Here is a 576,716-nt window from a genome sequence, read left to right on the forward strand (position 1 = left end):
TACAGTTTCACTGCAGGAAATCTATTCCAATGCTTCATTCCATTTCCATCAGAAAGTGTTTCTTAATGTCTGACTTGGTTATTTTGTGCTGCTACCCACGCCTGTTACTGCTCATCCTGTCTGTAGGGGATAAAAATAAGAGCCTAATCCCTTTCTCTTTGCCAATCTTTTATGTATTTGAAGATCCTTTGGTCTCTGAACTATGTCAGTCTCATCATACTGCGCTACTCATACACCCCTCTGATTACTTGAGCAAAACTGCATCAGTTCTCTAATCAAAGAATCTTGCCATCATTTGCACTTTAGAAGTGAGGTGCACTATTTTCTCTTACCTCAAGATAATTATACCTTGTTTCCTCAACCACTCTTATGTAACAGAACTTTCCTTTCACACCAAAAACTCCTCCAAGAGAAACCACACTGAGCATAGCATGTTGCACCAAAATTTGCAAAACTCACACTTCTCCACAATTTTCTTCATACTGGATTTGAGCACTGTAAGTTTTGGGGTTTTTTCAGTGTGTTTAATGGCAGATTACTCTTTTGGTGCTCTAAAATGGCTACAACTGCCAAACCTGTGGGCTGCACTTATAGTCTGCTAGATACTGGCCAGATTAATGGTGGTGCAGTATCAAAAGCTTATGCTGGATAGCATACGCAATATATGGGTTTGTTTCAACTTGAAAACTCTGAAGAACTATGGGTACATGAACCAAAACTAGGTGATGAAAAAATGACAGTCCCTGTTAAGTATCACATAAATTTGCCCTAATCTGGACAAAGCAATGCAGTTCTAGAAAAGAACTCTTGTTAACGGTCAGTCCTCTACTAAAATAATAACAAATAACAAGTAACTGAAGCACTACAACATCTGAACTATTCAGGTCATTCAGTCACGTATTAGTTGTCAGTATTGAAGACATCATTTTCAGAGTAACAACGGATTCTCAGTTATCATGACTATAAACTCCTTAGCATCAAAACTATGCTCATCACATTGCGGGTGCAACCACAAATAAATTACAGGTGCATGGCTTCTGTGAAAAATCAGGCTATCTACCTTCAGCATAAGAATGTTCTCAGGGGCACTACTTCATCGTAAGAGGCTGTCAAAATATATAGATATCTTGCTCTGGAATGCCACATATGCATTAAGCTCACTGAAGGGAAAAGAACATTATGTTTATACGATATTTCACATTCTGTAGCAACAAACTCATAGCTGCCTTGCCAAATAAACACTGCACACACAGATACATGCTGCACAGCATTCGAGATCAAACTCAGAGTATACGCTATATAGCATCTAGGTATGAAGGTATAAGGAAAATCAAATTCATTCTTTCTGACAGGCAGTTGCATTCTGGGAGAGAAGAGACATATATACTGACTTTTTAGATGAAGATTGCATGAGACAGAGGAGAAGACAAATATAAAAGAAAGCCAAACTGCAAGAGGGGGCTTAATGTTAATCGTATTAGACTTCATAAATTTTGGTGAAATGTTTAATGCAAAAGCAACAAAACTATTCCAAAATATGTACTAATTAAGAAATAGTTATAATATGTCATACCTGTGACAGCCCTAATGACACAAGCACACTGAGGAATATGCATGCTAGCTTTCTGGCCAACAAGTCCACATCTGTGAAATAGCTCTGAAGAAACTCTTTCATTCCTGAAAGGGCAACTTGTTTTCTTGGCATACCTTGTCATTAGAAATATTGTATCTAATAAAAATATTACCTCAAGCACCAAGACATTCTTTTGTTTGATGCAAAAATATTTCAGGAAATTTTCTGAAGTCAGAATCAAGCAATGACCTACCCTCTAACAGCTTAGTTATTAGGAGAAAAATCTGTCTTAAATGTAAAATACTCCATCTTAGGGCAGGCACTGGAACCTGAATCTTTCACATAATATCTTAAATCCTACGCTAATGAAAGTCTCTGAATGGTCACAAGTATTTCTCTCATGGTAGCAAAAAAACCTCCTGGAATTATTTTTTGAAACTGCTGTCTCTTTCGGTTTTGGTGACCAAATGGTATTTATCCATGTCTTTTTTCACCTTTTCAACTACAAAGGAAAAGGAAAATTTTTCCACTGACAAATATACAGCCATTATGTCACATTACTTCAGACAGTGAAAAGCTATTCTTAAATATACTTGCCACAACAGTGACTAAAGCCCTTGAAAGTTTACATAGCACAAAACCTTATTTTAATCGTTGTATGTAGCTCTACCTCGTGGCCTGATGCATGTACTGCAACAGCATTAGCCGAAAGGGACCTGCTTGCAACAAAAAAGAATTAATTTAGTTGGCAATTGCTTTGATCATTGATGTTATAGAGTTGTCTTTCGTTATCATTTACTCTAAAAATATGATCTGGCTCTTTAACCTAGAAGTGCCTACACTCTATATACTTATCTTAGTGCACAGTTAATCAGAAGATTCAGTCCTTTCTACCTACACGTTTTTTACCACTACTTTTGACCAGAGAGGAATGAAATTAATCATGGTCTGACATCTAATTGTAATTGTGTAATGAAACTGCATATCTTACTTGGAAGATAATTTAGATTCAATATTAGAGGAAAACTGAAATAGTATTAAGCAGAGAAGTAAAGATAGAGCCCATTTAAAATCAAGATTTTATATGTACACTAAAAATCTGTAACCACGAATTTTTAAGACCATCTTCTTCCAACAATACAACTTCACAGAGTGTTCTGGTATTTCCAGATCTGGATTATTCAGTAAAAACAGTTTCAAATAAAAATGCAGTTTAGTTGCAGCTGAGATCCAAGTTGGAAAAAATAATGTAATATATGTAATCATACCATCAGAAATCATGACTCATTTTGCTTTAAGATTACACAGAAAATAATTCCAAAAGCTGGCAAACACAGGACTGCTGTAGGATTGTGTGTCACTGCTCTGGAACAGTGCATAACAGAGTGGATTAAAGCCTTTAAACATCAAGGAATAATGTACTGACACCTATTCTGATAATGCAGCAACAGATGTAAAAATATCAGCAAAATTATATGATGAAAACAGAGGTAGAGGCTGAGGTGTCTGATTTTGGCACCATTCAGGCCTAAAATGTTGTAGTTTTTAATATTGAAAAATAGAAAATGTTCTTTTTCCCAATTTCAGCTAGCTGAGATTCTGTATACAACAGCATTAAATGCTAAAGGGGGCATCTTGACATCCTCTGTATTTCCTTTTTCCATTGATCTCTTTCCAAAGAAGGAAATTAAACTGACATAACACAAGTGATAGAATACAGATGAAGAAAATGGTAAATCACATCAGACAGAATTGTGAAATCAGCAGCCCACGTATGCCAGGAAACATGGATTTACGTGGCATTTAGAATGTAACACAATCTTTTTCATTTCTCTATATTGGGGTGTTCTCTAGGTTTTTATTCATTAGATAGAACTGCAAAGTACATCTCTAAAATGTGACACACAAATCAAATTAGGTCACTAAAAGCAACAAAATGGGAAAAGATAGTTTCGATACTTAGTTAAGGATGTTACAACACACAAAATGAAAATATTATTCCCTTACCCATAAAGACTGATTTATTGGGTCATATCAAAGGTACAGTAGCCCAGCTACACTGTCCCTGGTCATGGCCCCAGCAAAGGGGCCAAGAACAAAGCAAAGAGATAGTGACACTTGTCACAATACTTCACCAGCTTCCAAAAATTTGTGACTCCAGGAGTTTCCAAACCAGTAAATGTGCTTGAATTTAACAGTTCATGGTAATTGTTTCCTGCATGAATTTGTCCAGTATTAGCACTAGTGGTTGACAAAATACCAAATTCATATATTGTCAGTATTGCTTTTGGAAAGCCAATGGAAATTCTTAATGTACTCCTCTGAACTGAATTTCAAGATATTGTCTCGGTATCTTGGAACACAACAATTCAACAACTGGTCAGGGCTGAAAGCTTTTAATGCCTTCTATATAAAACCACTCTATTTCTGCATAAAACAATTCAATAACCATTTAAAGGCTTTTCTACTGCATTCAAGTTAGATAGCCATGTATATCCATGTCAAACTCACATGAAGAAAGTATTTTCTTCTGCAGACTATTTAGCCTACATGGTGTTGAGATAAGTTACAAAGACAAACATGCAATTGAGAATTATTTTAAAACCAGGCACTACAAAGCCTCTACAAGTAAAGAATAAAGACTGAAAGAAAGTACAGTTTTAAAAACGAAGCTTATTATCTAGCTGCAGTGCTGAAAATGATGGTTCACTCCTTTAGAAAATACAGGTGACCGAGTTGAATTATCCCCTGTGCTGTAGAGCCGCTAGATGTCAGCAGCTGCTACTGTCATCACTGACACACGTCTTTTCCCCAGGAAACGGAGTATGAGGATGGCAAGCACAAAGAATTTGGCTCTGCACCGAATCCTAGTTATCTCCACATTACTGCTCATCCTGATCTTCTGAAGATATTTCAGAGTTTCAGATTTGGAGTTTATATCTTCGTATAGGCAAAACTGTTACCCAGCACTGACCTCAGTGAGATTTTGGCTAGATATGATCCTTCAGAAGCAGCCACATGCATGTACCAAAAAATTTTATATATATATAAGTATATATCCTTCACCTTTCAAGCACGTTTAGAGAAGGAAAAAAGCAACTGTATTTCAAATTCTACATTGAACACATGCATACTCTCCTGTGCAAGACTTGTGCATTTTTTTCAGTATTTGTTAAAAGTATGACTATTTGGATACATTAAAGAGGTGTATCTTCAATCAATAATAAAGGACAGAGAACAACAGACTACTGTAGCAATTCGCAGGACTGTGACATATCACTAGCTAAACAGTAGTCAACTATTTTTGCTTCAGAGATACTCAAGTAAACATTTACTGGAATTACACCACATAACTGAACTTGCCTTGATTAATCTTAAAATTGTTCCCAGTCTTATTTTTCCATGAATCTGACTCATGTGAAATTATGTCCATAACATTGCAGAAGTGAAGCTTTTGTTACTTCTGTAACATGAACACTCTTCCTAGCCAGTATGAGTGACTAGTGAAGTCCTCCATTTAAAAGACTTTCAAAAAGTTCTTGAAGTTATGAAGCAACACCTGCACCTGCCTCATGGCAAGCTGGCCTGCACAAGCCTGTTAGTCCCCCGTGCTTTAGCACGTTCTGAAGAACACTATGCAGCAAAGAGATAGCTTTATAAAGACACTTGCTTTTTTGCTTTCCAGCAGCGTTACTCCACGCAATGGTTCGTTCAGAATCTAACTTCACATAAACAGATCTTTAAACAGTCTTCACTGTTTGTGTGGGTTTTTTTTTTACTAGTCTCTTCAAATCTTCTGTGTCAAAAATTCACCAAATATTGCCCAGAGAACCAAGGAAGTCATTGAAAGAGGACCACTGTTAAAAACAGTGAGAATTCTGGGTGAGTTTAATGTGGGCTCTGGACATGCACTTGTCCTTGCACCATGTGCACTGATGAAAGGGGAAGCATATTAAAGATTGCCTGCTTTCTTAAAATGTGTTAAAGACAGGCGAACTAAGACTCTCCTCCAATTTCTGGACATCCCTGAGGACCTGGGCAACCTGATGCTGAAATTCTGCAAACTGACATCTTCTGAATAAAAATACTTCAGAAAGCTATTGCAATTATAGACCAGGTTTGTTTAAAACTATTACATTTTAAAACTTACATTACGGAAATTGAAGAACTGCAGTGGGCAAAAATGGTATTGCATACTGATTTCGCAAAGCACTGCCTACTTGACACTGATCACCCTTGGCTATTTCTAGTTATTTATCAATCTTACACGTATGTAGTGTGACCAATTCTGCTTAGCTAAAACATTTAGGACAGAGGAAGGTTAAACACAGCTGCATTCTCATGCAGACAATAGGTCTAAATTTAACCAATGCTTTCTCCTAGTGCTAGTGTCCTATCACAGTATCACTTTCATGTGAATGCCTTAGTGAGAATCTCGTTTTGTATCTTGACTCATAACTGCATTTCAGTTTTATGAGAAAAATTCTGCAAAATTCAAGTCCTCCGGCTTCATCAGCGAAGAGGAAAAAAATTTGACAAAGCAAATTAGATGTGTGGTTTACATATTGTCACTACTCAGTTATACCCAACAGTGGTCTGTGTTTCAAATGTCAGAGGCAATATAAGCAATAGGCACCTTTGTGGTGCCACTCCTTTGTCCTTCAAATTAATCTTCATGCTTGTTTAAAGGAGGAAGGTTGGCTTAAACATGACATCTCTGGATATTCTTGTTGCCCACAGAAATATGTAACTCCTCTAGATCTTTCTCTACTACATTTCTTAAAAACAAGCCAGGACCCCTCTCCTAATTTTACCTCATTAGTGGACATCTGTCATTATGTGCAACACAGGATTGGTCTCAATTTAATTCAACAATCTTTAATGTGACCCAACACAAACAAAGCTACGGGAGCTTTTGCCATTTTGATAGAAGCAAAAAACTATCCTTCCACAAAGTCAATTGGGAGTCCTCTATCTATAATTGCTTTCAATAGGCAGTAGGTTAGGCCCCATGACTTATGGCAGCTTCAGACTTCCATGGCAGAGATACATACTCAGCTCAGCTAATCCCAAAGGATAAATTATCTATGTAGTTTGCATAAAAAGTACTCCAATCAGATATACCCTTTCCTGTTATGTTGTTTTATGTGGTATTTGAGAAATCATATTCATAGATCAATGAATTCAGTTACTTTAATTCCCTGAATTTTACAACGAGGCTGAACCAAACATAAAAATAGACTGGCAGATCCGGGCAAAACAAAATTCTGTATTCTACAAGCTATGAACATTATATCACATCACTTCAACATCAAAGGGCTGATTAATGATCCTGGCATTTCTGAACTTAGCAATTCTTCCTTGCTCAGATATGAGGCATTGCAGAAGCTAAAGTAAGTGTCCAAAGTCCTGTCCGTTTAATCTCACTAAATTATTCCCGATTCATTTATCTTTCAGATGTGTTATTTAAGAATGGCTGCAATTTCAGGCGGAAATCTGAGCAATGACATCTTGGTAGGCTGGTGGTATGCCTAAGTTGGAGCACTTCTTCCCAAACTGAATCCAATATAATCTTTTTGCTGAGGAAGGACACGGGAATTTGTGTACTGATTGTAGGAACAAGCAAGGTGCCAATCTCAGCTCCAACCCTAGGTAACAAACTTGGGTCATAATTCAATCTGTGCCTAGTGAACAGCCAAATCATTCAGCCTTTGTATTTTAAAAATACAAAGGGTTGATTCTAGAAAGAAATGAGTGAAAATATTTTCTCTCCTTAAACGTGAGGTGTACGTTTTACTAAAACCAATGACAGTACTAAAACTATGTTCTACAGTCAAAGGAAGGTAACACAAAAAGCTTAAGTTTAACTGACCAAAGTACACAAGATGAAACAATAAAAGCAACAAGATCTATCCTAAGATGAAGTCCTGACTCAATTTAGGTCTGTTAAAACTTACTATTCTCTTCAAAATGCCAGGAAGTTAATTTGTATTATTTTTATTGAATATTAATAGAACAGGTCCCAAATTAAGGGCTTTGATTCAGTCTGAAGTACATTTCTACCTACTAGTGGTATACTAGCAGATGAAAAGAAAATGCATAATGTAATCCATAATGGAAACATTCACACAGATTTAGCCTGATATTCACTGCAGCCCATTTCAATTTCAGTTTTTCTACACAAAATATATTTTCAACCTATTAGCTCATAACTATTAGTGAGCTAGGAAAAAAGTAAATAAAAACTAAGTCACACATCAAATATTTTGCAAAAGATGCTGTGATTGGAAAAAAAAACAAACCACTGACTGTTTTATGTTACCTGGACTATGTTTTGAAGTTACTTTCATTGGTGAAGACAAATTGGCCATTAAACACACTCTTGCCAATTCCGTTCATTTCAGTCAACAATGTCTGCGTCTCATCTCCTTTCCTTAATCAACTAAGTATGAGAACTTGTCTATCACTTAATCTTTACTGAAGAAATTCATAAATAGCGTCAGTTCAAGCCCTGCTGTGAGTTAACACTGTGCCTGTTCAAAGCACCCACCCATTGTCCCCAAGGTCACAAAAGGGGCCTGGGAGGAGTTGCAGATCTTGCTCCCAAAGGCCTTGTTTACACTAGGTTCTTTTTTTTTTTATATTGTTCTCCACGACTATAACATAGCTGCAGCGCAACCAGTGGCACTCTTGGATTACACAGGCCACTGGCACTTTAGACAAACTTTTTGAATTTGAGCCATCTGCCAAGTCCCATTAACTTCCAGGAAGCCTCTCTCTGCTACGTGGCTTTGAAAACCCAAATCCTAACACTTGTTTCTTCTTGACCTCTTCTGATCTTTTTTCTTCTGCCATTAGTTGTGAGTTCAGAACCGCATCCAGAAGAATCATGGTTAAAATCCCTGCATCCATAGTACTTCCATCAGGACCCTCTTTACAGAAAATATAACAAAGCCAGAAGTAAACTTGGAAATTTAACGTAGAATTTGGCTTGAGTAGAGTAAGACTGTTCTGATGTCTGGACATTTGAGTATTAGGAGCCATACCTATATCCAGAACAAACAGTTTTCAACAGAAATCCTGGCAAAAATTAAAGTGGAAATTAAACAACCTTGCAGCTGAGCAACAAGCATCATTTACTCAAACAGAAAAAGAAAGCAGAATATAAAAATCAATTTCTGCCTGGTCTTTTCCACTCTAGAAAAGTAATTTTGTGCATATTACTTTACAGGCAGATCTTTTGAAAACGTTTATTCTACTGTGATATATTTACACACTCAGAAGTGTCATGTTCAAAAATGCAGAGCATAGATACTTCTTTGAGATACATTACCATAAAGTGATAGTCTCATTTTTTATTAAGACCCAGTAATTTGATATGATTTTACAGCATGTATGCCTAAAATTGGAATTGTTGTTACTCATGTTGATTTTCAGACATGAAGGTCTGAGTAAAGTTGTGCATTTACATTTGCTTATTTGATAGAATATTTTCTATTGAAGGTAGTAAAATAAGATACACAAGTTATGTAGCCTAAACAGTCACAGAAGGTTCTGTTTGGTGAATTAAACTCTTCCAAACCTAGGTGTAATAACACACAGTATTTACCTGAAAAAAAAACCTTTGTGCAAGTAGCGCCATGAAGGAGAGTGTATGAGCACGGAAAACACTCTGCTTGTTATTGTGAAAGTCCTTCATATTCTTTAGATGTATTTCCCCACCCTAGCTGTTTGTCTTCAATTTGCCCGTCATTATAATATTTTGTTTCACAGGAAAATTCTTTCCAATTTTTATTAGTGCAATAAAGGTTTCTTCACGACCAAGACTACAATCATTCAAAAGAATTTACTCAGACACAAGAATAACACGGTCTCTAACATTGCTCCAAACACCAGCCTGTATCATTTGAATATATTCTGGCCAGATTAAGAGTCAACAGCAGCTGTAGCCTGGAAGAGTTTTGTCTCAGGCAGATTTGCACAAAGTTCTCAGAAAAAAGTGGCTGTGGAAAGATACTGAGAGGGAATTTATCCCTTTGAGCAAGCTAGCTGGTTATAGTCTAAAAAGCACATACACATTCAATACTTATGGGAAAAATTGTGCAAAGCTTTGTGTATATTATCATAGAAATATATTAAAATAGAGCACTAAACAGAAAATGGTGATCTGCACAGAGATTATTTTAAGCAAATTCAGTGCCAGATCCATCTTTTGAAGATTTTTTAGAGGGCTTTTACACATACAGGCTGCCTGCAAGATTCTTCAAATTCCGTTTACAAGTAAGCATAGAATTGTATTTATTGGTGTGAAGATTATGAGCTAAAAACCTAAATATTTGTCTATTCCTCATCCTTTATTGTCTTAATGATACAGCACCAAGAACTGCACTTAGAATTTCTCACAGAGTAAGAGCATTCTTTTTATTTGTAGCTGGTTTCTAGCTGCTGTTGAAGAAACTGTGTTGTAAATAAGTATGATACATACCGATAGAAAATATACAGAGGTCAGATTGTCATTAACAGTGCCCGATTCCAGTGTTCTGCTAGTAACAAACTATGACATGTACCATAAGAAAATGCAAATCTACAGGAGCATATCTTGACATCATCAAGAACCACAACTCTACATGTCGCACGTTCCTTCCCCATTCTTCTCATCTGTAATTACCATTTGATTCCTCACACACTTGCTTTTGTTTCTGCTTTTATGGCTGGAATGGATCTCTGTTTACATTGATAAGGAACAAAGAGAAGCAAGCAGCTTTTCAAACAATTAATTCTGCATAAGGTTAACTGTAAGAGAAAGTCTCAAAAATTTTAGTAGTAGTTTTTATTGCTCAAAGAATGGAGATACAGATAAAAGTCTGCATGTGCATGAAAAAAAAAAAAAAAACAGTGAGAAAAAATATAGAAATAATCTCCTGGCCCCCAAAAATCCTGCTTTGTCCAAGCTGCCTTTCCAACTGCTGTTATAGAATTAGAGCATTGGAGAAACTGTATCTCTAAAATCTTCATACAACCCATGTTCATAAAGCAAGCCTAGCAATTTATGATGATCTTGTTGAGCAGAACTCCATTTTGGAAATCCTCATTTGTCAGGGTTTGACTTCCTCCAGTTGATGAGATTGAGCCGTACATTTTAATTAAGAGTTGATTAACATTTCTTTTTCCCTCTTCCGATAAAGGCTCAGTAATAGGTTCTGCCCAATGACTCCATGCTCTATTGATTCCAATGGAGACAGATGAAGTTATATTCTCTGCGGACAGCCTCATTTCCCAACAAAACTTCAGCTGATCACCTGCTACATTGTCCTGTAGCAGAGGTACTTCTTTTTTTACTACTTCTAAGTTTCTATTTATGTTATGATGAATAACTGATGTAAAATCACATTGCTTAATACACCAAAGGAGTGTGAGCACTTGCAGGCATGACTTTGGGCATTGAGGTTCATGACCAAACAAGAAATGCAAGCAAAGAAAACTTGAACAGGGGTAGAAAACGATTAATTTTACTGGAAAGTGGTTCTCATTGTGGGCGAGATCAAATCACCTCTGTATACAGAGAATACGTAATATCTGAAGTTACCATTTCCCTGTACCTGCAGATTAATGTAAAAAACACATAAGATGGGACTAAACATTATTTATCAAGATACACTCTTACCACAGTGGCCCTTCAATTCCCTCCAACTCAGTGCTTGTTTAAAGACTGAAAAAAATCTGTTCAGTCTTACATATATATTATTATTAGCCAGTTATTTTTTCACCTCTCATCACCTAGAAGAGATACAGCAATCACGACATTCGCAAAGAAGCTATCTTCCAGCTGAACCCCTATTCCTCCAGTAAGAGTGACATAAAAGCTGTATGTAGGAAACAAGATTGCATTTGACGACCAGTAGATGACAGCATATACTTGACACTAAACTCTTTCCAGTCAAATCTATCACTTAGTTTTTCCATTTATTAAACTGAATGAATACACTTTGCAACTCATTAGATACATCTGATAACAAACCAAAAACCTGATTATAAATAAAGCCAGTATGCTAATGCCGTTAAAAAGAAATATTCTAACTTACCAAATGATTTTAGACTGAAGAAAATGAGACTGGCCTATGTGAAGTACCATGCTTAGATTAGCTGAGTTCTAGCCAAGTACGCCAAATAGATACATGTGTTTTCTGGTCATGATTCTACAAAATAGTTTCATTCCCTTGTTTTTGTTTTGGGTGGTCTGCTAATCTCTGTGAAAAAGGTTTAAAGTCAAATCATTCCCACATGGTTTGAACAAAAGTGATTTTGATTTTCAAATCTCTCATTACATTTAGCCCAACCTGACTGGTTGCTGCCACTGAAGCACTAGCCTTACTTGCTTCTAGTGAGAAGATCCTACTTTTTTTTTTTTTTTTTCCCCCAAGTGACTGGTTTATGTGCTTCTGCATCCCATAATCTCTTTACTCTTCTTTGGTGTGTCCAATTTACAGAAATCATCACTCTTCCTCTTTTCATTAAATGTGCTCAGAACACTTTGTATAAAATAAATAAAAATACTGACTAGTTCAAAAAATGTGTATTTTTGATAGGAGGAGGTTTAAAGCCAAGGCACTAATTAGCCAACACAGATGCAGGAAGTTAGATTTTGATGATGTGATCAGATGTAAAAGAAGATAATAGACAGTCAAAGAGGGGAAAATGATGCATTATACCCTCAAGAAAGGGATTTGATTTGTTTGCCTTTTAAAGTCAAGTGCTGAAGCCGAATGAGCTGAAACCCATGCATGGAGAAGAACATCTGTGATGGGGATGGGCCAGAATACGCAACATATGGAACGATCAGACAAAAGCCCATTTCAACTTTGGTGGATAAAATGCAACCTTCCCCTCCAACTACAGATCCTGGAGAAAGTTCCACAGAAAGGGAGGGTCAGTGGTAACCAGCAAACATCGGTGTTTCAGATGTAGCTGTAAGGAATACACCTGTGTAACAGCTGGCATCTTGGCCTGTCCCTGTGCCGAAACAGCTATTTTTCCTAACAACAGCAAACCCAGACTCATTTCCTCTGCAGAGCAGGGAAGGAGAAAGACATAACTCATACAGAGCAGAATTGTGAAGTCACTCTTAACATGTGCGACTTAGTCATTTGGTCTTTTTGCTGATAGTGCTTTGCCTACCTATCTAGAAAGCTTTTAAGATTATATAATGACATGAACATCAACAACAGGAGCAGATTAAGACAGTATGCTGTTATCAGTCTGAAGATTCATCAGACAACAGTGCTCTCAATCTTCTCACCTGCCCTTTTTACCTTCATTCCAGGGATTCATGTACTAAACAGTGATGTGATACTCCAAGCCCTTCTGTAATAACTACCTTTAGCAAATATTGAACAAAATCATTCTGTTCTTCTATATTCTTTTGTGACTGAGCTGCAGAGACAGGCAAAAGCAGATACTTACTTCAGAGTCTCCCTCAGTGGGACAAACTAAAATAACACATCCAGGGCCAAGGGCTTTGTCTCCTGTCCTGATGGACTTTAGCACTGCAAATTTCAGTGACAGCAGGCATTTGTTAGCATCCATTACTGTATAAACTCATAAAATGCAAATCAGCCCCATTTTTAACAATCATTTAGGGTGCGGCTAAAGCTTTGTACTTTCCAACGCGGAGTGACAAATTTTGCATGCACAGTTCTTTCCTAATAAGACAAGTGTTCAAGCTTTTATCATTAATAGAAAAGAAATCACATATTTATTAGAAAACTAGAACCCTTTAAAGAGAATTAAATTTGTTTACTGAACCATCCAGCTGGTTTGGTAGAAAAAACAAGTATTTCTTTGAAATTCCAACATACTGTTCACTACCAGAAAGCTATTCTGAAAACAAGCTTAAAAGTATTTTTACAAGCACAAAAAATGATAGGCAACTTGATAGAAGCCAGATTTTTTTTCTTCTCTCCCCCAAAAGCCTTTCTTAGGCTGAAGGTCAGAAATGTCAGATGTTCTACATTGTTTTTAGGCAGAGAGTTGGCACAGGTGTTGATGGCTAATCCAAATTCTGGCTTCTTGCATGTGGTATTTAAGCAGGTGAAAGAGACAGGATCACCTCCAAAAGCTTTTGGTAAGCTCTACTCATGCCTTTCTACAGAAGTCTAAAAACTTTTTTACTTCACTTCTCTTGTACTTCTAGAAGTGCTTCTATGAGAGAAAAAAAAATGGAAAGTTTATATCCTTTACATTTCTAAAGTGATAAATGAGCAAATGTAATATTCAGATGAGAGAAAGTAAATCTCCTATAGTTCCTTTTTTTTCCTTTGGGGGGGGGGGGGTGTGTGGTTCACTGGCTTCAGAAGAAAAGCCAGGGAGTTATCCCAACTGCATATCTAGTTGATATAAAAGAACATTTCACAGCCTTGAAAAAACTCTTCTAAGGCATGCCAGTATCATTGCACCTATTTTCTAGATGGGGAACAAACAAACTCAAACTCCTGCTATTTTTAAAAAGTGACAGGCACTCGTGATTGTAACAATTGGTGTAAATTCAGAATTTCTAAACATTGTCCCTTATGTGTCCTGTTCAAGGCTGCACAGCAGACCAATATCAGCCACAACCAGGAATCTGGATATTCTGATTTTCAGATTTGTGATCCCTTCACTGGATTATGATTTTTCCCTTGGAAATGACACACAAGTATTGCCATTTATTCAGTTATGCTTTTTGGATACCAAGCGGACAAACATCTTATTTAGTGAACACCTACCACTTGTAGAACAGTACAAAACACTTGGGATTAGATGTTGGAGGCATCTTAAACCAGAGCTAAAGGACTGCCATGAGCATTAAGGAAGCCCCACTGTCAGCGATATTTACAGTTGCCAATTCCCACCAATAAGCACGGCAATGAGCTTGTGGAGGTATCCTGCATTCCAACTTCTTCGCAGCCTCATTTTAATGCCATTCCGATTCATGAATATACAACGGTAGACAGCAAAATAAATCTGTGCAAGTCACATGAGACTTTTTTGAGGTTTAAGTAATAATGCATGCAGGTCTTTTCCTGTTCAAATGACAAAGCAGTACTTAAGGCAGTTCTCACATGAAATATCTTTTTTTTTTTTTAAGCTCTGAATATAGAATCAGGTTTTAAATTCACATAGGCAATGCTGTATTGGCTAGAACGGAAAAGATTTGTGCATGTCAAAAACCAGAATAATTGCATCAGAAATAAAGGCAGACTCAGAAGGACTATTAAGGAGAAGAGAAAGCAGATTTCTTTTAATTGCTGAAGTGAGATATCCAAATTAATAAAAGACCATATTGTATAATTAAAAACACTACCAGATAAAAATAATGTGTGCTCAAATAAAAGGCAATAAAGCATTAAAGTTCTTGTGACATTTTAATCAGAAAACCAAATACAGGCATTAATAAACAGAAGTGACTTAGGGAATTATTTTAAATTTTTAAAATGAATTTGTTCTGCATTATTTCATACTTGAACTTGTACATTAATCACAGAACGTTAGGGGTTGGAAGGGACCTCGAAAGATCATCTAGTCCAACCCCCTAATACCAAATACAGTTTTCCAGTAAGGCCATGAGAACGTACTCTGTGTATTTAAGAGCAGCTAAGAGTTAACTACTTAAGAAGATATAAACAGCAATAAACTGCAACATTACAATTTAAATTTTTATCTTCAGCCAGGACCAGCCCAGTAAACTGGAGGACAGTATAAAAGCAGTTTCTATAGACTATCTGTGGCACACCAAGGTCTATACCAACCCCCAGTTACTTTACATTACACCTGTTAGCAAGGGCCCACACAGAGCCGTTACAGCTCATAGGACTGACTGTGGGGAGCTTCAGCTACTACTCTTTGTACTTCTGACGTTCGTGCATTAGAAGCAGGAAGCGCAGAGAAGAGCAAGGTTACAACTGATCACCTCTGCTAAGCTGTCTTGCCCGATCACAGGCATGTTACCCCCACAGACCCTCATTTTTGGATGACCCTCAGACATCACCTTTAAAACTGAGGTGATATTTGGCTCTGACACCTCAAATATTGGATTTTTGTAGAAGGAGCCTGCAAGCAGAAATTTGACAGAAGTTCTTCAAAGGGAAAATCCAGCAAATGACTTTAAGTCCACTAAACCCTCAGCATTAAATCCTAAGGAAATAAACTTAAGCTTTTGGTTCACCGGTGTTTTGCACTTTGGCATAACCACTTATATCCACGTAAATCCGATATAATGGTAGCATTTGCCTCCAAATTGTACAGGACAGATTTCTACAAAGCCTTTTGTATTACTGTGAGAAGACTTAAGTTTTTACTCAAAAGCACTTTATTATAAATTAAAAAGTACTTGTACACACAAAGCAGAATGATGGATCAAAAGTTTTATAGATCCTGCTCTGCAGGAAACTGTCAATAATGAAAATTTCATATTTACTGGTAATGGAAAGTTGCATGTAGATATTTATCGTTAATATGCCAATTATTTGTTTTCATCTGGAACTGCCTATTTGCAAACTGGGACATAACAAAAACATGTTTCTCGTCAACTGAGACTTAAATTTCTTAAAAAAAAGTTGCTTAAGTGATACTAAATAAAAAAAAAAAATCATAATTCATCTTTTGGGTGCTTTATGCAGAGAGGTATCACTGTTCATGTTTTATAGCTCAAATGATAAGCCTTATATCTCAATTCCAACTCAAGCAGGAAGCCTTCTCTGCCTTGCGCAGGTCTACCAGAGAGCAGCTTCAGCACTGTTTCCGTTTATGCACGTTAGATTCATTACGCACATAAATATTCTAGTTATTACTTTCAGTGTTTTCTTCTACCACTGACAGTACTACTAGTTATTCAAGTCAGTGTGTAGCAACTTGTTTACTGTATAGCACAGGGCAAGCCATTTCACTTCTGAGTGCCCTTCCTGCAACCCCACAGTGAGGATTAACTGATATTTCTAAAATGCTCCTGGAAAGTCAGTAAGTTAATTTCTAATTAATTAAGATCTGCATCTACAAAAGCAGGAAGCATGGATGACAAAAGTATTCTGAGGAGTTTTCTGAAAAAGCTCTGAAAAAAACTGCTGGAAATTAAACATCCCATTCCCACACCAAATCCATGCATTGCTCATGTCCTGATTACTGTAATTATTTATTCATTTTGAAACACATTGTTATGATAGTTGAGACTTACTAATCTGCGGCAAGCATCTGAAAGAAGGTGCAAAGCTATTTTAGGTCATGAAGCACAAAACATTTACTGTTCATGTATTTTTTTTTCCCCAGAGTCCTTTCTACATCAAAAAATATTTCCTCAAACAAAGGAAACTATTATTCTTAGAAGACATCCTAAGGAAAAGAAAAACTCATGTTCTTAGACTTAGAGCTAAACCCCAAATTGCAAGAGTAAATTTCAAATGTCTGGTTTCATTATTTATTTGGGGGAAATTAGAACACTAACCTCACCTATAGCCTCTTACCACTGTCTTGTAGGTGCAGAGGAGACGGCATAAGAACAGTTGATTTTCCTTTTCAAAATAATATTAATCCTATTCTATGCACATCTTACAGTACTAAGTGCAGGGGAAGAACAAGCAGAGATACCTGCTTCATTTGTCCTACACTAAAACAGCAAAAGACTCCCCAAAAAAGAGGTCAGTTAAACACAGGTTCTCTGTTGGTTTGGATCAGATCTATTCTTTTTCTAAGCAAGCTTTGAAACTAAGATTCACTATGATAATCAGTTTTAAAAACTTCATTGACAAAAACTGAAGTCTAAGAAGCTACGCCTATTTCTTAAAACCTTTAAGTCAATAAGAAAATCACCTTTTGTTTCGATTCAACACAACCTGTTTTACAGCTGTTGTTTATGAGCTCAAGCATGCTTTTATGAACCCAAATGCAGTATGAAAGTACTTGATGTGTTTTAGAGAACAAGGCATTATTGACATTTCCACATATTGGAGGCTGAGGGAGAAATGCATATTGATGATAGAAGAGTTGTTCCAAAAAGGAACAAATAAGAAACCATTTAAGATTTTATTAGAGATTTTCTGGATGTTGGATTACCCAACTTTAACAGCAACATAAGGAGAGATTTCCTAGCTTCAGCATTTTCTGCATTCCATTTATCACAAATACACATTTTACCAGACAAGACAAGACAGCTTGGCTGTTTTTACCCGTGGTCAACCACTTCCAAAAACTCTCCTGGTGAAATCTAGAGCCCAAAGAGGTCAACAGCAAGTTTTATCTCAATTTCAACATAGACAGACTTAATTTTTGTTAATATACTAGCCCTACCTAGTCCTACTTAACTACTACCAGAGATATAAAACTTCACATAAAGTACGCAAACGTACCATATGATTTATTTCCCAAAAAATATAACTTGCTATTAACAAAATTAAAACTTCCTTCCATTCTCCATTGCTACAGATTTTTTAAAAAACAGGATTAAATGGCAATTACTTAGAAAGAAGCATTATGCTTAATTTGCTCATTTGCAGTACTGGCAAGCATCACTAACTAGATACAGTTATCAGCTGTAAAAACCTTATTAAGCAAAAATAGGAATTAATTAGCCTTGCAACTCTAGAATCAAAGAGGGTCAACATCCTAAGGTTGCTCGAGGACTTGTGTTTGACCTACAGATGATTATGGTAATAAAACGCCCTCAAGAAGTTAACTCAGTGGGGAACGTTTTATTTATCACTTACATATACTATATGACTAAACAGCATGACTGCAAGTCAGGTTAAAATCATTTATTTGTTAGAAGGCCTTAAGTTTTGAGTCTAGACCTTACTGTTGCGTAATACATAGCAACTGTCTGCTATGCCAGCAGTCCAAAAACACACAGGATTGCCAGAGCTTTTTATTTCTGTTGTACTTGCATGTATAGTAGCAAGCCGTATCTTTAAAAGTTGTGTTTTCTCGAAGTAGTAGTTCCACAAGTTTGAAGAAAAAGAAACAACTTTAAAGTTTAGTGCTATTTTGACATCATCCACTCTAGTACAGCCTTTTCTGAGATGCTTACATCACATGTCATTAAAAATATATCTGAAAAGTTACAAATTACCTAGCTAGACTCAGGGAAAAAGCCTTAGCATATCAATAAAAAACATTTAAAAAAACCTGTTGCAATGTCAAAGTAGAAGCAAACCCACAAAAACTATAATTTCCTTCCCCTTTTACTTGAGAACCGTTTCAGCAAAGAAGAAATTGAACCAGTACCATAAGCTGTGACTCTACCAACAGGCCAGAATACTGTTTTAGAGACAAATGGAGCGTATACGTGAACGGACCACAACGTAATTGCGATTTTCCCTGTTGCAAGGATAGGCACCACGTTGACTCTGCTGGACTAGCTTCGCCACACATGGCGAGGGAGGCTACTGGCCCCATCTCCTTCCTCCCGCCTGCTCGGCACAGGTAGGGACGGCCGTTTCCTCGCACAGGCGAACCAGGCTGGAAAGCCTGCTGTCCTGGGTCACCTCCAGCGCTACACCCTCCCTTTCCACAAAGGGATGCTCATTTACCGGCGCAGGGAAGACACAGCCGCTGAAGCCACAACCCCGCGGAACACCGCAGGGTGCCTGCAGCCACCCCCCAGCACCCAGCCAGCTCGGGAGATCTCCCTCCCGGCTACACCAGGGAGGAGCACGCCACTGGGCTACAGCAAGCTGCTCACGACGGACAGCGGAGCTAAGGAACGCAGCCCCAGGCTCTTGTCTCTCACGAGCTTCTGTTATTACCGGGGTGGCAGGACACCCACAGCCCGGGCAGCGCGGGCGCCGCAGCGGGGCCTTCCCGCTTCTTCCCGCCCAGCGCCCAGCCCGGCTCTCGCCCGCCCAGCCCTTCTGCCTACTCTCGCCCCCCGCCGGCTTTTTAGGCGGTGGAGGAGGCGCCGGTGCTTTCTGAGGCGGCGGCGGCTCTCGGCGGTTTTCGCGCCTCGTCCCCTCAGGGCAGCGCCGCGGCGGAACGGGTGGGCGATGGCAGCGGTGCGGGGCTGCTGCTGGGGCGGGCGGTGCTGGGGAGCTCCGGGCAGGGCTGGGGGCGGGGGGAAGTCAGGCGCGTTCCCCCAGTGCAGTGCCCGGGCCGCCTGGGGAGAGCCGCGCTTCGCCCCAGGGGAGGGAGGGAAGTGGGGGGCCGTGCGGTGCTGTGGCAGCGGTGGAAGCAGTGGTGTGAGGTAAAGCTGGGGCCTAGAGGGGGGTGCTCGGCTGAAGGCATGCCGTTCTCTTCGGCCGTGTCGGTAGTGCAGGTGGGTGTTGCTCCGTCCCTCTTCCCTTGCAGGTGGTACGAGAAGGGAGGGGGTCCTGGCAGCGGTGCTGGGGGTCCCGCTTGGGCTGTCTCCTGGGCTGTGAGTATCTGGCTTGGCTGATGCTTGAAGGAGGCTGGCAAGGTGCAGGGGCCCTGTGGGGCTGTAGTGAGGAGAACAGAGATTAAAACAACGAGCGGGCCTTGTGGAGAAGGAAAAACTAGACTGGTCTGCCAGAAGCAAGGCATCTGTTCTTAATGATGCTGAGAAAATGACTGTTGGACACTTTCTGCCTGGGTTACGGTGTGCATGTCTTGGGGTTTGAACTAACAATGGGTTTTGTTTGAGGCATATCCCTCGAAGCTGGAACCCAGCATCACACTGAACAGCACAATTATCCCAGTTCTGGTTTTGGTAAAGTTATTTGGAATTGCTGTTGGACTTGTATGCTAAACATTATTCATACCACAAGCTAGATATATATTTCACTTAAACTGTCAACAAACCAAAAAATAATACAGGCCACACACCACATAAGAATTTTGCTTATATTGGGATAGACCTTTTCTTGTTTCATCATTATAAAAAGCCATAGACAGTGGCTGGCTTATCTGCGATGTAATGCACACTTACTATTTGTTGTAAAATTGTGAGAAAGTCTATAAAGAGGATCCAAGTTTATCAGAACAAAACCAGTGAAACAAACTGCTGATGCATTGTATGGATGTGACAAGCAGCTGAAAGATAGGAGTGCATGCAGAGCATTGTGCTTTCCACCCACTGGTCAGGCCTGGGACAGAGATGTGTCACACAGAATCACTCAGAATCACAGAATGTCAGGGGTTGGAAGGGACCTCAAAAGATCATCTAGTCCAACCCCCCTGCCAGAGCAGGACCACCTAGAGTAGGTCACACAGGAACACGTCCAGGCGGGTTTTGAATGTCTTCAGAGAAGGAGACTCCACAACCTCTCTGGGCAGCCTGTTCCAGTGCTCTGTCACTCTCACAGTGAAAAAGTTTTTCCTTACGTTAATGTCGAACCTCCTATGCTCCAGCTTGCACCCGTTGCCCCTTGTCTTATCATTGGCTGTCATCGAGAAAAGCCCAGCTCCATCCTCCTGACACTCACCTTTTATGTATTTATAAGTGTTAATGAGGTCACCCCTCAGTCTCCTCCAAGCTCAAGAGACCCAGCTCTCTCACCCTTTGATCATAAGGGAGATGTTCCACCCCCTTCATCTTTGTGGCTCTGCACTGGACTCTTTCAAGCAGTTCTGGAACTGAGGGGCCCAGAACTGGACACACTGTTCCAGATGGGGTCTCACCAGGGCAGAGCAGAGGGGGAGGAGAACCTCTCTCCACCTACTGACCACAGCCCTTCTAATCCACCCCAGGATGCCATTGGCCTTCTTGGCCATGAGCGCACATTGCTGGCTCACGGTCATCCTGCTGCCCACCAGGACCCCCAGGTCCCTTTCTCCTGTGCTGCTCTCCAACAGCTCAGTCCCCAGCCCATACTGGTCCATGGGGTTGTTCTTTCCCAGATGAAAGGCTCTACACGTGCCCTTGTTGTATTTCATTACATTTCTCCCCGCCCAGCTCTCCAGCCTGTCCAGGTCTTTCTGAACGGCAGCACAGCCTGCTGGGGTGTCAGCCGCTCCTCCCAGTTTGGTGTCATCAGCAAACTTGCTGACAGTGCTGAAGTGTCGTCGCATGGGCTGCGTTCAGCCTGTGGGCCAATGGCTGACTGCTAACTGAATTCAAGATTCATGGCTTTGTTAATGGCACCAAAGTTTTAAATAGTCTTTTTAATAACAAGCAAAATGCTTAAGGCCCTGCATTATCTGGGTGCTATGCCGTTTAAAGACCACAGATGACAAATAGTGCTATAACTGTATGGTCTAGGACAGCTGTCAAGATGCTATTAAATTTAGTTGGTAACAGGGAGTATAAATCTCATGCACAGTGCAGTAATTCAGGATTCTGTATTAAAGGGACAGTGTCTTTTTTGTGAGTTGTCTTTTTGCAATACGAGACAAACTCATGATAACTGGTTCACAACAGAAGCTGTAAAACATGCAAATACGTGTTCTCTCTTCCACTGTATAAACTGAAGAGATCAAATTTAATGAATGCTCAACTGCATTTATTCAACCTACAACTTAACAAAGAAAAATGAAATTAACTGTGTTTAACTGTCTGGGTTTGGATATCAGTAGACTTCATGACCATACAACTGAATAGGGTGCATAACTGGCAGGGCTTTGTACCTTTCTAGTTCATAAAATAGCTCTTGGGGACCTGTGATTTAAACAGAAAAGTTTTGGCTATCCCCAAGGGGAATGAAATCAACAACAGTCTTGACTGTTTATAGTTTCAGTTCTCCTTGCTGACATGATATTCTTGTTGTGATTTCCAAAATACTGAACAGTCTTTGCTGAAAGCTAGATAGTGTGTCATGCAAACACGTTGTCATTGTGTAGCTGAAGTTCTCATCCCTAAATGGAGAATGGGAGCTTGAAGCAACTTGGTAGCATGTACAAATTTACAGTTTTTAATGTATCCTTATATTTTCAGAACTTGGATAGTCAGGATTTAAAATAAAGCTTGACAAATTAAAAAACATTTATTCTTTAGAAAATTCGTATTGTACAGAGTAAAATTCATATTGTACAGAGTAAAACATTGGCATACAAACTCTCCAGGATACAGAAACATAATAGGGCAGGAAGGAAAAAAAAAGAGAATCATCTGATGCAGCTTAGGTTAAACAATAAGCAAAGAGGACAGCTGGATGACCTGACAAGGAATCCAATAGTAGTAATCAGGTAGTTTCTGACAAGGAATAAGGAGGAGAATTCATTGCACCTTTGGTTTTTCTGCGCACCCATTAATACACAGTGTAAAAACATGAAAAATGCTTTATGCCATCAGTGCTTCCTTCTTTCTATAGGAGAGAACAAAACAGAAGATAAAATATGCAGCAGCGTGAAAACATTCTAGTATGGCGGAAGCCTTGCGTATTTGACAATAATACAGTCAAAAGACCCTGCAGCTTCTCATTAGCTTGGCTCCTCTTGAAAGCTGACACTGACAGTGTGGTTTTGCCATATTTGTTGTGACAGCATAGGTGTCTTGCCCAGTATATGCTAAAAGCCTTTCTAGCGTGACAGTGGTTCAAACAACACAACCATTTAATTAGGCGAAGTGACTTTTCTTCCTTTTTCCTTTCCCATCTCCTACAGCAAATGCTGTAAAATTACTACGTTGTACATAGAGATAAAGGATGTCACTACATCTGTGTTATTGTTGGTCTGTCAATGAAACACTGCGAAGACAGTTTCAGTCCACCAATATTACAGGAAGGAGAGAGCTGGCTGTAAGCACTTGTTTCTTCTTGGCCTGTTCTTTTCTTAGTTCCGTTATTAATAAAATATTCTGTACTGTCCCTGTATTTTTGTCTGCTTTCCACCTTCCTAATTTGGTGGGTTTGGTAAAGTTACTATTGACCTCAAGTATCAAACAGGTAGCTGACATTGATGTCTACCCAAAAGTGCACTAAAATTTAAATGAAGGTGAAAGAGCCTTGACTGGGAAAAGAACTCATGACACTTGTCATAGAACCATAGAATGGTTTGGGTTGGAAGGGACCTTCAAGATCATCCAGTTCCAACCCCCTGCCATGGGCAGGGACACCTTCCACTACACCAGGTTGCTCCCAGCCCCATCCAACCTGTCCTTGAACACTGCCAGGGAGGGGGCAGCCACAGCTTCTTTGGGCAGCCTGTACCAGTGCCTCACCGCCCTCACAGGGAAGAATTTCTTCCTTGTATCCAATCTGAATCTACCCTCATTCAGTTTGAAACAGTTAACTCTTGTCTTATCACTACCCTCGTTTTCTAAAAGACTGATTACCTTCTCTGATTAGCGACAGTTATGCTGATCCCTAGAAATCCATGATGTATTCTTCTGACAGAAGGAATCATTTACAAAAACTTACGGAAAACTTATTTTCTCTCAGCGTGGTATTTTTCAGCAGTGTAATGGCTGACTGAGGTAGACCTCACATCATAGAGAAAAAGATTAGAATTTAACTTCTCAAAGAGTAGCAGACTTTGTTCACATCCTTAAACCACTAAAATGAACTATTTTGCCCATAATTTTTCTTGGAAAAAATCCAAGTGCACGCATTTGAAAAGGAACAAATCCTCTACAGTATCTGTGACCCTGCTTTTGATTTGGGGGATAGGTTTGAAATATTTTTTTTCTCTAGAAAGTCACTGCACTGGAATAGACTTCTGAGATATAATTAAAGGTAATAGCTTCAAATCCACTGAAACTCCTAAGTGTTTGTTACACACTCTTCGTTAGCCATAATTGAATATGCAGTTAAGATTTTAGTTAATTTGTCTGAAAGTATTTCAGTTCATTGGCTTTATAAAATCTCCTGGGTTCATCATTACATTACGCTTGCTGCATACCTTCCCTCATCCCTTTAATTTTCCAGTTAAGGCTCAAGCTTATTTTCATGCAAAGGGCTACTGCTTGAGACAAGAACAAACTGCATCTTAGTTTTCCTTGCATACATTTCGGTCTCAATCAAAACCCTCGTGTTGAAAACATTTGGGTTAATTTTAGGCATTAAATTTAGCAGGAATATTCATATGAGTAAATATTTTCACAATTGCTTTTGTCCCAGAGGAGGGAGATGAAATGAAATTTGAAGCCTAATATATTACTTTTTCCTGTGAATATAAATTTCATAGCAGAACACTGTTTTTTCATTCTTTTATTTTAAAAGGATAGTTAAAATGATGAGATTTAATAAAGGGAATCTGTCAAGACATAATTTATGACTTGATAATGTGTCAATATAAAAAAAAATCAACCCATACTGCCTGTGTGTTGGTAATACTTGGTTTTCTGTAAGACCGAAGTTCAGCCACTGTAAATCTCACTACAGTTTTGCATTTGGATTGGGCAAAGAAACAGCATAATTTTCTGACAAGTTTCTTTTTTTTTTTTGCTTTTAACAAGCTAGCAAATGTAGTAATGTGGCTTTTATTACTATTCTTGCTTACATGCCTGTGTTTTTTTCCTTCTGAACAACAAGAATTGTTTGGCATGTCTTAGGCTTAATAAACCGTGTAGGTTCTTCAGGTGAAAAAATATTACATATGGGACCTAAGCAATGAAGGTATTTGTGATGATGGCCATTATCTGTATTTTAAAGAAGTGAAAATAGGATTGAAAGAGGGAAGGACTAATTGTTCATATACTGCTTACATAAAACTACTCCTTCAGCCTGATTCACTTCTATATCCGCATGGAATTGAACTGAGATTGTTATTCTCGGCATTCCTGCAGGGATATATATTTGAAAGCACTGGAGTTAAAGGCTGTGGGATTCAAGCTTAATTTTTTTTTAAGTTCATATTGTTGATATAGATTATGCTGTAATTTATCCAAGAGATGCAGATGCAAAATTACATGGAATTTATTCTGATTACAGTTATACTAGCATCAGTGTGCTCTTTCACCATGCACTAAAGGGTCCTTCCCAGGTTTTTGTTACTTTGCCATCATGAAGGGGCGTCATCTATTTTCTACAGCTTTTTAGCTGAAATGCCTTTTTCATGTTAAACCAAATGAAAAATATTCAGTACTTAACTGTTGCTGCTTGTTTGTTACCTGAAGCATTCGCTTGAAAAACAACCAAATCACTGAAATATCCCATAAGGCTTCCTACCATTATTACCTTGACAGCAGCATAGTGTTTTGATTTAGATTAGCGGCTCGTGATGGCTGCTATTAAAACTTGTGCTTTCCCTGAAAACTGTTGGATTACTTCTTGTGGTTAGGATTCGAGTTCTTTCTATTTTGTCATTTTCATTCTTTAAACCATGGCTTTATTGAGTTTTTTTGTCATTTAATATACTCAGCTGAAGTTGAGAGAAGTTACCTAACAATTTTGCAGCTAAGAACTCTTTTAGGTTTCAAAAGCAAAATAATTCAACTTGTATCAGTAACAACAATAATAAACTTTGCAAAACCAGACTGTATTTATTCCTCACCAAGCTCATTCCTTGAAATGTTCATTTGGCATGAAGCAACAGCAAGCGAACAAGTGGTTGTGACACCCCTTTCTCATTCTCATTGCTGCTAGGGAACTGCCCCAAGGCCTGCAGCAGTGATTTTCTCCAGCATTCAGGACTACTTCTTAATTAACTGTGCTCTGCTTCTATTTGACCTCACTTCAGACTTCCCTAAATAGATTCCATCAGGTGCCTTCTCTTTCTGGCAAACTTCCATCATACTTTATTTGGGTTTGATTGAGACGAGAAGCAACAGCAGGCCAAGCAACTGGAGAGAACAGACCTAATCAGAAATGTGAATTATGATTCACTTTTATAGTTGAATGGAACAGAAATGCTCCCAGTTGTCATGGTGTATTCTCATTTAAAATAATACAAGTGAAACAAATGTATAGTATAGATGAAGTTAACTAGGAAGATGATTATGGAAAAATAGTTATATCACAAAAACTTGATTGATGCAGTAGTCTAAACAGCACTTTCTTCCTCACTGATTCTGGCCTGAGTTGACTTGTAGGATTCAGTGAAGAACATACTCAAGTCTAGTCAGAATGAACTGCATCGAAAGTGTTTGAGCTGTAGTTTCACTGTTACACAGTCCTTTATGCAAAAACTAGAGCTTTCTGCATTATTTCCTCAATAGCTAGCTCTGTGCAGCCAGTGCTGTGCTAACATGTCTGTGTTGTTTCCAGAGCTGAGCTAATCTTGGAAACTCCATAGCTGTGCTTACTCGGTATTCAGGTCTGAGCTAGCCCACTCCTTGTGCAGGCAAGCTGAAGAATCTTCATACCTAGTGCTAATAATCTGTGATCTGAATAAATTGCCTGCGGACGTTGCTTGTGAAAGGTGATAGCTCTATGGCTGATGCTTCTCATTTAACAAAACCTCGCAGCCTTGAGCCTTCCATGAAACTAATGACAATCTCATCTGAAGAAACTTGGGTGAGCCCTTGTCAGCAAAGACAATGAATTACTAAAAACCGGGTAAGTTTAGAGAGACAAATCAGCAGCTACGTTGAAAATGTCACCCCTGGCTTCTGTTTCGTTGAATCAGACCACAGAGCACAGAGTCAAAAGACTAACCTGTTGTTCCCCTTCGCCCCACATCCCAAGCCTACCAGTCCTCAAGTGCTCAGCATCAAACACCGTATGCCGTTCAAGGCATTCGCATACTTGCAGTCCTGTACAGTACCCAGTAATTTCATGGCTAACACAAGATTTGCTATGAAATTGTGCTCCACTTGTAAATGTTCTCCACACCCCACACCAGCCCCCCCAATTTAAGGCAGAGAAATAACGTTCTCTCCCTAAGTATGTTTTCTGGGACGCTGCATTATAAGTCCTACTTTTGGTCACAAAAATAAGTAAGCTTTTTAGCTGTACCTACCAAAATTAGCAGTCACTCCAGGAGAACCAAAGGAGTTTTGTTAGAATGAAATTGACTGTGTGTCCTCTACAGTGTAATTATAGCACCTGCTCTGTAACGCTGAGGCAAAGAAGAATACCTGTTGCCCTTTCTTTGTGTAACAGTCAGGACAGAATAACAGCACCAATGTTGTGTACTTGTTCTGCTTAATATTATAGGTTAGGTACTATTTCTCCCCAATGGAGTCTGAAACAGAACAATTGACACCCAATTCTTCCACTGAGAAAATAACTTAATATTTTCTTTTAGCTTTCTAGCCCAATTAATGATTATTTAAATTGTACTTGTGTTACGTCTTACACCAAAGAACATAAATTTTCTGAAGTTCAGTGGTCTGTCTTCCTACTGGTGAAATAAAAAGAACAACAACCAACGACCAAAAAGCTCACAACAGCTTATATGTTAATAAGTAGGGAATGGTATCCCAAGCCCACATGTGTTAGACTCACCCATATCACTAACAAATTATTGGTTTTTCTGCTTTCAAAAGATGATTTAGAAAGCTCAGTTCAAGTGGTAAAGTTATCCTCAAATCATCTCCCCTTTCTTCTTTAGGAAGACCAACAGGGAAATAATGTTGTGGTGTATTTACAAAATTTTGGTTCCAGTAGCAGATGGCTTCACTAACTCTTTAATCCAAATCTACTAGTCCTTATTGACCTGCCAGTGCCTTTAATTTTAGTGAATATGTTAAGCATGTGAAGCTGGTGGAAGATGATACAGAAAGATAGCAAGAAAAATTGAGTTGGAAAAGGCCTTTCTCTGGTGAAAGTTTTTTCAGATACTCATTCTAACTAAGCTTGCACAAGCTTTTCTGCTGTACTAGTTTGAATTATGTCATACAATTAATGAAGCTCTGTTGATTTACAAACGTGATAGCCCAACTTATAATGCAGCTATAAACTCCTTAGAGCTTGATTGATTTCTCCAAACATTAAAAAAAAAACAAAACAAGAGGTGAAAACATCACTTCATTTCTTACCTAAATTTTGAGTACTTTCAGCAAACATCAATTAGAAAAAAATAAAATTAAATAGCACTTACTGAAACGATTGGCACAGTGTGTTAAGCTTTTCTTTTGTGAGCTACCCTACAGATAGTCTCTGGCCTGTCACCTGGAGAGAGAGACATATTGCTCACTTGTTAAGGAAAAAGCCTTCATCACCAGGGCCATAATTTTTACCTTTCAGTTCTTCAGACTGAACTTATTTCATGGATATGATGTACCACACAGTCTGGCACCTTGCTCATTATTTTCTGATTCTCCGCATCCTACACAGGTCTATTACCTAGATGCAATGCTGGCACTTGGATTTTAGGAGCAGACCTTTCCATTTCCAGTTGAAGTGTACTGATTTTTGCATGTAATTCTCTCTTAGCTTACTCCATATTTCCAGAGATGCCTGTCACCTGCCATAATAGAGAAATCAGAATAGCAGAAGGTTGGAAAGAAATGTGAATCTTCTTGTAAACTATGAGTTACAAATAATACATGCACAAGCAGCTAGAATTTAGTATAGATAAAACATGATATTTGAATTATGGTATTAAATCTGCACTGAGAAGGGGGAATAATTACAGTATCTGACATTTTGGCATGTTACGTATTAGAGAATACTATTTTTAACAATATCAGCTGCAGATAAAATTCTTACTATATATCTTTCTCCAAAGAATATATACAGGTGACAAACGACTTGCTAGAGTTGCCATCAGTTATCCAGACTTTTAAAAATATTCTTATATTATGAAAAACTGAAATGAACTGGGACCCGAGTTGTAAAAAGATATTAATAATTAGCCAACAAATTTCCAGTGGTGTTTCACAATATATTCTCCTTTGAAATGGTTGGTAGCAAGTGTTCAGTGAGAAAACAGGTACGAACTGAAGCAAAGAAAATGTCAGGTCATCTAATGAAACTGATGTCAGAGTGAACCAGCACAATAAGGGATTATATTTAAAGGCAGTGGAAAGCATTTGAATCTGTATTTGGGTAAAATTGTTTCTTTTCTGATTTGATTTAGCAGTGACTGGGAAACCTTTATGCACCATTTCTTGAGCAAAGACGCAGATTCAAAACTGAGTGCAAGGAAGATTTTCAATCCAGATATACTGGCAAAAGGCAGAAAAGGTACTTTGGATATCCAAATCCTGTTTTATAAAAATCTGACTTCACAACAGAAGACACTAGTGCTCCCAAGCTACCCACTCATTTCTTCAGTCCTCAGAAATACTGCTTTTCAGAGAATTCAAAAGCCAGAACAAGTTGAAAGGCCATATAGGATGTATTTCATCAACTGTGAAGTTATGCAAAGCTGCTAAGAATGTGCTTAGGTTGAAGTAAGGGGTGATCCTGTCCTATGGGATTATTCATTCTTTTAATCTAAACACACTTAATACTTCCCTGCATTGGTTCTCTTACTGGCAGGTATTTAATACATTTGTGTAAGCCAGATTGCACATGAAAGGATGAAGTCATTCTTCTTACTAAACTTTATGCAGTCTTGTAGGACACATAGGGTTTCCTAATTTTCATTTGAAGCCTGGGGCAAAACTTTGGTTCTAACTCCCCATTAAATCCACAAAGTCATTTTTCCCCTTTAAGCAAGGGAAAAATAAAAATAAACAAATAGAAGAACTGTAAAGAGGAAGAAATAAGAAAGAGTTTGATATGTTATTTTGATAACATTTTCTTTATTTTATACATCATATACAGATCTTATAGCTTCAGTTACATGTTCACTGCTTTTTCCTGTTGATGTTTCTCTGGAAAATATGCAGTCACGTCGTTACAAAATGGCAAATAACCGTTAGCAACAATACAATTGACATTGTATCTCACAGATGACATGTAAGTATTTTCTAGCATATTTGCATTTTCTCATGACATGTAGCATAAAAGAAACAATTTCCAGCTGTCTCAGTCTTGAGAGAGAATAATAATTATATTTAACAGATGCATTTCATGATTGCAACTGTATTAACAGAAACCAGGTTGCAAAAGCACTGCAAAAAAATCCCACAAACTCCTCTCCTTATTACTTCACTCCGTTGTCTTTCACATCAGGATATGAAATACATACCTAGGATTCTAGAATACAATATATTTCCAGCTAACTTGATATTAATTTTATCTTATTTTTTAAAAAGTGATTTATTATTAGTGTGAAAGAAGTCCAATACTTGGACTTCAGTCTGTTGTTTTGCCACAAATAAAAGCATGCTTTGGAAGATCATTTAACCTTTCTGTTACCTGTGATCTAACCAAGGCAGTTAATATGCAGCCCTCAGATTTCTGGCAGCTGAACTTTTAGTAAAGAAGTGTATCTTTTTCAACCTATCTTAGTCATCCCATTCTTCTTTCCTTATATTTTTTCCCTGTAAAGATTTAGTTTCAGTTAACAGTTCACTAAACTTGTCATTGCCTTTTTGAAGGACACATTCAATTCAAATTAGGTTTCCATTTTTTTAGGTTGTTGCCTAATGAGCAGACGGTGACAGAGGATTCTAATACTATAATCTTTAATTAGGAAAACTCACATTTTCTGTGTATCTTAGGGTTTAATGTTGCCATTTGTTAATATAACATTTTGAGTACCTGTAATTGCAATAGGAATCGTATCAAAATTAGAACTACAGAGTTCTCTGGAGCTGATGTTGTAAAGGAGAAGTAAATTCTTGCAGTGCATAAACTGTGCAGTGTAGGGAACAGTGAGACTTAGTTGTGAAGCAGTATGAGCCACGAACTAAGTGTGTGAGTGTCATGCTCAAAAGATTAGTCAAGTCTTGGGGAAGACAGTAGTTAAGAGAGAAAACAGATGTATATTGAGAAGTGACTTATAGCGATGGAAAATAAGGTAAAAATATTCAGTAACGGAGTCTGGAATCAAGACCAGTCCTTACAAACAAGTGACCACACTAGGTCACACTTTTTTGTTGCTGCAGAAACAAAGAAGATAATCTCTTCATGCCTAGGGTGAAGAGAAAAAGATAAAATGGAAGCAGATTGCATCAAAGAGACTTAAATGTCTTTTTCTGGTGACTAACATGGTAGTAGAGATAATGCCCTGGAATTAATTGTCCTGGGAGGCCATATGACACTATACATAGTGTCCATCACTAAGAAGACCACAAGAAGAGGCTGGACAAACATCTGTTACGAATGACCCATATGTCTTACCTTGGAGAAAGTAGTTGTATTAACCAACTTTTTATCTTTATAAATTTAATATCCAGAAAAATCCTTGAAATTAAGTGTTAAAGGTTGTCAAGAAAGTGTTTATCCAATACATGTGTTGAATTAATTGGGAAAATGACAGGAGGAAAAATTTGTTTTATTTTTTATTTTCTAACCAGCTACCATCTCTCCAGATTACTCTAGAACTCTTTAAAGCAAAGGATTAGCATATTTCTTTTCCAAATAAAATAGTTTTCCTATAGGCTTCCTTAAAAATTCAGCACATTCAAACTGCTAAGGCCTTCCCTTTTAGTTTGTACAGTAAGTGTCTAAGGCCATGTACTCACAGAATCCCCAAGGCAAATAATCTGAAGCCGTATGTTTACTGTAGTGTAGGTTTCCATATTAGGAGAGAAAAGCAGGGTTAGCTGGTAGAGTTTAGAGACATTCTCTGTGTGTACTAGCATCTGTGTTGTTGGATCTTTGTGGTAAATGAGTGTAAGTAGAGCAATTGACAAGAAAGGCACCAGTTCTCTGAATTAAGAGAGTTTGGGAAAAGATGCTCAGATTCTATCTGGCAGTAGGAGCACAAGTAATGCCATCATTACCTTAACAGATCCTGTGATACTAGAATCTCAACCAGGCTCTAAAAATTACTTAATATGAATAAAATATTTTCTTCTTGTATAATGGATGAGCTATCTTAAAATAGTGCCATGTGAATAAACCCCTCTAGCTCAACAGCAAAATGCTCAAGTTGTCATCATGTCTCTGTGTATGAGACATGACTGAATCAGTTCTGCTGAATTCAACCGTAATAATACAATCATAAGACTTGGAGATTTCAGTTGCACCCAAGAAAGGCACCCCAGCACATGCAGAAGTATTCACTGTGGTAGTACACTCCAGGCTTATGCCTATACAAAGGTGTAATTTTGGCCGTTGTCCTCAAATACAGTCCTAAAATCGTTTTCTGCAGAATGTGTGAAATCCTGGTTGAAGTACCTAGTGTGTTGTGTAAAGTAAAAGAAAGGGACATTAAGCTACATAGTAGTAGTATCTGGCAGTGGAATTAATTAGCACCAGTGGAGAGACTGGACCATGCACAGAGAAAACAGATGAGAAAATAGTAAGGTTTCATCATTCCTGCAAGAAAGGTGTCACTGAGCATGACCTAGTATGGATCATGACTACATGATTCTTTCGTGAAAAATTATATATGGGTATTAACTCTTTATTGTTGCTTATTAAAACATCTACATTTGCAAAAGGAACTGGCTTTGACTCTTGATGAAAGAATTGTTTTGTAAGAGTGAGGGTAAATTAATTAATTATTAATAGAAATATAATCACAATATTAATAGTTAAATAGTAAATACAAGTTCAAATGCATGTTTTCCTAAGCTGAGTGAAAAATTATTACTAGACGTGCACCAAATTAACGCACTGCAGAGGACTGCCATGTCAGGCATTCCCCCTGTATATTCAGTGGAGATGGTCCCATCAAAACCTTGAGTTTCTTCAACCCCTAAAACGCTACACGTGCCAGCCCCATGCAACTGTTTTGCAGCACAAAATGCTTTTATTTGGGGAATGCTGCACTGTGGGACATAACCTTGATATTCTTCTGGAGGGAAAGAGAGGAAATTTTTTTTTTTTTCCAAGGGATGGCAGAAAGTGCACCATTTTCCCTCAAGTAATTTGAAGCATAGGAGACACAAGATGAATTTGCGTTATGGGACAGAAGATTCTGTGTAATCTCTTTCGGTAGTGCCAACCTATGCAGGCTCAAGCTCTTCTACTCACGTTATCTAGTGCCTGGAAGGGATATAAGCTTGGGTCTGAAGGCAGTGTAGTGATCTCAGCACAGGGCTGTGACTGAACTGCTGCAACTCTTACTGTTCCCTGTCCTGGTGCTGTGTTTGGATGCTGCTTGTTCAGTTGTCCATGGACCATGCTTTGTGTGACAAAGACCTGCTCACGGAGATTCAATTTTTAAATGCAGATTCAAGAGTAGACGGTAGCTGTGGTTCCAGTGCTGTAGGGAACAAGAACCCAAAACACACTGCTTCACAAAAGGGTCATGATCATTCGTAAGCTGTTCTCTCAGGCATAACCATTTCTTTTTCTTCTGTGTATAACACTCAATACAACGGGCTCTTGATGCATTAACTCCAGATGCTACATTAATGCAAATACTAATTGAAGACATTGCCTGAGCAATATTCCTAATTAGTCTCTTAGTGAATATTTTGAGACCAAGATTAGAGCAAATTTTTTCCTTTGTAACTGTCCAGGAAGCACAGATAGAACAGTTGAACAAAGACGCAACATATTGTTGTCAGCAACTGCAGCTTAAAAGATTTAAGGCCCAAGATCTGATTTGTGAATAGTGAAGCCAGGGCCAGCTAATCTTATTTTTTTTAGAAAGCATTTCTGGTTGGATCTTGGCCAACAAGAAGTCAGTTCAGTTTAAGTTTAGACCTGTCTTGCTTCCATAGTTTCCCTGACTTCTACTCAACTTGTGGAAATTTTTATTTAGAGAACAGTCCAAGAACTAGGTCTTGTTGATGAGAAACTGCTTCTCTCTCCATACCATAAAGGCATCATAACTTACACCCCCTTATTCTTCATTAATATGCAGTTAGACAATTTATATACCACTTTATTCATTAGCATATAAATTGCCACCAATATACTACATTCCCAGAGCAAAAATAAACCAGTGTGAGGAAAGGGAAAGCTACCACAAAATGCCTAGTACTTTTATACATATAGCTGCTTCAGTGAATTATAACCCAATGGAGTCAAACTGGTACACTTTGCTTCATTATGCAGAAATGCTGCCGTGATCATTTCCTGTCAATGTCTTACATTTTGAAATATCAAAATATTTTTGGAAATGGAACCGTTATTTCCTGTTTGGAAAGCAAGCAAATTTTTTTTTTTTTGTAAAATTTTCTAAATAAAAATTTAAAACCAGGTTGTTTTTATTTCTTTTACCATGTCACTCAAGCTCCAGACTATGGCAGTAAAGCTAACCCTACAGCAAAGTGATTCTGCTCTGACCATGATTATGAATGCAGAGCTGCTCTTTCAATGGGAATCTGCAGTCTTTGCCTGCATGTGACACATGACAGTATGTCTGTATCCTATTGTTAGAAGGAACACCAATATTCCTGATGAAATTAGAGTTTGGACACCTTTACTTTGTGCTAGTTTGGTCAGCAAAATAAACAAGTTTTCTAGTAGCAGAAGACTAGCTTTGCTAGTACCTCTGTGCTTAGAAAAAGAGTTTTGGTGTTCTGGTTTGAGACATCAGCAGATAACTTGTTTGAGTCTTCCTGCAGTGGTTTAAGAGGATATTGTCTCATCTGATCATCCTCCAGAAGAGAAAGTGACCCCCAGTTTCAACCATTCCAATGCAAGGTCGATATTCTTAGCCTAAACCACTTCAAAAGACACATTAGAAATGAGGTGCAAAACAATGTTCGTTGTTTGCTAGTAGTCATGTCCTGTGTATGAAGTGAGGTGTACAGGAAGGGAGAGTAACCTCTGAAGGCACTGCAGGCAAGTTTGATAGGCCTTTTAGTGAGGATGTCCAATGTCACACAACCTGTCCTCCATTTGGAGCATAAATTCTAAGTTCAGATCAGAATCAGGAACATCAGAACTTCCAGCTGGCAACTCCTGTGACCCGTTCCAGCTTTTGTGACATTCCAGTGAAGCCAGAATCACAGTGGAATTTCTCTAGGGGTAATGAAAGGAACTTACTGATTTTGGACCTTCAGAAATAAGAGATATGAACAGAAAGAGCACACCTATCAGAATTATAGTATTCACCTGCAAAGAAAATGTACCTTTTTTTTTTTTTTTTCCACTCAGGAAAAGAATTGTAAATTGCATAGCATGTAGGAAAAAATTGCTTGTTTTGAAGTTGTAAGATGCAGTCAACAGCAGCAAATTTTAGTATGGAAGAGAGATTTATTTTAGCAATTGCTTTTCAAATCCTTGTTTTGTTTCAAATTGTATTCCTGCTATGTGTCTATGAACACAGTTAAGCCCACTTGCCTTTCTGATGGAGGGCCTGATCGATTTAATGCCTTCAGGCAACATTATCAGCCAGCTGCTTTTTCTATCATATGGTGAGCAGTACGATGTATTTTTTTAAAAATCTGAGGATGAACTCTGAATTTCCAGTTCAATGGCAGGATATAATTTGGCCACAGTGAAAATCCACATATGCTACAACAAATTTTTCATTGATGTGGTGCTGTCATAAATTAGAGAACACATTTCAGGATCACACACATCTATTAAATTTCTTGATCCTCAAAATAATTGGTACTTGGTTTTCTAAAGCTGTGCACTGAAGGAAAGTACCCCATCAATAAATTTAACCCAAGGTGAGTCAGTAGAAATATATTCAGTTCCTATTATTCTTTTGCCTAAGTATTCAGCATCGTGCAGAATCTTTCTTTTATTAGACACACAAGAGTCTGATACTGTCTTTTAGTACCTAGATTCTTTGAAATTTCAGGATATTCATTCTTTAAATTCTCAAGGGAGTATATGTATTAAAATCTGTCAATGTCCATTCTATGGAATTAATTTTGTATATTTATGACTATATTTGTTAATGTTCTCAGAGTTTGATTACTTTTGGAATTTCCCAGTTTTTTGCCGTGTGGTACCAGATACAAACGAATGCTAGGTCTCAGTCACTCGGAGCTGGTATGAAGCGCTGAGGCATTGGCAGAGTCTTGCAGTTAAAATAATACTCACCAATTCCTAGTTTCCTTAGGAGCTGAAAGCGCTGTATTCTATAAACACTGATGTATGAGATCTCCTGCTAAATTATTAAATGTTCATGAAAAACACAGTGAAACTGTTCTTAATATAAATGCTATTGAATTTAGGCAAATAAAATTCAAATTGACAATGCTTCAAATTGAAAGTCTTTAATTTTGGTATATCGAAGAAGTCTGATGATCTTAGGCATTACACTGAGGGAAGACCTGTAAAGGTTTTTTTCTAGCTCTAAAAGTTTCCTAAGCTTGTGGAGAGCATTTCAGATTCCAATTTGGATCTTTATGTAAATTGATGTTATCTATCCTCCAGGGATACCTTTTTGAACTAGGAGTAAATACTTGAGTAAAGTGTGTGGACATGGTAAATAGATGGAAGCTTATACACAGCTGTATTATCATGTTCTTGCATCAAATAAATTTTTTTAATTATGCAGAAGATTGTTTCCCTGTTGCATCCTAATGATTTACCTCCTGACTCTACTAGGGTGTATGATCTTTATGTATAATTATACTGCTGACATCCTGGAAGATTTGTTGATAGGGTTACTTTATGGAAGATAACACGACCTTCTATTTAAGACAGTCGGTTTAAAGTAATTAGGACCTTCATCTCCATGCAGCTTTGATTCATCTGGACTGTGCTTTCAGTTGTAGTTACCACTAACACACAAATAATAATCTACTACTTGTTTTTGAATGGCAACAAAATTTCTGTCAGGATCAGAAATGTAATAAACATGCCATAAGTATATCTGTATCGCCGACCTGAATGAACAGAGCAGTCCAAACTGTAATAGCCCTTTTAAAGGTAGGTATGTAAGTGTTATCATTGCTTTTTATAAAGCAGGTAAAAGCTTTCCTCTTTGCCTTCCTGCATTACACCTGCTCTTTGGCTGCACAAACTTCTTCTGACCCTGAATGGTGCTATGGAATTTGTATCAGTCTCAGAGAAGGCTCATTTATATCTTCGGTTTCTATTAAGTAAAACTTATCCACTCTGTTGCTTTAAGCAAGACCAGTAATAAATATTTAGGAATCTCCCACGAAGATATCAGCTTATCAGAAAAGAAGATTATATCCCTTTGCAGCAGTATTAAATCCTTGTTTGTTCAGCCTACAAATCATCTCTGAGACTATCACTAATTGGCAGCGAAAAAAATCCAAACCACCACCCCATTAAACTTGGAAAGCACCATGTTAAATGTTATTTCTCCAAAAAGCAGTGCTAAATTTTTCTGCCACGGAAAGGAAGAAGTTAGTGATCATATCCTACTCAAATATAGCAGCTACAATGTTTAATCGTAAGCCTTCTTAAACGCAGACCAAATCATTTTAGATGATTCATAGATATTTTGATACAGCCACATATACAGAAATCGGAAAACACAGAGAAGTCATCCCTTCTTTGAATGCAGAGTGTCCTTGGTTTGATTCAGAATTTTAATTTGCTAGAGAAGTAGGAAATTGTTGTTTGATTAAAACTTAAAAATATGATCTGGGAAAACTGGAATAGCTCTGTATTTGATTACTGCTGTAGTTCTGTTAGAGTGGACATGTTGGGTTTTTTTTCTAGATAGATATATTGCATCTAAATGAAGAACACTAACCCCTTGTAGAAAAAAAGTTTCAAATAATCAAAAAGATCCAAAATACAATGTTCTTTGAGCAGTACCAGCTTCTGCAAACTCAGATCTGTTTGGTCTAAACTGTTCCCATCTGGCTTAGGAGAGAGACATCAGCTCCTCTCCAGATTGTGCTGAGGGTTTCAGCTGATTGCTGTCTTTTGTGCTAATAAGCAGAGAACTCATTCTGTGTAATGGTGGAAATCTGTAGCGTGAACATCTGGGGAAGCGCAAGGTGTCTTGTTAACAGTCTTGCTATCTCCACATGTAGAAGTTCAATGAATCCTTGATGGTGTGACAGTTTCTCTGATAACAGAATTAATTAGCAGGCTTGATCTAAAGCAGCATTGCTCTGATGTGGTGTGTTCCTACAAAGGTCTCTTGACCTATCATAACTCTTGCTCTCAGTGAAAAGAGACACTTCTTAAAAAATATGAGACAAAAGACACGATCAGCCATTCTTTGCTCTTTCACCGTAGCTGTGAAATATAAAAAAAAAAGTTGGGCAAACATTGACTGTTATTGAAGATAATGACCTGAAGCATTTGATTTCATTCTCTGAAAGCTTCTGGCAATCATTACTCTCTTCCTTCTGTGTTAAGCAGTATTATGTTTAGGGAAATACAAAAAGCCTTCCTTGGCTTATCTTTTCTTCTATTGTAAAGACTCATACAAAATCAGCATGATCCATCACAGTCACTCTGTTATAAGTCTACGAGGAAAATAGAAGTGAATTACAACTGAAAATTTGAGAGGCATGCTAAATTAAATGAAAAATTTGCTCTTTAAAAAATCTCATGGGAATATAGTCTGTTGAAACACTCTTTAATGTTTGATTCAGATGTCAGGGGAGTAGGTTCCTTAGAAGGCTAGAGAGACCTGATTGTAAAAGACAGATGAGAAACGGTAGAGGGTAAATTGCTGGGATGCCAGAGGTATTTATGTCACTAAAATTGACCTTTAGCGTAATTTTAAATGTTGTAACTTGCATGTCAGATGAAAAATATGCTAGTATATGTAAGGTAGTTTTGATGCATGTATTAAAGCATAGGCAAATGCTAGATATTAACACAAAAGTGACTGCTAAGTTTGTAAAAAAGCATGTATACAAACAATACAGAAAAATATTTCTAAATTGGATGCGTGATAGCTTCAACAGGTACGAGATTCATTGGGACTATTGCACTTGTGCAAATGACCTCGGACACATACAATTCTGCATTCATGAGTCAATTGCACATGAGCTATGGGTACAGTAGAAGGCTTACCAGACCCAACACTCCGTATTTTTTTTGTCTTGCACCCAAGAAATCCATAGAAAAACACAGCCAAGCCGAGTCAGCCAGCTACCTGTATACACTACTGCTTATTAATTTTATCATCATAATGTGATTATGAGATATGGATGCACTGTCCCCCACTTCACTGATGGGAAAGCTAAAGATGAGATAGTTTAAATGCCTTGTGGAAAATTGGGAATTAGATCTTTACCTTCTAAGTCTTCATCAGGAGCTTTATCTTCTTTCCCGTTTCTGTGCGACTACCATATACTGAACAATGGCTATGGAGGAAGGAAGAATGCAGATTAACTTCTTCCTACACAGCATGAACATATCCTTGTTTTGTTTGTCTGTGAACCTCTGCGAGGACATAAATGCCATTTAGATTAATTTCTTATCTACCCCTATTTCATCTGTTTTCTGGTGGAAAAGTAAATCTGGATGGTTCAATGATTGCATTGCTATGCAAAGTTAAAAATCATGATGCTGTGATACTGGCAGATAACATTGCCAGATATTTGAATTCTTTGTTTTATTACATTATCTATGCATGCTAGGCACAGAGCATGATTTCTGTTAACTATATACTCTTAAATATATAAGACAAATATGATGTGTATTGCCCCTTTACCCTCTAGTAAGTGTAAGGTAGTTTATCCCTTTATTCCCCCTAATTGTTCCTGAGATAATTTGTTTATACCCTGAGAAAACATAGCAGGAAGCCTGGGCTGGAAGACTTGAACTCAAACTTAAAGACAGTATCTAGGTTATGGGCCTAATTACCAAATGGGATATAAATCCATTGCACAGATATTAGAGTCCTAAATACAAAAAATGAAGACACAGAAGAGGCAAAACTAGAGTTCAGTTGGAAGGCATATTTAAGTATATATGAACATAAAAATGCTGAGTGGGCAGAAGAAATGCTTATTCAAGTCAGCATGTGGCTGGCTACCTGTGCAGTTGAGAATTGCATCCTTAATGAGACACACGGCCATATGCTTAGTCAGTGTAAACCAGTATAGCTCCACTGAGGTCTATGTAGCTGGACTGATTTAAATCAGTTAGGGACCAGGCCTGCTGCTATTGAAGACAAAGACAAGCTACTTTCAAATTCAGCGCTGGAAGCCTCTAAAATCCAGCAAACTCCTGCATACACAAATAGCTGAAGCTCCAAGTAGCGCACTGCTCAGATTTTGGCCATTTAGTAACAATGGAATAAGTGCTTCATTTAACAATGACTGCCTGCTTCCTTCAAAGTTCTCTGTACCCCTTACTGTTCCCAAGGCAGCTCTCTAGTATTCAGGTACTTGTAATGCTCTCTGAAATTTATTTTGGACTTGGTATTTTCAAAGTGAAGGGCAGTAAAACTGACTTATTTCTTCTGTCTTACATGAGCATGTAAGACAATTGTTTAGGAGCTGATGAAGTATACTTGAGGTGCTGAGATAAACTTAGCAATTTGAGTACTTTTTACAGGTAGATTTCAGTAGATTCCATGTAGTTTGGACGTTTATATTAAATACAGTTTTCTAGATTTTTTTTCATAGTAAGGCTACGGTATGCTGGCAGAGTTGTAATGCGGGCTGTCAGGAGCTGGCAAGAGATGGGCAACACACACGCTGTCCACCAAAAATGTTGTGGGAAACATTAACATTCCAGCTTTAAAATGGGTCACAGTGCGAACGGGAACTGATGCTCCTGTAAGTGTAGACTGGTCATTCATGTGTGACTAAATAAATAAATAAACAGATGAACTCACCAGCTACTTTCCAGACAGGTAAGGCTGTCCTATTAAATTATTATTTGAACTGTGCTAACCCACTTTACGGTTACAGTCACTTCTATTTCATCACGTTAACTAAAACTACAGTTTCAAATGTTCCCAACACTCTTGTTCAGATTTCTCTTTTGAGCAAGGCATTCTGTTTGGTGCACCACTGTGAGAGGAAGAATTCTTCATTTCTCCTCTTCTTTTTAGTGAAGTGATTTATCAAGTTGTGTGAGTAAAATTCCATTTCCTTCAACTCTTCTAGAGGTAATGGCAAGGATAATCACCCTAACAACAGCAGTACTGAACTGCAAAAGCTGATCAAAATGTCATCTTGAATTCTAATTGTCAAGAAAGCCATGAACTCTGCACATCATGGTGGAGAAAGCCAGTGGGCTCACCTTAGGCAAAAAGATTGGTGTATTGAGGCACTAGATGTTAAGAAATTTGTCTTAATTTTTTAAATGTGCTTGAGTTGACTAAGTGGATTTATATAATGCCAAATTATTCTGTACATTAGATGATAATTCTACATTTTGCAAATTAATTCTCTGAAATGTGAACTGGGATTGTGATTGTAACTGTCTTTACCAATGACCTGCTTGCTGATCTTGATGAACTAGGTTAACATAACAGTAACAGAGAATCTTAGCTTTAGGGGAAGGAGACAGAACTTCTGGCAACAGGTCTGAAGTGATAACCCCTTTTGAGATGGTATGCTGTAGAGACATTTACATGTGGCAGGATGGCAGCCTTAGTCAATGCATGTTGAAATGGGTGGCAACTTCCCACTAAAGTTTTGTGGGTTTTAATCAGAGCTATAGATGCTTGCATTATGTGGTGCATTCACAGTGGAAGATTATAGTGGAAGTTCATGAAGTTCAAGAGCAAGCCATCATAATTTTTTTTTTTTTAAATATTCATTTAATGAATTTGTCCAACTTTACAAATCACTACTAGATTTGCAATAAAAATAGCAGTTTGCATCCTTTTCTGTTTTAGAGATGCATTACTAGCTTCTGAAGATTATAATTTCAGGTAGTTCAGTTGTTTCTCAAGAACACTTTTTGTTTTACAAGAACAAAGTTTTCTTGACAGTCTTGTTCAAGACATAATTAGAGCAATTAAGTCAATTTAGGTTAACTTCAGCAGCAAAGAAATCCATAGACTTTAACAGGAGCAGGATCAGCTTTGAACTAAGCTTAGGCATAATTTTTTCTTATTCCTTTGAAGACACAAATAAAATAATCTCTCTCACATGGATGGATTTGCTAGTTAATTGTCCACAGCATCTGCAGCACAGAATTCAGTCTTATGCCGTTTAAGGTTTGGCAAGACAGATATATGACTCTGCAACTGGAAAACTGCATCCTTGCTGAAAACACTCTGACACTTGAAATTACCAAGAGCCAGATTCTACTTGATTGAGTGGACTTACACGTAGGTATGTCTATTGCAAAGTGACTACACATTCAACATCCGTTTATCCGTGTCTGTGCTTCCCATTGTGGTATGTTTTTGTAAATCTTGAAATTATTTTAATTCTCGCTAGAGGTGATATCCAACATCCTGAAAAAATGTAGAGGTTTCCCTACAATAAAATAGCAAAAATTCTTGTACTTCATATAGAGGTTGAATGGCAAACTTCTGATTAGGAACTGTACCTCACCAAGATTTTAGGAGTGTGCAGGAATAGAATTGGAGTTTGGCCTGTGTAATAGAGGCTGTCACAATGTCTGGATAAGATGAAAGTACAAAATTTAAAGATATTTGTAGCTGTGGTATTATTTCCCTCTATATGGGCAGATCTTTTGTCACAATTACATATGAATATACATAAACCTAACAGGAACTTCTCTCTTCTGGTCATCTGTGTAACAGCTGGTTCCAACCCAGAAATGCCTGTACCAGAGCTAATAGGAACACTATGAACATACTGAATAACGGGCCATCCACAGCTTTCCTTACTACATAGTTCCAATGACCAATGCTCCTCTTTGTTAAAATTTGTGCATCATTTCTAGTATAAACATTGTCAGTGATTATTTACCAGTCTCTAAGTACTCCTAAGTATTTTTTTTTTTTTTTTTTTTTTTTTTTTGAAACTTGGCTTTAGGACGCCTGGATATTGTTTTATATTGGTGAAACGGTGTTTGGTTCATTGCTGCTATGGCTGATACTCAACGTTGAAAGTACAATAGGCCCCACTTTGTTAGTATTATCTCTGCAGTCCTATTACTGAGATAGAGGCTACTTGGAAAAGGACGATATTTTTCACCATTTTGGGAAGTGTTACCGTTCCCTGAGGAAATGCAAACATCCCACACTCAGTTACTTTATTCAAGTGTAATTTAAAACCGGCTCTCAAGCATAATGGGATGTTACAGCCAATATTTATTTTTCTTTCATTAGATAAATAGTATTAAATTGCAATCCTTGAGAAAATTGTACAGAGTGTATCACATCTGAATGTGTTTGAGCTTGAGTCTCGCTCAGGCAAATTCAAATAACCATCATTATGCAAATAAGAACATCCTCATTGCCAAGCAAGTTTAAAATGGATGTTTGTTTTTATCATGACAAATTATCTTCCTCCTGGTAGCAGACAGCTACGTGCAGCTCAGAAGAGCTGTACAGGTCCTGTTTATTCTTCAGACTTCTTCTTCCAGTTGCAAGCTGATTTTTTTGCTGGGTAGGAAAGTCTCTGATTGTTCTTCTTCCCATGTATCTTGCTTGAAAAACAGCATGGACAAGCTTTTCTTATCACCATTTTTTGGCTTGTTGGTGTTACAAAATTCATAAGAAATCTTTTTTTTTTGTGAATCAGGCAATAGCAACCCAAGGTCATCATCTTCCAGAGGCAGGCCTGCATTTCATACCAGCATATGCATACCCTGTCACTGAAGATTAAATCCTGGATTTAGTGGTCAGCTTCGGCACTTATCCCAGACACTAGAGCAAAGAAAGGAATGTTTCTTCTATCCACCTTTGGCCTGCAAATCAGCTGTAGTCTGTGTTGCAGCTGTAACAGGTTCAAGACTGAAACAACCTCTGCAACCTCAATAGATACCCCTCCTTTTTTTCCTCCGGTCAAGGGATTACTGCCCCAGCAATTGTAAAACATGTAGACTTTGGTACCCAAATGCCAGTGGATACCTCCTTTCACTGATTTAATGCAGGTTCTACAAAGACAGTTGTGTAAGGTCCTCATGCAGTTAGACACTCTTATTTGCTGAAGATTCTGTATCTGTAGTAGTTTCAGGACTCTTATCTCCTTAGTTTAACAAAGGACATGATTTGACATCCATGGGAATTGGCAGTACTCCCAGCCCACAAGCATTCACACACTGATCTCTTATCTCTGGTTACTTCAAAGGTTCTGCTGGTTTGTAAAAACCCTCACCAAATGCATCAGGCAATATGTTTATGACTTCATCCTGAAGCAACTTATTGCAAGTTTTTGATATTTAAAATACGATTTACTTGTTTTGCACTTATGCCACAATCTGTACAATGGAGTCCTAGTTATGGCTAAGGCTCTGCACACTGCTACAATTAAAATGATGTATAAACCAATAATATATGGGTCACAAAGACAAAGGAAAGGACTGTAGTAACAGTCAATTTTTTTGTTTGACTCTTTTCTGCGTTATCTGCCTGGATCTCATAAAAAAACTTTAGTGATGGCCAGTCTACATGGTATAAATACACATTAGATCCTCAGTTTGGAGTATGTCCACTTGCAATGGGCTTTTTAGACTTTATTTTGATGTTTCTTCTACTTATTTTCCATAGTACATGAAAACTGATTAAATAGGATTACTGCGACTATCACTATGTCAGAGGTACTGTACAAAGTTTGCAAATTGCAGTTTCCTTATATAAAAGAAGGTTCTTCCATGAGAGGCATTTTGTTCTATTGGTGAGTGCCTCAAGGTAGAAATCAGTTATAATTCAGAAAAATGTAAATAAAAGGCTGTAAAAGTCATCTTCATTTTTTCTTTGATGTGTGTGTTGTGCCAAAGGAATGGTAGTTGTAATAAGAGGTAGAGTACTTAGCCAAAACTTAGGACCTCTATTATCACACTAATTCTTAATACTTAAAAATAAATGAATCGTCATGGAGATGACAGTCTCACAAAGATTTCTTACTGTCTTTGTTAGCTTGTTACAAGATTCCCTTCTAAACCGTGCAGAAAATGGCTACTTTTTAGTCCAGTTACAGGTATTGTAAATGAAATGTACTGCCTCATTTATTTATGAGAGGTGCAAAGTGACACACAACACTAGAACCAATATCTGTTGTAGGACATATTTTATTATGCAGATGGTGGTCCATTTAACTTAAAAAATACTAGTTCTATGAAACTGGAAGAAATAAATCTCAGCAGAACCCAAACTTTTTACAGGATACAGGGTTCAATATAAATTCACCAGTGCCATCTATATATATATATATAAATCCACAGGTTCATCACTCAAAGAAAATGCCTACAATCTATCTCATATTAAATTATTTTTCATTTTTGCTTCTATAATGCTTAGAACACAAAAGGTACGCAGCAGGAATAATTCCTTTTATCGGAGCTTTACAAAGTTTTGTTAATGCAATGAACAAAAACAATCCCCCTCATATTTGGATTTACTGCAACCTTCCATGCCCTTTTTGTTCTTTTCTCTCAGCTTTTCCACCAAGCATACTGAGGATTAAGAAATCAAAACAAATAGCTGAAAAAGAAGTGCCTAATTCTCTGCAGAGGCATAAGAGAATGAATAAGTGAGCTATAGGCCAAGAGTTCTTGTTATGATAGCAACATTGCTCTTGCTTGTATTTACAGTTAATGTTGCAGCTTCTATAAATTAAAAATGCCACCAAACTACTTGCAAAGGAAATAAAATCTATGAATAGCTCCTTTATGCACACTGTATCGTTTCCAGTTCAGTTAAGCAAAAAGATTTTTCATCCTCTAGTCTAACAGCTTATCCTATGAAGTTATGCCTGCATGTAACTATGTGCTACAGGCCAAAATCTGCTTTCATTTCTATCTTTGTAAGATCGCTATCTTAAAAGATGTTGAACAGGGTATTTTCTATGACCAGATTCTGTCCTTAGCCATTTTTGTGTGTGATCCTGAAATAACCACAGTTCCTATGCAAGGCTGATTATAAGCAGTTGCTAGTGTGTTTTATTTATTAAAAGATTGATTTTTGTGTATTCTCTTATGTATGTTTCAATTTCTTTGAAACTGGTTCTTTCAGCAGAGTAGTTAGATGTCCCTGAGATCACAAAATGAATAGAAGATTTGTTTTAGAGTAGATCTTCACAGAGATATCAAATCATGAGATTTAAACTACTTTTCTGATTCAGGGGGTTTGACATTTTAGGCTTTTTCTCTTTACAACAATACTCTAGAAGAAAACATATGAGGATTGTTGTAGATATTGAATACAAGAGGGGAAAATCTTGGGAAGGAATATTTAATTTTGTTGTAGCCTTTTCCAATAGCATTGATTTGGAACTGCTTGCTCCTATCAACCATGGAGTGGATAATCAAATTTGTACTTGTAGTCTTAACACACAGCTAAATGCTGGAGTGCTCAAATTTGCTTTGTTTTGGAAGGATCAAAGATCTGACTGAGTTTTTGTATGCAGTATGCTGTCTGGTTTCACTTTGATTCAATTAGGAAATAAATGATAAGCTTTTACAACACTCAAGGGGTCACTTGGATGGACCTAATGAAGAAACAAAAGGTGTAACAAGGCAATGCTCTTTTCTGAGTGACTAAAGTTTAAGGGGGGGCAGCTCTATTAGGAGCAGATGAAGGGAAAGAAAAACATACGTCAAGTCTACCCCAACCATTTATTGACATGCAGTCTTAGTTTACATGAAAAAGCAGCCACAAATGCTGACTGGAATGAAAAGACACAGATTTTAAATTTGAAATTCTTTATTCTGAGCTTGAAAAAGTAACTTAATGACAATAAACTGTTTCAGTCTCTACAGTATTTTAAAAATCACACTTGCATCTCAAAAGCGTAGGCAAACCGTAGGGTCCAGAGCAGTCATGCTGAGAAGTTGTATTGTAACTCCTGTTTATATCCAATGAAACTTTCTATAAAGAAAGATATGTAGAATAGCCCATCTTGCAGGAGAAGGGAAGTGTATACATGCACCATGATATTTTGTGTCAGACAAGAATCTATAGTTACATTTTAAAAGGGAAAAAAGAACATACTGGAAAAATTAAAATTTTTGTTCTGCTTTATTTTTAATGAAGGCACTTAATATTCCATTGCAAGAATCCTCTAACTGTTCGGGTTTTTGTATTTGAGTTTGTTTTTTTTTTTTCCATCTACTGGCAATTACAGAAGCTTGGGGTATTTTCTAAACACAAAAGAGAAACTACATTGAAAAACAGTCCAGTTTTGCTTCCACAACTGCTTTTACAGGCCTATTGACAGTGTTAAGGGAAAGAAACAACAATTTTGGAAAAGCTGGCTGCACCACTAAATGAAATAAATGAGCTATACCCTCGTTTTCACCATAGAATTTAACTCAGCTTTGAAAATTCTGTAAATTTTTGCCCAGCTTCAACAGTCTCTATGTATTTCCCTATACAGATCTTTACACAGACAAAACTGAGTTCTAAGACAGGGCTTTAGAAAAATCATTATAAATAGAAACTGTGGAACTATTAGAGTTGTTAGACCTGATTAAGCTTAATTAGTTTATTAACATATTACATCTTTGCCCAGACATGAAGTTATGCTAAGTGTGACCCAAGTAAGAAAGTGCTAGGGCTGACGAACATCACAAAATCAGCTGTACTCTGCGTTCTGGAGCACAGCGGGCAGATCCCTGCAACAGTGCCAAGGTGAGCTGGTGTGCCTGCACCGGGCTGTGCTGCACCACGCGGTGAGGCCGGCTTGGTCCAGAAGTATTACCATAGCAGTGCAGACCTGTGGCTGGCAAAGCCTGCTCCCGAGCACTGCCACGAAGGACAGTGTAGTGTCTTGTCCCACCACACTCAGTTCGGCAGATGGCAGACTGGCATGCCATCGGATCTGCATTTGATCTTGTTTGGACATGGCCTCTGGCAAGTCCCATGCTAAATATCATATGGGCAGAGGCATGTCTCATAGCATTGCCTTTGCCACTGAAACACATTATTTTCTTGTATAGTCTGGGGTTAAAATTATTTTTTCTTTTGCTAATACGAAAGTTCTTAATTCCTATACCACAAGTGTTTTTCATCTAACATAGGCAAAATAATTTAAATTATTTATTAATGGCACATTTGACTGAATAGCTGAGCTGCTTAATGTGCATAAAATACATAATTTGTGTCCTTCTTAAATGACATATTTATTTTCATGTTTTTAACTAGATGCGATGGATGTCTATGGTAACTGTTTATGCTGTTTGGTTTACTTCATTCTTTGGATACGCCAATAACCCGCTTTGCTGAGGAGTGCACAGCTTTAATTTCCGTCATTAACCACAATGACTTTAGAAAGAAAACAAATTGTGACGCTGTTTGGGTGGCATAAATAGTTCATTTTCCTGATCAGACCATTTACAAAGTTTAGCATAATCTAAACTACTAGGTTGTGGTTTAATATTTAATCCGGTGGTGTTTATAACAGACTTCATGAACAGGATCAATACTTGCTTCAAATGTTTTCATTTTTGCTAAGCACAATGCTTCTTAGTGTCCTGCGGCATAAGAGTTGTTATAACACTATGCCATGTTCTTAAGCTAAAATGTTGTACTAAGCTCACACAGAGCGAGCAGAACAAATAAATGAAAGTGAAATCAGCTGCTCTTAAATAAGAAGTGCAAAAGGATGTAGCTTACCTTGTGAGTTCCATTTTATAATGACAGCTGTTTTATTACACCTTTTACTGACCATGTATTTAATCAATATAAAACTCTAATAATGTAACAAGATCCCACAATGTTTTCTGACAAGTACTTGTAAATTTTCTGGAATACTACTTGTTAAACAAAGATTAAATGTGGCTATTAGAAGCTGGCAATAATGTTCCAGGAAGACAGCTTTATTTCTGCACATGAACTGAGTACTGGGAAAGGATTGTTAAACTCTGGAAACTTAAAAAAAAATGAGGTAATGACAGAATAGCTATTACTTTATATAAATAGTCCAATAAGCAAAATTGCACTTGCCTTGGTCTACAAGACTATGAGATTCTCAGCAGCACAGAAAGCAAAGAAAAATTTTGTTCATTCCTATATAGCATCACTTCAGATAAAATAATTAATTGCATGAATTACATGTCCTAATTGATACTGTCTGATTAAACCACCTAGACATGCATTGCTGAGATTGTTACTGTGTAATGGTGGCAGTAGCCTGACTATTCTCAGTTTAAGCTTCTGAGTATAAAATAACTTGAAATGATGCTGGACATAATTTAAGATTTGCTTTCTAAATCACAGATTAGATAATCAATGAGCGCCAGATTACAAATCTTCTCACTCAGAGTGATGATCAGCTATGCACATAAAAAGTCTTTCTGACTGGCATGTAACCACCTGTATGAGCTGATGTTCATTACAGAAGTAGTGAGTTCGAGTTCTTGACCGTAGAACAAGAGCTGGAATGTTGCAATGCTGCAGAATAACTGCTTAAGGATTGAACAAATGCACGTCCAAAGCTTATACCTCTCTCAAGAAGGAACGTTAAGTTGACATCAATAAGAAATTTGAAGTCAGCAGTTAATCTTGTGGCTGAAACATAAGTCTATGCGATAGGAAAAACACTTTCTGGGTTTTCCCAGACAGCTTTGGTGGATCAGACCCCATAAAGAGCCTAATTTTGCCTATGTTTGAGGTGACTGACACCCCCATCTCCAGCCATAGGCTGTCCTTCCTTTTGAAGCTAAGTCATAGCACAGCAAAGAATGAAAACCACGTGAGTCTGGAAGGAGGGAAAACAACCAAGAGCTTAACTGTCCTGTAGTGGTTGGGGCATCTAACTGAGAATGAAGAGTCCAGGTACTGCTTTTCTAATTACTATTGAGCACTGAATATAAAATTAACCTGAGAAAAACACTCCTTATTCCCTCCCTGCTGAGTGCCTTAACCACTATTTAGGAGTCACTACAGTGTCTACTCCTGATAGAAAAATCTAATATTTAATTGTCATTGAAAATTATTCCAGACTTGTTCAGGCTAGATCTAGGTGTTTGCTGCATGTTGCCAGTTATGTAATTCAGTGCTAAATCTAAATTTTTGTGATTTTGTGACAAAAATTACATTTGATCTAGTCTTGGGGTACACCTTGCTTATTTTTGGAGATCCGTGAAAACAAACTCTGTAACAAGATGTATAAATAACTATTCTTATGACTTTAAGATGATCAGTTAACAGCAAACTTTTTTTTTTTTGGTCAGTTCTCCTGACCAAATAAAGCCTTTTGATGCTCATCCAAAGATGTAAGAGATTACACTTTTCTCCTTGTGCAAATCACAAGCCAGACTTTTGAAGTTAATCATGCTGTAATGATATGAACTGATATGAGTTAGATGAGAATCAGGTGAAGTGCTTGAACCCAAGTAACAGAAGAATTATCTTTTAAAAAACAAGGCCAACTAATTTCTTTGTAAAACTAATGAAGTAGTGATTTTGGAAGATAAAACACTTCAGAAGAACAAAATTTTATTCATATTCCTTAAGCTTTTTATATAGTCTGCTTAGTAGCTATAAAATAGTGTTAGAAACAATATCAATTCTGCAGAATATAAAAGGAGGGTTTTCTCTCCCACCCCCTGCCTTTTTTATATTTAACACCAGTAGAGACCCCAGCTCCAGAACAGGAAGGATCACTTTATGGCCCTCTAAACTTTATCCACATCGGGACAATTAGGATAGAGGTGATGTAAGAGGGGGAGACACTTTAATCAGAACACTAGCCATGACTCTAATTGCTAGTCCTTCCAGCCCCAAGCGACCATGCTGTGCCTACTTGGCAAAGTCCTGTTCCCTGTCTAGCTCAGCTGTACTTCTTTACGCCACAGACTGACCAGGTTCTGCTGCTCCTGATAACCTACAGCTGAGGAACTATGAGCAGCTGTAACTAATCTGGGCATTGGCTGGCTCAGCCCTCACTGACCAGGACTTTGGGAAGGTTAGGGGTTCAGAGCTGTTGCTAGGAGAGGGGTGGCAGCCTTGAAAGCGTCAGGGAGAGGAGGCAGTTGGAAATGATTCCTCGCTGATGGCAGGATTTCTCGCAGGCTGTCAGGTATCCTACTAAATGTTTAATTACTTATAAGAAGGATAATTGACTTCTTCCTGTAAAGATTGTACTAGAGAAGACTTATGTCTCCCTGTCTAAGAAAGCTCTTGGTCTTTTCTTTTCACTAGAAAACAAGCTTCAGACAGGTGAGAAAGTAAAAATGGCTATATACAGGTGAGACTTTGGCAGATATGCAGTAGGCTGTTGTGCTTGTGCTATGTTTATGGCAAAATCAGTGACGGTATGGCAATTCATGTGGTATATCAGCTCCTCTACTGGCTTATTAAAAAAACCAGACACAGGACCTTCAAAGGTATCACACAATTAGAACTACAGAGGACTAATTGAATCCTGGTACTTCTGGCAGTCATGTTTCTCAGTTGCCCTACTGTTTTTAATGTGCCTGAGTGATCAAAGTGAGACAATATTGAGTATACTTACTGATGCTCAAAGACTGCATCCCCCAAAAAATTATGAATGTGCTGTAGACTTAATAATGCTGTTTCTCCTGTGACTGGAAGGAGTTGAGTGCTCTTGTTGATTTTCCTAACAAAGAAAAATATCTTTCTGTACTTTACTTGTTATGGAGATTTTACAAGAGTTATCAGATTATTGCCTACATCATTTCAGTCTTTTTGGCAAGTTTCTGAAAATGTTAGAAAGTAAATTATAACTTGTCCTAATCTCTCTTAAATGGCTGAAGGCTTTAGATAAATTGAGTCATGCCAACATGACAAGTACAGTCACTGTCTGTCCTATTCCTTATGGTCAGTGCAACAATATGTACTTTCAGTTTGTTTGTCATAAAGACTATTCTTTGTCTAAAATATCTGTAATAATAAGTCCAATTATGAGATTTTTGTAGGAATTCTACATTCAGAAAATGGAGCTAATAACAAAAATACAGTCTTTGTCCCTTTGAAAACATGTATTCAATTTGGAAGTCAGTAGAAGTCCTCAAAGAAAGCAGGAGCTTCTATCATGATCAGCTCCTATATGTCTGCAAAGTAAAATGTGTGGGTTTCGTCCTGTACTATTTGCATGCTGTAACTCCTTGTCCTAACTGCAGTGAAGAAATTCTACCCTGTTGAGCAGAAATAGGTTGTAAATCGGAAGATTTTATTGAGAAGGTAACGTTAACTTTTGAAGATTTAGTTGAAGAAGAGAGAGGCAAAGATACTAGTGACATCTTGTCTATGGCAAGAAAGATTGAATAAGCAAAATTTACAATCAGAGCAACTGTACAGGTGTTAGATTTACCCCAAGAAATACTTTAGTCTGTGAAACAGGGACTTTAAGTGCTTATATTCCCTGATAACATTCACATAATTATGTATGAGATTATGACAGTGAAATAACCAGATTAGTGAGACACTGATAGCACTATATTAATCACAGAAGCATGGAATAGTTTGGGCTGGAAGGGACCATTAAAGACCATCTAGTCCAACCCCCCTGCAATGAGCAGAAACATCTTTAACCAGAACAGGTTGCTCAGAGCCCCGACCAACCTGACCTTGAATGTTTCCAGGGATGGGACTTCTACCACCTCTCTGGGCTGCCTGTTCCAGTGGCTCACCACAGAATCACAGAATGGTTGGGGTTGCAAGGGACCTCTGGAGATCATGTAGTCTGACCCCCCTGCTAAAGCAGGATCACCTACAGCAGGTTGCACAGGACTGTGTCCAGGAGGATTTTGAATATATCTAGGGAAGGAGACTCCACAGCCTCTCTGGGCAGCCTGTGCCAGTGCTCTGTCACCCTTAATGTAAAGAAGTTTCCCTTCATGTTGAAACAGAACTTCCTGTGCTCCAGTTTGTGCCCATTGCCCCCTGTCCTGTCACTGGGCACCACTGAAAAGAGTCTGGCCCCATCCTCTTGACACCCACCCTTTAGATATTTATAAGCATTGATAAGATCCACTCTCAGTCTTCTCTTCTCCAGGCCAAAGAGCTCCAGGTCTCTAAATTCCTACTTTTGGACTTACATTTCTAGGCTTTTGGACTACTGGTGAGCACTGAGCTGATGGCTTTTTTTTTTTTTTTTTTTTTTTGAAAAAAAAAAAAAAAGGCACAAAAACCTGTAATGACTCTAATATCTGACTTTCAAGTGTTAAGAGCTGGTGTCTGTCAGGGTATATTTACTCTTAAAGTGTCTTTTTCCCCATATTCATCCCTTTGTGCTTTATCTGCTTACAGGCATCATACTGCCATTCACACTGATCAGGGAAACATAGATGGAACCATATTTAGTTATGCTGATATAAAAAATTTCATGAGAGTTGGTCAATTTAGCTGGAATCTTGTTTTAGAAAAATACCAGTGAACCTACAGTGATGAAATGTTTTTGTCTTTCAGTTTGGAATGGCTTTATTTTTATCTTTCATTTTTATATTTGTTATAGAAGTTAATACAGAAAGAAAAGATTTTTATAGAGTGAATCAAATGTAAAATTCTTTGCAAAATCTAACTAGTCTTCTGCATAGTATTAGTACACATATAAAGCTAATTGGAGAAACAAGAACATGGCACAATAGACTTTCTAAAAATCCTCTCAAGATTAGATATAATGAAGAAAATCCAGGTTTTACTCCTAACTGTAATAACAGTACTTTGTGATCTAGCTGTGTTACTTCATATACCATTCTGTTTAAAATTTCTGTTTCTTAGGATGTAGAAATAAGAATGCTGTTCTATTTGTAAGCCATTCTGAGATGCTGAGGTAGAAAATGCTATAAATTGAATGCAAAGCATTTATACTGAATGTAAATCATAGTAATGATCATGACTCAGGGCATTTCCTGGGAGCATTAACTCCACAGAAGATGTTTGCTTCTGTTCATTAACCTCAGGAAAAACTAGCTGTTAATGACCTTAGGCACGAAGGTGCTCTCTGAGCTGTCTGTTTGCCCTCAGTAGACTCTGAGCTGGTAGCTGAGAATTCAATCCTTTTCAGAGGATTTTATTTTTGTGCTCATATTACAGTATTGTTGGGCATTTGCATGGAGTTTATATCCCCACATGTTAGATTGAATCAAGGTTTCAGAGAAAGTAACCTAGATTCTATTAAAATTAGATGCTTTTGAGCCTAAGGGACCGTAGGCTACAGGTGAGGCCCTAGGAACCTTTGCAATGGATGGCTGTCTGGAGAACAGCTGTTTCACAGCAACAGCAAAGGCGAGGCTGTGATGTCCAGGACCAGTCCTTGTGCAGATCAGAAACCAGAAATCAATTAAACGTCAAGCAACTTCTATCAGTAATGGCTGACCTAGCTGGAACAAAAGTGACCTGAAAGGTGACAGCATTCAGTTTAGTACTCTCCCAAAATACAGTGAACTTAAAACAGTATTCAGAATGATGGTGAACATCAGAGTTCGAAGACAGTGAACAGGAAGTTTTAATCTGCACTTAGTCACTGTGTTGATCTTGAGCCTAGGCATCCCTTACTGGCCTTGTACAGGCTGAAACAGGGTAGGTAATGGATAGACTAGCATTCTGGATAGCTGCAGCTTTGTATTCCAAAATAAAAAGTTACTCGAGGTTTGGTAGCTAAAGCAGTCCTAGGTATCTTTCAGTGTTATGAGAATATAAGCAAAATCTTTTTTTTTTTTTTTTTGTAGTTAACACTACAGAAAGTGCTATAGTTTTCAAGCCCCTGTGTGTGTAAGTATATGAATAACACCCTGGCTGACAGCCCAAATCATGAAAACACAAGCTATGTGGAGGAAGGTAATTGCAGATGGAAGTATATGGTAGAATCAATGTTGTTCAGCCCAACAAAAGAACAGTCAGTGTTCTTCCTATGCTTTCTTTCTAATGCATTTTAGCTGCATGGCAGCTGTGGGAAGGCTTCTAATTACAGAACAACAAGCTGTTTCCAACAAGATAACTGTTGGCTGATGTTTAATTGATTATTTGGGAACTTTTTGTTTAAATATGAAAGATTTTCTTTAGGAAAGGTTTTTGTCCTGTGTGATTTTTGTCCTGGGGAAATCTAAAACCAAACTATTTTGGAGGATAGAGTGTCAAGCTAACTCATTGATGTTCTGGTTTGTGCTTCTTTAAGTTGGCTTGACATTAATCTCTGTTGTCTGGTGACTGAAGAAAATGACAGTTTGCCTACTTCCTTCGCCTGTCCTCTATCAGCCAGCCTCTGTGGTAGGACTGTTTCTGCTATAATACACTAGAGTGCAGTATCAACTCAGTTCAATGTATTTAAAACTTTACATTCCATTTTCCCAATAGAAACTGAAAGAGAAAACCAAACTTTAATTTCCCCCATATGGGTTTTAGTAGGCTCTTGGAGCTGCTACGCAGCTTTTATTCACAAAACAAACATAATAGCTAACAAACTTGTACCACTTCTGTGGGCTGGGGACTGCTAATTAGAACAGCAGTGTTGTCAGCCTGAATGCCAGCAACTCCCTTCAGGTGGAATTTAAAGCATCATAAGGTAGTTCCTGATAAACCTGGTTTAGTATCAAGCTATAAAAAAAAAAAAATCAAGCTTCTTGTTAATCTCCTAAACCATCTTATTCTCTCCCTTTTCTTTTTCTTTCACTTTTCCTACTGGAAATTCATTGCAGGTTCTAATTCCTCAGCTTCCCAATTTGGCATGTAATTTTGTATCTTTTTAACAGAATCTTGTTTTCAGAGTTGTTTTTTTTGCCACACATTCATGGAGCTAGTGTAATTTTCCCCTCCCCAATTTCCTTCTCCGGCAGCTCCAACTGCAAGGACAGCCAATGTTTACAGTGAGAAGATTAAAATATTCTAGATATCTTCAGTTGCTTCCTCCTATTTACTGACTCTGCAGTTTCAATATGAAATCTACTATAATGTGGAAGCTGTTTCCAATATACTATAAGGGCTTCCTACCATATGCTCTCCCATCTGTGATAAGAATGAGGGTTTTGGAAAAAAAAAGGCAGAAATTTCAGTGTGTGACTGGAGTTGAACTGTGTGCAATATCTGCCTGATTTAAGGAAGTCTTGAAAAGTAAATATGTGTATTATACATCATGAATTCTTCTACCTCCTGTTTATTCCACATTGCTGATCAAGCATTTTCTGTGGAAAAAAAAAAAACAACACATGGTTATGAGGCCTGGAGAATTAGTGGAACTGAGTACATCTTAAGAACTGTAGTTCAGTAGAGTCTGCAGTCACTTTGGTTGGTGGAAGTGGCTTTTCAGCTTTCAGTGATGACTGACACTTTGGAGAGGGCATACCTTTGCTAAAGATTAACCACAACAATACATTAAACCTTAATGCAAGTGTCACAACTTCTTGAAGACTTTCTGCAAAACTCGCCCACCCTGGTTAGATCTGGTATTTCTAATCTAAGTGAGGGTAGAGCAGGAAGAGGTATGTAGGTCTGTACTAGGTACCTTAAACACCACCCCGCCCCCTCAACAAACATACACAAAAAAAACATGGAAGGGGAAAAGAGGAACTGTTTAATTTTAAATGTCTTCATGGAAGTTACCTTTAAATCTTACAAGTTTCTGTATTACAAAGATTTTTTTTTTCCTCTTGATGTGTTTATGTTATTCCTATCTCTTACAATACTGAAGGAATAAAATTATCAAAATTGGATATGGTGTTAAAAGGTATACTTTTCTATACAGTAGGTTTGAATTTGGCTCCACATAACTATTCATTTTGCTACACTTAATCTTCAAGTCATAAATAATGTATAAAAAGCCAATAAATTATTAAAGTCTAATAGCATTACCGTACAGATATAATACTAAAAATTGTAATAAGCACTTTAAGTACTTCAGTGTTGGGTATTACCTATAAGCAGATAACAGAACCCATCATACATAACAATTGTTTGTCCTTCATCAAAAATCTATTAGATTTACACTTTATAGATCAACGATACACAGCACGATCTAAAATACATAAAATTCAGTATGCAGACAAAAATATTTCAGAAAAAAACTTTGCCAATATTTTAGGGAGCAACAATTTTTCAATAGCCAATAGAGTTGCAGGAAAAGAAACAGAAAAATATTTCTGTGACCTCCATTAAAGCATTTAATCACCTGATTTAAGTAATTCCATTCTTTTTGAAACCATATTAAGCAATATAGTCAGTCAGCATGCTTTAAGGGACTATATTGACTCTATTCTTTGAGATGTATATATAAATAGAAAACTTTGCAAACTGGAAGTTCTGCTTTTTATTCTAATGCCTTTGTTCTACTGTTTCCTCATCTTCATGCTTCTATCTGTCATTTATTTCAGTAGATGCCAATTCTTGTTTCATTTTAGAGGAGAAAATATGTTGTGCCTCCTATAAAGAGTCTTAGATGTTGTATGAAGCCTCCCAGAATAAATATAGCACTAGGGGTCACTAGCACTCCGTTGTTAACAAGCATCTGGTGAAAAACATGGTTGATTGCTGTTGTTGCAACAAGGCTATTTTGCTATGAAGTTTAGTAATATTTGTACTGCCAAACAGGCAACTGTTTTAAGGTCTAATGTATACACACAAGTAGACACCATATGTGTTTACAAAGAAATGTTCATGAAAGATTACAAACCACCCAGAACTACTATTCTTTGTGTATTTAGGTTTCTCATTCTTTCCAAATTCTTGGGCTGTATTGTGTTTCTTTGTGCATTTCATACTAACCTACAGTCAGCCTATAAACTACTACACCCACATTTCAGAGTCTTGGGAAACTACCTGCCTTTGAAATCTAACTCACAGTAATCAGCATGTGACCCTAATAAATGCTGTACCTGAGAGACTGGACTCTATGATTGTAAGAGATGTCAGTTACAGAACATGAACTGGTTCTCAGAAAAAATTTCTAATCACTGAAGATCTGGCTCGTGCTCACAGTGTTGTGTTACAAAATATAATTAGGGTATTTAATGACCCTTATACTAAAAATGCTGGTTGATTAAGCATAAAAGTTGCATTTTTTAATCCTCTTTAATAAAATTATTGTATTTTCTGTATTTTTTTAATTAAAATTGAATGTCTAAATGGTGAATTAGAAAACCACTACAGATAATAAATCACTATCTGTAGTAGCTTATTAAACAAATATGGAAAAAGTCTTGGGATGGAATTTAGCAGGGAAGATGGAAAATAATTTTTTTTGTATCCACCACATGCCAGGGCTGTTCTGATTAGAAGTTTTTTCTTCAGTCTATATGAAGATAAGTATATCTCGTTCATATTGAAAACACCGTGGGTTTTTCAGGGTTGATAGAGGAGTCCTACTCCTTCTCGAAACAAACCAACACTAGCATACAGTAAAGGCCAGAAGTTCTTGGGTGCAGAGTGGGTAGTGAGGGTTGTGGGTAGTGGCTCTGCATGGGAGGTGTAGTCGGACTGTGGAGATCCTTTTCTTGTGAACCAAGATGTTGATGTCCAAAGTGAACATGGGTTCAAGAGGAGATCTATAAAAGGAAAAGTTGTTGAGGGTTTCTAAATACGTAGACACCACTTCTGGCTTAGGTATTGAAGGCTGAAGAGCATTCAAGGGAATTATTATGTGTTCTGGCCTTATTCCTACATTCTTCCCGATGCATCTGCTTTTGTCCCTTATGGGAGACAGCATAGCATGCTACACAGACCTTTGATCTCTCCTCTTCCTCTGTTCATTTTCATTTGATGTAAACAAAGATATTACAAAGATATTAAAAGAAAGGAGCTGGCAGTGCATGCAGGCAAATATTTTCATCATCTCCAATGCAATTTTAAATGGGCTTTGCCCTCTTTGCTTGTAAGGGTCATGTCAACTTGTCTTTAGTTACATCTCGGAGCAGTCATGGTAACATCCTCTGTTCTGTTATTTCATGTTATCTGCTTCTACAAGCCACTGTCCGTTTCCAGTTACACCACTGAGAATGTTGTCAGATTTCAGATTGGACACTGTCAACCCTTACACACATTCCAGCCATTTAGATCACTTTGCCTGTTGCAACTTGTCAAGTTCTGGTACTAACACATAGTATTTCTCTGCTATGAAGGCTTGAGTTGAACCCAACCAGGAAGAAGGAATTCTGTTTGTACCCATTAATTTTCTGGGTTTTTTTTTTTTTATATATATATATATATTTCTTCCTATAGTGATTTTTTTCCTAATGTGCACACACTGGTTAGTTCATTTATTGAGCTTTTTATTCAAGCTGGCCTCTGCATCTTACAAGATTTGGTCTTTATAAATCACTGCGCTTTATTGTACTGTGAGTACAGTAACTTGCAGCTAAAGCAATTCTACCATCAGATGAAGGAAGTTAATATATTAGTTCACTAATTCAAATAGAAAAGCCCTCTTAGATACACTTTTTGTCTATTAGAGTGCTGCTGATTTCGCTGATAACAGCCTAGCTATGTTGCGATAAGGTTCTTTGTCATTTTTAGAACTCATCTAGAACTAAGCTATTTCTGAGTTTTCATTGGAAAGAAGTAAAGGAGAGTGAAAACTCTGACTGACATCATCTACTTTTTCAGCTATTGTGAACTGACAGCAAGCCCAGCAACCTAAAGTAGCCTGATAGGAATACTATTCACCACTAAGGTTAGTGTTTGATCATTAAAGAGATAGGCACTCCAAGGGGTATTACCATTGGCAGTAGAACTACAAGCTGTCACTTAGATTTTTATTTCAGCTGGTGAATATTTTGAACTGAATCTGCTTTTCCCATACAACAGCAGCATTATGAGCAAACCAAGTGATTTTATTTTTTATTTTCCTATGTGGTATGAGTGAACAGATGAGAATTAGTTTAAAACAAATTAACAAAGACTTAATGCTTCATCCTGCTGTCACTGAAACAAAAATCTAAGTGGTGGTTAATGTCAAAAGAGAGTAAGACCAATAAATTAAAATGAAATTGAAGATTGTGACTCAGTTTGGTCTTTGCGGCATCTCCCATTATTTTGTCCTGATTTTCATATTATTTACGTGGGAGCATCACAAAAAGACTTCAGCTGCTGATGGTGACTCAGCTGCCCAGGGTACAGTGTACACATGTAACAGAAAGAAGTCCCTTCCCCAAAGACTGCACTACCCAGAGAGAAAAGACCACAGATAGAGATGATGAAGAAATGAGTGACAGAAACGTAAAATAACAGTGGAAAAGCTTATGTTTTGCCTTATGAATGGCAGTCATAGTACACCTGCTGCTTCATGACTACTAATTGTTTTGAAGACAACACATTAAATTGTATAAAATTGCTGGGAGGTCAAACTGATCACGCTGATTCCTTTTCATCTTCTGAATCTACGATTCTAATTGCTCCTTATTTTGGATGTTGTGCAGTAACAAACCCAGACAATCCATTTCAATGCTCTCTCTGCAATCTTCAAGCAATGTAGGTGAAAAAAATAGGAGTAAAAATCTGTCTCTCTAAAAATCAATGGTAAAGTATGCACTGACTTCAGCAGAGCCAGGATTTTTCTCTCAGAGTTTAATGGAAAGTAAAAAATGGTTTTGGAGAAAAATGTGTAACGGCTCAGTTTAAAAGACTCAATAATATGCCCTGCTATTCCAGGTCTGTGGGCACCGAGAGAGAATTGTTAGAATGCAATTGGCTTTTAAAATTAATTGTTTACTTTCAGATCACCAGACACATTCTGTGTTTCCATGTCTTTTAAAATATATATATATATACACACAGAGAGATACAGATATAGATATAGATATAGGAGTGCAGAATATTGGGCAGAGGAACATTTTTGCTAGTCCACCCGGCTACAATCTTTTCTCTAGTCTGCTGTTGCTTGCAGTGTCAATAGGGCTTCTTCCAGACTTGCACTTCTAGCCTGTCAATGAGGGAACATTACTGTCTCAAAAAAAAAAAAAATCTTGAACAAAAATGCGAATTGATGAACTGATTAGAACAATTAGCAATTTTAATTACATAAAGCAGATTATATATGTCAGTTGATATATCAATTGAAGATGAAACAAGAAGTCTCAGGGTAATGATGGATTTTCTCATTAAGTTGTTGGATGCAGATTAATCAGTTTTCTGCTTTCACAGTTAGCCATAGGTTGTGGGGATGCAGGTCTCTTCATTCTCCCTTATGTTTTCCCAAAGCCAGTCTCTCCTTCACAATTAGTTGTGCTAATTGCCCAGAAGAGATTAGGCATACTTGCCAAAATAACATATTGCTAATAAAACAGGAAGATGGTTTCTCGTTACTGAGTAGTATGAATTGATGTGATTTTCCATGAGCGGTGCCTAGGAAAGGTTTTCATCACAAAAGCATTAGATAGCCGGGCTAGAGTTTGTACATTTGAAGTGTTGTCACCTGCTTCCTTAGGAAGGAACTAGAATTGGGACACCCACTCTGCAAGTGAAATCTGGCACGTGGCCTAACCTTCACCTGTCACTTCAGTAAAATGCCAACTGCATGCAAAGAGAAGATCACTTCTGTGCAGGGCATGCACAAGAAATGGGTACACTTACTCATTTCTGAAGGGACTAGAGGCTTTGAGGTGCTTGAGACCTAAAGCTGGTTCATGGGGATAACAAGATAGTGGAAGAGGAGGATGTTGACAAAATATATATCCATTACTACCTACTAAACGTAAAAAGTCTGCAGAGTGCTTTGGAGCAAGAAGGGTATCGATGCATAAAATTTAATAATTAGTTAGTGACCTTTCAGACTGACTTTTAAAAACATCAAGGAAAAAATGATAGCCTAGATTAATTTTTTTTTTCCTTTCACAAGACCAAATTTGGAAATTGATCTGCTCAGTGAGTAGCATCGTTTTGGACCTGGATAAAGGATCCTAGGTTCCCTAGTTTCCATACTTTTGCTGGAAAATTAAATAAATGCTTCCAAGTCTGTTGTTTCAACAATGATGTCGCAAAATATGAAAAGAAGAAGGGAAAGAACCTAATCTTGCCAACATAGTATGACTGGCTTCAAAACTCCCTCTCACACTGCAATTCTGTAACTGTTTCTGCCATTCTTTCAGTCTGGTTACTCCTGAATGAGTGGAAGGCAGTAAAATTGTGTGTTCAAAACATCTCCCAGTGTTGCACAAAACAGCAAAAAGTAGAAGCCAGGTACTGGCCTTAGAATCAGAAACTGTGAAAGTAAAGAGGAGAGAATCTTGGGTTGTGGTTTTTTTATTCCAATATTTTTTTTTTCTTAAAGAACAGTTGGTAATAACACCTCTCACACCTGTATCTGGAGAGAAAGCGCTTGCTTCTTTGCACTTTTCATACTTTCTGTAGACTACACGAAGCTTCTGCTTATCCATCAGAGTACAGATTAACTGGGATATTATGCTGGCATATTTCACCCTGCTACTGAATGAAGCTGAGCATTGACTTCCTCCTCCAGATGACTATTGTTGTATCTTGGATAGAAAGTTTTATTTTATAATAATTCTCCTATGTTGGACAACTCTGTAAGGTTTTGGCCACAACGTCCTATATATCATGTCAATAACAATTTTTTAATCTTCTTTCAGATTGTGGATATTCTGAACTGGTACATTTAGGTTTCAGATATAATGCCAGTTCTAGAGGTATGCTTCATTTCAGGTCTGAGAAATCTCTCTGGGATTGGTAATACTCCTAACACCGACGTGAACTTCTAAAATGAATTCACATCACACAAAATACAGCCTTTTCTCATTGCATGGTTGATCATGTATTTCTCAGTGTTGGCAAACAAGAAGGGTACAGTTTCAAAGTTTATTTTGATAGACCTTTTTTAAAGCTTCAGCATTGTGGATGTTAATATAAAAGGAATGTTTTTACTGCTCCCCAACGTGTACCTCATGTAGGATGAAGGAACAAAGTGACTATAAGTTCTTCCAGCTACCTTTTTTTTTTTTTTTTTTTTTTTTTTGGTTTAGGCTGGGGTAAATTGCCTTTTGCTGCCATTCTACCCGCCAAGGGTAACATAAATCTCATTATGAAGCTTGACCAAAGGGCTGGCTTAGCAGGATGATTCTGGCATTGACACCTCCTGCAATGGAAACCCTGAGGTCGGTTATTTCCCCCAGCACTTTGGAACGCTGTGTAGACCACACGTGGGTATTTCTCCTGCTGTTCTCACCGCACGTATGAAGCGTTTTACCACACAGCCTTGACGTGATTTCCCTGTTCCGGCGGCACCGCGCTCGGTTTCGGCGGCTGAGGGGCAGCTGAACGCAGGATAGATTGGGAAGAGGGACGGAGCCGGCAGCTCCCCGCGCGCGGCAGCGCGCACCTGCCAAGGCCACCGTGTCGCGGCCGGAGGGACGCGCCTGTTCGGGTGCCGGGGGGAGCGGCGCTTGTGCCCGCCCCGGGGCCGCCGCTCTCCCCTCGGCGCCGCGGCCTTTCTCGCCCCTCCGGGTGGCCCGTGGCGGCAGGGCCGGGGGGTGCTGGCTGTGACACCCCGGCACGGAGCCCCCGTGGCAGCGGGGCCGGGGGGGGGGGGGGGGGGCTGGCTATGACACCCCGGCACGGAGCCGCCGCGGCCCCCGACCCCCCCCGCCCTGGACCGGCGCCGCCGGAGCTGCCCCTCTCTGCCCGCCCCCACGGAGCCACCTCTCCGCTGCCCTGGCGAGGGTGACCCACCGCCGGGCAGCAGCCCCCGGGAGCGGCGGGGCCCGCCTCCCCCCCGCGGCCGGGCCAGGCAGCCCCGCCCCGGCCCGCCCCGCTCCGCGCCCCGCTGCCCGGGGATTGGGGCTGCCGGGCTGCCGGGTGCGAGGCGGGGCTTGGGCCGGGTGCTTATTTATTTATTTGTTTCCCTCCTCTTTTCGTTATCTTTCGCGACACCTCCCGGCCTCGGTCCCTGCCTCTCTGTAACGAGCAGCCGCGGCTACGCGTAGGATGGGCCGGGGCCGGCGGAGGCGGGCGGGCGGGCGGCCCGGGGCCGGAGCCCCGGTGCGGTCTCAGGCCGAGCAGCATCCGCGGGGGCGGCAGGGCCGCGGTGCCCGCCGGCCCCGGGGGCAGTGAGCGCGTCCGTGGCGATGACCTGCTGGGGGGAGCCGCGCTGGGCCCCTCCCGCTCCTGCGGAAAGTCAAACAAGTCAATGAGGAAATCGAGAACTTAAAAAAAGAAAAAAAAAAAAAAAAAAAAAAAAAGAGAGGGCGCGCAACAGCAACCCACTGCCTCCCTGCCTGGATGATTTCAGGGCTGAGCAGCATCACCTAAAGGAAAACTTTAGTGGCGCCCGGGGAGCCGCCGCGCTTTTCCAGCGGGATGCGCACACCGGCGCTGTGAAGCGCAGCGCGGCCGCGGGCGGGAGCGTGCAGGCGGGTCTCCGCCCGAGGAGCCCGGGGTGTCCGGGGGTAGGGGGCTGCTTGCCTGCCTCGGGCAACTGGGGCTCGGGACTGAGGTTTTATCCAGAACTGGTTCCTATTTATTTGTTGAGGGGAGAGGTGTTTTCTTTCACAGCATCATCTGTTTTGAAGAAAGGAGGGAGGAAAGGGGAGGGTTAAAGCTAAAGTAAGGCCCCTCTCCGAAGGAAATGCCTTTTGCGCTCTCCAGATGACCTTTTCTGAAAATGCAGCCTCTCCAGCTGGTCGATTTTTATTTTGATTACAAAGTGTGTGAAACTGAGCCCTAACTTCTCCACAAACCCTAGGATGTGCGCTTCTGGGATTAGCAATATGGGGCATCTGTTGTCACCTCTCCTCTTGAGCCTGGCAGCAGTTTTTTCCAAAGGTAAGGCTCAATCTCTTCTGTCTGTCTCACTGCGTCTTGTTTATTTTGCATGCACAGCTTCTGTCCCCTCTCTCTGTAATGCCTTCAATGTTGATACCCACAATTCATGACTGAAAGTCTTGGAGGGAGTCATGTGCTAGTTGAAAACAAAGATATCGTGATGGGAAGTCCTGAGTGGCAGGATTTTTTCTCAATTGACTATGGTAAACAGTCCACCCATTTATTGAGGCATTTGTTATCTGCCTGTTGTACTTTTGATCAGGTAGTAGATGCTGGTGATGAGTTTAGCTGGTAACTCAGCTTCGGATTGCAAAGGGTTTGTTATCTGGAAATTTTAAATCTTCGGAGGTACAGCTGTTGGAGTTAGCTGCCCCACTGTTATATGCAATTTTTCAAATTAAAAATCCCGTGTCTCAGGCTGGCTGGAAATGTTTTACTGGACCAGAGAAATATGTGCTTGCTGGAATGTTTAAAAGCTCTGATGGGAGCCTGAACCAGGTGTCTGATACTCTGCATGCTGAGTAGAGTTTGAATGTCCTGACAGCATGACTTCAGACAACTCAGTGTTATCTTCTTGTTGCCTCTGAGTGTGTTTACAGTAAGAATTGTAAAACCAGCACATAGACAATGCACATGTTTTTGTGTGCATTTAAATCTTCCTTTGAACTTAAAGTTTTCATCAATGGTCTCAGCCAAAAGGTGAATGCATTCTTGTAAGACTTACCTTAGATGATTCCGAGCATTCCTATGGAATGTAAATTAGGAGAAATACACGTTTCTACTGGGAAGATATTGTGCATCAACAGCTATGTTTTGGCAGGAAAACAAAATTAAAGTTCACACATGGTTAGTTTTCAGAGAGGAGTAATAGCATATGCATTTAATCTATGATTTTGCAAATCTATTGATAAAGGGTTCTGCTTATAAGCATCACTGTTTTATAAATGTATGAGATATTCTTAACACTCTTTACGCTTCCAGATATCAGCACTTTTCATTTTTATTAAGTGAGTTATTTTTACTAATTACTTTGTACCCAGAACTGAATTTACTGACAGAAGGCAAAATACACAGCTATGTATTTCTGTGGTGGTTCCCTGTATCAAATTCACTTCTCCTTTTTTCCTTAGAACAGGTTAAGAAAGAAGGGAACAAAATTATAAGTCTCCTCAAATGTTACCTAAGTGCAGTGCCTACATAAGTACAGTTTTAAAGTTACAATTGGAAATGCATTAGCAGCAGAGAGTAGAAGTCTGAGTCTTTTGAAAAGGTTGCTTCATTCACATTGCACACCAGTAGCTTTTGATTTCCCAGCTAGGTTGTGAATTATGTATTTTATTATAAGTACTTTGGATGTATTTTATAGCCATACTTTGGATAGGCTAGCAACGCAGTAAGAATATTAACTTTTTAATCTCCTGGTTTTTGCATTAACACAGTGTTTGACTGAGATTGCAGCTTATTCCAAGACTGGAGTATAAGTGGCATTTCAGTCCTACAGAGCACAGGGTTCTTTTTATTGCCAGATCAGCAATTATAACATTCATATATATGATTTTATTCTTAAATGTTACTTACATCTCCTTTGAAAGATAAACACAGGCAGCAAAATTAGACTTGGAAAGGAGGTCTTTTAGGCGGAAAAAGAATGCAATAAAAAATGACAAGTGAGATTTTTCTTTGTATTGTGATTGTGAAGTCTCATTACATCTGCTATGTCTTGAAACTAGACACTCAAGATCCCATTAGAATTACCGGTATTTTCTGTGCTATTTATTTTGCACTTCAGATATCCAGTATACTGCTGCATGATTGCTGGGACTGTGCTGTTTAGTAATACAGATATCTATCTCTAGTGTAATTGTCTAGTTCCATACTTGATTACAGACTCTATCTGTACACCTGTGCCTTGGTACACTCTGAAAAGACCAGAGTATTCCAGAGATTTGCAGTATAAACTTGACAATATAAAAGGTTGATTCCCTCCCCACCCCTTAAGAAGATGAAAACCAAAAAAAAAAAAAAAAAGAAAATCAGACCTGATTACTACTACAAGGCATGTTTCTTTGATGTCTCTGTTGCTAATAGAAAAACTCTCTCATTTATGACAGGATGACAAACTTTTCCTAAAGAGAGAGAAAAAAAATCTTTTAACATGCAATAGCAATCAGCTGTCTATTGTGTATAGGTCTGTTGCTGATTACTCAGAACCATGGCAACCCACCTTTTTGCTGCAGTTTCCAAATCTTTCAGGTAATAATGCTGAAGACTTGACAATACTGTTGCAGTTTTGCTTTACTTTTATCTTGTAAATGCAGAATATAGCTCCAGCCTGAGAGACTAAATGTTGTTTTCAATAATGAACTTCATGTTCTTATCAGAACAAGTCACTGGTGATATAATCCATATATTTTAATATATTGTCAGTCTAATTATACATATGTGTGTGTACATATATATAGAGAGAGCTAAGACAGAGATTATAAGGCTATGTAACTGTAATTATGGGGGTAATTGCATTTCACAGCATTGTCTTCAATTAGGAGTTTTTTTGAGTCAGTCCTAGGGAGCCAATGCTTACTCTCAGTCAGCTGGGCGTTTTGCTATTTGGTATCAATTATGAAAAACAATTCTTCATAAGTCTTCAATTAAAAAATAACCAGGTTCCGATGATGATAATGAAAACCTCGACTAATACAACAGGCACAATAATGTGGATATTTTGTTCCCTTGTTTAAGGGGAAGGTCTCTCATTAACTTCACTGGAGTAGAACAAAATCTTTAGTACTTTCCTTGAACACCAGGCTCCATGCTTGGCTTGAGTCTATAATGAACCGAGCATCTCCTGTAAGATGCTAAACAATTTCAGGATGTATATTATGAGACTTAAGGTTGAGGAGTCTTTTATATTATGAATGTTTGTTGTCAGACAAAAAACCTGGTTTCGTTAATTTCAAATTTCAGGTCTAATTTGACAGTAACAAAACAAGTGAATATTTTAGTTACTTTTCCTGCCTGTGTTCTGCTGAGCATTCTGCTGTGTTCTCTGTCATCCTGTGCTGAAATCTTCCTGCAAGTCGCTTGCTAATGAGATCTCAGGCCACATAGCTGCTGTTTTGATTTTCTTTTTTCTCACAGTTTTTATAAATGTGGAGGCTTGGCAACTGTATTAGGCAGGATTACCCTGTATACCCCTAGGAGTGCTCCCCATCAGCTGGAGATGTGGATAGTATGTTTGCAGTGATGCCAATCTTCTATTATAGGAAAGTATCTGTAGGGAAATCTCTCAGAAACCAAACTGCCAAGTATTTACTTTTGGTTATGTTATAGGAGAGAAGTACCTGGATATTTGGATTTAAATTGGCTCTGTTTCCTTTGGAATCACACATGTTATAGCACTCTTTTAACCCTCCTGATTTCCATCGTATCTTATACTGTAGATTTTTTTATCTCATTATGGACAAACTCTTATCTTTGGCTTTGTCTATGCAATTTTACTGATCCTGTGATGATACTTGGTATCAGAATATGTAATTCTGTCCACAGCGCTGAAATACATCACTGGTGATTTCAGTGGATTGTGTCTTTGTGACTTATAGTTTTATAGGAAGCCACTTTCTTTCACTTTAACCTCACCGGTGCATCCCCTGGCTTCAGTCGGGGTAGTGGTGTACAAAGACCTACACAGCTGAGCTTGTTAGTTACGTTCCATCTTCCAGAAGGCTACGGGCCATTTCTGAAGATCTTTGTGTGCAGACCTTCCACTGATGCTGACGGACTTAAGTAGAAACAAGGACAATGAAAAGCTGAGGAGTGCAACCACCTGTGTTTCAGCACCTCCTACTTTGGAGCTCATTACTCTGGAACACTGGTAGTATATTAGTAATGGAAAATAGTGCTGCAGATGGGATTAAAATTGAAGATTATTTTATTTGCTTTAAGATATATATTCTTTTGTTCCCCTCCTTGGTGGTGACTAGACAGGGGTTCAGGGTTGAATTTCAGCTCACATTGATAGATTTTGATTGTGATGATGAGGGACACATTCTTTTTCTTAAAGTAGCAGTGCTGACACTGCTTGTGGACAGACTCGTCATAGGCGCCTGTTGCTCTAGCTGTGCAATTCGTACGTATAGGAAATTTACTGCATGCTGATTTCGGATGACCACTGCTTAGATGAGCATAAATTACAGGTGTATTCAGTAGGGGTTTTCCTTGTAAGCTTTGCCTACGTGCAGAGACTCAAAAAGTTTTCTTAAAAACCCAAATGGTAAAGGAAATCTTTCTATATTAAGGTTCAAGCTGTTCCCAGTTTTTGTGCTTTATCCCAGCTGCATTGAACTTACAGTCATTTGAGACATTATACGAAGGAAAGGCAAACCAAGTTGCACTTTTTTGCTCTTACTGTGTTTCTCGCCACCGTGTACTTCTGGGAGAAGCCCCATTCTGATTGCTTTTCTTTCAGTGAAAAATAATAAATTCGGACTAAACTAAAAAATTCTATACCTAGACCCGTTTTTTATTTGTCAGCTGCAATACTGGCTTAATGTGATTTGTTTTCTAATATTTCCCTGTAATATTCTTATTTTTTATTTCTGTCTTTTCTTTTATTAGTTCCATAGGACTGCCGGGCTCTGTGACACCAACCAGTGTTTTAGATATTAATAAAAGCAGCTTTATTCAATAAAGATCAGTTTTATTTAATAAAGAGAGAATCAAAAGATAATCTGATTTTTCATGCTGCATTCACATTAAATCAACCTGCTGAGGTTGTTGTGGATGCCAAGTGTAGTGGCAGTCTATCACAGGTCCTGGGATACATAAACATGACTCCAGACAGATTGATTGCAGAGAAGCTGAAGAGGCAGCTGAGATTCATCGCAGGTTTGGTTTATAAAATGTTACATTAAATTACTTGATTTTCACCAGTCTTTGTAATATTGTCTGTTGCATTATTAATGGCAGTTCAAAATGAAGTGGATTTTAAATAGTTCAGAGACATTTAGATAACACTAATTATTATGAGGAGATTTAAAGTACATATTTGAGGATGTTAGGTTACTTCACCCTCCTCCATGGGGGGAAAATTAACTGTAGAATGAGAATTGGCTTCTTCATGTCCTTGATTTCTTCTTTTATTGAATAGACTTAATTCCAGTGTAAGACATTAGTCTTGTGGCCCCACAGAGCTGACGGATTGAAAGTCTTTATCCTCCAAAGAGGTACAGCGTATGTAATGTCTATGCAAGCTTCCACTTTCTGCTTTGGTAGCGTGACTTAAATTTGACCTAGAAGATGAAATAACTTCCAGCTCTGCAGTGTGTAAGATGCTACATCCATCTGTTGATCCACAGTGGGTGTGATCCAGGCCCATTACAGTCGGTATATGGGGTTTCATTGACTTCAGTAGGCTTTAATTCAGAGTGTAGACAGAGTTTTCCAGAGTGGTATTTTTCAGCCTGTGGCCCACACACCAGTGGTGATTCATAGAACATCTGAGCAGTGTTGTGAAACCAGTGCCAGAAACCTTATGCATGCAAGCTAGAAAAAAACAAAGGGAGGAAACAGAAGTAACAAGGACGCTTTCAGAGTGCATCCCAGTTTGTGTTTGGTTGTAAACAAAGACCTTTGTGACAATACTGTGCAAGATGGTCTGGATTTCTTTCAAAAAGTTAGATGGCCCTTGTCCTAAAAGGGTTGAGAAAAACCACTGTAGTGAGACTAACTGTAGTAATTTAAAGTATTTCTCTGAACTGTTTGGTATTGCCTCAGTACTTCAGATGCGATCACTGATGGTCTGAGTGTTTCTAATACACTACAGCATAGGTTCTCTTAAATCAACATTGAGTAGTGGTTCAGCGAAGCAACGTAGGAGTATTCTGCCAGTCGCTGAACGGCATCTGCACTGTAGAGTCATTTAGCTTCCTAAAAGGCTTCCGCTGTACTCACAGAGGATGTTTGTTTGTTCTTACACACTTAGTCTTGTTTTTTTAAATTAAGGTTTCCAGAAAGATTTCTGGAGGGAGTTTTCTGTGTTGCAGATAATTGTCTCCCTGAAAGTTTCTCAGCAAAATGCACATGTTTTTGTTTCTTGTACGGACGATGTAGAAATGGTTGGTAGTGGATACATCTACGCTGATGCCGCATTTCCCCAGATGTACAAAATAGAAGGCCTCTTCCCTCCTATAGTCACTTCACCTTCTCATAGGCCCATATAGCTCTGTTGTTGAAGTTACTTTGAACTGATTTGGTTTGTTTAGTTATTTGGGTTTTTATTTGTAAATAAAGACTTTTGTCGCAGTGCTGCGTAAGATGGTTTGGATAAGAAGGTGTTCCGGAAATTTGCTATGTAATGTTCAGTAACCCTTTTCCAGCCTTAATTTATTCAATACCACTTTATACTCATTTGCTTTTCTGCTAATGGTGTCTTTTAATCTTAATAGCTCTTCTTTTCCTTGGTGGAACACATTGGGCCTCATTAGTTTGCAATTTTGCAGCTAGAGCAAGCAAAATAATACCCCATGTAAAAATGACCACGTAGACTGTTAAAACATGAGAAGGGGGAAGGATATTGAATAACATAGGTCCTATAAAAAGAGCAAAATATGTGGGTTACGTAGTTATGTAGAAAAAAGTAGCAGGGGTAATATGAATGAGCATGCCAAGCAGAAATGTGGAAAGACGTCAACACGCTCTTTATTCTTGATGTATACAACTTTGCAAGACAGACTAAGAAGCAACAGAAGAAGCAGAAGGATTTTCCTCTCTAGCTGAACCAGGGTGCTCTACAGCATCATGCCTTTTGATCTATTTGCTCTCAAGGTAGGCAGACTGTTGAGCAGGCAGTCTGCAGACCTCTTGCCGAGGAATGAGGTGGATGTCCAGATATTCACACAGATGAGGCTGCATGTCTTGCATGCTTAAAAAAAAATCCTCCGAGTCACAGAGTTTAGTCTCATTTAATGCTAAATGATCTGAGAACCTTGGATTTTGTTGGCCCTCAACATCAATTATTGCTTTTTATTTATATTTTTAAAAGTGCACTTTTTATGTGTTCAGTATACGTTGTGTAAATTCATTGTGCAAGAGGAGGAATCCAAAGTTTTCAGAGGTAACTAGCCAATAGTGTCTCTGAATATTAGTCCAATCTATAATATAAGAAAGAAAATAATACCACTTAGCCTTCAATCCACTCATTTATCAGAGATCCTGGATTAGCACATAATCATATCCTCCATTTTCTACTGAGCCCTGGTGACTCATTCCATTTGTCTTCAAGAAAAGAAAACAGTGGTGACTTGCACATGCCTACAGTTGAGATACCTGTATTTATCCTTCAGAGTTTTGCACCTCTGTCTTAATGTAATTGGTCTTGCTTTGTTATTTTTCATTTGGTTGTGCACATTGGGTAGTTAGTTTTCTTGTCTGTGCATGGCCAATTCCCACATTTAACTTCCTGCATTGCTTTTAGCAATATGGGGTGTATTGTCAGATTTTCCCCACGTGAAGAACGTCTTGATGTTTCAGCGGATTGTGTTTTGGGCTACTACTGAAGGAACTACTCAGCTCTGAAAAAACTTCCCAGTGTAATAAATGTGTAAAAACACCATGTACCAGCAGTTACCCTCCTGTCATCCGTAGCACATTTTCAGGAATAAAAATAGGATCTAGTTTGCTCAGGTTCACGAGCCTGTAGTTCTTGAACTGAAGAAGGATATCTTGATGTGGTCAACAATATGGGACTTGGGGCAGAATTGAGCAATCCTAATTCTGCCCAGTGGAGGAAAGAGGTGCATATACACTGTGTAAGTTTATTACTGCACTTTGTTACCCTGTAAGCAGCATATGATGAATACTTCTGGAGTTTTCACTAGTCTGTCCCGTTTACACTAATTTTCACTGTGTCTGTTCTGTTTAGGATCTATTTAACTCAGAGTTAGGTGTTTTGTTAGGTGTTAAGCTTGCCTACACAATTAGGCTCATATGAAAACGAGAAAAACTTGGCTTACCTTCTGTGGAAGAGAATGGAAAAGGAACATATGCAAAAGGAGTATCATAACCTACTAGTGTGATAGTGCACGTCTGATATGTGACTAATTGAAATTTGTCATCTTCCAGACTGTAGTGGCAAGGCTGATATTTCCAGATGTCTCTAATGAGTTTCTTTGTACCCATTCTTAGAAATCCTGCTGAAATATCAACTGCTTAGCAATCCTGTAAATCGGGGTGTGGAAAGATGGTGATCCAAAATTTAGTGGACACTTTTCAAATCTTATTTTAGTCTAAGTTGTGATATCCCTCTTAGCTATACTTTCAGTGAATAACAATAAAAGTGATGTATTGCTTTTTAAAGCTTGACATGATGCTCTCTGTAGATCTTCCCTTGTTTACTCAGGGTTTATCAGTTAAGGTTCTCTTATTCCATATCCTTTTCCATATTATTGGGCAAACAGTTGTATGGCTATCATGACTTAAGCTATGCTCTGCTCTTTCCTTTGTGGTTGCCTATGCCCCCTGCAGCAGTTGTCTGATAAGAGATGATTTCTTGCATACTGAACACTTGTGCACAGTAGGATTCTGTTATATACTTCTGACTCTTTGACACCATCTGCCCAGTAAAGTGGTTTTAATGGGTTTCCACTGAGCCAGCCTGTACTACAGCCCTGACAGCATGCTCTGTATTTTTAAAAAATAAACAAAGTCTCTTCAGAAAAGCTATCCATAAACATTGGCTTCTCCAATTGAGGATTTTGAGGCTTCTCCAATTGAGGATTACATACCGTTTGATATTTTGCGGAGGCAGAAATATCTCTATTTGATAGACTTTAAAATAGGAAAATGACTGACGGCTTGGAATGTCTTCTAATAGTACTGGTTTATTTTTTTAAATGACCTTATAAAGCATTATTTCCTGTCCCATTTTTTAGTCAGGTATTATTATCCTTTTACAGAAATCCAATCATTTTACCTTGTTGGAGTTCTCTTCTTTATGAAAGCTGCAGAATGTAGTGGTTCATGATGGTGATTTAGGAGTCAGGGTACCCATTGGCTTTCTGTAACCTTTGGAAAATCACTTCAGTTCTCTGGTTTCCCTTGCCCTTTTAAACTGTCCTGTCTACAGAATACAAGGTGTTTGGCGCAGGACCTATTTTACTTGCTGTTTCTATATTATCTGCACCTCTTCTCAGATGAGACTGTACATTTTACTGCATTAAAATAATTAATTACTAGTGGCTGGGTTAGAAATTGGAATGTGGCATTCTGATTGTCCTGATTGCTGGACAACTTGACCAGCTCAGAGGCCTGTAAGAATAGAAGAGTAGGGTAAGGGGAAAGAAAGAAAAAAAAAAATATAATGAAAGCAGCTGTGTGATTAAAAAGTTCTAAGAGCTTAAGCAGATCCCATCCCATTACGTTACAATTAATAAGCTAAACCTTTTCAAACAGCAACATGATAAAGGGAACATAAAAAGCTTCTTATAAAAAGATGTCATAAAGATGTTTTTATATCTCTCTCTGTTATAAATCCTGTTAATAAACTATTGAAGAAACCCACCAAAATTCGAATTATCTGTATTAATAGTGAAACAAACCACTTACAATGAAAAAAATATGGGTTTTTTTTTCAGATATTACAGATCTTTGAAATATTTCATTTCTTCTCTGCCCCTTCAAGTCCTTGGGGCTTATTTTAAGCTCCCTCACGTTAGTAAGCTGCAAACACAGTGGGCAGCACTGGAGATGAGATGGACTGTTGGAAAAAACGGTTGGCTAGTCTAATCTGTTATGGTGGGACATGGAAATAGGAACAGTCAAAATAAATGAATTCTTCTGAACCTCTGAGCTGACTTCATAAGAACACACAGAGAATCAGACACAATCCTATTCTTTAGCCTTTAAGTTCTTTTTCTAAATTACATGGAGTTTGACCTCCAGCTGGGATGAAGATTTCCATCTGAAGCATGGGTTTCTTTTGTGTTCTCTGTGCCCTATACAATACTAGTCCTGATTTGTAGGTCTGTGTAGGGAGCCAGTACAAGGTATTTGAACCTCTACTTCTGGCTGCGCGTTTACTTAAGAATAACTGTTGCTGAGGTCCCCAAGAAAAAACATCTTCTATGCTATTGTGGCATTTTGAGTGAGTAGGCCATGAGGCTAAGGCAGCTTTTCGGCATATTCCGAGATGTGCAACGCCTTCGTATAAAAGCACCATCACAACAGTCATTAGCTTTGGAACCTTTTGTGCAATAAAGATCTTTAGCATTTTTAGCCTGTGGAATATGCACATGGTGGTACCATTTGTAAGAAAATTGGCAAGATCCCTTCTTTGCAGCTGAAGAAACAGACGGTTCCATCATCATTTAATAAATGGTCAACAGCAGAGCTGTGCATATGAAGTTTTCAAATTATTTGAATCTTTGCTCTTTGCAGGTTTTCATACATTTTCTGTCTAGTTTGGTTGAAAGCTTGTGGACCATGTTAGCAATACTGCATCCAATACAGGTTCCCTTTATGTTCTCATGTCTGCATCCTTGTAGATTTCTTTGGAATTGCTGTCTTTTGAAATCACCCAGCTTCTCAAGGTCCAGAATTCAGACTGAATTTAATGGATCCAGTTTCAAGATAGAAAAAATATGAAGCAAATATCACTACGAATTCCCTTGAGAATTAAAATGCTATTTCCCAAATGCTATCCGGCAGGTTGGTATTTTGAGTGGTATCTCAGTGCTTCTTTCTCTTTGCTTTTGTTAATGCTTCATTTGTGTAATGGATGAAATGCTAACCAAGGTAAATACCTGAGATCTGTGATCCTTACACAGTTGTTTGCTGCTTGCCTTTTTTCCCCGCTTTGTCCTATCAGAACTTTGGATATTGCTGTAAATGTTCCCTGCTGTTTCTGCTGCGGTAGTTTAAAATACATATATCAGCATCAGCTGTGTCTTTTCATGCCTTTTTATTTAGACTCTTTATCTGAGTAGAAATAGATCAGAGTAATGGTACAATAATCACTGTTGAAGCATTTATTTGTTTGTTTTCTTTCTATTTCTATGCAGTCATATGCTCCTTTCATCCTTTCGTCTATTCCTATCAGAATTATGCATGCGGTTTGGATCAGACCCTGAAAAAAGAGAAATGCTTGTAAGTGGAGAATACTATATATAGCAGACCTTTGTTATGGTATTTATAGTCTTATGTTTAGAATGTCTTCGTATGCATCATAGGTTCTCATCCAATAATCAAGTTGCATTAATAATAATAATAATAATAATAATAATAAAAAGGATGGTTCATGAAGAATCCTTTTCAACTGTTCTCTTTTCAGCAGCTTCAGAAGAGAATGATGAATTTAGCAGCATATTTGCAGCGCTAACAAATCTGAGCTTTGGCAGTCTAAATCAGGAACAGTGAATTCAAAACTGAAGATCCCTCACGGAGATGTCCTGATAATAACTGCCTTTAGGTGAAGGGGGAGCAGTCATAGACCTTGGATGATTTTAGCTGGTGCAGTAGGTCATAGGAGAATCTCTCAGGTAATTAACTCTGTCAAACCTTAAGTCTTAATGGCTTACAACTTCTGCCTGGAAGGTTGTTGGGAGACAGTGAAGATCAAGACATGATGAAAAATTCCCACCAAAATGCAGAAAGCGTTGTAGGATGTTGTTTGGTGTAACAGGACTTTTCTAGTGTTTCCGTTCCTACTGCGGACTGCTAATGCCCATCATTTTTTTCCTAGTAAGTACATTTTCATTTCTGTTTTCAGCCTAAGAATAGCAGCCATCCTAGTCTTTGTATCTGTGGTGACACTGCACCATTCCCTCAGCTTTGACTTGTTGCAGATGTTTGCTGCCAGTTTGGTCAATTTGTCAGAGAAACTACACATTCTTACACTTGTTTTATCTTCTTTGGACAGACAGGTGCTATCAAAATCTTATCTGGAGCTTATGGAATTATTGTAGCAGTTTCAGTTATGTTTTATGCTTCTTTGACATCTGTCTTAGTAATAGCTGATCTATTGTATTTGTCCTGGTCTAAATCTGACTGGCCCTTTGCAAAGGCTGATTTCTGGTACCTCTTAATTTTCTTCTCCAATGATTGAATAGATGTTTCTCTCAGACACTCAGCAGGTGAATTCCTCCATAGTTCTTGCATTTTCTCTTGCCTCCTTAATTATATAGGTCAATGCCATTTCTGTTTTCCTTCTGATTGCAAGTCCAAGTCTTGGTTTTAGCACTGAGATGAACAGGAGGAATCATGGGGGAAAACAGACCATATAATCTTAGATGTTGAGATGACATTGAACTTGTAGTACTGACCTGTAGGAGTTAGAAAATAATTGGAAACCTAGACTGGGAGCCCAGAAAATTAAGATTGAGGGCAAGCAAGAAGAATTTTGTGAAAGTTGGAAGACAAGAAGAAGAAATAAAGCTCAAATTCTGTATTCTGTCTGTGCTGCTACTCTGCAGAGTAAGAACTGATAGTGAAGAATGGGATCGTGAAGACCGCATAATAAAGACAATCAGAATATCTGCTTCCTGTGCTCTGTGGTCTGCTTCAGGCAGATAGTATGTGCACAGACAATGCCCAGGGATCAGAGCTGTTTTTCTGAGGTGGTTCCCAAAATCGCTATAACTGCTTCTTGCAGATATATTCTAGCTAAAAACGTAGCTGATACAGGGGAATGGGGAAGCTGGCATCTAATGCAGTCTAATACTGAAAAACTAGAGAAGAAGCTTTGCTCTGTTCAGCAAAACTGATGAAATGCTCTGGAATTTTTAAATCAGTGGAACATCCTTGGTGGGGGACTACTGAAATTTTAACTTTCATTTCAGACTAAAACAAATATTGAACTACCATCATTTTTAATGGAATAAGTAGATCTTAATTTTACCTATGATAAATTCAAGTCACAAACAGCCAAGATAGATTTTTTTTTTTTGCTTGCTTTCATAATAATCTCATGTGAAATGGTTTGTCCTTTATTTCACCCACCTGAAAGGAAAACTATAAAGAAGTAACTGAGCATCCGTTATTTTATTCAGTGGTTGAAAATAACTCCTTTTGTTTTTGTGGTAAAATATTTCCTCATTTATGTGAGCTTAATTCTCACCTCTTTTTCCAGTAGTAAAGGGTTTTTCTCAGCATTCTTTCCTTTGCATAATGGAAGCACTCTCACTTTGCAAATGTCCTCGGTGTCCTTCCTTGGCCTACTGGCAAAAAGTGATATTAAAATGTTTTTTGTTTCCTTCTCAATTGAAGTAGATTGCACAGCTCTCGCAATAGAACCTGCCTTCTGCCCTGGACGAGTAGTCATCAAATGTGCTGGTAACAGAAGTGATACATTATGTGGTACTATAGATACCATGCAACTCAAGAGAAAGAAATAATGAAATGACATAGTATTTTATATCGCAATGAAAACTGTGCTAAGTGCTGTGAAAACACAGCAAGGAACAGTAAATCTTTTGGAGTCAAGGTCTAGCTTTACAGGAGAAATGTGCAGAATTTTTATAATTTGGCTATAGAAAACAGTTATGACAGACTTTTCCTGGAAATTAAAAAAATGTGTTTTACAGGTATAGTGCTAGCACAGTAGTTGAACGGTGGTGCTTTACTGTATGTTGGGTGTTGAATTTTGTTCTCTTAAATCTTGACTGTAAGCAATCATAAGAAAATTTGTAATCATTCTTTACTAGTGTGAATCATCTGGTCTGAAAAAGAGCATGGGTGGTATGGCTCCTCAGTAGGCTAAGTCAGCCTCAGTTGGGGCTGCTGCAGTCTCTCTTTCTTGTGTGGCATTGGCATTTATGCAGGTGAGTAATGAACCATGCAGAGAGTTGGCGGATCCAGCTGAAAACTAATTTTTTTTTCTCATTTATATAGGTTAGGGTTTTTTTTGCAGATACCAGCTCCAACAATACTACTGTTGCGTATTGAGGTGGTTCATCTCCCTGACCTGATGGAAAACTAACCCACCAAAAAGAAAAGCGTTCCAACAGATACTGACTGTGAATAATCTCACCCTGAGGCCACATGCTCACCAGATCTGAGATGAAAAAGGGCTGAGCGTGTGCCTCGGTAGCCTGCAATTACGCTTTCTTTTTGTAATAGCAAACTGTACCTCCAGTAATCTGTTCCCAGGCCTTTTCATTCTCGTTCTCTTGTAGAAAAAAATCATGATTATGGAAATCCAATGTTTTTCAAGCTTCTGGAGTGGCATGGAAACCAGTCAAAATGAAAAAACATTGGACAGTGATCACTTGATATATTTATAATTGCCATTTCAGCTGATAAGCCTTACCAAAGTAACATCCCATTCCATCTACAAAACAGCAACACTTTTAAAATGATAATAGTAATATTTTATGATGTCCAGAGCAAAGCCATGCAAGTTAGACAAAGATATGATAATTTTATGTAACAAATACTATCAGTCTCAGTTCTCCCTCAGTAAATTTCTTTTCATGCTTGGTTGAAATTTTTGAAGGGGAGGCAAAGCCTCCCACTGTTGTTGATAATGTGGTGATCACTACGCTTTATACTTTTGGGTTCAGCTATAATACTCCAACCTGAAGTGAACAGTACTCACCTGTATGCTGAGTATTTTGATGAGTGAGTTGAAAGATTTTGGAAACTTCTTTATATTCTTTATCCAGCCAAATTAATGCTGAGTGGCTGAATTCTGTAGCAGTGATGATGGAGGCTGCAGTATGCTAATGAAGGTGTAAGATACAGGAGTTTCCAGGAAGAAATTTGGATTTTATTTCCTTGCCCCAGTCGCAAAGCTGTGGTCATTTTCAGCCATCACCAATGGCTGCTGTTGCAACCGTTTCCAAAAAGCTGAGCATCCCCCTTTCATAATCATGGATCTGGGCCAGCCCAGCATTTTCTCTTTTAGTAGCATTACAGACTACTATTGTATGAGATCTCTCACATCTGCCTATCACCCAGGCAGTTCCCAGTTCTTAGTCACTTGTTTTTTTTCTTATGAACTAGTGCTGTGACTAAATTGGTAAGTCTTAATGGCTCATCGTATCTTGCGTAGGCTTCCTGTTTCCGACCCCGGTTTTCTCTTCCACCGCCAGAATGTACGTACTAGTAGATAAATGCCATCTGGGAATTGTAAATCTGTCACAAGTACCACTGCTATTAGTTTGTGTGTATCAAGATGCAAGGACTCTTACAAATGCTTGCTAATCTGCATCGGAGTTATGTTTGGGTTTTTTTTTTTAAATTATGTCCGTCTTGATTCTTAAGGCATCCAGCTTTTAGGTCAAAGTCTATAAGCTCAGAGGAGTGTTTTATTTTCTTACAGCGGAATGGTTAGACCAGCATGGGGGCAAATGACTGTTTGAGTCATGGACCAATTCCTAATTATACCTGTGTGTTTCCTTAATGGAATTCAAATAAATGACTTTGTTGTGTGAAAGAAGTGGTACTATATTTATTTCTAAATTCTTTTTAAGATGTCAGCATGTAGCCCTGAGGATGTGAAAGAAAGGTAGAGCTTGTCAGCCTCCCTGGCTGCTCTGAATTAGCCTGAACCTATTGGAAATGAAGGGTTCAGAGAGCACAGATGGAATAGATTGAAGCTTTGAGTGAATTGAAAGGGCAAGTTTACTGGCTAATCGTGATCTCTATGGGCAGAAAGATAGCTAATAGATTGAAATTGTCAGACGTTGTGGAGTCCTTGAAAGAACTGCTTAAGGCCATTTGCTTTCCAATTCTGGCTTATGGTAGTCGCCTTCTTTTTAATTAAAATCTCTTTTGTTTCCATGTAATTAAAACAAAACATGGAAGCATATAATATTTAGTGAATATGTGAGGCATGAACTATTCTTATCTTGGTTCATTTTTTTCTGTCTTTTAAGATAACAAAAATGCATGAATACATCTGTTTACAGATTATATTTCTTCACTTTGTAGATGAAGGCTACATTTCTAGAAGCATTTGGCTTTGAAATTTAAGCACCAAAATGAGCGGAGAGATTTTTAGTCAGTCTTGACATTGACGTGTGCTTTCTTGAAAGTCCATCCAGAAATGTCATAGAGGGAAGTGGTGAATGCTGAATGCTTGTGAACCCTCCCACATTAATTGAGGGAGCAGAGCACTAGAAAATCTAGGTCTTGACTCTTTTGAAAACTTTAGTACAGCTCCCATCAGTTAGGGATACTGATGTGGTATTAAGAACTATTAATATTACAACAGAAGTTGATGAAGAGGTCTTTTAAATTTTGGCTTTAGTTTACTTCATTTAGAGAAGGGATTGATCTCAACAGACAATTTTGTTTAAGCAGTTCTTTGAATTAAAGCTATGAAAGAAGTGCAGCCGCTGTTTTGCGGGTTTATTCCATGTTTTTTTCTTCAAGCTGATCTTTAATAAATGCAGTGAGCTGTTAAGATATATAAGCCACCTTCTGATACAAATTTTAAATGCCTGAAAATAGGAGACAAAATCAGGCATTAGTAGGCAGTAGGATGCCAGTATGTGAAAACCCCAGAACAATTCAAAATTATGCTACTGTTTTCATTGTAAATAGTGGCATACTTTTGTTTTTAATTCCAAATTTCTGTTCCATTGTATATATTCAATTTCACTGTGTTATCTTCTGCTGGCAGAATTTCTTTGTCTTGAAATTCAAAGTCACTGTCAGATCAGTCACTAATACCTTAAAGTCCACAATTCACTCCAAACTCCTAATGTCCAAAATACAGAGCTTAAGATTGCTTTAGAACTATCTTGAACTAGTTTTAGAGGTATTGTATTTTTTTCACTTTTTTAGATGTGGGAACCAAGTCTGAGTTTTGCTGAAAGACTTGAATTGACAACAGAACATTTCTACAACAGTCAGTGTTTTTACTACAAAGCCCTTTCACTTCTCAAGTCCCTCACCCAAGCATTCCTCTAAACATAACAGCCTCATGTGATCTTAAAATGTATGATGACACTCTGAAGGTTTGGGGGGCTTTCCTGGTGTCTTCTGGTGACTTTCTGAAGACAGGTGCTATTTTCATGTTTTCTTATACAGGGTGTAATATGTGAGGTAAAATTCTAGCTCTACAAACTCAGTCATTGACTTCAGTATGACCAAGACTGCTTCCTCCCATTATTCTTGAAAAATGAGTTGGAGCGGGTAGAAATAAAGCCATATCTGTGCATTGTCCATGGTATGATTTTGAAATGTCATATGAATGAAGTTACACACTCAGCCTCTGCTTTGGGTAAGTGACAAGTCCAGTTCTTCTGCTAGAATTCACCAAGAAGAAAAATCCCATTAAAATAAAATGTTTTGCTCCTTAAGGACAGATTCAGTCACCCTTAGTCATACTTTGTAGTCTTACCTAACAGGAACCCCCACAAAATGCACAGGGATGGCAGAAGCTGACTTTTCATAATTGAAAGAGAATTTATAGTAGGATAATGGCTAACATGGGGTGGTAAGTCTTGTATTATTTATCTACAAAAAGTACCAGAATTTTAAGTAAGTGCTTGGAATAGATACAATACCTGAAGACTTGTTAAGTTTTTCCACAGCAGCTGATTGTCTCCAGCATCTGAACCTTCTTAATTTGTTAGCTCAGTCCTGTCATAAGCCACAAGACTTTGCATTGTTGATGCTGCAAGCTCTTTCTTGTTTTGGAAAAGGTGAAGCCATGCGCTAACAGCATGAATTCAATAAAGAATGTATGGGCCAGTGCATTAGCCATTAGTCTGTCAACTTTATGAAGTGCAGTGTTTTCTCAAGTCTATGAGGAACCTAATGAGCTATGATCAGGGACTGTGAGCCAGCCTCCCTAGCTCCATCTACAAAACTGCACTTAGCAACAGGATGCAGGCAACCAAAGTGAGATGTCTAGAGGTTTGACCATCAGACTGGATATTTTTCAAGCTCTCCATGCTGTCTCTCTGAAGGAAAGGCTCTATAGCTCCAACAGCTAGGGCCACTATTACAATGCTCAGATTTTTCTGTGAACACTAATCAAAATCTCTCTACTCACAGCAGTGAATTGTTAGTCTGAAAGGTATTAATGTCCATGAACAGTTAAATTTTGAGGCCTCAGCTTATATCTCTTGTTATCTCCTATATTACATGTCCATGTTACCCCTGCTATCTTTAAGAAGTTGCTTCCAGTAATATACCTTTTGCCTGCATTTGCTGACTCTTGTGGAGAGCTACGGGTTCCTTGATATCCTGTACCCCTTAGCTTGGCACCACACTTGAGGTTTCAAAGATGTTGAGGAAAAAAAAGTTAAAATGAAACACTGGAATAAATTTATATCCCTTTAAATTTTTTAAAACAAGAGAAATAGCAGTTATTGTATTGAATGTCTTAACCGGAAATGGAAGAAAATACCTCCTAATAGTGATATTGATGAGATTATGAAAAAAATCCTAGGAAGTGTGGTGGGAGCCCTGTCTGCAGTGAGAGTTCAGTATTAGAAGGATAAGATTGGATTCGAGGATTAGAAATTTCAAGGGGGTGGGGAGGGGTGGGGGGGAAGCTTCATCTGTACCAAATCAGTCCTCCCTTTTCCTGGTTTCTGTGAGGCAACATCAGCAAGTCCTGATGTCCTTTCCAGGCAGAATTACATTGATTGGATTGTTCTTAAGACTTTCATTGATCATAGAATTGAACTGCATTCTCCTTTGCCCAGCATTACATAAGTGACTGCTGTCTTGCAAGGTAGTTTTTTGTCATTCCCAAATAAAGCTTTCATGCTGCTTTTATGCACAGTGCCGTCCATATCTGCTTCCTAAAATTAAGTTCTTGTTTAATTGTTTCAGAGCTGGTTAATATCACAATATCCCATTTCTTATTAGGATATCTACTTTCCGCATGTTGATGCTCCCAGAAGTAGGGATGTGCATAGTTTTATTAATTTTGCTTTCTGATAATGATACTCAGAGCATTCTATTAAACCAGATGTTTCTGAGCTGAGAAAACTTCCAGGTTTTAGAAAAATCTTTTTTCTATTTCTAAGAAATTTACAGGCTGCTATTTCATTATATGTTCTTACAAGCTGCAGGCAGGTGAGCTGATTATATAACGTCAGACATGTTGGCTATTGAGACATGATTAAAACACCAGGATAATTCAGTGTTTATTTCCCTCGTGACTTTCCTTGTAATATCTAGTGGGCATCTTGTTCAGAGGCAATTCTCCTTGGGGGCTGCTCGTCTAAGTAACTCCATAGTTACCAGTACAAGGACCATCAATTTGTTTATTTGTTGGGGGAGGGAAAAAAGTGAGAGAAGACAATAATGCTGAGAGAGTTTACTTTAGCTACTGTTTTTGGAATATAACATAGCACCTTCATAGCCCCCTCACAGTATGTTAATGTAGCTGGGTGTGGTTTTGTTAGGTTTCTGATTTTGTTTTCTGTCCTGGATACATACAGGTATGTGACATTGTTGTCTGGAGTTAAGGGCTTAAAGCAAGTCAGCAAGTTTAAAACTTTACTGATTTTTATGGACAGAGTGGCCTATAAGGCCATCTAGTCTCTCCATTTATAATGTCAAGCATATAATTAGACTTTTATTCATTGTTTTACCTTTGTACTGAATCTAGTATTGTGCACTTAAAAAGTAGCATACAAAATCACACCTACTCTTTAAAGAGGCAGAGCTCGTTCCTGTTGATTATCACCTTGGTAATTAAAAAGCCCATGCTTTCCAGTTTGAATTTTTCTGGTTTCCAGTTATACAGGTCCTGTTTTGCCTTGATAAGGGTCCTTCTCAGCTACATTAAGGACACCTTTAGTGCCCAGTATTGATTCCCTGTTAATGCACCAAAATCAGCTCATATCCAAGCCTTTCTGTGATGCTGACAAATAGGACTTTATACAGACCAGATGCAGCTATCGTGTAAATAGCTGTAACATTACTGGGATTGCAATTAATTATATTAGGTTTGGTTTCAACTTACTAACATCTTTGGGGTTATACAGCCACCGTTACAATCATAACTTGGCCCTCAGTTTTATTCTAAGGAGCACATCATGGTTCCTGGGCTTCTTTGGAATGGTGTCACTGGAGCATCTGCTGGACTATGTCTGTCAGAGCAGCCCTTGAGTGAGAAAGCAGACTGTGAGATGTACAGATCCTCAGAGTGGTTTCTCCAGCTGCATCAGGGATCTTGTTGCTATAGCATCGGCAGGAGTAATCTAAACTAAACAGCTTTGTAATCACTCTTGTTTTTACCCTCAACAAAGCAGCATGCCGAAGGCTTAAGGCTTTTAAGCAAGGCAAAACACTGATTGCATTGTACATTAGAACCAAAGGATCTCCTTGTCTGGCCACCTTCTCTGGTATGGTGGAAAAAAGTGCCATGGTGGTTCTTTCTGGATAGTTATTTCCCATGAAAACCCTTACTAAGAAACAAGTTTATCCTTCCTCTGGACTTGGGTACAGTCCCTGGCTAAAATGACATCTGAAACTCTTTCTCCTCCTCTGAATCCATATCAGCATGGACTGGCCCTAAAAAAACACATTTGGGTTTATTTGATACCACGATGATTATGGTTGATTATAGAGAGGGACTGTGCCTGTGGACAGCCGTCTGCATCCATAACCCCAACTTCTTTGGGGTTTCATATATCAAAGTTCCTTCTGGATGCCTCACCTGTGCTATTTATACTGTGATCAGTACTGGGAGGTAGGACTCAGCTGGCTTCAGAGTTGTGCAGACCTAAAAGCTTACAGTGGATCCATAAAATGAGATTAGATAGGTGGATGAAAAATCAACAACGAATTCATTCCACATTTGCAGCTACTCTGCACAATATCCAGTATTCTGTTCTGACAAAAAAGAAACCCAGCCTTATTAAAGTACTTATATGAACACCTGCTTGTGGTTGGATACAATCGATTACAGCCTGGAGCTACATTCCTAGCATCTGGAACTGTCTTCAACATCCTCGTAGTGCTCATCTATTCTAAATGTCTTCTTTTTATCAGTAACATGAGAGATAAATCTTGGCATAAAGGAGAATATGTAAAGAAATCAGAAATTAAGTGTTTTATTAGAAAGCAATTGAGACACTGGCATACTATTAGATTTTGGTTATTATTAATTCAAGGGGGGGGGGAAATGTAAAATTAACACAACCTCGGCTGAAAGTTTATGGCTTTGAAGAAAATGGTGCCTCAGAGGAGCAGTAGGACTCAGGCTTGATTAAACTGGGATTTAAGAAATGCTCTGCACTGAATGAAATAAAAAGGCATTCAATCTAATTAGATAGTATTGTGGAGATGTAGGAGGAAGAGAGGTATTTTATATAACCTATATTTTTTTATATAACCCTTAATCCATGGGATGTGTTTGTAACTATTTTGGTAGACTTATTTTTCTTCTCAAGGGAATTTGCCCCCTGATTCTAACCTTTTGATAACTTTGCTTAGGAAAATGTGAGGAGAAAGCCATCTAATGCATTGAAATGCACAGGCTTTCTGAAGTCCTGTTCTGTAATTTTCACTGAAAAAAGTTCATATTTTAGTCAAACACCTTGCTTCTATTTTGATGAGAAAAAGATATTCAGGAGGAAATGCAGCTGTTGATTTTTCTCAAGAGATTTCCTTTGTGCTATGTACTCTATTTTATGTTAGAAGATGCTCTCAAAGAGTCTAGAACAGTGGCCAGCTGAAGCCAGTAGGAGTCATCCCTTTTATATATGAAGGCCATGTGTTTTTTATTACTGTGATGCAAAAAAGGAAACACACCTTTACTGAAATTACTTTTGGATTACACCAATGTAAAAGAGAGGAGATTTAATTCCAAAAATTTATAATTCAGTGGAATAGTGCATTATGCTTGATCAGGTGATTACTAACCACTTTACAAAGGAATTTTGCAGCTTGTTTTGTCAAGGAAGGGAGAGATCTGGGACTACAGTATGGATTTTCTGGAATCCTTCTCCCTTTTGTCTCTGTTGGGTTGAACTGCTTTCCTGCAGTTTTGATTTCTGGAATATGGGTCTAGTTTAAGGGCTATTAATTCTTATATACTTCTGAGGAGCCAATTGATACTTGTTCTGCAGTTGTCTGTTATGGCGTGAGTATAAGAAGATGTAGAGATATGTTTAGCGTCAAATTTATTTTTCATTTTGTGTCTACATCACCTTAATTTAAGAGTTAATAGGAAAATTTGAGATAGATAACATAATTTCTGTTTAAATATCTTACAGGCACAAATTTAGAAATGCCAGCTATATTTTTGGAAAATCTCTAAAAAATCGTGGCATTTCTTTGAGGAAAAAAAACACAGAAAAGCATTGTAATTATGTGGGGTTTTTTAAAAATAATGGAATTAATCCTTGACTCCTTGGAGAAGAAAAGATACTGTTTCTGCTTAGAGAGCGGTGTAGACTAATTTTGATGGTTTAATAGAGTAATTCTAGAGTTGTCATTTACAGTAACTTACCAGGCTTCAAAATTCACACTGAACTCCATGATAAACAGGCTTAGACCAGAGAAATATTGTTCCCAGGTGTACGGTCTAGGAGCTGACCCACTCACATAGCAGAACAATTTCCAGTGCTGGTGTCCTTTGGCATTTAGAGGCAAATCTCTATTCATGTAATTCCTGAAAGGCTGAGAAGCAAAATATGTGTTTTTACTGTCAAATCTCTATTTGTTTGGACAGCTTGGCAATCAGTGGAAATATCAACTAAGGTGCTGTGCACATTTTAGTTAAAGCCTCCAGGGAAAGCTTTCTTTATTTGAACATTGCTTGTGCAAGCAAACTCCTTGTGACATAATATGTCACAAGATTAAACAAGTGTGAGTTATGTGTTTCCTTTTTCGCGGTCTTTTATTTCTAATATTGTTAAGTTAGGAGAATTTCAGATCTACTACAGAGATAAAGTTCAAAATAGAGTTTGATTTATGAGGGTTGCAGCTTGTGTCAAAGCTTATTTGCTAGTCTCGTGTTTGCCATTGTTACGTTAACTACTACTATTGGTTGCTGAGCTGAGTGAAAAACACGTTACAACTGCTTGTACTTCATTAGTTTGGTGTCTAGGAAAGTTTTTGAAGGAAGAGAACCTCATTGTTCCCATGTCTCCAGACTAAAATATTTAATGTGTTTTGCAACAAAACAGCATCAGGAAGAGGAAGACCAGATTTTGAAGCACGAGCTCCACACTTAGGGAACTGCTAGAATGGAGAATGCACTAGGCTGTCTTCAGCACCCCAGACAAGAAAAAAGCCACAGGTCTGAGAAGAAGACTGGCAGAGCATAGGTAGACTGATTCCTGCTCCAGATGCCATTCAATCACTTTGGCTTTATATTGCAGCACTTGGGTCAGAATTTGGCCAACTCTTAGGAAACTTACCGTTCTTCTTGCTGCTGAAGAGCCTGGCTAAAATCTGCTAATTATGGATTGTAGGTTTTATTTTCAAAATTGTGATGGGTTACTTGAAAAAAAAGAAGACATGGTTTGGACTGTTTCCTGATTTGTATGTACCAAGGGTGAGTAAGAATTAAAACAATGAAATTATTGTGATACCATTTAAAGCCTAGTGATTAATATGGAAACACGATTTGCATGTTTTCCTAAATGTAGAACTACCAGTTGTGTTTGTTTCTTTTACTATACTTGATTCTGTCATGTCTAAATACTTAGTTTCATCTATGTATCCAATAACAGGCACAGAAGCAAAACCTTTTTAAATAAATATATTGTATTAGTAAAAGAAGCATCTGCATCCCTGTATTAATAACAGCCCACCCACTACCTTTAAAATTCAATCACTGTAGTGGTTTATGCTGAGAAACTGGCTGTAGCAATTTGTGTAATGGAGAAAAAAAAACTGTTACTGAGTAGTACTGAATGATTGAATTTTATTGGTTCATAAAAAAACTTGGAGGTTAATATCTTTGTTTCGTGAAACATGTTTAATTCTGAGCCTGGGCAATTGGCTCTTTTATGTCTGAAGAGGAAAAAAAAAAAAAAAGATGTTTTGGATTACAGTTGACTGTGTAATTGTATATGACAGATGTATTAAATTAGCCTTTCCCAAAGCTTTTGGTGTTTTGCCTCTCTGAACTGTAAATTTTACTTGACTTTCTCATTTGCAGGTGGCATGAAACCATTCTGTGCATGGTTTATGTTTCGCAGATAGTACAAAATATTCCAAGTTTGCTGTGAAGTTATAGACTTGCATATGGATAAAAGATATTCTCTAGCATTTATGCTTTAGACTATAATGTAAATGAGGGGATGAAAGGAAAGAACCCTTAAAAAAATAAATTCTGCATATGCTTTTGATTTGCTTAAATCAAAAAACTGAATGCAGTCCAGGTTTAATGTTCCAATCTGTGTCACAGTCTGCTTTCACCCCTTGAGTGCACCAGGGCTTCTGTGAGCATTTAATGAACAAGACGCTTCTGAAGTTTTATTAACAATATACAAATTGTATTTTAGCCCGTGTCATCGTCCTCTACAGGTTAAAACATGACAAACCTTTTATAAAATGGGATGTTCTGCGTGTGTGGGTAGCACTTGTGGAGTTTAATTTTCATCTGATTTTCAAGAAACTTGACTAAGTTCAGCTACTTATTACCTTGATGTAAAGGTGGAACAGTTTCTGGGGAATTACTATGGATTTACTTTGGTTTAACAGGAAACAGAGTTTATCCCCTTTGATTTTAACAGGAGGATAAACTTTCTAATTAGAGTCACTTCTGCTTTCACAGCACGTATATTTGATACATGTGCTTTTCCTGATTTTGTCTCCTAATATGGTAAGCCTTTCCAGGGTCTTTTCTTTAAAAGCTGGCATGTGTTTTGTTTCCAGCTTTAAAAATTACCTTAAGAAGACTTTGTATTTGAATTCCTTGGTTTATGTTTTCACCATTTTGATGAATTAAAAAAATTAATTTGAAATTCCTATTTGGGGGAACATTTGTTAAGGTCATATTATTTATCACTCATGGAAAAAAGCAGATATTTTAAAAATTATTTTTCAGGAATGTGCCAATATATGAAATAACTTCCAGAAAAAAAAGAAAATTAATTTTCTCCAATTATGGTGAGAGCTACTTATTGTTTATCTACAAAAAGTTAAGTTCTGTTACTCACAGAAAATTGAAGAATTACTGAGACAATAACACATCCTAAGAATGAAAAATTTACAAAATCTTCTGTAACTAAGCACATTCTTATATAAAGGATTCTTGAGATGTCTTCAAAAGATCCTTCAGAAAAATTTCATCCAATGATACTCAACCACTGACTTCAGTAAATTCTGGATTGAGTCCAAGGAGATTCTTCTTTTTCAAAGAAGAATTGAAAAATTTCTTGGAGGGGTTTTTGGAACAAAGAAGCAATATAAAACTGAGTCCCGAAAAATCTGTTGTGATCAATTCTCACAATTAGAGTGAACTGATGAAATAAATGCATCACTCTGTGTCAGTTTATACTAGTTCAGGATCTGACTTTTCATGCTGGAAAGCCTATTCATACTTGTCATTCAGAGTTCTGAAAAAATCCAGTCAATTTCAGTGTTTCTGCTCAAGTGTGGTGGCTTACCCTGGCTGGATGCCAGGTACCCACCAAAGCCGCTCTGTCACTCCCTCCTCAGCTGGACAGAGGAGAGAAAATATAAAGAAAAGCTCGTGGGTCAAGATAAGGACAGGGACATCACTCGCTAATTATCATCCTGGGCAAAACAGACTCAACTTGGGGAAATTAGTTTAATCTATTACCAACCAAAATCAGAGTGGGATAATGAGGAAATAAAAACTAAATCTTAAAAATACCTTCCCCCCAGTCCTTCGTCCCAGGCTTAACTTTACCTCTGAGTTCTCTACCTCCTCGTCCCCTAGTGGTACAGGAGAGTGGAGAATGAAGGTTGCAGTCAGTTCATCACACATTCTCTGCCGCTCCTTCCTCCTCAGGCAGAGGACTCCTTGCATGCTTTCCCTGCTCTGGTGTGGGGTCTGTCCCACAGGAGACAGTCCTCCTTGAACTTCTCCAACGTGAGTCCTTCCCACGGGCTGCGGGCCATTTCTATGAGGTGGAACAGACTGCTGCAGCGTGGGTACCCCGCGGGGTCACAGGTCCTGCCAGCAAACCTGCTGCAGCGTGGGCTCCTCTCTGTCCACAGGTCCTGTGAGGTCCAGCTCCAGCATGGGCTTCCCATGGGGTCACAGCCTCCTTTGGGCATCCCCCTGCTCCACTGTGGGGTCCTCCACGAGCTGCAGGTGAATATCTGCTCCACCGTGGACCTCCATGGGCTGCAGGGGGACAGAGAGCCTGCCTTACTGTGGTCTTCACCACAGGCTGCATGGAAATCTCTGCTCTGGCTGAAGTTGCCCTTGTGCAGTTTTTTCCCCCCTTCTTCAATATGTTATCACAGAGGCGCTGCCACCATCGCTGATGGGCTCGGCCTTGGCCGGGGCTGTGTCTGTCTTGGAGCTGGCTGGCACTGGCTCTGTCAGATATAGGGGAAACTTCTAGCAGCTCCTCACAGAAGCCAGCCCTGTAGCCCCCCGCTACCAAAACCTTGTCACACAAACCCAATATATCAGGTGAGTAGAAGGGAAAACCAGCCTGACTTTAGCATTTGTTTATTCATTCTGTTCAGCCAATGTAGTGGTTAAAGCATATTTTGTGTGCATAAATGGGAAAGAAAGAAAATATATTGGACACAATTGTAAAGGTAGTTTTTCTACTGTTTACTTACCTGCCCTGCAAGCTGACACAATGTTCAAAGCAGATTTTTCTTTTGTGTGATTTCTTTATTCTTTATAAAAGTTGGAATCAATCCTTATGAATTTATTACTGGTTCCTTTAATTAGTTTGTTAATGACTATATTTACAGGGCTGGCTGCGTAAGTCTTACCGTATTAGGAAAAGATACATAGAGATTTACTGCTAACAATGGAAGCTTTTAAAGATGGTAACTCATTCAGATTTTTGGAAGGCGTTTGTCTATTTCTTATGAGTTATTAGTACTAACGGGAGTCATATGTACAGTGGGAGGCAAAATGAGCTATTAACCTACATAGCAAGTTGTAGAGTATTGTAAATCCTTCCTGTCTATGTTATGATGGGATCCATTTGTGTGACAAGCAGGATGAAGATAAAGTAGTCGTGTATCTTTCAGAGACTGAAAGATGGCTGAGAGAGAGAACAGACACAGCAGGGCCTTTGTGGTGATGAAAATTCTGCCCTTTGCCTTCCCTGTGGGCTCGAGGGTGCTGGGTAAGGGTTCACTGAGAGACACTGTTGGTCTGAACCTGACAGCAAGGACCTGTTGTGCAAGGGCACATAGGCAGGGGGCTGTAAATCCCCACTTAAATGTGTTTTACTTAGTCACATTGAATTTTCTCTGGTTTATGTGGTTAAATGGTCTAATATAGCTTCCTGTGAACTAGGGCTAATTTCTCTAGGAATATGAGACTTTCAATATTGATATAAGCTACTTTTATGATGTTGTTTGTGTTCTAAAGACAGTCTCAAATAGGGAAAGAGTGAATTCCACAATACTTTTCATTGGCCTTTTATGTTTTGAAATACCTAGCGAGTGATTTCAGAATAAAGTCCCTTTTTCATATAGACTGGAACTGAAAATTTACTCTTGGTGCAACTATTTTGAAATCAGTTTCAGCAGAAGGAAGCTTCAGTGTACTTTTTTTTTTTTTCATGGAGTAAAACTAGCTTTACAGGTAGCTGGGATTTTTCCCTGACTTCTATGGATTCTATCTGTTACAGCACACATACACAGCCTTGAGACCATTACTAAGTCCCACTTGTCTGTGGCTGCCTAGCTGTCCTTTTGACAACATGCTTCAAATTAATATGTTACTGGGTTTTCTGGCAACAGCCTGTTGGAAGCTGAGTCCTGGGTAAAGTCTTCTGTAGCAAAAATCTGTGGGGTAACTTAAATAATATAAGAAATGGTATTCAAAAGCTGTGTTGGGATTCTGGAGTTTGAAATTAACTTTACAAAGAGAAAAATACTCCATGCCGAAGCAGACATCATGCTTTAGAATTAGTACTCTCTTTGCCTGTTAGCCCTTTTTGTTTTGGTTTGTATTCACTTTTCTATGTTATGTTTATGTATAATGAGTCACGAGGGTTTGTTAACATAATGTTCTTAATAATTTGAGGTTTGAACTGCTTAGTGCAGTCAGCTGTCTGCATGAGGCTAGCCAGAGAGAGGATGGCATACAGCGCTAATTACTATCCCAGAATGACAACACAGGAGGTCATCGCAGGCACACACACTACCTATATGCTTAGTACTGCATTTAGTGCCTGGTGGGTACATCATACTTTGTGCTGTGTGTTCCTATTGGGTGGTACAGTAATAACTCTGGAATTCTAAGAATACAAGGTATGGTAGACAGGAGAAAGGGAATATATATCTTTATTTATAGAAATGGTGTCTAAATGCCCTTTAGGACATGAAGAAAGAACCTTCACCAAAGACGTTTGATTGGTACGTAATTATAGAGAGTGGAGGTGAAAGACCAGTTTGACTGTCAACTTTGTACCTTCTGACAATGCAATTTTTCCCTTAAAAGCTTGTTTTAACTTCCTTATGTGATGAACCTTCATTAGTTGCATTTCATTCACAAGGAGAAGATAAATGTAAAATCCTAGTAGAATCCTTCTGTACTTGTGACAAGTGAGTGTCGCTATATTGATCATTTAGTCCAAGAACAATGAGAAATTGAGCTCAGGACTTTGATTAATACGCAACACATCTTTTCTCTTCACTAGATTAGCATAATCATTATAGTCTGGGAGTGTGTTTTCACTCAGAGTACCCTTCTGTAGCGGTCAAAGAATTAATTATACAAAGTAAAGACACAATTCTTTGCTAAGAATTTGGTAAGTTTGATTGTTAAAGGAGCTCTCCTGCTGAGTCTTCACCAAAGCTTGGCCAATTGGCATGAGTAAATATATAGTTCAGTGATCTAATCTCTAAAGAATGGCAGATTATGATCTTTCTCATTCAGATATGGATTTCACCTGTTTGATGATGTGGAGGGGATGTGAGCAGGGCAGAAGAAAACAATCAGACTCTGTCCTGGGTTTTGAAAAACTGTGGCTTTGCAGGTCTGCTTCTGTTTCTATTGAATATTTGCCATGGCCTTCAGCGGGAGCAGGACTGTGGTTTGCCAAAACAAGACCTTGATCCAAGCAAGTAGTAAACGGCAAATGTAACATGATAGGACAAAGGACATTACAGGAACATCAGAATGCGAGGAAATGGCCTCAAGCTGTGCCAGGGGAGGTTTTGATTGGATATTATGAAAAATTCCTTCGTCAAAAAGGTTGACAAGCACTGGCGCAAGCTGTCCAGGGAAGCAGTTGAGTCACCACCCCTGGAGGCATTTAAAAGGCCTGTAGACGTGGCGCTTAGGGATGTGGTTTATTTGTGGACTTGTTAAGTAGTTGTTAGGTTTATGGTTGGACTTGATGATCTTAAGGGTCTTTTCCTGCCTGGATGATTCTATGGTCAGAAGACCAAGGATGACCATCAGAGATAGTCCATGACAAGAATGGAGACCTAACTGTTACTGATGGCTTTTGACCTTCTTCAGAACTTAGTCTTCACTTTGTATAGGCCAGAGCATTATAGAATTCATGCAGATTTTAATGTTACCCAATGTCTCCAAAAGAAATGCATAATTAATGGCAAGGTCTGTCTCTGGGAAGAAAGTTGTGCTTACAATGCTCAAGAGACAATGGATTCTCACTATACACTGAAAGGAGTGTACAAGAGGGAAAAGAGCCATATAAAATCTATACATTTTGTTTAATGAAATTCTGCATTTGAATTTTCCCTTTGTATTTCGTGCTGTTTCATTCCTAGTCATTTTGCTCTGTGCAAGCTTGTCTGGGTGAAGGTACACAGAAGGAAAAGGGAAGGAGGGAGAGGATAAGTGTGGCTGGGGTGCGAAGGTTATTTTTGATTTTGAAAATAACTTCAGTAGATACAGCTTGCTTCATGACAGCTGTGCTATCATCACTTCATTCCAAATTTAAACTTTTATTTCCCTGACATAGCCTTGCCCATTTATATCTTTTTAAGGAAAGGAAATAACTTCAGTCTTGTGTTTGCTTTCCAGTGTTTCACAAATCTTTATTGTAGGAAGAAAAATTGCACAGACAAGACGTATTCTGACATCCTTCTGTTGAACAATGCCAGAGGCAATCGGGGGCTACTCAGCATAAGGAGAGATGGCATCGTCTCTCCATGTATGATTATCTGTGGAAAGAAATGTTGTGGAGTTTATTGGATGGTAGTTATGGGTTCAGTTTCCCATATCAGCTAAGTCTGCTGCACTGCAAGGATTCTGATGGGTGAGTGAAGATGTCCTGGAATTTTACTGAGAATGAAGGAAATTTTCTAGTTACCTTTTGCTCACTTGTGCAATCATTATCACTGCAGTCAAGATACGTGGTTATTAATGTACATGCTCTAAACCTGTGCGATCAGAAGCTTTCATTTGCATAGTCTGTCTTTAGGACACACTTCATTTCACTTAGAATAAATTTCCACACATTTATCATTAGTTATTAAGTTATTAACGTTAATATAAACAAATATGTGGCACATTTCTTCATGATGTGGCGAGCACTTTTACATATGTTCTTAATAGATTTGTTCTCTGTTTACACATAGGTGTGTTTGCATGTGGAGAAACTTGCCAGTGATTATTTTCTGGTAGCTCGAGATCTATTAGGAAGAGGATTGTGAGGCAAAAAAACCCAATCCAAAACTAATAAGAAAAAGTATTCAGAATATATTAGAAGATGATACTCCTTTCACTGATCTATGTGGAATACTTCAGTCTTCACTGTTATTGCTAGGTGCATGAGGGTTTGTTGGATTTGTGTTACACTGAAGCTACAGAGAGAGGCGTGCTTGCAGCATGTGGATAAACCTGAATTTGCTTTCATCTAGCTGATGTAGGTACCCATATCTATGAAACTTCAGCCTTTGGAAAGCTGCCTCAAAATGTGCTGAAGCCATTAGTTCATGAGCTTACTGCTTCTAGCAGAGTGGGGTATGAGTGAGACCGAGACAGCCCAGCTCCAGATCACATCTCTCTCCCACATTTGGCTTCATTTCCCTGTGAAACTGTGGAGAATGTCTCCCTCCTGCCATTCATTGTACTTCCACTTTGAGAATATTTTTCTTCAGATTTTTCTTCCTTAAAGGCCCTCTGAAGAAGGGTGGTTGATCTGAATGTTTCCTCTTCTGTGCAATATTATTTGGGTCGTGGAATCTCTGCAGAGCAGATTCAGGTCTTCTCTCTCTACAGTCTGTCCATCTGCGTATCATGCATATTTCTTGCTTAAACAGAAAATCCCTTCTAACAGCTGTGCTCATTCATGCATGAACACAGCATTTCTTTCCGTTTTACCAAAGGCTATCATGAATACCCTGCTCTTAAAGCCTGGAAAATTTTGTGCAGTAATACTGATAGGTAAGATTAAAAGCATGGTAATATTCTGCATTTGAAGGATTGCTGTGGTAGAATAATCAGTCTCACGGCATTTGATGCTTTTGAGAAGTTACAGATTTAGCTATGAGTCCCACTTTCATTTATTAAAAAAAAATTCACATTTCTGTGATTGTGGAGGAAACCCTGAACATATTTGAGTCTTGAAGGTTTATATCTAAAGACAAATAAAAAGGAATTCTTAATATTTCTGTGCAAGTTATTGCAATTCCTTCTAAGACAGGAGAAGAACACACTGAGACTACGGTTAAGAGGTATATTAACTCTTAAGCCTGAAATGCAGATTGAAACATTACAGCTGCAATTGCTTTGTGGTTTTTTTACTTTGATGTTTTGAGTTGAAGGAGAAATTCAAGAAGGGCAATGAAAATCTATGTTGTCAGTTTGACTCCTTGTTATTTATTTTGCTGCAAAGTTTGTTGGAACATTTGTTTTAATGTCTTCAGCATCCTCAAATAAGAGCTGTTATAAGAACACTGAGTCAGATTGTACTGTTTAGTTATTGACTTTGTTTCTGGTCTGTGTAGACAAGAAAAAATGTGAAAGATATCTGCAAACTTGAAATTACAGACAGTACAGGTATTTACTCCAAGTATGCATTTCCTTCTCAGGCTTAACTAATAGAGTTCCCCAGTTTCTGTAGAATGCTCTACTGCTGGTAAAGTCAACAAAATCTCTGGAGCTATGCTGGGGACTTGACCTTAATATCTTACCTTCTGCTGCTTCCCTGGATTGGATCTTTATCTGCATTTAGATCATTCTTATGTTTCTGATACAGATAAGCATAATAGCTGCACAACACCCAAGTAAGCTACGAGAGAATCAAGAAGACCTAAATATCACATCTTTCATAGGTCTTGCATAAATATGGATATCTCCTCCTCTCCCTCCACAAATTCTTAATGAAATACCAATCTGTCTTTAAAAAGAAAGGCAATGTAATGCCAAAATACCATCGTAGTGATGCATTTTACGTGCTGCCTGCAAGTGTAGTGTGCTTCAGTTCCTCAGTTTCACTCACTGAAGCTTTCGCTTCACGCTCATTTCTTAATTCCGGTGGTATTTTTGAGCCATTCTAACAATGTAAAAACATACTATGACAAAATGGGGAAAAACCTTGTTCTCTTGGTGTGTATTTCTTCCAAGGTTATGAAAGAATGATAAAACTGGAGTTTTCTTCTAACTCCAGCTCAAATTTTTCCCTCCTGAGAAAAGAATTGCTGAGCCAGAGCTAATGGATGACTGATTAGAGAAGAGCTGTACAACATTTTTGCAATGAACATATTTTGCTTTGAGTGCCTTTGTCTGAAAGGATATCTTTCTCCATAGTGAGGCATAGCTGAAGAAGTGATCTCTAAGATGGAAAAGCTATTCCAGTGCCTGCTATGTTTTTCTTATTTAATATAAAGCACTGAGGCAGTTTACCTTGTCTCCTTCAATGCATGTTATTATAATACAAAGTTACTATGGAGTAAATCTCACCACAAATCTGTATTCTCCTGTGCAAGATTATAAGGCTGAGTCAAAAAATGCAGTATTGAAGAAGTGTATAGAAGCCCAACACAAATCGTAATTGTGCCATTTGTTTACTTTGGTATATACCCCTGAATACTGCAAAACTGCCTTTTTTTTTTTCCCCTTTTTTTCTTTTTTTTTATATGCTTGAACAGTTAGAAATTATCCTACACTTAACAGCAGTATGATTAGCTTTTTGGAAGAAAATACGGGAGACATAACTTCATTATATTAACTTAGTTTTAAACTGTTTCCCTTAGTCATCAAGACTGTGTGCTTGAATATCCACCTGTTAGAGGTTGTGAAGGGGAAATGTAGAAACACAGACGTTTGCTTGTATGAATGAAGGTGCTATCTTGTGCCTGGAAAAAGGGTGGGGGTGGGCAAGGTGTTGTTTTAATTTGTCTCTGTTTCTCATTATCTGAATCTATTTTAATTGCCAATAAATTAAATTGTTTTTCCCCAAGTCAAGTCTGTTTTGCCAGTGGCAGTAACCAGTAAGTGACCTCCCTGTCTTTATCTCAATCCACGAGATTTTCATCATCTTTTCTCCCCCACCCTGTTGACGAGGGGAAGTGAGAGGGTGGCTGGGTGGCAGTCGGGCAGCTGGCCACAGTCCTGCATACGTATTTTTGTATCTTGTGGGGGATAACCATTACCCTCAACGTTGTGAGTATGGGATTTCATCTTGACCAGAGCATTTGCTTATGTTGAGATCTTGAACTAGTTTTCTAGCATATTTGCACTTCAGTCAACCCGCTGGGATTCTGGTAGAATAGCGGGAACTTTCTGAAATTGAGTGTTGTATCTGAGTTTCTGCTCTGCCAGGTAAATATTAATTATTGTTGTTAGCAATATGTATATAATACTGTTTATTTATGCTGTGCTTTGTAGACATGGATAAGGCATGTTTCCTAACATTAGGAAGTTGCAGTTGAAATGAAACATGCACAATTACAAGTGGCTGCGGAAGGGTACAGGAGTATTAACAAAAAGAAAAGGGAGATTTTGAGGAGGACTCGAAAGAAGAGTAGGAGTTCTGGCTAACAGTCTGTCATCCCAGATTTATGTGTGAGTGCTGTGAACAGCAGAATTTGCCTTCTGCATTCTCAGCATGTCTGGAAAGTTAAGAAAGAATTTTTTGGAGAAAAATTATGAAGAAATTATGGGAGTGCAAAAGGGCTATGCATCTGAGTCTTAAAGACACACAGGGTAATTTGTTCTCCTTTAGCTGATCACCTAATGTTTGATTGCAGCCTGTGCAAATAATTGGCTGGGGGTTAGGGAAGAGCACTTGAGGTATTTACTTCGGTGTTGCTACCTGTGTGAATACATACGCAACTTGAGAGTCATTTTGCAGCATGTTTTTGCTCATACTTTTCCCCTTGGGTTTCCAGAATTTTTCCATTTAATTTATTACTAAGCCTGTTGCGACTTTAGCTCTTTAAGTGCTATAAATAACTGCAAAAATATCTTCCCTTATTGAGGGGAAGAAGAAAAAGTTCATTTACATATTTGCGCTTTTTTTCTTTAATTTTTTAATATGTCTTTCTACTCTGGATTTCTGGAGGACACCCTCTATGCATAGTGTTTACTGTCATGTCTGTACTGAGGTTGAAATTACTGATTTTTTTACAGCTTTGTCTAACAATAGGTCCTGCAGACAGCTGAAGCTAATTTGATTGTGTCTTGCTGTGGACTATCTCAAATAGTATACTGAAATTTAAAGACATGAATGAGGTACATATTACAGGTGTCAAATATCCAGCTACAAATGGGAAATAGGAAATCTGTTATGAAACAGAGCTACTAAAGATTTAAAAAATGTAATCTATGGCTAGGAAGTGAAAGCTAATATAGAATCACTTTTCCAGACACGTCTGTGGAAAACCTTTCCATCATCTAGGCTTACCTCCAGGGCAAATGGATTAATGGTCACAGAAGACTCTCTTTGGAAAGAGTCTCAGTGTCATAAAAGTCAAGTAAGGTTTGACCCTTATACTAGATGGAGATCTGGGATAAGCCCCAGGAATTGCTGCACTGTATACCTGATTTATAAGGCAGTTGCCTGTTTTCCCTCCTTTTAAAACTGGATCTAATACTTCATCGTTTCAAAGAGCTAATTGGCACTGCAAAATTCTTTGAAATGCTTAATGTTAAGCATTGTAATTGTGCAAAGTAACACTGTTGTACCGAATCGTTTTTATATTCTTTACTCAATCTGCTTGCTGAAGGCATTGAGTTCTCTTGTTAATAATCCTGGGTCAGATGAAGTATGGAAGAAATGCTGGATGTGATCCTTAATAGCCAGTTTTCCAACAGTTTTATTGGCAAACTGACTTTCCAACGGCTTGGAACGACTTTCCAAAGGCTTGGAACTACGGCATTTTCCATAGCTGAAGCAGTAATTTTCCTTCTACTGTGTATTAACATCCACATAGTAGCTTCTTTATTCTTTGCTAGGTGATAAAATGACTTGGACATTTTAATAACATCTGGCAAATTATTTTCATTTCCCCTTTTATATGATTAATAATAGTCTAGATAGACATGTAGACATAGTATTTCTCTACTTACTATGTGGGTTCATGCATATATAATGTAATATGGAGATAGGATGGATAAAGAAAATAATAAGCAATCAGTATAATGGGTTATAGTCAAAAACTCTGATCTGAGCACTTAAAAAACTTTAAATGAAAGATTCTGGGTTTGGAATATGAAATCAGTTTTGAATTTTACAGCTTCAATTAATCCCTGTTTAAAATTGATGCACAAGCCAAAACAGCGAAAGTCTTTGGAGTGAAATCCTTTGCTGACTTTTTCTAAAGCATTTTGCCTTGTCCAGCCAGTGAATTGTCTGTATGCACTTTGGTCACAGTAATGATGCTTCTCACCTGGGGGAGGGTGCATTACAAATCAACAAACTGTTGTTGTCGTTATTTGGCTTTAGGTTTCAAATAGATTTGGCTGGAGACACCATGTTATAGGAGTTTAAGAATCACTCAGGATCATTCCAAAGATGCAGTCAGCAAATTGCAGTGCTAATAAATAGGGCACTTGCATATTACACTAAATAGGGAATTTATTAAATTAATTACTTAAAACTCTAAGAAGTATATTGAAAAGAACTGGTAGAGAGTCATTCAGAAGGAGCAGGAGTAGCTAAAAAGTAGGTTGCTTTTAAAGGCTCATAAAAGATATCTTTAGTTGTCTTTTTCTTGAGCTGGAACAGATGAGACTTAGACAATTCTGAGATGAAGTAAGATATTTTGCATTGTGGACTGTAGCTGACAATACAAAACTCTAATGTTACTGCCAACTGCATGGGCTTCCTGGCTTTTGACAATCATAATATATAGACTGCAGTTGTATGGTTTGCATAGTGTGTTATACAATTGTATCACAGATTATGTGGTACTAGCTAGAACTGGTAATAAAGAAGTTCAATTTCAGATATTATATAGCTGTTAGTTTCAGTTCTGTATTGTTTTTGTTCCAAATATAGGAGGCATTTGATGTGTTCCCAACTGCACATAGTTCTAAAAATATTATCATCAATAACAATAATGATATTTGCTTTTGCAGATCACAGTGAATCAGTATGTGTTAGACCATATTGGGTTTTTTTTTTTACTCTTTTAAACTTCATTTGGATGAAGTTTAATATTTTTAAGGAAAAAAAGCTTAACATTCCTGAGAAAAAAACCTATGAAAAGCTATTTTAGCCTCATCCTCTAGGTTTAGGAATTTTTTGCAGGTAGGTTCCTTTAGGAGTCTTGCAATTGATTCAGTATTTTTTAACTGTTTGGACTCAGGAATGACATTTAAGTCTCAGAGACTTGTTGTCATAGGAGCTTGTCTCCATCTGGACCACAGAAAGTGTCTTTGTGGTTTTCAGAAGTAAGCAGGTTCAGAAGGTGAATGTTGGGGTATCTCCCCTGTATCTTGTGGTTGTGGTACAGAACATACAAGTGGTTGATTAGAAAATGATGAGATAAAAAGATCTCTTATAGTTAGAGTCTAATGAAAGCCTAAATTTGCAACTTCAGTTCTCTTTCTGCTTCAGTTGAATTAGAACTTTGTTCTAAGATACCTGGACATGCTGGCTTGAATGAGCAACAAATTCTGGAAGCACTGCTGAAATCACGTACTTAAAACAGAGCAATGTCTTAAGTAAACTGTATTTTAGCAGTTCTGCAGTACCCAAGAAAATTGCCTGCTTTAAAGTTGATGTGGTTACTTCTACTGGGATGTGTCTAAACTTTACTAAGATTTTTAATGACTTTATTGGTTTTTAAAGGGTCTTCATTAGAAGCACAAAGCCTTTGTCCAGTTGATGTTTTCACAGGTGTAGCTTGAAGGAAACCTGGTGTAGGAGAATGAGTGGAAGTCTTTTGAGACAAGAGGCTTGCGCTTACAATGTGTCGTTGATTGCTTGCTTGAACAAGGGGAACTGAGTTTCTTGCTCAGTCAGTCAGATCACTAGTGGAAATTTTATTTGCTTAAATATCCATCAGCAGAGATGTAAAGTTGTAGTTATTCAAGTTTGTATAGTACTCAATACTTCTATACAAGATGTAGATTGCTTTATGACTATTCTGATTTGTCTTGAGATTTGTCTTGAAAAATTAGTACAGTAGATTTTCCTTATAGCCCCATTTCAGCATGAAATTATTTTCAGTGGCGGTAATGGAATTAGAACTGATTTGGACCTCTGGATTTGGATGTTTTGATTCATTCTTGTTCCCACCCTTGCTCCTGTTTTTCCTAATAGCAACAGAACCTGTTCCACTTAATAGGATTTTTCTTATTGCATGATTGCAAGACTTAAACTTATTTGTCTAATAGTGGCTGTTGGTCTCCCACTAGATTGGAGGTAGTCCAGCAAGGAGTTTTCAGATGCTCTCTCTCCCACTTTTTCCCTGATGCTTGCATCTCATTTTGCTCCTTTTTTTTTGTGGTAGGTTTTTTCACAAATCTTTGTCATAAGGCAACATAGTGATAAAAAGGGGATCTCTGCCTCCATATGTGCAACAAGAACAGGTCACAAAATGCTCCTTCACTAGCCTGTGAATGATGGTTTTCCAGTGCTAGTCTGTAAGCACAGCATTAGTAATGCTCCTTGTGTCTTTATTAGTCACAGGTCTGCCAAATCCAAGATTTCAAATATAACTTGGTAAATATCAATGCTGTATTTTTATTCTTAACTGTGTTACAAAGGCCAGACTGAGGAGTTCAAACTGCCTACTTCACAGCATGCAGTTTTCTAGTATTTATTCAGTGCAAAGATGCAGACTGTACAAAGTAATCCCAGTGCAATATCAACTCGCAAACAATTTTCTAAAGCATCTTTAATGTACAGTGTTACTGTACCCAGAGGTGTAGGAGAGCACTATTAATGCAGGCATGATAGTTCTGAGTGTTCATATGAGTCCTCAAGGAATAATAAACAGCTTGAAATAACAACCAACGAATTCTCCTGATGCTTTTTATCCATGTGTCGGCAACTGTGTTGATTCCAGATCAATGCAGGGTATTAAGACATTTATATGATTGAGCTAAAAAGCTGCCAGGTTGTACAAGCATCAGGCTTGTAAAAATAGGAAAGCTGAGTAAAGCCAACCGTATTCTATTAATAAACTACAGGAATGGAACTTCTTGATAACATAGCAGATAGCATGAGTGGGACGATTTTGGTTTTAATTTAGTATGCATACTGGGAAAGCTGTGGTATATGTAAGTCACTTGATTACCTGATCCCAATGTTTGAGTATTTTGCTGGTATAAAATGAGGCCCCTGGCAGTAAGGCACAGTCCATTCCTTAGACAACAGGAACACAAAGCCTTTATTTCAAATGCAATCCCAACAGAGCTCAGAGTATGCCTGTCATAACAATTACTGGTTTTGCCCCTCTTATTGCTGGATCAGCATATCTATGTGATTCTTATTGATGCCACGGATTGGCACCGTGGAACTTCTCTGTAAAGTAGTGAATATATAGAGTACTTCTGTGACAATCAGTTGTTGTCTTGGCTTGTATCATGGCACAAAATCTAGACAAAGAAGCTGATCTGAAGATGATGAAGTCCTTTGGAGTCCTTTCTAATTGGCTGCGTGGAGATTTGGATCAGACTGTATTGTTTTGATTGCATATATCAAAACCACACGTGGTTGCATAAAATTGAGTTTCATACAGCTTTTCTTTGAAATCCTTTGATAATATGAAATTCCCATGACATAGTAGACCCAGATAAGATATTGACACAAACTCCTATGAAGTGAAATTGCTGGTTTCTGTTCAGCAGTTGTAGCCACACACTTTTAATACAAGAAATATTATACAGAAAGCTTGAAGCAACAAAATTTTTCAGAATCCTCCAATGCCGACTTGTGTCAAAAAGAAAACCATGATGTTAATCATCTTCCTTAGAGGCATGTTTTTTGCATCCCCCTGCATTGGGGTTTTATGTGGCAATCCAGCAGTATGCAGCCTCAATTGAAAAAATGAATTTAATAAAAATCTGCTGCAGAACAGTATCCATATAGGAATATGGTCTAAAATCTAAGCAAATATCTACCAGGCTAAAGTTTTAGTATTTAGTAGTATTTTTTAAAATACAAAATATTTTCAAAACTCTATTGCTTAACGTGGGTTAATCCCACGTAGCGATGTACCATGGCAGGGGCTTGGAGAAATAAGTAAGAACTAGAGCTGCCCGTTAGCACCAGTCAGTGCAGAGCCTGCTCCCATTTGTGTAGTTGCACAGAATCCCTTATCCTCTTGTGTTAACCTCTCCTGAAAAACCACCCAGAAGTGCTGCAGACCTTCTGCGTGTCAAGCATTTTCATGAAGTTTTGAAATGTTTTCAGATAGAAACTGCGTTTTCCTGAAAATGTGTCCATAGATAGGGGTGATTAGAGTCTGGAAATCTTGTCTTGATACCTTTTTTGGAAAATGGCTATAGGTACTTCTTGGGCAAAACATCATGAAAAGTGGGTTTTGTTTTAAAATTTTATTTTTATTTACTCTTGCATGAGTAAATACAGAACCTTCTACTGTTTATTCATAAGTCATTAAATGTATTTCAGAATGTTCTGAGTACTCACACAAGTGCTCTCACGTGTTTGAATTTCATGCATTTTACTTCAAGTAATATTTTGTCTGAAAGTGTATTATTTATTAGTTGTCATCTGCTGTTCTTTTTAAAAAGCTTGTCATAAAGTTAGGAGATCTAAAAGTATTTCTTTGATTTTGTTGAACTAGTTTAATTTTTAATTGCTTGTCCTGGGTTACAGTGTAAAATGTGCCAAAAGAAAAAAATATATTCTATTACCATCTTCAGGAGCTGTTGAGACCAGGTGGGGCGGTGCTCCCTGCCTCCCCCCCTCTGGACTATCTCCTGTCAATGGGCACAACAATGCCTTATCGCCTGACCCATCGGTAACTCGCTCCTGGGCTATCTCCTGTTAATGGCCCATCAAGGAACTGCCTCACGACTCCCCATCCCATTGTGAGATACTCCGCCCGGGGAGGGGGGGGGAAGGAGCCAAGCAGTCCATGCCAAATAAAAACGGAGATTTTGAACACGCTAGCCGCCTTTCTTCCACTGGATTCCCAGAGGAGCTTTTCCCCCCACCTGAGTTCCAGAGGACGAGAGCTACCTGCCGACCACTGGACCTTCGGAGGAAGACCAGACTCTTTTACCTGATTGCTGCTTCCACAGAACTACACCCATCACTTCAGGAGGACTGCAGCCAGCATCTTATCGGACTGCTACTGCCACCCTAACAGGGTGTCAGGTTGTATTCCTGACTCTGTCAGTGTAAACCAGTGGGTTGTTTGTTTTTTCCCTGCCTTGTGTTATATATATATATATATTAGTAAAGAACTGTTATTCCTATTCCCCATATCTTTGCCTGAAGGCCCGTTAATTTCAAAATTATAATAGTTTGGAGGGAAGGGGGTTGCACTCTCCATTTCAAGGGAGGCTCCTGCCTTCCTCCACAGACACCTGTCTTTTTCAAACCAAGACAGATTTTGGCGCCCAACGTGGGGCTCGAGGGCATCGAGAGATAAAAGGAATAACGGTTCTTGTGCGTTGGATATAGATTCCTTGTTAAGTGGCATCATGTGGGCTAGCTTATCCCGATTCGTGTGGCATGTGGTGGTGGCTGTATTTCTCCCATTTGCAGGCCCTTATCTAAACATGGGTCCTATAACTAAGGCTACCGTGACTGTTATCCAGTTTGTTTTATGGATTAATAAGGTGAGGAATTCATGGCTTATTAACTTCCTCTGGAAGGCGGGCACATGGATTCGGAGCTATCAAACACTAAATGTATGCTTTTGGGGTTACTTTAATAATGGTACCTACTGTGAGGAAATGACACCGGGAGAAACTTTCTCCCAACCCCTAACCCAGCTCTTTGGGTCTACTCCACCAGTTTTCGAAGGATTCAGAGCTTTCCTAAGTGCTAATGATATCATACAGTGGCTGGTGTTGCTGATAATCCTGTTTTATTCAGTATTCAGAGATCAGGGGAGATTGGCTTGGATAACTACCCTGACTAGGAATGCTGCTCCAGAATCTGACCCTGCCTCACAGCTCACATCAGAAATGAACCACTCGGATTGGGTGAAGGAGATACGTGAGATGGGCCAGATGCTGAAGGAGTGCATTCTCTCAGCTGCTGGGAATCCCTCCTCCTGCCTTGAAGAGGGAGAGTCTAATGGTGCAGCAGTAGAACCCACAGACGTTACAACCGTCCAGGTTCCAGCTGAAACGCAAGGGCAGTCAGAGCCAGCAGCAGTCGCCCCTGTGGAAACGAGGAAATCTAAGATGAAATCAGACCACTCAGTTAAGAAAGGAGGGCCCTCAGAACCTGCAGGCGAGCCAGTGGTTGAGATAATCACAGAGTCCCTGACGTACGACAGTCTCCGTAATCTGCACAAAGACATCGTACGGCGGGGGCGTGAGGCTTTTACAACCTGGTTACTTCGGGTTTGGGATCTTATGGGTACGGGTGTGCAACTGGATGGCAGTGAGGCAAGGAATTTGGGACCCTTGACTCAGGACTCAGGTGTCAATCTGGTATTTGTAAGGGAGCCAGGGACCCTTTCCCTCTGGGAGCGGCTTTTAATGAGTGTGAGAGAGAGGTTTGTCCACAGAGAGAGAATGCAGGAGCACCATCATAGAATGCGCTGGAAGACCCTTGAGGAAGGGATCCAGCAGCTGAGAGAAGTGGCAGTATTGGAGGTACTCTTTGGGAGGGATGGACAGCATGGTAATGACCCTGACAAAGTCAGGTGCACAGGGCAAATGTTGTGGAATCTGGCAACTCTAGGGCCATCCGAATACTCCACCTTCATTGCAATGATTAATGCAGATAACGACCGAGAGACAGTGGGTTCTGTCACGAGCAAGCTTAGAAATTTTGAAAGCATGATCAATGGCCCAATGCAGGCTAACGTTTCTGCTGTGATTAAGAGCCTACAAGAGGAGATGAGGGAAATAAAGCAGGAGGTGAGGAGGAGCAGTTCCCATTTGGCACCGGTACAAGTCACAGGCCCCAAAGTCGGAGCCCAACGTCCCCCAGCTAGAGGGAGAGGGTACACCCCACGAGCTGAGCTATGGTACTTCCTGCGCGACCATGGGGAAGACATGGGAAGGTGGGATGGGAAACCCACTTCTGTCCTGGCAGCACGGGTGCGTCAACTCAAGGAGGGAAACACTAACCGGGGGAGTAACACTAAAGTGAAGGTAGCCTCAACCTCCCAGGACCGAGCTGCCAGATATTACAGAAGGGAGGATGATCTGACAGATCCCCTTGAAGGAACCTCTAGTATGTATGTCCAGGAAGGGAATGGTAACCAGTGCTAGAGGGGCCCTGCCTCTAGCCAGGGAGAGGCACGGGAAAACCGGATATTTTGGACGGTGTGGATCCGATGGCCTGGCACGTCAGAGCCACAAAAATACAAAGCGTTAGTTGATACTGGTGCGCAGTGTACCCTAATGCCATCGGGACATGTGGGGGCAGAACCTGTTTCCATTGCCGGGGTAACGGGGGGATTGCAGCAATTGACTCTGTTGGAAGCCGAGGTGAGCCTTACTGGGAAGGAGTGGCAGAAACATCCGATTGTGACTGGCCCAGAGGCCCCGTGTATTCTGGGCATAGACTTCCTCCGGAATGGCTATTACAAGGACCCAAAAGGTCTCAGGTGGGCATTTGGGATAGCTGCTGTGGAGGCAGAGAGCATTAGGCAATTGAACACCTTGCCCGGACTATCAGAAAACCCATCTGCAGTAGGACTCTTGAAGGTGGAAGAGCAACAAGTGCCAATTGCCACCTCGACAGTGCACCGCCGGCAGTATCGGACGAATCGAGATGCCGTGATCCCCATCCACAAAATGATCCGCGAGCTGGAGAGTCAAGGGGTGGTCAGCAAGACCCACTCACCCTTCAACAGCCCCATTTGGCCTGTGCGCAAGTCTGACGGAGAATGGAGATTGACTGTGGACTATCGTGGCTTGAATGAAGTGACTCCACCGTTGAGCGCTGCCGTGCCGGACATGCTGGAACTCCAGTACGAGCTGGAGTCCAAGGCAGCAAAGTGGTATGCCACTATTGACATTGCCAATGCTTTTTTCTCCATTCCTCTGGCAGCAGAATGTAGGCCTCAGTTTGCCTTCACCTGGAGGGGCGTACAGTACACCTGGAACCGACTGCCCCAGGGGTGGAAGCACAGTCCCACCATCTGCCATGGACTGATCCAGGCTGCACTGGAAAAGGGTGAAGCTCCGGAACATCTGCAGTACATCGATGACATCATTGTGTGGGGGAACACAGCAAAGGAAGTATTTGGGAAAGGAGAGAAGATCATCCAGATTCTCCTGGAAGCTGGTTTTGCCATCAAGAAGAGCAAAGTCAAGGGACCTGCCCGAGAGATCCAGTTCCTGGGGGTAAAGTGGCAAGACGGACGGCGTCAGATCCCCACCGAGGTCATCAATAAGATCACTGCGATGTCTCCACCAACCAGCAAGAAGGAAACACAGGCTTTCCTAGGCGCCATAGGTTTTTGGAGAATGCACATTCCTGAGTACAGCCAGATCGTGAGCCCTCTGTACCTGGTTACCCGCAAGAAGAACAATTTCCACTGGGGCCCTGAACAGCAACAAGCTTTTGCCCAAATCAAGCGGGAGATCGCTCATGCGCTAGCCCTTGGCCCAGTCAGGACGGGACCAGAGGTGAGGAACGTGCTCTACTCTGCGGCCGGGAACAATGGTTTGTCCTGGAGCCTTTGGCAGAAGGTGCCTGGAGAGACTCGTGGCCGACCACTGGGATTCTGGAGTCGAAGTTATAGAGGGTCTGAGGCCAACTACACTCCCACAGAGAAGGAAATCCTAGCAGCCTATGAAGGAGTCCAAGCTGCCTCGGAAGTGATTGGCACCGAAGCACAACTCCTCCTGGCACCCCGACTACCGGTGCTGGGGTGGATGTTTAAAGGAAAGGTTCCCTCCACCCACCACGCCACTGACGCCACATGGAGCAAATGGATTGCCCTCATCACACAGCGCGCCCGTATTGGAAACCCAAATCGCCCTGGGATTTTGGAGATAATTACGAACTGGCCGGAAGGTGAAGACTTTGGCCTCACTGACGAAGAGGAGCAGGAACAAGTGATGCGGGCTGAAGAAGCTCCACCGTACAACCAACTACCAGCAGAGGAAACACGATATGCTCTTTTCACTGACGGTTCCTGTCGCATCGTAGGGATGAACCGGAAGTGGAAAGCAGCCGTATGGAGCCCCACACGACAGGTCGCACAAGCTACTGAAGGAGAAGGTGGATCAAGTCAACTTGCTGAACTCAAAGCCGTTCAACTGGCCCTGGACATTGCTGAAAGAGAGAAGTGGCCAAAGCTCTACCTTTATACTGATTCATGGATGGTAGCCAATGCTCTGTGGGGCTGGCTGGAAAGGTGGAAAAAGGCCAACTGGCAGCGTAGGGGAAAACCAATTTGGGCTGCTGATGAGTGGAAAGATATTGCCACTCGGGTAAAGAAGCTACCTGTGAGGGTCCGTCATGTAGATGCTCATGTCCCCAGGAGTCGGGCTAACGAAGAACATCGTAACAATGAACAGGTAGATCAGGCTGCAAAAATAGAGGTGTCCCAGATAGACTTAGATTGGCAACATAAAGGAGAGTTGTTCTTAGCTCGATGGGCCCATGATGCCTCAGGCCATCAAGGCAGAGAGGCCACTTATAAATGGGCACGGGACCGAGGGGTGGATCTAACCATGAACAGTATATCCCAGGTTATCCAAGACTGTGAGACCTGCGCTGCAATCAAGCAGGCCAAGCGGGTGAAGCCTCTGTGGTACGGTGGACGATGGTCGAAGTACAGGTATGGGGAAGCCTGGCAAATTGACTACATCACTCTTCCCCAAACCCGTCAAGGCAAGCGCTACGTGCTGACCATGGTGGAAGCAACCACTGGGTGGCTGGAGACCTACCCTGTGCCTCATGCTACTGCCCGGAACACCATCTTGGGCCTGGAAAAGCAAGTTCTTTGGAGACATGGCACCCCTGAGAGAATCGAGTCAGACAACGGGACACATTTCAAGAACAGCCTCATAAGCACTTGGGCCAGAGAACATGGAATCGAATGGATATATCATATCCCTTATCATGCACCAGCTGCCGGGAAAGTTGAACGGTGCAACGGGCTACTTAAGACTACCCTAAAAGCACTTGGAGGGGGGACTTTCAAAAATTGGGAACTGAACTTAGCAAAGGCCACCTGGATGGTCAATACCCGAGGGTCCATCAATCGAGCTGGTCCCGCCCAGTCTGGACCCTTGCACACAGTGGACGGAGATAAAGTCCCTGTGGTACACACGAGAGGTATGTTAGGAAAGACTGTTTGGATTAATCCCACATCAGGCAAAGGCACACCCCTCCGTGGGGTTGTTTTTGCTCAAGGACCTGGTTACACTTGGTGGGTAATGCAGAAAAATGGGGAAACCCGTTGTGTACCACAAGGAGACCTAATTTTAAGTGAGAACTCTGTGTAAGGTTTCATTGTGTATATATGTATATATGTATCTGTAAGGGGGCATTGGGTTGGGTATGGTGTAGATGGTAATAGAATAAGGGGTGGATTATGTCCTGGGTTACAGTGTAAAATGTGCCAAAAGAAAAAAATATATTCTATTACCATCTTCAGGAGCTGTTGAGACCAGGTGGGGCGGTGCTCCCTGCCTCCCCCCCTCTGGACTATCTCCTGTCAATGGGCACAACAATGCCTTATCGCCTGACCCATCGGTAACTCGCTCCTGGGCTATCTCCTGTTAATGGCCCATCAAGGAACTGCCTCACGACTCCCCATCCCATTGTGAGATACTCCGCCCGGGGAGGGGGGGGGAAGGAGCCAAGCAGTCCATGCCAAATAAAAACGGAGATTTTGAACACGCTAGCCGCCTTTCTTCCACTGGATTCCCAGAGGAGCTTTTCCCCCCACCTGAGTTCCAGAGGACGAGAGCTACCTGCCGACCACTGGACCTTCGGAGGAAGACCAGACTCTTTTACCTGATTGCTGCTTCCACAGAACTACACCCATCACTTCAGGAGGACTGCAGCCAGCATCTTATCGGACTGCTACTGCCACCCTAACAGGGTGTCAGGTTGTATTCCTGACTCTGTCAGTGTAAACCAGTGGGTTGTTTGTTTTTTCCCTGCCTTGTGTTATATATATATATATATTAGTAAAGAACTGTTATTCCTATTCCCCATATCTTTGCCTGAAGGCCCGTTAATTTCAAAATTATAATAGTTTGGAGGGAAGGGGGTTGCACTCTCCATTTCAAGGGAGGCTCCTGCCTTCCTCCACAGACACCTGTCTTTTTCAAACCAAGACATTGCTTTACCAGTTGAAATCCAAATGAGGTAATATTCATCGAATAGAGAGAGAAAACAAGCGAAAGAATAGAGATTTTACTTTTCTTGCTTTTAAGCCTGATCTGTAGAAAATACTATTAAAAGTGAATATCAGCTTTTTCAGAACTCTCAGGCTTTCATGTCATGCTAGAGTAGGAATGCATTACACAGTTTTAGCTAGATACTGCACAAAGAAAAGCTTTCTAAATATCATCACCTTTACCTCTTGGGGCTTATTTCTGCAGCCTTGTTTCTGGTGACAAATTTACTCACATGAGTAATCTTATTGGCTTAAATTGAATGTTGGCAGGAATAACAACTGTGTGAGTAAACTAGTGATTATTTTTATCCCTTCTTTTGAAAACAGAACTGATTCCTCTTAAATATCTTTCCATTGCCCCTTGCACCATTCAAGTTACACAGCACTATGTAAAATTCATTACAACTCAGTTAAAAGGCTCATTAGATAGATGGTGGTATTTTGGTTATCTTACCAATTTTTGAAACTTATCCATTTATTATCCTTGATATTAAAATCAGAATAGTACAGTGGAACCGAACATAACACAAAAGACAGTTCAGAGCATAAAACTGTGGATCTTTGCCAAGAAAATGTTTTATGTAACCTGCTTTGAAATCTCTCTGTGCTATGTTCATGGCTGAAACACAAAGGGAGAACTGTACGTTGGAGGTGATAATGAAGTCAAAGCACCTTTGACAGATTGCCACTGCATGCTGGCTTATGGTGGGTTTTATCCTTTTCATCTCTTGAGTTTTTCCAGCATGTAGAAAGTGTATTTGTCTACCTGTACACCTTTAAATATGATCCAGTTCTTGCTTTCTTTGTTAATTAGCTTTGCTTTCCACCGTAGAGTGCTAGCAACAGCAGAATCTGTGACAGGGACTCAAACTTCCTAAGCACTTTACACAGCTAACAGTAATTTGTCCTGTTTCAAGCAGTCAGAGTGAGTATCCCCACCCAGGATGGCATTTACCAGCATTCAAGAGCTTCTTTTCTTAGTGGGTCGTTAAAGCAAGCTGCAGCTGATCATTTTCAACACTGAATCTACTGCTGTAGGGTGCTTCCATGCATGAGGTTTGGAAACTAGGTTAGCTTTTGGGTTTAATTACTCCTTTCTAAAACTGGAGGTTTCTCTTGGTTCAGAGAGTGTATGTGCTTGTAAATGTTTTGTATACTACCATTATGTGCAAGTTAGCAGAGTTTACATACACCATGTCTTATCCCAAGGTGCCTATTCCATTGTGGTGTCCCTTTACAATGAACTTAAACAGGGAGAGAAGAAACCTCAGTTAAAGCTTTTTCCTCATACTGTTGTTTCTTGGGACACTTCTGTTAAGCCCTCCAAGTGCTGCCTTTAATTCTCCTTCGCAGGTATCCTTAAATTACCGACTCCTTTATACACCTGAAGAGGAGCTCCCAATATCTAGTTATATCAGCCAGTTCAGGCTGAGCTGCTATGAACCTGCCCAGGTTTCAGTAGTAGTAGTTGTACACCTGTGCAGTTACAGACATCTGCATGGACCAGGAAAGGGAGTCAAGCATGCAAATAACAGGACACCAACTTCAACAGAAATAACCTTGCAGCTCTGTACAGTGATTCCTGCTATAAAGACATGTTTCTGCTGTGTTTGTGGGCTATGTGGTGTCAATGCTTTGTAGTGCACTGTGCATTTAATTTTAAATACTATAGCTGTTGTTTAGCTCTTTCCTGGTGAACTCTTCTATCTGAGTAAGGACCACAAATCTGCACAATCCCATTGCTCACACTGTTTCCATCATGTTCCATGTTTCACTCCCTGGTGACACAAATAGAGCTAACATTTCAGTTTTGGCCTGAATTCTACCATGTCCCTTTAATCCAATGAAATTCAGCCATCTTGTATCTTGGTACTATTCATTAACTTTGGTCTCAACATTATGAAGTCAGAACTCATTTAGGTTGTATACTTCCTTTGTACAGAAATTGTGTCTTGATTTGCTGTACTGTTTGCATCTTTATGGGTCTTCCTATCATAAAATAACAGATTGAAAGCAACAGCTTTGAACTGCTTGGAAACAGTTTGATGAGCGATGAACGAAGGCCTCCTGAGAAATGTACCAGAGAGCTCTGACTCATGCTCCTATTCCACAGGTGAAACCGAGCTTAGTGTGGGGAATTTTATGTTGATTGCCCATGATGTGTAGGCTCATGGGGTAAAGAGAGGACTTGTGTCAGTCTAGCACAATTCATCCCCATGTGCAAAGTTGAAAGGTTCTTAGTGCCTGAAAGAGAGGAAAATACCACTGAACTGTGAAGAAATCAGAATAGGCTGGTACCACACTTCTCAAGTGGCCAGGCTGACATCCGTTGAACTACATCCCTACTTTGTGAGTTCCCTACTTTGTGAGTGTGGTGGTTGCAATCTGATTCCAACTAAGAGCTGCTTTTCCAGCCTAAGGCAAAAAGTGTGCTTACTTCTTAGCAAACTGACAGTCAGGTATTCCCAGGAGTGTATTGACCATGTTTTACGTATTCCCCTGCCATTCTGTCAAAGCGAGATGAAAAGCAATGTGTTTCTTCTTTACTCCCCTCCTCAGTGGCCAAGGGAATGAATCTTCCATAGTCTGTCAATGTCCGTGTCCTCTCATTACTCAGAGACATTAAGCAAGATAAATGGTGCTGTGTAATGACTGTGTAAGAATTCCATCCATGATTTGTCTAAATGGGCAGGGCAGCTCTTGGAGTTACACACCATCATCTGCAGATCCTATTTCAGTAGGACTTTGAACTTAGCTTTTGATGTTTAAACTGGAGCCCTACTCCCACAAATCTCAGATTAAGTGAAGTCTTTTATAACGTCTTTTCTTGCATGGCCATTTCTTGTGCTTCCTATTTGAGAAGATAATGGACACTTTAAATTCCTCCTATAAGAGCACATGTGTCAGTGAGAAACTGTGCCCCAGAAAATTAAATTCTTCTGCTGTATTAAGAGCTTAGATTTCAAGCTAAGGAAACCTTCTGAGTAAAAGCTACTAAGTGCGTAGTTTCTCTATTACCAAACTGCTGTATACACTAAATTATATTTTGTGGCTGCCTCCTGTTTAGATAAGCACATAAATGTGATGTGCTGAATCTACTCTTTTCACAGAGAGTAATTCAAATTAGGTGTTACACTGCAGCCGAAACTTTAAAATGGACATTACTCACATGAATGGGAGTAGTTACCAGTTAATGCTCACACCTTGATCAGGAAAGTAACACTGTCATGAAGGTCAAAATTCCAACAGCCCCTCTGAAATTTCTTGGAAGAATTGAGCTATATAAAATTTTCAGAGTAATATTAAAATAATATAAGCGGGACATTGATTATTCTTTCACCTAATTGTGATACATTTACCTTCTTTAGTTCTTTACATTCAGTGTAACTTACAGACAGAAATGTGTGCTATGCCTCTTCTCATCTTGACAGGATCATTTCCATGCCTGTACTTGGTATGCACTCTGGTATATTATTGAGTAGGATATATGCAACCTTTATGTACAAGGGCTGTCAATAGACATTTACTATGCATTTATTTTTTCCATTAGTATAAAGTTTTCATTGGGGTATAGGAATACGTAGCTTGATTTTTATTCTATTTTCCTTTAACTTTATAGAAATATTGTTGGCACGAAAACATGCTACTTCAACAGATTACTGGAAAATTGTCATGAAGGAAACATTTTTTTAAAGGTTACCCTCTGTCTGTGATCAGTAATGAAAGCTACTAATACCTGCAGAGTGGAAATCGGTCAGAGACTAATCCTTTGCATAGAGTAACGAATATAGGATAACAACTTTACTTAAACTTAATCTCAGCGTAGTACAATGATGAGCTAATTGATCTGCACTATAAGAGACTGAAAATCATTAAGTACTTGAAGCGATGATGTGAATTGAGCTGTATTTTGGTCAAGAGAAACTATCCATGAGACAAAGCCCCTATGGTTTGTAGCTTTGATTAGATTCTTTGTCTTCAGATATTGTTTTCTTTTAGTTCACTGACTTCTTATGAATGCAGAATACTAGTGCTAAGAGGCCATCCTAGTTAAGGTTGAAGCAAAGGGGTTTTGTTTGTTTCTGGATCTTGACTGTGTTTGGCCAGACTTTTAGGTTTGATATTTTAAAAAATGTAGATTTGGTTTGAGATGAAATTTCTTATATTGTCTTGAGATACAAAGATCAAATATGTGGACAATTCTAGAAAAATTCCATTAGAATCATGGAGTCGTAGAATGGTTTGGGTTGGAAGGGATCTTAAAGATCATCCAGTTCCACCCCCCCTGCCATGGGCAGGGACACCTCCCACTACACCAGGTTGCTCCAAGCCCCATCCAACCTGGCCTTGAACACTGCCAGGGAGGGGGCAGCCACAGCTTCTCTGGGCAGCCTGTGCCAGTGCCTCACCACCCTCCACCATTTGGAGCTGCACTTAAATCGGAACATAAATTAAAACATAGTTTAGGATGTGGAGAAATAGACTTTGAGTATGACCATGGAGCACTATCAGCTCTAACGTTCTGCTTGTCCGATTTTGATCTTACCTTATGCCAACTAAGCTTTACTGAGTTAGTGAATTCTCACTTGGCTTCCCTGGAACAAATTTAACCACAGCCAAGCTGCGTGGCACTGAATGGCACTGAAATCTCTTGTCACTAAAGTCAGAGGCAGGACGTGTGGCTTCAAAAGCTATATAATTAAAGGAGTTGCACTTTGCTTTACTTTTAACACTCTATACTAACAAAAAGCAGACTGCTGTTCATGTAGGTAAGGCAATAGCAACAGGTTTGGATTTCTTCTCCTGTGCAAAATTATAGTTTTGGTAGTGATTTAATTCTGTGTATTAGTTAGCACATTTATGATGGGAGTGTTTGTGTGTATATATGTACATGCATACCCCAGGAGTTGATGCTCAGCACATCTACAGTGCTCACTAAAGAGAAGAACGTTACAAACTGACATTTGCCTTAATGGTGAACCTTATGAAATTAATTTTGAAGGCAACATAAATACTTCTCCACTACTTTACTGAAGCCTTTTAATTGTCTGTCACTCCAGAATTAATAGGCATTGGGCCTTATTAGAACTCCTGTGGTCGAGTATCCGAGCCATCTACTGCTGGCACTGGAAGGTACACAGTGCCTAAGATCACAGCTCTTATATCTGTCCTGGTGAAGCTGAATACCTTTACAGTTCATCTCAGAGCTTTAGCTAATACCAAATGCACCAGAATTTTTTTTCTTTTCTGACTGGTGTTCTGATGAAATCATAGCAGAGCCAGCTGAAAATCACCATTATTCTAGCACTTAGTGTGGCATTTAGTGAGGTACAGCTGAAACCATTCTTCAAAGAGCTTATTCTCTTTAAATACTTGGAGAACTGTTAGTTCAACATGAGCAGTAATCAAATACTTCCTCTGGTCCTCTTCCTCTTAGCAAGCTTAGGAGAATTTTTGATCTTTACTTATTTCTTCCACCGCCTCAAGCAATGAAGTTCTTCCCCCTTTCCTGCTCAGGTCTCAATCAGCCTGCATGCCAGTTAGGCTAATTGGCAACATATTTGATTCACTCCCTAATTACAGCTGCAGAAATTTTCAGAGAACAACCTTTCTGCAATTTTTCCTTCAATCAAAAATTAAAAAGCAGTAAACCCCCCCACAACTCTAACAATTCCCTGGTAGGACTGTTAAAATGCTTTTGGAAGAGTTTGGTAAGGTGGCTTCCTGACTTTCTGGTTGCTGTGGCTGCTTAGTACCATTTGAGTGTTTCAGTGAGGAGCTAGACACTTCCAAAGAATTTTCTCATATGAGATTTTCTGATGAATAGCTCTGGGCAGGCGGTGATGTCAAGAAAGGCATCACTGGAGTGTGTGGTACTCTGAGCACTGTAAGAGCGTAAAGGCTTAAAGAAAGCTCTCGCAAACTAATTTAACCTAGAACAGCCTTGAGGTTTTCCTAAGTCATGCAATTAACCAAACCATCCGCTGGTGTGGGTTCTGGTTAAATACAGAGTTCCACCACTTAGTTCCTCTCTTCATTTAAAGAGCAGCTCATGCTCTCTGGTGACGTCACTTACCATTTACAATAGCTTTAAAAGGACAATATGGTACATTAACTGCAAATTCTGTTTATAAAGAAAGTTGGGGCTTTGGGTTATTCTTTGGTCATGGTTTGGTGGAGGAAGGAGAATTCGAACTATTTAAATTGAAGTATTAGTAATAACTGGTAACCTACCATTTGCCATTATAGAAAAGAGCTGAGCTGCTCTGCTCTATGAATGAGACTGGCTTCATCTTTTGTTTTGTTTTGTTTTTCAGCCTAAGTGGGGGAAAAAAAAGGTGCATCTTCTATTTTAATTTCATGTTTCCTGTGGATTGTTGGTTTTATGCATAACCCCTTTCCATTTAGCATTATTCTGGCTAAGCTGCCTTGACTTATTTTTAATCAGTCTCCAAGCGCGGTTTCCAGATCTAGTCTTCTTAAAAAGAAGTAATTTGTTGCCTTGGGCCTTGTGACTAGAGGGGAGTAACGCTTAAGCAGGGACACACATACAGAAAGGAAGACAATGATTTCTAACGCTGTTGAAATGTCAGACCATGACCTTTTAGAAAGACAGAAAGAAACCAGAGGGCATAAGCCCTAAGGGATGTTTCTACACGAACAAGGGTGGGAGGTAACTATTTTTGTATCTATGAAAAAAGGTGATATATTGCTGCCTTCAGTTATTCAGCCTATGGAACTAGGCATGTTCCTAACTAGAGGTTACGTTGTGCTCTGTTGAGGAAACAGGAAGAGTACTTTTTTCAGCAAGTAGAGCTGAAATTAAGTGCATGTTATGGTTGTGCATCCTCTTAAATGTAAATGATTTGAAACATCCTGGAAGGACCAGTACTTCAGAAAACTAACCAAAAAAGGCAAAAACAACAACAAAAAAAACAGCAATCCCCTTCCAAAACAAGAACACGGGCACTGTGCAGATAAAGCAATCTAACATGAGGGAGGAGGGTTTTGTTTCACACCATGTTTGAAATATCTACACAGAGCAGAAAGGTCTTCTCAGGAAGTTACCTGTTCCATGCTTAGAGGAGAGTGCTCGTGATGGTAATTAGGATGTTTCCTTGCAGGGTGTCCAGCTGTTCCTCAGAATTGGCCTGTAGGTCCTGATACGGTCACGATACAAGGTAATGACGGATTTTAGGTGATTTAGGGAAGCAACAGGCAGAAAAATGCCAATAAAACCGTTGAGATGCTCCAGGTATGAAGTATTAACTTTTTAGCCTGTATTGCAGTAACAACTAGACAGAATTTAGTTGTTCTGTGCTGAGGAAGGAACTGCACACACATGCAGCAGAGACGTATCAACCTGAAAGGACCAACTATGTAACTCTTTTAGCACACAAACTGCCTGCACTGCTGGTTCTCACGGGGTGCTATGTGCACTTTATATGACGAACTTTTTATTGGGAACATTTCTGTACAGTATATGAGATTCCTCACCTATTAGAACAATCCCCTCCCAAGATATCACCGATGAATCTGATCTTCTTCAGGTGGAATAGTAATGTATCAAAATTTAAGGTACACAAAGTTCTTCACTCTCCATGAATATGGTATCAGTAATGCTGCTTGCTATTTATACAATTTAAAGCCCTTAAGTCTTACATTTTATGTGTGCCGCCTCTGTGAACCACATGTAATTTGGGAGAACACTTTTAATATGTCATTTTAATGCTTTTGCTTTCCTTCATTTTCAGTGGTTTGTCTTGGTTGATTTATTCCTGGATATTTCCTAAAGAGGCAGGCAGTAAATGTCTGTACATTTTGTGACTTGTTTGAGCAACTCAAACCATTTTTCTGCAGCCAGGAAAGGGGTCTTAACTATTTCTAGGCTGCATGCATAGATATGTAAAGAAGCTTAGCTTAATTTGTAAAACAAGAAATAGTAACGTAAATTAGATTAAGTAATCAGTACTTTTCTGTCTGGACTTAATTATATGTTTGTTGTCTTCCAAATACAGGTTTAATCCTTATCTTTCTTATGTAATAACACAACAGTTGGTAGTGATTTGTGGATCATGGTAACTACACGTAGAAATATTTGCTCAATTCCTCAACTAATTTTTCCATTTATCCAGTGATTTGATTATTATCCAAAGAGGACGATGAGAGGTAGCTAGCATGTTCAAAAATGCTTCCTTATGAATGGCTAATGTCAAGCTTTAAACGACCTGCCTTTATTATGAATGTACTAGATTAAAAAAAAAAAATCCACTACCTCTTTTACATGCCATTAAAATCGAGACACAGTAGCTTTCCTGTGAAAGTAATATTCAAAAAGTAAGATGGAGTTTGAGAAGAAAGGGTGGAGGCTTTAAATTTTTTACTGTTTAAATTTTGAAGGATAACATAATCCTTTCTTATGATTTTATTAGATTTTTTTCTTTTTACTTCCCTGTTGTAGTGATGGGTTGAAAAAAAGGAATTTCACTTTGGAGAATTGGTTTTGGGTTTTGGACAGCTGAAAAATCAGTTATTCGCACAGATTTAGTGTAGAATATACTGAACTGTGGCATCAGTTCTATTAATTTGTTGCCCATGGCAGAGAGGTTGGAACTGGATGATCGTAAAGGTCCCTTCCAAACCAAACTGTTCTGTGATTCTATGCAGTTAGCCCTGATGAATAAAATACAGTGGCCAGTACATGTTCCAAATGCAATTTAAATTGGGTAATGCCTTTCTACTGGTTTTCTGCTTGCAGACAAATCCTACCATCTGTCTTGCTCTACCTAGTAGATACTGCTCTTTATTCTGTAGGCATTCAATTAGAGAACTTCATCTTTTAATGTGTTATTTACAAGCAGCAGTGTGAAGGGTCAGTCAGTTGTACAACTGAAGCATCTATTTAGTACAGACTTTATATATACAACTTGATATGTTTGCTTGCAGTATGATTTGCTCTTAACTACACACAAATTTAGACACTAAAAATTAGTTAAACTATTTCAAATGTGCATATGGATTCATGTGTGCAAACATGCATTGAGACACTCATGAGGAGAATTGTTTTGAATGTTCAGAGAACCTGCCCATAAGAGCTCGCTATGACAGGAACTTCAATTTGTGCTCTTTATAAGTGTGAAGACCTTTTTGGCAAAAGATGTATCTGTAATTTGTTTTAAATGTAGGATTATTGTTTCTGAGCTTTCTATTGTATGACTTTAACCAGTGCTTCTGAAATCTTTTGTTCAAAGCTTCTCAGTGGGACTAGAATGCAAAACTATTCATGTCCAAGTAGCAGGGATTTTTAAGTATCCAAGATAATTGCAGGGTAGGGGAAAATAATCTTGAGCATTTTGTGCTTCTTGGGCAGCTCCCCTGCAGTCTTTATTGTTGCTGAATTTCAAACACCCTCCACATTCTCCAGGAGGAACTTTCCTGCAATTAAATAGCCAGAGTTTTTGGCTCCATATATCATGGCATCCTCCTCAGAGGATTCTGACTGTCACATGCAGGTATAACATTACAATTTCTAGTCAGGCTTCAAGAAAACAAGGTATGTAGCTGAGGCAGATTTTAATATGACCTTTAGAATCTGTGAGGAGATATGAAACTGGCTCAACATTGACAGAACAAACTCCTGAAGTGCCAATGAAAACATTGGAGACTTTGTCAGGCAGACAAAAATAAAAAAAGAGTTCTAGCTTATCTTTTTATTTAATGTGTTCACAGAGTGTCAAACACTGTGGCATCTCTATTAGTATCAGCTTATCTAGAAAGCACTTTTAAATAGGTATGAGAAAGACAATGATTTGAAAAGGTGGAATCAGTTTCTGAGTAAGACTTTGGAGATTTGCATGAGCAAAGAACTTTCCCTAAGTTTAGTTAAATGAATACTGGGTAAATTCAGGAGTTCATGCCCTTTGGAGTTTTCCTGGATAGCAGAAAAAAATATTATGGGGCTATAAAATTATAATTTCAAACCTCTTAATTCTTCTATTATACTTTGGCAAAAGCTAAGAGAATAGCACGCTGCGGTTTATTTCCAGAACAAGAACAGGAAGAATTTTAAACGTACAGTAATATGCCATGTATCTGTAAAATGTGTTTCGAAAGAGGCAAAATATTTCATTACAAAATAAGCTGTCAATTTGCAAACTGACTGTTTTTAAAAAATAATAATAATAGTTCACATCCCTGTAGAACAGTAAGTCAGACTTGCAAAGATATTTTAAGTCTGAAAAGATGCATATGATGCATTATTGAATATTTATAAGTACTTGACCTGGTTAGTGACTTGCAGTGAAATTCTACTGGTATCTTTAAGGTCTAAATATATTCGAAAAATTAACTCCTAAGCAAATAAATCTGCAATCTCCAAAGAGTCATAATCCGTTGTGTCTCTCTCTTGCACTGGAAAATCAGAGGAGTAGCTTCTCTCAAAAAGGTTCGGGAGTTTGCCATGCTAACCTGTTATTGCAACAGTGTGGTTGACTTAGTTGTGCCTGGATTAATGCAAGGGCAGGCAACGAGCTTCATATTTGTGATCGACCAAGGGCTTGAAACTAATGCAGGTCTCTGCATGGCGATGACTCCAGGAGCTGCTAGGCAATCTGGAATAACCCAGCAGCCCCCTGCCACCAGAAGGAATTGATCCCACTCCTCAACAGTGGGGCTCTGGTGTGTAAGTCTGCCCGCCTGTGCACACTCTTGGTGCCTCAGCCAGCCGCTTACTGAGCCAATACAATGTGCTAATTCACCAGGAAAAAAAGGAGATTATTTCTGCCAATCTAGATGAGCTAAGTCATCTCACCTGAAAGAAGGGATGACCACCCAATTTGTTTAGTGGGGAGAGCACAATTTTGCAACTGGGAGGATGCAAGAGAGGAATGAGAAGAGAGGAGCTGCTTAGCAGCAAGTTTCAGACTGGACCATCTCTTCTACTCAGTTATGATCTGGGAGTGGATTATCATGGATACTACTGGGGATGATAAAGCAGTTGAGGTATGGCTAGCTGCACACACAGCTGTTTTCATTACCTCTGCAAAAAAAGTGCATATTAATTTTCCCTCTCTGGTGTATATAGAGACAACATACCATGACTGATGCTATTGGAGATAGCTGAGCATCTGTAAGCATGCTACCAGCCTGCTAGGTGTTTGTCATTCAGTGGTCAAAGTTAGACTCCTAAAAAGCTGCCTGGTTAGTTATTTTGATGTTTGTGTGCCTTTTTTTCAGGCAAATTCTTTTTCTGAGACACCTTAGCTTCCTACTTAGTTGACAAGGAGATGAAAAGGATTTGGAACGTGTCAGGGTTACAGATGTACCTTGTAGCAAAGAGAGAAAACTTCATGCAAAGGCTGAAGACCTCGTGATTCAGAAGCTAATAAGAACATGTCAAGAATGTTCTTGCTCATCTCCATTAATGAGTATAGCCTTTGTATTTGAGGAAAGTTGGTGAGATATCTTAGTGGTTGCTGACAGATTTGGACTGTATGTGTTATTTTAGGACAGCTTTTCCAGACAGGAGTTAAACCTTTGTTTACTGAATCTTCTAAGCAGGAGGACCCTGTGGATTCAGGACACTATGCATTCCCATGTTCATAGTGTGCCTGTACCAGAGACCGTGGTGATGAATAGAAATACCAAAGAAGCAGTGTTAATTAGCTCTGGCTATGTTCCATGCTACCAAACTCAGATTCTTTCTGGTATCTCTGCTTGTGTGTGTATATATGTGTGTGTACATATACATATTCTATGGTGCGCTCCCATTTCTAGACTTTTCAGGTACAAATATCCATTAATATCTTCACTTCCTTCTGAGAACACACTCAATTTTTTTTTAAGTTGCACTTTCTTTAATGAATGTAAAATGGGTATGTATTTAGTGAAATATTGCTGATTTTATTGACATTCCCGGAAACTTACTGCATGTACCAGCTTTATGGTTTTATTTAAATAAGACTTAAAAAAAAATAAAAGGAAAATCTTTTTATCTTGTTAGTGTATGTGGCAATAGAAGATCGATATTGTAACTGTAGGTTGTACAAATTCAGTGTTAGGCACAGAGCCTTCATCAAGATGTAGCAGCATGATACGGATTAACAAATTTTAAATGAATTTAAAAAAAAAAAAGTACTCTGGAGGGAAAGCATGATCAGCCAGCAGCCAGAAGCACTTTTGTGCTGCAGTTCACATGCCATTGGAATTGGATTAAAGTATATAGACGTGGCTTGTCTCATAAAAGCCCATCAGCAGAAACTGGCCTATTACTTTTGCTGAGTCAGGTGTTAATTTAATGCTTAGAGGTTTTTTCCCTCCCATCAATACTGGCCTGGTAGCAGTCCCCAGTATCCTTGCAGGAAATGAAGGGGGAATTTTGCAGACATTTGAGGCAGAATCTGATCGGCTTCTGATTGTCTGAACAGGGTCTGTTTAAGCGATATGAGGCTTTTCCATGTGCAGTCCTGTATTTCTGTCTCTGTCATGAGGAATTTGACAATTCATGTTGGACTCTGGGCACTCTGCACTCCTCCACTACCCAGCCTTACTTTCCTTTCATTGGTTCCTAAACATAATTGTACTAGAAATAGTATTTAAGTCAAGATATTCCTGGCAAGAATTTCAGCTTTCTAAGTTTGTGGCATTTTTTGGGTTTGGGGTGTATGTGCTTGTTTCGTTTTTCAAAACTTTGAAATCTTTACAATTTGTTTCTTCCTATGCAAGTAGAGGCATTAAGAGGGAAGGGGGGACAGAGAGGCGGACTATTGCCATTGAAAGCCTGAGAATCTTTCAGTATGTTAGACACTGAAGCCCTGGTCTCTTAGTTCTTTCTCCATAAGGATGCCTTGAACCTTAAGTGGGTAGCACCTAGCCTAGTACTATTTTCATTAAAGAGAGATTCTATCCTTTTATGGTTCATTAAAAAAATGCATCAAAACTGCAAAAAAGGCCAAGAATGGTGCGTGTCAAGATGGCGCAGTGAGTTAGTGGTGAAAGCTCACTGTTTGCTGTAAGCAATGACACACTCAAGAGACTGATGCATTGTCGTGTCTAGTACGTTTTACTTCTTGCATCACATGCAGTCGATGGATTGGGGACAGCCCTCTGTGATTGTTGATGTTTTGCATCTGCAGTGTCAGAAAAAATTTCTTACCCACTCTTTCCCTATCCGCCAGTAGCTATCATGAATGCCACCTTGGCTTTTTTTTCTCCCTCTGCTGTGTTTTTCTTACTGTAAACTTTGTGGTGCCCATCACCACTTTGCCCTTTCCTGTTCAGGCTGACACCAGATCTTGTGTGAAACAGTGCCATATCCTTTTATCTTAATACTTTCCTCTGTAATTTTTACTGTGCTGCCTTTTCAGGTGGGAACTTGCCTTTGTTATTTGAGCTTTCTCTGATCATTTTTGTATCACTTGGTGATATAAAGGTGTCTGCGGCCCTTTTATTTAAATGATTTCTTTATCTGTCTGTCAACGTGAATAATAAAATAACTTCCGGATTGTTCATCTCTCTCCTAATGAACGATGAGACGTAGTCTGTCCTGACATCAATGATTAATTTACAAAAGTTTCTTCAAACTTCAGTAAAATGGGATATTCAAAGAAAATACTGTGTCATCAGACTATAGCGCTGTTGTCAAAAAGACCTTATCTGACTGATAATCAGGCCCATTAAGGCAACTGGAGTTCCTGGGTTGATACAGCAACTGGGAGTACAGTCTGCATCCATGAGTGCGTATCAAGGATGAGCACTTACAAACCCATCAAGTCAAATAGCAGAGTTAAAGTATGAAAAGTGCTGGATGAGTATATGACCTTTAATGATCCTTGGAGTTCTGTGTAAGGTTATGCATACCGGTTATGCATGCCAAGATCAGATGCCTGCTCTCACTGTAGACACAGAGGCATGGAAATCCTTTGATGTCATGATTCAACTTTCAGACTTATCATTTATGGCAGTCCACAAGGAGTTCCTGACAGGCAGGCTTGTGAAATTGATAGATTCATTTTGGTTTTGGTTTGTTGCCCTGCTTTTGAAGCATCAGATAGTGGCTCATGTTAAGACTGAAGATTGTTTCTGTGGTGCCAGTTGCTTTGTCTGATGGAAGCTTCCTTTCTAGAAGACCATTTTCTGAATGTTTTTCTAAAATTCTAAATTTTTCTGTAAAATCAAACTTTTGTTTGAGTTCCTGTGTGGAAGAGGTAGTGTGGAGACACCATATAATATAAGACATTGGATAAGTCATAGTAACATCCTACTGACAACATAAATAACCACTGTCATGGTCACAGCAGTTGAATGTTCCAGTCACACACTTGACGGTGTGTACTTGCTCTGGGATACAGTGACAGTAGGTACGACGTCTGTCATCCAGATTTACTGTCCCCCTTTAGGTAAAATCAGAAGCTTGAGCCGAAGGCCTTGAAATGCTTCAGTGACAGTACTTTGAGATGGGCCAAAGGATACACCTCTGAAGATGGAGTATATTTCTTAATTGAGCATCACTGCAGATGTATTTCCTGTTTTCTGATTCACCATTGTGTTCAGAGACCCTTCTGGGGTGGATTTCATACTGTATTTTATTAGGAGATTTTCTTCCTTTCCCACTGAGGTAGTGGAAAATTCTTTGTGGAGTTAATAGAGAAACTGCAAGATGGACTACAAGATTTCTCAAGAGGAGCAATCTAGCAGGATTGATAACGCAGAAGCAAAAGTGATTAGGATGTACTTTGATGGGCAGGCTGTAACATTGCATCTTGCAAAGGGGTCCAGCCTCTGTTTCAGCAAAATATTAACTGACTTGTCTTTCTGTACAGGAATATTTGCATGAAATTTAAGCACATTGTGGCAGGGTACTTCCTTCTTTGCAGGGCTCAGCAATTAAAAATTCTTTCTGTTTCTGACTGCAGTAGCAATGCTTAATAGCTTTCATTAAAAGAATGGTTTGAAAGTGTGTATTCCTCTTAGAAATGATGGTACAAATGATTTGTCTGCATCTGTGCAAAGTTTGATTTGCTTTATTCAGCATCTACATTGTGGCTGTCACTTCATGTCTGTTGACCTCTAACAATACTCCAACTTCTTTAAAATTCTCTTACAAGAAATGAGGAGTCACCATTTTACGAAGAAGCTCTTCTAGTCTGTGACTGTGATGTTCATGTAATCTTTCCCTTGCTTTGTAACAAGCTCCACACAGACATGCAGAACTGTAATAAGAGTTGTAATAACTTGGGGAATGGCGCGGATGTTGGCAGGTTGGGAACAGCATTGTTCTCAGAGAAGAATGATAATTTCCCAAGGATGAAACACTTACAGGGAATGTTATAAAGTGAAACAGACAGAGCAGTCTGAAATGCTAATAAGGAAAGGACTTAAAAAGAAATTGGTGACTTTTGGCTTTGAAGCCATTTTTCTTTTTAATTTGCTGCAGATAAATGCATGACACTTGGGTTCCAGAGTTCTAATTTTGTTTTCCTATTTGTGACACATTGGCTTAGCCTTATCGCTGTTCTGTTGGTACTTGTCCCGTAGAATGATGGTGTTTGTTACCGAAAGCAGGAGATTTGTTTGGAAACTGTTCTCTAATGGTGTGCAACACTAGGAGGAAAGATTAGGGTTCCTGATGCCAGATAGGCTGGATTCTTTTATTTCTGTGCTGGTATGGAAGATAGATGCTGGTACTCCTCTTCCAAGCAAACAGATGAAGAATGGATGGGAATTCAGTGCTCCGGTGTGAACAGTGATAGCAACGCTTCAGTCATTATTTCAGCCTTATGTGTTACATGGCTGTAGAGGATATAATGTGATCACTGAACATTTTTATGTGTAATAATGTCTTCATAAGGAAATACTTGTTCTAAGAAATAGGTCATATTCGGGATAGGAAGGCTTACCTGTTGTACTGTTCCTGTGAAGTGTAGGCAGGAGCTTGCCGGCACTCTGTATCTCTGCGCTAGAGATGAGATGGCTCAGCTTCCTCTGTTGTTTGTGGCAGAGACGTTGAACAAGAGTGGGGGTTTTGTTTTTTGTTTTTTTTTTTTTTTGCCTGATACAACAAAGTAGTGGAAGACTACAGGAAAATCAGCTGATTTAGTCCTCAATCCCACTTACATTTTCAGGTTTTATCAAGAAAATCACTGTTGAACATCTTTGAAATGTTCATGTCGAATACTGACTACAGAGAGGGATTAGTGATTTATGACTGGTTTCTAGCCCTGAATGCATGCTGCCTTTATGGCTTTTGGTAAATCCCATCGCTATTTTGTCATCAATTTCCAGCTCTTAAAACCTTATCTGTTAACTTGGATTGTAGATTCTTTCAGGCAAATGCTGCTCCTTCTGATGACGTCTGATTTTGTTTAAGGCTTCTGGTCACAGAAGTAATAAAGATTTAATAGGGTAATTAAATTCCCAGAATCAATGCTAAAATGAGATGCTAACTAGGGAAGAAAGCTAGCCTGTCCAACTGGATGCCAAGCAGGTCACTTATGAATGCATATAACATAGTATAACCTAACAGAAATTTAATCTTGGAGTTTTTGGTTTAATTTTTTGCAGGGAATAACTCCAGCGTGCAAATTTCAATGTGGTTAGCTGTGGGATAGATTCACGTATTTATGGCAACGAGTCATTAAAATACTTCCCTGACTCTGTGTTACTGCACAGAATAGGTGTGCAGCTGTGTGAAAATGATTTCAAAGAAAATAAGTACAGTAAGATCCTGGGTGGGTTTGCAGGTTTTTGATCATGTGGTGCAGTGTGTTCCCTGCTGTGGGTTTCATTTGTTGCCCTCCAATGCATCTGAGCTATCGATGTCCTTTACAGCCTATTGTGCTGTGCTGTTCTCCATCTATAGTGCTCCATCCCTCTGGTCCTTTGAAGGAAGGAACATGACAAGCAACCAACAAATCCTATAAGATGGAAACGATCCTACTCAGATATTCATGTAATGCAGACTTAATTGACCCTGTCCATGGTAAGTAACAGATACTGGCAGGGGAGGTCATCCCTCTATTAAGAACTGAGATACACCTGGGGATGGTATTCACTATGTTTGTAGTTTGCCTCACTTTTGAGCATTAGGGGATTCAGCCACTTATCTAGGTTAAGACTGAAATGTCTTAATTTTCCAAGCGAGCATGAAATTTTCTTGAAACAGCTATCCTTGTGACATTAGATTCTGGATCTGGAAATAGATCACACTACCAGATTTTTTTTTTTTTTTCCTGGAGATTTTGGCTAAAAAAAAGTAGGAGAGCAAAAGTGTTCAGAAGATTCAAGGAGAACAGCTGAAACTAACTAAAAAGGTAAAAATCAGTTCCCAAGATACAGCAATATACTTCATCTATTGCATTACAAGTCTCAGCTTGCAGCTGGCAAGACAATTTTCCTAAGAAGTTATTCCCTTCAATCTACAAGAAAAAGGAAATTTATCTATTTTTTTTTTAAATAGTAGCATTATCTAATTGATTGGAAGAATGTTTTATTTCTCATGAATGCTGGATGATTGTGGGTTGAATAGTTTTAAAAATAAAGTGACTGTTAGGGTAATGAAGTCCCAAGGATCTGGCAATATAGAATGAAGTTAGTGGTCTGGCAGATTTCTTCAATTTTCTGAAGCCATGGTCAATAACTTTGCAGTAAAACAGATCTATGAATAGTGTTTTTGTCATTGAATGAGAGCTGCTGTTACATGATATTAAAGAAATAAAGATTTAAGATTTTTAGCCTGACTGCAGTACAAAATTAATAGCCTAATGAAGAAAGCAGTATGACCTTTTGCAAGGTAAATGCAGCATGTTTACAATGTCATGTTCAGGAATATATCATATGTGCAGGCTTTGGCTGTGCAGGAGGAGACTGAATGTGCTGCCTGCCTTTTTTTTTTTTCCTTGGATTTTTTCAAATTCACTGACCTGCAAAGAATTTGCTTCTTCCATCAATGACAAGTATTTTTTAAACAGTGTCAGTCCGGGGAAGATTTACTTAAAGAGAGAGGAAAGAAAACCGTCCTACAACAGCATCTCTTTCCAGGTGGCCACTGATTGAAATCCTCAACAAACCATTCACAGCATGAGCGTTCAAATACAGATGTAGTTGTAAGGGATTGAGAAATAATAGCTCCTGGCATAAGCCACAGCATCAAAATTAGATTTTATTGGTTTGCTTCAAACTGTTGGGGATCATCTCCTGCGTCCAGAATGCTGTAACACCACTCTGCAATTGCAGTAGATTGTCTTCAGCAGATCTTGCAGTGAAGCAGTTTACTCCACTGGAGGGTCAGCCCCTTGAGATTCAGTAGTGCTGCGAGGCATTGCCTGCTGTGGTCCTCTGGAAGAATCTGCTTTTTCCTCTGCAATGTCTCAGCTTAAGATAAACTGATCTTACAGCTTGCCCCAACTAATCAATTCAAAGTTGAGTGGATCTCTATGGATCATAGGAATCTGTCCTTATATGGATAGATTAAACTCCTCAGAGTTTGTTTTAATCCAGTATCACTGCTTTTTCTGTTGACACAGAGTATGACGTAGTCTGTGCCATATATCCACATAGAGAATTGGTAAGGCTAGTTAATGTACTGCACTCTTGCATTGAGATTCACTGTGTGATTCTTGTCTTATTTATTCAGGTGGGTTATTCCTGTGGAATTTTGATTATGATGGTATAGGTCTATTGTAATACTTAGGGTAGATGATACGATTTAAGTCTTTAAAACTGCTTTTATGCTGAGTCTCATCCAGTAACACAGAAAATTGTGATCTTCTGCAATTCTGACTTTGTAAAAACATGTATAATTTTTACAAAAATAGTCATGGTTGCAATTAAGGATGCTGATAGTTGTTTTTAATTTCCTATCCTTCAGAATCCGTAATAAACTTTCACGGTCAAAATCCAGATGGTACTGAAGAGTTCAGTGCAGTTTTTGAGAATTTTTTTCTATTTGTGCTGATTATAACTCTCCCCAGATAAAAGTGTAAAATTGTTTGAATTTTTGGCCTTTGGCTGTTTGGAAAGCTGCTGTCAGCTTCCAGCATAAGCCAATTCATATTCACTGCACGTCCACAGCTTGGTGGTAGGGGGAACTGTAACAGCAAGCAGACCAGTTTGCCATTGCCCAAAAATTTAAAAGCCAGTGGACCCTCCTCTGTCTGGTGAGATTGTTTCATTTTTTAATAGGCAGTTCATCTTCTGTGGTTTCGTGTGGGTTTTGTGGGTGTGGTTTTTTCTTTTTTTTTTTTTTAGTTTGTGTTGCTCTCTTATTCCAAAGATTCATTGATTTACAAGCTCTGAGGAACATTGTCCTGTGGAGATGGGAAATACAGAGGGAAGATTTTTAATCCCTTAGATAATTAAGCACTAAAATAAATGATTAAAAAATTATGAGGCGAAACACTCTGTTAGTTTTAATATAAAAATAATGTACTTCTCCCTGTGGAATGCAAGGGAGGGAGCTGCAATCAAAATAAGGGAAATAAAAAGTTGAATACCCTGAGCTTTTTGCCTCTAAGTTGCCTCCTTGATGTCTCTCTGTGTTTAATGACGCTTTACCAAGCTGTTGGGAGGAGTACAAAATGAGTGTGGAATTTATAAATGGGGCATTAGATGGAGGAACGATGTTATGGGCTGGGTGATCTGAGGAGTACAACAGCAGAACAGATTTCACCTTAGGGCAGGATAGGAGAGATGCATCCCTGCAAATCTAAGTACTAGCAAAGCCATTTAGAGTTAGAAGTCTTTGTTGGGGGATTATCTAGAAAAAGGTCTTTAAAAACTTCATCTGCTCTCAATGAATATCTGGAGAGAGAGTAGGAGCTGAATGCTGAAAAGAGCAAGGTTAAAATAAAGGGTGATTTTGCATGCAAAGAACATCTGCAGTTTACTCTTGATTGAAAACAAACAGAAAAGCCTTGGGCGTGACTTCCTCTAAATTCAAACAAAATCTAAGCTGAATTTTCCACCTCTAGAGATCATGGGACATCAGCCTTTTATTGCTGTTGCATTTACAGTCTCCTTTGATGATGTGTGCTGAGGTCATTTTCCTGATTCTTCAGAGGGAATTTATTTCACATTCCAGGTGGGGTTTAATAGTTGACATTAACTGAACTTTTAAAAGTAAGGTTTTATTTTAATTGTTTGTTGGGAGAGGAATTTCAGTTTTTTCAAGATGGAGAGAAAGATTTCCAAAACTCTGAAACTCTTCTCTGCAATCCTTTGTTCCTGGCCTGTTTCATTCTGATATTTGTTTATTCTGTCTTACAGCTGCATGATGTCTGCCCTTATCTAGGGTTTGGTTGTGTTTTGGTTTTGTTTGTCAGGGAGGGTTTTGTTTTGTTTTGGGCGGTATTTTTAATAGCCAGCAGGTTTTGCTTTTCCATCTAGGAAGTTCTTTGCTCTCATTTTCCTATTTATTGTTTTGTGTTATGTTAGTGCCTGGAGACCTTAACTGAGATCATGGCCTTATTCTTATAGGTGATGCTCTTATATAAATAGTAAGGTAAGTCTGCTGCATTTGCAGTCTACACAGACAAAGGGTGGTGGGAAATAAATAGTAATACCCTTATTTGTTGGATATAGAACAGCAGTAAAGGAAAAGCAACTTGTCTGAGATTGGACAAAGTCTATGGCAGAGTAAGATCTGCATTAACTCCTTTGTTGTGGAGGTGCCTTGATTGACATGCTGTTTATGGGTAGCATCAGTGTGGCTTCCTCTCCTGCAATGGCGAGTTCCCCTCTCAGGTTATACAGCCCACAGGTAGATAAGATGATTGCTGCTGTGAGAGGCGTTTTCCAGATTGTTTTTGGTGGACACAGTCTGAAATCAGAGGTTTTTAGGAACTTAAAACCTTCCCATAGGATTTGAAGGTAACAAGCCTCTTCAATCCTGTTCTAGGATTTGCAATGAATTGCAGTTCATAAATGGTAGATGGTAGTTAGAAGTAACTGACATCAGTTAAGGCCATGGCAGTACTTGTGACCCAAATATTTATTTGCTCATCATGCCAAACAAAAAATAAGGGTTAATAAAGCATTTGTGGACTAAAGCTTGGGAAATGGGGTTGCCTTTCAATGCCATCTGTGGTTAGCCTTTGCCACCTTTCTGAATAAGGATAAGGATTTGAATCTGCTATGGAAAAAAAAAATGCACTTTATTTCACAATTAGGGTGTGCAGACATAAACACAAGGTTCAGATGTTCAAACAGGAAAGGTCGTATTGTATATGCATCTGTATTTTTTAACAGTGTATGTCTTTGCTCTTTGGGACTGACAGTTCCTAGAAAGGATGGAGAGTTTATTCTTTAATATGATAGCCTGCCTCAGGTAATTGCTCGATGGCACAGCTAAAATAGCTATCTTGCAGTAAGAGAGGCTCAGTGTCATTGAAAATGTTCTTTCAGTGTGCAGTGATGTACAGCCTATGGATAATGCAGTTGTATTAAGGAACAATGTAGGGTTAGGCAATAACAGTGGCGTGAATCCTGATAGTTATTTACACAAAAAACTTCTTTTCATAGATGAAGTGAAATAGAAGGGACTATAATTTATATAATAAATAAAGTTCCTTTTGAAATCCTCTAGTGTTGGGGTGTTGGTTATTGTGTTAACTATTCTTAAAGCAACAGTGAATCTTGTCCAGGAAACCACTTAAAGTCCATGTATTGCTTGAGAGTGCTGAAAAGAAGGTTGAAGTGAACTCTTAAGTGGTCAATGTGCAGCATTTCATGTAAAATGATTGCCTTGGTTTCCTGTACAGGTGCGGCTTGCTTTAGTGATCAAATTCCTTCCTAAATGTGTCTGTGTGGTGATCTCACGTTGCAGGTGCTGACTGGGTAATTTTGCTCTCCAATAGTAAATATATTGCAAGTGAAGGTGTGAGCTTTGGCATGGGTAAACCTACACAAGCTACTTCTTTTAATCTGTCTGCCATGTAGAACATACCATAACCTAGCTAACTATCCAAGCTAACTAGATAAATCATCATCTACCTAGGCCACTTCTGCATGCATTGATGATGCTTGCTATTGCTACTCATACCAGCTACAGCACTGCCAATCCCCTCAGTAAAGTCAGCGAGGTTATATCACAATATGACTTCAAGATCTGATCTTTTAAACTTTCTTTTCCTTTCAACAGTGACTGAAAGTCGAGGGATCCTGGAGAGTATACAGAGATTTTCTTTACTGCCAACTTACTTGCCTGTGACCTATCGTATCCACAATGCGGATGTTTCCTTCTTTCTTAAGGAGGCCAACCAGGATATTATGAGGAATTCTAGCTTGCAGTCCCGAGTGGAGTCCTTTCTGATCTACAAATCCAAGAGTCCACCTGTGTTAAATGCCAGCTACGGACCATTTTCCATTGAACAAGTAGTGCCCCAGGATTTAATGTTGTCTTCAAATCCATTTGTATCTACCAACAAGTTCTCCTTTAATTGGAAACTTAAGGCCTTCATAATGCGTGACAAAATTTACCTGAGCAAGCCCAAAGTCCAGGTCCTGTTCTACGTCGTGGGCAGGGACTGGGATGACTACAGCACCACGGAACGGCTGCCCTGCCTGCGGGTGTTTGCCTTCCGAGAGACGCGGGAAGTCAGAGGCAGCTGCAGGCTGAAAGGGGATCTGGGGCTGTGTGTGGCAGAGCTGGAGCTCCTGCCAAGCTGGTTTAACCCCCCCACGGTTGTTGCTGGCCGTAAGAAACCAATGGATCAGTCTGAAGGAAGCCCCGTGGAGCTTTACTATGCCATACAACCAGGAGATGAGAAAGGGGAATGCACCAAGGAGGATGTAAGGAAAAGTAATGGAATCCGACCAGGACGCAATGACATTGATGAGTCGGGACCTCCCTTGCAGAGGATTGGAAGTGTTTTCCTTTACCAGACACGTGCTGGCCCTTCTTTAAGTGAAATGAGGTTGGATAATAATATTGCCATCCAGTATGTACCAAAGACTGTCAAGCAAGGTGACATTTTGACTTTCCTTGTATCTGTTGCTAAAAATTCAACAGAAGATCAGTTCACACTGAGGTAAGGCTGTTTTGTGCTTCTTTGGTACTTTATTTTTTGTTTCTCTACTCTTGGTCTGGGAAGTCACTTTTTCATGTATAAATTGCCTAACTATCCTTCAGTTGCTGCCCTACAGAAGTTGTGTTGCACTTGGTTGACTCAGTGTTTCTCCTATTGTTCAGGGTAGTATTGTGTGAATTGTCTGAGTGAGAAAGACCTTTTCTTGAAGTTGTCCTTTGAGGAGTACTTATAAAAATTGAAATAGTAGAGCTGGTATCTGCCAATGTCCTAATAGGAGATAACATTTAAAGACTCCTGAGCTGGAATTTGCAGTGCTCCTAATCTCTTATTGAACTCATGTTAAGATAGTAAAGCTCAAATCCACAAAGTACTTACAGGAAGCAAGCAAGAATTAGGCATCTAAGTAGGATTTATATGCTTAAACATCTCTCCCAAACTTGTTGTAAGCCTGATTCTGTTTTGTAGGATGTTTGAGGGTTTTAAGTACTATTGATATTCCAAAACTATTTCTGAAAATGAAAAATACCTGAGGGTGGTGGTGGTTGTTTTTTGAATGTAATGTTAGCGCCGCATTGATTTACCTTGTTGCTTTCCAAGCATTGGGGTAGCTCGCTATAACCACATTGCATACAAGTTAAGACTGTCTGGTTGTCTTTTGCTTTCAAGTTTGCCACTCCGTTTTCCAGCGCTATAAACTAAGATTGTGTGGCTGACATGGAAGATTGGTGTGCATAGAGCTGATTTTATTCTTTTATCTGTTACCAGTGACTCACATCAGCCCTTTTAGAACTGGAGGTAAATGCTGTACTCTGGCTTCTGAGATTGACTGACTTGTCTTGGGTGTTTGTCGTAGAAATGAGCATTGGTGCTAAAGCTCACAAAGACTCACAAAACATACTTCCAAAAGAGGAGGTGCATCACAAGAGGGAGCAGTGAACTCCCCACTCTTAGAAATGTCACAGATGCACCATAGTCAACAGCTGTGCTTGGTGCCTTCACCTGAGAAATCATATCCTACTCTGACTTGAGAGAAAATACACCCTTCTTTCTCTGGTGGTTATACATCTCAAACTCCAAAAATCTCTGGCTAAAGTCACCTTGGTATGTTTCAGGACTCAGTTATGAAAATGGCACTAAGTTGTAAATGCAATGCTGTTTAACTTGGTTTTATATACCTCATACTGGCATAAGGAGTAAGGAGATTTCACTCCACGAACCTCAGTAGTAAGGGCTCAAACTAGTGGGTTTTTTTTTCCTTCCTTATTCCCCGCCCCCACCCCCGATCCAGGAGATTTGTGTGGGATGTCTGGGGGAAATGATTTGCCATAAAATCAGGTCATTTTTCCTTTTTTGCAAGTGTGTGATATAACTAAATAACCACAGCACTTAGCTACTGACTCGAGAACAGTAATTTCCTCTTCATCTGGTAGATGGTGACAAACACCAGCAGGGTATCTACTCTCCTTACCATACCAGGTTTTCATTGTCTGAGTAAATCTGACTAAGATTTAAGTTGTTTCCTGAGTGACTGCTTTCAAGACAGACAGTCGGAGTTCCTCATAGTAAATGTTCAGGGATGCCTTTCTATCTTTCTCTGTTCTAGTGACTTTAAAGGGCTATTACTTTAGACATCCATGGAAGCTTCTACTATGTATGAAAATTGGTTTAAATATAACCATTAAAATTTTTTTCTATCTAAGGTAAAATTGAGGTAAAACCTGTGCTTTGTTTTCACTCTGTAAATGCAGGGATTTAGAAGTCTGACTTCAAAGCATCTTTGTTTCTGTAAGCTGTGATCAGTTAAAAGTAGAGCTAGTTATAACCATGATAATTATATGTAAGTTTATAAAACTTTCAAAAATCTTGCTTTGTTTGAATTAGGATGAAAACTAAAACCTAAGCTTTTAAATGAATGCTTCTAAGATTAATTTTTTGGAACAAAAAGGGAACAATGTGCTTGAATTTTAGATTTTATTTTGAGATCTAAGGTATCATAAAACAAAAAAAAAAGCTAAAAATAGTTCAAAATGAAAAATGTTGCATTTTCTTCTTCAAAAACATCAGTTTCCTGTTACCTTTTAAAAACCATAAAATTCTGTAACAGCTTGCTGTTACTCCTGTCACTGTCATGAGTTTTGATTTCTCTTGACTTGCTTTTCTAACAGTAATTGGCTTTCAGACTATAATCTACTGCAATATCAGAGTAGTTATCTGTTCTACTGTGCTTCTAAAGTACCATTGCCTGTTTTTCTTTGATCTAGCTGCAGCATGTCTAAGCTTTTGTTTGGTTGTTTTCTTAGTCAGAATTGCAGTATCTATGTTCTGCATTCATCCCTCCGTGACTTGTACATAGCTAATTCAGTTTTTGGTGGTTGCAGGTATGTATGTATCTATCTATTTATCTATATAAATCTTCTGCTGTAAGGGCAACTAAAAAGTAAGAGCAAAATTTGAGCTTGATTAAATGCTTTGGTTTAAATTCTTTCTTCGTTGGGATCTCCTATAATCCCAATGTCCGACAAGATGCTAACACCTCTTTCATGGCCCTCTCTTTAAGAGTAAATGTGTCTAAGTGATTAGAGATTGGAGTAGCCTTTGGCTGAAATAAGGCCTTATTTCAGGATTGGAAGTCTTACATGTCAGTCTCGTATACCCATTATCCACAACTAAATTATCTCTAAAGGTCTATTCCAACCCAAACCGTTTTATGATTCTATATCATAGGCTCTGTTTTGACATGGTCAACTAAATGAAAGACTGCATTTGTGATATGCTGCCTGTTCTGATTTCAGAACAGACTCTCCAGCTGGCATTGTGTAAAGGCCATCAGAGACCTCTTCTGTGACCTCATCAAGTTTTAAGTCCCTAAAACTTTAAATTCTCTTGGTTTGTACAAGTACAGACATTGAGTCAGGGTAGACTGAAAGAAACTTCATGCTGTAAGAACATGTAAATATGGGGGCATAACATGAACAGACGTGTAAAAGCTTCTCTGTCAGTTGAGATGGAGCTAAAAGGACCAGAAATGACCCATTTGTGTAAATAATCAATAAAATGGGTGATCATGATACATAGGAAAGTATAACAGACCTCATCCACTCAGACAGAAATGGTGAGTTTAAGGAAAAAAACTGCAGTCTGGGGAGAGGAAGAGCAGTCTCTGGCCTCAGCTGTTACATGGAAGGTCCCTCTATTTTCCAAGTGTTCCCTTTTTCCTGTACAATGTATGGATTTTCACCAACTGATGGCCAGTTTTTATATTCCTGAATGGAAAAAAAAAAAAAGCAATATAAACTAGATAGGCAAAACGCAGGATTGCACATTAAAACCCACTATGTGGTCAGAGTACTTCTAAGGGCTGTAGAGACAGTAATGTGTTTCAAGATGCCTTGTTTCACCAGTGATTTTTCAACAGGCAGCTTCAGAAGGGACTTGGCTCTGACAAACTCCTGGCTGTTTCCAACTTTGGGACTCCAAGGTTTCGAAAGGAATCCCAAGGGTATAGGGAAAACCTTGCTAGATCCTTAGTTTGTGAAGACCATAAATGAATTCTGTGGGTATCTGTTGCATCTGGTTAATGAGGCTAATATGGCTACCACTGCCAGCGGTTGTCATATAATGAAAACAGATTTCCTCCTGCAGACACAGATTTGGTACCAAATAACCCATAAACTTCTAGGGAGACTTTAAGCAAGTCAGTTAATCTGCCGCCTCTTCCTTTCCCCTTCTCTAACCTGGCAGTGCTGGGAATAGTGATTGCTTCCATGCTGTGTCCTCCGATTGCAATGGCAGTACTGCTCCTTGGGACCAAAAGTGGTGTGGTGGTGGCTGTGGTGCACTGTAATTGATATTGGTCTTTATGGTTTCTGCTCCTATACTGTAAATATCAATAAAGCTAGCATGTGCTGCATCTGTCTTGTCTCTTCTCACTCTGGTCTCCTCTCTGATAAAGGAAAAGGACCCCTCCTCCCCACCCCCACCCCCAGTATAATTATTTAATGAGAAAATTATATTAATTTCTATTTTGAAACAGCCCCTTATTTTTAGATGTTCTACCTTGAGTGGCAGCAAGACTTGGAACTGTATTCATAAAGTGAGGCCAAGGGCTGCTGGCAAAATGCTTTTACCATTGCTTTTGCTCCAGTGGGCTGGAAATCATGGCTTGAACAGATGGAAAATATAGGATATACAGCTCAAAAAAAGAAGAAACAGCTATGCAAAACAACCAAAAGTCAAAAATTACTCATAACTACTGAATATTTCTTCATTTCAAAACAGTTAAGTTTAGAGTAAAATCTATCTCCTTTCTAATAGGAAAATGTCTCCAAGGGGAACCTTCCAGAAACTGCTAAATACTAAAATATATTGGGAAAAGTACCTTTGAGGGTTTTTTTTTCTCATGCTGCTGTTCTGCGCAGTGGAAGATTTAGAGTAGTAAACGTGAAACTGATGGAATGTTTTTAATTTTGTGAAAGAGTTGGACCACGAGGGCCAAGGTCTAGGTTTTGTTTTTTAATGAACTAGGGAAATTAAAAATATTTGTCTTGACTCTCTGTATGGGTGTGAGAGTTAGAGGGAAGGAAGGAAGGAGATAAAATGTAAATGATAGATAAATATGGAATACTGCTGTAAGCACCAGGTTGTAAGCTTGGAGTGGAGCACTGAGCTTTAAGAAACTGGCGAGTTTTTCAGCTTAATTTATGCACTTGCTTCTTCTTTGGTCTTGACCAAGTTGCTTAACCTCTCTGAAGCCATTTTATCACTGCTAATATCAACAGTTATTTGAAGATGCCATGCTGTATACAAGCAGTGGGCAGCTCTATCTTTCCAGTGAAGCAGTGTTAAATGCCTCTATAAAATACGTAGTTGAATGTCCTGTGCCTTTATCCTATTATTGTCTCTGCTTTTGAATGCAAATTAATTATTCATTGTATTCTTTGTAACTGGCCACATGGGAGGGTGGTGTGCAGAGGCACAAATAGTGCCGTACATCCTAGCCCAAAGAAAGCTGCTGTAGAGCCCACAGCCATGCCTCTGGGATCAAAGGCGAACCTCAAAGTCCCTCAACGCTGACCTGCCCTCGACATACAGCTACGCAGTCCCAGAGATTGTTTTGTCATCTTTTCGTGTGCTGATGACTAGAGAAGGCTGAAGACTCTCTATCCTTCCCATCAAAAGATGTTGAAAAATTCCTAAAGTTCATGGAAAATATTCTAGTCTATTTTGGTTTACTGTTTTTCTCCAAATGTCAAGATATGTATACTGAAATTGAAAGGAAATCTTTGTCTGAAGTTTTTTTTTGCCAGTAATGTAAAACATTTAAAGTATTATTTCATGTCAGTCCTTCAAAATGCTTTTAGTAATTAATGTTTCAAAGCTTCTAGTGTTATGCAATTACAGTTCCTGTTTGCTGCAAGCCCAAATTACTTCTGGTTATTAACAGTGTGCTGTGTTACATACATTTCAATTAATATATGTAGGGATGCCATAGTTTTCCAAACTTAGGAACGGGGTTTTCTGAATCAGTTCTTTTTTATTAGCATGTTTTTTCTGAGCCTGATAAATATAACCTTCCTTTTTGTCTTAAAGTTGATAGTATTGATACTTTCTGCTTGCGAGCTTTTAAATTTGTTTTTCTGTTTCTGGAGATGAATCAATGAAGAAATGATAGAGGTGGAATTGCCTTAAGGTACTTAATGTCAGGCATAGATATATTCATGAGTGAAAAAAGTTGTAGCTGCTTTTTTACAGCTATTCAGTTTACAATTATACTTAGTGAATCCTATGTGCTAAATTATATGCGGTTATTACCCTTAAAGAAGTAAATGAAGTTCTGACAGTAACTGATAATTGTAGATCCTCTAGTTTGCCAAATTGGATTTTTTTTTTTTCCCTGAAAAATGTAAAAAAATATTCTTTTAATGTCTTCATTCTGAAATGGAATCCAGGATACCAGAGTTTACCAGGACATTGGGAAATGTGCCTTTCTGTTGCATCCATCTCCTTTTGCATTGTGATGTGGCCTTTGCTGGAAGCTGACAGTATGGCACAGTGTGGCGGTATCGGACGGGGCAGCAGGAAGCATCCCGGTGCGCAGGGAGCAATGCAGGATCTAATGCTGCTCCCATTTACGAGCAGTGCATTCTTTTTTATTTTAAATTGCAGCATAGTTTGTGTTGCTATTCTTGCACATCCTTTTCTCTACTGCTTAGCGTATGAGGAGAGAGTTGTATCCTTTGATTATCTGGTAAAGCCTAACTCCACTGTGGCTTGTTTTGGGGGAAAAAGCCCCAGTTCATCCACTCTGCCAGAAGTATCTGCAGCAGAAGCGTGGGAGTAATTAGGCTTTCCACCGAGCACCCAATAGCTTCACTTCTTCCTCCAGCGTAGCCTACAGCATGCACTGCCGCATCGTAATTCCTTAATTTGCGTCCTCCAGCCATAGAGTTTCATGGTGGAAGCTTGCATTTGAGGGCTGAGCTCCCCAGAAAGGGTCAGTAAGAACTGGTTGTTGGTAACAGGAGTTTAGATATGGCCATGTAATAAGGCAGAGCTTTTTAGGCTTCATAAGCCCTGTACATTCATAGGATCTCTCCAGAGTTGCTCACACATTGGCTCGACACAGGGATGTGGCTTCCTGGCAGTTGTATGCTCTTGTGGGATGATATCTGAGGGAAGAGAGTTCACCTACCACTACTGCAGCCCAAGGTGCTCCAGGGTTAGACTTGAAGTGAGCTTCCAGTGGGCTGATACAAGTGCCTGCAGAGTGAAAGCCCTCTTACTGTTTGGCTCTCCTATGGCAAGTAGATTTATATGCAAAATATACACTTTGCAAATGGTTCTTTTTTGTTCTCCTACCTATCTGGGGCTTTCACTCTTCTTTTTCCTGGGAAAATATTTTCTTCCCTGCTGAGATCAGCTAAATTCATATTATAATGTATGATGACCTCACTGCAAGCATGGGAGATGATGGTAAGAAGAAAGAACATGTATTGTGTAGTAGAAGACATGTAGGAGTGCAAAGAGGTGTGGGAATTATGTGTTTTGAAGAGAGGACTTTTTCACTGGCATTTTATTGCCAGAAATTGGATTGGTTTTGTATGAAAATCTAAATAGAGAAGATTAGTTAATTGTGCTGTCTGCTTAGCTCTGCTTTTTCCTTTATATATGTGACCTAATGCATTCGAGAGATGCTGCTGGAGTGGAAAAATAAACTCTGAGAGAAGAAAGAAAACTTCTGATTGACAGAAGTGATCGGAAGCTGGGAGATGAGCTTTGCTATTTCTAGCTCTGTCATAGACTTTTCTTTGTGACATGGAACTCTGAGACCAATCTGAAAAAGAACCTGATGCTCCAAAATCACACTCGAATTCAGAAAACTAAATTCTGTGAGCAGTCCACCAGAACACTACCCATTTGCCCAGCCACACAGGATATAGAAGTGACCTGATAGCCTATGAGGTAGTGCGTGCTCCTCAGTGCTGTCTTCCAAGTGGCATCTACTAAAATGTGGGCCTTGAAGAAGTAGACACACCTCTGTGATATTTCCTGCTGACTTTTTCTGTGTAGATCTGTACATATAACCTTCAAACTTGTCCTCCAAAGTTAGGCGCTGGAATTCATCAAACCAAAGTTCTCATTTCCTTTGCATCCAGCGTGGAATTGTTGGGTGTTTTATGGAGATGCTGAGCTTTGACATTAACTTTCAGAGGAATCACAAACTGTGGCCTACAAGGCGATAGGGCCAGTGATGAGCCTGCTGGTGCATGGTGGATTGAAAGAAAGGAGAACCTTTGAGCATGACAGCTGCAGCCAAAGGAAGTTTGGTATAAATATACATGCAGCCCCAGGTTTTGAAAAATGAAGTCTTAGTCTCTGCTTTCCTCATCTGCTAAAAAGAAATTAGTAATATCTATCCTGGTAAAATGTGCTGCTCCTCTGAGATGAATGAACTGATCTGAGATCTTTGGTTAGAGATATTCAATAAATCTGAAAGACAATTATAATCCTCCAAACCCCACAGGTCATCTGCTAGCTTGCTTCTCCAATAATGATTGATTTGCATATTGTTTTGAACTCTGTTTGTATTTGAGAGAGAAATATATCCTATCAGCAGTGAATTGAAATGGTCCTGAATTATTTAATGTTTTATAGGATCTGCCTTTTGGTGTATGTATTTTCCCAATCAACATTAAAAGTTGTTAAGGAGAATAAACTCTTCAGTGGAAAAGATTAGCACTGGTTTTCCAATTAAAGAACGCTGCCTTTGTTTCTCATGTTCTTTCATGTTCATAGCATTGTGGCCTTAAATGTTTTCTTTAGCTGTTGCTGCTGAGTGAGTAGATACTGGAAAATCTTTTCATTTGGAGGAAATCCCGTTTAGCTTCACTAGCAGCAAGAAGTGTCCTGATTTTATGCTGTTAAGTTGGTCTACACTATCCTAACCTATATGTAGTTTTGGGTTTCACTGTCAAACTCTTATCACCAGATTTCCACAGGAAAGAAGTAGAAATTATAAAATACCATTGTTCTTAGGAAACGACTGAAGGTTGTACTGGAAACTTGTAGAACACTGATATGGTGAGAAAAGGGAGATTTTGTATGAACCATATCTATGATATTTCTGCATTTATAAACCAAACTTGGGGGTCAGAGATACATAGGTACCATTTTTATAAGCTGTTGAGAGAGTTTGTGGTCTGTCTATGGTATTTTTCATGTCTTCTTTCTGATGAAAATCATGAGAATACAGTGACTAGTGCGAACTTGTGGTAGTGCACAAGAAATGCTCATTGATAATCGGGAAAATTTTTCCTGAAAGGCCCCTGGAGTCTAGGTTCCATGAACTTCTCTTATTTGTCATTTTATCTAATGATCAATAATAATCGAGCAAACATGAAAAAGGCTGTATAAATACATGAGGGTAGCAGAGTCAAGATCATTAGCACTCAATTTATACAGCAAGAAATTTGAACAAGTCTGACATTTTATCAAATTGCTTGTGTGCTCTTCTAGTGCTGAGCTAAATCAAATTTTATTCTTAGTGCTGAACTAAATCATATCTTAGTAGTAGAAACAATCAGGCGATAAGTGGCGATTGGGAAGGTTACCAGCCACATAAAACTCTGTAATGAGATGGGCTTTGCTCTAGGCCTTAGATTATGTGGCTATTTCATGGTATCCCAACCCCAAATTTGTATCTCTTCTGCCAGATTGAAAAGAATCCTAATGTGCATTTTTCACTTCCTTCTTCTATAACTTTGGTTTGTTCTGTCACTTAAACATCTCCTTCCACATTCTGGTTGAAACAACACCTTAAATCGCTTCTCTATGAATTACATAACTGACTTTTTTTCCCCCTTCCTCTTTTGACTGCTCTTGTGGCCTATTTTGGCCAATTTTAAACTAAGGACAGAAGAGGAATTAAAAAAAAAAAAAAAAAAAGTCCCTCTGATTCATTTGAATTACAGCATCTACATTTCAGCTGTTCCACTGCTCAGTCTTGATATAAACATGAATTTAATATTTTTCCTGTTTTCTTTGTCTTTGGAAAGAACAGGGTAGGGGATGTAAAGTTTTCCATTGCTGGTTATTTCTTCAGTTTTAAAAAACACCCCAGATCACTGAGTTGGTTACCTGACTGGTGGTCACCAGGCCATGATCTTGTCTAGTGGTAATATAAAAGGCTACTGAACTGGTAATACATGGTCCCTTAGCAAGCATTAGCTGCCCAGGTTGCATTGTTTCCCCTGCCTTGTCACTTTTTGGATCCTTTACTATAATCTCTTCACCAAGAGGTGGTATCATAGGCAAAAGAAAGTTTCTCTTGGCAATATGACCTTAGCAAATTGGGAAGTCTGTATCTAATTGTAGCAGCTTCTAAAATTCATGTATCTTGTGTTAATGGCTGAATATTACTCTGTTTTTTAGAAGGCATAAGAAAGTGCATTTAAGGGAACTTCAGGAGATTTGATCTTTCTTCCCTCTTACCTCTCTCCCTAGCCAAAGTTTGGTAAAATGTCTTTGGCGAAATCTAAGGAATGACCAAAGTACAGCTTCTGGTGCTAAGCAAATCTGAAAACTTAGAACCTGCCTAACCCTTCAGAGGGAAAAGAGGATAAATGATACAGCAGTTTGAGACTTTTTTTTTTTTTTTGCATAGACTAGAGGCAAAGTGACTGCTTAAGAAAGGCAACAATGCCTGACACTATTTAACAGTATCTCAAGATTTTAAACAGCAAGCTTACAGTATCCTCAAGGTTTCCAGGCCTTGTGGCTTGATTTGCCCTTTTTATAAAGGTGGCCTTTAATGAGGTGAATCACTCTTGATGGTCTCATGGGCTGACACTTCAGTCAGATTGTATTCAGTGGCATAAACTAGATAAGTGACATGTTGAAGTAAGTGGGAGTTACGTACTGGCACCTAAGATGATAGTCCTGTGTCTTTATTGTTTCATCGTAATAAATGTTATTTCCTAGTGTAAACTTGTACAGCGATGGTCTTTCTAAAGTAGTGCTAAGATGAAATCACACCTATGCTAGTAAAAGGCTTCATTCTCAGACTGATTATTTTTTCTTTTTTTTTTTCTGCTGTTTTCAGCATATTGTACAAGTATGAATTAACGTTCATAGCCTGTTTATGAGGTAGTCAAGCAGATATAATTTTCCCCATCTTCTAGATGGGGAAATAGCTTTCCTGCATTTCTAAGTGACTTATTAATGGCCCCAAAATTGTCAGTAACCATATGGAGACAAGTATTTAAGAACTTTTGACTTCTAGGGCACTCTATTACCTCCTGTTGCGTTGGCAGATTATATTAAGAAGAAAATAGTTCTTTCTGTTAAAATTATTCCAGTTAAGATCCTCTGCCTTGAGAATCAAAGTCACGTTGAGCAAGCAGGTGTCAAAAAACTGAGACACAGATCAAGAAACCATTACTCACATGAGCAATCTTTACAACTGACTTACTGTGGTTTAGTGTGTTGCAGTAGTACCTAAAAGCTACAGTCATGCTCCAAGGCTTACTACCCTACTGTCGATACACGCAGACTCCCAGCCTTTGCGAGGAGTAAGCACAGTTGGTTGGACCATCAATAAATGTGAAGCTGTGTGATCAGTACTTTGATGCTCTGCTGACAAATACCAGGGTAACTGTGCTGCTTGCACTAGACAGTCTCTGTGCTGCTGCCTACTCCCAGGAGCCAGAGTGGGCTGCATGGTCACTGTTCTATCCACGCAGTTACAGACTGGGTAGCTTTATTTTGCTTGTCCTGCTGAAAGGGGTCTGTTTGCCTACAGTTCCTGTCCTAATCACTTGATAACAAAGAAAGATTACAGTAATGGGAGCTCTTTGACACTGAAGCTTTATTTTCCTAGGATTTATTTTTTTCTCATTCAGAAAAAGCAGGCAATGAAACTCATTTCACAGGTAGACTGCAGATAGAATTTACCCCACTGACCCTTACCTTCAAGTGGGAAGAATATAAAATGTGATTCAACACTTAGATCGTGTTCTGCATCTTTTATCCTATGGCTCATGATGGTAGTGGAGGTTTTTCTGCATCATTCCATTGCATGCTTCAACCATGAGATCTCCTGTCCCTTTCCTAGGCCTTTTTCCAATCTTTGTGTTTATTAATGCACAAATTACTTTTGCATAGACAGCTGGCCTTGTCGGCCTTGAAGAAGAGTCTTTTGCAACAGAAAGAGGTTTCAGCTTGATAGCTCAAACATCAGTGGACAGGAGTAGGTGGATATCCTTTAGGGACAGTAAAGCCAGGTCAGTATCAATCACTCTAGGTGCTGCTTTTGCCCGCTTATTACTCTGAATGTGCAATGAGTAGCACTCTTTCATGGGTTGTTCCTTGGAGTTCAGTGTAAACTTCAGCCTACAATGAATCCCATTTAATCCATCGAAGCATACCAACTATTGCTGGGTGTTTTCCTGACAGAGGAAACAGCAGGACTTGAGTCACAAGGTCCATCCCAGGAGTCAGCCTTTTGTTTGGATGCAATAACACATTATCTTCTTAAGTCCAGAGTTTTGCTTTTATCCCAGGAGGACAGAAAGAGAACCTGCCTGATGAGGTTTCAGTCACCATCTTGACATAGGTAAGCCTAAGGAAAGGACATGGTGAATCTGGCTTCCATGTTTCCTAGGGTTTCTGTATTTTTCAGTGGGCATGTTGTAGCCACCTGAGAGAAAGGGATGTCCACATCATAACTATAAAACGTCCATCATAACAGGGAAAAATGTGAAGTAAACTGCATATGAGAGCATATTTTGTGTTCCATAGCTGCACCATTCGGGACTGCACTACTTGATTGCTGATTCAGTGCTTCAGAATTATAGTTCCTGCTACATTATGGAGACATTGGGAGATTTAGTTAGAGAAAACTATTTTTTTCAGCATAACTCATTAACTTAGGGAGATGAAGAACATTAACAGAAATCAGCTTAACTTGGTTATAGCTGGGAAATATTGTTTTGGTTTTTGTTTGGGGTTTTTTTTCTTTCTTTTTTTGTTTGTTTTTGGAGGTTTTTAGGAGTGGGGAGATTTGAGGTACTACAAGTTCAATTTCTGGAGTCAATGTCTTTGAGTTTTATTTTCTTCCTGTAGAACTTCTCAGTTCTCAATGGAGAAAACATTAGAGACTCCTTTGTGGTAAGAAATGAAACAATATGAAAGAAGGCTGTCAGGTCTGTGCTAGATAAATGGAAGACAGATGGTAAGTGTGATTGGCACTGACAAGGTGTGAGCTGTCTTGTTTGCAGGTACTGCTCCTGTCATCCATCACACTTTCACCTAATAGTGGGAGATGTCACGGTGATGTACTTAAATCCCCAACTGACTGATAAAGTGAAGCGAACAGGAAGAAGGGTTTGGGTGAGGGCATTGTACTGGGAACAGTGTGACTTTAAGGTGTGTTAACACAGATAAAGAAGCATCAAACATTGTGTTTTGAGATAACACACAGAGTGTTTTGCTGTGCACATGCTCTCCCTAATGCTGTTTGATCTGTGCAAGGATTTCTCTTTGTTTTATCAGGACCAAGGGGTTATATATCTCACACCATTGCCTCCTCTGACCTTGGGGCCAGGGCCAGCCCTCACAGAGGGTCAGTGCCCATCTGCCTCCCATTTCCTTGAGAGTAAAACAGTTTCACGCTGCTGTTGTGGGGACAGAGGAAACATGCCCCTTGAGAAAGTTCAGAGGCTTCACAATGCTAAGTTCATGTCTCAATGCAAACTTTCTTTCTAGCTCTGATGTCCCCCAGCCACTATGCTAAGTCACGCAGTGGTTAGGACAGGAACAGTGGCAAAAAGTTATAGAAGTATTTTATCAGCCTTCCAACTGTCTGTCAAGAACCCTTCTGCAGGTCTGGTTCTTGTGATGAACATGTCCATTCTGGTTTCTTGTACTTTCCTAGTTATTACTGGCAAGTTTAGGAGCTGGATATTGGGTCTTTTTATCTTAATCTTGGTGGCCAAATATGTAGAACATTCTTGTAAAATGTTCGGTCAGTGAATTTCCTTTCTCTTCCTCTAATATTCAAGTAAAATATGAAATTCCATCCAGGTAAGAATTTTTTTTTTTTCTATTTTCAAAATACTTTTTAAAATAAAGGTAAAGTGCATTGAGGAATAGAAGTCATTTCATGAGGGGGAAGTAACTTCTTTGGTATCCAGAATGAACACACACATATGAAGTGCTTCAGGCAATCTCAAAGTGCATTTTTGATCACAAAGAAATGTAACATTAGTTTCCCATTTCTAGTAGCAAATCTGAGCCCTTTTAGGTTTTTAAATGTATTGCTTTTCTTAAAGAAACACAACTGACATATCCTTGTAACACCTATGCAAAGCCATGGTATATTTTAATAAATTGCCATGTTACTTTATCAAATGCCACTCATTCACAGATATCAATTTTCCAAAAGATCTTTCATGTCTGCAAAAGTCATAAAATCCACCCATCTCTTCTTGCTCATTGTTAAAATACAGTACGTGAGCGAATCTTCAGCTTCACTCTACAAGGAACAGTGGCAAAAATCAAACAAAAGTGAGTGCAATTTGAAAGTAGGATTATCTGCTTAATGTATCCTCTGTGGCTCTTCCCTGTTACCCATGTTGCATGTTGGAAGCTCACCTCTCCAAGTGTCCTGCATGCTGTCTAGAGATCCCAGACCAACAAGCACTTCTTCAGCCAGATGGATATGGGGCTTGAACATGGTACAGCAGTGTTGTCCCAAAGCACTGTTGTCTCAGCTGGTGTTCATTTGGCTTTCAAATACCCCAGGATCCAAGGGAGCTGAGGACAACCTTTGTGCCAGCAGCCCTCAGGTAGAGATGTTTCATTTCAGTCTGCCAGCTTTGCTCCCTGGGGACTACTTCCTCTTCCTTCTTCTCCTCCTCCTGTTTCCACAGCACCAGTCACTTTTCAGACCAGTTTTTCTCTCTTTTCCTCATTGCTGTGTTGCCAGCCATAAGGCAAGCAGTGTCACTAAGATGTCTTCCTATTCTCCTATTTCTGCCACCACTGCTGCTGGGAACGATACCTTCATCTATTCTCAATTGTTAACTACTTTCAAACCAATGATCTGTGTATTTTCTCCCTGAGCTTATTTATACAGTTTTATTGTTGCTACCGTCTATTGTTCCTTTGTGCTTTCCAGCTTTGTCAAATGTTACATCTGAGGCAATTGCCTTTCCCATCCACTGAGTTGTTTTATTTTAATTTGTTCCAAGAATCTGATTGGTTCCTAGGCCTTCTAGAAAAACTTAATCAGGTATTATTTTCCTGATGGAAAATTCAACAGCAGAACAAAAAAGCAGGTTTTGTTTAAAAAAAAAAAAAAAAAAATTAGCAGAAAAGTCCCCCCCCCCATTTCCCATCAGTGTTTCAGCAGTTGAAAATCTGACGTGTTTAGCTGAAAGCTGCTAAGCCCTGGACTTGTCAACAGCTTTTGTTTCTACTTTTCCACATTCAACAAAGCCTTACTTAATAAAAAAGCTAGTTTTTCCTAAGAAAAGATGTTTAACCTTCTTGCCTTTTTGTTGTCAGGGGGTTCCACTGTATCCTGTGAGGCCCTTATCTCATTCTTGTCACTACTGTAGCCAGAACACCATTCTGTGCAGGAGAGCAGTGCTGACCTGAGCCCTTCTTTCTCCTTAAGTGAGTTCAGGCACTGACAGGACTTTCTGTCACCTTGTCCTGCCTGGAGCCCATCCTGCCGTCGTGTTTACAGTCCTGAGTAGTATTTCACTTCACAGCGTAGTATCCTGAAACCTAGGGTGAACCCGGCCTGACTCACCTCATTAACTGCACCTCTTACAGTATATTTGCTTTGCACCTCAATCCTGTTTACTTTTCAGTGACCTTTCCCAACCTGTTGCTCTGCAATGTGTTTCCCATATCTTTTTTTCTGGCTGCCAGATCAACAGCCAATTCCCATGGGATGGAAATCCTATGAGAATAGAGGAAAGTAGAGCTACCATTATAAAATCAATGTCTATGCTGGCTGATTTATCTAACTCCATCACAAAGCATATCAATAGTAATAGCCTATGGTAGGTACTCCATTGCACAAAATAATTGATCAGAAATGTATTACAGTAGATATAATCTAATCTAAATCTGTAACAGTTAATTTAAAATGATGAAACTAAACACTGGCTGTCAACACAGGAAGTATTGCCTTTAGGGTATTAAAAACTGCACAGCCTGAGACACGATATCTGGTACCATTGCCAAAATTGATAATACTCTTGAAAATTTAGTACAGCATATACTCCACTGTAAATATCTTTAGAAGCTTCATTACTGAAACATACGGTTAGTGATACATTTTGCGGGTATACATTTAACAGCATTGAGTACAGAGTTGTTATCAGTATAGACTTGGTTTTCAGTATTTTGACATATTCGGAGTCTGTGTCCGAATCTGATTATTATTTTGATTGCATTAACAAAAAATAGCTAAATGCTCTTTGATGAGTAAAAACTTTTACATTCTCATGTTCTTCAAAAACAAAGGGGCAGTTCTTCCCATGTTCTAACGAGGACGATGCAGTGGATTTGGTACCATACAAGCTATGCTGGGCAGAAACCCTCAGCTTGTGCAAATTCCTGTCTTCTCTTGTGGTTGAGTCAGCTGATATGGCTCACAAAATGTTATGTAGCTACTTCAGTGATTCTCCGTGACTTATCTATGTGATTGTGCATTTATCTGATGTAAGGAGGAAAGACATCTGTGCCAAAGTAGTGTAGGGAAACTTTATTTTCCTACTTTTTTAAATTGTGATCTTCCCATTCCTTTCTCAGCTGTGTCCTGTGAACTTCAGTGCAACATGCTTTGTAAAGGCTTATCACAGAAACACATCTCTCTACAAATCTTTGGATCTAATACCTAAAAGCTCTGAAGTGTTTGGGTTTAGGGATTGCTTTCTTTTTGAGGGATCGTCTTCTTAAGTATTCATTACTCAAGTTAATAGATACTGAAAATAGCTTTAAATCATCTGGTGGGTTTTTCCTTGCTTACTTGTTTTTGTTTGTTATTTATTTTATTTAAGGGATAGGATTGCTTGTGTCTAGTTCTTGAACTTTCTTCATGATGAAGGCTTTTTTTTTTTTCTCTGCAACTAGAAATGCTAATTGTCTCTGATTTGAATTATCAATGTAAAACAAATAAATAAAAAATTTCTATGTTTCTGTGACCTAGATTTTGTGGAGACAGTAATTGCTTTGCCAGTCTGTAGGTTGGAGCAATCTGTAAAACCACTCACCACCAGCTGAAGCAATTGTTTGTGGACAAATTCAAACACAGAACAGGAAAGTCAATTTTCAACATTACCACTGTAGTTCAGAGAGGTGTTTAAATAGGCCTTCTGCTGCTTAAATGGAAGGGGGAGGGAGGTGAGCTATAGGTATGTGCATTGGTAAGAGAAAAAGAAGCTACAATGAAGAGAATAAACATCAAAGCTGCTGGAAGTAACAATATAAACTTGTAACAGAATTTCAGCAAAAGCAGCTATTGTATTCACTTCTTTCATGTATCCTGTCTCCCTTTAACTAAAACACTTTCTTGTGATAATACTGTCTCTCTTCCAGCATAATTTTCATATCTAACACAGATGCTGGAGAAGCAGAAAGCAGCCCTTTTTTTTTTTTTTTTTTTCCTGAGCATTGAAGCAGTCAGACAAGTGCCAAATTCAGCACAAGGGTGATATTCTGAGAGCCAAGGTGAGCTGGAGGGGAGGGAGAAGGAAGGAACAGAGACAGAATGCTCAACCTCTAGGCCAAAGAGAGTCAATGGGTGCCTTGCAGGGGAAGGCTTTTTCCAGTGCCAGTCTGGAAGGACTGTAATCAGTGTGATTTCTAGCATTTTTCAGAAATTGATTCATTTCAAAGAAGTGCTGTTGACAGGAGTTGTAGAAGATTTGCAATAGCATAATGTCTTGGGAACCCAGCAGTAACTTGCTATGCCTCAGGGTCACTGGTGGAGTTCAAAACTGGGTGGCAAACTGCTCCCTGCACAGTATCATGATGGTCTGAAATCAACAGAAGGCAGGTAGCTTTAGAGGGAAAATCTTATTCAGGACAGCATATCAGGGTGCATGCCAACATGAGTGTACTGGTCTTGCTGATGCTTATAAATTCATGGAAGCAAACTGAGATGACCTGTGCAAATATCTATACACGCTCACTAATCAGGTTGTGTTATTTGGAAACGGCACAGGGGTCAGCCAGGGTGCACAAAATCTCAATTGCAAGAATTTCCATTACCTCATGCTTTTGAATGTTGGCATCATGTTCTTTTTTTTTTTATTTCTATTTTTTTAAGAGATTATACAGATATAGGTCTGGTACAGAACTGGATGCATGAACAACTTTCTGTTTTACTGAAACATTCAATATTTTACTTCTTGATGCCTAGGGAATGGTCAGAGAGTTTTGTACTCCCTGAGCTCTAAACAGATGACACAGTTGAGGTAGCTTATGCTGCTAGACATATGCCCAGGAAATCATCGTAGCAAACACATCTCACTCTAGTGATCCGCAGTCTCTTAGGCTTTTGGAAACCTTCAACAGCTCTCGTACAGTGTGTCAAATGGAGAGCTGGGCTTCCTAGGAACTTGCTTCTGACCATACAGATGTTCAGCCTTTGCTGAAACATGACAAAGAAACCAAACCCTAGGACTTCATACATCTGTCGTGACTGGGCGCTTACTTTGGGACATGCAGGATCCTGTAAATTTTGTCAAGTTTCATGAAATTACTGTAAGTTTTCCAATATATATTAATAATGAGGGAATAGGGGGAATTTCCTTCATTGTATTATTCTAGTTTCTTGATCCTTTTGATAGAGGGGAATACGTTAAAAATTCTCTAAGCCAGGTACCTGTGGAGAAATGCATTATGCATGGTTTTGAAATCTTGTGATAATTAGGTGGATAAAACAATTTGGAATACCTGACAAATCTCATTATTGAGCGGAACAGGTTTAGACTTTCTTAATCACCTAGAGTTGGTGATACTTTTCAGTTGTGAGGGAAGATAGGAAGTCCTTGGCTGTTCAGTTTTCTTGGAAAACAAACTCCAAATGTCAGTTCAGGAATGTTTTAAAATGGCAAGCTGTTCACCACAGGCTTGCAAATGGATGGACTATGACCTGACTGAATAAATCAGTTGGCTGCAGGGAAAGAATTGAAAGAGGAAAAGGAGGAGGGAAGAAAGAAGGGCATTCCCCGAGATAAATTAATGTCTGTGAAATAAAACACTTCTAAATGTATGCTAATGGCCTAAATGTTTCCATATTCAATTAAGTAATAAGTCCCAAGTTGGCAATATCATCCCAAAACATTCATTTACTAAGCGAAGGCTCCACTGGGATAGCAGAGGCACCATAATGAACTGACGTGGGCAGTAAGACATGATAATGCCTACTTCAGAGGGAATTACCACTTTCATAATGCAATTTACAACAAGAACTTAGTTGTTAAAAAGGATTTTTCCTCTTCATTATGACAGTGTAATTATGACTCTAGTGGCTCAGAATAATTTCAAGAGGAGTGAGTTACTAAAGCTTTTGTACTGAGTATTCTTAGGCACTTTGAATATGGGACTAAGTGCTGCTGCTTTGATAAATAATACTCAAATGGAAGGTTTACATATGACAGCATCGTACTTGCAACTGAACTCATCCTCCTTCACTGTGTTCCACTTGCAATGTATTTAATGTGTTCTTTTTTTTACCATGTATTATTATTTATCCATTTGATTTTACCCCCCCCAACAAAACGTAATACATACTGTAAATCAGCCTAGTTCAACCACAACTGTAACAACAAGTTCTAACACAGTATTTTCATTTACAGATGCTGATGCACCTGTATAGAACAGTCAATGTCACCGCCCTTATTTACAGATGGAGAATTGGAAGTATAGGAAGGCTGAATTGAACTGTGTCGTCTCTGAGACAGACTGTCTGAGAGTTGGGAACAAAACAAAGGGGTTTATTGAGACTTAGTGTGGTGCCCATTGCTATATAGTCGGTGAAACTATGCTAGTTTATTCTGATTGTGGCACTGGTCTACTATGCAACTGCAATAAAGAGTAACGGACTTGCAGATATCTCCAAAAGAAACCCTTGTGATGTGTGTCAGGAGAAGTTATGATAGCGCCAGATTACTTTGGTATAAATCCTGAGAACATTAAAAGAGTGTTATTTCCAGGGCCTGCAACTAACAGCACTGGAACCCAGTGTTTGTCCATATCCAACACCGCGGAGTGGATGACCTTGCAGATGTTCCAGCTGTGTAACCTGAAAATCTGTCCTGAGTGTGTAGAATTGTATAGGTAGGTGGTGCTCCCTTGTTACTGTGGGTGTAGGAGTACTGGCCACTTTGAACAGACTGAATTTTCTACAGCTGTTTATCCATAACAGGTGTCTAGAATCCCTCTAGAATTTCTTTCAAAACTGCATCTAAATGCAGTGAAAGGTACTTCTAGTGGGTACTCAAAGCTATAAGAACTCTATTGAGTCATTGTCTAGTAGACAGACTTTCACTTTAGCCTTTGAACTTGAATGAGTGCATTTGAACATGGAAATCATAGAATGGTTTGGGTTGGAAAGGACCTTAAAGATCATCTAGTCCAACCCCCTGCTGTGGTATCATTGGCAAACTTGCTGAGGGTGCACCCAGTCTCACTGTCCATGTTGTCAACAAAGCTGTAAAGCAGCGCTGGGCACAATACTGACCCCTGAGGAACACCACTCATCATCCTTGATGTTTTGTGCCCCCTCTGGTTGCAGTCAGATATTTTTCTGTGTTTTCAGTCCAGCCAGGCACTATTACGTACTTCGTGTCAGCAGTCTTTGTTTGGAATAACTGCTCCTGAATAGACTTAATGTTTGGTTGGGTTTTTTCCCTACAGTTGTCCTAGGAAAAGATTGTGAGACGTGGCACTTGGCATATATTGCAATGGTCTTGTAAGACAGAAACTTATTGTGTGCCATATGCTTTTTATATTTCTTTTTCTGAGATGCACTGTGAGACTGAGTATACGTTTGTTTCTGAAGGCAGTACTTGCAAACTGTTTTACAATGATGGCAAACTTCTCATCTTCATATCATAGTAGATCTGGCTTTTTCTAGAAGCTGAACTGGGTTTACTGGAGCCTGGAAAGACAGCTCAGCTAAAACAAAAGCGATCTGCTCTGGTGAGGGATTTTGTTCAAGCTTGAAATAAACAGGTTAAATGTAATGCATGCCCTTTCGTGCATCATTGGCACTGTCACAGTCTGTGGGTGATTGACATCTCCACGAAGAGGAAGAGGATTTAGTAATTCATTCATATCACAAGCTTGTAACTGATGGGGTATTTGTTTCCATAGGTGACTGCAATACCATACGAAAGTCAGGTACCAGTAACTTTGAAACCATGGCAGAGATGTCTCCTGATGGATCTGGATGTCACTTGAAAAAAAACCTGTGTGTGTATGGAGCATATAATTCATTCATAGAGGTGCTGACAAGGAACTTTTAGGCCCTCGGCAGTCAAACTAGAAGATGCTTTTTGCGGGCCCCTGATGAATACACTGCTAAATGTGTTAGGAAGCTTTGGAAAAACTAGAAATGAATAGTGTGCGATTATCAGGTGCCTTGTATTGCTTAAAACTAAAATAAATACTAAGCCAAAAGAAAATTAATAATAATAGATAAAAAGGACTTTTGCATTTATAAGACTCATTTTATCTTTAGAGTTCATAATCTTTTACAAAAATCTCTGACTCCATTTTGCAGTCAGGTGAGCTGAAAGAGGAAAGAAATGTGAGGCTTAATTGCCCAGGTTCAAGTCAACAGGAGAGTTGATGATTTACCTTTTGCGTGGTACTAGGATGACTTACAGCCTCCCTGTTTGGTATGTTAAGCACACTAGCAGGTTTTGAAGATAGATCAGACAATACGTGGGGAATAGCTAGGAATTTTTTTCTCCTTTTGTGTTTTAGTAGGCTCTTTTGCTCTGTTTGCCCTCTAAGGGATCCAATCGATTTAATATCCAATTTCTCTCATCTGTCATCAGAATGCAAATGTGATGCCAGATGAATATACTTTCAAGAATACTTAACCTAATGGGCATATAAAGCCTGGTAATTATTAGTTGTTTGTCTGCTCTCTCATATAATTGTTTTCAGTAATAGGTACATACCACACACTGAGACATCTTAGTGTGGGCCAGTGACAGATTCCTGTGGAGCTTCTCTTGCTCTTACAGTGGAATCAAACAAAGAAATGCAACATATTTGGCCATTTTCAGTAGCCTGCGAATACCAATTGGAATATGCTGCTTTGAGTACACAGCCATGCTAATAACCAAAATTTAGCATTTGATCCGCCTGTGGTCCAATGTGTAGCAACAATGCCAGGCTTTTAATACTGTATGTGCCACACAGGCAAAAATGTTGAAAGTGAAAGGATGCAACCATCTGTTTCTGACCCTCACAAGCCCCTGAGCTTGTATGCAAAAGAAGCTACACGTGAAATACGAAAAATAATCCAGAAAAGTTCATTAGTGTCAAATTTGATAATGATGATAAAAGACAAAAATGTTAAGAGAACAGCAACAAACAGGCAAACTAGAAGTGAGCCGTCTGGTTGCCTAACTGCACTAGGCAAGACTGCTGATGTTAAAGCCATTTGGAACAAATAACTGTAGTGGCTTGAGCTGGAGCTGGGAATAAATACAACAGTATATGTTATATTTCATAGTATATGTTTTCATTAAGAGTGCTGCTATAGTGCCACCATTTATTGACATTTTGTTTTTCTTCTATCAGCTGAAATGCTTCAGCAGAGCTCATATGTGAACCAATACGCTGCTTTTAGCAACTGTACATATTCTTTCAAAGTGAGTTTGAATAATAAACTGTTTTCTCCCAGGGTTGTGGTCCCAAGAGCAAGGATAGAGTTATGAGATGTGCAAAGTGTGGGTCTCAGAGGTACTCTCCAAGTGAAGCCTTCTTCCAAAAGCAGTCCTGTGCCTGGGGGATGCATGAGTCTTCATGTAGGTTTGGGCTAGGCAGGAGCAGGTCTTACAGCAGGCAGAGCTGGGTCAACCCCTGCTCAGAACTTCATAACTCTGAGTCTTGTTCTTCTGCTTGTGCTAAGTATGGATGGTGCATGTGTTAGCATCAAGCCTGGCACCACAGCAAGCTGGAACAAGAAGGATGGAGCTCCTGTGTGGCACCTGGGCGTTGGGGGAACCCCACCAGCTGAAAGCGTTAGGGCTTCCGCTGGCATGAGAAACTCAGATTTGGCTGAAACCTAAGCACTAGCTTTCAATGTCTATGACTGCTGAAAGACCAATGTTGATTGCAGTGCTGTCAAAGTGAGTTTTGTACTTGAGGGATGCCTTGCCGCTACACCACTGATATTTCACATATTTGCAACACCGTGCTGTAGCTTCTCTTCCAGTTGGACAAGTTGTGGGTTGGCACATTCCCCAAGCAGTCCTTGTACTGCAGTGTTTTCTTTTGCCACCCATCCTTGCCTGGTCATAAAATTTAGCATAATTAGGGCTGTGCATGATATTCCAAAGCAGTTTAATGGATAATTTTCTTCAGAGTATTTGTAAATAAATTCCCCTTGAGGCCTGTTTTCATCTTTAGGTGCCTAAGGTCTTAATGACAAGTGAGTGGGTGCTGTCCTGGTTTGGGCTAAATCAGAACTAATTTCTGTTTTAGTGCTTTAACTTTTCAGTTAAGTCTCCTCTAACTAACTCATCTCAGTATCAAGTGTGCATCACTGAGTATTTGGGATCCTGGCTGGAGCGTGCTGGGGTTTCCTTCCCGATCACACACCTGGCTTTCCTTCTTTGCAGACGCAGTCACAGGAGTGAGCTGGTATATACCAAGGTCTTTCCCCAGACGTTGTTAAAGTGCAGGTGGAGCACCCAGAAGTAGGAGCTTGAAAGTGCTCCCAGGTCTCTTGGTTTTGGCATAGCTAAGGACACCTATCTAACTGCTGTGGAGCAATCTGGGTCAGAAAAAGGATTTCAGATTGTCATCAGTGTTTCCTTTTCTCTGGTTTAGTCATCTCTATGCAGAGCACCAGGTGCTGGGAAAGCCGTTCTTAAGGGAGTAGCTTTACCCTTTTACAAGGAACTAGGATGCCTAATTGAGTCCATAAATGTGACTCCTCCATCGTTGTCTGAAAAATTAGGTGCAGTAATGCTCACGGATTTTTCAACTGAGCAACCTAAAGTTGAAAATAAGCTGCAACATGTATTTGAGAAGCGGTATTTTTGAAGTGATTAGATCTCACTAAGTCTGTGTGGCAGCATATGATCAGTAACAAGCCCAGTTTCTATCAGAATACTTTCTTATTTATGACTGACCAATATGCCCTCATCTGTCATCACTTCACTCTTACAATCTGTTTTCCAAATAAAATCATAACTTAACCATATGCTTGACAGAATTATGTAGCAGCTTTAGTGTGTTTATTTTTCACCCTGCTGTATACGTCAGTCCCCACTCAGTTTGAAAGTCTGTTCTTCATTACTGTTGTAAACTCAGCTGGGCCATTCACATCCTGTGAGTATTAAGCGAACAGAACATTTACATTCAGATTTGTCTAGTGACAGAGTATAGGAGGAAGCATTCAAAATCCTTAAGAGATGTGTTACCTTTCCTTCACAATGGTTATAGTTTAAAGGTTAGAGACCTACAGAAAATTGTTCTATGTATCTTATAGTAAACTGTCTGGTTTTCCTCTTATTGGCAATCAATATTTTATAGTGTGAAACAGAATCAAGTTATTCAGATGTTGGACTTCTCTTTGGCTAAGCCTGCGTAAAAGCAGAGTCTGGGTACAATGCTCCTGTGATACAACGATTTAATCTTTGAAGAATATGTTATCAGCTGATTGGAGGAATTAAAACCTGGCCAACTGCCATACAAAACTCAGCAAGCTACCACTAAATCTTTGTGGTTCATAGGGAAAGGTTGGCTTGAAGTCAAATAATAGGTAAAAACAGTGAGCAAAGGCACTTTATATATACTTTTTTTTTTTTTTTTTTTCCCAATCCCAATAATATGGACTCCATTTCATATACAGGTCAGAATTGCTATGTATTTCTTTGAAGCTGGTAACTGAAGCTATTAATCCAAAAGAACTGATTGTCTGAAACCTTAATACAGTCTCAGGAAGAGAAAAATGGTGTGGCACCAAAGTAGAAAATGAGACCTCGTTCTGTTCCCGTCACTTAACGCATGTTTTGCAAACAGAAGTCCTTAGGGTGGACTGCGGCTGACTCAGAAAGGGTTATGATGTGGGTTTGGCGCCTGAATGTGTTTTGTTTAGATTATGAGTTTGGAATTCTTTTTTTTTTTTCCCTTTTAAATTCACGGGTAAGCTTTCAGAATGCTTTCCAGCGCCTAAGTAACTTTGTAGACTAGATCCTGTTGATTGCTCTTGGTGCTGTGTTCCCATGTTGTTTAGGAGCTCCTGAAATGGAAAAGGTACATCTCAGGATGGAGATTGAATGGTTGGGAGTGGTTATTTGTATAAATGTTCACTGGTTTTGAATGGTGTCAGCAAAGGACTGCATAGCTATAAGCCCAATTACTCTGGCTGTCATAGAATTAGCGTTTGTAGGGCCCCGTTCAGTGAAGAACTGTATACATGTGGTTTACTTTTCAATGTATTAATGTATCTTTTTAAAAAGAGAAATCTTATCGAAGATTTAAAAAATCATTTAGAAAAACGTATGAACGTGTAGTCTACTATATAACAGAGGCAACTTGGAAAATGTAATCAACAATGGCACTCATTCATAATTATAGTCTGGGGGCTACTGCAGTATAAACCTCAATAACGATTCAGACTAAGTGGGGCTCAAACTGATCAAATACATCTCAGTAACACAAGGAAAATACATATCAGATATCTTTAGAATCCCAAAAAACTTCTACATATGTGACAGAATTAAAATTAATCTACATAGATCTTATTTATTGCTGATGTTAGTAAATACTTTGTTTCGAGCAGAACTCAAAAAAATAGTTTATTTAGTGACAGGGAATTTAAAAATAGGTTTATAATGGGAAAGATTAATTATTGAAGTGACAATAACTTTAGAATAATAATATGCTTATTCATAATATATGTAGTGCCATCTCTTCTACATTCCTTTCTGTATACTAAGTGCCCCTTTCTTTTTATCTTATGTAAATTATGTACTACCTTGCATTGCCAAAACTGTACTTATCTTTAATAAGCAGTAATTAATAACTACATGGCAAAGTCCTATCTTTAATGGTCTGGTAACAATGCAAGAAAGGTTGGGCAACAGCATTAGAACAGGTTCTTTTCTCTGGAGTGCAAACCGGAGACAGCTTGTGAACATTTTCATTGAATGCGAGGACCTTAAAAACATCCTGTAGCTCTGAAGATATGAACTGCCAGAAATGCCTTCCTGAAAAGGGAACTGCAGAAATGACAAGGATAGATTTATGTGTTTAGTACGTGAGCTGAGGGTGGAAAAGTAGTTAGGCAAAAGCAAATCAAAGTGCAAAATTTTTATTTAGATGAGTGAATTTTGGGAAGCTTTAGTGCCTTAGTAAAGCTAATAGACGTGGTGCCTCTCAGGGTTTAAAAAATGAATGATGCCTCCTCTTTCTGTGGGAAATTTATAAGATCAATTATGCACATCTGGTTTTGAGATTTATTAAATTGTTCAGAAGTTTTCTAGATGTCTCAAAAGTACTGGTGAAAATGAACTATGTTCTGGAAGCAACATGGCTTATTTTGAGGTACATTATGAATGCTGCAAGTGATCCTAGCCTTGAATAAATAATTTTGCATATTTTTAACTACCTGTTTAGGAATCTTGAAATTACAAACAGACATAATAAATAATTTACTGTCCAGAACAGGGCAGATATGTATATTACACCCTTTGGTTTCCAAACACATCTTGCTGAACAAAGCCATGTGATTTAATAGAGCTTTGCAATATATTGCTGTTTCACCAGTGTCTTAAAATAAACTTATATGCAATGAACCTGAGCTGTCCTCAGTGGCCAATGAAATCAATGGGCAGTTTTCTAGCAATAGCAATGTCAGCTTTACAATTTGGTGCTCTCAAGTAAAAACCTCTTTCTTCTTTCCATCCCAGAGCTTATTTTGCAAAGGGCTGCTTTCTCATTGCAAGCTAGCAGAGTTTTGAAGCAGCTCCAGTTTGTATCAACGGCAACAGCCAAAATTTCTGAAGGGATTTCTAAGGATGCCAGAAAGAAATTAATGAACTGAGAGGTTCCTTGATTATAAGTAAATTTCATATTTTTATTAGTTGAATGATAAAAGGAAAAGACCAGAAAAGAGAGACAAGTAGTTATGAACATGAAACTGAGATGGTATGGAGAGCTCCTTAAGTATATAAGTGAGAATGAGGCTTGCAAATTTCTGAGCAGGCAAGAACACACCAAAACGGTAGTGGGGATGGTAAGGAAATGGGATTTGGATACTCCCTGAAAAACTACAAGAAATGCATTACCAAACTTGAGGATTGGTATAAAACTGAATGAACTTTGTGGTTGCAGGGATTCCATCTAATCTATTTTTCTTCTATGATCTTACCCATGAGACTCTGAATTAGAGACATACGTCTACAAATGTCAACTTTCATCCTGGGTGTCTCATTCTGGAGTATATTTCTGTGAAAGACAATTGAGACTGGATTTTCAGAGCTTGTAGCATCTTTTAAAGAAAATACCATTTCTGGATTTGGAACACCAGAACACTATAGTCCAATTTGACTGGCTCCACTTTTTTTCTATCAAGCGTGTGACAGAAGAGACCTGCTAGTAAATAGTCTCTCTCTTTCTGGTACGTGGCCTTTCCCAAACCTTCTTTGGCACTTGGTTTGCAAGGGTTGGTACAGAAAATATTTTTTTCTCTAAATATTTAATTCAAAGGAGCAGTACGGAAGTGTTCTTTTTCTTAGAGCCTTGCTGGCAACCTGCTTTATGTCACTGTAACAGTCATTTACTTGGCATACCATGGGCTATGGTGAAGGGACCCCAGTTTCTCTATTTCTCTCCCAAAACAAGTGATAGCATTGTTATGGGAACATGGCATTCTGATGAAGCAGAGCTCATTTTCTCTCATCCCCCTGTTCCAGTTGAGGGGAAATTCTCTGCTATGATGCCATTTTAAAAAAACAGTGTCATGACTACAGGGTAAAGTGGTTCCAGGAGCAGAGCCAGTGTATGTGAGTCAAAAGGAAGGCCAGCTAGCTCTTAAATACCCACCTAAGGCTGATGAGTTTTCTTTCAGTCGCAATCGGCTTGATGACACTTCATTTTTGACCTTTGGAAGTACGGTATCCTGATGGGACTTGTAGCTTCTTTGCTTTCAAAGTGACTTCACAGAATGTGAAACTAGTAAGAGCAACAGTTCCGATATCTTGCTTAAATTAATTCTGAACTGATTTATACCCAATTTCGTTCAAATCAGATAGTGCAAATGAGAGCTGGCAATTTGCATAGATATAGCAATTTGGAGAGGGGGCGTAGAAGAGCTTTTTAAAACCCAGATGGATTGCATGTCCTCAGTCTCTTAGCATGGGTAAAATCCAGGAAATTCTGAATTCTTAGTTCTGTCTCTTTTGTCTGCTCAAGTCCAATTATTCTGAACTAAAAATATCCTGTTATATCGTGGGGTAAATAGGTATGCTTCTCAGCAGTGTTGGGAAATTAATGAACATTTGAAGATGTGAATCTACCATATTGCCATGTTATCATTAGTTTATGTATTGCAGATATCATTTTGAAGACTAGGTTTCTTTTTAACTGTGAAAGAGGGGAATATGAATTATTGAAATAATGGGCTAAAATCTTATTTTAAATTGGATTCTGTTTCTTTAAATGATTTTTTACTATGAATTTCTGTTTTGTCTAATGTTGCATTTTCACTAGGTAATAGTCTTTTCCTGCATCATCAGTATCAGTAGCATTTAGCTTCTAATTCAATTAATCCATTATTCCAAGCAGAGCACATCTCAAGACAGTGTTATGGCACTGATCAGTCAATGCATAACCAAATATGATAATGCCTCTGATACACTGTACCACACTGAGTGACCCAGTTTCCAAATTTCGGTCTAACTTTGCTGTGCTTCAAGGACGAACTTAATGAACATTTGACATCAGATAATTCATTCTAACTGTATAGGCCAGAGCTATTGCCTACTGCTAATACAAGTAGGATTTGCTAACAGCACTACCTAGTATTTGACTCTCCAATGCTGTTCATGGCTTTCCTTCCCTTCAGAATAGGATTTTTTTGGCCAGGTGGAGTGAAAATTAATTAGTCTATCCTCCTGCACTGTTGCAGTACATACATATGTATAGTGATAGCTCTGTCAGAGTTTCCTAGAGGGAAGGTCTTCAAATTAGCCTTCAGAAGGGCCTGTCAGAATTTTTTTATTTTTTTTTTAGTGTGTACCATTTTAGTAAATCTCCTCTAGCAGTCACCCCCTGACTTCCAGGCAGATATTTTTGGAAGAGGAATAAATTATTTATTTAGCAAAACCTTGGAGCTGATTTATTGCCCCTTGTACCCAGAACTCTCTGCCTCTGTTGGAAATAGCCTACTTGATTGTGTTCTGTGAGGGCAATTGTGTGCCAGATCTTGTGAGGGACCAAGTGTGTCCATGGCGGCTGCTATTCTAGCTGATACCAACATCTGTTTTCAACATTAGAGCAAGGAGCTTCCAAAACAAAGAATGTGAGGTGTGAGGGCTTTTTGCTCAGGAAACAGCCTCTCCAAAGGAGGCTACTGGCAGGTTCCCCATCCCCACGGACTGGGCAAAGAGTAGGACATTACATGTAGTGACTGGTGGATTTACGCTGTCTTTCCCCAAACTAGCCCTGTTACAACAAGTAGCTCTTGATGAAGTTTTCAATATTAGCAGTGATTCCTAAAATACAATAGGAGGTTTCTGTCATTGACAGGTAGCTGAATTAAAAGCTTTGCCATGAATTTTATGCAATCCTAATGGACTGTAATCCTTACAATGCGTCAGGTTTGTGACTGAGATTACTAAAATATTTACCCTGACATCCTTCTTTTTTAATATATTTGTTTTCTATGTCTTAGGTGAAAGCAATACATCAACAGAAAAACAGGTATTTTTCATGAATCTGTTATCAGCAGCCAACAAGAAAGGTTGAGGTTTTTTACTAATATACTGTTTCTTCCATATTTCCTGACCAAGAAAGGCAGTTCCAAGGGAACCTTTGTAGCCACAGAGCGGAGACTGGCACTTGCCTTTTTCTTTTTATAACAATCTGTGCTACAGCATCTTTGTTTTCCCAGCCCCACGTTGACCTTCTTCAACTCTGCATAGTCTCCTCAGGATCCCCAGTGTCAGGGCTCTTTCTACACACCCACTACAGCACACTGATAAAGAATAGATTTGAATACTTAAATCAGTTGTCACTCCCTGCCCCCAACTCTTTGGCATGCATGGTTGTTTTTATGGTTCGTTTGTGCTCTTTGCTTGCAGCACGTGTGTCATGTCATCACCAGTTTTCTCACAGTAGGACCCATGATGGCAGGGGCCGTTGTTTAATTAGTCTCTCTACAAACTGCCTCGAGTTGCAAAGGCAGTTGTTCAAAGAAATATGCAGTAGAGTGTGACGCACACAGAGCTACCTTTATTGTGGACTTGAAATAGGTCTTCAAAGAAAACTTTCTGTATAAAGAATCTGTGTGCAAAATGGCTCATGAAGTGCTAATTTCAATGCAGTTGAATGAACTGTGGACTGAATTCTTCATTGCCATGTTTATTGATTCATCATTTACCTCTGCAATTTCGGAATAAAACAGTGTGATTTTCAGAATGATAGCACTGTGTGCACATTTTGTGCAGGAGAAATTCCAGCTGCAGCTGGAAAAATGTTCTTTATGAAACAAATGTCTGCCTTAAGCTCATTAAAAAACCCCCAAAACGCCAAAACAGTCTAAAAGGTGAGAGTGGTGTCTGTGACCTTACTTTTCACCAATTGCCTAGAAATACCTTGATCTAAAAGCTAAGTGGGGATGGGTCAGCTCTGCTCTTGCACTAGAAATCTTCAGAGAACAGTGTTGTACCAGGAATCCCATGGATTGAGGGTACTTTCCTTTCAAATCAGCATGGCTCCATTGACCCATTGTCATCTGTGGGACTTTTATCCATTTAGTGGTAACTTCTGTCTATTGGTTAGCAAGCTCAATTAGGTTTTGCAGGTTTTTCAATATTATGAATTTTAACCCAGTTATCAAAATACCAACATGTATTGTATTCTGCCGACCTCAATGGCCTGTGGTGTTTCAGTGGGTCACAGAGCTAGGTTGTGGCTTCTGCAGTGACTGTCATGGGAATAGAACATACTGAATGTCTCAAAGCAGTTACTATGAAGGCAAAAGTTCAACCAAAGACCATGGCTCAGAAGGAGGGGATGGGATGTTCATAGAAGCCTCTGCTGCTACTGGCATCTTATTTGGAAAAGTGATTTTTTTTTTTTTTTAAAGGATAATATTCAGTCACAACCAGTTTTTGCTAACAGATTTTTATCTCTTAACCACCTTACAGTGCCAGTTGGAATGTAAACATTAATATTCAGTTTTCATCCTATGCATACTTTCAGAGCGAGTCTCTTATTTGTCCTCACCTACTGTGTTTCGATTCATAATACAGAGCAGTTGTGAAGTACACAAGATAGATTCCTTCCCAATTAAGCTAAACCAGAAGATGTGGTTACCAAACACACTTGATCAGCTAAAGGAACATCAAACCACAGAACTGGGCTAGGACATCAGCAGGTACAGCTACTGAATCTTCTGTAGCATAGACATGGTGTCCTCAGTATCATTTCACCCCATATATAGTCTCCTGTTGCACTATGGACAGCTCTCCAAGACTGCCTTAGAAACTCTGGTACTAAAGGCAGTGCATGGCATGTGTTGAGGGAAAGGAGTGAATTATATCCTCAGTGCTAAAGTCCTCAGGAGGGCCTGCTGGGTCTGGTATAACTTAAACAGGCAAGCTGCAGTCTGTCAGTGTGCGGGGGGGGGTTGCAGCAGCCCCACACCAACGAGGTAAATGGCTTTAGTTTGGCTGCCAGGTCTACAGCCGCACTAAATGTGTCTAAACTGATGACATGTGCTCTCTGATGTCTGATCGGAGGTGTACCTGGAGTGTGTTGCAGCTCCTATCTGTCTCCAGACCCAGGCTCGGGAAGGACAGTGCATGGCCCAGGTGTGCTTCAATGCACAGTCAGGAGAAGACTGCTGCGTGGGGCTGAAACTAAGAGTCTTTTTTGAACATTAATTTTGTCTATCAAAACTGTCAAATCTCCACAAAGAGGTTTCAGTTTGTGAGTGAATATCCACTTGGCAAGAGCACAGGAGCTAATTGATCAGAGATGAAGCTAAGAAAACAGGCGCTGGGATTTTACGGGGTCTGAGTAATGCCTTAATCCCTGGGCAGACTATTAATTTCCTTCTTACTACAACCATATGGGTTTCCCATGCTGAATGATAGTGTTATGCTGTGTTGTAAAATCCTTGCTGTGTAACAGGAGCATGGGTATTCCTGAAACTGTAGCTCACATTTCTTGTAGTTTAAAGAATGAGGGACAGTCAATATCCGATAAACTTACCTTTTCTTTCCTGGGCTGCCTTTCTGCAATTTTTCTCTCTCCATCATGCTTTCTTCAGACTCCAGGTATTCTGTCACTCTCAGCACTTTATCATCTAGCTGTTTTATCCATTGTGTTGATGTTTTGGTTGCCTGATAAAACAGCTCGTATTTCATAGCAGATTTTGACCTACCACCTGGTAGCCAGGGATACAACCTCTTTACTTTCAAAACAACTGCCTAGTGTTAATTTCTGTCTAGAGAATTGTACGAAGTGGCAAATGAGTTAACATTTTTGGCTGATTGCTACTGGGCTTTTGCTTCAGAAGTAAACAATATCAGTCATTGCCACAAGTAAGATTCCTGTATGTCAGCTCACTAAAATTTTTTAAAACCTCTGTCTTCAAAAGAGTGATCTGCTCCCAAAAATTGTGACACATTAAATCCAGTGTCTAAAGCTACGAGGTTTTAATAAAAAATAAAAGAAAAATGTACGTGCACTGTAATTCTTGCTCACTCTGCATTTTAAGTTCCCATATTCTGTTTTATGACATTTAACTTTGACCACTGATAGGTGGACATCAGGGGGTTCTCACACTTTTGAATTCCACGGTTGTATGCTGTCATGAGAAGTCTCTAACTCCTTCTCATCTTTCTTATGTTAAAATGCACAAGTAGAATGAAACAGTCTAAGGATATGCACGAAATTTGAGGATGAGAAGAGATGCAATTTTTCAGGATTTGTGTGGGGAGAGGATTACCTTTGTGTTCCTGAAAAAATAGGTCTGTCTTGGAAAGCATTCGACAGGGAGGTTTTTGTTTAATTCCAAGTGATCTCTTCTGCTTGGTTGGATCAGCCAAGCCCTCTTCTATGGCTCTTCCAGTCTTAAAATCATAACCGTAACTGTGCTCTGACATGCACTAGGGTTAACTGCTGCAGCTGGATACAGACAGTGTTGCGTGTACCCTACATTAAGGACACAGAATAATTTGGGGCAGTGTCATTTTTGTATTAATTGAACTCCCTTCTGCATCAGTGGCTTCATTGAGCTATTAGGGTTGGCCTGCAGCAGAACTCCTTGCTATTATTTAGCAAATGTTGCTTTGGTAGCCACTCGTGCAGATGACAGAAAGGTGGTTAAATAAGTTGGTATAGATGTATAGTGTTCAGCCTGAGATTTTGTGCATATAACAAAAATTCCTATTTGAATTGCTTAGTGAATATCTATTTTATGCCGATAGCAACTCTTTGGAGCAACGCAGGCTTTTTTCTCCATTAAAGAATCTGAACCCTTTATTTATACACTTATTTTACATTTTCTTTACTGTAGACCTGATTCTGTAAACCTTAAGTAATGTCATCAGGAATCAGCAGAATTGCTCCCATGAGCGATGAAACACCTTTATGAAAAAGGGTTTGCAGGCTCAGGATTTTTGCAGTGGAGATCGTTATATGCTGTTTTTCTGTCTTTCTGATGCTGTTCTTTGGACATCTGACATACATGTCATTGAATGAAGGACAAACACCGCACATATGGATCTGTGGGTGTTTTTAAAAATTTTTGGACAAGTTAATGTTACGGTTTAAAAATTTTTGGACAAGTTAATGTTACGGTACAGCTTGCTGTAAGTTGCTCCTGTGTTACCCCCTAGAGGGGACTGCGTACAGGCAATGGATGAGAGAATTCCTGTATAAGAGAACTAAGTATTCACGATTTCTGTGATGTCCAGAAAATGATTTTATCTGCAGCTGTGAGAAGTTGCTAGGGAACAGTGCTAACTCATTTTCACTGATCGGTCTTCATTAGCACTGTTGAGGTAATATTCTCTTTCGTTGCTCAGCGATACTGCCGTTTCATTTTGCAATAGGATGTGATTTGGAAATACCTCAAAACTGTCCTGCTTATGAAGTTTGAAATAAACTTTCTAGTAAAGAACCTTATTTAGATCACCTCCAAGCATCAAACCCTTCACCAACAGTTTCAAGGGGTCACTGTGAAGAACTGAATGGGTAGATTCAGTGTCAAGCGCTGGGGCTGCAGGAGGTGAGCCCACACTGGGAGGAGCATTAGGCTCAGAAACCATTTGTGCAATTGAGTGTCTCCAGGAAAGGACAGGAACATTTTTGGAGATTCTTTTGAGATAAACATGCTATCTGCATTTATGATATTATTGTGATTGCCAATACATTTTAGCCTCAGCCTGGAAACATTTGCTTTAAGGTGCACACTCTTTTTCACTGAACGTCAGACAGCTGGTCATCACATTGAAGGGAGTTTGGGTGGTGGCTGTTGATCTGCTTCATAATTCTGCTTGGTAAGTCAAAATTCTTGCAGTTTTGATTGATGGCAGCATCCCTCCATTCAAGTTGTGTAAAAAGGTGATTAGCCCTGGCTGGTGCACCAGCCAGGTCATAGCTCTGAAGTAGTATCTGCATCCCTCAACAACTGTGTCTTAATTGTGTGGCTTCAAATCAAGAAAATACTGCACCAGACATTGCTTTGCAGATAAAGCCAAAGAAACAGTCTTACCAACCCCATTGCTTCTTGATATGAATATATAGCTCTTTTCCTATTTCTGTGTTTGTTTTGGAAGACTGGTACTGCACAGTTCACCAGCCTTATCATCTTTATTCACTGTGTTTCTAATATTCTCAGTTGATTTAAGTGAATCCAGAAGAATTTCTCCACTTGTTAGTCACCCACTCAGCATAAAAATATATGTGCACACACATAAACACACACATACAAATGTCCCTGCAGTACTTAAAAAACTGTTCTGTTGTTCTATGCTGTTTTACTCCACCTGCAATGCATAACTGGGTAATCCATCATTACACTCATCTTGTAGTCTAGATGGTTCCCTGGGGGTTGCTCACAACCAACTTCACTCATATGCTTGCTGTGGTATGGTAGCTGTTTCCTACCATGTTTTTCACCTGTGAAATGGGGCAATGGCATTCTATTTTCACTGCACAGAGTCCCCAGTGCTGTGCTTTGTTTTTCCTATCCTCTCTTAAATCTAAATCTAATTTTAAAAAATTGTTGGTTGCACAGGCTGTGCTGTTAGCAGCTTTGCTGATGTTTGGCCAGAAAAGACAGGGATGTGTTGCATTGTTTTCTTTTTACAAGGAGTTTAGAAAGATGTATTTCAGACCTTACATCATATTTTTGCATTTATTTTGGAAACAGCAGTTGGAAAAAGTCCACGGGGCTCCAAGTCCCTTTAAATCAGCAGGCAGCACTATTTATCTTTGTCTTTCATTTCTGTAAACAAACACCTTCCTTCACACCCTTGAATACATAAATATTTTGTTTTGTTTAGTATTGTTGCTCATTATTGCCCAATTAACCATTCCTGCAGGAGAAAGTGCCATACAGCTGAGAGAGGTGACAGGAAGTCAGTTATCTTATGAGGCTGTGTTTGCTGAGTAGTTTGGGGTAAAAAAAAAAGGTCATGGATTTCCTCCTCACCTTGACCTCTATCAACCTTAGCACAGTATGTCCTCTTAAACATCTCTGTGCTTGTTTCACAATTCATAATGAGATAAGGCTCTGGGTGGGAGTGCCAGCTTGTCCCTTAACACCACAATACCTCCTTAAAACACAGCTAACAGTATGTTGTCGGTTGTAACAGCGATGTCTTACCTGTCGTATCACTGAGATTTTGCCTGCTAGTAGTGTACATTTCTGTGGTGCCACTTCAGGTTACAACACTGCTGTTTTCCTCTTTCTCACTGCCTTGCCACTTATTTGACATCATGTACAGTCCACAAGATGACATTAGCAGAAGGGTGCACCAGCCAGACTGCTGGCTGACAGACCTCAAGCTTATGAAAAACCTGTTTCTGACTTTTCCTTCATGTTGGGCGTCCCAAGATGACTGCTGCTGGGGTCCCTGGGGAGGCACGGGGCTATTCTTATTACTCATATAACTCCTAAGGTTTGCTTCCTGAGCTCTAATTCAGGGTCTTTCTGAAACAAAAGGATACAGTTGTGCAGGCCACAAAGGGTTGTGATTCCCACTGAGGACTGGGCCTTTTCATGGCTTGTTTAGTAAGTGAATAGAGGTGGGAGCTACAAACTCCATATTTGTTTCTGCTTTAAATTGATTTGAATGCGTTCTTCCCTTTTAATTCTCCAGAGACTTGTGCATATTACATCTTGCAAAACATGTTTTTGATAAGGACTTTCTTTCTGAAAGCCACAGAAATAAAATCTAAATCTGTGTGTAGTGCATGCATGTATACATATATACGCAACCGCCTGCATGCACATAAGCTGTAAGCATGGTAGGCAATTTTGGCAAGTCCGAGAGATACATATTACAAACAGATCTATTTTATTTAACTCCTGGTATGCACAATTCAACTTTTGAAGACTAAATAGGTCTTGTGCCCTTTCACTAACTAAATTTTGTTATAAATCTGCCTGGGCTGTATTTTTGTAATATCTCTATTTGAATGAGGGTGGTTTAGTGTCTGGGTGGAATGGTTTTTCCTCCTGAAATGTTAATTAGATGGAGAACATGTTATGCTTTGGAAAAGCTGCATTGCAAACCCATAGATAAACAGATTGATTTAATTTTAATCTGCTTTCATGGTGATGCATAATGATAACTGGCTTCTGTCTCACAGGGCTGAAAACCACAGACCTTAATAAGAGTTTGTGGGTATATTATACAGCTTTAAATAGCTTATGTTGTGCTAGACCGCTCTCCATGAATTATTCTGACTCCATCAGTATCTCAGGGACTCCCGATTCTCTTCTGCTGTGGATTTTCAATCAGTGAAACTATTAGTGTAATCTGAAGAAACTTCGAGGCATCTTCTCTGAAAACAACTGACAACACTGGTTTGTACATGAAGTATTCAATGGGGAAAACAAAACAAAAAAGCTTTACAGAAGCCAGCTCTGTGCATTAAATCCTGGCATCCAAATCCTACCTTTTATAAGCCATGCCAAAATTGATTACAAAATTAAAAGCGAGACATTCAGATGATTAGCATGAAGTGTCTTACTACATGACCTATTTTTTGTGATATGTCATTTCTTTTTGCGCTGAGAAAGCTGCAATTTTGTTTAGTCAGTTCTAAATCAGTTTGTTTAAGTGGGTCCTTCTCAAAACCAGTTCCTTCCATTAAAAGTTCCAACTATGAAGGCTTGTTCCTGGTAGGTCTTTCTTTCTTCAGAGGTTCATGATAAATACAAATCCAGAAAGCCTTTGTATGCTTGGTTTTCATGCACCCACTGCAAATAAGCCCTAAGTCTAACAAAACCAGACTGAGTTCTGCCTGTTTTCTCAATGACAGACACATTTTATTTTTGACTGATGTTCGAGGAGATGAATCTCTTTCAGACTCAAATTCTGTCCTGTATTAGCTTCAGCCATAAAAAGCAACAAAACTGTAGAAGGAGGCAAAAGAAGAGTATGGCCTTAAAGTGTATAAATTTAGCATCACCCTAATGTTGTACATAAAATTAGAAGTGGAAATGCTGGGAACACAAATTCCAACCAGTCCTCCTTGCACCATGGAGTGAGTGGTTAATTTGATCAGCTCTGTATATATAAGAAATGTGTCTGGGCCAGTCTTTAGAAGTCAATAGGACAAAAAAGGCTTTTGCAAAAGGAAGTGACTGGGCCACTTATGCTAAAAGTGTTTACTGATTCCTCGTCTGCTGCAAGACCTCCCACAGTAACACGAGTTCCACACCAGCTGAGGTGGAAGAAGTGGCAGCTTCTGACAGCAAGAATTTCTAATCTCTTGAGGACTGCTCAAAAAGGTGGAGAGTCTGCCCAAGACTGTCCCCCAAAGACAAAGGGGCTTGCTGTCCACTGAATTACCTCTGGTTTTTGCTTTTGCTAGAAAGCTTGACTCCGTGCTTCACCCTCTTTTAATTTTGTTATGTCTGGTGTATTCTCTAATTAACGTACTTAATTCTTATTCCAATGCTATTCATTAGCTTACTGGCTTTTTTGGCATTCACAAAGCCATCTTTCCTGTGTTCTCTTTAATTTTGGTATTTCAAAATTAAAAAAAAAAAAATCCTGGCCTGAAGTAAAGGCAGAAAATTTGTTGCTGTTTTCCATTGCTATCTGGTGTTTCAGTGCATTTTAAAATGATTCTTTGAGCACAGAGAGCTGCAGGTGCAGCCCATGCACTGTAAGGCACGAAACGGGTCACTGCCACATTAGCAGCCCAGGATTCCCAGGAATACAGCACAAGCTATATTTTTTCCCTTGGTTCTAGATCATCTCTCTGAACCTATTGAGAGCAACAAAACCCCAAAAAATTGGCAATAGTCTGAAGGATGATGGTGGGCAGTAGCACATGCTCCTTTTTCCATGCTTGAAGAGAGAATAGAACTGGTCCTGGGATTGCTTAGTAGAATCAAGCCTCTGGGAGGAGGAGGAGGTTGTTTGCAGGAGGTGAAACATCAGGATTCAAATGCCAGACTCAAGTGTTCTGGTATCAAAATGGTCTAATTTATGCAACATGCAGCAACAAGATGACCTCAGATACTGCAGAGGATGACTGCATTTAAGTACTCAGAGTGTTAGCTTTTGAGACAGTGATTATTCTGCTCTTACTGACTTGCCAGCAAGAGACAGCTACCTGGGAATTCTTTGAATAGATCTACCGCTTAGTCATGCCAAAATTGCTGTCTAGATTTTTAGATCCCATGGTAGCATCCAGTCCCATACTACCTGATTCCTAAGATATGACATTTAATTCTGATCTTCAGAAAGATAATGAGGTCTGTCAGCTCACTGTTAGAGTCTGGGGGATGGCTATTTTAGCTCTTCAGCCTCTTCGAAGTGGAGCTCCAGGAAATACAGCCTAGATGTTTCCACCTCCAGCAGCAGAAATTTGTTACTGGAGCAAGAGATGATGTCACTGGAAAAAGCCTGCATGAAGAGCAACCCGTGGCACTGCCGCCAGCAAACATGGGCTCTGGGCAATGACATATATTGGGTATTTACAGGTTAGGGCTGTGAATACTTTCAGGGTTTTTTGCAGGGATTATTTTGCTGCTGTCTTAGATCAGTGCATTAGATTCTTCAGTGACAGGAAATGGACCCAATTTATTTGTCTTATGACTGGAAAAGCTACGGACAGGTCCATTTCTGCTCACATATTGTTTGTCTTTGATTTGAAATGGACTGGTGGGGAAAAAGTGTCTCCCACAGCTGTTACTGCTGTCACTGCTGTCCAACGGTGGTGAATATTAGTAAAGTGAAGACTGCCATGCTGCACAGCTAAACACTGCTTTGATATCTCTCCATTGCTGGATTAAGATTAGACTCTGCGCAGGAAAAAGCACTAAAGATAAACAGAAATAGAAACACCCTCAAGTTATTTCTGAAGTGCTTTGGGGAGATATGGTGACAAGGCAAATTCAGAGCCCACTGCAATGTTTGTTAGGTGTCTAGAAGCTCTCAAAAATGTACCCCTCTGCACACAATTTATCTGTCACCTTTTAGTCACCACTGGTAACAAGATGATAACCAGTGGTAGCACTGTGTTAACAGCCTCCCTTTTCTTTTTATTCCTTTGATGTTGAAAGTAGCTCACTTTCTCAGAAGGAGCATGAAAGGTTCCCACAGATCTTTGCTCTGAGCACTCACAGTAATAAAAAACTAGATTCAATGTCATGGGTCTAAACCATCTTTATTTAGAGCTGTTTAGGGGTTAAATTCCCTGTTTATTTGCACTTTGTTTTGGAATGAAGGGATGTGTGATATATGTGTGCTGCAAGCAGGACATTGTCAGGAGTAAAATGTGGAGAGGGGAGTCTTGCCTGTGGCAGGATATCTGCGGCTTCTGCACGCTCCTTGTCTTTGATCTCTTGCACCTCTTGAGGGTGAATTTGCGTGTGTGCTCGCTCTCTCCCCCCCCCCCCCCCCCCCCCCCGCTCCCTCCCCCCGCTCCCTCCCTTCCCTGCGGTGCTTCAAACCAGACACTTTGTTGACATTGTACCACGGCACTTAGCAGCACACATGCTTTAATGCTGTTATTTTTCACCAGCCAGCTGTTCCACTTTATACAACGCTTAAGTAACAATTTCACAGCCATTACCAGCCTGCAGTAATGACATGGGCTGAAAGCTAAGCTAAAGCTAACTGGTTGTAAACTGCAAAAACTGGGAGATGCTGAAACAGACACTTTGATAAATGAGAGGGGACATCACCTGCATTTTAATTGGTCGAGTTGGAGCCTCTTTCATCACTCGAGTAAACATAGTGTTTAGTGGGTCAGGAGATAGAACTGGGAATCACTATCTTTATGCACTTAGGAAATATATTTCCTTGATTTCAGGTGTGGTGTATTGATTCTGGGAGTTCCTTCTACGTTTTTTTTTTTCTTTCTCCCTCTCCTCGATGTGTACCCTGTCAGCATTGATGGGTTTTCAGGGACTGAAGACTCCCAAGGGCTTTGTTTGCCATGATTGATTTGGTGCAAGGGGTGACCGACTCACGAGTCTTAGTAACTGATGTGCTGCACAGGGAGCAGTGATCCAGAGGTAAATAACAGCTTGTGGAAACACCTATGAAAGTGTTTAGTTGGTTAGGCTCCTTGTTTGAAAAAAAAACAACAACCCCAAACTAACCACAATTGAAATGCTCAATAAGTCCTTTCTCTCCTGCTCTTTTAAAAAGCAGAATCTGGCCCAAAGTGACATGATGGTCACCAAATATTCAAACAATTTTACTTGCTGCTGCCCAGCCACCGCATTTAAGCAAGCATGCAATCTGTTGTACTTAGATTAACGGTGAGCAAATATATAAAAAAGCTCTGTCATATGCCTTTTTGCATATTGCAGTTGGGAAATCTTAGTAGGCTGAACTGTGGCTGAACCGAAGAGCTGTCTCATGAGCACTCTTAAGAGCAGCTGAAGGGTCGAAGACCCAGCTTGCCCTGTGACAGCCAGGCAGTTCGATAAAGCAGATTTGCAAGAAAGTAATTGAGACCTGACAGCAGTCATAGTGTTTTCACCTCAGGTGTCTTTAGTTTTATCTGTTGACAAATAACATAGTTATTATTAACCCTGTTTCATCCAGTTCATTCTTTGGTAATTGCAAAGTGCTACTGCGATTGTAAATTAGATGAATAAAATTCTTCAAATCCCCAACAGTGACAAATGCAACATTGAGACATACTAGAGTAAAAAGCGTTTCCTGGGATTGTTGAATTGAAGCTCTAGTGCTAATTGTAGAAGTATATTTAACTGATTCTTCAAAAAGAGTTCCTAACCTGTAATTCTGTAGAAAACAACAATCTTGTTGTGTTATTGTTTTCAGTAAAATTAGAGGGTTGGGACTTCTAATAGATGAGTAAATTAAACCTTATCAAAAACTCTTCTAAGAAATCCTGATCCATAAACTGCAATTACCCCAAGGAGTATGCACAAGGATCTGCATTTGTTTTGAAACATCAGAAGTCAGTGCAGGATGGCAGTTTGTTGTTGGATAAAGTGAATGTCAAGGATAAACAAACTCAGCTTGTCTTACTGGTTTGTGTCCACTTTTCTGGTTTACCTCATCGCTCTGGCATTTAAAGGAATCTAGACAGAAAACAAGAGGATGGTATCAGTTATGTGTCTGTGTTTGTATGCTTATTTTAATCTGTTTTTTACTGCTTTTTAAAATACGTGAGAAATTTCCTCAATTTTCACTGTGTTGCTGTTTACTTAAGCAGTACTGAGACCCTGCACAGCTTTCATGATTGCAGTAAAGCTATTGTATGTGTGCCAGCAGGGCGAGATGGCGTACGCTAGTCTTTATTGCAGCCTTTTGGTACTTAAAGGGGGCCTATTAGAAAGACTAGGACAACCTTTTTATCAGGGCTTGTTGTGATAGGACAAGGAGTAATGGGTTTAGACTAAATGAGGGTAGATTTAGACTAGATGTAAGGAAGAAATTTTTTACAATGAGGGTGTTGAAACACTGGCACAGGGAGCCCAGTGAGGTGGTAGAAGCCCCATCGCTGTAAACATTCAAGGCCAGGTTGGTCGGGGCTCTGAGCAATCCCATCTGGTTACAGATGTCCCTGCTCGCTGCAGGGGAGTTGGACTAGATGGCCTTTAATGGTCCCTGCCAGCCCAAACTATTTTGTGGTTCTGTGGCTCTATGCTGTGGTCTAAAGTGGCTTTTTTCTTGTTTCCCTACCAGTTTTGTTAATAAAAAATGTAAAAGCATAACTGTTGTATAGTCAATGTACTCTATTGTGTGTTTTTAAGTAGCAATTGTAGCATAGTAATTACTGGTAACCTCCAGCCATGGGAAAATGATTACTTTTATGTGAGGCTACCGTCTGCTCGGGTTTCCAGGGCATGGACCCTTTTTTTTTCCACCCCAGAAATCTTGTCCAGGAGAATTCAAGGGCTTAATATCTTTTTCCTGGACTTCCAAATGTCTCAGAGTGTTCCTGCATGTGACCCAGAGAAGGCCCCATGACATATAAAAAATCTTAGATGCACTCATTGGCCTGTGCAGACTGTGGGGGCAGCAGGTGGTTACCGATCGAACGTGCTGCGCGCTGCACCGATGGCTTGTTATACCTACACGGCAGACCTGAGGGGCCAACCTTCCAGCACGAGCTCCAGGCATGTGTGGCTTTGTGAACTGAAACTAGCCACTCACTTGCACCCTTGGTCTGTGGCTGTGAGCGATTCAGCCGCTGTCCTGTGTTAGAGCTAAGCACGGTGAGCTGGCTCCATCGAGACAGCTGACTTTTCAAATATATGAGCTCAGCTAGGTGGCCCAAATCCCACACTGGCGCCTTCTTATCAGCCATGATCAACTACTGGAGAGGCAGCAGCCACATTGGAGAGCTAGAAGGGTGGGTACGAGTTTCTTGATCATAACCAGCTTAATTTGGATAGATCCAAGCCACTCTGCTTTCCCTGTGAAGTGGGAATAATTTTTCTACTCTCGGTCTTAGTTGACACCGAGCAGTTTTCCTTTTTAGAGGTGGAACAGAAAGGCGGGACCAGATGCTGGTCACTAGGAATAGCTAAAGACATATGCTGAAAAATGTTTCATCCAGATTGTCTGGCCTTTTTCTGTCTCCCTCTCTTTCTCTAAGATGCCAGGAATTCAGTTTAATTTCAACTCTTCTTTGACCGTTGATCTCTTGTCCTGAGGGATGTTTGTGGTCTAGGAGCAGTAACTGCACCTGTTTAAAATGCATTTTGTGAAATTAGTGTAGAAGAATTTGAGCACAAATTGGCAGCCTTCATATATCAATTCTTCCAGGTGTGCTGAGGAAATTACAGCCACTGCTGCTGAGTTAGTGGTAGAAGAAATGAGATACAACCCTTTTTGTTCAAGACAGTTGAAGGAATTCTTTGGCTTTTTATTCTGAAAACATCTGTGTGGATGTTGTCCTTCAAAGATTCACAAGTAATCTCATGCAGAGGCAGAGCTGATAGTGCTTGTTTTATTGATACTAGCATCTCTGCATGGCAGCAGCTGTTTATACAAAAAAATCACATACCTTTTTGGTTTTTTTGCCCAGAATTGAGAACTTGCCATAACACCGAATGGATTTTGTGTATGAGATTTTAAGCAAATATAATTAAACTGTCATTTCCTGACAGCTCATATATGAGGCTGTTTGACCACAATGGACTTTTTTGTTTTTGCAAACACATTCAGAACCCAAAAGTTAACAGCACTAGAAACTCCTAGTTCAGTAAATTGGCCAATGTTATATATCTGTGGACCAATTCAGTAGTGCTTTAAGATACATATTTAGATATTTAGTTAAAGAAAGGGAGAGAAAGAATTAAGGAATACAATACCTGCTAAGAGAAAATAAAACTGATATTATTAGAAATATAGAGATATTGCTCCTCTTCTTCACTGGTTATTCAAAACAAGAAGTGTTATGCTAACACGTGAGAACCAGAACGTACTTCTCAGTAGGAGCCAGTTCAGTTGTCATGACTGTAACACTTTCTCATAGAGCTTTTCCTATTGCTTAACTTCGTACATAGAAACAGAATTCCAAAGAAACCAGTCACATTTGGAAAAATAAGAATATTTCTAAGTATTTTTAGGATCAGAGCTGATAGAACAGTTAAAACCAACAGTATTAAAAGAAAATTAAGAAATGTTGTGGACTCAGAACGATGATGAAAATTGGAGCAAAGACATGAAATGTGATCTCCCAGTAACCTGGGGAGGAGGAGAAGAAAAATTAGGTTTTGCTTGTAATATGAATCCTAGCAATGGCTCCTCATTCCAGATATAAGCCCCAGCAACAACCTGACTTTTTGTGACAAAAATACTTTCCCCTCTAATACAATAATATCTAGTCAAGAGAGAGCTTTAATGTGCTCACTGGTGCCCAGGGTGTGGATAATGGAAGAGCAGGAGCGAGGAGCATGCTCCAGAACATGTCTGTTCTGCAACTTAGCTATGACTAAAGCCATAATTACCATTAGTTCAATAAGATTTCTATCTTGATATCATTTCTTCAAAATATGGAATTCTTAATTAATTTTCTCATCTCATTTCCTTGTAATACTGTTGAACTCTAACATTAGAGTGGTAGCATTTTCTGTGGGGCAGTAATGGGAACTTAATGAAGAAATAAGTAACAGATTGAGCTGACATTTTGTATCTAATTGGTGAAATATCATCTTGTTCCTCCTAGGGCAAAGGTGAAGAAAGGTGTGAACATTTTCAGTGTAAGAGCCAGCAGCCCGTACTTATGGGACATCAGAGAGAGCATGGATTATACCGGGAAATATGCACCAGCTGTTATTGTTTGCCAGAGGAAATCTACTGCCTCTGAAAACAGGTAGGTCATTTCCAGCAGTTTATCTTGTAATTAGTAATGACTGTTTTCCTTTTCAAAGCTTTTTTTGCCATGATTTTAATAAGTTTTATTATAGCGCATGATGAAAATGCTTTTGGAAAAGCTGTGGCTGTCTTTATTTTGTAGTGCTTTGCTAATTCTTCCGCATACACTTTGAACAAAATGTTACTCAATCCTAAGGAAGTTAAAACTAGCAGGAAATAATGTTTTCACAGAGTAGTTAGAAGAACATGTTTCGTATCATAGAATTTGGTTGTGACTAGTTTAATCTCTTCTAACTATTTGCTGCCAGGCATTATATCAGAGTATCAGGGAGTTTGTGTTGGTGGCTTTTTTTTGCTTACAGTTTTTCTGATGGGTAGGGGTTTGGCTTTTGGTTGCTTTTTATTTCTTGGGTTTTGGTTTTGATTTGGTTTTTTTTTTCTTTTTTAATTCAGAGGAAACTAAAACATACTGCTGGTATCAAACCCATGTTTTTGTCAGTGAGATTTATATGAATTTTTAATCTGCAGAAGGGAATAGATTTTCCATTTTCCATTCCCGCTGTGCAACACCTTAGATGGAACACTGACCTGTCTTAAACAGCATTCATCTGGCAGGTGGATGTTCCTTTGCTAATGACAACTGATTGCTTTAATGAATATATTTTTATATCATTTGCTGCTTTTTGTTCATTGTTTCTGGAACTGTATATGCCAAGTGCATATTTATAAGGATTTGACTTCCCGTGTGTGTATTGTGTTTGGCATTGCTGTTAAAAAACTTGCAATATAACATGGAAGTACTGTGCTGTGATTTGCTTCTGAAATGTTACAAAATGTTATAGGCTTTGGGGATTTATGTGGTTTAGAATTTTTAAATAAATACCCTCTGAGCCAAATAACTATGAAGTTTCATTTCTTTGCAATCTGGGTATATAAGAAAAAGAGGAAGGGAAGAATTTGCCTTCATAATCATGACAAATCACTTTTTCCTTATTATAACTCAGATACTGCACGGTTTCTCTGCACAATTTCTCTGCTATAGTATCCTGAATTTTCTCATCTAAACCATTTATTGTCACATACCTGGCTGAATTTTATTGGTCAAACCAGAATTGTGTATACATGCCAAGGTCAGAGCTTCCTACTGCCTAGCACAATCTGTCAGATAGATTCTTTAAAATCCCAGTTCAAAGCTATTTGAAGACAGTCTGAATATTTTCATTGACTGAAATGGGCATTGGATCAAAATCAAAGATTATTTCAACGATGAGTTTTCCATCACACTTTATCTGGTTGGGCCCATACAGTGCATTTGCCTGATTTCTCTTCCTCATCAGGAAAACATAATGCAACCTCTTGGGTGAATTGAAGCTTGGCAACTTCTTTCACTTCACTATTCATCATTCAGTGGCAAGCCTTCCAAATGACTCCTTGTACACAAAGAAATAAATTGTTATGTCACCTTTCATGCAGTGGTTGTGGATCCAGTGTGCTTTCACATGTTGAGTATAAGCATTGCTTCATGTCTATTAAAAGAAATGTGAGCTCATATACATATCAGTTTTTACTGTAAAGAAAATCAAGTGAAGACAAGGTATACGTGTAACTCTTACAACTTCTGGTTTGACTTATTCCATCTGAGTTCCCATTTGAGATTTTGTGGTTTTCTCGCTTGTGATAACTTCTTCCTCATGGTTTGTAAACGAATGTAAAATATTTGCAATACTTTATTCAGTATGTTGTTTTTGTCATAAAATTTAGTCATATCTATTTTGCTGTTCATTTTAAGAAGGAAGATCAAGCATTATATGGGGAAAGAGTGTGCTCAATATTTGTTTGGAAACAATTATTTCCTTATCTAGACATTTTTGATGTCACTAATTATCTACAATGGATAACAGCTAAATATTTTTGTCTCTTACCAAATCGTTTGCCTCCATAATTCATTTAGAAATTCGACAATTTCTGTTTGTATATTGTTTAATTACTCTTAAAAATCAGAGTTCTGATCACATGAATGCAAAGGTGACAATGCTAATTAACTAAAGATTCAATACTTTTGTGGTTTTTATGGTTTTACATGGATCAGAAAATATAGTTAATAAAGCTTACTTACTGTAACAGGTGTAATTTAGTGGATTAAGGAGGCGATTGTGCAAGCGACAAACTTAACCAGGATGCCTGAGCATTTCTTTATTGACGTTTGAAATATATCAGTCATTTTATTTGGAGAGGTTCTGGCACCAAAAGCTTATCGTAACAGGATTAACATATAAATATTATCACAGCCAGCAGGGTGTTTTAGAATGAATATTAACAGCAAATATTATGAGTCTGTATGAGAATAACTAATGAAGCCCATCTGTCAAATATGATTCGACGTTCTCAGTGCCTTGCTTAATATGGGCTTGCAACAGTGTTCCAGATTAATGGTGAAGAAATTATAAAGTTCTCCCCAATTCTTCTGATTTCATTCTCAGGCAATAATAATTTTGTAACACTCTAAATCCTGACCCATGAGATTATTAGATGGGCTTACTACTTGTAGCATCTGTACAGCACTTCTGTTCTCTGTGAAACATCTATCTTCCATCCTCTGTTGTCATGTAGATAACCAAAAAAACAAATAGAAAATGGTGTAATGAGAATTAACCAGTGGCTCAGAAGCGTGACTTGGGAAACACTTGAATGCTGACTGAATCGGGGAGATACATCGTAATATGTGCCATCCTTACTTACATTCTTTGGAAGTTGGCTGATCTTTCTTTTTCTTAATTCCTCTTGTAACGAGGTGAATAGAATAGAAAGATGAGATTAAAGGAGTGCTGCATTTTTGGAATTTTTTCTTGGGTTAGTGCTGTTTCTTGCTGTATCTGAAATTGAGCGTCTCTGCTGTGCTAGTGATGCTTGAGAATAGCCAAAAGTGGAAGATCTGGATTCCTGTCTGTTCTTCTCTTGTATTTACTGTTGGACTGGAAGCATAGCATGCCAGGTGGGATGAGTTTGCAAAATTATTGAGGTGACTGAAGAGGCAGATTTATTGGATTTTCCTCGTCTGCGAAACATGGTTGATAGCACTTTCATGTATCCATAGCTGCTATGGAGACATTAAGCAAGAAATTCTGATATGATACTAATGGGTGTCATGATCCTCTTAAAATGTTTTATTCATGTTTATATTTTTGAGTACAAACGTGTGTTATTTCATTGGAGAATATTGTTCTCTGTGCTTACAGCAGGAATGAGGCCATTGATCCAAGCAAGTGCAAAACAATTATAGACAAAGCTTCTCCATCTCTGAGTAGAACCTTTACATTTGTATATGACCGTTTACTGTCTTACCTCCAAATGTATTTGAACTATATAATGGATTATTGCTTTCCTCAGCAATTTTCTTTTCCCTATTCTTGTTGTTGGAAATGTTGCAAAGGTAACATTTCTTTTGATACTTTTCCACTCTTGCTTTTTGGTTACAGTTCTGTAGCATTGAAGGAGTTACTGGCTTATGCTGCCTGAAACCAGGTATTGGTCCTGATATGAGCAGAGAAACTTATTTTGAACTACAAATGACTGAGTCAACCTGTGATAGTATTGACATAGTGAGAGACAATGACAGTATTTTCTGGGCTATATCCCTCATTTATTCCTTTGTGTTTCATTTTTTTATGATACTGTATTTCAGTGCTTAATTTTCTTAACACTTTTATTATAAAAGAAATTAACTTGATATTAGATAGTAGCAGGGGACAGGAAAATGTATGGCAGCATTGCCTTTGATTTTCCTACACAATACTTTATTTTTATTACATTTATACCATTATCCTGAGTGCCCTATATTTCTCATTTTCATATCTAGTTGTTTAACATTTGGTTTTCACGTTGTAACAGCAGTGAGCTTTTGCCTCATTCTCTTACTTGTTGCATCTGCCGGTACATTTGATAGACTCTCAAGAGTGCCGTAATACTAAAATGCTTCTGAAGCAACAAAAGCAACAAATTTGACATAAATAACAGCCTAATAGCCACAATAATTACATTATATCTGTTTCTGGTGTTCATCAAAATGCTTCATAAAAATAGTTTTATGGTTTGGATCACAATTTCTTTTTGCCTTGTTATTCATATGCTCCCATGACTTTATCAACTAGACATATACTAGTGCTTGGAAAGAAAATTTTCTGTTCAATGGAATGACAGAAAAGATGCATAATGTAGCAAAAATAATTTCCAATGTCTTTTCTCCCATCACATCATGTGTAAATCATATGAGCTTCAGTTTATCATAGTGAAACAAAAGCGAGAAAAGCACTGTAGAAATCATAGTCGCTTTCAGAAGGGATCTGTTCAAGACGATATTAAAAAAGCTGGACAGGCAGAGTGGGTTAGGCTGTATGGTTTGGGCATTTTTGTGGCAACTCGAGAGATTATTTGATTATATTTTTTCTTCAAAAGATAAAGTGATATGTGAATTCTGAGGGAAAAAAAATTTTCTTCTGTTCATACTATTTTTATTATTGGGGGGATGAGAGGAAAGGGAAAAGGGAGGTAGCTTTTATCTTGTTACAGAATTACTTTCTGAGAAGAATTATTCAGCCCTAAAAACCTGACTATTCAGTCAGCATTATTGATGCTGATTAATACATTAAGATATGTAGTATCGGACAGATACGATAACTTGATTCTAAAATACCAGAGTTTAAGTCTGCTTATACTTCCAAGGCATATGGGTAATGATCAACTGTAAATGTGTTTATCCTGGGTATTTTTACCATTCCATACTGTGTACTGTTTGGGTTTTTCTTTTACCTTCCTGTGTTATCTGAAACCTCTAGGCTTCTAAAAGTTTATATGTTGTGGTGATGTGAAAGTACTAAACATCTTAGAAGTCATGTTTACATTCCACTGTTTGAAAGCAATTACTCACAAACTTGTATTTCTCATTTTAAAACTTAAATGTGCCCTCTGAGAGAGAACCCTTCAAGATGTTGAGGCAAAATAAATTTGTATGAACCAAGCCTCAGTACATCTTTATTTTACATGCTGACCCACTTATTTCAGTTTTTAGAGAGAAGTATTTTATTTATCAAGAAATGCAGAATCTCTCTTCAAATCATCCTACACAATGCTAATATACTAGAAAAAAGTTTTATGGTTATCATCTTGAAGCAAATCAAAAGAAGAGATGAAATATTAACCAACAACTATTAGATAAAGGCATTTTCAGCCAACTTTTTCACCTGTTTGAGACTCATTTAAAAAGAAAAAGATTGCAGGAAAGCACTTCAAAGGCATGCAGATAGTCTTCTGGCATCTTAGAGGTGGACCCTGTTCCTATATCTCTGACATTTACATGAAGGAGATGCCACAGAGAAATTGACCTGTCATTATAAAGTTGATTCCCTTTAATCTCAGCTGAATTTTAGGGTTCTCTTTAGAGAGGAAGGCTATTCCTGTGTTCTTCTGTTTCTGAGCATATTGTTATTGGAAACGGGAAAAAAGACAATTATCATTGAATTGCTGATGCTGTCTTTTGAAGCAGTTAAAATATATAATTTCCTCACTCAAGGCTTATCCTTTTGAAATACTAAACATAGGATCACAGAATAGTTTGGGTTAGAAGGGACCTTAAAGATCCTCTAGTCCAGCCCCTCTTCCACAGGCAGAGACACCTTCCACTAGACCAGGTCGCTCCAAGCCCCATCCAACCTGGCCTTGAACACTGCCAGGGAGGGGGCAGCCACAACCTCTCTGAGCAACCTCTTCCAGTGCCTCACCACCCTCACAGTGAAGAATTTCTTCCTAGTATCTAATCTGAATCTCCCCTCTTTCAGTTTGAAACCGTTACCCCTCGTCCTATCGCTACCCTCCCTGATCAAGAGTCCCTCCCCACCTTTCCTGCAGCCCCCTCTAAGTGCTGGAAGATCACTATAAGGTCTCCCCAGAGCTTCTCTTCTCCAGGCTGAACAACCCCAACTCTCCCAGGCTGTCCTTGTAAGGAGGGTACTCCAGCCCCCTGAGCATCTTCATGACCTTCCTCTGGACCCACTCGAGCAGGTCCACATCTTTCTTATGCTGGGGGCCCCAGAGCTGAACGCAGCTATAATGTACAGTTATATAGCATTTACCGTCTCCTAACAGCTTGCAGTTAGTGATGTATCATTGCTACATGCATACACTGTAATGTAACGGTGAAATACCCCAAAAATGTAACTTGGCGTGACTTAACAGTTCAAAACAGGACTGAATAGTCAGGAAAGTAAAGGAGATTATCAGTAGTGCCTGTACCTTTTTGTACCAATATGGTATCCATCCATTACCTGTAGGAGTTTTTGTGCTGAATGGGAGAAAGTGGGACAGCTCTTCAGAAGGGTACATGATAAGCACAGAGATAGTATAAGGGCTTTTATTCTACTTTGTGGTCAAGTGAAAAGAATAAAAATATACCAAAATGTTTAGGCAGAGGCGGGATTTATTGCAGTGCAGCTGATCGTTTCTTTATATGGCTTTAGCAATGCAAGGTGAAGAAAAAAACAGTTCTTCACTTTCCAGAATACATTGATATATTGACTGTTTTCTCCTGATCTTTACCCCTGCTGCCATAGCTAAAAGTAACTGAAAAGAGTAACTGAAGCTTTAGTTACATAGGCACTTTGATGTGGTGCTATTGCACCCTTAGGTTCTAGAGGTTGCAGCAGAGTCAAAAGAGACCAGGGACAGTGACACCTTTTTCAGTGGCAACCCAGAGTTTGCAGATTTTCTAGGACTCGAATTCTTGAAGCAGGGGGTTGGGATCACTGTCACAGCTATGCCAGCACACTACACACCCCAGGCAGAACTGAAGTTATCAACTGTCAGCTCTCATTGCTTGTGTAGGAATAATGGTAAATATTATGAGAAAATACAATAAACTGATAAGGATGTCATGTTAATTTGAGAGGCTTTTCAACTAGGACTAATTTTCTTAGACTGTGGTAATTTTCTAGTGCATTATTATATTTGGCTCTGCTCAGTCTATCCCAGGTGGAAAATAAGTCCAACGAGTAATTACAGACCGTAGTGACTGCAGACTGGTGTCCTAATGGCCTAACTGGCCACAGGCCAGTAGTGTGACTGGCTGTCCACCATCTTCAGTATGGATGCCTCATCCAACTTTCTCTGTCCATTCCAGGCTGTCCACCTCTGTACAACCAGAAACCCTGGGAAGAAATTCTGTATCCTCTACAATGTCACCGCAGAAGACAAACTGGAGAAAGTGTTTCTTAATTTGTGTTGGAACAGTTCCATGTTTCACATATGCTAGCATCAGGATAACCTCTCCCAACTCATTTTGGCTGTGACCCCAGGGTAGAGCTTTTATCAGAAGGAATTTTGGTTGCAGGAAGCATGCTTGTAAGGAGGGATGAATTTAATTTCCTGTCCTAGCTCATCTAAAGGTGGGGGAGGGGTGTTATCCTCTTTGTATTTTTGGATTAAATTGTATTGACTTTTATTTTACATACAAAAGCAACCACGGAAGGCAAGGATCCAATAAGTACTGCATAGGTGATGTTCCCTAATGATACCAAAATTGAATGTATAACAGGTACTCAGTATTCCCTTATTCATGAGCTTAGCTAAGAATTTGAGAAAAGGTGTGCTATCTTCATCAACAGTTATGGTGATGGCTCAAAAGGTGGAGGTTTGTTGAATGAACCTGGGAAGCCCTGGGAGAAATTCTGATGATTCCTGTGCTCATGTAACTAGAGACTGTATTGTAATGCTTACATGGGAGAAGGCAGAGCTACGTTTTTGGCATTTCAAGAAGTTCTCAAGAAACAATGTTGTCTATGATGTGCTGATAATTGGGGTTGGTTTCTTGATATATAGTACCTTCTTTAAAATGAGGTTCTGTAGCACAATGATCAGCATGACTTTTCTAAAATGCCCGTTGTCATTTAGAAGGGAGTCTTCTGAAGATACTATCATTGTTCAGATTAAATAATCTGCCTCTGTAAAATCTGCAAACAGTAAATAAATAATGTTAGGTGTTTAAACCCCTTTCGTTGAGAGTTCTTGGCATGGAGAACTGGAATCAAATAATTTGAGGAAAGCAGTCTAAGCCTAAGTAGTTTGCTGACAGAAGTCAGTTAGAAAGAGGTCAGGTCATTCACAGATACATTGGGATTTTGTCCTCTCTTCTTTCTTTCTCCTTGGGTGATAGGCAGGTGTTTTATGGGTTTTTCTGCCACCTCCCTTTCCCTTCTTTCTGTATGATGCTGAAGTAGCTAAAGGACATTTCCAATAGTCCGGATAACCTCATGCATATTTAGTGTCTTTATTTTTACTCTCATGTTATCCAGTGTGATAAATATAATTTCAAACTCGAGAAGGTGTGATTTCCCTTAAGAACCTTAAGGATTCATCATGCTTGCTCTGTGTTTGTGGTACTTAACATTGTAGTCCTTAAACTTTTAGTAGCCCTAAGGCTCAAAAATATCAGTTCCAGTGGGACAAAACCAGTTTGCTACCTATTACAAAAGAGACAGCAAGTGACTAATCTCCTGTCTATTAAAAAATCTAATATTAAATACGAAAGTGTGTCTTATGAAAGCATCTCTAATGGTGCTGTTGATTTTTTTTTTCCTTGGAGGAAATCTTGTAAGAAGTAATACTAATTACTGAGAGAGTTGGAAAGTCAGTGGATGACTTAAAATATGAGCTGAGGCTGAAAATATGCCTGCTGTTGAGGCATGGGGATTCCAATTTTTTGGCTGAAAAAAATCATTAAATCTAGATATCACATGTAAGTCAACGTACAGCAAAGTGGGGATCAGAAGGTTAACAGAATTATGTAATACAATATAGTATCCATATAAACTGTAAAACTAATCCTAAGTAAATTCCAACTGCAAGTACAAGGCTGGAGTTCACTGGGCATTTGAGTTATTTTATGGCTTCAATTCAATGTATAGATTTATTGATGACATGAACAAGCTAGGATTGCAATATTAAAGATTTATGAGTGGTTTATATGAACTGATGATGCAGATATAACTTGTCCTCTAATTATTTCACCTTGGTAACCTCTTGGCTTTTTAACCGCCTGTAATGGGGTACGATAGGGCTGCTGCCCAAGCTTGATAGAGGCACAGAGAGGACATGAGCTAAACTTCAAGGACAGTTCTGACAACATGAATACATGACATCACCTATAAGGGTTATGTGCATGCAGTGAAATGGGGTTGCATAGCTAGGCTTAGGATGAGCTCCATGTCAGTCGGTACACTGAGCAGGGAGCTGCACTGAGCTAATCACCAAGACAATGCAAAAGTCAGTGGTGCATCATTTTATGACCCCCTGTAACTGCACAAGCCTTAATAACTTGCCCTGGGTCATATGGGAAGTGTGGCAGAGCAGGGGGTAAATAGGGGTCTTCTCCTCATGTGTCAGCTAGTCCTTTGAGAGTCAATTTGCGCTGAAGGCTGCTTTCTTTTTTTTCTAGTTGGGAAAAACCTTCCCTCCCAGGAGTTTATGTAGAGCTCTCTGGAACTGGTAGTGTGTCTTAGACGTCTCTTTGAAGAGTTTCTATTGACTTCCATACCAATGGAAGAAATTTGCCTTTGTTAGGATAAAATACCTCGTCTTTGTGGACACCATTTCACCCATATGTAAAAATCAGCAACAGGACAGAAAACTGAGATGTAAGATTCCCTAGACAGAGCTGTCTGTGTGATCACTGGATATTTTCGGTTACATGAAAGGAGTATGTAATGTGATTCATTCCTCCCCCTGCATGGTAATCTGCAACAGCAAGCCGTACTTCCACCTCTACCAACACACTCCATCTTCTGTAAATGTTTTCCCTGTAATCCCTGTAATCCAGAGTATAAATTTTCAGTGTTACATAGAGCTGTTTTAATGTTCAATACACTTTCAATTTGCACCTCTGTTAAATTTGCACCTCTGTTCAAGATGAAATCCATCCTCAATGTGTAAGTTTATGAATCATGTGTTTTATGTATGATAGTTTGACACAAAATTGAGCATAGGAATGCCTAGAAAAGATATTACATAAGAAGTTAGACAAAACTGCATTTTAGAGTGTGTAGGAGTGGGAACCAAACTCTATCTTCTATAGCAAGTAAGGGAGCCAGGAAGACTGGCTTGTTGCATGATTCTTCGGAAAAGTACAGGAATCATTACAGGGTACGTTTCCATTTGTTACTCAGGAACCCTGAGGGCTTTTCCGTGCAAGAAGTATAAATATGATTTCATATTAGGTACACTTTAAAATTTGAGTGACTGACAGATCTGCTGTTTGCCTCTGATACAAGACCAGCCTAGGCTGGTCATGATGCAAAGTTACAGTCCACTAGCAAGCGTAACCATCTGATAAAAAGCCTGTCTACCGCTTATTCGGCACTCGGGTTGATACAAAGGAGATGGAGGGATCAGCTGGCTGTGATGTCTCTGTGGTTGAAATTCATTGTCAGGGTGGTAGCTGAGGCATTGCCTGAACTTATGTAAGTGTATTAATAGTACTCTTAGTTTCAGGGATTACCTGAAGCTAAGATTCAAACGTGCAGTTAGCTGAATGGATGACTACTGCCTACATCCTTTCTCGACATACATTTTTCTCTGGCACATTGCAAGAATGCATGCCTGCCTTTTCTTCAGCTAAAGCTGAGGAATACTTGTAGAATACTTTCGATGTTGAAAAGATATTATCTTTTTTAATAGTCTTTATTCACTGGAAGCTTTCCTAAATCCTAGTTTCGTGAACTTCAACATGGGGACTGTGGAACAGGATAGCTATTCAATTTATACTGCCAAAAGTGAGACTACAATACTTTCATCTTCTGTTTCTTACACTGCCTTTCTAAATCAACTGTAAAATCAATCCCAAAGCATCCGTTTCTTATATTTATATAATTCCCGTTTCGCCTATACCTTAATGCACCAGAGCCTCCATAGCTTTGTTTATAGCAGCATTGGCAATTGCAGATGTGCTCTTATCCCATATTAAAGATGAAGGCCATCATACCCAGACAGCAAGAAATATATGTCGATGTGGCACAGAGTAGTGTCATGTGGAGATAAATGGGCCAACTTGACTGACACAGTGACACATTCAGCAAGCCCTGGTCACAGACCAAGCAGCATCCTAGAAAATAGGACTGTATCTTATCATACATGGCATATCACTGTGAGCTCAGAAGGATGTAAAGTGCTGAGTGGAACTTCTTCATTTTCAGTTATTTGAATTTACATTTAATCTTATACTCGAAAGAAAATAATTAGCTTGAATAATTTTCAGTCCAATTAATCTATTCCTGTGTGGCAAATATTGTACCTGGAAACAGATTGATTATGAAGTGTTTCCTCTGAGATGCATTTTCCTGTTAATTGTTGAAGCAATTAATTTTCTTACAGACACATGAAGATCTTTGTGTGAACTAGTTAAGGCAGGAAAAGCAAAAGACATAGAAGAGAACAAAAGAAGACTAATAAAATACTATCACAGAATTAATAAATATATGTACAATTTGTTATATATGTCGTACATACATTATGCGTTTGTCAACATCCATAATAGAGAAGCTTTTGAAAGTTGCAGAAGTTAAGACATCTTAAAATTAATCTTTCATGCATATTCATTAAAAACAGTCTTACTTACATGAACACATGGTACTTTTTCAATAGGATTATGGGCAGAGAAGAATTTGGCAGGCAAACTCTGACAAGTCTGTATGTAATGTGTTTTTTCAAAATAACATCTCCCCCCCTGCAAAGACTTACAGTTTGGGAAAATATGGGCATATTTTTATAGGGAAAACAAAGTGCAGTTTTGCATTTTGGATGCAATATCCAAATTTTATCCAAAAATCTAAATGATATGTCCCTTGCCAATTTTTAAATCCTCACTGGAAAGCATAAGAAAAATCATAATGTTCTTCTATTTTTCTAAATGTTTATTTCCAATTCTAAACATCTTTTAATATGAACAGACGATGCTGTTCTCTTAAACTCTTAAACTGCACATAGCTAAATGGCTACAATTTTAACTTGGTTTTCTGCAGAAGTTTAAATCTAGACACACCCCTGACATGATCATTTATGTCTGAGTAGCTTCATTTCTGGCAAGGTTGTCAGCTACCAAATGGACTGTGCAACAAATAATTTTGAATGGTCTTAATTATTTTTGTATCTCTCAAAACCACAGATAATTTATCCCTGTACTCTCACTCATATCTCTATTTTATGTTAGAGATACACATACACAGTGCATACATGCTGTCTATATTGCAGCTCTTTTTCAGTTCTAATAGATAGACTCATGTTTGATTTTATGCACATTCAATACTAGAACTCGGTGGAAGAGAAGGGTTGCAGGTGTATTCTACATTTGATCTATATATTTTAGTGGGATAAACCCCTGACATAGTCCTTAAGAGTCTCAAAGAGAATTACAATGTCGTGATGAAAAATTACTACTTATTCAAAAATCAAGACTTTGTTCTCATAAATGACATGAAAATAAATCTTATTTGCAGTGGCTCTAAGCAGCAAATGATCAAGGATTTAGCTGTCTCTAGTGCTTGGGGATAAATGCACAGTTTTAGAAATATAGCCTTCGATCAAGCCTTTGAGGTGCTGGGAATCAGCAATGGTTTTGTAAAAGCAATATTTTTGCTTTTTACTTTAGGTTTCTAGGTCTGGCACTCTCATCATGCTTATGTAACTCTCTAGTAAAATATCTTCTGTTCAGGGGTTTAAGGGATTAATCTTGTTTATGAAAAGAAATGCTGCTTCTGCTTCTTGGATAAACCCCAAATAAAGATTTTACTCTGCAATTGTAATCACAACTTGTAAATGCATTGAGAAAGTCCTAATGAACTGCTAATGATAATCCAGATGCTTCCATCAGAAACACAGAAATTATAGAAGAATTAAGTTATAAAAGAATGCACAATTATCAGACAGGTAAAAACATCTCTTAGGTAGGGGAATTATTTTCTGGTGAGCACAACCCTGTGTAACTAGATCTGCTGGCCAGCTGGGGAGAAAGATGATACTCTTGTCCCCCTTTCACTTGAGAGATTGAGTATTTATTTTTCTATAACAAAAACATTCAATAAATGGAATTTTTTTAAGTGGAGAGGAAGAATTCTGCTAGGGGAAGAGTAAAGAAAGCAAATATTTTGATGAAGACTAAGAGAAAAGGCGATATGGGTGTTATGAAGATCCTTACAATGCAAACAGAGGAAGGGCTAAATTACATTGCTTGATTTGCAACCCTAACATTCTTTTAATGTAGTTTTAATAAATGCATTTGTTTTCCTATATTGCCAGTTAGATTAGTCTAAATCCCGCCTAAAGTTCTGGCAGTGACAGTGGAAATACTTTACCAATGGATGTTGGTTCTGTGTTGCTTCATCAGGTTGCCTAGTTCTGTAGCACTGGATCTGCCTTTCCCACTTTTTAGGAGTCTTCCTTTTAGCTGAGATGCCAAACAGAGAGATTCCTGGGAACTAGGGCAGAGGTATGGCCGTTCCCTCGCCTGTAAGCAGAGCAAAATTGTGTATGTTTGAGCCTTCGTTTGGTTCTCTCTTTCTGTACTTACCTTTTCTGCAGAGCTGGGTCACAGGTGGGATGTTATCATGGCAAATGTGTACCGGGCAATAACACAGTATTGCCAGAACCCTGCCAAGGGGTGAAATGGGGCAGTAGGTTAGTGGGAAGGAGAGGAACACTGCTTTTCTGATAGCACAGGAGAGAGTTAGTGATCATGTGGGAGGGTGCCAGGTTCTGTACCACAGCGTGCATGCACCTCATGGCCAAGCTGTGAGGCACTAATCTTCCAGTGAAAGTAGATAGGCTGTTAAAACCTGCCTGCTGCCTTCCTCTAAAATCAGGGCGATTACCAGCTACAGTGTGGCGTGCCGTGGGGAAGGTTAGCCAGAGCTATTTTAAACAGTCACCTCCCAAGGAACCAGCAATCTGAAGATTGTTGTTTAAACATCTGGCTGTGGGGCCACATTCCTAAATACCATTTTTCATTACAAATTTTAAGTCACTCGGATGCTATGGTTTTAAGAAGCAAAAATCTGTACCATCCATCAGAAAAGTAGCATTTTTGGTCTGTGAGTCTGCAGAACTCTCCTGCTCTAAAATTAGAAAGTCAATTTGGCTGTTAAGCCAGGGGAACAAGAAGCTCTACATGCCCTCTGAAATTAGCAATGAAACAGGCTGTATTGAACTCATCTATAGCTTTACACCTTCAGGGCAGTGGCTGGAACCAAGATAGACAATATTTCTCCAGGCTGTCACAGTTATTTTACAAGAGGAAAAGGAGGAGGGGGAGGAGAGAGTTGCTTTGGTCTGATCTCTAAATGAAATAACAAGATGAACCTTTAAAATCATCCAGAAGATTAAAGGACACTTCAAACAGTCTACTATGTCAAGTTTTAATTTATTCTGCTGAATATCTCTTCCGTAATTGTCACAAAACTAAGACATTAATGTTAACAGAGTCATGTGCTCTGTTAAAAGGTGCTGTTACTTCAGAGGAAGGTGTTACTGGAGAAAAGAAATGTAGAGTGAGGTCTTTCATGCAGTATAGACCTAGAAAAAGGAATTAAGGCAATAATTTAATGCTTTTGATTTTCTGTGGATAGTACTTGAGAAGAATTTAACGTTATTGTAGGTATGCAAGAATCTGTATCTTTTGTTGTAGTAGCAGTGAGTGTCACTGGAAAGGGTTGCTCTGAGAGGTATTAAGTAGATGTGAAGGCACTGACCATAAGCAGCTTGAATTCCCACAGTCTTCAACAAAACTTAATCTTAGAAATGTGAGGATTTGGAAAACTCTAGAAACTTTCAAGGAAAAAATGTGATGTAGTTGCAAAGAAGTGCACACCACCTTTGCTGCTTTTTTCCCCCAAAGGCCTGTGTAGAAATTTGAAAAGAAGTTGGTACAGCTGCATATCAAACCTTAAGAGTTATTTCTGACTAATAAATAATTCAAATTAAGTTACACATATGTATGCATTATTAGGTGATTGCAATTTCAATATATTGTAGATAAAATTCACCTGAAACTTATGCTATGCTAGCCACATCTCAATTAATGTGCATAAAGATGTCAAGTTGATTTTTCAAGTTTTCTCCTAAAATATGAGATTTTTTTTTTCTGTAGCTGCATTAGGTCTTAATTTACATACTGTTTCTTCACTCCGTGGATATTACTTTATGTTTATATGTCAACAATATTCATGCTTTCTATTTTTAACACTATAATATTCCTTTTATTTTAGAAAGATGTCAACAGGCAAATGTATATATTCAGCTACCTTAACATACTGTGCAGATCCGTCGCTAATAATACGATTGTTTTTTAAAAGGAAAGAATTTATGTGTATTTATGTCATAAATCTAGCAGTACTATACCTGTGCTAACTCAAGAATACATTTGTCATTTTTAATTAAGTAAATAAAGTGAGTAACTATAGCTAGGTCAATTTTTCCTGAATTTCATTGTTTTTTCTTTGGGGAAAAAGAGGGATTTTAGGCCAGTTTTCCGAGGAAATGAGCCTTATACTGCCATGCTGCCTGTGCATGTGTGTTTTAAATTTGACAGCAGCATAGCTGACTCAAAGATGGTGACATGCTTATATGTTTCATGAAAATATGTGGGCAGTACAGGAAAAAGACATTAGAGAGTCCCCAGGCAGCTGAATCCTTATCAATAGCCAATTATGGAAAAATCTTCAATAAGAGCGTGTACTTTCTTGGACATGAGAGTCAATCAATCATGAGACAGAGCTGTATAGGAAACTAGGTTTTACTTGCTCCATCCTCATGGAGCTTCTTCTTTTTCATGCTTACGTAATTTCCAGAAAATCTTGCCTCTGTAGTGCAGACTTGGCTTCAGTGCATAACAATTGACCATGTGTTGTAATGTTGAAAGGGCCCTTTGTCAAAAATTAGGTAGGCTGGATTTGGAGTTCAGTAAAGGTTCCACTTTGATGTATCCTAAAAGGAGGAAGGGAGAATTGTCAGCCTAAAATGCTGTACAAGCCTAACCAAAATGTTAATGGTGCGAGGCTAGAAAACTAAAGCTGGGCTCTTGGGTAGAAACTACAATATAGCTTTTGTACTTGGCAGTGTTAGGTTTATAGTTGGACTCGATGAACTGAAGGTCTTTTCCAACCTAAATAATTCAATGATTCTATGGCCTAGAATAGTAGTAATGATATTTGTGTTTTAATTTAAGTGCTCCCAAATCTTCTAGATTTTTTGTCACCAGGATCCCTTCCTGAGCTAGATAAGCGCTGCTGGAACGCAAATACTACTGGGGAATCCTGCAGTCATGTTATCTTTCACAAGCACAGCTGAGAAAGCTGGAGATGAGGAACTGGGTGGATGAACAGTCACAGAAGCAACCACCAGATGCCTGTGGAAGCTCAGGGAGGCATGTGCCCTTGGAGCTGCTACAGTGTGTGGTACAGTGGGTCCAGAGATCCACCTTGTCCTGGCAGGCTCCACACAGACACAGCAAGCTGTAGCCCCTCTTTGGAGGAGTTGTGTCTTAGCTGAGACCTGTGACCACAGACCTGTGATTTCAGACAGTCAGATACTCTGTTCAGGATGTAGAACTGGGAAAGAGTTAAAAAACATGGCTCTGGAAGCCAGATGTAAAAATTCCCTTTCACTGGAATGTAAGGGAGACATTTCCAGTGCTCTTGTCTCTCCTGTTCAGTGCTGGTACAGGTTTGTTTGGAGGGCTGTGTTCTCTATTAGAGCTGGGCTTTATTCTCCACCGTGTGAGAACATGAGTGCTATAGTCTAACGCTCCCAGATCCAAGGACTGAATCTACCTGGCTGCTTAACAAGGAGCTACAGCTGCATCCTGATCTGAATAACATCTTCACTACTCTGCAGCTGCCTTTTTTTCCCTCTCTTCATTTTTCCACGAATTAGACTTATTTATAAATGCATGTCTCCTTGTAGCGCACTCAAAGCTGAGAGCTGGTAAAACATGGTTCAATACAATCCTACCGTGAAAAGATGCAGTCAAAGCATGTTGCTTTAAGGACCAGCCACTGGCTTTAGCTGAAATGGACCAAAGCACATGTGCTGGAGTCACTCCAGAGACCTTTGGATGAAGAGGTTCAGGGCAGAGGAGCTGTACAGTGTTAGGATATGCCTGTTCCTGTGAGGTGAGGAAGTTTCTTGCTTACACCTCCAACCAGGAAATTTATTTGGTCTTCCCTCAGTTTCTCAGGAGGATGTAAAGTACAGCTGACTTGGAGCATGAAAGCCAGTGATATATCTGGAGTTGGAGAGGCATGGGGTTGGTTAAATGCAAGTTGGATATAGCACCTGTACTTGATTCTGCCTTACAGCAGGGGAAGGGACTAGATAAGGCAGAATGAGCCCTTCAGAGGTTAATATTGTCTGAACCCTGCAGTTCCATCTGGACTGTGATGAACATAACAGTGTTCACTTTGAAGAGCATACAAACATTAGCTGTGGCATGGAGGCAGCCCTGATACTTCTCTTTGACTCCAAAATCTAAAGTATAAATTTTTTGAAGAGGAAAATATTTTTGTAGGGAAAATGGAAGTCAGATCTTCAAGGTTAAAAAGCTCTGTCTAACCTTTTACGTTATTGCTCAGAAGAATTATTCTTGAAAGTTAATAAACCACATGCATTCACCTCATACAGCTACTTCCCTTCCTAAACAAATTGCTTTTATTGTCAAAACTACAAATTCAGGCATCGTGATCAATACCATCATTTTATGAGCTGTCAGTAAAGGCACTTGAAGATGCAGCTTTGCTTGATTGTGTAGGAATAAAGATTGATCAGCCCTGTTGCTTCTTCTGTATAGATCCTTGGTTGATTCACATACAGTGTACAAAGCAAAGTGCTATCACCTCATCCTTCTTCAAAATCACATAGTCAATAGCTTTTCCTCTGAACATTTCTGCAAGCACTTGAAAGTAAAACCCCAATTAATATGTTAAGGAGTGCAGGGAGGAGGAACATGTTTTGGTGTTGGGGTCTTTCCCGATAGAAAAATGTGATTTCAATTCCAAACTTTTCTTGGTTCATTTCACAAAAGGTATTGAGCCAAGACTGTTAGCTTTTATTCTTTCATGTTTTCTTTTATTGTTTTTTAAATGAAAACAAGAAGAGTGCAAGATGATAACGAAAGATTGCTGGCCTGGAGCAACTGTTGAACCTTGTGAGGCGTTTTGGGACAGCAGTCAGTGTCATGCTGTTCCCATTGCACCAGTCAGAGAAGGCAGGTTGATTTAAGGGAAAATTAAGTCCTTGAATACACTGTTATCAAAGTTTGCTGAACATAATTATTTCCAATGGAAAAAAAAAAGGAATATTGGCTGAGCTATATTCATTGTATGTATTCAATTACCAAATATATGTATTGCTGTATTTGTAACACAAGTGGCTTTCCATGCTTGTGCATGATCCCAGTCACACAGTGTCCATAACTTATTTAGAGCTTATGTAAGTTGAGAAATTATATGCTTCAGCTGCGAAATTGTAAGCAGGTATGATACTTCCTATTCCTTGCCTGCCTTACTAAAACTGTAAGCTGTTCAAGGCATAGATGTCTTATTATGGGGTACTTGGATCTTATAAAGGAATTGTTTGATGGATCTCTAGGTGCTGCTGTCATCCAAAGAATAGTACTTGACCATTTGGGGCGAGATAGTATGGATGAACGTGTAGGTAGCTAAATAATAATACATGAAGAAAATCTGAATGTTTAGGAAAGAAAATGACTGGTCAGATGTACAGGAGTAGTGCAGTGGATTGTAGAACAGGATGTATTAGCTGAGGGTAGAGGAAAGGGTCTGGGACTTGAGAACTGGGCTTGGCTCTGCCATGAGGATGTGGTGTAATGGCTGTGCCTACTGAAGGGAGGAGCACCTTCCTTCCCATCTTGCTTTTCCTTTGTGTTCTGGCCTTGCAGGGAGCTGGTTCAGGCATCTAAACTGCCAGATACCAACACTATAGAAATATTGTGTCAGTTCCCCAAAATGGCTTATTGAAAGTCCCATGTGAGTGCCAGAGGGAGGGGAGGAGCTGCAGCAGGTAGTGAGGGTACTGAGAACACAGGCAGTCAATGGGTACGGCCCTGCCAGCAGCAGCTGGAAGTTAGCAGCATCACATTCGGTGTGACCTTAGACAAGTGATGATACATTCATGGTTTAGTTTTTTCACATGTAAGAGTGGGGACAATAATACTGTCTAGATCCTAAGACTGAGGTGATAATATTAAGTGTTACAGGCTTAGTGTATATAAAAGCTTTTGAAAACCTTGGATGGAAGACTTATAAAAAACAAATATAGAGATACAGTGGACATTATTCTGTAGCAAGTCTAACAGTCCTGCACTTAGCTATTGGTTTTCACTGAATCTTTTCCTTAGGCACGTTAACTTCGGTTTTATAGTCTATCAAGAGGCACCGCATTTAGCTCTCCCTGTTCAAGGTTCACTGACCTATAATCCCACTGAAATGGAGTGGAAAGCCCATGAAAATTTCACTGCATTTGCACTCAAGTGGCATATGGCCATGGTGTTAATTAAAAAAAAAAAAAAAGAAAAAAAAAGAAAAAAAAGTGATAGTCCTCTAGTCTCCATGGAGACTAAGCATACTTGAAAGAGGTAGGAGTATAAAATATTTTCAATCTTAGGTTGAAAGACAGAGATCAAATGTTGTTCTGGTTAAAATGCTGTGCAGATGTCAACATGCCAAGTTGAATAATAAGGCATTTTGCACAAATACTTCACAAAATCATTTGGATTATGAGACTAAGAGGAAATTTTCTTTACTATTTTTAATGGGTTACTGAGAGAGATCTTGATACATAGTCTGTGCCTTTGTCAAATTCTACCAGAATGCATAAGCCAGAAAGTACAATAATCATCCTGGCAATAAGGAATTCTTGTTTTACAAGGTAACATTCAAATTCTTTTAGAGGATCATAAAAACTAAATAAAAGAAGATCCAGCAGAAATTGAGACATTCTATGTGATTAAGATGTCTGGCTGGCAACGAAGCCTATAAAATAAGCTTTCCCAAACACTTCCCTTAGGAAGGGAAGAGTGAGAAAGAGAACTACATGAAAAGTATTCTCCAAAATGGAGTAGCAAACTTGGTTTTGTGATACCTAGTAAATTTGGTTCAATGTTATTTTTTCAGTCCGTTGGAGAACAGGAAAGCAAAGCTGATAAAGCGTTATGGGGTGGGGGCATGGGGGAATCACATTACTGGTTAAATGCAAAATGAACAGCAGGAAAGAATGAACTTTGTAACTTTTTGTTCCCAGGTGAATATAGAAGTAATATATTGGTGACATCCAAAAAGCACTATTTGCATGATATTAGCAAAAATGCATGCTAATGCGGGTTCTGGCACTGAAAAATCACTAATTTGACTTTTTCCATCTCAAATAATCACATCCCATAGAATGATTCACACATAATGTTTTAAGGTCAGAACTGTGACAGCATAGTGGCTTACTCTCCCTTCTGTAAGCAGCAGAACTTCAGAAACTTGGTTTGTTGTAGATTTGTGTCCTACAGTTTTTCATCCTCGTGCCGTTCTGCAGTGCTGCTAGTATTGTACATTCCCAATATCCTCCTCCTCTCAGAATTGCCATCTCCTTCCCATGTTTCCTCATTACAAGCAAAACAAGTGGGCAACATCTATTGTTGAATTGATACTTGACACCGTCAGGATGGGACTGACAGATAAATGGACAGACAATTTCCCTCTGTAAGATTATTTACATGGGGAAAATAGGTTAAAAAAGAACAGAACTGTCTGACTGTTCTTGTTGCTTATGATTAGGAAGGTTTATTGAGGCTGCTGCTGGACAACACTAGTTTTTTTTAATTTTTTACAAACGTGGATTTGTCGCCGTATGTTCTATAAATAGAAGGCGTCTATACATTTAGTAGACTAAGAGGGGAAAAAAGAGATGCAGAATTCAGAGAGGAAGATCGTTAAGAGGTTTGTGCAGACAAGTCCTCCTGTTATTGATATGGATTCTACCTTGCTGGCTTCGGAGCTGAACAAACAGGAGGCAGCTAAGTATAAAGGGTGAAAGACTTTGTTGTCTTGTTCTCTTTGGGTCTGATTGTGAATTTGCTTGAACAAGGATTGTAAGACTGAATCATTACTTTGTGATGGAGTTTTGCCAAAGATATAAACACAAGAAGATTGGTATATTGAAGTATTTTTTGAGTATTATTCAAAAAAAATCAAAAAGGACCCTGCCTTCTTGCTACCTTTAGACCATAGCTGAACACATACATAATTTGGGGAAGACACAAAAGAAAAAACCCACACACAAAATGCAAAAAATATATTCAGTTCAGTATTGCTGTCTGCCTTGAAATTGATTTCCTCTGTCAATAAACAACTGAAGGGATGGAAAAGGTCTGAAAAAAAGAGAAAACATTACATAACAAAAATGGTTAGTGCTTGTTATCTGGAGAGTGTTTAAGTAAAGACAATCTTAATTTAGGAAAGAAAATGAGAGATTGTCTTGCAATACGATGAAATATGAATTAAAAAAATATGATGTTGTTGAATTTTGTTTTATGATATGTAGCAAACTTGATATGAGAGAGAGGACATTTTATTATGTAGGTGCTGGCACTACCAAAAATACAGGCGGTTTAGATAACTGTTAATGGCTCAGCAGCCACTGCAGCATTTTTCTTGTCATGTTCTGTGTGGGAAATCTAACTAATGGACTGGTTTGCCTTGCCTGTTATTTTTGTTCCCTAGAGTCAAACCAGAGATGATTCCCTGAGTTCCTTCATTTGCTTGGAATAATTTAGTAACAAGCATTTTTGTCTGTCATGGATCCTGTTCTGTATTTCTTTGACCCTGTAATAGACTGGCAACAAGATATGATCCAAACATAAGGGCTAAGTTTTGCAAGCAACACTTTGAAAAGTAATCCTTTATTTCCTAGAGGCTGAAAAAGTACACCTACCTTTTTAAAACTTTTTTATTTTTTAGGGTGTTTATATTGAATATGTTTATTTTTCCCTAACTCCCTTTAATAGAAACTAGACATGTAATTAATTTAATAACAACAGCTGAGTCAAGGAAATTATTTTGTGCCACCTCACAATTAGTAGGAATTAAGACATTTAATTTTGAAGGCTATTGTATATGCAGGAATTTTACATTTCAAAAACAATAATTAGTGCTATTGTTAAATTAATTTATCTTTGGTCAGCTTTACATCCCAGAATGACTGGAGAAACAGAATAGTTAAAATGTTTTCTTTACTTAATCATTACTGTAATGGCTGTTCAGTATTGGCACACATAAAGTCTCTGGATTAATGGTAGTCCAGTTGCTTTGATTTTTGTGATTAGCCTAATTTGAAATTAGAAACTGCATCTAGCAAGCATCTGAAAAAGTGTATATGCATTCAGCTCCTTGTGTGGCTTTAATCATACAGCCAGTTTTTACTGAACTTAAATGTTAGATGTTCTTGCACACGGGGCAGATTCAAGTGGGGTGTACTTGAAGTTAAAAATCCCAGAAAAACCTCAACTAGTCTAATATTTTTTTAACTGGTTTCAGAATAGGAAAAAGTTGCCCCCCTTCCCGCAAAACCCAGCCAAAACCCCTTCGTCTGTGTAAATCAAGACAGAGAGCTCTTCAAAACATACTTTGCTGTGTTCACTTGTAACATTAATTTGTTTGCCAAAGCTCTGAGTGGGTGTTTAATTTTATTGGACAGTGTGAATAGCCCCTGGTGCTTAATTTAGAATTTATACAATTTCCCACTTCTCTTAGATAAATCCTAGTGAAGGAAACATCTCTTATCCATAAGTAAAGTTGAGATTTCTACCCCATTTATAGTCATATTTTAATGTTGTGGTTTAACCCCAGCCAGCAACTAAGCACCATGGAGCTGCTCACTCGCTCCTCCCCTGCCTGGTGGAATGGTGAGGAGAATCAAAAGCAAGTAAAACTCGTGGGTTGAGATAAGAACAGTTTAGTAACTGAAATAAAAGTAAAACATAATAGTAAAAGTAGTAATAATAATAATAATAGTAGTAGTGAAAAGGAAGATAACAAAAAAAGAGTGAAATAAAACCAGAGAAAGAGTAGTGATGAACAATGCAACTACTCACCACCCACTGAGCAGGTAGTCCCCAGCAGCGATCTGCCCCTCCCAGACAACTTCCACCGGTTTATATACTGGGCATGATGTTGTATGCTGTGGAATTATCCCTCTGGCCAGTTTGGGTCAGCTATCCTGGCTGTGTCCCCTCCCAGCTTCTTGTGCCTCTCCAGCCTTCTTGCTGGCAGGGCAGGGGATGGTGAAAAGTCCTTGACTAAGTATAAACAATAAAAACAACTTAGCAAAACCTAAAAACATCAGTGGTATTCTCACACTGAATACAAAATACAGCACTATACCAGCTATATAGGAAGAAAATTAACTCTATCCCAGACGAAACCAGGCCATTTATTTAGAACATTGTCTTTCCTCTTCTCTTGGGGCAGTATCTAAATTCCTTGTCAGGTAATTCACTACATTAGATGCATTAGATTAAAACGTGAACATTTTTTGGTCAGAGAAACAACACTTAATGAATTCATTCAGTCTATATATTCTCACTGGGAGCTTTGTGCTCATTTTCCGCCTGTTGAAAATTGTAGGAGCTTTTGCAAGGTCTTAATGCAGATGTGTTGCTCACATAAGCACTTACGTTGTCACATTCCTATATGCAGTGGAACCTCTTTCATGGCTCTGATGGTATGTTCTTCATGTTTTCTCCTCTTGCCTATCTGGTTTAGAAAGCTTAGTACTGAATGAGCCACAAAAAAATGTCAGTTTGTGACATGATATGAAAAGGATGTTGTGACTTAATGTGATGCTACCTATCCCTTGGGCAGTAAGTTCATCTCTCTTCTGGCGGCCACCAATAGCAGTTCCTTTGCCTTAGGGCTAGCAGAGTCACATAGAAGGAACTAAACTACTTCCCTGCTGTGGAAAATTGCTAAATGGAGTCTCAGGCAGTGGAGGCAAGCAGCACTCTTGAATTTGAGGGTTTTGGAACACAGTTACCCAGCTGTGTTGGAGTTTGGGAGTTCTTCAGGGAGAGAGTGAAAGAGGAGGAAACAGTGGAGGTAGGGAGATGTTACTGCTTTGGTGGCTTTGAACAAAGAGAGTAAGATTTTATAAGAATTGAGATGCTACTTTTTAAATTCTTCTTCCCCCCGCCTCAGGCAACGGTCTGCCTGAAACAAGAAGTAGTTTTCTGTAAAACCTAAGCAGAAAGAGGCATGTAACTCAGTTCTCTGGCATACGCCAGGGAACCAGGAATCAACACACCTGAGTTCCATGAGACGCTTTAGCTACCACCACTGCAGAAAATAGTGAAAAGTCATTACACAAATTCAACAGACACACAATGAAAATGTGGGAGAGAGGACTAACCAACAGTACATTGTCAATGTGGAAGATGACAGGGGTGACCTCTTTCTTGGAAATGGGCATTGTTTCATTGCTCACACCTGAACAGAAATTTGAATCTTGCTTTGGTCTGTTATATCTATATTGATTTTACAGTTCTCCTTACAATTAACAGATAAGGTACTTTTCTACCTCCACTCAGCATGTTATTTATCCTTCCTAGACAAGTGTTATTACATGCTGTCTCTTTTTCAGGCAAGATCCAATAAATTTTCTGATCTCTGCTCTAAAACTGGGCCAAACGGATAGTGCAGAGGAGTCATCCGTCATGATTCCTTCTCAGTGTCTTGCAGAAAATTAGTGGCTCGGAAGAATCTCCCAAGGTTGAAAGATGACATTTCCTCCTTTTAGCTCGACCTCAAAGAACCCAGTCTCAAACAATACATTTTACATGGTAAAATTCATTACTTCTTTCTCTTGGCTCCTGTTATTTTGTTTTAAAGAATTTGATAGCCCCACAAGTTGTTGGAGTTTCTGTTCTTTTTTTGAAATGAAAAGTGTATCACTTCAGTTGGCGTTGGTATCATTTATTTAGTTTCATTTCATTAGTATGCACGTACTTAGTCTCCTCTTGATTACTCTTGCTTCAGCACAAGAGGAGGTGGGAGATCAGTCGGTGTAACTAACATTTGTCTTGTAGGCAATAGATAAAACTATGGTAAAGCTAAAGAAAGATGAATGAATGCCCTTCACAGAGCATCACAGACTGGTATGGTTAGCCAAGAGAAGAGACCTCATTTTGCTCTGCAAGAAGTTTTAGAAGTGTGAATTTTGCATAAATACTATACTGCTATCTTCACATCTTGGCAATATACCTCTATAGGGCTGACCTACAACAGGCATTATATCGCTTCCCTAGTCCTGATTCACTGAAGTATTTAAGTCTAGTTTCAAATCTTACTGGCATCAGTAGGACTTGAACACTTGCTTGAAATGCTGCTTTCTTGAAACAGTTTTTTTTAAAATTAATCCATTGGAAGGGTGGATGTAAGAGCATGTTTCGAGTAAGATGGGGGCAAATTGAAAAAAGAACAAGTATGAAATGCTAGCTATGGAATCACAGCTATGAGGACGTTCTGTCAAGTGACACTGGTAAGGATCTTTAGCTAGAGTTAGTCATTGGACATCCATTGCTTAATAGGATAACACTAATTACTAATTTACAGAAAAGACTGGTTAAAATACCAGCTAAGTCAACAGATTCCCCTAGACTTACACATGCTTTGGATTGGACTGCTGCTGAGCCTACTACCATTTGGACAGGTAGCCTTGGAGCACTATAATAATGCAAGGTCTTATAATAAACAAGACAAAGATATTCTGTGGTGAGCAGTGATTTTGGTTGCATCAAATTTGAATTTTGCAAATTAAAAACTGAACTGAGATCTGATTTTCAGAAATGCTTGAATACTGTCTTCTGGGCAAGGGGGAAATAAAAAGTTCAGTTGCTGTGTCCCCAGTCAGGTGCATTTATCATTAGCTCCTTTAACAATCCTGACGAAGTGGAAGTGAAATCTTTCTCCTTTTATCCCCTGCTTTCTCCAGTTTCTCCTTTCACTGTTGTTCAGCAGTGGTGATACAGAACAGGTAAAGAGAAGAAAATTTTCTCACTATTTCTTATCTGGTTCTAGAGTGACCAATAGGAGATAAATCTGTCAAGTCTTAGACGAGACTATTGTGGCAGACTTTCTCACTGAGGAATTAACACCTCTGGGATCACACTAAGAAAGCGGATCAGTCAACTTCAAAGTTGTGAAGTGACAGCTTTCTCAGCTATTCTCAGAGGCTGCTGCTCGGCAAGTTACCTGCGGCTGGTTTTGAATTAGTGGACATAGGAGCTTTAAATATATAAACATAGAAGGGGGAAAAAATCTTGCCCACAATTATTTAAAAATTGAACAAGAAGAGAGTTTGAATTGTGAAGGTCACCAGCACTGGCTGGAATCTTTGACAGAAGCAGTCCTCCATTTCTGGGGATTAACATATTTTAGATTCAAACTGATAGTTAGATAATGCTGTATTCAACATATTGAGGGTATTTGCAGTATTTTAATAGTAAGCTCAATAAGGCAGGCATTTATTTCATAAAGAAAGTTTATGCCAGTCTGGTCTAACCGCCAAGTGAGCTGATTAAAGTTTGGCAGACCCTATTGACATTTCTAATAAAGAAATCACTACTGCAGCATTTTTCCTGCTTAAAGCAACAGGAGCAAGAATGGGGAAGAAATAAGACCTTTATAGAGAGAAAGAAACTGTTGACAGCAGCTTTTAATTTCCTTAATTTAATCACTAGTGCTCAGCTTTTGCCACCGCTGTAACATGTAAAAACAATAATACTGGTAATATATTCACTACCCATCATTTACTTGAGTGCCTGGAAATTAGGAACATGCAGAGGCTAACTTATGCATAATATTATAAGAAGAGGATGGAGAGTCTATGGAGAGTGCCATGCAGTGGTTGCACTAAAATAAGTCTGTGTCAAATTTATTCTAGACCTTCTAAGTGGCTTATTGACTTAGATTTTCCAGTCTTGCAGATTTCCCAGTGGAAAATTCACAATTTGGGACCTTCATGTGTTACTTCCTGTGTAAACCACCGCTCAGTGTGTATTGCACAAACCCTAATCCACACTGGCTGTACAAAAATATTCCCTAACTGCAAAGCTTGCTGTTGAGCTCTGAAGGACCCCAGTATCGAACAAGGTGACTAAGCGTGGGAATGGAAAGGCAAGATATGAATACTGGAGTTGACTTTCACAATCTAGAGATGAAAAGATACTGTATGTCCATACCTTTAGGTAAATTAGATATCAGGGGTCATTTAGTTAATCCTTGTCATATTACAATGAAAACTAGATTATTAATTACATGGCAATATTAATTCTGAACGCATTTGTAGCACTTTTTGTCTGAGGTTTTCCTAGTATTTTATTACTGTAAGAAAAAGAAATGGCAGACCTTTAACAATAAAGCATGCTTGTCCGTCTTTTTATGGTTTAATACTGTCATAATGTAAAGCCAATTGTTTTCTTTGATAGCAAAGAGAGAGCACATAATATAGCAGAGAACTTGAGTAACACCCCATATGTCGCCATGTGCTGAATCTGAAAGTGTTTCTGAATTGTGGACAGAGGATCTGTCTTGCATCTAGCTGAAATTCTGAACAGAAGAAAAAAGTTGATATAATAGGTTTATTTAAGTCTAAATAGCATAAATAAAGTTAAGAGAAATAAACCAGCTAGCAGATACAGTGTACCTAAACAGATACTTTTTTCCTATTGTAATTCCATCTACTGTAATTTCAAGGACCTAAAGTTTCAAATGGGCTCTGAACCCCTTTAATTAAAAGAGCTAAATCAGAGTTTTAGAAGATATTCCCACACCTGTTTTTACCCTTACCTACCTTGGGATAGCCACTCCCACGTTCATTTGGCTAATGAGCCATCTCATTGTGACCACTTAGATTTTTAGAAGCTGTTTTTAGTTTTTCTCTTAGATTATTCTTCAGTTTTTAAATAAGTTCCTGGGAATGTTGCGAAGTCATATGCTTATCCTATTTAAAGGCTTACCTTAAAAACTCTCCAAGCTCACTAACAGCTTGTGTATCTTCTGCCTCTTGCCCTACCCTGTATCTTCCTGGTGCTTCCCTAAATGTCTCTGGTTTTTTATAATCACATTGCAGGCCCCTGGGGTCAGGAGCCATCTGTTGCACTGTGTTTGCTACCACCCTTACCATACTACAGTCCGGTGCCTCTATTGAGTTCTGTGCGACCTCTGCTGAAAAAACGAACAATTAAGGATGTGTGTGTCTAGTAGTGCAAAACTGAGTTAACTCTGTCACTTGGGCATCCTCCTGGGAGCACATGTTGATGAGAAAAATTTATGAGCAACGTTCAAGAGACGCTTTGCACTGCTTCTGGTCTTGCTGTAGTGAATGACAGTATTTGGTGTTAAATTTAGCTTTGGCTTTATCGTATTTATCCATCACTTATTAGGTCATTATTTACCTTAAAATAAATGACATGCAAATGAACTGCTGCAGAGGACAGGCTATGTTTGTAAACTATAGCAATATTCATTGTCCCTTCTGTCCAGTGTGTGTCTCTCTTTATTCTGAAGCTGTATAGTCACCAAGGAAATAAGGAAAATAGTATATGAATTCTCCAAACGTCTGTCTCCCGCATGATTATTACTTTCCAAGCAAACCCTTGGCTGCCTCTGCTGCTGCTGTATATTTATGATCAAAATGTATTTCAATCATTTCTGGATAACTTCATAATAAAGTTGTACTGCCCGAACACTCTAGGTAATGCTCAAAGATTTACGTACCTTAGATGCGTATGCAGCAGACAGACAGGAGCAACCTTGAAAATCTTACTATTGGCAAATATCTGTTACAAAAAGCATAAAGAACTGGCAGCTCTTATATTTGAAGTAATCTTTACATCCACAGCTAGACCAGTTTTCTGTGCTAATGACCTCTTCCTTTGGATGAACTTCTGTACATGTGCTGTGATTGTTTACATGAAAAAGTGACTTTTAATGTGCATGGTTTAGCACCCTGTAACGCATCTCCTAGCCTAGAAATTGAGTTGTGTGAAAATGATGCAAAAATCAAACCTAAAAATATATCCAAGTGTCAGACTAAATTAAAATTCATGCTTCGTTAAGTGGGTACAGTACAAATAAAAGAGGTCTTGATAGGAACAGAGCTGCTTCTTCTGTTTAGCATTTTAGCAAACTGGGACTTTGGAGCCTCAAACAGATGTTATAAATACCCATGCTATTGAGTTAATGGTATTGAGCAGTATGATTAGCTCTTGTAATATTTCAGTATAATTCCTAGTTTGCCAGAATACCTGATTTTGCTTTTACAACAGTTATTATCACATATCTTCAAACTGAATTTAGGCTTTACACATTCCCTTATATTGCATCATCCATCTTCTCCCTATGAGTTAAAATACATGCCAGATGCTGTAGCACACCTGTGATTTGCAAACTGTTGCTCTTGTGTGATATAAAGTATAACTTTGGTCAGCCGGTGTGTATGACATGAACACACAGAGCATATGTAGCTTCTGTTGCTGGTTAGATCCATGTAAATGTCGTGGCTTGCATGTGTATGCCTGTGCTGAGTTTTTCCTACCCTTTCATGTTTAGTACTCAGCCCTACTTTAAAGAGGGATTTCAGAGAAGCAGCTTTTCTGTATCAAATACTGAGAGCTTTTGCAGACTGGGAATCTTTGCCATGGTTCCAATAGGTTCCTGAGCCCCGGAGAAGTGCTGTAGCTGAACATTCTGGGTTGTAAATGTTGTACTGTCTCATCAGTGGAGCTATCGGGAGGTCTGAGTACATATCTGAGCTGAGGGCCATAGCTTCTTTCAAAGTATAAAATCCAGCAAAGTGCTTTTTGAAATGAGCAAGTTGACTTTTGACACAGAAGCATCAATTTCCTTCCTCTCCTTTGAGTTCATGTTTTTACGTTTCCTTGACTTCTGATGTTTTTCAGATTTTTGCAAATGACTGTGATGATAGACAGGAATACTTAATTGTGAGAGCCAAAGACGAACCAGAGAGGAGTGCAACATAGGTCAGGAAAGGGAAAGGTGAGGGGAGCATTCTGGCAGTGACATAAGGGGCATCTCTACCAGATAACACAGGAAGAGATTGCAGTCCTACAAAGGAATCGTAAGCTATTTCCATCTGCTTCTCTATTACTCATTAACCTTCACAACCCTGAGCAAAAGTCCACTGGTACCTTTCCTTAAACCCTGGGGACTTCGGATCAAACCTGTAATATACTTCAACTGGAAAGCAAGTCCCAGCTCAGCACAGCCAACAGAACAGACTTTTGACTTGATGGTGGTAGCTCTCTGATTCTTCAGGACAGCTTTGAGCCATGGTGGGCTTGAATACACTTCATACTTACCTTTCTGTGCCTGTTTATGCCATTTGAGCTATGCCAGCTGTTGTGCTGTGGTATAGGAGTTCTCTGTGAGGGAGCTACAAGGAATAATCGTATAGTGATTCTCTGCAATAATTAATTAACTTGGAAGATTGGCTATAAAATGCAGGAAAAGTCAGGTGACGAGTCTCTTCAGTCGGGAAAGGATATTTTACCCATCAGTGCATAGAGATGTCCAGCAGTGAACAGGCACTCTGAAGGCCAGTTAGCTTTACTGTTTGAGAACAACTGTAATACCTTATTTGACTGCCTTGGTGAACTCCAATGCACATTGTCACTATGCTTTCTGAAATATTGCAACTGTCTGAGGCCAGGGCAAGTTTTCCACAGAAAATGATAATGTTCTTCTTGCTTTATTTTAATTAGTATTTCAGTGGAAGTGAGAAATTTGCTGATTTATGTAACTCTTTTAAACCAGGGCAGGGCAGCAAACTTCGGAGTAATTTATTTCTTGACATATATATTGCGGTGATTCTGAACACTTTTTTGCAGCAGTTTGCAATCCTTTTCTGCAGAGCAAAATATTCACCTCAGACAGTGGAATTTCCCAAAGTCATCACTGGTTTATGCATTTCATGGTTATTTGCTATTTTTGCAGCTTCATCTGTGAATTTTTGGTATATGGCATCATGCAGGCATGGTCATTTCTATTTGCGGGGCTGAAGTATTAATACAGATTGTTTTAAGAACATGTTTTTAAGTAGTTTAAGGAAAAAAGGTCTTAATTGTAAACAATTATAATAATCTATGAACTTTTTTCTGTATGTGAGTATGTTTTGTGGACAAACAAGGACATAACATGGCTTTTAGCAACTAGTAACAGTCAAAGATGAATCTCATTTAGTTCAGACCATTTCTAGACCATTGTAGTATTTTTCTTTACAAGACATACTTCTAATACATTAATCAGTCTAAATAGAAAAGCAATGGGTGTACTTTGTTGAGAGATTGCTCTGGAGCCTGAGAAATCCAACAAACCTAAGGATGATTATATTCCACATGCCAATATCATTTGTAGTAATTCTGTGCTTGCAACTGTGAAACTCCAGGCATCTCCACCAAAGCTACTTGGAGAATAATCTACTACTCTCCTGCTTTACAGTCAAACTCTCAGGTACGTAGTCTTTATCTTACAAGGCTTAGCAGTTGTCCCTGAGCGCTTTTAATTCCTATCCTTGGCACGTGTCAGTGGGACTTAGGTGAGGAGTCTGCGTGTCTACTCTTGTAAATACCACTAGATTTCTGTCTGCAACTCCAGCAGCTTGAATAACTGTGTCTGTGCTAATACATACTTTCCATCCCACCGCTCGAACCTTGACCCTGATAAAGGAGGTATTAATATTGAAATATGTAAAAAACAAAAGAAACAAACAAACAAAAAGTAAAACGTAGTTTGCCATGAACATAAATTCTCATTGTCTTAACTAGAAATTCAAATGCTTATGCTTGGCCATCTGCTTCAGCTCTATCTCTCCTGATACTCGTTTAATGTTTCTTGCTGGGCTTTACTTACTCTTGTGTTGCTGTGTTTGGATGGAAGTAGTTTTTATCATAAATCCTTTAAAAGATAAGGAGCTCAAAAGTGATCTTTATTAATTCCAAAGAAGATTGAATCCACACAGCAAGTAAAGAAGGGCATGAGGGCATTTAACACATCATCACAGCCATGGCAGAGAGATGCTAAAGAACAGCTGACAAGGGTGAATGTTAAATATTCCTTGTTCAGGAGTACAATATTGGATTTTGAATAGCCTTGAAATGTGAATATCAGAGGAGGCTCAATCTTCCCCATCACTGCTGTGGTTCTCATTGCAATAAGGATTTGGGGGCCTAACTGGTGACAGAATTGTGAAGGACCCCTGTGTAAAATAGAGACTATGCTGGCTCAGTCCCAGATGGCATAATTGCCCCTTGAGATAAAAAGATATTTGAGTTAGTGCTGAATGAGTTCATGCTGGGACCAGAAGCAATGCAGATGTGTCAGTTCGATGCTAATTAGTCTTTCTAGTTTCCCGTCATGTATTTGCATTTCTGTTAAAACAGTGAATTTCCCGTACTGGAGTTTTTCTGTTTCACACACCCTGTCTGTTCCTTATTATCAGACTATCAGAGCACCATATAAAGTTTCATGTGGTTATCACTGTAACACCTTTGTCAGGTAGGAGAGTAGAAATGGGGAGATGAGACCCAGAAAGACTCCATGTTTTGTCTGCTGTCACAGGAAATCTGAGATTTATTGATTTATTAACAGAATGATGCAGTGACTTAAAGCAGACCCCAAATTGCTGACCTACAGATTTCTAGATTTAATGCCCCTTTTAAAACACTTCTGCTTTGAATACTGAGCCTCTAATATTAGCTTTTCAGGAATCCATATTTATTGTTTGGTTACTGGCTCCGTTTTCAACAACAAAAATTTTTGCAAGGCAAAAAAAGGAGTACAGATGGAACTGAGAGAGATCTAATGGATAATATAATAGATTAATTTAACCAGTTATATTTTGCAATCGTGGACAAGAAATTAAGCGTGTGACTTTAACGTGATTTTAAATGCAGCATTCTAGAAAAAATGTGCTTGTAATGCTATCTTTATGGTGATGGAGACAGCAGAGACTAGCTAAAGGAAAATCCTTGGGTATCGTAGTTGTATGTTCCACTAGAGTCTTCATCTTACGTGCCTAATTTGTCTCATTCTTCCATGATCCTTAATGGGTTGCCACAAATGGGAAAATAGGAGGCATAGTTCCCTCTAGTGTACAGCTGCTGCAGGAGTTAAGAGCTGTGAGCTGTTTGGCAGACTTCCTACACATTGTTTGTGAAAATGTGATTATGTGGTACTCATTACATTTTCTAAATGTTGGCTTCAGCATCCTGTCCTCTCAATACATCAGCTGGTAGGAGCCTTCTCTGATGATGTCCTATTTCTATCATGATGGTTTTTTACTGCTTATGAGGATAGATTTTCTCCAGCCTACCTTCTTTGGCCCTTATAAATTTGAAAGATATTTTTCAGTGCTTGCTTTCTCTCTCCCCTGTAATTGCAGTGTAATTGATGTGGGACACTTTTTAATTTGCCTGTAGACCCTGGTAAAGACTTTATACACAACACACTATTATTTCAGTACAGCAAAGATTTGTGGTAATCCCTGGTACAAATCATTTCATATCCTCACCTGGTAATGAGAAGGCACCATTGGATCTGAATGCCTACAAACCTGTAGCGTGTTCCCCTGTGACATTCATCTACTTGAGGAAATGAGAAACATTATTGTCTTCACTTTAGAAGAGAGATTTGGATATGTATTTTTATGGTAGGAAGCCTTCAGCAACATCTTAGGCTTGAGGATTTCCCACTTCCTATCCAGCTGTTTGTACTGACACTGTGCTGGGACCAGCCTCACTCCCGACACTCTCATTTCATGGACATACTGTGCTGAGCGCCCAGTCAATGAACTCATCCATGTTAAAAATAACCTGGTTTTGGCAATTTGTATTTTTGTTACCCAAAGCAACAACTTGTATCATAAACTCATGCCTAAAGGTTCAGAGGAGAAGAAAGTTTTTGGCCACAAGGAGCCAGGGCACACTAGGTGTGGCTATGAGGTTGACCTAAATTTCCTTTCACCAATGCTTGTTCTCAGGCTGCAGTCATAGTCCTCTCAGTATGGCTGACACAGCTCTGCGAGGCCACTCTGTGAAAAGAGTCACAGAAACTCTCAAGAAAAGGGGTACTGACAGTGATAATTTCAGTGATCTGAGTTGAAAGGCAGCCCCAACATTTTGTCTCTTTCAGTGTCACCCTGAGATGGGGCAGGGAATGGCATTTAGGTTTTCCCGGTCCTAGTCTACAACACAATCAACAAACAATGCCTTCACTTCTGGGATGGCATCAGACATGGCCTTGTTTTGCACACAGAAATACTGAGATGCAGAAAGTTCACTAATTGCTGTATTTAATCAAGTCTTTTTTGACTTCGGTAGGCTCGGCCGAGCTTCAGTGCGGTCACTTTCTTAGGCTCGTTATATGCAACTTCAACATGAAAATGTGCTTAACCACAGGCATGTGTTTTTCCAAGTGGAGAAGGGTTTAAGCATGTGATTTTAAACTACTTTGTGCATTAATGTCATCTTCAGTTGAAACTATTTACATGGCTTAAATACTTGCTTAAAATCTTTGTTATCTTGGAGCTTTTCTGCATAGCATGTGGGAGAGAATTTGGCATCAGGTTATTTGTTGAAGGTGGCATAGGTGGTCCATGGCAGGGCCTGGAGCAGAACCCCTTTCTGCTGACTCCCATTGCTCTTCTTAGACATGATTTCCCCTTCCTTATGGATGTGAAAGCAAACTTGGCACCTCGTCACTGCAGAGTGCTTACGCTTCCCCTTCGCTGGCACATGAACAAGTCTAGACACTTGACTTCCTTCAGAGAATGTTAATAATAAAACCTTTTTTTTTGCACTAACAACAACAATTGGCATAGACTTGCCAGCACTTAGGCATCGCTTTGCTCTGACAGGTGGTGAAGTCTTGCTGGGAAGCAGCAAATTCTGCTCTATTTGCTGCTTTCTTTTTTGTCTTTTCCTTTTGGTTCCTGACCTGAACTGATCCTGGGCATTAGCACCTGAGGCCCACTTTGCGCTGCAAAGGTTTGCTGCTACCACTGTGTGGTGAGGTAGACATAGGTTAAGCAGACAGACTGCTTTGTCCCACGTGGCTTAAAACTCTTCCCACAATGAAATCACTATATTGAAAAAACATTTTTTTTGAAAGCTTAACTGTGCTTATGTAAAGGCTTTGCTTGTCTAAAATGTCATAAAAATAGTCTCCTATGGCATTACTGTGCAAAGAAAAGACTGGTTTCTCATGTAGATTTGGCATTTCTTGGCAGTTGTTCCTGTGTAGAGTAAAACCAAAAAACAACAAACAACCCCTCCATGAACAAACCCAAAACCCAAGTGTACTTTATTGAGGGAAATACTATAAATAAAAAATACCTCTGCAGCTTTAAGGCTTGCAGTTGGCAACCAGTTAACTTTCCCTGTGGTTCATGAGAAAGAAGGGATCTCAGCTTGAAATTATCTGTCTTGATATTCCACATTGTAGTAGGCATTAATGCATAATTGCATTTTAGACACAAGAATGAGAATGTAATTTACAGGTCTGTGTCATTTACTAATTTCTTGCTTAATATCTGTAGTCTTTGCTACTTTGACAGAAGGTACACATGCTGCTCTTCTTACTGTGCCCTGATTATGTGTAAACTCTGCGGAAGCCCAGCTATAAGAGGGATTCATTGAGGGTTTGTAAGAAAGCTGTGTGTTACCTACTACCATCCTAGATTTCTTCTGTCCATTTCAGTCTCCTGGCAATTGTTTTATGAGTTTCATTCTGTGACTAAATGAGAACAGTGTCTCTTTTGGGGATATTTTCCTCAACAGTTAAGCACTGAGAATGTTCCCTCTGGGTAGTCTCAGCAGTCTGTTTGGGAGCATCACATTGCTTCCTTGCAGGGATATAGGAAAGAAAATAGTTGCACAGCAGGGAATGTGCCACATGTGGTGGTGTTATTTCAAAAGAGGCTTGAGGAAGATTGATCTCAAGCTTCACCCACAAGGTGAAAGTAATTGCTCTTATAAAGTAAGGACAACTCCACAATGGGATTGCTATTAAAAGAATCTGCATTCCTTCTGTGAGCATGGGTGTGCTCATGCTGCTTAATTGTCATTCAAAATTGAACTTGCCCTGCTCATATACTTTCACATAAGATATTTGTTAACTTACTTTATTAAAGAGACAGGGCAGAAAAAAAGCTATGTGCCCCATCCATTTACAGGCAAACCATCTGTAGGCTGGCATACCTACTATGGGTCTCCCAGGAAGGGATCAGGTCTTGAAGGAAGATCAACATGACTGACAGAAGCTTCTACTCTATGGCAAATATCACACTTATTTTTTCAGGATATGGCAAAAAGCTTCCCAGTGTGGAGCATGCTGTGGAACATCTTGCATGCCTAAATGTTACATTTGTCTTTGCTTTTACATGAATTTTTCTCTATCATTTTTCAAACTATTAGACTGTCTTTAAGATATCGCACTTGACGGTGAACTGTGTTTTTTCCTATAAATAACTAAATAAAATTACCCTACCATCAGGAACTTTTACCTTGATTTCAGTCACCCTGAAAATGCTTGGAAAACAACCCCCCCCCGACATGGCTGTGCCTAGAATGATTAAATTTAGAAGCCCATTGATGTTGAAGGCACCTGTATGTAACAGGACTGCCTCACAAAAGGTCTGACAGCTCAACATAAGGGCTTTGTCCTCTATGGAGAGGTTTCTGGTTGCTCTCAATGCTTGATAGGGAGAAGTGTCAGGACAAACTGCAGGTTTTGGAGGAGGAGACTTCTTCATCCAACAAACCAGAACTTCTGTGACCCATACTGAGTAAACACTGGTGTGACATGGAGGACTCTGTAGGTATCTGTGCCTCACTGAAGTTTAGCACCTATGAATACCTGGGGCAAACCTTGCAAGAGCCTGTTGCAAACAACTGAACAGGTTACCAAACATGCATAAACCAAGCAAAGGTTATGTCACATAAATGTGTCATGTGCGGATATTTTCCCAGTTGTCATTTAGTTCATATCATTTACAGCAATGTTTCATGCTGTGCTAGTAATAAAAAATCATGCATTTTATAAAAATAAGTGAATCTTAAAAGGCTGCAACTTCAGCTCAGTGTTTGTAGTTTGACATATGCTCAGAGGCCAAGACATCAGGCACATGGATCTTTACGCAGGGTGCTGTTCAGCACGGTGCAATTCAGCAATGTTTCACTATCTGTTAATAAAATCTGAAGGTTACACATTGTTTTTGTGATGTCAGTGACAATTTACCACCACAAATTATTGAAAGCGATAATTCAGTGGAGTGATTCATCTGCAGTGTGCTCTTGTGTTCAGGGAGGGAAAGCGGAGCTCTCGTGTTGTTTAGCTGCTGGCACAAAATGACTAGCAATTGTCAGAAAGCATTTCTTTTTCTCTCCTGACATTTCCTCCTAGCAACATGTAGTATATACATTTCCTATGAATTATAAGGCTTTTTCTTCCTTTCCTCCTCCAACTTTGTGAGGCAACAGCAAGATATTAAGTGCGGGGAACAGCACACACAAGCATGTGGCAGGAGTATGACCCTCAAGGCCTGCAGTGGAATTCCTTCTGTGAACCCACAAGCAATATTTTAAAGGCATTCAGATTTAACTCTCATCTGTTCTTACCAGCAGCTCTGAAGGGGATTAAAGAGCCTCCAAGAGTTTTGCAATAGCTCTTGAGAAGCTAAGAGCACACAAAAATCAAGCCTTGAAACTGAAACAAGTAACATTCCTTATACCTGAATGGGTTTAGAATTGGTGTAATTTACAAGAGAGAAGAAAAACAAAGTGAAGGCAAGAACGTTAATAAATGACACAGTATTTCTTAGCATGAAATTATATCAAAAAGTGAAGTCAAAGATGTGTACATGTTCATGTCTGTAGGTATGTAAGCCATGCATTCTTTAAAATTGAGTGTGCAACTGGTGCTTTCAGGAGTTGGGTAACTGGAGGATAAGGCTTCACCTTAAGGTCATAATTTAAAATCAATTCCAGATATCATTATTCTTTGCTTTCTGAGGTGCTTTTAAAATCTTCTGAACTGTGAGGATGTCAAAGGTTGAAATCTACACAGACAACTGAGTAGGGTTTAGTGGGAAGGAGAGAATTGGTACAGAGTTTATGTACACAAGCTGGGACACTGTTTCACAGCATGGCAGAATGGTCTCTGAAAAAGACTTTGCTGAAGACGGGATAGGTCAGTATGCATTAGAGCTGTATGATGAGCATGCTTTGTGGTTTAGTTACACCAGCCCCCGCAGTGGAGATATCTCAGAGATGGATTCCATTTTGTCAAAATAAATGTTTGAGGTCATCATAGGACAAGAAGGTTTTAATAAAGGTTGTAGCTGGATCCCAAATGCATCCACACATACTTGCTAGCAATATCACTAAAAATCAGTGCTGTCTTTCAGCAGTTTTTCCATTATGAATACAGTCTATGCTGCTGGAGAGTGTGTCCTAGAGGCCAAAGAAACCACCTGGGTATACTGGTCCTGGCAGGAGCACTTTCCTGGCCAGTTCTGGAAAGACTGTGACTATCTCTAGGGACAACCTTCAGATACAGTGGTATAAGAACTCTCCAAATCACGTTTACCTCTTCGTGGCTTCACATGCCAAGCCGCCTCCACCTACACTATCTGCTGTAGTAGGGATGACACCGAGTAGAAGAGATTGGCATCATCATCACAGAGGCCTTGGGTTGTTTTTTGATTTTGAAAGAGCACTGGTCCTGTCCTTCTCAAGAGCAAATGGACTCTAGTGAGTAGAGGTTACCTGCAAGGGCATCCTGTCTTGTGTCTTATGAGCAATCCAGAATTTAGTATTCCTGTCTCCTGTAGTCTTGTGTCAGTCCCAAAACTTATTTATACTCTGAGCGCTTTGAGCAACAACTGACACTTTACAACAGTATTGGATCTTGTAGTCAGTGATGAGTGTACAAAGAAACAGTAAGGAAACTGCCCCTCAACAGTATGCCCTGAGCATCTTCCAGGCTGTGGCCCTACATAAATAGGTCATATTCATGAACTATGTGTTTCCAGCTTACAGTCAGCCTTTCAGGCTTCAGTCTGGCTAGGACTACAGCAGAAAATTATTTTGGACGCTATAAATCTTATTCATCAGCAACCTCTGTAATGCAGTGCTTTAGGATGTACCAACTGTATCCAGAAAAGTGGTAGCCTCAAAGAACAGTGGGTGTGTGCTGTTCCTGTGTGCCCCTGAATATAGGAGGAAGAAACCCATTTTGCAAAGTCTTGGTGCAGTACAACGAGGGCTGAGGACAGAAAGACTTGCAAGATGGAATACTTACCCTCTAGAATTTCAGTTGAAATGTAGCCCTGGGTCCTAGATGAAGTAGGATTGCTTAAGTCAGCTCCAGTCCTCAGACATGAGAACTATTGAAGTTCTTATGTATAATTTATCCTTCTTTTTCATCTGCAGCTCTGAATATGTTGTTTCTTTTGACATCTTAGGCTAGGGCTAACGTTTTACCATTCCAAAAGAATCCAGGGGTATTTTTAGGCTTTTGAACAATGGTTTGCTACTTTACATGTTGCAAAAGGAATAAAGAACAACAGAAAACTCAAGTCATACTCTAGATTACCTCTGAGGAAGGGCCACCCAGGTGTAACACCTGGGGCAGGAACTAATCTCTGGTGGACAGGGTGATCCCAGCGTAAAACAGGGACTGAAAGTGTGTCCTACCTTCATGCTAGAATTTAAAAGACACAGAAACAGGTTGAAAATACTGTAATGATTATGGTGAATTTTATGATGTTTCATTAAAATGTTTTAAAACAATATATTTTCCTAAATGTTCAGGTTTCATAATGCTGTCTTATTTCCTTTTTTCGTGTACAGATAAGTGGTAGTTGCATAACACTTGTCTAACAGTTTCTCTCATCTCTTAGTGCACTAGACTCAAATTGAAACAAATTGCTCTTTAAAATTGAAAGTGTCAAAGGTTGTAAAATTGCCTTCGGAACTTTCTAATGCTCAGCAAGCCAGTCAGCTCATGTACTGTATTTTGACGTCCTTTTTATGTATTTCTGATGCTGAATACAACAGCAGTTGAACCCTGCTGGAGCTGGTGTCTTCTTCGGCTAAAATCTGTGACAAAATATGAGCATTTTCTACTGCATTATGGACTTCTCATCATCACCGTGTTTCTTTTTCCTTTTTCCTTCTTTTAATATTCCACTCTGTCAAAATATAAAAAAACCATTTATTTAATTAGTGTAATTTATTTATGTCCATTTTAAATCAAGTCTTCCCTAAGTATAACTTGGTGCGCCTCTATCCGATTTTATTTTTCTTTAATCTGTGTGTGCTTTTTTCAGCAGAAGCCAGCAGAAAACAGTTGCTTAAGCCACAAAGGGATTTTCTTGTCAGTTTTCACTGACTTTTCTAAGCTATACACTTGTAATTTGTGGAAGTTCCCAAACAGGGTTCCTGATATCTTCATCAGAGGATGTAAAGGAAGTTGACTTCCCATCTTCCTGTCCTGTGCGGTGTCACACTTTCTCTCTGAAAGAGAATTTAATCCTTCCCAGTAGTGGTGCCACCTCAGCAGGTCAGTCTCATTCCTGATGTACTGTTCACTCAGTGCTGACTGTGTATTTAGAATTGAGCTGAGTGGATATAGGAGATTTTCCACCTCTTATTTGGAGAAAAGCTATTTGCTCGTTTTATGAGCTGTTAGAAGATACACTATCAATTGCACCTGGGATGGGAGTGTAGCTGTTATACAGTAGTAGTATCCTGCACGTTGATCTGTTAAGCTCTATATAGAATTCATAGCCTGAAGTCTTTGATGCTAGTGTATTTATAGAAGTACTTGCTTAAAATCTAAGCTTTTAAAAAAAATTATTTGTCTGCTGTGGTCAGTACACTTGAGTTGTAGATTTCAGTGGAAAATAAGAGACTTTGTGTCTTGATAGATGAGAGATCCAGCCACAAGCTTAGAAAAATAAGTAGACCCTCTAGGCCACCTGAGCTGTTCATAGAAATTGAGTGAAATTTGATTTTTCTCCTGGTTTCAGTACAGATCCGATGTCAACTAGGAATGAAGAACAAGGAGGAGGGGTATGCATTCTACAGAAATTTTTGATGCTAGAAACAATTCCCATTCTATGTTCACATGGCATAAAGGGCCTTTTCTGAAATGTTTGTAAGGAATTGGGAACATTACTATGTCAGTACAGGAACCAAGAGATCAGAAGACATGAGATAACAGCTGAGTACCTTAAGAGCCGGCCTGCAGTATTAATTTCTGGGTTTTTTCCCAGTCTTTCAAGCTGTATCTATTGTACTTTTGGTAGGTAATTAGCGGTAAGTTGTGTTGGAGCTTGTCATGTTAACCCAGTCATTGAGATACTTTGATCACCTAAGGCTCTGGAATGAAGGGTCCAGCTGATAGTTTTGCCCTTCACATTGTTTCCCAGCACCTGGAGTGAGCCCTGCAGTGTTTGGAAGTGCTGACTGGACTTAGCACAAACCTGACAGAGTTCAGGAGCTCCAAGGAGGTTTCTGATTATCTGTTCTTTCACTTGGACAAAAACTTGATGCGTAATCTTAGAAAAGCCTTCCAGTAGAAAAGACAACTGGAAGGGAGAGAAGAGTTAGTGGCAGGGGAAAGGATAATTTTAGGTATAAGTCACTACAGCTTTATTAAACTTTATTCCAGAATATATCCACTGTCTCCAGTGTGCCCCTTCCTCACTTAAAGCAAGCAGGCAAATTTGCAAAAATGTATTTACTTGTTTGAACTGATGCATGTTTTTGCAAGTTAATAGTTAATTAACATTGAAGTATATGGGAAGAAGACGAAGGGAGGAATTGTGATGATGCGTTATATGTCTGGAAATGACCCAAGAATATTGGGTCAGAACATGAAGAACTGGGATGGAATCCCAGGCATGAGACCTGCTTTTCTTTAAGGTGACAGTGAGTTCAAACTTCGCCTGAATGCCACTGCAGCGTTGTTGGATGGATATGACAGTAGTCCAGGGAGTCAAGACTGTTACAGTGGAAACCATATCCTCATTGAAATACTAGAATTCCCATTTATTTCAGCCAGGGACTGGGTTTTACCTCTTTTCCTACCTCTTCTAGTAATCTACTCTGGCGCTTCCGTTCCATCGAATGGATTGCTGTGCAGAGTGCCAGGCTAGCAGCAGTCAAACTGATAGATTAGCACAGCACCATGCGGAGCTACTAACTTCTCTCTCCAAAGTAGCACAGCGGTGCTAGTGAGGTGCCAGGCAGGGACGCTCTCACGTGCCTATGCTGCTTCTACCGTTGAGGCAGACAGTCACCAGCAGCTCAGGGGTGTATGCGCTGCACCATGCTCCACTGCAGGCTGCAGAGCTCCCAAAAATCATCTTGTTCAAGTCCCTGCATTTCAATGTTTTCTAGTTTTTGTAGCATGTGAAATGCCTGGTGCTATACCTGCATCTTCATAAAATGCTTTGGGATCTCTGCATCAAAGAGACTAGAGAGACCTCGGTGTTACAATTATTATTACAACCATCAAAACGTGTTTTCTGAAAAAAATTTCACTCATATGTCAAGGTGTCCAAACATATGGGTAGAATGTCAATTGCCTGCATTATGGCTAACTTGTTTTTTTCCCCTCTTTCTCTCTCTCCCCCCTTCAGTATTTGAAACAACAATCACCTCTGCAAAATTCAGGGCTAAGGCTGCAGCTGGCATGTATGAAGATTTCCTTTGCTCCCACAGTGAGGTGTATAATTGACAGTAATGGCTGTAAAATCCAGAGCTCAAGGGCTAGGTTTTTTTTTTTCAAGTCATCACTCTGGAAAACACAGAGTTTGATCAGTGGCTGAGCATTTTAGACTGATACTAATAAACGCAGAATGTTAAAGATTCCCTTTAAGAATAAATCATCTAATTCGGTTTACAATCCTAACTGTTGTTTAAAAAGAAATAACAGTAATAATGAAAACAAATTACCCTTGATTTAAATATTAATCTTTTATGGTAATTGTGCCTGAATAAATATTTCAGTTGGAGAGAGTGGATTGTATTGTCAAACATTGGAAACTGTGCTGCGACTGAATTCAGTGTCCTGTATTTATGTTTCACAAAGAAGAGCTGAAATGCTTTGAAAGCTTTCTTCTGCTCTGTCTGTTCTGTGTGTGTCACTGTGCATCATGGCGTGCCTCCATGAGTGATGTATGCTAACTGAAGGAAGGAAAGGACGTCAAATTGGCACAGACTCCTCACTGGAGTTGCCTCAGCTAGATCAAAATAATATATATCTTCATAAAGCCAGCAGCATTCACAGCACTTGGGGCTTTGTAGTGTCTAGGAATGTGAAGCACAGCTAAAAATTCTGTCTGTTGTAGTTTTATGGGGAGCTGGTGCAGCTGATACTGTAGGTTAGTGCTACTAACCTAACCTAGCTACAAAATGATGTGCCACTGAACTTTTCTTCTTTAAATAGGCAGCTTAGATCATCGGTCAATTACAGAAGTGCATCATCAGCTACTGCTTTTATTTTTCATCCTTTCTCTTTCCCTGCTGAGTCTTGTGGAACTTCACTGCATTGAAGACCAGAATTATCACCTAAACTGTCCCCAGATTTGAAGGGTTTCAAAACAAACTAATGGAGGACTTAATGTCTTTATTTTAAAGTTTGACAAGAAGGCCATTTTTTCCACAACTAGGAAGGTGTGGTATAGGAAAAACTGACCATTCTTCAAGGTATTCTGCTCTGATGTATGTATTGTAAATGAGTCTAATTTATTAGTGTAAAAGGTTGAGGTTCTGGTTCCACAGCATCTCAATGATCAAGATCTGTTATTTTGAAAATCCTAATTTAACCCTGAACTCTTCTTGCTGGCCTGTTATGAAGAATTTTCACTGGCAAATCTCAAAGCCCTGAGTCATATTCAGAATGTCAGAAAACTATAGCAAAGAGTGGTCAAGTAGCTTGCACAAGGTCACTTAGGAGTCAGGTGTCTCCTGTGTTCTCCAATCAGTGCTTTGTGTCAACAGCAATATTTCATGACTCTGTGGCTGCTCCTGTTGTATCCCTGCTTGGGAAGGGACCCACTGTCATGGGATCCACTTAATTCAGTCCAGTTCTGATACTGAATTTCACCTGGAACTTCAGCAGTGGTATAGGATAAGTGAAGTTTCTGTTTCCATCAGCTATGAATTTGGCTGTACTTTGGGAGATAGATGAGAAGAACTAAGGATCAACATATTTTCAACATGCAACTTTCTGAAAATAGGTGTACACTTTCATTTACACACATCAATACTGATGGAAATGTCACTTTTTTCATACTTAGGGGAGAAATATCTGCTATAAAACCGCTAACTGATTCAATCCTCTTCATTTCCCTTTTTTACAGAAATGCCTTCCAAGTTGTTTCTACTTTATCTTTTCTCCACACAATTCATCTGACCACTTCTCACATTTATGTAAAAACTTTAGCATCAATCCTTGACTGTTTCATATTTGAGAATATTTTTTTCCTTAACATTTGAAAAGTGTGCACCAGAGATTTACATATGAACTTGTTGCTTCTTGTTTTATGTCTCCACAAAGTTTGCAGAACAAAATGCTGCTTTTGTGAACAGTAAGTGTTCTAAATTGTTAAATATGGAAATAAGAGATAGACATATTTGTTAGCTCTTTTTCTTTTGAAATTGTCAGAGAAATATCATTCATGCATGTTATTGTATGATTTTACCATGAAAAAGACTTAATTCTTTTCCCTCCCTTAAGTTTCAGAGTTATTGCTGTTCATTGTGATTCCTAGGATGTTGTAATATAGAAAATAATCATATTGACTTTTAAATTTACATTAGCTGTACTAATGATTCTAAGCAACCAGTCAGATACCAAGTGTACTCTATGCTGAGAAGCTTAGTAGCGAAAGGAAGACTCATTTGTTCATGATAACATTATGAGCTTTGTTTTACTGCTTTCTTTATATAGTCAGGATAACTGGGAGTGAAAGTGTAGGTCATGCTCTTAATTGTGTGGGAGACCTGTTTCAAGGGTTCTGTATTCCTACAGGGGTCATTTTCATGCAGCATTGAACAAGGGTCAAGAGTAATTCTCTCCACATATAATTTGGTGAATTTACTGAGTTAAACTGGTAATTTTGCTGATAAATGAGAGCCTAGGTCAGCAGAGTATTTAAATTCATTCCTATTTCGCAGAGTACTTACACATATGCTTAACTTATAAAATGAGATTGAGTCCCAGAAGACTGAAAGAGCTTGCTTCAGTGGTTTGCTGAGCAGGAGTCAACTTCTGAACCGGAACTTCAAAGAAAAGGAGCCATAAAAGTTAAGGTGTATTTCAATGAGCAGCCAAAAGACAGAAGGCTCATTTCTATGTGTTTTGCTTCTTAGGAATGATGCGTACATGGATTCTCAGGGAGCGTACTGCATCTTTCCTGTCAGAGGGGTTAATCACTTGGTCTATTCTCTCCTGCTGTCTGCCTGCTTCCAAAAACCATAATAATTATTAACTTCTAACCTTCTGCCTGGCTTTGTCAAAATTGGTCTAATGTAACTGGAGGGAATGACAGACACACAGACATACTGACTGCATAATCCTTTCTTTATTAAGGAACTAGGCAAAAAAAAAAAAACCCAACAAGCGAAAAAGGCTTGTTACAACTGTGTTTGCCACTGGAAAAAATATTTCTTTCTAAGTATTTTATCCTATCTAATTTTAAACCTTTCCAGTTATTGTCTGCTATTTCCTTTTGAGGCTCTTCCACTGTCCTTTTGCTTTGATCCATATTTCCTGTTGTTTCTAATTATACTCTCCTGCCTACCTGCTCTAGCAATTTTCTCTCCTTGACGCTTAAATCCTTGAAATATTTGTTGAAAGTTAGTGCTTACTGTTTCTTCCGCCTTTTAAACCTCACCTACTGTTTTTTTTTCAGAAAACCACCAACCTACCTTCTGCTCTTCTTGATGTTACTTCAAGTATTGCACATTCAGGCCCTCTGAAAATCTAGCAGATTATTTCTTCTACCGTTTTTAGAAAAACTTGTCCATTTCCTTCAATCATTGTGGCTTTTATTTGTACCTTATCCTGCTGTGCAATGAACGCGTAACTAAAGTCAAACAACTCGAGTAAAGCAAAAGGAAAACCATGCCTAAAAATCTGCTTGTATTCGTAGACTGTACTGATAATTTTGGCAGTGCTGTGTTTCAATTCATGTTGTTTGGTTGCTTTTATTACTCATAACAGCCACCTGTTGGATTTATCCACACATATTGCAAGAATTATGCTAGTTAAGAGGTTTGAAGTTTGTTGCCTATCCAAATTTTCCATCTTGCTTGGAGGAGATATTTTAAGTCCACATTTTTTGGTGATTGTGTGTTCCAGCTAGTACACACTTGAGGATTTTCCACTGCAGTGAAAGAAGAGTAGTGTGTCTATTTGCAACAGTTTCACGTTAGCCTTGAAACGAAAGAGATTTTACATTCAATTAAGTCATTAAAGACTCAAAATTGGACTATGAAACTACAGTGCAATAGCAGTAAGTATGAAATAAAGAAGAGTCAATAATTCAAGCAATGTAATATTTAGGTGTCTGCCATGAAATGAAATCCTACTTGTGTTTCAATATACAACTTTTTCACCTTTGATCTCATTGTCATCTCCTTGGGAAGATCTTCTATTCATGAAGGGAAATCCGATTCACAAATTTCAATAAGGGTGGCAAGTTTTGTAATGCCTGTGAGAAGAAATTGATCTTCACTTAATGCTTTTCCCTATTATGTGAATGATTTATGAACCTGTTGAAACTATTAATGATTACTAGCATTACTGAATTCATAATTATAATAATTACGGTTCTCTTCCCTTGCCTCAAGTTCAACAAAATCAATATGTCTTTTTAAAGGGCTAGATGTACATGTTTCCACTGTCAATTGTAAAGATTTTTAAGTTCAGTCCTGAGATTCTTACATGTAGAAGCAATGCAATTTGTGCTGCTGCTCAGCCTCCAGAGATGGTGGTTGTTTCCCACAGAATCTTCTTTTAAGATCCAAGACTACTGTCTTCAAATGTATCAACAAAACTGGCTTTAAAACCCAAATTATATTAGATGGAAGTTTGCCACATAGTAAGGAAGCTTATGTGATGTGGTATGTCCATCACTTAAACTGATGGCATGAGATCCCCTCTCTCGTTAGGTGATATTTTTTATTCAGACCAGCACATTTCCTTAGTATTTCATGAAGCATTTCCCTAATTCATGCCATGTTTGTTTTTTCCAGTTTTATAGTTACTAGTTTGATTGTATTACTGTTTTTACTGAAGGAGTACTTTACTTTTGGAAATGGCAAACTGTAGTCACATTCTCACGGAGTATATGGAGATAATGTAGTGAGAACCTACCATTTCTCAGCCTGCCTACTTAGGTCAGTGGATATTTAAAATCCACTTAAGTTTATCTGCAGAAGTGTAATTCTTTTGTTTACAGCTATATTGGGGTAGGGAAGGAGTTGTTTGGCTGGAGGTGATTTGAGGACACAGAAATGTAAAAGGAATAATTTTGAATGAGGGAGCTATTACCAGCCATTACATGTTTCCAGAAGGTCTGCAGCCTTGTTTAATGTTTTGCTGTGAGCACTTGTTGTAGGAAGTGGAGCTGCATTTGACCATACCATCCATTTCAATGTCTGGAGTGTGCTATGGTCCGGTTGCTTTGAGCAGTGGCTCATAGAAGGCTTCAGTTCCAGCCAGGGTGGCTCCTCTGACTGCTTTAACCATTGGAATAATTAGGTTCTGGAAGAACTTTTCAGTGGAGCAGGGATTTAAAATCCCTAAGTGCTTTTAAAATGGAGCTTGATAAGTTTATGAAGAGATTATATAATGTCGTGGTTGCAGTAGCAGGGAACTATCCCTATGGACCAAGATCTCTTCCTGTCCAGACCAGCACGTAAACGCAACTCTGCCTTCCTGTGCTGCAATTTTTTCATCGAGAATGAATGATCATAGTTTTCACACGGACAGCTGGTCTTTGTGTTTGCTTTAGTAACTCCTAGACCACTTGCATAAATACAATTAGGATCTCTTGATAAGCAACTGCTGAAGGTCAGATAGGAAAGGCAGACCTCACCAAAGAATGGTGACTGAGTGTACTAACATACATAAATCAGTGCAAATTCTTGCTATTGTCTACACTGTTATCTGCTCTGGGGATAGTTTGCTGGTCTCAGTACACGTTCTATTGGATAATTCCCTGCGGTATAATAGCCACAATCAAAACCAGCCCTTGCTATTTTCTTCATTGTAATTCCTCAGCTAGTATCCAAGGATTGCCAGGACATTTGTATCCTTTTCTATCTCATCAATCCTTGTAAGCTCAGGTGCACCTCAACCTAGGGCTCAAAATGGTGAAAAGTCAGGTCCATCAACACTGGATACAATGAGACCCAAAATAATAACACTGCCTGACTTAATGGAACAGTTCATGCTACTGAGAACATGAGTTCTCTGAGCTTTTGAACTCAGACAATGTCATAAGTACATCAAAAACTATGATTTGATTTGACAGGACCTAGGACTCAACTGCAGACCTGTATCATCATCCTGTCTGTATGATTTCATCATGGCTATCGGATTATCCCAAGGTGTATAGAGGGGAAACATCTGCTCAGATACTAAAACTGTACCATAGCTGGAGCAGAGAAGGGTACTGTACCTTGAATGTTACAGCCAAAGTAATTTAATGAGTGTACCTCTTAGCCTACCAGGTAAAGGTTGAAATATGTTGATAAAGCAAAACAAATGTACACACTGCAGCATATGTCCAGACATCTGTTCCATACTGCCAGCTTTCACATGTACAGTGCACAAAACAGAGAACAATATTTGCATATGCACTTACAGTCATCTTCAGTTGATAAAAATTTTTAGAGAACACATTGGCTTTCTGTATGTCCATATAATTCCCAAAATAGTTATATTTTACTAAACTTTTAATATTTATAGTATCAATCAGGTCTTTAGGCTCTTTCCTATATTCGTTTTTTTTTTTTATGAGGGTCTTATTTCCTCTTATAGTACAGCACATACTGATGACATTGAGGAAATAGATGCTGCATTTTAAGCAGCTTGGTTGTGCTGAAGCTCACAAGTGCTGTGCAGCTAGCAAATGGGATTGTGAAGGTGAATGGGTGAAAAGCAGAGGTGGCAGTTTTCCATTTAGTACTGGTGATCAGATACTGTTTCGCTGTAGGATAGACAGTCTTGGAAATAGCCTGGCAGGTTCAGGTTTTAGTAAATGTAGTCTCTTGATATCACCTTTCTTAGCATGCCTCCTGATCCGTTATTTTCACTGTAAGAATTCGTTTGTGAAAGGAGCTTTCTTATCATTGCATATTAACACCGTCTTTCCATTAAACTTGGACAGAACAGCCTGTAAAATCACTTGTGGTGGAAGAGAACAGAAGATGACTTCTAGTTACTTGGTCATGACTTCAAAGAGCTGATGGAAGAGAAAACTCTGCTCTTATGCCTGCCTGTGTCCCTTACACCTGGGTGTTAGTGTATGAAGTTGTTGTGGTTAACCCCAGCCAGCAAATAATCCCACCCAGCCGCTCACTCATTCCCCACGCTGGTGGGATGGGTCAGTGAATTGGAAGAGTAAAAGTGAGAAAACTGGTGGGTTGAGATAAAGACAGTTTAAGAGGTAAAGCAAAAGCCGTGCACGCAAGCAAAGCAAAACAAGGAATTCATTCACCACTTCCCATCATCAGGCAGGTGCTCAGCCATCCCCAGGAAAGCAGGGCTCCGTCACGCCTGATGGTGACTTGGGGAGACAAAGGCCCTAACTCTAAACATCCCCCCTTCCTTCTTCTTTCCACCCAGCTTTATCTGCTGAGCATGACGTCGTGTGGTCTGGAATATCCCTTTGGTCAGTTGGGGTCAGCCATCCCAGCTGGGTCCCCTCCCAGCTCCTTGTGCACCCCCAGCCTCCTCACTGGAGGTGCGGGGTGAGGAGCAGAAAAGGCCTCGGCTCTGTGTGAGCGCTGCTCAGCAGCAACTAGAACATCCCAGAGTTATCAACACTGTTTACAGCTCAAATCCGAAACATAGCCCATACTAGCTACTATGAAGAAAATTTACTCTATCCCAGCCAAAACCAGCACAGAAGTGCAGGTCTAAGTGCTCAGGCTGTCCCAGCATTTCCGTAAGATCACAAAAAAGGATTATAAATAATATGCCTTTGGAAAACTGTGTGAGAAAATTTAAACCGTTCAAACTTAACCCAACACTGAAATTGGCCCTGCTTTGAGACAGGCGTTAGACCAGATGGCTTTCAGAGGTCCCTTCCAACCAAGATTACCCTGTAATTCAAAAACGTATTTCAGCCTAAAGTTCTTTCAAAAAGCTGCGGGAGGGGAAGAGAGGCAATGTATATATTCTCTCTTCAGTTTATTTTTCACTTTATTGCTTAAAAATAAGAAATAAAAGAGACGGTGGAAGCTTTTTATTTTAATATAAAGGAAGCTGGGAAGCATTTCTTTTTTAATTCTAAACTTGGCAGATACTGAACATTTGGGTAAAGAAAACATCAGTGGTTTTTTTTTTTAGTTGAAAAGAACTTTGCACTTTTGCAAGATGTATGAGTTCAGCAGAAATGCTTGCTGAACAGTTCACTGCAGAGGAAGTTCCTATAGTTGAGGACACTAATCTCATATATTGGATATGCCTTGGCAGATCTCTCCAAAGCAGCCACTAATTTTGAAATATATTGAGGCCTTGAGTCTTGTGAAAGGTAATGCTGCTTTTATATATAATTGCATTTGTTGAACCCGTGTGGACACTAATAAGCAAAGCATAAAAAAGGTATGTTGTAGATCTCACCTGGGAGACATGAATGGAGCTACATGCTAAATATATTGGATCTTCTGGATTTGAGACTACAATTAAATTTTAGAAAATATGAGTAGAGGAGATAATTATAAAATCATTTTGGATTCTAAAGCTAAATGACCAAGATGGGCATCAAGGAGAGCAGCTGATGTCTGAAGCATGGATCGTAAAGCAGCAGAATGCTGCATCTTTGATGTGAATGCGAAAATAGTAACTTAGACTGATAAGTACAACTTCACACCTTTTAGACTAGTTTCTCAATGTTGTCAGGCTAGTGATTCCTTGCTTGAACCTTTTAAATGTATTACATTTGCTAGAAAAATATAAGTACTCTATCAATGTCAACCATGATAAACTTACATAAGAGATTTATTAGGAGTGTAATTCAGAAGATGAGCAAAAGCGTGCAATCATGACAGGAAATAACAGGTAGAGTTAGGGGCATAAGATTTTTACTCTTCAGCACCTCATAGCACCTTTGATTGCTTCTACCCAGGACTACGATCACTACCTGGAAAATGTTGTTGTAGACCCTGTGATAGGCACTCTGTAGAAGACAGAATTAAGGGTGTTTATACATATTCTGTGTCTCCCCTTTTGCAGAGGGGTGGCTCTCACAGGACCAGAGTCAATGACTGGATTGTCTCTTCATTCAGCTCAATTTTGCCTAACTGTATTTGGGCTGGTTTAGCAACTGAGTGAAATCTCAGACTTGAGTGCCACCTGCGTGGGCACATACATCCACGTGAGCCAAGGACTTCCCTTGGGCTTGTGTGCAGTCATCACAATTCTTGAACTCAAGAGAAGCTCTCTTATATAGCATGTATGCAGATAGCTTTATCTATATGGGTGCCTTTCGGGGATAAATAATAGCTACAAAAGACTTAACCTGAATTCAGCAAGTCTAATCCAACATATATTTATGCACAAGTATAAGTTTGTTCTTCATGTATATAAAGGTTTTTAGGTGGATAAATATTTGTAGGATGAGGAATGAATTTTGCTGCAGGGTAGTGTACTGAGCACAGTGCTTGGTCTCGTGATTTAGTAACCTGGGATTACTCAATAGCAAGTATTTGCAGCACTGGCCCTGTAGTTTTTTACTATGAAAATAGTGGGTCTTATTCCCTGCTGATCAGTGTTATATTTGTGCAACTCCTCCTTTCAGCGAAAGGTTTCTTTTGTTTTCAGGAGACAGTGAAGTGACAGTGACAGAGTTAACAGTCTGAGAAGGTGTAATGTGAATGAAATATGTAAGTCTTTTTTTAGGGACACTCAAGACTGGTATTATCTAAAGGCTTAGGTCTGGAGGTCGTGACATATAAGAGTCAAATTCCTGTAGCGCTGCCAGTCCTGGGCAATCCAAGGGTATGGAGTCAACACATCCCTTCTATCTGTACTGAAGTGTTATTTAATTGAGGCCTTTATACTTGATTTTCCTACGTGTAAAATTACTATTATGTTATCTTTCTCTTATTTTTTGCTTTCGTCAGTTACGACAACAATCATCATTTTGTGCATTTGTCTTGTACTAGTCTGAGCCTTAGGTGGATCCTGTAGAAACGTTACCAATTAATAACAGCCATTTGTGGCAGTATGCCTGGTTTCCTCTTTTGCAGTTTTATCACACCTATATGTGAGTTATGTTGTATTTGTTGTTATTTTTATGCTGAGGACAATAAAAAACCAGCAGGTAGAGAAACTCAGATTGACAATGTATTTCCTGTATTTTATTAGACTTTGTGCTGTCAGTAAAACCGTTTTTTTTAGCCCTGCAATTCAATCCCACCTGCATAGTAACTGCGGTTTTTCTGCTGTTGCCTCATGATTGGACTGCTTCAAAAGTTCTTGATGTTTACTGACTACTGTGTTGAATAATTTATTGAATGATTATTAGACTGGATGTAATAAAGTCAATGTTGATTTATGATTCCCTTAGCATAATGTGGTAAATGATCACTGGATTTACTATGTCAAGAGATGCTCAGAATCATGGTTCTGAACTGAAATGCTGATTTGGTGGGAAATTATATGTTAAATTTGCATTATATTAAAAGGTTTGCTAATTTTTACCCACTTCTGAACGGTTTGAGTTATGTGGGGAAAGTGCTATCAACAGCTGGAAAATTGTATAGTGAATAATTTATTTGAAAATAGAAAAAAAAAAAGTCAAATAAATAATTCAGCGTGTATTTCTCGACCAGCATTGCTGATGTCATGCTCCAGAGAGATGGATCAATTTTTTTAAAATAACTTTATTACATGATTAGCAGAGTCATTTTTTCATGATTTTTCTTGCTAGTTGGTTCAGTTCATATGCTGATTCCTGAAGAAAAATGACTTTTCAGCCTACCCATCACTGAATTTCTAATAGTAAGATGACAATGAATAAAATTAAACTTTAATGTACTGCTGTATGTACCACCTTATCTTGATATATCAGTGGTGAATAATGATCTTTGCTGTAATGCAGTGGGCTAGATTCTGCAGATACTGTTTTTTTAGGATACTCTGTCTGACCTTGGGAAGGTCCATGCCCCAAGCTGGATGCCTCATTTCCTGTCTAAAGCATATCTTCCATTTTGTTATTTGTTTAGACTGGGACCAGGGACTGAGGCATAGAGAATGTATATACTAGTACACTGGCAACAGATGGTGTAGGTATTGCACTACATTGTTCAGTTTTGTTTTAATAAGGTTCCATCTTTTTGGGTAAACTCAAGCATTTTATTTTCAACTGCAAAGGAGAAGTGGAAATCCTGCTAGCCTTGACAGCTAGATTCCTATTTACTGAATGAATTTGGGAGATTATGCATTGGATGTGCTGAGCTCACGTTCTGGAGCTGAGCTGGCTCCTCAGCTGGTGAAAGCTGGTATCATGCTGTTAACTTGTTACGTTTAATGTGAGATCTTGCAATATTAGATTTTTACTTTAAATCCTAGTTATTGGAATGAAATAGTTTACTGAAATTCTGCAATTTTTATCCTGTATAAAAGCTTTTCCAAAAAGCTGAAAAATGTTAATTGATTAAATGCAGAGGGACTTTTTACAAGGGCATGTAGTGATAGTAGGATAAGGTGTAATGGCTTTAAGCTGAAAGAGGGTAGATTTAGATCAGATGTAAGGAAGAAATGCTTCATTTATGAGGATGATGAGCCACTGGAACAAGTTGCCCAGAGCAGCTGTGGCTGCCCCCTCCCTGGCAGTGCTCAAGGCCAGGTTGGATGGGGCGAGGAGCAAGCTGGTCTAGTGGGAGGTGTCCCTGCCTATGGCAGGGAGGTTGGAACTGGATGATCATGAAGGTCCCTTCCAACCCAAACCATTCCATGATTGCACTCTAGCTCAGAAACAAGAAGGAAAATATTCTTTAAAATAGAGGATTTCTCTTTGCCTGTAAGATTATTTTGAGGGCTTTTAGCTTATCGTTGTTGTACATGTGAGTCTGGTGAAAGAACCCCAGCCTGGAGACATAAGGCTTCCAAAGACTGCACATCAGTAGTGGAATACTTCTCTCCGCCTTGTCTTCCCATGTTGTATTGAAGAGTTCAAATCTTGTCTGAAGGAGACATGTTTGTGTGCATTGCTTTAGGGTAGGGTACCTGCATGGGAAACCTAGAGGTGGCATGTTTTGATTGCAAAAGTTAAAGATGAAATGCACAAAAAAAACCACATAAAAAAGAGATTAAATGAGGATGTGACGTTTACACCCGTCGTTATCTCCTGCAGAGGGATTTTTAAAATACCACTGGCTGAATTGGAAGAAGTTATCAGCATTTCCAAAGCAATGGCTTATTGTGGGGTGATGAGCACCAAAGAAAAGCCTAAATAAATTAGCCTACCATAGCACATAATGTTCCTTTCTTATTCTGTGCTTTTTATTCCTCAGATGCCAGTATTATGGTCTCCTTGTCAGTGATCCCACATTTCTTAACTTACACATCCCATACACGTAATTTCTAGGATGCTATCAAACATGCCAAGCAGAAGTTCATTGCATTGCAAGTGCCTGTTTATGCAGAAGAGATGTGATCTCTATCTCTCTGGCAAATATGGAGAGGAATGCAAATGTGTCCCCCTGCCACAACAGTTTGACTCTCATGTAAAGGCTTCTCAAAACAAACAAACCCCCCCCTCAGAAATAAAATTATGCTCTTACCCACAACTCTGTTTTCAAGAATTTGTTAAGAATTCAGCAAAGACTAGACAGGCAATCTTCTGTTGAAGATAAACTAAAAGATTATCAGAATTCTTTCCTGACTGCTTTAAGTATAGGTGAAAAGAGTGACTCAACTGAGAACGAAGTTTGAAATTGTTTTCTTTTTTTGGCTATTGTCTACACTAGCTCCATTTCCCATTCATCTGGATTTTTTAGCTGTTTCTCACAAAGCACCTATGCACTTCAAGCCCCATTGTTTTTTTTCTGTCATTCTCCTTTTATCTACCTTTCATAGAATTTCATTCTCTACTTTTCTATCTCTCACATCCTCTGTAACAGGCCATTTTTCTTTTTCTCTTGGTGATTTTTTTTTCCTTAATTTCTTTTATTTCCTTCTTTCTTTTTTTCATTGCCCAAAATCTGTTTAGGTAGGAAGACAGTATGTTACTCTTGCGTGCTCTCGGTAGCATTGCAAAATAGATAAAGTCCACAGACTTCTGGCACTGCTAGAGATATGCTGCTATGGAGGAGTATAAGTGTAATGCCTGTATACTATAGGCATTAGTGTTGGGGGAGAGATTAGTAAGCAGAAGGAAGGAGGTGAAAAAGCAAATATGCTGAAGGAAAGGCTGATTCTCTGCTGGTCCTTTTTATTCCCTTTTGCCTCCTCATGTTCAGTTAGGAAACAAGTACTCTTTAGTGATAATATTCAGGGTAATGGCTTGCAATTCCAAAAGGGATGGGCAAAAAAGGTTTGTAAAACTGCTTTTAGTGAAACTGATTAAATTTTGAAGGAGACGCTTTAAAGAAAACCCCAACAAACTACGTCAGAAATTGATTGTTTCAGAAAATTGTGGAGTTTTGTTACAAAATGGCAATGCTTTGTTTTCACTGCTCTTTATTATCCCTTTATTCTACATCTCGTATAATTTTATATTATTTCCTACCACAGAAGGAAGAAGTTATATTTAACACATATTGCCACTGTCAGCTCTGTGCAGTGGCAGGGCAGATGACAGCAAGCCTTAAAACCTTTCTGCAACCCAACAGATAGAGCTGGAAATAGCTAGCATGGTGTTTTTATCTGGTATGGCAACATAGCATGTGATCTTACTTTCACCCAAAGATTTGTGCTTACTTTTAAATCACTTTATTTCTGAAATGCCACCTTACTCCATTTTGTGTGTATAAATCATCTTTTACACTTTGTGGTGTATAAATCATCTTATCCCTCGTTTTATAAGAAAGTAATTTTCAGTTTAACTTTCTCTCCTGTAAAATGGGGATAACAGTTTCCGCAAACTTCCTCAGGTCTCACGGGGTCAGCTGTGCTGCTGTCTCCCTTCTCTCATACTATAAAGTTTTTCCAGTTATCCCTGGAAACATTTCTTCCTTTTCTGAACACTGCTTTTCCACCTCTTAGCCTGGCCTGTGCAGCATTTCAGACCACAAACTCTTTCGATACCCAGCAAGAGATGTGCTGGAGACCTGAGTACATGCGTGGAGGTAGAAAAGAATACAGATTACCTTCTTTCTCTTTTATCCCCAAGGCTCTTTCATTAACATTCCTATGATACATCTTATTTAGCATATTCATGGCTTTAGGCTTCTTGTGTCCATTATAGCCTTCTAAAGAGAGTGATAAAACTTTATACATTGTATTGTGAGAAACATTACATACCCAGTCATTTTAGTAGGTTCAGAACGAATCTAGTTTAGGGAGCATTATACAAAGATCAAAACTGATACCACAGCTAGTGAAACCAGGAATGGGATGCTTGAATTGACTTAACACTGCCAACATCCAGTAGCTATTCTCGGATTTACAGGGTCTGTTCTTGAAAACTGTCTCTTGCAGGGCATGCCGTCCCTGGAGACATAGAAGAGTGTCTGGTTCTTTCTCTAAAGAAACTTGGCATAATGGCACAGGTTAGCAATTGGCCAAGGGCCTTGATAACATCCTCTCAGATTTAAAAGGACTCCCAGGCCAAGAGGGCAGAAGAGATATTTTTAAAAAATATATAAATATTTCTGCCTCAGTCAGGGATGTGTCGGAAGCAGCAGGTGCAGAATTGCTCTGTGGAGGTAGGAAATACTCCCCTAGAGACAGAAGAGCTCCCCTTTTGTCTGAGCTGCTTGATCTTTTGTTAGATAAGGAATAAAAGACATAATAAGAAATAAAGCACGAATGTGCCTGTGCTGTCCTGGTTGACAGGAGGAAAGACCAGGCTACTGCATTCCAATGAAGTTTTCTTTTTTTAATGTGTTCCTTGTCTTCAGGTTGGGCTAAGACCCTTTAAACATGGCACACAGTTCAGCAGGGCTGTGTTCATGAGGAAGGTTTATTGGCACCACAATGGACTCTGTTACAGTTTAACTCTCAACTATAAAGAGCAAAACCCTATGTGAAGAATTTGACTTTAAATTAGCACCAAGAACCATTTTGCTTTGACCACTTTTCAACTCAGTTTGGATTGCTGTTGTGAACCTTTGGGTTTCTCCATCCTAAACTTTCTAATTCTGTAGCTTTCCACATTGTACAACACAGTTGCGATACTCTTGATAGCAATAATGGGTTTAGTGTTAGCAAAGACAAGCCGCCAATATGCTATTGCATTATAGTGACCATAAAGTGTATGCCTACCCTAAAGAGGATTAGGCAGTGCATCATTTTGGGTAGCAATGGCTGACTACCCACTAGAAATATTCCTATTGTACCAAGCAGCCTTGACTTTAAAAGAAAAGCAGCAAATATTTTTATGTGACTGAACTCCAATAATGAATACTATTGGTCCAAATTTCACAATGTACACTTTTTAACCGTGTTTTCTGAAGGGTAACTTTTTGGCTTACTTCTCTGTTGAAGAAGTACAATTGCTAAATACTGCTTAGGAAGGCTCTAAATTGGGGACACAGATGCATGGGACTTGTACATGGAAGGATCATCGTAGTAAGTGACAAGTAAAATAATTAAACAAAAGTTCCCAACCTGGTGCTGACAGCCTGGGTCTGATCATAGCTCATGCAATACTTTCACATATATATTTTATTTATACACCTTTAGGAACAGTAATGAGATTCTGATTGATTTTTGAGGTGTTTTGTAATCTTGTCATTTGGAGCTGTTTAGTATTTCGAAGAAGAACTAGTTCAAATAATTTCATCAAAATCACATTTGGTAGCAAAGTGGGTTTTTTTTTTGCTACAAGAAATGCTTTGTTAAAATACTTGTTTTGAAGGAGAAATTAAAAGAAATATTTCCATTCTTTTGGGGTTACTGTAGTTGTGCCATATGGGAGCTGTAGTTTAAGAATATAAGGACCATGCTCCACTGCTCTCTCCCCACCTTTTCACAGGATCACAGAATGGCAGGGGTTGGAAGGGACCTCTGGAGATCATCCAGTCCAACCCCCCTGCTAAAGCAGATTCACCTTCAGCAGGTCACACAGGACTGCATCCAGGCGGCTTTTCCACTGCCTTTCTCTCCCTCCTCTGTTTTCCTGTGTCCTAATCGCTTTACTCCTTTTTCCCTAATCTCCAACATACCTGGAAAAGATTAAGCTGATTGCCTTTTTTGACAATCATTTGTTTTTTCCCTGGTATTCTGCCCTGCAGTCACCTCCTTTGCAGCAGTCCCTCACTGCTGTTGCAGGACACATTTCTGGTGACAGCACCAATTCTGCAAAGGCGGTGACTGGTAGTAGCAGACACCAATGCAATAATAGGGAAAGGCACCCTGAATAGAATCACAAACCCAAGGTTCATTGTATGAAGATACAATTAGTTCTTTAAACACAGAAACCGTGATAGAACATACCGTACAAAACAGGATCACTGCCAGGTATTTATAGGCAACGCATTACCCGTTCTTGCTCATACAATTAAGGTAACTGCGTTTCAATAGTCACAGCTGCATAAAGCAGCTTTCTGATCCTACCTAGGTCAGCAGGAAATAAGACTACATTCAGTGCTAGTTTAGAAATTGTGCTCTTTTTTTTCTTTTTCTCCTGACATGAAGAAATGAGAAAATGAACACAATGTGTTTCATTTTGGAAACACAGAGGCTCCTTTTAGATTCCATCCAGGATAGCAACGACTCAATACATCTGTTAAAATCAAACCTTTAAGATGATCAGATTAAACTCTTCAAGCAGTAGCTTTGGATAAAGCATTGGATTTAACCAGCATGATAAAAATATCTGAGTATTTTGGGAAGGATCCCAAACTGGGGCTGTTGTCATGACTGGTCTTCTTAAAAAATATGCCTAGTTTTAGCTCTTTTTCCACATAAACTGGGAAAACCTGTGTGATTTCAGGCATGTTCTGGCATTCTCTAATCAGTTGCTGTAATGTTTTCCTTTTCTCTAGCTGCACTCTCCAACATTTAGTGTTGTGCCATTCTTTCTCTCCTTGAATGCTATCCTGCTGGATGAAATTCTGCTCTTTCCTTTCCCCTCCACACAAACACTGAAGATCTGTTCTACCTTCAGTGCTTCAGAAGTAAAAGCACTGTCATTCTCTATGTCCCCTGGATTTCTGCCCTGCTAAGAAATTCTGCATTCCTCAACAACTTTACAGTAAATGAGTATTTTCTTGTCTCTATAAATGCCACTGGACTATGGAGCTCACCTTGCCAAGATACACAATAGAAACTTTACTGCATTGCTTTCTATACAGTAGCTGATTTTATAACAAGCTTTGCAGAGATTGCACCAATGAGCCCCTTTCCAATTTTCCCTCTTTACATTTCTGCTTTATGGCATCCACTTACATGAACCATGTAGCCTTAGGAAGGACAGCATGTAAAGTCAAAGTAGCATTGATAAGGTATCAGTAACCTCAATGTTGCCAGAGTATTCTGGAGAATCACATATACTAACTTTGTTCTTTTCTAGTGTGTTTTAATCAAGGATCCTGACAGGATTAGCCAATATTAAATAATCCAGTTTTGTAACTCTTCTCCCACAACAAGCTAAATGAGCTATAATTCCTAGTTTAGCAAAGGAAAAAAGGAGCTTGAGACAGACATTCACAGCAAGGTAGCAGTACAGCCAACAATTAATCCCAAATTTTCCAGTCCTCTGCTCCCTGCTGCCCTGGTTCACAGACCCCATCCTGAGCTCTGACCTCTCTTCCATGCTTCCCTTTTTAAAAAGCAAAAAGTACTTTTAATGCAGTCATTTCCAGGAGTGATTCCCTTTAGATTGCTCATGTGTTGCTTTAACAGGGAAAAAATACAATGTGCTTGTTAAAGAGAGAGCATTGTAGTCAGGATTTTTAGTCTGTAGCTTTAGCCTTAGCTTTATCTTGATTTGGTTTTGTTTCTCCACTGGTAAAATGGAGCGATACTTAGTGATCCATGTCACAGAGTGTTACTAAGCCACTTTGAATGTATGGGAAATCTTAAGACAAGTGCAAATGATTAATTCATTATTAAATCCATCATGCCACCAAATCCTCTCTTTGGAAGAACCTTAATCCAATGTTTTATTAATATGAAAGCAATTATATTGCTGGGTTATCAGTCATGTGAATGGAACATTTCTTTTTCTTTCTTTCTTGCAGTGCGGATGGTCCTTCCTCTGAAATTATGCAGATTGATTTTGAAATTGAAGACCTAACTGATCTACCTGGGACCCAGCTCATCACATGGCAGGTAGAATATCCTGGAGATACAACATCTGATCTAGGAATCTCCAAGATCTACGTAAGCCAGAAGGACTTGGTAGGAGTTCTCCCTTTGGCTATGGTAAGGAAGTGTCTGGCATTCTGCAAGTTTTTAATATTGCTTTACAACTCTAGTGTCTGACAGATGCAAGTGATCTGCTGAAAGGGGTGGGGTGACAAAGTTTCAGCACCTTGAGAAACAGATACTAACTTCTGAAGTTTGCTTCATTCAGTGGTGAAACCACACAAGGGGAGACCACAGCTTCCCACAGAAGGCCCAGTCACGCTCTCATTCGCTCACACCGACTTCTTGGAGGTGGAAGCTGAATTCGTGGCATTTCCAGTGTTCAGAAGTAACTCTTGATGTTGCATGAAGTGGCGTACTTGGACACTCATTTCAAATACTCTTACATTTGGTCTAGTGTTTAAGGACTTTTTGAATCACAATTTTGTCAGTTCTTAAATTCTAACTCCGTATTCATTTGAGAGCGAGAAGAGAAATAAAAGTCATGTCGTGACTTCTGAGTAATTTTTAATTACTTGGAGAACACAAAATACAGGACGTATCCAACTGTCTGTTCTACATAAATGCATTCAAATGGGTTGCCTCACCATCACAGTGCAACCTAGAGGGCTTGAAAAGTATCCGTTCCTTTAGCCTTGTTCTTACCTAAAAAAACCTGTTAGATACGCGAATTCCAAATACAAACAGAAATTTTGTGCTCTCCCCTTCACGTTTCTTCATCGTCAGTGATGAAGTATACTTGTCTAAGGTCAGGCTTGTTCCCCATTTTTGTTCCTAGACAATCTATTAGAAAATATTGACACATTATTACTTAGCACTGTAATAAAAACAAAAATCAATCTCAGAGCATTTAAAAAAATGTAACCTGGATCTTTGCCTAGTAATAGTCAGTTAATTATGATGTTATTGATGGCTGAAGGTGTTCTCTGCACTTCCAGACTCCCTTTATTGTTATTCACCAACTTCAGAAATACTCAGATGTTGTGATTCTTTGTTTCACCAAAAATATTTCTTTTTGTTTGTAATGGCTCGTGCTTTCATTGCCAAGGTGTATATCACAGTTGAAATAGCTGTCCTCAACTGGTATTGTGGCCATCTAACAAATCAGAGTTGTATAACTAATCCCTTTGTTTTGCATGACTGTTTTCATGGGCTAGTTCCTGCTATCGAACCATGGGTGATCTCTGCTGGTTTGTTGTTAAGAGGCTTTCAGGTCTGCAGATGGGACCCTGATGTGCAGTCACGGGAGTTCTGCACTGTTGAGGGTTAAGACTTTAGAGGTGATCTGATTTACATAATCTGAGATGTGTAGGGGGTTTTATTCACTCCATCCCTTAATAAGCAGATTAAACTTTTCTTTCCTAATAGTTCCAATGGTTGCAGAAAACACTAGTTCTCATACATACCCACGATCCATGATTGCTTTAACAACAAGTGATATGGTGGCAAAAAAATAGTTCATAAGACCAAAGATGGATTCTCCTGGCAGTTGCTACAAATCAACTCACTCTCTTCATTTTGATCAAAAGATTATTAAAAAGCCCATTTTCCAGAAGCACAAAATTTGATGCTCACAGGTCACGTGAAGTCTGTAAAGTTATCGGTGACATTTTACAAGGCAACAGGTGTTGGAATAATTGCTAAGAGAGAAAGCAAAGGTAAATGACAAGGGTCCCCTAATTACTGGTACACTGGGAATAGTTTTAACCTTCTTTGCAACTGGGGTGTCAGGGAAGAAAATCTGTGGTATCACAAATCTCCAAATCTTTGTTGTACTTCACTTTATTCTTGGGAAACGATGATTCAGGTGCAGACCTTTCAAGACATCTAACTTTAGATTAGTTTGGTACTTTGGATTTCCCTGTGTCTTAGCAAAGCCAGTTGGTAATTTAAAAATTCAAAATAAAAATAAATTTAAAAATTACTTTTCCGTTTAAGAAGAACCACAATGAAAACAAAGGGTTATATTATTTCTCTGTTTCTGGAGACTGGGGTTAATTTGGGTTTGTTTTGCTGGGCTTCTTAGTGGAACATGTAGTTTCATGTTTAGAAGCACCCAACAGAAATGCTGTTGAATATTTCAATTACAAGTTAATTTTTCAAAAGAATAATTTTACTGCTTTAACATTAGGCAGAGCTTTGTTCTTTTAATAGACTAGCACATACCACCTCTACACCATCTTTGTTTTCTCTAGATTTTTCTGCTAGCTATTATGGGTTTGTAAATTGCAAAGTAGAAGACTGGCCAATTTAGAGCTTCCTGTTTTCTTTTTTTTGTGTTATGAAATGCTGCAATGGAAAGACTTAAATGTATATGCCAATGTCAGGAAACACTGGAAATGCATACCTTCTGCTGAGATTATTAGGACATTTGCTGCACTCACCTTACCGTTCTCCAGTGCATTTTTTTTTCCTATGTCATATTAGCCTTCCAGCTTTGGAGACCCCTGCAGGGCCCTACACCGATAACAGCAACACAAGTCACAGAAGAGCACTCAAGGATATTGATGACAAAAGCTGTAGGGTATATTTTAGGGATGTGTGGGTACTATAAAGGCTGATATTTCTCATACTTTAATAACACCTTTTCTAATTTTAAAGTGTAGCAGAACCTGTCTTGGTAAGTTTTCATGGGACCCCAGACGGCCCTTGTTAGTAGAACGGGAATAGCATGGGAGAAGGCATTTAATTTAAAAATATTGTAAGAACCTGTGAGCACCTGTTTGGTTATTTGCAATGCATTATCCTTTCCCTTAAGCCTGATGAAATACAGGCAAAGATGTTTATCCAGGGTTATAAAAAATTATTGGCCTTTTACCATGATTGCTTTGCAGTGGCTTTTATAGCCACACAGCAATGTCTTGCCTTGTTGACAGAAACTAAAACATCCTCTAAACTCTGTGGAAGAGACAGATATTAGTATGATATAAGATTCTTCACCAGCACAGTTTTCACTGTAATTTGTGCATTTCTTATGGACAGTATTCAAAACTCTCCCCATTTCCCTGCCAGCTTTCTTACTGCAAGGTCTGTTCTCACCGCTGTTTCAGGTAGCATGTGCAAGGAAAAGATGAAGAGAGGTCTTAAGGACATGTTGATCAGTACAGAAGTTATAGAAACAAAGAGTGCTTTATTCTGGATGTAGAATTCTGTACAAGGAATGCCAGAGGATTACTCCATGGTAATGATTGAAAATTTGGCACTTGAAAAAAATATAATCACAAGTGAATAGTGAAGAAGCAAAAACCTTCTATGTTGTTCTTTGTTGGCAATTAATACATATTAATTCTCTTTAAATATCTTTCTCTTAACACTCACCTGTAATAGGGTATCCTTTGAGACTGAAACCCTAGTACCTCTTAAGACCTTTGAAATATGGTATTAGAAAGGCATGTGGTCCATTTGTTCATTAACTGTCTTGAACAGGCTAAACTGCTGAGGTTTTTTGAGTTGAGGGCCTGCAATGTAGCGTGACAGCCAGTGAGAATAATATGCCTGAATCTTCTAGAATATGACATTATTTTTTTATTGGCATCCTAAAGAATCAGCTTCCAGTTCCTATTTGGCTTCTTCCTGGTGTTTCTTCCCTATTTTATTTCACTCTCATTTTGTTAGGTGATGAATAGCAGAAGTTTAATCACTCGAATTGTATATTTGCTGCTATTGATCATGGCTGCTTTTTAAACATTCTGTCAGCTCTTTCATAATTGTGGTGTTCACCTTTTGTTGAACCTTAATGATTAGGTGAGGATGAGAGACAGACAAGCTCTGTAGCCATCTGTGTACATACAAGATAATCCCTACTGAGAAAGGCAGAGGGCAGATATGACATGCTAGTAAATGGATAAGTTGAAATCTGTTCTGTAAATAACAAAAAAGATGGTGAATAATAAAATACCTGGGCTGGTTCTTAACTGAACTGGCTCTGAATCTGTAAATCACCTATCTTACCTGTGTATATGCCCTGAACCTGTTCTGTCTGTGCCCTCCCTGTATTTAATAATCTGATAAGGAATCAGGGCAAAACACCTGTTTCATAAATCTCATATGGGGAGATGTTGGTCCCACGGTTGATAAATCCATTATTAAAGTAGTCCTTTGACTAGAAAATAAACTATGTCCACTTTAATTTCTCCTAGAATACAGAAAAAAATGTGCAGCATGTTCAGTGTCCCTTCAAAAGTTTGTTGAAAAGGTTGCAGTTTCCTAACCTTCAATTTTTATAAATTGTTGTCCACATACATGCTTTATATTTCTAATCAGCAAGTTAATATTAGAGTCAGCCTGGTTCACACAAATATAGTTGCCCTGATAGTCAAGGCAATTATTAGATTTAAAGATATAGATGTGGACCAGATGTTTCAGGTGGTGGTAAGACATATGAAACTGATGAAGAAGCCAGGTGGTTGGATGATGGGCACCCTTATGTATAAAAAGTCTGTGAATCTGGGTTGCTTTCTTGAGAGACTCCCCAGCCCTTAATGCCAGCTGTAATAGACTACCTTGTATGATCTGTGCAACTAGGAAACAGCAGAAGAGTTTTACCTTCCAGAGCAAGAATCCTTGAGGTCTGCAGAGTCATTGTAACAGTGCCTGAGTAGTCATGGATTACCTCATACCAATCATGATATTAATATTTTTAAGTTGATAATTCAGCTTTCTTGCTGCCCAGAGAATCTCAAACTTGCTGGCAGGCAGGACAGCTTGCCTGGCAGTAGGGCTGTATTAGCAGGTTTCACCTTACCAGGACAGGCTCCCTTTGCTCTTTGTCAAACTCAGCTCCAGTCTGGGGCTTGCTGACTTTTATGCCCATATGTCTGTGGAGTTCTTGTCTTTCCTTCTTGCTGAATACATTGGGACAGCCCTCAGGTGTGTTTATAATCTAGTCAGCATCAACCTAAAAAATAACCTTATTATTAGAGAACTGATATGGACAGGAAGAAAAGATGGGATTTGAAACTTCATTAATGGTACGTTGGTGAGGTTGCACTCTGTTTGGCAGAGGCAAGAACTCCAAAGACGACCTTCCCTCCCTCCCAGCCATATGTTAGCAGACAAAGGTGGATGGTGAACAGTGAATTACAGGCTTCTATCAGCAACTCAGCTTCCATTATCTTTCTGGTTTTGGCCTATTATTTATTATCTTCAAGCAATGCAACTTCGGCCTCCAAGACAGTCAAGTGAGGTGTGAGGCAGAGAGAGATTTAAATCAAATGTAGCAAAAAAAACTCTTAAGAGGAAACTCCTGATTTACGACAGGCTTAAACAGAGTCAGTGACCAAAGTCAGCTCGTTACTTTGCAACAAACAGGTTGTATTGAGGGCAAAGAATTATTTCCCCTCATCTGAACCTACTGAGTAGTCCCAACTTGGTGAGCTGTCCCTGCTCTTGGAAACAGACACTCAGCTCTGTTCTTGCAGAGGAAAGCTGCTTTGGTGCAGATTGAACTGACCTATTTTTGAGCTGCAAATGAAGGTGGTTTAAACAAACTCAAGTGAGCTGTTAGGAAGGAACATCATGTTATCCTTCATCTCAGGTGACTTACAAGTTTAGTAACCTCCAGGAAGGGTCACCGGTAGTGTTGGGGCAAAACAGCCTTTTAAACTAGCACAACCCATTTTCGCAATGCCTGTGTCACCACAGCTGCTATTGTGTGAAATGCAATTGGAATATTTATTTTACAAGGTCAGGTTAGTAAACTAGCTGTAAAAAATGAATGCTGCTTTTATTGGTTGAACAGAAATGTTTTATAACACATAGCATGTAACAAACTTTATATTTAAGACGATATTTTGTTAAAAAGTCTGTTTTGGTGCATCCTAGCACAGTTGTCAAAGCAACATTGACTGTAAACCCATTCTTCCATTGCAGATGAACATGCTCTTATCCTCAGACCCATTAGAGCCATTTTGGCTTGTGAGAAGTTGTATTTATGGCAGTCATATTAAATAAATTGTATCCAAAACCCGAACACCAGTTTAACATTATACCTTTTAGATAATTTATTGTTTCAACTTGCTCCTCATGTTCTTTATAAAAAATTTAACAAGAATGTTGACAGGAAGGAAGCTGTTCTACATACCATCAGCATAAGAAGCTGGATAAATAGACCAAATAAATAAGTAAAATCAATTGCTGCAGCAAAGAGGCTATCTATTATATAGGAAGCTTTTCTGTATTAAAATTATTTCTAATAACTACAGAAATCAGCTGTCATTGTAGTGCCAGTCTCTGCTGGATTTTAAAAATGCTTAGGGTATTAATGACCTTATAAATATATGTATCTGAAACATTTAATGTTTAGCTAGTTCTGTTAGAGACTGGATATGTAGCTCAGACTTAGCTACCAGACTGCTCAGGGCTGCACAAACACATATTTAATTATAGCCTCACCCTGAAGAATTCAGAAGCCAAACAGACAAGACTAATGATAAAAACATAAAGAAAATATTGATCCCTCCTACGGAAGAGGGAGGGGGATGGGCAGCATGCTGAAGTTCCTCCTGACGTCAACTAGACAGCTTTCTCCTAGACGAAGGTTTCACCTTGGCTTATGGTGCACATGTAGCTCTAAAGCTGGCACGGCTGTCCCTGCGTCTTCCTTAGGCCCCCTCTTCTGCTCCAGTGTTTTGCCTCGGGCAGAGTGCTGCTGTTTTCTATCAGGAGCTGCTCAGGAGCACAATGGGGGTCCGTGCTGGGGTAGTGGAATAGAATATTGGAGGCTGTTACAGCCTTGTCTGCTATCTACCATCTGATGATTACCAGCTGATGATTAGGATGCTTTTGGATGAAATTAATGCTTTTCTGTGGGAGAACTGAAATGTGAAACTCCATCCGTGTGTATGATATAGATGAACAAACTGATTACAGGGAGGCTCTGCTCTTGGCTGTGACTGGCCTGGGTTCTGCCTGGCAGTTGAGAAGTGCAGCATCACATCAGTCAGAATCAGCTGCCCTACTCAACTTTAACAAGCGAATATTTCTAAACACTTCCACTGACAGTCAGCTTTACAAGAAAGAAGAAGATGTCTAGAGAGTAGTTAAAAGCTTTTATCTTCCTTATTCATAGCTTTTAAATTGCAATTACAATATTCGGCAAGTTTTCAAATATTTAATTAAAATGTTACCAATTTCTGAAGAGGGACCTTTTAAATCAAAATGATTAGTGAATCACAGATTAAATCTACTCATGGGAAAGGGAGAAACTTTTAAACCATTGTGATATCACAAGCAACCATTTTCTTTTCGTAAGTATATGCTATTGCTTCCTTAAATTAGGTAGGTCAAGGTCTTACAATCTCATATCATAAAACAGACTTTCCATTTTCCCAGTAACATCTCTTGGCACCTACCAGTTCTGATTTTAATTCATCTTTCTTGAAAACAGATGAGCAAGAAGACTACAGGATACCAGATAATGTCCCTTGCCGTTGTTGTCTAAACGTTTATGCCCTAGAGATGGTTTTTTTCTCCATCTCAAATGATTCATGCGTGGTTTCAGTTCTGGTTGTTGGGTTTTTTTGTTTGGTTGATCAAAGATTGTTTTGTACAATGGCACACATTTATCCTGTGACTGGATATTACATCCAGATCTTTCTTTTGCTCTTTTGTTTCAGGCTGAAGACCTCTTACCTCATGGCTGAAATTCTTGTTGTCAGTCCCCATGATTAAACTTTGCACTCTGTGTGACTGCATTTCATCCCATTTCTTTTTCCTGAATCCTTGTTTTTATCTGGTACTTCTTATTCAATAGTTCAAACTTCCGTATTGATGCCTCCCAAACCAATACCATTAGCAAATTTTAGTGGTAGTCTATTTCATCTTGTTCCAAGGTCATTATTGACAGCAATTAAAAAAAAATAATAATCTGCCCATAGGCTAATTCTGGAATATTGCTGTGTCGGTTCAGAGGAACAGGTTGTCTTACTAACTGTCAATCTCACAGCTTTGCCTGGATCCAAAAGCCAGCTCTTTGGCTTGGTTGTCTGTGATTTAGACAACTTCAGCTGGAAAGACTTTGTATTCAAAAGCTGGTTAATCAGTCTCTATGCAATGCATGAGTCTGATTAGATTCTGTTTCACATTCTAATAAATGCAATGAGCCTGCACAGCTAATAGAAGAAAATGTTTCATCCAGTAAACACATAATAATCTGTTATGCTTCAGAAACTAATTGGATCACAGGTATCTGAAGCTACAAAACATTTTTCCCATATGTAGATGTCAATTATTTATGCTTTTTCTGAGCATGTGATATTGGTACCTATCTGTACCCAAATAACAGACCAAGGAGCTGAGTAGTCCAGTCGGGTGTGACAGTTCTGGTGTTCCTATGCTGACTGTGTTAAAGAAGTGAATATACTCCAATTGCAAGGGAGTTAATGTATAGGGCTCATTTTACAGTTAGAATTGCCTGTTAAAAATGTCTTGGTTTGGTCTTCAACTACTATTATTATTACTGTTATGCTAAACATTGGCTTTGCTCTGGCAAGCTTCTATTGTGTAACTACCAACAAACAGAGACATGTGTGAGTCACTAGTACACAGCATTTTGTTTTGTGTACAGAGAATGAAATGAGAAAATAATACAAGCACTTGGCAATCAAAGATGCCTTATATCTAGAATCCAACAAATGCCATATTCTTTGCATTTTTCTGCCCAGAATTAATGATGACCCTGGGGTTCTTAACATTTGAAACAACAAACAATAGCTCTTTCCCTTTACAATTAGACATTTTGTTGACCTGTGGAGCATGCAAGGGAACAGTAACTGTGTTCATTGCCGCATCAATGGAGACATTTTGCTACTTCGATTCCCAAGTGGTGAAAACCATCAAGCAGGTCTTCCAGTTTAATCCAATTCATTTTCTGCCAAAGGTTACTACAGATCTTGATGATGATGTTGAAGACAAGAGGTTAGAAATCTTGGTTTTGTATCTGGAGATGCAGTTGCTAGCTGACTAATACTGTAATCACCTGTGATAATAGAAAGCAACACTCACCCAGTTTTTGTCTGAGTTGGGGAATGAGTAATGAGGGCTTGGACTGGCTGCTGGCAAAGCTGCTGACAGCTACACAATTTGATGTGGAACATCAAAAACTGGGCTCCCTAGAGAAGCAGGAAGAAACACAAGGATATTTTTCCTACAAATTAAAGCCTAAGAAAAATGGCTTTGCATAAGAGCTGCTGTTCTTTCTTGAGTGCGAGTTACATATGTTTCTCTTGATTAGACACACAGAGTCAAACTGGGTTGAAACAAGCCAAATCCTTCAGCCCTGCCAGTCTTTCTGTGTTGCTCTGAAGCTGCATGATGCTATGAAATGTGGAAGGACCAGGAAAACATGGCAGGTCTGAATTTAAAGCAAGTATCACCCAGAACTTGTCCCTGCTTCAGTGGACTTAAGATTTAGAAGTCCTGGCCTGTTTCCACACTGCTGTAAAGCCATTGGTATTAAAAATGTTACTAGTTTAAAACAGAAATAATTTGGTGTTGAATCGAATTTTCAGAATGGTCTCATAAATATTCGATAATTTGATAATTTTTGTGCAGCCCAGTTTCAGCCAACTGAAAGGGACCTAATTTTCAGTAGGCAAGTGCTTTGAATGATCTTGAAGTCAGGATGTCTCACACTGAGTGTCCAGAGTCACGAGTAATCTCCGAAAATATTGTAACACCTAATTTGGATTATTTTTGCAGAACCTTTTTATCTTTATGTTATTCAGATTCAATTAATATTAAGGAAATTTCAAAAATGTTTTGTTGGAAAAAACCCCAAACAAATGGGATGGTGTTTGCTTACTTTTATTGAAATACAGTCAGACTGGGTTTATAGAAACAGATTAGTGCCTTCTGTTCCTCTTTTGTTTCATGTCAGGTTTCCCTCACAGGATTTTGTAACACAATGCTGCCATACAGCATAGTAGTAAATATTGCAAAATAATCTTTAATTCTGACTGCTAAATTGTTTACTGAAATACAGAGATCACAGAAAGTTTTCTTCTATGCTCAGCTTTGGCCACATCTGGTCACATCAGGGTCCAGAGTTTACACTGATTTAAGAACATTCCTTCAAATATATATACATTGAAGTGTCATGTGTCTCCTCCCTCTTCTTAATCAGAGAACATTTCTAAAGAGTTGTTAGAATCACAGAGCAGCTGAGGTTGAAGAAAACTTCAGCCATTAGCTAGTCCAATGCCCTGCTCAGAGAGCTGGTTGCTCTGGGCTGTGTCCACTTGGGTCTTGAACATCTCCAAAGGTGGAGACACCACAATCTCTTTGGGAAAACTGTTTCAGTATTTGATCACCCTCATGGTAATTTGTTTTTCCATCTAGCTAAATGGAATTTCCCATGTTCTAACTTGTGTCCTGTGCCTCTCATCCTATTACCATACAAGCCTGAGAACAGTCTGGCTTCATCTGCTCTATATCCTTTGATCAGGTAGCTGTAGAAAGTGACTCCCATTTGCCTTCTCGTCTTAAGGCTGCACAGGCCCAGCTCTCTCCACCTCTCCATGTACGTCAGGTGCTCCAGCCCTCGACTGGCTTGGTGGCCCTGCACTGGCCTCACTCCAGTGCATCAGTATCCTTGGCTTGAGCTACAGCCTCTGTTGGCTTCCTACCTCTTAATTGATGTGGTTATGAAAAAATTTTTCCCTTTTGGCATAGTGAAAGGGATGCTGCCTTAATTGGTTCCCTTCAGATTAGTGATTTGAATAAAACATAGCTGAAAAAGCAGCAGCAAATTTCTCCCTACTGAAATAGATCCATCACCGCTGTGGTGCTGCTTGAGCAAAGCGGGCGGGTATCACTCTTTTCAGTTTCCTGACATTTTTAGATGTGTTTTGTGATTTTGAGGTAACGTTTAGGGGTCGGGTTCTTCCCTTTTTTTCTTTTTTTTTTTTTTCCTTTTGAAGATTAACGCTTTTTAAAATTATTTATTTATGAGCCATGAAAATCTCCCCAAAATGGATTTTAACAAGTGTGTAATTAGATAATTTGACAACTGGTAAGCTGAAGCCCCAGAGATCAGGAATTACACTTCACTACAGAATAGTCGTTCTTCATGTAGAATTAATTAGATTTCCTCTAGATTACAAGTGGTAAGAAGAGTAGTCAATTAAGAGAATTATTCTCTTACTTCTCCATCCTTCTTTTAATTGACAGCCAGTGGTATTAAGAATTCCTTTTTCTGTGTGAGATATCCTCAGAGGCAGGAAGCCAGAAAGAGGATGAGGGACAATGAATTAAACACTAGCCCAGTATTCAGAAGAAATGACCACAGCTTTGTGTGCAACTTTGACTCACCTCCTGAGGGACTGATTATCCATTGAGCCTGAAAGCTGCTGGGTTCATGGGAGGCAGACAGCAAAACGAGGACAGGTTCCTGATCAGCTGAGGGTCGTATTTTTCAGTGGCATTGCTAAGTCAAGAAGCACTTACTCCTCCTCCGTTCCACTCTTAGCTGGGTTAGTACAAATGCCTATGCAGCTGCTGTAGAGCTGGGCTGAGGACCTGAGCTTGGCTAAAAATAACCATTCTTTTTTTGGTTGAGTTATTCTGAACCCAGCTCAGTTCCCCAGTTTGCTTCATCACCTGCCCACACAAAAGGAACAGTGGCACAATCAAAGGAGCGATTAAAAAAGTGGAGGCAGAAGCTGCTTCAGGCAGCGTGGCTCCTGAAATGGCAGCTTCAGGAAGAAGTATTGGCAGCAGCCTAAAAGATCTGGAGGGAAGCTTAAACCTTTGCCATGCATGGACAGCTGGACAGGGTGGAAAAGCACTCTGCTCTGGCCAGCCCTGTCAAGAGCAGGGACTGGGGGCACACGGCAAGGGAGGTGTTGCCGTTGTGGTGATTTTGTTAGTTTTGGTTTGGGTTGCTTTGGGGCCTTGCAAAAGGAATTTGACAAACTGGATTTATGTGAAGGATGTTTCTGAACCTGAAAGCATACGTACAAGATCTTTGGTCTTGCACCTCCTCTTTCTCCTTTCTTTCACACTGGCTGTTGGAGTGGCTTTCTGTGTGGGATAGCAGACAGCAAAGGAGGGGCTCAGAGGGGGAAATGATTTTGTTTAGACGGGAAGGGATAAAGCAGAGCAGGTGACTGTGATTCAGATGGATGTCTGAGTCATACATTGTACCTCCTGAGGGTCTTTCTGATGTAGCACATCTTACACTATGCCTAGGGAGAAATTTAGTCTGTGGACTGTGCAGAGGTGTATTTTCAGGTACTGCTAATTGTTGCCAGGAGGAACAATGTGTACACATGGCCTCCAGAAGAGTGATCCTATTCACCTTGGAAGAAGGACAGTAGAGAGTTGCCTAAAGGTGGATGACATGGACCCAAATCACCTAGAATTAAGATCTCAGAATTTAATGTTTACTGAATGCAGAGAAAAGAAATTGTAAGAGGATGTTTGTTTCATTTTTATTGTGACCTTCAAAGAAGGGATGAGGAGAAAAAGTAAAATAGGAAATCTGTATAGCTGAGATTTCAGAGTACCTAACATTGTTTTATAATCACTGATGTAATTTCTAATTGAGAGGAGAATACAAAAAGCCAACAAAATCAAAATGTGAAAAGTGTTCATTTTAAAAAGCTTGACATTTAAAGAGACTAAATTGTAGGCATATAAGAAATGTAAATGTGAAATAAAAAAAATCTAGTTCTTTTTCATACCACTTACTAGTAGCTCGATCATAAAATAACAGAATTACTACCCTGGAGTGGGATTCTGCAAAATTACTACCCTGGAGATACAGTAGTTACAGTTCAAAGTGACTTTTTTCTGCAATGCTGAACTTCTATTTCCTAAACTAGTCAGCTCCAAACAGAGTGAAAGTATTTAAACCACTCTATACCTTGCATGAAAATCAGTCCTGACAATTTGAAAATAGATGGCAGGACTTTCAAATGTGCAAACCAGCAGTAAAAAACAATAATTGTTAAAATATATAGAAGACTGGTGTAGTCTCATAAAGAATGGCAATACACTATAGCGATAAGCCTTTTTATTGTAATTCATGCTAAAAATCCCCAATTCTTCTTGTAATATTTGTGAGGCAAATTACTTTGAATTTAAAAATAATTCTCTCTGGTTCAGTGGAATAAAAATGTGTTGTTTTCACATATGTATTTTGTCTTTGATCTTAAAAAGATGTCAGAAAGTGTTAAGTTTTTGAGTTAAGTTTCCTTGTCATAACTGGGTACGATCTAATATATGTATATAGCTCTTTGCTGATCTGGTGATAACAAGAACCACTAAAAAAAGTAAAAAGTTTAGACATAAGGGGAAAAACAAAGCATTTCAACATTTAAAACAGAAAGGAAAAAACCTGAACATATGTAAAAATATGTAAAAGTATACATCTAACTTTGTCATAAACAAGCCCAGAAAAGAATAGATCTGTATTGCAGCTGGCATCCAAGAAAACCAGAGCTCTTCTACTTTGGGGACTTTGTTGGGCAGATGCAGTAAAAGCCAGTGACAAATTTTGTAGTTTAGGGGCATGTTTTGTTCTGTGGGCTGCTGAATGGTGTATTAATTTCTTATTATAAAAAAATTTTTAAACTCGGCTTTCTGAAGCAATTTTCAGCTTTCTCTCTGTCTCAGCCCCAGTCTAGGTTCCTCTGGCTTCTATAGAATGAATGAAAGGTCTTGAGCAGAAAGAAAACGTACAGTTCCAGTTATCTTCATTTCCAATGTACCTTTTCCATATTAAACTGGGAAGGTCTACATAAAGAATAAGAAAGTGGATTGTTGGTATTTAGCCAGATTATAGATGGACTATTCTGTGAGTTTGAAGATGTTTCCTTTCCTTGCTCCTGTTCTCCTTTCCATGTGTCTCCACAGCCTTATTAAATAGTATGCTTTCTGAGGCAAAGTCTACTTTAAATACATTATTTATGTATAATGTCCATCACAGCGTGGCTCTGATTTCAGTTGGATATGCTAGGTTACAGTATAATGCTAAGAATAATATATGAGCAAGGTCAAGTAATGGAGATTGTCTGCCTGCTTAGTTTCTGCAAGGGGGCTTGAAGAAGCAATTTAGGACACTAATTATGAGACCTGGTGAACAGAACATGTCACTATGGTTCTGAGCAATAAAATTGAGGGTGGGGGGGGAGACAAAACCTTCAGTCCTTCAAAATGGGTTCATCTTTTTCTCATTGCCTCACATAGAAATGTGACAATATCCAGTCCGACAACTTTGTTTGTTGTTTTGCCTTTGAAAAATGCATGTGCTCAGATCACTCTGGTTGCCCTTATCCTGGTCCAACACAAGGCTGTTTGGTATTGTCTGCTAGTATCTGTACTATGAAAGGAAAACATTGCACGATTAGTTGTCAGGCAGGAATTTTACCTTTTTCATTTTAGGAGGAATATGTGCCAAGTTAGCCTGGTTTTGTGACATTTCTATTCAAAAGTGCAGTAAGCTACAAAACAAAAAAGGGTTTCCAGTTGGAAGAAGTGGTTCTTCCAGGATAAACTCAGCCAAATTACTGGAGGTAGAGGAAAGCAATGGTTCTGCAGTGCAGACTTGAGATGCCAATTTCTAACTTCCCAGCTGCTAAGAATGAGATTGAGATAGAAACTGAGGTTTTCTTAATGTTTGGGACTGTAAGTCATGAAGAACTGGGCTAATAACTGGAAAAGATTGGGAAACCCCTGCACAAAATCTTTCCCTTTCACTTCCGTACATCCCAATAATCCAGATTAACAAAATAGAAGGAGGCATCATAAAGGATTTTACAGGAGATTGAGGAGGCAGATTTTACTGCCTTGTACATGTCTCTAATGGATTCTCCATAGTCCAGAAGTCTTCAAAGATTAAGGTAAGAGGATATGCTTTTCTGTTTCTCATGATAAAATTGCACAGGGACATCAATGAAGAATGTAATCTGCAGAGAAACTCAGAAAAATCTAGAGTAAGGGAAGAACTGAAATTGTTTTTCTTGCATTTGCCATTTATCAGGGACGCTGTGGTTTCTATCTGGAGCTCTATCACCTTTCCCTGTCGTGTTACAAGCAGAGCCTGAATAAAACAGAAGCCAGAACTCTTCCAGAGACCTTGAGAGCTGACCTGATTTCATCACTGTAGTAAATTCCCTCTGGGTATTGTGCAACCCGATAGCCAGGTTTTTTCTGCTTTTGTCTTGCCAGCAAACCACCCCTTCCTATGATTGCTACACTGGATGGTCCTGCATACCCACATAAACAGCTGGGCAGTTATCACCTCTGCAACGTCTGGCTGTCCAAGAAGTGCCCTTGCTCCTTTGTGAGTTGGGTTTGATCCAGTACTGCCAAGAACAAGACTACCTACCTTGCTGTCTCTGGGTACAGCAGGTGGTGGTGCTCTGATCGTGTGCTCGTTTTCTATTTATATCATTTCCAGATTTACAGAATTTCTTGTTACTTTCTGGAGTGTCCAGTGTGCAGGCACATTAAACCTCAACATTAAACCTCAAGACCTTCCCAGGACTGTCATTTCATCATGCTCCAGGGTTTGCAGTACACGTGTGAATATCCTCTTAGTTGCTTTCTCTTACTTGTCTGTTTTACAGTGTTCCCGATAGAGGAAAGGATGCACAGTCATGCCCTTTCAAAAGTCGCTATGTGCACTTTTTTTTCTTTTCCTTAAGTGGATTAAGCAAGAGTTGCTTCATGGACAAATAACTCAAAGAAAGCATTTAACTTATTTCCTGTTTTTAAAAAATCTTAATACTAAGAAACATTGAAGAATGCTTGCAGTAAGTTCTTAGAGGAACTTAACAGATCTTAATGTTACATTTACTTAATAACTATATAGTAGATAGGACTTCTGTAACCTTTTATACATCTTACCGATTTTAATGGTGATTACGCTAGCAATATTTTAATTGTATCAAGGGCGGAATTCTTAGCATGGGAGACTCTCTCTAATGCCACGTGTACATAGATTCCCTACACAGTGAACACTTACTGACCATTTCCTTTCTTTCCACTTGGATATTGGCAGAGCTCTGTAACATGTGGCTACGCAGGAGTGAGCTGCCAGGGAAAGACCAGCCCGTTTGGGAGACAGGATGAGGGAGCACCAGCTGGGCACTTCGGGAAGCAGCTGGCAGCACTGGTCATCCCCCTCACCTCCAAATCCCCACTCAGGATGGGGGGGGGGTCCTGAAAAGAGTTTCACGTTCCTCTCTGCTATTTAAGACCAAAAAGCACTTGAGAAATCTGTCCCCATTTTGTTGGATGTAGGTAGAAAAAACTTTATGTGATTTTGGGGTACATCTGGACAGTGGTTAAATATAGGCCAATGCTGTCCAAAACCAGGGCAGATTTTACACCAGCAGCTTTGTTTTGGGCCATGTTTTAATGTTTCACTTCAGGAATTTGGCAAATAACTTCAACTGTCAATCTAAGAAAAACTGCTGTGGAAAACAAGTATTAGTCCAGCCGCATCTAATGCAAGCACTTTACCTTGTCACTATATCTTTGAAGGCTGTGAAAGAAGAAAACTCTGTTAATGGGCTCCAATTTGTTTTATTTAAAGATAGATAAATCTCTTTGTGGACAAAGAACAGCTTTTGTTTTGTTGCTTCTTTTCATCTGTCTGATTCTCTTTCCACATACGCTCTCTACCTTTTGGTTGAAACTCAGGAGAGAAAGCCAAAGTGAAAATTTCACACCTTGCTTGCATAAACGGTTTATATTGTTGGAAAAATCCCCACCACTGAGCAAATGTAATTATTTATGTAAGAAGAGATCCATAGGAACCGTACTAGTATGTGACTACAATTCTTTATGGCAGCACAAATTACTTGCAGCTGCCCTCCTCTAAGCTGTTCACGAGGCATTGGAGAAAAAGACTGATTTTCAGAATTCACTGGAAAGAAATTAAAATGAGTTAATTAGTAAAGGTATAAGAGCTCTGAGCCACAGACCTATTGATTTGTTTTTCCACCTGAATGTGTCTATAAGCAAGCCATCACCTTGCTTTTTGCCTCGCTTATACTTGGGTCAGAATCGTTCCCATTTCATGAGTGTTTATGTGAAGAAAACGATGCCCTATTTCTGTCCTGGATATCAGGATAGAAGGGTGCGAAAAGATCATCAGCTGATCTTCAAAATATATTAAAAATAATTTTCTATTTGTAAATTGCCTGCACTGAAGAAATGAATTGGAACAGACAGACAGTGTTTAGCACTTACTTGAACTCCCTCTCTCACCTTTTCAGAGTTGCGAGTGGTTTGTTGCCTTTCTGCACCAGCCAGACACAGAAAGGATGTGCCTGTCTGCATGGACAGCTACTGCTCTTTAATAAACAGTCTTCAAGGACCTCACAAAACCTGGGAAAAAGGGCTCGCCTTATTTTGGGTTGCTTTATTTTTTTAATTTTTTGTTACTCTTGACTGCAGAAGACCTGAATGGGTCTGTCTGCTAGGACCCCGAGGGTGGTAATAGGTCTTAATGTTTCTGACTGGTGTTACCTGCAGAGTCCCCACATGCCCATGGGCCCAGGAACCCCATCTCAGCTCAGCCTAGGTCAGTCAGTCCTCCCTCACAATCACCAAACCGTCACAGCTACCATACTTGACAGATTATTCTTCCACGCCTTAATTTTTTCAAGTGTGAATTTTCAGCTTTTAGAAGATGTAACTCATTTCTTTGTGTAGTGATCAAATACATCTGAGTCATCTTGCTGAGAAAACAGGTTATGCTGAAGACATGGCAAATTCCCTCCATCTGCAGTTGACCCTCACTATGGAGAAGTTACTTGATGTCCTGGTTTCGACTGGGATGGAGTTAAGTTTCTTCCTAGCAGCTGGTGTAGTGTTGCGTTTGGGATTTAGGATGAGAATAATGTTGCTTGCTCACAACTACATTGTGAAGCCATGTTAAATATTTTGCAAAGCTTCTTTATAACTTTTGATAAGGAATGTTTGATTTGGACTTGATGATTGTTGCAGTTCCCTTCCAACTGAAATATTCTATTCTGTTCTGCTCTGTTTAAGGGGTATACATTTGTACAGTTGGATTTTGCAAGATTCAAATTCTCGAGGTAAGAAGCAGGACCAGAAAAAGAACTTAAGAATCATGGCATTTAGCATGGAACATGAAAGTTATAAATATATTTGGCTTTTTTTTTTTTTCCTATCTTTTCACTTTAAGAGGGTTGCATAGCTTGATTTTTGTAACCATGGCTAACTTATCTGCAGCGAGCATTGCTAAATCTGATGAAAACTGCTGTTAATGACATCTGAATGAGACATAATGACCACAGCTTTTCCATTGCCTTTATCTGTAAAACTTAATAAAAGGATAAAAATGTGGTTTCTAGTGTGCAAGAAAATTGTAGCTATATAATTAGTAGAGGCTGAATGAGTTAGATGGAAGAAGAAAATTATTTCAAAAGATTGAAGTTGGTTATTTTTCTTCTCCTGGGAGTGTCATTTATATTGTTTCTTGTCAGTAGCATTCCATAGGAAAACATGAATTGAGCTTCAAAAGTGTATGTATACCTGTTGCATTTTTATTGCTATTTCTATGACAAAACCAGGAGAAACACTAGTACTTAATATTTCTCTGCAAATCGCAAAAACTGTAATCCAACCTTGCTTGAGAAAGGTTTGCTTCTGAGTCACAACTAAAGGAGAAAGGTGACATGAGGAGAAGGGGATGGCCAAGGAAAGAAATGCATTTGCCTGTAGTGACACTGAGCCGCAGAGGGTACAGCAAAAGGAGAAGGCATGTAGTCACCTGTTAGTTTCATCCAGGTATGTCCAGAGAGTGCTAGAGAGTAGAAAACAGAATAAAAAGATGCTCATATATATATATATATACACACACATGAGTTACATCTTGGTAGCTCTGGCTGTAATTGCTCACCAGAGGCAAAACTTGCTGGAGCACTGTCCATTAAAATGCTTATACACTATTCATGCACTAGTGAGGTATTTAATAGTCTTCCTCTCATACAAGTTTGAGTTTTACTGCTCCTGTTCTTGCCAGCTAAATATCTCAACACATAGATATTGTTATTGATTTGTAGAGGAGTAGTTCTTATTTTCTTAAAAATTTGGATCATTATATGTGTTTCCAGTTATAAAGCAAATCCTACTGCATGCATTATTTTTATAATCAGCTTTTGTTATGTTTTCATGTACTTGTAATCAGGACTGGCAACAGATCTTCTCAGATCGGCATTTTGTAGATGAAGTTTCTGTAACAATACTTGTGGGATGTCATTAAAAGGTTACAAATACAGTTTGGGTGCAAAGAATTTGATTAGTGAAGCAATGCAGAGTTTAGTACAGCCCATCAGTGCTGTTTGGCATACACAAAAGTGAATCATAGAATAATAGAATAGTTTGGGTCAGAAGGGACCTTTAAAGTTCATCTAGTCCAACTGCCCTGTGGTGAGCAGGGACAGGAGAGACTCCAGCAGAGGGCCATGAAGATGATGAGAGGACTGGGGCATCTCTCACATGAGGAAAGGCTCAGAGACCTGGGTCTGTTTAGTTTGGAGAAGAGAAGATGAGAGGGGACCTTATCAATCCTTATAAATATCTAAAGGGTGGGTGTCAAGAGGATGGGGTCAGGCTCTTTTCAGTGGTGCCCAACAACAGGACAAGGGGCAATGGGCACAAACTGGAGCACAGGAAGTTCCACCTCAACATGAGGAAAAACTTCTTTACATTAAGGGTGACAGAGCACTGGAAAAGGCTGCCCAGGGAGGCTGTGGAGTCTCCTTCCCTGGAGATATTCAAAACCCCCCTGGACGCAGTCCTGTACAACCTGCTTTAGGTGATCCTGCTTTAGCAGGGGGGTTGGACTAGGTGATCTCCAGAGGTCCCTTCAACCCCTGCCATTCTGTGATTCTGTGATCTCAATCAGGTTGCTCAGAGCCCCATCCAATCTGACCTTGAATGTTTCCAGGGATGGGGTATCTGCCACCTTGCTGGGCAGCCTGTTCCAGTGTTCCACCACCCTCGTTGTAAAAAATTTCTTCCTGATATCTAGTCTAAATCTACCCTCTTTCAGTTTAAAACCATTATTGAAGACTCTTGGAATGCATGAACTGTGACCTTGAAAACATCCTTATTGTTTAAATATACCTCTTTGCATCTTTATTTTAAAAAGCGAAAATGAACACGTAGGATGTTTCTCTTGAGCATAGCTGGAGAATAGATTGGCAGATTCAGAGCATGTGAAATCCATTTCTTACGTATATTGATAAATACTGTATTCTTTCTCAGTGTTCTTAAATGGACCATAGTAAAGGCTGCACCAACAAAATCCTGTATTTGTGCAGGCAGAATAGGTAATTACACTCTGCAATGCCTGTTTAAGGGCACAGGTACCCATTTCACAAATACTAATGAGCCTATGAGAATGCTGGGTGCAAGGAAAAAAACCCAACAGCATTCTTTGAAAATTTATCCCTTTAGACCAAGTTCTGTCCTTGAATATGCATACAGAATTTCCATTGACTTTGGGCTGTCATTTGACAGAATAATTTCATCCCTAGAATTCCCTTTCTTTTCTGCAGCTTCCTGCTTGGCTCTTACATTTTTATTTTCTCTTGGTTTAGCTAAACGAAATATTCCTGCATTGCTGCATTAAAAGGAATTTTCTTGGAACCATTTACAGCTTAGTTTAAAATTATTATTCTTGAAAACCATTTAGATGAGGTGCCAACCATAATAAAATGAATCTTCTTATTTTATTCACTATGTATTTGGCAGATAGCTGATACAATAGCTTTAGAAACTGTGCCATGTATAGTTACAACTGAAAGGAACATTGCGTTTTTCAGAACACAGACAACAAGCATAGATAATCTGCCTAAAATCTCTAACAACAACCAGGAGTTCCATATATTAATTTGGGAGTCAACCTTTTATCTTTGTTGACGACTGTATCTGTATATTAGACTCTACTCAGCTAATGAGAAATAGCCTGATATATCAGTGAAACAAATCAGCTGGAGCCAGGTGGTATACCAAAAGAGATCGATCTTTTTAAAACACTGACTCCCACCGGTGTGATTTGATGCTACCCCACCTCCAGCAAGGCTTCAGATCTTGTTAAACTTGTTCAGTTTGATGAACATTTCTATCAACAACCACTGCTCTACCACTGCAGGTTCCAGTGCCTACCTCAAATCATCTTGCTTGTTTTGTAAGGTGGCCAGATAAGTGAGCTGGCCAGTTCTTCTCTTATGTTAAGGGCGTAATGGGGTAAAGAGGCCTTCCCTATGACAGATTAGGCTGCGGAAGGTATGGTTTTGTGTTAATTTTCATCTCACTGGGTGAGATAGGATAATCTTATATTTCAGAGATGACTGTTTCTAATCACCGATTGCTAAGGTGCATCACTTAAACTCATAAAATTAGAGGACGTTTGACACAGAAAATATTTTGCTGTCAGTCCCGCCTCCCATTTCAGTGTGAGGAGAGGACAAAAGGAAAGAAAATGTTTTCCATCCCAGTTTTGGCTAATATTTCAATATCTTTGTTGAAGACTTACATTTTTGGCCATCTAGGCTGGCTCATAAAAACAGACGTTGCTTTGCTTTCTACTTTACTGCTTACTGGTAAACTTTTCATTTAACCTCACCTTTTACTGTTTCTCTTCTTGTCTTTCCTTGCTAAAACTTGCTTCCGCTCTTGACTGTAGGCAGCAATGCATATTTTGGACAACATTGCCAAGTCCTTGGCTTTTTCAGTACCTGGTAGTCAGTAACATAAATTTTGCCCATAGCCTACGAAAGGCGGCATGTCTCAAAGTGGTCTGCTTTTTCCCCAATATATGAAGTCAGGTTTGAGTGCTCAAAACAGAATCCAGATGTCACTTGGTATGAAAACTTAATGCAGGAGGGAGGTCCCATTCCATGGCATCTTCCTCCCCATTTAGGTAAATGGTAAATTTCCTATAAATGTCAATGGTGCAGTGTTGGGTGTTCTGCCTGTTTTCTGTAATGATATCTTTAACATTGGAATGAATATTTGTGTGTCTATACGCTTTACAGAATGTTTATGTTGGAACAGCTTGTAAGCTGTTCATTTGATACAAGCCTGTTTCTGATCTGAGTATTAAGAAAGCAGATTGTTTAAATGAATCAATTATGATAAGTCAGTCAAAAAAAATCCATGCTATACAGGGAATAAGGAAATGCCCCATTTATTTGCTGATGTCAGATTTTTAGGGGATACCAACACAATATTATTACCATCATTACGAAACCTCAACTGGGAATAATCAGTCTCTCTCTCTCTCTCTGGAACAATTTTTGGAAAGCTTGTGATTGACTATTTAATGAAGCAGAAAGTGGAGTTAGGTTTGCATTATAGGAGAATACTGAAATGAAATGAAATCTCATCCTCAAAAGGAAAAAACCCTAACTTTCTAGCTCCTCTTCTTCAGATGTCTTCATTTAAATGCAAATAGCAGCTTCACCCACAATGAAATAAAAAAAAGACTCTTTTTTTTCCCTGGGAAACAATAATGAGGGTAAATTTAAGTCATTTCATTTTTGTAATAAGATAATCCTTTTCAATGCTTATGGTAATATTATGATAAAGGTTGATTTTAAAATTATTATTTTTGGATAGGGGAATGTATTTTTGGCTTTTGTAGAAGCATGAATTCTGAATTCACTATAACTCTGCCCAGATGCTTCTCCTGGTGTCAGTAGGTTCAAGGATCTGATCTAGATTCTATTGAGCCCAGTGGGCACATACTCTGTAGTTTTATCTGCAACTAAATCTTGTCCCACCTACACTTTTTCTGGTTGATGAAAATGACAGTATGGGTACTTGCAGGATTTCTTTTTGGTATTTGTACACAAGCAGATTTCATCAGCCCAAGACTGGTTGCACTTATCTAATTTATTGACTTTAGTGACAGTAGAGGAGATGACAAATCGTCAAGATGCCTATAAGGTTCTTGAACAAGTGTTCTGGTTTATCATGTACTGTCACTCTACATCTCACTGATTCTGGCCCAGGCTGTACTGAGGATGTCCAATTGCTGCTGGTGTGGATAAAAGAAAATGTTTTCTGACACTAAAATTTTGTATCTTGTAATATATGTTCTTTGTAGCACGGATAGGCAGTGTGCATGTCTATTTATATGCATAGCTGCAATGATTATAGATCTGATCAACTGCAGTAATGTTTAACTGTTATATGAGCATTTGATAACTTTATCTGTCAGTTCTCTTTGAAACATATTACCCAAATCTTACATCTTTCCAAATTCTGAGCAGCTTCAAAGTATTTATCTCCTTTAAAAATATCCCAGACAAATGTTTTTCTCTAGTATCTCAATGGAGTGAAGTCCAAGATAGACAATATGCAGTGTTGGAAAGAAGTTAGAGCTTGTTGATAAAGGAATATGAATTTTACACAACAGCTTACCATTCAGAACTCAAGATCTTTCTGTTTAGCCATGGAAAGTCCAAAGGCAATAGGATATCATAGCATATAGGTATACAGCAAGATCTTTCCAGCAGTCCAGCAATCAAAACATACTTTTATTAATGTATCCTACGTTTAGCAAAAATAAAATTTTAATGTAACTATTAATAGTTGGCTATAATAGTTACCAGAACACTTGTTGATAGAGCTACTGAAAAAGAATGGGCTCCCTGCTCGTTTCAAGTGATTAGCCAGGCTTTACCCATATGCCCTTGGTGGTTTGGGAATATTTTTCATCTAAGAATAAGATACCAGCCTTTCAGCCACATACAGATCTAATAAACATGAGTGGGAAGTTTAGCAGTATTAGTTTGAATAGTACTGTTACTATCAGCTATATGTATACTGTTTACCTGGTTATATCAAGCCTTCGTTTTACTTTGAATACATGTCTTTAAGGATATTTTCTGTACCTGTCAATAATCCTTGGCTGCTGCTTCAGATAGTTCTTTGAGTTCTACGTCATGCGTTTTGAAGTCACTCTCAGCTCAGTAAGAGGGCAATAACACATATTATGTCCAAGATGGTCATTGCACTATACTATAGACATGTATTACCTGCATTTTACTTTTCTTTCATTGCTTATTTTTACATTGTTAGACTTTAATTAGCACATTAAATACATAGTTTCCCTTTATGAAGCCAGAAGGGTTTTGTTTGCAGTGAAAATGAGTGGTTCAATTACCCTCCTACTAATGGATAAAATGTAATTAACATTGTCCTGAGGCTAATTTTCATTTACACTGCCATTCCCCGTGAGCTGAACATCATTCTCTGGAAAAAGTCAATGTGTCACTTTTATTAGCCCAGTTTGCCCTTTAACACTGAGAAAATTAATTCAAGATACATTAATGTACTTAACTTCAAATTCAATGAAATGATCTGATGACAGAAGATAAGTCTAACATGTCCTTTATGAAGTCATGCAGTTTGGTTGTGGGCGCGCTTGATAAATGTGATCGTATTTACACGTGTGCACTTTGTGAAGAGGACAGAATGTAAAAAGCATTTCCAAGCCAGCTGCTGTTCATAAACTTGCCAAGGTTTATGTCCTTTCACATGTGAACGGTAGCCAGAAAACCTTTTCAGATGGACTTTCTTTCCATCAGCTAGTTATCTTCAAAGGCTACAGCTGTGCCATTGCATCTAAGTTTTTAGGCCTGAAAAATATTGACAATATCTGTTCCATCCTTGTAGCACAACTGCAATAGATTTTGGTGCATATTTTAGTGCCTTAAAAGCCTATAAGAAAAACCACTTCAGAAATACAGGCAGCGGACCAGAGCCTTAAATAACTTTTTCTACTCTATGTTTTTAAATATCTAGTCCATACTGACATGCGTGAGACAACTGGGACTTCTGTGCTTTCACTGGGATTTTACAGTCAGGTGCTTGTTAGGAAATGTTTCCCCACATTTAATTTACATTTTCCATTGCTCACTTTAATCCTAAAGCTCCTAGTTATAGTCCTCTCTGGGCCCCTAAACAATACCACTTTTCCTCACCTTTCTTTGGGTCTAGAACTGAGAGACTAGTTCCCTGCTATGGAAAATGCTATAATGTAAATAAGAAATACATATCTATCGCATTATTGTTACAGATTCCTTCTAGAAATTATTCTGATTGCTGCTGCTGTTGACAGTGGTTCACCTGCATCCTGAGCTAGTTGCTGGACTTGTTTCACAATCAATGGTATTATGGTGAGATAATGAACCTCCCTTTACCTTCAATCAATCCATCCCAAGAACACACTCCCAAAACAGAGAGGGACATAGCAGTCCTCTGAAATCTTCATCTTTTCCAGAAGTGAATTCTCAATATTTGATTTTTTGTTCTGATTGCAAAAGTATCAGCCTGACCCTGAAGCATGTATGTGGAAGTCAAATGTTTTGCTATTGTTTTTCAGTTCTTGTATATCCCCCGTGGACAAACCTTTAGCACCTGCAAATCTGAAACAATAATAACCATGGTGATGAAGAGAGACTGCGGCATGATGATAGTTTTGCTTTGCCCTCTATTGGGAGCACTTTTTTATAGCAGTAACCTCTCTGTGTAACACTGTAAAAATAAGTGGGATAGGATGAAGACATACCAGGTGTGCAGAGGGAGATAAACTCAAATAGTATTATATTATGACAGCAAAATCTGCTGGTTCTTGTAGAAAAACATGCCTTTAGAAGAGACTGGACATTCCCACAGTGAAAAGCTCAGCAATTTTACTTCTGTTTTCACCAGAGACTGCAGAAGCAGGAGTGAGGAGTGTAAGGCAGGTGCCCCAAATGGTCATCTTCCCCAGCCCTCTGCTTCTGCAGAGCTGAGTGCTCCCACTGCAGGAATTATTCTAGTCCTACGGAAAATGAGCAATTTGGGCGTTTGCCATTCTTTTACCCAAGAACAGAGTTTGGCACTAGATTCTGCAGAATATGGACAAAACTAGTATTTAGAGTGAATTTACAATGTTTCTTTGGTTTTGGCATTTAGGAATAGTTCTGCATCCAGCACCTGCCTCTAGGGCAAGAAAACCAAAATAATCACAGAGCTATCATAAGTGCAAAAATATCTATTATTCATAAACTTTTCCTTCTCAACATACTTTCAAGTTCATTTTGCCTTGGGTAATTATCACAGTGAACAAAGCTTGGAATCTCCAAAATAAAGTGACTTTAATTCAGGCCAAGAGATCAACCTTGGACCCGCTGATTGCCTGCTGTAATCAACCAAGGGTCTGATTTCAGGTTGCTTTATATAACAGCGAGCTGCAGATGGGTCGTCACAGGTTAATCGGTGCAACAGTGATTAATAGTTGAATTAAATGTGAAAAGGCCAGGAGGGCTATGTCTCATGCAACACTTTCTTCAGGCGCCTTCTCCTCAGGCTGTGTAGATGCATGAATGCCAAAGTGGTTTTGTCCTTTCAGTGTGGTCCCTACCATGGTAAAGGACAGCATCTTCAGTGGCTTGGCAGTGGTAGGGAGGGCTACAGGAGTCAGCCAGGTTAAGCCAGTCTTTTCAGTGATGTACCTATCAGTTTGGAAATATGTCTTTCTCAGTATAGAGTGGACATGTTTGTGTTGAAGTCATGTTGCAGGGTGTAAGCACTTAGCAATTGACCGAGAGAATGGAGAGCACTTCACTGTCTTTCTGCTCTAAAGTCTATTGAATTCATTTGAGGATGAGTGAACACCTTTCTGAGGATCTACTAGGCTGAGGAGTGGAGTGAGGTCTGGACTCTAATGCAGCTGAGGAAAAAGGATAGGGAAAAAAAAAGGTGAATTAAGACCTACTTGTTTCAGAAGAGCAGTGGATTATCACAATAGCATGAGCAGCTAGGGAGAAATGTGTATACAAAGACAAGATCCTGCTCAGACTCAGGTTGAATCCATATGTAAAACCCCAAGAAACCTGTAGGTGGACACCTGGTAATGGACACTGTAATCATTCCCAAGTACAAGACAGGTATCAAATCTTGTGCTCTGCGAGAGTAGAGTAATGGAGGAGATGAAATCTCTCTGGCTGGTTTCACTGTGTGGAAGTAAAACTTCTTTAGGTTCAGAAACAAAGAAATGTTAAGGACACATACAGTTGTCCATCTAGTTCTTAGCTCGAGCCTTTGAAATTGGCACCTGAACCACACTGGACCTTCCTGGGAGTAGCAGAAGAGTAACCCACAGACTTGCTGCCATCCAAATGTGTGAGCCATAAAGAACAACTTTTAATTAAATTTTGGCAAAAAGCACGATAGCCACTAGGTATGTGGCATAGAATAAAGCTTTAATGCAGGCCCTTCCAACTGAAATACTCTATTCCCTATTCTATTCTGTTCTGTATTTCAGCAAATTTTCAGTGGATCTAGCTGTTTAGGCTGAGCATGTGTTTTACTGAATTAGGCCCAAATGCACGAAATACGTGAAGAAAAAGAGTAAGAGCACATAACTCCAGAGATAAGACACAGTTTGCACCAAAGCAAAAGATTTCTTCCTCTTTTCTGCATTTGAATGTAGTTAGAAAAAAGAATACATTCCAAAAAAACCCAATCATTATGGCATTAAATATATATATATATGTATGTTAGTAACAAAGTTGTAAGAGGCCTGGCTGATAAAGTTAACATTAAAAGATGGTTTGGTTTTTTTTTTTTCTATAGTGCACAGCCTGGTCCTGTGTATAGATTGTGTTAAAAACCAGTTTCAAAAGACACATTTGCTGCTCAGGATCTAATCTCAGCAGGAATGCTCAGCCCACCTGCCCATTATTGCTCTCATTAAATCAGTGTGCCCAGTCTCAGTATGTTTAAGGGTCTGTCAGCATTTCCATTTAATAACCATCACATGGAATACATTGGCCTCTTCCTTTGTATTGCACAGAGGTTATCAGTATGCTGTGGACACTACAGTATTTTACAAGATATTTAAGAAACAACAGGATTTAAATTTGATTGAACAATTTTGACTGAGATGTTGGATTAGCATTTCAAATACTTTTTTGTGCTAACCTCTTGGGTAAGCCCTAATTATTTAAAACACTTTCAGAAATAGATGACATTGCTAATTGAAACAGTCACAAATGAAAAAATAATGTACAAGCTGCAAGTTAACCAAAACGATTTGGCTGTCTATAGGGACCATTATAGCAATCAGAGGTAGATTAACTATGGGGAGGAGTAGGGAGAAACAAGGAGTCTGTAGCAACATATACTAGCTAGGGGAGCCAAAACACATTTTTACAAAGTGTGTATGGACTACTCAGTCTTTCTGTTTTCTGATGTTGTGGATTAATATTGTACATGATGGGTGTGCTACATAATTTCATAATTGTGTTGCTATAAAATTATATTATATTTTCCTATTAACAAAAAAAAGTACAGTAAGAATCTTTGGACACCAAAATTCTGCTCAGTACTTTTCAGAAGCTGAATTACTCTATACCAGCCTTTCCAGTCGGAGATTGAAAATAATCTGTTAAGTGGGCAGAGTAGTGTCCCAGACTAGTTTTTTGTCAGCTTCGGGACGGCTCTGTTCATCCAACTTTGCAGTGGGATGCATTACTGCTTAGATATGGATCACCATAATCACTGAGGCACCAATAAAGTGTCTGAAAATCTCACCCTCAGTTTTTTCCTCGTTTATTTTTTTCCAGTAAGCATACATATATAAAACATAGTGTTTTATATTTGAATATGATATATTTAATTTTTTTTTTAATGTACAACATAGTTCATAATTCCTGCATTACCTGGGAGCCGGAGCCATGAGGTATCCATCTGAATGTAGCTTGAAGGCTGCATTCACGTGAGCTGGACAGTTTCTTCCCTCTAACTGTGATTTCCTTAATATAGGTTTTCTCTTGATTCAAGAGCAAAATATGACCAGTACTGACAAGGGAAATCATAATGGTCATTCCATCCCAGGAGCACTGAGAAGTTTTAACTAACTATGGTTCATAAGACTGCTAAACAATGGTGCAGAATGAGCCCTATTTCGGCTCTGTGCTAAATAAGCTGCTACAGCTAAAATGACAACTGATAGATTCGGTAGCTTACAGGGGATTGTCTGAAAAGGACAATACACCCTTAGCAGGGAATTCAGACAGCCCCAGCTCCTGCTGCTCTCAATGTACAAAGCAGAGGAGCAACAAAATCCTCATTCCAAAGCATTGTTCTGGCCAAGCTGCAATGTATTTCTTTCTCACTATATGGACATCCTCTTCTCTTCAGTGCCTTTTTGCCCACTTCTTAACCTGTGCTTCTCCTTTGGCTCTGTAAGTGCACTATTTCAAGCATGGGCCATAGGCCATGAGAATAAAAGTAGAGCCAGGAGCTTTAGTACCAGATTCCCTCCAGTTCAAAACACCTTTTCACCAAGTAGCAAGCCAAAATACTCTTCACAGTATTTTGGCTATTAGGAATTGTTCAGAGATAAGAGGAAAAAAATGTTATGGGCTGTACTATTGAATTCTATCCATCCTAATGCAGTTTCAGAGCAAATCCCTCCATGTCATGTAAGTAGAGCATTAAAGCAAACAGCACTCAAGATGATGCTGTAAAATGTGCTTTAATACCACAATCATTTATTATGTTCATGTTGTATCTTTCATAATAATAATGAATTTGAAAGCAAAAGTTTATGCAACATAAACCTAGCTTAAGGCAGACTTTAGAGTTTAGAAAGCTCCAAATGCTGTATGGAATCTCTCACAGGCACTTAAAACACTTAAATTCTCAGTGTAGGATTTTTTTCAATTAAATCTCTTCCTTTTCCTCCATTTCCTCTGCCTGGGTGACAGTCCTTCGCTGAGGTGGATAAGAGATGGATATTTTTATGGTTTGAAGCTTTGCTCTTTGACCTCTCTGAAAGCTTTAGGTTCTACCCATAAATCCCAGAGTACCCAGCAGCCTTCAGTCTGGTGTCTCTCAGGAAGTCTGGGTGGGGTTTTGGTGGCTTTGCTTTAATGGGCTGTATCTGTTGAAGGCTGTAATAGTGCTCTGTCTGCTCAAGCAGTACCTTCATCGCTACTAGATGGACATTCCCAGGGCCTCAGATGGTGGGAGCCTTTTATCATACATTTGGCCAGAAGGAGAAAAATATATGAGGAGCCTCTTAATATCACTACAGGGATGTGTCTTTCTCATTTTGGTTTCCCGTTTTTCATGCATGCTGGAGCCATTTCTGGTTTTCTGCTTCCATAGCCCCAAACTGAGCTTTAAATTTGGTGCATTGCTCACTGTCCAAAGCATCAGTCTGTCACCCCACTGAGGTGTTTTTATTGTTGAATTTTGAGGGACTGTGGGAGAGTAGTTGGAAGACACTGCACTGGGCATTAGGGAAGCTTAGGTGCTGGTATAAAGCAGAATGAGATGGCATTCAACCTCCTGTTGAATTTAAAGAGATTGAATACTGGAGGTTCAGGAAAAGAGACCTTATTCTGCCTTGCCATCATTACAAGGTGAGCCAAGTCCTCCACCCAGTTGTACAATCTACAGGTGAAAGTGTAGTAGATGCCTTCTTCTGAGCCTGACCTATGTGTGATATAAGTCTGTTGTTGTTAGAGAACATGGCTGTAGTTTTTAGTGTAGGAGATCTATAGTTTGGTAGCAATTTTGTTGGTTATTATAGCGACTCTCATACATGTTCCTCTGCCAGTCTAGGAAATAACTGAAAGCAAAGTTTATCCCAGAATACTTTGCAATTGGAGAGTAGGAAAAAGTTCTATGCCCAGTTGATCCATTTGTTGTATTCACAATACTCTGGTCCTTATTCTGGCCAGCTAGCCTACCTAGCAAGTCATGACTGGTAGGAGATTTTTCCTGAAAATGTCCTCTGAGGTGAGGACTCCAAGCTACAGAGCTCTTTGGGTTAGAAAGGCGACATATAAATTTAAAATTCATGTGCTGCTTCCAACTCCCACTTGGCTTCCTGGGGCTTCAGCAAGATTCTTCTGATGTTGGAGAGAAGTGAGGAAGAGAAGTTTCCCATGTCAAATAATTGAGCCCTGACACTGAAAGAATATGTCACCATAAAGCTATATTTACAATTAGCAAACCTTCTGCCTCTCCCATATCAAGTCTTATTCAGCTGAATGCCAATGGATTATATTTTGTATAATGAGGCATGATCTATCCTAAGTATTTAGCATAATGGAAGAAAAAGAAATCATTCTGGAGCTGTCAGCATAACACTTGGATATTTTACGTTAGGTAAATAAACAGTGCCTTATTATACTCAGGAATTTGTGTGGAATCAGGAGGCAGAAATTGTATTATCATGTTTCCAATGGTTGGTAATTATTTTAAACCATTGGAGTGAATAGGTTGTAATTCATTTGTACCTCCCTTTTGTCTGCTGTTGAAGAAGACTTGAGAAATAGCCGTGCTTGTAAGCACTGCTGTGTGCCTGGCACTGATAAATGTATCAAACTCTAGCATGACTTTATCTAGGAAACAGATTTTGATAGCTTGCTAGGATTTAGGTCATTGGATAATTCAGTGCAAACTGCAAATCTTAATGCTATTGACAAAAGACGGAGCAGAAATAGGCAGCACTTTCTATAAATCCCAGACCTGTAAGTAGCTCTCTTTTCACAGATTTATGGTAAATGTCCTTGAAAGCTATCAAAAAAAATGAGCACCCTGGGTCTAGATTGACAAGTTGGCTTTTCAGATTCATTGCATCAATGTTTGCCCTGTAAGACATGTTGTAAAAGACCTGCTCTATAATGGAATGGGAATCTGTGCAGAATATGAACTTTCTAGGATGCAGATCTAACCTCCTCCAGTATACAAGAAGTACTCCTCTGAAATTACTAGGGTCACATGACTACCAGACTGATTTATCTGGGACTTGAGTAAGTTCCCCCTACTCACCTGTTTGAATGTTAAAATCCTGAAGTGGGAGACTGAGATGCACCTCAGAAACCCGGAAGACTGGTTGGTTTGTATGAGGAAAAGACAGGAAACAAAGAAATTGGGAACATCTTTGATCCTTTGTTCAGTTTTAATTTAAAAATTTAAAAAAATAAAGAAAGGAAGAAACCTGTCCTTCAAACACAGATAAACTGGCAGTGTCCATCTTCTGAATAGTGACTTCTTGAGCCTTTCTTTTAGAGGCTGGTCATCTTTTTCATGCTAGGAATAAATTTTAAATAAGGTCTATGGTTTCAAAGTTTCTTTCCTTTTCTTTTTTAGAAATTCAGCCTAGTCTATCTTGAAACACTGTATGACAATAGCAAAGCAAAGTAACATGTCACACGTAAAAAGAGAGTGATGACTGAGTGACAGTAGTTGTGCTCAGATTAATCTAAATCCTGGTTTCTGGCATCCTTTAGTTAGCACTTATTTAATTCAACTGTGTAACATAGAGGGGAAACATTCTTTGTCAACCTCAGCACCTTACTCCACCAGCTGTAAAAATTCACAACACAGACATTATGTGTTTTGTCACTAAAACACGTCCCTTGGGGTTTAGTGCGATTTTAATGAAAATCAAAAGGATGAATACCTTTGTGTGACTTCTGGAGACAGGATTTAAGACCTGTGGATTTGCAAAGGAAAATCTACTCATTAATTGAATGTCTTAGATCTCTTACCTTAGCAGAGGTACAAGACTGTACACATGAAGAAAAACACCCTTAGTGTGCATTATCACCAGGGAAATTAGTTTCAGAATTGGCTCTGTGTTTCTTATGGAATTAATAAATTTTCAGGTGGATCAAGGAAAACTGTTCTTTGCTGCTATCCTCCTTCAAAATGAGGAGCTCTGAAAATCCTACTCTACCATTTCAGAAAACACATACTGGGAATCTTAACTTTAAAATGGGACTCTGAACATACAAAGGTGAGAAAGCAGGTGTGAGGGCTATCACCTTTTTTAGCGCTCAAAGCAGCATCTGGGATGGTAACACGGTGAGACACAGTGTGCTGGTTTGAGAGTCTGTAGGTCTTCTCCAACAGTAGCCAACAAACAAGACCTGCAAAGCATGAAGAAGTAACTTTTTCTTCCCTTCTGCCTCTTGTTCCAACATTACTTAAAAAGCACTGCTTTCAGGCAAATGCACTGAAGACCTTTCTTTAAAACATGTTAAAATAATAACATGTGTTTTTTAAAAATGCCAAAATGCCAGGACTTTAAAATTATTGTCAGAGTAACAGTAGTTTATACTGTCAAATAGTGAGTCTATGCACAGAACTGCTCTCTTAAGTTTTCAAGTAACCTTTAGCAGTAACTGTGTTCCATCCCATCAGTTACACATCTGTAGTGTTATAGGAATTGCTCTAATATTTTGACAGATGGGGAAATCTGGGGATGTAAGTACCAGTATTAACATTCTGACAGATTTAAAATCAATTCATGTCTATTTTCTGGTTATTCTGTGATAGTGTAAAAGTTACCTGACTTGAGGTGCATATTTCAGAGCTGTTCGTTTCACAGTAAAAGATCAGAATAAGACTAGTAGGAGTGCAATGTATATATCACCTGTAATAGCTGTGCTCCTTGTGATCAAAGGCAGAACCTCTCAATACACAATTACATAGTATCATGATACTGTGATCAAGAGCTGGTAAGAATCTCATCAGATCTGTATAAGCAGGGTGATGACAAGTTGTTTATAGAAATTGATAGTGTGACCTTAAATTTTTAAGTTTTTATCATGAGTGTGCTTGCCCTTTTCTTCCTCAAATGCTGTCATTGCGTTTTCTGAGATTCTTTGGTTCTTCTCCAGTCTTCATTTACTTGGAGCTTGAAGGCAGAGTTCAGGTGTCACCTTTTAGGTGTAACTATGGTAACAAGGCAAGGATTAAAATTTGTGGTCTTCCAATGCACATTTTGCCTAGGGTTGAAAATGACACCAATGTTGGCAGCACTTAATATCTCCAAGCAATTACAGAAGGAATTGAAGGAAAATGAAGGTGAATGCGGATATTGATACTTCTGAACATCAGAGACCAGCTAGGAAGGAAATGAAGTCCTCCTGTGATACATGGGAGAGGCAGAAGTTCAAATTCCACTGTCTTCTTTTCTGAAGATCAAAGATAGACAGGGCATGGCCTGGCCCCATTTCCCTGCAAGGGTCCTATTTCAGCCTCCTTAAACCCCTCATCTAGCAAAGGGAAGGGCTAGACAGTCATGAACCTGGTTTGGAGACGGAGGTGGGCTGAGGTGATGGTGAGCTCTTCAGAGGACATATCAGTGCTCAGGTGTGTCTTCCTATTTCTCTACAAGCTGCTCTTCTGAGGCAGCTTAAACCAGTTTAACTGCTCAGTGCCTCCCTGGCCATCTTGGTCAGGAATCTCCATGCCATCCCCCCCTGTCTGGTGGCTCAGCACTCATCAGACCCAAAGCTGAGCCATTTCAGCTGAGTCAGCAGAAAAAACTAATCGAATAAAATGCACTTAGCTCTCTGTTGGCTTAGCAGGGACCCAGTGGTCAGCACAGGGGCTGAGAAGCAGGAGAGGGGGAGGGCTGTGGCAGCCAGCATTTTCATTCCTTGGGGAAGGTGTGTTGTGTTCCTATTTCACAGTCTAGTGACATAAAACTCTGATCCTGCTAGCTTCTGCAGGAGAAAGTGCTCCCAGGCTTCAGCTGTGCCTGTTCACTGCCATCCATCCTTGGCTCATGTTTCTACCTTCCAAGCAGGGATACTAGATTCATGGCTTCTTGTCTAAATCACAAACCATGAGGTTTTAATGCCCCCATTCTCTGAAATGCTATGGACCTGATGAAATGTTCTTGTCAGCGTGCTGGGGTTGGAGTCATGAACGGAATGCCCCATCTAACCTCTGGCATGATGCTGCTCTAAGTACAGCTGCCACTTTTGCACATTGCAGCACATGAAAGTATTTTGTGAGATTCATTCCACTTGCAAGGAAGCAAAGCTCAGCTCCAGCGTTCATCATGGCCAGCTTTCAGAGATGTCCATTTCCAGTATGAACACCCGCTCCTCTTTGAACAGCACTCTCTGAGAGGGTGTTAGATATACTGCACCTAGATCTTACACAAAGTTCTGGTAGGTTGTTACTCATATTAGTAGACTTTAAATGCTTTGTTCCTCTGACTTAATTTGAAATAGGTTGTATCAGTTTATTGTGAATAAACTGCTGACACTGATCTTTGCTTTCACTTTGGTCTGGGTAGGTAGCTTAGCATACCACCTTTTGTCTAAAGCTGCTGCATGCCTACTTGTATTCTTTAGCAATCATAAATATATCTGTTCCTACTTCAAGTCTCCACACACGGCCTGGAAAAGACCAGGTGAAGATGTGAATATAGATTAAATTGTATTTTAAGTATTGCTTCTCTGATTGCAATTTCTGGTCCTCCTGATGAAGTGGTCTATTTTGTTTGTGTTATCAGTGGGAATGCTTTGAAAATTGTTCTGGTGCTAAGGAGAGCAGGAGGAAAACATTGCTTTACAGTAAGCATTTTGAAAGAATGTTTACACCCAGAGCATCATTAATTTCCCCAAAGAACAGACGGAGCTGATCAAAACCAAAAATGATCATTGGTTTTGCACATATTTGAATACAAATAATTTAATTTCAAAAAGTCTGTTAAATGCAACAGCTCATGGTTATTTCCATGTTTCCTCAAGCACAATGTAATTATTTTCTTGGGCTTCATTTCCTGGTTTTTGTTAACCATAGAATAAGTTGTAGTATCCTTTCCTCTGGGATGCAGGCAGGTGCAGAGGCAGTTCAATGACTGGGCAGAATCAGGGCACAGCTTGAGACCTGATGTTCCAGTCTCAGTTCACTGAGGTGCCAACCAGTGGAGGTAGAGCAGCAGCACATCATTCTTGTGTTTTCATTTTTAAAAATATTTTTCTGCAAAGCTTTTGATTCTCCGTTGAACTCCTTTGGGAATCCTAATGGGAAAATAGTTGAAAGCTTCGAAATCTCTAGAAATTCTGCCAGATCTTTATTTGTTCTCAGAAATTCTTTAGCATTTGTGAGAATTGATTATCATTAGCACTCACATACTTAGTTTTTCATATATGTATTTTTCAGATGTGCCTCATCACAGTAGTTAGTTAGTTGTGTTACCTAATACCCTACAAGGCTGGAGAATTATGATCCTTTTGCTAAACACAGGGAACTGAGAAGCGTAGTTAGTTTTCATAACTGTTCTTCAGGCCTTTAAGGACATATGTGGCTGAAGTAATAGTCAGTGTCTAGGTCTTCTCTCCTTCCTTTGGTTGCACACTTGATAATTGCTGCCCTATTCCTTAAACTTGTTCTGAACCTCATCTGTAAGAGAGGTGGAGTTCTAAACAGCCAAATAGACTGGAAAATCCCAGCACGTGACATTGATTACAAAAATGTGAATTCATTGTCCTTAAAATCAAGATCTGTACCACTTAATATAATTCAGGCAAAAAACCTTCGGTATAATCCCAGTCCTCTGAAAGTCCTAACAACTAGTATGGAAAAACTTCCAGATTAAGTAGAGTTGAATATAATGAACACAAAAGATGAGGTGCCAATTGGGTGCTTTTGCCCTGTACAGTTAGCATTTAGCTAGCAGGTCAAACAAGAGAGTATCCAATACTCTTAAGACTAACCTTTGTAAAAATGTTAGGTACTAAAAAACAGTTTAATTTGATTATAGGCAGGTTTACCAACCTTTTCCACTAAGCCATACACCAATGGATAGGAGACTTTGTACCTTTTGGATTCAGAGCATGTATGTATACATGCTAAAAGTAGGAAACCCTTGAAAGACAGCTTTTGGGATTCTGCAGAGACTGTTTAACTTCTGGCTGGAAGAGATGGCAGCCTGTGTCAGAGCAGCTGTATTGGGTGGTATCGGACCCAACTGTGTTGGAGAGAGTGACACATGCTTCTCATGTGAAGCCACTCTGGTCATGCTGCAGTAGTGAAACAAGTTGTGAAATGGTGGATGATCATTCAAGACTCTGTCCAGATCCTCGTTACTGGCCTGTTGTGACTGGGAGCACTGTGGGATGTGCTTGACCTCCAAGACAAAAGGAGAGCTCTGGGTCACCCTGCAAGCTGTTCTAGAAATAACAGGGATGGGTGGCAGAGGTGCTACGGTCAGGCTGACTGGCAGTAGACAGAAAATGCACAAAATAAAGGAACCTTCAAGGGATCCCTAAAACATAGAAAGGGCATGGGTTTTAAAAATGCAAAATTCCAGCTATTTGTCACAAAGTGATGCTGACGCTTTGCATTTTACATATTATGTCTCACCCTTTATCCAAACAATGATTTCAAGGGAATTTGTAAGTACTGTCAATATCCTCTTTCCATAGTCAAATGTGAATCTAATTACAAGAAATTAAAGTAGAAAAACTGACATTTTCAAAGCAAGGATCAAATTCTGATGTGAATTGTTCAAGTATGACACCTAAATTCATATCCAGGTCCTGAATCACAAGGAGGCTGATCACTGGAAATGCTCAGCATGCAATCCAGGCAGCTCACTTGTATTGAATTTTAATGGAGTGAAATCTCTTAGTTAGGTCTGTAAATATGGATTTAGATGAGTAATGGCACATAAGTTTGAAAATGTCATGCTTTGGCTTGTCCAGTAGTCTTCTAACAAATGTGTGATGCTGTTACAGCCTGGTCAAAAACTCATCTGCTCCCAAAAAGACATGGTCAATAGGTTACAGGTATTTTTTATCATAAAGCCTCTTGTAGGAGAGAAGAGGCTTCTCTCTTCTCACAGAGAACGAAAATAAAGTCATCATACACGTATCATTGTATCAGTATCATTCATTATCTCAGCATAATCATAAAGTATTGGAGAGGTAGCTATTCCAGTATTTCATTAGTCAGGAAGAGAGACTAAGTTCTTGCCCCCAATAAAAGATCAAGCTCTGTGCATGTCCTAGCTTAAACCATGTCAGTAGTTTCAGTGAAGCAGTTGAAAATCAGGAGACTCATTCCTGAAATGACCAACGAAATTAGTATCAGGGGAGTCATGCGAGTTAGATGAGGTGATGTGAGAGCAGTAGTACTAAGAGAATGGGGTTAGTTGGCAGACAGCGGTGTTCAGGATACTGAAGACTATTTTTGTAGATGATTATGTAGAATAAATAAGCCTTATATGGCGTCTGTTCCCACAGTTGGGAAAAGCAGACTTTAAGGTCTGAGCATGAGAGTTTAATGTGAACAGAATCTCTAAACAGAGAGTTGACAGTGTTAACAAAGGTAATATTAGATTTGAATGAGAAACTTTGTATGGTTAATTAAAAATCAAAGACACAGTTATAATAGAAGTAATTATCTAGGAGTATTAAATCAGTTGCAAGTCTAAGCCCATAAAAGAATTAATCAGGAATAATTTAATATTTGATATTGAGGGCTTATATTTTCTACTAATGCCAAAATCCATTCCATTAACCAATACAATTCTTCAAATCTATCTAGACAATGAGTCCCTGAAAGCAGGACAATAGATGAACAATTCTATGGGAGGAAGGTTTAGTTCTGCTTTTAAACTACAGTTACAGTAAACAGGGTACTGTTTCTGTCTAGAGAATCACAGTGGCTAAGGCCAAGGATTTTTCTGATCCATTTCCCCATGTCCAACAGTGGCTGATAGCAGATGCCATGGGAATGATGTAAGAGCAAAGTAAGCTGCTTTCAAAGGTGTGTAACTCGGTCTGTTTGTGATCTAGAAGTGTGATCTAGTTCTTCCAGTAATTTATTTAATTGCTCTTTAAATTGCAATGGAGGCCAATCCATGCAAATGTTCTTGTTTTATGTGGCAATGAATTTCATGATTCGGCTACATTATGTGAAAAAAACGTAATTTTCTCTTTGTTTTGAGCCCTGCCATTTGATAACTTTTGCCTTTTCTTTCGTGATGAAATACTGTGAATCTCCAGTCTTGGTTCCCTTTCATCAGACCACTGATCATCCCATGGATCTCTCTTGTAGCCTCTCTCAGTCATCCTTTTTCTTGCATCACCTTTTTAGCCCTTTTGAGGCCCTTCTCAGTTGTTCTAGAGATGAACAGCAAATAATTAAAGAAGGGTAGAGACGGAAAGCAAAAAGGACGATTTGCTTTTTATGAAGAGGGAGTTGAAATGCTGGGGACATTGGGGAAAATTCCTGATGTAGAAAGCAGAAAGGCATAAAAGCAGCATTGAATGATGGGGAGATTGTGACTACTATCTAACCACTGATAAACTACCAACTCAGCTCAAACCAGATCTTGCTGAAGTCAGTGCATGCCATCACACTGATTCTTGAAAACAGGCTTTTGTTGAGCAAAACTGTCATTTTATCATGGTAGGTCAGGAGCTTTGAGCAGCTTTTTGTCTGCAGGGCCCCTAGCTTGTAGTAAATTTTGAACAAACAGGAAAACAAAAGCAAATAAAAGCAAAAGTCAGATTATTTCAGTCCTGTGTGTCTGGCGGCACCTTGAAGAAGAACCAAGCTTTTATTGCCGTCATTGTAAGATTTTCTTCTTTTTTAAGCCAATAAATAAGCTTGTCACCAATCAGTACTGAGCCTACTGCAACCCTTTATCAACTTGGCTCCTGCAGGAGCAAATGTCTAGAGGCAGTCTGTAGAGCTGGTTACAAGGTGATAGATGGTCACGCCAGGCTCAATGTTGGCATCTGGAGGCAGTTATTTACCAGATCAAGTGCTTTATAAACTGTCGATAAAAGGCTCCATACTGTCCCCTTCCTTCCTAACCGTAAACATCCCTCTGACCAAGTTATCTGGAGAAAAGTCATTCCTTAAGCATATCTTAATTTTCAAAATTTACAAAAAAAGGCTACGATCTTCAGATACTTTTATTTGCATTTGGTTGAGGTTATGGACTATCATATCACAGTAAGAAAAATAAACTGTTAGGCCATCAGGTTTACACCTGTTAAAATCAGTGAGAGTTTTGCTGTTGAAGTCATCAGATACAGTCCTTTCTAGATGTCTGACCTCAGAGACAGCCCCCTATGCAGTCATCAAACACTACAATAGTAGCATTTATTATCAGTGTGAGTATTGTGGCCTAGAACTGTTCAGGTTCACAATTTCATGATCATTATAAGGTGACTAGTTCTTAATATAGCACTTTATCCATGTGATTTTTTTCTCATATTTAAAATGAGAAGAAACTGAAGGAAGAAAAGGAAGCTGTTACTCTTGCACTGACATCAGAATTATTGGGTAAGATCTCTGTATACATCGGATTAGGAAAATCTTTCAAATGTCCAGGGTACAAAATATGTAATTTGATGTCAAGTCCAGATTTATTTCCTTTAGGACATTGGACTGACACTAACATAAGTTCTCTACCAATCATTCCAGAAGGATTAGATGTTAAACAATTGTTGCAGAACACATAACATAGTCTTAAAGGCATTGAATCTGCAGCATGCATGTTCCCCAGGATATTATTACAAGACTTTTCATGTCTTTTTTCCAATGGCTTTTTGGATTCCCTGCTTTCAACCTGCCACAACCAGCTTTACAAGTGTCCAACCGCTCTTTTTATCTGTTATTAGTTCTTTTTTTTTTCTATTGTAAAGCATTTCTGATCATTCTTCTGTCTGTCTGACTGCTTCTTAAGTTTATTGCTTTTCTGTGGTGCTGTTAGGGATTTTATTTCCAGATTGGTATTACATTTTAACTACTCATGTAAATCTGTATCAGTTCAGGTTCATGCAGAAAAAACAATTTGTCACAAATCTGCAAAGGCTAAATGATCAAAGCAGAGCTTGCGGGCTCGCTACTTTCTTTCTCTGCCTACTTCGTCAGAACTAAAAATATTCTATATTCATTCAAATACTTATACTACTCTGTACTATAGCCACTATGGAAGGGGGAATAAATGTATGGGTCAGTTTCTTGGCATATCTGCAAGATCAGCAAAGTTTCACTCACATATCTGCAAAGAAGCTGGCAGTAGCTGTTGTGACAAGCTAATCACACAGAAGAAGTTCTAAATCAGCAGTGACGTTGAAATCCAGGTGCCAAAATACCTTTATGGGTATCGAACTTATAACTAGGGAAGTTTTTGGAAATAAAATGTTGGTTGCTCTGTCATATGAAAAAAAAAAGATTTATTGAAATTTCCTTACCAAGACCAAACGTTAAGAGATGCAGTTTTGGGTGCCTCGGTTGTAGAGAAGGCATTGTTATAACCAAAGGTACATGTGGATAAATGGCACTTGCCTACTTTTGTTCCTAGAAATACAGTGTTAATGTCCTTCTCAACACGTGGCGTGACACAGCGAATGGGTGACTTTACCCACAGTGGCATGAGAGTACAATCTCTGCAGCCACTACAGACAGGGACCAGCATCCTTATCCAGTCACTGTCATGGATTTTTTTTCTAAGGACATACCGTGACCCGAATTCTGCCCTGGGCATCATGGTGTCCTCACGAAGGTCATGGTCACATGTCTCAGAGCAGACTTTGGCCCCATTTGCCATATGGGAGCTGGAACATCATATTTTTTCTGAATGTCCCTTTTGTTTATTTTCGTGTTTCTGTTTAAAGTTCAAATGAAGAGCTAATTACTAACCCAGCAGAGCCCGTTGGCTGCAGGCTTCCCCGCTGCTCTGCCGTTAGTCTGCTCATGAATGAATTTTTGGTTTTGAGGCAGATTTCCAGGGCCCCTGTGATGGTCCCAATTTAGCTCAGGCTGCTTATTGCTTGACATTCCTAAAGATGAATGTGCTACAAAAACTACCAAGGCCAATCTGTAGGGAAACTTTGGAATAGGCAATTTAGTCACTTCTCCTTTGCACAGTGACCAGGAGAACATGAGTTCTTTTGTTCCGTATAAACCTCTTTCTTCTCTTTAGAAATGTGAAAAACTAGTTTGGTCCTTGCTCTCTGGCTCTGCCGTGGGAGCTTACATTAATTGCCACATTGGGGAAGATTTCATCCTTGCAAATCTGTTTTTTTCTCATTGTCACTGCATCATTTTCTCCTTGTCTTCCCACCATGCTTGGTACATCATCTATGTTGCTATCAGGATTTTCCACGTGCAGCAAGGGAAATAGGATGACAGAGCTCCAGGGATTGCTCCTAGCTTTGCCAGTGGCACTGAGTGGACGCTTGGCATCACTCCTAACCTTACTGCTTCGCAGCTTTCGCCTCTGGAAAACTGCAAGGGTGACAGCAGAACTCAAAAATCATGTGAAAATTAAGTCGGAGTTGATAAATTTGTTAGGATTGTTGTTACTGTAGATGATGCTAAATGGCTTTTCTCTCTCAGAAGTACTTTGTAGACATGGAGGGAACCAAATCTTTATATATTTATCAATACTAAATGTGCACCTTGATTTACCTGTTTTCCTGACAGGTCTTGCTTGACCTCACAGAGTTAAACCAAAGTTGTGAAAATGGGAGGAGAGGAACAAACGTGTCTGTCTGAGACTTGCAACATCCTATAGTCACTATGGCAAAGCTGAATTTTAAAGAGGGTTGTAAAGCAACTAGCTCTGCAGGTGTCATGGGAAAAAGCTTGGATGTGCTGGTGAAAGAGCTGAATGGTAGACATTAAAAGCTGAGAAAATTGCAGGAGATAATAGAGCAGCTAGGTGGGATGAGGCAAAAACATCACAGACTTTGAGGTGAAAATGAGGTGTTTGCATTGTATGCCTGGGTTATGGAGACCTTCAAGTCCAAAAGACTAAGTAGATGCTCTGTGTTTGGTACTTGGCAAGCCAGCAGCAGAGGAGGGGAGTCCTCTGTGGATATCCGTAATGAGGAAGGCTGCATCTGCGCCTCTGCCCCCATCAGTTGGACTTCAGATACATCAGTGTAAGCATGTGGCCAGCAAAGGAAATATGAGTCACCAAGGCAGACTCATGGTGATATTTTGGTATGTGAAAATAATTGAATGTTTCACAGCAAGGCTTCAAAGTACGAACAAAACAGTGCATAAAGCACTGGCATACGGACCTCGGCAGATGTATCATCACACATCACAAGATGATACTGAAGTTGTTTTCAGGTGTGAATTTGTTTGTTGGTAAAATAATAGAAAAATTTAAACTTACTGAGAAAAATAAAACATTGAATCTCCTTTTGTTCCATCTGTTTTGCATGTCTCAGAGGACTCTGATGGGGCCTGATTCCCAAATGGCCTGAGTCTGGGGAAGCCTTTTATAGAAAGCTTGTTCCCCAGTAACATAAAGACATGTCATTTATACTTCTGTGATAAGTACTTAGAAATATTTTTCCAAGGAAGTTGATGTAACGACTGTGATCATTGACTCGTTTATGCATTCCTAATCTATAGCATCAATAGTTCCAGTCAGTGCAAAAACAGGCTTCATCCCACATGTGATTATGTGGGAGGGAGAGGACAGATAATGGAGTATGAGAGCAGCGTATGTGAGCAGGGAGGTCTCTGCTAAAACGACAGCTTCAATTATCAGCTGTGCCCAGCATCCATTGCAACACTTGCCACATGTACCCTGTTATACAGGAATTTGTAAAGTTCTGTATCCTTTGTTAAAGTGAAGTGGAACAGTACTTCCCTGGTCTTTTCCTTAGTGCAGCTAACCTTCCTCCTCCTTCCCTATCCCCTTCCTCTGTTTTCTTCCTCAGATTCCTTCCCACTCCCCGTCTCCCACCCTTTCCAGCCTCAGCTCTCTTTCAGCTTGTCACTTGCTGGCTGTGACAGTGCAGAAGTGTGGTTGTGGCCAGAGCAGAGAGTGAGGACTGGGGCAGGAGGGAGCGCCCGGTGGCACAGAGCCCTGCCCCTGCCCTGTCACCCACCCTGAGGGCAGCAGTGGCCGCGGGAGCAGGAGAGGAGCAGAGTGTGCAGCCAGGGAAGTATGCAGATTCCGTCACTGTCTGGCTCTGGAAAGCAGAGAATGACAGAAAAGGACCTGTCAAATTTCTCTGCTGGATATTTCTGCATCCCAAGGGTTGCTCTAATCTGCTTTTTGTTGGCCAGGCCCCAAGGAGCTGTATGGCAGATGGGGAAGGGGTTCCCTGACTGTGTCCCTTAGCATTCCCTTTAGACCACTGAACGCACAGGGCTTAGCACAGCGTGGAAGATGGGAAGGATTCACATGCAGCTCAGAATACAGCCTGGGAATGACAGCAGCAAGCTGTGGAAGAAAGGGAAGGAAAAAACCACCATGTGAAACATGGCCAGTGATTTGTTTGGGGATTTTTAATGCTTTTCTCCATGAAAGTGAAGCTGTTTCAGTCAGTTTGACCCGTCATTCAGGCTCTGCTACACATCGCCCAAATATTTACTCTGCTAAATTGCATTGCTAGAGTCTTGTTGGTGTCTTTTCTTTGAAGTGATATCCTAGAGCTTTCATTTTGTTGCTGGAAATCCGTACATCACATCCCATAGTCCACCCCTTACAGAGCTCCAAAACCCCTGCAGGCACCAAACCTCTGCATTAGGCTTCCTAGCTGCAGGCCTGAGAATCAAAAGAGCCTTCACGCTGGGACATCAATCCGGGAGCTGAGATACTGACCCCATGTGTGAAATTTTGATTGGGTTTAGCTAATTTCGCATGACATGTCCCTACCAGTCTCCCCAGTCTCAGCAATTCAGCGGCATCAGACACAGTGTATTCATGGACCTTAGGCCAGATCTCCCAGCTCTGCTTTTCTGAAAAGTCTTCCTTTGACAATCAGACATGCCTTTCCCTCCTGCAATGATGTCTAAAAGTGCTGGCAGCTTGCTTAGGAAAAGTAAAGAAGAAATCCTCCCCAAGTTGGTTGGTTTGTTTGTTTGCTTGCTTTTAAGAGCAAACCCTGTTGATTATCAGCTAAAGAAGTCTATCTAGAGACCAAAACCAAGCATGCACACACAGCTTCATAGAGCCACAGTTTGGAGCCTGTGAATTAATTAGCAATTTCTCTGAAGAACCGCAGCCTGACAATTTGCAGACTTCATAGCTCTCTGACTTTGATAAACAGACAATGTACATGACAGCTTCCTGGGATCATGGTAACCTACTTAGCACTGCAAACCACCAAAACTCCAAAGGAGGACTTGCCAAAAGTATTCTAACACAATTCCTAAATGTTAGACATCAAAGCATCAAAGGGACTTTGTCAGTTTAAACCTGAGACAAATTAAAATTTTCCTTGACTCTACAGCTGGAGAAAAGTTAACTTCCGTGGGAGGTTATGACTCCTCAGCTATCCGAGTGTAAAGGAGATCCAATATGGTTTGGATAGCTTACTGGTAATGTCACAAACTGTCCCATTGCTAAATAGCACCTTACCCTCTCTAGATAGTTGGCCTGTATGCTGCTTACTCCCAGAAATCCTTAGCAGAAACTACGGGCTTAAAATGACATGCCTGCTCTGTGAAGGCACTGATAAAAACGTTAAAACCTTGTGTGCCTTTTTCCCAGCAGCAGGCTGTAAAACAGTTAGCACCCGAAAACAGGGGCGGTGTCCTATCACCTCAACTTTGTTCTTGTGTTTGTTATGTCCTTGCCATGTTTCACCTTCAAGAACACTGTTACCTGTTGTTAGCTGGTTCAGCAGCTTGACCTCAGATCTGAACTGTGGACTGGACGCTGCACAAATACAAAAAAAAAAAAAAATAAAATCCCCATTTTGAGTGATTCTAGTCTAGATACATGAGACAGACAAAGGTAAGGAAAAGGGACACAACAGGCAAAGGCATTTTTCTCTCGGAGTGAGGTGATTTATTTCCTGACTTTTTCATCACTTAAAGTTGTGGAATTGCATCCCACAATAATAGGCAGTGTCCCCAAGCCAGGATTGCCTAGTCGTGACAGCATACAAATGTGAAACAAGGGGATTTACCAGCCTGAATGGCAGCCTCCCTTCACTGAGGCAGATACAGTAGCACCTAGATTTTGCTTCTAAGATGCATTTCTTTTTTTCTTGAGCTTTTTACTGAACATCACAGGCTGTGTAATGAGAGACCTCTCGCTAGCTGGTCATCTTGTTAATGATCCCACATTTCCTTTGTAACATCTACAATTTACTTTGCTCCTTCTCTCCCTATTTACTACACACAGCAATGTCTTACATACTTAGCTTATCTTCCCCCCTCTCAAACTTGACAGTGATAGATTCTATCTATATAGAGATGAAAGTTCATTAGTAAGAATATAAAATAGCTATAAGGCTTTGCAAAAGTTAACTCTCAGATTAAATATAATTAGGTATTTTTCCTGAATGCCTTGTGTGTGACAGCAGGAAGGGCAGACAGTCTCTGTGATTATCCCATGTTGATTTTCCCTACAGCACAATCCAGCCATTGGCTGTTCTCTGTTTTTAACTGGAAAATTGTGATTACTGTGCTTTGTATGTATATGTAGCTTTGTTTCACTGCTCATCCTTGCCAAATCTGCATTGATTCTGCCCCAGTGGAGTAGGAGTGAGAGCGTGGCTGGGGGTGAGTCACTGACCATTCCATGGCAGCCTAAACTTTCCAAGGAATCACAGACTGAAGAAGAAAGAATGAAAAACATATTCAGACATTGATTCTGCCACCCATTTCTTTCTAAACAATAGGCTTGCAATCACATTTTGCTAGTAAAAAAAAAAAATCCATTTTTTTCCTCTCCAGCATCTGTGTGGAAGACAGAGTCAGCAGATAGATGAATCCAGAGAAACATGCATTTGGTTTCCATTGAAGCTCCATTTTAACCCTATGTCAGCACAACTGATTGTGGAGCTCTCTTACCTGTACTGAGGAAAAAAGGAAACCAATTAAGTAGCAAGTGCTTAAATTAAATGTGATTAGTTTCTATCCCCCCCCCCCTCCCATTCCCAATGACTTCAGATTTCACTCTGCACACATGAAACCAAACATCTAAAGTTCATGTCAGTCTTCTGACATTTTTGCATGCAGTTTTCACCATTGTTTCTCTTACTTGCAGTATTTCAACTTGTACTTGCAACTTTTGTATTAAAGGGCTCACAAATGATTTTATGTTATTTTTGGCCACAGTTTCTTTATTCCTTTGGATACAGAAGAATTGCAGCTAATTTTTCAAATTTTTTTAGTGCATCCTAAAGTCCAGGAAACCGCAAGGCAAATAAAGAAATTATATTTTATTTATTTCAAGCAGTTAGCAAGCTCAGAGCTGACGATAATGTGCTACAACTGAGGAAATTTGCTTTGGAGCATTTTCAGTTTCTCTGCACCATGTATCTAGCCCCACCAGCTGCTTCTAAAACTTGCACTTCAGCTGCCATAATCTTTATCATTAAAAGTGGATTTAATTTTAAGAACCAGTGAACAAACCTTTGTGCTTGCAACCAGAAGCTGGGAGGTGACTCTGCATTTAAGGTGCAAGCTCAGCTTTACTCCAGCATCGAGCACTAATCCAGTATAATCGAGTGTTAGATGGTATGAACTCACAGCAGCTCCTTCAGAGAGATGCATCTATTTGCTTTATTATTAAGCTGCTGCTTTCTGACTTTTCAAATCCCTTCTATGTCGTTGTTTTTGTTTCCTATCCTTGCAGTGGTAACATGAGGAAAAAAGCTGGGTTTGACCACATCCATGAGGATGTCAAGCGTTTAGACTTTATTGGTTTAGAAGCTTACTAAATTTAAACAGAAGCATTAACATGGCCTTAGGCTCTCTTGACAGTTATAAACTCTTCCTTGGGGGGATTTCTGTAATGCTTTCTAATCAGCTTAAGGAGTTAATTAAACAGCTGTCACTTAGCTTCTTAATTCTGAGACTTGATGCTAAATAAGATTTGAAATTAGTTATGCATGACTGAAGCATGGATTCTCCGATATAAATAAGATGGCTGCTAGCTGCAGAGAAGGAGAATCTAGGCCTTTTTAAAATAAGTAGTGAAAGGATTCGAGGTGGTACCCTGGATTAATGCTCTACAGGCTGATTAATAGAAAATAAAAAAGAAAGGGGTAAAATGGAGGATATTAATGAGTGCCAAATGGGATGGATTTTCAGGCAGCTATTCATTCTCATTTGGTGACGTGCCCTGGACTTCAGGAGATTTCAATGATCATTTTATTCTCTCCCCTATTGCAGTCTGTACATAATAAACCCAAAAGCCAAGATACCTATTGAAAACAAAAAGGAACATGCTTTGGTTTAGAGGTTAAATGTTTAGCCTGCAAAAATATATTCCACTACTATAATAAAAAACGTAACTGAAGATCTGCTGTGCTTAGAGAATATGTATTATAGTGTTGTGGGGATTTTTTAGTACTTTTTTTCCTTGTGTATTGTAGCAGGACAAGTGCTTCTCCTCCTGAAGGATATGAGCTGCAGATCCTTCCAAGATATTTTGAGGAAACAGGTCTGCAAGTCTTTTTTGAAAACAAGCTGGTGCCTTGCTCACTGCTGCTTGTAATATTGTGAGGTTTGTAAGGGATAACAGGCATTCAGCATTAACATTATGTGTTGAATCCTGTTAAAATGGTTTTGGAAAAGAATGCTGACAGTTAGTACTAAACTTTTCTTTGTCGCACAAGTCTGATGTAGGGCCTCAAAGCTAAGCACAAGTTAGCCATGTATTTATTTCTTTTAAAAGTCATTATTAATACAAACATTAGGAAATACTGTGTATACAGAGAGAACTAGGGTAAGAAAAATAAATTCCTTAAGATCTATAAAGATATTTTTAAAGTCCTTCCTTTCACCCCAGGAATTATAAGGCAAAAGATGTCCGAAGGGAAATTAAATTGCAGGGAAGCTACCAATTAAAATTGAAAGAACTAATAGGTATTCAATTCTGCATTTCTACTTAAATAGATGCTTACTGTGTACATCTTCTGAATATGTTTCTGCTGGAGGGCTTAATATGCTCAGTTATTTAATGTGAATCTCTTCAGTAGGCAAAGAACGCTCACTCCAGAATCTTCTTTAAAAATATCACTGTTTTTTTTTAAAGTGGAAGTAATTTCAGAATAAAAATTACCTGGTCTTCCATTTCTATTACATAGAGAAAAATGTTTTGATCTGATTATTATTTCATTTTATTATTTGGAGGGTTCAGTGTATGTGAATTATAGAGATATGCTACATAATAGTTAGAGGAAGTTCAGCATCTTTTTAATAGCTGCTCAGGGAATCAACTTTTAGTTGTTAGAATATTTGGCCATAGCTTTGCAAAAGCCTAACTATTCCCATCTTGTGATGTCCTGACTTGATATCTTCTATAATCCATAGTTATGGATAAAACACATATTTCTTTGGAAGATTCCTTTATCACTTAAGCAGCAAAAAGCAACACTTTTATATTAGTAACTATTTAGATTTATAGGTTTTACATGCTGAGACTCAGAACCATAAATCTCTGTATAGCTAAAAAAGTACCATATTTGTTTCCTCAAAATGAAATAATTTTTATATGCTTTCACCAGCGGAACATTACACTCTTTCTAGCCATTAAACAAATGACTGAAGAAGCATTTTACTCTGCCCCTGCTGTGCAAATGGTTATTATGCCCCTATGTTCAAGTGTGAGAGGCAAACCAGGTGCCTAAAGAAATCATCCTCCAAGTCCAACAGAGGTACTGAGAGCTCTGCAAACAGAATATGCAGCTCCGTTAGACCAATGTAGATTAGCACAGCTTTGGACACTGCCAGTTTGCTTGGCCCTTCTTTCACTTTAGAGAGGTATTGGGTGGATTTGTTTTCCTGGGACTGAACAGTAGTTGCTGATAGAAAGTCAGAAAATCACCACGGCCGTTTGTATGAACTCCAGGCGTAACTTCTTGCTCCCCACCTCCCTCATCTCCTTTGGAGAGTGAGGGGACAAAGGTTGTTTTGGAGGTTTTTTATGGCTGTCTAAGGATCAGCAATACTGTCACATGATGCACATGGTGCTGATATAGACTATTATGCACGGTTCTGGAAACACTTTGTTTCCAGATCTGGAACATGGATGCAGACAAAAACTACAAAACTTTAAATCTGGAATCTTTGATTTTGGAGAGAGGCAATATACGGATTTGCTTCCTTACCTTAGAATCAGGTATGAATACACTCATGTCCTTGCATTTAAGTCCTCTCATTAAAGTTATTGCGATTATTCACACGATTGGTTAAGCACGGATCTGCCAGACTGTAGCCTCAGACAGAAAGCTCTGGGACAGGGCCTGAGACCATGCTACTGAGCTTTGAAGCCAACGGAGACTCTGGGCATGCAGAAGTTCCCTGTGGATTAGATGTGCTATGCACATGCTTTTAGAAGGTAGCTGAGAAGGAAAACAGGGTAGTAACAGAGAAACAGCTGATGCGCTAAGTAGCCTGGTTTTGCATGCATTTCCATACAGCGGCAGGTAATAGGTATATTAGGACACAGCCTGTATTCAGAATATCCAAAGCTAGCACTTGGAAAATTTGGAAACTCAAAAGAAATTCATGAAGCTTGTGAGAATCATTCTCAGTTACTAGCTCTTACCAGGGGAAATTACATTTGCCTTTGGTAAGCAGACCTCATTAATCACACTGTTTCAAAGGCTTGGTTATTAAACTTCCCTTTGCTTTATAAAATAATTGCGAGGGTCATACTGTAATGTATCAACTGGAGGAAAAAGGCCATTCCTGCTTGGGGGAGCAGATCTTTTTGGTTTGGTACAAGGTGCAAGTAGCGAGGCATGTGGTGTGGCCTCAAATAGTCCCAGTGAAATTAGATTCGTGCCCAAGTGTTTGCAAAATCAGGACCTAATGCCTGTGTTCTGCAATTATAGTGGATGCTTAATAGCACTTGTTCTGTCAAGCTGCCCCCATTTGCAGCTCTGTGGAGACTATAGGAGAGTGGCAAAAGTATCTAAATAACGTGCACGCAGTAACTTTGCTGCAAAGCCCAGATGCAAAAAAAAAAAAAAAAAAAAAAAAAAGAACCTGGAAACTTAATTGCAAATCTTTCTGAGCTCTCGGTTGCCTGAATATTATATTCTCTACTGAGAACAAATGTGCACTGAAGACAGAAGGGCCTTACAGTACAGGCAGATATCCTTACCTTTGTACGAATTATAATTTCAAAATATCTGAAGGGCTTTTGTGCTGTGGGAGGGAGAGGATTTTCTTCTTAAGTTCTCTTTTTGTGAAATCCTGTTCCACCCTCCCCTAAAGATCATGGTGAGGATGGGGCAACTTTATCAAAGCAGCTGTCAAAAGACCAGGAGGTGGGTTTTTTTTTTTTCTTTTTTAAATATTGCTTTGAGTCTGAATAAAATGTCTCTGTTTCTTTAAGTAATAGGATCTTTTTGATCTATATCCTTTGGATAAGAGAAATTTCAGGTTCTCCTCTTTAGCCCAAGAGGCGGTAGGGGGAGTCATCGTCTTCTGGTAACTTGGTTTCAGTCTCCCACTTTGTTGTCTTCCACAAGTAAAATCAGGTCAGTCTCAGAGCTCATAGCGTGAGCTACTTAGATAATGAGAAGTTAGCACTTGGGGGGCTTTGGAAGCCTTTATTTCACAAGAGCCAGCTGAAATCAAGAGCCTCTTGTTCCATGGGATAGTCCATGATTCACAGGCACAGTTCTGAAAAACTCAAAGACCTTTCTAGGAATGAGCAGTATCTTGCAATGAGAAGAAGGAAGAAATCAGGCACCAATTTGTGCTCTCTGTGTACCTTTGCACAAGTCAGTGGTGCCTGCTGCGTGACACTGATATGACACCCAGGTAACAGGGCACTGTTTAGTCTTGTGCTCTTCATATAATCAGAACTCAGTGCTTTTAAATTAGAAGTGATAAATCAAAGGAAGGAGTGCATTTTTCAATAGTCATCACAACAATGACGTACAAGAGACACGGGTTACTGCAGATCTGATTTTGTTTAAAAAGCCCAGGCCTTTCTTGCCATCCTTCAGTTTTGGAGAGGATGGTGTTGCACGAGCTTCGTTAAAAGGTAGAGAAACAATTGTGAACAAGTGCTTCCCCACCGTTACCCAACAAGAGTCAGGATAAGTCCCAGAAAACCTGACAAGGGTCTGATTCCCCACAGTCCTGTGGTACACGTAGTCAGTTATGCACGACCAGAATGGTGGCACTCTTAAACTAATTCCCTAGGAGCAGAGCAGGGGAAACCAGCTCTTATGTCATGAGAGACAGTGCCACTAGCCCATTTTTATAGGCCGTCAGTTCTTGAATCTGCCAACGTTGCATCCCAAAGAGCAGCCTAAAGCCTGCCTCTAAGACTAGAGTTGCCTCCGTACACATGGCCAGCCGGCGTGTCCAACTGAACGTGCGGTCAGAGGCCATGCAGGAGCACACCTTGCATGCCAGAGCACACCCTGCATGCCAGATGGTGTAATGTGCTGTCAGGTGGCCTTTGTAGCCGCTGTTATCCCTCTGCAGGCTGTCCACAGGCTGGAAGTTAGAACGTGTGTGTATTGTAAAAGACACAGCCCACTGCAGGAACTTGTAAAAGATCACCCAGGATATCTGGGGCAAAGTGGATTTCTGACTATCTTAGTCCAAACTTGTTCCCTAACAATTACACAATTACATGGTATTTCTTTGATCTAAATGTTGACAGTATTTGTCCGATGGTGTCATAGAATTTCAGTATCTGTGGAAAAGCTTTCAGAAAACAGTTTTGTGGGTAAAACAGCAAGACTTAAGACATTGTTTTTATGTGATCAGCAAGATCATTAGTGAGTTCCTCAGGATGGAGATTTCACTATTGCTAGGTGCAAGGTACATTTTGTTTATGCGGTGCAGGGTTGTTCCTCGGGTGTTTGGTTGCTCTGACACTTGGTAAGAGTCCATGAAATAGCAATTAGGGCATGACAGATATCTTAACAGCCCTGAATCAGAACTGGGAGTTTGGATCCAGGATTGAAGACAGGAAATTTGTCTTTCCTGCCTACTGCACTTGGAACAGTTCTTGGCACAGTCATTAGAGATTAAAGTAAAGCTGAATCTAGCTGGTACTGATGAATTTATAGCAAAATATATTAACTATAGGGGCTTTTTTTTTGGTCTCTTAGGAAGCAGAGATCCTGAATACAGCTATTCTCACTGGGAAAACAGTAGCTGTCCCTGTCAAAGTGATCTCTGTGGAAGATGATGGGACTGTGACTGATCTTCTGGAATCTGTGGAGTGCAGATCGTCAGATGAAGATGTCATTAAGGTAGGACTGTGCTGCTCCGTTACACAAAGGCAAAGGCCCTGCAAAACAGTGGTGTTCTCTAATGTGACAAGTTCTTTCATCTTCCTGACTGTTCTGCTGCTGGAAGACAAAGGTTTATTATCACTGTTATGTATAGATTGGTTCAGTGGAGCCATAAAACAAACACAAAATCGCACATTTTCCATCCCACATGTCAAATACTTGGAACTGTCTGTCACTTCCCACTTCTGAAGTGTTTTTGGAGTTCACTCTACCTTTGCCTTTTACTTTTCAGCTATATGGGCTATGTATGTTCAGGAATGTTGCCAGCTGATGTTCTAGAGGAGGTGGTGATTCCTCCAAATTTGATTTGCCACATTGGAAAAGGAGCTGTATTGCAAACAACATTAGCTTTAAATTTGGAATTTTCTTTGATCACAATTGCTACTAGGGTGTCTCACAGGAAACATGTCAGCTGCCAATCATGGAGTGGTAACTACTGGATAAGACACTTGACCAGTGAATTTACTCTGTGCAACAGCTCTATAGCCTAAACTTCCTTGAAAGATGACTGGCAGGCAACAAAACACTGCTACTTTTAGTTTTGACTCACAGCGTGTACTTTCCTTGCTAGTGGTGAGGAGAGAGCAGCGGAAGTGCCTTTAAGTGCCTTTTTATTACTGAAATCTTAGGGTCAGACTGGTCCCTCAAGAAAACTGCTGCTTCTTGAAGGCTTTCAGCTTGTGCCAATATTACTACTAAAAGCTGATAAGAAGTTCTGCATATTGATACTCAGCTTGGTTAATGGATAACACACGTTAATGGTAGTGGAAGGACGTGGCCAGCAGTGGTGATTGTGGGAGATATGGTAGAAAGTACTTTAGCGTGGTGGCACATGGTGTTAGCTTGTCTACAGCAGCTTTTATTTTTTCACAAAATCATCTGTGTCTGTCAGTTGAGAAGAGGGAATGAGAGACATGGCTACAAATAAAATTTAAAATTAATAGGTTTTTTTTTTACATAACCAGCATGTCACAAAATGATTACAAATACTACAGGCCACCCCTCCAGCTGCTGGAAATCACTGTTATCCCATTAACTTTTGTGAACTGCACCACACTGAGGACTTGGCCTTTGTGAAATTTGCCTTAGCCTAAAGCTGACTGGATTGCTAAGCTTTCTCCCTGTTGTGTTAGCTCATTTTAATTTGGATTCAAACAGCTGAGGGTAGTGTTTAGCTCCTAAGCAAGCCTCCCTGGGCCCTATTAGCTGAAAAAGACCCTTCCTAGTGGACATTTTTTATGTTTGTAGGCAAAGATGGGTGTAGGTATTTGGTTGTTACTGTCATATGGGAAACTGTTGGGAGTTTGAGATATACCTACAAGTTCAGTAACTTCATGTCACAGAGGGAGTGATAACTTGGAACAGGGTAACTGAAGAATAGAGCTGGATATAGGTTTAAATTACCTTGAGCTATCTCTAAGCAGATTTTTTTTTTTTTTGGTCAAAAAATTGCAATTTTTACACTCCTTGGACTTATTTTAAGTAATTCCTTCGTGGTGATTTCTTATACACAAGATGAACCCAAGCAATTTCCAAGTCCAGCATTTTTATGTTTCCCGTTTAGAATCTACTCAGGATGTCTATCTGAATGGCCACCATGTCAGTATTATCTGATTAAAAGTGTCTTTCTGGCTGTCTTAATAGAGACTTTTTTTCTTTTTTACTTCTAAGAAGCCCTTTTGAATCTGCTAAATCTGCTAAGTATCACAGCCTGTTGGACCGAATCTAGGTTTAAAAACAGGAAGAAAGTATTTGGGGTCCTTGTCTTGTGTTGTGGAGGATAATCATCTTCACTCACTAACTCACTCATTAACTAACTTTTTAGTCTCCACAGGACTGGAGAAAAGGATTTGAAAGCAATCATATCATTGGGAAGATATTTTAAAATCAGTTTTGTTTTCCAAAGTTTTTGCTTATCAGAATGGTTTGGCATGTTCCTTGGATATTTGTGTAATGGTTTTGTCTGATACAAATCTGCAACACTTTGTAGCGTACCATATGCTCAGCTCTAACCCTGGGAAAGTAGTTAAAGTGGCAGTACTGCTTAAGTGTGTATCTGTCATTAATATCATAGGCCCTATGTCAAAACACGAAATCACTAGTTGGAGATCAAGACATCCTGGGCTGCTGCACACATCCGCTCAAGTTCACCCCTCTGCAGCAGGAAGGCAGGTTTTAGCAGCATTAAAATGAGTCACCAGTTTAAAGTGAGCTCTTCACTGAAAATGTGTCTCCGAGTTTCCAGTTTACCTGCTCTGTTTCAAACTAAGCCTTATTCACAGACATCTTACTAATGAAGATAAAGATATATGATTACTGGCTGGCCTTCAGCATGCAACAGTAATTAGAGTTTCTGTTCTCTGGGCATTAGAGTAGTGAAAAGAAAATGGAAGAAAAAGTCTGCTTAAAATGCCCATTGAAATATAAAGATTAAGATTACATTTCTTTGTGACTTTACTGTTGCTGTTTTTCAATGCATCTGTCATGTAGCATCTAACAGATTGATTATGTCTTCATGGCTTAGCTTTTATTCCTATTTTTTTCGTGTTGATTAATGATGAGTTTAAGCTCATTTTCCTTGCAGAATGAGGATACCTCATTTTTCTTTTAGTTTCAGGGGCCACATTTATTACTCACTTCTTTCATCTGAGACTTCAAATAACTTTAAAGAGCTGGGCCAATTCTGAACTGATTTGTTTTCTCCAAACTACATCTACTTGAACTTGGTTGAATAAGTCAGGACAGAATTTGGTCAATTGAAACAATATTTTTGTTGACAAATGATTATCTGAAATTATTTGGTCCACCATGACAGAGTAACCATGCCAAAAAATGGTGGCATGTTATAGGTTTTGTTTCACAGATGAGGAATCTGAGACACAGAATAGTTAAGTGAAGAATTTCAAAGTGTTATAAAGAAGTTCTGACCATTGAAGTAGATGGTAAAATTCTTACTGACCTCACAGAAAAGAGAGATTGGTGAACAGACTTTTTTTGCTGAATTGTTAATATGAATCAAATTCTCAAGATTATTCAAATAAAGAATGAGGTGAGAAGAAAAATCAACATCTTTTAATCTTTGATTTTGAGGACGTTTCCGTTTCAAAATGGCCATTTTTTCAAGGCTGAACAAAGTCTGAAAGTCTGCAAAACAACGCTTTCCAGTGCTCTGGGTTTTCAATTTGATGAGTTAATTGAAAATCTGCATGCTGGTTGCCCTGAAATGAAAACACCTTTAGGTTCATTTTGTTTGATCAGTTAACTAAAACTTCCAATATATCCTCAGCTCTGTCCAGAAGCCTCTTGCCAGAAGACACACAGTGAATGATGCCAGCACTGGGAACAGGACACAGTTTCTCTGGCTCCTTTTGATATTACACTGTGTATTTTGTAGAGGACTCCATCCAAAATCTGTGTGTTATCCAAAATTGCATGCTTTTCTAACAAAATACCTTTAGTTTATTTACTTCTGGAGCATCTTGTACTTTTCTTAGATCTCAGAGAAGAATGCAAAAAGGGGGCAGGCATAGTAACTTTTGTCTATATTGCAAGTAAACTCCTGGGGCAGAAGGAGTGAAAGGAGGGTTGTTACTTCTGGTATCCTTTGCTCAACCTAGGACAGAGCTGGGGGGGCTGCGTCCCCACGTGCAGGGGCCCTGCAGGATGTTACAGCGTGGCCTCTCTCTCTGAATTCCCATTTCTGAAAGCTCTACAGCCAGTTCCGTCTGTGGGACGATTGCCTGGAATTTGTGCTTGTCCTCTGCAAAGCCTCGTCTTTCTGGCTTTCTGTGAGGAGGGAAGCAGTGATGCTTTATCCCTGGTCACTGTTTATCAGGTGGCTGAAGAGTTGCAAAGCAAGGCTGCTCCAGCCACAGCGACTTGAGAGGAAGCTGTTGCTGATCAAGCGAAGGGTTGGTAGCTGCTTTGTTCTGTTCACTTTGGACTGTATTAGAGAGGGTAACAACACCTGTGGCAATTTGTAAAATATTACTGCAGACTAATAAATCTTTCAATCACACTTAGCGTGGTTTTATCAGTGTCAAAATAACTCTTTTTTAGTCAAGTGAGAGACTTTACAAAAACTGAAGTGTCAAAGCATTTAAAATAGCTTGAAGTAGACAGTGTTTTAAAACATTAAAATTTTAACAACTGTTTCTTTTCTTCCTTGCACTGGTGCACTTCAGGGAAAAGTTGAGTTCTTCTAAAGTCAGTGGAGTGACAGAGTAAAAAGTCAAAGGGAGAAAATAATTGAGTCCAGGATTTTATCTGCTCCTTAGTTTGGCATTGGCAGTTCTAGTGCTGCAGATTTCACAACGATATTGCTAGTGGCAGTCCAGTTGGTATTTTTTACAACACATTCTTGGATGCATGTGATTACACACGTTTTCAGTTCCAGCTTTCAACTGGAAAAGGAAATCCTCATGGTTACAGGTTTAAGGCATGGGCCCTCAAAATGGACATACTGCAAAGAGACACAAAAATTTAAGAACAAGAGTATGAAGAATCCCAGTTTTCCTGTGATGTCTCAAACTAAAGCCAAGCTAAGAGTGATTTGAGATGCACGTTATGGCTTGATTGAGTCTGACAGCTCACCTAGTCAAAAGGAGGAAGATGAATATTCGCCCTTTCCTGGTGCTTGCTCCAGTGGATTAGTGGAGGGAGAAGGACAGAAGGAGGAGAAAGCGTCCTGCAGTGGGGGCAAGGCAAAGTGGGAGAGGGGGAAGAGTAAGGAAGAGCAAGTCCCTGTTTCAGAAGTAGTGATCTATTAAACTAGCTATTCAGAATGTGCAGTGTCACATTCTGGTGAGGTTGTTGCATAGGTTTTGGTTGCTCGAGGTTCAGAGGACCCAAATAGAAGGAAAAAGCAGATGTAATCAGCATAGTTTCTTGAATGATATCAAAGAAAATGCTTTCCCATCAGCAAATGAGATTTTGTCTAAATTGAACACTTGCATATGATATGGTTGTGTAGGGCTGAATTTTATAATGGGAAAAAAAATCTCTGCCTTGGGGGTTTGGAGAAGATGAAATTCATGCCATAGTTTTCCACAATATAATGTGCTTTCTCTCACCAGCTGAACTGCCTTATTCCACCCCAAATAATTTTGATCTGTCTTGAAACAAACATTTGATTTAAGTCAGCAAATGGATGTTTTTATTTTATGCTGTGTCTAAACATTTCATTTTGATAGAAAATGATGAAATCATGTCCTGTCATTTCAACTCAGTTTCAGTATTTCTGACATCAGAATCTTTCTGAACTTTTCACCTTAGGATGAAGCAACCGTGAAAAAGAAAATACTACTTCTGATCTGCTGTAGTAATCAGGAGACAGGACAAACTAAAAAAAAATACACTATCAAAAGTAGAAGTTGTAATAGTAACTGTTGAGTTTGGTCCATGTGCTGTAGATGTTGGTTATAAAGGGAGCAGGAACAATTTTAATCTCTCTCTCGTATGAAAAGTAGACATGGCAAAGATGGCTTCTGAATGTAAAACTGAAATAACAGTCCTGCATCTCCCAGGAATTATCTGAAACTTACCTAAAGCTGTAGAAGTTACTGGATTTGTCTCTGTCATATTCTGCCAATTCATCATTGTGATGTGAATCTTGAGAAGTAACAAGGTTTTTGTGGAGTTGTTTGCCTTTTTGTAACCATCCGTACTGAAAATCCCAGCGTGACTGCCACAGTTGCTGTTGACTAGTTTCCTTATATTTATGAAAGGCTTTAATCTTGTAAGATACGAAACTTCTCTGTAGGGGAAAAATCCAAGTAATTTCTGAATTAAGACTTCCTCAAAATTCTATAGAAGTTACCCAGAAATCTTTCTCTTTGTGCTTAATGGGAACGAATATGTGTTCCTGTAGAGCCAGAGACCATAATCCCTTTCTGTGGGTATTTTTGTTCCTTTACTGGGAAGAATATGTCTTTATCCATAAAAAGAATGAGGCAAAATCTAAAGAATATCCTAACAGTGATGCCAAAGGGGATCTGAGTGAGCAGATTTAATCATTTGCTAAACCCATAGGGGCTGATGAACGTGCCTAATGTATCAAGCAATTGCTCGAGTGTAATTCTGTGACTGTTTAACTAACATGGAGCTGCTGTCCCTGCCTTTCTGCTAGCCATGAGTGTAGCTAACAGAAAACAAATAATTTATTCCTTTATTTATGTATTTTTTGGTGAATGAGCTGACTGCCTGTTCATGATGCTTGTGCCAGCCCTGGGAAAGAAGTGACATCAGAGTGGGAATCAGTAGCTGAGGGAGAGAGGTGACAAGGAGTGCTTCTTTCTGTTGTTTTGTTCACTTAAATGACATGTGAAATTATGGCTTTGCACAGGCATTCCCATTATCAGTCTGATACTATCCATGTAAAAGGCTTATTCTGGTCCTGTGCCTGTGAATCCCCCCAGTGATGCTGCTCAGGAACTATCGTGATGATTTTCCAAGTGGCTCACCTATTTCTGAGAGTCAGATTTGTACAGAGAAAGATTCCTGTGTAGGAATGTCAAAATCACTTTGCCTTTCAAAGAGGATTGGGGTCTTACTGTTTTTAGCTGCTTTCAAAACCCAACTCATTGTGTACTGAATCCCAGTATTGAGAAGTGCTCCATCATCTCAATGAAAAGAAGTTGGTTGATCTGTAGAAAAAATGTGCCGAGGAAGTAGGGAACAGACAAGCTGAATACAAAGGGAAATCAGTTCTGTTCTTTCTTCCACCAGGCTAAGCCAGCAGAGCATTACTGAAGCACATGATGCTACACTGACATAAATGAAAGCTAAATTGGGCTCAGATCATCCAATAGCACCTGTCTTCAAAACAGGAACTTGCATTAATCATTGTAAGTTGCGATTCTTTCTCTTAAAACATTCCCTTTAGCTTTAAAACTCAGTGTTCTTCAGTTCCAGTGACCGTCTGCCACTTTCTTTTAGAAGATATGGTATTTATAGCTCTTCACGGCTGCTCTAAGCCATCCTCCAGATCATGACACAAAACTGTGTTGCTTTGTTACCACACAGTAAAAAGTTACAATATGCCATATAAATTACTGTCTTCTCAGCCCAATTTAGGATTTTTCTGGCCATATTGGATACAGCATAGAGACTAAATGACTTTGCTTTTGCTTATCATTTGCAGGGCTGTCCAGATATTGTATTAGCTATGGAAGGGATTGCTCTTATTAAAATAAAAATATAAGTCACAAGATATTTTCAGCTGATTTAAGTATGCTTAGATCCCGAGACTCTATCAGTACTATATTGATTAATATTAACTGAGGAGGAGGCTGGTGATCTGGAGTTAGTAGAGAAACTGCTGGTAAGATCTGAAATATCCTGAATATTAGTTATGGGATACTTGGAGGATGCCTAGAGTTCTCGGAGACAATTGGAAGAAAAAGGGGCTTACTTAGGACATACAAATATGAAAGAAAAGGGGAGCCTACAAGTGTTAGGAAGGCTAAGAGGTCAAAAGGACATAACGTAATCACGTCCGGTTCTCTCTTCATTGGTAATGAAGAAAGGAAGTATGCTGTAGTGGTTAAACAGCTCCTGGGATTTTAGGCATTACGGATTCTAATAAAGGCTCAGTCTGCATACAGCACGTGACACTTGTTTCTCATTTTGTTTGCCTCTGCCTTAATAAGGTTGGATAACAATTGGATAAGGCATTGGATGGGTTTTCAGATGCTGCATTGAAATGTGCTGCCTATAGTGTGGGCCCTGGCATATGCTTTCACCTGCGACATCAGTGTGCTACTGTGATCTTTGGCACGTCATTAATTTGATCTGTCTCAGCATAGACACATACAAAAGATGTGTAATGGTTCTGAATTACCTTGACAGGTAAAAAGCATTAATACTAAATCCTTGAAAAATGCTTTCAGATCTTTACATGAAATGTACTATCTAAGCATCTTCATTATGATTCTTACTAATGTACATAACACTGACTAGGACAGAGTACAGACTTTTTAGGAAGCACTCCTGTTAAATTTAACTTAATCACAGCACATTAACATTATTGTCATGATAAAATACTAGTGGATGAGTAAGGATTTAGAAATATTTCCAGGTTTCTGATGTAACAGAGTCTGTGCAGGTCTGATGACTGAAAATTTCTTCCCTTTCATCCACCATCTGGACCATTTTGCATTACTTGCTAGGACCTTGTTGAGGCAAGCATGTAACACTGCTTGAAGCTTAAAAGGCAGGGACTTTGTACGTCGGGCCACAGGCTAAATGAATTGGCTCAGGCAAGGTAAGTTTCAGACCTTTGCGGCTGGAATCCAATGAAGTAGGGTACTTTTCAAATTATTTTTCTATTCTGCTTTAGGCAGATGGTCATGTTCATTCTTTACCAGACCAAGGATTAATTAATAAGGAGAGAAGAAATGCAGCCACAAATCTAGAGGGTGGACAGTTCCCTGTGTACCAGGAAGAGCAATACTTGAGCTTCTGAGAGCAGTCCGGAGCACTCCTAAGGTCAGGAAGGAATCTTGCAGATCAATGTCCTGCTACAGCTGTAACAGTGAAACACCTCTATCATAGATATAGATTTGGGTTAGAAATGACCTCAAAGATCATGTAGTTCCAACCCCCATGCCGTGGCAGGGACAAATATCCACGGAGCAGGTTTTCATGTCTCACTTCCCTTCCATATATGTGCAGGAAAATGAATGTAGAGACAATGTATGGGAGGTGATGTGTCCACCTTTGGATACATTTCTCTCTCCAGCGCTTGACTCTATTAGCTGCTATCACTAACATTCAGCTAGTGATATCCAGCCCACCAATTATCTTAACCCAGCCTCATCTCTCACTCCTCCTGCAGTTCTTCTGTAGTGGCTACCCAGCTGTTCCATACTGTCTGTTGCTGCTGCTTTTGCTATTTTCCTGTGCTTGCTGTGTCTTAAATATTTTTCTCTATGTTCTGCCCTTACTTACATTTTGGGTTGCCAGGTTTTAGCCTTCTTATATCTGCCTTATCTTCTGAAAGCTTTGACACAATATATCTAGTGGTAACCTAATGTCTCATAAGCACCATTGGCCACATGTCTAGATCCTGCGGTTCCTTAGTTAAGATTTGGAGAAGTGCTCAGCTTCCACTTATAGAACTAGGTAAGCGTGGGCAGAGCAAATGCATGCTATGAAAGACCATCCTTTTTCAGAGAAGTTTTTGGTGTGACTTAATCAAATTTTTACAATTGCTATCCTTAAATAGCTCAGAATGAGTATGTTTTGAGGCAGATATTTTTGAACTGTTTCATTCTGTCAAGTGCAGTGTACTCCTGGCTTGTGCTCTCAGCTCTTCCCTGGTTTTCTGTGATGACTTTTGGCTACCCACTTACTTGTTCCCTTTGCAGTTACTTCTAAAATTGATGTAATACTTCTGAAGGATTTCCAAGAGCATAGGAAGATAAACAAGTAAAACACCTCTAAAAATGCTTTTGAAAATGTCAGAATACCTAGAGTTATCTCAGTCCAGCTTATTAGCAAAGATAATTACCTGTGATAGTTTTCATGATTTACACATGTGACATGATCTCATCTATTGCCCTTTCTAAGACCCACGTGGCATGGGTGTTGTATTTGTTCATAGGAGACACTACTGCTATTATTTTTCCCATATCAGCTACCCATAAAAATGCTGAACAACTTTCCTGTTTCAGCTTTATTTTGCAACATTGCCTTGTTTAACTGGTTATTGGACGATAGGCCTGATTTCTGAAGCTATTTAGGCATTCAAATCCAATTAATTTAACTGGGAATTAGAAACCTAAGCACCTACAAAAGCCAGCCTTAATGGTTCTTCAATTTTATTTAAAAATATAACTGTGTATTTAGAGCAGGTGGGTATTAGAGAAAGCTGATGTTTTCTCCTAACTTATATAATCTCTTCCATATAATAACTATTAAAAATAGCCTGGTTATTTGCAAGCAGGTAATTATTTTGCAACTCTAAAGGGGTTTTGTTTGGGTAAATTTAGGGCATCTTCTTTAGACTTCAAGATTTGAATGCCTTCAGCAATTTCTTTTAGCATTTGTGAGCATGTGAAAAGCTGTTGTAGTGTTTAGGATTTTGTGCAGACCTGGAGCTGATACCAAAATGAAACCTATGAACATGACGTTCCATTATATGCTCCATTTCATTCTACTAAAAGCCAGAGAGGGAGAAGTGAAACTTCGGTAATGAAGGAAAGTATCATTTGCCCTGGTGACTAGGCATCTAAAGGCACAACGGATGTGTACTAAACTACATTTTATGCATTGTCTGTAAGCATTAGATTAATTGCACTTGACTGTCGCTAAAAGAAAAAATCAGGGCCAGTCTCACGTGCACACATACAATTTCTGCTAATGATTGGATCTCATTTCTGCCACTGAAAATGCAGAGTTAACCCAGTGTAGTTAATGGGATTGCTCTGCACTTTATTTGATGAAGAGAAGAGAAAGTCTGCTCCTTATTGGAAAAATTTTGTGTCTAAGCACAGCTCTCACCATCACTGGATGGTTTAGTTTGGCATCAGCTTAATGCTGAAAGCAAAGATCAGCCAGAGCCAATTTTAGCTGTTTCAGTGCCATAGCTGTAAATCAGCCCATGTTTCCTTGAAAGTTCTTCACACATTTTGATGATGCTGAGCTGAGTTTCAAGCTTGTAACAAATCTTGAAAGCAACTGTTTCCCTAGGGCTGAGAATTTCATCACAAGGATTTCACACAGGCCTGCAGACAGGATAAGAAACAGCCCCTCTGGCAATACAGTTGTATGTACTATACTAATTTTTGAAGACACCTTGACAAGTAGTTTTCCAAATTCTGCCCTTTGTTCCCAGGTTAAACAACATGTGTGTCTAATCTCATCTCCTGCTCTCTCCCCTCTAAGTATATTCAGCTGGGCTGCATTCATTGATATTTATTTCTTTGGAGCTCAGGCTGCTAGGAAAGCTGTACGTAGGTATGAGTAACCTCATCCTGTACTACTTAGTATCCAGACCTGACAGTTACCGTCTGGTCTCCAGCAGAGCTAATTACTGATAAGAGTTTTCGTCATGGTCTGGTTGGTTGGTTGTTGCTGTGGAGGCTCTGAGAAAACTGAGCATATAAAATAAGACATATAGATGTGGTGCTTAGGGACGTGGTTTAGTGGTGGGCTTGGTAGTGTTAGGATAATGGTTGGACCTGGTGATCTTAAAGGTCTTTTCCAACCAAAATGATTCTATGATTCTAAGAATGACCCAAGTATACCTCTGAGGATATACTCCCTGCTCATTAAAGAAGGAAAATAAAGAAAAATCTCGTTGAAAATAAAGCCTTTACTGACTGGTATCATTGTAAAACAGAAGCAAACTACTGAGTGGGTTTGTTACAAAGACATAAACTGGTATAAAATGAATGCCAGCATCCCAGGGAGTGGGGCACCACCATGACCTCTCACTGTCTAATTGTCTGTTCCACTAAACACTTATCTAGCTAGCCTGGGGCTTTTTGGGGGTCACATCGTCTTTCATTTGGTAGAGTTATATTTTTCTCTTTCACGTGAATGTAGCCTGAAATACAGAAAACAGCAGTTTCTAATTAAACTCCTGCCTAAATCCATTATAGCTTCTGAAGTCATTGGGACAAGGAGATAAAAGAACTGTAATGATCCCAATGTGTAAATATAGATGTACAAGTTTGTTTGGAGGGATGTAGGTTAGAGGCCAGATATGAAAACAAATACAAAGCTTCTTGGTAGAAATTGAATCAGTGATTAGTTATCATGGATTTTCATAAAAATAAAGTAATAATGCACATTCATGTTTCAGTTCATAAATGTGAAGTGACAGTCTATGAGTTAGCCCCTGAAATGATATTATAGACCCAAAAAAGAATAACAGAGGAAATTGGGAAAGCGGAAGAGAGAGTTGTAATAGAATTGGGCATTGGCATAAGTATAAATCATGAAAGAGAGATGGATTTAATGATAGATATGAAAGTCAGAAACTCAAGGTGTCAAAGAGATCATCTGCTCATCTGATAAAGAATCCCTAAGGCTACACAATTTTTAGCTGAAATGGCCAGATTTACTTAAAGTAGATGAACTTTTAAATTGTATGGGGAATAAGATATTACAGGGGAACATGCTTCTGCAGTACACACGGTCTATTAAGAAGTTGTGCAAGAGAGGAAGAAGCTTACATTGATCCATCAGAAAATTATCTTTCCTTATAAATTTTGTCAGAAGATTTACAAGTAGATAGGGGAATGAGAAATTGTTGTAATCCAAAGAGCCTAAATAGCAACATTTACATGCTAGCCAGCTATGAGGATTTGGAAGAAAGTACTCTTGGTGAAATGAGTTGGCCAGGCTACTTCTGTGGATGGTGTTTTGTACATAAAAAGCAGGTAGGACAGACACAGATGCTGTGGAGTGACGTCTCCATCTAAGTGTCTGCTAATGTGGAAATATTTATTTTAGCTTGTGAAAGCCTTTCAGGATTCACACATATCCATCTCTAAGTGCAAAGAAACTAAAATCTCCCTTGTCTGCACATGTCTGAGGGAAGAAGGCTCAAAGATCCAGATGAAACCGTGCTAACATCTCCTCTCAATATCTGAGGGTGATAGAACAACTCTTTTTTAGTACTGCTTTATGCAAAAAGCCATGGAAGCCAACAATTTTGAAGTGCAGTTTCGTCCCCAGCGGTCCTATAGGCGTGAATAGCTACACGCTGAGATTTTGCAGCAATCATACTTCTGTTGTAAATATCACATCTTTCATTTTCGTTCTCCCTCCATTATATAGAATCCCGCTTTTCAAACAAATAAAAAGGATTAGGAAGCCGCCTCTTAACTTCTCTATCTCAGCCCACTGAAATATGCACATGTGTACACAGAGATTGGGTGAGACACAGCAGAGAAGAGCCCAGGGAGGAACTATACATATCCTGTAATCAGCTTTTCTCTTTCTGTAACACGATTTTGCATGGTGAGGATCACCTGTGCTTCTGAAAAAAATTCTTCATAATCTTAATGAGTCCCTCATAGCATCTTCCTGAGGCACACAACCCTTATTCACCTGAGGGGGAAATAGGGAGTTTAATAACTCATCTAAAAATCTCAAAGCAAATAATCCTTGGAGAGGTTCAGAAGGCTTTGTGGAGCCCACTGAATGCCATACTACACAAAGAAGTGCACCCTCTTTCTCAGTCTTACTCTTCCTGGGAATGGATGAGTGGCAATCATCAAATACATGCAACTTATTTCATAGTAGGTCTTGAAGTTGAGCACAACCGAGTGATGGCACAGGCGGGCTTCCAGCAGGAAGAGGGAGGAACGTGATGGGACACCAGTGAACCTTGCAATCTGCCGCTTTGAAGCTGCAATGACAAGTGCATGATTAGCGAGCACAGGGATACCAAATGAGCCCAGTTTCTGCTCTGTTTTAAATAAAATGGTAAGTTTATGAGCAGCTGGAGTTGCAGTACCAGGTTGAGCTCAGTACAATTGTAGTAATATTTAGCCCTTGTCATCAGTTGTCTACCCAGCCCGCTGGTGAGTGTGAAGGATAAAACCCGAGTGAGCTCCTGCCAGCTCACTGTGCCAAGAGCTTGGAATTAATATGTACATTTTTCCAGGGAACTTTGCATATAGTTGAGCTGTCCAGTTTGTTCACGTTGTCTGGAAACCAAGAGGAGAGGCTGCAGCTGCTCAGCTGCTCCAGGTGCCTGCAAGGTAGGCCAGGGTACGCTTATGCAGGGGACTTGCGGATTAGCATAAATGAAGCACTAGAGACTGAGTGTGTCTGGCACGGCATCGACACTAAATGCATGAGTGTTGCTGGGTTTTGTCCATGAGGTCTTTATAAAAAGAGCAAGTGTATCTGTGAAATGCCCGAGAAGATCTGACAGGCTGCACTGTTGTAACACTTGCATGCCCTATAAAAACACTCACGTATCCTCCTAACTCTTGAACTAGCAATTCCTGAAGAGCCTTCCTGTAAAAACCACTCCACTCATCTTCCTAGGAATTGCTTAAGCTTAAGAAAAAAAGTTATCTTAGTATCCTGCTAAAAAGTAAGCAAAACAGCTCTGCTCTTTCTTGTTTGTGAGGCACTCAGACCTCTATTAGAGTTCACAAATGTGGGCACTCGTTGCCAAACTGAAGAGCACGAGTGTCATGAAATACACTTTCTTTGCCAGCTTTATTCCTCCCTTCTGAGCTGTACCTGCAAAGGTAAGTGCTGAGGATTATCTGGTGCTGTTGTAGTGCTTCTGGAAGCACTGGTTTTGGGAAAACAGCCTGCATCCCCTGTGCTGATGTGTCTGGTCTGATTCTGAGCTTGCTTAGATATGAGTGAGTCAAGAAGGAGGAGCCAATACCTCAGGTTTATTGTAAAAATTCGTTGGTCCTTAAGCTTGTGGCTGTGTATTTCTGTGATTTGTAGCAGAATGAGAGATGGTCCAAGACTAAGGCTCCATCGCCTGCCTCATTCAAATAAATAACAATAACTGAATGCAAAACTCTGCTAATTCCCCTTTCTGTTGCCCTATAACATGTGTGCTGTTTTCAAGAGGAGATTTTTTATTTTAGAAGGTTCAGTTCTGCCAGCTCATATGTAACAGCAGCTACTCTTTCAGGGAGTAGTGAAGATGTAACACGTCTCTAAGCACTGCAAGAGCAAGTGAACCTGCTGCTCGACAATTCTGTTACATGTTTTCATAAATGTTTCTTTGGAGGTGGGTATATCTGTCTTTGGAAGGAGGTGCAGGTCTCTCCAGGGTACTGCAGAACTTGGTGCAAATCCTGGTGTTCAGAAATCCCTTGCTTATGCCTCTGAGTTTAAAACCTGTAATGAATAGGATAGACACAAGAGTAGTCACCCATCCTTTGTCTGTGGTGTAATCCTGATTTCCAGAGGGGGATTTTCAGCATGAACTAGCAGAATCTGATGCCTGCATCTGTTCATTTGGGACCTCAGCACCAAGTCCTTCTAGTGTCCTTGAGAATCCCAGCAATGCTATGTGAATCTGGAAAATTTTGCTAGTTAGACCATTGTTCAATTACAAGGCCAAATCCAGATTAAAAGAATTCCTCATGGCTTCATCTGTTTTCCTTTTCCTGTCTTTGTTGCCTGCATCCAGAATGCACGTGTGGAGCTGCACTGATTCTTCCAGCCCATGCCAGGAGAGACAAGCTGACTGGTACTGTCCTTCCATTAACTGTCCAGATTCATCATAGGCTTTAAATAGGAGTTTGCTGGAAGAGATCCAGCTACTGAGTACACGGACCCACGCCTGCTCATTCCTGTAGCTTCCATACCCTGGCGCCTTCACATGAAATACAGCTTCACCAGGGCTTCTTGATCAGTTGTGCCACTTTATTATCAACATCATCAATTCCTAAACACTGAGAAGACGCAAGATGTGTCAATACAACAGGGCAATATACTTTCAGATGGGAGTCCCTTTCATAAGCTGGCTATTCTTTCTTCTTGGTTGTTTGAAGATAGTTCAGATATCAAGTACAGGACTCACCTTGATTTAGCAGTAAATAAATACATGGTATGAGTGCTTGACAGGATGGAAGGAGCGTGAAAGCATTTGGAAGATCAAAGCAGCATGACTCCCATCAGAGTCAACGGGGAACAGGCAGCTAAAATCTTACAAAATGCTTTCAATTTATCCTCCACCTTCGATTCCCCATCCTCACTGAAATCAGCTCCTGAAATGTTTTATTGAATGTGTTCCTCTTGTCGTTTCTTTGAAAGTGAAAGGAAGCTCAGAGGAACTGTAGGCTCAGGTTAGCAGCAAGATCAACTGCTTTTCACTCGAAGGCCAAATGGCGCCTAGACTGCACTGCCATGCAACCGCATTAGCTGCAATAGGGCTGACAGCTTGAGAGATACAATTTGGCTTTCTCTTTGGGTATGGTGAGAAAAGCCGATGTTTTTCTAATCTTATACTGACCCTGAGCGTGTTTTAAGAACTGTCTTTGCTTTGCCGACTATTAGTCCTAAGCACATCATAGCCTAAATCCTGTATATCTGATCTGTCTTCTGCATTGTAAGAGCCACAGACACAAGACAGACGTTTGCTCTTACCATGTTTGTTACTGTCTCTTTTAGTACATTTATATTACAGTAGCACCTATATCTCCCAACAGCCCCAAGTCTCAACGAGCAGGAACTGCAGTTCCCTATCAGAGACTGTCCCATGACAATCTGAACAGCTGTGAAGAAACATTAATGAACGGAAAAAATGAGCAGAAAACAAACCTTTTAGGAGGTCAAATGGCAGACAGGGAATAGAAACTGAGCCTCTTCAGTCCTCACCTGGAATTGTATCCATTCCAAAAGCATGGGTTTTGTTTCATAATTTTTTCTAGAGTATGTCCATGAGAGGAAATAGTTTCTGGCCTAGCTTTCCTATTTATGCTAAATATAGCTGGTTTCATGTTTTGGTTGATTTTCTCAAACCTTAGGTAATGAAACTTCATTTCTAGCTCAGCATTTGCAGATAGCATTCCCCAGCACAGGAATACAGGATGCCTTTGCTCCCATCTTTTTAATGGTTTTTTTTTTTTTCCTTGGATTTTCTTGGTTTAATGAAATTCAACCAATTTTCAGGCAATGGCTTGTCTTGTGCATCAGAATACCGCACAAGGCGACGTAGTTATCACCTTTATTGCTATAAATACAGGTAAGAATATTATATTTAGCTTTTTATCACATGTTATAAGGAAAGAAGAAAGTATGAAATAACATCTACTTTATGCACTGCAGACTTACTTAATTGCATTACAGCAACATGAATTATGTTGCTGAAAAGACTTTAGTTCACTCCAGGTTGTCAGAAAGGGTGCTGAACACTGCAGTCTGCTTTCGTCTCCTGTCTAGAAGTTCAGAAGAGCTTTGAGTGGCAGCTTTAACACGGATTGCATTGTTCTGTCTATTAGTGTGCAAAGTATATTTTTCAGTACAACAGGACATGCTTTTGCTTTTGCAATCAATATTGAATCTGAAGAACAAAGAAGAAATATTTGTTTTCTTTTTTACCTCCAAACCCCACATTTCTTGTAGATTATATGCATGGACTACAGACAGAAGAAGTTGTACATTACATATCTGAATATATGTCTTAAAAAATCACTGAAATCTTCAAACTCAGCTGAAAGGAACAATATGTCCAGCTACAGAAAACATCCCTGAGAGTCATTTGTCTAAGCAGATCTTAAAAATTACTGCAGATGGAAATTCTGCTGTCTTCCAGTCCTCAATGATCCCTAGAGTTGGAATGTTTCTTATCCTCTCTAGTTCAGATCCTTTTCTTCACTGCTGTCACCAGGCTAATCTTTCCCCATCCTGTACTTAATTGTTTTTATCCAACTTTATATTTTGCTCTTACCTTTCTTTAGTTGCATCTATTTATATCAGACAATTTTCTACACTATCAAGATCATTTTGAATTCTAATCCTGTTCTCCAAAGTACTTACAACCCCTCCCAGCTTGGCATCATCTGCAAATTTAATGAAATTAATTAGATGAAAATTAAATGAAAGACTCCCATTGACTTCAAGGGGCATTGGAGTGAACCCAGACAGTCTTACATCTTTAAGAAGTAGTTCAAGTGAAATACACTTATTGCTTTACAGGCCATTTTTGTGAGGGAAAAAGACAGATGCATGCTGAATAATTCAGGGTCATCATTGCTGACTGAGAGAGATTTAACTAATTTGTCAAAATAATGACCTTTGTTCACAGTGGGGAACAAGTGGTTTTGGATTATTTCTGTCCCCAGAGAGATGCTGGAGGAGCCTGGGTTTAGCTCAGCACCACCACAAGGGGCTTGTTTAGAGATGTAAAATGAAAGATAAGCATTAGTAGCAGTGGTGTTTGCAGATGGTGGGAGGCACGTTAGAATGATGATATTTCCTTTAAGCCTGCTAGAAACAGCGCTGCTCTCCAGGCTGTAGAATACTTCATAATGCCAGGATCACTCCAGTCCTGTTCCCAGCTTTGGCCTTATGTACATGTGCGTGCACCCGCGTGGACACACACGCGCATGCACCCCTTGATTCATTGCTGTTTCCCCATTAAAAGGAAACCAACAGGCATTGAGAGCTTGACATCTTCCTTAAATGAGTGCAAAGAGAGCATGTACCTAGCAGAAGGGGCAAGGACAGACAGCCCTCCCTGGAGCTGGTTGATAACAAGCAAGCTGCAGAGAAGAGTTTGTCAAAAACAAGTGTATTGAGTGGTGAGCCCCCAGCCGTGCCAATGTGCTGCAACTCCTGCAAGTGTGGTCACGGTCTGACCTCCGTGTGTCACAGCTTACCAACATGAGTGGTGACGAGCTCACAGCCAGGTGCCATTTTGCAGTCCAGTGTGGAAGCTCCTTTATCTTCAGTTGTCCAAAATCAGGCAACTGGAGAAAGGGAAGATTGTGTTAGTGGGTCAAGTGAGGACAGAAATCCCCTCGTTGCTCAGCATCCTAGCCCACAACTCCAGGGGGGAAGGATGCTCTCCCCCTTTCCAGTACAAACTTTGCAGTCACTTTTACAGTGAACATCGTTTGGAAAACATTCTCTGGCATTTCAGCCTGTCCATGTTGGCTGATGCGAGCTTTCATCTGGCACTTGGGTATTACGGCTGCTGCTCTGCTGTTGGAGCACAATCATGCTTATATATGCTTCTATGCAAGTGATTTTTGGCTTAAAAAGGCATAAGTCTCTTTAAGAAATTTTTCACGCTTTGCTGTTGCATTAGTTTTCTGCAGTCTCTGCAAGGTGTTGGCCAACTTTCCGGGGCCTGGCATGCATGCATGAGTGTGTGCATATTGCAGGAGACTTTCCTTCTTCTTCTATGTGGTAACGTTGGTTATCTGAATACTTGCCAGAGGAACAGAACTAAACTTTGCCTGTGAAAACTCAGCATCAGAAAAAGGACTGGATCTCTGAAGTCATCCTGTTACCAAGATGGAAGTCATCCTATTACCAAGTCCCTGTAGCTCTAACTTCTAAAGCCTGCCATTGCTAAACATATTTTATCTCCTTTACCCTGTGTTGGAGTGACTGAAATGCAATGCCCTCGCTCAGGATGGTGTCTAAGTTACACAAGTAATTTCAGCAGTATTTGGTCATTGTTCTTTTAAGTACCAGCTGAGACATGGCTTAACTCAAGGAGTTGCCTGCAGATCTGTGCTGGTGGGACACTGAAGTCTGAGAGCACTGAAGAGTTCAAGCTCCTCTCCTTTCATCTTGGCATTCTCTTCTCACAGCGGAGTCTTTTAATTCAGTTCTTCTGTGTGGCTCTCACCTCCTTTAAGTCTGTGGAGGTCTGGTCTCATACTTGGCTTAGGTCAGATCAGTTCTTGGTGGTGTCCCTAATTAAAATTTGTATATAACCCATTACTCTTTGGAAAGAAATTAGAAGAGCAGGACACTTCTTGTTTGAGGGCAGGAGTGCTGGCCCTTTAGGGTAGGATCAAAGCTTGACAGAGTCAAAGAAAAGTCTCAGGTTTGGATTAAATCCTTGGGCAGAAATAGTGCATCCTTAATGCTCTAAACGTTAAGGTTGTCCTATGAAGTAGAAAGTGCTATTGTCTCCACTTAATGGATGGAAAATGGCTTTAGTAAAGACTGGATCACTGAGCAGCTGATCCAATTCGTGTTGGAGGGCTAGAGACGTGACAACCTTTATGTCTGTGGCATGCCATGACCCATGGCCCAGAGATGCTCGAACTAGTGAGTCTACCCAATGCTGTACTCTGTGGAGGAATGCATGGAGCTAAATTACGTGGGCACAGCACCACACATACATAACTCTATTGCTTTTACTGCTCAACTGGTTAGATATGTTGTAAATCTCTATAGATCTCCCAGCTTGAGGATGGTCGTGCCCATAGTCAGCCCAGGTGCACCTGGCACACATGCATTTGGGAAGGTTTGACGGAGGAGCCAACATAACGAGGTCTTCCCAGTTTCATGTGACTGCCTTCACCACTCTCCTGTCTTCCCTCCTTTATGACTGTTTTCATCAAGAACTTGGGCCAAACTTTGTAATCCATTTGCAAATGTCAAAGTGTCATTTCTGAGTCTTCGGTAACCACCTGTCGCTGCAGCACGAGCTGCATAATTAGAACTGACAATCCCTGTCTAGAGATTTCTTGGAAGCTGGAAAAATGAGAATGTTGTCAAAAAAATAGCAATGCTTCCAGTCTGCAATGCAGTGATGAAGATGAAAGATGAGTGATTCCAAGGAGGCAGAGAATATATCAGCCCAGTGCCTTTTTCTAACTTGTTTAGAAGTCCAAAACAGTCTATAAGGATTTACATTTCTCTTACAGCCTTAAATAAAATGTATTTTAAGCTGGCTTCTCTATTTCTCCCTCTTTACTGGACCAAATCAACAGCAAGTTTCATCGCAGTCATGCTTAAAGCCACAATAAGGGTGGCAATGCAAAAGAATTTTTTATATTTTACTAAATTTTTAGTTTTCTAGTAATTTTCAATAAAATTATGAAAGCCCTTTAAAAGAGGATTATTTTTTTTTCTAACAGAAGAAAAACTTAATTTGATGCAGTGTTGAATCATACTGTGTTCTCAACTCTGAGTAACAGATACAAATCTCAGAATACAATACGAATTTTTTGTAGGTGGACAGTGACTTTCAGTGGCCTTTAGTGCTCATGTTTCAGGGCAGAAACTAGTCAGCTGGAGAGGCAGGGATTTCTCGTCAATAACTGTCATCTTAGCTGACACTTTGGCAATTGAGCTAGGGACCTCCTGAGTTAGGAGCTCAGTCTGAAACAGGAATGCTAAATCACATAGCTTGCCTAGCCGTGGGATCTTACACTGTCTGTGCAGCGGGGCGTGTGGAGGAGCTGCAATACATGCCACTCAGCACATCATGCATGCTTCACTTCCATCCCACCTACACCCTCAAAAGCAGCAGATATGTAATAGTCACTTGAATTTGCTCGTGAAGTAGAGCTCTCCTTTGCTCTTGTACAATATATCAAAAGTGACCTAGTGAGAATAGATGAGAAATGACTGGAAGTGTGTCTCAGGGTAATGAAGAGAAAAACCTGAGTTCTTTAGAAAGACAGGCTTGTTAACATAATTGTAATATATGTGATGGCAGTGCCAAAAAAGAAAACTCAACTTGGCCAATGGAAATACTGTTCTATGCAAATACCGCAGAGATTCAAATAGTCCAATCCTTTCATCTGCTTATGTAATTATACTGCAAGGGTATCACCCCAAAAGATGAAAGGTACCACAGCTATCGAAGCCACAAAAAGACATGAGAGCAGCAGCAGTGTGTGTGCCGTAGCAAAAGTGTGGTGCTCCCACAGGTAGTGGAGTCAAGGGAGCTCCTGGCTGCAAGACAAGGGTCTGCCCCAGTTTTGAATAACAGGGCACTGTGGTAGGAGAGCCCTGCAGTTTTGGGATTCATTTCTTGGCTGGGTCACAAATGTTCTGTGAAGCCTTAGGCATGTGATTTGATCTTTGTGTGATTCAGCTCTTTGTCTCAAACGGTAAATAAAAGTCTGTTTTCCTGCCTTGGTTAGATATCCTAACAGCTTTATGAAGGGGACATCACTGGGTATCGGGGGTCTCACCTCCTCTGTGGCTATAAAGTGTTGCTACAATATGTGAATTAAACATTTCTAGGAGGAAGAAGGGTTTAGATTGGGTGATTATCAAAGGGGAATGATCTTCACATTGCAGAAACCATGCCTCACTGAGGAGTAACCTGTTGGAAAGCCAAAGCAAAGCAAGATCTTCAGTGGTGGATCCCTGATACGCTTACCCTGAACAGAGAGGGAGAGTTCAGAGAGGTGTTCATTTGGGACTAACCAAGGACTTGAGTATGCATGAAAGAGAAGTTTCCCCAAGTAGGAAAGACTTAGCAACTGTCGATGTTATAGTCCAGCTGTGCTACCAGAACATCTCCAGCTTGTGAGACAACGACAAGCCTTGGTCTCTGTGGGAGGACAAGCCCACAGCTTGCTGCAGCAAGAAGGGACATTTTGGGAGGCTGCACTCTCCCTGGGTGGCACAGATGAGAAACCTCTTTGTCATGCAGGGAAATCTTTTCTTAAAAGGTCCTTTTGCTTTTGTATAGAACAACCAGCATTTGAATAAAACATTTCTTTTAGCATTGATCTTCCAGCTACTGTTGTTCTAGGAGGCAACTGAGAATAACACACACACTTTCTGTGGCCAGCATATGAGGGCAATTTCATCTGAATATAGGTTTGTTGCTTAATATAGTACAAAGCAGTGTAAAATCAAGAAGTATTACGGGAGCCAATAAAAATAATTTCACCCATCTGTGAATGAAAGAAATGTAGTGAAAACAGTTGATGCCTTCAGATGAATTGCATGCTGGATCGCCTGTGGAACAGGAAGGAGTTGGCAGAGATTTTAGTTTCCTATAGACAAGGGTAGTATAAAGTATACTGGATATGACAATTAGATGCTTTGCACACCTAGTTTTACTGTTGTGGTGGTTATAGACAAAATCAAAGTTACTGACTGCAGGTTAATGCTGCTGGTTGTTTAGTTTCACAGTCTGGGTCTGAAATCAATGTGTCAGTGAGCTGTTGGGAGTGCTCCAGCCCCAGCATGCTGGGAGAGCCAGGCAGCTGTAGGACTGCTCCACACCAGCACTGCTAGTGCTCCTTTGCAAGCCCTTTTTGCATTTGGGGAGATTGAGCATCTCCTAAGGTCCTTCAGCTGTCCTGGGAGAAGATAGGAGTTAATTGAAATAATTTGCCTTCCTGTATATTCAGTCAGATTTTTATTGCATGCAATTCTGTCCATTTTCCTCTCAGCTGCTCCCAAAGGGGGGGGGGGGGGGGGGGGGGGGCTCACATATACAGTATGAGCAGCCCTTAGAACAGGCTATTTCAGGCTGTGTACATCTCTATTACCTTCCTCTCCCCAGCATTGCTTCACTGACTGGATCTGACAAATCTAGAAGACTGACCATCCCCTTTACAGAGTGGTTTTAGTGTTTAGTCTGTCTGATTTGTCACATTCTTCATCAGTTCTGCTTCACTTGGAAGTCAGGTATTTATTACCCAGAGACAAACAAACAGCCTGTGTGTCTCCTTTCTTTTCACAATTGTGAAGCAAAGTTGTTCTATTGTCATTACTCCTCTTTCAGCTTTACTGGAAGCAGGGGAGAAATGCCATTCTCAGTTTAGTAATAAAAAGCTTGGAGTACAGGATGTATTTATCGTTCTTCTCCCATTTTGCTTGGATGACTGCAGTGAGCGATACAGAGTGCCTGTGGTTTTCAGATCAAGAGAGAAATGGGAAGATGCAACTTAATTAGCGTAGGCAAGAAAGTGTTGTCACATTCGTTACAAACAATTGTGGCTTCTAAAATGCAAAGCACAAGGTGGTGGGTTGAGTCCAGCAGCTTTCTGGCTAGTCGTCAGACAGTACTTGCCTGTCGAAAGCTCTTCTACGTGACAGTGCTGACATTCCCATATCCCGCTGTTTTAGAGGAGCAGACGCCGAAGCCGTCACGTTCTTTTGCTTATCCTGTGCTGGCAGGATTGCAGCTCGCTGAATATCGAGAGCAGCAGGTGGGCAGGAAGTCGCCACCTTCCTTTTCCAGCTGGAAAGCAGGAATTGCAGCCTAGCCAACAGCAAATGAGGGATGGCCATAGCAGCAAAAGGAGTGGAGAACAGCAGGAGTGAATGAAGCCGTTTGATTTCTCTTTGCATTGCCTGCTTGCCAGGGACACAGTTTCCCCCTACGCCACTTCCCACAGAACTGTATCGTGCCCTCGGTGTGGCTGTGATCAACTGCTGACGCTGGGGAAAAAAGTGAAGGACTGGCCTCTAAGCACAGATAAATTTTAAGCAGCAGAAAGATGTGCTTGTGTGACCCTAGCACCTGAGCTCTTTCTTGTTTCTTATAGATTAAACTTTGCAAAATCCCTGTAAAACAAGGGGATGATATCCTCATTTTATGAATACATCAAAGGGAGATTAAAGCCCAGATTCTTGAAGAGATTTGACCACCAAACTCCCCTTGAGTTCAGTGGGAGTTAACACTTCAATATCCTTGAGAGTATGGATCTCAATAAATTACACATAGACGTCTAATAAGTGTGTGATGGAGTTGGGAATTAATCCCAGACTTTTGGAAAGGTTGTTCTGTGCTTTTACGTTCCTTCCTGCAAGTGACAATAGCACTACTCATTGTGCTGAAGGTACTCCAGATTTCATGTGATTGGATTTTAATTGAGCAGAGTTTCATTGTGATAGTTTAGTTTTTAACTGTGGCCCCGGTTGATTATGGCTTATTGGAGAAAATTTGGCAGAATATATTCAATCAGAATTTGTAGTTCTGTAAAACAGCTTCACAAAATTATGCTAATTTCCCAGGAATTTCGTCTCTGACAGAAAAAGGAAGAAAAGGATGCTAGCAGGTTCCTGTTGTGTCAAAGATACGTCTTGTTTTGACATTTCCAAAATGAAATGTTTTGATTTTTCATTTTAAAATACCTTTTTCCTTCATGTTATGGTATTTTTACATAATCTTAATCATTTGAAATTGAAATGAAACCAAATTTCGTGACCCAAAAATGAAACTAAATGTAGGTGTCTTGAAAGCCTTCCTGAAATGAAGCATTCATCCTCCAGGCAGCTCTACTGCCAGTCCCGTGGGAAAGGGGCCATTCAACACTGGAATCACATCATTCCCAGGTGGCTTCTGGCTGTCCTGAGCACAGCGGCTGAGTGGGGACAAGGAAGGACCCTTTACAGACTGCAGGTAACCCTTAGGCGGGTACTGAATCATGGGTGAGGACAGTGTGTACAGGGGCTTAGTAATGTGCCCACAAATGACTGCATGGCAGCTGCTCTTCTCTCACTATGTCCTTGAAAAATGTATAGATTTTGTGCAATCCACTGCCTAGAGATAAATTTGACTGTTCTTAGTAGCAGAAACAGGTGCAAAAGCAACCTGGAAGGGAAAAATCCACCAAAATCTTATATGCCAAATCTTGATTTAAAAAACCAAAAGGTGATTCCTGAGGAGACTTTTAATGAGGAGATTTTTCAGATAGTAACACCAACACATAGCAAACATTGTGTCAGATCCACAACGTTCTCAAAGAAGTATTGAACTAGCAGCTAGAATTGGATATTTGCCCAGAATTGTAAGTCCTTTTAAAATGTGCCATCGCATAGTTCACTCAGGTATATTTTGCTGAGGATAATATATTGATGTTTGCCACAAAGCTATAGAACAACCTAAAAAAATTCTTAGAAATTAATTGGTATCCGTTCTTTTAATCAATACGCTTTATGATATCCTTCAGGTGGATTAGTGCAGTAAAAAACATTTTTCATTTGCATAGGTCTCTGCTAATATCTATTTATTGATGAACTTCCTCTGCAGCAGCGCTAGGTGTGCTTCCATCATGACACTGTGAAGATGTCTGGCAGGAAACAAGCTCTTAAGACCCTCAGAAACTAAGGGAGATGTTTGCCTTTGGATAAAAAAGCAGATACAGTTGTGGATCACAGTATTTCTGGTGTCATGCTGCAATAGGAAAGCCACTACAGAAGAGTGTGAACACTTTGAAGGTGTGGACCTTTAAAGTTCAGAGCAGGCTCTGGTTTTTCTGAATCCTCAGAGTTCAGATGTGTCACTGGACATCTCCTCTAGAAAAGGCACAACCTTTCTGCACAGAGCAGAGAACCAGGTATAAAGAACTGATGAGGCGTGAAGCCTTCTGAACGCAGCTCGTCATTTACCAACTTTGAAAGGGTATTTTCAGATTTTGGCAAGTGCTTCAATACTCATAGCCAGAAGTCGAAACACTAAAATTAAGACGACCTTGTGCAGTGCAAATCGCCCCAAATGGGGAAAGTTGTCAAGGTGATGCTAGATTTAAAATCTGTCTGCAATCCAATTGTTAGGGTTCAAGCCAAGTCATTCTTCTTTCAGCAGCAGTGGAGAAGTCCAGCTTGGGCTATTTACTCTGCCTAACCTGCAAGTCATTGAGTAACTGAGGAACAGGAAGAGCATCCCTAAACTTGATGTGATACCCACTTGCCTTTAGTTTCCTTTCTGCAAAAAAAATAAATCTTTCTTTTCTCTGCAGCACAGGAGGTGCTTTAATTATTCCTCAAGAACACCTGTTCGGTGGTTGTCCCTAATTCCAGAAGCATCCAGGGTGCTTAACAGATCTGCCGCTGCCATCAGATCTGAGTACGGTGATTTCTTAACCTCAGGGTCCTCACAGATTCCTAGACTAAGACAGGTCCCTTCTCAAGAAGTATAGTGGGCTTAGGGCTGATCTACCCCCTGTGCTGCTTCTTCATTATAGTCATTGATCTCTGCTTTGCATAATTTCAGACTGGATTCAGTTATCAGTGAGTAACGAATCTCACTCCAACACCTCAGGTTAAGCATGGGTGATTAAAGGTGATTCCGCCTCCCCTGAGTCATTTATAAGTGACTTATAGAGCTAATAATGGCCTCATCCTTTTGTACCTTGGTACACAGCTTGTGTTCTGGAGTCTTTTATAGCTCAAATGAGCTGCTTTTGCTTATTTATTTCCCTCCTCATTCATTTTTAATGGTTGTAAGAGACTCCTCCATTCTTCTTCTGACAGCAGTGATTTAGGCAGGACTCATTAACATAACTTACGTTACTAAATATCACCATTTATGCTGGTAGACCAAGGAAAATGTGTGCAGTGCTAAATCAGAAGAGATTCCATGAGCTTGCCAAGGTGGCAAGGCTGTGTTTGAAGTGTGTATTGTAAACGGAGTGTGCTCGTATGGGGGAGGGATCACTTACAGGAACATGGATTGGGGACAGAGTCCCAGAGTGTTTCCAAAATACAGATTTTATGTGGAAATATCAGAGACTTACTTCCCTAATTGGCCACCCTTGAAGTGTCTAAACCAGAAGTGCTCTAGGTACATCTTATTTTCAAAGACTTATTAGCTGTGACTTTGTAAGAGTTCCAACAGAATTACTGTAGCAGAAAAGCAGTTTCCTGTGAGGGTTTTACCATTATCCCGTGGGAATTTAATAACGGTAATGAGGTGGGGAAAGACTGTTACAGCTCCTTCTGAGAGCTAACAGTGAAATGCTGGGTACCTCTTCTGGGAGTTATGATGTACATTCCCATTTCCCTCCCTCCCATTAGATCTTCGGATTCTATTCAGCCCAAAGCTGGCACCGAGTTTATGGGACCGAAGAAATACTCAGTCACACAAATTCATATCTACCATAGACAACCTCTGCAAAAGGGTAATGGGAAAAGCAGTAAAATCCTTTTAGAAAAGGGATGTTCACTGGAGAACTGGAGGCAGGAGGCCATGTGATAGAGATCACATGTGATTTGTGAGGGGCCTTATTGCTACTTTCCGTCTTTTTCCCAGGCTGACTGAAGTCCTGCTACTACAAGGCTTCAAAGAGTTTAGTGGTTTTTTCCCACAGATAGTCTAGCAAATTGTGAAGTAAAAGAAGAGAGAGTGATAAAAACTAATTTCTCTTGCTTGTGATCAGACCTGAAGAGCACGCAGAATGTGGGGTGTTTTAAAGGACACCACTGGCATCTTTTCAAATAACACAAGCAGGCCTTTTAAGTAAACATAAAAAAGAGGTGCCTTGGACCAGCAATGCCCCCCTCATTTTCTGGTCAATATTTGTTTGCCAAGGAAACAGACCTGCGTTAAAGTAACAGAGCAGCATCACTTTCACAGTTGCAACACTACCAGCTGAGGTTTGGGCTCTGTTTTGGGGTACCCAACGTACAGACCTGCACGTGGGGCTGAGGAAGGCACATGTGCAGCAAGGATTTTGTGGTAGGAAAGAGCAGTGACTTAACTTTATTCCCATTTCTGACAATAGGACTAAGGGTTTGAATTAAGTGCAATGCTGAGCCCATTTGAAATATTCCACTCTGCACATTTTGTAGCATTAATGATTGAACTCAACACCCAGCTTGCCAGAAGCCACGTGTTTGGTATATACATGGCGCACATAGAAATCTAATTCTTAATTCTATGCTGTGCTGGCAATAAGGGACCTCTGACCTCTGCTGCCCTGGCGCACAGAGATTAGATATGTGCGTGTGACTCAGAGGAAGCTGTCTGAGTTGTTCACCGATGTAAGAAAAAGAGGTGGAGCTGCAGGAGCCAAATGAAACCCAGAGCACTTTTATAACCTACGAAGTTCATGCCCAAAAAAGCCATTCAAACCCCAGTTCCCTCAAGAGATGAAAGTCCCCTGTACTGAGGGAATTTCTGGAGCATCTTGTGAGCACTAAGTACAGTCTCCCTTAATTAATGGAAGGCAGCTCAGTGTAGTTGTGTAAAAAGCTCGAGTGACACAAAGCCCAGAAAGGCTTTAGCAAGGGAACACAGCACCAGAAGGGTTTAATGGCATTATAATGCCCTTGAATTACAGTGGCCACAACACAGAAAGATGTATTTCAGCAGTACATTAGCAGTAAAAGAAAACTGTTTCTCTCTTGAGCCCTTGTCACTTTTACTGAAAACTGGACTTGCCATCCCTGAGATGTCAGATCTCAAAGGCAGGAGGAAAGGAAAAGGAGATATGGGTGGGAGTCCTCGGATTTTGGAACGAAAACAAATTGGTTTTCCCCACAAATCACCCACTTTGCTCCAGCCCCTTTGTAGTTCCTGTTGCATTTTATGATGTGTTTAATAGTTTTCTGAAATCTGTCTGGTTCGGGATCAAGCTGGTGCAACATCATAATTCCTTTAATAACTAACTGTCGGGGAGCTGTTTGTTGCTCTAGCACAGACCCTTTCTTTCATTCGCACGCTCTCGCACACATATCCGAGGGTATGTGCAGTCACTGCATTCATGCGTTTAATAAACTTGAACCAGAGCCATCTCTGTTGTGTGTGGCGAGGCGTGTAAGGCAAGAGCTGTAGTACAGGAAGGAGGGCTGGTAGTTAAAGGCTGTTTATATGAATTAACGCTAAAGAAAAGGAGCTGCTTGACAGACTGAGGAATCGAAATCCATTACAGATTGAAAAGGAGACCTGCAGGCTCAGAAAAGGCAGTGGCAGCAGAAGCTTCTCTGTGCTGCCCCCATCAACATTAACATGGAGAAGCCATGCAAGGGGGGACCCGGTCGCCTGTGTCAGACACGGGGACTGCCCGGAGGCTGCCAGCTGCTGAGCTGCATTTGATGGGTCTTTGCTCATGTGCATATTTGTCCTGCAGAAGCTCAGCAGAGTCCCATCAAACTCATTTCACTAAATATTCACTCTTTTCCAACAAACAGCTTAGACAACTCAAAAGAGACAGAGAAGCTTGATTTTTCTGCTTTCTCTACTGGAAGATGAATGGTTCGGATGTGTCTGCAGTAACACGGGCATGGCTAATCTGCCTTCTATTGATGACCTGTTTCTGAATGTCCTGGCCTGATTTATGAAAATGTACTGTACTTTACACCATGTTTTGATGTTGCTCTGTTAGGACTGCATGCAAACTGCAGCAGAACAGTGACGCTTATTCATTCAAACAGTGAAGGGCTGGCTGGGAACTGAATGAGCTCATAGTTGTTGCCGTCTTCACTTACAGAAAGGGAAACAGGAGAAAGTGGGTATCCCAGGCCTAGTCATTCTTTTCCTGACCATCAGTTTGGTTTATAAATCATAATCTTGAGAACACAAGGTTATGGTATTTGTTTAATCATTCACATAGTAGATTTTAAGGGATGGATTCATTTTTTAATTCTCTCTTTCTGTAGTAAATCCTGATAAATTGGAACCGAGGTCTGTTTGCCTGCCAAATTTTCTTTTTCTTGCTGTTGCTTGAGCATTAATGAATTTTAAATCTGAGAGTGATTCCCATCTCTTACTAGATAATTCAGTAGTTACCTCTATCGCCTAGAAGAGTCTCAGCCTTGTTCCAGCCCCTGTGTGCTGAACTGCTCTTCACACACACGCACAGGCTAATAAAACCAACCTGTGCTATCTATGCGTGCTTCAAAAGCCCCTGCTCAGACAGTGAAGCCTTACCCTGGTGGGAGGTTGTTTGGCAGGTCCCCTGCTCGAAGCCCTGTTGCAAGTGCAGAGGAGAGGACATGCAGGGAAGGCAGGAGAGGTCTGCTGGGGAGCAGAGCTCCAGGGGCTCAGCACCCTGCTCTGGTTTGGAACATCCCTCAACTGTGATTTCTGGGCTGCAAGGGACAGAAGTTTACCTGTTACCTTAAATCATGAGGAAATGTTTTCAGTCCTAGGTTGATCACCTATGGGGACATTTAATTTAATTGCCTAATGTGTTAATTAGCTAATATTCATGAGTATAAGGTGTTGCTAGCTGGAAGCAGAGGTGGTGGGGAAGTCATACTGAAAGGTATTACCTGGCCCATGTGCTACTAAAGAAAATCCTTGTCTTCAGGCCGTTCACTTGTAGGTGTTGTCCAGCCTGCAGTGCACCAAGTCAGGTGAAGTCCCTCGGGGCAGTCAGCCGCCAGGCTGAATGTTTTCCTTGGGGCCACTTTGTCTTCAGCTTCGATCTGTTGCCTCTTAGGTGGAAATTAGCACTTTGAGACTCTGCCCAGTCCTTCTCACTGGCATAATAGGGAAAAGAGGAAAGGTAGAAAGCAGCAGATGGAGCTTATTAGTGCATAGGAGAGTGGTCTGGTTTGAGAAGAGCAGTTAAAATACAAAAAGGCAACAGGGATAAGTGCAGCACCAGCAAGAAGCAAACAATTTCCACTCACAGAAGCAAAGTACCCCAGAGGGTGGGAGAAGGAGCAGAGGTACCAGGCACTGCCTGAAGGACTTTTGACCTCCTGCCTGTTGGACAGGCTCTTAGACATTGCAGGTAGGAAGTACAGTGCAATTCTTGCCCTGAAAATAGTACACTCACGTTAGTACACCTTCTGCAAGGGTGCAAGAATAATGTCTGCTCTCTTGCTGCTGCCCAGCCATGCAGCTCCCAGAAGGGGAACGGGCTTATGCTTCCAGCCTTCCCTATAGCCAGTTCTGCAGGCTTACAGTGAGCTTCTCCTGGACTTTTGCAGAGTCTCATCTTCCTCAGCTCAGGCCAGTTTGGATCAGCATTATGATGAAGTGGATGTTACATTAGTGCCACAGGCCCCAGTCGGAGCTGGGACTTGTCTGTGCTCAGCTGCCTGCTGTGAGGTCCTTCCCTTACCTTGCATACCCCTGTGCTTTGAGGCTTTTTTGACATCAACTAGATTTTCTTGGTGTGTAGCACAATGAGATTGGATCCTGACAGGAGCCATGAAGAGGTAATGTAAAACGTGCTAACATGGCAATATCCCCACAAACATAATTCTGCCTGTAAATAAACTCCTTATTTTACTGCTGAAACCAATGGCAACTATAAGATTTTGACCTTAAACCAGACATTGCTTGCAAGAGAGACATTGCAAGAGTCATGATAACCTTTTCTGTTACGTTACCTAGGCTCAGACAAGCAAGGATGGAAATGGATTTGCTATGGATCTGTCTGTAAGGGGGGTTGTTGTTGTTTAAAGATAATAATATTAGGAATGCAAATTATCCTATAAAAGCTGGTGATATTTAAATACGATTTAAATTCATTTAGCATTTAAACAGAAAAGTAGAAAATGGCATTAAATTCAGATGAGGATGAGACTGCGTTCTGGAGTCAGAAATATTAAATACATCTAAAGAATGGAATAGAAAGTCTGGCTGGTAATGGATTGTGAAGAGAGTTCAGGGTTTTAATAGATCATTCCTTCAGATCATCAGCACTGTAAAGTGGTGGTTAATAAATTATTTGATGTGTACATTTATTCATATATTTTAACTAGCTCTAATGAACAGGTCCTGTCAGCTCACCTAGATCCTTTGCAATAGCTGCTAAATCGCTTGAGTGAGATTTAGTAACTCTCAGCGATATTGATGTCCAGAGCTCCAGGTAATAAATAAAGTGACATCAGGACTAGTTTGAGCAGAACATTGTATAAGGCCTTTGTCAGGCTTGCAGCAGAGATGAAGCTGTTTGGCCCCAACGAATGCCACTGGGCATCAGTGAGCTTTTCCCTGTGATTAGTTTTTGGTTGATGTGCCCACCCCATGCCCTGACACCTGTAACAGGACTCCTGAAGAGCCCTTTGTCTCAGTTTGGCATTGACTAGAGAAATTTATCCCCTACTCAGTTCTGCATACAGGCGGTTACCTGTTCCTCCCTGCAGGTATATGGTATTCCTCGGGCTGCACATAAAGTAGAGGAGGAGGATAGTATAGTCTGACTGAGCCTTGGGGAGAGGAGAAGAATCTTCTCTCGGTGCCATTACACTAGGACTATCCTAGTGTTGGAGTGGAAATTAAGGACAGAAAGAAGCTGTTCTTTCATCTTAGATTATACTGGGAATGTTTATAGAAGAAAAAGGCTGCCTGTTAAAATGATGCCAAATTATACAGGCTATTAAGGGCACACCAGGCACCTTTCTTGTTATTCCTAGTTGTCCTCTGAACTTGGAGCTAGTTTAAACCTACATTCTTTCTCTTCCTCCCACTCACTTTCCCAGCATGTGATGTACTTTATAATTTGTGAAGAGACTCATTAATATTTTTTTCTTTCTCCTTTTTTCAGGTTTCTGACAGATGTGACTATGTCTTTGTCAACGGGAAGGAAATGAAAGGCAAAGTGAATGTCATAGTTAATTTTACTTACCAGCATCTGAGTGCCCCTTTAGAAATGACAGTCTGGGTTCCTCGTCTCCCGCTGCAGATAGAGGTCTCTGACACAGAACTAAATCAGATCAAGGGGTGGAGAGTCCCCATCATCTCTAATAAGAGGTAGGTTTCATTAGACGTTCATTCTGGGCATTGCATTTGCCAAAGACCTGTCAGGGCCAGTGAATCTGAACATGGTCATTTGGCCTTAATGCAATTCCGGTGTAAATTTGAAGGTCACCAGACATTTATTCAATAGGCTCCTGTGCTGGACTTATGAGGGAAATGGAAACTGCAGGTTGCATGATCCCACATTGGAAATCAATTCCCTTTTATAGCACTAGTGACTGAGATGGAAAGAGCCAGTTGGTCCACTTAGGCAGGATCAGCCATGAGGCAGCAGGAAGACATCAACAAGGACCAACTCTGGCAAGACTGGCAGGTCTCCAGCCTGGTTCACAGGTCCTGACAGTTAATTTATTTGTTGCTAGTGGTCATAAATAGTTTGTGCTTGTTTCATGTCACTGCAGGGTCCAGTGGCACTGATCAGTGTCCCAAAGTCAGGACATTGACCCACTAGGCCTTTAAAGATACTGTCCATGCCCACAGCTCAGTGGCGTGTGAATGACAGGACAGAGGATGGATGTACGCAGATCTAGACTGTTTGTATCTGTTGTCAGTGTTATTAAGATCAAGAACAACAAATTGATAAAGTACTTACTATTCCCACCTACCTATGAAGACACCATTTACTACCAGATTTCTGTTAGTATCACAGCACAGAGACGGGGATTTTGGTGGAGTTATGATTTCAACCAGAATGCCACACAGAAAGGGATGTGTATGTAGATGTAGACAGAGGAGATTTCCATAGCAACACAAAGATGTTTATGGGAAGATCCAGAAAGGAAAAAGTGTGAAGGTCCTGAATGTAAGGACTTAACATGGAAAATAATGAAAGAAATTTGGAGGGGACAATGTGGTAGCGAAGCTAGCAGGCTGGTTGGTGATTTCAGCAGCTGTTTTGGAGATCTAGGTAGCCTGGAGGTCTCAGTTATGAACAAGGGAAACAGGATAAAGTTGTGGGAACCTGACCGACTCCAGAAATACACCGAAGGAACCAGCTTCAGCAGAGCAACGAAAGGGGGCAAAGGCCCCTTATTCCAGCAACTAGGCTGCAGACTTATGTCAGCAATAGCTCTCTTGTTGCAAGCTCTGCCAGCACCAGTTTAAATTAATTTTTTATTCTTGGTGTCCTACCAGACCAGCCAGGGACAGTGATGACGAAGAAGAGGATGAACGTAAGGGAAGAGGCTGCGCCCTTCAGTACCAACATGCGATGGTGCGAGTCCTCACACAGTTTGTAGCTGAACCCTCAGACCCCGGTGGCCAGCTGAGCTATTTACTGGGTTCTGACTGGCAGATTGATATTACCGACCTGGTGAGTGACTTCATGCAGGTGGAGGAGCCAAGAATCGCTAAGCTACAGGATGGACAGGTTTTGATTGGGCAGGAGCTTGGAATGACGACAATTCAGGTAGGGAAAATTAATTACTGAGTCCTTTTCCTCCATTAACCTGCCACTTTGGGAACCAAAGGACTGATGAGGTGTAGAGCAGTTTCTTGTATTAGCAACAGAAATTGAAGCCATAAATTTTTGAATGGAGCAGAATTGCGACAAGGACTGGAAGACACAGAAGAAATGGTTTTCTCTTCTTATCTTGTACCTCTGAATATGTAGATTGAACTCTTAGTAAATATAGCCCAACCTGTGTGCTTGGAGGCTATTTCTGATTATTTTTCTAAGACTTGTTTTGTAGCTGGAGCCAGTATATGAGCTATCACAAGGCATGCAGCAGGTGAAACAGCTCAGTCTTCTCAAAGCCTGCACTGACAGAAGCAAAAGGTGAAGTAAAAATTAACTAGTGTTGGTTGAGGAACTGAGACTGGAATATGAGTCCCATGGGTTCAAATCCCTGCACACTTTGCAAGCTCAAGCAGTGTGTTACAAAATACAAACGTTAGGGTGCATTTCAGAATACACACAAAGCGATAATAACAATTGGTGCTTCTAGAATGATGTTAAAAGACTGACTGATTAGTGATGACTATGTTCTCCAGGGATGCAGATTTAGTTTCACCAGTTTCAGCCAATATGGCCTAAAAATATCACCGTATGTGTGGCTATGCCTTAATGTACCCACTCTGAAGTAACTCACCTAAACCTATGCATCATGTCATTGGCAGCTTTTCACATACAGTTCTTTCTGCTGTGCAGAGAAATACTGGCCTAGAAAATGGGGTCCCAGAAGAAAAGAGATTAATCCAGTGATACTACAAAGTAGAAAACATGTTAACAAGCACTTGAACAGGAAAAAAAAGTCCATCTCTCCAAACATGCTCATCATCCCAAACTGTCAAACCAGAAAACATCAACCACACATGTCAATAAGAGGTTGTTAGGGCTGAAGAAATGAGATTCGAGATTTTGACTTTCTGCACAATCTGTAAAGATTTTCTGAATGACTTTCCAAAGCTCTGGGACTTACAATGTTCCTACAAATGCACACAAAACTGTGGAAAGAAAAATCCAAGAAAGCAAGTTATATTTAAAGAATACGTCTTATAAACTGCTTCCAAAACACTCTGTGCCTTATATGGATCATTAAATTCAACTTGCTTGCTAATGAGCATCTTTGGATGTCATGTAGCATGCACGTATTTTTAACCAAACTAAGTTTTCTGCATCAATTTTGTATACAGTAATATGAGTGTTTATTGCAGCAATACATTAGATTTCTTTCTATAGGATAGAAATAAATGCCATTTATTCTATGTATTTTATGCAAATCTGCAGATTGCATTATATGCTACTTAAAAACATGATCATTAATAAAGTAATTGCATTTCTCATAAAGATTACATTTACCAACAGTTAATGCATCTGAAACAGATGCAGTTAGCGTAGCACAGAGGTGAATGGTGTAACTGATTAGAATTGCATTGGTAAAAGATGTTATAAGCACCCTGTTATTGCGGAAGAGTTATAAAATGTGACTAGCTATTTTTTAATCATATTTCAGTAGTGTCTGTCTCCTAAGAGTAATTCTGCCCGTTAACATCAGTATCACTTATCCGTGTGACAGTATCTCTGTGTAGCTGTTTTGCTTGGTGCTATGCAAAATGGCCGTTGCTAACTTCAATTTTTCTTTTCAGATATTGTCCCCCCTTTCAGATGCTATCTTGGCTGAGAAGACAGTGACAGTTCTGGACGAAAAGGTGACAATAACTGACCTGGGAGTGCAGCTGGTGACTGGATTGTCGCTTTCTCTGCAGCTCAGTCCGGGAAGCAATAAGGCCATCTTTGCTACAGCAGTAGCACAAGAGCTACTGCAGTCTCCAAAGCAGGTACTGTTGCCCACATGTACTGTTGTTGTGGGAGGACACCACTCTGATTCACTACATCCAACTTTATAAGCTGGTGGAATCAAGCAGATTTTTATTAACACTATCCTAATAAAGCGTTTCCCTTATGGGCACTTTCTTTCTGAATGCCACCAGGTGCCCTAACAGAGAAACAAAAATGGCTCTGTGTCTGAACAACCCCAGTCAACAGACAGGCTGTCTAAACAAGCCATGAATAACACATGGAACTCAATGATGTGTCATAATTAAGCAACAGCAGTCCCCTTACACACACACTCCCTTTCTGTCCCATCCAGCACCTACTAGATCGCAGAAAATATTGCCAACTAGACTGCAGGGTTCAGCCTTGCACCACAGGCAACCGAATCAACCCTTTAAGCAAATCTTTAAATGAGAAAGTGTTTTGCGTAGTGCCAAACTCTTCTTCCTTTAGTTACTTTCTGTGAGCATGTTAAGAGGTTGGGGGACATCCCTTCCATTCTGATTCATTACTAGAATATGAATCAGCATCATTGACTCATTTCCTGATTCATGATTTCATAAACCAATTTTTGTTTCCCTGTTATTCTTAGTCCCTGTATTAGGGAACCAGCAGTTACCAAGGGCTTTTGGACTTCACTATGTCCCCATCGGTCCCTGCTTGATATCTGTCCTTGTGTTTCTGTCTACATTTGAAATTTAAACTTTTTTTTTCAACACAAATCCATCAGTCTGGGACTTACATCAAGGATGCACTGTGCTCTTAACACTGAAACGTGTTCTGAGCTTTAAAGGTAAATGATCATGGCATGCACGTTTGAAATCTGGCCAACTATTGAGATGCTTTAATTCATCATAGGGTGTGATCCTTGGGATGCAGCATAAGAAACAATGCAGAACTACTGTCTTTATAGGGTGGTAAAAATCAGGTTCCCACAGTGTTCCAAGAGTTAAGAAATCAATGCCAGGCAGCTAGAAATAAGGCCAGTGAGCTAATCCATTGCTGACATGGGGAGTTAAACGAACTACCTTGAAATCAACCCAAAATCTGGGGTTGATGGCATTTAGTCCCAGTATACTGCCCAGCACTGACATTTCAGTTCCCAGAAATGGAGTCTGGATGCAGGGGTACAGTCAGAACAATGTTGGACCAGTATTAAACCAGTGAGGAAGATGTGCACTTTCCACCCTTCAAGGGCTGACTCCGTTTTGAAAGGCATCTGATTCCTTCCATTGCTTAGTACATGATTTTCAGAGCACAATCCCTATAATCAAAGCAGTGCAAAATTATTAAATGATTATGCAGGTTTAAGCAACACAGTGGGAGGATGAGAGTTGATGACATAAATTCTATGCAGCCTTCAAGAAATATCCAAAGATTAATAAACACAAAGCCGGGATTTATGACAGTGTCAGCAAAGTCTTAGGGCTCTGTCCTGAAATACAGACAGAAGCAAATCTCCCATTGAGGCATGGGGAGCTTTATGGCTGTAAGGATTTCAGAATCAGGCCAGTAGATTATACAATCCCAAAAGACTGGAGGCTTATTTTCCATGACCTGAACAGGTGAATGACTATATGCTAGAAACAATATAAAAGATTATCATATATATTTATTCTCTGTATTATATACAGAGTTTGAATGTAAATACTGTCTGTTTGAAAAACTGCTTATTTAAAGAAACAAGGCTTTTATAATCACACTTTCCACAACTATGGTTATTAATCTGTTGGTTGGGTGTTTGTCTGTCTGCCAGGCTCTTTCTCAGAGCGGGGTGATCCCAACTCTTACCAGACAAGAGCTCACCTCATTTTAGACACCGCAGAATCCACTCATCAAGCCAGAAGTCTTTCTGGTGTGGATTCTCCAGTGTCTAATAAGGTGCAAATATCCCAGCCAAAACAGAGCAAGTCAGACCGTCAGAAGCCAGAATTAGGTTCCAGGAGAGCAATCTGAATTTCAACTGTAAATGATTGATGTGTGATTGACAAGAATTTTCAGGTAATATGACAATTTTTGACAGCCATTTGAGAGTCCTTAGAAGACCTGATTTTCAGAAATGGGGGAGCACATGTTTTCTGCAGTATAAGAATACTTTAAAATATTTCAAGTTAGCAACCAAAAGTCAAGGTTCCCAGGAATGCTGCAGCATTACACACGTGCAAGTACACAATTAGTACCCAGGTCTGACCCATTTACATTCAGTAAGCCTCCATGCACTCTGAAGTATACAATCTGCATTGCTGTGACATGAGATTAAACTTTATTATTGTCTTGCTTTTAATTACTAACAAGCATGAAAATTACCCTGGCCATTTCCTAAAGTAACAACTGATTGGTTTCCTCTGCTTGTACAAAATATTTATTTAATTTGAGAGACAAAAATCAAGGACTGAAGATGTGGAGCCATGTGTGGACCTACTCGCTATGTTAGATATTTTTTAACATGTGTTGTGTGTAATAAGAGGAGACTTTGTATTTTAAGCAGTTTAGAAATAATGTAAATTTTTTTTTCATTTAAATATACAACAGTAAATGATCTCAGTCACTGGTAATGCTTTCTGACATGCAATTTATTATGGTGCTGAAGTAGATTCTGCAGAGCCCAGGGGATACAGCTCCTTTAAGCACCTTTGGGGAAACAAATCTTATTACCTATGAGTGTTTTAAACTAGTATTTCTCTCCACATCTTGGCAAGATATTAATTTTATTGCTTTCCATTTTTATATCTTTTCTGGTTATAAATGGTATATGGATCTTGTGAGGAGGAGGGAATAGACCAGAACAGAACATATTTCCCTCGATGTTTATTCTGAGTGTGCGTATATTTGTTCTATACATTATAGGAAGCAGCCATCAGCTGCTGGATCCAGTTCAGTGATGGGTCTGTCATGCCTCTGGATATTTATGACTCCAAAGACTTCTCCTTGTCAGCTACATCTCTAGATGAGAAGGTGGTCTCCATTCACCATGACCCCAAATTCAAGTGGCCTGTGATTGCTGCTGAGACAGAAGGCCAGGGGACACTAGTGAAGGTAGAGATGGTGATCAGTGAATCATGCCAGAAATCCAAAAGAAAGAGCATCCTAGCTGTTGGAAGTGGTAGCATTAAAGTCAAGTTTGGGCAGAGTGATGCCAGCCCTAACATCAGTGACAGTAAACTCAGGGGTGCTGGTGTCCACCTAGAAAATCATGCCAGTGACCGGCGTCAAAAAAACACTTTGCAGGGAAGAGCTGGGCCAGATGGCCAGTATTACAGCTCCTCAATGGGCCATGAGCAAGGCAAAGGAACCACCACTCAAAGGTCTGTTTTAAGTAAAAAAGAAGACAGAGAAAGCCTCCTGGATGATGACAGTCATCTGCAGAACATCCCAATAGACTTCACAAGCTTCCCTGCACAGGTGGATCTGCCAAGAAACAATGGAGACTTGGAAGAGAATGACCTAGTCCAGACCCCTAGGGGACTCAGCGATCTGGAGATAGGAATGTATGCTCTTCTGGGAGTCTTTTGCCTGGCAATTCTGGTCTTCCTTATCAATTGTGTCACTTTTGCTTTGAAGTACAGAAACAAACAAGTTCCCTTTGAAGAACAAGAAGGCATGAGCCACTCTCATGACTGGGTTGGGCTGAGCAACAGGACAGAACTTCTGGAGAATCACATAAATTTCTCATCCCAACAAGATGAACGTATCACAGCCATTGACAGAGGAGTGGACTATGAAGAGAGCAAATATCTCCTCAACACAAATGCCGCCAAAAATATTAATGGACAATCTTTCAGGTCTGCTGAGTCCACATTCACTGAAGGGAAAGAACAGAAAAGTGAACCAACTACTTCTCCTACCTCTAAGAGGAAACGGGTTAAATTCACCACCTTTACTACCATCTCCTCAGATGATGGGTGTCCAACTGTCAACTCAATCTTGATGAGTAGTGAGGATGACATTAAATGGGTCTGCCAGGATATGGACCTGGGGGAGTGCAAAGAACTTAAAAACTATATGGAGAGATTACATGAAAATGCTTAATGAGACACAAAAGACTTTTTTGTTTGGTTTGTTTGTTTGTTTGTTTTTCACTCACCTTCTGCCTTTAATTTTGGGTAGTGGGGCAAAACATTGTATTGATAACAAGAATCAGCTGGTGGATAATAACTCAATGGAGCCCCAAGAAGCCACCCAAAAGCAGCTGGGAGAGCAGAGATCCTGGACAGCTCTTAAAATTCAAGTCTTCTCTGTGCTCAGAGATGGAAGTGAGAGATGTGTGTGGTTTTTTGATGCATGGTAACACAAAAAAAAAAACTTAGCAAAATAATACGGTCTCGTTCTCTGAGCTTTCCCAGGAAATCAATAAACATAACAAACTCCAGTGCAGTTTGGATATTAGAAAGTTCACACAGCTCTACTGTTCAATATTGCAAGCTTTGGTTAAAAGCAAAAAATCAGTCTGAGAATAAATAGATCCATGAAGAAAGCGTGTCATTCAAGCCACATGCAGAGAATATCCATCCAAGAACATTAATTTAAAGCTGACAAAAACCCAACAGTGTGAGCAAAGCAGCTCCCTGAGCTGAAAAGTCATGAGTTTCCAAAGAATCTGGAGGGGAAAAAGGAGTAACTGGGCTGTTTACAAACCAGCATGTTTGCCTCCCAAGCACTGAGAATGGATACACATATACAGTTAAAACTGAAACTCTCTTTTTAAGTAGATGCCAAGGTAATAAACTTTGCCAGCCAATTTTCAGTATTTCTTAATTTGTAAAATAGGAGAAGATATAATCTATACTCAGAATATCACTCATATAAAGGAAGGTCTGTTTTGGAAAGTTTGAGAGAACAAGCTATTTTTAAAAGCCCACTTTATTTGATCGTCCTGTTTCAAATTTATACTCCCAGCCATTTCCCTGGAGCGCTCCCCATCTGGTATCCTGAGGGCACTTACTGGCATCAGTCAACTTTGGAAGCGTTTGGTTTCTTCCTTCCCTTCCATACACACTCACTTCTCCACCGTGTGCTCTTGCCAAGCGCAGACCCTGTGGTACCACGCTGGTACTTGCTCTACATGCTGTCATTTACCAAAGCTGGCCGCTCTCTCTTGGATAAGTGTAGCTTGGGCTGAACTCAGACACCAAGAGCAACTGCCTCTTTGTCTGTCCCCTTCCCTGGGAGAGGTCAGGTTGTTCAGTTCCTTCTGCCCATGCTTCTTTAGACCCCCTACTCAGCACGTTTAGAGGTCACAGAGGAGCGCTGCACATTCAACATCGAAACCTGAACAGCTAAACTTGGTAGATAACATTTGTTTCTCCCAGAGGTGATGATTATCTTTTGTTTTCCTCTGATAAGGATGTACATATGGTAGGATTTCAGTGATTACCCTTTGAATCCGATGTGCCCTCTAGCCCTAAAACCAAGACATTTTTTGTGAGGTCCAAAAGCAGTCTCCAATGACCGGTGGCAAAGTGCCAAAGCACTAACTAAAATCCAGCTTATATTTCAAGTTTTCCTTTATTTTCCAGAGTGAGTCCTTGCCCTCCTTGTTCAGTCTCTTTCTGTCATTGAATCTAGGTTGCTCAGTTTAATACACACCTGCCCTCCCACAAACACTTAGATTGAATCCCTCTATATTTAGAATGTACTGTAGATTGTAAGAATGTAATATATATATATTTATAAACATGCCAACTGTGAATAAAATTTGCATTTTAGTGGCTTCATCTTTTTTCCTACTCTGAACACCTCATTCCTTTCACTGTCAGAACATTTACCCTAAAGGAGACTGGCAGCAATATGGAGACTTGTCCTTTGATGAAACGGTGAATTAATGCTGTTGGCACAATCTGGTCACAGAGGTTTACATTGTGCAATGTTTGGGGGAGAAGATACAACATCAACAACATGTTATGCTACAAATGTATTTGCACCAAGTCACCCTTCCAAGATTTGAAACTATTTGCAAATAAATTCACATGCATATTTCTAGCCTGAAAGACTGATATGTGAATTTCTGATTTTGGTGCTCTTGGGAAGATCAACTTGGCTAAATGCCTTTGAAGACAATTTTAAAAGAATAAGTTGGTGTAAACAGCACAAAAATGCCCATAACTTTGGAGATCAATACTTGTGCATCAGATGGTCTTTCCTTTCCTACAGCACCTCCTATCGAGGCCTGGATTACTCAGTTGTATGCAAGCTCAAGGACAAAGTGCAACAGTGAGGACAGCACAGTGCAGGGCCCAGACTAGCTCTGGATGAGCGCTCAGGTGAGGGAAGCAGCCTTGGTGCCGTAGCAAAGCACTGCAGCCTCCCAGCAGGTTCAGCAGTGTTCTAGCCCACAGTCTTGCCTCCAATTCTGGAGCTATTTTGGGTGCTTTTTACACATCACTACATTGTGTCCACAGAGATTTACCCTTACTGATGTGGAGGTCAGGGTGAAAGTGGCCAAATCTCAGCTAGCAGTCTGTGCAGATCAGATGCATGCATGCGTGCAAGGTTGCCTTGCAAAAGCGTCACTGCATGGCCAATCTTTCTCCTTTGGAAAGAGCAGGTACAACCCACACTGGGAGCAGGCTGTCAGAATTGCTTTACCAATGAGCCGCTATGGTAAATCCAGATTTCTGTGTTAGCTGCCTCTGGGGAATATGAAGAACTAACAGCAAGTTCATCTGGTAGTGCAAACCACTGAAACGTTCTCCTAGGACAAAACAGCCGCCAGCTACAACACTAAGGATACTGACATTCAGATTTATGCCTTTCTGCTTGCTCAGAGGTCCCTGCTGTCTCTAACAGCTGTAGCTTCCTGTTATCCATAGGGCAATACTATAAATAATACCTAATATTTAGAGTGCTCTTTGTCCGTAGATCTCAAAGTGCTCTGAGCAAGGTGGATTCCTTATTGACGTGGAGAATACCAAGGTTAAGTAATTTGCCCAAAGTAACATAGGAAATCTATGGCAAAACCAGAAAGAGACATTACCTGCCCTCACACCCTTCAAGGTATCGGTCACTGGGCAGGATCCTCAGCTCTGCTCAAGGAGAAGCCAGAGTGGACTGTGGCCATCTGTATGCAAAAACCCACTCTTAATTAATGGGCTAATAGCAGAATAAATCGATTTCCCATAGAGATTTTTGTATGAATGTGTCCATCTATCTGTCTCTTGGGGGTGGGGGGTGTGTTTGTGTATATTCACTTCTCTCACAGCACTGGGCCCAAACTTTTAAGTGAGAGCATCTGCACGCAGCATCTCAAGGGGGAAAGCTTGTGTTTCAGGCAATCAAATGAGAATCTCAATTGGCAAATGAAGGGGGTTACATTCTATTCCCCATCATAAAAGCAGTGATGGTGTTTAGGTGCTGCATACACGTAACATTTTACAGCTGTGGCTGCCATTGGCAATCTCTTAAGCCTGATAAAGAGCCCAGCTGATAGCAAGCAGGCTCCTGTGAGTGTTATTAATTACTTTTTTTTTTCCCAGTTGCCTCTTCATTTTCATGTTTGGGTCTCTTTTCATGTGAGTGGCTAGACTGATAGACTGATGCAGGCATGTTAACAAAAGAAAATGTATCTGATGCAGTTTGGCATTTTGTAGACATTTCATGCATAAATACGAGTAGAAACTTGATGGTCCTATAAATCAGGTAAGTTGGTTCTTTACTGTCTTCCTTCATTTTAAAGGCTTCCCCTTCAGCAGTCTTAAATATGTAGTGGTTTAGACCAAGCTGCATTAATACAGCAGTGAATTCAAAGTCTGAGTAATGCAGCTAAATAATTGGTTTCGAACAAGAGTTCTATGGAGGTAAGTGACTTGAAAAAGCAGAATAGGTTTTAAATCTATGTGCAGCCTGCACTAAGTAGCTCTAGAAACTACTTTCACACGTCGTTTCCATAATGAATGAGATGTAAATGAAATGAGCACACTGGAGACACTTTAGCTCAGCTCTATGTAGGTTCAGCTTCTCCAAGATCGCCTTCTGTCATTCCCCTGTGGTCTGTGGGGCTGCTGCTTTGTGGAAGATCCTTAGTGAGAGCTAAAGGACTCATGTACTACAACTTACAAGAGTCTTTCACATGTGTCGCTTATGGGAGAGTGTCGCTTGGGCTCAGGTATGTGTTGATCAAGTTAAGCAAAGTCCAGTAAGCATCACTGAGGAATTAAGTCAGGCAAGGACCTATCACTGCCAAATATCACTTATAGAAAATGCCTCAAGTATTTTTAAAAAAACTCTCAGACGTTAATTTATTTAGTCCTTGGAAGCCCAGGAACTGTGTCACATATTTCTATATGTTTATTGTAGTACCATAGCCTATTCACTTGCAGTGTCAGAGCGCTGCAGCGACACATCTGATTGCCTTAAGTACAGTGCTTACTACGTAAAATTAGTCCTATGTTACTACCAGCTGGTACTGTCAGGACTACACAAGATAACGTACCTGTTTGAGGTAGGAGAGGCTTATGTCCCGCAGGAGAGTTAGACGGTGCCAACCTGAGCTCCCCACATAGGGGTAGGAGGACTCACCATTCTTCACTGTCATGTCTGGCCCCAGAATGAGCTGCCTCCTGGGGACAGGTAGGAGATCAAGAGAGCTCTAAAACAACTTAGGGTATCACTTGCAAAGTGCTGAGGAGATAGAATTGTGTTCTACTTCCAGTTCACTTCTCACTGTTTGAGAACTCACAGCGGGGCTTATGCACTTAACACCAGGCATATGTTTAGGCACCTTTCCGAATAGGTGTTTGGTCTCCGACAGCCATCATCTTCCTCATGTATAAAGAATGCCTCTTTCCTGTGAAATTAGTGAGGATTCTTGTGCTGTTTGACTTCTTGGTGAAAGCTTTAATAGATGAAGTTTAAAAGTGGCAGCAATAAAGGCCCGAGAAGAGCAGAGCATCTGGTATGTTGTGCCCATGGTCAGGAGTGTTAGAAGGGCCAAGGTGACCCAAGTCAAGCAAGTATGCCTGAAACTGGATCATTTTCTACCTTTTTGCTGATTTGATATGAAGCCCTCTGTCAACAAATCCTTCATTATGCAGGCTCTCTGCTCCAGCTCTGTGAGGGATAGCAAATTAAGCAGCCCACGTATGTAATATTAATGGCTGGAGAAAGCAGCACTGCTACTCTGTTTGTATGTACTGCCAATGCTCATTAAGAAATTCCTGTCACACTGTAAAGATGGCTAGTAGATTACATGAGACAAGTTCCTGCATCTATCTCCTTAAAACAGCCCCCGGAGCCTGCAGGGACACGTTCAGTACCGCACCACGTTTGTGTGCCCCACCTACCAGGACTCCCTCCTCCTTTCGGTGGGTGCAAACGAGGCCTCCTGTTGCATTCACCTTCTGCAATCAGAGACACTTCTCTATCTCTGACTGATGCTGTGCCGGCACACTGATGGTGGCTGGATATTAGCTATTCGGTGCCTGAATTCTGTGGCACCTGGCAGAACTCAAACCAGTAATACTAGCATCAGAAAGCTGCAGCTTTGAGGTGTAACAGGGAATTTGCTCATTTGTGTTCAGACCTTTATTCCTAATAATTAAATTAGAGATTCCTACAGTCAGTTAACGTATTAATGACCTAAAAAAACAATCCAAAGAGCTTCACTGCTCAGCCCTGATGGTAGGAGGCTGCAAAGATGACTAAGAGTCCCAGTTTCAACATTTTACTGAGCTCAGTAAGCACAGATGAACAGAGTGGAGGAGAAATAAGGATAGGAGTAAGGCAGCTATACTCTCCATGAGCACTGTTTAGCTTAGCACACACTGAATGTGTCCAGCTGCCTTCAGCAGAAGGATGGGTCCAGTGGTAGCTACAGACTTTCACTGCAGCTTATCTCCCATCTGCTCCTACATGTTTGTATCTCAGACTGCTTGTACAGAGGCCAGTGCCAGGAGCTGGTCCTGGGAGCCCCAGCTGCATCCCTGCGTGGCAATGCTCAGCAGCCAAGCACGGAGCAACCTCCTTTCAGTCAGCCATCCAAACCAGAAGTTCCTCTGAGCAGATCATCCCTTCCTCCATGCTTGTGCTATGCCACGAGGCCCCACAGAACAGACAGGTATCACCACCTACCTCTGCCTGCGCCAGAATTCAGGGCTGCCCAAGCTCTTAGGTATCTCCCTGGGTACTAATAGAGGAGTGTGGACTTAACAGCAGGGGCTAGACCAATCCCCAGGAGCTTTGGTTATTCTCCCAGCATGGATAATCCATGTGCCTCTGTTTCTGTATTGCATCTTCTGGATTGTTTGCGTAGACTAAAGCCTGCAGGACTGTGCCCTGCTTGCGCTTCTGCACAGCGGGGCCATGATCTTTGGTGGAACATGATGATGCTGCTGCCCCGGATGCTCCTGGTGTATTCCCTGACAGGACAGTCTGTATCCATGTGCTCTGCTCTTGTTGGGAGTCTCCCACCAGTACAGATACATCTCATGGCTCCCTGGTTCTCCAGCAAATCCTTTGTCTGATTGACTGCAGACACTCGTTTTTCCACCCTGTTTTCATCAAGCCAAAAAACCCAAATCACTGCTCCTCTCTGCCATTAATAACCTTTTACAGCATTCTTTCATCAGTCCTCCCTCTCAGGCCCAATCAATAGCTTTGCTCTTAGCGTTTGGCATTCGCTTTGGTTCTGCCAGTCAGTATACCAAGGTCAAATCAGTCCCTTTTGTATTTTTCCTTTAAATAAATAGTATCAGGCTGCCATGTCTTAACGCGAAATATTTTGTAATATCAAAAAATCCCAAGTATTGGTCAGATCTAGCTCTGTACCTAGCTCTCTGCACAGCCTGGACTATAGCTTTAATACAGCACTCACTAATGTGTCTTTTATAAGACCAGTTCATACATCTGAAGAGGCACTTTTGGCAGGCTGCACGTGCAAACTCAAGTTTTTTCATCACACTGCATAGCCTCACACAACCACGCCAGCTCCTGAAGAGAGACAGGATTTTAATCAGCTCTTCTAATTGTTTTGTCCCCTTGTCTGGTACAGAGCTGGTGTCCCCTGCTCCTAAAGCACCAGTGATGAGCAACTGTAATTGAAGAGGATGCCCTTCTAACCCAGTTTTAATATGATTTCTGAGGCTGCTGGGGCTGATTGCTGCAAAGCAGCAAAGAGGGAGGACAGACAGACAAGCTGAGCACCGTTACTCAAATCAGACCTTAAAGCAGTTGGAATTTCAAGGTTTTGGAGCAAGAGACATGCCAGAGCGCAGAATAATTTGCTAACAGCTAAACCGTGCTGCTAACATTAGGTAACTAACATTACCTTCACCCCCTTCAGAGTCACACCCTTACATCTTGAAAGCCTGGTTCAGCTTCTCACCCCCCAATCAATGGCCCAGGTTATGAACAGACCCTCCTCCATTTGGGGTGTAGGCTTGAAGCTCTGTAGGGATGGAAAAAGCAAAACCAGCAGAGAGGGGCAGAAAGGAGCAGAAGAGGGCTTAGCTAAGCTGGGACACAGTGGGGCATTTTGTAGCCTGGCCAGCTGGCAGGGGAACAGTAACGAGCACTGCCATGTCTGGGCTTCGTGAGCCTGTCTGGGTACTGCAGAGCGCCCAGCCTACCCCTGAGAGCAGACCTGAGCTGTGAGCGCCGGTGCAGTCCCCGTACGACTTGGGATGTGCCCAGTGTGCCCAGTGTCCCCAGCTCAGCCTGGGAAGGGCCCGAACTGTGCCTCACTTGCCTCTGCTGAGCCTGGGCTGGAGCCAGGCTCCCACCAGCGGCATCGGTGCTCTCGGTGAAAAGTTGCTGGTTTAATCATGACCTCCCAATCTGCTGCCCGAGGGGGCTGGTGCTTGGGCATGTTTAATACGGTTGCAAAGCACAAATCTCTGAGGGAAATGCCCCACTCATTAGCGTTATCTGCTACTTGGGCTTTGGAGGGAGGCAAAGGGTGGGAGAGTATAATTTTCTGTTATAAGGCAGCAGGAAGCCTTAAACAATACATATTCATGTATTTCTCATGTGTATATATACATATATGTATGCCTTATGTATATGTGAAGTAGACTTATGCTCTCCTCGTTTCGAGCCTTAATTCATCATTTTCTTACTACAACTTCCCCATCCCCCATTTTAATATTTTCACTTACCGTACTTTGAGGAGCTAGAAATAGCTTGTCAGATTGAGACAGCTCTTGAGAAGTTTAATTTTCCTAATGCTTGTTGGAAATCCCCTTTCTGAATCTGCAGGAATATTAAGGTTCTTAGCGTGAGCTGTGCAGAGAGGGAATTTGCAAGTAAAGCTGTCATTGAATTGCAATTGGGTTAGGAGAGGCTTGATGGGCAGCACTGCTGGGTGCAGGATCTGTCTCCCAAGGAGGGAAGGATGCTTGCTGAGCCTGCTGTGGGTGGCAGAGCTGGGAGGGGGCAGGTGGTAGGTGCCAACCGCTTGTTTTCTCTCTGCCAGCCCTACAGGGAACATAGGTAGTCAGACAAAATTAGAGCAGAGGCACACGGAGTGCTTACAAGCAAAGGTAGCAGTTGTAATGGCTTTTGCTTCTGATTCCCCACCTGGGTTCCTAATGTCACAGTTTCTGGCTGTCACAGCTGGTAGGAACTTGTTGTGCCCTGACTCCTGGTTGCCAGCAGTGCTGTGCTCCTGCGACGGTGGCCTCTGCAGAAGGGTGCTGCTGCGTTACTGGCTGTGCCCCTGCACCCCGATGGGGACAGCTGGGAAGCCTCCTACAGTACCAACACTAAAAGGTGCAGGGACAGGGCTAAAAGAAGCTTGAATGAAAGCTTTATTGCCAGCACTGTGCACTACCTGAGTGTTCAACACCATTCCCAGAACAGTAGAACTAGTGTGAAGGATTCTTCATCTAGAGAGGAGAAATAAAAAGGTATTTTGCAAAGAGCCAGAGAATAGCAAGTGTCCCCTGGCTATTGACAGTGACAGGAAAGCACATAAAGTTGAGAATAGGTAACCTGTCAATGTCTGAATCCTTGTGCTTGGTTCTGTGTCCAAATAAAGGTCCCTATCTCACAACTGCACAAACCAGGGGGGATCGTTCCCCCTGCGTCATCAAGGGGATGTGAATAAGCAGCCACATTTGCAAAGCAGAGCACTAGGGTGGACCCTCCCGTGCCAAGCTCTGAGGTCTCTGCTGCGTGAAGCTGTGAGCACTGGCAAACCCAGAAGGTCCGCTGAACCGAACCCAGGTTCAGAGCCGGAGATAAGGGCGGTGGTGTCTGCCGCTGGAGCTGGGCCCGCAGCAGGCAGCAGAGCGGAGCTCTGCGGCGGCAGGCCCAAGCGGGCTGGCTCTGGGCCATTTCTGTGGCATGCTATTGCAGATATTTTTAATAATTTGTGAGTGGAAGTGCCAAGCAAGCATCTTCCCCCTCGCCGGAGGCCAGCAGCTCTGCTGGCTGACGGCTGTCCCCGAGCTACTCAAAACACACGATGGGCTCGCACAGGAGTTCAAAGATGCAGGCGTGCAGTCAGTTCGTTTCCCTCCATCCTAAGCAGAAGGAAAATAGTTAAGTGAGATCAGAAAAGCTGATAATTCCTCCTCCTCCCCTTTTACCACCTGCTATCTTCTTCATGAGTATCGTGGACTCAAAGAATTACTGACATTGAATATAGCAATTCAGGCTGCCCATTGTTCCCTGCTCTGTAATGTGCAGGAGTGGCACCTTTGTATTCATCCATCCATCCCCATCTCCTCAGATGTGCTGCTCACACAATAGTTATTGTTGTAGAAGGGACCTGGAATGAGCTCTTGCATTATTCACTTCATTTATTTTGATACAATATTTGAAGCCACTTCATTAAATTCTCTTACAATGTCCTGTCACATTTTTTTTCGTCTCCTTGCCAGTGCCTGGCTCATACAGATAATATAACAACAACAATATGGGGTGTGAGGAGGTGGGGGAATAAACTTGTTTTCTGTAAAAGGGGATAGATATGAATTATTTAACTTGACTTGCCAGTCTCAGGATTCACCTGCCTTCCCCTTTTCCCCCCCCTAAAAAGAGGACAACTAGCTTGAAACAAATCATTTGCAGATATGGACAGTAAATACTCAGGACAATTAAGTCTTGAACAAAGAAAAAACCATACAAATTTGCAGACAGTGTGTGGATATGCAGAAGAAGGCAGGATATATAAACACCTATTTACTAGTGCTGAAAAATGAACTACAGTCTCTTCCCTTTCAGTGTTTTCATAGATGCAACAGATCAGTCTCATGACATTTTTTTTTAATTATTTTTGATGTTTCGAGTGCTTGTGATCCAAGGAGGGACTGATGTAACACAGCCTCTCCATTTACTCATGGCCTGCTGTTTTCCTGGCATCACAGAATTTGTCAGAGCTGCCAGGGATGTCAGGGCGCTTTCCTCCCAGGTGTGGCTTGCAAATTGCTCCAAGGGAAGAGGTAGGCTTTGGCTCAGCAGTTCAAACTCTCCAGTGAGCAGGACAGACATTGAAGAAATGAGTGCTGTACAATGGAGCTCAGAAAATAAACCCACTGCACTTCTTCCCATGTCATTTTCCCCCAGCATTTTTATCCTGCCTCCTCATAACAATGGTCTATGCAATATTTCAGATGCAGAGGCATAAGGGCTCCCCTGCACTTGCTGCTTGGCTACAATTTAAGCAGCTTTACAAGCTCACCTGTGTCCTTCCCTTTCCTCCCAGCTGTCCCCATACACCTTGCCATTAAATCACAGCCAAGGCAGCAGCCTCCAGCTGCCCCAGCGCTCACTTCTGAAAGGGCAAACACTTGCAGACCTGGAGGAGCTTCACAGACACAGACTGAACACGTTGGGGAGCAGCAAAGCATCAATCAATGATGATCTTCCAGAGAATGGGAGCCTGATACTGGGAATCTAATAGTGTCAAGCCTAATCAGCAGCATTTTACTCAGCCACAGAGTGCTCTCCCCGCTGTTTTGGCTTGGAGGAACGTGCAATGTGTTTTCAGCTCTTCAGTCCCTGTTACAAACAGGCATAATGTTATAAGGCCTTACCCTCCTGAATGATTGCCTTTCCCCCACGTGAATAGCCCTGTATGGGTATGAGGTGCCTGTGGTCCGGTCTGCCTGTGTTTGCACGAAGGGGGTGGTGCAGCTGTATCAGTGGCATCACTTCTGGTGTGAGCAAGACCCAAGTGACCAGGTCTCACAGGTTTTTTGGAGCTCCTGTTACACTGTGAGGAGCCCAGCCTGCAGCTCGGGGGTGCTGCTGGAAATCTCGCGGTTGTAAGCAGCATGTTTCAGCTTAAAACAGTGGCAAGTAGGAGAAGTGAGGAAAGAAAAGCAAAATAATTCCAAAAATATCAGGTCAGAGAAGTTGATGAAGCCAAAACTTTTCAGAGCTAAGACATGTTCAGTCCATGTAAGTGGGGAGAGTGATGGGCAGGAGCCTCCATGAAGAAGCCCAGTTACGCTGAAGAGAAGTTCATCCTGCTCCTCAAATTGTGACACAGAAAATACTTTCTGGCAATTTAACATTAAAATGTCAGAACATTGTGGCTCTGGGGACATCCACAGCTGACGGCATGCGTGTCAGCCGTTTGGGACTTGGAGTCTAGACTTCTGTGGGTGGTTGTCTGAATAAAAAGCAGTAAGTAAAAAAAAAAGACCACCACCAACAAACAAATATATTGCGTCCATGGGGCTGTGGTGGTGCCTTGAACATTGTCTGACAGGACACTCAGGAGTGAACTGTGTCTCCAGATTAGGCTCTGGCTCTGCAACCACACATGCTTTTCATTTTAAGCATGTAATTAAGCTCATTGGAGTAAGAGAGCTAGTTCTACATTTACCCAACTTATGCAAACAGATACTAGGTTTCACCTCTTTGTCCTTATATTTATCTTTGCTGTTCATCATCCAAGCCAAAATACCCAAGGAAAGGTATGTACTCACTTGGACTGAAAAATAAATAGTCATCTGGAGGTAATGCTAGATCTGAATGACTGAGCTATAATTTTACTGCTGGAGAGTATGCTTTCTTGGACTGTTCCTGGAAGTAAAGAGCTGCAGTGGAGGCATCAGACTCTGAACTCCTGTAGCAATTAAGCCAGTAGATCTTGAGCAGGAGCCATGGAGGTGAGAAAATATTAGGCCAGACCTAAAGGAACTGCTTAATGCAATATACTCATGAACCTTTGGGACAACTACCATAAATTTGAGACTGAAAGGACTAATCGTGGTGATGGGAGAGGTAAAGACTTGATTATTTATCCTTTTCTGTGATAGCAGCACTAATAAAAGCTTGTCATTTCCACATGTATATTTTTGGCACTGCAGAGAAGCTCCTGGCCACTGCAACACCCAGGAGCTGGGGGTGCGTGCTCTCCTCCCAGCCTTTTAATGCGGCCTTTCTGCAGCAGCATAAATTTCCTTCTGTGACAGATGAGACCTGCTGAGCCAAAGGCAGCCAAAACTCTTTTTCATCCTAATTGCTCTGCGGCCTGTTCCTCCTTCAAAAAGCGCCTTTGCTGAAATATTGCAGTGACCATAATTTTTGTCTATATTGAGAGAGTTGCATGATTATTTGGCTGTTTAGACTATATTTGCCCCTAAATGCAGAGCGCGGTTGATATCTGAACCTTGTATGTTGATTCATTGATTGCATTTAGTCAACAGGCTGGGGCAGCTTTTTGGAAACAAGTTATTAACAGCAACTTCCTTTTAAAGGTTGTTGTTAACCGCTTACCTTCTTGGTGGTGCTAGGTTTTGACTAGCTAGCATGAAGGGCTTGGGGCTTGCCTTTTCCTAGAGTGCCCTGGAAGTTGTGCCTGGCTGGATGGCACTGGTGGTTCCGTGGTTGCTGGCAGCTCTGTTTGGGGACAGGTCAGGGAGAACAAGGAGCAAGGGCTGGAGATGGGGGCCCTGATCACCTTTGGACCTCTAGCTAGTACGCGATACATATGACACAGGAAAGCACTTTGAGGTTTCTCTTCAATTTTTTTGGAGGCTGCTGTTGTGTTTCACTTTTTTTGAGATGTTTCAGCAGCTCGTGCTGTGTGTTTGGGGGAATCTGACATGATGACAGCTGCTTTTACATGTGGTGCCAAGCCAGAGTCAGGCAATAAGAATTTCTACCTGGTTTTCATTCCTTTCTTTAGCCATACCTGTTGCTATATCAGATCTGAGACCTTGAGCTGCATGAGGCACCAAAACGGGAGAGTCAGGCTGGCCCAGGTGTTGTCACAGCTGTGCAAAGCAGGGGAAGTTTCACCTCATAAAGTCTTGATTTGCTGTGTGGTTTTGGGGGGTTTTTTTTTAGGTTTTTTCTTTATGGAAATGGATATTCAATATAAAATGAAATGCTTAGTTTTGGAGAATGTCTTATAAGAATTTTTCCGTAACATTTTGGAGGGCTGGGTTGTTGGGTTTTTTTTTTGCCTTTTAAATAACCTTAATTAAGTAAAGCTGGACTCAAAGGGCTTCATTTGCGACTACTCACATTAACTTTTTCTGGTGGAAGTAATAGACATGGGTGATTAAAACTACTATTTTATGCTTTTTTGTAAGTGAATTAATCATCCCCATGTTAGTTTACTTCAGTTTAAATTACAATAGAGGGACTTGGAAAGGGCTAACAAGGCACACAGCCTGTGCTCCCAGCTGCAAAGGCAGTGCTATTTCCAATGGGCAATTTGTTATGTTAATAGATTGACATTTAAATATTTGGTGTGGAAGAGAAAAAAGACCACTTCACTGGTTGCAGCATAAACCAGTTTTTGAGTCATTCATAATCTTTATGTAGAATTCAATTAAAGATCTTACTGGAAAGCAGAGGTTCATGGAACAAAAGTCCACTCCTGATTTATGAGTCATAGAAACACCATTTCCCATCAAAGTCAATAGGGAATAATACTCCACAGAGCTTTTTCCGGTGGTGACAATTATTTTAATTACTTTAGTGACAGATGAATTCTTTTCTAATTTTTAGTATGTACAATTATTTCTATACAGTAACTACTTGGTCTTTTGAAGCCTTGCGAGCTGTATCATGGCTGGCATCGTTTCGCAGCTCAGCCTTCCCGCAGGCTGCCTGGCACCGGCTGTACTGACGTGCACACCCATTTCTAAGCCAGACCTTCAGATGCCTCATGGGACAAAAGGGAAAGGAACCGTAATATCACCCTTCTCCCCGACAGGACTGCAGCAAACAAATGAACAAAGAACCCACCAGGTGAGCACAGCCCGATGTGAGGCCGTCAGAGCTGGGTGCAGGGTGAGTGCCGGCACGGCGAGGGACGTCTCCGCTCCCCAGTGACGAACCTCTTTTCTCACACATTTCACATGCTCTCGCTGGCCCTCCCAAGCCAGTGCAGATGCAGACACTGTTTTCATCCTCACCGAGCTGCAATTGTGCTGATTTGTGCCCGGAGCATCCTCCATCTCCATGCTCCAAGCTGTCGCTGCGGCAAAGAGCTGCTCCCGCAGCCCCCCGCACCCCCGCGACGTGCTGTGCCCTGCTGCCCAGCCCACCTGTTGAGGCAGAGAGAGGACCGTGGGTTTGGTTTTTCGCCGGGTTGGGCTGTGAGAGGCAGGTGGCGAGCACAGGTAGGAGCCCTCAGGTGGGCCAGCCTGGGAGCAGCATGGGGAGCACAGCCAAACCCCCTTCCCAGGGCAGGGCCCTCCAGTGGGGTTGCGAGGGTGGGCAGCTTAACGGGGAGGGAAAGCAACCATGCAGTGCTGGCAATAGCTTTTCCTGCTAATTATTCCTTTAGCTACAAATGCCTCTTTGATTTGGAGAATATTCTCCTATTGTTACAGCGAAGTACAACACTTTCAACTGGTCTCTTGCCCAGCAAACGCCATTTTATTTTCTGTCTTTTTTTTTTTTAATGACTACCAAGACAAGTTGCTGTTTTAATCCTTTTTTACCTCTGACACTATAGCCATCATCTCTGTTAGCAGTGCCCTCTAAGTCTGCGCTGACGTCCACAATCAAAACCAGCTTTTATTACCATGTCCTTTTGATAAGTTGGGTTGTATTCTAGTTGAAATCAGATGTTTTCTAGGAAAGAGTTCAGACTTAAAAACCCTCTGACCACACCCCTGCGCACTACCTCTGCTGCCGAACCGGTTTCCAAAGGTGCAGAGCAGGGCCATGGGACTCCGTCACAGACAGACAGATTATGTGTTCTTAAAACCTGTCAGGGAACTAATTCCCCTCTTGGTTTGGGAGCTGCAGCACTCAGGGCAGTGGCCATATATACCGATGAACTGGAGAGAGAACTTGGACCCATGCAGCTGCCTGGAGAGTGGAGCTCACGAACGTGCATGGAGTTAGGAGCTGGCTAACAGCCCAGTCTGCTAGTGCTGGAGCTCAAACCGCAGCTCGGGAAGCAGAGGCGGAGTGGGTGTCCGGTCCTTGGCTTCAAATAGCTCCTGAAGCCAGTTTCCTCAACAGACCAGTCTACCCTGCATGGCTGCGCTGAATTTTCAGCCTCTGGCAGGTATTGTGCAGCAAAAAAGACTTAGAAGTGAAACATTTTCAGAAGTCAGGGACTTTATCTTCCTCTTTGCTCCAGCCATTGCCTCCGAATCATGCTGGCTCAGGAACTGTAGAGGATTCAGAGAGAGGAATGATTAAAAGATTGGAAAACATCTCATAGAGAGAGAGAGTCAAAGAGCGCAAGCCATGCCGCGTATCAAAGGGAGCTTATGTGGTGCTTTGATCACCACCCGTAAGTACTTATGTGATGAACATAAATTTGAACAGACTTTATAATCCATAGGCAAAGACATGACCATCAGGGTATGCAGCTCTGGCTGTACAAATGCGGAATCAGAAACAAGTTTCTTATAGTGAGGGAACAAGTCACCAAGGACTGCAACAGGTTTATCACCCGCATTTGTGGATGTTTTTCCTGGAAATAATGTTCTGAGTGAAGTGCTGCCACCGGCCTGGACGTAGGAAGTCAGAAGATCCCTGCTCTGCCTGAGGTTGAATTGGATGGCCATGGTGCTTTCTTTTGGTCTTGAAAAAATAATCTGGCAGTCTCTAGGTAAGGATCTCTGTAGAAGAAAAGGCAAAAAATAATGTTCTCAGCTCTAGTTCCTTTGAATAGGAATTATGTTATATCCAAGGCATGCTAAGGACTGGTTTTAAGTGCACGAACTGCAGTCACGTTATTTTTCTTTTCACTGAGGTTAACTGAGAATATGTTTCAAACTACATATTGCTCATTGCCCATGAAAAGGCCCGACACAGAGTTCACTGCAGTACGATTCCCACAGACTTCAGTGAGTGCTAAATCCTTCAGCACTAAATTCTAATTTTAGCTGCACCAGAGCACATCCAAATGGTGCTACCTGCAGCGTTCGCTTTGGTTTTCAGCATCGCCGTAGCTGAGCAGCTCAGAGTTTCCAGTTACACTTGCCTGGCAGTATTCCCATGAAATGGGGGCACTCATCTCCTGTGCGAGCTTGGCCACACCAGGCAGTCTGTGCTGCAGCCGAGAACTGAACTCACATCTCACTAACACTAGTTCAGAATCTCAGATGTGGGCTTGTTCCTCATTTTGGACTAACCCAAAATAAACCAAAAAAAAGGTCTTTATTTTGGAGTAAACCACTCCAGTCTGCCTGTAGTTATTTTTATATAGCATTGCATTTTCTTGCTAAATGGCTTGTCTTTCAGAATATTCCATTAATCTTTGTTTTGTTGGTGGCTTCAACTTGGTAGTAGAGATAGAAACTCAGACTGCCATCTTCTGCTTTTAATCTGAGTCAAGCAAGAGGATGAAATTGCGTGTTTTGAATAATTCTGTGTGTTTTCTCATTAGAATACTGATCCCCAGCCTTAACCTTCCCAGTAGTTCATGGTGGTTACAGCTGAGTTATTTGATTAAAATATTATTTTTACCAGCTACTTGAAAGTACTGCAGCAATCTGATTTATTCTCATTGTTAGTGCTTGTTTGTTTAGTCTTTTGGAGGAAATGAACTTACCATTCATTTAGTACTAATGCCAAGGGAACTATTGTATTAAAAAATAATGGCCATAATATGCATCAAAACATGGGTATTTTGCTTAGGCAGTTGCAAATATACACAATGGAAATTATTTGGTGGCTTAGGGTGTTAATCTGCTTCCTCTGTGAATGGGTATTGGCAGCTTTTCTATCAGCCCACAGTTATACCCCCACTCCACGGAGGAGGTCAGTGTATCCAAGGCCAGAGCTGGAGCCTTTCGCTCTGGGGTTACGTGCCAAGTGTTGTCACGAATTAATAACAATGCACTAGTCACAACAGCTTTTTTCTGGAAAGTCTGGATTTCTCTGAATTTTCTGTTGGCCTGAAAAATAGAGGGGAACTAAAGAGGCGGAACACTTAAAAGCCTCGTTTTTAAAGCAGTAGTTAGTGTTGAGTGCCCTGTTTATGACGCAAAGGTCTGATTTCAGAGGTGGGCCACACAGCCGATATTCATCATAAAATCAGTGGGAGATGGGAATTCCACTGACAATCAGGCCCTGGTGCCTCAGAGCAAAGACATACACGAAAGCTGCTTGTGGTCTGGCATCTGTTTGGTACTCTGCATTCCCCAAACCTGAACTCAAGGTCTAAGCCACTAGCGTCCTTCCAAAATGCCTTTGCCAGGCTTATCCTCTTTAACAATGGGGTTTTTACATTTCTTAATAAGATACTGCTGGTTGAGAAGTGTTGTTGAAAATACAGTTTTCACTTGTGTATATGGATACTCAGTGACACATAAAAATTTATGTCAGTGAATTTTATCACTGCCATAACAAAATTTGACTTTTCTCGTTAAAAGTAAAACCTCACTTATTTCAGACTAGTAGGCAGAGAGGTTCTAACCCCGGAATGTGTTGCAGGGAAAACTGGCAATAAACAAAGGGAAAAGCAGGGAAAGCATCACCACCGTATCCTCGTTATTGCATTTATATTAAGGGGCTCATCTGTTTTCCTCCCTTCCAGCAGATGAAGCAATGAGGTTTTATTTAAAATGAGTTTATCTTACTCGGTCTTTAGTGGCTTGAACTTAAAGCCCAGAGGAATAACATGATGTATTTTCTCTTATTTCTAAAGCAGAGGTGCTACACAAATCACTCCCACTAGTACAGCCAGATTCCCAATCCTTCCCCTGAAGAAGTGCAGCAACTTGATTTTAATACCTCCCCGACACACATGAGGGTCTACCTGATTTCCCTGTTCTGGGCAGACACCTACTTCAGCTATAAACTCTTCTGACATTTTTGACAGAGATAATTATAGTGCTCTGGGGGACTTTTGGCCTTACCAAAAATAGATGGGAACAGGGAGACATGCGTTTACAGGCAAAACTAAGAAGATGCTGGGGAGAATAGCATCTATATTATGTGACAGCTTCTGAAAGAGCATCACAAAAGTGCCTGCTTCATTTCCAGGCTTTCATTTTTTTCTCACTGCCCATGATTAGATTTCTGTCTTCCCAGAAATCTTCCCAAATCAAGACGCATTAATGGAAGTCCTTGCGTGCGCACATGATTTGTTTGTGTGACAGCTGTCATGGAGCAGGAACACATTTTACATCAGGTGATCCAGTGTGACACGTTAAGAAGGTCCCAATAAATATGCTCTGACTCTTACACACCTGCACTGTGCAAAGCTAAGGATGAACACAGGTTTCTGTGGGATTTGAGGTCAAGACATTATGTTGTTTTTCCTTAAAGTAGAAACCTGGTTTGCTGTGATTCAGGAAACAAACTTTTCTTCAAATAAAGGAAAGTTACCTATTGTTAATTTTTATAAAATATTTAGATTACATTTCCTTCCCCAAATGTTATAGCAAAAATTATGCATTTATTAATAGTTTCAGATGTACTTAAATACAGAAAAATTAGCAGGAAAGAAATGAAGTACTGTTGAGGGGAAAAATGCAAGTTGGACTGTGGCTAAAGCCTGGGGAACACATCTATTGCTTGTGGTCTGTAACTGCATTCACTGGATGGATACGTTGCGTTGCCTGCTCTTCCTGTTAGATTTGCCCTCAGAATGGCTCTACCCCTGTATTACTCAGCTGCCCAGTCTAGATCAAGAGAAGCTCAGAAATATTTGGAGCTAGTTACACTGCTCTCCTAATGGTGCAAACATGACAGTAACTCTGCACACCCCACATGTGCAGGATACTGCTTTCGCCTGCAGACTTCGTAAGGACTTCCTTGGAGATCTTTCTCACTTCCAAGGTACCCGTTTCTTGTGGTTCTTCCTTCAGGTATTTGGCTATAAAAAGATTCTGTCCTCCAGTTCCAAACCCCTTAGAAAGTCGGTACCTGAATTTGGGGTGGAATTGCTCTTACTGAGATTTGGGTGTTGGAAAGGTCTTGCCCATCCTTTTGATGGAGATAAATACCTTCACTGGGCGAATCATCCTCACCTAAGGTTGCGCTGATGAACTGTCATTTGGATGAGGCCTGGACCTTCCACTGACTGTAAAGGAAATCTGGACAAATATTTTTCTGTATTTATGCGATTCTCTCATGAAAGTGAGATTAATCTTGCTAACCATAAAGTAGTTCAGATGAAATCTGTTCCTGACTATCTGCCTTCATGCAGAAATCCCCTGCTGAGGTTCTTTTCTCTTCCATGGATCCAAGACTGCTGCTGCTTGTTTCTTTGCAGGCAGGATAAGCACTTGTTCTCTCTCTCTCTCTCTCTCCCCTCTCTCTCTCTCTCTCTCTCTCTCTCTCTCTCTCCAGCTGAGCTGCTCTCTGTGTCCATCACTGGCACCAATTGCAATCTACCACTGCCTGTTCATGCCAGACTGGGCCAGGCACCTCACCCTCATCTCTTCTTTGCCTTTGAAGTTCATATTCAGGAATTTGGCCTCTTCTGAGATAGGTCAGTGCTGCATGAAAATTTCCCATTTTCCTCTGAGTTGCCCATCCATGCTACAGATGCCAGCTGGACCTTGGCACACCTCTGTCACGTGGCTTTTAATGTACTGGTGGAATTAACTGCTTGGGGCTAGGGCTGGAGTCATTAAACAAGACACAAGCAGGAGCCATCCACAAGAATTGATGACTGCTGCTCAAAAGTTGTAGACCTGAGGATCAATTTTTCCTGTTTAAAAATGGGATTTAACTTTACAGGTGTTAGCAGCATGAGGTGGGAGTGCAGGGACACTAGAGACCGAGTCTCTTAGACTGGCCCTTCCATCTAAAGCCTGATGAAGGTGGGATTGCACAGTGTGATCCGGTGTATGATGAAGCGTTGTTTCAATGGGATGAAAGCAATTGGTCTCAGCAGTCTCAGCCTGGTCCTTATGAACAAGTATTTGCATTCAGCCCCAACAAAAATCACACCACTGCGGTTCACTGGGCTGCAGAGAGATCACAGTCCAGGACCAGAGGATTTATTCTAGTCCAGTGAATGACTTGCTGTGTGACATGTTCCCTCTCACACAACAGTTCACCCCCCAGCCCCCAGTCTGCTCCGCTGTCTCCTAATGAGACATTTAGAACTACTTTGCATTGCACTGGCAAAACTCGAATGAGTGCTGCAACAAAATTAGCAGGCTGGAGCTCCTGCAGTGACCTGTAGAGCCATGGGCAGCCATCAGTCATCAGGAAATCCCAGCCTCACAGAACAAAAAGTCTAAAAGGCACTTTTCTTTTAAGGAAAAAAGGAAAAAATAAAAAAAAATTCCTTACTTTGCAGTCTAACCTGCTGGAGAAGGAAATTGTAGTTCTACAGATTGGTCTTCTCCTTATCCTCAAAATAAATGCAAACTTCTTGAAATAAATCAGTCCTTCAAAGCTTCCCCTCTTAGCAGAGAGAAGGGTTGAGGACACACCGTTTATTTCTGCTTTGACTGACTTTCCCGTTTCATTTATGGTTTTACCCTGTACGTCCACAGGCACATCTACAGCTCCCACTTCTCAGCAGTACAGTGCCCTGTGTGCTGGGCTACTGCTGCAAAGAGCATCCTATATCTGAGCTGGGTTAGGTGACTTGCTCCTGGTGTAGAGCTGCCTGTTGGAAAATCTGAGCTTGTCAGGTAGTGGGAGAAAAGGACAGAAGCAGCTTCAGTGTGGAACATTACCTTAACTCCCCCTCATGCAAGCTTAAACACATCCTGATGTGATTGAAACAAATGACATGCAGGGACAAATTTTCTCAGTGGAGGGGGTAGAAAAATTATCTCCTTAAGCTACAGAAAAGTACCTAAAAGGGATGGAAGATGTGCTAGGTAACTAGATGCATAATACTCCAGGGACACCTTGGAGCAAGTCCCGGGGCTGCAACAATAAGAGATGTAATCAGTAAGAAACAGTAAATACAAACCTGAAGATGAGCTACAGGCTTTGTGAAAGACTTTAAACCTGTTCAGAACAAAATCATCGCTAGGGTCATACTGAGATCAAAAAAAGAGTGAAATGGTATTAAAAGATGATGAATATTCAGAACATGTAATACTAATGTTCTCCTATTCCAGAAAATGGTTATTAAATTTCCCCACATCCTCTTACTTTGCAATACGTTCATACAGAAAAAGATGAAACTTTTTTGCCTGACTTGCAGTTCAGCCTGTAAATAGCCATATCGTCACAATACTTGGCCAAGACAAACTTATTTTAAACCACATTACAAAGTATAAGCCAGCCTTTAATGCCTTTATTCACATGAGATAGCACCTTGTAATCCAACAGTTGCTGATGCTGTTTGAGGATCAAGAGGTAGTGCCAGGGTGGTGTCACAGTCTGACTCTCTGAATTCAGCAGTCGACTTCTAAAAGGGACTGAAGCGCTAATATTTTGTACCGACACCTGAAAGCATTACTGCTTCATCAGCATGTGTTACCTTCACAGCCTCACCTTGCTCCTCACGTAACTGTTGGCATCTCTGGATTACACCAGTACCTAAACAGGGACTGCAGAGCCAGTCCTTACCGCCATTTATTATTTCCACTGTAGAGCAGGACAGCGCTGTGCTAAAAGTCAGCCAGCCAGCCCGCAGCCTGCCCCCTCCTCAAAAGCACGGAGCCCTGGTGCCAAGGACTATGGGCCAGCCCTGCCTCTGGAAAGCACGGCAGCCATCCAGGTGACTCGGGCGTGCACCGCAATGGGTGATGCAAGGCGTGAACACTTGCTCGAGTTAAGCAGAAATTTGTATATTTTTTCATGTGATTTCAGGTACTTCTTATTTAAACATATTTTTAAATGAAAAAAAAAGTTAGGAAAGAAGCTAGGAGGCTGGAAGGGATGGCAAAGGCCATGCTCCAAGCATATAAGCTTTTGATAGATTACTCAAGTTAAATTAAAGATTCCTTAACTCATTTCACTTCAATAAAGCCACTAAAATAATAGCGCGACTATTCAATGGCAGGGATTAATTTTTGAAGCCATAGAGGGGCATTTAGTTTCAATGCCTGATGTAACTCGATTGAATCAGACAAATGAAATAAGTGACCTCTATCTAGCAAGGTTATAGTTAGAGCTGGACTTAAGAAGATTTGTGCTGAAGTACACACGACTGGAAATTGCAATGTAAGAAGCATACTGAAATATTATAAAAGAGGGGATACGACTTCCTTCTGGAGTAGGAAGGGTTAAAGGGAGCTGTAGGGGTGTTTTAAATGCTGTTTCAGGTCAGGTGCCCACAACTATGATTTCTCAGTAACCAGATATTCTCTGCTCTTCTTATTAAAAGGTATTGTTCAATTTAAAACAAATGTTTTAAATTAGCTTAATGGTAATGCCCTAGGGGAAATGAATTTCTAGAATCATTTTTCAGGCATTGGAAAAAACAAATGTTGGCCTATATTTTTGGAAAGGATGAGAGATTTCAAGTATCCTCAGTATTTAATAGCTAAAATTAGATGTCATAGGAATGATACGGAATAGTTACTTGATGAAAACATGTTTCATTAAGAGAGGATTAAATTGCACATTAAAATTATCCACCCCTTTAGAAAATTTAGATATACTTTTTTAAAAATTAGAAATCCTTGTTTTATCTTACAGTTTGCTTGTGACCGTAACTTTTGGGGGGTTTTTTTGTTTGTTTGTTTGTTTTAATAGTAGCTCCTTTACTTTAAAGGTCTAAAGGCAATTAAGAATTTGAAAGATCAAGACTTTTCTTTGGTTGTGTCAAGCAGAATTAAAGGTGCCCTTGGCATCTATGAATACTGGGACACATGCAAGGAGACACCAAGCGATTGCAGCTCAGGCTGTAGAGACCTGCTCTTATACAGGGTTTAAGTTTCAAACATTAAAGGAACTGGGCTTGGACCAACCAGACAGAGGAGGGTGGAAGTGAAATAAATTCTGGAGTGATGAAATTACTTTGGACAACTTAATGAAAAAAAGTGCTGAAATCCCACTGAGCCATTAAACGATTGATTTCCACATGGAAGCACCCATCTCCTCTGACAAGCCTTTGACAAAACTGTTTCTTTATTTTCATGTGGAATGGTTTTTGACCAAAAGATTAAAAAGACTGAGGGATGGAATGGGTTATGAGCCCAACAGACAGCAGAATACATGTTGAGAAAAGAAGACTGAAGTACTTGTAGAGTCATTCAACATAAAGGTAGCATTTGTAGATGTTCTGATTACTTAATTGTCAGGCTAACTTGATGGTAAATTATAGAGGAATACAAATACTTTTAAATCTTCCAATATATCATTTAGTATTTTCTTTTGACAGTTGTGTTTAAGTCCTGATGTATCAAGTAGGTTAATGGCAAAACATCAAAACTAATTTCCCCGAGACCACCAAGTAACTACCTTTTGCTAATTTGGAGTTCTGGAGTTCTGTTAGAACTTGAAATCACAATGGTCAGCATCAGATTGAAGTGGCATCCCAAAGGGCTCGGAATTGAGCTGTTGACTCACTCAAGCTACCAATGCAATCGTGGCTGACCACGTAAGAGCCCTGCAAACCTTGTCACCCCTGACAACTACTGTAACAGTCAACTTATGCTGTGTGCAAAAGCTGAATTTAAAATGTTAGTGCTCTAAATGCCACGGCACTTCAATTATTTTTGGAGCTAAGTCTCCACAGATACAGCTTCTTCTAAAATATTGAAAGAATGTGCTAATACCGTTACAGCCATTGCCAGACTCCAGTTCCTTCCCCTGCTGCTTTTTGTTTCATTCATGGCTTCCGAAGTCTGAAATACTCTAAATATTTCTAAAATGAGCTGTAATGAGTCCAAAGAGAAGTCTGACTTTTTTTTTTTTTCTTCAAATCCTCAGAGATATATATCAATCCTTTCCCCAATTCCATCAGACTACATTATTTCCCTCCAGACACATTGCACAGTCCACCTCTAAGGCGCCCTGGTTGTTGCCGAGATAAGGCAGCTCAGATCAGCATGAACCATTCTCCAAAGGCTGGTGTTCAGATCCAGCTGCTGATAGAGCTACTGGCAAAGGACACGAGTCTGACAAATTTTATGTTCGCTGTAGGAAGCGGAGACCCCCTTGCTCCCTACTGAGACCCTTTGTACGGGATAAGACCAGTTGCCTGTTAATGCTTTCTCTAGCAGGGCAGAAGCAGAGCGGCGGAGCGCAGCGTTGGCTCCACTTGCTGGGGAGAACAGCAGGGCCACGACTGCAGAGGCGGGAGCTGGTAAATCCTTGCTGGTTTAAGCCAACAGCGACTTTTTGCCTGGGACCAGACAAAAATGGGAAGACTTCACTCACTATCAGTGTTCTTAGGGCTGGTTAAGTCTGTAATGGGAATGTAGAAACTAAGTATAAAATTCGGGATACATATGCTTTAGGGCTAAGTAACAGCAAGTCCTAGTTCAGGAAGCTCTCATCCACACACCACAGGCTCTAGCTGGGTTTTGCCACACACTACCAAATTGTCTCCACTTCTGAAGCAGTCGTGCCAAGAAAGGAAACAGCATAGTAGTACCCATTGCACAGGTCCACTGCCTTCATTCAGTTCCTGTGGATTCAATGGCAGAATTAATTGCAAAATAAAATGCATGTAATTGGATTAATTAACAGTACATTTCAAGGTCCTGAAATACAGAATTAGCTGCGGGGTAAATGCACAATGCAGGTTTTTTCTGCGAACAGAACAAGTGCTATTTTTGGAGCTGTATCTGTATCTCATCAAGGTGTGCCTTGCTTAAAAGCTGCTAGGATAAGAAATGGGACATTGAAGGGGGAAGATAAATACTATAATTAGGGCTGCAGGACCACAAAAGGATTATTCCTAAATATAAAATCGTTTGAGTGAAGTTGCTTGAAAGATAATTACACCTGAAATTGCTTGCATGGGTCTAATATTTTCTTTACAAGGACTTACAAGACTCATCGAATATTTATGGACCTGGTACATAAGACTGGATGAAATTTAAAACATAAATTCCACAGCAATTGATTATGATGAAAATCCCTAGCAGTTGTTGCCCCAACCTTTCAGCCTTAACAGACAGGCTTCATGTTGCAGAACACAAGCCCATGTGATAAATGATATCAAAGCTGAATGCCCTTGATGGATGAAGGCTGCCTCATTTGATGACTGTAAAACAGTCCTGAGGGTTGATCTCACACTATTTTGGTTGTTTTCTTTTTTTTTTTCCTAATGCATACATTGCAGAAGGGTTGTTTGTACTTCTAGTATGGTTGTCACATGCAAATGAGCATGCTGTTTCCCAATTGCAGATTTCATATTTATAGATTAAATACAGCCTGAAAAATCGTATGTTAATTACATTCTGAGGGTGTAGCAGAATTTCTCACTTGAACGTGTTTTGTTTCGCTGGAAATAGCGCAAATTCCAGATCAATGTATTTAGTTGCTTGAAGCTTGATAATAAATATATCACACTTTAGAAAAAGCTTTCTAATCATTACTGTTACTAATCACTTACCATAAGCTCAATGCTTAGACGTCTAGCCCACATTATGTATTTGTTTACTTATTTTTAATAATCTGTATTTCTCTGAAGACAGCCAATACTATAGGAAGGGGGGGGGGGGGGGGCAGGGGAATGGCTAAGGATCAAAGCCAAACAAGCAGATTATCAGAGACACTGGCAGAGGAGATCTGTGAGAAGATGTCTGGAGAGGAACAGGACCCCCTGCAGTCAGCTCAGTTAGCTATCAATGGCCTTTTTTTTTTTTTCTATTGCACATAAAGGTCCCATACCACATATGTCACGCTGAAAATCCATGCTATAGGGGTTCCTCCTTTAGTACAGTTTTCTGTGGCCAAAAGACACACTGCAATCCCACGAGAGGCCCTTAACAGAAATGTCTAAATAAATAAGGCTCCTCCTGAGACACCAGGGAAAACCCAAACAGTTGCAGACTTAAAAACTGTTCAGTGGTAGATGTTGGCTGGTGGCTTTTAAACTGAGAACTAGCACAGATGTACTTACATCCCAGCATGTCAAAGGACATACCAGAAATATTTAGGAAAAATGTGCTCAAAAGAGAGTGTAGCAATTCAAAGGAGGCCAGTTTTGCCCTTGAGAATTGCGTTATCAAAGGCACAGTGAGCAGAAGCCCATTACAATAAAACAGGGGAAAATTTTGGAGAAGTCAATATACAACATTCAAATTACTTTCTTGTTTACTGTCCCAACAGTTGCAAAATACCAAAAATAGACAGGAAAGCTTAAAATACACAGTGAACTACATTATTACAAAGAAAAGTCTGACACAACAGCCATCCAAATCAATAGAACACATCTCACTGGTTCTCACTGGGGGCAGGATCAAGCCTACACACAGCAAATAGAGTTTCCTAATAACAACTAGTTAAAAATACAGCCCTCTTTGTCTTCTATAAATGTAAGTCCTTTGATGACCAATTACAGATTCACAGATATGTCCATAATCACTGGGCTGGCAGGAATGTTTAGTATGGACTTCAAGCACAGGTAAGTCTCACTTTAAAATAGCCTGCTATGGTATATAGCATACATTCCAAAAGCCATAAACAAGAACGAACAGTACCAAAATACATAGTAAAGTGAAAATACCTTTTTTCCTCTTCATCCCTTTTTACAGGTCTCATAAATCTTTTAGTAAATAAGTAAATCACAGAGGTACCAAGAAACTGGCAAACCAAGAGGTAGTTTACGTAACAAAGCATCTCCATCTGCAAGCACGTCTTGCTGCTGCAGGCAGCATTGTGCAGTTCTGGAAGGTGAAGCCCTGTACAGCTGCCGGGTGCTGTGTCAACCCTCCTGCTCTCCCCCCAAGACCCAAAAGAAAATGCAGGCATGGGACTGTTTGGCCATATCAGCTTATCTGAAAGCAATTCAGGTACTTAGAGGGCAGTACAAGACATGCCCTGTACTCCTTACTTTCCCCAAACATCAACACTCCACTTGCTTTTTTGGCCCCCACATCACCATGCAGTCAACAGATACATTGATCTTTCAGTCTTAAAAAAGCTTTCATCTTAATTTTATACTCAGTTTATATAATTAATCTTGGCTTTATGAACACGTATGTGTGTGTCACAGGTACCTGACTACATTCAGATAGGTATAATTGGAAAGAAAACTGCTACTGCAGTTTGGTTAGGATGCCACATGATCAGAACATCTGATGTAAGCTTTAGGTGGTGGAGTGCTCCACTGCACACAACACATCATCCTCCCTTTGAGGCCTTACAACAACAGAAACTTTGTGTCTGCTCAAGGAGTATATTTCTCCTATGTGATCTTACAAAATGATACTGGTCTATGATGAAACAGAGACAGTGTGCTGAATTAGATAAACTTGATAGTTTAGAGTAGCAGGCAACTCCTGTGATGTTGGTATGTTTGAATAGAACAATGATGCATGTCTTACTATCTCTTCTAAAAAGAAGCCAAGAGAAACCCAAATCTAATCACATATCCATCATTAAAGTGCTCTACATAGACTGCTGGGTATCAACTGTAGTTCTGCAGTTCACTGGAGTCTTAGGACAAGATTCTGATAGGCTTTTCTTTCACTTTCCCATGAATGATGTTTCTTCACGTAGTCTTTGGCCCTTGTTACAATATCTCTTTCCATAATGGGGTCATTCATCAAACTCTTGGACAGCACAACAAACTCCTAAAAAAGATAAAGAAAATAATAAATTAAAAGTTCCTTGAAGTTCTAGTGATACTGAAATAGGTTGTACCCATATCTTGATTTCAGTAAAGCACTTCAACTGTGAGCCAATATATGAAGTTGTTTAAAGTAATTTTTCAAGGTCAACTACCATAGTTTATGTATAAACAATGATCAACAAATAATTATTTTATCTATTATTTTACACAGCCCACAAATTAAGACATTTAAAATCAAGGACAATCCCAAGAGCCTTGAGACAAATATGACCAACAAATTTAATGCACAATAATTGTTTGCCTACCCAAGTGTTAGAAAACCAGGCTGGTTATAAATTAAATAATTCACCTGGTCTCCTGGGTGGAGGTCAACCGGCATCAGATGTTTGATCTCAGCTCAGCTAAACTTATATCTCATTGCTGCTGTGACATCTTTAGTTAATTTTATGCTAAGACTAAAAAAACCTCACTACATAAATATAGTCACAGTATAAAGATAAGAGCAGGCATGCAGCAACAAGCTCTTCTGGAGTAGTTGCACCTGGGCAGTTACAGATACAGCAGTGTTAGCTCAACAAGCTCCGCAAAAAAGCCATATATGAATTTCCTTTAACTTTACTGGGCAAAATACTAGACCTCATAGATTACAAGTATTCCTTTGCCTGCTCCTCTGCTACTCTAGTTTAGTTCTAGAGGAGAGAAATTGTGAACTTCAAACATGTGAAAGGAGATTTGATGTCTGAACTAATCTATTCTGAGAGGTTTGTCTAGTTTTCTATCAAGAGACAACTTCCAGTACTTCAGCTTGATTACAAGTGTGCTCAGATCTTTGCAAAACAGTGTTTTGGTTCAGCTCAGAAAAGCAGATAGCTGTTGTGTCAATGGGAAACTAAGATAATGCATTACTACACAACTGGTAGTGAAGATCAGTGCACAGGGATGTGGGGGAAAAAACGGATAGGAGAAGGAGATATATCATTTACACAATCTGTCAGCTACGAAAGGAAATATCGCAAATAAGACCAGAGTTCACATCAACACTAGGTTAACTAGCAAACTATACTTGAAAACCTAAGTACACAGTGTATATAAATACATACACAGATACAAAACCTTTGGCTACCACAGAATCAATGTTGCTGTTGTAATGCAAGCGACGGCTATGCATAATACATAACTATAACGTGACCCCTGGGAAACGCTGATACGTGAAATCACAATGAACAAGTTATAATCACTGCTCTGACTCTCACTGACAAGACAAACTATCAATATATGCATCGCTGCCACGAAACTTAAAAAGTCAGTGATGCACATCAGTTCTGTTGGAAAGGTTTGTAACTAGGTAATAGAACAAGTTGATTTCATATATGCATATTAACAATAAGCCCTTATTTTGCATAAAATGAGTACTGCTTGTAATCTTTGCTCTGTCCACACAGCACTGAAAGAGCAGCCTCTGGGATAGCCCTGAGGGCCACACGCTTCCTATCCAGCCTGCTTCCCACCCACAACTACCCCGCACTCAGGCATGTGCTAATTTAACTGGTGCGTTCTGCCCCGCACTCGGGGCCCGTGCGCTCTGAGGAGGCTGTGTGTGACACTGTGTGCGCTGACCGCCGGTGAGACCGTCCCCGAGGGAGACTGGGGAGCCCGGGCTCGAGAGGACCCTGCGGCTGCGCCTCTCAGACACTGCAGATACAGCCGGTGACTCCAGCTCGAGAGATATGTTCTTTCCCTTCCTCCCTGTCTGCCAAGAATACAGAGCAGGGAAGGTGGGAAAGTCTTACATGACTTATGCTGGCTTCATCCAATTGCCTGTATAATCACAGTAATAAATACTGTTCACACTGAACTACATTCCAACTTTAATTTTATGCTCCTGTGGAGGATTTTATTTAAAGTAATGTTTAAAAATAATTTATGTAAATTACCTAAGAACAGAAGCAGCAATGTAACATTTCTTGACAGGTAGTCCTATTAGCATTCTTTTAAAATCTGGATATAGAGGACAAAAACTTGGAAACATGTAAATGATAGAAGAAATGAGATCCTTATTCACAGTTACAATACTTAATGCTGGGGATAATTTCAAGAAAATGCCAAACTGAGTCCAAAGCATAAAAGTTAAGAAACTGCAGGAGAGAGAAAAAGCAAATGGAAAAGTACCAGGAGATGGAGAATAAGGACTTCTCAGCTTTATCCCTACTTCTCCTACTAATCGAATGTGACCACCTACAAGTCACTTGCCATCTGACTGGAAGCCAATGGGAAGATTCACTATGATTTATCTGGGTTCTGCCTCATACCCTTCGAGCAGCTGGCTTAGCTTGTTTTCAGTCTTGGGTGCTCAGCTTCAGATAGCAATAACTTCATTTTTCAGGTGTCTCCCTTAACTACAACTGACTTGCATTTCAGCTGTCGTTTTGTGGTAAGTCTGAAGCATGGACTCCCACTTTCAGAATGCAGACACTCAAAACTCAGAGCACTTTCAGAAAATGGAGCATTTAATTTTTCTTTTCTAGAAGCCTATGACAGAGAAACTACTTAGAGTGTGGTGACTGTTATGCTGTAATATTTGTGCAAGCGATATTTGCACAAATATTTGTGCACTGTCATGTCTCGTTGTAGATGCGAAGTAAGCTTCACTTTTGGTGAGAGGGGCAAAATTCACTAATTACTTTTGAATTATCAAAGATAAGGGTATGTGCTTCAGTGGACAAAACAAAGGAGGTGATACACACTCTAACTTACTACTTGGGGTACATCCATATTTCTAATAAGCCTTTTGTTCACCTACAGAAATTGGTATAATTACTATACACGCTACAGAAAAACACAGTGTAAAAGTTGAACCTCAGTAGTTAGCCAAAACCCATAAAAAAAAGGGGAGAAGATAACCTTATGTACATCCAGAACTGGTATTATACATGCCCTTTCTTTGGGTAGTACTTCACTTCAAACACAGGCATTTTTCAACAGCAACATCCATAATACATTTTTTTCCTAGTAAATTGACCAATCATCTTTAAAGAAAATGTCAGCTTCTCTATATAGTACCTAAAAGAAATTCTGTACAATATGTTTTAGAGACCCAGAAATACAGGTATGTGGGAGATAAAGCTACAAAATGAGTGCGCTGAGTAAAAAGAATGAATATTCCTTCAATTACCATGAGAACTATGCCGGTGCCACAGCTCACGCATAATGAAAATAAGATGCACGGTTAATACATTATTTATATAATGAAAGTAAGTCTGCAATTAAACCATTTCATATCAGCTTCAGCAGATAAAAGAACATGATTTTTAAACAACACAGAATCACCCCAGGGAAGGCAAACGCCGGATGTAAATTCAGAACAGCGACAGATCTACCTAGTGGCAGGGAAAGCTCAGAAGTTAGCTGGCACATTTGTGTACTTCACAGGGAAATGGGCCAGTATTTCTAGGGGAGTATAAACAGTGATTGCTGGCAATGCCGAAAATTGCAAATTAGTCTATTCAGGGTGAAAGTTCAAAGGGCTGAAAACTTTGGCTATATGCTGGCTTGAAGCCCTGGCAGAAATGGCATTGACCCAGGTTTAGGCAGAGGAGACCACTGTGCCTTCGATGTATTGCTGCCCATACTCGGCTGAGCTGCGTTTCCCTCTGACCACTTCAAAAGTTGTCTCTGCTAACAGTAGTCTTTCCAGGTCCTGCTCTCTCTCAAACTCTGTTTATGCTTGGTCCCCTTCTTACTGGCTTTGAAGTTTATTTACCTCCTTCTGTTTATTTAGCTCCTTCTGTGAGCTTTTACAGATGCTGAACACATAATTTTGAAACTTAGGATGCTGAATAACTCCTTGCGCCTTCCCTTTTCACACGGTTTTGCATTATTTAGTGTCCTATTCTTGTATCTTATTTTTTTATTCCAGGCCCATTAACGCAATGTCAAATATTCCATAAACTTTCAAATTCAAGTAGTGGCAGGATCAAATCATGATTTAAAATAATATGCACAGATGATGTAGTATTAAGGACAAAACTTTTCATGGCTTTCACTTTTACATTAACTGTTTCCATCTGAGTATTATTGTCAGTGATTGGCAAGGCTTTCACTATTTCCAGGCATGAAGCCCCAGCCTAAATGCGAATGGTTAATGATGACTACAATTACGCACAAAATTTCCTATGTTCCTGTAAGCCACAAAAGCTCACTTTCAGCAACAATAAAAGAAGAAAACCAACAGCACTCACAATTTAAAACAATTCTCATTGTGTAACGGTCAATTTACATTCCTATAATTTAGCTTCCAAAACATAAGGTAGTCCACAGACCAGACACAACTGCTCATATCTAAGCTAACCATATTGTAAAGCCTTCCCTCCCCAGATCAGTAACAGCTTGAAAATAAGCAATGCTTTCTACTCTTGACCTATGATACAGTCTGTATCACCACAACCAGACAGGGTCCACTAAACTTAGCAATGAAAATGTCTTTGACATTTTCTAATCTTTGGTGGTCCAGGTTCTTCAAGACAGAAACAGACTTCCCAGGCACCTGAATACAGTACTAATCTCTCTGTAAGATTAAAGCATTTTCCTTAACTAACCTTATGCAATTGAGGTTACAGCAGAAAATAGTTTACCAGATATTTAAGATGTCAAAGTAATCAGAGTAACAAAACCCAGAAAACTTCTTACTAGAACACGTTTTTTGTTCTCACTAGAACATACTGTCAGACTGAATCTTCTAAGGCAGTATTCAAAATGCCATGGGCAGACTGTTCCTTCTTCCAACAATAAAAATGAGGCATACCTTGAAACGGGAAGTGTTTTAACTTCATCGCATTTCTTTGATCTAATACAACTCTCACTCTCCGATAGACTGTGTACAGTGGTTTAAAAACTGCATTTGATATGGATGAGGAGATAAGGAACAAGATTAAATGGTTACTTTATCTTTAAAACCATTAAGTGGTGATGACTGGCATTCTGAGCTCATCTCTGCAAGAAGAAAGTTTGTCAACAACTCTACAGTGGGATTAGAGTATTATCCTGTAAACAAATATTCTCCTGACCCATTTGCAAACTTTTGATAGTTTATACATTATTTGACACCAATGAAAGTATAAAAGGGCTTTTATTAAATGAGATACAATTGCTGTTTTACAGAGAAAGCAGGGGTATTCCTTTCCTTTCTAAGACAGGGTAACTGCACAAACATTAGTGATTCCAGTACAAGTATTACCTAGGAGTATGATACCTAACATGGTAATGCAAGTTACCATCCTCACTTAAAAGATATTTTGTGGACTTCTGAGACAGAGTAACAGTGAAAAGGGACTCAAGAAGCAGCAGCAGAATGGGGGTGTTTCTGATCTTTGGCATAGCATGTTGCAGAGAAGTGAGCTCAGACAGAAAGGGTTCATAGAAACTAAGATGATAGCATTCTAGACAAATTTACAGCCTGTGACTCTAGTTCAGATATAAAAGATAGTCCTTAGCCATTTGTACAGAGCCACTGATGTCACTGGGACTACTTCCAGTGCTTAAAATTGCACTTTCTTCTAAGTGAGGAAATATATAGCATATTTTTAATTGATCTTGAATTCCAAATAAACACGTGGAATGTAGGATGCTTGGAGATCACAGAAAAGGCTTCTTACAAGGATGCATGATGAAGCTAATTGGGTCTGGTATGAATAATGTATTTGAATTCCAAGCCAAATGAAACCAGCATGTTGAGGGAAACAAAGAGAATGTATCAGAATTAATATCAGGAGAGCCATCAATCTGTGTGTTCAACATCATCATATATCCTTGAGGTTCTGAAGAAGCATATGGACGTCTATGGGCTTTTTGCAGGGAATACATGTACAAATAATTCTATAAATAGCTTTACATCTCAGCCTCCACAGCCTGGAATTACCCCATTTCCAAAGGATAATGCAAGAAGAGGGAATACTTCCGCAACAAAATAAATTCCAGAAGTTAAGTAAGAATTTTTTTTGTAGAAACCATTGGAAACAAAGAACATTCCAGAAACAAAACACAAAAAAAAACCCAAAAGCCATGAGCTGCAAGAAGTTTTCTATTAAAAAACCTCAAAAACTAACCAAGAGAATTGACCTTCCTGAAACACAGCTTAATAGGACACATTAATCACACACTCCACAAAGTAAATAAATATGATACATTTTCTACTTTGCAAAATTATCAAACGGACTATTCTAGAAAGGTTTTTTTAATCTTGAGTTGGATAAAAATACTGAGGGAATCTGTGTCTGAAAGTCATCTTCCACAACATATACAAATTTGTTAACAGCAAAGCCATAATTCAGGAAAATACACCAAAATGAAAATTTCCAGCATTTAAATATGGGTAGGGTTCCTTCTTTCCCCACTCTTACTTATCTTCACAGAAACTCCATTCTAACACTTTACTTAATTTTACTCATTAATTATTTTCTGACTGAGCAATATATTGGACCTAACAATGCTTTATATTAACAATTACTGCTAGAAATTACAGATAATGTATTATCTAAAACTTCAGGCTGATAGTCCTCTTTTGCTTAGCTACTGCGTCTCTAATACGAGTTTGTATTTCAGTTATTACTTGAAGTGAAATATGACATATGCAGAGCATCTCTTCCAGGGTTTGCTAATGGAACCTTCAAAACTAAAGCGCAACAAGTTGATGAGAACCGAGCTCCATTCAGATGGCAGGCTCTAAAGCGGCACAGGCAGACAAACATTCAACAAGGCTGACACCTAGTAAAAGTACAGTGAACTGCAAAGTGAACGTGAGACAACAGCAGAGCTTCAAGAAAGGCAGTCTAACACCCAGGTTTTTAGGAGAATCTGAGAAAAACTGCTGAAAGGAAAAGCCAAGTTTCCAGACAGACACAAGCACATAACGGAAAATGAACCTAACCTTTGGAAGGGAAAGGTCTAAGGATTTGCTGTTTTCTTACCTGGGGATTTGAAAATAGCAGTCCTGTTTCATTATGTTTTATTATTGCTGCATTCCCAGGAATGTTCCTTGCCAGCACTGGAACATCTAAATCCATTGCCTAGAGGAATATAGAAAAAGGAAACAATAGTTATTAGGATTCAGGGATTTTGAGATGTTCATGACAATTTTAAAATGAAAAGCAGAAACAACAAAACAAACTTCTTTTCCCACTATTCAATTTTTTAGTTGGAAAATACCATGTCTGAGGTGATCTCCTATATGGAACTTCTCTGAAATATTTTGTTTATATTTTTGTTAGTCTTGTAACTTTGATCATGTTACCAGAAGCAATCAATCCACAAAGTTAGATGGCTGCTTCATCCTCTATTCTTTTCCACCTCAAAGTATGCAGTTTGTTTCCCACTGGAAGCTCCTGACATATAGCAGGCTTGAAGAGGATAAAATTAAAGTTCAGATCAAGGTTGTCTCTGTAACTCCTACTGTTATTGTGCATAGACAAGCAGATTAGTTCATAGCACAAAAAGCCAGTTCTCCCCAACAAAGTATCTGTTCTCTCATTCCATTAAAACACATTTTTCACAGATTTTCTGTAACATGTGCAGAACTGGAGAGATGTCAGCAGTTCAACGGCACTGAAAGCGACCATGGAAATCACTTGTCTCTTTCTCCTCAGTTCTGATTCCTATGGGTCATATAGGACTCCAGAAGGAGTTTTTCTTTTGACAGCATCTGTTACTATAGCCTGTCTTGGACTTTGAGCATTCAGGGATTGCAGGGAAGTATGCAGTGACGCAGCTTCTGACTGAACTATACCAAGGACAGGAGAGAAAAGATTATACTTTCAGAACACATTATGCTTTCAAAACATATTATCTACAAAGCTATTGGCATGGGACTCCTCGGAGACCATGGAATGCATCTGAAGTAGTAGGATTTGAGTTGACATAAATTATGGGCTAGTTGCTTGATGTATTTATTCATTTATTTGTATGTAAATGTATATGTACATGTACGTACATACATAAAAAAAGGAAAGGAAGTGTGGGGTCTCAACATGGTAGCATTTCAGGTTGCTCTGCAGGAGCAGAGATGCAGCACAGCATCCATTCAAAGCTAGTAAACCATTTCTGACACCCAACGTCTGTCAACTTTAAAAAATATGGCTTAGATTTTGAAGTAACTGATGTGCAAACCCTGGCCATGCAACTCTGTTATTCATGCATATCCTGATCTGAAACTTCAGTTACTATTGTTGATGAATTTGGAAGTCCTGAGATGCACCAACTGTAAAACCAGAAAAAAATCATATTGTACAATTATCACAGTGTCAAACAAGAGAAAGAAATTCACTCCCTCAAATCTTCAGTCTGTTTCATACTGATTCCCCGTCACTTCAGAGTGAATGCATTTTTAATTACTGTCATTACTCTCCCAGATGGGGAGCAATTTTTCTTCAGTCTACATGGCAAGAAAACAAAACTCCAAGGAGAAAACCATACTTTTCTATAGTTCAGACAAAACTGAAGACAAAAATACCCTGGCTAATAACATACAGAACCAATTATGTTTTGAACAGTGAGGGACTCAATAGCTTAAAATATCCAAGAGAAACACTGTTCAAATCACCACTGCAGATGCTACTCTGGACATAGAAATTCTATAGTCCTGGCACAAACACCTGCTTTGCAGCAGTTAGCTCTAAAAATAATAATAACCCTTAATGAACTAATTTGTTCCACACTTTGTATGAGAAACTACTGGATCAGCCAGAGGTAATTCAGACAAACAGATTAATGAAGTGAACAGAAACCAGAATAAATAAATGAGAAATATGAAAGCTACAGATCAGATTTCTGAATTTATCTAAATGTCTAAAGTTGTTGAGCTACAGCTTTTTTAAAAATACTTTTAAAAAAAGTTATTTTGGTGAGAGGAAATACAGGTTTTAGTCATCCACAAATTATTTTGTCATTTGCTCTGACTTCACTATTAAACAAAACGAATCTGTTTTCCAAAGGGAGATTTACAAAAATATACAAAGACAGTAACTGCTTATCAGTACAGCAAAGTTCATAGAACTTCAAAGTTCACCAGGAAATGCGAAATATCAGCACCGCAGTCTGCCTGACAGGTTTTGAATCTGCAGGTCGAGGAAGTTGCTTTTGGCTCTAATTACCCAACTATAGACCTGACACGGGGATCCCACAGAAGCCTCAACATCTCCAAGAGAGACAGAATTTCTGATTCAGCTCTTTTTCAGCCCTTCCTGTTGACAAGCTCAAATGCCCTTGTGTTCAGTCTGCTGGCTGTTGACCTCATTCAAACACGTTCAATGAGCAGGGAATGAAGATATTTTACTTGACCTTCTGAACTGAAAATCAAGAGCTTGATAGTTGCAGTGAAGTGTGTCAGCTTTCGTTGTCACCTGCCTAAGGCCCTCTCCTCATCTCCTTGTATTTCTCCTTCTAAAAACCAAAACTGTAAGAGTGTTTCAGGTCTGGCTGCTTTCCAAACAAGCAATTGTCCATTCAAGGGAAAGAGCATCATTACAAAAAAAAAAAAAAAAAAGAAAGAAAGAAGCAACCACACAAAACACAGCACAACCCACTACCTCCACAACTTGCAAGACAGTGAGGAGTCTGGATTTGAGCACATCAGATGCAGTGAGCAGTGGACACTGTGCCGTTGGGCTGCACATCGACAGTGATCATCAAACACGTGAGTGAGTGGCCTGTGGCAGTTCTGTGCTGGACTGTACCTAGTGGTGTGGTTGCACAGGCTGGCACAGTCCTGCTGTACTGCAGTTTAGACTGGACCGTAGCACACATTTAAAAAAAAAATAATTGCCTCAAGATATGTTCATTCACTTCTATTTCTGAATGCTACACAGTTGATGATTCACTGAAGTTGATCGCTAAGTTTGTATTTAATTTTCCATAATTTCTGAACTCTAAAGGGAATGCCATTTGTTCTGTCTCATAGAGTTGGAGGGCAGTAACTGCTACATGAGAAAACTTTCAGGTCCCAAAACACATAGGTACCAATGAATTACATCTACTGAAAGACGGAACAGATGGCAAAACACATAAAATGAGGGGCTGCCTTTATACCAGCTAGGCTTAAACAAATGGATTGGGCTGTAAATAATTACTGCATGAAGTGGCTTAGAATTTAATTTAGATACTTAGTGTATTTTTAAGCAGTAAAAAAGAATCATTTGCATTGTTGAAAATATGTATAATTTAGTGACCTAGGTTCCACAAATAATAGCATACAATAACATTTTAGTCCATTGGCCATCTGTTTTGTTACATTATTCTGACTGCAAATGTGTTTTAATGCTATTTCAGAAGGAGGCAGGGCGTAAATTTCAGCTTTGGAAGCATGTTACACAATAAGCATTTCTAACCAGCAGTATAAGGCTTATAGAGTAAATACAGGTTTTATTTACTATTTTGTCTTCTGGATTGTCCCTCATTTCCCTCCACCCAGCCTATGCATCTTTGTGTTGGCCCCTCTTCAATTTTATGGCTCTACAACATCCCTTCATTTTTATTTTTTTATAGTTTGCTATATCTTGTATTTCAGACTACAAGGCCTGTACTTCACATGTTGTCTAAGACTGGATTTTGCCCTAGAGCAGAACAGAGTCTAGCCATCTTCCTTCTCTATGATGATTTTTTTTTTAATTGTTTTTTTTTTGGTAAAACTATAACAATCTAATGATTTTACAACAGTGGGAATACTATTGAGAGCACAGAAAAAGTACTCCAATGAAATGGTTCTTACCAACCATATAGAGAACATAAAAAATTTTCCAGTAGTAATGCCTTTTTCACCATCACATGCCCAGGAACATGCAGAACTCCTGAGCTTTCTGAGGAAGAGATGTATTTTAAACACTTGCTATAACGCTGCTTTTCTCTTCTTCAAATGCCAAATAGAAAATAGATCAGTACGCAAAATCTCTGAGATATCAGTACTAGGTGACAAAGTAATTAGTCATGGCTTCTAGTTCTTTCACACCTTAAGGCAGGTTGAAATAAATATGATTATGTATCTCATTTATCAAATATATTTATCTCATACTAAAATACTGTTTACAGATTCATGACCTTGTTAAAATTCTGAACTGTCAAGAGAATGAAAGTTGCATTTCCAAATTTGAGCAAGATGTCATCACCAGCCTAGGACCAAAAGATTTTTATATATAGTTTTCTGCCTTATTAATTTAACAGTATCTTAACAGATGGCCCTTCCTACTGCTGGCCATCTCAAGCAGGGACTTGACTTTATTAGATTGACACTTCCTTTGAGAGAGACATTTTTACAGTAGGATATTTTATAAGCATGTCATCAAATGCCACTGTACAACTGCCTAGTAAACAGATGTACCAATACCAAAATCCTTATAACTTTAGAAGAATTCAAACAGGTCTGAGGCACTAAAAAGCACAAGCTTCAGGTAGTTTCTCAAGATATAACTGAAGACCTAATTCTGCTTGTAGCAAATCCTGACTCAGCTGGGATCGTAGCTGCTGTCTAACAATACCTGTGCCAGGTCTATTGGACTTTCCTTCCTGTAATGCAAGATTTCAGTTTGCACCTGCAATTGGTAACTCATTTGCTTGTAACCAATATGCACCTCAACTAGCACGCTCAGGCTTCTGAAAGCATGCCAGCTCTTTTTATACCCGATACATGACTTCCACGATAAACTCCAAGTTAGGAGTTAGCAGTTCAGAGATTAGGTTCTCCTTCCTCCACTATTCAACAAAGCAATATAGGACCGAGGCTGGTGGAAAGAAGTGGGTTGCACCTATGGTTATAGAGTTTCCAGGAGGAAATATTCTACTTCAGAATATTTGAAATTGCATTTTATCTTCAACACTTAATTACGCATGAACACAAACCAAACCTGACTATTAGGTTTGACATTATTCCACCAATGTAATAACAGAAGAAAGGAGAGAAGGATCTTTTTCTCTGCTTTTTATGAAAAAGTTATCATGTACAAGGAAATAGCTAACAGCCTACTATAGGTCAAGTCTTGCACGTAGAAGAGAGAATTTAATTCTTCCACTACGGTCAACTGCCAGTTTATTTTAGCATGTTTAGCTGTTAAACTCAGATTAATACTTAAAGGTAGATTAACTTTGTTTTTAGTAAAGGCAGTGTCGTCAGTAGAATTAAATGTATCAATCATAAGACTAGCCTAGGACATGATATGCACAGCTACATGTAAGATAAAAAAAGTAATACTAACTAATCTACTATATATGTATACATATATACATATAAAGATAAATTCAGCATGAAAAATTTCAAGGAATACTTCTTGATGATTCATCCTAGTGCATACTTTTTTCTGCTGTGAGAAAAACATCAAAATGGAGGAAGCTAACATTGCAGGTGTATGTAAAGACATCCTGCATAGAATGCTCTTTTGCCAGAATAGTCTTCTAATTCTTAGAGAAATAACAGAAATACAACAGGAAGTATTTACTACTCTGTCTACTAATTTTCAGTGAGAACAACAGTTGTTGGAGGGGGTTCTTTCGTTCTTTTTCTCCTTTTTTTTTTTTTTTGACAGGTCTGGGTATGAATTGGGAATAAATTACCCAACATAACTGTGTCATGGAAACTTAAAGGAACAGATTTCCTCTAGAGGTGGTATTTGGCTATTTGATAGCCCTGTTAGAACAACTGAATAGTTCAGCCACACAGAGAAGAGCTCAAATAAAAACTTTCCTTGTGGATTTAGTTTTATAATTATCAGATTCAGAACTTCTCAGAATTGCAGCTTGGAAAGAGAAGAGCAAAAATCAGTAATTCCTGAAGCAGGTTCAACGTTACCTCTGAAGTAAACTGGCATTACCTTTTGGCTTTGAGCTACCATATATTTGATAAGACACTGAACTTACAAGATTGCTCCCTCTCCTGAGAAAAGCTAAGGAAAGTGCCTCTTAACTCCTCAAACCTGATGGGAAAATTTTGGGGGAAACGATACCAATTGTCATTTCAGTCCTGAGTTTGCATAACAATTTGTATCAGGCCAAGCGCACTTGCACTTCTGTTGCAGATGCTGTGTCCCAACAGTCCTTCTGGTTTGCTTCCCCCCCTCCCTTCCCACCCCTCCCCACCCCCCAACTCACTGACACTCTCAGGAAATAAATCAGATTGATTTTTGATCAACTGTTACATGAGTATTCCTGAAGGGAACATGTAACTGGTGAGGAGGAGGTGACAGTTACTTAACTTTTACTTCTCCGAGTCACTGACTTCGTTGTGGCTGTGTACTGTGTGATACGCTCCCTTTCATCTCAACTACCGAACATACAAAATTTGTCTAGCCTGCCACACTGATAATTTTGGAAATGTCACAGTCTGTAGTAATTGTTTATAGAGTGTTGTTGCTGTGAAACAGCATCTGCTTCCACCTCTGAGCACTGGCATTTTAGAAAAGAAATACACATTTGCGACTTTAACATCATCTAACTTTCACAGTTCTTACAATGCTCACTTAGCTCGTACTTATGAGGACTTTCAGATGTGTGGAAGAAGAGCATGCCGGAAATGCAACCTCTGACTACTCATTAGAAACAGAAACAGGGGACTCATTAATACAAATCATGTAATAGTTTCTGTGATCTTCTGAGATCATCATGAACCAACATTCATCGGTCACCAGAAAAAATGGAATAGTAAAAGGCATCTGCCCAAAAACTTCCACTGTAAGTACATTTATTTTTTTCCTAGAAAGCATTTCATACTAAGGAGGGCCCTACTTTGACAGGTATGAAATAAATCTGGTTATTAATTTTCAATAGTGATGACAAAAAAACTAACTGAGCGTGTCATTCATTCATTAATCATTTCAGAATTAAATAACCAAATACAGCTCCTAGATTGCTTTTTGAAAGGATGTAAAAATAAATGAAAGTCTTTTCTAGCAACATTATAAGGAAGTGGATGTTAATCAAGGATAGTGACAACCCCAGTAAATCAGAATGATTCTTGTATCTCAGGTCTGTATTGTTAATTTAACAGGATTGATAAAATTACATTCTGTCCTTTAAAAAATAAATAGCAAAGCATAAAAAACTGTCAGTTCAAGGGAAGAACACTTGCAAAAAGAAATATTTTAGTTTTGTCTTCACTAGCTTTGAAACATATGTTGACACACATTTCCAGTGATGAAAGGCGATTTCAGATTCACTGTAACCTCACGGAAAAACCTTACCGCTAAGATGCAATTACCTCCAGAACTGCAGCAGACATCCCCTCTGAAATGGAGCTGTTCACCACAGCAAAGCACCTTTTCATAGCAGCATGAAGATCATCTTGTGGCATCTCTTGTAATAAATGTACTCCAGGTGCCCTAGAAACAAAATGACACCTCCTAAGAACGTGCTCTAACAATTCTTCCTAAAACTTAGGACAATGACGGAAGGTGGCCAGAGCAATTCCGACATGGCTCTGCTGTTAACAATCGCTTGCCCACGGGCAAGCCACTTTACCAAGTTTTGCTTGGCTTTCCATCTGTGAATGTGGTTATAAACTCAACACAGCATACACTGCTATTCGCCACCTCATTGTCTGCTGTTCTGGAGTTTCATAGTTGACCACTTCCCACCATGCTCTGTTAACCACAGCCAGCCTCATAAATGAAGGAGCTGAGTTCAATGGATAATTTGTTTAATACAGGGAGGATTGCAGAGATTTATGAAAAACACACAGTTTAATACTCAGGGAAATGAAGCACATTCATCAGAATGATAAACTGCAGGATGCTGGCTTTTCAGCTGCTGGCTTTTGGGGACGGAATGTGGTTCTGAAAGACCTCTTCTGCTTCCCCTTTTATTATAAGCACTCTTCTGTTCTGAATGGTTACATTTCTACTGTCTTCATCTTCCTCAGATTAATCAAGGTCAATCAAATCAAGGATGAAGGGTGGAAAAAATAGGGTAATTAGGTGTTCAGTCTCAGATGAAGTGAATGAGACCTTTAAGATCGGCGACCGTTTTTGAAAAGCCCCCATCTCCTCTGCTTGATGAGCCTGCTCCTACATCTTCAACCTCAACATGAGATCACTAAGACAGATGGAAACACGAGTGCATTTGACATTAAGACCAGCTCCCTGTCAAATACTTTGTTAAACATTGCTTTTCTGATTGTGCAGTAACATCCAGCTTCTGTGGAGATAAATAACTATATCAACTGGAGTATGAACACATGATTACAGGAGTCAATGAATAACCTGATAGAAAACAAAAAACCACTATCTTTTGCTCCAAAAACAGAATCACAAAATACATATTTTATGCAGATTTTATTATCAGATATTATCAATCAGAGATAACATGGTTATTCTGTTCAAGTCAGAGCATTCTAAGTTCTGCAGACACACAAAAAAATCTCATTTCTCTATCATTTATATCCTTCAACCAAGAAGCATATGAACTAGGGACAGAAAAAAAGCTATACAGGGCTATCTTGGCCATCTACTCATTTACCCATCAACGGCAAGCATGTAAAATCTTGCAGAAGCCAGGATGAAAGAATGAAAAGACCCCAAAGAATAATAAATATAAATCACACTAAATCAGATGTGATTTAACATAAAACATGAAGAGATCTACCAATTATTCTAAAATTCAAAATGTGTAGAGTACCTAGTCTGAGAATGTTACATGCCAAATAATCAGAACACATTTGTCAGCCATAGAGAGTAGTGCATGTACGTTCATTTGTATATACAAAAGAGCATTTACGCACACGATTTAAAAAGCTAGTCAGCCAACTGCTTTCATTTGGAGTAGACAGAAGGCTTAACATCAACTCCTTACCTTTTAACTTTTTCCTCAACTTCACTTGTAAAAAGGGGATCAACCTAGAAAGGAATACACACACAGAGGTATATGGCACTGCTTTAGCACTATAGCATATGTTTGAAATACTCAAAAAAGAAAAATAAATTTTAGCACATTTTTTACTAAAATATTTAAATGCATGAATGTGCTGAGCTTTAAAATCATATTACAGATCTGTACCTTGGTGGTTACATTTGACTCTTCAGACAAAGGCTCTCATGAGTGATTGACACTCAGAATACCCAGCTAGGGGGTGAGTGTGCAGTATAACAGAGCATGAACTGACTTCTCCACTCCAAACCTTTAAGCGACTCGCTCTAACGCAGCGTAGCTTTGGGCTAGTCTGAGGAGGATAGTCAGAGGAGGACGTTTCATTTCTTCTCCCCTGACATCCCTCTGGCTGCAGGTTCTAATTACAGCTGGATCTATTTAACATGAATGACTGTTTTCAGATGACTCTGCTAAGGCTAACACGATTCAAGTGACCGACTTGACAACTTACTGCCTAAGTGAGGAACAATGCCCTGATGTGCCAAGCAAGTGTCTGTCCCTTTATGTATGGAGTAAGCAATGTGAGGAAGGAAAGGAACTTCTCAGGCTTTAGTTAACCCAGGAAGCAATCCACATGTAAACTCAGGCAGATAGATGTTATGCACTGACAAAAACATTTGTTTGAAAACTAATAAACACAACATTCTAAAATATAGTCTAACACGAAGGCATGCTAGAGTTATTAAAAAGTTGTCTAAGCTGCACAATTAACTTCAGGAGGTTTATTTACAAAGCTTAACTATGTCTGCTATTTTCATTTAACATGATTAAAAGAAATAAACAGAACTTGGAAATCCTTAACTAGATGTGAAGAACAGAACAAGACTTTTTTTATTAAGGCCGACTGACTATATTAGATTAATTTATGATAGCTTGCACAGCATGCAACACTTGTAAGCACTGCGAACAACACGGCTTCATTTTTTTAATGCATGTTAATATTTTGGGTTTAGGGGTTTTTTTCCACATTATGAGATACAGAAGACTCACAAAGCATTTTAGAAAACCTGGAAAAAAGTCAGAATCTATTTTACAACTATGATTGTGTAACTTCGAACACAAGATGAATTATTTCATAAAAACAGGGCTTCATAAATCAAAAGATTCAAGTGAATCACTCTTACACTAAGGAATGAAATCCTACTGAATGCAGGAAATAAAAGCCTTGCATAACTGCTTAAGAAAGTATTTTTGGTAACAGCAGGGGGAAAAAATCAAGTGCCCTTTCCTGAAGCACTCCCCAATCCTGGCAACAGAGCATGATACAGACCCATACATTAAACCAGTATGTCATGTCACAGGTTCCTTGGATATTTCATAGTGAACGTCACAATTGCTATTTCTATATAAATATCTCTTCAGCTTTTTCCCCAAAGTACTATTTTGATGCTCATAAGAGGAACTATACTCTGTTTCCCTTAAAATCAATGGAGTACTTGCAAGTGATTTAATAAGCGGTGGGATATGGTCTTTTGATCTTCTACCTTTAGAAGGATGAGAAAAACTACAGCCTGTGACTCACAAAATTTGTAAGATACTAATTTCTATCCCATCTACCTCTATGGAAGCCAAGAAATTGCCATCTGCCTCATAAACAGAACAATCCTTTAAGCTGTACTTTTCTATTGGTAGATATTCCAAGAAGCCTGGCCTGAATATGAGAATTCAGTTAAAATATTACTTTCAGGATGGGTGTAGCAATGACTTAGAGAAGTGATCCCCCTGAGCTACATTTAGGAACTTGAGGGGGCACAGTTATCTAACCACAGGCTCAATATAACAGAAATTAGATACAACATAAGCTGTTCAGTAAGTTGGAAATGCTCTGAAAAGATGTGGATCCTTTTAAAGCCAAATGACTATGGCAGGATGCCTAGGAACTCAGCACAGTCTTGGAAAAAGCTACTGAAAAGAAAAGCAAGTTACTTCCACCCAAAATGTCTCCATGATCCGGTTCTTCTACAGGTAGAGTGTTTGTTGCCACATTTTATTTTGTTTCAGGCAAATATGATCATCAGTTACCTATCATCTATTCTATGATTCTATGATCTTTTGTTAGAAAATCATCCATCCAGAGGAAGAGCCTTCAGAGAGATGCAAATTTCATCAATTTAGCAGAGATCAGAGGAAAGCAGCTTGCGTTGTATGAATAGTTTCTATCAGAACAGATGAGATAAGATGACACATGTAAAGGGGAGTGGGCATATAGCAAGAAACCACACCTAACAGGACCAGATATGCTATTAAGGAAGTTCTACTCTGCTGACAGGGAAAGAAACATCTGAGGCATGTTTGACAGTGCAGAAAGTCACAGATCAAACGCTGCACAAAGATGAAGGTGCCTGTTAAGCACAAGGCCTATCATGATGAAAATCTAGGAAATCTTCTATAAATGCACTATATTAGACTGCTGTTGTATAACAATTAACTCAGACAGAAGCAATGGTCCAGAAACACCTTCATTATAATGCTGGGACTACCGTGGCCCTATAGACTTTATAGGGAAAACCAGGTCTTAATGCATTTAAAGTTCTGACAAGAATATCTCCCAGAGTACTAAAGAGTGAAAAGCTCTATCTGCAAGCACATCCAATATGGATAGGAAGAACTTGCTTAATTGCTCAGGTTTGTGTGGTTTTGACAGCATCACTGTGAAAGGAATTGGCTTTATGCACAGCAGCAGGTGACCCCACATTACAACTTTTATCTGATCGATTGTCGAATAGGCACAGCAAGACCAACAAGCTTCCCCTACAACTGAAAACACAACTGTTGTCTACAATGCAGCACAATTTGCCTGCAGCAAATGCACCAGAAGTAAAAGATCCTTGCGAACATACAGCCGTCCTACATCAACTTTTCCATATACTAAATGCTTGAAGAAATTCAATGTCTTCTGGCTTAACGTGTAGTTCTATTACTGCAATCTGGGACAATTAACAGCTTGTTAAAAATACAGTTTTAATTCAGCTGAAACAATTTGGCAACTAGGATCTAAATTAACAAAACCTCAGGTCTAAAAGAAAAATTCATAACCTTTTTAAGAAATAATGGAACAGCTCATTTCACCATTTCTACCAAAAGTTTCATTTTCAGGGAGTTTTTCTTGAAGAACAAATAAACAAAAGGTTAGAAGAGTTGTCAGCTTAATAGTAGCAGTAGCTCTTACCTTTTAAAAAATATCTCAGTGAGTAGGATTACTCGGGATGTAGCTGGCAGAATTTCATATTCCTCAGCAGACCAAAGAATTTGAAATTTTTATCTTTGTCTCCTTTCTGATTTTCCTAATTATTGTGCTCTAGGATACTCTGGAGCAGGTGATTAGACTTCCTTAGTTGCCTAGTTTACTTGTGTCAACAGCTGTTTCATTTTAGAACTAACCCAGAAGACATGCAGTAGGTAACAGCTATCCAGTATAAAGAGATGGGCTACATGACCCGATAGGTCCCTCCATCTGTGGAGGCAGTTATTCAACTAAAACTGTCTCAATAGGCATGAAAAGAAGTTGGACAGAGTAAAAAGACCTCTCAATGAAAAACAGTATCATTACAAACACAGCAATGTTCTATACTGTCTGCAAGAACCGTTAAGAATGATGCCGAGAGTACAAAGTGGGCTTCAAGAGGTTACCCAACAGCTGAACATGAGTTTTGTGGCTTTAACTTTTTTATTTCATAAGATTCTATTCTTAGAATATAGAGCTGATGAATATTAGCTATTGTTTCAAATTCCATTCTAGAAACCAACAAAAGGAAACCTGGGAGAGGAGATAAATGCTAAAAATTTTACATTATATAGGACCCAATCCTGCAACATGACTTAGATTGCATCATTTGAGACAATCATGCACAGCAAATGCAGGGAAAATGTTATAATCTTACAGAAACAAAGCAGAAAATAGTGTGTGGGCCTTTGTTCTTTATATTCTTAATCAATATAACCTTAATGGATGTTTTTTTAATATTCACAATAAACATGACTTGCTTCACAGATAATGGCACTGATTTTCTTGAGATTTTGTGGTTTGAGAAGTAACACGAATAAGAAAAGTACAGCTAAATACCAATAGAGCTGAGATTTATTTTCATTCTTTAGCAAATTTTTAGTTCTATGGGAGAAATATCTTTTTAAATTTTTTAAGGAGGTTCAGTCCTTGGTCCTGCCTATGCACTGCCACAGGGTTATTTCTGGTAGCTTACTGTAAAGACATTAGCTTACGAAAAAGCGAAGCGAATTTAAAAAGATGACTAAAATGTTTAAAATCCTCACTGGAGGCAGCAAGTGCATCTTGATTCTAAAGCATAGCTTCATTATACCTGCTCTAGATTTGCCTTCCACACCAGTTCACTTCCAAATCATTTTGTGTATTAGCATGGAAAAAAATGCAGGTAAAATAATAATGGAAAAACAGCTTTTAAAAATAAAATCCTATGTCCCAAAATTTAAAAAGAACAAAACTGAGTGAGGAAACAGAAAAATAGTTCTTCTTTGCCCATTCAGATTCAATTTATCTTCTTATAAAACAGACTACCTGCAAGTTTTCAGGCTCATGTGCAGATGAATCAGAGATGAGAGTTATACAGGGACATGAACACATTACCCAGATGAAACAGCGAAGCTTTTAGTACCCTTTTAGCATCAGTAAGAGTTTGTTTCACATGACACAGCTGCCTACTCACACCTTTTCCACTGGTTAGATTAAGGCTAGCGGCTGCCTTTTCAAGACTTCTGCTGTTACGGATATACATGTAGCACAACTCATTTCTTTCTCAAAAGCCCTGCAATTAGTTTTGTTAGTTTAGCGTAAAGTATGTTCCCTTGGCATAGGCAACACACTAGAAGCAGAAGAAGCAGGACAGTCTCCCTGCAGCTCCACCTGGTCCCTGTGCAGGGCTTGTGGGAATGAATCTCATTTTGCACAGAACTGGGAGAAGCACTTTGGTGGCTCAAAGGCATCTTTTCCCCTCTCCCTCAGCAATTTACAGTGCATCACTACTGTTGAGGGTCTGGCCCACAGCAAATACTGTGACAGCAAATATTTAGGTTGGGTATGAGTTAGACTGAGATTTGGGAAATACTTGTCTTTCTCTTACTGTTCTGAAAATAATAATGCATTCTATAGTTTTGCACTTCTTCAGCACTGTACATAACAGAAATCAAAAGAACTTTTACGCGTCCATGGCTGGTTCCTTTCTAAAGGCCTCAGTCTCTTCAGGTGAAATCAGACAGATCTCAAAGTGGAAATAACTGGAAACAATGGTGGATACTCAAACACCAAGTATTAAGAGACCATTAGAAAAGAAAGGACTGGCAGAAAATTTATGCAACCCTTTACTCCCTTTTAAGTATTCAGAACAGACTCAGACTGGCTAAAGTCATGCCTGCTTTCCTCTTCAGAGAAGTTCAGTCTTGTTACTTCCTCAAAAATCATGCTACGTGATTTAAAAATGTTGGGGTAGAGTTGGGAGGATTCAATAGTTTTTCTTGTTTATCTTGATGCTTCATAAGCCCACCTTTGCAAACCTTTCTCTCCACAGCTAAAAGAAGATTACTTCATAATAATGACTGTGATAGTTTTGACTTTAAACTCTTGCAGGAGCTGGTGCTTCATGAAAAGCAAACCATTGCTGGGAAACTCATGACCACATTTTGAGACAGCAACCCAACTGTATGTTTTACTTAAAGAGATTTAGCATCACAGAAGAGCTGCCATTTAACTGATTGACCCTGTTGTGAAAAGAGAGAATTAGAAGTTGTAACTTTCAAATTTGTTAAACAGGATCTTTATGACTTAGGGGGAAAAAACGAAATCTCTCATCAATATTGTCCAGCACTTTTACTAAAATACATATTATTCATTTGTCAGGAATGATACCAACTCTAAGCTTAATCTGAGATGGGAGCATATAAGAATAACTCAGTTCCTGATTTTATTTATTTTCATCAACCCCACCTTCCCTCTCAGGTATCTGTATCCCAGGCTTCAGTGCACTCAGATTCTAAATGGGAAAGAGACCACCAATTTTATTTGTCAGCTCAAGCTCTGTCCTTGCTGTCTGGTGTCAGACAGAAACATAACATCATTTTGCACCTGCTGACAACTGTTAATTGGGTAGGAATTGAGACTACCAGAAATGGCATCAAAATCTAAATGGAATGGAACAAAGATGCAATCCTCCACATGAACAAAAGATGTAAGAACAGGGATAATGAGCAACTGATATCACCTCCACAGTATTAAAAAGCCTGCTAAAAAAATTCTTCTAGATGGCAACTGTTGCCTTTCAAAATATTTGAAATTTAGAAATTGCTCATATTGCAATAGGCATTTCTAATATTTTATTTGCAAGTGTTCACATTTTTAGCACTTTCTGATTCTCTAAAAAATTTTGTACTATCCCATAGGTATAAAAAAAGAAGCTAATATTAGAATCCAAATATTTTGATACTTTTTATCTTTAAAAGTTCTTTCTGTAGTCAAATGAAACACTAAATGTTTTGTTCTAAAAGACATAATAGATCAATAGTGTTATCAAGTCATGTGCTTGAGCTAGACATAAAATTACAATAATCCGGCGGCAAATGCCCTGTATAAAACTAGCCCAAGCCTTCTAAACAAAAGAATCAATACATGCAAAAAAAAAATCTACAGCTGCTGTAAACTATTTTAGCGTTATTGGTAACGGTTTGCATCAATAAAACCCTAACTGAATAAAGCTGGGCTACCTCAGTGCATATCCTGTTAGAAAAACCCTCTTAGCTGCTTTCCCGTTCGCAATGCAAAGCAGAGCACATGCTGAGCGAGGAAGCCTTTTAGCTGACAGCAGAACTCTGAACTTTGGAAGTCCGAGCACTGGAATCACTTCCACTTCCATGGTGTAGACCTGTTGTGAACAGCCTTTACAAGTGCTAGGTTTCTACCTTCTCATCTCTGTAAGAATCAGGAGTCCTCTGACTTAGGTTCAGTTTGGAAAGAATTATTGCAGTATCTCAGATGCGAGCAAACAGAAGTATTTAGGAAAAAACATACAAATAAAATAAAAATTACAACAACTTACTGCAGGTCCAATTATGCCCAGATGGACACTGGGATCCTTTCTGTGCCAATCTAAAACAGAAGAAGAACATCTTTTTTATTAATCAAAAGTATTAATTTTTAATTTAATTTAATTTAATTCTTTCTCTGAAATCAATGTAAATAGCTGCATGAATAAAGAATTAGGTAAATATTGTATTACTACTTAAAAGACTGAATGTGTATCAGATTTCACGCTCAGCCCTCACATTACTCCTCAGAATTCAAATAATTAGCATATCTGAAAGTTAGCATTTAGCATTTCTGCTTCATGCAATCTCTTATGATTCAAGGGTTATTTAACTAAGCTCAGATACTAATTTTGAATCATCTCAAGAGAATAATGCTCTATATAATGCAGTGACTCTGGCCACTAAGACATAATTATTTGAATTTCTTCCTGTGTAAAGGAACATATGGAAGCAACTGCAACCATTACAGTTAAAACTCAGTTATATGCATAAGAGAAATCAGCTGCTCTTTCAATACCAGAGTAGGACGAAACCAGTTACTTGACCTTAAGAAACTACATTTGTTATTCAGTGTCACAAGGTGGTAAAGGCTTATAAAAATAAGCTGAGTAGTGGAGGCTAAATTTCCAACTTGGAATACCTGTACCTTTTACAGACACAAACAGAACCTGGTGAAACATTCACCTACTTGACTACGAGAAAACTTCAGCCTAGTTTGCAGTGTTGAACCATAATGATGGGTGGTGGAATTTGCTTGTAACTTCAATGACATTAATTATCACACATGCAAATCAGTGTAACAGTCACAGGACAGTAAGATAAAAAAGTTATTTTGAAGTAGGTGAATTCTTCTTTTGTCTTTCATTAATATTGCAGTACGTAACAGCAAAACAGTTTTCCCAGCAAGTAAAATCATCAAATATTGCTTTGATTTTAATGCTCTGTTATTCCCAGCAGGCTAGAAAAGACGCAGTACAGAAATGCATTGAACAGATCAATGGTTACGTGAGCATTTCTTTTTTTAAATGTAAATATATTATGAAGTTCCTGCAATGAATAAAACAGCTTATGCCAAACTTATAAACACTAAAAGAAATGCATCTGAATCCAAGAGTATTCAAATAGCAGGTACCTACCTGAAAATACATCTACTAAATACAGAGGGTCTTTGACTCTTCGAAGTCCGCATATCAGAAGAAACACATGTAAACTGCCTGCATCTGTAGGAATGTCTGTAACAAATAATTTTAAAAGTCTGAATGCAGATAAAAAAGCTGAACGCTCCACATTGTTTCATGAATGAGCACAGACGGTGGTAAAAGCAGTAATAGGGGGGATTCTGAAAAAAAATTCATTATTGTTCCCTCTGTTTCTTGCTCTGGCATCAATCCTCAAATTAACTCGGTGGAGAACTTAATCATGCACACCACTTTACAGGGCACAGGAGTTTATTTCCAGACGTAGTGAATGTGCAAGATTTGGAGAAAAAGCTGGTGGCTGGTATTCTAGGACATCAGAACCCAGTTTTGACCAGGCAACTCTACAAATCAGTGTGTTTCTCAATATTTCTACCCATAAGAAGAATAAATTTCCATCCATATAATAACTCAACACCTATTTCAGGGATATTGTGAGGCTTAGTTAATCAATGGCTGTAGGGATTAGAGCTCTTGATCTGACACTTTTTGTTATAAAAGATCAGGTAAATGTCCCATAGTTATCTACCTCTAATATGCCAGCACTGCTACAGAATAATTAACTAGAAGTTAAATTATTGCAAAGCATTTATTTTAATCTTATTGCTAAGAAATAGAAATGAAAAATAATTTGGGAAAAAGTCTCAACATGGGAGTTTTTAACACTGAAAATTTCTCTTGCAAATACACAGCAACAACTCACAAATACAATTTTGTAGGCTATATTAGAAAAAGAAGAACTGATGTATGATTTTTAAGTTGCCATTGGCTCTATGACAGCACAATTAATTCAGAACATACTTCTGGAGAAGGGTCACTATGTGATGAACTTTGGTAAAATGTGTTTATGATAAAACAACATAATTCACAAATTGCTGAATGAACACACATAACAACAACATAATTTAATAAACACTAGAGAGGTTGAAATGTTCATGTTTGATTTACTGTACTGAACAAACCACTTTGCTGTCCTTCAGTTCACCTATTTATTGAGCTCATGGCAAGGATGGATGACATGTATTACCTAACACTAGGCAGTTCAACAAGGAGCATCCAACTGCCGCTCTTCAGCAGCAGGCTGTTTGCGGGACACCAGGTCCCACACTGGGGCTCTGCCACATAGCTACGAGGAGGGTAATGCTGCCTGGTCAGAGCGACTGTGGGATTTATGATTAGCAGAGGAAGGCAGCAGGACAGTTACGGTGGCACGGTGATCTGCTGCTGCTGAATGCTGCAGAGCTCCCTTCTCCAAGGCCTCCTCCTCCCTTCCCCTGCCACTCTCCACCAGTTGCAGGAACAACTCAGCTGCTTATATGGCACCACTGAATCCCTGCAACTTATACTTTAAGATCACCCAAACTTGGTATCAGCTTAAGATTCCTCACCATGTGGTATAACATAACTGCAGTCTGCTCCAGGCCCTGGATGAAATACGCCAGGTATGTCTGCCCTCATGTCAAGGAACTGGATTAACGTAAGCACTGCATCAAACCTCTACTTTGTGAGAGGGGGAGAATCAAAGGAGTGGTGATTCCCAACATACTCAAGTGCTATTGCTTTTAGAATTAAAATCCAGTTCAGGGACTTTTAAACACTCCCTGTCACAGAGTTCATTATTGAGTCTGTTTCATTTAACTTAAACAGCTTGAGCTGTCAAGAGTGGCTGCAGCAGACACAGTAAGTAATATTTTACTGGTTATCGGACCAAGAAATAATTTGTAATTTATAATACACAAACATTTGGATTGAGAAAGCCATTCTTCTGGTGCAATGGGCCATTAATATTGCTTGTTTTTAAGACATGCAGCAGTGGTTTCAATTCATGACGTAAACTCACCCAAAACAAATTACTAGAAAGTATCAGCAAAATTCAGATTGCATTTTAACTATCCATATGGCACACACACTCATTTTAAATTAGGAACTCCCACCTAGTGATGTTCAGCACTGGCTGTTTCGGAACAAACTTAAAGTTAGAGCTGAAAGCTCAGTCAGACAGTAGTGGGAAATCAGGACTCCCTGTTCTCACGTAGAGACTATAGAATTATTGCGCTCTTGATGTACCCTAATCCACATTAATTGTGCTTGAAAGAACTGCTTCTTTTTATCTCTTGAACATCTTTTTGTTTCTATCTTACAGCTTTCAGTCTATTCATTTTATGAGATAAGGTTTTAAAGTGCTCTGACAATGAAAAGCCCTAACAGCCCAACGCTGTGCAGTCCTGACTGCAATTCTGCTCCCTGTACGAAAACCTTAAGCAGAGAGAGAACCAAGAAACTGGCCCCACAGACAGTAATTGTACTTGTAATTTGGATTTTGCCATTCAGCTCCTGTGGCATTTAAAGGTTCCCAAGAACCTCATCAATAACAGTCTATTTCCCTAGTGAAATTACCTAAAATAATATTTATTAATGAAAATAGCCTACTTGTGTGACCTTTATTATTTTGAAAAGACCATTCACAAGCTTGAACTCTCACTGCAGAATATCGCTTTCATGAAACTTTACAAAGCCCTACCTTTCTACCATGAAATTTTATGCACTTTTCTCTCAAATAGCAGATATTTGGTACACTGAACTATAGACTGGATCCTACAAGGCATTTCTAAAAACTGACATAGAAGGGCTAGTCAAAAAAGAATTTGCCTCTGCCATTCAATTTAGTGAAGTGAAAACCAGTTGTAGTTTTATTTTAGTGTATACTGTAGATCTTAGTCATCATCTAATTCATTTTTACCGGCAGACTTTCCCCACTCAATCCACTTAGAAGCACATAAAGACATTCCTGAGAAGATTGCATTACCAGCACGTCACTGACACTGTTTAGTGCTGGGAGTTTACTCATTCTCTGTCTACTTAAGATCAAACTTCAGCAGCACTTATGTATCTCGTTAGCTTTCTGCTCATTCACTGAAAATGGTTAAATTCACACATCAAGATGATGCCTGCATCAGTGTTTTCCCATCTGTTACTTTCTCAAGCCTTGCTAGCACCTCTGCTGTGAAAAGGAAAAAAAAAAAAAGTAGCCAGTTGTACAAGGAGACAATCATTTTAGTATGCTTTGTCCTCACAAGAACACTGAAAAGGGCAACATATTAAAAGAATAACTGCAATATCTGCCTTTACCAGCTACAGCCATCAACTGGGTGAAAACTGGTATTTGAAAGAACACATTTTTTCTTTTTCCTTGAGTTTAAACAAGACTTTGAGCATGTGAATTTTTGCTAGGATTCTGCCTTTCTGAGATAGGCTACTTAATCTGTAATGAGGTACTACTGCCTCCTGTGATTCAGTTCTGAAATGAAGATACAGCAATATGGCACAGTCAACTCATTTGCTCTTTTGATACATTCACTGTGTCACTATCTTGCCTGAATGACATGCAAACACCCAAATCACAAAAAAAATGCTTGTGTCTGTTTCTCCCTGTGTCTGTTAGTGTTACAAAAGCAAAGATTTGAAACAGCACACTGTGTTTCATCATCTCTTAGCTCATGCATCCTACTGTTTGCTTCAAAATGAAAATACGAAACGGAAAGATTTGTACATAATCACTGGCAATTAAAAGAAAAAAAAAAAAGACTGCATGGTACATTTTCCGGCCATCCCTCAGAATCACTATACAGTAAATGCAAGTCAAGTCTGGCCACTGTAATCAATGTCTCCTTCGGTGTCAAAAATAACGGTTTAATGTCAGTAAGGGATGCTCCTTTAAACATGCTTTATCAGTATTTGTGGCTGTAGTCTGATTTGTTACATTGGCTTTATCTATAAAAAAACAGCTGCACATGGGCCACAGCCAGGCTTGAGCCTGCTTAGCAGGTCACTTGTTTAGCAAGATGTGAGAAGTCAAAACAAGAACAGTGATTGATAGGAATACGAAAATTCATTCCTCCCATCAGCCTGATGGTATGCTGTCCTGATATGCCACACAGGACTGTGGCGACAGTAACAAATGAACTGCAGGTGACGTGAAATGAGACAGACACAGTGGAAGACTAAGACTGACACGGAACTCCCAGAGCCATGCAACTCCTTTTTCATGATGGAGCAGAGGTGGTTTTATGCTGCTCAAAATTGAAACACAGCAGTGTAGCATTAGCACTTAAAATCTCAGAGTCGAATTGCATGATCAAAAGGGTATCCAGCTGCTCTGCCAGTGTATTTGTTGATAGTATTGGAACCTGGCACAAAATATATTGGCTAATAAATGAAATGTGATTAATAGTCAGGATTCACGTTCTCCTGCTGGCTGTGACGCTGAGTCATGGCACGGCCTAGAGAAAGTTTGTCAAATCTAGCTTAACCATCCAGATTTACCCACACATCTGCAAGCAGGTTTAACAATTGCTTGACATGAAGCATGGCAGTGGGTTTAACTGCTGGTAAATTGTTTTGAGGTCTTCAGTTGTAATATAGAATGAGAGAGTGGACTTTATTAAAAGTGGAAAACATTTTCATAATGCTACATCAGAAATAGTTAGTTTATTACTTAAGATTCCATTGGCTCCTACTTTCTTCCTAACCTAAAACTGTATACCTGTTTGACACATCAACTATTTTACTGTTATGACACACTACGATAGTTTACACTTTGGTCTTTATAAAGATTTGTACTTAGATGCCAGAATAGCAAAACACGAACACAGATAGCTAACACAAAAGCCTAAATATTTTCTGAAGCATTAGTAAGGATGTTGTTTTTCTAAGAAAGGCAAGAATAAGTGGACAGTGTTATGTAAACAGATTTTGAAAGAGCAGATTCATTTAACTCCATCCCTCTAGGTACTATAAGGAAAAAAATGTAGTAATCATAGATGTACAGTAAAAATAAATATATTACTGCAAATCTTTAATCTTACTGAAAAGCTGCAGGCCTCTAAGTGAAAGAGTAATATCAAGCACTAGCTTGCTGAGAGGTAGTCTGAGAACATCTTAAGTGAGCAATTCTCTCACTGCTTGCTCAAATAAAGAAAATAAAAGTATTTTTCTTATTTAAAAATATTCACTGTGCTTTCATGCGGTGTTTTTGAAACCTCTTAGAGAGGACAAAAATATAAAAAGGAAAAATGTGATTTTTCTTTCAAAGTTACTATTTTGGATCTGAACAAACAACTTCACAAAGCCAAAGATCTTAAAACGTGTTCATTCCTTTACAGCTTAAAATGCAATTTGTACTAGAGGTTAAGTATATTTTATCAATATATAGGACTTATAGGACTATAGGTTATATTTTTATATACACATACATAAAACGTGTATTATAACAACAATGGACTTATGGGTTGTAATTTAGAATACAAAGCTTGCTCAGTAACAGAAAAAAACAGTCTGCAGTCAAAACATTTCTTATTATGTCAGGGATGATCAAAGATTTTAAGATTAATTTTCCAACCCCTGCTTTCAAGTTCACTGTTATGTTCTATGGACCTTTAGAGAACAATACCAAGTCCATAATATTTGGGCTTAGTCATCCATTTTTGGTTTTGTTCAGAAACAAAATCTAAGCCATGACAAGATGGTGAGGGTGAATCATAGAATCACAGAACAGTTTCGATTGGAATAGACCTTCAAGATCATTGAGTCCACCTTTGTCCTAGCTCTACCAACACCACTAAACCATGTCCCTAAGTACAACACCTACCCATCTCTTAAACACCTCCAGGGATGGTGACTCCACCACCTCCCTGTGCAGGCTGTTCCAATGCCTGACAACCCTTTCAGTAAACAAATTCTTCCTAATATCCAGCCTGAACCTCCCCTGGTGCAGCTTAAGGCCACTTCCCCTTGTTCTATCGCTTGTTACTAGGGAGAAGAGACCAACCCCTGCCCCGCTACAACCTCCTTTCAGGTGGTTGTAGAGAGTGATAAGGTCTCCCCTCAGCCTCCTCTTCTCCAGGCTGAACACCCCCAGATCCCTCAGCCATTCCTCATAGGAGACACGCTCCAAGTCCTGTACTAGCTTGGCAGCCCACCTCTGTACCCTCTCCAGCACCTCAATGTCCTTCTTGTAGAGAGAGGCCCAAAACTGGCCACAGCACTCGAGGTGCGACCTCACCAAAGCCGAGCACAGGGGAATGATCACCTCCCTGCTCCTGCTGACAACGCTATTTCTGACACAGGACAGGATGCCATTGGCCTTCTTGGCCACCTGGGCACACTGCTGGCTCATGTTCAGCCGGCTGTCACTCCCAGGTCCCTCTCTGCCTGGCAGCTCTCCAGCCACTCCTCCCCAATAACCTTCCTCATTTTCCTTTCTGTTCACTATGAACCACAGCGGGTCTTCGACTCCTCTTGAAAATCGTCTGTCATCTCCTATGCATCTGAAAGTATTAACTGATCTCCTAGAAAGGGTTTATTGCTGATATTTCAGTCTTTAAGATGGTTATTTTATTTTCTTGAGTTTGAAACATGGATAAATTTGTCCAATTCTGGCATGTTATTTTTGACACGCTAAATCTTTCAATTCGTAGTTACTCTTCATGTTCATCTCCCCACACACAGCAGAAATACCATACATTAGCACTTGTAGTCTCTTGGCACAAGAGTTTGATTCTGTCTCTCTTTCACAAGTCAACTATTAAAAACAAGCTGCTCAGACCAGACAAGTTTTCCAGCTTGTTTGACACAGCAGTGTCCTACTGCAGGACAGCTTCAACATGCTGTCTTACTTTATACCGACTCTGAAGATTATTTAATTGAAGTCACTGATGACACAAAACTTCAACAATTATTCGCTCAGTTAGGTCTTACTTCATCAATGTACTTAACCACCTGCATATCTCAAATATTTCTTAATGTTTTATGGAGTTGAGTTTTTATTTTACAAAGCGACTTGTTTCTCAGAAATATGGGGAAGTGGAAGTAATAACTATATCCAAATTGTTTATACTGCTATTCACATTCAACAGTGAATAATTGCTAGAGTTGCTGATACGTTTGTGAAGACAACAGAAGTTAAATGAACCTGTTAACTTCCAGGGGCAGGCTACTTATTCAGAAAAATGAGACTGCAAAATTCTCCAGCAATCCTTTTTTCCCCTCTTTCTCATTATTTCTTTACCTTTTTTATCTATTTCTATCATTATAGACAACAAAAAAGCTCTATGCTTTCAGATCTGTTGGGGAACACAGTTTACTGCTGCTAACATATCATTATTTCTATGGTCAGCTATATATCTGCACAAACTTTTACTATTTAATTTTTCTTATGTGGGTCTTCTTTTCCAGCATAGCTTTAGGAAAATATAATGCCTCTGTAAAACCCTGTCTGTGGCATGACAGGTTATGTAAACTTTTCAAGCTCTGAAAACAGCCGTCCCATGAAGCAGAAATTACCTGAGAGCACAAAAAGCAAGCTACAAAAGTATATTGCATATTTTATTTGACAGTGCAATAAGCATCTGATCCTATGACTCTATGTCACCTTCCAGGAAACCAGTTTTTAGTCTTATCTGCTGGGCAAACGAGCTTTCTCAGTTCATTAGTATAGACTTTGTTAGTTATCTACATCTTCTAACCACATCATGTCTAAGTGTTTATTAGGGTTTACATCTTACAAGCTTCAGCCACATTCCACTGAAATCAAAAGGAGCCTTTCATCACGGTATGATGACATCAAGCCTGTCTGTGATCTGAGCTAGCTATGCTCCATCCTTGAGCTAAGTTGTTAGAGAAGATCAGTCTCAGTTTTCACATTTAGACTGTCTTGTCATTTTCTGTCAATCAATTTACAGCAAAACCCGGAATTTCCATTGTCTCTCACAAGTCTATAGAAAGGCAGCTAAAATTGCTAACAAAACTGATTATCCTGTATATAGATTCCTGTATTATAAGGTCAGAGAAAAACATTTTGATCATCTAGTGCGACCTCCAGACTGACACAGGCTGTAATACTTCCCTAAATAGTCTGAGTTCCTAAATATACGGAAAACATTGTCTTCTTGAAGCCTGTGTTCAAATCTGCACTTGGTTCAGCTTTTTGGTTTGACTACTCTTGCTTGCAGTCTTTCATCCCCATAAGACAAACTCTGTGAAGCTGACTGTAACCAGAATGCAAATTAACTTTAAAAGCTCTTCTTTATTGTAGATTTAGCCAATAAATGTTTTAACAGCCAGACACTGAAAATACTGCAGCTAGGAGCTAGCACACTAACACTACACAAACATCACCTCTGCAACTCTCAAGTCTGCTGCTGAGACTATGAAAAAAATACTAATCCCATGATTATTGTACTGAGATTGTATTGCACCCACAATAACAACAACAAAAAACCTTTCACAGCACTGCTTCAGTTTGTATCAGACAATTGCTATTTGTTAGCGACCCAAACTACCAAATGAAATGTACAAAAATCTGGGATTCCTTAGCTTTTGGTTTAGTACCATTCACATTCGGAGGCTGGGGGAAGGCTCCCACAGTAAAAATGTATTTGACGCATTCTGCCACTCAAAACTACCACTAAATTCTTTTTGAAGCCATTACACTGATTTAAAGAGACTATTTATGTACTGGTGTTATATTTAACACGAATCAAGTGTTAAGGCTTTTCTGTGAAAAAAAAATCAGTAGAAAGAATATTCATAAGAAGAGAAGTCTGTTCTATGAAAAAAGTTGAAATATTCTGAAGAGACTATTTCATTTTAAAGAATAACTTGACAATGTATGGCCTGATCACCAAGGATGTTTAACACCGATGCCTCTAATGTATTATAATTTGCATTGTAGGGCATGTGCTGTTTCTTTATATTCAATCCTGGGATACTGCAACAGATACAGGCAAGAGTAATCTGGAGAAATATTTCCCACAAAGATCATTAAATGTCTTTAGATATGGAATAGAACTACTTGAAAAAAAGTCTTCAAAACAGAAAAAAAAATCATAAATGCCGTGAGGTGAACGAGACTGGACAGCTTGATCTGCATAAAAGCTAGAGATCTTTTCAAGTGCACTTCATTGTGCAAGCCTACACTACCAAAATCATATTCTTCTGAGCAAAAACGCCTCGTATTTTTGATAGTTTTCTACTGATTGCTCCAAGTTCAGTAGAATTTTAAACACTTTCAAACAGCAAATCCCCAGTGGGAACTCCTAATTAGTCTGTGGACAGTGCAAAAGCACAGTCAAAAAATGTGCCTCCATGTGCAGTATTAAAAGATGTGGAAATTGGAGGCTGCCACCGGAGATGGACATAGAGACAGGACTGATAAGATAAATGAGATGAAACAGTCATAAAAAATATGACTGACAATACTGAATAATCTGATGCCAGTTCTCAAGTTATTATTTAAGAGGCACAGATGTTAAAGTCACATTTTAGTTTGCTTTTCATGAACATTATGAATTATTTTGCACTTTTGCATTAGTACACATTAGGCAAAAAACTGTCTCTAATATATTAGATGAAAAGCACTTCAGGGGGAGCTTCCTCCTCCTCAATCTGTTGACTGCTCTTTTAATCATAAAATGGTTGGACACGAGATCCAATCAACGCTAAGGCTGTGCTAGCAAGTGACAAATCATTTGACTTCAGAAAATTGTTAATCTTAGTGGCACTGTGCTTGTGTGCCATGATTTACTGAGAACAAAATAACCTCACAATGCTCAATTTAAAATTGGACACTGGTTTTGAATAATGGCACACATTTACTGATGTGATAAAGCAATTTACTAGTGAGAATTCATTTGTAACAGAGGGAATAGCTGTACTATCAGAGATCAGTTTGATAAATATAATACTGAAATATTTTTACCACAGTAAAATGCCTACAAATTACGCTCTCAGGGAAAGGCAGCTGGAGGAGTTAAAGCATTGCCAAGATCAGGTGACTTTAAATTAAGTCATCTGCCTTACACGCCATTACTTTGGTGAAAACAGAGACAGGCTCTAGATCAAGACCAAATAATACAACATCAACATGTATTTCCTTCTTCACCTCACCTGCTCTTCTGCAAAAGACATCCACAGTTTCTATCACACAGCTGTAAAGAACGGAATGCTCAGGTATTGCTGCCAAAGTCTACCTTACCTTCTAAGGGACACGGACCCATATGTCATGACCTTTTTATCTTTTGGTGCTATTCAGCCCTGGGCAGACCAGCAATCTGGAGGCAGTCTGGGTAGTTTACTAACCAGACTAATCTGATCGATGTTCTGCCTGAATCTAGTATTAGAGGCTTTAATTTTTCATACCATTAAGTCATTTTATTACATAAGCAGTTAACCTTCACATTCTAAATTTCTTTCACCATTGACATCTACTAAGAATAAATGTAGCGAATACAGAAAAAAAATGAGTTTTACCTGCGTTTTGTAGAAATCTATACCAGTCAAATGTTCCACTGGGTGTAGTCTTAATTCCTGTGTTGAAAAAACAGAAATACAACATGTTGGATAGGTCTCTGGGTGGCTGAACTACGGTTTTTGAAGTCTTGCCCTAAGAGAACAGCATTTCTGTCAAGCACACTGAATTTCGTACACAGCTGTTCCCATCTCAAGCCTTTCTTAACCCAACAATGTCTGCACAATCCTTCCATACTCATCAGACTGAAATTCAATTGAAAATTTTGCACAATCACAGAGTGTATGAACTTCTTTAGCAACCCAGAGAATTAAGCTCACTTACCTGGTACTAAATTTGGCCTTTTAAAATCTACATAAAAGATAGGATTATCTGAGGGAGTGTATTATTCCAAAACAGATACAGGTTAGCTGAGACTCAAGTCCTTAACATAAGGCAATGAAAATAAATTAAATTTATATAAAAACTTAACATCAATCTAAACTGAATATTAATTTCTTTGTTTTGCCTTATGTTAAAGATTAATTATTTTACTAATGAATCTATCCTATTAATTTAATCTTTTAGTTAACTATTAACTCACAAGACTAAATATGAGCTAAACAGACCTCATAATGAGTTATTCCAACATAACAGTTTTGAAAATAATTTCATTTTCTTGAAAGTGACGTACACAAAATGGAATTAGTTTTGGAATCTGTAGAAAGTTATTTTTAGATAAATAAAATCAGGAGCTTAAGTAATCACATCTAAAATGCTGAGGCTGAATGTTCCCTAGACTACTCACTTAGGTAATATACTTTGGATTCGATACTTGTTGGGTGTCATTATGCTGGAATTCGGAGTTTCAGAGAACAATCATTCAGCATCAAGACTTCCACATGCTCCATGAAAGGTTGGTGTTACCTTAAGTGTTACGTTATCTTTCAGATTCCTACTGTAAGGCATCTGGGAAATCTTTTTTTTAAAGGTTTAGACTTTTAAAAGTTTTTAAAACATTTGAAATAACCTTTTTTTAAACGTTTAAAAAGTTTTAAAAAATTAGAATGTGAAGGCTAACTGATTATGTAATAAAATTAGTTGAAAATTTAGACTGAGAGACTGAAATACAGCATCAATAAATGCCAATGGCAAAAAGCTCAACTTCAGTGGAGCCAGGGCTTCAAAACCTATACCCATTTCAGCAAAATATTTCTGGGGCAAAGAAGGTAGACACATAAACATACAAGTACTAAGTACATGATTCAAATAAATTAAATGCTTTAGTCAATATTTCAAAACTCTCACCTTGAGTTTGGACATATATTTTCTTCCTAGCATCTGGCTTTAAAGAGGAGAAGAAAAGTAACTTTCACAGTTCACCATAAAAGATCTGTTTAATCTTCAAAAACACCCAACCAGTATGACTACATATACTATGAACATTTACAGTATCAATGAATCAATTTTGCAATTAACATAATTACCAAGTTAGTAGAAACATATTTTTCGGTTTATCTCTATATCTTTTCTCATAATCATTAACTTGCTTATTGCATAGAACATTAAAATATTTCCCTAGAATAGAAAGATTTTCAACTGCAGAACAGACCTAGTTCCCAAAAAATGTTAGTCTTGAAAGAAAAATTATAGCTGGTTTCAAACCCACAGTCTACATTTATCCATAATAGAATTTTTAAGCACATCGGGCATGAAACAAACTCCATTTACCTCTAACCTTTTCAAAAATGGCTGTCAAATATATGTAGACTTGTCTATACAGGAAAACTGGCCAGTAGTAGTTATTGCAGAATATTCCCAAATAAAAATTGCATAAGAAATTATTTTAAAATAGCTACAGTAAGAGGCAATTACTATACTTCCAAAGCTACTCCTGGAGTGCTACTATGTTAGTTATTTCATTTAGGTGATTAAATAAGCAAGTTCCTATTTCAATATCTTTCTATAACTCCAACCATGAATTTGTGGAATACATTTTCTTCACAAAAACATCAAAATATTCTTGGGATCTTTCCACACTGAAAAAAACCCCAAGTCAAAAAACCAACACCAACACTCCCCAGCAGACAAGCAATTTTTTGATCTCAAAGTATTTGTGCAAAGCTTTGGGTTCAGACAGTTCCTAGTTGTTCCAAAAGCACTGGTTGCAATGCCTGTAAAGGAGTAAGCTCAGGAAGGTATTACTCAACCGGTGTAATCTTCAATAGATTTGCTTAATATAACCTTGAATGGTTCAGTTTGAAATTACATTCTTTCAAGAATTTCAACTAATGCTATTGCTCAATTTAGCATCATAGCGTCCAGAAACAACCAACCTTCTTTAGAGCACCTGTCTTTGCTGTCTTGAGACTAAATCTTGCCTCCCCTTCAGTGCCAATTTCATTATGTAGAGGCACAGCCTGAGCAGGCTGCGACTCTGAGTTACTGACTATGTGCCTGCCACGGTTCTTTCTACAGTGCAGATGGAAAAAGGACTACTGGCTTGCCCCTCCAACCAGTTCACTTTTGAACAGCAGGACACGCTGCTGAACTCTTCAAGCTAAATATTGCTACGCAGGCTTGCCTCTTCATGGGAAGGTTGTTGGAATAACGTAGCCAGAGTTAACCAAGGCAGAGCACCACATACCAGTGCATCACGCTGAGCTGCGCATTAGACTGCCCTTCTCCTCTCCCACCCCCCGCCCCATCCTTAGCAGATTGTGAAATCACACCTGCAGGATAACGCCTTGAATGCAGGAAGAGGACTTGTATTAGAACAAGAATGAATGCAGAAATAAACTGTTAAGCAAGCAATCCTTGAACCAGACAGCTCAGGAAATAAGCAGCCAAGGAAGCAAATTTTTTTTTTTATTTACTTGCAAACATTTTTTTTTCCCCTATCACTCCTGTGTGACTGCCCCTCCAGTCCACTGCCCAGTCATAACAGTCTATTTTACCTATTAAAAATGAACGGGAGAAAGAAATGGACAGAAAAGAGTTCATAAAAAAGTGAAGTCATCAGCAAACGGTTCACAGATGGAAAGGAGGCGGCTTCTGAGAATCAGAGTGAATTAACTAAGTCACAAAAACTACATGAACAAGCAGCAAATCCACACATAAATGACGTGCGGGAAAAATAACACTTTATGCTACAGTGGAAGACTAAGGATATTGTATGGACTTATCTTTCAAAAGCTATACGGACTTCTGTGCTCAAAGCATTTAAAAGTAAGAAAAAAATGGTTTAATAAGTTATTTTATCACTTAACATCTCTTGGTCCTACTCTTACCTATGAATCAATAGCATTTTAAATCACCTTGGACCTTCCAATCCTAAAAAAAGCCTTGCAAACAATGGAGACAGCATTGCAAGCTGGAGGCCAACTTCAGAAATGAAATTTGCAGGACAAGTGGGATAGCTAGGAAATTCAGCACTAGGGCATAGATGCAGCAAAACAGAAGGTCAAAAAAACCCGATGAGGCAGAGGGCAGCTTAAGCCAGCCTTGTCTCCGTGGCTGACATATAGCATAGTTCTGCCTCAAACTGGTGGGTGAAGATAGGCTTTTAGTTCCCTAAAACCACTATGTTTCAAAAATAAGCTTAAGTTAAGCATCTGGTTTCATGCTCTGCTGGACCTTTAATGTCTTATGGTGAGTAAATATAGTCCTGCCAGGGCTTGGATCATCAAGAAAAAAATAGCAGGAATACAGTGTAACAGGGCATACAGATGTATTCATACTTTATAGATCAATTTTCTGTTATGTTCTTTATTTTAAATGGTCTTGAGGAGAATGGAAAAATGAAATTGAATGCTAATAAAACTGGCTTAGGTAATTCTTATGCACCAGTTTTTAACTACTGAAATAAAACACTGACCATAAGCACAAGATCTTCCACAGTATTTCAAACTCACTTGGAATACAGATTATTACAACTGCTGTATTATGTACTTCATAATTAAATATAATTTATCCAATGTAATAGAAAAGAATTTGTTGGAAGATACAGCCCTTGAGCACAGTGCAATTGCTTACATGTTCGTAATTCAAATTCTTAATTGACTGTCTAACTAATAAAGCACACATTAGAGGAATAATGCAGTTCACATTAGTGTGAGTTAATACATAAAAAGTGTTAATATTCTGTGACCTAGGTATAGAAAGATGTATTCATGCTGGTATTTCAGTTTAGGACTTGACAGACTTGCCTCCAATTCTCTGTCTGCCACAGACCTTCTCCAAAACACTGAGTGAGTCTCACAGCCCAGAGCACAAAGTTGTTTAGGTAAAATCAATCAAAGTGAAGTACTTCAAAACATTCGAGGTGCTGATTTCAAAAGGATTTCAAAGTTCAAGTTTGTTTCTCCTCCTTACACTGTGTTACTTTTGGTTTTTTCTTGCATAAGATCTATAACAGAAGCTGTGCCCTTTCGTGTTTACCCATCACGAAGTTCATTGGAGTAACTATTAGAACCAAGTTAAATTTGTAATATAAATACCAACTCCTATGTCTGCTCATGTATCCTTTTAATGCAAACAGACTAAAATAAAATCAGCTTATGCCGAAACAAAGTATTGAATATTAAATTGTTCTGTTGTGCAAGCTCCACCTCTAACTGATGATTTTTAGGCAAGGATGTATTAATGACCATATTATGATGCAAATTAGAACTGAGGAGGTACAAAGCAGTTAGTTTCTACTTCTCACATTTATTGTTCAACTTCAGCTGATGTTTCACAAGATGAGGCGAATGGAGCTAACAGCTCACTGCAGCTGGAAGAGAGTGGTCCAGCCTTGGTCTTTTCATCCCAGTATGTTGCCCCTTACTCTCCACCAAACAGTTACCGCTTACCCTTCACTGGATCTGGTGCTCAGTGAAGCTCTCTGTAATCCAGCAAAGGTCTTTAGCCAACAAGTCAGCTGGAAAGCTAACCTTGCACAGAAAATCAGCTGAGCCATCAAGCTGGATCAGCAAGCCCTGCTGCCTGGTGTGGAGTTTTTCAGAGGTTACCAGCGCAGCCTGTCACTATCCAAAAGCACTCCTTGTTCTCAAATGACTGGCAGCTCTTTATTGTCTTACTCTGCCCTTCAGAAACCAGGAGTGAGGACTGTCTACTTCAAGGATTCGTCTCAATTTTCTCCACTAGTGGTCTGCCATCAACTCAGCCACATAAGGGTGAAAATGTTGACCCAGTCTATTTTCAAACAGGAGCATCAGGCACTAAAAACAATTGCACTGAATGTCTGAAGTAGACTTGCAATACAGTGAATGCAATGGTACCTGCTAAATGAAGAGAACCAACCATTATTACTGCCAGTTCTTTGCTAGGTAAACAATCCCTTAAAATACATTGCTAAATGTGTTTAACCACTATACTGTTGGATGAAAATAATTTTAGTCAGTATTCTTCCATATATCATTCAGCACAGTGTTTAGAAAGTCAAGTGTTATTTATGTGCTACATATTCAGCAAGGCCTCGTCAACAGGGCTGTGTATCATATATTGCTGGACTTGGCATAACTTCAATTTTAGCTCTGCAGTTCACCTTAAGAAGTTCATTCTATTTCCAGTGTTGACAAAACAAGTATTTTTGAATTATTCTTCCAAATTCTTTATTGTAAGTAAAGTTGTTTAGTGGAATTTTGGCAACATAAAGTTTATTAAATGATGCAAAGAGAAACCATATATGCATATGGCATCAGGAGAGACTCAATAACAACAGCAACGATTAGTTTTAAATGTTAGAGAGACACTTCCTGAACTGCCATATACGCTTTTCACATACTAAAGAGCTTTTAAATGCCAGATCTATTTGACCCGTCAAAGTGCATAAATATGAAATGCTTTCTCTGAAAGTAAAAATAGGAATAGAGAATCTGAAGATTATTACAATTCTCTAGCACTATTTAGAAAACATTGTAGGAGAATGCATAGTTGATAATACTATAAGCACGACCATCATCATGTAAACATACCCACTCTGCTGCTGCCAGTTCCTTCATTTTCATCGTGAAAGCCACTGCAAACCTAGTTAAATGGACAAAAATAGTTGGGATCATCTGCTTAAAGTGTTTAAACATAAAAACAGAAAAGTACTTCAGAAAAAAATCTTTATAAGAACAAAGAGCAGAAGCTTATAAAAACGATTATAGATGGAAAGACAGAAAGCAGGCTTTCTATTTGTTTTACCAGAAAATACTGGTAAAACAAATGGTATCTCTTCAGGCTTTACAACTTAGAGCTTTTGGGGAGTTAAACCGAGGATTTCTTAAAGTAAGAGAAAATCCAAACAATAGGAACATGCACAAGTTATCTAGATTAATATAAACAGCTGCAGTAGTGAGTTAGCATTCCCTGTTTCTCATCACTGCAAGTTGCAATAGCCCTCTTCAGATATTGAATATAAAACAGGGGTTATGACATATTACACTTCTGATTCGGTTTCTTTTTCACAGGATTAATGTAGCGTTTTTGTCCTGAGCCAACCCTACGACATAGCAATGGTCAGAGATGAAACACATTGCTAAGTCACAACCAGAGCAGTGCTTTTCCATTGGAGATGTTATGTTATAATTTGAGGACATGAAATCACAAGCATTCATTAGAAGTCACATAAATCCTGAATTATAACTCCTACTTTTGTTTGTTAAAACAAACCTTATTCCCATACATTTGTTTTGTACTATTTGCTTTATGGTACTACAATGAATTTCACATATACAACTTGACAGCTTTAAGGTTATTCAAGCCTTTGCAAATGCTTGCACAAGGTCCCTTTCCAGTTTTTGCAATTATATTTTCAATACATCACATTAACAAGGAGAAAAAACTGTTGCTCCCAAGTCTACAAAATACTATTCAATAGAAAAAAATACCCTAGAGGAGTACAACCACAATTTAGAGGAATTTGATTAAAAATGAGACACTCATTGTAAAGCTAGACAGTGTTCAATACTTTGTTTTACGGAATGTGGTGGTATATCGTACTGGACAAGTAATCTACAATTCATGATACTTCCTGCTTAGAACCTGCAATCAATAAAGACAAAAAGGAAAAAAAAAAAATCAATGTTTCTTTTAATAACTATGCAATGAATAATACTAGGGATAATACTGGAGAAGAGATCCATTCAGAATAACTGCTAGAAAACGGAATTATTTTTCCTGTAGCAGAGAAACTATTATGCACTGCATAAGGATGCAGTAATATATTTTGAAACATCACAGGAAACCCAAGCTACTAAACTATACTTCAAGTTCCTAACTTAATTAGCTTTAAAAAACAATTCAGTAAAGCACAGTTTTTGCATAAGCTATATTAGCTATATGTGTGACAGATCACATTTTAAACACAGAACTGGATCAGATGGACACACTTAGAGATTCTGGTTTTATATACTTTTGTGCAGTGCTGAAATTTAACTGACACATTAAATACCTTTCTTCTCTTCCTTCAGACCTGTTTAAAGAATAACTTCTGATTATTTGATAACAAAAGTAAACAAGGATATAAATTTTGTCTTGAACGGGGCCTTAGGTTGCTTTTCAAGTACAAGTCACACTAAGACATAAGAACATGCCCTAATGATTTTTCAATGAGCATGATTAAGTGCTGTCTTTAAAATCTGTTTACCTACCCCATTTTATAGGGCACTATAGACAGAACAGCATATCCATGCCAGTGTTCAGTTAGCTAATAATAGCAAGAACATACAGTGGTATTAGCAAAGATAAAACAACGAGATAAGAGCCTGCTGCAGATTCTGTATGCATTTCCTCCTTGCTAACATGAACCAAAATCCATACTGCCGTATCTGAACCACTGTACTTATCTGTCTTAGCTTGAACGCTGTGATGAATGAACAGAGATAGCATCCTGAGCAAGCTCTGTTCAGCAAGGTATTTAAGCTCTCCTAGAGTAAGTATGCAAGCAGGACCACTGGATTTGATAAGATGTTCCAGATGCTTAAATTTTATCTCGCCTTGTACACTTGGGGACCCCTTCACTCACAGAGAGCTCAATTCTGGAGTGATGACTCTTCAGAGTATTCAATTCACCAGAAGCTCAGGCACACTACAGTTCCATGAGGCTGTGCGACGTGCTGTATCAACTTACTGCCACCAAAAAGATGTCCTTCTCGTCTCCTTCCACAAGCTGACTTTTCTTATTAAAGGGGCCAATTTTACGCCATTTAGTGAGTTAAACCTGCTTAAAAAGAAGTCCAATCCTGGCACAAGGAAGGGTGGATCACGCAGCCACAAGCAAGAGAAACAGGAGGAACAGAAAGGGGAGGTAGCAGTAGAGCTATCCCTGCCATTGGTGAGCTATTATGCTGAAGTCAAACCCTAGCCTCTATCTTGATAAAACTTAAGCTATCTATTAAATTAATTTCATCCACTGGAAGCTTTACATACACAAAATGCTTTAGTTTCCAATAAGAAAAGGGCTTATTGGCCCACCATTGATGTGATCAAACACTGCTGAAGTCAACAGACCTTTGGATCAAGCAGAAGGAAGTATCTTTTTCTGGGGATGTTGAAACAATGAGAAATGCTGGGAAAACTTTTTTGGTTTTTAGCTATTTTCTCTGATTTCTGATCAGTTCTTGAACTACATTTGATGACTACACTGACATGTCACTAGAACTTTTTCAGACTTTAAAACACCCTGAAAATACTCCCTTGTCAATTCACCTAAAACATTGAGAATTTGCTTAAAGACTTTTTTCAGTCCCTGCTTCTTTGTTCATGTATCTCAAGAAAGAATCACATTAGCAGGAAAAAAAGGAACAAAAGCTCTTTATACTTGAGTCACCTCCTTTTTAATGAAGCTCTCTGTCAACAAGCTAAATGCGAGGCCTCTGAGAACAGCTTTGACTCCGTGATGCAACAGGACAAATGCCAGTTATTTTTAGTTGTCATCTCACTTAAGTCAAACCGCTGGACACCTTGGTCTGTATGTGCAGATAGCACTTAACGCATAAAATATCTTTGTTCTGATACAGGATATTTTATATGCTTGAATATATGTAACATAAACCCAAATTTACTAAGAAACAGAGTTTTTAAAACAACAACTTGGAGCAATATTTACCACTTTTGGCACAGGGCCTTGGCAAATGAGGTCCAATCTTGTTTAGGCTAATAATATTACTACAACAAGATTTAATGAGAGTATTTATACCTCCACCATCAACAAAGATTTTCTATTTAAATAATCATACCTCTACCACTAACTCATCACAACTAAAAATTCACTATTTAAATACCAAATATCAGTCATTTCATGACCAGGATAGCTCTGTACAAATGAGAACTGTATGGATACTGTTGGAGATATTTAGATATGCACTTCTTTACCTAAATCTCTGCAATTATAAACAGCTTAAAATAATTTTGGTAAGAAATTAAAACATCATTGCAGAAAATTGTATCCATTATGAACATGTCAAATAAACCACAGTCAAGTTGCTACAGTCCACAATTATACTAACCATCAAAGGCTGCCTTTATAATGCCTACACATAAAGTAGATTATTCTACAGAGCAATATGCTGCCAAATCCCAGGTTAAGTATTCTTGCTATTATTCTTCCGATTTCTTTTACCTGCCCTAGAATTTTATATACTCATCACATACATAGTTCTCTGATTCTAGAAAACAGTTACGATTCAGTAGACAAAGCACAGGATTAGTTAGCAAGAGCATAGATTTCATTAGCTTTTACTGGGATTTGAGTCTTTTTGAAAATGCACAGCCCAAGAGACCAAGTTTCAGCACTACCTCTGCCAGCTCTTAACGGACAAATACGATGAAACAATCGTTACAGAGGAAATACAAAAGTAATAGACTGCATGCAGACTATATTTTATGACAAAACTGTTCTGCTTCCATCACTGAACCATAAAACAATACATAGGGATCTCAAGTAGCCTATCCTTTGTCTGCCGGCATGCACATCTCCCAGTGATTCTAAGCATTTATAGAAGTTTCTAAAAGATCTGCCTGCCACTACAAAAATGCAATTTCCTGTCATAAATACTCCATACATGCTGTTACCTGGCTTCTTCTAGCACTGCTCCCATTACACGATGTTTCTCTTCATATTTGACATCTTCATTTACATCCGTCCCACCAAAGATGATTCCAAAAGGAATTCTGCTACCTGCAAAGCAATGACTATGATGAGAAGTTGGCCAACATGTCAAGGTAATGACCAGAAGGGGACATTAAGAGTGAAAAAGTATATTAATAATGGTGTATCACATATGTAAGCAAAAGCCTTTGAAAAAGAAACCTGGCGAAACTTGAATTTTTATGGTATTGTCAATGAAAAAAACCCATACAATAACTATGCACTTTCAAAGCATGTCAATTTATGAGATTTTCTTTGCCTTTTCCATGCTTAGTAAAAACAATCAACTAGTTTCTACACTGGGCAGGCCACCAAACAGCATATATATTTTAAATGTTATTCATGTTTTAATAAGATGCAATACTGCAAAGTTTGGTCCCAGGTATTTAGCCTCAGCCACACATTCTCTTCCCCCTCAAGCATTCCAATACAGTGGTTTGGGTAACCATCCTGCAAAGCTGGTTACTGAATTTATTTAATTTTTTTCAAATATTGACTTCTGAAGTTGATTTTACAGCTACAAAAATGGAGATGGAGCCACACTATTGGAAAAGGTCATCAAATTAAATAAGGCAGTATATGTGAACCTGCAACAAAACCATTGTTTTGTCTAATTCCACCCCAAAAGATGGATCTGTGTTTATAATTGGTTGTTACAAAACCTTCTGTGATCACCCAAGTTATGAAAGTTGGTTTAGGAGGCCTTACAGTGCTCAGAGCAGTAAGAGTAGAGGAAGGCATGTTGGCTGTGGGACAAGACCAACGTTCAAATTTTGGAATATCAACAAAATCATATATATCCTAGTGGTGTCTGCACTCTGGTAAAAGCCTGATTTTGGTACACAGCATCAGAATAAATCCCTATTTGCATAAGGATAAAGCCACTAAAACAGGGTAGTGTAGCACCTCTATGCTAACAGCGGCCAGACTTACTTGGACAAGGCCAAAGACTACTTAGATGAAAATACAAAAGCCAATAGTAGTGCAAGATTCCTTTCCAGTAGTATTTCTTTTCTTGGACTCAGGTTATTTTTAGTAACCTGACAAGTTACCAGCAATGTCCTCCCCTTAAACTAATCAAGATAGCAGACAATAATGTTTACTGTTGATTGTTTCAGCACTGAAACCAATTAAGTGGCCAGTTTTACACCACATTAAGCTAACAAGTAACAGCCTCACGGTGGCTAATTACTACATGCAGAACATAGTTTTAAATTCCAAATGAGACTGCAGTTTTGCAAAAGAAAAGTCTCCAGCAAGGCAGTCTATGAAACCTGTAATTAAGGTGATCAATTTTGTGGATTTTGCAGATTTCTGTTAGCTGTAACAGATGAAGCCAAGGTTTCCTTCTGACTGTGAACAAGAATAAGCAGTTAGGCTGTATTGTCACTACACACTGTGTATCAAGAAAGTCAGAAAACATACTTTGTTTTTTCCTTTTTGTGATGGGATGGAAGGGGAGAGGGATCAAAGACTCAATAGACAACACTGTCTTCAGCACTGGACCAACAAGCAGGATACTAGAGGGAGGTTACCGTGTTGATGGAGGTTCTTCCTTCTGAGAGATAATGTAACTGACCTTGAATGTTCATGGCCGTGAAATCTAGTGGTGAAACTTTCTATAGCTCCCCACAGTGTCTTAAGGAGTGGGAGGAAAATGACAGGTTCAATTCAGTGAACTCTCATAATTAAAATTCATAGTTAAAAACAAGCAAATAAGGAACTCTTAAAGCAAATGTAGAATGAAATAAATATGTGGATAAAGACAGAAAACATACTATATGTTCTACATTTATATTTGAACAATTAAGTGAGCTGTAAGATGAGGATTTATTAACATGGCTAATTTCCTCATTACTAAATAAAAGAACAAACAAAAAGCATGCCAGACGTAGTAATTCAGGCTTTCTGAAAACCCACAGCACAAATTGTGAGTAGACTTCCAAAGTCTGAAAACAAGCACAACACAATTTATACTGAGATCTGATGAAAGTATCAAATTATGTGCCTTTGTCCAAGTGAATAGATTTGTACAATGCAAAGGTGATCTCAAAAATGGATAGACAGTTAATAATTTCAGTAGGTGACAGCGTCTGTAATTTTGAAAGCCAGTGCTTCTAGGGTATCATTAATGGCAGGCTAAAATTTTGTTCTACATGGCTAGATACAATAGAAAATTTTATTATTTGTCTGATAACATCCTGCCTCCTACAGTTTAGCTGGCATGAACGACATCTCAGTTATTTCATGTCAAAAAAACCCCGACTCATTATTGAGCAGAAAAATCAAATTAGCCTCTCTGCTTTCTTCTATTTGACCTCAGCTACACTTAGCCAAGCCATTGTCCTCTGAAAGAACACATTTCTTGAAAGTAACTTAATGTTAATATAGTGCTCTTATCTTCATGTAGTTAAAGTACTTAATTATGAAATGCACTATGTGCTTTAAAAGTACATTTACTTAGTTCTCTCCTCTCTCGATCAGATCTCCCACAGAGAAAGATTTTCAGTATTTCTGAACATTTGTTGGAGTGGATAAACAGAATAACTACATTATGTGTGGGCTCATACATTTATCGCCATTTCTAACTGTATTCATTCTCTTCTCTTTTTAAGAGGCATTTTTATTGCAAAATAGAAAGAGGATTACCTTGCAGGAGTCTGCCTCCTTTATAAAGATGAATGGCCAGGGCTGCATCAAACTTGTCTGTGGAGGTTAGATTTGCGATTTCAGTTGGACTTTCATACATGAAAGCATCTTTAAGAACACAGATATGACCTGCAGCATGTAGATGATTCCTTCATTATTGGAACAAACAGAAAAAGAATAAGAAAAGATACTATTAATTTGTAGGCATGCCAGTGTATGAAGTAAGCTTAATCGAAATGGTTTTCCTTAATAAGTTTTGCTCTGACATTTACCTTTACGCTAATTTCATTCAAGCAACCATGGGGCTATTTACAAGGTTGTTTTTTTTTCCTGGAAAATATTTACCTTCACTATTGTGAAGCCACAGGCACACTTCCAAGCAAGGTAATCTACAACCTTCCTAAGGCCTAAGCCTACAAAGTATCAACACCACCTTTGGAAATCAGCAGACATGAAGTATGATCAAGATATTTCCTGATTGAGCTTCAGCTTAATATGCTGAAAAGACCCCTTTTGAATGGAATGTGTTAGACCCTGGTCTTAGAGATTTTCAGATCCTTGTTCTGGAGAAAGGCCACCGAGCAAAGAAAGCACAAATGTATCCAGCTAATCAATGCTATTAAAAATATAGATCATGTGAAAAATGAATAAATAAATAAAACTGGAGAGTTGAAATTGTATTCCCTTTCTGTTTGATTGTGGGTTTAATTGCTTCTTGTCTTAGTTTACCTAAGACACACACAGCATAATTGAAATATATGGGAAAAACTACACAATAATAATTACACAAATACTTTCACAGCCTTTTTTAAAAATCTCAATTGCAAAAGAAAAGAAAACAACAATAAGCGCCCCCGTTCTACTGTCAGCTTATCCATACTTCTTTATATACAGTGTTCCTCATATTAAAACATTGATTCAAGGACTGCCAAAGTCAAGAAACTGATTGATTACAGTGAGCTTTACCTTAGGCGTTTCGGTGAGCTTTGTTTTAGTCTTTTCTTTTATACTCTAAGCTCATAATTCCTCCCACCAAAGCCAGAATCAGCTATCAATGTTTGCAATGTCATCAGCCGAAAAATATATAGGAGAAAATCCATGTTTTGATAGAAACTAGCCCACTGCATCTGCTGACATGTAGTGTTTACATTTTCAATACTATAAAAAGACAACGAGAATGTTTTCTGCTTATTATATATTGTTCTAGTTGATTTATTTCTCATAGAGTATTAATTGTCCTGGCATTAAAATCCTGCTAACTTAATAGCTTCTTGGATAATGTGGGCTCTTTCCTTTCCTGATCATTTCACATCCTCCCAAGGAATCTAATTTTCTGTCCTGCAGAAGTTAGTCATTACTGCAGAAACTGGTGCTAAAAATGTTGTAAAATGTCTTGAGGCCTTGGAAGGAATGTATTAGCACTATATCAGACAGAGCTCCATTGGCACAACATATGGTGCTGTATTTCTTCCTTATTTTGAAAAGAAACTCATTTTACTTTTAACTTCACTGTTTGAAACAAGACCAATAAATTATAGTAAGTACTAATAAATAATAAAATACAGCCAGATTGTAAGCTCCTTATTTACACTGTTGAGCAATTATTTACATCAGCTGTCCCATGAACTTGTACCAAATACCTGCTTGCCTTCTGAAAGAGGCTCTCAATTTATGTCTAAATAATGACGCCCAAGTCTCAGAGCCGTGGAAAGAAAATCTCCCCAGCAAATACCCGGGATGCTCGTGCATGCATTCCATAATTTCACAGGTGCTCATTAAATAGTCTAAAAGAATTTTTTCCCATCAGTATTCCAATTACCATAAATCACTCTCATGTACAAGCAGTATGTTTGCATATTACAATTAATTTGAAAATAATTCTCTCAGGACATCAGGAATCAAGAAATTCAGCTAGGAATTTTGATCTAAAGTGTCTTTTTTTTTTTTAATATACTAGGAATTAATACTTTTTCTTTCCTGCACAGTTTCCGCAGCTCCAAGTCTCACAGCTGAATGACAGCTGTTGCTGCAGTAAACAGAGGGGGACTCCCTCAAGCATTCCAAGGCTCAGAAATTGTGGACTACCTCTACTACCTCTAACTTTTTTTTACCTTTTCTACACATGACAGCTCAGAAGCATGTACAAAATTTGCATACATCTTAAGAAGGAAAAATTATCAAATTATTCCCAGAATAATTTGAATTCCCAGAAGTAAAGATGCCTTAATCCCATAAACATACCATTGAGTTCAGTATGATTAGTCACAGGCTTCAGATTATGCATATATGGAAATACATGTGCATAGAAGCCAAGTTATTGGGTAGTATTTAAGTACTAAAATTTACAGTGATATTTTCATATTTTCTAAATGACTTTTCATCTTCATAACCAAAAAAAAAGCAGACTATGATTTTCACACATATGCTGTTATCAAGGAACACGATAAGAGGGTGCTGCAAAGCTATTGCAGGAGATTTTTTTTGAAGGCTGATCTGTCTATGAAGTCACAGATGTCCCTGAATCGAGCCAAGACAGAAGATATACATTACCCATATCTTTTCTCCTCCTGGAACTGTGTATTCACATTATTTTGCCATTTCATAAACAAGTACTTTCTGAATGAAAAATAAAAATGAACACATCTCCTGCTGTCTGCGAATTTAAGACAACACTGAAAATGCTAAATCTCAAGGCTACATTTTCTCTCTATCAGTTTTGTGTGCGGCAGATAAATTCCCAAGTGTCTTAACAACTAGTAATTATTGCTTGGATCCAGAATTCGCCTTGCTCTGCCATATCCTTCCCTTCTACTAAAACTCTCATGGAAGCCAATGCCACTACCTGGGGAGAATAATATTTTTAAAATGGAGTTTGGCTGTCAGATTCCAGATTTTGGGTTTTTTGCTAGGAAGTAACCAAATTCGGAAAATTTCAGTCATTCATTAAGTTTGAAAGATCATTTCTTACATTATATTAGTCACCACTTACACTGTAATATTTATACACATCTGAATACTGGAAAAAATATTTTCCAGCCCCACTGATTCTAGTATTCAGGGAATTAATGTTTTTTGTCATATTTTTTTACAGTCTTTGGAAATCATGAGGCTTAGAAGTGAAACCTGTGTCTGCTCTGAATCTATACTGTATGCAAAGAGATAATGCCAAAAGTACAACTCTTTTCTGACACGTTTTCACTTTATTAAAGATTTCTACAGAAAAACATTTTTCTCTAACAGAACTATGAAATACCATATGATGTTTAACAACGCTTCATTTTTTACTTCCTACATTATTGATCACTACTTCTCACTTACCCTGGCTAGCAGTTTTCACTCCTTCAACCTGAATCTGTAGTTCACAGGTCTTCATGTACAGGAACAATTTTATAGTTCCAAGCACAGCATGGCTGAAGCTAAGACACAAGCAAGTTCAAAGTATGCTTATTTCTCAAGTATTATAGCTTTGAAGCTTGCTTTATTTTCTGTGATGTCTTCCTTTCAAACACATTTATGTTTTAATTTTCAACTGGTATTTCAACGGAATTAATTGCAGACAAAGAATGTTTGATTTCCAAAAAGCTCCTGGTAGGTAGATACACTGACACTTCTTGAACGGCACAAAATAGGCTCCACACAAAAACGTTAATTATCTCTTTCCCTAGGCTGACTATTCTGTAAAGCAGCTATGCATCAACTGCTGTTAAATCTATACAGCACAATTCAAAGCTTATTAAGTGAGCAGAGCCACTTCCACTGCCTCTTCTGAAACTCGGCCAGAGCTGAATACTCGCAATTCCCACTGAAGTTGATTGAATTACAAGAGGTGAAACCTTGCTCGATCGTCTCTGTTTTCTTTGTAAATCATCTTAATTTTTTTCATACTTGTTAAAGCAAAGGATTCTTCATTTTATTTCTCGCTAGGACTTCTCCTTTAAACAACACAGACAAGTTGTGTTGGCATGAATGAGTATGAATAAAATCCACTGTGAATAAGAACAGAAATTAAAAATGTGAGCAAAAATGGGGAGAGAATCCTTCTGTGTCTACGTTCTGAAGTCAGTAAGTGTCCTTTGGAAGGACAAAATACCTCTGCAAAGTTTAATCCTCCCTTATAAACACGTCTAGCCGTGAAAAGCATTTTGGGATGCAGCAGACATCAAGTGCGGGCCATGGAAATGATCACACCTCAGCTCCCGAGGCGGAGGACGAACGCCTGCCTTGCAGCTGTCCTGCTATGGGAATGGCCACAAACAGCAGCAGGATTTTACCAGCACCTGTGCAAACGGCTGTACGCAGGTAAAAGACCTCTTGTAACCTATCACGAAGAGACGAGGATCTCCTGCTCTACGAGTGCTGTTCTGTGTGATTTTAACGGCAGCAGATAGGGTAAGGCTAAATAGAAGTAAAGCTAGGGCTCGGAATTACTCCAATAAATGTCTAAGCTGAAAAATAATTGTAAAGAGGAATGATAAGCATTATTGAATTTGTGGGTTTAATTCTCTTGCAGTTGATTACCTGGAGATTTACAGAATGCCTATTTCAGCTGTCCCATTTCAAATGAGGACTGAAACAATCTCTCCCTCTCCAAAATATATTTACATATTGACAAAATACTCCATCTAAATCTTTCTAATTAACCAATTAATTCAAGGTTTCTATTCCTTCTTACTACCAAGTAATAAAAGATGAACAGAACATTTCAAGGGGCAGAGAAGATTCATTTATTTTCTTTCCTAACACCTTCTTTGATCTCATTTCTAAGGCTGAAGAATGGCAGCCTAACCAAAGACTTTTGCTTAGTGTTTTATTCTCTACTCATTGCTCATATTTTTTAAGGTGATTAAAGACCATGCACACCAATACAAATAAAGCCCACAGCACATTCATTATATCACCTGGTTTAGCAAGCTGATTTCTAGCCAAATGAGATTCTGGTATCTTTGTCACCAGTTACTTTAAACTCAGGAAATCAGTATCTTATTTATGAAAAGATGAAGCAGTTACAGGAACAGCTGTAATATCATAAACACAGTATACCCAGTGATACTAAGCCATAAAATTAATCTATGCTGGCAAGTGTCCAGCCAGGAGACAACTTCATTGTTTCACTTATACTTAACCAAAAGTTGCCATGGTACAATATAAAAGAAAGATTGAACAAACAAATTTGTAAGCACGAATGCAAATACAACTGGAGTCAAATATTAATTGGAATATGTATTTTCTGTGTATTAACACACAGGTTAATATGCTACAAAGGTTACCATATGCACTTAACCTCAGGCATGGCAGATTAGTGTGAAAAGTGACGTGCCCAAGCCATTTGCTATACATGTAGATTTTTATTTTTTTTTAATGGCATAAAGTCTTAAGAAAACCAGTATTAGATGGAAGTATCTGTGTAGGATGGTTTCAGTGACAGCTGTCACTTGCCTAGCCTTTTAGTCAGAAAGACGGATTTAATTGCTAGCTGATACTCTTGACTTTTTTTCCTCATCAGACTTTTTTTTTTTTTTTCCTGAACAGGCTCGGTTATACTATTATTACAAAGAACATTTGTGATAAGATAGCAACTGAACATGACATAAGCTACTGACTCTCCAACACTATTTCTGTTAGAATCCTTTATCTACCTTTATTGTGAATGTGAATTAAATTGACCTTTCACTCATTATTTCCCTTCTGTTTGAAGGTCTGTGTGCATGAGAAAGCAGCATCCATTTTGTATAAGGTATGCCTATAAAGCAACAGGATGCTAAAGCAACTTGGTGTCCTCCACACAGATCACTGCAGATGCGTTCACATAGCTGCAAATGATTGCGTTAACATGGTAATATGTTAAACCATCTGTCAACTGAGCTGTTACACCTCACCAAGTCTATGTCCTCTTTCATACTAATGCACGAGCCACAGCTGAAGGCTGACCAAAATTGCGGGTTACCGTGACTCACGTAAATGCACCCTGCTAACCGCTGTGTCTTGATGCAGTATGTTCACATGAACATAATCAATCTTAGTTCAGGTAAAAGGCAACCTGAAATAATATGTGAACATTTGTTTGTCTGGCTTATTCAGGCTCAATTTAACTAGAAATAATGCAAAACTTCCTTTCCAGTGGATTACCTCTGAATGGCTCCAAAGTCTACACATCTGTCTGACTTTCCTCAAAGTTGAAGTGGAAGATGAAGGTAAGAGAGTATTTAATTTGTAAAGGTAGAAGAAATAATCTTATGGAGGAAGAATGAGTATTGATGACCCCAAGAATAACTAGTTTTGTATCTCCAGTGAGAGCAAAAGGTAAGAGATGAAAGGAAATGCAGAATGCCACACAAATCACCACACATGAACTCTGTGCTGACATGTACAGTGTGTATTATAAACATAAGAACGTATTTGTTTTATTTCAACATTTTATTAATAATTATTGTTGTAAAATATAGAAAACTTCGTCTTTCTCTGGTCTTTATGCTCCATTTGCTTTATACCTTCAGTGCCTGGGTTCGATTTTTGTTCTGTCTGAAACCAAGGCAAAATCTAAGACTGAACTTGGTTTGACACAACTAGTGTGAAAACTTAAACAACGTCAGGGGACAAGTTCTACGCATAACAGTGTGATAATACGCAGATCGAGGTCGGGGAAAACTTGTAATAGCAGAAGGCTATCCTAAGAGATTCATCCTAAGAAAAACAACTGTGGATGACTCTGACACAGAATAAGAAACTGAGTCCTTATTTCAGGCCTCAAGAGGACAAAATCATTTGGAAATGGTTCCATTTTTATGGTGAATTTTTGGTTTTTAAGCAAAGCTCACATGCACAGCAAAGCCCTCAGAAATGCTGTCAGCCACATCCTTTTTCCACATGCCATAGAAAAAGTTAAATGAGGACATTAAGAATATTTACACAGTTCTGTTAGTCCAAACTATTTCATGTCCATGTCCGTAATCCTCATGAGAGCAGCGTGTCAAATCCCCACGGCAAGGGCGCTAACTGGAGCAGCTCGTGCACAACTGGCTGCTTTAGGACAGCTCCTGTACAGACCTTTATTTCTGAGCTCCCGGAGCCTGCTGCTCTTCGCACTGGCTTCTCCTCTTACGCTGGGTATTTCCCAAAGCGGGCAGCCCTTAGGAAACCCACTGACTACCACCGGGTTTGCAAGGGCTCTGCGGGGCAGCTGGTGAGGGGACCGCTGCTCTTGGCTTGTGAGCCTGGGTCACCCTGCAAGCGCGAACGGCCCCTGTGCCAGCGAACTGCCCTGAGCAGAGCGGCCTTTTGTTGGGCTTGCTTTGCGGGGTTTTGGGGAAGGGGGGGAACCCCTCGGCTCCCCCTCTCCCTTAGTCCCCAGTAGTACCGGCAAAGGGGGACACCTTGCCAGACAGAGCCGCAGCAAAGCCGCAGCGGTGGCCACCCTACCCCCCGGACACGGGCTCGGCCCCACAGCCAGCAGGCCCCGGCTCCTCGGCGCTCGGCCGATGCCCCTCGGCGCTCGGCCGCCGTCCCCCTCACACACCCCCGGCGCCAGCCATCCACGGCGGCCGAGGCGGGAGAGTCACCGCCTCCGTGCGCCAGCGGGGGCAGCGAATGGCGGACGGACGGCCGCCGCCGCCCCGGCCCCCACCGCGGAGCCCCGGCCGCAGGCCCGCCGAGCCCCCTCTGCCCGCTGGACAGGGCTGCGGCGGCCTCAGCGTGCGGCGACCGGCCCCGCCTCCCCGCCGGCGCGCTGATGAGCCGGGAGCGCAGGCAGGAGCGGCGGCGGGGATGCCGAGGGGTCAGCGGCGATGCAGGCAGCGGGGATGCCCTCTCCCCTCGCATGGCGGGGCGGGGGAGGCACTTACTGTATCCTGGCCGCGGTGGTCGCGTTGCCGGTCTGCGCTCGGAGGGACGCCAGCAAGAGCAGCCTCATAGCGGCCCCTCCCGTCCGCCCGGGCGGGAACCTCCTCACTGAGGGGCAGCGCCGCGGCCGCCGCCTCCTTCACCTGCCGGCGGCCCGGGCGCGGCCTCCCGGAAACAGCGCCGCGGAGCGGGTGCTCCACCTGCCGCAGCCCCGGCCCGCCCAGCCGCCGCGGGCCCCCCGCGGAGCCCTGCGTTAGGTCGGGCTCCGGGCCGCCCGCGGGGGCGAGCGCGGCCCTTCGGGTGGCAGGACCCGTCTGGCGAGGGGGACGGTCGCTCCCTCGCCAGGTGTCCCTGGTCAGAGGGCACTTGGCTACAGAGCCAGGCTCCCGGTCTTGTGCCAGGAGGCTTGGGTCCCTTCCCCCACCTCTACATAGCGCTATGTGTCTTCAGGAAACAGCCACAAAGATGACATGCTCAAATCATGGCCTCAGAGAAGAACATCAGGAGAAGGTTGGTATCAGCCGCCGTCTCCTAAGGCAGCTCCTCAGCTACATCGCAGTCGCCACGTGTCTCCCAAGATGGAGGTAGTTTATATTCAGTGCAGGAATGGAGAAAAAACTAATTGCGGATAAGATGCCAACAACCAGAAAAGCCAGAGTAATGGGCTAGTCCAAAGAACAAGGCAGTGGGACAGCCAAAGACCACGCTAAATGTCAGGAAGGCCATATGATAAAGCAGAGCCAAAGGTGTGTAAGACCAGGCGAAAGCTCTGGTGAGGAACCACAGGCTCCACAGCAGCAGGCAGAATCCAAAGATACAAAGCAGGGAAGAGAAAAGGGAAGAGCCTGAACTCAGGACCAAGAAAACTGTATCCCAAATTATCGAGCCAATCTTCAGGATAAACACTAATTATAATCAGAAACACAGTGAGCAGTGGGTGGGGCAGCAGGCAGCAAGAGCAAGAGGCCAGTTTGGGGAGTCTGTTGGGAGATTGATAGGGGCCAGGTGGCTCACTGTAGATATCCACGGCCTTGAAGTTGATTCAACATGTGGTAGAAACATTGAGAACACTCGCAGGACAGTTGTGGTCATGAGGCAGATGAGAAGGAGGGCTTGATCTAACAGAAAACTCACTTTTTTGCTTGTATACTTATGACCTGTGCTGGTCCCCTGATGTAATTCACCACAGGGTCACAGGGATGCTTGTTTCCCCAAGGCTGCAGAGGACAGGGAAAGGTGGTCTGCAAACTGCAGTGCCTGCGTATTGTGGCTTAAATTACTCTTTAAGTCTCAGTGTCGGGTAGAGGGAGAAAAACATGCCGCATACAGAGAAAGGCTCAAATTTAATAATTTTTAAAATACTAGTTCTTTAAATAACTTGTGGATCTCTGAGGATGGCAGGTATTCAGGAACTGAGGGTTTAGACATGATAAACTGGAGTGTATTCTGGCAAATTGTCAGCATTTTGGTACACTGGCTCACGTTTTGCTAATGGGTCTTCATGTTGCAGAGCTGTGTTCAACTGTTTGCATCTCACCAACTTACTACTTAGAAATAATTCAGCACAACATTGCTCAGACCATTTTAAACTCCATCCAAACTAAAAAAGATGGCTACAACTTCGAAGAGCAGCAAATCTCGCATAAATGCTAATTGAAGGGTAAGCAGGACCAGGCTATTTTCATCACCATTTCATAAAGCGTTTCTCGCATGAAATCCCAGCCCTACTGAAATGTAGGGGGCTTTTGTCAATCCAGGCAGGATTTTAGCCCTGAAGTTTGTTTGTAAGTGGCCTACATGAAGCATATTTGGGCTTCTGAAAGCACTTGTCACCCTCCAATCTAGCACCAGCCATCTCCGGTATCACTGCTGCCCAACTCAGTCTCTCTAACCGACCTGTCATGTACCACACAGCCTGCATGAAGCCTGAGCAGCTGCCTTTCGGTCTCCCGACACATTGCTGCTCTATATCCTTTCCCAACAGACCCTCCCTCTCGTTCCAAGGCCTCCCCCCCTCAACACGGCCCACCCAGCTCCCATCCGTCTGCATCGCACCAAGGAATGTTGGCAGCGCGGGTGCCAACCAAGAGACCCCCCCCTGCCCTGCTGCCGCAGCGCCGTCCCTCAAACAGCCTACGTACTGCAAAACGGGGGCATTCCCCAGCAGCACAGCCTAACGCAGGATGTGTGACCATGCTCAGAAAGGGATGTTTGGGGTTAAAAGGAAGCTGCGGTTTCGGTATCTGCATGAGCTCCCTAATTACAAATAGCTTGGCCATTGTAACTGTTCACCGCTGCCAGCTCTAAAACCAGATGACAGCCACCCAGCACATCTAGCGCGTAACACAAGACAAAAACGCAAACATCAAAGTAAGACACAGCCTGCTCCATGAGAAAACATGAGGAAACTTCACCAGTCATCTGGGAAATAAAGAGGAAATAAAGGAAACATTCAAAGAGGTCTTAACATTTTATTGGCATTTATGGTAATTCTGGGTTTTATGCTGTATAGACCTTGACTGAAAAAATTAAAAATATGCAAGTCTCCGCAGCATTAAGTGCTGTTGTGTCTTCGAAAACAAGTACGTGCACCAACGTATCACTGTACAGACACAGGGGCACTCACGTGTTCAAAGAAAGGGTGACGGATGTATCTTAATGAGGGAATTTTAAGTATACTGCAGCTAAGTGTTCCTGTTGGAGGAAAACTAAAATCCACCTTCCTGAAGCAACTACACTTCCAGAGAGATGTCTGGGATGCAACAGTAGCTTTTGTATTTTAGTGAGATTACCTACTTCTCAATACTCGAAGATTTAAATAACATTTCAGAATGCACATTTCAAACACTACTCAGCATTGCCAGGTAACAGTTGTTGGGTAGGCCAGTATAAAAATCTCACCCCATTCATGAAGGTAAATTATGAAGGGCCTGGAACGTGATATCTGCGTATATTAAAACACACAATAACACCAAGTGTGCTTAATCACTCTGTAGTCTCTAGCAAATACTACTAGACCTCTTTCAAAATGTAATCACAACCGGTAGGATATGCTGCAGGACGCTGGGCAAAGCCGAAAAGCATTTTTTCAATTACAGAATCAGTTGTGCTGCAGCAGTTCACTGAAGAGACCTCTGTACAGCGAGCTGTTTTCCTCATTGTCCTTTGTCACGAAATTTAACTAGTTAAGACAGCAAATATATTTAATGAGTCATTTTTATGGCATATGTTATTTACAAAGGCCCATCATTAAATGAATACAATTACTTTTACAAGCATTGCTTGCTCAATTACCAACGCTGTTCCAAAAATTTTAAGTCATACCTAGATGTTGGGTGTAACCATATGATGTCAAGCAATTCACCTTTTTCACTGAACACACACAATCAGAAGTATTTTTCCCACGTTGTTTTGGCCAAACATACGACTTTAAGATCTACTGTTGACAGAGTTACACACTTTGATGACAATCACATACTTTCACGATCTTTACCTCAACATAGGTGATGGCAGAACAAAACAAAAAGAACATCTCGGGGCTCCAATCTTGCAACCACTAACGTGCGTTTGCTCATTTGAGTCACGCACTCCGTTCCGTTCGAACCAGCCTTCATTCTCCGCACGTACTTATGACGCCGTGACCGCGGGCAGGCTCAGAGCAGCCTCGCTGCAAGCCCCGCACACCCGGCCGGTGCTCCCCGTCCTGCGGGCCCGCTGATCCCGGAGCAGCTCCCGCCGCTGAACCCGTCCCGTTAATACGGTTACACCGCTCCCGTTAAGGCCTAAAACGTAACTCCCAACCTGAACTAACGCACGGAACAACCATCAAACCCGATTTTTCCCTGATGCAGCCCCCGCCCCGCCCTCTCTACCCCGCCCGGCATCTCAAGGAAAGCGGCGAGGGAAAACCCGCGCGGAGGAAGCTGCCGCCTCCCTTCTCTGGTGAAGCTCCGCACACCCGGCAGTGCCACCAGCCCCCGGCCCGGCCCCGGCGCTGACGAGCCCCCCCGCGGCCTGCTCTGCCCGGCCGCGCCGCGCGGGAGGCCCCCACAGCCCGTACCTCCGAGCCGACCCACCCCGCAACTTCCGGTCCACCATGTCCCGCCCCCTTCGCTAGCCCCGCCCCGTCTCGCCTCAGCCGCCGCTCCCTGCGGCCCAGCCGCCCATGTGACGGTGCTACCGGCGGAGCGACGGCGCCCTGAGCCAATGGCGGCGCGCCGTTCCCCGTGGCGTGGGCGGGCCGGGCCGGGTCCCGCCGCGCGACCGCGGCGAAGTTTCCTCCGGGCGGGCCGGGAAGCGCGGCGGGTCTGGGAAGGAGCCGCCGTCATGGAGGAGGCCGAGCCGAGCGAGCGCAGCCCTTTGCTGAGCAGCGGCGAGCGCGGCCGGGCAGCGAGCAGCGCTTTCCATGGGCGGCGGCTGGCCTGCGCCGCCGTGCTGCTGGCCGAGCTGCTGGAGCGAGTGGCCTTCTACGGCATCACCTCCAACCTGGTGCTCTTCCTCAACGGGCCTCCCTACGGCTGGGAGGGTGCCCAGGCCAGCCAGGCCCTGCTGCTCTTCATGGGCATCACCTACCTGGTGTCGCCTTTCGGTGGCTGGTTGGCCGACGCCCTCTTGGGCAAGTTTGGCACCATCCTGCTCAGCATGGCGCTCTACCTGCTGGGCATGCTGGCCTTCCCTGTCATCGCCGCGCCGCACACCCGCCAAGGCCTCTGTGGGGACATCCCCTTGTTCCCCGTAGAGAACTGCTCCTCTCCGGTGGCCAATGCCACCATGGCGCCTTGCTCCCAGGTGGGAGCCATCCGCTACTGTGCCACCGCCATCTTCGTTGGAGTGGTCCTCGTGGGGCTGGGCGTCGGGTCGGTCAAGGCCAACATCACCCCTTTTGGGGCGGACCAGGTCAAGTATTATTTGGCAGCTGCTGAATCGCTTGTAGGTGCCTGTCTGAACCAGGGGATGGCTGTCAGTCATGCAGAGGGGCTTGCCTTGGTGGGATGGACAGTGCGCCTGCTGATTCACGGCTCTGTAGGTGTTAAGCTTCTGAGGGAATCAGATCATCCAGCTTTGTTCCCTGTGTAGTTTAAGCTGTTAGATTGTACCCTGTTTGAAGTAATTTTGGTGTCTGTGTGATGTCTGATCTCTTATGACCCTTGGTTAGCCCTGCGTTACGTGTGGTACATGATTTGGCTAAGCCATCACCATCTTCAAGTTGAATACTTAATAGCCATTAAGTGGATTGTTAATTATTCTCCATTGTGGAGTTCGTACCTCAGAGCTCATCAGGTGTCCTATCTGATATACATTATAGCCTTTACAAGGATAGCATGGGCCTTCTAGGGCAGTGGCCAGTGGCCTTCATCATCCTCTGATAAATGAAGGATAGAGAACAAACAGGGGTTTATGCTTTATGTATTCTCTGTGTACTGCACTGCCCTTAAGTGATAGTTTTGTGCCGGCTAATGTACCACATGATGGGTGGGAAGGTGCTCTCAACATGGTAAACACATTACCTGGGCTGTTCTCATAAGGACATGTCCAGTCAAACAACCTTGATCCACTTCAGTGATATCATTCATTGGATCATCAGTGCAGAACCAAACGGCTTTACAGAAAATATTTGAGACAGCTCATAGTTCAATATTAACTGGGATGTGGCGTTACATGTATTTTTTTTACAATCTTATGCTGAGGTAGTATGCTGACTGTGGATGTTGAATTGGAGTGTAATTTCTGCTTTATGAATTAAGAATTCCGGATCCTTAGATACTGAGCAGCTTTTCTAACAAAACTATTCTTGATGACAAAGCAAGGAAAATGCCTCTGACCCAGTTGCATGTCTGTTTACTGGCCCATTGAGTTCTGGTTAGTGCGGATGTCAGAAATGTCATGCAATTCTTTGTGAAAGGTAGGATCTTCCACAATCTCTTTGCCAAACATACCTCTGTTGTGCAGTTTACATTTGTCATTCTTTGGTATTTCGTGTATTATAAATTCTGGAGTTCTGGGTGAGAGGCGGTATATTAATGTAAAACATTATCATAGCCTAGGATTGTATGTCCCCAGTGTATTGGTTCTGTTTAAGCCAGCATGAGCCCATCAAGTGAACTAGCTTTAATATGACTTTATCTTGTAAGATGTTTTTCAAAACTGACTGCTTATCCCCAGAACGGTTTATGAACGTTAAATATAAGACATAAATAATGGCAGGCACAGAGCAAAAGGAGAGCCACTGCCAATGGAAGCGTAGCTGTTGTAGCTGGATTTTTTTAAAGGCTTTCCCCCAGGATTTCATCGAAAGCAGTTTTTGGCTAGCTTTGCAGATAATTCACCATGATTTATGTAGGTGAAGCAAAAGAAACACTCCTTTCTGGTTCGTAGTGATCAGTACAGCTCTGTGGAGGACTGAATTTTTCCCCTTCTGTTTTTCTGGCGTATCTATTGTCAAATATATTACAGCGTGCCGCTTACCTTGTGCAGTTTTGGGCCCTCTTGGGTACTCTCTCTCTGCATAGGAATGTAGCAAACTGTGGGGTAGGTGGATATGTATTGCTGAGAATAAATTCTTGTCTCCCAGAGTCACATTCTTGAGAGGCCAGAATACAATGCAAACATGTTTTAGCTGGACGTGTGCTGGTAAGATTTGTCCTCTTTCCCATAAATACCAAAGGAAAATATGAATTGTATATCGTGTACTTTCGCTGACATGAAACACCTTTCAGATATTGTTAATTACACTTTATTGCTGATCTCTTAAAAATTACCATGTAAATTTTTCAATTTTAATGGTTGTTCTATAATTTGAGTTGAGAACCCAAATATAATGAGGATTTTTTTTATTTAGAAGAAAAGAATTGCTTTGTGGAAAATCGGAAATGAAATTCCAATTTTCCTCTGAGGCTAAAAAGACGTAGTTTCTTAAATTGTGTTGGCTGGATGCTTTGAGAAGTGCTGTTCCAAGTGACTAGGTGGACTTAATATAGAGCAACTTTTGCCAATCAGCTTAGCAAAAAAACCTGTTACGGCAAACTACGTACAGACCAGCTTTGCTTAACTCTGTTTATAAATGAGAGCCATTTTTCTAGAAGTTGCAGATTGATTCTTCATACAGATCTAAATCTGCACTGATAGTTCTCAGAATAGTGATTATAATCATGTGATATGTATAATCTGGCACTTCCCAGTTCCCCTTTTAAGTGCGAGTGTTTTGCAGTACTTCCTGTTCGGTGTAGCCGTTTGTGACTTTCTGTAGTTAGGAAACAATACGAGCAGCCCTCATCATTGTGAAAGCTGGTTTAGCTTCAGCATTGAAGCCAGCATCAGTAGTAGACAACTAATCTAGTATCAGCTATAATCGTTCTAATTATAGATGAATCTGTTTGGGGGTTATGGTGATTAGAGATGCTAGCTTTAACCCACAGTACCTCTTCTTTCTGAATTGCCATTGTAGTTACTAAATCTACCCGTCCATAACCTGCCAAAAATCTTCTAGCTTTGCTGAAACCGTTGCTGTTACGGTAGCACCGCCAGGGGCAGGGTGCTATTGGAAATTGCTGGTGTAAAGATGGCTTCAGAGTGATTTTCAACCTTTGTTTCTTTATTTGTAGAACTTAGATTTTTCCAGCCTCTAGGGAAGGATGAGGGACCTTGTATAAAGAATTGAAGGTCACTAACTGCAAGTTACTTTGTGGTTGCTGAAGTTCGAGACTGCAGATATCTAAGACTCTGAAGATAACAGTTGGAAAACTGTGGCATTCACATGAACAGAACCAACTGTTTCTGTTTCCAGCGGAAAAAACAGATATGACCCTAGTGAGAGGGAGAGGACTTTAAATGTGGACTGGCCAAATTTTAGTATAGAAACTTGAAATTATGTAGCAACTGAGTAGTACTGTATGGCCTATTACTGAGCTCTCTCCAGATGCTCTCAAAGAATAACTGGTGTCTGTAGTGATGGATTAGAAAGTCAGAATCCTGTAAGAGTAAATTTGACTGCAGAAAACTGTAGTGCACTTTTTTCTGTAGGCTAACGAGAAGGGCAAGCGTCTGCCTTTTCATCCTTGCTCTGTTGTGTGGCTGCTCATGTAGTTGGCTGGGATAAATTTGCGGGTTTTTGTTACATTTGTCACTTGTGACTGTCAGTTGATTGCAGGAACAAATGAAAACTGCTAATGTCAGTAACTTTTAAATAATCTTTTTCCTTTTCTGTGAGTCAAATAGGACGTCATAGCTTTGGATCTGTCATGATGTGAAGAGGGAGAGAGGGAAGACGATGACATACTAGAACTCTGAAATGTTGGGGTTTAGGAAGTACTTGAGATCGTTAGCAGATGATGTCAGACATCAGATGTCAGTGGATTGATAGGCACCAGATAGGCACTAGCTGCGGCAAAAATAGGAAATCCTGTGGATAACCATTTCTTTGAAACTGACCTGGATGTAGAGAGCTGGGAAATGACTTTGTGTCAAAGCAAAGCATCTAAATACAGGGACTATGGAGAAGCAATCATGCTTGTATAGATTCCTGGCTCTTTATGTAAAAATCAGGAGAATCTAATAGAATCTTAGTACTTGAGCTGTGTAATATTTTTTGTTTCAAGCTGTACTTGGATCATCTCCTAAGATGTTGGTGTTGAAAAATCCAGGGGAGGGAAAATTCAGCAAGTGATCATCTTTCTTCTGAGCCAGAATGAGGTCTGAGTATTAACCTTAGGGACAGCTGTGCTGTGGAAGTTGCTGTCTGTCAGGTTATTTGTGATGACTTTTCATCAGGTGATGTAACTAAAGACCTAGTTACTCTTTCTCTCTTTGTTTTAGTTGCGCTTAAAATTTTGTTCTGATTGTAGGATGTGAACCTTATACCCTAAATGAGTTTAGAGTATTGCAGTGCAGAGTTACACAGCTGATGTGTCCTCTGCTGAAAGTGGCTGTAAATAACCTAATGATTACACAGTTCCCATAGCATAGTGTTCCAGGCACTCGGGATTCTTCATCGTGAAAACAGCAGTCGTAATTACATCTCATCTGACCATAATCAGTCTGATATGTGTTTTGTATTAGAAACTTTGATTTTGAGAACTATTCCTTTACCTTTTTGAAATCCAGTGCTGTGTAGGTCCCAGCTGTAAAACTGAGAATGTCGCTGTGCTTTTCTTTCTGCATTTGGATTAACTGTATGTAAAAGATAGTTATCAGATATATCAAGACAGACTGTAGAAAAATCAAGTGTTAGGTTATATTTTCCTTTTGCAAAAGTTATGTTAGATATCTTGAAAGTAGCACAATTATTTTATTTCCTCTTTAGAGGCCCACCTGAATGCAGGCAGCATTGACACGTGGCCAATGACCGACAAAGCAGCTGTGGCCAGAACGCTTCCTTTATGTCTTTGTTGGTGGCATTTTTTGGTGTGGGTTTTTTGTTTAGTTTTGGGGGTTGGAATGGGTTTGTTTGGGGTTTTCTTTTTTGTTGTCTTTGTTTGTTTGTTTTTAATTAAAATTTGCCCTATAGATTAAAAGAGGAAAATTTAGGGTAATTGGGATGCTCATTGTAACGTACAGTAGGTTATTTCATATTTTTATAGAAGTAGAAGCACTATTGGCTTGTTCCTTAGTATTCTTAGAGAATGATGTGCTGTCCCATTTAGTAGGGAAAAAAGCTGTGTAAGGTTTGAGGAATGCAGAACAGTGAACTGGATAATTATGCAGTGGGAGGTGATCTAAATAAGTGACAGCTGTCCAACACTGGTAAATTCTGTGGAGAATGTCTGAATCTGAGCTCATTTGTAAAATAACGCATTACCTAAAGCAAATAAGTTGTGTGTGTTAGATACTTGCTAATGTTCATTTGAGTCAGGACACATTTGAAACAGTTTACTCCAGTGTTTTTGTTCAGTGCACTCTAGCCATGGCATTTTGCTGATATCGTTTGCATTTTCCTGTTGTAAGAAGTTTGACTAAAACATGGTAAATCTTAGAAGGTGACCTTTTTCGTACCTTTTAGGCAGTACTACTGTTTTTAAGCTGTTTTGTTGTGGTGGGGATAAAATAGAAACCTATTTTGGCTTTCAGTGCAGGGATGTGGAACCCTTAGCCCACAGGACAGATTCGATCCAGGACCTACACCATAGTGGTGCCGTTTACGTGCATCATTTTCCTGCTGCAGTTGTTGGTAGGACGTTAAGAATATAATGAAGCTGGTGGTGCTGGTACCACAAGGAGAGTGCTGCTGTGCTTGAGCACAGATGCAATTGAGCAGAGGGAGTGATATAGATTTTTCTTTCTGCTTGGGTGACTGAAAATAATGGAAGCTCAAGGGGGAAAAGCAGAATTCCTGCAGTTTTGTGAAAAATACTTGTCCTTGATAACAATAAAATAATAAAATTCTGACATGGTTTTCTTTTCTGGGTCTCTTATTAAACTGTAGCGTCTGCTTAGGAAGAGAATGAACAATTTTGTGCTGTCTCACAGCTCAAGTAATAGCCAGCAGGGGGAATCCTTGAGTAGTCCACTGTAAATGTAATATAGCTAGTAATTTGGGCAGCTGATGGGATGTTTGAAAGGAACTACAAGGATTCCCTTTAACTCTGCTGTGCTTTCTGGTTTTGGTAAGACATCTTCATAGTTCTTCCACTTTGAGAAGATATTCCAACACTAGTTGAATTGATTTTTATTAAGCTATTAATGTTTGTCAATAAAATGCCATAGTGGCATTTCAGACGTGGCTGTGATGTGATTTTTAGTGCTTATATGTTATATATACTTTGATAAGGAAGCAGAAAATAGATTCTTTTCATTCTAAGTCTGTGGTATGTCTGTCCCTTGAGCATTGCGTTCCTCTTTGGTCACTCTGTTTCAAAAAGGATGGAAGTTTCAGGGAAGGGCTACAGACACGGTCAGCAGTTTCCATGCAAGGAATCCTGAAACAGTCTACAACTTCCTATCTCTGAAAAGGCAGCTAGAAGGAAGATGTACTGGTGGTTTGTGGAAATAATGGTCAGAGGAGAGAGAGGCAGAAATGGATCAGGGATGGGATAAAGCTCAGCTGTCTTCTGTGGTTTCCTGGAACTAGGCAGAACAAGTGAGGCTAGTACAGGGCAGGTTTAGAACAGACAAATGGAGGTGCTTCTTCACACTGTGTAATTAGCTGGGGAACTCTTTGCCACAGGATATTATGGATTCTAAAAGCTGAGCTGAGTTCAGAGGCAGGCTGGACAAATTCATGGAGAAGAGGTCTGCTGCATTCATTAAGTAGACAGAAGCCATCCTTGGTTCAGGAAGTTTCTCAGGAGATCATGGTTGGAGGCTGGCATGATACTTGATAGAAGCCTCATGCTGTGCTTGCCCTGTTCTTACCTGTATCAAAGTTTACTTTCATCCCCCAGCTTTTCTTTGCATAGACATGAGCAAGGTCATTTATAAGAGGGAGGATGTGAAGTCATCTTCCTTGCAGAAATTATAAGAGAACTGAGACTTTATGATGAAGAAATGGAAACTTCATAAAATGGATTGCTAACTCTTTACATAAGTTCGAGCATGTTTAAGATGTAATTGTTTGCTAATATCCTGCTGCCATTTAGAGTTTAGAGGGAATTCTTACATTGGTACACTACTGCGGGTGATGACTGTTAAAATTAGGAAATCAATACCAAGCTGAAACTGGGAAGGGAGAATTTCTTTGGTTTAGTCTTCAAGATTGTATTTGACATGCTAACAGACCTACCTGAATGCCTAATGATGCTATTAACTATGCATAGGAGTAGATGTCTTAATATTGGAGAGAGTCCATCGGAGGGCTGGTAAGATGATGAGGGGACTGGAGCATCTCTCCTACAAGGAAAGGCTGAGAGACCTGGGGCTCTTTAGCCTGGAGAAGAGAAGACTGAGAGGGGACCTTATCAATGCTTATAAATATCTAAAGGGTGGGTGTCAAGAGGATGGGGTCAGGCTCTTTTCAGTGGTGCCCAACAACAGGACAAGGGGCAATGGGCACAAACTGGAGCACAGGAAGTTCCGCCTCAACATGAGGAAAAACTTCTTTACTCTGAGGATGACAGAGCACTGGCACAGGCTGCCCAGGGAGGCTGTGGAGTCTTCTTCCCTGGAGATATTCAAAACCCCCCTGGACGCAGTCCTGTGTGACCTGCTCTAGGTGAACCTGCTTTAGCAGAGGGGTTGGACTAGATGATCTCCAGAGGTCCCTTCAACCCCTGCCATTCTGTGATTCTGTGATTCCTTTTGTTAGACTCGGTTAAATGATACAGATGGGTTTGTGCACCACTGAGAAACCTGAAGCTGTAAATCAGAACTGACAATGTTAAAAACTTATTTCAAGACATAGCTTGCTTTCCATATTGCAAATTAAACACAGATCTTGTGAAGATCAGGCAAATGAGGAAGGGAAACTTGCAATTAGAAGTCAGAAACAACTGACTCTGCAAGACTGGTGCATGGCAGTGACTTGCTAGTCAGTGGTAATGGCCTTTCAGTCATAAAACGGTGACAAATATGGTATTATGAATTATTCTACAGACTAGTTGATCTTTTTAATGTATTTCAAATTTTAACTTGCATAATTTCTCTTACATCACATCTTATGAGTGATGCTGGGTTCCTGTGACTTAATTACAAAATATGGGGTGACTTATGGTAGGCAATACAGAATAAAGAGTGATGGTGAAAACTGCACAGGATAATTCTGTAAACCAGGGATGTCTTTACTTTCACTGGAGAGACATTGAGAGCTTCAAGCAGAAAAATAGTGCTATGTACAGTGCTGACTTAATAGAGGGATAAATGTTTACTGGGGCCTTGTGACACCTCAGGCAACCCAAATTCAATTATTTTTTTTAAAGGTCAGAATGGCAAGTTTTCAATTTATGTACTAATGAGAGGCATTAGGACTGTGTTAAAATTTAAATTTGTGCTTTAATTACCAAGTAGTCATTTGAGGCTTAGAAAATGGAATATGGTTAACTGTTATGTGTATACAGTTGGAAGAAGCAATGCTTGCAATACTACTAATACATGAATTTTTAGGTAGCTTAACTTTTTTTGTTAAAAAATGGTTATTTCAACTTCTGTGGGTTATGGGACGTTAATCTGAGTGAGCTTTGTCTAGAGAAATGACCAGATGAGAGACAGTGCAGTAGAAATAATAATGACCTCTATGGGGAAGCTATGTAGTTTAGTATTGTAAGGCTTTTTCATCCCTATGTTGAACTTCCAGAAGGTCACTGATATAATGGGGTAGCTCAGTAAGCTGTCGTTTCATCAAATACCATGCTAAGCCCAAAACACTGAAATAATTTCAGTATGACTCCAAATTAAACCTAAACTCTTCAGTGCATTGAACTTGATTGAATTCTAATAAACAGGCTTCATTTTCTTCAGAAATTGAATGACAAGTTTTTAATCTTTTTCCAGGTCAAAGATCGGGGTCCAGAAGCCACAAGAAGATTTTTTAATTGGTTTTATTGGAGCATTAATTTGGGAGCTATTCTCTCTCTGGGAGGCATTGCATACATTCAGCAGAATGTGAGCTTTGTCATTGGATATAGTATCCCAACAGTTTGCATTGGGATTTCGTTCATGGTTTTCTTATGTGGTCAGAGTTTCTTCATCACAAAACCGCCTGATGGTAGTGCCTTCACAGACATGTTTAAAATTCTCGCATATTCTTGTTGCTCAAGGAAGAGACATGTGGAACAGTCAACTACTAGGTTTGTAATGAGCTCTTTTTGTATAGTGTGAATTCAGTGAATCAGCCAAAGAGTGGAACTAGTTAGTTCAAACTAGCTGGCAGTAAGTCACACTAGAGAATACACTAGAATATGCAGTTTTGCTTTGAGAACTGGAACTGGAAAATTAGAGTCCTGGAGATATTTTCTGGGAGTTCTGGGATGAAAGAGAGGCACATTTTGAGATCACTGGGTCGCCATGCTGCAAGATCAAGTCTGCTGTTTTCAATTGAATGCTATGTCTTGCCAGTTCAGAGTTTCTGAAAGCATAATGTGACCTAAGTATGCAGCTATTAAGCATTCGTTAACGTTCTCCTCTGCTTAGATATGTTTATGGGACACCTTCTGATTTGAAAAACACTATCAGCTGCATTTAATGCTGTAAGTGGCTTGATGGGCAGCCAAAATGTGTACTGGCTTTTTTGCTTTCCAGATGGTTAGTCCACTCTTAAGAGATGCCCATGGCGTACTAGTGGCTGAACTTAGTCACTGATGATAAGAGATGTCAGGTGCCTCCTCTGCAATGGGCTTTCATGTATTCAGATTGCAAAACAATTCAATGAATTAGACTAATGTGTATTTTGTGATACTGTTTCCTAAGTTCTGCATATTGCAGTGCCAGTTATTTATGTGTGGGGAGGATGGGAAATAGGGAGACCTTTATGATGGAAGGTTTCAGCTTGTGCTTTCACCTGCTGATGATCCATTCTGGCCTAGCTGTTTTGCTGTAACTTACATGAGCAACTTATTTTGGAAATGCATGAGGTTTTTATAATGAAGTGTCACAAGATTGCCAGTTATGTGAGTTTTTGTTGTTGTTGAACTAAACGTTTCAAATTCTCTTCAAAAGCGAAGGCCAAGGAGTAATTCAGCAACCTCGCAAGCAAAGCCTGTTTGAGATGGCCAAGCTGTCTCGTGGGGGCCCATTCAGAGAAGATAAAGTAGAAGATGTGAAAGCTCTTGTCAAGATTATCCCTGTCTTTTTGGCTTTAATACCTTACTGGACGGTGTATTTTCAAGTGAGTAGTACCAAAAGGTTATATTTTTATTTTACATGTCTGAAAAACCATGGATTTCTGATTTAAGGGCTATAACTTCCTCTTCTCCTGGTTGCATTTGAAAGGTCTCAGGGCACTAGCATTAAGCTGCAGTTCTGAGCCTGTGTTATAAATCTAACTGTTGTCTGAAAACTACCCCCCAGAACAGTTACCTGGAGGAAACACTCAGAAGCTTGTCGGGGGGAAACTGTTCTGTAAGGTTTGGTTACAGTTAGCGTTCAGTAGCTGTGATTCTAAAGAAGGTGAATATTGAAGAGGATTTTTCAGAATGCTGGTATTGACAGTTTGACTTGTTTAATAACCATGTATTCAATAATGTTAGCTACTTGTCTTTCATACACCTGGGGTTGCATCTCAGGAATCATTTTATTAATATTATGTTAGCAAAAATAATACTGCGTGACGGTAGCTTCTTCTGAATTATTTTATTTGCTAGGTAAAATTGTGGAAAGCTGTATTGGCTTACCAGTATGCCAGAGTACCTAATTCCCCATTTTTCTGGGGGCTCTTCCATAAATTTGAAACTTACCCTGAAGTGGAGAGATGAAAAATGGCTGCTAAGAATACTTTCAAATAATATTTTGACTTAATAAAATAAAATAATTAAAACTATAGCTAAAACTAAACGTTGTATAAATTAACATATCTTAAATATTGTGTTCTGTTTCATCTTGCAGTTGATTCAGATAGGTCAGGGTAAGTGGTCTAGATTTCATTTTGATGAAATTTCTGGTCCTTCTGTCTTTGTGAGATGAATTAGGATAGGAAATATGTTTGGGGGAAAAATATGCAGAAATTGTTTTTAAAGTCACATGAATGATTCTTTGTGCTTTTAGTAAAAATAAATGTAAAGGTTTTAAAAAATCTTGCAGTGTTCTAACAGTAATTCTTTTTGGTTTGCTATATTAGCACTTCACCTCTGGGTAATCTTTGTTAATTATTAAAAATGTAAAAATATCTTGCTCTCAGTACTCCTTGTCCAAATAATCTCAACTTATCTTTCCTAATGCTAGATGCAGACAACTTATGTATTGCAAAGTCTCCATCTGAAAATTCCTGAAATATCAAATGACACCAACTCTATTCATACGGTAAGCAGGGCAAAACAAGTGAAAAGTATGTTTTCTTTAGTTGAAATGCAAAATAGGTAAGTATTGTACAAAAAATACAGGAAGTTAAGGTAGCGACTAAAGGGAATCAATGGCCACAGACATTGGGCATTTGGGAGCATGACACAGAATCCAGAGATTTTGGCACACCTGCTCGTATAAGGAGTTCACACCGTCCGGTTTTGAATGTATTCAGGTCACTTTCACTGCTTTAATTAGGAGTGTCTTTATCCTGCAGCAGACAAAGTATGATCTTTGAAGAAAGCTTATAAATCGATGTGCCCTGAGTTTTCAAAGGTGTAAGTAGTGCAGAAGCATTCCTACAAACTCAGTAGGAATACCCACACTTAACTGAAACATTAGTATTTGCAAATTGGGAATCTGAGATACATTTGTAACTTTATGCTACTTAATCAATACTCACTTTACCTTGAATCTCTTTAGCATATTGAAGGAAATTGGTCAATCCATGTTTTTCCAGAAAGGCTGGCACACCTAACTGCAGAAACAGCACTGAGAAGTAAAACCAAAAAGTGTGAACATAAGTTATTAACAGGCTTACTAAATGTTAAAATTAAGTTTCTTCTGTTTTATTTAAAATTAATATCAATAACCCAGAATGGCTTCAGTCCTTCTTTTACAGATCAAAAATAAAAAATGCTTGTACTTAATTTTTCTTTGAACTTGCTTGAAAACTGAGCTGCTTCTGAATCACAGCTGAAGGCTTAATGGAAGTTAGTGATATTGCTGAGTAAGACATCTAAACCAACAAAATCCTAGTTGGTCACTTTTACACAGTGACAAAAACTAAATGAAGAGTAGTCTGAGACTTCTTCAGTTAAGTGTGTGCCATCAACAAAAGGATCTAAAGCAAATTTCCTCAACCGAGTTGTCAGTTTGTGTTTGTTTGGTTTTTTTTTTGCATAACTTTCGGTCATGGAAAGCCATTGCCACTTTCACTTCAGGGTTCAGTTCCGCGGTGTTTGAGTTGCATGTTCATTTAAAAATAAGATATTTTTTCTTATTTAAAAATTCTGATTAGTCTGAGGCTTCTGGTTTAGTTACATCAGTTTTAATTGTGGACTAATTCAAGGTGGGCTTTTTTAGCGTATACCTAGTTCTACTTTAATACGGGTTAGTACATTTACATTTCAATATGTAACCTGGTTTGCTCTTTTCATTGAGCTTTTCACATTTCTTTATTGCTTGCATATGAGAGGGGACGCTTGTGGTGGTTTTTTTCTGTTATTATGAACCACGTGACTGTCTTGTTATAACATTGGCATTGTTGGACTAGAGAAGTGGATTTTCTTCTTTGTTAGAAGAAAGTGCACACAGGACTTCAGAGTCCCATTGTTAGCCTGAATATTAAAAATAAAAATATTGTCAGTCTGAGTATTTATTTTGTAGAAGTGAACATGGAGTTTTGGTTATTAAACCGAGCTTTCCTCACTGCCTTTTGGGGCATTAAGAATTGTTTTCAAGTTGTAAGTAGAGCGTTATGTTTAATTTAATTAGTTTAGAAAAATAATGGCTTTCATTGTTTTTGCTGAAAAGACTTTAAAATACCACTTGTGCCATGTAGCTGATTTTTCTAACTTAAAAGTGTGGCTTTAAAAGTTAGTTACCTGTTTTTTGTGTTTACTTCAAGTATGCAGAATTTGAGGCAAGGATAACGGAGTGATGATCCTAGTCTGTCGTGGTACTTCTAAATAAAGATTTTCTGTCTTGCATAATAGTGACTGGCTCCTTTTTCTGCAGCACGTCAGTTGTGTTGTTCTGCTGTTTTATTTTGAAAAACTTTGCTGTGACCTAACAGCATTAACAGCATCGGTCTGTTATTTGATTTGTTTATAAGTTTGTTATTTGATGTCTTCCTTGGTATGTGATCTGCCTGAAGGATGCTGACCTGCAATCTGTATTACATAGGTAGTATCTTTGAAAGCGATTCTGACTATCGCTAATGGAAGTGATTTGAGGTAATTAAGAAAAGGAGCAGTAATACAGCATTTTACGTGAGCAGCATTGTACCTTATCAGGTCTAGGTTTTCCTTAAGCTCTTTTAGGCACCTCTGCCTAATACTAATAAGGACATATTTCCTCTTGATATGAAAAGAGTGAAATATGTGTATGCCCTTTTAATTTGCAGGCTCCTGATAGAGCAGAAAATGGAAAAGCATACATTTTAAACAAAAAACCACAAAGTGATTGATTGTATGAAATACAGCAGTGCCAGAGTTGTTTGGTATTTCTCTTATTTCTTCTCAGGTTTAGCAATGACAAAATATTCCTACATCCTTGACTCTAATTACACAAATCAGTCTTTGTACAAACTGTTACACAAGTTAATGCTGGCGTGATGTTTGAAGCAAATCGAAAGGTGAATGGGAGAGGGAGGGAAATGGACAGTTTTAAAGTTTTGCTAAACTTTTTGAAATAAGCAAGAATTTGACTAACTCAGCAGAATTCACTGTGCATTTTTCAAAGTATGTGAAGATTGCTAAGCAGGGATATAACATTATGTATCGCACTGCTGAAGGTTTTTATATAGCCAAACCAGCTTATTATTTCATTTTCAAATCTGTGGTCTTGAAATGCCTGGGAAGCATTCAGGAGGGGGTAGGATGCATTTAGTTTTACCATCATCATCGTAACTTCTTGGGGTTGGCAAACTATGAACCAGAGAGCATTTACCTGGGTTCTTTGGGGAAGTGCAATGACAGCTGTAATGCAGAGCCAGAAAGCAATACTGTTTTTAACGACTGTTGTTACAACATGTCTGCATGCAGAGTGCGAAAGGTGTGCCGCAGACAGGCACTAATGGCTGTTGGAGACTTCGACAGAGCTAAATATGGGCACGGCTTGATGTCAGTCATGACTTGGTGCTCTTGGCGCCAACTCCTGTGAAACTGCCAACTCCTGCTTAGATCGCGAAGAGCTCAAGTTTCACATTTTGCTAACTCTTGTTTTTGCAGTTTGCCATCAGCTCAGCCATACTGGAGTGATTACAAGGAATCAGTGAAACAGGGCTCTCCTCTGCAATGAGATGCATGCCCACACTGTATTAGAGGCTGAGGACTTGGGGTTTTGAGATACTTGCAGTGGTTGAGATTAGTAGCCTTAAGGGAATCTGGCTGTCTTCCTCTGTTACTGTGGCCGTAGCTTTAGCTTGTCACAGGCCCCTTGGTCATCCTGGATAATGTCTAGAAAAACATTCATCTATTCCAACCTTGAGCTTCCACACACACAGAAACAGTTTAGTATCAAAAACTGAGTCTGCATCAGAAACACATAGGTCAAGCAGTGCTTGTGTTCTGAGTCAAAGAGTCGGTGCGATGCAGGGTACACTATCATGCTGTTCTAAGTGCAATTTTAAAAATATCCCCCAACCAGAACATTTTTATAAATCTTCCTATACTGCCTTGGTTTGTTAGCTCAGAACAGATGCTAAATATTATTAAGCTTGGTAGAAATTCTCTCTCATACAGATGGGAATCTTATTGTCAATTACTGAATCTTGCAAATGAGAAAGGATGCATGTGTTACACCATACTCTTTGTTCACGTGACACGTTTATTTAATTTTAATTTAATTTTGTATTACACTAGTAAAACTCTGTTTCTACTGTTCTGTGGCATATTTCAGAAAGTTCTAAGCCTAACAATAGAAGATCTACAGAACCTGGCTATTAAATATTTTTTACAACTGAAGTAGAAAAAAAGTTTAATTCTGTCAGACTAGAGTATATCACTGCAAGCAAAATAGTAGGGACTGTTTAATTGCATTAAATCACTTCCTGACTTGTGTGCCATTAATGCTGACTTCTAATGCTTTCAAAGTTGTATCTTGAGGTATATTCATTTAAATAATCTGCACAATTTTGTTTACTAGATTTGAGTGGCACAATCAATCATTCCTCAGACAGGTGTTCTATGACTAAAAAATCTGAATGACAGAAAAGCTCCCAAAGGATGATGATTTTTTTTTTTCTTTCCCATTAAACATATTTCAGGATGCATGCAGAAAAACTCAGATATTGCAATAATGCTAATGGGCATCTAATCTTTCAAATGGAATTCATATAGTTTTAGTTCATATAATTTTTGTTTTAACAAAAATTAATTCAGAATAAGGATCTAAAAATATGACCCCTCTGAAACTTAGAAATCTTAGCAAAGATGTTTTGCAAAGGATTTTTTATGAGTTCTAAATTTTGTTTTCTTAGAGTACTGTCTTCATCTGCCCAGTAATTTTGTTATGCCTCATTTTCCTTGGCACTACATGCAGTATTATTTGCTTTTGTGAAAAGAACCTTTTTGCTTTGAACACTTGATGCTCAATCACAGTGGAAAGCTTCTACTCCCCTCCCACCTGCCCCCCCCCCCCCCCCACCCCCCCCAGAAAAAAAAACAAAAACAAAAACAAAAAAACCCATAACAAAAACCAAAACAACAAAACAAAACCAAACAACCCAACACCCACCTCAGCACAGCTGGAGGTGTGTCTTGAAAGTGAGAAGATGCAGTACTGTTGGAGTTACTATGGTGAGGAATCGAGCCAACGGAATTATGAACTGACAAATTAAATGAACACCTGAATAGCTGAGTGTTTTCCTCTGCTTTTACACAGGCTTATTTTTCTTTTCACAGTGTCTGTCAGTGCATTGTTGTTTATTTTGGATCTCAGTGTTCCATCAAAAATATTTTGTAAAATAATAGTAAAAATCAACCCTCAAGTATGAAATTGCTAACTTAAGTAATCTATCCTTTCAGTTTCCAGCAGCCTGGTTGACTATGTTTGATGCAGTGCTTATTCTGATCCTAATACCCTTAAAAGATAAATTGGTGGACCCCATTTTAAAGAGGAATGGCTTGCTCCCTTCCTCACTGAAGAGGATCGCAGTTGGAATGTTCTTTGTAATGTGTTCTGCGTTTGCTGCAGGTAAGAAGACAACTTTGAGATCCACCTACGTAGTTATTTATTCAGCTACTTGCGACAGCATTTTTAAAAAACCTTCTTTAATCTTTAATTCAAGATTATTCAGAAGTCTTTTTCATGCGGTAGTTAGAATGCAACTGCATGGATGCATTTGCCACAGTGAAAGAGATGTTATCCAAAAATGTAACTAAAGTGTTTTGAACATTTGCAATAAACTGGACCATTTTTCCTGCCTGAAATAGATCTCAAGTGTACCTTCTGAAACCAACTTGTCAGTTAAGGTTTTCATATACAGTGTGACTTTAGTGTGCTTGGTAGAGGAGAACTATTTGTTTTCTGACTGTATGCCTTAGCTTGATGATCAGTGTTTGAGTTGCCTGAACAAAGTGTTCAGTGTTTCACAGAACCACAGAATGTCAGGGGTTGGAAGGGACCTCGAAAGATCATCTAGTCCAACCCCCTGCCAGAGCAGGACCACCTAGAGTAGATCACACAAGGAATGCGTCCAGACGGGTTTTGAATGTCTCCAGGGAAGGAGACTTATTTGGATACAAGGCTGTTAGTCCTCTTAAACTTGATGGTATTATGGAAGTCCATGTTGTCTGATTTACTTTTATCTTGAAGTTAAACATTTATTTATCCTGAAAAACAAATTAGTTCAGAAATAAGTATGTTCTTTCATATGGTCTGACTTCCAAGTATTTAAAAAGTGAAATTTTAACCTAAAATCTTTTCCCTTTATCTGAAATAATAAAGTTAGGTTATGGCTGAACAAGAGTTTCCTCCCACTTTGGGTTTTTTCCTCCCGTAACTTAATGTTCCCTAATGTTTGGGAATTACTGTAGTGTAAAATAGCTTAGCAGTAACATGAAAGGAAAAAGATGGCAACTCTGTTAGAACCATAAATCAGCTGCTTTTGAGATGGTTTAAAGTTGTTAAGCACTGCTGATGTGGAACTGAACATCTCTGAGCAATGCTTCATAGAACCTATAGCCTTCACCTAGTATACTGTAATGAACATATTGATAAAGCATTATAGCATTAAATAAATTAATTTCAGCACTTGTAATCTCCTATATTTTAGAGAGAGGGACACTTTATACGGCTATTAAGATTTCTCTCAGTGAGACAGATAATTACCTTATTAGGCCAAGGTCACTTTGTATGTGGGCAAGTAAAGTTCTTAAAGTCATTTAAACTTAAAATAGGAATGTTTCTCTTATTCCATGTTACTTAAGACACTGCTACCAGCAAATGAAGATGATGTAAAACAGTTAAATGTCAGCTCTTTAAACAGAACCTGCTGGCTCACATATAAGTGAATTCAAAACGAGCAATATCTGTCTTTGTTAGTACTGGGGGGAAAATGCATATCAAGTTATGATAACTGAGTTGGGGAATGGGATCATATAGCAGAATTCTTAAAATTTTCAAATGCCTTCTTGTTTTCTGTTCATCTACAACTGTAGCGCATGATTTTCTTGGTTTTGAGCCTCTCGTAACTCTTCCACAGCAGAAACTGAGAAGGTGAATTCGTGGGGTGGTTGGTTATCTGCAACCTGGTTGGGAAGTTTAACCTTTTGGAGGACCTTACATCCCTTCATCATAACATGAATTTAAGAGCTTCAGTTGTGACAAATTTGGGGCACAGGAAACTATTTATTTCTAGCAGGGTGGAAAGCTTCTGTTGGTTTATATGCTTCATAGAATTTTTATTTTCTCATTAAATGATATTTATAGAAGCCATATTTTAATATTGTTAAAATACAACATGACTTCCAACCATTTCTGCCTTAGAGAGAGATCTGATTAAAATCTTAAACGTATGAAGATGTTAATATCTTAACTTGCAATCTTGGAAGGACCTTAATGATTTGTTTGTGCCATATTTCCATTTTAACTTACTTATCTGACTGGCATTAGCTGGGGACACTACTTAGGCTGCCTATTAGAGTGTTTAGATTATTTTAAATATCTTATAAACTGTGTGAGAATATAACTGATTAGATTTAATGAACATCTGCTGTGCTTCATGCATTTTATCGTAAATTCTGAGCAGCAGTATTTAAGGTTATTCAACTGGAAAATCTACTTCATTTGTAGAGTTTAAACAATTATAGCAAGAACTTAAAATTCTTTTAACTACTAAAACTGTAGGATTAAACTTGAAGCTTGTCTATCAAAGTCTAAGAAAGAATCAATAAATTCTAGATTCTGAAGTACTTGGCTTTGAAGATAAATTTATGGCATAGTTTGGTATATTGTAATTATGCTGCTATGTGGCTAAACGCCTCCTAAATCTGCTTGTGTTGTGAAGAGTATCAAACACATTAAGGATCACTAGATTTTTTGCGGTGCAATAATTTTGTCTTGAATGTATATAAATGAAATTATGTCTGAGTTCTCAGCTGACTGTGCTGCTTTGTTTATGTTTTAATTAAGCTCACTCTAAAATGTTTGCCACCTTTATTAAACCCAAAACATCAAGAAATCAAGTGTTATTTTAATTACATTAGCTCTTCATAGTTCAGAGGGCGCTGAGGTGGCTGAAGAGCTGAAGGAAGATGCTTAAGGAGAAGATGGGTAAGTGGTCACCTAAAAAGAAGTGAGGAAGGTAGAGAAGATGTGGTGGCCTGGCACTAAGATATACTAAGTCCAGAATAGTCTTCATCTCAAAACCAGATGTTATTAAGGAAAACACTATTTTTAAGAAACATTTCGGGGCCTCAAGGTAGTATTTAAACAAACTTGAGTAATTCTAACCTGTTTTCCCTCTACAGCTCTTGTGTCTCAGAAGATTAGACTGTAGAACTGTTGTGAGATTTCACGCTTGAATAGATTCTGAACTGCTATGAATGAATAAGCATGGGTTATACAAATGCAGCTTTCCATCCATTTCAAAGTACTTTGCAAGTCACTTGTTAATGTGTGTTCCCTCACTCTGGTTTTCAGAGCTCTGGCGGCTCTAACTCCGTACAATGATGAAATACGATGTTATCCTTAGGCACGTGATTTCTAGAACTTCTTGTTTAGCTATGGCCTCACCTACAGACTATATATAGGGACTACAAGGAGCTTTCCTCATGCTTTCTTCCCAGCTTGGCTCTCTTGCCATGACCAGGACTAATAAGAAACTGCATGTTGTGGTATGAGGTGGTTTTGACAGATATCAGTCATTTTCTGTGGAACGCTGTTACTTAGCAGAGAGGTGGTGGTCTTGTTGGCCCCCTTGAAGTCTGTATGTCACAGATTTGGGAAGAAACAGGAGAGCAGATATTATATTGTGCATTAGAAGTTGCTTGTGCTTGTTTATATGAAAAGTGCTGTCAATAGCTTCAGCCAACATCATATTAAATGTCCATGTCATCCTGTGGCTGCCTCTAGGAAAGAAAAAGCTGAAAGTGAGGAAGCAGATGTAATCACTTGGACATGGTGTGATACCCATGAAGCATCGTGTCTGTCATCTAAGCCTTCTACAGGTTCTTTTTTTGTAACAGGAGTGATATTTTGTGCCCCAAAACTGACAGGCACGAAATGGGAGGCCATGTGTGTGTGACACCTATTATAGGAAGTAATGTTGTTGAGTTAGTCTTGCTCCTCTGAATTGGTGATTAATAAATCCACCTTATTTCCAAGGATATTGAGAGTACTTTTATAGAGGTCCTTTCTGGGCGAAGCCGGGAGTTTAACTATTAGCTGTGCGTTTTATGTAACAGTGAGGTAAATCCTTAATGTGGGCAACTTGCACAAAAACCCTACAGCATTATTTGATATTCACTCTCTGCTCTAAATTGTTGTGTTGAGCGAGCTAGAAATGGTTATATTTTACGCCACCATGTCTATTTTTCATTCTACATGAAGTACTTTCTATGCAATGTATTGCTTGTAAATCAAGCTCTACTGAGCTTTTGGGTCTCTTGGGATGATAAGCATCATATAAATGTCATGATCATATTCATAGAGGGTTTTTATTATTCTACAGGACTAGTGTAGCCACTTCGATAAGCAAACCGGTTTTTAATTTATTAATACTATGGTGGCAGACGCAGTGGTTCAACACTGCAAAGCAGTAGTTTGTGAAAATGAGATCGTCTTTCAAAAAAACCTCAAAACCAGAATTTGTATGAGACAGCTCTCAGCTAATCCATCTGGAAAAAGGTTAAGTATTTGTGTAATTATTGCTACCGAATAAGAATATAATCACTAATTCTATGGCAGAAGAACTGTGTGTCTTGAAATAACAATAGCAAAACTAATCTGAAATGTTTTGTATTAGGAAATAAAGAAATACATACTCCTATTTTATAATTTGTAATTGCAGTGCAGGGCTGAATCCTAATTTAACTCTTAAAATGAAGAAACAATATTCGCATCTTAGATCAATCTTTTTTTTCGTCCCCTTCATGTAGGAATTCTGGAAAGCAACAGACTGAAAATTGTCAAGGTTAGAACAATTAATCAGACAATTGGAAATGTTACATACCATGCTGCAGATTTGCCGATATGGTGGCAGATTCCTCAGTATGTGCTGATTGGATTCAGTGAAATATTTGCAAGTATAGCAGGTAAGAGTCTTTGTCTGTTTTAAATCTGCTTTCATATCTACCGCAAACGATGAATTCTTAGAAAAGAAATATTTACTTCTCAAATCATTATAAATAAGCTCTAATGTTCCCAAATACATTATATTATACAACATAACTTAATATAAGTGGCAAAGCACACGATTGTCTTTCACATTTGAAAACTGGCTATATAAGAATATGTTTTCAAGCCTGAATTTCAAGCAGAGCAACACAAAATATTTGCGTGTCATCCAGTTAGCATTGGATATTTGCAAGCCCTAATGGAAAACAATATACTCTCTCAAGATTGTATTTTAAAGAATAGTTTTAATGCAGTATTGTTTCCTCTGAATCTTTCTTAGTGTTGCAAATAAAATTTGTGCTTTGTAATTTTTTTGGCTTAAAAACTGAGCTCACAGTTTAGAGTCAATTAGTAAGTGGAAACACCTTTCTGAGGGGAAAAAGGAAGAAATAAACTATCTTTAGAAAGATTTGTCACCAGTTAAATTTAATGTTACTTGAGTTTTTATATCTCTGAAATAAGGAAAGTTATGTGACACTATTTTGTGACTGTTAATAATGAAGTAGCTGGTCTTTATACAGTCTTACATGGTTCAGTTGTAGATCAGTTTTTCTATGGGTTTTAGTACTTCAATGTGATAGTAGGGAAACTGAAACACTTCAAATCTTGCCTTTCTTGAACAAATGCAAGAGTTCTTAAATTTCTTAATGCTGTTCTGTGTGATGTAGTGGACAGCTGTGTGATCATATTGATTTTTAAGCTTAAAGTGAAGTGGGAGGAGAGGGTGAATAGGTCTATAAATTCTTATTTTCTGGTCTGTTTCATATACATGCAGGGCTCATTAGCAGGAGGAAAGCACAGGCAACTTACCTGTTGGCACTGTGGTATGCCTAACGTTGGTTTACTACAATTAAAAAAGTGAAATGCTATTGTGAATCTCTTAGCACAGCGTTTACATATCTAGTGCTTGGGAGCAATGCTTAGTTACCAGTAAGAAAAAACTTTCATGATCACAGAAGTAGCTATTCTGATACTGCTTGAACCGAATTGCGGAGCTACTGACTCCTCCAGTGACTTGACTTAAAAATCATTTAGTATTTGCTTAACTGTACTTACTTATTGATGTGCTGAAGTACTGTTTCAGAATATTGAACTTTGAAGATCATCCACTCAAACTGGCGTTACATATAGCTCTTATTCTTCGATTCCTTGTGACAGAATTTCCTGGTTTCATTTCCCCTGTAGGAGGTTACTTTCATTCCTCACGCTGGGCAAGCACAGTGGGCTAAAATGAGATGCTCTAGTGCTGTAAGATCTTGCTGGCGGTAGCCCCAGCTGTCACATGGACCATTTGTTCCCCTCTTAGTGGAATAGAGAACTTCTACTCCATCGGGTTTCTGGTTACTTTGGCTCTACTGTCATCACAGTTAGGAAATAAAACAAGGTGGCTGGATTGCTTGACAATTAGAAGAAAATGTGGGGTTTAGTTTTTTGGTTTTGGTTTTGTTTTTTTGTTTTCTATCTGCTCATTTGCTTTAAGCTTTTCTTTCAGCTGTCTGGCCTAGGATTTCATGTGACTGGAAGACCTGGACATATCCATGATGTATTAAACTCTACCTTAGTTATTTAGTATGTTGGAGGAATTCTTTTTAGATATGTCTTTCTCTTGTGTGTATTTGTAGTTTTGCGGTATGCATTCAAATGCACCGCTAGCGTACTCTTTCCTTCTAGGCAGATGGTAGGTACATGTCTCACACCAGGCTGTTGTTGGGAGTGACCCATTTGCAATGTGAATGCAGGGTCCTCCAACAGTCAGCTTTGTCCTTGCATACCGCATGTACCTGGAAACCAGCACCTAGCACAGACTTTTCTGACCCTAAACACAAGATTTGGACATAAGGTCCTCCTGGATTGCACTAGTTCTTCACTTTTTGTACAGCAGTCAGTATTGTAGACTAACCTGTCAGTGTCACAATGGCTGAAGGTCTGAGGGCATTGTCTGATAGCCAATAAGGGTCCCATTCCTGATTCCTTGTGTGGTCTCTGCTCCCCCCCATACCCCACCCCACCCCTGTGATGTACAGGCAAATCATTGAGTTAATTTGCTTCAATAAACAACTAGTAGGAGGTGGGGAGAGTTCATTATCTCTAAAGCACACTAAGACCCAAGATGCTGAACACTTTAGGTTCTTAAATGGAAAGTATCCTTTACTAGCGCAGTCAGCATGTATCCTTTACTAGAGGACGTATCTGCGTAGTCGCTGCTGTCCTGTATTACAGCACGTTTCGTTATGTGTGAACAGCAGCCGTCACAAACCCTAACACATAAAAGTCTGAAGATGGAAGTCTTGCGTAATCGGGCTACTTATTAAAACTAAGGCTGTATTTAGCATTTTTATCGAAATAATAAGATGAGTTCCTTACCTTTAGTTACAACTTTAGGGATTATGCCAACTAAATCTGAACTCAGATAAACAGGTGATTTATCAGAAACTCAACTGTTCATACAAAAATAAATAAATTTCTTCCCTTTTACACATTCTTGTTTCTCTGTCAGGCACTGTTACTAGTTTATAGGTGTTCACAAGGAAGAAATAACAAACCTATCTGCAGATTGTGGAAAGGTCAAGGACTTGATGTATTCTCTGTTGGTTGAACTCCAAAGTGAGGGTTGATTTTTTTCAACTGCTTTAGTGGACTTCCTCATGAGAAGTAACGTCTTTAAGACTTCAGCTATTCTTATGTGAATACTCTGCTGTTCTGCCCTCGCTGGGTCTGTACCAACAGCTTTATTACTTCAAAACCTGTTGGTCAATGTTAGAAAAAGTACAAATACTTCTCTCTCTTTGAACCAGAAATTCCATGCAGATCCTAATAGCTTTGTGTATTGCACTTTCATTTGATTTGTTTCACAAAGCTTTTTTTTTCCTGCCTTCCAATTGTTATCTAAACGGAATTCTTACTATCTTTAAGAAGGCCTCTCAAGACTTAATATACTTTACCAATTTGATGTTAAAAGTTGATTTAAGGCATCTGTTGTGCTATGAAATTCAGCTTTAAAATCAACAGTGTTAACGGTTACAAAACTATAGTGATTTGGAAATGCTCATTGTGAACAAAAAGGGACTAAATATCACAAGAGCAGAAACATACGTTTGGGTTTTTTTGTTTACTGTAAAACTAAGCATATTCTTATTAAGCCACATTAGTTACACTTGAGGTACCTTTAAAAAGATGACACACATTGCATTAATCTTTTGTATTATTCTGTCAATCCTCCTAAAGCACCCTTATTTAACTGGGAATTGTAATCTCACATGACAACACCAACAAGAGGGTTTAATTTCAAAAGCGCTTGTTTGAGGTAGCATGAAATCCTTACCACTGGCTGCCAGCAGACAAAAGTATCTCTGAAGGGAAAAGAAAAGATGTTATATTCTTTATGCCAGATTAAATATTAGGGTTGCTTGAAACATTATTCAAGTTCAGAAACGTGCCTTGTTTTGTTGCAAAAAGTGCGTAGTGTTACACTCATCTTCGTTTTTTGTTTTGAGTCTTAAGCTCTCTTTCCGGCAGTAACGCTTGCATCCAGTACATCTGTAAAATAAACAAGCGAAGAAATGGGCCAGATCCTTTTTTATGTGATATACTTGAGCTTCACTTGTACAGAATGTACAAAAGCCTGGTGACTGAAATAGGACTGATACTCTGGAGACTTGCGGCAGCTATAACTTAACAAGAGGTTGAAAAAGAAGCTACTGTATCCTGAAGAGTAGTGTACTTTTTTTTTTTTTTTTCTTGAAATGAGATTGGCCAGAGAAATACTCCTTGAAAGATCTGAATTGTTGTATTAGCGGCAAAGCCTGGAAAAAACATTTGAGTTTTTAATTCTCAAAATGGATGTAATCTCACCCCCCTCCTGTTCCCCATCTGCAGATGTCTCTCCATCTCTGTAGCGATTCTCTCATTATGGTTTGAATTTACAGGAACCCACACAGCTGAGCTGCCCGAGGAAAGTTTCAGTTCCCTTCTAGAATCACAGACAGGTTGCTGTTGGCCCATTCTAATGCGTTTTGCGAAGGAAAAGAGAAGCAGCGTGTGGTTATCGGAGGTTTCTCGGGTGCAGTGCAGGATGCTGTTAGATCAGTGAGAACACACAGTTCGGTTTCTTTTACAAGAACAAAGTTCCTCCCTCACAACAGGCAAATTGACCTGTCTGGCTTGAAGCGTTAAGCCTTTTCTTGAAAAGAAATGCCCGTGTATTTCTATTAAACTCTGTCTGGAGTAGCAAAAGTCAAATACCAGTAGTGGTGTAAGTAAAGCATACCTTTGTTATGCAAGACACAAGATTTGTGCTGTTTTCAGGTCTATAATGCTCTCTTTGCGAAGAAAAATGTTAGATGAGGCAGCATTAATTTTCAGTTTGAAGCAGACTGTTTTGAAACAAGCATTTCACCTGTCAGAAAAAGCTCTGCAAAGAATGTATTTGACTGTCTCTTGTGAATAATCCCATTTGATTTTTGACAGGAGTATTATTCTAAAAAAGGAGAATTAATCATGGGCATTAGTCTTTGAGGCAAAGCCTAACCCTGTGTGTTCTGTTGGTACTCGAATTCAGTAGCACAGATTTTCAAATTGATGTCACTGGTACGTTTTTCTTGGGTTTATTGGTTGAAATTTGAGTAAGGACAGTTTAAAGTTGAAGTCCCATTTCTACAAGTCTTAGAAAGAATAGGCTAGCAAGCAATGAGCTGAGAAGATTCTAGATCAAAATTAAATTAAAACTAATTACTGCCTTTCCAGCTACAATTTCTAAGTCTACATGTTCAGAGATACAGACACTGAGTCTCTGAGAAATAAATGTCCACGGTCAATGCAGGAGTGACCTTCAGTTCCCGAGTACTTTATTCTCAGCAGGGAATGCCGCGTGCTTTGTAAATAGGCACAACAGAGAGGCAGGGCAGAAACAAAGGAAATGGGGAAGGTGCAACTTGCTGGGTTAGAGTTAGTTTAATAAATTTCTTCAAGGATAATTTTAGACAGAAAAATGAATATGCTGCCTTAGAAGATTTCTTGATTTTACACGTGTAATATTAATAAGATCAAAGCGCGTGTCTCAATTGTTGTCCATTTAATGGGCTGATATATTGATGACCTTTAACAGGGTTCTTAAAGCAATTTAGAGGGAACTGGGAACTGATGGAGATTCACTACCTCAGTTCCCTGCCTCCTGAAATCCAAGGCTAGTTTTAGGTCTTTAGCATACCAGAACTAGTATACATCCGTAACTTCTGTAACACTGAACTAGAACAAAGTGCTATTTTCCTTAGATCTTCCAATAGCTTTTTTGTTTTTAAATATTTTAATACAGGTCTAGAATTTGCATATTCAGCTGCTCCCAAGTCTATGCAGAGTGCTATTATGGGGCTGTTTTTTTTCTTTTCGGGGATTGGATCATTTGTTGGCTCTGGATTGTTGGCACTGGTGTCTATTAAAGAAATTGGCTGGATGAGTAATCACACGGATTTTGGTAAGTTATTTTCAGTGTATTCATAGTCTATAAAGTAGAAGGCTTCCTTCAGAAGCAGTTAAGCATCAAGCATGTGGAACAGTTAGTATTTTACAAATACAGATTTGTCTACTGTTAAAGACAAAGTCTCATTTTGCATATAAATACGCAGTAATGTGACTATGCAAAACCATACATTGTCCTCATGAAGCACAGGAAGCACCCAGCTAGTGTTTTGCCTCTGTAAAGCCTGTCAGTTACCTACTCAGCTGTTACTGCATGTCATCACTAGAGATTACTTATAGATTTTTTGTATTTTATAAAAAATATTTAAATTATGTGTGGAAGAAGAATATAGTTGGTATAAAGTACTGAAATTACTTTCTGCAGTTATGGGGAGTAAAATGTACCCATCTCTCAGTGATTGTTCAGCTTCCTAGTTTCAAGAGACTTCATCAAAATTACCCTGAGTTAATTTTGCCTTTCTGTCTGCTAGCTATTTATACTCTTAAAAAAGCCCAGTGTGTCCTCTGCTTTGTATTGCCAGTTGAAGTTAAAAATAATTATTGGCACCAGTAGGTGGCACCTTGGGAATTTCAGAAAATCGTACCATCGTCAATGGGCTAATTAGTTCCATCAGAAGGAGTGTGAAGTTCTTGAAATGTATGCTAGGCCTACTGTGTATAGATGGCTTAAAAGTGCAGCCTAAACTTACTTTAAGTTTTATATGAGAGGATTTGCCATCTAGACTTGATTTGCATGCTACCAAAAAGTAATGTTGTCTGGAACGGTACATATACCACAAGTTGTCATCTCTGGTTTATAAGTTGTTCTTTAAAAAAAACTGCAGAAGGTGACAAGTAGCCTTAACTTTATGGAAGTGTCCTCTCCAGTTGAAAACTTAATCACATTGAGACTTTTTCTCCCCAGTCAACTTCAAAATTAGAAGACCATCTTTTTCTGCAGTTCTGTATAGAGATAGCTCAGTTGATAAGGGCTCCATAGGAGGACAATAATTTAATACAAGTTAATGTGTGGTATTTGATGGTACTTGTTTTGCCTCTCGCCTTTGTTTTCTGAAGCAGCCTAAGAGAAGACAGTGCCTAATATTCTCTCTCTAAAATATTCAGGTTGTGCTAAATATATCCAGATTTGGCTAGCACTGGAAGATGTTACCTTTCATAACTCAGTGGTCATCTGTTTCGAATAAGCTGCTCAGCTCAGTGGATTGTCCTTTGGACAGCTGTCAGAACTGGATACTTCTACCTTTCTTAGTCCAAAGACTCGATACACAGCTGAGCCTTCTCAGCAGCTCTGCATCTGGCTCAAGGTTGAAGCGCTTAGTGCGTGATTCTGATTTGTAGCATCCATAGTAGCTACTGTTTTAACTGTTGATATCAGTAACTGTACAATTCAGTTTTCATTTGGTAAAACATTATTGAAAGTTATAAAACATCTAACACTTGGGTCTTCCAGGGTAGGAATTGTAAGGAGGAGTCTTTATGAATGAAGGCTTCTGAATTTTTCATTAGATGCTGTACAATTACTATAAGCACGTGCACCAAGTCTGTGCTCTTTATGCCAGCGGGTGATACCATTTGAGGTAACTGACTGCCTCCAAAATCTACCGAGAAAGTTCACTCTCTGCTGGCACTTGTTGGTTGCTGCCATGGAAATTACTGTTATTTCTCTGACAAAACCTGAGATTTCATGGGTTTAATATCCCATCTCATAAAGGATAATTACTGCTCTTTAAACACGTCTGCTCCTGAATGGAGATTCACAGGTATATTGTCTTTTAAATGTCAAGGAAAGACTCTGTTTAACTTTATTGCATTTTATTATAAGTTCATTTAATTGAATCTTAAGTTTCAGTAATTAAAGTAATTTAATCTGAACATTTACAGGCATGCTGCATGAACACCTTGTTAGGATAGATGTATACTTCACTATTTTTATTCTCTCTCACCTTTTTGATAATCATAATGGCCCAATTGGCTGTGGCTCATGTTGGAAATGAGCCACAATATATTGTTCTTGGAAGTACAGCAACAGTTAGTGCACATTTCTTAATAGAGGAATAATGTTTTAGCAATGAGCTTTCTTAATTTAACATTATTTAATGTGGTACAAATTGCTAATTTGTAACAACTTTAAAGGAGTGACTAAAGTGAATTGGACCAAAAAGAAACAACTTACGGTTTCATGAATTCTAAACTTTGTTCCAAAAGAAGGCTGACAGAAAATCAGTAATTGCTTTCTTTATATCTACAGAGTTGCCAAACTTTTTCCTTAATAGCATTCATTTTTTGATTCTTTTTATTTTAGCTTTGACTTAGAGAAGGGAGGTAAGGCCTGCAGATGCAGAAAGACCATATAGCATTAAGCAGGGCTGAAAAGGCTGCTGGAGAGGACTCTCTAAAATATATAGTACAAAAAAAAAAAAAAAAAAATCATACTTTTACCTGTTTCAATCAAACTGTAAAACATAAAAGACACGTTTTTTGCCTTGACTGAAGCCTTATCACTGCACTGTATTCTCCAGGCTCCTTAAAAGCGTATCTAGTGAAGCTGGTAAAGGCTTTAAGTTACTAGCCTGTATGGGTGTAGCTTTGCTTCCACCTGGAGTGCTGCATTTCACTGGGAGCTGTTTCTGAACAGTTTACAGTCCAGGGCTTTATTTGCGGAAATTTCTTTTTGCAGTCCGTTTAGCGGCCACAGCACAGGGATGTTTTCTTTTTTTGGCTTTTGAAGTGAGCTGTCTCCTCAAAAATTGATACGTGAGCTCTATTACTTGTATTGCAGAGAAAGTAAATCGTACATGAAAATACACATTGAGGGTTTTAGCTGTTTTATCTGAAGTCAGCAAAGCCTTGCAATTTTGCAGCATAAGAAACCAGATTTTTAAAAAAAAACTGGGGGGGGCGTGGAGGGTAAAGAAAGATTATTAGCCTGTTAGCCTTTTAAAATTGTTCTGACCTCATGAAGCACGCCAGCTGCTGTATGTATATAGCCTTTGTTTGCACAGAGGTCTTACAGTGGTAGGACGAGCTTCCAGCAATTTTTTGTAAGAAATCACACAGTAACAGCGTATCAGCTTCTTCAGGGACACGACGTGGTTTAAGGCATTGAAGCACAAAAGGAGGAGATCCTTGCACTGTGCACTCAGAAGCTCCATCTTTTGCTCTGGATAATTAAAAATCAAACTGTGCTGTCGGAAGGAAATGGGATTTGATTTGGTTTGGGTTTGCCCATGTTTTGCGGAAAAGTCTGCGCTACTTAATCTTCAAGGGATTGGCGTTTTTATTTGTATAATCTTTATTAATGTTTATTTTTTCTTCCCAATTCTTTCCAGGTAATATTAATGGCTGCCAATTAAACTATTATTTTTTTTTGCTGGCTGCTATCCAAGGAGCAACCCTCTTGCTTTTCCTTATTGTTTCTGTGAAATATGATCATCAAAAATCGAAGATTAATGAAGTGGCTGCCAATGGGAGGATCTGAGATCTGTTACAGAGCAGACTTTGTTACAGCAGCACACAAGGAAGTGGCAGCGCACCTGAAGTCTGCGAGATCGTATGTTTTCTCCAGTGAGACTCTTACTAGACTTGCATGTTACAAGAGTTCTCGCCCCTGCCCCCTCTCCTGTAACGTAGGTAAGTGCCTTATGTTGGCAGGGCTCGTTCTTGCACTACGTCCTGGCGGAGGACAAACACAAATCTTGGAAGTGTATTAACTCTAGGCATTCAGGTTGCTCTTTGTTAATCGTGAGATGTTTACTTAACTCTTGAAAGGTGGGACACTTACACTTGGAAATTGCGTATAGCGAGTCCCATGGGACATGGATTGCTCCTGACTGAAAAACTCTGCTTAGTGAAGAACAGTGGATCTAGAGAAACACTCAACAGCCTCAAACCTACATTGAGGACACAGGAAAGAAAACATTTCATAGAAACCTCAAGTAGTGGTTACAAGAATAATTTTCCAATACTGAGAGTCATTTTGGGGGGAGAAACAGGGACAAATTAAATTACAGAGCAAGCAGTTCAGATTAAAAACAAGTGTAGTTTCATAATAGACTTGTCACTGGCAGTGTCTCAAGGATTTAAGTCCGGACTTGCAGTCAAGAGTATCCAGTACTGAAGACTGAATTGTATGTCACAGTAGCTCGTCATATAGCTGCTGTAAGTTTTGGTGCACAACGAACACTTGTTGGGACTGAAATGGTTTTACTTCAGAAATGTTTTCATTTCTGAATCTCCTTTAGATGTATTAGGACAATGTGGAAACATGCATCTTAAGACAAAGCACCATTCAGTCTAACGCTGTTACTTCCCTGAGGTAAATAAATTTTAAGTATTTGCAGAAAAAAACCCTGAGATTGAATTCTCAGAAGATGAATGCGCAATAACAATTTAGAAGCCTTTCAGCCAGTTCCTTCAGTCTTGTGTCTTACTTCTAGCTAACATGCTACAGGGTTTGTATCTTTCAGCAACACATTCCTATAGCAGAGCAAATGTTTTTATGTTTAAGCCTCTTGAATTTTAATGATTCTAACAATTGTACTTAAGATTGTTTGCAGACTGGTATGGAAGATGGAAGGAATTATGCAGAAAGAAAATAAAACCTCAACTTTTTATTAAAGTGTTGAATTTTTATAGTTTCCTTTGTCTGCATTTATGTTGTTAAAATGTCCTTCTTTTGTACATGGACATCTTTTTAATGAGTTTACAAAATAAAATGAACTTCCATGCTGTGACTTTTGACCCTTTGTTTCTAGGTGAATAAAATTATACTGCAAATATTTTGTTCTTTAGCCTTTATGTCTTTATTTCCTAAATCGACAGTGGAATGCTATTAGATTTCTAAATGTATGCTGGTGTCCTGTTAGTTCTGCCAGATAACACAGCAGTGTGCAAGCTGGCCTGTCTTTGCCAAGATGAATCAGTGTAGATGCTTCAGCTATTGAATTACTTAGTATGATTTAAAATTGGTTAAAAAGCGAGCAACATCTCATAAGAGGAAAAGCTAGTTTCCTTTTCTAACTTTGTTTTAAAAGCGCCATGTGCTCTGTTTCTGGAATATCCCATTTATAACCAGCTAAAAAAGCCTAATATTATAATAGTGCTGCATAAGGAACATACAGGGACCAAATTATTTCTTTCATGCTGTTTCATTCATGCACTTCTAATCTGGGCATGAGTCTGCAGTTTCATGTTTATTTCATTAATTTACAAAGCATATGTAATCGCAGGAGAGAACTGGGTTGTGCCAGCTAAGCAGTATGCTACTAGATTTATGAAGATTTTGCTTTTAGAAGTGTTCCTTCTTCTGAAGAACAAGACCTGTTCTCAGAACCTCCATGAGGAGCGTGGCTTCTGGTGTTCGATGTCATCAGCTTTGGTGGCTGTGTACTTACCCCTTTTCCAGTAAGTAAACTTAATTGCACTGGTTTTTCCCTAAGATCTAAAAATTTTCAGCAGCATTCATAGATTTTCCATCTGATACGGGTCTGCCAATTGTAGTTAAAATTGAGTTTAATGAAGAATGAAGAGTAATCTGCAGATTACCAAAGAAACTAGGTCTTGAATAGTAACTGTGGCAGTCTGTGCAGGCAAGCTTTAGTGAAACTATTATTTAAGGAAAAACATAATCAATAAATCTTAGGTTAGCCTACTCGATATTTAGGCAAATGTCTCTTACCCTGGTACAAGCATACAGTAAACGTCTGCATGTTTCGGTAAGGCTGTGGTGGCTCTAACACTCTGGAGATGAGACCGAACGTGCAATCAGTTGTATAATTTAATTTTTATTTGGAATGACTTGGCTGAGCTCCAGGCACAAGTAATTATGACCATTTATGAAGATTAATCTGACACTTCTCATCAAAGGGATAAGCCCCTTTTTGTGACTCAAAGGCTTAGCTGATTCTTCCTCTCCATCTTATCTTTTAGTGTTTCCACTCCAGTCACAGAAATAAGACTAATCAATTAACTTTGTGACTGAGCACTGCACCTTATTAATGGAACACCTTGACATGCACAGGTTGAATTTAGCTACATTCACTTCTTAGATTGTTCCGGTGCAATAGAAAGATCTGACAGGAGTCACCCCTGTGGGTGTTTCTAAGCCTCTGACTTTCCAGGTGTCTTAAATTCAAAGCACAACATTGTAAAGTAAGTGCTTGTTCAGCTTGAGAGCGGGTATCTGATCAAAGTTCATTACTTTTACTTATAAAGAATTATGAAAAGAGCAGGCATGTACCTCCTAATGCCTAGGCAAACGCTGATCTAATCGTGTGTGAAGAACAGCTGCCTGGGACCCTGTGTTTCATGTGAGGTTATACGGTGATGCATTGCTCATGTAATGGTGGGCCTTTCAAGAGTGCAGCCAGACCCTTTTGTCGCGCCTTTGTGACTACAGCCTATACTGAATATCCCTCCTCAGAAAAAGGGAGTCTTTTTTTCATTTATTGTGCTTATGTAAAGCTCCAGAGTGAGTTTAATTACAGTAGTTGAGGCATCCATCAGTATTTCCCTTAAAATTCTGTACTCGACTGTGAGTTGTTTTTATTTTGTTTGGGTGGTTTTGGTTTTTTAACAAAAGCTGCTCAGGGCTGACACTTGTCAGACAAGTTCTCAGCTTAACAATAAACCTGTATTAAAAGATGCATGGGGTTCTTAACGGGGTTTTTTGGTGTTTGAAATTGCTTTTTTGAAAAATGTTACCCTAGTAATTTTATTTATATGCAGGGCAAGTTGTGTTACTGCAGAAAAGCCCTCTGGGGAAAGAGATTACAATGCTTTCCACTTGAACAGTCAATAGTTTGAGATGCAAATTCTTTTCTGAGGAAGCAGAGAATTTGTAGACCAATGAACACCCGATGCTGCTAGTGGCATAATGCACATACCTGAGAGCGTGGTACCTGCGGGCCCCAGAGCAAGGATGTAGCTGCAGTGAAAGAAGAGACGAGAGCTAAGACGAAGGTCGGCAGCTGTTGAGCGGTAAGTGTGTAAATAGACCCTGTGCTTCAGGTAGCACCAAGTTCAGAACAGCAGAGGACAGTGCCTGCCTGGTGACAGGTGGTACAAACGGGCTGTTGGCTGGTTTTTGATGTCATGGGCACGATATGGTTTAATAGTCCTTTCCATCTTGGAATTATGTTTTCCATTACAGCATTCACAGCATAGATTTGGTTCTGTAAGTCGGTGGGTGGAAAGAATAGTTGTCAAAACCTAGTTACATAGTAATTGGATCCACTTACAGTGGTTTTCAAATGAGCCTTACCACATGACTAGTATTCTCTAACCTACAGCCTGTTGGACTTAAAAGATCATGAAGAAGGATGAAAAACATTACACTTTTACAAGCACGGAATTGGGAATTAATTACAATCCATCCCACTAACTTCAGTCTGCCAGGGGCTGTAGTAATGCTTGAAAAAGCATTATGATCAGAACACAAAGGCCTAGGAAGCTGAAGTGGCTACTCCGTTCCCTGAAGGATGAAAGCCTACTTTTCTTTCCTTTCTTTGATTAATTCTATACTCCCTTATATGTATTCTTATTATCTTTCTTGAACATGCTTCCTTTATCAGGACATTCTCCTACAGCGAGTAAGTTCAAAATATGCATGTAGCATTGATGGATGTCCTTCAGTGGAAGGAATGTCCGTGCTCAGCTGAGCGGGAGACAGGCCTGAGCTGGGTAAGACTGGAAGACCTGCAGCGCAGGTCGGTGCGGACGATCCTGGGCTGCTCTGCTGCTTCCGAGCAGAGGGCAGTACCTGCATCAGCGTCCGACCAGCAGCCTTAGATCCAGTCTACCCAACTGCAGGCGCACTGAGACTGCAGTGGAGATGTACTCCAGTGCTGTATTCCTCCTTTGGTGCTCAGCTGCTGTACAGTATATTACTGATAAGACTTCTCATCCCCCTTACTAGGAAGTGTTAGTCGGTAATGAGATTTAGTGATACCACAGAGTCCATAAATCACTTTTGACAGGGAATAGAACACTTTAATGAACAAGGGAACACAAGGTAAATATTGCTTAGGCTTCTGAAGATGGAACTTCAGCAGATAACGTGCTTTCTGAAAGCTGTGAGACGTACTTGACTAATGCTGTACATCGCGATCTCTTCCTATCTATCCCATCGCCTTTTCAAGAGCAGTTTTCCCTTGGCTCTGAACTCTCAGGAGACCCTAAGGTCTTGAATTGTTCTGTCTGCTGTAGCTATGGAAACTAGTTAATACTGTATATCAACACAAAATGATTGTAGCATGTTTAAGTAATAGTAACTATTAACTTAATCATAACGACAAATGGCTTTACTGTCAGGCAAGAGGCTATAAACTACTAGTTTGCAAACTAAGCATCCGTGACAAGCGGTGTCCTGCTCAGAGTTAGGGTGAATGGGCTTGAGGGAGAAGACACTGAGGGCTGTTGTGTAGCTCCAGGTTTTAGGCAGATTGCTGTGCAGACACTGCAATAATTAAAATGTGGGGAAGGGTTCCCATTAATTGATTTCACATTTTAGAACTTTGCCAAGGTGATCCGGAGTTAAAGCACAACTTCCTGATGTTGTCTGGCAAATTAATATCCTGCACAGGAAAATCTGGATTGAGTTCCTAGAGTCAAATAATTGAGATGGCACATTGGCAGACTTTGAAGCGAGTTTTCATCCCACTCGTAGCTGGGCAGACATAATGCATTGTAGTAATTCTGGAGCCAAGGAGCAGGAGTGAGATCCTAGAGATGCCTGTGAAGAGCAATTTAAATTCTTGTTCTTTCCTTTGAAAGATGTCCCCAGGATCTGATGAGCTCTGTCCCCTCCGTTCCTGACACACTGCCGCCTCTGGGGAGAAGGGTAATAGTCAGATAGCAAATGGAAGGCAGTCACTCAGAGGATGGCGTGAAGCAGATGTACAGATGCACAACTCCATGTGACATCACAGCAGAGGTGACACTTCCCTTTCTAGCTTTGTCCATGCAGCTGGGGAGGTGCTTTTCTTCTGTCGCATCAGAAAACTGTCTGAAGGCTTGGCTCTGACTGCAGAGCCCTGGCTTGGCTGTCTTATTTGGAGGTTTAAAAAGTAAAGCTGTGCTAATAAAGCATTTCAAGTTGAGAAGTTATCTCTTTTTTTTTTTTTTTTTTTTTATTCCAGTGTTTTATTCTGTATCAAGTTGACAGCTTGGTGACTCAGTCTGATTCCACAGTAGCAATTATACCCCGACATTGAGCTCTTGGCTGGAAAAATGTGAGTGCCCTCATTGACTTCAGCAAATTCCAGTATTGCTCTTACATTGAACATCAGGAATTTTCCTGCTTGTTTCTTAAGACATTACTGGTCGATAACCTCCGTACCATCTACGTACCTGTCACTTCATTGCAAATTAAAAGAAATGTGGCTTTTGGTAGGTGTCCCAAAATTTCCAAGGTTTTTATGCAGAATTTAGTATTGTATTAGATGTCACTGATGGAAGGAATTCAATTAACCGTTACTTTACGTAAATCATCAGCGATGGTAATTTTTGTTGTTTCTGCTGCCTCTGCCCACCTGCTGGCACAAAGACCTCGGAAGCCGTGCAGTGTTACGGCAGACGGATTAGGACTAGAGGGGATAGTCTGGGTTTGAGTCTAGAGTTCCTGGGGTAAGAGAGGGAATGTGCCCTTCCCCTTCTCTTCGAAGTAATTAAAGAAATGGACAAATGATCCTCTGTGGGGGCTCTGTGTGTAGGTTTAGGTGGAACAAGACCTGAGGGATGGGGCCATGTCATTCAGGCTCACTGCAGCCAAACACTTTCAACTTTTGTGGCACCTTGTACAAATATACCTTGAGGCATGGAAGCCTGAAGAAGATGTTTCAAAGGCTGAATTTCTGAAGACCTGAAACCCTTCAGACTAGCCTGGATAAAATAAGCTGCTTGTGTATTTCATCTGTCCAGCACAAAAAAAAAGAACCTTCTAGATGACGCAACCTGCAATTTAAGAGTTGCTAAGTTTCATCTTGATTCTTCCAGAAATGAATTAAAAACAACCCAAATGTTTCTACTTAAAAGCCTGAAGGACTATAGGGAGGCAGATGATTGCTCTCAAACAGCAGACGTTTCACCTCAAAGGCATAACTCAGAAACGTGAACCAGGTGTTCCCCTGCTTGTAAATACAGCACGAGCACTGTAAGAGGTAAATTACTTAAAATGGCAGAAAAAGGTAAACTAAAAGCACCAGAAGGGATCGCGGCTGCAACCCAAACCTTTACAGTGTCATATGTAGTTAAAAGGTGAGTAGCTTCAAAATGAATGAATTATTACCTCATCTTCTAATTTCTTTACTGACAACTCAGCGGTCCCCAGCTGACCCCCTGCTAATTGCACGTCATGTTAATCTCCCAACGGTGAAGCAACGTGACCAAGCACAAACCCTTCCCTCGTGTTGCAGCTATCCCGTTCATCGCATCAGGTCACGGGGCGGGCAGGCTGAGCCCTCCTGTGACTGCTGCCAAGAGCTCAACAGACACGTCATAACTTGTTTAAGTGCTGCAGTTCAGTCTTGTCACTGAACCTAAAGGGTCAACGTAGCAAGTCAGCACAGACAAGTGATTACATCATCAAATAAGCAAAACTATGAATTTTAAAGCATTTTTGCCCTGAAGAGAAGCCAGATACTAGAAGTCTAGAGAAGCACTTAAGTCCTGTTTCAACAGACTTGAATCTTGGTAGTTTAACCTTTACGGTATTTTCCCTTTTTACTGTCTTATGGCAGCCTACGCTCCAGTCGTGCAGCGGTCTAATATCATTTACAGTTGTTAACTGAGCCCAGGAACTGTGGGGGATGGGGAGTAAAGCCTGTCAGTGATGCTGTTACAGGTTTTCAAAAGTTTCATAATTTCAAAAATTACATTGTGCATGGCTACAATCCTCATTGTTTCTAAATTCCAACTCATCAAATTTGATTATCTCTAATGTTACGAAACTGTTCTACACGACACTAAAGTGTCCAAATTCAAGTACTTATAAAAGCATAAAGAGCTACAATAATTTAAAATAGCTGTGTGCTTTGCAAAGCACTGTCATATTGCTGGAACACTTCAAATACTTTTATAAGGATGTCAAACTGGAACATGGTCAAATAGCCTTTTGAAGTGAAAGCAGAAGACATCAAAACACTCCACAGAATGACAAAAGCACTCAGAGCATCTTGAAAAATAATAATTTCAGCTCATCTCCAGCTTGCAGCTTTCTGAAAGAAAAGTCTGTTGATGCAATTAAAGTGAGAGATTTGTCCCTTATGGAAGCGTTCCAGAGTTCAGGTCCTGATCCTGAAAACAAGTGTTTGCTTCATTTTTTACAGCAGGGGTACTTGTGACCCCAAAGCCCAGCGTGTTTTGTGGCTTCCTAGAGGCTGCCCTCTGATCAGTTCTTTCAACAAGCCAGGGAATGTTGTTTTTAGTGGGAGCTCGTGCTCACAGTCAGCATTGTCTGACCAACACAGTGAACCCAACCAAGCAGGGAAGAGAGACTGCTCTGGAGCACTGAACAATGCAGTCTGGTATCTCCTGCTGTAGCGAAAGAAAATACAACATAATTACAGCTTCTATGTTGTCCTAATTCTTACACATTTCCATACCCATGACAGCAACTGGCTCAGTGGAAGTCTATCTACTCTTAGCTATCACCAAAACACGTGGTCTTGCCTGTGTACGTCCATACACGTAGCGTGCCTGCCTCTGTGTGCACCGGGAAAGTTCTGAGAACCTTTACATGGTCTCTCAGCAGTTAATATGCTGAATCCAGCAGCCTGATTCTCCCGTTTCTTGGAAAAGATGGCTAATTCAGGGTTCAAATTAATTTTGTTTAGTTTTACACGTATGAGTAAGACTTGACAGGAGCTGCCTCTAATTAAAATTGTGCTGCTGCATCACTCAGTCCTGCAGACTGTGCAGTGGGAAAATACGCCATGATAACATCCTCCTTCAATTTCCTCCTTCAGTTTTGGTACAATAGATATATTTTCTTCTTCCTTCTGAAGAAGAGACTAATGCATCCCTGAAGTTAATAAAATGATACGGGGTCATTTTTATTGAAAGAAAGTTAAACATCTGCTGTGTCTATTGCAGTATATTAAACAATATTTTATTATTTTCACTTTCCTGACCTGATTTGTGTCCCGGGCAGGCAGAGCGCCCTATTGTCTGCTTTTCATATACATGTAGCCATTTAAAATGTGCCTGTGAAATAAAATGTAGAGATGCAGACCGGCTGCTGATACAGGCAGTCCAGGACAGGGGGGTTATTCACGGCCCCTAGCTGTCCTGTGAATGCCCCCCCAGCCCGGGAGCCCTCCCCGCTCCCCATTCTGTGACAGGGCACAGGGAAATTGCTTCAGGGGACGTTGTGCCTCGCAAAGGACGAGCAGTCCTAACAGCGAGCAGCAGCGTTGCAGAAGGGGACAAAGCCCTCGGCCACTGCAGACGGCATCCGTGCTTTGAACAGCCCCACTGCCAGCAATCCTCCCGCCCAGCAGCGCTGCCTACAGCCGCGGAGCTTGCCTGGCGTTTATTCCACTCCGCTCACGGAGGTCAGCTGAGGGCTCACCGAGAAAGGCGCTTTTTGTGTGCGTGCTAAGCATGATGCAAGCCCAGCAAGAGAGATCATCTGGCCACAGAGCGACCTGGGGGTGAGGGTATGTGGTGTGGCACAGCACCAGCCAGGGCTGGCCCACACCTGCCGGAATGACGTGGGCTCCCGAGAGATCCCGGTGCCTGGGTGGTTTAAAGCAAGCCTAGATTAGCAGAGTCAGGCCTGCTCTTAGTCTTTTCCATCTCTAGTAGGAGTAGGATGCTGCTAGCTATTGCGAATGGGAGGCACAGGGGATTGGTTTGAGTCTGTTACAGAATTCAGGGTTGTGCAGCAGATGAGAGATTATTTGTTTAAAAGGGGTTTTTTGCAGATGGGAAACAGACTGCCTGACTGCTCATGTACCTGGAAAGCAAAAGATCTGCCCACAAAAAAAAAATAAATTAAAAAATAAAGAGGTTATTATGGCTGAAACCCATCTAGATGTCAAATGCTAGACCATAAGGAGCAGAGGCACAGTCTCAGTCACAGGAGTTCAGCTTGCAGTCTCTGCAGCTGTCTGCTGTAGATCTCTTAAGTTTCTTCAACATACAGGGAAGGGGAAAAGAAAGACTGTCAGGAGGAGGAAGCTGTTTCGGCGTGGGTTTTGAGTTTTGGGTTTTTTGAATGTGGGAAATGAGGTAATGTTGGAGAAATATGGTAATTTGCTTTCACTTAAGCTTTGTTGAAATTACAGCAGTTTTGGTAATGCTTTGTACCTAGTGAGGGCAAGCACATGGGGAGGAGGAAGGCTGATGAACATTTTGAGTCATTTCTCATCTAGTTCTGATGGAGGCTGTGAGCTCAGGGACAAACATGAAAGAAAAACACTTCACTTCATATTAACATTTCCTTACACCCACTTAAGAGCCCAGTATGTGCCAGCAGAAAAAAAATAAAACTAGAGCATCTGTGGGAAGAGAACACAAAAGCAACGCGCGCGTAGCCGGAGCCGTGCTCCAGTACAATTTACGGAGAGGAGGAAAAGACTGGCTGAGGCATTTGCCCAGCTCTAGGTATTCTAGAGAGATGTTTGCCCCTAGTTGCCAGGATTTAAAATAGATTTGTTTATAGCGAGCACAGTAAAGTGATTACTGAGAGGCTGACAGTTACAAGTAAACCATCGTTGTTGGCATGAAATAAAAATTAAAATAGCCGACAGTTAGGGAATGCCCATTTGTTCCACTACTGCTTTTTCTTAAATAAAACCAACGGAATTCTGTTCATGTATGAACTGAGATAAAGCAACACCTGTTCAGGCCAAACCTGCCTTCGAACTCCGATTCCCATGTCAGCAGCAGTATTCTTTCCAGCTCAGCCTCCCACCCCCTCAGCATCCCAGCGCGGGAGGAAAGCGGGTCTGAGGTCCTGCTGGTGGCTCCGCACGCAGCCGGCACTCCGTGAGCCTTCACCAGGGCGCGAGAGAGGTTTAACTTACTGCCACGATTCCTGTCTGCTGGAGTTGGACCTGATGTTGTGACCCAGCAGGCTGCTGCTTCAGAGCTCTTAGTGCTGTGCAGGAAAACCAGCTCGGGCTGCCTGCGGCCATGCCCTGGCTGCTGCTTCCAGCCCCTTCTGAGTGGCACTGAGGGATGAAGCATTTCAGGATGGAAGAGAACTGTTGCCCTTTCCCCCATCCAGCCCCTCTCTTTCAGGTCTGTCAGAGTTGCTCACAATTAAAAGGTAACTCCTATTTACAGCCTTTCTCAGAAATCAGCCTCTCTACAAGTTCACCCTTTATTGCTGTGATGCCTATAAAAACAAAACTGGCAAACAGTTCAGCTGTCTTTTGTGTTAAGCGGCATTGTTTCCCTCTTCCCCAGCACTCTCTCATCTTTCTGTAAGCCAAGTGTGTGTCTAGAGAGAAATAAAAGACACTTCAGTTCAGGATTTCTGCTTGTTCAGTGCATAGCACGTTCCTGACTCATCTGTTAGGGATCTTCTCTGTCAGCAATATTACTGTTTTGAGGAGTCTCAAGCCCAAGACTGTGTTTGAGACTGACCAAACCTCCTGCTTTATTTGCATTTCGTCTTGCTTCCAGTTTAGCAAACTCCTACATTTGAGTGACAGCAAGTGGCCTCCTCTCCCTGCGCTGGTGTGGTGCGACTGCATAAAAGCTTGTGCTCCGTGTACGCTGACTATTCCCCTGCTTCCCCCGGTTCCCGCTGCAGAAAGGCCTCTATCTACTCACACACATCTTGCAGGTTCTCCATAACGAGCCATTGAGCAATTCACCACTTGCCTCGACTGGAATTCAGAAAGGAACTATTTTCTCACTGCCTCTGTCTCAGCGCCCTGGAAGGGCTGCGCAGCAGCCACAGCCCGAGGTGCAGCTGTACAGTGAGTTTCAGCAACATCCATTTCTTTACTTAATATCACAAAGCCTTTGTTCAGCCCAACTTTTTGCTCCCTTCTACGTTACTCTTGCTGTCACCATGGAAATAGTGCTGTAACTATAGAAATGAGTGACTTGGTGGTGTTAGCGTGGATTGGGGAAGTCGCTCCACAACCCATCGAGAGGTTTACCTGTCAAGGGATGAAAACACAAGCTGTGCGGAGCCTGGCGGAGGGGCTCTTGCACTGCAGCAGCATCTGGAGGCCACCACTGCACCTCAGGGGAGCGGGCAGGCTGGGGAAGACCTCAGTTTGATTCCTGACATTACTTTTTCAAGGTCAAATAACAAGTCTGCTACAATTAGCTGTGCCTCAGTGTGTGTGTGTCCCCCCCCCGCCATTTGTATAATGCGTGTAATGATTCTGATTTATCTGACAGGGGCATTTTGAGGCTTTCTTCATTAATGTGTTGATGCACCTTGAGAGCTTTTGTTTTAGGGGGTTAAACTAAGAATTAGAATAGAATCAACATCTTGTCAGATTCAAGACTTCTTCATGTAAACTGTAATCACACGCTTCGGTAATTACTGTGTTTCTATTCCAAGTGTGGCAAAATAAAAGACGAATAAATAATGAGCATAGACACATGTGAAATTCTTCTAGCAATTAAAGTTTTTTATACCTCTGTTGGAAACCAAATCCTGACCATGGACTCAGAGCCCCAGTAGCCACTGAAACCTGTTCTATACTCTCTTCTCATCCAAGACTAGACTACAGAAGTCTCCACACTCTTCAGTCCACAGCTTACAACTGCATATTGCCCTGCACACATTACCTGCGCTCAGCACCATCAGTTACGTACCAGAAGCAAATCAGCCATGAGAATTTCAACCTTCAGCTGCAAAGAGGCAGGACTAAGCATCTAGCACTAGAGCATTGTACAGTTTAGTAAAGCAGAAATAGGGATAAGGCCATGGCATGGCAACACACGTGACTTTTTAGGATTTCCACACCAAACAGCCAAGTCCAAAGCACACACGCTCCAAATAACCTTGTTTGGGCCAGGGAGTTCAGTCCAAAACCCTCCACGTAGCCCATGCATCAGTCAACGGTCCTTGGCCAGATGCGGTAGGAGGAAAAGCCCCCCGCTCTGTGAATAAGCATCAAGTCAAAGCCTGGCCTGGCGCTCTCTTCTGATGCTCAGTACACTTTCCCCCTTGCGAGTTGCGTATCCGTGTTGCCTTCCTGGTGCCACTTCAGCGCGCCCTGTGTGATGATCTGCATTCACGTCGCTCTGCCCAGGCACACGCCAAGCCCGTTACCGTAACGCGCTCGGAGGAGCCAGCCGTCAGCAGACCCTGCGCTGCCCCCCTGCTCCCGCGTAGCGCTCGCCTCCTGCCTTGCGAGCGGCCTTTTGGGCGCGCATGGAGCCAGCTCCAAGCACTTAACTGGGTTCGGTGAGCCCACCCTCTCCTGGTGGCAGCAATGGTGGTGTCTGCTGGCTTTTGCAGGGAACTCTGACTTTTGGGTGCCTCAGGCTCTCTGGAAGAGCCCAGCCATAGGACATCTTCTGGTTTTGTTCGTTCGTGGCAGGACTTTCTTTGGACTTCAGTCCTGCATGCCATGAACCCCACTCATTTAAACACTTGGGGGAGCAGCACCCCACTTGTAGGTGGCCAGAATGGATAAGCTGTCATGAGAAGCACAGCATCTTCAGGGGCCTCCTGAGTAGTTCAATCCATCTCTCCTTGCCTTCTTTCAGTGATAAGGAGGGGAGCCAGCTTTCCCTTAATGGTCATACCTAAATTACAGACTTGCACTGATTACACTATCCTACCTACTCCATTTGCTATTCCATTCCCAGGGCCAAAACACAGCTTTCTGCACGGCTGCACCATTCAATCAGCAAAGGCAGCTTTTGCTCCCAGGAGGAGTCTTTCCAGACTTCATGAAATTCAAGAAAAAAACTGAGTAAGAATCACTGCTATCAGTCCGCTATCTGTATATTAGGAAGCATCTGAAGAAAATATGTTCTCCTTCCCCCCAGTTGATTCCACCTAACCCCTTCACTAACATCATAGGGAAAATTTCCAGCTGGGAAATCAGATTTCATCTTCCCCGAGGGCAGCTCAGGTGATACCTGCTTAGCCACTAGCAAATTTTATTATGCCAAGAGGTATTCTCCTTTTGTTTTCCATCAAACTGATTTTCCAGCTCTACCCTGTATCAGTCAATGCATTTGCTTCTCTATTTCTCGCTTGTCAGCTATGCAACGCTGTGCCTCATGTGAAGGTGCGAGAGCCGTGAAGCAAAGCTGAGTGCTGCTGTCACCTGAAGGGACACAGACAAGGCAAAAACTCACGGAACTAAGACATGAAAATGCGTGTGTTAAAATATTAAAAATCATCTGGGCTTTGGGTGTGCTTTCAGAGTTTATGGTCATCTAGAGGCAATGATGCATTAAACTGGAAAGCTGTTTTATTGAATAATATTAGAAAGGTTGTTTGCAAAAAAATAAAGGTTGGGGGACTGCTGAGCTCCACCAGTGGCCCACGTACAGCCCAGCCAATTCATCCATTCCCAATACCCTGGAAGTTTTAACTGAGTCAATGCATGTAAGTAAAGAGACAGAGGGATGTTCCCCCCGCCCCGAGTCAAAACAAAGCCTGGACTTCACCCGTGCATGCTGCACCCGCGTCACTCACAGCCACGACACTGCAATCACAGATTGTGTCACAAACAAAACGAAGGAGGGCAGCCTGATCAGGGATGCTTGTGTAAATCTGGGGGTCACAGGATCCCATTTTGCTCCTTTCCAAGAAGCCTGGGTGGGCACATTCCCGTCTGTCAATCACCCCCCAGGGAACAGGGACAGACCTTCTGGACTGGAGGCCTAAACTGCTCTCTTTTGGGAAGAAACTAATTTAAACATTCAAAAGGATCAGCCTACACCTCTGCTAACAGGAGACCAGATCTCTGCATTTCATCGCACCGAACACTGCTTTTGGCTCGAGAGCAGAGGTGAGGATACGAGCGTGGCAAAACCGAAGCTGGCAAGGGAAACCACGCGCCGGCACAGTACCGCCACTTCTAAGCGGTTACAGCGCTTGGTGGGGCAGTTTAGCAAGACTCAGCTTCCCCTCTGCCCCCCTGTATCACCATCTTCAAGCCTAAGGTCAGTGATAAAGGGTCCTGTGGTGCTTGACCTTGTACAAGCCCATAACCCAAGCAGTCACTTTTCATCCAGACAGGCGTGTCCCACCGCAGGCTCCGCACCTACGTCCTGCGTGCGGAACCCAAGGGGGTAAATAATTTGCCCAGATCACCTAGAAAGCTTAGAGGAAGATGGGCAATTCATCAGCTCTGCTAGGCCCCTGCTTAGTGCTCCCTGCCCTCTGTCCTCCCCCTGCACACCCCTGAGCCTATGCCTGGGGACTCCTTAACTCAGAACCCACCTCAGGGCTCAGCCCCCGAACACTGAAGGAGGGGCAGGTTACTCACAGGACCCCTGGCTGCTCGGCCACCTATTTGCTCTTTTATTATCTTTGAGGAGCTGAAAGCCTCCCAGAGCTGGGATTTTTCAGGACATTTCATTTTCATCGTGACTGTCTTAAAGGTAAAAGCCTCACCAGTGAGCACCCCTGACCCCAGAGGACAAACAGTGGGCTTGCTCTGCCCGCTCTGTAAGCGTCACTCAGGCTGCTGGGTTTCTCTTGGTATTGTCCAAATATTGACTCTGCTCAAGTGCCACTAAAATAACACAGTGCTTGTGCAATCACTTCAGGCTGTGGAAGCTCTCTGAGAGAATAAATATTTTGCTAGAATGCTGCTTAAAAAAGAGAAAAAAACCCACACCAAAAGAAAAGCCCACCACACTTTTAGAAATGTGTTACTGTCCCACAGTCAGTTTTAGAGCGGGACTTGACAACATGAAGCATGGGCTGGCCTACAAATAATCTTTGACAGGATGAAGGGAAGCAAGTGAGGAACCCCACAGCGCTACAGTCTGGCATCTCAGAGGGGTTGCGCAGCCGGCACTGGGGCAGAGGACAGCCCAGGAGAGCGAAATGCAAGTAGCTGGCTCCCTGTAAGGAGCAGCAGGATGGGGCCAGGGCAGAAGAGGCTCCCCCCAGAAGGCAGTGTTGTATGGACTGTTCATGTGCAGTCCTGGAAAGAGTCTGGGTTAGAGGCAGCACGAGGGGAGAGGAGAAGAGGGAGCACCAAAGCCAGATGCCCTCTCCAGAGGCTGCAATCCCATGCTTGCTCTGTGCGCAGCAACTCACGACCAGCCTCCCAGCAGGGAGAATTTCAGAGGCCAGAGCAAACAAACAAGGCTGCAGGTTGCCCAAAACAAGTATCTTCTGATGCAATGAGCAGGGCTAGTGCCACCAAGACCATCCAAGGAACTTTTTTCCAAGTACCAGAGCAAGTCTGACGCGCAACATCCCAGGCTGCTGCATCTTTCAGAATATTTTTGTTGAGTAAAAGATGAGTTTGAAGAAAAAATTAAAGCCAAGCATGAAATTCTGCTACTCCTGAGGCTCTCCAAGGCTAGAGTCCTTCCCTCTGATGTAACAAGCAGTAGGAGAGGTGAAATGACATGGATAATGAAGAACAGGAAGATAAATAATAAGGACTGGGAAAATGAATGAGGGAAATAACTCTTCCATTGTTAGAACAGTGCTAGTGGCAGCTTTATAGCAACTTATCATTTCTGTTTAAAGCCTGGTTTGGGGGCTATAATCTTTCAGCTGTTTTCTGTACCATCTGGCTGAAATTTAGCATAAAATTTGTTATCTCAAAGGTAAATGAATTCTTTTCCCTTTATCAAAATTGGGCAAGGAAACCAAGAGATAGAGACCCACATTTAGGAGTGTTTTGAACACCTAAGGGCAATCTTCCTTTTAAAAATAGCTTGTTGAGATAATCTGGTCATGGGAACCATGCCCAGTTCTTCCACAGTATTTTTCCAACGCTGTCTGCATATGCTCTAGAAGTCCCATGTGTAACGCCTCAAAAGCTAGATGTGCTGAGACAGCCCTCCAAGAAACTGCCAGAACAGTGCCGTACCCAGAAGGGCATCCCCCCAGTTCCCTGAGCCCTGTGCCAGGGCTCACAAGCAGAAGCCCTGTGGTCCAAGCTGAGGTCCGGCCCCTGTGGGAAAACAGCACAGCCAGGGCTCGGGGAACTCCTGGAAAGCAGCGTGCCACGGGCACTGCTGTGCAAACCCAGCAGCTCGGCGCTGCCGGAGCCGTGCACGGGCTGCCTGTTCCTGCCTGCCAGCTCTGGCTTTGCCCCAGGTTTACCACGCGTCCCTGGTCCTGTCGCTGCGCCGCTCTCGCTCCCCTACGCACACGGCACGGACTTCAGCCCAGCCCTGGGCGATGCCGGAGAGGGAGAGCTTTGCTCTGCGGCTGCCACGTGCTGCTGCACTTGCCCAGGCTGGACGCCCGCCTCAAATCTCACCATCGCTCCATTTCCAGGCCACCACGCTTGGGAGACCGCGCACACCCCAGAGGGAGCACGAGTTACGAGTGACTCTCAGCAGTCAGTGCCTTCTCACGTGCTCTTTCCCCATCTTTTAACCTAAGGGCTTTTTCCCATCCTGGCCAACTAACAGGGACAGGAGTTACCATCTGCCCGTTTGTCCCACCACGTGCATCAGCTCTCACTTCACAAGCTGGGGATGCTATAGCTCCATTCCTGTGTCTCACAGCTGAACATTTCTTTTTTCTGTTAAAACCTAGACAGCTACTTTCTACTTCATTTTACATTAACCTGATTATTTCCATGCTCTGTGCTGCCTCGCCCCACTATCATCTTCAGCCACCCTTTGAGTTAAAGTAGAGCTTTATCTGCTGAAGTCTCTATTTTCCAGTCTGGACTTCGATTATGCAGCAAATAATATAGCTCAGTGGAAGAAGGTTGTTGGAATAATTTGTATCTTTTATACAAACTGATAATAAAAACTTAGCTCCTTGATGTATTTTTCTCCCTTAAACTGTAGTTACGTTTCCTTGAATATATAAATGCAAGATAAATTCAATTACAGCATAATTTCTCCCAGGATGAATAACCTTTAAATCAGCTCGGATCTCAAAACACATTATGAGATAACATACTGTCCATTACATTGCTGAAATTGGGGCTGTGGCAGTGCCTAGAGTTGTCAGTGTGAATATCAAATTATTTATGTTCCTCTTTGCATCCTTGAATACCAAATAAGCTCAGGAACACTGACAGCAAAGCCCTATTTAAACAGTGATTTTTAGTGGAGGCAAGAGGTGCTTGCTTGACAGCTCTTGAAATTGCAGCGCACTATTAATCACAGAGATGTGCAGCAGCGCTACGAGGTCCCACTCTGCTGTCACCTTGCCCAGAGTTTCCCCTCCTCTTGGGGAACAGTTCAGAAATGAAAGCTCAGTTAAGTCTTCCACTCGGCTGACTACATTGCTGCTGCTCAGAGCCGGTGCTGAAATAAAAGCGAAGCCACCGTAATATTTGGAGCAGGTACTTTGGGTTTGAGCAGTTACTCAGGATCAGTCCTGAAGCGCCTGCCTTTCCCCATCACCCCAGTCATAAGATTTACGAGTTCTCTTTAGCTCCTCTTCCATTTTACAAGCCTGACTGTCTAAACACAGCTAGTGGCTGCTTTTGGTGGATGCCTTTGTCAAGCCAGTGTTCATGTACCAAAGCAACACGCCTCAATGTAACCCCTCTCCGAGGCTGACAGTGCCACATGCTGGAGTTTGAGTGCCTGAGGAGAGCCGCTCTGACCCTGACACGATTTTAAGTGCGGACTTGGGAGAGGGAGGGGAATTTTTTTTCTTTTTAAGCAAAAGGGTAAGTCTGGTTTCACTTGGGAAACAAATGGAGAAGGGTCTTGCTCAAGCTAGAAATCTGCCAGGTCCCATTCTGCAAAGCAGCCTCTGTACAGGTGGTTTGAGACCTCTCTTCTGAAAGGCCACCATCCAACAGATACAGTTAAAAAAAAACCCCAACACCCTAAAGCCACTCAAACAAGAGTCTGGGGGATCAAAATCTGTATCAAAACAATGGCTGTGTTACAAATGTTCTTAGTTTATAAAAAGGAATTTAATGGTTCATTTCACATCAGAAAAGATAAACCAAACAATGAACCCATACTTGTTTTAGTGTGATGGATGAGGTGGGGTGAAGCAGTTTTTGATTGACCCCAGATAAAAATCCCCTTGACCAACCAGCTAATTATTCATTTTGGTCCGTAAGTGAAAACTAAAACTGAGTGAAAACTAAAACTGAATTACTAACAAACCCCTACCAAGATGGTGTGGGACACACCAGAGCTTTAGAAAGCAGCTTTTTAACTCTCTAGCAGTCGTTTTCTTTCCTAATTTTTAAGGCCATCAGCACATCAAGCAGAAAATTCAGTCAGCTGTAAAGAGCTGTAATTACCAAGACTGTTTACAAGAAGCTTTGATGGCAACAAGCCTCTCGTGCAGGAACAAGTTTACCATCGAAACAATTCGAGTGTCAAAGTCTCCAACTCAAGTGCCTGGATGGCTTGTTACTACCTAATGAAATGATGGGGGCAGAGCAAAAGGTGCTGTTAGAGCTGCTTGAGGCAAATAAGCGTGAAAGAAGCCTCAAGGAAGGAGCACGGATTACCACCTTCTCCAAACCTCATGGGAGCCTGAAGCACTGGCAGCGAGCTGAGCACCCAGGTCTGCGCTTCCCGATGCCTGCAGCATCCCCTGACAGCGAGCAGGCAGCCGGCCACGAGAGCTCCCTCGAGTCCAACAGAGGCCGCGGATACTCCGAGCTTGTCAGCAGCCAGCCCCAGTGAGGACCGTGGTGTTACACCAGGCAGAGAGGAGATGATGTCGGCTGGGCAAAGCAAGTGTTGGCGGACTCTAGAGGGAGGAAACAGTGGTTTGGGTAGTGCCCAGACAACAGGCGGAGTGATTGTTTGACAGAAGTGCCTGGAAGCTCCCATTTCTGGTTTTGTTGTAATTTGCATTTTTTTTTGTTAAATGCAACAAAAATAACCTCCTGGGAATTCAGTACAACTCGGGGCCAGGCAGTCTATTTACATGAATACGGTTATGTCTTACATTTAGTGGTCCTGGATACGCACCAAGTGTTGGTATTTTTTGGGGGGGGGGGGGGGTGTTTGGGTTTTTTTGTTGTTTTGGTTTTTTTAAAAAAAAAAAAAAAAGACACAAGCTAGACTTGAATTAAAATGCAAACACTCCACCCAGCTGAGAACACTGTGGCACTGCTGTGCCGAAGGAGGCTGGGCATCCCCATAGACTTGGGGAGCACTGAGCTGTGGCTCCTCTCTTGATCCTCCCAAGGACACTGGGCAAATACGGAATAAGGCTTTGCTTCACTCAGTACCAGGCAGCTTTCTGCAAGGCACTTCGAACACGCTTCCTATCTCCCACAAGACAGAGCTACCTCCAACATCAAAGCCTTGGGATTTAATTCGATACACGCATGTGATGCTGCTTACAGGGGGAATGCAGGGTGCTCTTGGATGAGAACAAGCCGCTTTCTCAAAGCGGCAGCTGAACTTTACAAAAACCTCCTGTTGGTCACAAACCAAAGGGCACACATTCATCACTGGATTTAGATGGCCCCATTTGACAGCCTCCAGATCTAGGACAACTCTCCACGGGCTGGCAGGTTCCGTTGCTCCTCCCCACCACATGGCAAGCTCCACAAAACCCTTGAACATCGGCAGGGGCTCTGCATGGTGCCACGGGGAGCCCCGAGCACCCAGTGGGCTCTCCAAGCAGGCAGAGGGAGGCCACTCGTGAGCTCATTCCTGCCGTGCCTGCAGCACGCATTGCACACGCTGGCTGGGGGTAAGCGCAGGGGAGGTGGGGGGGAAGCAGTGGCTCTAGACACAGGGCGGGAAGCCGGCCACCTGAGCACTGCCTGGCAGGAGAGTCTGCCAGTTTTCAGCAAATCAAACATGAAATAGAGAAAATTCACGATGAGAGAGAGGCAACTGAATCAAATGTGAAACACAAATTAAAACTCTGGCCGGCACAAGCGCAGCCAGGTAACGCAGGTGGGATGAAAGGTGCGTGGGGAGAACGACAGGAGAGTTTTGCCTGGGAAGCCGGGGAGCAGTCGGCTGCCCCCCACCTCCTGCCAAGCCCCCGCAGCCCCTCCAGTGCCGGCACCGCCGTGTGCGCTGTGCAGAGGGGGCAGGAGTGCCCCAGCAGCGGGGCTGCCTGCTCCCCACGCCGCCCGCTGAGGAGGATGCTGGGGTGGTGTCCTGTGGCGAGTCGTCCCGCTGCGGCCTCTGCTAAGCGACTCCCCAAATATATCTATCTGCCCTTGTTTGCCTCCAGCCAAGGCAAGTCACTTTGTAAAAACCACAGCTGTTTGTCACAACCTTCCAGTCCCAGGGAGCCAGCAGAACTTATGAAGGAAGACTGCTGGGTCTGACTTACCAAAGAGGGAAAACCATTTAAATTTGACATAACCAACAATAATCATGCTCTCCATCTGAATTTTATTAATATCTGTGCATTGCCAGTGATGATGTATAGAGGAGATAGATGATGATGCTTTGAAGCTGGGAAATGAGGCTGGCCCTGTGGGGCTAAGCATCTGTGTCAGAGAAGCACACACATACAACAGAAGGTGTCGTTTTTATGGCACAGTGAAGCCTCTGTGACAGAAAGCAGAATTATTGTGGCAGTAATCTTTCTGAAGGGACTCCCAGATGGGGAGGAGAAGGGAGAGGTCTTCTGATTAGACGGAGTTGTTCAGCGGCTGAACCTGGGAGTATTTCTCACTGAAAATACACTCAGTAGATACCGCCCACACATTCTGTAAAGTCATTTTGCTCTAGGTCAGCCACAGGAACCCAAACACCTTTTCACAGCAAGAGGCAGCATTGCTGAAGGGATACCCAGAGGACACAGGGATCATGCAGATACCCTTACCCTGGAGCAGCTCTGAACCATCTGATGCTGAGGAAAGTAATTTTGTACCTTAGCCTCAGTTTCCCTTCATTTTAAAAAGGGCAAACAGTCACTTTCTGAAGCTTAACGAACTTCAGTGTTTTAAAGCACCTAATACAAGTGCCTCTGTCTAGCAGAGGTCAAAACTCAGACTAGGCTGACCATGACACAGGGCTACAAACCTGGAGATGAAGTTCACAGCAAAGGCAAAGCCTGGTCTCGGAGATCCCATCTGCTGTCCCTTTGCTGTGGCAGAGATCTCAACCGCTGAGAGGAAGCTGAGCACAAGCAAGGCTGGGGAACAATGGGTGGAAAACAATAATAGTGGGTCACACCAGCCAAATCAAAACTCTCCTGACCTTGGTGGGCTTGAGACAAAGCAGCCCCATGGAGCTCTGCCCTATTTGAACATGTGATCCTGCACGGCCAGGAGAGAGCAGCAGGCAGGCACAGACCCGGACTGATACTCAGTGTTTAACGCTCTCCCTTTTCACCTCCACAGTTCAGACGTGTGGCTCTGGCTGCTCCATTTCCAGCTCAAGAGCATAGTCGCTCAACGCCAGGCAGAGTGGCAATCTCTTAACAGCGGATGGGTTCTGCCCATCTCATTATAAAGCTCTCACGTCTTTGGCTCGCTGAACGTTATATAGACATTCCTTGGTATAAAGTAGGAGACCAAACTGAAGTGGGTCAGAGTTGACAGACCCACACCCCTGCCTGCCCTCCATGATATCTGCTCTCCTCTGAGAAAGTCAGTCCTGTGATTAAGACTTCACAGGGAGGTGCAGATTCTTCCCGCAGTCAGAGGAAGTGACTCCCACCAACATCTGCCAACTTGTTAAGGACCTTTAAATCCTGCAGAGGAGAAAAACATGATCAAAACCCCTTTCTACTCCTCTGTATTTTGTTTTATTATTAGAAGCAGCAGGGGAGCTGCCTGCCTCCCCTAAAGCTTTCTTAATTCTGCAACAACCTCTCTGGGAAAAGATTTCCTCCAGTGCGTACCCCTCGCCATCCACCAGTATCCTTCCCAAGGAGGTGGCTCCTGGGTACAGCAGTCATGCTGGGCTAGAACAGCATGAGCCAGAGCTGCCCAAGGATTCTACAAGTGCATTCTCCACCTGAACCAGAGATCCCTAAAGACAAAACAAAAATAATTTAAAAAAATAATGGAGCAATAAAACCATTGGAGCAAAATCAACCCTAAAGCATTCACCTGCCACATGGAATCTCCCCAGAAACTTACTCCGGCATTCCAGCCACTTGCTACACACTAAAGAGTTTCAAAGCCTCCAGTTTTACAACAAACAGAACTTTCCCAAACAGCTGTTGTTTTATTCAAAGTTTTGGTTCAAGGCGGGCATTTTTCATTCACAAAGATTTTAAATGCAAGCCAAGCCAACTTCAAGAAGGCACTTACTGAGGAAGCTTCATCAAGGAGAATTACACCTTTAGACAAACCGTCGCGTTACTTTTATTACCTAATGCACCACAAGTGATATAAGAAAGACGGTGTGGAACTTCCAGGACAGAAATTAATCGACTTTATGATAGCAGATTGCTCTATGATTCTTTTCAGAAAGCACTTAAACAATAATTAAGCTAATACTTACACAATCAACAACACACCACCTATTTCATCCATAAAGTTGTTTCTCCTTTAGCTGCCAATATTTTCCATTTTTACTTTGCAACTATTTATAACATAAAATGAAACAAACCCCTGTATAATATTTGTGTACACACACACGCACAGGGTTGTGGCAACAAACTGTAGAACACAGCTTTCAGCAGCAGATTTACCTTGGGGATTTGAGGGACTGAGCGTTTGACTCCTCCCTTTCCATCTTGATTACTAAATGCAACAGAAGCATTCTCCAAAAGCAGCCCTCTCTCTACAACTACCAGTGTTCTGCTAAGTTTTGCTAAGTTTTCTGCTTTTATGAGTGAGGAAAGAAGGAAACCCACCATGCTGCTGCATGTTCAGATTTCCCTTTGATAGCCTGAGCAGTGAAGATGACAGCAAGGTTTGGTATTTAAGCAGTGAAGATGACAGCAAGGTTTGGTATTTAAGCAGTGAAGATGACAGCAAGGTTTGGTATTTATTGTACATGATAAAAAACAAATTGCCCAATTAAAGAAGTGACAGTATACATCCACAAAAGTCATATGCAAGACTTGGGGAAAACTCTGCAGGTTTACCAGAATACCACATTCATGGCACAAGGCAGTTTTGTAGTTGTAACAATCTTCAAGTTGGAAAAAAAAGTTTTTTGTATTTCCAAGTGAAATATGGAAATGATGGATGATTTAGGACTCTAATTTCTGCTTGCAGAGTGATTGAAACCACATTCTAATAATACTTTGTATACAACAATAAAGACAGAGCAAGGTTTCTGAATCATTCCTGGGAAAATCATGGCACTGTAAAAAATTTTTAGAAAGTGTCAATTTTTTTGCTGCACATGCCCCTGGACCCCTTTAAATCATTACCTCATCTCTCACACAATGCACGGCTTTCTCCTGGAACTAACAGGCCTTGTTGGACACGCGCTGCAGATGCACTTAGCATATGCCACCCTTTGAGCTCAGCCGAGTTAAGCATGCGTGTAACAGGGCGCTGGAGGTACCCCGGGTTTATTTACACCGCTGCAAGCTTTCTGAACACGGTAGAGATGTAGAGTTATGACCCTGTGTGAAAGTAATTATAGGCAGAGTCCAGGGCAGAGTACAGAGAAGAGACCGACACAGCGACAAGGGCAATTGAACAGAGCCTGGCGAGAGCTGAAGGAAGGAGCCAGAGAAATGAATCAGTGCTCAGGTCCCAGCCTTCGTGTTCCAGTATCTACAGGCACTGGCTGAACAATCCCGCCTACAGCAAGGCCCTGTGAAAGGCCCCAGGAGCCATGGACAAGGTCAAACCAAGAGCTGAGTATGGGGACAGAGTGGCGCAACGAGCAACAAATGGTGACTGAACGTCACAAGAACTGTCACCGAGGCTGGGACTCAAAGGCAGGTTTCATGGGGGATGCATCACAGAGGCTGCAGATGGCACTGACACCAGTGGGACTCCTACCCAAATCGCATCCAGAATCTGAATTTTTTGGCCACTTTTGCCCTTCAACCAAGCAGAAAATTGGTAGAAGCTCATGCTCTCCTCCAGCCTAAAGCTGACAAATCCATGATAACCCAGGGGTGTGTTTTTACTATTACTTCGGTTTCTAAGTTGTACTTCAGTCTGCTCAATTTTGAGCAGAAAGAACTAACTGGGGAAGGAGCTGTTTCTACCCCTCCAGCTCATCAGCATCCAGATATAATTGGCATCAGCATTAGTTTCATGGAGCCTGAGGACAGCTTCTTCTCCTCAAGGACCACAGAAGAGCTCCTGACATCCAAACCTTCACCAGAGGCAGCAGAACTATCACAGATCCACACAAAAACACGGTAAGAGAAGCCAACACAAGAGACTCCAATAAGGTAGCACGTTGTCGCTCCACGACTGTGCAATCCATTAAGAGCTTAATAAGTTGTGGGAAATGCACAAGCATAAAGGGAACCCCGAGGTGTACAATCAGAAGCAGGTTCCCTGACGAGTTCAGAGCAAATGAGATCTACGTTTCAGCTGTCATCCTGATGCAGTGCCTCGGAGAGCAGCCAGGGATTCCCAGGGAATTGGCCACATCAGGATCCTTCAATTAGCAGCTGGGCTCTCTCAAGTTTGGGGAGGCATTTCAGTCTGCTGGGGCTCTTCAGTGCTGCCTCTTGGCACTCCTGAGAGGCCAGAGGATGGATTTGTGTGGAGGCACACGTTTATATGTATGCATTCAGGCTGTTTACAGGGAAAAGAGAGAGGAGAATTATACTCTCTAAGAAGAAAAAACTGTAGCAGCACTAGAAGTGAATCCTAGTCCAAGGCAGAAATCTGGACTCTGGCAGCATTTAGCTGAACCAGGCAGAGATGGAAAAAAAAAAAAAATACTGAAGTTCACCGACCCCCATTAACTTTGTAATAGGCTGGCTTGGTTGCTTGGATGGATTACCCCTCTTGGGATTCTTCAGTGGGTGTGCCTGGATGTGGAAAAGATGTCCAGAATCATAATTGGGAATCTAATGCCTCTTTTGTCTTAAGCCAACTTCCTCCGTCCTTCACAGGTCCCAGCCTCACCAGCTACTCATTTAAATGAGCCACTTGACCTGCCTTTACTCCATAATCAAGAGCAGTGCTTGGGAATCAGAATGAGCCAAGGCTGCTCGATAGCCTTCGGTAATTTTGGTCAGCTCAGTAGTGGGATAAAAGGAAGTCTGTGGAATCAGTATTAGCAATACTGTCTGAGGCCACTGGTTGTTGTTTTCTTAAATTCAGCCCCAGAAGAATCGTTTCCAGATAGGAAAATTAAAGCATGCCAACATCATAGCAATGGGATTATTTCCCCAAGTGCTGAAGGAAGGAGAGAAGGAAAAGAAAAAGAATCATTAATATTTGGGCTTAAAGACAACAGAAGCATCTGCTGGTACATGAGGGAGAGAAGGGCAGATCTGGCAATTTCTAGGTTGCAAATACTGCATGGCTGTGCTCACCCCAGTGGACAAAGATAAGCTCTGGTTGGACTTCACAGTTCCCTTATTGCACCGATATGACAAGATTAACTTACCGCCCTTCACTACAACTCTGCTTGATGCTGAAGGGAAAGAAGAAAGATTTTATTGTACTTGCAGAGCAAAAGCAATTCTCTTCCTGCTCACAAGCTTCATGTGCTTTTAGCTTAAGGAAAGTCTGCACGAATGGACCATAATGGAAGAAAGGGAAGGAACGTATAGGGGGTTTTGCTGAGGAAGGAAGGGGCATCTGTGTTAGATCTTATTGCTTACTCTGCAAGATGGGAGCTGAAAGCACCAGTTACTCCTGGAGCATTCCCCAGGAAAACATGTGGAATGAATCGGTACCACATCTCCCAGATTGCTCACAGCTATTGATCAAGGAGGGGAATTGATGCTCCACTGCTGAGCAGGGTGTGTGTCCTTCACATTCTGATCTCTATTGTCATGGAAAAACACTCACCGATATTGTCACGCCCTAGCCACCACTTCAGGCTCTGCTCCATTGCACGCTTAAAACACAGCAACCATATACTTTTTTTTTTTTTTAAAGAAATCTATGCACAATACCCAATCCTATTTCCCAGCACTATGGAAGGTTCTCCTTTAACAGCCTTCCTTCAGCCCTGCCCTACCAGGATGGTACAGAGCTGCCTTTGTCACAGGAGTGCTCAGGGCAGCAAGGTACACCACAGCAGGGCACTATTTATTCAAACACTTGGGGGGGCACAACAGGGAGGAGATACCTCTTCTACTGTAGTTAGAGCTACCTCATGTCATGCTCATAGGTAGAAGCACCACCAGAGCAGGGCAGGAGGCATGCACTTCTGGGAAGCGACTTGAGCAGCCAAGCGGGAGAATAAAGAAAGGCAGTGGGAGGTGGCATATCCTCAGCATTACTTTGCTATGGCTTTATCTGTGGATAGAAATACGATTGAAGAGACCCAATTTACAATGGAGTATTATGCAGAATAGCCTATGCCACCACGTCAGCGTGAGGAGCAGCAGCAAAGCTAAGCCGGGGCAGGAGGGCCCACACAGCCCCCAGCAACTCCCTGAGGCCCCCACCTGCTGCTGAGTCCCAGCCCTATTTCTCTCCTTGTTCACCATGTGTTCTCAGTCAGGTATGGAAACACAGAGAGCCCATAGTTTTATGAAAGCAGCAGTTTTCAGGCTATTTGCACTCTGCAGAGACCATTAGCAACTAACATAAGCTTTGCTGTTGTTCTTCACATCAAGCAGTGACACAGAAAGCAGAGGGAACAGTTCGACAGGTTTCTCCCTCTCTACCCCCTCCTTAAAAGTCATTTTTCTACTGACAGATACATTGTGAAGTTGGTAATGTTTTCTTGCTGCTAAGAGCTGCAGCTCCACCTTAGGGATGACACATTTCCATCATAATCACACTTTTCATCTTAATTTTTAAACTGTTATTCATTTAGAAAAACCACTCTATTTCTGCCCCCCTCCCCCATAATTCCAGGAGGTCCCAAAGCCAGCATGCCCGTTACACTCAAGGTGCAGGTACCAAGACTGACAACACCGTATCTGTATTTGCAGGCAGAGGAATTCCACCGCAGTGGAACTGTGCTGTCCAAGGGCAGATCCCTCTCCCCAAGAGATACACAGCAACGCTAGAATTCTGCAACAAAACCCAGAGTCTCTCAACAGAGCTTGCAAGTCACTAAGGCGTTTCAGCAGTGACTCCTTGTTCACAGAAAAAAAAGCAGCAACTTTTTTCCTGGATCACAGACCCCCTTTAGGCATGAGGATGTAGCTGCTTACAAAACCTCAGGCTGTATTGATCCCACAGAACGCCGTCAGCTCTAGGTCTGCGTGCCATGCACTATCGCCCAAGAGCTCAGGAGCCAGCAGAGGACTCCGAACACGCAGCATGCCATACTCAGAGTGCCACCTTCTGGCACACAGTCCTGCGCGCCTGCATTCGTGCACCGAGCAGTCGCTCACTGGTTAAGCAGCTGATCGCCTCTTGCAATCCCCACCAAGATTTCTGCCCAGGTAAGCTATTGGGAGTTTCCCTTTACCATACCAGGTTAGCACTTATGTCCCCAAGAAATTTCTTCTTGGCTATTTAGGAATCCGCCAGCTCCTGATCTTCCCCACTATCAACTCAGTTTTAATTAACCTTGAAATCTTAGGACTATCCTTTCCTTGTAATAGATGCATTAGAATTTTTCTTCATAAACACCATAATGACGAAACCTCTGGACAGAGGCCCAGGACAGACAGTGCCTCATCCTAAGGGCCCTGCACAATGCCAAATGAGTCTGGCTCTTTTGGCTTAAAGACTTTCTGCCAGGTAATTGCCAATTTTTCTGCTAGATGGAGAGCTCAAAGAGATGAGCTCAAGGATCAAGATTTTTCTGAGGTGGAATTTTACTGACTCAGAACTGGGTACTTGGCATGATTTTAATAATTTTCTACTAGATCACATCCTTGATTCAGGAACACCAAGTTCCCATTTAAACCAAAGGGTTTACATACACATAAGGGGACGACTCGACATCTAAACCAGCCCTCACTTTGTTAAGTGTTCAGCAGCGTGCTGAACACCTAGTGCACCCAAATTTTGACTAACAGCCCAAGGCTTACAGCTCTGCATTAACTAGGGATCTGCAAAAGCCCCAAATTGCATTTTTAACCACTGTGTCACCGATATCCGAGGGAGATTCAGGAATTTCCAGTTCTTGCAAATTAGCAATACTGCACGGAACTGAACTAAACCTGTCTAATTAAGCCACGAGGAAATTGCTAGCAAGCGTATTTGCAGGCCTTTTTAGAACCAAGATTGCATCAAGCTTTGTTCAACCATCCATTTTCATTTAAACATACAAATGCAGCTGCCTGCGTGCCACCTCTGTGTGACTGCTTTTCCCTGGAGCAATTCCTGCATTACCTGTAAGTGAATTCCTGCTTTCCAATAAAGGCTGGTTTGGATGTCATGATTATTTTGGTTGCCTTATTTTGTTCTTCCTACTAAAGGGCCATAGATCTGCTTCTGAATCTTGCCGCAATGAAATTCCCCAGTACATACAAACACAAAGCAGGCAAATTTGCAGGCAGAATTTGAAGTGATTTTGTTCTAAAGAGCAAGACAACTTGTTCTAATAACTCCAAAACACAAGTTGTGACATTACTTGTATTAGTTTTCTAATTTAGGGCAGGAAGTAGCTGTTGTTAGAAAGATGCCTGACGAGAGAAGAGACAAATGGGCTAATTAGGTTAATACCTTTTTCTTAAAGTGACTTCTCAGCACATGGAGATTTTTATGTCCATTACCTCAGCTAGAAGGCTGACATCAAGCTTCCTGGCTGGCCTCCCCCTCTCTGCCCTCATGCTGCTATCAGAGTATTTCTGAAAGAACATATGCTTACTGCTAACTGAGCAGATTTTTGAAGTAAAAAGGTCATTTATTATTGCCTTCGCTGCGCTATGGAAGGACCACGCTGGCAGTGCGGGATACTGCTTCCCACAGACACCCGTCTAGAAGCAGGGGAGGTGGGAAACAGCCGCCTCGTCTCTCCCCAAGCTTTTCCAAGCATTACCTCAAGACACCACAGAGCATGACGGTATCCAGCTCTCCTCCCTCCCCCATATACACCCCCTTCTGCTCCAAATGGGTTTGTAGTAGAGACTGGCATTCACATGTTTAGTAGCATGACCCTAGAAAAGAACATGAGGCTGCAAAATTCCCCCTGTCTCAGCCACCGAGAGGTCTAAAGAGAAACTGGGTTGCCTGCAACTCCATCGCTGTCTCCAGAGCAAGCCTGCTGCAAGGTTCAGCAGTACTGGAGGTAGAAGAACAGGACAAGACCCAGAGGCTATGCATTTGCTGCAGATGCTGATAATTTCATCCAAGATATACACACAAATCAATTTTCTGCATTTCTCTGCACTGAGGCACGTCCCTGGGAAGGGCTTAATTTAATGTCCCATTTGCACCAACCAGTGCTTTGTGTCACCAGTTGGAAGGACTGGGCTTCTCCATATGTTTTTCCAATAAGACCAACACAGAGCAATTTCTCTTAGCATAAACCCTATCATTGGATTTGATTACCTGCTGGTTTCATTTGGTGAACTGTTAATTTGAATCCACTGATTTATGGATTCTGTTTTAATAGCAGCCTTTGACTGCTGCATTATTCCATTCTAGTAGTTTAGTGAAATTGCACTGGGTTAGTTTAGCAATATGCCTGTTTCATTCTACATTTATTTGTTCATCTTTTTAATAAAACCTGTACATACATAGGCCTGGTTATTTTATCAAAGCATAACCTGGTTCATAAATCCAAAGCTAAGGGCAATTTAAACTAGGCTATTAAAAATACTGAACTAAAATAAGACATGATAAAACTGGGAAGACATACAGGCCTCCTCTCCTCCTTCTGCCCATTCCACACACACTTCCACTTTCCCCTTCCCATCACTCCCCAGTAGTTTATGCAAATGGTCACATAACTCGCTACAGACCCACAGAATACATGCCAACCCACTCAAGGACCAGACGAACACAGGAATATTTAAATACTGTGCAGCTGGCCATGCCCTACATGTGGGGCTCTCACGCCTCGGCCTGACAGCTCCTGCATCCCAGAAGCCTCAGTAGCAGGAAAAGCTTGGGTCACTGGAAAACCATGGGACATCCCCACACCTGCTCTGCTGAACAGAACAGCACTGAGAAGAGGTGCTGCACATCTGCGCCTCCAGCCTTCCAGCTACCTCAGTTTAACAGGACTAGATTTTTTTTTTTTAGCCCAGCTTGTTCCCACTGTAGGTAGAGGGAGGAAGACCTGAAGAAAAAAAAAACCCACCCCACAACCACCAAGACAAAACAACAAACCAAAACTTAAAAACCCCTCAAGCTTTGTGTCTTTAGCCTTTTCTAAACAGAAGAACAGTGTTTTGATCTGCTCCTTTCACAGGTAGCAGCTGAATAAATACAAGCCCTATTATAGCAATTACTTCATGGTCAGATGATGCTACTGGAAGAACTGCCAGGAAGCAACCTGAAACACGGAGGGCTCTCCAAAACCCGTATTACAAGAGGTCTGTACTCACAGAGCTGCGGAAACACGAAGCTCTGCAGAACTTAATGGGAAACACTACACTTTGTAACCGTTCATCACCACAATGAACCACAGCACTCACTATAGCACATCATCACAGGTGGTAATTCACTCCAGCCACTTCTACAGAGTGACACACTCGTAATTCTTAGATAAATTTTTAATTTCTTCCTACTTGAGATGAGCTGGATCTCTCATTAGCACATATCTAGGAATCTTCCCTTTAGCCACAAGTGTCGGGCCAACACCAGGTTGTATCAGCAGAGTGCACAGGTTTTTGTTCAGAGAGCAGGAACCAGGGCAGCCTTACAAGGAATTGAAGTCAGGGCACAGACATTCAGATTCCCTTATCTGCTCAGAGCCACGTGCTACTCATGCAGGAGTGAAACCCTCACTCACATGTACCTGACTGTAGCTACTTGGGTCCCATTGGCACTACCCAAGGGAAAGTACAGGTCTACAAATAACTCTGAGTTCTGGTAGTCACAGGTAGAGCCCTGGAGAACAGGACTCCCTGTATGGGGGAAGACTTCTGGACTTAGAACAGTTGTTTCTTCCCAGCTGGGAACAAATCTCTTTTGCTCTGCATTTGGGAGAAACTTCCATTTTAGTCTCCTTGGTGGGTTTCCAACAAGCCCTGAAGTTATCAGTTATCAGACCCACTTCTCCCAATGCGAACTTGCATTTTAGTTTTGTAATAGTAGGCTTTAAAATAAGAAGACAAAATGCCCTGCAAAGCAGAGAAGATATTCTTGGAGCACTTTAAAAAAAAAAAAGTGTGTAAAACTCATGCCATGCTGATGGATGTGGTATGACGAACCTAGAGGCATGATGGAAAAAGTAAATGGCAGATCCCAAAACGCAGGGGTGGAGTGGAAGAATAGGAAATGGTGACTTGATTTGCCAAAGTGTTTCTGTTAAAGAATATTAATCTTTTCAGACAATCCATGAAGAGGCCCTGTAGCAATATCATATTAAATTAATAAAGTCTCATCATTACGGTAACCTCAGCCCAGTTTTAAGATGTATAGTGTCATCAGAACCAGATAAGAGTCCCCAGACAATTCTGCTCCTATAGCAATTGCTGCTAAATGACACTGTAGTGACAATTGTTAGCTACACAGCATTTTGGGTGTCTGCCTGTCTCGAATGGGACTTTCCGCCTGTAGTTGGACAGCTGTACTAGAGCCTCATAAACTGTACAACTCAGTTTGGGAAGTAAAAATCTTCCCCATCATCAGAAAACATACAATTATGACCTGCCCCTAGAATAAATCACTATCACATACAGCCAGATTACCAACTATAGGGACAGCCCTTACCAACAGTGCTGTTCATCATTCAGTTCCTCAGGCGTTAGCACAGATTGTCAGAGCAGAGGCTCTGGTACTTGCTGAGCTGCTCCCACTCCACATAATGAGAGCCAGGCAACAGAGCCATCCTAAGCCTCAGGGGGGTTGCACAGATCTTACCGCCAAGCCAGCAGAATTATCACTCCAAACCAGGAAAGACCACAGCAGTTTGGGAAATCATACACACGTTACAGAAAGCAAACCAAGAAAGCAATCCTGGCCTTGGTAGAACTTAAGGCTTTTCTCTCATGGGACTTTGGTCTCATTCTTCAGTTCTGCAACACAACCTGTCCACGCTTCTTTCCACCTTCCCTCTCCCCACAGTCGATCTGAATAACATGAATTTGTACCAATGGCTTTTCACTAGTAACGCTGAAAGTTACATCAGCGATCTCAGGAAGCTAGATGGCAGCTTAAAATATCCAAGAGCAAAAGAAACAAGCAGTTGAATGAGCAGTTTGATATGACCGGCAGCAGAACAGGCCAGGTGCCTCTTCCACCAGGCCATGTGTGAGTGGAAAAACTACCAAAAACGTTCCGTAAGATTTCCCTCCTATCCTGCATTTGTAGCCAGACAGAAGTGCCCAGATAATTATGGTGCTGCAATCTGTTTATGAATGATTCCAACCTAAACTGTGGCTTCCAGGAATTCAGTTGCTACTCACATTATTTGAATTCAGGGGATTGAATTTGACCCTTGCAGCTGTCTTGCAGCACAAGGCTCAGAAGGGCTGAGAAGCTACTTCAGTGGCCAGAGCACAGAGGTACTGCAGTGTCCCTTGCACCTACCACCCTAAACAGCCATAAAACATGCTGGAAACGGGCCACCTGAAAAACCTTCAGATACAGACTCAAAGGGAAAATAGAGGGAGAGGAAAAAAGTTGCCAGCTATCTCTAAACATGCTACTGCATCTCCAGAAAGATGCACAATTGGCTGCAACGTGCCTGATAGCGCACACAGCAACCCCTCCAGCAGCCAAGGGGATGATTTGTACGGGGTGTCTGCAACGATATGGCTCAGCTGAGCATCAGACATGTTGTCTCCGAGATGTTCAGGAGGGGCTTTGACACCATCACTTCACACAAAGAGCTTTAATCCCTCCCTAGCATAAGCATAAAAAGAATAGGTCTGAGTTTGTCCAAAATAAGTAATCAAGAGGGAGAGTTATTTGGTAATTTGCATCATTATCTCTGCCGGCTGCTGCATCTTTGCTGAGAGCTTATTTTTAAACACTGAAATCCAGCTTAGGAGTCTTTCAAAACAGAGCAACACTTTTGCTGCTATGGCTACTCGGTCTTGGAGCTTCGCAAGAAGGAAAGAAGAAATATACACACAAGCATTGGGGGTCACTGTCCTATTTCCAACCCAGCAAGCTGGGTGGAGCACCATGAACTAACTGCATCCCTGCTTTGCAAAAGCGAGAGCCTTTTTCAGGTCACCTCTCAAATTTAATCAACATCAAAGTAGTTCTAGAAGCTGAGGGCAAGTTAGCATGCTCCCTGGTTGAAGCAATAGGGACTTCCTAGCAGTTAAGCCGTATCAGAAGGATTCGGGATCCAGCATCTGATCCAGGATGTACCACACTGAGTTTGCACTACAACATGTTCCCACGCACGTAGGCCAGGCAAACTGCACCTTATTCCCTTAGCAATGGCCTTCCTCTTGCCAAAGGCAAGGCACAATCAACACACAGTTTCTTTTGCCAATTCCCGAACCTGGGACACCCAAGCAAGCAATATGATTTCCCCTTCCCTCGAAACACAGCCCAGTAATAAAAAAAAAAAACCCAAACACATCAGGACTCACTTTTTGTCAAGGTCCATTCTGTACCAGCAGCCTCACAGCAACAGTAGAGCTACAGTACTCCACCAGAAGCACAGCTCTCACAGTGCTTAACCCCCCAAACGCTCTCCTCTCCCCCAGCGGGCCAGGCTCCTCTTACTGACTGCACCAGGTGATTTCACTAAATGCCTCCCTCCAGCAGGCAGGCCCAGCCTTCCCCCGGGTACAGCTGGGCTCCTGGGCCTCAGGAAGGGCAATGTGTTCCCCCCGGCACCGACTCATTTGAGAAAGCAGGGCCCCTTCAGCCTGCTCACATTTTTATCCTTTACCAACAATTGGAAGTCACTGAGCTTCTCAGATGAAAGGCTCTCCTCTAAGTGCAAATTATTATTAATGAATTTCCATCTTGGCGCCTTGACAGAAAAATGTACCTTGCAGCGTGTTATCTTTGCAGCCATGCACCCCTGGCACTCGCAGATTCCCTCATCTGGCAAGTAAGGCATGTTGCCAAGAGCGATGTTCAGAGCTGCGCTCTGCACCCGATCCCAGTGCCTTTGTAACTGCAGCACAGCAAAGCTTAAGAAATGTAAATCCTGGCATTTGACCCAATGTGAATTTCTCAAATAAATGATATTTCACAGCCCGGTGGTTTCCTCCCTACTGAGACGATCATTTACGGTGGCTCACTCAGAATTGGGCTTTGACAGAATTTTTGGTCAGTGGAAGATAAATTGAAAAATTTCAGTATCTGCCTCTGTCTCTGAAGCACCGTGTTCTGTAGCTTCAGAAAAATTAAATGTGAAGGCAGGGCTGAATTTTGCCTTTTTAAATTCCCTCTGTTGTCTCTTCAAATACAGCCTTCCTTTGCAAAGATGATGCAACTTTGAAGACATGCTCCTGTTCCGCCACGAGTTACAAGAGTCAAAATCAATGGCCTCTTCTAAGCTTCTTCTGGGCTTAAGACTGTTCTTGTTTTGGCTGGGATAGAGTTAATTTTCTTCATAGTAGCTAGTATGGGCTATGTTTTGGATTTGTGCTAGAAATAGTGTTGATAACTCTGAGATGTTCTAGTTGCTGCTGAGCAGCGCTCACACAGAGCCGAGGCCTTTTCTGCTCCTCACCCCACACCTCCAGTGAGGAGGCTGGGGGTGCACAATTCCAATTCTCTCCCCCATCCCACCAGAGGGGAGTGAATGAGCAGCTGGGCAAGCTTAGTTGCTGCCTGGGGTTAACCACAAAGACCTACAAAGAGCACAGAGAAGCACAGCGCCAGGATTTCCAGGAAAGAAAGCAAGCCCCTCTGCAGCTCAGCCAGCCCAGACCTAGGCAGCAGGTATGTACGGCAGCAGGCTGCTGCAAGCAGCAGGAGATGTTTTCCCTGCTTTGTTTGAAGCAACAACCTAAACAGCCGGGCTGGCAGGTGTTAGCAAAGGAAATACCAAGATACATGAAACAATTCCTGCTGCTGAGGAAGATAGCAGGCTGTGGCAGGAGAGGCAGGCCCTGCCCCCACCCTGCCCAAGTCTCCAGAACGCTCCTGCTAGCCATATCTCTTCCCGCTTTCATAGCAGGGGCAAACAAATCCCTCATGCAGGGAAGCACACAAATTCAGTTCTATCACATGGCAAAGCAGCTTTAAAACTCTTCCTAAACAGTCAGGGACTTCTCACATATATTAGATCAAAAGTCCAGGCTCCTGGGTGCTGTCAATTAGCATGGCTCTACCAGATGGCTTCAATGGAGACACACAGATTTACAGCAGGTGTGGATCTCGACAGAAATGCTGTAGTTGTGACTAATAGTTGAAGCAGGCCCTTAGGACTGGAGAGGCTTCCCGAGTCCTCCTCCCCCCAGCCCTCACAGGCCTCGCATCCTGTTGTTAAAACACATCATGCCCTGTCTGAACGTATTTTCCACATTTCAACGACTATCACATACATGGCACAGAACCTGGAGCAGTGTTCTTCTTCGCTATAGTACGATGCCGTATTACGGCAGGCAGTATGTCAGGTGTCTTCCTCTTGCAGATTTAAACCCCACCATGTTGCTAATGCGGAGATTAGCTGAAGTCCATTAATTGATAACTCAAGAACTAAAAGACATCAATAACAGGCACATGTTAGTAAAAAACCACCAGAAAAAAACCATTTTATGTGCTTCAGGGATGTTATGTTGCCATTTAATTTGCTTTGGGAAAGTGGCTGCACTGGCTGCCCCCGAGTCCTGCAGCACTTAAGGAACTGCTGCTTAAGCCTCTCCCTTTGGCCATGCATGTGCTCGTGTTGGCAGTGGTACGTCGTTATCAGCATTTGCAAAGTGATTATTATGACACAGACAGGATAAAGAGCAAGTTAGAACTGTAACAAATGTCCATGGTAATCTGCAGCATGTGTAAAAAGCCGTACGTATTTGTGAATGGCAAGCGTCCCACCCGGTGTTCCAGGCTGCAATGGACTCTACGTGTGCAAGCCTCTGAAGCCACCCACTTTGGAGAAACTCTGCAGAGACTATCTTTTCTAATTTAAATATAGTGACAAAATGCTGTCACTGAGAACTGACACATAGCTAATCACCAGTGAAATTCTTGCTCCCAAGGAGGCATCATGGGTGTATTGGCCAATGTCACAAGCATCATCACTGTATATTAGAATTATTTTTCCCAAACGGTAGTTATTTCAAACAAACTGCCTAAGTCTGCATCTACAGACAATAGAGAATTATACATGCAGTCAACAAACAAAAAGCAAAAAATAGCGATTATTTCAATGAATATTGAAACAATGAATAACCTATAATTTTCCTATTCATAACAGAAGAGCTCTGCTCCTCTTTGGGAATGCTGAATCCAATCCGAGTTGCATTAATACAGGAGTGTGTCTTTCAACAAAAATTTACATCACTGCTTTTAAAAAGGAATTGCAAAACAGTTTCTCATGGGAACCTTTGATTTCCTCCCCCTTTTAATTTCAAAGAAGAGACATTTTTCTTTCTTGAAAAAAAGCACTTGAGCTTTTGGAGGAGGTGAATTAGGAATAATGTTTTCATTCACTGTGGAATACTTTTCTTAGACAATGTGGTGAGATAGCAAGACCAAGAAAGATGCACATGTCATCATGAAAATACAGAGCAAGATGAATTCTTCTCACAAGGTTTTCTCTCCACAGCCAACTGCTTTTGTTAGATGGAGATACTCTTTTCTGTTCTGATCCTATAAAGCCTCAGCTGCCAAAACCAGAGTAAAGTCAGGGTGCAAGGTCTAGAAACAGTGATTTAGTAATTACCCCTTTCCTCTCCAGCCAGTGCTGTACCAGTATCCCAGGAACGTCGGGAACACTGGGTTACTGGAGATGCCATTCTTCATAGGTGCTGTAACAGGGGCTGTTCAGCACATTACAGGCTTCTTAAAAATGCACTTTGATCAACTATATTCTGTGCTACCATGGTGTATCATTTTTGCTCCACACTGGTTTTTGCGTTCCTCTGCTGTTATTGCGCAGCTCCGTGCCGTAAATGCCTTTTTCACCTCGGAGACACCTGTGTTTTCCCAGGAAGATATACAGATCCCTGAGGTGTGGCTGACGCATCACTGTGCTTAGCTTGTAAAGTTGCTTGGGGTCCTTTGGGATACAGGGTGCTTTGTATATGTCAGTTGTGATTCAGTGAAACTTGCTTCCATCTGAACCTGCTGTATCAATCAGAGAAGCAACATAATGAATTATGACTGGGCTGCACGGAAGTTGCACACATGAGAAGCAAGAGTCCTGGAGTTGTTCGTGCTGATGGTAGGCATGAAGATGAACAAGATGAATAGTGACACTGCCCTGAACTGTGCCTGACTGCTGTCTTCTCCTGCCATCCATCATCATCACCACACGTTGGGTGGGAAGAGGAAGCGGTTCGCAAAAGAAGGGTCAGAGCACTGAAAAACTTTCATACATCTCTATTCTCCTCCCTTCAGAAAGCGGCTTAAATTTGGTTTCAGCTGTTAGGCAGCGGATGCAGTATTTCAACGCAGAAGTGACAGAAGGAGCCCCCTCCCCTCAGAAAAGAGAGGTTAATTTGTCAAGCCATGTAAAGCATTTTAATTACAATTTGTATAACATGTATAAATAAATATTACATTCTTTCAGTCTACAATGCATACTAGGCATATCTTGTTAAAATGTCCATCTATGTTACTGGGTGGCAGGATTGATTTTGTCCAAGTAAAAAAACCAAACTACTGAGTTTAGTAATTAAAAAAAAAAAAAAAAGAAATACATGGTAAAGACAGGACAACGCAAGTGCTTCTGGCTAACAGTCAAGACATAAGACTGATTTCCAAAAGGCTGGATATATCATTTTCCTTTTAGTTACAAAAGCTTTTGGATGACAGTGGTTTCCTCACCGTACAGATTTTAATCTGTGTCCTCCATTAGCGTAAACTGGCACTGAGTCAACACAGTTCTACCAGTTTACACAACGAATCTACGACTCTATTTTTTTATTTGCTTCAGATTTATTACTGTTTTTATATGTGTTTATTCAAAACATGAGCTTTAAAATCTAGTCTAAACTTTTCAGTCTTAGCTGGTCCAATGGCAAAAAAAAATTCTCTAAAATAGCTCCAGATAGTTCTTGATCTTGCTTCAGCAATATTTCCCTCCCTTCCAACAGTCTGTCCAGAGGCCAGCTCTCCCAGTACAAGGAAAAGTTTGGAGACAATCAGTGTCTTTCTGTCCATTCTTCTTCTCACTTTCAGAACTTGATGAGAGCTGCTGACATTAGCATAAACAGAAAATTACAGCACAGAATTATGAATTCATGGACATAGCAAAAAAACCCCAAATCCAGGCTGTACATATTTGGCCTGTGATGGTCTCAGCTCCAGGTACATTTAATATGCACCAGTGGGGCACTCCCATTGTTGTTACTTGTAAAAGGTAACATAAAACAGCACCTTCTTCCCTTGGTGAAAGATGGGAACTTTGGTTGTGGAAATTTAAAACAAACAACTAAATAAACAAACCAAACTTGAAAGTAAAATGAATACTTCTTCCAAACAGAACAGACTTCTAGCTAGGGTGAAACTATGGAGGCTTAAGCTTTCAAAAGAGACACCACATGGAAATTATTAGTCAACACTTATCCTCTGAATTCTTCAAATGACAGGAGATTTTTTATAGCTACCTTAGAAACAAAATGTTCTTGGTCCATTGTGAACTTACTGAATCGAAAATTTTCCTGTTTTCAAGATACTTAAAAGAAAAGTACAAATGGGAAAATTATTCTGTTTCAGCTTACAAGACAAACAGAAAAGTAAAAAAAATACCAGGTAATTTCTTCCTCCTTCATATGTAATGACAAAGACACACCTTCACTTCAAATGAAGGAATAAAAAGAAACAGCTTGAGTAACAATCTAAAAAGTCTCCTTGTGGGTCCTATGTCCATAATTGTGATGTTTTATTAGAAATATAGACAAGTTATTGTTTGTCTCTTGCTTACCCTTTTCATGTTCTTATATTCTCTCTTTTCTTTTTACAAATATTTTTGGTACTTTGAAATGTTACTACCATTATTATTTGTATGACCCATAAAAGAAATTTTCACAACCTCGTCTTGCCCAGTTCAACATACTGGTCATACGATTTCCTTGTTCCTTTCTGCTATTTATATTCCACTTCCTAAATCCATGAGTAGCAGAATAACTGCTAGAAAAACAAATCAAAGTGAAAAACAAAAACAAACCATGGACAGTTTGGCAAATTTCTTTCCCTGATTATAAAAACTGCCTCATCATTTCTCCTGGTGATTGCTTCCCCTCCCCCTCTTCTGTCCCAATATATACTGTAGAACTGAAGGCATCAAGGTGTGGTTAAACCCAAAAAACCAGCAAGGAGCTACACTTTGTCTTTGAACTTCTCCATGTAGTTTCGTATCTCTTTGGAGTCCCCCAGGTCCATATCCTGGCACACCCACTTAATGTCATCGTCATTACTATTTAGGATTGAGTTGACGGTAGGACAACCATCGTCGGGTGGGATGGTAGTGAATGTCGTAAATTTTACCCGCTTCCGTTTAGATGTCGGCGAATGTAAAGGTTCAGATTTCTGTTCCTTTCCGAGCTTGCCCCCTGAGTCAGCGCACCTGTGAACCTGGCTCTGAATGTTCTTCTGAGCACTACCATTGAGGAGCTGGTTGCTCTCCTCGCAACCCGAGCCTCGGTCAATAATAGTTGTGTGCTCATCCTGCTGAGGTGATGCATCTGCTGTGTTCTCCAGCAGTTCTGCTTCATTTCCCAGCCAGACCCAGTCATGAGAATGGGTCATGGTGGCCTGTCCTTCCACCAGAACCTGCTTGTGACGGTATTTCAGTGCAAATGTTGCACAGTTTATTAGGAAGACTAGAATTGCCAGGCAGAAGACCCCTAGCAGAGCATACATCCCGATCTCCAAATCACTAAGGCCCCTAGGAGTCTGCACCAGGTCATTTTCCTCCATGCCTGCATTGCCTTTCGGCAGGTCTACTTGAGCAGGGAAGTTGGTGAAGTCTATAGGAATGTTCTGCAGCTGGCTATCGTCCGAGAGTTTGCTGCCATCCAGCCTATTGTTTTTAATTACTTTATTTTTTATTACGGATTTTGCTGTGGTACTGACTTTTCTGATGGCGCCTTCCTCCCTCTCTGCTGAAGAGCTACCATAGTATCGTCCATCCTGGCCATACCGTTCCTGATCTGACACTTTGTGCCGCCGGTCGCTAGCGTGGTTTTCAATCTCATCAGCATCATAATCTCCGCCTGTATCGGAGTCTGCATCATTCTGGCCGAACTTGACTTTGATGTTGCCATTCCCCACGGCCAGGACACTTTTCCTCTTGGACTTCTGGCAGGCTTCAGAAATCAACATGTCCACCTTGATTAAGGTGCCCTGACCTTCACCTTCTGCTGCCACGACGGGCCATTTTAAGGGAGCATTCTGGTGGATCGAGACAACAGCTTCGTCTAACGATACAGCAGAAAGGGAGAAGTCCTTAGAGTCATAAATGTCCAGCGGAGTAACAGAGCTGTCACTGAACTGAATCCAGGTGCTTACTACAGCTTCCTGAAAGCAGAGGGATATGGTTAAAGACAGGGTCTTAAATAAAACAGCTCAACCCATTGCAGCTCATCAATCTCTCAGCTCTGAACAGCAGCTGGAGGAAATGGAAGACAATGGCTCTGCACTGCATTTAAAGCAAACCAAGCTCCAACTGATGGGGCAGAAAATTGGTCACATTTTTCACTAAAGGTTTCACTGTTACTCCTTCCTGCAAATGTTTTGCAAAAGAACATATAAAATAATTGGTATGAGATGTCCGTAATACCAAAGTACTCATTAACAAGCCATAATTTACATGATTTATAAAGAAAGTCATTCCTGTCGTACAAAAGCTGAAAGAGACAAACCAGAAAAATTACTAGAGGCACTTGACAGAACACTTATTTTCCTCATGTTCCCCATGCACAGGTGTCACCGGGAGCTGTCAAATTAAGCAAGGCATAAATATCTTAGCAGGAATAAGGAGCTACCACCGTATCTTGGAAATGGTTAGAGCAGAAGATTCACCTGAAAGAAAACACTTCATGGAACAATTGCCATTTTGCTGCAGAAAGGTTTGTTTCAAGCAAACCTTTATCCTTGAGATAATTAAAAAGTCCACCACATTTCAGTGTCAAGGAGAAGAGAATGGGGATTCTGGTATGTTCTCTACAATAAAAATACAAATGGCCTGGATTTAATTGGACTGTCTTTGTTCTCTGCAGGTAGCACTGTTAGAAGTCATCATTAGAAGCAAACACAAAGCTAGAGGTCAGCTCTTTGCCATTTGAAATCCCATCCAGATGATATAGATATTTACTTCTCCACGTCTCAGTAGCTTTCCTTGCAGGAGATTTCTTTATTTTTTCATTCGCTCTATGACTTGCCTGTTTAGCCAGCAGACATGCAGGCAGATTGCTGGAGTGCAGCTTCACACAAAACTGAAGTTCTTTCCTTCCCAGACTTAAACTGCAGATGGCCCTAATAACTTTACACTTGGGTACATCAGAACAACTGGGCTGAAAACCACCATCGGGGAAAAACATTGCCACCCTGTTAACGTCCAGTCATAATACAAATTTACAACCTAATATGGTTTTCAATTGGCTACAATTTGTTATGCTATGGTTATAAACAAAGGGAATTGCTACCCTTCTAGTTAAATTTAAAGCTTTTCAATGAAAACAGCAAGGGGCATTTAGCTGTGCGGACTATAACGACTATTTGATTTCCAAAGTGCCATCAGCAAGTTCTTGAGGGACTGAAAGAAGAAAAATAAGTCGTGGCACAACAGGAGAGAAGGCAAAGTTCTTGGAGATTCAAATGCACTTCAAATAGCTGAAATGTAGCCAGAGTAGCTCAGAAGCTGGGAAGGGTGAACTGCGTAAGGAAATTAAAACAGCTCAGCTTTCACTAGAGAAACAACCCTGAAATGGCTGAAGAGACAGAAACATAAAGCTGCAGGGCACAGCTTAAATTTCTATCATAGAAATCCACAGTAAAGCAAACCCAGTTGTGGGAGAGTAAAGCACTTTTTTCTTTGAATGGGTATCTGTAGAGAGAAAAAGATGCATGTCCTCCAGCAATTCAACACCCTGTTGCCTTCCTTCTCCCTAAAACAAGAGGACAGCCTTCTGTACCATCAAGAAGGTGTGTAAGATATACTTACTTTTCATCAACCTATGGAAGGAAAAAACACCAGAACCATTTCAATCACAACAGGCTTGACATTGTCTGCCAGTGGAGCGCTCTTTTGGAGAGCAGAATGAGAAAATAAGCACAGAATTTTGTACAGTTAAGGCTCGAAATTACGAGGCCTGTGCCTCCTTCCAGCTCTGCTGAGGACTCCCATAGTTCCACATCTCTACGAAAGGATTTACATTATTAAGTCCTTTGTGCATTCCGTAACAGCCAAACAGCATACCTAGCGTTGCAAAGCCCCAGATCTGATTATGGCCCTTACTATGCAAGTAAGTTTTATCGGTGATAGAACAGCCTCTCTGAGTGATCTGGGTCTCCATCCAGACACTGGACAGGAATATGTACTAGGAGCCAAATAGTCTTCTTTCGGGTCATCTTCAAGATACTCACATCCCTGTTTGGTTTCGTATCTTGATGCCCTTCTGCTCTAGCAGTCCTCAGGCACCTTTCAGGTTAAGAGCTAGCCAGCATGGAAAAATTCAGCCCAAATGGCTAGCATTTGACAAAGTTGTACACAACTCCAAAACAACTTTTATTCTTTAGACTGTTTCTCCACTATTCTGCATTCCTGGTTTTATGAAGTCGAGAGGGAGAAAAACGAAATGGCAGTCAGCTGAAATTTGCGGGCACACACGTGATTTACTATAGGTAACAGAGGTGTGCAATAGCTTAGCCATTATTTTCAACCAGCATTGACATTTTTTATTTCCAAGAGATCCTTTTTTCACAGGAAGAACCAATTTTTTCACAACACAATACCACAAAACACAACACAACACTGTCATGCTTATAATATGGACAATGTTAATTAAAAGGGAAAGCAAACAGAATGATAGAAAATTCTCTAATTTCAAATCCTGACAAGGCTTATTGTATGAGCCCAAATACTCTATTTGGCAAGAGATCATCTAGTTTCATTCATATTGTTAAAGGAAAACTAAAGGCAGGCGAAGGAAGTGAATTTCCCAAATGATTATAAATTCTGAAAAGCTAAAAAGAAAAAAAGAAAGAAACAAGAAATGATTTAGTACTATGTCCTTCAAAGAGCTGCTTCCGCAAATCCTACGTACTGCATCAATAAATCCCCTCGAAATCTCTGACAAGGTCCTCCAATTACTATCAGCAGATGAAGATGGATTGGAGTCTTCTTACCTGCAAAGCTGCTGCCCTTAGTCTGATGCCCTCAACACTGAGGTGACAAATGCTTGTGTTCATTTATTATCAAGCATAAACAAATAGTCTGAGGGATTGTGTGGCTCTCCAGCCTTTCTTTCCTACACTTTTCCTCCCTCTCTCACATAGGCACACTCACACACACACACACACACGTACTCACTTGCACTCCCAGAAGAAATGAATCACAACTACACATCACTGCCAGCATCTCTTAGAGAAGAGGATGATTTGTATGGTGACTGTAATGATGTGAAGTGACTCAGATAATGCACATCAGGTCATGTTAATGACAGCAAAATCCAGTCCAGAGGAGATTAAGAAACTGCTTCCCCCAGCCACTTTTGATTATCAAATATCATGCTTTTCTTAAGCACATAAAAAACTTTATTTATCGACAAACACTTTGTGTACATTTTCCCTTGTGCCGTTGCTGTTCTATTCCTCCATTCCAGGTGTAACTTCAGCAAGTCGGCCAGTTCTTGATCTGCTGCAGTTCCACCACCTTTTCTGGCCTTGAATTACATTGCTGCTTATCAGTCCAAAGACGCCACTTGATAAATCTTCTGGATAAATCTGCATTTCACTTTTTGTTAGTAGTTTTATCTCCATTGTTATCCACTTTGCCCTAGTTTGGCTGGGCCAGGATCCCAGCCCAGCCACGCTGGGCAGGCTGTTAGCAGCTCCAGTCCGCCAGGGCAGCTGAGCTGAGTCAGCTGCAGGTGCAGCCCGTACCGTAACGTCATGGGCGTTATCAACGGGGAGGGTTTGCTGAGGAAGGGGAGCTCCTGGGGGATTCTTGCTGGGGTTCCTCCTGCTCCTCCTCTGGCTTCTCCCTGCTCTCCTGCTGACTGTGACTGCTGCATATCCATTTGGCTGAGTATACCTTTTTTACACCTTTGCTGGTATTAGTGCTGTTTCATTATTATTATTTTTTTACTACAGTCCAGGGGTCTGCTCTCCTTTTCCTGATTCCCCTTCCTGACTGGTGAGGGGTCATTGGGTGACAGAGCAACTGGTATAGTTTAGCCCAGATATGGGCTAAATTTAGACACACTTGTCATGTTTATGTGAGTAAAACAAAGCAGAAATTACCAGGGTACAGAAGTAACATGGTATTAATGGAAAACAACAGCCCCCGAGGAACTTTGTATTGCCTGACCTGCAATATTTCAAACCCTGTTGTATGAGTCACCACAAATGGAATTGTTTGCTGGCTACATCCGTTCCACCTAGATAAAGCAAGGAGGCTCACACTCCAAAAGGCAACCTGAATGCAGGAAGCAGAGCTGGTTTAGAAACTCAGTAGAAAGCCCATCAAATAGAGATCTAATGAGCCCCTCTGTGCTGGGACTTGCACAAGTTGCCTGTGAAAATCTGGGAGCCACATTGATGACTATTTTGCCCTCTAAAGCACCATACACCATTGGAAAGTCTGCTTATCTTATGATGTTCCACTGAGCCCACCTGTAGCATCATGGTCAGTGACTGCAAAGTGTCCATCAATATCTTCTCAAAAAAAGCTGGTGTCAGGGCATATATCTTGTATTCTTCAAGCAAAAAATATGGGAGTTAAGTGTGTAGGATTGGTTGCATTTCAGAGAATTCTTCTCCTTAGAAATACAGATGAGAGGACTGATCTGTATATTTGACTTCATCCCATGCTCAGAATAAAGAGGTCTTTTAATAGTCTTCATTCACTAAGGCACAAATAAAAGTATCTGTGAATAAGCCCTGAATTGCTGGGGTCAGCTGCAGTAGTCCTGGAGTGAGGCAGGACACCAAAGGAAAGAAATGGATATCTGGATGGCTCTGAAGAAAACAAATACATCCCTCCCTCAAATAAAGGCAAGGGAATACTGTTCTTAGCAGTTTCTACTAGACCATCTCTCATTGTTCTGTCTGGGGACTTGAGTGCTGAAATGGGTTTCCCTAGCATTTTATCACAAGAAATATCACAGTATTACATGTGCATTTATTTTTAAGCCTGTGGCTCGTGTAGTAAAAATTGGGCTTGATTGTTATGATGTGGAAATGAAAGACAGCCAAGACTCAGATCTTAATTCAAACCATGAATTCCCCTACTGTGTATTTCTTTCTCTCCTTTTTGTCCAATCTGCTAATGTGACATTCTGTTCCAGTGGGAATTTGCTTGTATTTGCAAGGGAAGAATTCGGATTCTTATCTAACAATACATCCTTTCTCCCTTTCCCATGCTGCTTAATTCCTTTGTCATACTTGTGAACTACTACATTCCTCTGTCAGTTTAAAGAAGATACATAAATACAATTTAAGTGTAATTTATACTGCCAGAATGGGATAACAAATCCACACCATAAAAATACACCTAATACCTGTTACTAAACTGTGGGATGCCAGTGAACTCTCAGAACTAGTTTGCATGAAGGGCATAAGCTAAAACAGGGCAGTATTGTGTCAATCCAAAAGGCAGGGTCATGCAAGTAACTCTTCCTATCAGAGTGAGAGCGGACATCTTGGAGGACACTCCCTGAGGTTACAGATGACCTCACAGGGTTGGGTCTTGTCACTGATGTCAACAGGAACTACACGTGTGAAAGAGAAGAACTTGGCCTTTAGCAAGCACTAACATTGCTCTTTTTCCCTAAGAAAATGTCTGCAGTTCTCCTGTAGCACTATGAGATACATTAATACACAGATGTTTATTAAAGGCTTTCTTTTTTCTTTCTTCACTCTCCCATCTCAGTTCATTAGACCACATGCAATACCCTACAGTGATGAAAAAGCGAAGATATGACTGAGTTTCCCTGAAGAGACAGCTGAAACTTAAGAGTCCTTGAAACTCAGATCACAAAACACTTAGACACAGTAGGTTTTCTTTTATTTACATTTTGGAGAAGCATTTAAGATGGCAGTGTTGATTTTAACAACCTTCAGCAAGCCAAATGGAACGGCTTTCCTACCTGAGCAGATGGCCACTAAAAATAAACTGCTCACAGCTAGAGTTTCCAAATTTTCGCAAGATGCTTCAACTTTGACATTTAAAAGTTGGTCAACCTGTATTTGTTTTTAGGTACCTAAATCACTGATCCACTTTTCAGTGCCAATGAGCTTCTCATCGATTTTTTTTTTTTTTTTTTTTTTTTTAAAAAAAAAAGTATGGTCTCAGCATCCCTCAAGGTCACCTCGTCACCTCAGGTAATTAGTTGCTCAATTATAGATAAAGATATCTAACTTAAGGCATCCAAGATAAAAAAAAATTAGCTTATCTTCTTTAGATTGCAAAGTATTTGGAGAAACTGCCAACTTTTCAGGACTTGTGTTTTGGCTGCTTTGTGCTACTTATGCAGACATGGCATGGTCATTATAATCAAGGAACTAATCTAGTCATTATATTCATTGAAAGAAAGCGATAGCAAAAATACTAAACTCCTTTCTATGATATTGAAAGATCTGTAATAGCACAATCTGTATAATGCTTAATGCCTTCCATTGCACTCTACAGATGTACTGCTTAATCTGCTAGGGACAATATTGTGCCTGCCAGAGTACCAATTACCCAAGGACATTTGCTAATCTGTGTTGAAGCTTGGCTGTTGAAGTTGCTAAAGTGGAGCCAAGGAAAACATTTGACTAAGAACACTTGCCGGTTTTTTCCATCTAACAATGCTGAGACATACACAACAATTCCTGAGAAAAAATAAAACCTTCAGCTCTCTGAACTGTTATTTTGTTTTTCAGTTGCATCAGTAAGGTTTGCATGAGTTATTCAGGCCTTTTTATAAACTTGTTTGACAGCAAAAGACACACTTAAATAATGAAGTCATTGCAACATTTAAGTATATGCTTAGTTCTGGGCTGTCCCCTTGAAAAAAATCCTCTTTCAAAAGGGCTTGATTTTCAGAAAACACTCAGCACTCGCCTTCTGAAATTCCAGCTCAGTAAGGATCTCAGCTGATACACTCCAAACCATGAGTCACTTCTTGCAAAATTTAGCCACAAGCATTCCTACATCAGCATTAATTCTTCTAAGGGCAAGTGACTTAAATGTTATATCCTTCACTCAAACTGCAAATGAAAGGAAAAGATGTACGTGACTCTACAGGCCACTCCTATGCTAAGACTATTTCCTTCAATGTATTTTCTAGTGTGAAATCTCTTCCCCTCTTACTTTGGCGGTGATGCAAAGTCCCTGAGGTCTCTTTTCAACAGCTCTTCCTTGGGCAAGCCCTGTCCATAGGCTGAGTAAGACTCGGGCCTAAGAACAAACGAGTGGCTTACAATAAGGTAGGAGGTGAACTGCACAGTATGTGGAATTAGCTCAGGCCTCTGGGACGAAAGCCCTGCTGAAGTGCCCCACTCACCAGGGACTGTGCTCGGGATCCACAGTGACCCAGCAGGAACAGGACCGCAGACACAGTCCTTGAGCAGGGACAGACCCTCACAAATTCCCCAAAGCAAGCAGTGATGCTCCCAGCAAAGCCTTCAGTTGGGAATCAGGCAGGACAATTCTCTTACTCCTGGTGGAGAGGAGGTGGTGGGAAGACAAGCAGAGGCAATGGGGGTAGGGCAGGCTCCAAACTGGAGAAGCTGGGAAAAGAGGCAGAGACTGAAGTGGGGTTCCACAAGAACATGCTGCTCTGTGCTTGCAGGAAACTGGGACAGAAGGCACCATGTGTAGGAGTGGGAAAAACGGACTAATTTGGGACTACTACTAAGCAACCAGATTTCCTTGGGCATTCCAGATCCTGGTGTAGAGAAGATTTTCCACTGCCTTTTAATAGAGTCTAGGTCCTGTGTGGTTTTCCCAGAAGGACTCTGGAGAAGAAATAACAGATTTTAAACTTCTTTTACTGAGAAAAAGGTGCTGGATTTTCTCATGCCTCCTGCTTTACCGTCAGTATCTTCAGTAAGCATGATGCAGTAGTGCCGACTGTAGGCCCAGGAAGAGGACAGTAGGGGACAGAACCCCCCCCCCACTGCCCAGCAGTACCAGAAGCAGAAGGCATTACCCAGAATGAGAGTCTGATATGCCCAGTCACTTCCCTATCAGAAATGTGCCACTCTGAGGAAACTGAAATTATCTCGCAAAAGAAAGCTTAAACGAATTATTTCACTAAAATCGTTCCATAACACAGAGGCTGGGAAAACTAATTTCAAAACAAACCATGTTCACACATTTTTAGTCTTTTGTACCATTTCATAACTTGCCAGTTGTAGTGATACATAATGACACGTCAGATCACATTGCCATGCCATAATCCAACAGGAGATGTCATGTTGTGCACTGCTGAAATGCACTATCATAATATGCCATAACCTGATGTTGGTAAAGATCTTTGCATACTCAGCACAGATCATCTATCCATTTGAGCAACCTTTCCAGAATCACAAGCTCTTTTATCTGCAGTCAAAGCCATGATTCTTCCAACGATGCTGCAGGACAAACAGTGCTCTGTCCTACATAACAGATTTGGGTTAGGCATGCTGTAGCTTTTGCTTTTACCGTCTTTGTCTGAAGACAGTATGTCAGACACAGTTTCTAAGCCCTGGAGAAGGGTATAAATGGGTTAATTACATAAGATTCTTATGTTTACAGGGTGCAGTAAATGGAACAGATGGGCAGCATGTCCTTCTAGTTTGGACATTTTCCTGTCACTAAGTTATAAAACTATCTAAATTATTTTTATGTTCCAGAAAATTAGGTAGCAATAATCATGAAAATGGGCCATAAAACCTGACTTGAGATCTCTCCCTATCTATGTGAGATGAAATACAGTTTCTGTGTGAGGAGTAGCTGTGGACGGACTTAATTGCATTGTCTCCAGTCCCACTCTTCAAATGAACTGACTGAAAGAGCAATGAACATACAGCTTGTTCCACTGCTACTGACCCTTGTTTTCAATCTGTTCCACAGCAACTGTTTGCCTTGATCTGGTGGTGTTCTCCAATCTTCTCCTCCTTGTGGGTTGGGACCTGAAACATGCTGCTTGATAGACTCCCTTTACAGGGATGGGAATTTGCTGGCTTAAACTAAGTAGGATCAGCACATGAACTGAATGATGTACCCCCCAAAATCCACCTAAAAAATAAAAGGAGAGAGGAGCCTGGCAGTCTGCCGTGACTCCAGGAGGGAAAAGAAATGTATTTGGCTATCTTCTGCCTCTATTTTATAGCTCTTCAAAATATTAAATTGTTGTGACACACAGAGCTCTGTGCTCTCTGGCATGGAAAACAAGGGCATGCTCATAGCAAACAAGGATCACTGTCCAAAGACTGCCTGTGTTGCGAAAATAACTGAAGTTGCATCATTTAAGGAAAGAGTATTAAAAATGTAAATAATATAAACTTCAGTGTAGTCAGAACTTTTGCTGCAGATTAAGCCCATACTTGAAGGGAAGAAATGAGAAGACAATTCCAGAGTATCTCTAGAGGAAAGCAATTGACATGGACACGTACCACACCTGTACTTTAAAGTCTGCTATGAATTATCATCTGTACTTCATGTTGATAAAACACTGCCCCATCCCAAAAGGCAACAGTAAATACAGAGCGTACACTACCTGCTTAGGAGTATGAAGCAACTCTTGGGCAACGGTTGTAGCCACAATAGCCCGACTACTTGCTGCACTTGGCTGAAGAAAGAGCGAAAGCCCAGCCACCAGCTGGACTCCAAGGTCTGTTATGGTCACTTTGTCATCCAGCACAGTCACTGTCTTCTCTGCCAGGATGGAGTCAGACAGAGGAGACAAAACCTTTGGAGAAACACAAAAGAATCAACTTAGGAAAAGGCTGATCATTTAAAATAACCTTTCTTGAGGTCATCGTCCCTTCTTGTCTCCAAAGCTTTATGTATAGAAATGAAATGGCAGAGCACACTGAAAAGGCAGTCTGATTTCATTAGCAGAGTTGGAAAAACATTCAGTAGAGAGGCTGTGGCTGAGAACATTGCATCCAATACTGAGAGCTACACTATCTCAGTTGTGTTATTTGCATCATTTTGCTAGAAGAGTTGATTTAAGACCTTCTTCCTTTGTTATTCTGTGTCCCAATATGGATGAGCTCATCAGGCTTACTTCCCAATCATTTGAAAGGGACAACATCTAGGACTTGTCCTTCACTTCTTTGCTTGGAAATTTTCATTTCTCTCTCTTTTCTGTTCCTGACGGAACACAAAGGTAGTAGGATATCCTCCCCTTTAATGAAACAAAGGGCCGTACTGATATCTTTAGGGAACTAAGGATAGCCAGTTCATGCACATACTGTCTCCTCCACCTTCCTCATCTCATATCTACAGCTTAGATTAGCTATATTCAGTCTTCATGCATTGGCTTTAGTAAGGATTCAGCTGGGGCAGAACTGCGACATGATGTTGGCCACTTGTACGTTTTGAGGTTATTAACTGGGTTGTGTTTTTTTTTCCTGAACTAATGCTTAAATAAGTCAAAAGAAACTTGACACAATCTAAAGATCTCTCTCAAAAAGTCTAAATAGTGCCCATCAGCTGACTGGTGGTAACCTGCATCCATGTGGGGCAAGAGCACTGACTTCTCACTGGGCCTGGAAATGCTGCCTGTCCTAAACAACTCTGAAGGCTCCATGGCTTCCAGCTCCAGGCCATGCTGCATGCCTCAGACCACCTCTAGCTTGGATCACTGTCGTTGCATTAATGCTGCATGCAATGCTCCAGAAGGTCACAGGAATGTAATAGGAAATCATCCTGTTTCAAGACAGCAGAACACTATCCTGGAGTTATACCCACACACAGGTTCTCTATGGGAACGGCAGAATGTGGCAGTGTAGAGCACAGTACCTGCATCGTTGTCATTCCTACTTCCCGTCCAATCAAAATCCTGCCGTCCTGCAGCTTGGCAATGTGAGGATCCTCCAGTTTCATAAAATCCCTCACCAGGTCTGTAATGTCAAACTGCCAATCTGAGCCCAGCAGGTAGCTCAGTTGACCCCAGGGGCTAGAATCCTCAGCTACAAATTGTGTGAGGACCCGCACCATGGCATGCTGGTACTGCAGAGTGCATCCTCTTCCTTTCCGTTCATCTTCATCCTCATCATCGCTGTCTCTGGTGGGCCTTTTTTCATAAGAAAATGAAGCATAAAGAAACATTTTCAAGAATATTAGTGAAAACTAACATTGGAGTGCTAAAGGAGAGCACCCTCTTAAGTAACAGCCCTCCCTTCTGGTTTTTTGGACCACTGCTGATTCATGGCTACCCTGCATGATGAAGGACCATACAAAGGGCTGTACCACTTTTTCAGCTAAGCTGGTATGTCTGAACAACTACAGCTCTATAAGTGGACCTTACCAGAGCACCACACTGTACTCTGTTGCAGAGGACACACACACAGAGAAACAAAAGCCCCACAGATTTTAAAAGCTTTATTACATCTGCAGATGTCTGGTGCAAAGCTGGGGATTCCAGTACTGCTGTTCCTCAGGGAAAATGCTGCATTTTGGGTGCAGGTGCTGCAGCTGGTTTTGCTGAGACTTAACATCAACTCCACTCATTTTACAAAAACACCCAAGAAATTCAGCAACTCAAACCCACCTTTTGTTGGAAACAACTGGGACTCGCCAGCCTTTTATTTGGCTCAGTTCTGTGTCCGAAATGTCGATCTGAAGAGGCAGGCGTGGAACCCAGACTGTGATTTGCAGAGGAGCACTCAGGTACTGATAGGTGAAGTTCACAAGCGCGTTCACCTTGCCTTTCATTTCTTTGCCATTGACAAAAACATAGTCACATCTGTCAGAAACCTAAGCGGGGGGCAGGGGGGAAGAGAGAGAGAGAAAAGAAAAGGCAATCACTGAGACAAAACAAGCTCAAAGTGTAACCCCGGCATCTCAAACACAAAAACAAACAAAAAAGGCTCCCTTCCCTTTATGCATGTTAATGATGGCCTTTTACAATGGGAGCAGCTGAACACAAAAATCCTTCATTGGCTCAGGAGGCATAATTATGCTGGACATGCCTAAAGACTGGATACTATTTATGAAGCTGGTGTTTGATTTTTCTCTTTGTTATGCAGGGATCACAGTGCTGTGGAATTTATAATGAGCAAGGCTCCTTCACAGCTTGGTCAAGAGGAACCCACAAACCAAAACAGGTTTCAGTAGAGGCAAGCAGTAAATCAAAGCTCTACCCTGATGAGTACCTTCATCAGGAGGTGACGCTGCTTTCAGTTGTCGCGACAAAGCTGGCTCTGGAGTGGATTTCATCCACTGAAGAGTAACCCAAGTCTACTCATTTTCTCTGCAATAAACATTGTCTGTTCATAAATGTTTACATTTTGATTAAAGCTGTAAAGTATTTCTAAACGCTGCAGTAGATTTATCATTAATATGTAAATGCTGTCCTGAAATATAAGCAAGCATTATCACAGTCATGTAAGAGTTATATCAGTAATCACTTCTTTAATCAATGTTGTAATTTACAGACCATTGAGTTTTCTCATTTATTACGTTACTGAGTACCAGTGATAAAATCACTCCTGAATATATAAATCATTAAGAGGGATGCAGATAGTATGAAGTGACTCCATGTGATAAAGTCATTGTCATATCTATTCCTAAAGGTGTTATGAATGTCTGGGGAAATCCTGTGGCACATTAATCACACATTAAGTGGCTAGCAATGGGAGCTGTTACCTTACTAAATGAGCTGGTATGTCTGCAGAAATCAACAGTAAACTCGCAGATCTCTTCAACTCCTGCTCTTGCTCCCATCCCGTCAGAATTCTATTTCAACACCCCCTGATGAGTATCGTTAACAGTGGCAACGCATCTCCCTACCTGAACATATATTTATATTATCATCTGCCCCCTTTTATCCCCACTCCCATTCCCAAAATCATTTTATTCAAATGAAGATTATCAGCTGGAAATGCTTATGTCCCCAGGCTAATCAAACAGATGGATGTCCTCTGTGACCACAGGTACAGGAGCTAAGCTGTTCCCAGTTTGACATACACATCCCATTTGTATCCTCTGTCAGGTTTAGGCACTGCTCGCATTCTGGTAAAATATTTGATGGTGAGATTGCAAAACGAAACTTCAGAGAAAACAACACAAACATTTCTATGACTCTGTTGACTGAAAACAGTACTACCTAGAAAACCACCTGACCCATCTGTCTGTTTAGGCTTCTCCCTCCAACCATCTAAGACAGGTTTGAAAGTCTGAAGGTGGCAGAAATTTCCTCATTCACTATGAATGGCGTGCTATATTTTTACATGTATTAACTTGAATGACAATACAGGAAGGGTTTTAGTTTACACTAGGCTGTTTCAGAATGACTGTTTGTTCTAATCTAAAAGTACTATGCAGCCAAGGTGTGTAATGTAAGATACAACACCATGCAGTAATTCTGCTTTCACAGATGGGCTGCTCACTCTTTCTGTGGTGCCACTGCATCAGCTTCACCTCATGAGAGGAAACGTCATGAAAATGTTTTTCATGAAACAACTCCAACTGCAGGGGCAAGCAAGGGCTACATGTCAGGAGTTACAGCCTTGACCTCCTGCTCACGGAGGCATTTCTGCCTAGAGCAGTATACAGCCGCCAGGACATATTGAGGACACTCAGCTCCTGTATTTGAGCTGCTAATGTCTAACCAAGCCTGTTGTCTTGCTGCTGTCTCAGTTGCATGGAAACAGGAATGGCCAGTGGACAGCTTTCCTCTCTTGGTGCTTGTCAGTGTTACTGCCCCTCTCCCCAAAGCTGCCCGTGTCTCTCCACCAGAGATGGAGACCCTGCAAAGTATTGTAGACCAGATACCTAATTCTTAGATGGCTGAAGTTAAAAGGAATTCACATCTAAATAATATACCACACATGAATGTTACCTATGGCACAACATCCTCAGTGAAGTTCAAGGTACAAGGAAGTCCTGGCTGACACACACTCATTTCTTTTTTCCTCTGTAACCTCAGGAAAGTCAATTCAACGATTTCTGTCCTTTTTCCCCCACTGGTGTAAGCAACACAACCCAGGAAACCTTGGTCAGCAACAGTCAGAGAACTGCATTGCACTTGGAGCACAGAAAACTTCTAGAGCCAAATGGGAAGTAGTGAGTGTGGCTGGGGGAGAAGACCCTGTGTCTGGAACATTTGACAAAGCAGCTTCAGATATGGCTCTTCTTTCCTTAGCTGTATCCTCCCTTGAGCAGAAGCTTTTGAGAGGCTTGTCAATAAGATCTAATTTAATTCTGCTTGGAGCAGTAGCCATTGCCATCCTGAAACTGGTTCCATCCCATTCACTTCTCTGGAGTCCACCCCAAAGCCAAATGAGTGAACTTTCTGAGTTAGTTGTACAAGTTGCTTACTTATGCACATAGTAAACCACATGTACATGCTGATAAATGATTTCTGATAACATACTCAGCTTCAGACTGACTAGGTCTGTTCTAGATGTATGATTCAGTATTATCTGTCAGTAACAGAACAAATGTGATTGTCAGGGAAAAAACACAGTAATAGTAGCAAAACTGCAATTCTTAAATGGTTCCGGGCTGAGATCCAATCTCCATCTGTATTTGTAAAGCTGCTATATGCCTTCATATGCAACAAACAAATGGCTAAACAAATACATACAGCATCCTAAGGAGGTGGCTGCTGTAGCTACCACACAGCCTTTAAAATTGCTACAGGTCAAGATTTATTACTGGACATGCATCAGCAATAGTGGCAGGTCTTTATGAGTTGCACTGAGAAAAACATTACTCTTTTCACCAAGTACAAGCATTGCTAATGTCCTTACACATGCTCTTTCTTCTGTTCCTGTACCTCTGATAAAGAGGTAGCACACAGAGAGTACAGGAGGAGCAAAGCTTACATTGTGCTGTTCTACTGTATGCATTTTAACTATTGTGCTTTCAGGTATCCACTCCTGAAGCAACATTGCTTGCTTTTGCCAAAGAAAGGCAACAGACTTCCCAACTAGTGCTATATAGGGGATGAAAGGAAGAAAGTATCTCAGTGTCTAATTCACAACGTGTGTCTGCTGTCCATATGTACAGGATTAAGGACATCCCTTCTCAAGAAACATTAAATTAAAACTTTTTCATAGCCTACAGCTTCTGTAAGCAACACACCTCAGCCAAGCTTAGCTATAGCAGGCTAGCAGAATGGCAGCAAGTGGGTTTGCTTCCCTTGCCCTCATCTCACACAATGTCAGTTAAAAACCAAAGAAAAATAATTTCTCAGCCTCAGAGAATAAACCCAGATGTACTGATTCTGCTCTAATTTACAACATCAGCAAGCCACATGTAAGGTCTGATTTGCTAAGCAGACGCCCCTCCCAAAAAAGGGTAAGGGTTATGTGGTGCAACAACAGACCCGCTCAGATGAACTCAGATGGAAACAACATCATAGTCAATTTATTTTTGGAGTTATTCAATGCAGAGTTGGCAAAACTGTTTTGATCTATTCTCACAGCGGGTTAAAAGAGATGGAAGCACGGGACTGGTGGGGACAACCTAAAACACTGTCGCATGGAATCATAGAGGAAGGATAGAAGGGAGATTCAAAAGAGTAATAAATTAAACTGGATCATATTAGAAATCAAATTCTTTTTAATTAAAAAAGTGTATTTGTTTAAGCATCTTTGACTGATAAAAGTATCTCTGTTTTCCTCCGGGGTTTTGCAATGCTTCTGGAAGGTCACTGAGCAATACAATGACCGGCTCTCATCTGAGTCTTGCCCACAGTAGTCTAACGAAGTTTCCAATAGAAGCTGGAGACTCTGTGAACAGTGCTCCGTCTCTCATCTCCTGTAGTATTTATGCTTTTACTATGAAAACATCTCTCTGAAAGTGCTTTTTATCTTTTGCATCAGAAGAAGTGAGAGATGATGAAGGGAAAGCCTTTTTAGCCACCACCTTTAAGTGACTGGTTTTTTTTCTATTATGTGTAGCACATCAGCAAGAAGTTCTGCATTTTAAAGAGCTTTCTGATGCTATTTCAGCAGTTTCTTTCATTATTAAGCTGCATTCAGCTACTTTCCTCCTTTTTTCTATTTTTCTAACTTCTCTCTCCAGATTAAAACTAAAATAAAGCAGCTAGACAGCAAAAGACAGAAAGAACAGGCAGGGAAGAGGAGTAGGTGTTGCCCTCTATGTCAATGACCAGCTGGAGCGCATGGAGCTCCACCTGGGGATGGCTGAGGAGCCCACCGAGAGCTTCTGGGTCAGGATTAAAGGGAGCACAGGGGCAGGGGGCATTATAGTGGGAGTCTGCTACAGGCCACTTGACGAGGAAGCCAAGCGAATGAGGCTCTCTATAGGAGCAGCCTCACGTTCACAAGCCCTAGTCCTCATGGGGGACTTCAACCACCCCAATATCTGCTGGAGGGACAACACATCAGGGCATAAGCAATCCAGAATGCGTTGATAACAACTTCTCTCTTCCAAGTGGTAGAGCAGCCAAGCAGGAGAGAAGCTATGCTGGACCACAACTCACCACAACTGGTGGGGAATGTGGAGCTCAAGGGCAACCTTGGCTGCAGTGACCGTGAAATGGTGGAGTTCAAGATCCTTAGGGCAGAGAGGAGGGTGCACAGCCCTGAGGAGAAGGACTTGAGGGTGTTGGTTGATGAGAAGCTCACCATGACCTGGCAATGTGTGCTCACAGCCCAGAAAGCCAGTCACATCCTGGGCTGCATCAAAGTGTGGCCAGCAGGTTGAGGGAGGTGATTCTCCCTCTCTACTCCGCTCTCATGAGACCCCACCTGCAGTGCTGCGTCCAGCTCTGGGGCCCCCAGTGTAAGAAGGACATGGGCCTGCTTGAGTAGGTTCAGAGGAGGGTCACGAAGATGATCAAGGAGCTGGAGCACCTCCCCTATGAAGACAAGCTAAGAGAGTTGGGGTTGTTCAGCCTGGAGAAGAGAAGCTCCAGGGAGACCTTATAGTGGCCTCCCAGTACTTGAAGGGGGCTACAGGAAAGCTGAAGAGGGACTTTTTACAAGGGCATGTAGTGATAGGACAAGGAGTAATAGCTTTAAACTGAAACAGGGTAGATTTAGATTAGATGTAGGGAAGAAATTCTTCCCTGTGAGGGCGGTGAGGCACTGGAAGAGGTTGCCCAGAGAAGCTGTGGCTGCCCCCTCCCTGGCAGTGCTCAAGGCCAGGTTGGATGGGGCTGGGAGCAACCCGGTGTAGTGGAAGGTGTCTTTGTCCATGGCAGGGGGATTGGAACTGGATGATCTTGAAGGTCCCTTCCAACCCAAACCCTTCTGTGATTCTTCTTTGTCTTTCTTTTTTTCTGGCATTATATATATTTTTGTGTCCCTTTGTAACAAAGGCCATTGCCTTTCCAAATGACTTGGATAGATTCTCTCTGCAACAAATCACATTTTATTTAGCTGACAGAGAAAACTACTGCCTGGAAATCAAGAGTCACTCCTGAATCACTACCTATGGCACTATGTTACTGTGTGATCTGGGGAGAGAATGTACCTGTCCATCTGGTAATGAACTGGTAACTGCAGTGAATATTAAGGAGATTCCTAGTACCGTTACCAGTCAAATGCAGAACCTCTGGGTCTTCCTTTACTTACTCATTTCAGATTAAGGTCTTGATCCCACCATGACCTCTGTATTGCAGAACTGCAAGAAAGGAGCATGAGCTGCTTGAGGTCACCGCAGAGTGTGTGACAATGTAGTGCCTTGGACGCTGCAGCCGTAAAGGGGCCGTTGACACTTCCGTAAGCATATTGGTTTTGCTGGGTTAAACTCCACTAGAAATTCCTGAGAAATCTTCATTCAACTACTGGTGGAGGCAGATAGTTTACAAAGGACAAATTTCATGTCAAATATAAGCTAAGACTGTCTTTCAAAAGATGGTGAACTCAAAATACTGTCCTGTTTTGTATCTGTTGTACACAGGAGTGGAAAGAACAAAAACTGTAAGACTTAGAAACAAACAAGTGACGGACTCTGTAATACAGTCTAGTCTAGTCTAAGCTTGTTTATTCTCCTAGTAGTTTTTCACTTCTGGAGGAATTAGCCCAGTCTCTGAAGGACAGTTCTGAAGGACAAAAAGAGAAAATTTAATAATGCAATCCTGTCAAGTTTATGAACACTGAAAATTTGTTAGGCATCAGTCCATTTTCTAGGTAGCAGTCTGTGTGGTTTGCCCTTAATTAAACACCCTGAGGTTTAAAAAGTCCTAGAACTTTAAGACTGAACAGAAACGAGGAGATAAGATAATGGTAGCTGTCCTGCTTGAATTCATCAGCTTCAGAATCTTGTATTTTGGTGTGTAAACCCATTTACCCATTTCTGTTATACTAATATAAATGCTGCTAAAATATTCAAAAGTTACGTAAATGTTTAAAAATTTATGAAAGCACTTCTATGAGCAAAAAGATTTTTCCAGTATCTCTTAAAGGAATCTCAATTTCAATGAAAAAATTTACAGGATCATTAGTAAAGAATAGTGATGTTCAGCACTTTTCAAATATACGAGACTCCTAGTATTTCAGCTCAGTATCATCACTCTTACATACTAGAAGGGCAACCGAAGCTCATGGAGGTTAAGCTTTGTGAACAAAGTCATTCATTCCATTAAGGAATACAGAGCACCAGAATGACTTATCCACTGAACATACTGACACTTACATAATATATAGAAAATATTAGACAGTGATAAGCATTCCACAAGCTTTTTGGACAATCCTTTAGAATTCTGTAATATCCATGTCCTTGCTATGGAATTTCTTCTTACGATTTTTTTTTAACATCCTCTGTAGAAAGGGAATTATCCTCTATTAAATTCTAGAAGTTTTGAGAGAGACTCTATATAGCTCTCTAGCCTTGATTCCAATTAAACACTATGGTTTTATACACAAAGGAAATCTTACGCTACATGAACATTAGGTGATGACAACTGCTTCATAAGAAGGATTTCAATGCCTGGCTGCATAATCCTGAATAATCAACAACCCACTGCTGGAAAGCGCAAGCTGTCTCAAGGCCCATACTATTAATTTTTTCATGTTACGCTGTTTAGGTATGATAAGAGTTAAAGCTGCAGACCTGAGCTCTGCCATGATCTCTGAAATGATATTTACAGCTTCGTGACACTGGTAGAGCAGCCTTTAAAATGGAAGCACCCATTACAGGAGTTGCTAACTGCTAGTGTGACTTGACTTGCTGGAGCCACCCCTCGTTTCTCTTGACTACAGCAGGAGCTGTGCTCAGTGACTCGGAAAGTGAATCCAAAAGCTCCCCTCACAGGGTGAGCATAAAGGTAAATACAGTATGCAGACTTAACACTGATAAGACTATCAACTTAGAATAGCCCATGAGGTCATTACCTATGACCCACCAAAAGAAAAAGAATGAATTTGTTTCTTGAAAAAGTTGAGGAATAATTACTCCTGTTCTGGAAACAGTGATGAGGGAGCAGGGCAGGTATTACACTTTAATGACTGATTTAAGCCTCACGCTGCCTCTCTTAGAACTACCTGTCTGCAGTTTTTAGTGGGTAACACAGCTTAGGCATCGGTGTTGCTTTGTGCTGGTAAACAGCTGCCACATTCCAAACAGTGGTTTCAATCCCCGTGATCAGTCCTCAGGCAAAGGTCCCAGCAACCCACACCAGTAACAGGGGGATCGAGCCCCGAGTGCTGAAGAGAACTCTGGAAAATCAGGGCCATAGTTTAGAAGCAATTTGGACTCTCTCTGCTGAGAAGGGTCTGCATGTTCAGTATCAGCAGCCAGATTAGCAAAACTAAGTAGAAAACCCCCAAAGCTAGAGAGCGTTTCATAGGGAAAAGGCTGTACATTATCTAATCTCATTACAAAGATTTTGCTGGCAGCTTTGCAGAGCAGCAGCAGTACATTTAACTAACTGAATATCATTCACTACGACAGAACTGAGAGAGTAAAAGGGGCACAAAATGCCAGCTGAGACTGGAGGGCATCTCTTTGCTCCCAAATGACCAGCTTTTGAAGCTGAACTGTAGCTGCACTGAGCCACAGGAGCCCTCTGCAGCTAGCATTATCACGTAAAACAAAATCTGTCTTGTTTTGTGCAGTCTCAAGTCAAATACTTTCTCAAAATGGGGCTGAACAGAGAGTTTGTCTCCTACTCACTAGGGATTTGCAGACTCTATGTGCAGCATGGCCCCAAATATCTTCCTTGGCAAAGCAGGATCACCGGGTGAATGCAGGGACTTTTAATTCCATCTACACACTTTGGACAGTAGTTGCACATTTGAGAACATCACAGTGTTTGTCATTTTTCTAACTGAATATGTATCTACAACACACAAATTCACAATGTGTAAATTACAGCTATTGGCAGAAAAGGAAAGGAGAAGCGAACCGTCATTTCTTCTGACTGTATTACTCAAAAAAGGTCTGGAGGAAGCTGCTTATCTTCCCATCATATCTATAGCTGTCACAAGACTAATGTTATTTCTCCCATTTATTTTCCTGGTCTTGATCTTGCAGCTTTGAAGTTGATTTTGAAGCACTTTCTGTGGAACTTGAGGCACTGTTACTGCCACTCCGCTTTGATTTTCCATTTGAGATGTATAGGTTCTCCATACTGACATCACTAATGCAGGTAGAGAGAGCTGGGTGAAGGCGTAAGATGACAGGGAAGGAAGTCTGCAAGGATACGGGTTAAGTTTCTTTACCTGCCCTTGAAATTTTGCATGTTCTGTGATGGCAAGGTATTTATGGCTTTCATTGCTGAATTTAAATATCTCAGACCACGACAATTTTAAGTTCCAATTTCCACAGCGGCTGACTGCTTGTGCAGCAGTGGTATAGGTTAATGATATAACGTCTTCTGTGAAAGCACCACGTGTTGCTGCCCTATATGCTGTATTTGCATCTGACAGAAGTGTGTGGTAAAGCTTCATTTTTCTAAAGCTCCTCTGAAGTTTTTCCGCTTTACTGATGTATATCGATCCCAGTAAATCACAGGACTATGAAAAGTATGGAGGAGGGCAAGGAGGTGGACTTTCTATTTGCAATTCTGTTCAGAATATAACATAACATATTAGATTTACCAGAAGAAAAGTCTACAAAGTCACAGGGCTTCAGAACAGCAAAGCAATGGAATTTCCATGCTGTGACTTTCTTTCCTGTTTTTAAAGCTTTTCAGTTTCATATAAATCACAGGATCACATAGTATCAGAAAAGGAAAGAGGAGCCATCAGAGAACTAGGCTGCTGGATTTGGACTCACAGAGAGATATAGCTTCTGCTTTTGAGAGTTTTCAAGGCTATATTAGGGTGTGGTGAGCAGGAAATGTATTTGCAGTTCATCAGCTACTGAATATAAACTTCAGGGAAGGTTGTTTGTGGTGGCCATTGGGAGTATCTGCACCATGCAGTGGATGTGACAGAGATCCAATGCTTGCTCTGAGCCTGCTGGTGCGTCCCTACAACCCCATGCAGAGACCCTAGCTCAGGACCCAAAACCAGCATAGCTGTGTTGGCTGTCAGCACGATGGCACATGGACTGAGCTTTCGGCTCATGATTCTGAGGCTAACCAAGGGAAGACTCGCAAGCCTGCGAATGAACACACAGGCACCTTCTGAGACCTAACCTAACTTTTAGACATTCCTTCCAGAAAGTTATACAACTACTTTACTTTTTAAAATGAGAGTACTGCTAAAATTTTGACTGTGTGGGCTGAAATATCTGAAAGAGGCATCAATCCTCCATGAGTAGCTGCCTGCATACTACAGTGGAGGAGGACTGGCAGTAGCTGCTGTTGTTTAGATTGACCCCTCCATGCTTTCACTGAATCTCGCAGGACTGCCATAAAACCACAGAAGAGAGCATTGCATTAAAGTGACTGCACACAACATGGCCTATTATTATTAGGCCATACAGATTCCTGGAAACCCCGTCTAGTGTGACTTTTCATTTCTCCTTTTGTTTTACAGGGCTGAGTTAGGAATGAAACCTGTTTTAATCAGAAGTTTACCCACCTACTCGTTATTCAGCATGCGCAGCTCTACAACAGTTGCACCTAGCTAACAAACTCCAAAAAGAGTTTTATTTGACCTAAGTAAAAAATGAGCAATAAATCAATTGCATTATATTCACTGTAGGAGATTTTTATTGGAAGTTAGTGTTCCTCCTCGATCAAAATAGCTGGTAGGAACAACCAGTTCTTTCTATTCAGCCCCTCGTTTTTATTTTCTCCTATAACCTGCACTAAAAACATAATGAGAAGCCCTAAATCCTCTAGTCTTGAAGTCTTTGCAATAAAGCCCCATACGAAGAATATATGTGTATGCTGAGTGCAGAAATGCAATGCAGGTTTGGACGCTTACCCTGCCTTATGCAGCAAGAGTTGAAAGATATGAGGGACAATGTAACGTGCCTGTGATGTGCCAGGGTTTCTAATGGGACGAAATCTTCTGAAACTCTGCTCCCCCTTGAAATCACCATCTGCATCACATTTCATCACAACCCACCACATCTTTATTTGCCTCCAGATACCACTGGTAAGAAAGCACAGGAAGGAAACCTTAGATGCCACGGGAAGCTTTGTTTGGAGCAGACTTAGTTTTCCTCTGACAGATATTTATGAGATTCTATATTTTTTATATTTTGGCAATATCTGTTATAACGCTTTACTGAACCAAGTGTTCTATATTTTAGCACCAGCATTTTCTTTAACGTAACGCTTCACACCCTTCCATCACACCAATGTTTCTGTCATCACTTGTCCCCATCTCACCATTCCCTGGGTGCCTGTTTTGCTCTCTCTTGGTTGTATGTCTGGAAAGTTCAAAGGGATTCAGCGACCAGCTGAGCCCTTACAGTAAGCGGATCAGGCAGCAGAAGCTGGTGCTGCAGCAGGACATTATCCTCCATCAGCCCATCAGCTGTGGGGAGAAGCTGATCCCCATTCAGGCTGATATGTTACAGAGTGTGGGGACCTCTGCTCTCACTAACAGAACATCAGCCTTGCTTATGCATGGCTAACCACACTTTTCTAGGTAGGGCTAGCACAAGCAGTGGCAGAAGCCTGCTTTTGCATTACAAAGTCTGGCATCCCGCCCCTATACTCAGAGACCAAGTGACCATGTTGCCCCAGTATGTAGCCACTGATTCGAGTCAGAGTAGCTATCTTTCTGTCTGATGCCTAAACAAGATGATGACAGGGCATCCACAGGTCTTATTTTTGTTTTAAGACTTTTTTTTCTGGAATAGCCATGGTACTATGATGAAACATTAAGGAGCTGAGGGACTGTCCCCATTCCATTAAAATTTCAGGGTGAGCTTTCCTGATGGCTTTAATGAGTGTAGCACTTTAATGAGTGCAGGCTTGAGTCTTAAGAGTTCGATTCTTTAATAGCTGCCTGTAGCTCATCCACTCAGCTTGGAACTGCATTCAACCTACTGGCAGAAAAATGCATAACTCAACTTTTAATAAAAGTACCTACAGATGCTGCTAGCTAGTGGTTCCTCTGCCTATCAACGTGAAAACAGTGCTTCTGCATTTAGTTTTAAAACGCATTTAAAGTTTTGCAAATCCTGAGAAGTAAGGAAGATCAGTGAAATTTTTTGGTAGTTAAATAAACAACTGAGAGGTTGAAGCATAGCTATTTGTGTAAGACTGGGTATATTAAGACAACAGCAGAGTATCACCTAAAAAATGAAGTGCTGATAACTTTTCCTTAGTAAATAGAATATTGTGATACAGTTCCAGATATACAATTTAAAAAAATAAATTACTACAATTAGTACACAACTATTTATTTATCTGAGTACGTTCATCTGTCAGCTTCCTTATTGGCAAAGTGAGACATTCCTGCATCACGTGTTACACAGCATCCAGACTGACCTTTACTCTGAACAGATTCACAAATGGACAGCAGACATTTCAACAGGAGTTTGTGTCTATTCAGTAAGAATTAATTTCATTTCATAAACTGTTTCCACCACAAATAGCAAAATCTCGGAAACGACTATCTCACAAGTATGTTCTCTAATGTCAGCAGTATTCACAGTAAAGTTATTCATATGTGTAAACGATTACTGGATTGGGCATTTAAACAAGACCTGTAACCTTGACAGGTGTCTGTAAGTTCCATCACTATTGCTTTGAAAGTGTTGATACTAGCAGTAGTTCCCGTCTTTCTAGCTATTAAGCTGGAGTTCAACCATAAAACCCTCTAGCCAGATTTTCAGCCCCCAACAGTTCACTGTTGCTTTGATCTGGGATTTTGTTTCAAGTTACTGTGATATGAGAGGGGCAGCTGTGACACTCTGTCCTGGATTTTAGCTCTTAAGAGGAATTCCTAACATTCTTGCAGTGGCCTCTACCTGCAGTTAATGTCATCCTCTACTCCTCAGTCCCAATGAAACCAAATGCCCCCTGTTCTTTACAACTACTGAGAGACATCTTGACGGTAAGATCCGCATTTCTCTTTCCAGTGACAACCACACCAGTTGCATGTGTGGACTAACATTATCTGAATTCGTGTTTTGATCTGAATACATCTCAAAGCTATTAATGCCACTTAATGATGAAAAGAAACCAGTAAATAAGGTCTTCAGAGTATGGTTCAAGGCTAATACACTGAGACTAGTACCCAGCTTTTGATGTACCATTTATGAACAGCAGCAACATAGTAAGAGCACAAAGTGTACAACATCCCGTCGTGTAGCAATGGGATAAAAGCTAGTCCAAGAATGATGAAATACAAACACAAAATGTTTACAGTAGCTTCCAAAATACATGTAGCACTGAAGATTTTTGAACTCTCTTCATGGAAAAAAGCATCCTCAAATTCATAACCATTATCAAGAATTTTCAAACTGGAAACACGACAAGGTATTGCGAGTCTCCTGAAACTATGCTCTTCTTCACAGCATGAAACCACATCTGTTCTAGCAGTCAGGTGACCCAGGAACCCGGAGCAGTATTTGCTCTTGAGCAAACTGCTCAAAAGCACCAGCAAAAGCAGCCTTGTTCCACTTGAATTTCCAGGAGATGAAAAGGAGCCTATGCATGCAATCGCAATGACTATTAATGGATCCAGATATATGGATCCTATTGGTAAATTCCAGCTTAGCAAAGTAAAACGTGGGTGTTGCTTCATTTTTAGTGTCATAATAAATGTTGTGTCCCTTTGTAAAAGGTTGGACCACTGTGTGAAGGCCTAGAGCATTCAAAGACTTTTAAAGTTCATGAAATCAACTGTAAATTTGGAAGCAGAGTTGAAACTATGAGACAATAAAAAGAGTAAAAGGAGTAGTAGTCAGCAGATTAAGACAGGACACAAACTGTGCACTGAGCTGCCTTGAGACCATGCTTATCAATGGGGAAACTATTACCTGTTATTTGCAGATATATCTTAAGTTTAGGTTCCACTGGGCTCTGTTACTGAGAATAATGTAATTGCAGCCAAACTGAAGGCACTGTAAAAATTAACATAAAGAAGCTTTTATCTGATGGCCATTCAAATTGCTGGGCAGAAACATTACCTTTAGGCTCTTTACATGAACCATACAAACGGTCACGTATTTATTTGGTGACTATAATATTTGAATAAGTATTATAAGCCACATGCTAATAGGCACCGACCATCTTCAACTTCTAGCCTAACTTTGTTATGTTTGCCTGAATCTAAAGTTATCAGAACTTCCACACAACTGAAATCAAAGAAGAATATCTGTATGAACCTCTAGATGATAATATGTTGAAGTATTAAATAGCTCTCATCAAGAACTCCTTTTTTTATTGGTTTGTGGTTTAAATTATTCTACAGGCTTTCATACCTGTAAACATGTTTTGGTTCTGCTATGACAGGGATGCTCAGGAACATGAACACATGCACACATTCTTTGTTGAAGACACCATGATCTTTTCCCAACAGATATAATTTGTAATGACTGGGCTTTTTTTATTTTTCATCAGAAAGGTTACTCCCAACAAGGTCTGTAGAAGAGTGTTTTACAGAGAAAGATGATATATCCAAAGAATTTAACATAAAAGCTTGATGGCAAATTTCAAAATGAATTAAGGATGAAAGGCCTTTGTGCTCCATTTGAAACCGAGTGCTTTATAAATCAGAACCAATATGAACATGTCAATTTGACTTGAACCCAAAACTTCATTTCCCTACGTAAAGAAATTTCCTGAAACTGGCACATTCTAGATGAAAAAAAGCGCCCTTTTTCATTTATGATGAGACGATAAAACCTTTTTGTCAAAGCATTTCATTGAACTCCACTTTTTAACTAGCTGTTTTATAGCAGTTATCACACAGATGCATTCCTCTAGAGATTCTGCATATATTTCTAAATACACAGAAGATAGTTTCTCTATTCATCTGAGCAATCTCAAAACATTTCTGAAGAGAAAGAAATTACACCTGAAAAATTTCTCTAGTTGATTCAAATAAACACCACGTGTTAGCCTCCAGTTATTTGTTTTACTTCAGCTTCAGAGTGGCTAGACAGGGAGGCTTCTAGAAGCCACTTAAAAATGTTCCGATAGTGGAAACAGGCTCCATTTTAAGAAATCCTTTTAGTGGAGATAAATTATTTCTGTAGAAAATAAGAGAAGAGCACAGCAGAGTCCCAAGTGCTAATAAAAGGACATACTGCTTCAAGAAAACATTCTTTCCAAACAAATTGTTGGAGAACTGCAACAGTCCAGGCTGTACTGCAATTACTGCAAGAATATTCCCTTTTTTTGTAAGATTCAGGAATTTCATTTCTCCTTGATCAATATGCTCCAAAGCTATAAAACCCAGAAGTCATTTTTGCAGAGGGATTTTTATCTGGGAAATCATTGTGCTGTCATTTTCTATGCATCATCTGGTGATGTATAACAAATGCCCGTCAGATACATATTTTTTCCACTGACCTGAGTCTTCCGCTGAATGGAAGAACTTAACACTGGTCATTTTCACTGTTGGAAAGAAGAAATTCCCATGGGGCTGGAATTACTTGGTGAAATTTTGTAAGCTGTTTAAGCAAGATGACTAATCTGGACGATCACAGCAGTCCTTTTCTGAATTTATTTTTTTTTAGTTTCTGAATGCTGTCTTGTATTTTTTCTTACTCAGGAGTGTGGTTTCCAATAAGAAGATCCCTAAACTAAACTCCAGCTTTTACTTTGATTTGCAGTTAGGTGGCTACCTTAGGAAAAACCTTAACAGGGATTCTTGGAGATTAAAAACACTGTAAAGGATCTGATATATGGGAGAACTTCAAGCTCCAGCAAACTGGAGAGATTTGTTTGGCTCTGAAGGATCCACTAAAAGCAGAAAGTCTTCTATAATGGCTTCATTAGTTCAAAGTACAACGGTTGGACTCAATGATTATCTTACATGTCTTTTCCAACCTAAAAGATTCTATGATTCTATTTTTTCCACCTACTTGGTTACTGATATAATAAATGCTTCTACATAAATTCTATAATAGCGCATCACACTGTTGGATTCTGCAAGCTTACAGGAGTTTTATTGCTTTCCATGAACCTACAAACTGAACTGACTGTAATATGTAACACTGCGGCATTACTATTTGTATGATGTACATCCAAGAGAGCTGATAGCATATTAAAGACACCTAAAGAGCATCATCACAAATCCCACTGTGCTATATGCTGTATAATCACATAATGTAATAAAAACCCTATTCAAAAGAGCTTATAGACCAAAATTACCCTTGCTTGAAGAACATGGAAGTCCTGTGTGGAAAGTGCAACAGGATTCATGCAGAGCACTGTCTTTGTACTGACTCCCTGCACAACTGTGAATCTCTTTCAGGGCCCTGACTACATACTCACAGCAGAAATAGCTGTTGCCTTAAGACAATACTAGCCCACTGGTGTTTGTGACTGTGCGACATCCAGCTGCTAGTGCTGAATTGATGGACTGGTCATGTGAATGTTTTCTAGCCACTTCTGTGCAGAATCAAGTTGTTAATTCAAAACAGCTCTCAGCAGAATGTGAAGTTGACCGCGATGACTTTGCATTGCAGTTGCTGGGGAATGCTCACCCAATCCATTCCACCGATGCAGCTGTGGAGGTGCTAATCACAGCTGGAAAGGTGAAAAGAAACATCTGGAGAGGCAGTACTAACTAACAGCAGAGCTGGTTTTGCAGTGAATGAACTCTGTGCACAGATGACTTGAGGTGAAATTATCAACACATTTTAAACTTAAGACACAAATAAAAATTAAACACTGAAATTCTATTGAAACTCAGTGTGTGGCTGTGCTTGCACCTAACTCCTTATGCTTTTGAAACAGTAGTACAGTTAATTTGCAGGAGTTGATTTAGTGGTTGTTCCCAGGCTAATAACCTTTTGTGCATAAAAAGACACGAAATTTCCAAAGGCAATGCATGGCATGAACTCACTTTAATGACGTCTTCATCCGAGGATTTGCACTCAACTGATTCAGAGATGTCTGTCACAGCACTGTTCTCCTCAATGGAGACCACTTTGATGGGCACTGCCACTGTTCTTCCCGTGAGAATTGCGGTGTTCAGAATTTCCGTGTCCTGTACACAAAACAAAACACAGCGCTGTTCAGAGACAGCTAAAAAGATTTCCGAAAAACAAACATCAGCTCTTCAACTGGACTTATACGTAAGAAAGATGCATTACACTAGTTCTCAGTGGCTAATGATCTAATCTCATCTTCAAACAGATGCAACTTGGTAAAACGTAGTGAGACCCCAATTATTTTTTATCTGCTAAATAAACAGACAGCTGCAGTGCACACTGTTAAATAGTGAGCAACATCACCGCAGCCAAATTCAGTCCAGGCAGGCACACATCATTGGTAGCTTCTACTTTTTAAGTATGTGGGGCTTTTCCCAATATTTACGTTCCATAACACGAGTTCAGTTTTTACTAAACTGGATTTGATTGGCAATGTTTGGGACAGAGCCTTGAAAGTAAAAATATTGCTCTTTGAATCTAAGCCCATTGCAATGATGGGGCCTCTCTGTGAACTTTGCATCTGGAACTGTTTCAAGACTGTTTAATTTCCTGTGATATGGCCAAAGAAGCAATGTAAGGAATCCAGAAGTAGTCAGTGATGCTATTAACTGTGAGGAAAATAACAAGGAAATGCAAAGTTTAAACTTGGGTCATGCCTTATAAAAGTCTTTCGATGCACCATCGACTAAGCTAACTCTTCTAACTACTGAACTGTTTCAGCACCACCGTATTCCCAAGATTCCCATGCAGGAGGAACTTTGATGTTTTCTCCAACTTTTTAACTTCCAATTCTATAAAGTGAATAAAATATTCAGCAAAATCCTCAGCACCAAAGTCATGAGGACTGCATCCACTGATGTCAACAGCAGTAAAATGGGGCACAGATACTGTTAATACTGTTTTCAATTCAAGTTCAGTGAGTTTGAAATCTAGGTCAGCTTTTCTTTTCATCTTGCAACTTGTTATTTCTCAGGTTCTCCTAAAGCACTCATAAGAAATCCCATCAAACTTTAAAAAAAACTGTTAAAAAAGGAATGTTGACTGTTCTAGAAATGTAAGAACCCTAAATAATTCCTATGTCATATATGAAAACAAAGCTACCCAACACAGTAAATCAGAGCCAGATTTATAAATAATATTATTGGAAAGTCTAAGGTCATTCTCAGAACCCCTGACTTTCAAAGGTATAGACCTCTCCCAACTGTCCCCCATACAAATTCTGCTGGGTACCTGGCATTTTTGAGCAACAGAGTACTGTAGCGATATACATGGCTTTTGGAGCTTAACTTCTGTAATCCAAACTTTAAAATTTTGTTCCAAAAGTATTTATTTCCATGTACTGGCATTTTGATAAGTCCAGAAACAGATGCAAAGGAGCAGATCTAAACACTTGCAAAAAAACCTCAGTAACAAACCCAACTACTCTTCTGTCTGCAGCCTTCCAAAGCAACAAGCATTGAATAACCCATGCAGGTTCCTCAAAAAGCAGGTTCAACATATTTTCTATTGTGTGTTTGGCTACTGCAAGTGCTGTATGTCCTTTGAAATTAATCTTTTGCCTCGATCCCTTAAAGCCTTATTTTTTGTGACACTGAGTGTTAAACACTGCAAACTAAGGACTCCAGGGCAAAGGAGCAGCAAGAGAGTTTGTGGAAATGACAGGACATCTTTTCAGGCAATCTTAGCTCTGCTTTGAAATTATTCTACTCAGATCCAGTTTTTCTTTAGCAACTGATATGTACTACTGATAGAGAAATCTAATTTAAAGGGACAGGTCCAGAGGAAGAGAAATCCCATAAATAGAAATGAGTTTCAGACATAAAGCATACTCTGTGGCTTGGGGATTTACCCATATTTGCATTTAATGGTAATATATGAAGTTCGAGACAAACCAGAAAATCACATACACACAAAACGAAAAAGAAACAAGCCCTGTGCCACTGCCAAGAAGATAAAAACAAAGATCTGATTATGCAATGAGGTGAAACTTCTGTGCCCCAAGCAGCAGAGTAAATTCATCATCCAGGTTTAACTTGCAACAAACTGCCTGGGAGTCACTAGAACTCCCTCCAGCTCAGCTTTGTTCATGCTTGCAGAGTTGAGTAATCAGTGGCCTCGATATGAAGTCAAATATTAAGAAAAATAGGAGAAAAGATAACTGGGAAGCCCAGCAGACAAGACTACGAGGCATTCTGACCCGCATGAGGATCCTGTGCTCCTGATTTCCTGGCCCCGCATATCATCAGGAAAAGACCAGCTGCTTAGTCCGCTCTGGCCTTACCCGGGGTGATGGCGAGACTGCCATAGGATGCAGCTAAATCACGTTTGCTGCACCACCAGCCATGGCTGCAGCGAAGCTCTCAGCCTACACCACTGCACCACAAGAACACTAGAGGACAGGATTAAAATCCAGTATTGGAGATGGGGTTTAAAAAAATGCGATGGAATAAAATCAAATCCAAGTTCCTTTTTTCTGTAGGAACAACTAATCCTATAGATACAGGATAGAAAAGATTCAACGGGAAAAGCTGCTCTCAGAAAAGCATTTGGGGACTATTGCAGATCATAAACTGAACGTAAGTAAGCAATCGCACGCTGCTGTGGTTAAAAACCAGAACCATATCAAGAAAAGAACCCTCCCGCAGTAAACTGCATAAAGAGGAGTATCACCTCTTTATGTATCACCAGCAAGATGTGAGGCACTCCTACTCAGCACTAGCAAGGCCTCAGCTAACAGACTACATCTGATTTTGAGGCCTACACTGCCTAGGAAAACTTTCTCAAGCGAAATGAAATAAAAAAGAACAAGGAGAATAAAACAAAAACTAGAAAATAAGATCTGTGAGGAATGTCTGAAAGAACTGGGATTATTTAGCCTCAAAAAGATTATGAGAAAGATGATAACTGTCTCCATATACCTAAGCCTCCAAAAAACAAGGAAGAATAATCTGTTTTCCATGATCATGCACAGGGCCTGAGGTCATGGGCTTAAACTGCAACAAGGAAGATTTGTTTGATATTAAGGCAATCTTCATCACAAAAATAATGATACAGAATTGATGGAATAGGTTGTCTGGGGCAGAAGAATATGCACAGTCTAGCCTAAGAGATCTTTGAAGCTTATACCTCATTCAGAAATCTTTGGGTTACGTAGAAGAGGAGAGGGAGCAGATGATCTCTTGTGGTCCCCTCCACCCCAGTGTCTTAGTAGTCTCCATTTTTTTCAAAACTGAATGATAACACAATAACCTACATACTCTGTATTCAAAATAACTCTATTCTGCTTCACCCATCCTGAATAATATGGACAAAAGAAAATACCTTTGAAATGGAAAAGCCTGACAGGAAAATGTGACTGATATTCCTGCTTTCTGCACTATATAGAGCAGAGCTGATGTATCAATTGCTACGTAATAATCTGTCACTTCTGTTCCTCTCTTTCCAATAGGTCATCATCAGCATATCTGAATTCTAAGTGGCTTTGATATAAAGCCATTATTACAAAGGTTAAAAAAACTTTTCAAATTTCGCAAGACCTTTCTGGAGAGAAGACAGAAAATTTGGCTACCGGCACATTATCAGCAATTAGAAACCTCAATCTTCTGCCCTTTGCTAATGGTTTCATTAAAGGAAGTAGCATGCATCAGAATGAATTTATTCTGATTAATTACATTGGAGATCCATCTGCCCCCCAAATTGTAAAAGGCATCGTTTGTCATGATAAAGGGCTACTGAAATTTAACATCCCTTCTCTGTAGTCCAACATGATCCTCAGGAATTTCAAATTCATTATGTGAATGAGAGCAAAGGAGATGGAAACGTACTGTAGGTATTATCTAATGGCTTCATAGCCAGTACCATTATAATCATTAGAGATCCTCAGCACTGGGAAGCAATTGGTAGCCACCTAACTGCAACTCTGAGTGGAGATGGAAACCTCCATATTTCATCTCCACTGAAAGCAGACATCATTGGTATTACACAGGTTAAGAAATACTGAAGTATAAGCAATTAATATATTACAGACTATGTTAAAAGCAATTTTCAAATCTGCCACTTTCCTTACTCAGCCTACAAGTGCCCTGTGCTATTGAACTGTGCTATTCAAAAAAAAAAAAAGACCAAAGTACCAAGTCTTCATTCTATTGTCTTTTTGTTTAGAACTAAAACAGAAAAATGTGGGTCCTGTATATGGAATCGCCTTATGGCACAACTTCTGCCTCCTCTGTGTTTCCTTTATATTGCTGCAATAGAGCCAAGGGTTTTAATGTAACAGAGAATTGACCCATTGTCTGCACCCACACACAAGCTGTTAGGCAGAAAACTTTAAATAATGTATGAAAGCATCCATGGTCCAAGGTTCCTCAAAAGCTGAACTGAAACTTATAAAAATAAAAGGAGCTTAACTAGAACTCTGTCTGTCTGCTCTTCTATACTGGGCACTCTGAACATGCGTGACAGACAAGGGGGCTCTGATTCAGCACCTGAACCTGCTTCCCTTGCATTCTGCCACCTCCTGTAATACCCTTGATTATCCACTGACAGGTAGAAACAGTAGTTGAACCTTTAAGGATATGTCAAGCAACATTAAGAAAACAATTGTTCTTACATCAGAACAGGAAATAAAATAGCTGGTACAGGTGGTGATTTTTACGTTTTATTTTTAAACACAATATACTATTCTGTTTGCAAGCTAATTTGGGAGTATCCAAACAAGATTACTAAGAAACCTTTAGAGACACTAAGAACTCATTTAAAAAGTAGGCGCTTTTCAAAATCACAATATCTTGGCCATTTCCACATTCTTTAATTTTTAAAATCCCCCAAGAACTAATCTACTTTCCATGCAGGCAGCAACTGAAGTTTTAAAATCAAATTTATTTTGTGTGGCAAAAGACTGAAAGCATTTGATAGCAATGTTTGGACTTGTTCCAAATAAATTCAAAACCAGGGAAAGCAGTGCTAAGTGAATTGGAAAAAAAAAAAAAACCAGAAAGAGAATGAGTTATAAGTAAGCATCAACATCCAGGTTGGAAAGAAGTTTCTCTAAAAAAGCAAGGGTTGTCATTTCCAAAGTCAGAATGGAGAACTACACATATAATTCTCATTGATACAGACAGGAGATTTGAGCTGCAAACTTCTTTGGAAGCCTCAAACTGTCTTTGCAGCTCAATGACCGAATCCCAACATCTGACTCTGCAGAACCAGAGTCAGTTTTCCTGTATGAAGTGCTACCAACTCTCGATTAGGATGGTTCTTTCCTGCTACCAGGGAATCCTTTCAATGAATACAGCATATGAAGGAAATAATTACTATTTAAACATATTTAATTAACAAACAGTAGCATGAAAGAACATTTTCTCTTGTTCCTGGAATGGTCAGAGGAAGACTCTAGCGGTTAGACATAAGGCTCTAATGATAAAGACACTCAAAAGCAAACCATTGAATTGTGTGCATAAGAAATTTCTTTAAAAACTTCTAAGTTTTAACTTCAAGCTAGATCTCATAAACAAAACTGAGTAAATGTCTTCACCGAACATGGCATTTTCATTATCCACTAACAAAACATCTACTCTTTCCCAGCCCAGACAGTATCTTGTGTACTAGTCCAGCTCAAATCAGCACGGCATTTGCTTGCTCAAACCCCCAACCTTTTGCAAAGGACCCGAACCATCAGACCCTGCATCAAGGACACAGAGCTGTGCCTACTCCACACAAACCTTCAGCATGCTTCAGTGACTTTAGAAATGAAGCCCTGAGGTCACATCCTGAGACCTACTCCAGAAACAGAAAAGCATTTCTGCTACCATATGTGTGCAGCAAGTGCAGTATGAAATCTTCATAGCAGGAGCAACTTCTATGGTCCATATGCCTTCCCCATGTAAACAGACAAAGTAAGAGGGCTGGGTGGCTTTCACAACTCTTTGTAGTTAAGCACTTGGTAAGCTGTGAGTCAAGTGCTACTAATTAGGTCAAAGGGGTACTCCCATTCAGTCTTCCCTCCATTCTCGAAAAAAGAAAAAGAAAAAAAGATTTAATCAAGAAGCCCACAGGCTAGAGCTGGTGAGTTCTGTCAGCCTAGTGGGCTGGAACTCCTCTGTGTGTGCCTGTATCAAGTCACCACATTTACAGATCTTCTTGCTATTGCATTTGAGTAGATCAGGAAAAGCATTAATTGGCATTTTGAAGAAAAGTGGTGAGATGGGAGTCAGGCAGGGAGTCAGACACTATGTGATATCACACTAAGACCTGAGTTCAGTGAGACTATTATATAGAATTTGATGCAAGTATCGCCACTCTACAGGAAGTCTCCAAGCTTTCCAGCTTGGAGCTGATGCTACGATTCAGAGTACCATAAGCTTTCGTTCATGCTCTGGACTTGGTTACAACAGGGTTAATTCAGATAAAGTCCACTAGCAGCAGTATTGGTCCAAACATTTAGATGCACTCATTGTGCTACTTCACAGAAAAAACAGCAGAACTGGTTTTCAGAAAAATCAGTTCTTTTTTTAGAAAGGGAAAATAAAATCCATAAATGTATTCTAGACAGAGTTGAGAAGAAGTGTGTGCTCACATTTGGTCATTTGAAGTTTGGTAACACTATGGTTGACTCTGCAGGAATCTCACATTTTATTCCATCCCTGTTTCAGTCAGGGAACTTCCACCAATGTCAGTGGGAGCTCTGTGCAAAGAGCAAGAATACAGAATACAAGCCTTAGTTGCTTAAGTTTAGCTGAAGAGCAAACCTTATGTTCATCCAACCTCTCAGTTGTAAGAAGGCAAGCATTCAGCCATGACTAATTTAGGAACTAATTCAACATTAAATTGCGGCAGAATGAGGAAGCAAAGTGACAGCTGTTTAATTAAACTCTAAATCCGATTAGATGGTGTTATCAAGAGAAATCCATGGGAGCCTGAGGTCATGAGAATGGTCCTGTTTACAGGCTGAAAATTCTCTAAGTGGAATCTCATAGAATGATGTTAATCATAGCTTAGCATTAAGATTTTTTCCCTCTCACAAGCACACTACCTCATGAGTAACAAACCTATGCTGTAGACCTGAAGGAGTGACACAGAAAAGCCAATTATATTTCAATTTATAAGGAAAGTTTCTTGAAAAAGTCTGTGGAAAAGAGGTAGCTGGGCACTGTCTACCTTAAAATCAAAACAGCATTTGTTTTATGGAAAAAGGACAGAAGCAGCAAGCCCTTGCATGCTGTTGACAGCACTTGAATCGGTGGAGACAATGCCTACGCAGGAGAGCTCCAGGAGCTGTACTGTGCTTCCAACTATTGTTCAGCCCATCACCCTTGATGAACAGTGACACCTTGGCAACACATTAACAAGAGAAGAAGATGGAGATGTGGGAGACATAAGTAAACTCCACATACGCCAGTTGCAAACACCATAAATAGTCTACTCATGAGCACTAAGTTATGCATCACAAGTTTCCAGGGCATCCCAGTTAGAGTGATGCAGAGCTGTACTGCACTGCAGACAATGGTTATGCTGATTTGTGAGTCTGGTAACACAATGGTTGTAGATTTGAGTTATTAATACTACTAAGATTACAGCTGATTAACAAAACAACATTGTTAGGCAGCAGACTCTGTTTATCTACATAATCCTACGATTAAAAGTAAATTATACATTGTGCTTTCTGCCAACTGGATGCTCTGACACTCCACATTCACCGACAGTGCATACAAGAAGGGAAAGAAGCTGACATTCTGCTTTTAAAGTCTTAGCACACACTTCAGAAGGAGTGTTTCTACAGACCAAAGAACTTGCATGACTGAGGACCTCCCTGAGGCAGATTCACTCCATGGCAGGCAGTGGGGAAGGGCAAATTTTGTCGGTCGGATTTTAGTTTGCTCTTTTGTTTCACTTGATTCCAATGCTATTGCCCATCACATGTAAATCCTGCTCTGCTTCATTCATCAGTTTGTAATATGAGGACTTTTACTTCAAAAGAAACGGGTAATGCCATTAAGCAGTAAAACCAAAGGGGGACAACCTGCTTAGTTAACAGCATCCCTCAGTATTCAAACATGGATCCAGACGGAATCCAGGTTACTCCATGACTCTAAGGTCCATACTGCCAAGGAAAACAGAAACTAATGAACAAATTAACAGTGGTGAAAAATGAGGCCATTCAAAACCTACATAAGAAACAGACTTATTCAACAAAATTTGCAATTTCTGCTGTCTGTTTCTGACACGGATAGTAGAACAAAGGATCTCAAAGTTTCTTTTGGATGGTAATTCTTTTCAACACACAACACCACTGTCAGGTATCTCCTCTTTATTAAATCTTTGTTAAATGGCCAACATGTACATGGCACAAAAATTAAGGGCAATACCTGCCCTGAAGAACAAATAATACAGAAGTCAAACACAAATAAAACATCACCCATGGAAAGACCTAAAGGTGGGCGTTGGCATTGTTCTGTCCCTAGCATGCACAATATTTGATTGAAGACCTTAATCAACATGATGTCTGCGGGTCTCCAGGCGTATTAATGAAGGTAAATGAAGGAAATGTGGAAACAGGGACATAAGGAAGGGATTCAGACTCATATTTCTCACCTCCCAGAAGAGTGGCTTTGACCACCATCAGTACACAGGTAGAGCCCATCAGTGCACAGGCTGAGCTGGGGCCTCTCACCCATTTCTCCTGGGGCTGGCCCACTGCAAGGAAAACAGTGGCAGATCCCTGGGGCCAGGAGAGAAAGCAAATGATGCTCAGCTGGGATGGGAATGTCTTGGGCCCAGCACAATCTTCCCTGTAGTTTTTGTGAACCATGCAATTTATGACAAAGAGCTGAGTGTCTTCAAAATGGGAACTCAGTGTTCTGTGAATGCAATGCCTTGTTAATCAATGATCTTGTCTCTGTTTAGTCTCCATATTGAGATAAATCTTAATTACTGGCCCCCTACATCAGCAACAAACCATTCCGTTTTCTTCCCTGCTTGTACTGTTTTCAAATACCTCGCTAGTGGAGTTTCTGAGTCCTGATAAATTATGCTCTGCAGACAGAAAAGGGAAATGTAGAATATATTAACAGATAGGGACGCAGAAAAACATCTTTGGATTCTCGGATGACTAATCCACACTTTCCTTGCAGTGAATCCACCCTGTTAGCATTTGAACGTGCAGAAGGGAACATAGCCAAGGATTACTTTGACTTAGCAGATGCAGGCTGTATTACTAAGTGTAATTCTATCATCACTCAAAAGTGAGCGTCTCTTTTAAAAAGTAAGAAGAGATTGGAGGAATGGAACAAAATTAACCATGCCTTTAATTGCTGTGTACTGTTTACAGTCAGTGACATAAAATGATAGAAAAATGTTATAAAGCCATTACCCAGATCTGTGTGTTGGTGTGAAGGCCACATTGACTTAAAGTCAGGTATAGAGGTCTGGACTCTACCCAGATTATTATGACAACAGGATCTCACTTCTTACTATTTGTACTTTTGAATAAAAAAGTAAAATCTTATCAGCATAAACTTCCCATTTGCGAAGTCTATAAACAGTATTCTGGCTAGCAGAAAAATGAGCAATAGACTCAGCCTGTTTTATAACAAGAATGAATCCTTCAAAAACGACAGCGAGAAAGATTTTACTTCAAGCTGTGGGCTTGACTGCCCTTTCTTTAGAGCTTATGGAAACAGCAATCATACTACCAGACAAGGTAGCTTTCTGTGATCTGCTGAAGAGGGATAACCAGTCTCTGTCCCTCCATTTTGAATGTGTTTGAAACTAGGTGGAATGAAGAAACCTTATTAGCTAGCAGGTCCAGAAAGGTGTAATGCCTCTGAGGGTCCTGTCACTTCTTCCACTTTCTGAACAGCTGAGAATCAAATTCGGATTTCTTTTAACAATTTTGTTTCAGAAGTAAATATTTACTTTACTGTATTTGTTATACTAAATTTATCATATGCTGTTCACAATACCAATTCAAAATTTGATTTTGGAGCTGTAATAGTTTGCCACATGCACTAAGACTAACCAAGAAATCTTATTTCCTCTCCCTTGTGGAATCAGGGTCCAAGCGTTTCCATTAATCTGTCTACCAGTAAAGTTCCACTGCCTGAATATCAATGCTACTTGTACTTATTACCAGTGTAAAAGTAACCCCATTCTGGCTCCACAGGATAGCTGGATGTTGATATGCTGAGCAGTCACTATAATAAGAGACTGTTTCTACATCAAGCAGGAAAAAGGAGCAACCAACTCAACTGATTCTCACCACATCTTGGTGAATAACTGACTCTTCTTGTTTTCTGAACAGATCTAAGAATGAGAAACATCATTCTCACACCATATGAAAAAGTTTGATTTTCTTGCTGAATAAAATACTCCATAAACATTGAAGTGTTCCAGTTTTCTTTCCATTTTATTTTCCAAAAATAATTGCAGAAATGCATAGGCCCAATGTTATATCAAAACAAAACAAAAAATCAAATTACTTTTATTTATAAAGTATGGACACTCAAATACCACTTTGGTTAAATGGTCTGGATTTGATCCCTTATGGCTCTTGTAATTTTTTTATTTATAAAACCTTCATTTTGTTTTATCTTAAAACCTGTCTTTACCCAGCATAACGCAAGGTGGAATGAGAAACGCAGGGTCCTTTTCCCACAGAAAGCACGGATTCAGTTAAAGCAATGATTACTGACTCCTTAAGGAACCTGCATCCCTGGAGAAGCTTAGAAGATCCAGATACATAAATTGCGAGGGACCAAACTAATTACCAAGTATGCTGGAGAGGCATTCCCTACTGCTGCAACAACCAGCAAACCTGCAAGGAAAGAGACACCAGACAGGTTCCCCCAAGACTGCAGACAGCGAGTGCAGTCTCCGAAACTCCTTCCGTCCACCTCTCCCAACAACGGTTAGGTGCTTGAATCAGTCAGAGTAACGTGCTTAGCTCACACATGACAATGCTTAGCTCACACAACACATTAACAAGGACATGACATAAAATCTACTGAACATTTTCATGCTTGATTGTGTCTTCCTTTACCATCTTAAAAGCTGTAAATGTGCATAGTTTGTCTTTTTCAAGTGTCTATCACCATCAGTGTGCATCAACAGTGACTGAGCCTCCGGCTGGGAGCCTCTCTGTTTTGTAGGAGCTGTGACACTAAATTCAGTTAGGTACAGCTCACTAAAAAACAAGTATTATGCTAAAGCTGTCTCTGTTTCCTGTTGACGAGAACAGACATGTCAGGATCCAGTGGCCAATATGTATTTTCAAAGGAAAATGGTATTTCCTGCTGTGTGGAGGAAGAGTCTGTAACCAAAAATTACTTCAAAGGAAACAATTCTGGAACCACTTAAAACGTAGAAAAAGTTTTAAGGACAACTGCAGGAGCTGTGAAGCAGAAGCCCACATTTCATCTTTCTATAACCATTTAAAATATAGAATAAGGGCATAAAGGTGACTGCAGAAGATGGGAAGCAGGAGCCCACATTTTATTTCTCTATACTTAGACATAAATGAAACAAAAAACCTGATTTTTTTAAAAAGATGTGTATGTGAAACTACTTGTTCCTTTTTGTGAAATTTCATTCCTTACTTTCAGTACTTTGCTAAATTGACTTAGAAATGAAAGCACTTACATAGGAAACACATTATCTAGAGAGAAAAAATTGTAGTTATGGGCTGAAATATGAGTGATTACTGATTACCTGAGATATTCCGACTTCAGCATCATTATTGGTTATTTTGAGCACAGAAAATGCAAACAGATGAAAAGCTGTGAAGTGACAGGTTAAAAGCCTTTATTCTGAGACCAGCATACTTGAGAACCATCGCTGCTGTTATTTCAGAGCACTGCTACTTAGGGATGTGAGTATACTTACAGATACTTAGGAATACACTTACACCTGATGAATATGAGCAATAAATTGTCCTAAGCTCTCTTGAAAACTTGTGGTTTTATACATTTCTGCAGTGCATAAATTATACACTTGTCACCTATAGTACACATACGACAACATCTACAATATTCGTACATATATTTTTCTATGTAACAAGCACTCTTAGAAGAGTAGCCACGTGCTTGGAAAATAGAGTGGAGAGGAACATTTTAAGAGCATTAGTTCAGTGACTGTAGCTACTTAGAACATTCCCAGGAAAGGACAAATATTTGTTACAGATACCCAAAGCTATGCCAACAAAATGGCCTCACAAACTGCAACATATTCTATCCTTTCTAATCACAAAAATAGCTTCTCATTTACTCAAACATCTAAGGAATAATTGTCTGAGAAAGCCTTCAGCTATGATGAACACCTCTCATATTTTCTCCATTGCCGAATGGTCCTATTAAGTTTATCACAGACGGGAGTGGGAATATTGGTAAAGCCTGAGTGGGAGAGAAAGGCAATAGCCACCTGGTGATCCTATAATGGAATAGTTCATGGATGCTTAAGCAGCCATGGATGGAGCTATATAATGCTTTCTTGCTGAAATAATTTCATGGCTAAGAGTTCTCTTTTGTTGCAAAAAGACTACTACGTGAAATTTGTCAATTTAAGGGCTTTTTCTGGGCTCAAGATCTGTCAGTCATTTACTTTCCTTTTTCATGAGTCTGAGGAAGTTATTTGGAAATGGACCCCCAGTTAAATTGGGTTTGCTCCACCATTAAGCAGAACCAGCACAGCTCTGGTGATGTCTCCGGTCTGTGATGACCATGGGAATATAGCTGGTAGTAAAAAGGCAATTTTCATTAGCAATTTGAAATTCTTCCCATGTTCATTTCAATTAAACCTGCGGCCCTGTTATATAGTTGGCTATATATCTGTGATAATATTGCTGTAATAGCTGTAATCAATAGACAGTTGCAGACTGAAAATATACAAGCATATTAGGACACACGCATGGATGCACACACAATTACACACTACATGTATATATGTGAGTAATCTATATGCACACAAATACATACACAACTATAATGGAAACAAGATTATGAGGCATTCTATGTTAACAGAAGCCACATACTTAATTATAGGCAGAGGCAGTACTTTTCATTTTATATCTAACACATTTCTATCCCACATATCTCTTACTGTAAATATTTTGCAAACATAATTTTTTTAAACCTGCCCCCACTGAAATCAACAGTGATCTTACCCGTGGCTTCAGTAAAGCTGAGGTCCATTCTAGCAAACATTATTGAGTAAATCCTAAAGGATCCTCCCTGATGGGCCTTCCTTTAGTCAGACCCAAGCGCTTCTGTAAGCCTCCGCTGACTTCCACCTGAAGGACTGGGGTCCTACTCCTCAGACAAAACTGGTAATAAGATATGACAGATACAAGGGGTTTTCCACCACTTAGTGATGATCTGGATCACAGTGATACTTTTGTAATGAGTTTATCCCTTAACATCTTGCAGACGTTCACCGTGGTTGGTATGAAACCAGCATCATCGACATAGGTGGAGCCAGTACAGACATGGCATGAAACAGTAGCACCAAGTCCTGGTGGGCAGCAATGACGGAAATCTTAACGTGGTTTCTGAATGATGGGAGTCAAGAACAGCTCAACGAGGCCTTACAGTGAGGGCCTGATGTTTACAGATACTTATGTACGCTTTTCATTTGCTTCAGTTCGCAGTGCTGTATTGGTCAGCAGTAGCAGGAAAAGCCGTCAAGGAATTACAGTTTGATAAATCAAACTATACACTGAAGATATTCACACAGTTACAGACAAAAAAAAAAAAGATGGCATTTTTGGGGACGTGCTTCATAACAGATCAAATTCACAATCTGCAGCTCTGGGAAAAGACTGAAGTGCCTAAGAACAGAGCCCCATGTATGTGCTCTTGGGTATCATGCCTGGCCTCCAGATGCTCTTCCATAAGGGCACAGGTCTCCTGTACGTCCTGTGTCGTACTTGGTAGTCCTGGATGGATGGCTCAGATGCTACAGCATCTTTAATGGCATTAGACACCTATGTGTAGGCACCTGGATCATCTCCTTCTTTCTTCTCCTTGAATTAACTTGTCTAAGTTAAATTTCCAATCTGCCTTCTTTGCGCTTCAGCTCCCCCTTTACAGAAGGGCTACTCTCCATACTCCATTTGTTCATGGTGGAAGTAGAAACTCTTTTACAGTCAATGAAAATATGGTGTGTACTATAACCCACTCCAGGATTTTCAGGAGGAGCCCTCAGAGTCTACAGAAAACGAACCAAGTTTTATATAGTGCTACAAGCCACACTGATGATGAATAAACAGGTCAGTTTGGAAAATCAAGGTAAAATCTTACCTAGCCTGACTGCTTCAAGGGAACGGCACAATACTGATCACAGCGTGGGGTGCCATGCTCTCTGTAGCTGGGGTGAAGCAATTTTAAATGCTTTACGGATTTTAAGGATTAAGTCCCAAGGACAGTTTCTTGTTTTAAGTAACTGGGGTACTCCGCGACACATGGATGATTTTTATGGCCTCTGTGGAGGGTTGTGAACTTGTTTTATTTGTGTAGATTAATATGTCACGGATTATTAATGAGTTACTTTCTCCTTCTAATAGGCAGTATACATCTTCTACAAGTTCCTTAAGGTCCTCAATTTTGGCTGTGGAGTGCACATGAGCACTTGGCTCAAGTTTGTGGATGTCAGAACTCTATTTAAACCACAGTAGAAGTGAAGTGGGCAGCTCCTGCTAGATTATTTCAATTTAATTTAGTCTATTTTGAAATCAGCAAGAGAAAATTTCCAATTGCTCTTTTCTTATTTTGGCTGTACAGTTTTAATTTTTGATAAGCAAAATCTGTAACAAAGACACAAGAGAAATTCTTACAAAACTGCTATGAAAAAGTAGTAATAAAAATGCAAAAAATAGTAATTGTTATTTCCTATCCTTCCCCCTAGACTATTTTTCCTTTTCAAATAGTTTATTGATTTCATGGACTTCATAGCAGGTCCACATAAGCAAAGCACATACAGGGCAGGAACAAGATTACTGCATTAATGAAAGCAGATACTGTACAGTCATCAGAAACTCAATACAGTTAAAAAGATGATAGAATCACAGTATGATGGAATGGTTTGGGTTGGAAGGGACCTTAAAGATCATCTAGTTCCAACCCCCTGCCATGGGCAGGGACACCTTCCACTACACCAGGTTGCTCCAAGCCCCATCCAACCTGGCCTTAAGCACTGCCAGGGAGGGGGCAGCCACAGCTGCTCTGGACAACCTGTGCCAGTGCCTCACCGCCCTCACAGGGAAGAATTTCTTCTCTACATCTAATCTAAATCTACTTGATCCACTGAGAGGTTCATCCACTAAATCCGTGTTTCTCCAACTTAAGAGACAAGGATGTCATGTGAGAAGATGAGTGTGACACAGAAAAATTAAATTATTCATCAGACAATAGACTTGTGGGCCTTATATAGGAACTAAACCAAGCACATAATGTAGAAGGAAGCAAAGTGAATATATAATCACAGATGCAATTATTTTGTCCTTACTCAATCAAAACCATGTTTTACCCTCAGGGGCTGCTTTGCAAGATCATGCTGGCTAGAGGTTCATGGCTAGAAAAGCATCCTTGAAACAGGTTGCTGTGATCATTGTATAAGTCAGTGATATGAAGGACAAAGGGATCAAATCTATTTATTTGAAGCAGTATTTTATTTGTTAGTATAACCTGGAGCAACCACAGTGACCATTATCTTTATCTGAGCATCTCACAGTGACTTACAACACAGAAAGAGGCTTGAAAAAAAAGGCTTGCGTGCTTGAAAGCTTGGCTGTTTTTTCTAACTCTATTGGATGGCCTAATAAAAGATGTTACCTCTAGCCACAACCCTTGCTTCACTTATATTTTTCCTCTGCAGGACTAGAACAACATTGCCTGTATTGAGTAGGGGAGGCTGGCATTCATGTTTAGGCAGGGAATTTTCCTTTATAAAGAATCAGCAGCACAGAAGGATCCTGTAAGCCGAATACTCACACTGTAATAGGAAATACTAACTACTGTGTCCATTTCAAAGATGAGTGAACTGCTGTGGACCTGAGTGTTGCCAAAGATCCAAAAGAGGCAGAAACTAACTCCAGACAAGTGGCTCCCAGTCCATCAGACAATTCCTATTTTTGCAGATCAGTCTCCCCGTGCTTAATGAGTAGTCCATCATTTGAATGAGGTAAGAGCAGCAAGGAGGAATTACTGAATCTCCAATGACTTATTTATTACCACACAAAACTCACTCCTGAAGCTTCCAGGCATTCTTAAAACATATGCCGCAGGATACCTCGTGCCAGCTGGCAGCTCCACTGTTAGTCACTGCTTTTCAATGCTTGCAATTGACATTTTGTCCCAGATCCAGAATCTAAAACACAGTCTTCTCTGCTGGCTCAACTGAAGTTTCAAGCCATATAAAAACTTCTTGGTATTGGCACAGAGGCACATAGTACCCTATACAAAATGATTCCAATGTACATCCAGGTCTTAGACTGATCGCTTTGGTTTCTGCTGCTGACATAATACATGCAGCAGGAGGCCCTCTACCTTCTGTTAGCTCTCCAAAATGAGAACTCAAGATCACAAAGAGGTTATAGCAAGTCTGTCGGATTTCACTCAATTGTGCACTGTTTCTGAACACAAAAGGAAGAGAATTCACCTTTAAATCACAAAAGGTGATTTTGTCCACATGCTCTTTCCCCAGCCACATTCTGGTAAAACCTGGTTTATGCAAATGAAAACAAAAGCATTATGCCAAGGTAAAAAACTTCCACATTAAAGAAGAAAAGAGATAAAGCAGTTCTCTCTGGAATGGCATACTGAGAATAAAACTCAGTAATGAACCTGAAGGTTTGAACTGTCAGTAGTAGTTTGGGGGTAGAAGGTATAGATAAATAGCCTGTGCTGCAGAGCCATTTTATACATAAACACATTATGTGGTGCAGTAACACACTGGTGTGTTTTTCAATACTGAATTTACAGTCTAATGTTTCCCTCTGTCATTTTCTCAAACTCCCCAGTGAACTTGAATTATTTTTTTTACACTTATTTAGTTTTGTCAAAATTCTCATTTCACGACCTCCAAAACATGCACAGCTCTGGTCCTACAAGGCCTTGGAGAGCAGAATACAACAGAGTCACTAATCCTGATAGTGACAGTCAGCATTCAATATTCAACTTCTGTAATTAATAAAACTGCACTCTTGCTATTTTTCACTAACAGAGGATTTCCAAAAGCAAATTGCAGCAATAAATTACATCATTACAGCCTGTATTATTGTTCTGTGAGGTAACAAATCTTGCAGAAAGACTATCAGCTTTGCTAGAGAAAAAAATACAAAGGACAAATCAGACAACTAGGACCTGATTAAAATTAATGTCAGTATTAGTTTTGTTTCCATTTGCTTGCTGAAATTCCCTCTCTCACCAGCGTGTTGGCTTGCTGATGCTCACGCTCTGGTGCTGGTGCTTTAAGTACTAGGCATGATTTGTTTCTGAGGGGAAAAACAGTCTTGATAGGTTCACTGTCAGCTGATTTACATTGCCAGGCCCTGCAGTTTAACTATAGTCTAAAGCACACACCACAGCAATGGGGCCACTGCCACAGTGTAGAAGTTTTGGTCTGTTAATTCATTCAGCATGTGTGCATCAATCTGGAGAGCTTGGGCATCGCCGAAAGGCCTTTGCATACAGCCCCTCTAGCTTAGCAAAGGAGGTTTTGTTAGTAGCCTAAGATTCGGTGTGGTCTTGGTACCCTTTTGATACTGGGATTCTGAACACATCAAATTCCACCGCCACTGCTGCTCCCCATGTCTTTACAGCAGCTGCTGCACAGGGAAACAGAAAGAGTCAGAAGCACGGTGCTAGCTTTCTCCCCAGGACTGAACCCTGCCCTAGGTTTTAGTGTTTTATCTCCCTCAAGCAGAACTACTGAGTTTGAAGTACAGATTCCTAATGAATTCCATGACAAACATCCTCAGTGATGAGGCTCTGGCTGGATAATGAACTGTAAACTGAAAGCAGGGTAAGGCAAACATGCATCTAATAGCAAATCGAAGGTGAAAAGTCGCTGTGTTTTTTAATGCTTGGGGTAGCTCATTATAACACTGAGGCTTATAAAGTCCTGGTGATTTTTTTCCCCCATGCTCACTCATTATCTTCCATTAGAGTAAAGCATCTCTTTGTTGTCTAGACATCTGTTTCACTGTCCAAGCTGGAACACCTCAGGACCTCATTAATTAGAGTCCAGCCTAAACAATTCCTAATTCTGCTAGGTGAGTATTTCACCTGGTTGTGAAGAATGAAGTATTCCCCAGAAATATTAAAACTCTCTTTACAGATCAAAATCATCATTAGAAGCTGCAATTAAGAGAAATTGTTCCTGTTTTTTGGTATGGGTCACAGCTAACGCACCTAATGTCTAGCTGGCTGAGTAACTGCTGTGTTTGCAAACATACCTGGTCTGCTCCGGCAGACACCGTTCGGCCTGTGATCTCTTTTAAGGGACAGTGAGAAGGTGGAGATCATTTACTTTCCAGGGTAAACCACAAATGTTTGTTGTCTGGAATAATTTTGGGCAGTGCCTGGCCTTGTATTTGTCAGTTAAGTCACGACAACAGGTTGTTAGCTAAAGCTAGTAAGAGAGAACTAGTTTACATGAAAAATAGTACATTAACTTCCATAGGAGAGGGCATAATCTGGCAATCAAGCCTGATGAGTTCAATTCTCCTTCCAGCTCTGCCCGCACCTCACGAACAAAGTCATGCAATGTTCTTCCACTTCCCTTTAAGTTTCTTTCAAATCCTTCCCAGCAGAAGTGCAGTACTGCAGGAGATTCAGAATCAGGCACAGCATTTCCCTCCCACTGTTGGCCACGGGTGAACTCTGGTTAAAGTCCAAATTGCTTAACGCACACTACAGCCTTACAAACTAGTAACTGATCTGCCTTTAAATTCCAGTTCTGTTTCAGCTGCAAACTTTTGCAGAACAGCAACCTCTGAAACTGGCCTCCTGCTCCTGCTCAGAAGTGCTTCTCTGCCCTCCTCCATCTGATCTGACAGTGAAGGCAGCAGGGGAGGGCACATATGGTGAATACAGTCCTTAGCAGATACAGCATCAAAATACACAGCTCTGGCATGTCTTCTCAAGCATTATCATCTGGGTCCAGAGCTCGCTTTCTGCTGGCTCCATGGTCTCTGCTCACATGTGTGTGGCAGCTGTGAAATTGCCTTTGTGGTTATGTTAAACATTCGGAATTTTAATCAGCTGTCATTTCAAATATAAACTGTTATTTAAGATGACTTCTTCTGATGGAGCAGTATCACAAACCTGAATCAATACTTAAATCAGTCCCAAAATGCTGCCCAATAAATCACAAGAACAAAAGAATCTCCAGACTTCATACATTACACAATGCAGAGCACAGACCGGCTGGGGGATCTGAAATCCCTATGCCCACTATGTTAGGACAAGTGGGATCCTGTGTCCCAGTGTCAGCTTTGCTGTCCTACCTTTTCCATTCATGGAGCGCAGTTTCATCCAATCTTGAACAACACTTTGACTTTCAGCAGCTTGGCTTACAGACTGAGGATTTCCTAGAGGTTTCTGACTTGTGTGTCATTTGTCTGTGCAGCATTTAGTGCTGTGAGGCATTCCTCTTTGAGGGGAGCATTTGGGTATTACCACACCACCAAGCATCCAGTAATTGAGTTGCTGCCTGTCTCACTGCACATACTTGTTGCTCTGCAATTTTTTTGTTTGGTTCACAGGATTTCTCTCCTGTCGAGGCTGAGAAGCATATATATTAAGCCTCATATTAATATCTCTCTACTACAGGCAGGAAAATAAGCAAAGAAAAGCAAAAATTCTCTCTATGGCAGAGATCTTCAAAAATCTGGAAGCTAGCTGACCCCATCTCTCCTCAGCGTTTTAAAAATCTAAAAGTAATCCATTTAATAGCATTGTTAGATATGCGGGATGCTGGAAGAGGAAATTATACATACTGTTGTGCTGCATAGAAAATGACATACAACTCGATCCAATGGAAAAATTAATTCCAGCCAGCTGAGATAGCCTTATTGATCCATTCTCATTTCCTGCAAAAGGAATGTGATTGTAGTAAAGAAAACAAAAACAGAAGCTAGAGGCAAAAGCGAGGGGTTGTAGAAATGATGACTAGGACTTAAAAAGCCACTCTTAAATTGAGCCATTTTGAATTCTTTATGTTGTCTGCATCTTCTGACCAATTTAAGATCAATGAACCATAGTTCATTCTTTCTTGCTTTTTTTTCCTGATGTGCAGACAACAAAAAAAGCCAATTCTTAACAGATAAAATTAATCGATAGGCATTGCTAGTCACAGCTCAACGCACTATGTGACAGGGCCAATTCATAAGCAGTATTGTAGGCTTATGAGTTCATCTGGTATAAATATAGACCAGTGACACAAACTTTAGTGAAATTATATCCACCATAAATCTAAAGGAAGAAATGCCATCCTCGTTTAAACAACTGTAACCTGTCATGATGGAAATTGTAGGCATGTAAGGGATCTTGGTTACTGCTTCTCCCTTAACATCAGAAGATTGTAACTCTGGTCTTCCACGCAGAGCACCTCAGTATTGTAAGGGAACTCTAAAAACTCTTGACTTCATGGTATTATTTTGGCTTCACAGTTGATTTAAGTTGTCCCAGTTAGTATTACTAATAGTAATAGGATAGTTTACATCAAATAAATTTCCTTCAACTCACAGTGTTTATTTGATGTGATTCATAATTAAATTAACTGAGACAATACCTTTCATCTGAAAATTTGACATGTAGATCATCTGTTCATTTGTTTGGGATAAGCAAATCAGGAAATGGATATGTTTATATAGCCTCAGATTTTATTTTCCTGAAAGCTCCTCAGTGCCTGTTGTCCCCTGCTTCGTTCAAGACTGAAAGACTATCAGGAGTGAAAAGTCTGCAGTTCTGTGACCTTGAAACAGTAGAGCCTTACAGTGTGAAATCACAGACTGTGCAGGGATGAAAACTCTATTTATTTAGGTCCGTATTTTAAAATGGTATTACAAGGACTTCATTACAATGAAATACCTTAAAAAATCTTTACCGTAGGGAATGCCATCCATAAATGTGTATATAAAACAAGCATTGCTTTGGGAACTACATTTTCGATCATCTGTTTTAACGGAAAGAAGTTAACAAGCATAGAGAAAACTGTCAAAAACTGGTTTGAGCTGAGTCACAGCTCTGCATCTTAGATGTCTATTCACTTACTTCTGCAGCAGAACTGTCAATACATTGAGTTCTGAATGTAAAGAAAGGTACATGCAAACCGAGCACTTCCTAATGAAACGACTTACCACTGAGGAAAAAGTATGTGTGGAATTGTATTGCCTAATGAGAAGCCGAGGAGAATCTCAGCTACACGTTATCGCTGGGTTTGCCAGGGTACTCTATGTAAAAACTCTGAACCTGGATTAACCAGCAGATGACAGGATGCAATTACACAAGGAAAAGATGCAGTTTACATCAGCAAAAGGGCAGGACATGTAGACAGATTATATCTTTTATTAGACTCACTGACACAGCCGGGGAGAAAAGACAAACTTCTGAGCATGTGAGGTGTGAAACAGCAGCAACAACCTTTAAGAAATGCCCAAGAGCTGACCCAGCTTCGATTTGCTTGTAAGCAGGTATCAATGGATTACAGACCCTGATGAACGAAGCCTGAAAGACCCACTGAAAATTTTGTATTAGTGTTATTTTAAAGAGGAAATACGCATGGATGAGCAAGTTACATGGCTTCCCATGGTGACAAATGTCTTTTGGAGTAAATTCAGACTGGAACTCTCAGATTAGGCTCCTGACATTGGGTTTATGCTTCAGCACTTTAAATATCTGGATTTCATGCAAGTCACAGTTAGAGGTGAACTGATTCAGAGGGAGTCTATCCCGCTATTGAAGGACTACTACTTCAGCTCCGTATACAAGGACCCAGATGGTCTTGCATAAATATTAAACCATTGATTTGCCAGACTGCCTCCCAGGAAGGAGTTCTCCTTCAATACTGATGTGCCTTACTGGCATCCAACAATGAACTACTACACCGGTCTTCTACCTTGCTTCAGCCCAAAGCAAAATTTAATGGTATTAAAAATACGTATTATCCATTTAAAGCATGAAAACAAGTCTTGCTAAATTTCCTAAAACATGGTCCCATGTTGAACACAAACATACAGACTTCTTTAGTGGGATTTGTGTGTCTGTGCATGCTATGAATGTGAACAATTTTGGGTTTGTTCTTTTAATCTAGTCAAGCGGTAAAATCAATATAGTTGACCGCATTTGCTCACGACAGGTTAGAAATCTGAGGAAAGCGTCGGCAGTAAGTTAAGCAACCTTGTACACCTCAATTGGCAAGTTCTGAGGTTACTTGTGATTAATTGAGGAGGTTTCCAAAAGCAGTTTACCAGACAATTAATTAAGCTCCTATGAAAGCACTTTCCTAATTGATCCTTCAACAAGTAACATGTAATCAGAAATGCTAAGAATAGGGCACAACTCAGGCAGTAGATTTTCTCTACTGGAAGATTAAATATTTGGGGTAGATTTTTTCTGTCAGCAGACAGTGGGATATATTTCCGGAAAGCAACAGAACCAGTTAGAATTACATTTTTCTAACTTTTCTTCTCATTTTTCTCTCTAAATACCTTGAAGGGTGAAATGTCCTCCAAAATTACTCAGATTGATTAACTTCTGAGCTCAGGAAAAAAATATACATCTCATTTTTTCTTGGAAAAAGTTACTACACTTATTCTCAGCCCAGCAGTTTTGATATCTCTTGCTCCTTTTATTTCACTGTAGCGTTCACTGTAGCAGCATCCCTGCGGTGTTGTTTCGTACTTGTATACACTATTTAGCCCAGTAGTTAGTCACACAGAATACGGATTTTACTAAACCCCTCTCTTTGGACTGCATGATGAATTTCCACTGATTTTTCAGCAACTGCATCCTACCACTTGCTCCACTGAGCCAAGTCCTCTAAGGCTGTTTTAAAATCCCAGGTTCAGTTCTTACTGACAATGTCAATTCTTTAATCTTCTTTATTCCAAAATACTGTAGCAACAATTGCACCAACCTATTGAAAGCCCACTTGTTTTTCATCTTACTACATTTTTGTATCGTAACCAGGCATACAGCAATAAAGGACACATGATCTTTCTCGCTTCATAAGTTTGGAATGGCTCACGTGAGACATGCTTTACTCTGGGAGTCAGAGACAACCTCTGCATTATACTCAAACCAAGCATAAGTTTGCTGCTTTCACCCCCAAAAGACTGACTAGGATGCCCATCAGATCAATGGCAGAGACTCAATCAGATCCTACATCCTAGGCAGCTCCTTCTTTCCCTTTTCTTCATCCACCTTTAAAAATTCTGAATGACAGGTTTTACTTCTGATGTTAGCGGTTTTGCTGTAGGAACACTCCACGCTTAAACCAACAAAATCTGCTTTACCCTCTAGAGGATTATGAAACACACTGGCTGATAAATATTGAGATCTAATTTCTGTGCACAATAATGTGCTGTTGCATTACAGTGCGTGGTTGAGGCAAAGAGCCTGGTCCAACTTCTCAGCAGATACAGTATCACCCTCTCTCTTTTCAGCGTGGCTCTTGTTTCTGAATAGGAGAACTGCCAGGTAATCAGCTCAGCTAAAGATTAATGCCTAAATGAAGAAAGCACCCTGGCTGGATATGCAGTGTTAGCTAACAGAAAACTCTGAAAATTCCCTTTATCTACTAATATCCTGCCAGCAAAGCCAATTTTGCATTGGTATCCCAGCCGACTGGCTTCTGTTAACACAGTATATTTTGGCTCCAGCCAAGTGTTATCACTAGGTACAGAAATGAGATAAACAAACACAAGAAAGCTTTGCAAAGAGAAAGGTTTAATGATTTCATTCTTTGAACCCTTCGCACAACTCAGAGCGCCTAATGGTACATCTGTTGGAAATAAAGAATTTCACCTTGCATGACTTATACAATGCTAAATTAATCCATCTACACCCTCAGCTTTGAAAGGAACCCTTGTAGGTAAATTAATTTTAATCTAGAATAGACGCAAGTCTGCAAGTAAATCTTGAACCTTCTATGCGAATGCAAAGGCATTAGACCCTGAGATAATAAATCTTGATTCCCTAAGATATGGAACGCAGAGATGATGAATTCTGATTAATTATTTCAAGAAATGAACAAGATGATAAGTCTGCCAGTAGACAGATGCCTACCATTTGGTACTGGAAGGCATCTACATCAAAATAAAATCTGACCACAAAAGCCTTCTTTATGCACGTCCTCAAGTCTTCAGAGGACAGATGCTCAAATGTGTATTCCCTGTTCAACTCCACAGGTAATGAGGACAATTATTTCCCTCTCAGATCCGGAATGTGGCACAGGCTTTCTGCTGACTTAACAGACTTTGGATCAGGAAATTGCTGGGCACGACCTCATTTGATATGAGCAGCAGTTTTACTCTTCAAAGGGGAAGAATATATTGAAGACTGGGACTTCCAGGAAATGATACTCATCTAATTATCTGCCGCAAACCACTGAACACTCTTCAAAGAAAAGACAGAATTTGCCATCAAGATTATGCACAGGAGAGGCAAAATTCACCAGCGGGATGGATATGTCTAACCCTTCTTCCACATCCTGAGCTCTAACACTGACTAATGGTAGCATTCGCAGTTCCTCTCTTAATTGCCACTTGGTCCTGTTCTAGATAGCTGGCAGCTTTGTGCTTCTCCCTTTCCTAAGGTTCGTCAGGACTTCCAAAATAAATGCTCAGTGCCTACTTCACTTGTAAGCATGGAAAAAGTTCTCAGCACGTACCTAAATCCCACAGAAAATAAAATGTCTACGTAAAACCAGTGCACTTGAGATGCTGGAGAGTCCAGCGAAATTTCTTGTTTGCTTGACTCAGAGCAGGAATTTAATCCTAGGTTGTTCACCCGCAGGAGGACGCCCTAACCACTAAGTCTCAGTGCTCCCACTGTCCCAGCCTCACTTTGCAGAAGCAATCGCATCTTCACTTGGCGGAGGAAGAGAATGAGACACTGCTTCTACAAATCACATTTGTGAGCCTTGTAAAGACAGGCCACAGGTATGATTTCACAGGGAGGGAGGTAGCCCACAGCTGGTGCTACAACGCTGAGCAAGTAGATTTTAACCCAAGGCATTTTTCCACATGAAAATCTATACTTCTTTTCTCTTGAATATATTATTGAGGCTATTACTATTTTCTGTTTCTTTCTTGAAACGACAGATTCTTACCCTATTAGGGAAACAGACAGTAAAATTAGTATCAGCCTCAGCCTGCTAAGGACCAAGCAACTTAGACTTTAGCAGAAGGTGCTCGAGGGCCTCTAAAGCAGCTCTACAGCCTGCAAGTTCAAGCCATGTAACAGCAATTAGAAATGGGAAGGTAAATCTACTTGGCTTCGTGTTACCAGCTGGTAGCCTGGAGGGAATCATGCACGACAGAAATTCAGGATTTAAGGTCTGAGAGATTTTTTTAAATGGCAGCATCCCTTTCCTCTGTGGTAAGTTTATAAGAACTGAAATTGTATGATGTGTATAGACCATTAAATGGGGGCATGATTTTAGCAAGCAGTGCTATACAGCTATAAAATGGGGAGGCAGGGCAGAGAGCACTCCTTCGCAAGGCTATCTGAGGCCTGGTATACATTTTCGCAGACCACATACAGATTGGATAGAGTAAGATGCTGAAACAGTTTCTTACCATCGCCAATGGAACAATTCCAACAAGATCCTTCTGGCAGATGAAGATTTCAGACAAGGTTATGTCTGTTGTCCCCTTCCGAGGGTATTCCACCTGCCAGGTGATGGGCTGCGTTCCAGAAAGGCTGCTGAAACTGGCTATTTCAAAGTTCATCTGCACGACCTCATTGAATAAACTGTTACTTCTGAAAGAGGAAAACAGGGAAAGGGAAGAGCTATTACTTTCGCTGAAGAAAGCAAATGAAGTGAATCATATTAGCTACTGGAAAATGCAGCTATTTATATGCAGATATAACACAAGGCTTTTTCCAATCTACAACTTCTTCAGAGCATACAAACGGGAATTATTCAAAATGGGTCTGCTGCTCTTACTATGAACACTGGGTGGACGGATAAAATCCGGGATATTGTATCTGATGAAAGCAAAATACACTTATTCCATTACATGTTTTTTATGGGTTTACAAGTGTGATTCAACCCTACTGCAAGATGGATTTGATCCCGATCAACCAAAGTTAAGGCCAGTGCAGCTCATGGAGACTGAAGAGCACAGCCAAAAAGAAAAACAAGATTCATTGTATACGTCCACCATCAAAAACACATAAACCCTTAGCAATGAAACTCAGTGTAACTGAAGTTCATACATGCTGAACAGAAGCCATTAAAAAAATAACATGATTAAATGGCAAAATAACAAGATTAGTCTAAACTTAGAGGTGTGCTCTGGAAATTAAAAACCCACGCAGCTGAGACCAAATGGAAAGAACAAAGCTATGGCAGGTAAAATATACTATAAAGCCGTGAGTTGTAAGATAATTTGAGTAGCAAATATGAAAAGACATGCTGAAATTCTTTCTCTCATATTAAATTTCTTGAACTACATCAGAAATAAAAACAATATATGAAAGAAATTTGCCGGACTCCCTGCTAGTTTAATTTAAAAAAAAGGGTACAAATTATTTGCATCAGAAATTATACATTAACTTTTCTGGAACTTTCCAAATGTCTTTCTACAGTGTAGAAAGTCTTAATATTTCACAGAATATTACTGCAACCTAATCCTACACTGTAATAATTTTTAAATTAAGAGAACAACAGGCATCTTGCTAGCTTCAGTAACCCAATCCCAGCTTCATCACACCTTCAGATGCATTCATCACATAACAGCTTCAATTTTTCCTCCTTCTTTTCATGCGCAATACACGAAGGCCTGTTTCTGAGAAAATCCATCAAGAACTGATCACGTACAAAGCACTTATATTCTCATGTGCTAGATTTTGGGTTTACCTCTGAATAGAAATCACCATTTTTTTATTGCTTAAGACATATTCTGTGTTTTACTTTGCACGATTACTTTGAAAGCAAATGTGATCCCCTGATAATTATTATTTTGATTATGGGTTTTCATTTGGATGGTTTACTCTGAGAAGTCTTAATATCGCCTAATGCTTTAAATTTATTTCCTTGCTGTTTTCTTGCTGTGCCAAAAGAGAGACATTGTAACACCTTTGCAACAGCGGTATACTTCCTCCATGCATTTAAAGAGTGATTTTGTGTAGTAATGCGATAGATGGATGGGTTTAGCAATTCATAACTCAAGCCCAGCCTATTCCCATTTGAAGAGCTCCTACTAAATAAATCTTACAGCTTGTAAATACAAGGCAACTGCGATAACTGCAGTTTACACACTTCTGGGACATCTCAAAATGAATACATACTGGATTGAACTTTGCAATTTATTTGAAAGCATGATTATATGCAAAGATACCTGAATCACCTGAGCTACAGCGTTCATTTAGCCGTTACAGGCACCATTATGCCTCAGATTAATGACACCTGAAACGCCATTATTTTCACCATTTCTACATTTGATGCTTAGTAACTGACAGAGAAAAAGTTTTTACACGTGATTGACTATCTCAGTGCTTTCACTTACGCTAAATAGAGAATAAATTTTTTGCACACTTTGAACATTCAAAACTGTTCTAAGAGATAATATATGTCAGGAAAGTTTTCCTCATCAAGAAGTCTACACTTCTCTAAATAGCCTCTCAGCAGATGTGAAGTGTGTAGCTTTATAAGAAAAGCCATATAACTCTACCGGTAGGATCAGAGAGGTCTAGGTGGGACGCTTTAGGTGGGAAAGAGCTCATTTCCAGCCAGCCCACTGATTCCTGACGCATTAACTTAGGTGAGGGCTGATCACCTCCTTCTGGCTCCCAGCTTTTGATTCACAACAGCTACTTTTCCCTGGTCCTTCAGACAATTTCTGAGTTGCCTGGTGTTCTGCTCATGAGCTGGCCATACTGTTTACCTGCAGCACACACTTGAGCCCGGCTTTGAGCTACCCAGGGGAAAAACCCAGAACAAAACCTTTGGGCATTCTATTTCTCTGTAGGATGGCACGCTTAACTGCAGTGTGGACAGACCACATGCTGCTGTAGCTGGCCATATCTACATGTCCAAACACCCTTGTAAGGATGTCCTATGACTGAAAGCGGGCAGTATGAGGTGACCACGTCTTTTCCACATGACTCCTGAGATTACCGGCAGCAGTTCAGGCTGACTACAGTTAGCATGCACACACGCAGACACATTTGGGAAGTTCTCCAGGGATCACAATGCAGGCAGGGACTAGTCAGCTCTTAGTATGACATAGTTTTTTTTATGTTACTGTCTCAGTATTCCTATTCTATATTTCATGCAGGTATATATATCCTGCAGTTTACACGTGAAGGGATTCTTCTTTTATTCCAACCTAATATTACGTAGAGGACTCTAGTAGATCTTTTGGATTTTGTATTTTAAGTCCATGATGCTCACCATTTGATTATTACCATTAAAGAAGATATTAACATTTTTTTTATTTATTATGCACACACATACACATTTGGAGAACTACACGGCAAACTGCACAACTGTCATGTAAACTGCACTTGCCTGCTACCACCTCAGTTGCACTCTCAGCGATATTATCTCCACTGGAGCCCCAAACAACAGCTTGTATCTCTAAGAAGCACTAAACTCCACCGTAAACAAGTCTAACATAAGACTGACTTCCTTCCTCCCAAATGCAGAATTATCAGAATCACTCTTCCACCACTGACAGTTACATCTGCCACTGCGTGATCTTCTAGGACTAAAAGGAGGGACTTAGTGTCCATGCTCTATTTATATACCATCTGTTGCAGTGGGGCTTGAGGGTCATACACTCCTCAATTTCCTCTCCATTCCACTGCAGACATAGCTATCTCAATTTTGCACGTGAGGACTGAAGGAGAGGCTGTGTGACACACAAAAGGTCATACGGAAGACTGGGACAGGGTAAGGAACTGATGTGTGCTTTTCCAAATCTCTTGTTAACCACAGGATCATCATTCTGGTATTGATGGAAATGGGAACCATAGCACTTGATTCTATAGTCTTCAATGGTCTTCAGTGTATGCATCTTAAATTTCAACATCATTCTGTATGAGGCATATTTTTGATAACTGATGAGCTATTCTGTGAAAGAAATCACTGATATCACCATTTACAACACCACCTGCTTAATCTGGATTTCCAGTTCTCACCGAGTACCGTACCACTCGTTGAGCAATTTCAGCCAAGTACCTTCTTGACCCATGACAAATACAGGCTGCTTCTTCCCAAGGCATGAAGCTCTAGTGGTGGAGAGGTATAAAAACAGTACCAAAATTCTTCTACAGAATTCTGTAAAACATTGCTGAAATATTTCTTCTGTAAAATACGGGACACAAAAATATCCAAAAATACACATCGTGTAAGATAAAGGTTTTATTGGCACTTTCTCAAGATGACCTGCATAATTGTTTCAATGCCTGCATTTGTGAGTAATGCACCCATCTCCCTCCATAGCAATAAAGCCTTTACACAATGTCACACCATCCTCCTTCTCTCTTCATACAGAAGAAACAGAGAGATGATCAACAGCTGGGAAAGCATCCACTTGAAAAAAAATATGCCTTCAGAGATGTGTAATGGCTGAGAAAAAAACTTCTCATGAAGCACATTTAATGTTCAGAGCTTGTTCACTGACTGAAACAGCAATTCCTTAATATCTAACATTTAGAACTGCTCAGCAGCCGGAACAGCAAGTAATTATAAAACTTTTCTAAAGTACACAGCACGTAGTGATTACAAATGAAGCTTCATGAAGGCAGGGCTTCTAAGGAATTGCTCTGGGATAGATATATGAGTCTAATTTGATTGGATTGAGAGCTCCCCTGGGCCAGTTCACTCCTCAGATTTATTTTAATTTATAAATATGCTAATCATTCAGGGCTGGACTGGACCGTGCGCTTGCACAAGGGAGTAAGGACTCCCTTTGATCTGCTAAACAGCCACTCCAGCTCTGGGTCTGAGCACAGAGGCATAAGTGAGGAGCACTGAACCCACAGTTCCTCCTTTGCTGGAGCAGATGGGCAACGATTAGGTGCTGCTTATTGGTTACAGCAGCTGAGCCAGCAAGTTAGTGATGGGGTTAGTAATTTACTACTGGCATAGGCTAGCAGTAAATTACTACCCTAGGAGAATGAGGAGGAACTGTGCTGCAGAGCTGTGTGAATGCTTCTGAGGAGGACAGTTTTAGAAAAAGAAGGTGGAACAGAAATATTCTCTTAATGGAAAGATAATTAAAAATGCATAAAAGGCAAAACAGAAGTGACACAGGGAGAAACTGCCATGAAATTCACCAGCTCTTGCCAACTATAAGGACAGAACGCACACTTTTGGTATCAGCTAGGGTTAATTCAACCAGGATTCTTGATTTTAGAATATTTTTGAGTATGATATTAAGCATTCCTTTGCCAGTATTTATGATCATTCAAACCTTCAGTGCCCTAAGAAATATTTATCCACGGAAGGAGATTTTTCTTATACGGATGCCCAGGACTGGCTGTATCAAAAGCTGTACTTAACCCTCTCTTCAACATAAGGGATTTAAAACATGGTATTACGTATACACAACCCACACATAAGCCCATGGACAGACTCACAAGGTGGGTAATACCAGAGATGTGAGAATGCAAAATAGATTCTGTTTCTCTGCAGAGGTCTAATAAGAGGTGGAATGATGTTAAACTTGTCAGTGCTGAAACTGCTTGTACTGGCCATGCATGGCCAGGGCTCAGCTGAGCCCAGAAACAGTGAACCGTTAGCCCCAGTGCTGCAAAGGCTTTCACAGGCTGCCGAGGGAGAAGGCAGGCAGATAATTATTAAGAAAAGCAGTGTAGAGATCTCAGCTGATGCAAGATCCATAAACAAACGGAAACCTTTGCTGAATGCCTGTCTACATGTGTGGACCAGGAGTCTCTGATGAGAGATTTTAAAGTGTTTGGATTATTGGTCTGAGTAATAGAGCAGTTTCGACTCTTAAATGAGTGAGTCTTAGGAGTGCTACGGGCTAAATCAATAATTTCGATTTATTACAGTGGCTCTCAAAAGAGAAATTTTAAAAAGCCTAGATTAAAAACATTTTTTAGCTATCCTTTATTCCAACAGATTTTTACTGAAAGTGCCTAGGGATCCGAGAATACTTCGACCTGCTGAAAATTTAGCAACTCTTTTCCTCTTTAATGCTAGCCAGTTTGACAGTGAGATCTTAATGCAAGATCAGCACTTACTAAATAACACAAAAAAATCAAAAAGAGTACAAACCTCATCCCTCAGATACATTGCACATCTTAGTCTTCACTAAAATTAATGCATTGAAGTATGTTACACCATGTACAAACCCTCATCAAAAGCCAACAGTCAAACTGGACTCCAGAGCAATCTGTACTTCAGCCTACCTAGATGTATACACCAATGCCTCTTCCCATCTTGGAAAAGACTGTAACGGCGTACTGGACATACATTCCTCTATTCCTGCTATTCTCAATTTCTTGCTCCTCCTGCTCCTTTTCCTAACCACATTTAATTACTGGGTCACCTTCAATGGACATACCCTCGGATCAGGATGAATCACCGCAATTTAAGAAAATTAACAAAACACAGAGATTAGAACCTGATCTGGAAAGTGCAACTGATGATGACTTTAAAGATGATGAAATTATGTGGGCAGCTCTTTACACATCAATTCACTTACATAGTCAGCACTCAGTGCTAACAAAGGGTGGGTCATTATCAATCCAGGTTGCTTTGAATCAGTCACTATGAACTAAATGCTAATCCACCACCTGGACCTTAAGCCATCCATTTCCCTTCTGAAACACTCCATCACACGGAGGACAAACACTTAATATAAATTTCTTTCAGTGGGTCGTTAATAAAGAGCTGTTACAAAGTTAATCCCTTTGAAAAACTGTGGAAAGGATGTAGTAATTAAAGAAGAATGCCAACTACTGGAGACAATATACAGTTTAAATTTCTTCTTTTGCAGTATTAGCCTAGCTTTCATCTTTAAACCATAAAAACCAGCAGAGGAGAAAGAAAAGGATGATCTATTTTAGCAATTAACAGGTAGGGATGACATAATTTCATGGAAAACTACCACATTAAAAGTATTATGAAAATCTTCAAAGGAAAATATCAGAGGTATAACAGCAAATTCTTGAGCAATGTAACATAATATACATGTGTATCTTCAAAAGGATGATATAATGCTGTACTTGATTTCTTCACACAGTCCAGATGAGGGTTAGATTAGTTAATAAGGTTTCTTAGCTTTCTTGTCATAAACTGTGATATAAAACATAGCTTTTTGATTAAGGTATTGGACTGAGACAGGAAATCTCATTTCACTTCCCAGCTCTTCCACAGCATCCTTTAATGACCTCAGGCAAGACATGAAGATACAGATCCTTACAGCTAAAATAAAATCAATAGGAATTATCCATCATGGAGCTTAAAAAACCCTCTGGTGTCTGTCTGCTACTTTGGGGACCTGATTATGGTCCCTTTATCATATTGGTCCTGAGCCCCAGGATCTCAGCTGGGTTCAACCACATGCCACATAGGAAAGAGTCAGACCACTCACGGTTCAACTGCTGCATTATGCTGAGAGCTCCCACTTGTGAGGGAAATTCTTAGCTGACAAAATATGCTCTGTCTGGGTAGCATAGGGTAGAAAGCCTGGGGTTTGATGTTTCTGTGCCTTTATTTCCCAGTTGAATAAGGTGAATAATAATTTTTTTCTTCTAGTCTCAAAAAAAAAATTAAGAGTACGTGGCGTCTATCTGACTTCTCTGTACAGATGCTAATCTCAGTGATGTTAACTGTTATGCTATAGCAAAAGTCACGTTGCTAATTAGAAATCAGAAAAAAAGAAATGCTTCTTTCTTGAACAGGCAGAAAGCTGAATGAGACAGTCCCTAAAGGAGGGAGACCTGACTGAGATTACAATAACTCACCAATTTCTTCCCTCTATGCAGAGCACTTTTTAAAGTCACTAATCCCCAATAAATGCTGCAGCCAAGATAGCAAGCTCATTAGTCTTCTCTGATACTTCATCACATCCAAGCACAAGGTAGATGAGAGTGATTCTTGCCTTTTCCCAAAGGAAGCAGGCGTGAGACCCTCTGCCTCAGACTGGTGCCATCGTATAAAAGCTACATGCAAATCCCAGTACTGACCTATCATCATCTCCCACCTTTATTCCATTTTCCATTCAGTTTGCACAAGATATTAGTCTGCTAATGTCTTCATTATAATTCCAGATAACAAAATACATAGGCAGATTGGTCAAGAAATAAGCTTTCCTAGTGATTCATCATCTCTTCCTGCCTCTGAGAAGGACATTTTCTACTTAGTATTCATTCAGCGCTGGAATCTCTCCAGAATCACTGTAAGTAAGCAGTATTTTCCTCGTTTGGAGACAGCAAATGTGTAAGCCCTGAAAATCTTCCAAGGGACATCATTGGAAAGGAGACTCTGAGCAGAGATTTTCAGAGAGATTCACTCCAAACCCAGTGCTTTTAAATGGAGAAAGAAAGTCAGAATCATTCTGATCATCAGCATTAGATTATATGGCTCTTTCAGCCTGCTAAAAGCAGTAAAATGAAATAAAACACACAAAAGCAAGTTTTATCATTCACTTTTAATTGCTTACTTTAATAGGTTGGATGCAGCCAGTGAAACATATTCAGAGACAGGAGAATACCTTTGAAAAAGCAGCCTATGTGACAGATTTTCTGATCATAAATGTCTTGCATGTGTGTTTTATTCCATTTATAAGCAACAGTACCCCTGGAATTGATACAGAACAAAGTACTGTATTTACTAAATCCATCTATGAGGTGGACGGACTCAGCCTCCTCTTTCAGTCTCCCCTTGTGCCTGTCATTCATACCAAGCCCTACTTGCAGAAACTACAATGCAGCATGACTCAAGAAACAGGTCACCAGTTTCTTGAGCATGCAGTCCCAGGAGCCAGACTGGTATTCTCCACAGGGAGAATACAAAAATCAAGGTGTGCACGATTAGCAATGAGGAGTGGCTCCAAACAGGCTACCCCTTCCAGTGAAGATGTGTCCATTGCTGCTGACATGACCAGTTGCTTTCTGTAATAACTGGTTACTAATACCGGACTGCGCCAGACACTTGTGGTCTGTTATGCCCCCAAATGGAACGTTGATCAAAGAAAGAGATGCAGCCTCACGGCTGATTGCTATGCATAACATCCCGCCAGGTATTGCTCATGCAGATCTAAGTGTATCAGGCGTTTGCACCTGTTTTGAAACAAACTGAAGCTGAAGCCACATTATGAATCAGGTGGCAAGACAAACCACATTTATATGTAACTACATATGTAAATCAGACATGGGTTATGCACATCTAATTTACACGTCAGGTGTCTTCAGATTCCAGTTCCTATAGTTTTTACTGTGGTTTATTTTTTACTGCTCTGCTAGCATATCTGCTTTTGGGCTATGCCTGAAACTCCAAAAATATTTGTGCATAAAGACCCCCATTTTTCCTACTGTAAAAGCACCTAGAAAGTTAACCATTCACCAGGCATGTAAAGTTGATAAAATATCTGCATTTTGTAGAGGCAATGGATGTAAAGAAAGCACATATTTAATGGCATAGTAAAGGAAAAAAAACTTATAAGTAAGTGTGGAATATTATGGTGAAACAATGAAGAAAATAACCCAAAGGTGAAGTAGTTTTTCAAACTTGCTGACCATGAACAAAGTTCATGGGGCAATGAAAAGTCAAGCGTGTGGGTGACAGTCCCATGCTCTCCCCTAATTTCCGTTTGGGCACAGTGGCAGCTTTTCAAGTTCAAGGGCACAGAGAAGGCAAAGTTATTTTTCAGATCAGAAGCAACGATCAGCAACTGGTTGGTGCAGGAGATCTCAAATTTAGCTGAAGAGCTTTTCTAGGTTTCTGTGAAGCTGCCTGAAGAGAGAGTAAAAGATCTTGAAATGAGCTGCATCCTTTGAGAAATAAGCTCAACAGCTGCAATTTCATCACAGAGCAAACTCAGTTTGTGTGTAGTCCCTCAGAGTAGAAGCTTCAGGGAATTGAATAATACTGTGTACAATCTAGAGCTAGAGAATATCAGCCTGGGGAAGCTGGAGAAGTAGTTTTATTTCTAGAAAGTCAATATATTTTTGCAAGCTTCACTAAGGAGCAGTCTTGCAGCAGGAATATATTCCTTTTCCCCAATCTCAGGTCATATCTCCTGTCTCAGACCATATTATTCCTCTTATTAGTATTTGTAGAATATATGATATACTCTTTTAATCCTACTCTTTTCTTGTAAATTCTCTTTAATGTTGTATGCTGCTCACATGGTCTTTACTATGCTAAAGTTAAATAACATTAGGGGAAAGCAGAAACCCAAACTAGTCTAAGGAAACTAGTCTGAGCACAGTAACAGTAGGATAAATATTGAGCTCAGCTGAAACTCCCTGTAAATGGGAATGACATAGGTAAGAACTGACAGGAGAGCAGAGTCAGGCGTAGTGGTCTAATTCGGATATACTGATTATGTGCGGGTATCCTTACACTTTAGGATGCTGTCCTGGATAATGGTAAAGGCTGAACATGTATGTCCAAGAGTTACCATCATAATACTGAGTAATAATATTTTGTTCTCTCTCAAACTGCAACTATGCAGTATGATCTCGCAAGGTCAAACTTGCAAAGGAACGTTTTGCCATCTTTTGGCATAGCTTTGCTGCAGTGCATTGAGAGTTTATAGTATAAAACTGTGATAGGTACTGTAAAACCAAGGCTGTGCATGGAGAACTGTGACGGACACGAGGTGGCGGGGGGGGGATGTTTTGAAAGAGCTGCTCGCATTAAGCCTTCCATCCCCCAAGACACTATTTTGGCATTGTCATGGTGGCCTTTACATGGTGACCATAAAACCCCCATCAGTTTAGGTATCCAGGAAGAACACATATTTAATGCCCCTCAATGTATATTATGCGTGCAGTTTACTAAATCTGTCCTCAAAAGATACGAAAGAAAAAAACCCCAACCCAACACCAGTGAAGTGCAGGCTAATGTACACACTGACGTTAATGAACTTTTCCGAGTTAATGAAAGAACTCCACTGAGATGGGGAAAACAGTAAGGCAGCACATCTGACACTGAGTAGTGTCCAAACACCCCATCATAAGGAGGGAAGTTTCCTCCGGTAAGTAAGAGACAATATAGTTTAGACAGCAATAAAAAAAAGGAAGTTTTAGCTTTTTCTCTCTATCTTTTTCCTTCCCCTGAAGTGACAAACAGGGAGAGCAAGCTGCAGGAGCCATCTTAGACAAAGAATCTCCGTTTTGAGTTCAAAGTGGAAAATCCTAAAAATGCCAGCAGTGGTTGCTTGGATGTTTTATTACACTTTCCCTTTCCCTCCTTCTTCCCTGCCTGTTTTCCCTTTCTTTTACCCTGCCCTTTCTTTCTGCATGCTTAAAACAAAAATGTATCACAGAGAGAGCTGATGCTAGTGAATATCCTGGGGAAATCAGACAAAAATGTGACCAACTTCTTCAGGCTGCATTTATAAACCAGCTCTCATTCAAATTTACAAAAATCACGGACCCCAGGGCTTTCAGCGTCTGTAGTTCTGGAAGTCTGATGGACAAACCTCTATTTTACAATTCATAAAGTAAAGCTTAACAACGCTGCATTCCTAATACCATCCACAGCTCTCACTCACTGCAAATTTAAAAAGAAGATCTACCTATTTAAATTTAAAAAGATCTACCAATTGGAGATAGATTCACTACATTTCATGATACAGTTATTTGGTGGCTAACTCCAGTACTTCACTCCTCCTATTCAAGGATAATAAAAGGAAAAATGTCCCCATGACATTCAATGGCAGAAATGTCATTGCTGAAGTACCTATGATGTGCAATTAACATTTTTAAGGAGTCATTTAAAAGGATACTGTCAAGGCTGATAGATTTGAGACTACACCAACTATCTATGTTTGGATTTCTGCATAATTCAGCATCTCCCTAGCAAGTTCACCCTTTCACTTCTGGATATTAAGGTTTTTCTTTCTCCTTATGTCTACTATATTGAGGGTACTATACGTACTTATCATTGACTTCTCCTCCATTGCAACATTATAATCTTGTGTTACAATTGCAATCTTCAGAGTTTCTCTCTAAAAGCTTTCATTTTTTTACTGTCCTGCTTTCCTCAAGCAAGTTGTAATTTTCACAATAAAAAATACTGCATTTTGGAGCAAAAAAGTAAGATGTGAGGCAAAAGCAGTTCAGTGTTAGGATGGAGTTTAAAAAAAAAGTAAAGTCACTCTATATCACTAATGAAGATGTTGTCACCAGCAGAATGGAGCCTTCAGGTCTAGACTCAGCATGTTTGCATGGAGAAAAGAAGTCTAGGATGTTTGTTTCTTGGCAGTTGTGCCTGACACTTCTGCTTAATAGAATGAAAAAGCAGGAACGTACAGAAGATATTTGCTATAGCAGAAAAACTGTCTTTAAGCAACATGTTCATCAAAGTTTCTAGGAGATGCCAGCTACTTTTTAAAGATTTCATTGGATGACGACTGAATGTTTGTATTTGCAGCTAAAATGTTTCTTCTAAGAGCTGATAGCAGACATCAGTTTTCAGGCAGAGTGCAGACGTTCCTGTCTGACTGTCAGGCACATGAAGAGCAATGTGTCCTCAATATTTCAAGAAGACAAATGAAGGAGACGCGATCCTAATGTTAAATGGCCTGTGAGAAAAGCAAGTGCCTACTCGACTGACAAAACACTTACAGATAAACTCCAAGAGCAACTTTGAAGTGATGACTCTGACATCTCTGTTTCTGTCCAAATCCGTTTTTTTTCCCTACAGCACCTCAATTAGAAAATAGCTATGTCTGATTTGTTGGGAAGTCTCAGTTTCAAATTTGCTAAATCAGGTCCTGGTTCAAAGCAAGAAAACACAACCGGTTTGGATAAGGCTTTTGAGAAACGTCATGCTTTACAGAGGTGAATTTCCGTTGCTAGGAATAAAATTTTCATCTTAACTCGACCCCCGGAAGGGTGTAGGAGTGCTAGGGGGAACCATAAGCTGTATGATATCAGAATACTCTTTAAACAACAGCAAGTTTTTTATTGCAGAAAGTAATAAACAAGAGCCTAGCACAGAACCTCTCTATGCACCATATAGTTACACATTTGTCTCACAGCCCAAAGCAAAGATTTAAAAATCTACTGTGATTTTTTCCAAGCAATCATTACTGCCTTTTTATACCCTTCTTTCTACGCCTTTCTGCACTAGGTGAAATGAAATAGGCTTCTGTGTAATTATACAAATGACATTGAGGGGACACTGTAAAAAAGACAGAAAAAACTCTAAAGAACAAGCCTTCCCTTTGTTATTGAAATCTTCAACAATATTAGTCACCGCTCCCGCTGTTTGCTGACTTTTGACACTTTGCTTGATCAGACAGGTGGAATTAGACTGATGAAAGTTCAGCTTTGCCAGTCTCTGAAGAAATGCAAAGCCAACAGCAAAAGCTCCTCTGTACCCACAGTGTATGCATGCGGGATCAGAGTGATGCAATGCTCAGTGATGTGAGAAAGAGCACAAAGCAGCAGGAGTAATCATGTTCACGAGGAACACACAAGTTTAAGATAATGCATCTGTGATAATGCTACTTCTTATGAAATCATCATCTGTCATCAGCGGGCTGATGGCAGCACAGGTCTGAAATAGCTATTTGGGATGGATGGGAAGTAGAGAAAATTAATGATTTGTGGTCACATAGGGTGAAATTCACCACTGTGTGAATCTGTCCTACACAAATCCATGTATTAGAGCTGAACTCTGAGGGTCAGGCTGCAGACAAGGAGAACATCTGCTGACTCACTCCTGACTCACAGATAGGCTTCCTTCTGCTGCTTCAATCTAACCTGCAGATAAGTACATCCAATTAGTTTAATTTCAACACTAAAATTAAGGGTTACCTTCTCTCTAAGTGAAAATGGAACAGGAAAAGAGTAGAAACTGAATCCTACAGGGAAATCCTCACAAAAGTGTACATTATCAGATTCACAGTCCTCTTCTCCTGGAAGGTACTTGCAGGAGGTGATGAAGCTTGATGAGCTTTGCAGGGGTAAGAGCACCACGTGCTCGGGTTCTTTGCCAGTTTCTAAGGATGAAGTTTATTTTCAAAAGTTGCCCACATCCCACTCTGCACTTTACAGTATTGATGGTGTGTAATGGTGTGACTTTCATATAGAAAGGTTTCCTTCATTTTATAAAGGAGGTCTAATTTGGATCAGTAGTAACTACTTGCTAACGATCTTTCTATTAAATCTCTAGATCTCAAATCCTATCAATTTGTCTATCAGCTATCTCTTGGCCAAATTCTCCGCCTCCCCCCCCCCCCCCCCACGATGCTGCCTCAACTACTTTTGCAGGAAGCGAAAGTTTGATGCAAGCAGGCACTTTAAAAATTACAGATGTCATTAACAATTCTTCCCTAACCCCAGGTCAGAAGGCCTGGCCTTTTGAGTGCAAATGGCCATGGTACTGTGGATGGCCACAGTAGCGCTGCTCAGCTGAGCCCTGGCAGTTCACCTCAGCCTGCTGTTCAGCTGGGGTAATTCAACTGCATTTACACCTTTGTCTGTATGTTAAGAAACCATCTTACACTTGTTAATTGCTCCTGTATAAGAACACCAGCAGAATTGACTCCACAGCTGTGTGAATGTCAGATAAGAGACAATTCTTAAGACAGCGATTAGACGTCTGTCAGCCCAAGCTGTGCTATACTCTCATCTGAACTGCCAATGGGAAAATGCACTCACAGCTGCATGCAGAGCAAATCCAAGAACACCGTCATGGATTCTCATTTGATAAAGCAGCCTTGCAGGAGCAATATGATAAAAAGGTTAAAAAGGGGGAAGGATGACAGCCAACTAGACTGGGTGGTCTTGGAAATTAACAGCACAAATACAGAGAGTTTGCCCCTTCTGGCCTCTTCCCAGCTACAGATCCTTAATCTAGTTTGATTTTCCTGGGGTAGCAATCTGTCAGATGCATCCCCTTCAGAACAAGACTATAAAAGGAGTGAATCATGGACGCATTATTATTCCCCTCAGCATGTGGCATTTTTTCTTTAAATACAGAAACCACAGTGTGCAGGAAATGATCCATCTATTAAAATTTGTGTCAACATCTCTCAAAACTCTTGAAGCTGCACAGTGAATAGTGCTAACCATTCTCCTGCGTTTGAAAAATCAGTATGATGACAACACTGAAATATGTTACATGCGACACTTTGGTCCTGACCTTACTTTCACTCAAGTCAATCGGAGTTCTGCTTTTGATTTTGATGGGAGATGGGGCCACTGTTCCACTGTCACCTCTCTTGTACCCTCAGGCGCTCTCTCCAGCAGCACTGTCAGCTTAGAGAAGCCAGGGCAATTTCAAAGTATTTTCTGATGCCCAAGGCAAACGAAGAGATGACCTTTTCCACCAGCAGAGAGCTGCTTCTAGGCTGCTATTGAATATTCCACCAACTGTAATACTCTGCTCTCAGAGACGACCTGGCTGCTCTGCATATGAGATGGCTTTTCCTTTTGCTGTCTATCTCCCCCCTCCCAGTCCCATGAGTGAGGGTCACAGTCCGATTCTCCTCCATTCTGCACCTTTGTTATTACCTTCACCTAGGACAAACCCTGCGCTTTAGCATCAAGGGGCAGATTATTCAACATGAGGCCGCACAGGACTGGACAACAAACAGTAACCCTTTCTTTGCTTGGGGATTATTTCAACAGACAGAGATTTCAGGAATGCACGTGGCTGAGTGATCGCCTGTGCTTGGCCATGAGAAGGACACCTGTTTGTGCCCAAATGTTTTTGGTCACAGAGAGAATAATTGTAGCTGAAGTGACCTGAATCATTAGGTGACCTGGATTGTTCAGGTTACCCAAAATACTCTGATCAATACGGTGCCTCGATATCAAAACAGAAATGCAGATGTTGTTGGTTCAATGGAATTAATGCTAAAATCCCTGAACAAAAACTTTCACTTCCAGATATTTTAAATTCTGGCTAATGCAGAGATAAAATCTCCATAGATCAAACCGACATTGAGCTGAATTTCCAGGGGTGTTCAACTCTGCTGCTCTGTCGAGGGAGCAGGAGCAGTGCTAAGCCAACATGGTACATATAGAACTGTCAAATATGGGTTATAAATTTCTGCAAGTATCCTATTATTGATAACTGCAGAATACACAATTTGTACCAGAAGGAAAGAGGTTAACGTACTCTGGATGGGATGGTCTTCAGATTCTGTTACATGTTCTGAACATGCTTATATCTCCATGACATTCAAACTAAAATGGACAAATATTTTCTTAATAATTTTCAGCAGCATTGCCAACTCTTCCAAGAATTACATTTCACTAAGAAGTTAGCTGTTATTTTTGCAGATATGATGTCTGTGCTATCCAGTTATTTCTATAAGAGACTTGGCCTTTATGACTAATTTAAAGGGTTTCCCAAAGCAGATGGAGCATTTTCAATATAGAAAAAGGGATTTACTGAGCTCCAAGTATTCAAATATAAGGACAAAATCGTGTCTAAAGCAATACTGGGAAGTAAGAGGTGCTCTAGGCTATCAGATATTGTTTCTTCATCCTAAGTAGATGTCACATAGTGTCAACTGACATTATTTCCTGACATCAGTGGATTTTTGTTTGGTTTCTCCTACTGATGATCTGGTTTACAGAATGAAAACGTCTTGGTGAAATGGACAGAGAAAGGGAAGAGAAAAAACAGATAATATCTTAGCTGGCCACAGTATTAAATTACTTACACTACTTCCATGTTCTACCTATGCCAGCAGACAGAAAAAAAGGCTTCTGGAATCATTGATGTAATTTACTGGCAAGCACAAAAACATCTGTGACAAGGCAAAGAACTGAGAACATTGAACTTGTGAATGAAATGCTGCGTGTATGAGCATGCATAGATATATATGTAGTGGGAAGTAATAAAGACGCAAGAAAACATGTTGGACAGGCTGAATTTGTCAAGCTTAAACTACATCTACTTCCCTTTCCTATTCTTAGTTCTGAAATTATACATTAGATTTACGTTATCCTTAGCTAGCCAAGATCTACCGTCAACCTCCTGTGATATTAACCACACAACCTGGGCCCTTTCCATGCGGGGGAACATTGCCAAAGGGGATTCAGATCAGATCTTTTTACAGCTAAATTCTCTTGCTCACTTGCCGCCCCCCTCTCTCTCTCCCTACTTCAAAGCTCTGGTAACTGGCCCTGGGTTAAGCGGCAGGCACCTCCGTTAGCCGTATGCTGTTGGCTTACAGAAGTACCACGTGGCCTAGTGTTAAGAGTCTGTGTCAAAGCCCTTTCTAGGGTCACAGACTAACTGTATGATCTCACACCAGCCATTTGTCTTGCCTGTCCTTCTATTAAGCCTGTCAAGAGAACTGGCTCAATAGAAGAAAACCAGGAGCGCCTTAAAAAGTATTGGCACATCTGAGTTGAACATTTTTGGGTGAAGAAGCTATTAAAAAAATGACTCAGCAGTGAACTCTGAAATATCAATTTGTTAAAGAGGCAGTAATTTCCCTTCCCGAACAATGCTTTTCATGGTGCAAAGCCTTGCAAAGGGAAAACAATTTAGAAACATTTTCAGAAGTATTTATATGAAGCAGTGGGTGATGACAAATGTTTCAAAAATTATTAAGACTGCCTAAATACCTGTTCTCCAGCAAGCCTAAGTTACCGTTTAAATTCTGGCAATACATTTATCTGTATTTTCATTCCCTGTTGCATTTCCTGACATTTATGCCAAACCAAAATTCTTTAAAAGGTCATAATAGGACTCCAGTGTTATTAAGTGTATGATCTAACAAACAAAACAAATGACCTTCATTCACAGTTGCCTGATCCTTCTGTGAAGTCACAAACAATAGGTCCTGACCACTTTCTCAGACTCAAAGAAATATCCACCTTGGGTGAAATCATCCACATGCAGAGTCAGCAGAAGGTTTAAATGCCTCTAACATACTTCAAAGCAGGACTGAATTACAGCTTAGACTCTTTGTAACTATTTTCCTTTCTTTCTTTTTGCAGTATTTCACTGAATACTGGCACTCCATTGTGCTAAGAGGTATATTCCACAGCAGAAGACAATTTCACATAGCACGAGACCTTGTGGCCCACACAGACAAAAGAAATGAGAAAGAGAGTGAAAGGATGTTTATTAGTTCCATTTATATAATAGAAAAATGAGGCCCAGAGAAAATAGTTACTTGCTCCACATCACACCAAATATCTGCAGCAGCTAGAAACTGGACCTAGCCCTCATCACCGTGCCTGGATTGCGAGGACTACCCCTTCCCCCCTTCCTTCCACACTCCTGAGCAGCACTTAGAAAGTTAACACAGGAAATCTGTGGGTGACATGAGAACTGAAGCTCTATCTTGTAAATCCCTGTTTCGTGGCTTTGATGCAAGACTATCCTTGCACTTCCTTTTCCATGAGTACATTTAACTTAATTTCTCCCACACTGCATCTCAGACTTTTGGGAAATTTCATAATACCACACCAAAAGCTCCTAATAGCAGCCAGAATTGCTTTTACTGCTGCTTAACACAGGATTGAATTTAAATGGCTAATGTATATGCCTCTCTCACACATGAACACAAACTGCTGCATAGCAAAACTTTAATTTATCAAATTAAAATGCACTATAGCGCGAATTTATTGTATCATTGCTCATAAATGTTTTTATGCATTTAATTTTTTTGGTCTTTTATGGTTTTGGCAGTAGATGGAAAGCAATCAAGGTTCCATTTGAAGCAGCCGTGTAAGCAATTCTCATTTAACAAAGACAATGAAAAATTAATCTAAAATGAGTGTAACTAAGTTTTCAAAGAAACAACAAAACCACTCAGACATTATCATCTTCAACAGCTGTTTACTGTCTTCATTTACAAAATTACCTGTCAAATTTTACTATTTCCTCCAGGAAAAAAAAAAGCCAACCCCAAGTGCCTTTCGGAGTTAAAATGCTCCACATGTAACAGGGGCATTAAGGATCCTTTTCTTGCAATCATAATACTTAGCAGGGATGATTGAGGTGAAGTAATGTTCAACACTCCCTCTCCTGCAGATTTCAATTCTACACTTTTAACTAGAGGAAAAAAATTCAAACATGGCTGGTTGGTAAAAGCCTGGGCATTTTCCTCCCTCTCTCCCGCTCTATGGAACATCTGCCTCCTCTTTTCATGGGCAAAGCAACATTTGTCATTCCTGGAAAACTGTTTACTACAAAACAATCACAACTTTCTCAACATAAAATGAAAACACTTGAAGGAACTAAAAAAAGGAGTATTTTTCTGGTGGGAAGTTTTATTATCTGGGGATGCATCTCCCAGGATCAGTTTGTCTCAGTGATGAATTCAGTCTGAAGAATTCGTTTAGCTGGGAGAACACATGCAGTTAGTTAGTAGTACGCAATGTGCATGATGGGAAGGATGCCAAATAAACATCAGAAGGAAACCAAAGGGTTCAGGGAATGTGGTGCCTGGCAGTCTGATCCCCTGGCACAGAAGTCAACAGGGGATGGGCCAACCTTCTGATAATTGCAGGAATGGATACGTACCCAGCTACAACAAAGTCAGCAGCTTAGTATCTCAAGAAAGGGAGGAGGACAGAATTAAGAAGACAAATACAAAATGGCTGAATTAATTGTCCCTCACATGCATATTCCCAGGCTGAATGCTCTCAAAGGCTGTCTCAAGTGCTGTTGCTATGCCTGACTCCAGGTTTAGGAGATGGGAAGGAGTTAATTATTGAAGGGCAGCGACAGGAGTGGGATGCATGGCTCCTACTGACTTCCTTAATGGTGGTAAAATGTGCAAATCCTGTGGACTGTAGCTGAATTTAAATTACAATGATTACAAAATATAAAGCCTAAAAAAGAGGATTTATACATGAGCAGATTTAGCCAAGACACAGAATCCCTCAAGACCTACATTTTGTTTACATGCAAAGTAGACTACGCCTCCTGAATGACTTTAAATCCTGATGACAATTATTTATATATCTAGCCACCCTCCCAACATGGTTCTGAACTATAATTCCTGCTGCTAAATGCCTTGGGGAATATCTACTAGTTATAGGTTCATCCCTATTTTCTGGCTGTTGTCCAGCAAACCACTTTCAATGTATAAACAGTCCTGCTGCCTTCAGTGGGCCTACTCGTATGATGCATAAGGCCACAAGGACATGTACTTAGATATGTAATATCAACAACAATAGCAATACATTTCTCTTACTGCTTTCGGACAGAACTTTTATGCACAGCTCTTCTGAGTACAGTTCTATTAGCCTATTTTATGATAAACAAGCTAGGGAACAGATAAATGAAGTGACTTGCCCAAGGTCATAACGGGAGTTCATTGGTGAAATGAGGACAGAAACAATAAGTGCATGTCTAAATTGAGTCCTGAGGATTTTGTAGAGCTCTGCCTACTATGTGAGCGAGGCTTTGAGCACAGTGACATTGTTATAAAGGAAATCAGTGAGGTTATACAGTAGGAATCAAATCTTTTAAAAATTATTTGCATCTACTATCGTGTTTACCAGTCCAGTTCCATCTTATCCAGAAAGGGCAACAAATGTTTAATTCATATTAAAGCTAAGAAATAACAAATGAAGGCTTTTATATACTCCTGATCCAGCTGCAGGAATAAACTTGAACACTTTCCATTGTTCTAAACTCCTCAACAACAATCAATATACAGTTAATTATAATGGATTTAAAAAAAAACCCCAAACATGTAGTACCATCTTGAAACAAAAACTAGTAGCTTAAAAGGTTTTAAATTCTGAAAGTGGCAAATATTTCTTGAGAAAGAGAAATGGCAACGCACCCAGTAAAGCCCTCACAGCTGCTACAAAAAGACTTCTATTGACAGTCATATCCATATGACTTTTACTTTCTCTCTCAATCATACCTATCAAAGACTTTGTATGTGGTCAAGCTGACTGGTGTGGAAAACGTTAACAGGAGAAACTGCTACAATCTGTATGCAGTAAAATGAACCAGAGGTAGACAGACTAACATTCTGTCTGGCTTCCACTGCTATGTTACTGTAATAAACCTTAGCAATGCGCATCCATGTCATCTGGATCCAGAAGTAAGAGTGAGCATTGGCTGCAATTTGCCAACTGAATTTTTGTCATCAAAAAATGCAATGGCATCAAAATAAAACTGTTTCCATCAAGTATTAAAAGTCTGGAAAAAAATGTAGCGCTCAAAATCATATGGGCTTCCACATTTTATTGTCCTTCTGGTCAAGAAATATCACAGGGAAGGACCAGTAAGAAGTTGCTGCTGTTCCTTATGTCTTTAATCAACAAACTCTCTAGACTCTAAAGCTCTCAAAACAGCCACTTTTCAGCAGCATCAAATTCACTGTCAGATTGAAAAGGAAGGAAGGTGACAATCCTGGAAAGTTATGAAGACTGTCCCAAACAAAACTGGGTATTGAAACATTATGAAGATGGGCCAGGGCACCGAGAGCTCTCATTATGAGCATCCCCTGCCATTAAATGGCCTGGAGATGGCTGTTGAAATGGCGCTGCGTGCTGTTTCCCTAGACTAGTCATTTCCTTCAAGGCACAAAATTAAAGCAGTGATGGATGGACTACTCTGCTCTTTATTTGGCCCAGTTTCACAATGTGGCAGTGAAGAACAGCTGAACTCCAGTTAAAACAAAGGAGGTGCAATAAAAAGTTTCTATGAACATCCTTATTGAGCTTAAAGGAAGAGTTTATTATTGCTAAGCCACACAGCAGAGAATGAAAGATGGGAACGAGGATTGTCACCTGCTTACACTAGAAAGGAACAAGAACAAACGTGACTATCGATTTCACACTAACTTTGCTATTTTCAGCTGTCTCCCTGCTTGCTGTTCCCCCTCCTGCCTCAGACACTGTGGACACCAGCCAGGGCACTCCAGGCAGACAGCACAGGAGTGATCTGCTGCTCTCAGAGCGCGTTCAGCGCAGCCCTGCTTCCCCCTGCAGCTCCACGTGGCAGCTCCAGAGCAGGTCCCTGCATCTCCTCTCTTACTTTCTCCATTTGAATGGCACTAGTACTTTTTTGCATTTCCCCTGCCCTGACCCACATACCTCTCTGACTATCATGCATCTCATGGATGTTGCTACCACTTTTCCTAAGCTAGACTTCCAAATCGTCTATTCTTTTAAGTCCTCTATTCCTCAATCTCAAGTCTTCTGTCTTTTCTGTTGTCAAGCTCAAAATAGAGCTTTTTTTCTAATGCCAAGTTCTTCCCAAATCATTCTTGTTACCCCTCCCATGCCAGAGCACTGCTCAGAAGTTGGCATACTCCCTCTCTGCTGGACTATAGCCATATCTGCCTTTCTTGCTCCTGTAGAGCTTGAACTGGTAACAGAAACAGCTTCCTCAGTGCCCCAAACACCCACGTTTTCAGTCTCAACTCTGTCCTCCACGCACATTCTCAGACTCTATAGACAAATTTGCAATAGGAGGTTCCTATCATATATGCTACCATTTTACATCTCACTTCTCTGCCCCATTTTTAAGATAGACTCTTTGTTTTCGGGTTCTGTTGTCAGACATCTGGTTGGGATGGCAGGTGAAATTTCTGGAAGTACCTTGGTTCCACTTTCAACAGTGATGGGGTAGCTCTGGGGTTTTCAAAAGCACAAGTTCCTTTCAAACTCCAACTGCTTTCAAACACATCTGCTTTCTCCCAGGCAGTGGGAATTCCAGGCCCCAGAACTTCTGAAAATTCCAATAGGTGTCAGACTGTCGAAATAACTGCTTTTTTAAATTTAGGTACTACAAACTATAGTCATCAAAGTATTTATGCATTGCTTCACTTGGCACTGCAAAGCTTAAGTGAAACAGATGGCCAACTCAGGTTTCCAAAAGTGACTCAGATACTCAGGAGCCCAACTCACACAGGAAGTCAATACCAGTTAATCTTCTAAATGTCAAATGGCACTTTTGAAATAGCACTTTCCATTACCAATAAGGACCCGAAACTTTGTGCTTTTTAAATGTTTGCTTTGTAGCAAGTTATACCCCAGGCTCCACCTGTCTGTCTTTTCATGTTCAAAGGACAAGTGAGTAATGCAGTCCTTACAGGCAGGTCACCAGCAAATCAGCCAGCTCTGCAGCACTATAGATTTTTTTCTTGTAAAGGGCACTTCTAGGCAACAAGCTTAAGGCTTGGCGAGGGGAAGAGAGCTAAAGAACATATATATTTTGAATTAGCAGGATGGCCTTCCCTTGCTCGCCATAGCTTTAGTAGTAAAGTGCAGAGACTGCAACCACCTCACATAAAAGCAAAGTTCTTATCTTTGGGGGCTTAATCAGTGTTTAACAGGCATTTAAGCTGAATGAAGGAGAGCTGTGTTAGACAAGCCTGGATGGCCTTAATGACAATGGGCCATTGTTGAGGCTCCTTCTGGAACCCCTGCGACATACACCCAGCTCTTCCATAGCACAACACTCCCAGAGCATAGACAGCTTTCTGGTCATCGTTACACAGTGGCACATACCATGACTCAGGAGATGTTGAAACACTAAGAACAAAGAAATGTTTGGATGCTATCTCACAATGCAGCACCCGGGATAAAGTGCACTGGGTTTAAAGTAAACGTTATGGATACAAGTTATTAACCGTTTCCCACTTCTGACTCTGGACCCTGAGACTGGCACAGGCCAAAGCTCTGCTTGTGATGGAGAGTTCCCATGTATCAGCCATTAAGTGATCCAGAGGTCACCTGAGCAACTTCCAGAACATTTCTGCTGCAAATGGGTGATTAATCAAATCAATGTCCTCCCCAGAAATTGACTGAAACTAGAGGGAGCACTGAGTTGAGTGCATTTGGTATTTTTAACCCGGAATGTCAAGTAAAGGAATAATGGCCATTATCTCCAGTATATATCTTAGAAGAGGGAGAAGTTAGGGAGGTGATTTCTACCCACATCAGTAAGTCTAAGACAGAGTAAAAAGACAGATGAATGTGGAAACTGGTTTACAGAAGAGACTAGAAGGACGGCAGTCCTACAAAGACTTTGAAGGTTAACTTTACACACTTTCAGGAAACTCTGGAAAAGCCTGCAATTTCCAGACTTACAAACCTAAGTTTTCAGGTATCATCACAGTTTATTTCATTTCTAATAGAAACAGGTTTGGCTTTGGATATATACATTCCCTTGTACAAATGTCAAAATACTGTCACTGACTGATGGCAATATGTAAACCTCTCTGTTTCCACAGCCTAGTGGGCAAGAATGCACAGAAGGAAGCCAATACCATAAACGTTATACCATAAAGTTATATATCTAAAGTATATGTCTCTAATAACTCAGATCTCTGTTCTTTACTTAGTACTATGCTGTTTTCAGTATAAAGAACCTTATGGTATTAGCCCCAAGGAGAAATGTGACTTCCCTTAAAAAAAGAACAACCATTATAGTTTTGGATTCCCTTCCAAGAGTAGTAATTTCAATACTTTTAAAATTTAAATTACATCCAGTTAGCAAAGAGAAAATTACTTTTGGCATATTTTTCCTGCATCTAATAATCACTTCCACTCACTTAAACTATCTTTTTCTTTACAGAGGATTATTGTCATTAAGCTACTCAGAGTGTGACAATAACTGAGAAGTTTTGGCTATTGGAGTTAGAAGCATTAAGATTTGAGAAAGAGTAATACAGAGACATGGAAGACAAGTTGAAATGCTCACATAACCTACACTTTATTTTAATTAGAGACAGAAAACTTTTAAAGGCTCAGGAGAGATTTGGTCTGGACAAGCACCTCTTCGTTTCTATCCTACTCACAGTTACAGACTCCTTCGCCTCCCTTCAGTCCTGCCAAGCCTGACCACTTGGTGACCCAGCTAATTAGCCCCTCTAATTCTTTTTTTTTCTTCAAATCCTCACTGCTGAGATGAGGTACACAGGGTCTGGTGACTTAGCGCACAGTTCAGTGCTAATCTGCAGAGCATCTTCGGCTCTGAACACTGGAAAAGCCTTGCGATATGAAGAACCAAGCTTTGTGCTCTTAGAGTTTAATGCTTATTTTGTGCAGTGAGAAGCAAGCAACACGGGCAGACTGCAAGCAGGTTTCCTGTAAGCTCCGTAATGAGTGTTTCAGAGCTATCTGTTCCTTGTCCTTGAGCCCTCGCAATCATTCATGCTCATCCTCTCTCACATAGGTGGTTCCACCCATGAGAATTCTGACTTCGATAAGAAAACAGATAGCACTTACCCACCAAGAAGGTGGAAACAAAAAGGTGTCTACAAGGAGCACAATTCTGCTTTGTACGTGTGAAATGAGGGAGCTATGGTGTTGGGAAGAGGTAGGCGTCCCCTAAAGAAGCACCTCTCAGGCTGGGGTCCCACAAAAACAAGTTGGTGACTACTATCAGTAGCTGATAACTCTTGAACTTTAGGGGCAAGAACCTTGGCACTTCAGTGCCTAGGAAAATCCCATCTCCTTCGCTGCTTAAGAGGAAAAACTGTCAGCAACTATAAAACTAAAGGGTGTACACACTTCCCTGAATCTGTCTTCAGGGATATCTCGAACAGTTCTAATAAACGTGCTAAAGAAAGTATTTGATCTCAACAATTACTGACTAATCATACGTATAGATGTTTAAATAGCAGCATTTCTAAATCTTGTAGGGTACATACTATAAAACTTTCACGTAAAAAATTTGCATAGAAGGGAATCCTCAAACCCTCTTTAACATCTTTATTGGAACAAAAGATCTTTGTACACTCTTTGACATTACTCAGGAAACAGCAAATTATCTGATTCAATTGGCTCATGAGTAAAATAGCATGCAGCAAGTAACTCTTTAGAAACCAAATCCCTCTAAGAGAAAAGGGGTATAGAAAGATTATATGAAAAATATTAAATATGTAATAAGAAATACAAGAAACTAAGTATAAACATAGGGAAATATAAGAAAATATAAGAAAAAACATAAAGCTAAAAAGAAAAAAAATATTCTTAAATATAAGAAAAAATTCTCACGCAGGGCTGAGCTGCTCAGCAGTCATTATCATTACAAAGGATTGAAGCCTCCAACAATCTAAGCAATCTGAACAGTTAAGTCTCCCACCACAGTCCACAAAGACATGGTTTCAAAGTAGGCAGGATTAATGGTCTTGCTTCCTGGCAAAATGAACTCATGCTTGTATATATGTGAATAATTTTACAGAATGCAGAACAGCTATAATAGAGCCTGACACATACTTCAGTCAACTGTTTACTCCAAATAAGCTAGGGCTTTTATCTTGAGAGTCACCAAAACTAAATCTTCTCTCTCTAAGGTACATGGGGAACTCAAAACTGGAATCACAGAAAATACGACAGATATTGGTGAATACAAATGATTTATTGCTCTTTGGTAGTTAAAGCATCTACCCATCCAATGTGTGGGTCACAGCCAAACTGCAGGGCCTGGAAGCCCTCTCTTGCTCATGTGTCTGTGCATGTCCATGCTGCGTCCTTGCTCCACTTGGGTCAGAGTGTGTGACTCAAGTGCAAATCTCTCCTTCCTCTGTATCCAAGTTTTGTGGGGAGTGAGACAGCTCATGAGCCAGGAGGAACCTGTAATGTGCTCCAGACAGCCAGTTATCTCATCTTGCTCAGGAGACCCTGGCTAGAGCAGCATGTGCTTTCTCAGGAGAAGGACCATGTGGGTTCAAATGATCTCAAGAAGAAAGGAATAAAACACTGGACTCCCACAGCTGGCTAATGTCACCCCACGGGAGCTGCTGTCAGCAGCTGCTTGGTGCACACTGAAGGTAGAACTGGATGCTTGATTTTTCTTCAATCCACAGCTAAATTTGCAGAACCGTAGAAAAGAGGAATATCCTTTCTAGCAACCTAGGAAATTACTTGAGAACTTGGCAAAGGAACAAACGAATCACTGGCATGATGACAAGTTGACATTATAAGCCTTGCAAATACAAATAATAATAAAAAAAAAGTATTCACACACACAAATGTTAAAGCTCCTAATGTGAAAGGCATGCAGCTATATTACTCACATGAGGGGAAACCACCACAAAACTCTTCCCGCTTCCAGGATCCATAATTCCAAACTAAGACTTGATTAATACTGTGAAAGAACTCAACAGTTAATGCACATCTCCCCAGTGGCTGGGAAAGAGGGTATCATTACAGAGAAAACCCACTAGTCCCATAAAAGACAGACTACAGAAATCCCTGCCAGGTTATTTGACAGGATACAAGGAGATACTAAGGCCTAAATCCAGACTGGAAGCCATAAAGCAGATCCTACAGCAGATGTTGTCATTATAGCAGGAATCAACAACAAATTTAATCCCAAACCTTTAGTGAGTAAGAAGGGTAAAAACAGAGTATGATGAAGTGGTAAAGGTTCTCAAAAAAAGAAAACAGAAGGAAGGGGGATGTTGGAGCCAGCACGTTGAACAGTTTTAAAAAGAGGGCTCTAAAAGGACTCAGGTGGGAAAAACTGAAGAAAACAATTGAGAGTTACTCAAAGGATATTTTTTTCATCTTCTGTCCTTTAGGCAGCAATTAACTTTTGCTCAGTGGTGTGCATAGTTAGTTGTTGTATTCTTAAACATATTTAGCATATACAAGCTGTTCTAAAGTTGTTCAGCAAGAGCAGGACTCAAAGCTAATGGACAGTCTTCTCCAAACTTCACCGAATGCTGAACCAGGCTCCAAATTCAAAACCTGGTTATTTCTTTCTCTCCTGACAGCTAGGTATTAACTCCTACTAAAAAGGCCTAAGTACTTCTATTGCCAGTTACAGACACACCTTTTCAAAACCAGCTGTTGAGGTGTAGCACTCAAAGCAAAGCCAGTTAAATCAGTATTCCTCCGGGAGCGGATAATGGTGAAGAGTGCACACCCTTCCAACATTTACAAAGTCAGAGCCTATTTACCCACAACATGGTCAGCAGGGTCTGTAAAAGTCACTGCCCTCCAATGTCCTGGGTTCTGCTCTAAATGGAAGTCTGTTCTGTCACTCTGAGTATCTTTTGAGATTTTTAGGCTTTTTTAGTAAAGCCACACAGTGAATTTATACGTGATCCACAGTCAACCACCACAAATCTCTACTGATTTGCATCACGGAAGGACGTGGCAATTATGTGTTTGATGATTATGTGTTTCATCTCACCTCAGCAATTCTACCAGTCCCAGGAATACAGAAAAGAGCAGGAGAGGCCGCCTGTCAAAATAATTAACACCACTTTGATTAACAGAACATGGCAACAATCTCCTTCTCGGATGGTTATGGGAGTAACGTTAGCAAAAGCTGAGTTTCTAGCTAATTCTTAGCGATCAAGTCCATACACTGACCATGTCATTCCTAGGTTAACTTTTCTAAGTAAGAGTACTGTTGGGAAGAGCTTGTATTTACTGTGCATTTAAACAGTGTTTGTCTGTAACGCACAGGAGTTTTTTAGCTTGTTGTGAGGAAATCACAGAAGGTAAAACCAAACTGTGGAACCTCGCATGTACAGACAGCCAAATAGATATGCAGCAATGAACAAGATCTGGTTTTAAATGTTCCTTCCCAGTCTCATTAAATTTCTAAACATTTCTTGCAAAAAATTGACAAATGCCATCTCCAAGCAGGCAGTCTCATCATCCTATCGCACTTTTTCAGAGATGACAAAAGCTCCATAAGAAATTATAATAAAATACAATTAAGACCTCTAAACCTAGCTGAACAATTGCTAAACTAACCAGAGAGATTATATCCCTTTGGGGATTGTCAGTGGTACTTGATGAGCTCTGATTTGGTTGAAATCTAGTAATTATAACAGAGTATTTCATGCAGACCATATACATCAGAAATTTCTTTTGCTTAGTCCATTCCAATGAACATTGCCACACAGAAGCTGTAAACTATTTTGGGTGAAAGAACAGATACAAACATTGAAATTCTTGTTAGTTGGTCTATCAGTAATGCTTCGGTTGTCAGGGCACCTTGCTTTTAAGTCATCCGATGGCATTGCTCAATATGCCAGTCTCATTAAAAATAGTTGAAATGGGAATGAATTCAGTGGCTGAGGTCACTCAAGTACTCTGGCAGAGTCATTATTGAATTTCTCCTAGTGTGATTACAAAAAGTGCATGCTCAGTCCATTAATTTGCAGCATGGAAACCAAAAATCAATGGGGTGCTACTTAAAACTCCTTTTGTAATAATTACCATCGTGTATGCAGGTATACACATGGAAGGCGAGCATGTAGGCTGTTTGCAGCCTTGGACAGAAAAGAGATTATCTAGTTTTCTGAGCTGTATATCAGAGAGAAGGAAGAAGAATAAACTTTTAGTCTAAACTTGGGGTGAAATTCAGACTGCTGAGGAAATTTTGCCATTTGCTTCAACGAAGCTAAGGTTTCCTCCCTGGAAATTTAACTGGAACTGAAATTCCTGGCAAGCAATCAGGAATTCAGCATTCGTCTATCAAAAAAACTCTCTATAACAAGCATCTCTGTTTTCTTTAATAAACATACTTCCCCATGAACTTACTGGCCTGTTGGTAGAGCAGTAACAGGGAAGTTGTAGGATTTTTTTCCTGAATGCGGGTGGGACAATCTCGCATACACCATTGGAGCCGACCTACACTGATTTATACAGGTAGCTGACGCTCCTCGTTCTGATCCTCCAAAGTAATAAGGACGCATCACAGATTTTTCCAGGAAAAAGAACTGACTTTCCTTGCATAAGGAAACAGCGCATTCAAAAAACATTGGCAACTTTTCTATAATACTTCTACTCCCATTTTGTTTTTCATTCTTTGTTTTGGAAGTGTTACAAAAGAATATGCTTACAGATCTTAATTGTCCAATATCGTCTGCTGAAAGAAACAGAACCCCAGGGGTCTTACTTAGCTGGGATTTGACGGACCATAACCATTTTTTTTGGCGAACTTGCAGACATCTACTACCTTCCAAAAGAGCAGCCTGCCTCTTCCTTGTTCAATTGCCAGGAAATATACAGTATCCTCCAAACGCTTCCTATGTCCCCTCCAACCCACCAATTTATGTAACAAGACCCAACTCAACCCAGGTGATTTGTACAAGCGCCTGACACAGCAAGACAAATTCTGCACTGATTTACGCTTAAGGGACTGTGGCTGCACAGCTCTGGAAAAAAAAAAAAAAAAAAGTTTTTTAAAATGTCAGTATTTGCTGATATTCACCATGAAGTGATAGTGAAGAAAAACAAGATCTTCCTTCATTCCCAGAATGTGAAATACCAGAGGTCTCCCTGCAGCCTGAATTGTAGATAAATTATAACTTGCAAACAATGACTTACAGAAGCCAATAGAGTAACTATTTCTTGTGTAACTATTCCAGTTATATATGGAGAACTGCAATGAT

The 576,716-nt window shown here is 40.1% G+C and overlaps 4 protein-coding genes across 4 annotated transcripts; 2 read left to right on the forward strand and 2 right to left on the reverse strand.

The window, feature by feature from the left end:
• Positions 1–64,857: 64,857 nt before the first annotated feature.
• LOC104353746 (transmembrane protein 132D) lies at positions 64,858–334,007 on the forward strand. Its single transcript, XM_086474139.1, has 9 exons — positions 64,858–64,936; positions 134,058–134,946; positions 179,803–179,949; positions 240,721–240,904; positions 293,695–293,838; positions 326,490–326,695; positions 327,836–328,109; positions 329,789–329,980; positions 332,826–334,007. Exons 1-9 carry the CDS (start codon positions 64,858–64,860, stop codon positions 334,005–334,007), a joined length of 3,297 nt encoding a protein of 1,098 aa, XP_086330265.1.
• A 27,812-nt stretch (positions 334,008–361,819) lies between these two features.
• Positions 361,820–417,074, reverse strand: GLT1D1 (glycosyltransferase 1 domain containing 1). The gene is made up of 12 exons (XM_086474338.1): positions 417,007–417,074; positions 409,169–409,317; positions 406,444–406,549; positions 402,360–402,411; positions 397,690–397,726; positions 396,405–396,461; positions 386,037–386,132; positions 384,912–384,961; positions 377,779–377,822; positions 376,190–376,310; positions 368,928–369,026; positions 361,820–361,966 (listed from the first exon to the last, which is right to left on the reverse strand). Exons 1-12 carry the CDS (start codon positions 417,072–417,074, stop codon positions 361,820–361,822), a joined length of 1,026 nt encoding a protein of 341 aa, XP_086330464.1.
• Positions 417,075–421,330: 4,256 nt separating this feature from the next.
• Positions 421,331–452,591, forward strand: SLC15A4 (solute carrier family 15 member 4). The gene is made up of 8 exons (XM_086474133.1): positions 421,331–421,900; positions 430,421–430,716; positions 431,585–431,753; positions 432,806–432,883; positions 437,674–437,842; positions 442,249–442,404; positions 447,798–447,956; positions 451,291–452,591. The coding sequence occupies exons 1-8, from the start codon at positions 421,331–421,333 to the stop codon at positions 451,437–451,439; spliced, it is 1,746 nt and encodes a 581-aa protein (XP_086330259.1). The 3' UTR covers positions 451,440–452,591.
• Positions 452,592–491,547: 38,956 nt separating this feature from the next.
• On the reverse strand, positions 491,548–504,304 carry LOC104351869 (transmembrane protein 132C). Its single transcript, XM_086474195.1, has 5 exons — positions 504,141–504,304; positions 503,390–503,663; positions 502,140–502,331; positions 492,243–492,747; positions 491,548–492,197 (listed from the first exon to the last, which is right to left on the reverse strand). The coding sequence occupies exons 1-5, from the start codon at positions 504,302–504,304 to the stop codon at positions 491,548–491,550; spliced, it is 1,785 nt and encodes a 594-aa protein (XP_086330321.1).
• Between the last annotated feature and the right edge of the window lie 72,412 nt (positions 504,305–576,716).

Source organism: Leptosomus discolor, chromosome 16, assembly GCF_034619465.1.
Source record: "Leptosomus discolor isolate bLepDis1 chromosome 16, bLepDis1.hap2, whole genome shotgun sequence".
Lineage (NCBI taxonomy): Eukaryota > Metazoa > Chordata > Aves > Leptosomiformes > Leptosomidae > Leptosomus > Leptosomus discolor.

Coding starts and splice junctions, on each gene's coding strand:
- LOC104353746 (XM_086474139.1), top strand. CDS start 64,858: ATGTGCGCTTCTGGGATTAGCAATATGGGGCATCTGTTGTCACCTCTC. Junction 64,937..134,057: donor GGCAGCAGTTTTTTCCAAAG/GTAAGGCTCAAT, acceptor TCCTTTCAACAG/TGACTGAAAGTCGAGGGATC. Junction 134,947..179,802: donor GAAGATCAGTTCACACTGAG/GTAAGGCTGTTT, acceptor TGTTCCTCCTAG/GGCAAAGGTGAAGAAAGGTG.
- GLT1D1 (XM_086474338.1), bottom strand. CDS start 417,074: ATGAGGCTGCTCTTGCTGGCGTCCCTCCGAGCGCAGACCGGCAACGCG. Junction 406,550..409,168: donor AGGAGGCAGACTCCTGCAAG/GTAATCCTCTTT, acceptor ATTGCTTTGCAG/GTAGCAGAATTCCTTTTGGA. Junction 384,962..386,036: donor TTTAGTAGATGTATTTTCAG/GTAGGTACCTGC, acceptor CTTCTGTTTTAG/ATTGGCACAGAAAGGATCCC.
- SLC15A4 (XM_086474133.1), top strand. CDS start 421,331: ATGGAGGAGGCCGAGCCGAGCGAGCGCAGCCCTTTGCTGAGCAGCGGC. Junction 421,901..430,420: donor CCCCTTTTGGGGCGGACCAG/GTCAAGTATTAT, acceptor ATCTTTTTCCAG/GTCAAAGATCGGGGTCCAGA. Junction 432,884..437,673: donor ACACCAACTCTATTCATACG/GTAAGCAGGGCA, acceptor CTATCCTTTCAG/TTTCCAGCAGCCTGGTTGAC.
- LOC104351869 (XM_086474195.1), bottom strand. CDS start 504,304: ATGAAAGGCAAGGTGAACGCGCTTGTGAACTTCACCTATCAGTACCTG. Junction 502,332..503,389: donor TAGGAATGACAACGATGCAG/GTACTGTGCTCT, acceptor GTTTCTCCAAAG/GTTTTGTCTCCTCTGTCTGA. Junction 492,748..502,139: donor TGCTTCATACTCCTAAGCAG/GTAGTGTACGCT, acceptor CTCTGCTTTCAG/GAAGCTGTAGTAAGCACCTG.